The sequence below is a fragment of the Liolophura sinensis genome, chromosome 6 (genome assembly GCF_032854445.1).
Source record: "Liolophura sinensis isolate JHLJ2023 chromosome 6, CUHK_Ljap_v2, whole genome shotgun sequence".
In the NCBI taxonomy this organism is placed as follows: Eukaryota; Metazoa; Mollusca; class Polyplacophora; order Chitonida; family Chitonidae; genus Liolophura; species Liolophura sinensis.
The window spans coordinates 54,107,365-54,657,671 of NC_088300.1; the positions used below are offsets into that span (position 1 = coordinate 54,107,365).

The 550,307-nt window shown below is 38.4% G+C and overlaps 23 protein-coding genes across 40 annotated transcripts; 12 read left to right on the plus strand and 11 right to left on the minus strand.

Annotated features, from left to right (window-relative positions):
- Positions 1 to 454: 454 nt before the first annotated feature.
- LOC135467357 (MOB kinase activator-like 2) lies at positions 455 to 21,705 on the plus strand. Its single transcript, XM_064745127.1, has 5 exons — positions 455 to 546; positions 18,591 to 18,757; positions 19,422 to 19,518; positions 20,662 to 20,786; positions 21,350 to 21,705. The coding sequence occupies exons 1-5, from the start codon at positions 530 to 532 to the stop codon at positions 21,703 to 21,705; spliced, it is 762 nt and encodes a 253-aa protein (XP_064601197.1). The 5' UTR covers positions 455 to 529.
- A 7,468-nt stretch (positions 21,706 to 29,173) lies between these two features.
- LOC135467753 (glutamine and serine-rich protein 1-like) lies at positions 29,174 to 45,816 on the minus strand. The gene is made up of 15 exons (XM_064745588.1): positions 45,780 to 45,816; positions 44,580 to 44,687; positions 40,005 to 43,877; positions 39,372 to 39,511; positions 38,812 to 38,900; positions 38,048 to 38,309; positions 37,354 to 37,494; positions 36,768 to 36,898; positions 35,521 to 35,636; positions 35,141 to 35,238; positions 34,734 to 34,799; positions 34,004 to 34,114; positions 32,287 to 32,382; positions 31,695 to 31,781; positions 29,174 to 31,018 (listed from the first exon to the last, which is right to left on the minus strand). Exons 2-15 carry the CDS (start codon positions 44,677 to 44,679, stop codon positions 30,980 to 30,982), a joined length of 5,349 nt encoding a protein of 1,782 aa, XP_064601658.1. The 5' UTR covers positions 44,680 to 44,687; positions 45,780 to 45,816; the 3' UTR covers positions 29,174 to 30,979.
- A 255-nt stretch (positions 45,817 to 46,071) lies between these two features.
- LOC135468474 (chromatin remodeling regulator CECR2-like) lies at positions 46,072 to 63,781 on the plus strand. Of its 3 annotated transcripts, none has more exons than XM_064746755.1 (19): positions 46,072 to 46,132; positions 46,285 to 46,373; positions 48,102 to 48,208; positions 48,737 to 48,920; positions 49,251 to 49,381; positions 49,831 to 49,947; positions 50,544 to 50,757; positions 51,077 to 51,166; positions 51,653 to 51,767; positions 52,446 to 52,563; positions 53,288 to 53,331; positions 53,788 to 53,879; positions 54,255 to 54,381; positions 54,922 to 55,121; positions 58,877 to 59,144; positions 59,439 to 61,747; positions 62,339 to 62,446; positions 63,061 to 63,196; positions 63,500 to 63,781. In XM_064746755.1, the coding sequence occupies exons 1-19, from the start codon at positions 46,126 to 46,128 to the stop codon at positions 63,517 to 63,519; spliced, it is 4,476 nt and encodes a 1,491-aa protein (XP_064602825.1). In that variant the 5' UTR covers positions 46,072 to 46,125; the 3' UTR covers positions 63,520 to 63,781. The 3 variants fall into 3 exon arrangements, with proteins under 3 accessions (XP_064602825.1, XP_064602826.1, XP_064602824.1); XM_064746756.1 differs by having other exon boundaries at positions 58,877 to 59,054; XM_064746754.1 differs by having other exon boundaries at positions 58,877 to 61,747.
- Positions 63,782 to 70,837: 7,056 nt separating this feature from the next.
- LOC135467975 (serine/threonine-protein kinase BRSK2-like) lies at positions 70,838 to 122,643 on the plus strand. The gene is given in 21 exon segments (XM_064745947.1): positions 70,838 to 71,214; positions 90,967 to 91,061; positions 97,715 to 97,800; positions 98,432 to 98,572; positions 99,476 to 99,592; positions 100,926 to 100,959; positions 102,207 to 102,275; positions 104,761 to 104,907; positions 105,243 to 105,277; positions 109,096 to 109,147; positions 110,218 to 110,330; positions 110,642 to 110,742; positions 111,648 to 111,699; positions 112,522 to 112,590; positions 117,159 to 117,367; positions 118,439 to 118,484; positions 119,362 to 119,482; positions 120,184 to 120,222; positions 120,224 to 120,356; positions 120,770 to 120,963; positions 121,521 to 122,643. Coding segments are annotated over 21 exon segments (2,034 nt in total). The 5' UTR covers positions 70,838 to 71,144; the 3' UTR covers positions 121,632 to 122,643.
- A 4,771-nt stretch (positions 122,644 to 127,414) lies between these two features.
- On the minus strand, positions 127,415 to 143,285 carry LOC135466687 (caprin-1-like). The gene is made up of 12 exons (XM_064744326.1): positions 143,125 to 143,285; positions 139,829 to 139,891; positions 139,195 to 139,281; positions 138,641 to 138,802; positions 136,712 to 136,964; positions 135,890 to 135,966; positions 132,039 to 132,270; positions 131,120 to 131,499; positions 130,590 to 130,746; positions 130,140 to 130,298; positions 129,105 to 129,209; positions 127,415 to 128,621 (listed from the first exon to the last, which is right to left on the minus strand). Exons 1-12 carry the CDS (start codon positions 143,236 to 143,238, stop codon positions 128,518 to 128,520), a joined length of 1,893 nt encoding a protein of 630 aa, XP_064600396.1. The 5' UTR covers positions 143,239 to 143,285; the 3' UTR covers positions 127,415 to 128,517.
- Positions 143,286 to 143,560: 275 nt separating this feature from the next.
- Positions 143,561 to 145,424, plus strand: LOC135468296 (iron-sulfur cluster assembly scaffold protein IscU-like). The gene has a single exon (XM_064746474.1). The coding sequence runs from the start codon at positions 143,636 to 143,638 to the stop codon at positions 144,122 to 144,124; it is 489 nt and encodes a 162-aa protein (XP_064602544.1). The 5' UTR covers positions 143,561 to 143,635; the 3' UTR covers positions 144,125 to 145,424.
- A 3,434-nt stretch (positions 145,425 to 148,858) lies between these two features.
- LOC135466590 (histone-lysine N-methyltransferase KMT5B-A-like) lies at positions 148,859 to 160,852 on the minus strand. Its single transcript, XM_064744152.1, has 8 exons — positions 160,674 to 160,852; positions 156,759 to 156,897; positions 155,589 to 155,754; positions 155,283 to 155,395; positions 154,164 to 154,350; positions 153,801 to 153,937; positions 153,377 to 153,540; positions 148,859 to 152,955 (listed from the first exon to the last, which is right to left on the minus strand). The coding sequence occupies exons 2-8, from the start codon at positions 156,890 to 156,892 to the stop codon at positions 151,508 to 151,510; spliced, it is 2,349 nt and encodes a 782-aa protein (XP_064600222.1). The 5' UTR covers positions 156,893 to 156,897; positions 160,674 to 160,852; the 3' UTR covers positions 148,859 to 151,507.
- An 8,492-nt stretch (positions 160,853 to 169,344) lies between these two features.
- Positions 169,345 to 173,972, minus strand: LOC135468362 (protein fem-1 homolog C-like). Its single transcript, XM_064746571.1, has 3 exons — positions 173,837 to 173,972; positions 172,210 to 172,463; positions 169,345 to 171,671 (listed from the first exon to the last, which is right to left on the minus strand). The coding sequence occupies exons 1-3, from the start codon at positions 173,908 to 173,910 to the stop codon at positions 170,047 to 170,049; spliced, it is 1,953 nt and encodes a 650-aa protein (XP_064602641.1). The 5' UTR covers positions 173,911 to 173,972; the 3' UTR covers positions 169,345 to 170,046.
- A 4,886-nt stretch (positions 173,973 to 178,858) lies between these two features.
- Positions 178,859 to 198,548, minus strand: LOC135466362 (uncharacterized). The gene is made up of 9 exons (XM_064743797.1): positions 198,246 to 198,548; positions 195,404 to 195,962; positions 195,140 to 195,206; positions 194,803 to 194,893; positions 189,883 to 192,889; positions 188,586 to 188,715; positions 186,900 to 187,056; positions 185,382 to 185,469; positions 178,859 to 181,676 (listed from the first exon to the last, which is right to left on the minus strand). The coding sequence occupies exons 2-9, from the start codon at positions 195,713 to 195,715 to the stop codon at positions 181,524 to 181,526; spliced, it is 4,005 nt and encodes a 1,334-aa protein (XP_064599867.1). The 5' UTR covers positions 195,716 to 195,962; positions 198,246 to 198,548; the 3' UTR covers positions 178,859 to 181,523.
- Positions 198,549 to 200,989: 2,441 nt separating this feature from the next.
- On the plus strand, positions 200,990 to 213,611 carry LOC135469118 (26S proteasome regulatory subunit 10B). The gene is made up of 12 exons (XM_064747649.1): positions 200,990 to 201,115; positions 203,013 to 203,092; positions 203,337 to 203,376; positions 203,891 to 204,011; positions 204,565 to 204,679; positions 206,013 to 206,162; positions 207,550 to 207,673; positions 208,809 to 208,870; positions 209,085 to 209,205; positions 210,480 to 210,560; positions 212,235 to 212,306; positions 213,305 to 213,611. The coding sequence occupies exons 1-12, from the start codon at positions 201,004 to 201,006 to the stop codon at positions 213,421 to 213,423; spliced, it is 1,197 nt and encodes a 398-aa protein (XP_064603719.1). The 5' UTR covers positions 200,990 to 201,003; the 3' UTR covers positions 213,424 to 213,611.
- Positions 213,612 to 214,678: 1,067 nt separating this feature from the next.
- On the minus strand, positions 214,679 to 255,606 carry LOC135469117 (apoptosis-resistant E3 ubiquitin protein ligase 1-like). Its single transcript, XM_064747648.1, has 19 exons — positions 255,277 to 255,606; positions 253,597 to 253,783; positions 250,695 to 250,915; positions 242,034 to 242,239; positions 241,212 to 241,449; positions 236,853 to 237,016; positions 235,034 to 235,202; positions 227,171 to 227,304; positions 226,691 to 226,768; positions 225,935 to 226,076; positions 224,863 to 224,984; positions 224,110 to 224,185; positions 222,688 to 222,800; positions 222,165 to 222,344; positions 221,190 to 221,315; positions 218,730 to 218,918; positions 218,273 to 218,359; positions 217,756 to 217,931; positions 214,679 to 217,169 (listed from the first exon to the last, which is right to left on the minus strand). The coding sequence occupies exons 1-19, from the start codon at positions 255,452 to 255,454 to the stop codon at positions 217,067 to 217,069; spliced, it is 2,889 nt and encodes a 962-aa protein (XP_064603718.1). The 5' UTR covers positions 255,455 to 255,606; the 3' UTR covers positions 214,679 to 217,066.
- Positions 255,607 to 256,214: 608 nt separating this feature from the next.
- LOC135466834 (SPRY domain-containing protein 3-like) lies at positions 256,215 to 268,519 on the plus strand. 3 transcript variants are annotated; one of them, XM_064744555.1, is made up of 11 exons: positions 256,215 to 256,307; positions 259,790 to 259,923; positions 260,305 to 260,420; positions 261,259 to 261,346; positions 261,768 to 261,918; positions 262,414 to 262,605; positions 263,305 to 263,454; positions 263,976 to 264,033; positions 264,898 to 264,960; positions 265,256 to 265,467; positions 266,218 to 268,519. In XM_064744555.1, the coding sequence occupies exons 2-11, from the start codon at positions 259,793 to 259,795 to the stop codon at positions 266,350 to 266,352; spliced, it is 1,296 nt and encodes a 431-aa protein (XP_064600625.1). In that variant the 5' UTR covers positions 256,215 to 256,307; positions 259,790 to 259,792; the 3' UTR covers positions 266,353 to 268,519. The 3 variants fall into 3 exon arrangements, with proteins under 3 accessions (XP_064600625.1, XP_064600623.1, XP_064600624.1); XM_064744553.1 differs by having other exon boundaries at positions 256,244 to 256,380; XM_064744554.1 differs by having other exon boundaries at positions 256,244 to 256,380; positions 262,414 to 262,599.
- Positions 268,520 to 270,737: 2,218 nt separating this feature from the next.
- LOC135466339 (vacuolar protein sorting-associated protein 26B-like) lies at positions 270,738 to 283,894 on the minus strand. Its single transcript, XM_064743771.1, has 9 exons — positions 283,833 to 283,894; positions 282,079 to 282,222; positions 281,633 to 281,708; positions 280,896 to 281,052; positions 279,914 to 280,078; positions 279,104 to 279,222; positions 276,466 to 276,540; positions 275,545 to 275,687; positions 270,738 to 275,105 (listed from the first exon to the last, which is right to left on the minus strand). The coding sequence occupies exons 1-9, from the start codon at positions 283,833 to 283,835 to the stop codon at positions 274,965 to 274,967; spliced, it is 1,023 nt and encodes a 340-aa protein (XP_064599841.1). The 5' UTR covers positions 283,836 to 283,894; the 3' UTR covers positions 270,738 to 274,964.
- An 889-nt stretch (positions 283,895 to 284,783) lies between these two features.
- Positions 284,784 to 292,143, plus strand: LOC135468368 (U1 small nuclear ribonucleoprotein A-like). 2 transcript variants are annotated; one of them, XM_064746580.1, is made up of 7 exons: positions 284,784 to 284,872; positions 286,516 to 286,591; positions 286,877 to 287,049; positions 288,547 to 288,674; positions 289,054 to 289,130; positions 289,795 to 289,921; positions 290,250 to 292,143. In XM_064746580.1, the coding sequence occupies exons 2-7, from the start codon at positions 286,528 to 286,530 to the stop codon at positions 290,407 to 290,409; spliced, it is 729 nt and encodes a 242-aa protein (XP_064602650.1). In that variant the 5' UTR covers positions 284,784 to 284,872; positions 286,516 to 286,527; the 3' UTR covers positions 290,410 to 292,143. The 2 variants fall into 2 exon arrangements, with proteins under 2 accessions (XP_064602650.1, XP_064602651.1); XM_064746581.1 differs by having other exon boundaries at positions 284,802 to 284,821.
- A 4,756-nt stretch (positions 292,144 to 296,899) lies between these two features.
- LOC135468205 (transcriptional regulator protein Pur-beta-like) lies at positions 296,900 to 318,835 on the minus strand. Of its 3 annotated transcripts, none has more exons than XM_064746327.1 (8): positions 318,736 to 318,835; positions 314,821 to 314,850; positions 303,442 to 303,548; positions 302,282 to 302,384; positions 300,618 to 300,721; positions 298,924 to 299,044; positions 297,776 to 297,882; positions 296,900 to 297,349 (listed from the first exon to the last, which is right to left on the minus strand). In XM_064746327.1, exons 1-8 carry the CDS (start codon positions 318,782 to 318,784, stop codon positions 297,215 to 297,217), a joined length of 756 nt encoding a protein of 251 aa, XP_064602397.1. In that variant the 5' UTR covers positions 318,785 to 318,835; the 3' UTR covers positions 296,900 to 297,214. The 3 variants fall into 3 exon arrangements, with proteins under 3 accessions (XP_064602397.1, XP_064602396.1, XP_064602398.1); XM_064746326.1 differs by having other exon boundaries at positions 300,618 to 300,736; XM_064746328.1 differs by having other exon boundaries at positions 296,900 to 297,331; positions 300,618 to 300,736; positions 318,736 to 318,833.
- A 249-nt stretch (positions 318,836 to 319,084) lies between these two features.
- On the plus strand, positions 319,085 to 327,991 carry LOC135468203 (uncharacterized). The gene is made up of 6 exons (XM_064746325.1): positions 319,085 to 319,203; positions 323,271 to 323,531; positions 324,161 to 324,492; positions 324,740 to 324,965; positions 325,529 to 325,853; positions 327,500 to 327,991. The coding sequence occupies exons 2-6, from the start codon at positions 323,298 to 323,300 to the stop codon at positions 327,529 to 327,531; spliced, it is 1,149 nt and encodes a 382-aa protein (XP_064602395.1). The 5' UTR covers positions 319,085 to 319,203; positions 323,271 to 323,297; the 3' UTR covers positions 327,532 to 327,991.
- Positions 327,992 to 338,981: 10,990 nt separating this feature from the next.
- LOC135468069 (UDP-N-acetylhexosamine pyrophosphorylase-like) lies at positions 338,982 to 362,022 on the plus strand. 3 transcript variants are annotated; one of them, XM_064746102.1, is made up of 11 exons: positions 338,982 to 339,077; positions 340,882 to 341,348; positions 353,252 to 353,456; positions 353,956 to 354,131; positions 354,340 to 354,512; positions 355,591 to 355,784; positions 355,960 to 356,100; positions 357,653 to 357,838; positions 359,440 to 359,478; positions 359,781 to 359,841; positions 359,977 to 362,022. In XM_064746102.1, exons 2-11 carry the CDS (start codon positions 341,072 to 341,074, stop codon positions 360,076 to 360,078), a joined length of 1,554 nt encoding a protein of 517 aa, XP_064602172.1. In that variant the 5' UTR covers positions 338,982 to 339,077; positions 340,882 to 341,071; the 3' UTR covers positions 360,079 to 362,022. The 3 variants fall into 3 exon arrangements, with proteins under 3 accessions (XP_064602172.1, XP_064602174.1, XP_064602173.1); XM_064746104.1 differs by having other exon boundaries at positions 357,659 to 357,838; XM_064746103.1 differs by lacking the exon at positions 338,982 to 339,077 and adding an exon at positions 339,974 to 340,000.
- Positions 362,023 to 364,196: 2,174 nt separating this feature from the next.
- Positions 364,197 to 375,457, plus strand: LOC135466149 (oxidoreductase HTATIP2-like). 4 transcript variants are annotated; one of them, XM_064743522.1, is made up of 7 exons: positions 364,237 to 364,336; positions 368,268 to 368,393; positions 370,201 to 370,390; positions 371,138 to 371,245; positions 371,758 to 371,895; positions 373,162 to 373,223; positions 373,942 to 375,457. In XM_064743522.1, exons 2-7 carry the CDS (start codon positions 368,296 to 368,298, stop codon positions 374,204 to 374,206), a joined length of 861 nt encoding a protein of 286 aa, XP_064599592.1. In that variant the 5' UTR covers positions 364,237 to 364,336; positions 368,268 to 368,295; the 3' UTR covers positions 374,207 to 375,457. The 4 variants fall into 4 exon arrangements, with proteins under 4 accessions (XP_064599590.1, XP_064599592.1, XP_064599594.1 ...); XM_064743520.1 differs by lacking the exon at positions 368,268 to 368,393 and having other exon boundaries at positions 364,197 to 364,336; XM_064743524.1 differs by lacking the exons at positions 364,237 to 364,336; positions 368,268 to 368,393 and adding an exon at positions 368,997 to 369,258 and having other exon boundaries at positions 370,189 to 370,390.
- A 3,272-nt stretch (positions 375,458 to 378,729) lies between these two features.
- On the minus strand, positions 378,730 to 384,242 carry LOC135466150 (protein lin-7 homolog C-like). The gene is given in 7 exon segments (XM_064743525.1): positions 378,730 to 379,989; positions 380,310 to 380,364; positions 380,685 to 380,749; positions 380,752 to 380,893; positions 381,271 to 381,419; positions 381,673 to 381,714; positions 384,202 to 384,242. Coding segments are annotated over 7 exon segments (591 nt in total). The 5' UTR covers positions 384,239 to 384,242; the 3' UTR covers positions 378,730 to 379,888.
- Positions 384,243 to 399,195: 14,953 nt separating this feature from the next.
- LOC135467358 (uncharacterized) lies at positions 399,196 to 400,080 on the plus strand. Its single transcript, XM_064745129.1, has one exon. The coding sequence runs from the start codon at positions 399,196 to 399,198 to the stop codon at positions 400,078 to 400,080; it is 885 nt and encodes a 294-aa protein (XP_064601199.1).
- Positions 400,081 to 420,008: 19,928 nt separating this feature from the next.
- Positions 420,009 to 425,424, minus strand: LOC135468059 (uncharacterized). The gene is made up of 4 exons (XM_064746087.1): positions 425,317 to 425,424; positions 424,908 to 425,080; positions 423,989 to 424,278; positions 420,009 to 423,167 (listed from the first exon to the last, which is right to left on the minus strand). The coding sequence occupies exons 2-4, from the start codon at positions 424,908 to 424,910 to the stop codon at positions 423,050 to 423,052; spliced, it is 411 nt and encodes a 136-aa protein (XP_064602157.1). The 5' UTR covers positions 424,911 to 425,080; positions 425,317 to 425,424; the 3' UTR covers positions 420,009 to 423,049.
- Positions 425,425 to 425,819: 395 nt separating this feature from the next.
- Positions 425,820 to 435,508, minus strand: LOC135467359 (rho guanine nucleotide exchange factor 39-like). The gene is made up of 9 exons (XM_064745130.1): positions 435,457 to 435,508; positions 433,128 to 433,190; positions 432,648 to 432,814; positions 431,956 to 432,171; positions 431,254 to 431,372; positions 430,899 to 430,969; positions 428,585 to 428,748; positions 427,074 to 427,268; positions 425,820 to 425,927 (listed from the first exon to the last, which is right to left on the minus strand). The coding sequence occupies exons 2-9, from the start codon at positions 433,153 to 433,155 to the stop codon at positions 425,820 to 425,822; spliced, it is 1,068 nt and encodes a 355-aa protein (XP_064601200.1). The 5' UTR covers positions 433,156 to 433,190; positions 435,457 to 435,508.
- Positions 435,509 to 435,692: 184 nt separating this feature from the next.
- LOC135467952 (LIM domain only protein 3-like) lies at positions 435,693 to 522,776 on the plus strand. Of its 6 annotated transcripts, none has more exons than XM_064745898.1 (7): positions 435,693 to 435,818; positions 438,685 to 438,811; positions 443,858 to 444,039; positions 465,947 to 466,054; positions 517,058 to 517,280; positions 517,685 to 517,810; positions 519,282 to 522,776. In XM_064745898.1, exons 3-7 carry the CDS (start codon positions 444,000 to 444,002, stop codon positions 519,469 to 519,471), a joined length of 687 nt encoding a protein of 228 aa, XP_064601968.1. In that variant the 5' UTR covers positions 435,693 to 435,818; positions 438,685 to 438,811; positions 443,858 to 443,999; the 3' UTR covers positions 519,472 to 522,776. The 6 variants fall into 6 exon arrangements, with proteins under 6 accessions (XP_064601968.1, XP_064601967.1, XP_064601970.1 ...); XM_064745897.1 differs by lacking the exon at positions 435,693 to 435,818 and adding an exon at positions 435,995 to 436,116; XM_064745900.1 differs by lacking the exons at positions 435,693 to 435,818; positions 443,858 to 444,039 and adding exons at positions 435,995 to 436,116; positions 484,325 to 484,395.
- The last annotated feature ends 27,531 nt before the right edge of the window (positions 522,777 to 550,307 follow it).

Consider the following 550,307-nt stretch of genomic DNA (forward strand, 5'->3'; position numbering starts at 1 on the left):
CCTACAACTAATCGAATATGTGATGTATCGATTTATTGATTCGTTAAAACCAATCATTATCATTTTTGCGATTTTTAAAATATGGCGTTTACAACGAGAAACTGTTGGTGCGACTTTTGTGTGCGTATGGTTAAACTATGAGTCTATAGCTTGACTTTCACTTTCAAAATGCCAAAACGCTGATAGCCATATGGCTGCTCAGCTTTTACCTTTGTCTTTATTCTGAACAAAACATGTGGAAAATAGCCTACTCCACCTATAAAGTGTAAATAAATCGCAAGCAAAAGCTTCTTATTAGACTGTCTGAAGAGTAAGTAACTGTCCCTCGTGATTTATGGAACATGTGGAAATACGGTGTGTGCATTCACCGCGCATCTGAGACGCGCATCTCCGTGGCCGCCGCCATATTGAAGGTTTTGTTTAGGTTCCGTGTCACAGACGGGCTTGTCATTCTGTAGGAAGCCCGGATAAAAGCCACCGAAGAGGGATCGTCAAACTGGAGAGGTTACCGGAGTACCTCCGAGATACGATGGAGTGGTTTATGGGGTAGGTACATTTCGTACAGCATCTGTTATCCAATCTAGTTTGCTAAGATGCTCTGTTGATAAGCCAAAGCGAGCAGTGTGATGAACAACGCTGACATCTGTCGTCTGCACACAGACTTCAGAAGCTGTAACATTCTCAACCGGCTGCTTAACACGTGCTGAATAAAACGTCGTACTCAAGACTAAATAGAAGGGTCAGATATCGTCCAAAGGTAAATCCTGTAAAGTTCGAAGAAAATATTTTTGCATACATAAGGAGATATGGTTGGAAGGGATAGGGGGAGGCATGAAAGGGCAGGGGGTAGGGGGGACATTCAGAGTCGGGCAGTCCGTTATAAATAAAGGGCTTCTTCATGGGTGACAATACATTGTTGAGTGTATGACCTATCTAGTGTTGTAATTCCGAAGGCATAAAATTCTAACCAGACCGATATGGAAAAAATACATAAAAAATTTTGATATGAGTGATGTCCAAAATTAGCTAGGCACTAGTCCATCTAGATGGACTCAGTGTGCAATTTTAAAGTTCTGACACTCATCGTAACCCTGAGTCCATCAACACCTCTCAAAAACATGCCGCTGATTTCAAACTCCTATCTCCTTCCCACTGATGGCAATCTAACTCACCTCATCAACTCATTTATATGTAATTTTATCATAGAATCTCTGATACTAACCTCTTAATTTACTCATCAATGAAACTAATTAACTGGCTGTCTGGTGGTCACATTGACTGCTAGAATTTAAAAGGTACCAAGTGCCTCGTCGTCAACAGGCATTTTGAAGTGTCACGATGAGAGCTGACGATGAACTCAATGTTACAATGAATGTCAGAATTTTAAAATAGCACCCCAAGTCCATCTAGATCGACTGGCTAGGCACAAGCCAACCATTAACTTAGAAGACATATATTGCCATGCTCATTGTGAATAATCAGAACATCACACATTTTTCCTATGAGAAGCTGACAGATTAAGATCATATTCACATAAATTATTCTAAAACTGTACCCAGAGCAATAAAACATGGGTTTATATTCAAGGGTACAGGCCCATTCACGCCCAGGCTTTTCATATAAATTGTAGCTAAGCATGACATATGTCTGTTGCTGCTTCACTGATATAAGCTGACGATTCTTTTGGTTTTTACCCAACCCAATGGTTATCTTGGAAATGACGGCTATGATTCCAATACCAAGTTATCATTTGTGGCCATCAGGCCGTGGTCGGGTTGTAAAGGCATTTGCTTTCCAAGTAGCTGTTTGTGCATATAACTCAAGATTTATAAAATTTTCCAGTTTTGATATACTAATATGGATGGCATATCTGCATGTCACAAATGTTTAAGGTTATCACAATATAAGTGCAAAATCCTTGATATTAATTTATAAATATTATTTTAATTTTCTTAATATTATTTGTCGCTATGATGTTCATGTAGTATCCTCACCCCATCATATCAGCCTCTGTCCAAGAAAAAGGCTGATTCCATCCACTTACTCACCCTTCATTTCTAAATGCAATTAATATTCCCTTATTTCTCGCCTTTTAAGAAAAGTATTTCTTGGAAAAAGGCTTAATGCGAGGGGATATAAACTGTACATTTACTTTCAGAATGTGGTTTATTAATATATTTTAGGATGTCGGTACATTGCCCTACTGAATGAGCCTCTCTGGCCATATGCAGGAGGGTTTGCCAGCAATCTGTAGATGGTCATGGGTTTCCCCCCAGGCTGTACTCAGTTTCCTACCACCATAATGCTGGCCGCAATCATATAAGTGAAATAGTCTTGAGTAAGGCGTAAAACATCAATCAAGTACATGTAAATAAATAAGTAATGAATGAGCTCACCCTACCTTGATGTAAGACAAGTGGTGAACTATGTACAATAGGCCCAATTGACTTTGTGCATTTCATACAGGATATTATTCACTGCTAGAAGACTTTACATGTGTTTGAATTAATAAATCCAGATTATGAGCATATTGTAGGTAGATGTACATATGAATTACATAAATTAATATATATTTCGGAAAGTAGTGAGCATGGGCTGTGCCTAAATCACAAAAATACACACATTATTAACAGTTTCTGTTCAAATGCCAGGAGCCAGTGTATTCTGTTTGAAAGAAAAATTTGACCAGTTTGATCCAGTTATTACATATACCATTTAAATTGAAATTTGTCACAGCAAATATGTAATGCACCATTTCTTGAGCTTGTGTAAAGCTGACATTTTATATGTTGTGTGCACATACATGTATATGGTAGATAGGGTATGTATGTTTGTGGTATGTCAAGGGGAGGAGGAGGTGTTCATTTACTGTACATAGATCTGTGAAGCTCTTTGGTGTGATGTACTTATTCACTGGTGCAGTGCTTGACTTACGGACAGTACATGTACATGCGTGTGAATGATAGTAGTGTAATATTGAAATGGGATAGCTGGTCATCATAAACTTCACATAAGGCCTTTATATGCATGTATATATAACATAGACCTGTATACATGTACATGTACCGTATGGTATATATACATGTATCTGACACAGTGAAAAAAATGAGGCTCTTTTCATTGACTGACTGTAATGTATCAATGTACATTAGAACATTATGTGCATATTACATGTATGTATGTTGTATTCTGGGTATGTACATGAATGAATAGCCCTGCATGGCTGCTGTTATTCACTGAGAACAGGGCTGTGCCTTAAGGTTTAATTGATTATCTCCCTTTGCTCTCTGGGCCATTCCCATTAGGCTAATTTACTGTATCGGTAATTCTTTCACCTCTTCACATATATTGATTATTATTATTACCACACATGCATTATATTGACATACTGTGGGAGTGTCATGCATGTAGGTAATTAAAACAGGAAATTTATCATTTCAGTTTTGTTTCCTCATGGCAATGGTATACAGTAGATTGCTTGTTAATACAGAAGCAGCAGCCTTTATGCTTAAAGGAAAATAGAACTTGATGTGTGCATGCCACATGTTTTTATTTTGGACATCATATATAAATATCATACATCAACCTTTTCAACCATTTAAGCACTTTTTCAGTGGAATTTATGCATACAATTGTTATGAAAATGAGGCCAAGAATGATTTGTTTGTGTCATTAAAGATGCAAGCTTCATAAATCTGTGTACATTATTTCTCTACACCCCATAGGTCTCACAGAATGTTTCGAAATATTGGCGGCAGAGGCAGTTGAAAAGGTTGAAGAATTATAGTACATTGGTTGATAATGATGGTGTTACCTTAGCATCCATAGCCTAGGTAAATTGACCTTAACAGGACATGTTCTGTACATGTAATGCTGTGATAAACTAACATTTTGTTTGCAGTGGAAAATACAATAATTTGTCAAGTACTATAAGCATGGTTTTATTAAACATAATTAATGTTTCTTCTACCTCAAGTTGGCACATACATTTGGGCTAGATACATGTATTCCCTTTTCTGCCACAGGAAATGGATAATCCAGCTGACAAAACAAGATAAAACTACATACATGTATATCTGTATTTGTGTGTGTGTAAAATTGAAATGAGAATATTTACCTGAGAGTTAAGCATGCAGTATGTCATTACTGTGTGGCAGTGAGAGAGATTGTCAGCTACATGTAACTATCACTTGAAACTTTGGGTTGAGTCATAAATGCTACAGTTAGCGTCCTTTATGTTTGACCTTGAACTTCATAAGGATACGCGTGCTGGGAATTAGTTGACATGCTTTGATAAACACAATAATTTATATTCATATGAATTGGTGATGAACTGCATACACATACATGTAAGTTTAAGTCAATGAGGACATGTAGGCTAACCTGCTTTCATTTCTTTTAATAAAGCAGAAAAATGGACTTGTTCATTTGAGGAACTTAGAAGAAGGAAGTGATAGTATGGTAGTCAGTATGCATCACATCATGTAATGTGAAATGACAGAGTGCAGAAAACCACTGTTCATTCGATAATCATACAGATCAGGTTTGTGGGCTAGCCAGGTACTACTGATTATTGGTTGTGAGGTCAAGTCCAGTTCATGCTGGCTTCCTCTCCGGCTGTATGTGGGAAGGTCTCCCAGCAACCTGCTTATGATATAGGGTTTCACCCAGGCTCTACTCGGTTTCCTCACACAATAATGCTGGCCACATTGTTATTATAAGTGAAATATTCTTGAGTACTGCATAAAACACGAATCGAATAAATAAATAAATAAAATACTGAACATTGAGTCCTGAGTGAACGTTATACTTATTAGTGAGGTACACAATAATCAAATTACAGACACCTGTCACTCTAACTTAGCGTATTAAAAGTTAGTTCTCATGGGAAAAACACTGTTCACTTCATTTTAAACCAGCTGTGAGTATTGTTTCTGATTTCTCCGAACATTCTAATTAATCACAATTCTAATTAATGGACTTAGAGTTTAAATAAATAAATAACAGGTATTATCATCTCTAGTGCAAGTGTATCAGGTGTGATCCAGTCACGTTCTCAGATTGTAACAGATCATTGCTATGCATTACCGATCTCTTCACAAGTTAATATAGTTGTGAAGCTATTGTATATATACAGAAGTATAAAATTGATCTGTCAGATCGAGGGAGGAACCCTTCAGACATTACTGGATGCTGCAGCAGTAGTGTGAACAATGTTGAACAGACTTGTTACTTGTTGGAAGGAATCTTCATGCTTCATAATTTTGTTTTCTTTTTTTGCTCTAATTTGTCATGCAGTGGTTTCACATACATGTACATTTACATTTTATTTATAGTTAGATATATCATCCTGAAAATATACCTAAAAATGAAAAAATGGTATTTCATCAATTATAACCAAAGTTTTTTTTTTTTTTTTTTCCAAGCTATTTTGAAGAACAGTCTAAGAATTAATAATTACTGATTTTGAGGGATGCATTGTGACATATGTCTGTCAAGGCTAGCTGCTATTGTTTGTCGAGAATAAAATTGCCCAGATATAATTTTTAACAGTTTTTTTCTCTAGAAAAAGGGCAGGTTTGCACAAAATTTAAACCAAGGGTGTGGTTGTTAAATGCAGTGTGAAGTGCTTTAATTATATTTTGTGCAAAGTGATTGCACTACATGTTTTCTACAGTCATCTAATAAACAGTCATCTAAAAAAATGGCCTCTATAAGATGCTATGCATTTAAATAAAAGTAAGTGTTTATTGTAAAGCAGTTATGGTATTTTTTTCCCTTTATTAAACATCAAGCCAACATCAAGAAGGACCAGAAGAGGTAGATTTTAAAGGACACTGGTAACATTTGGTAGTTAATTTTAACCTCTAAAAACTCGTATAACATAAGTATAAAAGTCTGCTTTATTGCACAGATTTTCATTTTCAAGCAGTAAAAATATGTAAATTTGTAAAATAGCATCATGTAAATGTGATTGTGTTCTTATGATTTCATTGATGAAGTAACCAGCAAAGAAACAGCTGAGCAAAATCCATAATTTGTCCCTGATGTCCTTTTTTAAATTTCCCTTACTCTTGCCAGTAAAAGTAGGGCAGTTAAATGTTATTTTGTAGGCTGCTCATGTATGGCTTCCATAATTTTGTATCATCATCGCCCTCCTTTTGGTGTTTGCATATTTACATGCAAGCCTTTAATATATAATTTGTCTTACTTGTGGTTAGCATGCTCTAAACGATGTAAGCTAAAGATAACTTGTAAGGTGTGTGAGCTTTGTTTGTTATCACTAACTGCCCAGGGCACAGCCATACTGATGAGACCATCCTGATGAATTCAGGCTGTTCAAAGTAATTATGGATGATAGGTAACATATATCATTGATAAAGCTTAGAAAATGTGACATTTACACTTGTAAAAAGTGTAAGATGCTTGTTTATTTAGCATCCAAGCATAATTATTAAATGTTTGTAAAAATTGTTGTTAATTCTGCTGCAGGCAGATCAGGGATGTTGCCGGTTTGAATACAGCTTGCAGTTGTTGAGCTAATAATTAGAGACCTTTAGTCAGAAGTTACAAGTTGAACTGGTAACTTCTAACTAGAGATCTTGTAAAATGTCATGAATGACATATCTGGAAACAGCCTGACATTAGGCGGGGATAAGCAGAAAACTTTATTAAAGAAGACAAAAGCATATATACATGTATATGTGTAACTAAAACATGTTATAAAAACTGTCCATCTTCCCAAATGAAATGTGACCTATGGATTTATGAGAAAAACATAAGCATCTGTTTAGGGCAACGATACCAAAAGTTTGAAGAAACCTTACGATCTGGGAGTATATGACCAGACGTAGTTTGTTATGGCAGAGGTCAACTATGACTGGTGGCAACTGTTAGGTCTTCATAGCAATGTGAAAGTCATGTGACCCATTTCGTGTAAAGTATCACATTAGCCAACACTGTGCAGAGTGTGGTCAACAGGGCTCAACCTGGAGTAGATTGACAGAATTGATGCCTGATCGGATGCTGATAGCTCCTTCCAGATGCTTCAAGATACTTCAGAAAGTGTCTTAAAAATCCAGTTTCTCTGATTCCAATGGTCAACCGACGCACAGCTAAAGTGTTGTCTAAAATACAGAAGTGATTACAAGAATCAGTATGCATTCTCTAAAACTTTCCATGTACAATATATAAGAAGTTCTTCATGTGTGGATAACATATGAAAGGCTACTGTAAACAATACCAGAAAGAGCACTGGCCTAAAGGTGAGGGTGGGGTTTGGTGGAGTCCAGGCTCTCCACCCACTAAACAAACAGCCTGGCTGTGTACAGGTGTTCTGACACCAGGAAGTCAGCACTTCATACACTGGCCCTTTTCACCTACTCTACTTTATCTGTGAAACTTACACCTATAAAAACATCTGCCTTCAGTGCAATGTATACAACATACAAATATATTATTTGAAACATGAAAATAGTGTCTACTGTGGTGGACTCATCATGCTGTGAATTGGGTACATACTCTCAGTCTGATGTATTGTACTGGTGGTCTAATGAAGCAAAGCTGATTAAAATGTTGGAGGGAGTGAGAAATAGCTCCATGGTACAGAGTGCAACTCTAACCATGAGGCAAACCAGCTGTGGGATCAATCCCAGCTCTAGACAGAGAATTTCTGTGTTTCCTGTGTACATGTAACTTGGCACTGTATCATGTAGTATGAACATTTAACACTTAAAGCCGGGGCCTCCCTGGCTAAGTTGGTTGTCGCGCTAGCGCAGCGTGATGACCCAACAGTCTCTCACCAATGCAGTCGCTCTGAGTGCAAGTCCAGCTCATGCTGGCTTCCTCTCCGGCGATACGTGGGAAGGTCTGTCAGCAACTTGCAGATGGTCAAGGGTTTCCCCCCGGACTCTGCCCGGTTTCCACCCACCATAATGCTGGTCATCGTCGAATAAGTGAAATACTCTTGAGTACGGCGTAAAAACACCAATCAATCAACACTTAAAGCACAATAACATAAAAGTGAAGTGCAAGTCTCTCACATGCTGAATATGAACAACTTTACCACCTTTAGTGTACAAGCATACGCAGGGTTAGCTAAAATGAAGGTGAAAAGTTACTTGTCAATGAATCTACCAATGTGGTGAACATAAAATAGAATAATTGTCACTTCGGCGATTATGAGGTCATATTTTATTCTCACCATGAGCTGGTCATATGAAGAAGACGCTTTGTGGGCCTGATATAGCATCCATGGCAACAAACACTTGCAGAGAAACTGATCATGGTAAATGCGCTTGATGTAACGTTGCTACGGCTTTGTAGGACAGGCCCCGTGGCATTTTGGTCTTTTGCCAAAGGTGAGTCACGACCATATTTTTCAATACTCATTACCCCTTTAACCATTTTTGGATGAGTGGTATTGTTATCACCATGCACGTCTGTTTCTTTTAAACATTTCAGTTAAATACAGTGTAGTGATGCAGAAGTTTTTTCCTCGCTCATTTGACATGATTACATATTGTGTACATGTGCTTGTGTGGTATTCATTAATCATCATGAGACATACTGTGGGTTACTTAATATCCTGAATGCTGGACAGCATGTCAGGCTTTATTGATTTCAAGGCTTTACGTCAGCGCAACCAAATACGACTGATGTCTTAGCTGTCAAAATCCTTGGCTGCACTTCTGTGTACATGTGCTGGCTCTAAAACATCATTCTGTTTGTCCACAACCTTGCGCGGCACGGCACTTTTTAATTAGCTATGTACTTCAGATGTATAAGTACATGTATGTGAGCTGTGTTATGTAACGTGGTGTAAGTTGTTCAAAGCTGTAGTCAGTAATATAACCTCATGTTACCTGTTAGCTACATGTTCCTGTAGATCATCTATGGAGCAGTTACTATGGCTCCTTCCATCTATAATAATGATAGAGACAGTCCATTCTCTTGAAGCCAGTGATGTGTACTTTACATTCACAAGTGTATATGAGCTAGTGCACTGCTCTGACTACCTCTATATGTACTCCTGTATTTATATTTTGGGTCTATTTTTGTAGCCCCTGGAATCAGCTAATAGGTCACATATTGGGTGAGGGTTCCAGGTGGTGTGAACTGTGAAGTAAATCTGGGTGGGTCTAACCTAGTCATCCTCTGGTTATTTGTGTCACCTCAAATCTCTGCCCTCCACCCCAGGCAGACTTGCTCCTCTGTTATCCTAGAGCTGGTTATTGTCATGTTTTGGCAGAAAACCTTTCAAGTTTCTTGCCAGTGTGACTGTGAATGACCCAAGTGTGGATTCCAGGCATTGTTTCCTGAAGAAAAAAGAAGTTTTGAATATTAAACCATTACTAGCGTATTCTAGGTCCATGTAGGGATAAAAAAAAGTATGTTGATTTTTATTTATTCGTTTGATGTTTAAAGCATGATAGTCAATGATAGTGTGATCTAACAGTCAAGAATTAAACTGAAATAAACCTGCAACTGTCAGCAAGCTGCAGACCCGTATGCAACATTTTGTGGAAGACAGGTGGTGTTCAACAGACTTTAAGACTGCAAAATAGGCCCCACTGGTGTCGTTGCTGTTGTTATTGTTGTCAAGGATCCATGGACAATGAGAGCGTGGCAAAATTATCTCGAAATTTTCTTCCCAAGGCCATTATTGTATTTGTGGAAGTGTTTGCCTCGTAGTTAGAGTCATTTTACAATGTGATTGCAAATAATAACCTGTTGGGAAGAATGTGATGTCGAGTTTTTTTTTTCAAGTTTTAAAATCTTATTATCAAAACTTATCAGATTTAAGCATGGCTGTTATATAGTAAAACAATGAGTAATGATTGCCCGGGGCATGTAAAATCTACCTTTAAAGATCAGTTTCATCACTTAATATGGCAGGGTAAAGGCAATTTGTTTCTGTTTCCAAGATAACTTCATGTAGTCACCTTATAGTTACCTGAATAATAACTATCAGTACTACATGTATTTCTTTAGTAGTTGTCTTTAGGTATGTAGTCAGAGTTTGGTTACCATAAAAAAAAAAGACAAAAAAAAAACTTGAATTCAGAATTTGTGCAGGTTTAGCAGCCAGCAGGTAATCATGAACATTTAGCCGCAGGCTGGGATTTAAAATTAAAGTCAAAATGCTCCTTGAAGTTAGTATAATCAGATATACATGTAGAATCAGTGAAATAAGTAAACTATAAACTTTTCAATAAAACAAAATTCTTTCAAAAGAAATAAATTTAGTTTTGTATACTTGTATATACTTTCTTTCTTGGTGTACAATATACTGAGATGTTTTCTTGTGATGAAGTTAAATTCTGGTTAATACTCACATAGATCTATATTCTGGATACTGTGAAAAGCTCAAGTGTTATGGAAAGTATAGGTAAATGTTCTTGATGCTTGTCGTGACAAGGGCTCCTGAAGAGGAAGTTTTTATCTTTTATTCCTTGAGTAGATATTCAAATACTTTTCACGAACGGTAAGGTTTCTTGTATAAATACTTCAAATGGTTAGTCATGTAAAGTGGCTCGCCCTTCATCGAAGATGAATGAGAGTTTTGTATGTCAAGGGGTGATTATGTAGCTTGCCCTATTTACCTGACTAAAGGAAACGGGTTGTCAAAAGGTAGATGTATTTCCTGTTCTTTTATAATTATTTTGTTGTGCACATTGTCAGCCTTTTCAACTGGTCACAGAGATTTGCACATCTGTGCTGCTGCCTTATGTCTGTGCTGCTGCCTTATGTCTGTGCTGTTGCCTTACATCTGTGCTGCTACCTTACGTCTGTGCTGCTGCCTTACATCTGTGCTGCTGCCTTATGTCTGTGCTGCTGCCTTACATCTGTGCTGCTGCCTTACATCTGTGCTGCTGCCTTATGTCTGCTGCTGCCTTACGTCTGTACTGCTGCCTTATGTCTGTGCTGCTGCCTTACGTCTGTGCTGCTGCCTTATGTCTGTGCTGCAGCCTTATGTCTGTGCTGCTGCCTTATGTCTGTGCTGCTGCCTTACATCTGTGCTGCTACCTTACATCTGTGCTGCTGCCTTATGTCTGTGCTGCTGCCTTACATCTGTGCTGCTGCCTTATGTCTGTTGCTGCCTTACGTCTGTACTGCTGCCTTATGTCTGTGCTGCTGCCTTATGTCTGTGCTGCTGCCTTACGTCTGTGCTGCTGCCTTATGTCTGTGCTGCAGCCTTATGTCTGTGCTGCTGCCTTATGTCTGTGCTGCTGCCTTACATCTGTGCTGCTACCTTACATCTGTGCTGCTGCCTTAAATGCATGTACATGAAACATATTTCCACATTATCATTCAAAAAAATGAAGTGTTAGCCAGAAACGGAATTCTTGGTTTGAAACTTTTATGTCAAGACCTTTACCTCAAGACCAGAACACAATTCAAATCAAGAAATTTTGTGATCTGCACTTTAGAGTTTATATATAACCATTAAGATTTATAGATCTGTATGGAGTCTTTGTATTCACTGCTCAGTGCACAACATCAAGTGTTTCTTTAGTATGAAAAGGTTTTTTTTTTAGAGAGAGAGAGATATACATGTGTATCAACAATTGTAGTTTTGATTGCATGCATTTGTTTACAGCATGCTTGTACATATATTGTAATATGTTTTAGATAGGATTAGATACATTTTCTTGTCGACATCACATGACAACAAAAACTTGAATGTGTTAATATGAATTATACTACATGAACATTCATCTTTCCCTAGTCTACATGTAGATGTGCATGTATGTAAATGCAAGGCAATCTTTCACTTGTAACTTAAGGATGGATACTACATGTGTATGAAATAGTCTTGATACACAAAAACATATCATGTGCAAATCATGTAAGACATGGATTCGCAAAGCTCTAATGCAAGTGTGATGTATAGAAACATTGTTAGGAAGGAATTCTGGTAAACAGTGTTTACAGAATAGTATTAACTTTATCCCGCATCAGACAAAATACTCCGGTTTCCAGTGGCCAGCAGTGGTTATGTGGAGGGCATGTATATTCCCATATCTTGCAGCCAGTCTCATACGGGTCTGTTGACTAGGATATTTCCCATTGTGTGACTGTGAAAACAATGACGACACTTAAGCAGTTTTCCTGTACATCTGCTTTCTGCACTGAATTAATATGTCTATTCAAGATAAATGTCTTGCACGGTTACTCATGACAGAGTACTGAAATATTTTATTATGTCAGTAACCCTCATGTTTGGCTTGGTGTTCCCATATATTTCTGTATCCTGTCACTGAATAATTGGGTAACCAATAGAATCCGGTGTCTCCATATTGATCTGCATCAGAATCTCTCAATGGAAAATCAAATCCTAATTCAGTATAAACCAATTCAGATCAGTGCAAATTAATAAAACATTTTTTGGTGTTAGCGGCATGTAACAGTGACTTAAAACATTGTGGTTTGTACTATTAGTTACATTGTTACTCAGTAATACAATATGCAGATATATTAGGATTATGGACACCATATATTTGCATATCCTGTCACTGAGTAACCATGTAACAAATTTATCTTGCAAAGGCCCATCAATTCAGTGCAGAAGACCAATTTATAGGTCAATCGCTTCAGTGATGTGACCGTTGTATTCACAACCCAGCAAAGGCAAACACATTTGACGTTGTTGGCAGGATTCGAGAATATATCCGTACCCCACATGACCGTTGTTGTCCAATGAAAAGCAGAGTATTTTGTCTTATGTGGGATAAAATATGTCTGTAACAGCTTGTTGTTTTGCATCATACATATGCAGATGTTCGTGTTTGTTGCTGTACAAATATCCTGTTTTATGTAGGTACATGTACACATAGTTTAGTAATGTTTGATTACATTTACCTGTTGCTTTCATGCACTGGTATATTATTTGATGTGGCTCACAGTGCACTTGTAAGCTTGTAAATTGTTTTGATATTAATATGTCAAAAATATCCAATATATTAGTTTTAGTGTATATATTTTAATGACAATGAGCCACTCGTAAAACTTCTTCCTGCCTGTATCAAGACGGTCCAAAGCTGTGAACTCATTTGTTCTTTCCTTTATTACGTCACAATTATCATTGTACGTTTGCTCATGAAACATACATGAAGTACACACACATTGTCACACAAGAAAAACCAAGAGTTCTGCTGTCATTTGGACCATCTGTGTAGCTCGTCCTTGAGTCTACCATTACACACTGGCAAGCTTTGTCTACCTTGATACAGTCATTGTATCATATTGACTAGTTGGAGTATACATTCATATGTACATGTACATGTGGTTCATACTGGGTGTTGCTGAGAACAGTGTCCATAACATATATATGTGTGTGTATATATATATATATATCTCAAATTATTGTGGGTTAACAGGTTTTGTTTGCTGTATTCCCAATGTATATATCTGTATACACACACACGAAAATATGTACGAGTACCTGCAAAATGTTAACATAAAGTGAAGGTTTTGTTGTGTGTACTGATGTACAACAGGCCAGCCTGGCAGGCACATGTGCTCGCAATTAGTCAAGCTAGGTGTCCCCCCACCCTCTAAGGCCTCACTACTAGAAATCAGACCACCTTTTCCAAGGTATACATGTGATCAGATTAAGGATATGACTGGGTATAAATGAGCTTTAGTACCTACTAAGCCAGCACAAAACAAGGCTAGGCTGACTTTCTTGTGGTTTTCCTGGTGATCGTGTGTGTAACACTTTGTATAGACCCCCAGGATAAAATGAACAACAGCCCGTGGCATGATCGACACACCTAGTGTTTAGAGCTGAGATCATCTGGTGACCATTAGGCAAAAATATTGATAGATACTATAAATAGCTGTGACTGCATGCAGCTATTGACATATGAGGTGTAATATTTGAAACTGTTGCCAGAGTTGCAGGAAGTGGCTGACTTGGATACGACAGGGACTTTTTGGCCACTTTTGTCATCACTGTTCTGAATGTGATCACTGCTGAAATAGAAAAGCGTGTTACCCTCTCATTGTGGTGCAGGAGCAATGTTCAGAAAACATAAGTCAGTTTGTACATGAGGGAAGCAGCGTTATCATTGAGTTTATCAGCTGTCTCCTCTTCCTGGTGGATAAATACTGACCCATGATCAGCGGGAGAGAGAGAAAGAGAGAAAAACAGAGACCGGTCTCGTCTAGGAGTGTGAGGCCCCCAGGCAGCTGACTAGCTGTTACCTTGCCGGTCACGATACCCTGCTGAACACCTCATCTCTGACACCATCACCTGATATTTACTCACGACAATTTAGTGACAGATTTGTGACCAAAGGGTACAGCTACATGCACGGTGCTAAAAGTCACAGCAATTGAGCGCTTTCTTCCAGCCAGGATGCTGTTCGTCATCAACTTTTGGTAGGCATCAATTTATGGGTGTTTCAGTTTGCACTTTTAAGTACATGTGTTTTGTTGATGTATTACTTACAATCTACCCATGTTAATGTGCGTAGACTGTACATAGCATATGGTGTATCACTGGCAGAACCCTCTGCTCTATCTCATTTGTCTACTCTTTCCCTGTTGTACTGCATGGACTACATTTAGAGTGTAAGTACATATAGGGTGTTATTTACATGTACACGTGTAAAGTTTGTGGTTTTCAGGTAAATTTCAGGTAAATTTCAGTGACAATTTTACACATATACATGTATGTCCATGTACTTGTAGTTGTAGTTACTGGACTTGTGCATTTACATGTATATTGTTATATCCTCAGATTTTGGTTTCATCAGTTTTCAGCATTATTGTGCTAAATGGGTAATTACACTGGCTTTAGTTTTCAAAAGCCATGTGAAGAGGTTAAGATACATTGTACATGTACTTCTCTTCATGGATATGTATGTTGTTTAATTCACACAAGTGTTAGGGTTACTGTCCTGTAGGTGAGATATCTCTGTATACTAACCTGGGGCTGGTTTCATGAAGCATACTTAGTTTTAAGTTGCCCTTAGTTAAGTGCACTTAATATCTCTACAACAAACATTGCTGTGGTGGTTAAGGGCTAAAGCCAAGCACACATGAACAACATTTGTTGTCGAAATTCTGATTTCCGGATTCCGGTGTCAAATGATCCGGAATATGGATTACCAACACACAAGCAACATTTGACTGTTGTCCAGTTTTGAAGATTCTAGCAGCGAAAGATGGTCACATGACACATTCAAGGTCATGTGACCCCAAAAAGTTGTGTCACATTTTCCATGTCGTATGTACTCACATGACATTTCCATAGACCCTGATTATCTGACGTAAGTGACAATGATCTCACAAGATCCAGATTGGCTGTAGATAAGCGAAATCTTGTGTTCGGTTCACTTGTTTCTGGATTTTTTGTTACCCAGAATTAAACAAGCTGAATCAAATGTTTCAGGCTCCAGAATTCTTGTTGTGGTTACCCGCACACAAGTAAAATTCGAGGATTTTTGGTTTTCTAGTTTTCGACAAGAAATGTTGTCCATGTGCACTAGGCTTTACTTAGCAAAGTGAGCTTCATGAAACCGGCTCCAAATCATTAAAAGTAAGACATGTTTACATCTTTTACAAGATGTCATATGTTAATTAGTAATACTTTGATGTGGGTCTTATATGGCCCTTACATGCTCAGTAGCCACGGTGTCTGTACTGCAGCTGTTATGCATGACCATACTGTAATAAGCATTTATGATATATACATGTATGTACCATTTATTGTACTTTCACCCTGTTTTGATTCAGCTTTTGATACTTACTCATACAGTTCTATTTTCTCTTATCTTTGTGCATGCGCTATACTGTGTACATGCAAACAGCTACCTGTACAATATGTGTTGTATAATGTATAAGTTGTATGCTGAGCTGTTGTCGAGTGAATTTGGTTGCATGAACAGCAATGGGATAGTTAATATTAACCCTGGCAGTATATATATGTGTGTGTGTGTGTGTGTGTGTGTGTGTGTGTGTGTGTGTTTTGACATCTACAGTCAGGATCACTCATCATAAGGATCTACAACCTTGAGCCTCGTATTAAAACCAAATTTGATTCAGAGATGTTAAGGACAGAAAAAATGAGAAAGGCTTAATGCTTGAATTACATGCTTTTGTACACCATGTATCACCAACCTCTTTGAGCTACAATGTGTTCAATATATACTTACACTTAATAAGATTATTTCACTCCATTTCTCTGAGCTGTAGCTTGAAAAGAACAAATACTTGTAAGTAACTAATAGATACATCCTGTCAAGGGATTTGAAGATAACCTTTGAGAGGCTGAATTATTCTTCTTTTGACATGCATGTATACTAAGCAGCAAACTTATATAAGTGAAAAAAAAAAATAAATAAATTATAGGAAAAATGTTTACATGTACAAAACATCTTGTCTTTGTCCTGTTAGTTGTAAAAGGTTATTTTTGCATACATGTACAAAACATGTATAACTGTTGAGAGTGTGAAGACTACGATACTTATAAGGGAAAGTTGCTGTATGTACATGTACCTTTAGTTGCGTTATACATGTAATAACAGTATAGAAGCTCACACCAGTATGGATCTCCATCTGTAACTGTCCCAGTACTGGAATATCAATCAATACGGCACATGGGTGTGATCAAGCATGTGGTATAAACCTTCATTGACAGGGTGCTATACATGAATTCAACAGCTGAGCTAGACACAGTCTGCCAGATCTCACTTTCTATTCATACATTGGGATATGGACATGTATAATGGGGATCAAAATATTCTGTTGTGCTGTGAATGGGCGAATAGTTACTTTCTCTATGGGATATTAGAGTTTGAAGCATCCGATGTTTTGATAAGGAGCATTCATAACATTATTATGCATGAAATTATATAATACATATACCAGATCTTGGCAGACTTCAATAGACACAGTGACTCAGTCTAAATTTTCACTTCCTTGAAAATCTATACATGTAATTTAAATATATCATTTTACATGAGCGTGCATAGCTTATTGTACATACAAAGGCTGTTGATGTCAAATATAAATCTTCATCGCTTTGAGCGTGTAATATGTTGCATAAAGAGCCCATGGAATTTAATTAAGCTTCATGTACATGTATGTTATACTTGTGGAGTTGTTCATGTAATATAAGTTCAGTTCAGGTTTGTTGACAAATATAATTAAAACTGGGAGAAAATAAATATGCGCCTACATTCTCATATACATGTATGTGTATCATTACATGTAGATGTAGGAGCGATGGAAAACAACACATACATGCCCTTGTACTTTATGTAATCCCTCTCATTCAGCATACATGTACACATACTTTGCTTTGAACATAGAAATGGAAATGCCTTTGTTTTGTTCAGTGTAAGAAATGAAAAAAAGAGAATGTTGGTGTTAATAACATATGGACAGAAGATGTGAGAAAAGTTCACTGTGTATTCTTTATATCACAAAGACCTCTTTATAGGCATGCATGTAATTTAGTGAGAAGTTAAAACCAGATGTTCTCAAAGAATTGAGAGGTGTACATTATACCTTTTACACCGACTGTATGCACATGTAGGCCTACATGTAACTGATCAATTTGAAAATAATTCTTCACTATATTTACTATTGTGCAGAAACCAAGCATAAGCTATTTTTGGAGCAGAGTGTGCAGTATACATTACCAGTATTATTATAAATGTGTGTTTGTTGTGTCAGGTTATAAAGTTATATATAAACAATGGTACACATAATGCAGTATTATGGAGCTTTATCCTAGTTTCCTGTATAATATTACACATGTGTGTGGTGACAAAATCCGTGTGATCCCTGGAACAATATGTGGTAGAATTTGTGTGTTTGTTCATCTCTTACCACTGATCGTTGTTCATATAGTGCTTAAATCCATGGGGCACGTTTAAGCCATGTGCCGTTGGAAGTGCCTCCTCCCCCCCCCCCACCTCATTCTGTTCAACTTTCTCTCAGATTTTAAAGTCAGAAAAAAGAACTGATCAGTTATTACCTCCCCATCCCCCCTTCCCTCTCACTCCTTCCTTTCCAACTCCAAACTTGGATTGCACCTTATGTTGACATAAGCATTATGCTCACATTGTTTATTCAATTTTGCAAAGTCTGGTTACAGGGCAGTAGAAATGCAAAGTTGTCTACAGAGGCTGAGAGCTTGGGAAGCTTCAGCATCCTTCCTCGTGTCCCTTTATCCTAACCACACTCCTGTCATTGTCCTGTTCTGCCACTATACACTTGGTCAACTCCAAATAGGCCTGATCTCTTAACTCCCCCATTAATACAACTTCTATCAACAAAAGCTGTTTGAGATTTCTCACAAGTGCTATCTAGGAAATAGAGCCATTAAGTCATGTGTATAAAGGCAGAATGCCTCTGCTGCCCTACCATCACATTGGGATTGTGCCCCACTCTAGCTCTTCTATCATGGACACTACCAGGACTTCCTACTCTCTCCTCTCTCAGCTGCTCACAGTAACAGGCCTGGTCAAATCCTCTTGGATACCAAAGCCCACCATCAGAAACCTCACGCAGTCTAAGCTTATCAGCCTTTGTGATGCTGTCTTCAGTTGTTGCCCTCTCTTATTTTCCAGGAAGGGACGAAGAAAGGACAAAGACTCGCCGACCCCCCCAACCCCAGAGGAATCACGACAGTACTTGCAGGAAGACTTTGTGCGGGAGCGAGTTATAGAAACGGACTTCAACAAGCTGGTCAGCTTACCAGCCCACCTGGATTATAATGAATGGTTGGCCACTCACAGTGAGTACATCCTAAGATCTGTAAAATTCCCTTCTGTCATTCTTCATATTTCTTTTTCAGGCACATGTATGCATTTGTTTGGCAGTATATGTGTGGAAACCTTGAAAAAATATCTTTTTGTTACTTAATTCTCTATGATCGGAATCTCAGTCACAAAATTTCCTAAATTCTTTCTCATGGTTTTGTTCTGAGCTTCACAAAACAATAACTTGACAGTAAATTGATTACACTGGTAGAAGAATTTGTCTTTGAAGCACATACAGTGCACATGGCACCACATTTAGATTGTTATACTTGTAGAAGTAATGCTAAATTTAAATTGGCTGTTTAAAGTTTTCTAGTTGTGGAGTGTTTTACTCCTGGCACTCATGTTTTCTCCATTCATAAACCAGACTGCTGTTATATAAATGAAAAATTCTTGAGTATAATGTTAAACATCACTAATATATACATGGTAAATGCTCTTTTACATGTAAGTGAACTCTACTTGGGTTCATTATCTTATCTAAAACCTGATATGGTTACGTATGAATCAGGAACGATGTTACATGTGCATGGGCCTGCATATTTGACATACTGAAGGCTGACCCAGTACTGTAAATTTAGGCTCTCTCATTCATTTTTAGAGACCATGTGGACCAACCTTTCTTCTCTCTCTTTTCAGCTATATCATTTTTCAATCACATTAACCTGATGTATGGGGTTATATCGGAGTACTGTACAGCCTGTGGCTGCTCTTCCATGACAGGACCGGGCAATTTGTGAGTATCCCAACCCCAGGATTCCAAACACAGGACCATTATGTATACATACACATATACATGTACATCCTAGTTTAGACAATGGACAGTTAATGCCATGAAGTATTGGAGTATTGCATTGAGATTGCATTTCCTCTTTTGACTAATGGCTTGAAATGTGTCACTGGACCACAAAGTAGCAGAAAAATCACTTTTCTGCAAAAGTATGGGGGGGTTTTTTTTGTGGCTTTTCTTGTTTTTGTTTTTTTTTTTGTCGTGCTGAGTTCAGTTTTTACCTGCAATGACTGAGTCTAATTCTTCAGTGAAAGGTAGATTTGTAACTGCACATTGCAGAAAAGTGAAACAAACCTCTCCCAGAGTGACCCTCTGTATAACTTTTTGAAATGTCCACCAACTCACAATGTTATCATGTCTAGAGTTAATTTTGCCACTTACATATTATCTTAAAGGAGTGGTCCAGAAATGTCTGGCTATACTGTATTCTTTATGCAAGTTTCTGTTCCTTAATTTTTCATCCAGTCAGATATTAAACCTAGCTCTAAATGTAAGACACTGTATACTGCACACCCCTCAGTGACAGCTTGGCTTTGAACAAGAATCATTTCAGTGTGTTTTAATGTTCCTGACTGATCAAACTGATCAAATCAACATAGTGGCATACATGTAGCTGTGAGAACTTTGATAGGTTACCTGGTTTGACCTTGGGCCAACCAGGATTATTCCGGACCCAACATATTGACATGAAAGTCCAGCAGATCTTCGTCATGTGATGTTAATAATATACTTGTTTACCAAAACAAGAGGAGCAGCTTGGCTTACTTTTCATCTACTGTACAGATGATGCAGACATAGATTAACCGACCAAAAGAATTAATTTGCTGCCAGATGATTCTACAGGAAACTGTCACTAGTTGTGAGAATTCATACTATTATTGAGAAATTTAGGCCCTCGTCAAAGAAGTTTTATGTTCTTCCTGGCCTCCTCCATTCTCACATATCAACAAAGTCAAATCACTCACATAATTTTTATGGTGGTGTTTGAGATAAGAAAAAAAAAAATCAATCGGTGTCTTGGCCTCTATGTACATGTATGTCTGAACAATTCATATTGTAGATTTATATGTGGATTTATCTGTTCCGCAGGCAATATTTGTGGTTTGATGAGAAAGGGAAAAAGAACAAATGTGCAGCTCCTCAGTATGTGGACTATGTCATGTCATTCATTCAGAAAACAATCAATGAGGAATCCACCTTCCCAACAAAGTATGGTGAGTAGTAACATCAGCTGAACAAACCCGTGTGTATTGTCAGTAATAAGCTGCATTAGGCAGCCTCATTAAAAAGTAATGGTTCAAGTTTAAGTTTCCATGGCTCCATTCTGCTATATCTGAAGTCTCAAAACACGAAATGGACAGATTCTATGGTTTAAGCAAGGTGGGACCATGTAGTAATACTGCAGCTACAATTAGAATGTGATTCAGAAGCATGGAGCAGTCTCTTACCAGGGTTTAATCTTCATAAGGTAATAAAGGCTGTTGTAAATTGCTGATGTAGCTTGTGGGGGGAATTCCCTGAATATGTAAAACCTCACTCATAGTCTATGCACTCTTGGTTGTTTACGTGGTAATTTGTTTGAATACATTTGCTAAATGATCAGGATTGTACAGCATCACAGCGAGGCAAATCATTCTGGTTATTCTTTCCTAACAAAAAGGAAGATATAATAAATTTGTAAAACAGTCCATTGAATGTAAATGGTTAATGTATATCGTCCAGTGTAGTTAATATCATCCCCATTAATCAAGATTTTTTTTTTTTTTAATTTCCCCAGGAAATGTCTTCCCCAACAGTTTTGAGCTGACAGTGAAGAAGATTCATCGCTACTTATTCCATGTGTTTGCACACCTCTACCATGTCCACTACAGAGAGCTCATCTTACTGGGCATACACGGCCATCTGAACAGCCTCTTCCAGCATTTCATGACATTTAACGTGAAGTTTAACTTGCTAGAAGAGAAAGAGACTGAAGTTTTACAGGACTTAATGAAAGCTTTAACCAAACCCATGCCTGATCGTAACCAGAATGAGGAAAATCCATCAGATGCCGACAAGACGCCAGCTACGACTGAGGAGACAGCTCCCCCTATTGGGCAGACAGAGAACCTAGCTCAGGAGGCCTGCACGTAGCGGGCTGGTGTCTGGTCTGGCAGGATGACATAGATCCCCATGGAAATCCTGAGGAAAATCTCCATGACAGGCATGTGCACTGTGCCTGCACTCATTGTGATAGTTAATATTTGATTTCACACTCCAGAAACACTAGCTTACCCTCCTTCAACATGTTATACACTATACTTACTGTACATGTATGTATCTGGGAAATCATGTACATGTAGATCAATTCCAACTCTACTAGGCTTACATGTATTCCATTCATCAGTTCTGTTAGAGGCATACTGGATGTAACTTTCTAATCTTTCAAAAATTCTGGAAGCAGAGATGTTTGTTCCAAACAAATGTGTCTGTATGCTTATAAATGTTGTGCCAGCACAAGGCCTCCCCATGGTTATCTGGTTGAAATTAACATTCATGCCATGTTATCTTGAAAGATTTTCAAGCCGTCGCTTTTTTTATCAAATTCAAAAATTTACACGCGTAGTAGCATCCATATCACAGTAGACCAAGTGTTTTCAAAGTTTCCACAAAACTCCTTTGGTACTTCAGAATGGCTGCACTAACTTTGACCCTAGGTCTATGATCCCTTTTTGACTGACAGTTTGATGTCAGTGCTAGACAGTTTACATGTAGATGCACATATGCAGTTCTTCATATAGGTCAGTGGAATTTTACATTTCCCACCCATGTCAGACGTGTCAGAAACCAGAACAGACTCTCATACAAATAGTAACCATTATCCGTACACTTCACAGCTAAATGTATAGTTTGTGATGTTTTGTTGAGGGGCTAAGCCAGTGTATCAATCCAGCAGGTACGGATTCCACCCTTTTTTTTCATGGAAATGGATAATATCACATGTATTTATACGCTTTTAATCAGATGTTTCTATATTGTCAAGGTATTCCCCATGAGGTCACCATAGCAAGGCAAGTATTCAACTATGTTTTGTGGCCAATATGACTACCCAGGGGAACCAGGGCAATATGAAAATCCTTGATTCATGTCTTTGTTAATTAATTGTCTACTATTATCTGATAACACAGAATGAGGTTATGTATAATCGTTGACTGGCCACTTTTCAGTGTTTTCCTGTAGTAAGGGATGTTCATATACAAATGGAATATGCTGTGTATGTAAATAGTACTGTAGAGAGCCATGTTCTTGTTGCCTGAAGTCAACAACTTATTCCATTTATTTATTACATTCATATGTTTCATCATTAGGCTAATTTATTAAACTGGTGCTTTTTTCCTTTGAATGTACATGGCTTTATGTGTAGTACTGTAGTCAGATACATTACCAAGTATTTGCTGATGGAAATGTTGATCAAACAGTGGACTTTTTTTAATTTTTAAATGAAAGAAATCTGAAAAGTAAGTGGACATCAGCTGAAGCTGACTGAAGCTGTATTCCAAGACTACCTTATACCTACCTTTATTTATTTATTTTTGTTTTCAAGTTAATGTTGGGCTTGGGATAAAAAAGGGTTGGTGATAAAGTTGTCCATAAAGCCTTGCATAGTATTAAAACATTTCGCTGTATTTTATTCAATCCAAAAAAATACCTAAAGGTAGTTTGGAGTATACAAGTGACTTTCATTGGCCTTTCCTCTGACACATATATATTTTTTTGATTTCTTTCACTGTATAGATTTTTGCTGTTGTGGAGTTGATCTTCAGTCATCACGATGTCTACAAGAATCTAGTGTTTCCATTATATTATACAGTACATGTAATGTTGGTATTCATGTACATGTATATGTATTTCTTACATATGTAATATTCCCAGTGCTGATACGTACTCTTCACAACATATGCAGGGCCCAGTTGTTCGAAAATGTATTAACTTATACTGGTCTTAGGTCATATCAAACTTGGCAGCCAATGCAGTTGTCCATTGTCAAAGCATAACAGCAGCAATTTTATAGTTCACATTTAATACGCATGTACTGTCATGCAATTTGTTGTTGGCTTAAGTATGGAATTGAAGACTTGGCCTAATGTGAAATCTGGTATTAAGTCTTAAAACAGTTTTGAACAACTGGGCCCTGGATATCATTGCTGCAGCACATGAACCAAATGCATTTATAAATGTATAGGTTTAGGAATTTCAGGATAACTTGTAATACATGGTTCCTCAGAAACACTGTATCCACAAAGCTCATGCACTTAGCTTACGTAAAAATGTAATATACAGCTGTACTGTGGCAGCCAGCGTTAAGGTATTGTTTCATCATGCCAGGTGTGTTGAGCCACAGCTATTAAAGAAGGCCCCAGTGTGTATGCTGCTGTAGTGGATGTGTGGGCAAAGAACAATATGTACAGGATTCCATAGTATAAGCCAATGCTTGTATATTCAGTATTCCAGTGCTTTGCATAGGCCAATATGTGTAGAGTTCCGTTATCTGTATCTGCCCAGATTGGAATGTTTGTAAATGTTTCCCAGTACTAATAATATAAGTGGTCATCAGGGGGTCCATGCATAGACCATCATCGTTAGAAGGAAGCCATATGCCTATAAGGAATTTATGTGTATCTGTGTATATATAGTACATTTATTTATCTGTCATATTGACTTGATAAAAGTAGTTTGGTGCGCATTATTCTTTAGAGCGCATATAACTACTGAAAATTGTGATAATAGCCTATTGGTTCTTTGTTCTAGCGTATAACATCTCCTATGACATGTAAAGGACAGATCTCTTAAATGTAACACTTCAGCTCTAAATTACTCTTTTGAAAGGGTTAAAAGTTTGTTAAATGTGTAGAAACATGATTTGGACCTTAAGTTCCCGTAAATTATGGATTTTTAATATGTGAAAATGGCGTTCAGGAAGATTACATGGAAAATGACTCCCGGATGTTCAGAAGTCCTTTTTCTTACAAGTGTGTTACGTACTGCACAGGTTAGTAACATTGATCATGGTTTCTGATATGCTCATGCAAGTGAGTAGGAAATCATGTAATGCAGTCATAACAGACCAGTCTGTGGCCTTCACTGCAGGCTCTGATGCCAGATCCGTGTTCTTGTCTGTGTGGGCTGATAAACTTTTCATATCCTGAAACTACAGATGAATGTGATGTGATATGCATGCAAGTTATTATTATACCACAAGACTGGAGAAATGAAGTAGTTTTCCACTTAGATAGCAAGATGTCTTTGAAACTATCAAAAAGGATCCAGTGATGCTGGATAAATTGAAGAATTGTTTTAACTTTACCCTTTGCAGGAACTACATCCACTTACAAATCAGATGGCCATATCAAACTTAAATAATTGCTGTTCATACAGAGTAATGAGTTTAATCCTTAATTTTAGAGAAGACTTCATCAGTTAGCTGTGCCTTACCTGAAAGCTTCACATAAAAGGCACAATATAAAGTGTGTTGAAAGACTGTTCTGAGAGAATTTGGGATGCAAATTTCAAAATGCCATGGGAAAGTGTATAAATGCTATGCTCAGAGAGAAAACAATATGAATGGCTGCAGTAAGCTAAATGGCAAAGATTAAAACTATCTTAAATATTACCAAAAATTTACTGAATGTTAGTCAGCATATATCTTGATATAACATACACGTGTACAGCACCATATGTGCATTCCCTGTGCTGTACATAATTCGCACTCCTCACAGCCACCTCAATCCTACCGAGTGTACAACAACCCACACATGGTTTGTTTTCTGGGTTAGACATCATTAAGTTTTGTACCGGAAAATGAAATGAATGCCGTTACAGCATGGGAGATGCCTGTTTTAAATTGGGTTATGTAGAGAAATCAGTGCTAATAATTCATGTCAGTCTAAGCATCCTTTCTCATTGTAGTATATGTAACCATACTTAACCACTGTGAGGGCTTCCTGGCGATACATAGGAAGGTCTGTCAGCAACCTGCAGATGGTCGTAGGTTTCCCCCGGGCAGTGCCTGGTTTTCTCTCGCCGTAATGCTGGCCGTCATTGAAGAGTGAAATATTCTTGAGTACGGCATAAAACACCAAGCAAATACTGCAGTAAATAAAGACTGTGAGGTGAAGTGATTTAAATTAAATAGCCATGATTTCCTTGTTACCATGACATAGCTTGGACATTGACCATAGATTCAGACGGCTTCAAGTTCAGTCAGAATCCATCTACAGTATTCAACAACAATAACAATAGGGTTTTAACTTAGTACTTTTGGACACATGTTAGCCTTCTTTGTCATAAATGAGGCTTCAAACCCTATTGTTTTGTTTTTTTGGGGGGGGTTTTTTTTTTCTTTTTTTGTGTTATTTATTATTTTTGTTTATTATTATTACCGGTACTACATTTATAATGCTATCCACACTTTTGCAGGCTATTTACAGGCATTTTTACCTAATCATGAGAAGTAAAGCCTGCCTAAAGTTAAATCCTTTGGTCATATGTCGGTTTGTGTTTAAAACCATTTAAACATCTAAAAACGTGACTCAGAGGTGACTAGATTGTAGTGAAATGTGATATGCTGTGAGACCTTCTCTTGGGGCATGTATTACGATTGCACTCAGCTTTTGATGATCTGTACATTCACTGTTGATAGAATTTCTCAGGAAAAATCACAAGGACAACTATGCCAGACATACATGTGTAGAGGGTTAAAAATTTACGCGCTGGTGAAACCAAACTCAAGTTCTTTGATTTTGACATTTGTTTAAATTTCGCTCTTATCAATAGTTTGCCATAATAAGTCATTTGCATTTAACATTTCCTACTACTTATGTATTTTACATATGGAATTACCATTTGATAATTCTGCAGCAAAACAGACTAAGCCCTTGATACACTGGGTCTACATAGCATGCCACCAAAGCTTATGTGCAGGTTATGTTTAATATAACTACACATACTTTTGGTCTCATTGGAATTAGAAGTCATAGATGGATGTTTATTCCAATGATAGCCATTTGCAGTTGTCTAACAGCCCAGCTAAAGTTGCAGTGCGAATGTATTATAATGATTGTATTAAGGCATCAACTGCTTTGTATTGTATTTTTTCAGAATTTGTGCCTCACATAAAGTCTCAGAATTACATGAAGAGAGCCTTTTGATAGTTAAGCTACTGGTAAGACTGAACTCTTCCTATACAGAAGGGTATTTTGCCACCTTTGTACATGTATGAGATCACACCGAGCGTGTAATCAGTAATGACGCAAGTTGAAGTCAATATTGTAATCTTATCTTATTGATCCGAGTTCACCTCATACCAAGATAAGACAGACGCGTGTATTAAAGCATGTGTTGTATGAAGCCTATTTATAAGACAAAAAGGACAAGCCTTGTTAAGGATTTATTGTACCTAGTGCAGCTGATTATAATAGGAGAATATTCAACTAGGTCTGATATGTATGCTTTAATTTTAAACCTGAGGTCTTTGGTTTAGCCATTCAAAAGTGCCATGATAACCCACTTTGCGTTTATGTTATAGATCTTGTGTTAATTGTACAGTAGTAAATATAGTTAGATGTACTTGTCCAGACATAGGAGACCATTTGTATAGCCAAATACCCTATTCATCATGTTGTCATTTAAAATGACTTTTTGTGGTTGTGCCAACTAAGTTTAAGTTTTGTAGTATGTTAAGTAATTAATATTTAAACATAATGTATGTGCTGTTCCCTATAATGGTTGTTGCCTGGGTATTTCTGGTCATAGTGACCATGTATAGGAACCCTGTGATGTCTGTTTACGGGTTTACCGTCAGCGTTCACTACCCTAATGGGCTTTGTCAGCTACAGGAAACACATCTGGTCATTCACACAGCACCAGAACCGTCCCTGTCTAATTGAATGACTATACCTGTAAACATGAAAAAGTTATCTTATCTGTTCTTTGGTTCAGCAGAAGTGCTGTTTTGTGCAAGTTTTGCTTTCTCTTGCACAGGTTTAAAAATTCTTTCTTTAATTGTACTTACAGAAGTCAAATTTAGAGGAAGTTCATAGATCAAATTAGTTGCATCCTTGTGGTCATTTTAGCGTTATCTTAAAAGTTCCAGGAATTACATGTATGTTGTTTGTTTTTGGGGTGTTTTTTTTATTTTCAGTACTGGTATGCAACATGCTCAAAGTTAAAAACAAAACTGACAATGTATGATAGCCATATTTGATGTCAGACCTCTACTTGGAAAACAAGCTTACATGTAGTTTAATCAGATCTTGTCATCCAGCCAGAATTTTTGAAAATTTAGGCTTGTTTTATTGACAGCTGTCATGTACTGTATATACCTTGTACATGTAGTGTAAAGTATGTGCAAGTCTAACAGAATAAAAGCTGTGAGAATTCCATACCAAGTGTTTATTTCCACATTTCTTGCGCATATTAAAATAAGTGAATGTGGCAGGATTTGGTGTCTACATGATTATTTCTGTGGTGTTTTACGTTTAGTGCCTTAAATTTAATGAGTATTTCCCTCATCAATCACTACAGCAATCAGACTGTTATATATGGGTGCAGAAAAATCCAGGTGGAGATCAACCTTTTGTTGTTTAGACTTTCAGAAGAATATTAGAGCAGCTGGGAGCTGCAGATCCATTCTAACTCAGCAGTTGCTCCGAGTTGGAACACCGTTTACTTTTCTTGACTCAAAAACATTCAGTTGTATTCAGTTCTTGCGACCCATTGCTCAAGCTTTGTTCATACACGTAGGTCGACCTAGTCTAGTAGGACCAAGTTACCTACAAGCATAAATCAATCTATGCCTATACAACCTGAGTACATGGGTAGTAGTACTTCACCTAAGTACATGTAAATAAGGGTGAAGCAGAACCATTTCCTAAGTAGGGGGCAAGGGTTCAAGTGCCTGAATATTAAAAATTATCACTCCAGAAAAAAGAAAAAGACTTTCTTGTAAAACAAGTAAAATCTAACTCCAAATATTAATGTAATGATGTTGCACTTGGACTTGCCTAAGAACATGATGAGCATGTAACTACCATTGTGACATACGCCTTCAGTGCTGGCTGCCATGGTAGTTATGTGCACATATTAAAACACTAAGAGGGTTTCGTAAGCAGGATAAATGGACCATAGTCTATATTTTGGTATTTTTTACATTTATTTTATATTTAATATTGTATTTCACTCACAGGGATATTCCTGATTGTGACTCTAATACAATGATAGAAATACAGACCGCTTCATGACTTTGATATTCAGAGTTATATTAACATAAACTGACTTTCTGAACTGCTGGATATTTCACTTGTACACAGGCAGTCTGGTTTTCAAGAGGAAATGGAAACCAGGTTCATGTACCTGATCAATCTGACCGGCATGAGCGGATTCAAACAGGCAGCCCTGCTTGCTCACTAACTTGTGACCTTGTGGCAGAGTCAACATTAAAGCTTTTGGTTAGTTTTCATACCGATATTTTATAAATATTTCCTTTAGCTTGACTTGAACATGCAACCCTTCTCAGTAACTGACTAGTGATCTTATGGCGAAACAAACAAACATAATAGCTTAGTTAGTTTTCATTATTTTATATACAACTTCTCACATTCATTTCCATGGATGGTAAATCCAAGACGTACAAAAAAAGTCAACATCACCTCAAACGGACAATACTCTACGTGCCTGATTATTCCAATTACACTCATGTGAAAGACCTCAAATGTGCAGCGTCATTCTGAAACAACTCTGATCATCAACAAAATTAGAAAAGTACACATGTACTTTCATTGTCTAATCAAGCATAGTCTTGCAGCCTCCATAAAATTTTAAATCTTGTTTTAAGTCATCATGGCAGATTTCTTAACTGAACATAGCCTTATAAACACAAAGCCAAAATATTATGCTTTAATTATAGCAGCTTTTAACTCACAGGCCTTCACTAATATATGTAATACTAAAAATGTTCCGTCAAAATTAGATACATTTAAACTTAGCCAATACAGATTATAATCAATTTTCTATTTTTGATTGAGGTTGAAATCTGTAATCAGTGGTAAGAAGTCAATAACATTCATACATGCACAACATTCAGACTTTTGATTATAACAGTAACATTATTTATTTACCATCAAATCAACACTCTCAGATATGCCTTGAGATCAGATCATGCATATTTCTTAATACATGAAAATATATAGGATCACTAACGTCTTAAAGATCACACTTAATGAGTTGGACAAAAATGCCCAACAGAAAATGACTGCAGTTGAATGACCTGTCCCTGTCATCATGACTTGTTTACAATCACGTGTTCCCATACACCTGCTTTATGTGCATCTCTATCAGACTACAAATAATAGGCTTGATAAACTTGATAAAACAGTACAAGTGACATCCTGTTTAACCACATTTCATAATGTATCTAAGCTGCTGACAACAATGAAGGACAGCAGACTTCATAACATCTACATATATTCTGATCATAATGGTTTAAGAAAATTTCATCCAGCGGACATTATTATCAGCACTGAATTTTGCCATAAGTATACATCTTTCAACTTATTAAATGAACAAAATTTTCCATATTTTCCATATACTCCCAAATAATATGCAACTATGGGTACGCAATGCACTAAAGTACACTAAAGTACAAGAATTCAACAAGAGTGAGAATTTCATGTAAATCAATTATTTAATGAACAATTATCACATGTTTTAGGTTATAATTTCCTATAAATTTTCCTTTAGAAGAGTACTGATTTGAACAGTAAGAGACATTTTCATTAGAACATGAAACAGATTGTGTTTGTAACTTCATAAAAATGGTAGAGCTCAAAAGGAGACTACAAAACAATGGGAGAGCACAAAACAGACTAATGCAGCCTTGGACCTCAAAATATTGCAATAAAAAAAATTAAAAAAATATGTTGAAAAAACATCCTCCCCCAAAAACCCAAATTAGGAACTGATTAGGAACAGTTGACACAGTGACTTCTAAATAGGCATAAATTTTCTTTCTTCTTATTATAAAAGAATAAAACAACAGTGTGATCTAACCAACAAACACCAGCAGTACATGCTGTTAACAGAGAAGTACAAAACAAAATCAAAAATCTCTTTCTTAAGTTCATGAAGAACAGAACATGAAAATGACGAAAACACATGCTTTGGATAAAGTACAACAGTTCTCAAGAGATTGGATTCAAGTCCAAAAATGTCAAGTTTTCTAAAACGTGATTGCTTCTTCCCTTTTAGGCCAGCATTAAAATATTACACCACACCCGCCAAATTCCCACTCCTCTTTGCCAAACAACCATTTTCTCTTTGGCCAAAACTTTTACACTGGATTGCGTTCATCACTTAATTTTTGGTGTTGCTGCTATGGCTTCTCCAACAGTTTTTTCAGGTCTTCAAACAGCTGCAAATATACAAAAACAGATATGCGTGAAAATCTGGTCATACCCTGAAATGATCACTGCTCCTCATTGTCAAAGCCTACTTAAGAAGAAATTTGTACTTCTCATGATAAGGTAATTCTCATGAACTGCTGTAATTTTCAGGGATGGACACTAATGATATTGAGGAATGTTTGCAAGGTTTGTTTCTAAAAGTGAAAATGCATCATGTAAAAGGATTTTGGAACTACTAAGAACTTAAAATTACGTCTTTCTTTTACTGTGTAAAGATTCTAAAGGCACACGTGTGTCAAACAATTCATAACACTTGTCATAAAGAATATAGCACACGTGAAGCATTGACTGACTGACTGACTGACTGATTCCTTATTAACAATGTACTCAGGAATTTCTCTTTTATATGACAGTGGTCAGGTTTAAGGTTCTCAAAGATGATTTATTCATTGGAATGGAATTTTATGCTGTACACAAGAATGTTTCACTTAAACAACAACAGCAATCATCATGGTGGAAGGAAATCAAGCAGGGCATAAGGAAACCCTTGAAACTGCGTTATGGTCTTAAAACTAAATCAGCTGATTTAAGGCTGAAGTAACACAGCCTCATACTCAAGTTACATGCTATTCTCAAAACTGTACTCCAATATGGGCTGCCTTCAAATGAGCAGGTAAGCCTTACCTTTAGCACCCAGGCACGGTTGTGTAAACAGGCATCCAGTACACTAGCATTGTCTTCTGTCTCTTCACTCTCTTTCACCAGGTTCACCTGTAGAGAATCAGGATTACAGTTCACTGAAATATGTACATCAGAAAAATACGAGATCTTACTCGACACCATAATCTTAGAACATTTTATAACGGTCCTGATTAAAAAGTAAAGGAAACCAGATAGAAAGCGCAAGAAAACCAGTGCAACTTCTGACAACTTCTGATGTGCACCTGATCACATTTATGGACTGATTCTCTGTACCAGATTTCAACACTGATTCCAGGTGTGATAAGACAACTCAATGGGTGCATACTTTCCCCTTGTCCCTGACTGCAAATGATCATAAATCATTCCTCAATTTAATACAACCCCACATATAACTGGATCACAACCTCCTACTATAACACATTCAAAGAAATTCACAGAAATTGTTAAAACAATGAAGAAAAAAGGCTGGACTGATGGTTAGCTGTTTTCAGGGGAGGTAACAACACACAGGTCCTCTGATACCAAGTCTAGCTTTACGGCTGAGAAATTCACTGAGAAATACAATTTAGCCTACCTTAGCCACACATCTTTTGTATAAGTTATATTTGTAATGCACAAGACTATGATATGTCATCAAGTATGTCGTGGCCGTCTTCCCAATCAAGAATTCCTGAAATCAAATATACACACGTCTAGGTTAGCAAACTGAACATGTTCACAAAGAGGAGGGACCTGACTTTCATTGACTAATTTAAGTCAGCTTTGCATGTTACCTGTAATTCTTCAACCACTAAACCACTTTTTCAAGTGGAATTCATGCATACAATTATTATGAAAATGACGCTAAAAATGATTTGTTTGTTTCATTAAAGATGCAAATTTCATAAAATCGTGCAAAGTTATTTCTCTACACCCCTTAGTTCTATCAGGATATTTCAAAATATTGGTTGCAGAGGCTGTTGAAAACGTTGAAGAATTAGAGTAATTGGCTTTGAATGCAACTACATGGAAACATTTCAACCCATCAATAGAAAGCCATTTGTCCATAAATTTGTGTTGACAAGAATTTACGTCACAGACACCACTGCCTGTTGCCAGTTGCCAGCTCAGCTTAAAACAGTACCAAAAGTTTATGGCCTTGAGTTACATGTAGCAGATATAGTCTGTGCTTCAGACATGGACGTACAACCAGACATGTACACTACAATAAATAATAAACATAGTTTTTCTTTGCCTATAAATGGTTATGACAAATCCAAAAGCTTTCCTTGCTAGGCTGTACAGAATTTCTTGATGCTCTGTAATTCAGGCTATATTTGATGTACTGTAATTCAGCCTATATGTGATGTACTGTACCTAAGGCCATATGTGATGTGCTGTAATTCAGGCTATATGTGATGTACTGTACTTCAGGCCATATGTGATGTACTGTAATTCAGGCTATATGTGATGTACTGTTATTCAGGCTATATGTGATGTACTGTAATTCAGGCTATATATGATGTACTGTAATTCAGGCTATATGTGATGTTATTCACACAAATTTTCATGTATTCACCAACTAAGTACAGCAGCTTGATTAGTTGTCAGAATGTAAAGAAATTACAGGTAATTTAATGTACATCAACAAAAACCTGTAAACACTGACAAAATTCTTAATGTCACTACTCCAATAATTAGTTCTAACCGCCCATCCCAACCTGTAACTGGTTATTTTACACAGAAAGTAGCATACAATGAAAGCTAAGAAATTACATTTGGTAGCAACGTTACCACGGAGCTCACCTATACGAGACATAAATGTAAATCTTCAGCTCAGTGAAGACTTGGTATAAAGTATTGATGTCCTGAATTTGGTAATTTACAATAATTTATATGCACACAGAGCGTCAGTGACGGAACATCCCCCTCATGTCAATGTGATTTATATGCAGGTAAACTTTCTGGTCAATACACGAGATACTTTTTGAGATACCACCCCTAACATTTCCTTTAACATGGATTCCTATACACAATACATAAAGTCGTGAATTTTGTAATTAGTAATTAACTTGAAAACAGCAGACCAACAATGAAATCCCCTTGTGATATCATGGTCTACATGTGTGTAAAACTTGAGCTCAATACAAGCAGCATTTTGTAATATACTATCCCAAACATTTTGTATTAAATTGCATTCCCCGTTATTGGACGCCCAGACGAAGGCGCTGACGCAGACATTCAGAGTATGAAACCCATCTCAAAACCATGAAGAGAGCTTGTTTAGTTATCATGGAGTGCCCATCTCTTACCTCCGAAGAGGATGTGGTAGTATTTGGTTGTTCAGACAAATCCTCACTATCATACGGGTCTCCAAACAGATGCACAGACTTGATGGCTGACTGATGAATGTCTCTACATGCCTGTCAAGGTAAGCGTTTACGTTACAAAATATTCGCTATAAACACAATTAACTCATGGGTAGTACTTGGCATCACATTAGACATTACACAAAAAATCGATGTCATCCTGCACTCAGGTTCCACATCAAATGAATTAATCAAAAGAATGTCAAAAAATTGACAGAGTAGCATGTTTTACAAGATTAAAGAGAGTATGTCAGAAATTGACAAACATAGTGACTTACAGAGCTGTCTGTCACAGCTAAAAATGCATATGACTACCAGTGAATTTAAACGTTTAAAATAACCATAATACTGTTTGAAATGTATCATTCATGTCTTAGATACCAAGGAAAACATTAGTTATATCTTAAAACAATATTTTGTCTTTAGTCACCTTGAGAGAATAGTGAGAAAAAGATAACTGTAATTCTTTAACCTTTCCAAATGTTTGCAAGGTGTTTATTCAGGCATCATTCCGCGTAGACTGATAAAATTACACATTTTGTGAGGTCCTGAAATTGGCCAACTGATATTGAAAAGTTGCCCTTTCACATGCAAAAAAAAGTTGAGGAATTAAGATAGATATGAATTCCCAACAACCTACATATATCAGCAATACCTGAGAGCATAAACTTACCTGACAATTCTGCTTGAGGTTAGGGCGGTCTAATTCACGGACATGAGGTCTGTTCTTTACAGCCTCCTACAGTAAATAAAATGAGTTTTACAAGCGAGAACAGAAATATTTTTTACAGATACAGATTTAACAGGGAAGAAAATGAGAAAGCTGTACGTTCCTAGACACCCTTGCCAGGTCACTCCAATGCAGTGTTTGAGTTAAACAAATGATTTCAATTGTCCATGGCCTAGTGCAAAGTCAACAAGAGAATTAACATTTTTTTTACTTTAAAAGCGAAAATTTTATCGGATATTATTATAAAGACATTATCCTATTATTATTATTAAAGATAATATATAGACTAGTTGAATGTGGAACATTTATAAAACATCAGGTTTTTCTGCAAATGCAGAAAAAAATCAAACCTTAAAACTCTTGTTCCATTTGACTTTCTTCTGAATTTTGGATATTCTGGCTTGAATCATTTGATCGACTTTATTCATATGTCCTAAATAAAAATCATCTGAAAAGAAATGGTAACATGCAAAGGTAGTGCAAAGATCTATTTTAAATACAATAAACAATTCTTTTCCTGAAGTTATAAGGTAGCTAAACTTTCACTTACTTAGTTTCTACCTAAACAGATCAGTTAAACAGGGTTTTTTTTTTTACACTTGAAAAGAGATTACTGATGGGAATTAAAGCATAAGTCATCTGTCGGCTAGTCCATTAAGTTTCAAGTTATTATAAACAACTTTAGAGAAGGGCTTCTTACGGTACAAGGCAAAGATCACGGGTATCTTACCTTCTGAGACATGTATGGCCTTGAGAAAGCCAGGTTCTAGTGCCTGACTCAGTAAGATTTGTAAAAACACATTAAAACTTTCAACCATAGGATCATCCTCATAGCGTCTCTCCAAACTGCAATGAGAGAATACAAAATGTATTTAAGGACTGATCAATCTTATCTCAACTGGACCATGTCTGTGATTTACACTAACACTATTCCCAAAGCCATGACCACCACACAGTTCATGAATACTACTCATTACCCTGCAAAAATATTGTCATTAAACATACTATCATTCAAATCTTAATCATTCTTAGATAAAGCAGAAAGGTCTTAAGATTACTCTCTATGGACGGGTTTTCACCCACAAGTTATTAAAGTCTTTTTCTTTCCTTTGATATGTGTTTGTCACCTGGCATTTTCATGTTATAAGACTTGTGAAAAAGGAGTAAAGGAACTTAAACCTAACCCTGGTGAAACCCTCACATCCTGCAAATACCTCATAGACATGACAATAGCCTGACAGCCTGTACAAACTACAAGCATATATTTCACAGCAGGGCCTCAGTGGTAGTACAATTCTATAGAGAGTGTTGCTATACTCATCTGACAAGCACGCCACACAATAACATTTTATTAAAATTACAACATTTTGCTTACAAAAATAGCCCTATGGGACTGAAGAGCCCTGGAAGACATGGAAACATCTGGAATCCTGGAAGACATATCTCACAATGTAAAGTCTAACTAAAGTCAGTAATACATGAAAGTGTGACTCATGTAAATGCCAGGTAAGCAAAGAGCGTTTGCTTAACATTTTCTGTGTCGTTGGACCTATAGCATATGGCTACTGCACAAACACTGGGAGTAATACATGCTTGCAGTTAAGACTGGCTTATTTAAGGCAGTCTGATGTTACAATACAGGCCATTTTGATATCGATACCGATACACTCCTGTGTATGATAAAGACAAACCACAAGTTGTTTATTTCTCTCTTTTAAACACTTTGGTCCAAAAATGTTCCCAATAACATAAATGAACAAACTGGCATATAAAAAGTATTTTCTTGAGGCCAAAACTCATCAGTCTGCTAGACTCATGAGTATAAAGGCAACATTTGTACAGAAAACACATCTTGACTTGCTTGTTTTGTTTTCATAGTGGCATATCAGGTTCATACCAACACCGAATTGTGCAGAATGTGAAAAAGTGAAAATGCTGAGGCATGGTAACAGAAACCGTGGATAGTGATGGTCTAACCTTCCATCTGTGGGAGGTTTGGGCCGGTCGTTTTCATCCACCTTCACAATCTCATGCCGCTTGTCTCGTAAAATCATGTTCACTTTCACGGGCTGAAACTGGTCATGCATCCACGGAGTCCAGCTCGAATACTGCAATAAAAAATATCCTCATATTTAAGTCGCTATATAGCAAATAGCTCTTTAGGACACTGAAGACTTTAATGATTTTAATGTAAGCCAAACACTTTACGTGTCACACAGGTAATACAAAAATGGCCTTTGTTCTCCTGGCCTACATTATATTACATATGTTGAAGTATGTAAGAAACATTAGCTCTTGTAACGTAAAATAAAAACGTTAAAAATACTGTAGCACCCTGATAAATCAGCAAAAGCTCTATGGAGGTATCTGCATATTTCTAACACACTAAGTAAACACAGTGAAAGTTTTCACTAGGTAATCAGAATTTGGATAAAGTTTCCATAACAAACTGGAAGTCCAAAACATAATCCATCACACACCTGTCACCCTGAAGAGCAGACTGATTTGAACATTGCAGTAATGTCTTATTATTATGTCTTAATGTTTTCTAGGAATCACTGACCGTAAATGTTGACTTATGTTTCACCTCCCCCTTCTCTACTATTAGCTCATACTTCTGTAGCATTTTTCCATCACTGACTCGCCAAACTGGGAAGTTCTCATAGTTTGTCAAATCCCTTTTTTCTATGAGAAATGTGCCACGCTGAAAAAAAAAATGAAACATACTTTAGCAGGAACTACTAACTATTTGCCATCTGCTGGAAAGAGCTAAACAGGAACATCTGACTCATCATGCAACATAAATTAACTCCTGTTTGTAACAATATATGCATGCTCACTCGTCGTAGAGTGGTCTGGTTATTTCAGGGAAAATATGTTCAGAACGCTGATTATATCATTTAAACAAGAAAGACTTGATTGCGGTGGAGAAACTTTGTAAAGTCCAGAGGGTACCACCTCACAATGCAATGTTACCCGAATACTACATAAACTAATACACATGCAGTTAGCTAAGCAAGGGAAAGCTCATCAGAAGTTTGTACTCACTCAACATATAGCAACATTACATATGTGGGCCATTATTTACCGAACAGCATGTAGTTTTAAAAGGTGAGGTAATTCACAGAGAAAAATCTGCATACAAAGTGTTGCTAAAGTAACCTAAGTTCCTCTGAAAAGCTGGGGTCAAGGCATCTAATTTAATTCCAGCTTTTCGTGACATCATAAAACCTGTACTACTGTACAAAATGACCTACCTGATATTCTTTTGGGGGTGTCTTAGGTTTGACAGGTGTGACAGCATTAACTGTTGTCGGTGTGACTGTGTCTGTAGCTGTGACTGTGGCCGTGTCTGTGGCTGTACAGGGTGGGGAGGGGGACCGCTGGGGTTCAGGGCTGGGGCTCTGCTCAATCTCCTCTTCCCCATCATCCTCCTGACTATCACTATCCTGGTCAGAGTCTGAGGGTGGACGGACTGGCTTAACAGCTTTCTTTACCTTCTTCACCTTTGGGGCTTGCCTGAGAACATATGCCACACACAAACCTATACCACATTTACCACCAAACTTATTTACTCACATTACTGGTATTGTTGGTCTGTTTCTTTATGAAATATGAAATATTATAAAGAAAGTAAGTTAACATTTGGCAACACTGCAATTCTAAGTGGGAATATTTTTTTAACACTATGTAATACATCTATCAAAGATAATTTTTATATGTTCTACACATCTGTTACAAAGTAAAATTTAAGTCATTTATTTAAGAGAAGTTATCAGAATATCAAAATTACAAAATCTAATCATTTATTCATTTAACTTCATTTATTTGTGGCGTATGGCATAAAAAATAATACCTGAGCTACAATACCACTGTTTATGGATGTCCAAAGCATTTCAAATCTAACCTAAAGATCTACATGTACTTCCTGTCTGATTTATTCTCGGTGACATAAAGGTAATGGAATCTGCAACTGTTTGAATGAGAATGTGAGCTCATCCAGATTATCAGAACTTCTCACCCAAAGCTTTTTGCTTTGTTCTTGGCCATGGTAGGCCCTGTGATCCGCCGTTTCCTGAAGGGCAATACCACCGAGGTCTGTTTCTTTTCCTATCATAAGAAAATAAATGTGACTGGTTAAAAGTAAAGACAGAATAATGATAGAAAAATCACCCTTCAGTTTATACAATTTTAAAATACTGTTAAAATTCAACTTTTTGGAATATCCTAATAAGCATTTTTTGATGTACCTGGACTATGAATATTTACAAGTAATATTTTAATATTTTACCAATACATACATGCATAGCCATCCCCTAAAAAATCTCCTAACTTTTGCTGTCCAGGACATTATTTAACTTACATGAATATTTCCCCTCAAATTAGCATTTTTCAAGCCATGCATTTTGCATTATTCTGAATGATTCACTTTCAAGTTCAATGTAAAGTCTGATTAACTACTTAACAGACCTTTTCAGGCCTTCATATGCCTCTGAATGTGCATTTTACATACCAAACTTTTGGTGAAATCCAGTATAGTAGTACCACATATAACAACTTCTGCCTGTCACACTGACTTACAGCAGCAAATGGTGTCCAGACAGGGTCTTTGTCAGAGTCATAGTCAACCTCCTCCTCTGTAGTGTAGGTGGCCTCCTCCAAATCCTCCTGCTCCTCCTCATTCTTTGTCTCCTCTTCACTCTCATCCTCAGCATAGAACCCTGAAGCCGACAGGAAGTTACAGCAACAGTACCATGAAATGTTCAGACACACACCTGCTTCTACAGACATCATGAGCAGGTGTTGCAAAGCGAATGAAATGTTATGTCGTCACGAGAAGGAGTGCTGGAATGCGGAATCCATCCAACAAAGGCTGGCTACACAGGATTCTGATTCAGGGTACTGGTCCAATGAAATGCTTGGTCAGTCAACTGGGTGTAGCAAGGAGCCCCATTTCATGGACACCACCATCCGTAATTGATGGAATGCAGTAATTTACAAAATGTTAACACTTTTTCTACCCATTTCATTGGTCAATATGCTTTAGTCCTGTGATAGGATTTATATACCTATTTGTTGCTGAACATCAGACATTTTTCACTGTTATGATACTGTCATATAATCCAGTCATATAGCCATTGCTGATGGAATTTTTAATGACCACAGCTTGCAGCACAAAGGAGAACATGGCCACCTAAATGTATATGTACTTACGTTTGCTGCTGCTGAGTCTCTCCAATGCCTGTCTTGACGACTGTCTTCTCAGAGGTACTGTCTGTTCTGGGACATCGGAGTCCAGCATGCGTGCACTGGATTCGTCTCCTTCTGAGCCACCTGCAGGGGGAACACCAGTAGAAAGTTTCGATTTCTTGCCTTTTCGTGAAGAAGCTTGCTCTACTTCTTTTGCTTTTTGCTTACCTTTACGACCTTCACTTAGATGTTTCCACACACTTGTGGAATTTTCTTTTTGTGAAGTTGAAGCTTTAGAAGGGTTTTTCTGGATTTCCTCCTCAGATAAATTTACTGTAGGTTCTGTTTTCACTCTTCTCGGCTCTGGGATGTACTTAGGCATGGGAGGACGCTTCACAGGGGACTGGGTTACACTAGACAGGGTCTCGCCTTTCTTTCCGCTCAGAAAGTTAACAAAAGAGCCCAAGAATGCTTGAGAACCCGAGCTTGAAAATTTTGGTCGATTATGACTTAGATTTTGAATTTTGGCAGTGTTCACTGGACTAGGAGCAAGATGCTGAAAGTCCTCATCAAATTCTAGGTCGCTAGTGACAACTGCTGGGATTTTCTCTGGCTCTTTTTTCACCTCAGCCTTCTGTGCCTGATGCCTACTCAAATTACAGTCTGCTTCCTGATTTATTGCACCATCTCTCATATCACAACCACTGGTCACCATTTCTGTGTCTTTGTAACTCAAATCACCACTATCTGAAAAAGTCATCCCCAAGTCATTGCCATTCTGCCTATCCTGATTCAGTGTATCTTCACACTTTAAGCCCAAGCTTGGTGGCTCTAGCACTGGTTTGCTTTCAAATAACTCTCTGCTGAACTGTTTGTTCTCACACAGTTTTTCGACATTTGTTTCTTTCTTAATGGAAATTACTGATGTTGTGATTGGTTCATTCAGTCCACTAGTCGTGTGTAAATCTTGAGCCATGAGCTCCTGCTTTATATCTGCCATGTGGGATTTGGCGGGCTCTAGCCAGGGATGTGTTTGTCCCTCGTGTGATTTGGACGGGTGGCAAGCAGCCTCAAGAGCTAGTCTGTTATCCTGTAGCGTGTTTGAGATTTGTTTATTCTCACTGGCCTCCACTGGTGCTTGCTGCTTCTTTTTTCTACCTTTGCTCTTTCTCGGTTTGGTCACAGTGGTGGAGTCTGCCACAGCCTGTATGGTGGGAGGTGCCGAATGGATCACCGTGGAGTGACAAGAGTCGGGAGCAGAGCCCTCTGGGGGGGAGGAACCTAGTGCTGGCGGGAACGGGCTGTTATTAACCTGGCAGTACGGAGGAAATGTCAGCGGAGAACTGTCAGATTCATGAGAGTACATAGACCCATGATGCTGAGTAACTTCCTGTTTCACAGTATCACCATGTTGCTGCATTAGATGAGACTGATGGCCGGCTTGACCATGAGACTGGTGTTGTATGTAGGACTCCTGATGCTCATATTGAGTCTCCTGTTGCTCAAATCTGGACTCTCGTTGTTTATACGGGGAGTGTTGTTTGTACTTTGTATGTTGCCACTGTTCATGCAGAGACTCATGCTGCGCATTTCCATTGTTAACTTGAGCATCAGGTATCTGGGTATTCTGGGTATATCGAATATCTGAAGACAGGAAGGGCTGATTTTGGTGTGGTGTATCAGGTGAAGTCTGTTGTGATGAGGGCTGTCCCAAGAATTGGTTTTGGTGTTGGCTGTAGTGAAAATGTTCCTGCTTAATTTGGTTCTGATGTCGCACAGGTGATAAGATCTCCTGTTTAATCTGATTTGAAAGGTGCATGTGTGGTAATGTCTCTTGCAAATGTGATGGTGTCTGTTGAAAATATTGGTTTTTATGTTGCACTTGTGGCGATGCCTGTTGAAAGTGTTGATTTTGGTGTGGTGCTTGTGGGGATATCTGCTGTGAGTGTTGATTCTGATGCTGTGTTTTTGGTGAGGTCTGTTGTAAGTATTGGTTTTGGTGTTGCACTTGCGGTGGTGTTTGTTGCGCATGTTGGCCTTGATGTTGTGTTTGTGGTGAAGATTTTTGTAAATACTGGTTTTGATGTTGCGTTTGTGGGGACATCTGTTGTACTTGTTGACCCTGGTGTTGCATTTGTGGTGAGGTCTGTTGGAAATGTTGACTATGGTGTTGCATTTGTGGTGAGGTCTGTTGAAAATGTTGACTCTGATGATGCTTTTGTGGTGAAGTCTGTTGAAAATGTTGATTCTGGTGTTGCGCTTGGGGTGAGGTCTGTTGGAAATTTTGGTTTTGGAGCTGTGATTGTGGTGATGTCGTGGTATGTTGGAAGTGTTGATTTTCACGTTTCATTTGAAACAATGTATCCTGACCACGTAGTTGTCCTTGAACTTGTGGAGATTGAGGTTGTACATGTGGGGAGTGGTGTTGCGAATGAAAATTTGTATGTACTGGTGAACATTGTTGTGTGACATAATTCTGAGGTATTGATGATGGTTGATGGAGACTCTCTTGATTTTGTGGCACTTCTCTTGAGGACAGTTGCACATGATCACTGTTATTTGAAGGAATCGATCCTTTGCTCTTTGATCGCCTTTTCTTAGACTGTTCCTTGGGTTTTTTCTTCTTTCCCTTCTCTTGTGAAAGGCTATCCAGCATCTGAGTCTGTTGTTTGCATAAATTATCAGAATGTGAGCCTATGGAGTCCAGATCTTGAAGAGATATGGTACTGAAGTTATCATTGTACTGGTTCTTGGTAACTGGAGGGACAGGACTGACGGGGTCATAGTTCACGTCTGCCATGCTGGAGGGTGTCGTCCTGATGCTACTTGTGCCATGGCACTTACCAGAGAGATCCTCACCATAGTGGCCATACAAATTTAAGTTCCCAGAAGGTTTGTGCTTTTCGGGCGAAGGGGAACGCTTATACAAGTCTGCAAAAGCATGAGGAGGAGATTTCAGGTTGGGATTTGAGGGCTCTCTGCTAGCTGGGCTGTGACAAGATTTAGGGTGTTCGGAGGCAATAACCTTAGCCAGATAGGCTTCCTCATACACCTTCCCCGTATATGGATCTTGAGACCTGGTGGTTTTCATCTGAGACTGGTGTGCAGGTGACACATCACTAGGTCCATGCTGAGCACGTGTCAGACAAGACAAGTCCTCTGCTTCCTGTAATCTTCTCATATCTACTCTCTGATTCTCAAGTGACATGTGTGCCACATGGGCGGAATGATTCTGAGCTAAAGGACTTGTGCTTGTGCCATGGTAAGGTTGGACAGGTGACACTGAACTCATTCTTGGCAGATCATTACTGTAAGCTAAGTCAGAAAAATAGGAATCTCGGAGACTGTTGCTTCTTCTGGCACTGTGGTTTGGTGGGTCAGAGACGTGACGCAACATCGAACTGGCACAATGACCAAGACTGTAAGAGCCAATATCGCCGAGCCCAGCCGAATTAGTGGGCAAAAAGTTTGACAGCCCCCAATCTTTACCCTCACTCTCACTGTTCAGTGAGGAAGCGTGACTAGATAAGCTACTGGGGTAGGAGTTTGAAAGATCTCTGGTTGGTAGCTCTGATGAGAAAATGGGCTTAATTTCTGGCGAGGTGAGTGAAGATGGAGGTAAATAGCATGAAGATGGCACAGACATTGATACCGCTGGTTCATGATGCATTCGTGATGCAAGAAAAGAGTCCATCGGAAGACTTGTCTGACCAACTTGCATGCCTTTGTAAGGTGGCTGGCTGGCATAGCCGGCTTGCAGTGGGTTTACGGTGTCCAAGAACTGTGACATATTATGCAGTGGGTGGCTGTATGGCATTGGTGTAAGGCTCGCCAGAGGCCTGGCTGTGGGCAGGGCTGTGTGGGCTGGCGACAGAGGGGATGACAGGCTACCCAGACCTGTAGAATAAAACCAAAACCGGTACCAATTCAAAACATACCTAGAATCTCATCAACAGAAAATTCTAAATATATTTGGAAAACTTTGAAATTTATTTTGAAGAGGGTTTATACAAGTACATCTTTAATTTAATTGATGGTTCGCCTACCACCAGCAACTGCCCACAGTCTGCAAGCCAAAAATATGAAAACAGATGAGTAACATAATACACTTGACGCATTACCTTTCTGGTGTTTGTTTCATAATCATTTATTACCTTATTTTAATTACATGTATTCAAATATTTCCACCCAACTAAAAAACAATTCTTCTGACATGAACACCAAACCTAAACATAGAAATCATTTATTTTCAAGCTTGCTGAAAGGAAACCCATTTTTCTGCTAAATACATATTTTAACACAGTATATTGGCTGAGAAAATCAGTCAGCTAGTATGGTCCCCACTTGATAAAACATTTAACAATCTGAAACCATCCAATTTATGCATTCTCTAGTTTCAGAAAGAGGATATTTTGAACCATTTGAATTTTAACCATTATGATAATATTATGACAGTTACAAAATTCAGATGGATAATTTTTACACAGGGTTCCAAATCAATTAATAATCTCACATTACAACAACAAATTATCTTTTCTTACTATCCATGAATACTTTTCTCTGCTGAATATGAAGCAAATAAAAGTCACAGTGACCTACCTGAGTTAAGAGCCTGCTGCTCAAGGAGAGGCATGTCATATCTGTTGTGGGCTAGTTTTCCATAGTTCTGGTTATAGTTTGACCAGGAGTTAGGATCCATCGCGCCACCTGAAGGATGAAAATAAGATGTAATACTGTGATATGGTACGGTGGTACAGTATCTAAAAGATACACTGATCACATCAGATCAAACTTTTGGCATCCAGATGTTGTTAACTTATATCCGTGCAATGGCTTCCCATCTGTTTAGATAAATGTACTTAAGATTCAATCTGATATGATCCTCATCACTAAACTGCCACAAAAACAAAAAACCTTAACCAGTGTACCAAAAACTTACCTACACCATATCAGTGCCTAGTCTACTTTCAAGTTTGCATTTATCATCTACAAAAATTCGCAAATGCAGCTGCAACTTCTGTTTATTTGACCTGTTCTTTTCTTCTCATCACATGACTATAACAGCAACTTGAACTTCCAACATACCCCCAACATACATATTGGTGTGGGCAAGTTATGCACTCAGGCAGTGGTTATCTACATGAGATCCTTCAGGAAAAGACTCTGAGTCAGTTACATTGTATTGGATTAAGCAAGACAGTATCTCCTTCTAACAGAGAAGTTCCACTGTCTACATATTTATAAGGAAGTATTTGGATTCGAAATAATCATAACCTCATGTTGAGCAGTCACAATTATGGTTTATCTTCATACACATCAGTTTACTCATGGGTTACTGCACTCAAGACTGTGGAGCTTTATACGTTACCAGTTCCAGTAGGCTTACACATAAAATAATTTCATTTTGAAAATCAATTCATACTACCTCTTTCTTACAGCGTTAGCCCTGGTCAGACCTATCTCCATAATTTACCTGTCATATTTTGTGTTCCATAAGAAATCCATTATTTTATTTTGTTGTTTTTTTATTCTACACCTATTCTAGCCACAATTATCGGCTTTTCCATCTGTGATCTTTGAATTTTTGAATGACGTTCAAGGCATTCAACTCCGGTACAGTGGCCTACGTCAAGCCTAGAATAACCCTTTCTGGCGTATGTAATCTCTAGCCTTAAACAACCCTTCTTGGCGTATGTAATCTATATCTTCCAAGAGCCATTTGAAGTTACGACAATATAGCGAATGCTTTTGATTCCAGCTGTCAAACCGCTCAGACGTAAATAAAGGACAAATATTAACCTCTTCTTGTCGAGCCGTCACCAGTATCTATCCATATTCTCCACCATGTTGAAGCGTGACCTTCCCAGAATTCAACAGCCTCATCCCACAGGAATTGTTTAATAAAATCTCAGTAAGCTTTCTGCCGAGAACAATTTCGTTGCATATTTTTCTGCTGAGAATGACAATGCACCACACGAAAGTATGCTTTGAAACTTAAAGTACATCTTTACGGAAGAAAACGACTTACAACAACAACGAGATGCACTGAGTGACCCGGAAGTTGCAGTCCGCTGTACGAGCGCGATGCGAAATTCGAAGAACAACAAAAAAGAAAAGCTTAAAAAGCTCAACATGCTTAGTTGACATGGATGGTACATAGTGTTTCTTTGTGATTCCATACTTCCTTTGTTTCCGAATCAAATGTTCGGCTTTTCATTAAGAATGGTAGTAAAATGTGATGAAATGCACTCACAAACTGAAAAAATTCTCTCGACGCCGGCTCATCCTTCGTTTATCATTTCAGATATCCGGTCGTGGTGGGAAGTCCCAAGCATCGCCCATTTCTGCTCTTTATTTCGTTCGGCTTTCGACCTGACAGATTTTGACATAGAGGTATATTAAAATTGCATATTCTTTGTGGTAGTCTGCTGTTTACAGGTCTTTTGAAATAGCAATGAACATTACTACATTGGACCGACGAAGAGAAAAGACATGCTCCAGTCATGTCAGGAATGGAATTGATATGTTTGAAGGAATAAATATTTTACTATGTAGTCCCCCAACCACACACAGTGTGAAACAACCACTACTAAATAATTTTTCAAACAGACATAATAGATATACCCAGTATTCTCAGACACAGATTACTGTTGTGTTGGGAAGCACCAGCCCTTCCCTCTTTCCCTGTGTACAATCACATAAGATGGTGTTATTCACATCCAACAAATAATGTACATGTGGGCCCCCCCCCCCTGGCGGAGGGATTTAGTACGCCAGCATGGCGCAATTACCCAGGAGCCTCTCACCAATGCGGTCGCTTTGAGTTCAAGTCCAGCTCAAGGTGGCTTCCTCTGCGGCCGTAAGTGGGAAGGTCTTCCAGCAGCCTGCGGATGATCATGGCTTTTCCCTCGGGCTCTGTTAGGTTTCCTCTCACTATAATGCTGGTCGCCATTATATAAGTGAAATATTCTTGAGTACAGTATGGTGTAAAACACCAATGAAATAAATAAAGAAATTAATGTGCACAGGTGCAGGAATATTATTAGAAACGCCATGTATAGATTTCGCTGTCACCTCATTTTAAATTTATTTAATTCTTCACTGCCATATTTTACCTCGTCTTTCCTGCTGAATAACTTTATTGCTGTTGCTGACATGTCACATAAGTTGCTTATTAGAAAGATCTTATTTTCAACACTATATAATGTATATTCTATACAGTACCAGAAGGTGACAGGTCATTTATGATATATTATTAGAGCAAATTGTTACTGAAACTTGTCACTGAATGCTGTAATAAATTCTGGAGCTAAAGGCCTTAGCTCCATCATCATGTTCGTGAAAAATTCTTCACTATGACACAAAACAATAGTTAAATAAATAGGTCTAAATAAATAAAGATGTAGGTTATTATTACCAGTGTCCAACATTTTAATCCTGCCATCTGAATAGCACACGATTGATACTTGATGAATGTTACAAGAATAAATAGTGGTAAATAGCTTCATATCCTAAATTTACAAACTGTAAAATTCAGAATAGTGTGGAAGATTTGAATATGTGTTTTAATACTGCAGACCGGTGGTGGTCAGATTTTACCAAGCAGTTGTACTTGCACCAGGTGTAACATCAATCAGAACCTCATGGTGAACTCGTAAAATTTCTTCTAGTTTGTAACAAGATGGTCCAAAGCCATGAACTCTTTTGTTTCTCCTGTATTACTTCACAGTTATCGGTATATGTGTGCGCATTAAACACATATGAAATACACATGCACTGTAACGTCAAGGGAGAAAATGCCTTCGTCTGTAATTTGCACCTATTTGTGTAGCCTTTCTTCGAGTTTCACATTACAGTGAAGATAGTGAGAACATTATTTGTTGGTAAATGTACTTGACACAATATGACACCTTTGTTAGAACACATCCCAGACTTACAAGGTGAAGGTCATACAAAATGAAATTTTTGCGTGCTATTTCTTTGATTATGGAATTTGGAATATTCATTATTCATTAGTTGAGGTGAAGTAAAGACACTTCCATTCGTTTGTTCTAGATTGAATTTTCATGAGGTCTGTAAAATAAAAAAGGTACATTTTTGGGCTTTCTTATCTTAATATAGGATCTCGAAAATGGCATCATATCGTCCTCAGCTGTGGAAGAAAATTTTTTTGTCACTGACCTGCTTTGTCAGTTACTTCAAGGATGCTACGGCAGAAAAGACATAAGGTAAAGTGAGTTAAAAGTTTGCAGTGTGACATTTCCTTTGTATTCTAATTATCGTGGCATTTTCCAAATCGTATATGTAAGTATCTGTTGTTAATTAATCAATTTGTATCAATATGTATAACTTTGCAGTTTTGTTTTTAAGACTGACAGCATGTCTATGCTTTGGTTTTTATCTCATATTATGCAGTAATTAATATATCTTAATATTTTGTTCAAGAAAAGATTTCCTAGTAGAATTTTTACAGTTACTCTAATTCCTCAGCTTTTTCCGCATATGAGCAACTTTCATTGCAATTTATGCACATTTTAATGTGATTTGGTTGGGTTGGCCAATTTGAAGGTTCACAAAGGGAATAATTTTATCAGTCTGCACAGAATAATGCCTGCAGAATGTGCTAGAATAAACACCTTGAAACATGCGATAAGGTTGGAGAATTACAGTACATGTTCCTAAAGTTGTTTAGGTATGTAGTAGTTATTATTGGACAATGTATTTAGTATTCAAATTCTGCCTGTTCAATTTTCCAGCCGTGTCAACTTTGAGCTGTACTTGAAAGACATCCTGAAGCACAGGTGGGAAGTTGAACAGCAGAAGCCCAATCCTCTGGTTGATGGGGATTTCAAATCCCTTTCCGCAAGACACAAAGTAGAGATTTTACACTCAATATGCGATTACAGACTGGATGCGCTAGATGTACCAGATTTGCTAAAGGTACTGTTGTAACAGATGCATGTACAGCAAACAGATTTTTTTTCTTAATTATTTGTCATTAAGCAGTATATAACAAGCCAGTTTAATGGCCTGAAGTGGGAATTCTTTTGAGGACATCAGTGTAGACAGTTATAGATCTTCTGTCTCACATGTAATTGTGTGATGTTTGGTTTTAAGCTTCATTATAGATTACTGACAAGAAACTTTACCAGTGATAATCAAAATGTCACATACCAGTGATATTTTGACTTATGCTTATATGTGGCACTGTTTCAAAATGCCAAAACACAACTTAAAGATAAGAGAGGAAAGTCTTGTTGTATATGACAGGGACTAGATGCTGGTAACATGCGAGTGGACCCACTAGGCCAAGATGGAACAGGAGCTGTTTACTGGTATTTCTACGGAACTCGTCTTTACAAAGAAGATGCTATTCCAGACCCATCCCCTCAACAAGCAAAGTAACATTTAATATTGCTTACTACACTGACAATGTACTGACAGACTGCAAATAATAACAGTAACAATAACAGTACTTCTGTCTGGTATCACTCCTTCAACCAATGCAAAAAATGTACTTCTTTATTTTCATACGATATTATAGTATGGGCATATCCAACATTATTCCTGTCCATTGTTAAATAGAGAATAAAATGTATGCCTAAGTTAGGCTTACTGATGTTTTAAAATTCAGATTTCACCAGATCAGTTTGATGTAAACCTTGGTTGTGTTAATAAAGACTTAACAACTTTGTATTTAAGCTGTCACACATACTTTAGCCAATCACCTTTGGCAGCCTGTTAACTCATTTTGTGTTACCTGAAACTCTTGTGCATGAAAAGTGCTTCAAAAAATCATGATTTTTTCATAGCAGAACTACAGATACATGTGGTGAAAATTGATTTGCAGAAAACCCAAAAACAAAGCAAAAACACAAAAACCAAAAGGAAAAAGAAAAGCTGTCCAAAAGAGAAGAGGAAAAAGCTGGACAAGAAGAAAACAAAGTGCAGCATCTTACAATGAGAGGTAGGAATGTGTTGTGCATATGTTTATGTTGTATTTAGATATTCATAACGAGTTAAGAGAAAAGACAACAAAAAATATGACCAAAATTCAGAATTGTCTCATAATTGGAAGGAAAACAGCTGATTTAACACTAATTCTGGCAGGCAAAATGGTGAACTAAGAATGGGTGACGTCACAGCAGAACAGATGGCTTCTCGGGTGGTAGGTTTATCTCGCCCTTGGTTATCCTTCATTGCAAAAGTAAAAAGTGACGTTTTTGGAACTTTAAATGTGACTCTTTTTCAATACATTACATATACACTATGCTCATCAACATTTTTTGTGCATGTGAATTACAAAGTAGGAATATAACCCAGTTATTTAAGTTTTCTTCCATTCATAATTCTGATTGCCATCATTAGTGAAGATTTTGTGACCTTATTTCTTGATGCCTATCAGATCAAATAAATTGTAAACAAAATATATTTGCAAGAGTGACTTGTGTCAAGGGGCTAACAGAGGTTTGTAACTTTTTATTGGTTAATGATAAGATATTAAGCATTGTGCATCCTGATCATGCTGTACAAGTTGATGGATAACTATTTGAACATTGTCAGTGAATCTGAGAGTGGTGATGAGGAGGAGCTAAGCTTGCCAGGGGACAAGGATGAAGAGAGTGTGAGGAGCTGGCATCTCATATGCACCACCCTGGAAGACTGGCAGGGCCTTGCTGAGAGATTTGAGAAGAGCAAGGTTAAGTGTGAACGAGAGCTGCATCAGTCTATCGTGGTGGACTTCCTACCAGAAATACCTATACTCATAGAGGAAAAGGTAAGTCTTCTCTTACTATATAGCACTCAGGTAACAAGAAATTAAATACATGCTGACTTGGTGTGTTAAAAAAAAAAAGTGAAAATGAATTTTGCTGGTGTGACTACATCATTTGTGACACGCTTTTACATTTTAGGCAATCTGCTACAGAATAATCAACCAAATATTTTAAGTTTGAATGTTTTTAAAATATTCGAGTTCCATATTAAGTGATTTGTATAGCTTAATACCCAACCATTTATGTACCATTCACAGTCCTAATATTTACTTAGATTTATGGTTAATAATTTTTGATTTATTGTGGAAATATTTTTTGCAGGAAAAGGAGTTGAGAAGAAAATTACTTGAAACTGCACCACGACGGACTTCAAGTCGCCTAGTGACAAAACGTCATAATGGGGAGCCGGAGGTATGACTGTTACTTTTTCTCAGTAACACTGAAGTTATGGCTTAAAAGGGAAAAATATGCTGGTGTCCTTTTCTTTTGAAATTTCACTGAAGCAATTCTTTATTTCTAAGGTGTTGCATATACTTATATTATATGTCATGAGAACTTTTTACTGATTATTAAGCACATGTTTTCTGAAAATGTGTTTTTGAAGACCATTAGTTTGTAATCCACAAGATTCTTTGTTCAAATCCAGCTCTGGCTAGAATTTTGAGTTGGAAATTATGCTCTGTGCATTATAAGTTTCCCTGAGGCTCTCATGATGTCTATAACATGTAAGCTTGACCAGTAATTTAACACATTAATTGAATTTATTTATTTATTTGATTGGTGGGTTATGCGGAACTCAAGAATACTTCACTTCTAAGACAGTAGCCAGCATCGTGGTGGGAGGAAATTGGTACCAATCAAATAGGTAGATGCTTCACATGTTCACACTTGTTTCAGAATGAAGAAGGACCATTTGTGTCTGGTGAGAGGGCAGTTAACTTACAGATTCAGGAAATAGAGAGACAAGAAAAAGAACAACAAGAACAAGAAGAAAAAGAACATGCCAGACAAGGTATTAAACTTTAGAAAGATACAGCAAATCAACAAGTTGTTGATGGGTGTGTCTAGATACTCGTCTAGATCCTCACTGATAATTGTCATGCATTAGACATTTGTCAGGCACCAGGGTCAGGATGCTGCCTCAAACTTAGTCTGGACTTTCTTGTTTTGTGACAGTTTGTGATCCTCGAACAAATGTGTAGTTAGACAACCTACACAGATCACTGTAAAACACATCATTCCCAGTTGTTGCACTGCTGTGCATTTGAAACTACATGTACCGCTTTGCCTTATGAGCACAACTATGTTAGAAATCAGAAAATAGTACCCTAATTCCTCAACCTTTGAACGAGCAACTTTCAGTGCAATTTATTCACATTTTTCATTTGATTTTGGTGACAAAACTTCAGTGGTTGGATTGGTCAGCTTCACAAAAAGTATAATTTTATCAGTCATCATAGAATAATGCTTTCAGAATATGTTGCAAACATGCGAAAAGTTTGAAGAAATACAATTCAGCCCTTGCACCAGCTTGTCCTAGACAGGCAACATTCTGCATTAGGGAAGATTGTTTTGATGGACTGGCATTTAATAATGTTGTATTTACTAAAGTTTTTGACCACGAATTATATGTATCAAGACATTCAATACATATGTACTACATGTATTTAATTTATTTTACTTTGTAAAGAAAGAGCAAGAAGATTGCAGCTGAGAGAGGAGAGGGCCAAGTTTATAGCGGATGGCAAAGATATCCCACCAGAGCTTCTGTATGTGAATTCAAATGACAAGAAGAAAGAAGAGTCCAGGTTTGTGTGTTCATGTTCATGCCAGGCTTTCAGATAACTTTCTGAAGGGTGGCTCACAAATTTCAAAACCATTCAATACAACTAGCATTTTGAAGATTTCCTTATTTACATGTGCAATTTTTCAGGCAACGCTTAATTTGTACCTGACAGGATGGAATTTTATGCCGGACAATGTCATTGTTAGGCTGCTTATGTCCAGGTTTGCATGCTTCAGTTCCAAGTCAGGTCATAGTTATAACACTGATTATTAAAACAGAAGGACATAAACATGGGGACAGCAGACATGTCTCTACATGGATCTGGACTTTTCAGTGGTTTATCTCATTGGTCATACATGCAGGGATCAGTCAAGTCAGTTTTATTTATTTATTTATTTATTTATTTATTTATTTATTTATTTAATTGGTGTTTTACACTGTAGTCAAGAATATTATCCTAATACAACAGCGGCCGGCATTATAGTGGAAGGAAACTGGGTAGAGCCCGGGGAAAATCCACAACTATCCGCAGGTTGCTAGAAGACCTTTTCACATACTGCCAGAGAGGAAACCAGCATGAGCGGGCCTTGAACTCACAATAACCACATTGATGGGAGTTTCCTGCATAATTGCACTGCCATGGAGGCCCAGTCAGTTTTAAGGGGAATTACCTCATTTCCTGTCTGTGAATAGATAGTGTGTACAGTATGTCATTGTCTGTATTCTGTGATGCATTTTGTTTCCAGGGCAGAACCTGTAGATGCTAAAACTTTATCAGGGATGTTAAAAGGTGAGCAGTTGCTCCACATTAAGGCCTCTTTAGATATTCATGATGTTGTGGTGAAAGTACAAACTGTTTCTTATGTAAACAGGCCCCATTTCACATCAGTCTTTTCTTTGTTGAAAACTCCGGTGTTTAATTGCTCCCTTATGACTGAATTACTAATGTTGTTTGATGCAAAAAATATGCAGTAGCAAATCTCTTAACAAGGCAACTTCAGTTGATGTACAATTTTCTAATGTTCAGACAAGATGGTCAACAAGAACAAGATTGTAGGGAACTGGAGGTGACTGTATTTACAGACAGAGCACTCTGTGACTCTGTGTATGACAGGTTGGTTATGATAAAGTTTGACAGTTGTTTAACTTGAAAGTATGAATATGCCAGTTTTCTTTAAATTTTTGTTGATATCCAGCTGATAATAAATTTCACAATCTTTTTATCCTTTTTTTTTTTTTTTTTTAGTCATTAAATCTGTCCGGTCTCATAAAACCGCCTGGCCATTCTGTGAACCTGTACAGGAATCTTTTGCCCCATCATATTTCGACATCATAAAGGTATGGATACTTTTCAGGAGTTAAACTGATGATTAAACTGATGAAGAATATAATACCATCCTTGTTTGCCATTCCTAATTTATTTTAACAAACATCTCAATGGCATAACTTCCTGAGATGAATTTGCTGAAATTATTGGCTCCAAAGTTGCAATATGCCATAATTATTCATTCATGAAACTCTGATATTGGTAATTATATGGCCATGTTACTATTACAGGGAGCAGCACAATAAGCATAATATCTTCACCATAGTTATAAATAAATCTGTGTGACAGTAAGTAAGTATTGTCAATTCAGTATGCATAGTAATTTCTAGTTGAGCAAGATTTTCAAAAGTTCATACCTGAAAATGTATGACTTGATGATTAAACAGCACCCGATGGATATCTCTACTATGGAGAAAAAGGTCCGTGGCAAAGAATACAAAACTAGAGCAGACTTCATCGCTGACTTCAGACTGATAGCCAGAAACTGTCACAAGTATAATGGACCAGATAATGGTATGTGATTTTTTCCTTGGATCCTAGCTCTGTTCAAGCTCTGGGGTGAGATAACTGGTGATGAGTGGTGGTTAAGTTCAGACACTCTAACTTCCTCCTACAATAAACCACACTGCCTTCGTTTAAGTGATAAGGGCCTCCGTGGCTCAATTGGTGAGCGAACGAGTGCAGCGTAATGACCCAGGAGCCTCTCCACCAATGAGGTCGTTGTGAGTTCAAGTCCAGCTCATGCTGGCTTCCTCTCCAGCTGTAAGTGGGAAGGCCTGGCAACAACCTGCGGACGGTCGTGTGTTTCCCCCGGGCTCTGCCCGGTTTCCTTTTACCATAATGCTGGCTGCCATCATATAAGTGAAATATTCTTGAGTACGGCGTAAACCACCAATCAAATAAATAAATATAAGCGATACATTCTTGAGTACTAGTGTGGTAGACATAAACAGGAAAAACTATTTAGATTTTAACAGTTTTGGTTTTGTGTGAACAGAATTATTTTTTCTCTGTAATTCTCAGTGTTTGGTGATTTTTCTGTATGTGTTGTAGAATACTCTGAAATGGTGAATGTTCTGGAAAAGTGGTTTAACAAGGCAGTTAGAAAGTTCATTCCAAAGAAGACTGTAGACAATGATGAGGAATACCAGGGCGGTTCTACATGTCGCTCAGCAACTTCATCCAGACCTTCTCGTGCTGCGAGCTCACGTGCCTTGGAAGCTCTTCACCAGGCAGCAGCAGAAGCTCTCCAGGTGAGCCAAATCTTACTCTGATCCAGGCCCAGACAGGAGTTATTGATAAAAGGTATCATGTCACAAGTTGTGATGATCAATGTTTCAAACTGGTATAAAAGTTTAAGAGCCAGGGTAATAAAACTAAGTGAAGCCAACTTAGACCTGATTGCAGTTTTTTGAATTCTGTACTTGATATTTTTGGCACTTTTGTGTCATCATCTTATTGGAAGCTGTGAGAACTGTAAGTATAATTTGTATTAACTGGAAAAGTTGCCTTTTCTCAAAAATTATTTACCCTTGTAGACTTTGTGACTTATCGGAATTAGATTTTTGATGAACAGTGTTTTAATATTCATGTCCCACCCCTTACTTCAGAAGTCACCATCCATGCATAACAAATCTGTACTCAAAAGGAAAGAGTAGCTTTCATTGCACTATGGATGTAATAGGAAGCTCTGCAAACTACCTATGTGCATCATAATGAGGTTTTTATCTGTACGAAAACTGATGATTAGTATTTTCACCACTCTCGTTAAATATTGTATAAAGGTTTTCATACAAAGGTTGTGGCATGATTATTTAACGAGAGACATAATAAGGACAAAGTTAGATAGATGGATTTTTGTTGGGTGATATAACTTTCTTATCAACTTTTGTCACCTGTGAATGATTTAAAATGTTCTGAGGTAAGAAACACTTCGAAAGAGAGGCAAATTTGTACTGTTCACTTGTAATCAAAGTGAAAATTTACGGTCAAAAAAGCCAGTTTTGAATAATTTTGATTGTAAAACCTTTAAGGTACACTACAAAGTATCATCTTGGATGTCTTGTATCAGGGAACAAGCATAATTTCTTCTTCAGTTTTCCTGTTCTAAAAACGCAATTGATTGAAGCCTTGGACTTCCTCCATCTTCAAGACAATGTCATTGCATGTCCTCCATATCAATTCATAAATTTGAAAAAGAAAATGTTTTCACAAGGAAAGTGGATAGAGCTATTGATAATGAGTACTCTATGCTGTTGTTAATGTGAATGCAAATGCAAATGATAGCTGACTGGTCATACAGCTGAAGACTCCGATAGCCATGATCTTCAAGGCAGTGTCCTCCATATCAGTTGGATGGCATGCCAGGAGCAAAATGCTCAGAAGTTATCAAAGAAAAATATATGTAAAAGAAAACAGAAAGAGTTAATTCATATTGGGTTCTCTCCTCTTCTTTACCCAGTCGCCAGCCACTCACTCAGAATTTTTAACATACATTTTACTCTAGACAGACTCAAACTAACAATGGCAAGTTCATCTGATCAAAACTAAAAACAGCAGTTGATTCCCCAAAGCAATTTTTGACCTCTGTAAAACTTAAAAGATTAATAATATTTGCAGTTTGTGGTCAGTGCGATTCAAATTTTGGTATATTTGCCTTAACACATGTACTGTGTTTCCAGTTTGAACTCCCATGGGTTGGAAATTACATAAGACTTAAGTCAAAACAAGTTTTGTGGAACTGGCCCAAGTTCTGCTTACTTTCCTGTAAACTTTAAAGTGGCCATTGTCTTATAAGTGAAATATTCTGCAGTATTGTGTTAAATCTAATCCATTGAATAAATAAATAAAATATGCTGTTTTCCTTGTGAGCATATCCATGTAAGACATGGGTGCGTTCATGCCGTTTAGATTTATATCAAAACGTGGTGTACAAACCTTGACACTGTAAATATGCCCTTTCAATCCTCATCTACCTGTATTGTGCTCAACTTTTGCTGACACCTCTTTCTGATGATCTAAACTACATGTGTCTGTAGAGGCAAGTGGAATATAATGCGCTATCATCTTAGACCATTCACAAAATGCATCTGTGTCTTTTAGAAAAAAACATATGTGTAATGTTCTTGGGAATGTCATGTTTTTCATCATCATGGAATTAAGGTCCAGTGTAGAAGAGAGAATTGCTAATCTGAAAACAACATGGGAATCCCCTTCCAGTACAATAAACTGGACATATTTATTGTATGAGAGGAGGTGAAGTGGTTGTGGTGATCTATGTACAACTAGGGTGACATAAACAAAGACAGTGTCTAAGTTGGTAAGTGCAAAGCATGCAGCTCAACATTTTCATGCAGCCTTATACAAAGACCTCACTGATTGGGACCTTGGGCCTGCCTTCACTGGATACAAAAGCTTGATTGGTTCAGCTTTGAATGAGGTTTGTGCATGAGGGAACTAAGCAGGGCATTTTATTGTTCTCTAAAACAATACCAACATTTCACTTCTGGAACATTCCATTTTTTCTGAGTCAAGTTTCTCACAATCCCTGACACCCCTTGACTGCAGAATGAATGTTGCCCACAAAAGTTGACATAGACATAGTGAAGCTTTTGTACTCCAAGCACTGTTCCAAGCCCTCTGCTTTGGGCAAGGAAAGATTGACTAAATCTATGCATGTAATTTTTACATCATGTACAGCTGTCCTAGAAATTTGGAATTACCTTCTGGGCACAGCAATAGCATACATGTGTATGGATTACCTGTGTCAAGATGAGTTGCTATCATTAGTGATTTGTGGTAAGGCTCACACTATTTTTTCTGTTCCTTCACATTTTTACAGCTGACTTACCCGTGTAAAAATCCTTGATGTTAGTTTTTCAGTTATTTGAGGACATAAATTTATCTATAGACATACGTATTTCTGAAAAGTTCCTTCATTGTGGCCTTACCTCTCGACTTCTCAGTCATTTTCTGTGTAGTGAGATGAAGGTCAACATAAGTAACTGGTAAGGCAAACTGTGGTTGCAAACTTCAAAGCTATCACCTTTGTTTTTCCTTTTTTGCAGTTACTATTTTACCTGACTCTAATTGAGTACATGTAGTAGTGTTTTGATTTAAAATTTTGGGTAGGTTCAGGTCTGTAGCCCACTGAACGCTAGGCTCGTTTTCTGAAGTAAAATTTCTAGAAACTTTGTATCTGTGGGTGACTGATTACCTGCTTCATGATTTTAATATTTAAATTCTGGAAGATTCAGAACTGTTTAAGGACTGATCACTAGTTTGTTGGTTTGTGACATATATTTCAGAAAGACTGCTACAGATCTGTTTGGAGTTGATCAAAAGCTTCATGGTTCGGATAGTGTAATTTCTGAAGGACTAGATTTGCATCACTAGTTTTATGCTTTGATTTAAAGTTGTTCTGATTGGGTTAGATCTGTAGCCCACTGCTCACTAGTCTGATGCTGTCACATAAAATTTCTATGTATGTGTGGAAGACTGTTTACTTGCTTCATGATTCTGATATTTAATTTCTGGAGTGAGTGGGTGAGTGAGTGTGGTTAAACGTCATACTTAACAATTTTTCAGTCATATGACAATGAAGGAGTCCTTATAGTGCATGTAATGTGCCTCCTTGCTCAGGACGAATTTCCCCTGCTCTAGGGCTGCTTTACTGAGACGACTTATCAAAGGCAAGTAAGCCGTCCCACCTGAGGCATTACACTGATATGGGTGAACTAGTCATTGCACTTCCCCCTAATGCTAAACACCAAGCAAGTAAGCTGTAACTTCCTCTTGTAAGGTCTTAGGACCCAGGATTGACCCTGGTTCTACTGCCCTCAAAGCGGACTCTCTGAATTTCTGGAAGATTCATACATGTATCTGAGTGGGACTGATCATTTTCTGTATGGTTTTCTGTATAAGGTTCTGTAAGGCTCAGATTTATATATCTTAGGTTCAAAAGAAATACAGTATGTTCTATGTCAATTAGATCTATTCTCATTTTCAGGCTTCAAGTAGTGCCAATTCTTCCAGTGACGATCTGTCTGGTGACGAGACATCAGGGTGTTCTTCCAAGCCTGGCTTTGTCATTAGGATGGAACCATTCCCAGGGTCTAGCGCAGATTCTAGTGCCGGTCACCAACAGTCCAGACTTGGCCAACACAACAGTCAAATGGCCAGCTATGGTAGTCAAATGAACACTTCAAATATGCAAGCCCATAATACACACAACTCGATGGCACCAGATTTGAATTCTTTGCAACAAAATCACAGGGGTACATCCAATGAACAGCCTTTTTCGTTTACAGCAATGTTACAAAGTTCTGATCCTCAGTTGATGTTTGACACGCATGCGTTTAATGGCTCTCACCAAGTACCTAATAATCATTCAGGGGGGTACCCTGGGCATCAGAATGTCCCTGTTATGAACCAACAGCAGTACCCATTATACAATCCCGGCTGTCCACCAGATAACCAAGTTATGAACACACAGCAATTTCATGGCCAGTCTCCGTATAATGGGGAAACCATAGATAGAGGTGCACTAAATCAGCTTTCCTTCTCTTCAGTGAATTCAGGCTATCCGATGGCCCCTGGAATGCAGCAGTATCATGGCATGGGGAACCAAGGGACGCCGTGGAGTAGCAGACAGCAGGGAGGTGGGAACTCCCAGGCAGCAATGAACAGCGCAGTACAAGATGGACAGCAGGCTGCACCCAGACCTGAGCAGCCCAAGTCCACTACAAAGCTAGGGGGTGGAATGGGTCATGCTCTGCCTCAGTTGCCGGCACCTAGGACATCACGGGTACAGGTGCGACCCAAAGCTCCCTCTGCCATGTACTCTGGTCCAGGAAGCCGACCATTCCTGCCACGGACAGGACCAGAGCCAGGGCATAGACCACCAGGGGACCCTTTTTCTCTGCTTAAGAAAAACATTCGAGAATTGGAACAGAAAGACCATTCTAGGCCAGAAGCAAATCCTAGTCAGACTCCTCATAGTATGGAGCCATCCTTGTCAAATAGATGCTATGACAATGTATCCCCTGCAGACAGCCTTCCAGGCAGTGCTGTTTCAACTGAGAGCGAAGTTCCTAGATCCAACAGCTCCACAGAAGATGGGCTCAGCATCAGAATTAAAACAGAACACCAAGGCTATCAGGCTTCAACAGATGTCCATTCACAGCAAAAACTGAGTGGCCAAGGCTCAGTGCCGATGACCAACATGGCAAATACAGGCAGTGATGATGGCCATGGAAAGACTGGAAATGGGAAGTGTCAGGCAAATACACTTACAGATTCTTTAGAGTCCACTGGCAGTGATAATGAGGAAGACTCTGAGGATGAAGGTGAGGACTCAAGTGATTTCAGCCCCAAGAAAGAGGATAAAGCTCAACCCCATCACCCTCCAAGTACTTCTGATGGCCAGCCATGGAACTCCAAGCGGGTGACTTCTCCAGCCCTCCAAGGCCAACCTCCTGGCAATGTCACTGTGATGGCTGGGGGAGGGTTTCAGACTAAACATCCTGGAGAACCCTTAACTGCTCGTGATAGTCAGCTGTATGGCCCTCCGAGTAATGTAACTGTGATGGCTGGAGGAGGCTTCCATGTTAAACACTCTCGGGAACCTAACTCTCTTCATCCATCAGCTCAGGGACATGGTTTAGACCATCCAAATGTTACCAGAGGTAATTTCGATAATGTTTCCCAACCAGGCAGTCAAACATCTGTGCCCAATGTGGAAACGGGTCATCCTGGAAAACAAATTGAAACAAATGCCACCATGATCAATTCCCAACAAGCTGTGCCAAGTGACCTGAGCCTTTCTCAAAGGCCAGGAAGTGCCCCTGAAGCTTCATTGGGCATGCTTTATTCCAAACCCCCGGAAAGCAGGTCTCCATCAGATATGTACGACTTTCGCTCCAGTATTATGGAACAGGCAAAACTAAAGCAGCAAGACTCTAGTGGTGTCAAACCTTCTCAGCTACCCATTATGCATGCTGCTCACCAAGCCTCTAATCCATATGATCCCACTCAGGCCATGTATGGAGCTCCATTTTATCCAGGCATAGATTACTCCAAGAGGGACCAGCAAGCAGTGGGTCATCAGCAGGCAGTGGGTCATCAGCAGGCACAGGATCATCAGCAGGCACAGGATCATCAGCAGGCACAGGGTCATCAGCAGGCACTGGGTCATCAGCAGGCACTGGGTCATGAACAATTGCCTTTGCATCCAAAGGTATCAAACATTCCCCTTCAATCCCAGCCGCTGAAGAAACGAAAGCTGTATGAGAATGTAGAACAAGAGGTGCCTGCAACGCCTCCTTCCAAGATTTGGCGGCCCGGCGTGGACCCCAGTAGTGCTCCTACGAGTACTGCCACTGCCGACAATTTGTCAGTCAACTCTGCAATGGAGGACTCCAAGAAAAAGCTATCTGAACAGTATGAGCAAAAGACGCCGGACAGCAGCTCAGAAATCAAGAAAGTCAGCCCATCTACCTCGATGAAATTATCCCCCACTTCCAGCAGCCATCCAGTGAGCAGGGATTCTTTATTTCCTGGTAGATCCTCTCCACATGTGCTACAAGGTCAAGCCATGAGTAAACAGTCCCTCAGCCTGGCTCATCTTAAGCAGGAGAATGGGAAGGCACCTCTCGCTCCAAAACCAGAGACAGTTAACAGTCCAAAGCATATGGTGTCTATGACCCAGCCATCACTCTCCACCAGCACCCACCCAACATTTGTAACAGTCCCTGGCCTGGCTCAGCCTGGCCTCTACCCTCAGGGTCACCCAGGAGCTATGGCGGCAGCCCAGCCCCAAATGGCAATGATGGGCCTCCCACCCTCTGCTTTCCCCTACTACCACCCCTACATGCTGCAGGTGAGTACAACAGCTGTTTTTGTGCTGCAAAATTGGTAAATTGGTCTTGGGAGTTTTGGCCCAGGACGTCCATTATGGCTGACAGATTTTATATGAATGTGTGTTTCGACGCCTTACCACAGGGTATTTTTCGGAACAGCTATATACCCAAGTCACTCGAGTCAGCACCCCTGTCCTTTGACGAGGTATTCCTTATGCGTTCCACAGCTGCGAAGTGAATTGTGACGTTTGATTAATTTCTTATCTTAAAAGCTTAGGAGTTTACATCAAAAGTATCATTTTGAGACCTGTATATGCTTCTAAAAGTGCATTTTACATGAAAACTAACTTTAAGTGAAATACAGTGTGCCAATTTTATATTTTTCAACATATTACAGACTATGAAATATATGTGTGAACGATGAATGGGATATTTTGGACTGGGGAGACTAAAAAAAAAAAGTTTGAGGGTGACCTTGAGGTCCTTGGTTTAAAAGTGGCATTGTACATTGCTTTATTCTGTTTCATTGCCATGTACCTTTGCCCTTCCCTGTATGTACTTAATTTACAACCAAAAAAAAGCTTATTTATTCTTTTTTTCTCACTTCACAGCAACGGCATGCAGAACTAGAGATGCAGAAGCACATGCATGAAAATGGCTTGTTTTATCACCAACAGTTAATGCAGAGTCCTCAACATGGATTCCCTGGTTATCAACAGGTAAAACATCATTGCCTAACAGTTAAGGTGCTTGGGCAATTGGAGGTGTTGGTTCAATTCCTGCCTTGGGCATGGGATGTTCAGGATACCCATGCCTGTACTGCTTTTTGAGCCCTGTCTGACAGTAGTAACATTTGCTCGCCGAGGTTAGGACTGTGGTCTTGGAGATCATTTCTAACAATTGCATACATGTTGACCATGTTCTGCAGGTGAAAATCTGTCACATGCGAGAAAGATTGTGAGGCATTTGGCAGAGGCCAGTGGGTTAACTTAGCCACCCCGGAAACCAACAAACTGATCAGTCCTTTCACTTAACTCTTGATTTATGTGAAGCAATTTTGTATGAAAATTCTTGGTTCGATGTGTGTCTCATGCTTTCATTTCCAGTGTCTCTCAAATTTCAGTTTGGTCATATTCTTTCAGATTTTTTTCCGAACCATAGGTATTTGTCCTGTACGGAGCTGTGCTTAGTTTGTAAGCTCATTTAACTGTTTTTGCATTTCCATTAATAATTACTGAATTGCCCCAAGCTCTCTTTTCACTTACTCAACTGCTCTTGCATTACCATCAGTAAATTACAAATTTACCTAAAATTCTCCTTTCACTTTTTGTAGTTCCCACCTCATATGGCTGCAGCTGCACAGCAGAAACTCCTGATGCCTGAGAATTCTGCTCAGCAGAGATTATTGGCTCATCTAGCTCAGACCCACCGGGCTAATGGACTGCTTCACCATCAGTTCTCAGGGGCAGGCAAGCATGATTTGCTCTGTTTTACTGTAATATAAATAATTTCACATTTTATGTGTATTTCTAATTCTGTAACAAATTTTTTAATAAAGCTAAGCTATGGTTACATGTATATTGTACCTGTATTTATTTACATGTCTTAGCTATGTGTAAGAGGTGTTGTGCTTTTTAATCTCTGTTACGTTCTGTAAGATACAGTTACAAACAAAAAAAGGCTATTTTAAGTTTTATATTTATCCTCAGTCTAAGTCAATTAAAAATTAGTTTACCAATCATTCTAAGTACAATTGCATTTATGTGTTGTAGGTCGCCCACCGCATCCTTGACTGGTACCTTGCTCATCTTACAGTGTGGCCAAGTGAGAAGCCATATTATAACAACGACTTGTATATGCAAACACATTTGAACAACAATATTCCTGACTGTGCTGTAAATATGGATTTCTATTTTTGATGCACATGTTATATTAACAGGTAATTTTGAGAGAATTTTTTCAACGTTTCCAGTTAATCTTAGCTGTCAAAGTTGTTTCTCAAGACAGTTATAGCATTATGGTGACTTACTTCCATACAAACATAATGAATCTATTGCTTATACTATATATATATATATATATATATATATATATATATATTTGTATGTATATATATGTATATATATATAGTATATAACATTGTTTGGACAAATAAAGGACAGTTGAACTGTTTCCGAGCTGATATTGAACTACTGCGAGCTGATATTGAACTACTGTGAAGTGATATTTACCTTATCTCAGGTTTTTGTGTGCAGGTTTAGAGAGAGATAAAGTACAATGCACTAAATCAGTGTTGCCTTTGATACATATGAAAAAGTGTGGTGGAACAAAAAGCTTGACAGAAGCAGGTTGTGCTTCTTGTATCAGCTTTGAGATGTGTCATTTGAGGTACGTCAAGTAATGCTAGTATTAGCTTACAGATATTTACTGCAGTTTCAAATCTTGTTATTTTGTACCTCTCTGCATACTAAGCTAAATAGTTATTCATTAAACTTCGTGCTAAAATCTAGCATGTCAGAAGCATGTCAAAGTCAGAGTTGCCAAAGTTTAGAAGAAAGAAATGTTTGTCTTCGTTGGTGCCTTTCAGTTTAATAATTGTCCTCGTAAACAGATCCACTTCTATTTTTGTAATTATATTACCTATGAATTTTTCAATATTTGTGGTACATTTTGTACATGAAAACAAATATAATTTTGTCCTTAATGACAACTGATATTTATACTTAATTTAATTCCTTTTTGTCGGATTTATAAATGAAGTAAACAAGCCTACATACATTTCTAAGACTGTTCAACTGTTTATAAAAGACAGTCAGTTTTTGTTTTTATGTCTGTATCTACCCATGCCATGATCCCTTTGAAGTGAGGTCGTTGGAAATATTGCTTCCTTAACGATAGACCACATACGTACATGTGACTGATGCACAACCCGACAACTGTATGTTGTAAATCCATATATTAAAGTAGTCCAGGTTTGGTTGATGATATTGCCCAACTGCTCAGTGGCTATGTTACTCAGGGCAAATTGTGTTTTATTGCTTCTGTGTGAGGCATATTTGTAGTATTTAAAGAGGATTACTTATTTCCAGTTTTTCTATCATATAATAAACTTTCACTGGAGAGTTAGTGTTCAAACCTGTATTTACACTGGCTAAGAAGTAACTATGCACCAATGTTCCCTTCCCAGTGAAATGAACCATTTGGCTGTGCCAGTATTGTGTTACATTGTATGAGCTGTAAATAGCTGTACCTATCAGCACCAGTTATAAGAACATGTTCATTCATAAAAGGTATATATGTACATGTATGTAATGCTTATATATAACCATTACCTCATGCTGTAATGTTGCAGCAGATTGAATTTTCCGGGAGATATATTAATGTATATTTATAAGACGATCTCATTAAAACTTGCAAACTCAGGCAGTGCATTCAACCACTGATCTTCCTGCTAGGATGGAAATGGACATGATAGTTTTGTATGAAACAAGAAGTGTTCCAGTTTGTAGTCCAATGTAATGGTATTTATATGATTTTTAGGGTCATTGTATTTGTTAAATTCACACAAGTGCCTGTTTGACCCATTTGTGAAATACCTTCACCTGGTATCTACTGTTTCTTCGGTGTCAGTTGTAGTATTACCTCACACTTCAAGACATTTAACAGGACACTAGATCAACTTATTGGCAGACAGATGTTCTGGGTTAAAAAGTATAGCATGAGTCATGCTTAAATAAATGTGCCATACCAAAAATTCATTTTAGGCTAGCATAGCGATGATTTTGTAACCCTTTTAGGGCAGCAGATTTGTCTGGTTACTTCTCCTGAAAAACCTGATCACTGTAATGTGAGTGCTGCAGTAAATCACAGTAAAATATTATAATCAGTGCATTTTGGTGTGCAACACAGTCCAACTTTTGGAAACTATGAGGAAGCAAAGAATCATGCCAAAAATTGTGCTTTTTGCTGTTCACAGAAGATAATATTTTTACTGTATAAACCATATTTATCAGCAGCAGTCCCAGTGTTCCACGACATACTGCAGAAGTGTACAGGTTAAATTAATATTGTCGTTTTCTTTCACCACACCTTAGACCAATGCCTACATCCACAAAAAGCAGCCGTTGTTTGTAACATTCCTAGACCCTATACAGTGTAAAAAAAAAAAAAAAATTGAAATATTGTTCTGGTTGAGCTTTGTGAGGTGGCGCAGAAAGTCTGTGTTATATATTATGCAAGGTCAAAGCATTAAGATAAGTAGTCTTCATGATATCACTGTAATGGATATTCATTCTGGGATGTGCATACTGGGGTGAAATGTGATATGTTTTGAAATTACACTTGTTTTGTCACCTACAAGTGTCCTTGAGGTGGGGGGGGAGGGAGTTAGTATAAGTGAATTTACCTGACATAGGTGACTGTTTTTATTTCTTGGACAGAAGTACTGGGAAATCTTGAATGAGAAGTGAAATGATTTTGAACTTAGAAACGATGCATATATTTTTGAACATTTACACATTTACGTTCATGTAAATGTGAGTTCTCTTTGTCCTCCTTGTTGAATAATTTACACACTCTTCAATAGATCATTTTCTCATTGAAAGGGCATGTGTTCGTTAATTTGTTCCTGTTTTTTTCCACTAAGACAGAAACTACTCAAGGGTAACAGAATTGTATTCTTGATTTTCAAATTTATTTTACTCTTATTATAAATTAATCTATAGATTCTTCATTGCCCTGATTTATTGCAGATATCAAGATTGGTTCCAACAAGTGAACACTTTCCTTTCTGTTTTGTTCACTCACATGTGAGAATAAAACTGATGGAAAGTCAGATGTTACAAGAGTGTGTGAGTTCATTCTTTTGTGACTGCTTCAGTGGTTAGAGCATCTGCCTCGAAATTGGGAGACTTGGGATCAAACCTGAATAGGGTCTTACCGAAGACTTTAAAAATGGTATCTATTGCTGCCTCACTTGCACTCTGCACTGAATGGGTAGAGCAAGGAAACCAGACTGGTTGACAATCTCAGTATAATGTGACTGGGTGGGGTGTCATGTCTGGTGTCTTCGGCATGATATTTCAGTGGCAGCCACACTTTGGTGGCATGGGCTCACCCTGTCACAAGAAGACACATTATATGTACACCTAATAACTCTTCATCATCAAATGACTGAAAAATTGCTAAGTACGATGGAAAATCCCAAGCATTCACTCATTCATTCATTTTTTGTATGAATCCATACTCGCTATAATCAGATCACATAAATTATATTACATGTGTACAGTATGTCCTATTTACAGCGTTGAAATAAGTTTGAACAGGTTATAATGCAACCTGCTTTATAAATGTTGGGAACTTAAATAACCGTGTTAAAAGGTAATTAAGACCTGCACAAACGAAGCTGATATTTTGTGAATGACCATTAGTTGGTCTATTTGAAAATAATAGCAAAAAATCAATTTGATTTTTTACCAAATCTCAGTTGACGCCTCCTTAACTTGCTAAAATTGAGCCATGCAAGGTATAGACTTACTGAAAATTGCCTGCAGGATACCATAGATTGAGGCTAATCATATCTGACTGGATGATGCTGGAGCACTAATCCCTGTTGGTATATGCCGATACTAGCCGTCGTGATTAGACGTATCGAAACACAAATATTGATCTTATACAGAGGAGTGATGAATATGCATGTATGATTTGGTAAGCGGACAATCAGGCATATGGCCATGAATATGCTTGTAGACTGCACGATCATTCCACAAGATTGGAAAAAGTGTTGACCATGCAATATATAGTCATGTATGGGAGGCAAACCCATATATAGAGGTGATTATTGATGGGGCAATCAATCGGAGTTTCTAGTATGTGAGGTGACAAGGATTTTCTGCAGCGCTATAACTCTACTTATGAACACACAGAAAGGACAGAAATACAAATAAAATGAAGAAATTAAGAGAGGATAGTGTATTTCAAGCTATGCCATTAAAGAATTAGTTATCAAATCAGTTACTAATATGATTTTTATCCCCACTGCAAGCTCAGGCCATTACAACTGTATATATCTAAACCAACAAAAAGCAGATAAGTGCGTTATAATGTGAAAATCTTGCTGATATAGATATAGTAAAACAAAAAGAATAAACAAAGAGAAGTTGATGGAAAACTTGCCACTATAATAAACAGTTACAGACTTACTGCCGCGCAATTTTTAGGGAATGCGTTTACGGTGATGGATGAATTACTATTGACGCATACGATTACCTGAATTCGTATTGATTATATTGACCATCTGTCAAAGAGATGAGTCACCAATACTGTAGTTCAGTGTACATTGATTTGTGTAATAATACTGCACGTGTGTGAACGCACTAAGTAGTATGAAGTCAATAATGTTGTGCATGCATATGTCACCACCAGTTTCCTGAAATCATCTAAATGTAGTCCTACACAGATCTGCAAAACGTTATATGACGAAACATTCGCGTCAGCTATATACATATACTTCAGTCCTGCATATCCACTGGGCCATATACAGCGGCGTGTTCAATACCTTTTTACATTATTTTTGTTTTCCCGCCACGATATGGCTGAGATATTGCCGATGTGGCGTTAAGCCATAATCATTCATTCATCATTTTTGTTTGGCCAATCCTAGTTTTGAAAAATGCCAGGTCTATATCAACTTATAGATATACATGACATATTAGTATTGCTTTATTCTTTAGTATGTGTTTATTATATTAATGTTGTGCTTACACAATTATGGAATTAGGAAATGTGGAAAAATCACAATCGTAAATGAAAGAACAAACAATTTAATCCTTTGTCAGAATAAAATGCTATGTCTCACTCACGAATTTGGTGAACAGTTCTCCAAACAGTGATAAAAGAACTATTTTTCTTGTTTCAGAAGATACTTCTGAAGGAGCCTAAGTATTTTCCATTGGTGTCGCATGCAAAGGCATATATGCATGCCTATACATGCGTCAATTGCTGATCTGCAGAGTCCCCTGTTTGCAGCTTTGCTAACAAACTTGCAAGTTGCTTGCATGGAAAATTCAATTGTTTGATTTGTTATTTCCCGCTACAAAGCTATAATGAACAGCACAAAAGTTTATTGTGACTACTAATTCACAGAGGATGCCGATTATAGTCTTTACCTTTAACACTCCTTGTATCATAACATTTGTATTGAGTAGGCCTACTCAGCTGCATTATGCACCTGTGTAATTCATCACATAGAGGTATACATGTACGACATCCCATACGTCGATATTTGCGAAGACCACTTAAAAAAATAAATAAAAGACACCTACTTCATTCACCTCTTACTAAGCCACATGCACGGGATACGTAGGGTTCATTCCTGATTCTGGACAGGAAATTTGTTGATTTCACCGCTCTCTCTGCATGGACCTCGCGTTGGGACTGTCCGCTGCCAATGCTCGACGCTCGTGCTGACATTAATTGAACACCACCATATGTATGGTGTGCATGTGTGTATACGTCACAAATGTGAACGTTCGTCAGTAATTTACCAAATTAAGGTCAGTGGTTTGCAGCGGCCACTCCTCCGCCACACACGCATGAAACTGAGCGCCATTGTATAAGTGCATGACAAATTCTTTAGTATGGCGTTATAAACAACAATAAAATAAACAAATCTTTCATCATTTATGTGCATGAGTATACCGCCTCGTATGAAAAAGATGTATATACGCCTAGCTATATATTATTCAGGAGTTGTCGAAAAGAGTACAATCTAGAGAATAATTATTTATAAATGAATACCTTAGTATTTTAACTATACATTGCTTTATAGAAGATCTAGGATCAGATAATTGATCAAGAGTTTAGCTGCTTTGCGCTGGTGCCAGGCAAGGCGTGTGTATGTCTTCGTTTCTATTTGTTATTTATGTGAATGACTCGGAAGAAGAATTTTCTTTGAAATGCTGTTAAGGTCTGCTACTTGAACATAATCTGTAAAAACGTTTGTGTACTAATCTGTACATCCACAATGACATGTGTATCAGCGGTACACACGTACATACACAAGCCGATGTGGATGTTTTAATTGCATCACATTATTTGTGTACTGCTGGTATACAAAATTATGTGGATGTGCATTTTTTCCACAACTCTGTGTACCACTAGAGCGCAGTTGTTCTAGGGAGTATATATCTAAGTTCAATTGTTTGTGTTGTCGTAGGCCTATATATGCTGATAACATTGTGATTTTTGTAAACGTTGCTCAGAGTCTACCTCTACAATAGGTTAAATGTACCCATTGAGCTCACGTGTTACATTACCGAAACTTCCAAACTGCTGTATTTTTCGTGTTTGTCATGTTAGTGAACATGTAACTGATATGTTCAAATACCTCGGAAGAAGTGCCAATTGGCAATATAGCTGCGACATCGCACAGAAAGGCAATGTTGTCTTGTTAGGACCCATGCAGACTCCTCGTTAACTGAATGATGAATGCTAAAAAAAAACAGTTGTCAAAAATGATATACACATCAACCGATCTACCAAAAGGCATCTTCAACACATGTGTTTGTCGGAACCATAGGCCTAATACTTCTAATGTTCATCATGTTATAAGTTTTCAGGCGAAGAAGGGCAACATACGAAGCTCTTATATAAACTTTTCATTAACTATGACGAAAACACAATTTGGATTTGTTTGATAAGCTTACATTACCAATACTCGTTCACGGATAAAAAGGTTTGGGCGTTTGCGAACGTCAATTAATGGCGACACCTAGGCCTATATAACTTATACATTTGAAGCTCCTCAAGAGAAACGTTATAAGAGCTTGTTAACTGTCAAACTGTCAAGTCAGAATGAAGACATACCCATCGTGAGGAAAGAAATCTGTAATTTATTTGTAGAATCTCCACGTATAGATTGGCTATTTTTAAACATCCATCATCCAGAATTTGAGCTAAGGATGTCAGCAAATAAGGATGCCCAGGAGACAATGACAGCATGAGAAAAGTTACCTCCCCTTGAAGCACTGACAGACGACAGATGTCTCTCTCCGTCTGTTATCTATCGGTGAATCATTTACCGGGAATATATGGCTTTACCGTAATGGAAAACATTGGATTTTAACAGTGATGGGTTGGTGTACAGTGTTTATTTCAGGGAAATGGATCAGAGTGAAAATCCAGACGTCCTGATTTTATAACCTGCTGGTCGCAGAACGATGCAGAAGGCACGATCAAGGCAGCTTTCCAGGGCGACTTTTAGCGTGTTTTCTTGGAAGCTATTCCATGGCGGCTTGTACCATTGATCGATTCCTCTGACTACATGCATCTAACAGCCAGCGCTAGTCCGCATCCAAGAGGAAATTTTGGATTTGGCGGAAGGTGGGGTACGGCGAATAGCCCGCTCATTTTGTGATCATGTCACAGAGGGACGAACAATACGTAGGGCCGTTTCGGTTAGAGAAAACATTGGGAAAAGGACAAACTGGTGAGTATATTTAGTCTTATTTTTTCTTGATTGTGGATGTGTGAATACATGATGGGGTTAGCGACGCTTGACAGATGGGGTGAGGGTACAGCGGGGTGGGCACGCCTAATTTACTGGTAAGAGGCATTTTATTCAATTAAATTTTTACTTGTTCCCATTTGCTGTAAATTTATGTACAGCACGATATGAGGAAAACACATCATCTCCAACATTTGTGGAAAATTCAACTTACAGTCAACCCTGTACCTGACTGGCAGGCCTATATGGTATAACCTGGTATTGTTTTGTATGTAACATATACCTATTACATATATAAAACCATATCAGTTGCCATACTTTCACTCAAGGCCCAGTACCTGTATTACCAATTTACAGTGTGTATTGTAGCCATTAATTTTTTCCCAGATCAGATAGATTAAGATTTGAGCTGGTACACAAATATTACTGTAGTTACATCTATTTTTAGCAATGGCACTATTTATGTACCAAAGTTAGGCTATAGATGTCCATGTATGTATATGATGTAGTATATGATTTACAAGGGTCTTTCATAGTCCATCTAGATGGACTCGGTGTGCTATTTTAAAATTCTCACATTTCATCATAACCATTGCAGCCTCTCACAAAACATGGCATGGATTTCAAACCCCAATCTCCTTCCCACATATGGCAGTCTAACTCACCTTCTGTGCTCATTTATATTTAATTTTATGGTGGAATCTCTAATGCTATCTCTTAATTTACTATTCTCACCTATGATACTAATTAACTTGGTGGTCACATTGACTGCTAGAACTTTGGTGGTGCCAAGCACCTCATCGTCGACAGCCATTTTGAAGTGTCATGTGACCTACTTTTGGGTTAGAAATGCAAATGAGTTTTGGTATTGAAATCCTCAAGAAAACTATTATATTTTGATTACCCGTCAGCAAGAATAACATCAACCTTCTTAATTCAATCCAAAAAGGCAAAAGAAAGAAAATGTATTTTGTGCAGGTAAGTTTGGGTGCTGTGAGAGCGGACCTCGTTGAGGTTGGCTCCATCAAGTTAGAGTGCGCAGATGTGCGGCGATTTGTGTGAGCGGTGGTGATGGACTCAGTGTTACGATGAATGTCACACAATGATATACAGGTTAAAGCAGGTAGAAAACTGTAAATGCAATTGTGTCCAGATATACATTTTAATTAAAAAGGTAAGTTTTCCAGGGTGACATTCACAGGTACATTTACCTGTAACCCTGCATAGACAGGTGCACAGTTCATGTATATGCCATCATTGTGGATATGTGTGTGTTATGTACACACATTTTGTTAGTTTTCAGTGGATAGTAGCCATGGTACATATAACTTTCACGAGATAAGGTTGACGATAAACTGATGCTATACTGCTATTTTTTGTGAGCGATTGACAAGTAGAATAATCACAGCGAAAACATACATTGATATCAGAGTTTACCGTAATTAAAATCTGGTAGCAGTAAAGAAGTAGCAAACAAGAGGAATGATTTTCTATACTTCTACTTATGCTTTTCCTTCCAATTACAGCTAGGTGCTTGAAGTGAGAAAGAAACCTCTGTCTATCATAACATGTATGTTTTTAACCTGAGATGATTTAGGTCACTGATGGAGAGCGGGTTATGGTTCAGTGGTTCATGCTTGACTCTCAGTCACTAGGATACACACAGTGTCCAACATGGCACCACTGACTGAAATTGGTGCTTGCATGTACTTTTAATAGAATATAAATACATATCAATGGCATAATTCAGATAGAAGTTGGACAATTGAATATCATTTCCAGTGTGTGCTAAATGTATTTGTCCACTAAAACTGTTTTACAGATGAGTGTGTCTTGTGGCCATTTTGGCGTTTACATGGTTTTCCATGTAAGTTTGCTGGAGATCACATGTGCCTGCCATCCTCCAATATGACATACATCTGTACATCACATGTGGGAAAGTTGGTCAGTTTCTTGCCAAAGGCTGATGGTTTACTCCAGGCTCTCTGGTTTCCTCCACCTACAGCTGACTTCTGTCATTTAAGTGAAAACTATTTTAGTACAGCATTAAGAAAGCTCAATCAAAGAAATCAGTATCTATGAAGACTATACTGGCAGCCGAGACTTGTGAGAAAATATGTAGTTCTGAATGTGAAATTGATCTTTATAGACACCCCATCATGATGTTAATTGATATACCTGATGTTACTCATAGCTAAACTTCTCACCTAAAAGAAGGATCCGTATGAGAGTATCTAAATGGTTGCAAGGGTATAATACTGTACCATCTGTAGTGCAAGAGCAAGATTTCTGACAGGTAGACGCTCTTACTGGACCAGACATGAGTGATTTACATGTACCTGGGGAGCCAGATCTTACAGACTAGAACTAGTGGTCAGTGTACCATGTCAAATGCCAATGAATTGGTTCAGATTGTTGACTGCGCTGTCCCGAGTGCCTCTCCTAAATTGACAGTTTAACTTGACCAATGAGACAGGACCTATCAATCTGGTGTACACATGTACATTACAAGGCCCTTTGGCTTCCCCTTGAAACATTGACAGTGCCTGGTTGTTATGTAACACCAGGGTTAGGGTGGGAGTGGAGGTGAGATCTTCATGTGTATATATATTTTCTGTTCCCTGAAGCTTGACCACAAACACAGAATGTGACAAAAGTAATGCAATGAATAGATCATGTTGATAAGAGAAGAATACTGCATTTCACCTCATTTTTAGCGTTTTCTTTGTTTTTATTGGTAAACACAGTTTTCTGCATGCTAACTTATGTACATCATAAATACATTAGTCTCCCAGATGTAAATGTAAATCAGTAGATGGAATCTCGTCCCTTCGATTACCCCCCCCCCCCCCAAAAAAAAAAAAAACACACACAAACACAATGAAAACTCACTAAAGTGACATTGTGGCTGCAAACTTCATGATAAACATCAGGAAGATTATACAAAATTGATTACCCTTGTTCATCTGGGATCTCATTTTGTCATGTATATGTCACAAAGCCATGGCTTCTGTTTGTTCAGCACCAAAATACACAAACAGTGTGGTTTGTAAAATAGCAACACTGTGACAGTCAGTTATTAAGCCATGAAAGTGTATGGTACATACATATGGTCCTAGTTTATAGTCTGAGGGACAGTGAGGTGAATGAAGAGCTTAGTCTCACCAGGTACACAGGTGAGTCAACTATCAGTACATTAATCCAGCACAACAATTATTACGAGAATGACACCACTGTACAGAATACTATGACAGTGTTTAGCTCCATGTTCCTTTACACCTTCGCTGACAGTTCGGGGTAGAGCTACACAACATTCTATGTGATTTTCTTGGAGTAGTGCCAGAGTTCTGCCACTTTTCTCATGTCTCCTGTGAAGGTACTGACCAACACAAATATGCACGCTACAGCTTCAGCAGCATCATCTTCATTCCTTAGGAGATTGCTAGCCTCAAAGAGCATCGCTCCATGTTAAAAACGAAACCAAACTGTAAATGGGACTGAGTCCCGTATGTAAGCAATGACTAGTGACTTGCGTAGCATTTGGCCCCGGTGAAAACTTTGCAGAATTTAATTACTGACTTCTGACCACAAAGATGGACCAGTTTTTGGTTGGTGGTTCATGTATGTCAGTGAAATATTGCCGCAGTTGTATTCATCAAAGTGAACTGTGTTAAGGCGGCTTTGATGGGAGCTCTCCACACACGGGAGGTGACATTTACACTCACCACGGCTGTCAAGAGGGATAGGTGATGATCACATGGGACAATGATCTTTGAGGCTGGCAAATGAAACAAGTACAAATGGAAAAGTGTAACACACAGTTGTAACAGAAATGAAGGACATTTTTTAACATACCCCCATGTATATACTATGTATGTGTGTATATACACATGTGCGCACATGCACTGGCATGTACATTGATGTGGTTGCATTTACTTCAGGTATGATAAAAGAAGTTATTTTATTGTCATATATCAACAACAGACATATAGCAAGCCTATGGTTGCTTTTGGATAGAATTATCTCGACAAGACAGGTTGCGCTTTATCAGAAAATTTGCTTGGAAAATTGACAAGAATATGCATACATTCTATGCTTGCAGATAAGACTGTTGAAGTATGACACAAGACTATGTGCCACAATGGTATCTGACATAACATGCATTATGTTCAGCATGTCTTGTGTGCAGCTAACATTGTAACTGTGCCAAGCAGAAGATCTAGTTTCTTAAGTGTAATCTTCCGCAGCTTATTAACCATAAATAAATGACCCTAACATTGTTATCTGAACCAAACAGACACATGTATACATTCTCACTTCCCTTTTCCTCTTCCTACCACCTATATGTACTTGTAAGCCAAGAATGTCTCCTTCACATCAAATGTTTTGAACATGGGCCAGAACTGTCTTTTTGCCAAACTATGTATATGTGTTACCCATGTTCTTACGGTTTAACCATAAGAGTCTCGGGCTTAAATTTGGCTTGCCAGGATCTGAACTAAAGCTAGATGGATCTGGAGCCATCAAATTATAGGCTTTGGCCAGACATCGTGTCTGCCAGAAGAGCATGTCACATCTGCTTCAAACTCTTTCTTTTGGCTTCTTTACTTATAATAGTCTAAATCATTAAGGGAACAACAGGTTTGAATATACACTGAGCACATTCATTCCCTTCCCTCAATTGGTTAGCGGCTAGGACAGCATAATGACCCAGGAGCCTCTCACCAATGCAGTAACTGTGAGTTCAAGTCCAGCTCATGCTGGCTTCCTTTCCGGCTGTACGTGGGATGGTCTGCCAACAACCTGTCGATGGTCATGGGTTCCCCCGGGCTCTGCCTGGTTTCCTCCCACCATAATGATGGTTGCCGTAGAATAAGTGAAATGTTCTTCAGTATGGCGTAAAACACCAATCAAATAAATAAATAAATAATTCCCTTTCTGTCCAACAGTTCATTGTTCAGTAAACAATGCTACATTATGAAATTTATTAATATCATCAAATTATTCTGCTTGGCACATACAGTGTATTGTAAAACTGATTATAGGCTGTGACCTACTTAAAAGAACTTACATGAGAATGATTTGAAGTTTGCTGCTGAGAAAACAGCATGGAAAACAGGATATAGGAAACTGTTACCTCTTAAATATTTCATGTAAGTTTCATTGAACAAAAGTTTTTTAAATATCCGAAGTGGTCATGTATGCATTAGATCTGTAGATCGAGAAGTGATTTGACTGACTGACTGAAGTTAGTTTGACCAAATGGCTGTTTTGTGACAAATATGACAATATTTACATATATACATGTGATTGCCTGGATTCAGTCTGGTAAATGAACAGCGGGAATTTGGATACAATGCCTCACATCTCACAAACTCTGAGAATTAACCATGGCATCGTACTTTAAAATGAAATATTGTGAAAAGTCAGGGTTGTTTGAGCCAGATACATGACCTGTACATGTTTTCTGTGTTAGTGCATTGGTAGGATCTGGGATAGGGTGTGGCCCTTAAAAGATATATGAAAAGGAACAATGAAGAACCAGAATTTTTGCTTCAAAAATTTGGGGATATTTTTATAGCTATTAAGTAGCCCTCTGTATTATGCATATTTTCCGTCAGCAGTTAGATTTTTTCAGAATTTGTGTCATTGCTGATCTTGCTCAGGAATCGGTGAACACTCCCGAAGTGTCTTGAACCATGTGGCTAAAGTGTGGGCAAGGTGAGATGTACACAGATACTGCATAGCCTCTTCATGCCAGCTTAGTGCCCTCTCCGCACCCCTACACCCGCCCCCATTCGGTCTGTTCCCCACACGCGGCCAGACCCGTTCGGATTGGGCCCCCACAGAGTTGCAAGCTACTTAATTTACGGCTTGACCTTAGGGACCTTAAGAAAAGTATGCTTTGATTCCATTTTTAACCCCCAAATTGAAAGATGAAAAATTTGTTAGTACTGTTATTACACATGAAAATCTGCACATTAAGAAATAAAACCGAACCTTTTCATGTATCCTTTAAGACCCTCCTCTCCCAATCTGTTCAATATTAAAGTTGCTGAATCAGTCCCATCTTCCAGTGCATGGAATTTTTTAGATCACTTTCAGCTTGTCTTCCTGATCTTGGGGCGCTAATGGTTGTAAGTGGTCAACAGTACTTACAGAACCATTTTAATAGGTTGTCCATTGGATATCACTTGCTCTCCCCAGTGATGCACACATTGAGCTTGCTGTGCACGTTTTAACTGTGTGTGACACATAGGAATGTTTGTCTGTAACTTGACAAGATATGGTGGTTTATTTTGGCTGTCTGGTTTCTTCTACCCTTTAAAACTATCTGCCATCTTGCTGAAAGAACAGGTGAGGTGCAGGGTCAACTGCAATCATAGACAGGGAATTTGTGGATTCCCTGGCTCACACTGTTTTTGGGGCCTTGGTGACAATATACTTGTAAACGGTCACTGGTGGTGTGCATGTCAGGGCCCAGTTTCACAAAGTGGTGGACAAAATTTTTTAATCTTACAATTGTCGTAAGATATTTTGTGCGTCACTATTAGCGTACCATTACCCTACATGTGTGATTATCATATATGGAAGACATGTTTGAGAAAATGGTCCCTGCACTTCAGATGTGGGAAAAGGTTGGACACTCCACTTTCCTCCACCCAAAACTCTTTTGAAATAACTGATTCTACAGCATTGAGCACCAGTACCAGTTGAATTAGTGAGTCAGCATGTGATATATCTTTTGACTATCAGTTAGAAAGACATACTGCCATGGTATAACTGAAATGATATTGAAACCGACATTCAAATCCTTGCATGTTTGACAATGGAAGGAATGTTGTTCAAAACAAAAAGATTTTAGGCAGCACCCTTATCTTTTACATTTTAAATGTAAAAATCTTTGGTTCTTTAAACTAAAAGGTACTGAAGATAAATGTGACTCCCCAAAAGTGTGTAGCCCTTGGATTCATGCATATGGCATTTCATTTCTAAGCCAAATCATGTTAACTAAAAAGCCATCATCATTCATTCATTCAAGTCAACTGTCTGGAAAGTGTGTTAAACTTGGATTTCATTGGATTCTCATATTATGAATTTGATTTTGTTCAGCCAGATATTAAAAATTATAGCTTAAAATTAAGTGGCTTCTTTGAAAGTACATAGAGCCATACTTTGACAGGCTTATTGTCATTGAATCCGTAGCTTGAACTGGCTAATGATATGATCACAGTTTGCATTTTTAAGTAAACCACACTTAATTGTAAGTCTTGATCCAACATTGACGGAAGACGCTTGGAGTTCAGTCTTGTATGGCTCACATGTTACTGTGCATAAAAGTTTGCAGAATTTTAGAAACGTTTGAACCCATAAGATTATGCAAGTATATTCTACATTAACACTCGTTATAGGCGACCTCAGAATACGCATTGACAGAATAAATTACGCGTTACATGAAGAACAGGGACCAGTATTTAACGACTTCGCATGCTCTGATTTTCCAGTTTTTTATGTCATTGGATAGTCACACTAATCCACTGCAAACGTTCTCCCATTTAGATGTATAGGGGCTACGACTTCACACCAAGATGTTAAGCAAATGTCATCAGGTGAATGGTATGCTTGCCGGATTCATGTGACAGGAGGTTGCCAGGTGGAAGCATTGTTACAGAAACACTACAGCATCACTCGCTCAACACCAGAGAATTTTGTAGAACGTAAAAGATTTTCTGCGCTCTGGATGTCCAAGTAACAATGGCAGCGCATAATTTCACACTATCATTGACTAAAGACGCAAACCATAAAAAAATGGTCTGCCGGAGATTGGGTTGCACACATGTTGTCCTACAATACGTCCGTTGTTGACGCCATAGTATCTTCCAACAAGGTTACAGTGGTGTACACAGCACGTCAGATACCACGCACACTGGTGATGAAATGTACTGTTTACAGATGAATCACGTTCTCACCTTTACCATTCAGATGGTCATCAGCACGTGTATCAGCATTGGGGTGAGCATTACTTTGACACCTGTGTTGTTGACAGAAACTGTTTGGGTGATGGGTAAGCATAGTGTTAGCCAGCTACCTGTCCATCCATCCAGAAGAACAGGTGAAGTAAAAACTGGTCCAATTTGGACACCTTGTTTTCAGCACTTTTAATGGGATAAAGTGAAATGTGGACACTGCTATAACAAAATATCTCCAAAGGGGATATTTAGACACCTTCTGCTGCATTTCTGGCTAAGTCCTGTTGGTCGGTGATGATGTGGGGAGGTTTGACATTTTGCCACCGTACTCCTCGTTTTGTCATTGACAGTAACTTGAATGCTGCGGGCTACCAAGATTAGATCCTTCAGCTCATTGTCATCCTTTTCCTGCAGCGTCACGGCTCAAAGATCACCTTTCATTTCAGCAGGACTATGGTTGTCCCCATACAGCTCAGGTGACAAGAGCATTTATGGATGCCAACAACTTTCATGTAGACCCTTGGCCTGCACCTGATTTAGCACCTATTCAGCAGGTTTGGGACAAAATGGAACGACGCTTGAGGCGGCATTGACGCCAGTTTCAAGATATTGATACAATGGTTAGAAACCTAACCAGGATGTGGGGGAGATTCTGTAAGCACTTATAGTGACTCGTATTGTGACTTCAATGGGACGACGATGTACAGAAACCATCAAAGCTGGTGGTGGACACACCCGTTACTGAGCTTGCCATTTTGATTATTCCTCCGTCAGTGACCTTGAAAACATGTTAGTGACATAACTTAAATAACCATTTTTTGTCTACTGATTGACAATAGGTTGTTCTTCCACCATGAATATAAAAAAAAAAGACAGTAGGTATTCGAAAATGGAAGAACAATATATTTATATCCAAGCACGGTTACTTTGTTGAGTATAAATATCCATATGATCATGATCTGGTACAATCATGTTACATGGACATGCCTATGAAAGACATCCCCCCACCCCACACCCCCCCGCCAAAATGTCTTAGTTCATAGTTCTTAGTTCAGCAATATATGACAACCATCTAGACAATTCCAGCCAATTTTCATCACTAAATGTCTGTGCTATGCTTCAGCCTATACCCAGAGTGTACATTTATAAGAAACGAAAATAAACATACTGTTTATCGGAAACTTCTTTTTAAATGACATCCAAAAGAGCTGAACCATGCAAAATGAAGCAGAAGAGAAAGTTACATATGTATAGATGCTGACATGTACATGTAGAACATCTGTTACTCTACATAATGAACCCCTCTCGGCTCTGAGGACCATCTGTGATTTTCCATTTTTGAACGTTGTTACCATGTCTTTTACGGTAAAAATTATATACACAATAATGTATAATTTCAAGGCAATATTGAATCTTTTACAGTATTTGTCACCACTCTTTGTACATGTATATATACATGTACAAAGAGTATATATATATGTATGTCTGCAATCTGAACGGTGGAACCCTGCGGAAAATCTGCCCACTGGGGTAATTAAAGGAAAGAGAATACCTTGTGGGCATTAACCTGACCAGTGGGTAGTGGTTAGCACAGGACAAAAATAGCCATTCATGGCCAAGTCAGATGCAAAATGTTCCCACAAGTGATACGGGATGACAAGGTCACATTTGACATATATTATCTGACATTATTTTTCTTATGCAACACCTGGAATAGACACTGTATTTATTTATCTTTTATGCCGTCCTCAAGAACGTTTTACTTATACATGGAGGACAGTGGCCAACTTTAAAGGTGGAGGGAAGCTTCATCTCGGGGCTGGACAGGGGTGGGGGGTGTACTGACTTGGGTTTTTCGCATTGTACGTGCTCCACTGGCATGTCCGTGTGCATGGGAATTACTTCGTTACACAGTATATGTAGGACAGGAGAAGAATATGGCTTTTTCCTGTGGCTTCTATTAGAAAATAGTCCAAATCCCTATACAAATCTTCTGTTAACTTAATGCTGAAGAACAAGTGTAAGAGGCTAGAGGCCAATTGATAAACATAGATGTAACTACACACGTGCTTTCAGACTTTGATTTGGCTGGTGATAAAACTATAACAGGTCACAGGTGTTGCATCATTCAGTGTATTAAACACTTGTTATTTAATACTTCTTGTCTAAGATTGGCATACAGCAGCTCTGTAATTGTTCTTTTTACCCCCCATTAAGAGGATACATGCAGCTGAGGTCTGTGTAGTGACAGGGTGGCTGCACATGTACTGCTCTACTGACTGAGGCTGGATACATTGACGTGTGTAATATTTTCATTTTTAAAGCAGCTATGGGAGATTTGCAACAAGACATGCGAATGTGAGAAATGCATGTTGCTTCAGGTCATGAGGTAACCTTCATGTGTAGGTCATGTGTTGGCTCTTTATACATGTTCAAGTAGACCTTATACATATGCACATGAATGTGTTCACCAAAACATGACTACAGCAACATTGATCCAAAAAACCCAGCCTTCACACATTGAGTATTGGATGGAGCCAGTACACTAAGTACTGAGTGTGGCTACATGTTAGCAGATGTGGCTATTTCTGCCTATCTGGTACAGAGGCTGTGTCACTAAACCCAATTTAGAGCCCTAAAGGCTCCATTTTCCTTCTTGTTCGATGACTTGGTGGCTTTACCCAATCATCCTTCACACTTTCATTCCCACATCACTTCTACATGTAAGAATCTGGGCAAAATTTCCATGTGGTAATGAAGATACTGGACAGTGGGCTGCAGTAGGAGGTTGTAGTTTGCTCTATTTGAGCCCCTAAAAGCAGCACAGCTGGAAAGGATTACAAGCACCTTTAGCACTTCCCTTAGTTATCAGCCTGCTGTCATAGATTGCCCTCAAGCCTGTTGGCTTCCAAACAATCCACCAGTAATCCCGTGTCATCAGGCCGCTTGTTAGCCTCCCTCTGATATCTCTGTTACCTGCTTTTACATATATAAATCACTCACAGCCCGCTATTTCCAGGACAGGTAATTAACAATGACAAAGACATGCATCAGCATGGTGTCTGCTTATAAAGTAGCTGCCAGTTAGCTGCCTGTCACTATGGATTGTGCATTTATTCTGCACATTTCCACAGACTTCATGATATGGCTAAATGTACATGTATTACATATTTCTCTGTTAAACTTTGTGCCTCAAATTGTACTTAAATGATATTTATAATAAATTTTATATATACCAGCAGATACATATATACATGCCTGCATATTGTGTGTGTAACTCATAATGGCATATCCATGGCTCAGTTGGTTAGCACGCTAGCCCAGCGTAACAACCCAGGAGCCTCATACCAATGCGGTCGCTGTGAGTTCAAGCTCAGCTCATGCTGGCTTCCCCTCCGACCGTAAGTGGGAAGGTCTGCAGCAACGTGCTGATGGTAGTGGGTTTCCTCCCACTATAGTGCTGGCCGCAGTCATATGAGTGAAATATTCTGGAGTACAGCATAAAGCACCAATCAAATAAATAAATAAATCACAATGGCATATCTCAGAAAGCAAATTTGTGCTTACAGTATTGTATCAAATTACAGTGTGGCCTGGCTTGAGCGTGCCACTTTGGGGACAGGTTCCTGAGCACATTATAGGCTACCTCATGCTATAATGAAATGACCTTGGGATCCAGTACATAGGGCTACAGTCTCTCTTACAGGTCTTGATTTTGACAGTGAACCAAGTTTTATTGATGCAAAATGTGTTTTGTCAAATGCATTCTTATTGTTAGTTTACTTCAAACTCAGATTTTTGTTACCTGAGGATTCAAACATTTTAACCCCGTCCTATAAGTCATACCCTGCGAAGCTGGCCTCGCGTTGTGGTGCTACATGGCGTATGTTAAACATTTCCACAAGCTGAATTCAGGTAATGTAGTTTTGTGCAATTTACTTTTAAATTAAAAAAAGGTACAGTGCATTTGGTATCCAATTAGTCCATCTCTGATCCTATCAGTTGTCTGTTAGTAAAGAAATCACGTGGTCTCTTGCTTGCGACTCATCGTACAGAATTGCTGATTAAGCCACACATGCGAAACTAATGGTGCCACAACGACACATGTGCATTTGGAATCAAACCGCTGGCAAAGAAATTGTAACTGGTTACAACCTCTTCCATTATTCATAGAAATATCTGTTCTATTTTTCTTATACTCGGGTAATATTCAAAAGCTATGGCCTATAATATCAAATAACACATGGGTCACACACCAACAGTAGGAAACAAAGCAGATGATGGTAAAAAATTCTTTATTCGTTTGCAGTTTTAGCTGTGGTCACATGAAAGTATACCACAGATTTTTGGGGGACAAGATTTGGGTCGTGTTATATTCGATTGCGTGCCATGTAGAGGCATCTTATAGGGAGGCTATACTGTATGTCTATTTAATAGTACCCTAGCATTCCACCCACTATACTCCTACCCTACCCACACACACATGTACATGGAACACCTACACCTGTCTCTATATTCTGTGAATATGTATGCTTTATGACCATTGTATACAGTGATCATCACCTTTTGGCAAGAAACATGCTTTATTCTAGCTACTTATAAACAGCTTTACACACATCTCTGACACTATCACAATTTACAGTCATCTTCAAATACAAGTACAGTGAAAGGAGTGAAGGACGTACATTTACATGTAGGCGACTTTTATGGATGTTGGCTGGAATAATGGTGAAGTATGATCATTGTGAAGTCAAATGAACCCCACACATGCTACATATGTTGTCGCTCTTAACTTCCCAGTTTGCCTATCAGATGTACAAAACTCTCTTCAGTGGCTTCAGTGTGCCTGGAACAATGCCCAAGAAGAAACATGGAGTTGAGAATTTTTTTAGTGTTAACAGTATATAATCTGAGTCCAGTGTGTTAACCAGCAGTCACTTTCACATGGGCAAATAGTTTGTGATATGGGCGTGCCTGCTTAAACTATCTGACAATTTAATACCAGATTTAACTTTAAGCCTAGTCTTTAATTTTGTACTTGGCCCGTTAAAAATTGTGTAACAATATATTAAATACAAACTAAATCTGCTGTTGTTCGGTACAGCTGAATTGGTTACTAGGTTTTGTTAAAATCTTAAATATATAATATGACTTCATACCTGTATTAACTACACCATTGAACGACTGGACCCAGAATACATTTTTACGTTTCTGTTTAATGTGATTTACTGTAAGCCTACCTTTAATTTTCTATAGTACATGTATGACGGAGGGCAATTTAAGTTCTGTGGACATTTTTTTAGAAATACTGCATATACTGTAGACTATACAAGTGCATGGTATGAGGCCAAGAGTATACTCGTATACTATGTACTTATCTTTAGACACATGATGATACATGCACACTTCTGGTATGGTAGCGTGAGCACTGTGGCTGGATACATGTAACTACAAACAGAAGGACTGGCCTGCATGCACATGTAGATGTATTAATGTACATGTAATTGCAGCTCATAAGCACACAGTACTGAAGACATAAGACTACCAGTAGTGAATGATGGTAGAATGGCTGTATCAGGGGACAGAAGGTAGATGTATGTGTATACACATCAACTTATTGAATTTGTACAGAAATATGTGGTCCTTACTGTCTTATGTAATGTAACATTTGCAGAATCCCCATCTGTGCTCATAGACTTAGTGTGTACATGTTTATGTGTGTAAATTATATCCCCACCCAAGTTGTGCTCACCTACATGTAATGCCATCTGCCCTCGAACTCATCATCTAATGGGAAAGATGAAACCTACCCTATGGGGGAGTAGTTCGGAATTGTTAATTAAGATGTGAGGTTCCATGGATCATCCAGATAGCTGAAATCCAAACTAGTGTGTTCATCCACATACATGTATGCCTTTCTCTCTAATTGTTTATGACATGAATAGTAACATGTATGCTGGATTCACTGTTTAGTCCAGTGCCACATCTGTTATGGTACTAATGGTATATGTATTACATTTATATGTATGTACAGTTTATTAACCATAATGTGTCTGTGTTAGGATTAATTCTACCTGCTCACAGGTGTGTGTATAGCAGAACATGGGTAACAATGCCCTGCCTGTCAGAAGGGCTAGGGGATCTAGGGGACTATCACATTTAATACTGTGTTTTTTTTTTATCTCAAAAGGAAAATTTACATGTAAATGCAATTCACTCACTGATTATAGGATGTTGTATGTTGTTAGAAATGGTTAAGCCAAATCATTGATGAAGCTGGCATACATGAACATGAACATCTTTCAGATCTCCTGTATGTGTAGGTCGAGAAGGGAAAGTTGAGGAATTACAGTGAGTGCATGGGATGTAGCGGTAATTACATGTCTCATCTGCGGATGTCACTTGTCAAATATCAGAGCAAACCTACATGGATGCTGTTCTGTAGGATTTATTCATGCAATCATTCATACATGTACATCGTGGACATTGTTTTGACTTCCAGGAACATGTGGCTTGCTTTTTAATTCCCTTCAAAAAAACAAATATGAATTACTTAATACTAATTTTTAATTTATTACTGGTACTGGAATCTTGTTGTCACAATGATATGTATGTCAGAAAGAATTAAACAGCTTGTGTAGAGAGTTTTTTATGGGTGGGGGGGGGGGGGCATAGATGTACATCCACATGAATGTCAGGGTTATGTACATTCTAACTTGGTAACACTTGAAAGGCATTTAACACATACATGTCTGTAATCTTACTCTTAGATTATAAAAACAAGTACATTTATAAGACAATTTTAAAATAAAAACCCTGATGTTGGCTATCAGAAAATCAAACTGCAGTAAGACAAATCTGGATAGTTTTCAGGTTGTTTTTCTTTAATATACATGTACAGTATGCCTGCCAGTGATGATGTGACATTGTCCGTCTATTTGTCCATCTGCCTGTACATGTACCTGTATGTAAACTTCTATGCATTACCATTATACTACAAAACTGCTTCAGTTACATGTAGTGTCATAGAAATTTGTTGATTGATCTTCAACCACCATAGCAGAAGCCAACTGAAAACGAATCACTTTAAAATTTAGAGGCCTTCCTCTCTTTTGTGCTGTAAAAAGTGCCTCATATAAGAGGTTGGAATAGATGCCTGTGTACATGTATTTTGATCATTAACGCATAGGCCAATGGCATGGTACAGATAGTGCATGCCCTGGAATGGAAATGCTGGATATCAGGAATTGTCAGCTCAAGACAAGGAACGTGTGCAGAGCATGACTTGAACACCATACTGTTGGCAGCTGACAATTCTGGATATTGCCACAGTCTGAATGTTTACCAGTACTTTCAGAACAAGCAGATGAAAGAGGGACAGACAAAGGAAGAAAACTGCATTAGAATACAGTAACACAAGATTGTTGACTGTTGCCACAAGGTCATTGGTTATTGCCATGAGCTTGTTAAACAGGGGATATTACTTTGTGAGTATGACTTGGTTTAGCATGAACTGGTTATCATATCACATCACGTTTTAATTTTTTCTGCAGAATTTAAGGTAGGGTACACCTACACAGGATTTACAGTATGGCAGCTGTCACTGCCATGGATGTTTGCTTTTGATGGCTCTACAATAAGACTGTTGTTGACAGATTGCCTTCATATTTTCGGAGAACGATTGACTTGGGTTCAAGAGCATAATGTGTTTATAACATGTAGCCTGTGGTATTATCATACTTCTTGCTATGCCCTGTAAATGTATAGAGACTTCGTTCTCCAAGCTGTCTTGGTGCATTGATTGTGTGACATCTGGAATCATGCGTTTATCAAAATTTTGTGGTACCATCCTCTGGTAGTCAAAGTAGGCTTTGGATCCAGGGCATCTAGATTCTGCAAAAAAAAATAAACTTACATGTATAGAGCTCCTTTTTCAAATTTCCTTTCACAAGATGTCAGTCATAGTGCTTCAAGAGCTCCTAGCAAGCATTAGCTTCATGATTTGTTTGATATTCTTAATGTTCTTGCATGTATTTCAGTTGATTTATTTCTTTGTTCCTCTATTTTGTTCCGTTCTGTTGCAGGACTACATGTGTATTTTCAGTTCACATTACCAGTACATGTTTATACTTTATACTTTTAGCATGATAAGGTGTTTACCCAGTGACTGTTGAATTATGTAAAGGAAGTGAACCTGCCCTCAAAGAGTTATCGTTTCATGTTATTGAAATCGAAGGTGGAACATGTGCTACAGGTGTGAATTATGACTAGGTGTATCTCCATGAAGATCATTCTAGTATGTCTGATTAATCAGTTACATAATATGTACATGTATAGCTCATAGGTCAGAGATTAGAATATGTTGCATTCCTGCTAATTATAAAGGGCAAATTTTCTAGATGGAGTACTAATTGAATGTGGCTTGATTGGCATTTTCCTATAAATAACATAGTCCTGGTTTAATAGAATTCTGGTTAAGTTATTGCTTCCACTTTTTAAATGATAGGCATGACTAATGGAGAAGAGAATGGTCACGTACCTGTAATTGATACATGTTCTCTGGAGTCATGGAGACAAAGTTTTGTGAAAACATTAAACTTTCTTTACAAGTTTACTGTACATGTGCATGTGTCTTTGAGTATAGATTTATATACCAGTGTACTATTGAATTTGTGACCGGCCCCGATAGCACAGTTAGTAGAACATTCGCTTCAAGGGCGGTAGATCCAGGGTTTGTCCTGGGTTGTGTCACACCTAAGACCTTCAAAAAGAGGAAGTTTTTACAACGTTAAGCCCCAAACACTCATTCACTACTGAATTTGTTTTATATAGCCTTTAAGAGGTACAACGGGGTGAAAAAAAATATAGATGGTGAAACATCAGAGTTTTTTTGCTTAGCTTGGATAATGAATTTTGTTCTTTCCTTAATTACATCGCAGTTATCGATGTATGTGTCCTCATGAAACATATGGAGTCCACATGCACGGCAGCTTCACAGAAGAGTCTTCCATTCTGTCTTGCAGCAAAGGCACTGAGAGGAATGGAAGCAAGAGAATCTGGATACTTCCCTCTCCACAAATGGAATTGAACCCATTCCCCTGCTTGTTTTAAGTCAGCTATGCTATGCAATATCTGATTTGTTGCAAAAGCTTTTTTGATTATTTCTCAGATACACAAGTTAAGAGTTTGTATTCAGCCTGATAAAATTATGTACATCTACATGCTCATTTGAGGTTTAAATTTGTAATTGTACCTCTGTGTGTATATATATCCTAATTTTAACCTAACCTTCTCAGGTATAAATTTGGCTTGTGTGGGTGATGTTTATGCATACTAACATTTAAATTTGATATCAGACTTTACTTACTTTAGCTTGTGTAATGTAGAATCACCTTTGTTTTGAAGGGAACAGTTATTCCTGTATGCTCTAAGGTTTACAGATGCCGTACATGGATGTGTACCTACCTAGTATACGTGTACATTGGTACATGGATAATGATGTATATGTCAAAGTGTACAGATTGCAGATCACATAAGCAGCTCTGAAAGCTTGAGGAATTACACCTGTTCTGTTGGTATTTTCACCTGTAGTGACAGGTGTGCTGTGAATGGTAGTGACACTCGGTCTAGCTGCCAGGCTGGAAAACACCCCTTAGTGATGTGAAATATTGTGGGCAGGCTGTAACCGTAAATGGCAACCGATCATACTGCTGGTATTGATTATGTGAAGCTGCAGGAGAAAATCCATAGACATCACATTGGCACAGTTCTGCTGGTATGTCTGCTAACATAGCTCAGCTGGGGGCATGTGTCATGCCAATAGTACACAGGTCACATTTTTCACGGGGAATGTACATGTTCTCCCTAAAATAATGCTAACAGAGCTCAGCACTCAATGAGAATAATTCTCTTTTAAACAAAGAGATACATCTACAGGCATGTCCCCTTTTTTGTCACCCAAAATAAAAGCACTTTGATGTCCAATATAATATACAAGTGCAACATGTTATATAACGTTTATTATACACCAACCAATGATGAATATGCTAGTGTAATATTTCCCGTCACATGCTCACAAATATATAAGCAATGTCCAGTGAAGGCAAGGATCGTGTACTTATCGTGCATTTGTTTGATGAAAGTAAAAGCTGTCATGGTAACTTCTGCATTGTAAATCCTCTAGTAATAACTCTGTTCGCTGTATGGTTTGAATGTACTCGCCAGTCTTGCAGAATACATATGCCTGTGTCGTGTAACAGTAGTACTAGCATGAAAATTAATTTCTGACTTTAATGCTGCGACAAGCAGCTCTAGTAGTCTAGTAGTCTAGTAATTTTTGATATGACATATTTCAACATGGATCATTCATTAATGAGGGATCCAAGAGCAAGAAGATATCAATTTCTTTGCCAGCCGGTCGCAGATCTTGCAAATTAGATGGTTTTTTTTGTCACAGACTCACGTACATATACCTGTAGTGCCATAATGGTGACAATTTATCTGTGAATTTTTGAGCCATGAATCGGTTACCAACTCTATGTATATTCAATTCAGTTAAGTGTTGGACCACTTTGGTGGCTAAATGGTTTGAGCATCCGCCACGAGGTTGGTAGACCATGGATTGAAACCAAGAAGATTATGTCAAAGACTTTAAAATGGTACTTTTTGCTGCTCATTTGTCGATCAGCACTGACAGATTAGAGCAAGAAAACAGGTTTGGTTGGCCCAGTGTCAGTGTAATGTGGCTGGGTGGAGTGTCATGTCTGGGGTCTTTGGCATGATACATCAGTGGCACCTAATATAATGGCGTTACGGCATGGAGTACAGTACGGAAGCAGTACTGCATGGACTCACCCTACCACAAGAAGACACAGTATATGTACTCACATCTACATGTATACATCGTCAAATGACTGAAACATTGTTAAGTGCGACATACAGATATAGCATACATACTTACATTCTTACAGTTAAGTGCACTCACTAGGTTTTGCTGGAAATAACATTCTCATCAAGCCTTTTCTTATATGTACTGTAACTCTTCAAACTTTTTGCACATTGCCAAGGTGTTCATTTGAGCATATTCTGGAGGCATTATTCTGTGTTGACTGCTAAAATGTTTTTGTGAAGCCTGAATCTGGCCAATACAACTAATGTAATTTTGTCTCCATAGTCAACTTGAAAGTATGCATAAAATGCACTAAAAGTTGCACCTTCATATGTGAAAAGGTTGAGGAATTAGGGTAGCTTGCTGATGTAATACAAGGTGGAACTGAGCTGAAGGCATCTGGTGATGATTTGAAACTATCCCAACATGTGGCAGAGTGAAAACATCAGTATACTTTTATCTCCTAATGCAACAATTGAAATTAAAATAGGTCTGCATTATGTCTCTTATGATGTGGAAACAGTGCAAGAACTTCTACAATTACATGAGAAAAAGAAAAATAAAGTTTTCTTCCACAAATGTTCAACACGAAGTTTGAATTTGAGGTATGGTTTATAAAGTTGACTAACAGTTTTATTGTACATTTGTTTTTATTTTTAAAAGTGGTTTAAATGTGGAAATATGTCTGCTGGCAGGTTGAAAGTATTTAGAGATACAATGCACATTGTCTTTAGTGACTCTGTATGTATAGTATACATGTAGGTATACATGAGAAAGTGACATTTTCAATTGTCTGTTTTTCCTGTGGTTGAATTTTTAACACCCCTGTTGTGTTGGAACATCATTATCACAGCTATGTTTATTATGTTATGACAGGTCTTGTGAAACTAGGGATACACTGTGCCAAAGGGAACAAAGTGGCCATAAAGATTGTCAACAGGGAGAAGCTGAGTGAGTCTGTTCTCATGAAGGTGAGTATATCATCACTTTGTATAACATCCAAAAGCTTCAGTCTCCTTGGTGGAGTTATGTGGTGGTGGTGGTGGTGGGGGTGCTTTATTTTAAGCCAGTATCCTTTTTGTTTATTTATTTGACTGGTGTTTAAGGCTGTACTCAAGAATTTTTCACTGGTATGACAGGGTCAAGTTTATAAATGGAGGAAGCCAGAATGCCTGGGGGTAAATCACTGACCTTCACCAGGTACAAGAGGATATGGTAATTACATTCACCAGTCAGACCTGTATGAATAACTACCTCTCCCACAGGTTCATCAATTGCTGTTAAAGTTTGGAACTTGGTCAACTACCCAGTGGAGGAGAGTGATTTTCTGTTGGATATACATGTACCTGGTTTCCCACATCTGTAAACCTGACTACTCTCCCATATGTCAAAGGCTGCTAGTTTGAGCTTGGTTCAGTTGTTCCATGGGCCAACATATACATCTCCACATTTATCAGACTGTTTCCAGTGTACACACAGGTAACAGTACATGTCCCTCGAGCACATATCAATACCTGTACTGAAATTCTTCTACCTTTTTGCCTGTTTGTAAAGCATATTCTGAAGGCATTTTTCTGTGTTGACTGATAAAATAACACTTTTTGTGAAGCCCTGTAACTGACCAATGCAACCAATGTTGGTTTGTCTCAAAAATCATATTAAAAATGGACATAAATTGCATTAAAAATTGCTCTTTCACATGTGAAAAGGTTGAGGAATTAGGACATTTATATGTGATTATTTGAAGAATACAGCTTTTCATTGCTTGCATGCTTAAAGACATCCATTAATTACATGTACGGCTCATGCAATTACCAGCAATACCAGCAAATTATTCAGTTGTCAAAACATTTGACTGGAAGTGCTCACCAGTAATGGTGTAGTGCTGGATGAATGTTTTATTTGTAAATAACATTCATTTGTAGCAAATACATGTGGCAGATGAGGTTTGTTTTGCTCTGTTTACAGTGTGTCAGCTTACATGTACCAGGTAGAATGCTCTCTCTTGGCACTGTTAGTGTCTGTTACATCAGATAAACATATTGATTGATGAGATTGTACTGACACTCTGTTTGAACAGAGGGTAAGTGCAAAAGGCCGTGTGAAATATGCACAGAATCATACAGGAAAACATAAATAAATGAGATTTTACAATTTTGACTTCATACATGAATATTGACCTAAAATTTGCAACATGTAACCATGTATTCAGTGTAAATTTGCAACCTTTTTGACCTCTAAAGCACCTTTTTCAGTGGAATTTTATTTCTGCATACAGTTATTATCAAAATGACACAAAAATGGTTTGTCTGTGTCAGTAAAGATGTAAGCTTCAAGCAACTATGCAGAGTATTTCTCTACAACCTATAGTTCTCTCAAAATGTTTCAAAATGTCAGAGAATTAATGTACATGTAGTAATTAGGAACTTGAAAACTACGGTTTCTGAAAGGATTTGAGTTGATTTGGACATAAAAACTGCAATCATAGTGACTGGGAAAGCTTCATAAAGATCACAATAACTGAGGGAGAAAGAGGAAATTATTATCCGTAAACTGATTTCTGAGACTTGGTAACAGGTCATAATCTAGAGTTTTATTATGATGGTTTTGAATGAGAAACAGTTGTATAATTATCATTATATGGTGACTAAGCTAAGTGTGATTAAAGTGACAAGAACAAATGTAACCAGTACCAGGCCTCAATGCATGAAACAGACCAGTCCCAGTGTAGCTCCTTCACAAGTCTACCATGTGTATGCAGTGGTGGCTCCTCTTCATAGGTATACAGCTGAGGATGACATATGTCTTCACAGGATATGCAAAGTAATGCATGAAGCATTACTGCAAGAGGTATGCAGTACTGGAAAAAATATTTCTGCAAAGGTATACAACACTGGACAAAATATTTCTGTATGGGGTAGAGGATTAGGATTTCACCACAGGGTATGCACTAGAGGATAATGTTTTTTGTGAAGGGGTATGCTGGGTTTTCTTCAAGCGGTGTGCCGTATAGGATAATGCTTTTCATTAAGCGGGGTGCTGTAGAGGATAATGCTTTTCATTAAGGGAGGTGCTGTATAGGATAATGTTTTTCATTAAGCGGGGTGCTATAGAGGATAATGCTTGTCTATAAGGGGGGTGCTGTATAGGATAATGTTTTTCATTAAGCGGGATGCTGTAGAGGATAATGGTTGTCATTAAGGGGTGTGTTGTAGAGGATAATGTTTTTCATTAAGCGGCGTGCTATAGAGGATAATGCTTGTCTATAAGGGGGGTGCTGTAGAGGATAATGTTTTTCAGTAAGGGAGGTGTTGTATGGGATAATGTTTTTCATTAAGCGGGATGCTGTAGAGGATAATGCTTTTCATTAAGGGGTGTGCTGTAGAGGATAATGCTTTTCACTAAGGTATGTAGAGGCTGTAGAGGATAATGCTTTTCTTTAAGGGCAGTGCTGTAGAGATAAGGTTTTTCTTCAAGGGATGTGCTCTAGAGGATAATGCTTTTCATTACAGGGGTGTGCTTTGGAGGATAGGGCATTTTTTGAAGGCTGTGATGTATAGGATAATGCTTTTCATTAAGTACTGTGCTGAAGAGGATAAGATTTTTCTTCAAGGGATGTGCTCTAGAGGGTACTTTTCTTCAAGGGGTGTGCTCTAGAGGGTACTTTTCTTCAAGGGGTGTACTGTAGAGAATAATTAAGGCATTTAATATTCATGAAGGTTGTTTGTGTAAGTACCATTCTCATCACAACCATGCATCTGTTGACCAACAACTCCATCCATTGACAAACAACTCCGTCCATTGAATGACAAACAACTCTGTCCATTGACTGACAAACAACTCCGTCCATTGACAAGCAACTCCGTCCATTGACAAGCAACTCCGTCCATTGACAATCAGTTCGGATTCGGATTGGTGTTGAATAAACTCGACAGTAAAAGTACATATAGCTCAGGAATCTTGGGAAGAGTTCTGATTTTGTATAAACATACTGGCGTGTTAGCGGTGCTGAATGTTCTCCATGTGAAAGTCAGTGAAATGATGCATGCAAATGTATATTGTAAACAAGCATAAATATGGTTGTCATCTTCAAACAACATTACCTCAGCAAAAAGTCTGTGATTCCAATTGTACCCATAGCACACAGGTGAACGAATTGATCAACCATGTGTTCACACAGAAGCAGACTCCTCAGTAATGATTCTGGTAGCCTATACTTAGCACTTGTCCTATCTACATCTGAGCCTGAGGTGAACTCAACTAGACAGATTCTATCTGTACACATGTGTGTATGTATATTTAGTACATTATTGCATGTTAACCTGCGTGTTCTTCAGCCATGACCTTGACCTACAATTGCACTCATCAACATGCGACAGCAAGATACTTCTATCTCATCAACCATTGTAGCACTAGTTGACCTAATACTCAGCATGATCATGGTCATGCCATTATGGTGATTACATGTATGTTCAGGAGATTCTTGCAGATACACTAATATCAGAGTTCACTAAGTCAATTTCATACTTTGGTAAACAATGTACCATGCACTTAGAAAAGGACACTTGCAAACAGAAACATGTTTAAATCCAAGGCCAAAGGGATATATACTCTGATATTTTTAGCAGACAGTATTTCATTTTATATTGACTGCTGCAGTCACGTGTATGTGACTTCAGTGGCATGTCCAGTAAGCTGTTTACATAGTGCTATAGAAACATAGCCTTGATTCTGTGTCAGCTCACTAGATTTGTGGCTAAAAACTGTGGGCAGCATTCTTGGTTTGTGTGCTATGTAGGGGACTGGAATGGGCTGAATAATTAGGACAGTGCTGTGCCAAGATCAAAATTGGGTTCTAGTCTCCAGAGAGCTTAAACCCTGGCTATGGTCAACGCAAGTCTGCATAAGCTTCTCATCATTACAGATGCCTCAGTAGTCAGTCTGCTCAGGAGAAAACAAGATGTGGGTTGATTTTGTAAACGTTTGATGTTTTTCACAAATAAATTCAACAAAAGCAAGTTGTTGTGTTACAGAAAATACTTGGTCCATGAAGGCCACATTATGTGTAGCCCTTTGAAACAGTATTATACATATTGTATATATTGACAAATTTAAAAACAACCTCTATATTTGTACACACAGAGTTCCCACTGGTTCTTGAATGATCTCGAATTTTCATTGAAAGGTTTTCAAGACCTTTAAAATCTTATATGCTACAAAAATAGATGTCTGTTGATATAAAGCCATATTGCAGTTTTGAAGTGCACGTGACACATCCAGGTAGATAATGAGCCGGGCCGGCGCATATGTAAAGCATTGCAACCCTTGGCAGCCACACGCAATTGAGGAAATTTCATGCAATGGAAGTGAATCTTTGTGACATGCGAAACATTGTATGAACTCCAACATATACTTTCACTTCAAATATGTAGAATTTTTGTAGAAGACAAACAAATTTTTTAGAATGAAGCTATGTACTCTGGCCATAGTCTGTAATGTGTACAAATACTTGAAAACTGCTACTGGGTTATCTCCACATGATAGACAAATTACCTCGCTTATAAGTGAATGGACCTGGAAAGTGCTGGAAAATGATATTACATGCAGGTCATTGAAAGCCCTTGGAAAGCATCCCTTCCATGGATACAAACCCTGTACAATATGTATACGTGTTGGGGTATATCTACATGTACATGTAGTGTAGCCTACAAATGTTTGTTCTTATGTCTATATAGATGTCTGATGAGGTTAATATTGAAGCTACAGGTAGCCAATGTCGGGTTGGTTTAGCAATATTTTCATGACATTGGGTGAACATTCTGCCCGGCTGGACCAAATCTTTTTGTCACAACCAAATTGCCTCTGTTAACCATTCAGAATGGGAAATCATTTCCCTCTGCTTGTTGCTGATAGTGGAATGTATTAGTTTACTGAGGCTTTTCCCCACATACAGCACAATGGCCAGACAATGGAGGGGGTGTGGGCAACTGTCTAGAGAAATATGCACAAAGTGATAATATTTAAAAAAACATGAAAATGGAATGTTGACTGTTGTTGTTGGCTACCTGCATTTTAGCCATGCCGAGCTATGCACAACCAGTGAGACCATAAATAGAATATTCACATGTGTGGCAAATTTGCTTATTGATATTTTAACACAATTCATTGGTTATCCTCTTTTTGATAATAAAAAAAGCACATGTACTGTTCATGCACATGTACATGTATACACTCACAATGTCTTTAGCCTGTGTAATTAGTGTAAATCTTTAACCTTTTCAACCTCTAAAGTACTTTATTGGTGGAATTTAGGCAAACAGTTTCTATGAAAATGACACTAAAATGATTTGTTTGATCTATCTAAAGAGGCAAGCTTTATAAAACAGTGCAATGTATTTCTCTACTCCTTATAGTTCTCTCAGATTGTTTCAGAATATTGGTTGCAGTGGTGGTGGAAAAGGTTGAAGAGTTAGGGTTGCAGTCATGTAATATGAATGGCCAGTAAAAAAAAAACAAACTTAAATGGAAAATGTATTAGTCTTGCCAAATACATGGCTGATATTTATGCATGATTAAAGTGTTAAGAAAAGAGAAGTCAGGTTCAGTCCTTTACCCTGTGGATATGAAGGGATGCAATACATGTATCTCCTATTGAATCCCGAGGATAAGACAGCCAGGGATTCAGTTTAGCCTGTGGTTCAGCTTAGCCTGTGGTTCAGCTTTTTGTGCTTGCATGTTTCTAAGACCCTGACTTTTTTAGACCAGTTTATGAGGTGCAGAATGACATTGAACTGAAAGTAGCATCACTTTAGCTGCATTCCATTATCTGACACAGTGTGTTTACCATTAAAGTGTGAAAAAGATGGTTTTATTGCAGTTTAATACTGAATAATGCTCAATTTTGGATGGAGTCTTTCTGTAAAAAGCAGGTGAAAAGTTGAATGGACAGTATTATGTGTACCTATAACCTTGTATTTTAGAAGCCAATAATGACAAAATACATTACTGAAAAACAACACTTTAGGCTTGGGCCTTAAAAGAGATTATAGAATTGTGACCTTTAGATAAAGTGTTTTTCTGTCAATGCACAGACTCTGTAATCTTGTCTATGCAAGATGTATAGTTTGTTGACATGTATGTGTAAAACAATGTTTAATGGTTATTTGACCAAAGGACCAAGCCCTTTTGAGACAAGGACTTAAAGCAGACATGAAATAAAGGAAAACAGCATACATAAGTAGATTACAGATTTAATCTTAAGGCCTAGATGCACAGGTTCTCCTGTATCACATGAATAAGTGAAACTATGTGAAACATCTATATAGCCTCGCTGGAAAAGCTTTGATGCGCTACTTTGTGGAAGGAATCTCCATGTAACATTTGTTTTTCAGTACAGACTATTTGTGTGATTATGACCTTTATATTGTTATAAATCTCTGTCTTGAGGAAACCACCGGAATTTGCTGGCCAGGTGCCATGTATGGGAACATTAAGTCAGATGTGTCTTGTTATCAACACGGGGATGATGATGTACACTTGCATCCATAAATGACTTGGTACAGGTGTTCTGATCATAAAAAATATTCACATGGTCTCTGTTTTATTGAAAATAATTACTTTTCAGGTCGAGAGAGAAATAGCCATAATGAAGCTGATTGAACATCCTCATGTACTTGGGCTCTATGATGTCTATGAAAATAAAAAATATTTGTAAGTATAAATGTGCTATCATTGCAGTGAGTTAACCACCATTGCCGCTAGCACAGCATAATGACCCAGCAGCCTCTCACCAATGCGGTCACGCCCAGCTCATGCTGGCTTCCTCTAAGGCCGTACATGGGAAGGTCTGACAACAACTTGCGGATGGTTGTGGGTTTCCCCCGGGCTCTGCCCGGTATCCTCCTGCCATAATGCCGGCTGCCGTCGTATAAGTGAAATGTTCTTGAGTACGGCGTAAAACACCAATCAGATAAATAAAATAGAATAAAGAAACCACCATTGCATTGTGTCCTTATTTGTGTGATGTTCTGCAACACAAAGATTTTGTGATCTCTGTAAATGTCTTCAATTTAATGCTCTTTTAATTAAGAACAAGCTAAAACTTTTTTTATATTAAAGATCTACAAGCAAAGTTTTTTATTTATTTTATTATTAAGCTTTGCTGCATCTTTATGATTTTGGGATGTTGGAAATGGAAGAGATGTTTTATTCTTGAAATTGTATCCATGTTGATGTACACGTTTGTCTGCCAGGTATACGGATGGTTCTCAGATCTCTACTGAATGTGAAGTAAAGAGCTATCATTCATTACATAAACCTCTGGTTGTATTCTCTTTGACAGGTATTTAGTATTAGAACATGTGTCAGGAGGAGAGCTCTTTGACTACCTGGTAAAGAAAGGCCGACTGACGCCTAAAGAAGCCAGGCGTTTTTTCAGACAGATCATCTCAGCTCTGGACTTCTGTCACAGCCACAATATATGGTGAGTAGCGGGAAGACTGTGTTCGTGCTGAGGGAAAAACCTTTACTGTAACTCTTCAACCTTTTCGCATGTTTGCAAGGTGTTTTGTCATGTATTTTCTGAAGGCATTATTGTGTGTTGACAGATAAATTTATACTTTTTGTGAAGCCCTGAAACTGGCCAGTCCAACCAATGTTGTTTTGTCTCCAGACATAAAAAGTGTGCATAGATTGCACTGAAAGTTGCTCTGTCATATGTAAAAAAGTTGAGGAATTCGGGTAGTTATGTTTCTTAAGCAGAAAACTGTTAAATTGTGTTTATGCTAATTGGTAAACTAGATAAATGTACCGTAAGTTTGCATGTAAAAAGGAAAATAACGCATAAAATGTCCAAGGGTGAATGGGAGTATATATATATGTATATGAATATGCCTTGATACATCTGTGTGCATTGGCTGAGTGAGAAACAGTGTAGATGAAGAGTTATAATAGTGTAGGGGGCCATACTTTCCTCATTTGACTAAAGCATTTCTATTGAATCCTTGAATCAAGTTTCTTTCAGTCCGGATGTACATGTACCTGGCGATCACTTTCATTTCCTCTACCCATGAGTCTGACTGTCACTGTATATAAGAAAAATTCTTGAGGATGACTTGAAGCACCAGTCAAATAAATACATAATATCTATAGAAATATGCGTGTATGTAAAGTAAGCTAGCTTGACCAGGTCATAAATATCAATAATGCCTTTGGTAGGTGCAGTAATTTATATCCACTGTATGCAGCTGTGGGGAGTTTGATTCTGACATATACAAGGGAGAAAATTATTTCAGTCACTATTGGTTAGAATACAATGGTGCTGTTTTTAAAATAAAAGACAAGAAGAGTGTGTTTTCTTTTTTTTAAAATTTAATTTTGCTTACAGTCACAGGGACCTTAAACCAGAGAACCTATTGTTAGATGAGAAGAATAATATCCGAGTGGCCGACTTTGGAATGGCCTCTTTACAGGTGGAGGGCTCTATGCTGGAAACCAGCTGCGGGTAAGTTAAAGTGATGTTCACTGGCACTCACACAAGGCCAAGTCTAATGTATGATTGTCACAGATGTGCACTGTTTTATGACAGTTGGCATATTCCACACAAAATGAACATTTGGCGTATATAAACCCTGTTCATAGATAACTAAAATATTAGTTGAGATTAATTCAGTTTTAAGGAACAAGTTACCAGAACATTTTTAAAGTATGTTTCAGCGGGTTAGTCTTACTTTCCTGCCGGACTGTGATGGGGCTGTTATGATGACAGCAAAGTAACATATTCATTGTCTGCAAGATTGTTACTTTATGGTAAATGTAGGGTCATTTGCAACGTTAGCTTGGTGAAAATTAACATGTATAAAAATCTTCTCATGTAGGCAAGTACATTAAGTTTGTTGCTGTAAAACTGGTACATTTTGACAAAGAGAGAAGTCTCCCTTTTGTTGTAACATTGTAATGCAATGCAAGTCCTGCAAATTGAAACATCACTCAGCTGTTATATTTGCAGTATTGGAGACCAGACTGTTGTATGGATCAAGTTCAGGACTGATTTGCTGTTGGATATGTGTAGCCTACTTAACTTGATAAAGACATCAGAAACAGACAAGCATGTAAATGCTTGTGCATATTTGATATCTTGCTCTAAAATAATATCAAATTTTTAATATTGAAACCTTATTATGTATGCTGTGTATAAGCACATGAGGTTTTGTAGCATCAGCTTCACCAGGTCTTGACGGCGTAAAACACCAATCAAAAAAAAAAAAAAAAAAAAAATCACCAGGCCTTGACAGAAGGAAATGTATTTTAATCAACATGTTCATGTATTTTGATCTCTATTCAAACAGTGATATTTACATAGTGTAAACTAACTCAGAAAGTAAAACAGTAGGGCAGTTTCACATTCAAACTCTTCTGTCGATGAAGGTAGAAAAAGTCTAACAGTATCGTGTAAGCTGTCAGAAATGATAGGCAACTACTTTTTTCACATTTACTGTAACATCGCTGTATGACAAAAGTTTCATAACAAGTAATTTGGAGTAGACGAATGCTGGAGAAAATTGAGAATCTGAAGGTTTGTGAACTTGGTAAGTTCCTAAAGGAAAGAGGTGCGAGACAGGTGATCAGTAATTAATGTCAACAAAGGTTCCCAAACATTCTTCACAAGTCACATGACACAGTAGGACTGTTTTTACCTTTGACGACAAAAGAGTTCCAACTCAAATCTTCCATATTACACATGTGTGTCCACTGACATGTAATTGCGGGATATTGCTACAGTGCACTGTGAGTGTCCTTGGTAAGATGTTAAGCTGTCATTTCTGCTGCCCCCTCAGGTCTCCCCATTATGCCTGCCCAGAGGTCATTCGGGTAAGACTTTCTCTGGGTCTGTCTGTTCCAGCACTGTCAGTTTTGATGTTTTGATGGTTTCATTTTGATTTGTGTACTGATTTTGTGTGCAGGAACTCATTTCACAGAAGCAATATAATAAGATGCCATGAGCAAACTAAAACCTTTGGCTTTGATTACAAAAATTCATGATTTTGTGGATGGTCATGGTCGTCAAAAACTTGGGCAGCTATCACGTTGTGAAATGAGACTCAGTTTTTGTCCTCTGACAGGTTTTATTTAACATTATCATTCCTCAGTTTTTGTTTTATTCTTTGGGTGTGATGGTTGTTCTGCACAGTTGTTCATCTTCATTTAATCTCATGTTTCATTTATTAATTTTTGTTTGTGTGTATACAATAGGGAAATGCTTCTGAAATAATAATGATAGTGGTAATGAAGATCTGACCAGTTATTGTCAGGTCATATTTATTAATTTGAAATATCTGTTTGAATGATCGGTAAATGTAATTTATCCCTAAAATTCACTACATATTCTAGCAGCAGACAGGTAATACAGACAATCACCTGTCCACTGACAAAAACTACCAAGACGTATTTCATTTAAAATGGTGTATATGTATTTAAAAAAGACTTAATTTTCTGATATTGTATTCAAGCAACTTATATATATGCATGTGTTGCTATGAGCAACTCTTGTTGATTATTTCCCGTGTTTTTGATTGCTGTTTGTACAACCATATTTGAGTTACTCCCCTTCATTTTGCTGGGAAATTTGAACTTTCCTTTAGTTCACTTTTCCATTAGTTTACTTTACTGCTACTGAACATGCATGCTTTTCTTGTACAGGTATCCTGCATTCATTTGTGTATAGATCTGTGACTGAAGTGATATTTGTTCTGCTCATACACCAAGGATGTACCATGTGGTTTATGTGGTTTCTTGAGCATAAAAATCTGAAAAGTGGTTAATATTATTATGTGGTTTCTTGAGGATAAATATCTGAAAAGTGGATAATATCATTATGTGGTTTCTTGAGGGTAAAAATCTGAAAAGTGGTTAATATTATTATATCGTTTCTTGAGGATAAATATCTGAAAATTTTGTACGTGTATATATAAAAGAAAATTGCTCTAAAGTGGACACAAGCCACTGTTTTTTATTGGACTTTTGAAAGAAGATAAAAAAAAATATTAAGATGGATAGATTTAATTACAAATTGCTTGTGTTTACTTAAAGTTTTGTGGGTTTTGTTTGATCTTCATTAGGGCGAAAAATATGATGGTAGAAAGGCTGATGTATGGAGCTGTGGTGTTATTCTGTATGCATTATTAGTGGTAAGTATGGTCATGTACCCCGGAGAACAAAATCCTATGAATTAACATACTTATGTGATATATCGACTGGGCATAAAAAAATGGGCCGTACTTTGACACTCAATTTGTCCGAAACCCCCTCTTTTGTCAGCTTCTAAAAATTACACACTCAAAAGCCATTATGTCCTTAGTATACAGACCAGATTTCACTTTCACCCTTTCAGATTTCTGTTCATGCGACCAAAATCAAAATAGAGTCAAAAATGCATTTTCCGGACATTTGAAAATGATGTTCTACCTTGTTTTACTTAAAAAGGTGATCAATTGGTCCTCCATTTTCTCGGTAGACAGCGAACAAACGTTTCTTCCATGAACTGATGTCCCGAATCTTTCTTACGAGTAATTTTTTTCCAGCAGTCCTGTATGCGTGCTTTTAGTTCATCCTCAGGCAATTTTTCCGTGCGACCCTCATAAACCTTCTCGCTCAAAGAATTCCACACAGAGTAGTCCATGGGATTGCAGTCAGGGCTCTGCGGTGGCCACTCTTCTGTAGTTATGAATGAAGGGGTCACTTCCTCAAGATGCTACTGTGTTGCACAGCTGGCATGGGATGGCGCACTGTCTTGCTGGAAGAAAAAAGTCATTTTCTGGGTACAACCGGCGAAAATCAGGGAGAAGGCCACAATCAAGATGTATCATGTAATTTTCGGAATTCGACTTAGTCTTTTCGGTATCATTAAAATGTATGCGAGTGTTCCCACGCCGGCAAACTCCACCAGAAACCATCAACTTCTTTGTAAACTGACTTGATTCATGGTACAGCCTCTTCAGATGAATGTCCCACTTTCATTTGCCATAAATGCGGTGGTTCTGTCTATTGCGTCCTATCTCAAATGGAAAGTCTCTTTCATCCGCGAAGCCAATTTTCTTCACCTTCTCCATCGAAAACTTATTAAGGGTTCTGCAACGCGTTTTTCTTTTCTGTCAAACCGTTTCAACCCTTCTTGATTTATACTTGTACGATTTTAATCCCGGTTATTTTGTCATATTTCTCACAGAAATCTGAGATACTCCAAGGTTCCTTGCAATCTGTCTCTTTGATTTGTGAGTGCCGGGATTGTCTTCGTAGGAACAAAGTCCCTCTTCCACATACTGAAGATTTCTTCCAAGCAAACAGTTTTTGTTCGTCCACTGCCTGACTTCCTTTCTAGAGAGCCTGTTTTTTCTCACTCTCTGATTACATTGTTAACGGAATTTTTATTCCTGTTTTTCACCAGAAATTCTTTCACAATTTTTGCCTCTCTTCAACCCTTCTCAGAAAAACGTGTTGTGATCAATTCCTTGTCCGCCGCAGAGAATACCATCTTGATTCAGCAAAACTTGTGGCTATCTCACAGAAAGGTTTCTCTGACGCTAGAGCCAGACAATTTTTTCAGACTTGATTGACGCGTGTCACACAGGTGCAGCACATGCTCTACCCATGACGCCTGACAGATGATGCAATGTGGGTCACTGGAGTGTGCATTTTTGAGGCTGTGTTTTCATTTTAATCCTGTGTATAGATTACTCAAGCTATAACCTTGAAAATTGGTCAGTATATTAAAAAATTATGCCATTTGAATGTCTGAAGGTTGAAAGGCTTTGAACAAAGGATAGTGGAGCAATGCAGCATCAAAGTATGGCCCATTTTTTTATGCCCATCTGATACATTCTGAAAAAGGCATTCAAAATTTACATGCTGATTGTAGACATGCAGTTCTGCTAAAAATAAATAATGTAAGTGGAGCTACTGCCATGAGCAGAGGGATTTAATCTTTATTATTTAACACTCCCATGTACTTTTTTCCCATGTTCTTGTTTTTGTTTAAAGAAGCAATCATGCACCACAGTTAGATCCTGAAGAACTTTGGATTTAAGATTACCATTTGATGTTATTCCTCAAAGGCAATGTAGTTGTTGACCAAATGTATTTTATGGATATATTTAGTGGATGCTAGAAAAGCTTCTTTGCTGCTGAGACATACTGTGAAGTACAAGTTAGTTAGGATGTAGCATTACAGCATGAAGAGCATTCTGTTCAAGTGACATTGTGGTTTGAGGGTGGGAAGTGGTCATTGATCATGTTACATAAGAGCCAATCAAGATATATTTTTGCAATTCTGTACAAGTTATCAACACAAATGATTCTAGTACTTCCATGCCTTTTTTTTAAACATTTACATTCTATATTCATGAAGGTAGGGTGTTACCAAAGAGGCTCTAAATGAACAATTCACTGTGTGTTATTCTCAGCTGTTTGAAGCGTTTTCGATTCAGACAACTGGGACACAACCAATTTGATGACTTGTTCTTAGACATTGAATATTGATACATGTTGGATCCTGATGAATCTGCTTGATTTCCCCAACCCCAAAATTGCCTTTTGTGTTCCAGTCTTTTAAGCAAGATTTTTGTAAGTCCAATCAATGAAACAAATAAATATTCTTGTCTAATATCACTTTGGTAGGGGGCGCTTCCATTTGATGATGATAACCTGAGGCAGCTTTTGGAGAAGGTGAAGAAAGGCGTATTTCACATTCCTCATTTTGTGCCGCCGGATTGTCAGGATTTACTGAGGGGAATGATTGAGGTAGATCCCGAGAAAAGATTAACAGTAAGTGAAAATCTATCACACTGTCTGTCAGTTTCATAAATTTGTTTATAATCACAAGTAATGGTACATATATATCTATGAATATTATTAAACCAGTCATTTGAAATTACCCATGCAGGGTATTCAGAGCTTCATAGTTTAATTTGTTTCTCATAAAGGAAGGTTTTAAGTTTCATTTACAAATGTATAATATTGTGCATAGAAAGCAGTGGTCATGGAAATTCATTTAATTTCTATGATCATTTGTAATCTTTCTTCTTTTTAGGTCGTTTACATGTTTGCGAATGAATTCGTTTTAGACTTGTGTCATGAAATTTTTTTTGTTTATTTAACAGTTAGAGGAAATTCACCGGCACCCCTGGGTTATTGCGTGAGTATATGTTCTGATCATGTACATTTGTTGTCATAAATTAACCCCTCATTCCCAGACTTGTCAACCGTGTAATGTTGATTAGTGTGAAAGGTTAATAACCTTTAAGGCTTTAGTAAATACTTGCCTTAAGAGTGATTTGTAACTGCTATGTTGAAAAAGCATACCTAAAGTCATTTGGCCATGGTATATGTACTACTCTTGTTTTAATTTGCCTGAGGTATAGGCTTTATTTTCTTATATCCCAGCAGTTATTCATGTAGTTAAGGATAGCATTGACTATGACTCTACAAGATGTTATCTGCTGTTTTTTTTTCTACTTTAATTTGTAATAGGGCCGTTTGAAGGTCATGGTTCAAAAGCAGACCTTTCAACTTTTTCTGCACAGATGTTGCTTTGTTTTAATTTGTACATGCCACAGGGCTGTTATTGTTCCCAAAAGTTGCTCAAAATCAATATTAGAGTTGCTTCAGATGTTTCAAATTTTCCTTACTTTTTATTCTCTGACAGTATTTTCTTTTTTGATCAAAAGAGCTGTGATTAAAAAGGGTTAAATTAAATTGTATTGGCTGTGTATTCCAAGGAATGGGTGGAGATGTGTGTAATAAGAGACTGAGTGTATTTTTGGCATTCCCGTTTGTTGCTTGCCATTACTCTAGCAAAGTATTGTTAGAGTGAGGGTCAGTGTCTGGGTAAGCTTTTTTTGTTAAGATCAAGCTTTCAGTTTACAGGAAGTCCCGAGAGTAACGTTTTTATTTTTTGTTTATGCTGGTAAATATGATTACATGCTGTGGAAACATGAAAACATTTGGACCTCAAACAGTATTATTTGACTTAATGAACCTGTATGCAAATTAGGCCATTGAAGTCCATTGAGGTCACTTTCCCGCTTAAAAGGTGTGTTTATAGGAGTCCGGAAGTAGTGGATAAACATTAAGTATTTTTAAAATACATTTGGCAGGATTTTAAAATTCTGGTCAAAGTACAGCTTTTGCGATTCAGTAATTTATTTATACTGAAGTTGAAAGCTGCATTTAAGATCTGTCAACATTTCTACAGCATCAAAGATCGACATCATGTGTTTTTACATTCTGTTGCCTAGAAAATATTTGTAACTGTTATGATTTCACCTTCTTGCTGCATGCCTTGGCAGGCGGGGTCCCACCTCTCATTGTTTCACGCTTCAAAAACTAATCTGGTGTTACGTGATAGTTTTTTGTCGTGTAACAAGGGAGGTAATTCAGAGCAGGCCTATTCAATATATAAATAAATGACGTCCCAAAGTCAAAGATTCTGTATTTGGTCAGCTAGTCTGTCTTACAGTTTCATTATATCTGCAGGAAACTTATGGGGCAAGATGAGCATTCTTTGAAGAAGTAGGCATCTTAATATTGTGTTTTTTTTTTTTAAATATTTTTTCATGTTAAAAATTATGCATTTTATGCCAATTTCTTTGCAAGTTTTTCACAGTAAGTAAGGTTTTATGGTTGGGTCAAGTATATGTTCATGTTTTCACTACATTTTTTATAATTGAATTATAAACATGTTTTGAAGATCTGAATAATATATCAATTTGGTGCACTTTGGTACATATTGCTATATGAATTAAGTGTTTGGTCAACTTTAACTGCCATTAAAATTGATGCACTCATGGGCGAGCTACTGGGTTTTTCCTTTTGGACAAATACGGTGCATTCAGTGTAAATAACAGTCAAGATAAAATATATATACATTACATATCGGTTTGCATTTCTTGGAAATCATCACATATCTGGACATTATTTTGGTCTAAATGTGTTTCAGTATGATTTGCGTGACGGTCAGCTAACTCGTCTGCTAACTTGTCTAACTTGTCAAAGGGTGGGGAAATTGCCATGGATCAGTCCAGTTTTCCACCATTATTTACTGGACTCTGAAATTCTTCATTTATTTGATTGGTGTTTTATGCCACAATCAAGAATGTTTCACTTGTATGACGGCGGCCAGCAGTAAGGTAGGAGGAAATAAAGAAGAACCCAGGGGGAAAGGCATGACCATCTGCATGTTGATGGCAGACCTTCCCACGTACGGACCATGGCATGGAACATGACTATTACTTGTTGCTGAGCTAATTAGGCGAAAGGGAACACGCAGAGCCAAAATTGTTGAATACTGTTTATTGACATGAAGTCAAACCTGTTGGTTGTACACTGATGTATATGTTTGAGTATACGTTTTCTGAAATATCTCAATATGACACCATTGTCAGAGTACGGTATAAAAGGAAATGTTGCTTTTAGGGGTTCAAAACACGATCTTGAGCTTGAATTACCCATGATGCAAGTTGTTCAGGTAAAAGAATGTTAACATACAGAATTTTTTTTTCGGTGTTGTTTTTACAGTACACGTCACATTGAGTTTTATGTCACTGAGAGTTTGATTCGTATATGACTGTATAGATGAAAGATTCCCCTGGCAGTGTGTACATTTGTGTATGCCTATTTATTGTTTTGTCTGCGTTCATTTGTGTATGTCTGTCTATTGTCTTGTCTGCATTCATTTGTGAATGTCTATCTATTGTCTTGTCTGCATTCATTTGTGAATGTCTGTCTGTTGTCTTGTTTGTGCTCATTTGTATGTGTCTATCTGTTGTCGTCTGTGTTCATTTGTGTATGTCTATCTATTGTCTTGTCTGCATTCATTTGTGTATGTCTATCTATTGTCTTGTCTGCGTTCATTTTCATATCGTGGTTAATATACCAGATCAATGAGTCGGTGAACCAGGTGTCAGTCAGCAGTCACACAACCTTGAATGGTGACATCCTGTAGTGCACTTTGCAATCAGGAAATGAGGAAAAAATGTTAACACTACATTGATTTCATATGCATAATAAGTTTTCTAGGTTATTGGAGAATGATTCTTTCTTGTGAATGGATCAAAAATGGAGACATCATTTAGTGAGGTCTGTTTGTACCATCAGAAAAAAGAATCACACTAACATATGAGAAGTTCGCTTACCTTTTTTCTAAATGTAGCTTAAAGAGAGTTCCGAACAGCAAGATTGAAAAGCATAGTTGAAATTGTAGGTGTTATTCTAGGCATTAATGGCGCGTTATTCTAGGCGTTAATGTAGGCATCACATGCACAAAGAATTTTCTTTAATCTATTTTAAAACAAGATCAAAACTATTGAGTGGAGGATGCCATGATGTCATGCTTCGACATTACTGCTTGACAAAATGCCTGAGTGCTGAGTGTACAGCAAGATGAAGGTTTTATAGTATTTTAGACTGAAGGAAAAAACACTTCTTTGTAAACAGTGGCTGTACAATTACTAATTGTTTTCTGATATACATGGGCTTCATACGAAAAGTTATGGTAGTGGCATTCAGCCAGTTATGGCAAAATTCTGTTCTGGATTTCTTCTTAAATAATAAAACATTGAGTATTAGAAGGATTTTCTCTGTTGTTGTTGGTGAATGTGTGCTGTGTGTAATCCCCCATAGTGAGTGGTTTTATAATAGCCCTGCTGGACTGTTTTGAGCAGATCTAAGGTAGATCTTTCGGGGAATCTTTCACATTACAGCTCACAGTGTAATACACATCAGTGTTGTTTTGTTGTACAACTTGTGGTTATGTATGTATTACACTCCATGTAACCCACCTGACAGTTTTGACCCTGTCTTCTTTTTTTTTTTTTCATTTTCAGCTACCTAATTGTTTCACGAAATGACATAGTCGTGTTTATTTTATCTTCATTTTCTTTTTTTTTTTTTTTTTTTGAAGCATTGATTTGTTCCCCCAGGATTGTGAGTCGTTTGTTCTGTGCTTTCTTGTAGGGATGTACTGGTGGATGTTGAGTTAGAATTGCCCGTGGCAGAAGTAGTTCAGGTAGATTTCACATTGTCTGCCGTATGCTCAGTTATCCTGTCTCACCTCCACCTGTCCTTCTTACCATCTCCATGCTCTCTCCATCTCCTTAACCACTTCATCTACCTGTACCTGTATATTTTCCGTACATCTCTGCCGTATAGGCTTGGCATGACGTCTGACTTTATGCATCTGTCAAGTAAACTGCAATGGTCACTCAAATTGTGACTTGTAAATGTCTGATGACCATTTTAAGGACATGTAGTGGGCGACTTTTGATATATCACATGTTTTATGTACTGGGTGACATTATGTTACTCAGTGATACCGAAATCCTGTAACTACATAATGCTATTGAGTCTTGTTTCAAACACCTTCATGACATCCTCTGTGCAGTATTTGCTTTCATTACCTGGAATTACCTATTGAGGCAGTTTAGTGATATCTTGGAATAAGTCATTTTCTCATCTTCTTTTGACAGAAGATTCAGTTCGGAACATTCAAGAATAATTTTACGAAGTGATTTACAGAATCGAGCTTGGAGTCCCCATGTATCCTCAACATCTCTCCATTCCTCACCTTGTTTCATCAGTTTCTTTTGTTTCTTGCATCTTTAGCCCTGCTTCAGTCAATCTCATGTGTTCTGTGTTCTTCTGATATATCACTGCCTTTTGCTCTCTTTCAAACTTCAGATAAATGTACTGTCACTTACCTCCAAGCTGTCTTAATTGTTATCAGTAAATCTTACCAAGTCTAATATACTATATGTACAGAATACAAAATTCTTCTGTGCGTTATTAATAATGAAATAGAAAATGCAAAATTCTTTTCCATGTACTGTGAGGATGTAATTAATTCATGCAAAATAAAGTTGTGAATTTAAAATGGATAATGATTATGATAATGTTCCTTTTCCATATGATGTTAAATGTTTTTGATTTCATTGGCCTAGATATTTAGTATAAAGTGCATACATGTAATTGTAGTCATGATACATGCTCCATCCTCCAGGGATAGTTGTCATGGATACCAGTACCTGCCCTGGTACACATTGTATGATGTGATTACCCAGATCTCTGTTGTGGTTTCAGACGTCAATCATACCAACAGTAGAGGACTTGGATCCGGATGTTTTGTCCACAATGAATTCTTTACAATGCTTCAAAGACAAAGATAAGCTGGTACAAGAACTTTTAAATACAAAGTAAGTTGTTCTCTCTTGATATGGGTAAGTTTGATTACAAGATGAGGAGATATGAAAATAATTTTCTCTTATAATGCCGCTGATTATTTATTCAGAAATCTTTCAGCGTAGTATTACCTCAGCATGAAGCCTTTGTAGAATTAGCCAGTGGTATTTTTTTTTAGTATGAAACCTAATGTTCTGTTATGTGTGTTATAAGCTAATAATATTATGAGCTGTTTTGTCAGAGATGTATATGTGTACAGAATGCTGGCAGTTTCTGCGTTTTGTGAAGAAGTGACTGAACATGATTTTGTTCCTTTCTCTTCCAGGCATAATACAGAAAAAGTGGTATATTTCCTATTACTGGACAGAAAGTTACGAAATCCAAGTATAGAAGATGATGTAGAAATCAAATCAAAAACAGAATCTGGTGAGTGTTACATGCACCCTTGAAAGCCATAGTGGGAATTGTTTCTGTATTCTTGGGTCCACAGGTTTAAATGATGAGGCAGCATTACAAAAAAAAAAACTATTAGCATGTCTATTTGAAGCAGCAGAAGGCAGAGTCATATTCAGAATCATATTACGAACATGTTTTGTGATCTACTGTAACTTCTCCTGTCATGATGAAAGTAGAATTTAAACACTGTATTAACACTGGTGTACCTTGTGCTCTTCCCTGCTATGTTTCCCAGTTACTTAATGGCCGTGGCATGGTCAGAGTGTGGTGCCACGTGTAGGAATTCTTTTGATGCTGTCCAAGTTGAAATGCTTGATTTCTGTATGCAGATTTCCACCCAATGTACATGTAATATTAAGTACTGATTATAACAGACTGTGTGTTCAGTTCATTTGCTCGCCATCGAGTACCATGTTGACCACAGTGTACATAGTGTGTGTCGTCTTCTTTTGGCCAAATGTTCTGATCCTTGACATTTTACACATCAAAATCTCATTTCCCCTATCCATGGAGAAACTCCAGAACATACTAGATATGTACATGTTTAAACTGATAATGCTGGTACGTTTATTTTTAATACAGTTCAGATGTGGACTGTACCCTAATTGCTCAACCTTTAAGCTTGTGAAAGAGCAAATTTCAGTGCAATTTATGTATATTTTTTAATATGATTTTGGAGGTAAAACTACATTGGTTGGAATGACTAGTGTCAGGGCTTCACAAAAGGTATGAATTTGTAAGTCAGCACAGAATAATTCCTTCAGAATATGCTTGAATAAACACATTGCAAACAAGGGTTACAGTAACACATACACGTATGTACCACATCATTTTCATGATTTTTCAAACATTTAATTGTGATTTTTGTGTTGTAGCTGATCCTCCTAGGAAGAGAGTGGATGCTGTACAGCTGAATGGCCAACCCAGGTATGTGCACCAGTCTATAGACAGCTTTGCTTCATATTTCACATATGCTCCAGTTTGTTGTCTCCCTTTATCACATGATAGCGCCTACTGATTGAAGACGTATTGATGTATTGATTCATAAATGCAGCATAGAAACAAAGTGTAAAATAAAACAGGACACTAACATTAAGTGACAGTTTTGTTGTTCTTTGAGAAGGTGTTTGGCTAAAGTGCTGGTGTTTTATAGATATTTGTGGTTTTTAGTCAAGCAGATTTTTTTCCTTCTTCTTCTTTTTGATTGATTCATTGATTTATGTCTTGTTTGGTTTTAATGCTGTTATTTGTGAAATAGTCTGATAGAAAGCTGAAAGAAACCACAACAAGTACATGAGTGTGAGAAAATTTGCCCGCAAAACTTCCACAAAACTCCAAACATGTACATGTATCTCGCATTGCCCAGCGACAAGCCAACAACCCTCTAACAGAACATTAAAAAAGTTTTGCAATATACAGGTGACATATAATATAAACTGAGGTTAGCTCTGTACTCAGACATTTTCTGCTGTCCAACATGTTGAACAGATAAGCCAATCAGAAATAAGTTATGTCATTATTTTGATTCCCTGAGAAAGCTGCTGTAGGTGAAAATCTTAAATGGTTGTGCTAGCAGACTGTCAGCTATATGTAGACGCCAAATAACGCCAGACAAACAAGGATGTACAAGACATAAAAGAGCTTAAAACTCTCATCAGCAAGATGAATATCTTACTAAGAGAGATGAAGCTGCCGATAAAGGTGAAGCTGCAGATAAAGGTGTGATGTGTTATTTTTGGTCATGTCTAGATTATCATTGGGCAGTATCAGTGAGGGTTCACCTGTTGCATCAAGACGAGCGCTCGCTATACAGCAAGTGTGAGTACCACACAAGGGAGACAAATCTGTCAACCTCATTAAGTGTTGTATTACCATACAGTAGAGTGTCCACAGTAGATGTCATTTGTGTGATGAAAGTGCATGTTGCAAAGACATGGTGTTTGAATCTGTAAAAGTTTTAGGCTCATTTTCACAAAACTTCATCATCATGTCATTGTTATTGTAGCAGCGTGATGATGTTTACCTCATAATGAAATCATATACATGTACCAGTAAACTTAGCATTATTATTGCCAGGCAATTCCATTGTTTGGAAGAAATTGACGTTTTGTGAAAGTGGGTCAAAATGTGATTTTTATGTTCTAAAATTCTGCCTCTGGTCAACATTACCATTGGGTCCAAGGGTGTTTTTGTGTTTACTGTATTGTTAATTTTTTATGAAGTAAGCTCTTGAATAGTACACTTGATGTCTTTCTCTTACATATACTTCCTCAGGTTTTTTGACATTTGATTAAAAATTTGCATGAATCTGTAGTTGTTGTTGTAGTACGCAGCATATTTATTTACTTAATTGCAATTTCAGATTTTTTGTCTTCTTTTTGTCCTGCCGTGATTGTAAGGTGTTTTTCTTTGATGGTTTCCGATGTTTATTTTGCTCTCCATGTTACTACTGTGTATAATTGGGTACTTTAAAGTTGAAGGCCATTCAAAATGAATTAGCCATGGTTAAAAAAGTCCTGTGAAAGGAATGGCAGAAAATACCTTTACTTACTTTTTAAGATTTGTTGTTAAAAGAAATTTTTTACATCTGTATATTATGTTAATAGAAAAAAATGAATGTGAGATCATGGAACTCCATGCCCACACTACCAGTATGGCCCATAAATCTCCACCACATGACTCATACTTTCAATTTCATTTAATTCATTTGAAAACAAGTACGTTCTTAAAATAAATTGGGTGAATGGTTATTTTCATTGCAGTTTTCATTGATTTTTCTAGATTTGGAGTGATGGGTTTTCTTAGAACCTGATATGGGATATCTGTTGTTAGTTGACTCTGATCTATGAAGGAATATATAAATGAATTATGGATGTGAGAAATGATTGTGTTTTTCATCATTGGCTGTTATGTAAATATTCATGTTAATTATGTAACGGTTGACCAGTGATCTTGTACTTGTTCAGTGACTGCTAAAGAAGAGTGGGGTGATGTATATTCTGTCTGCACTTGATGGATTCTACTGTACATGAGATAAAACTTACACTACATAGTGTGGTGTGAGCTCTCACTGTTTGTGGGGCCTTCATGGCAATAAGCGGGTGGTGAGGATCACTGGTCTTCCACCAGTATGGTTTACTTATCTGTATTAAAGTGACATGTGAGAAGCTTTGTCAGTAAATTACCCATGATTGGTGATTTGTGACGTAATTCTGGTTTCCTCCACCCATTAAAGTGACAGCCATTGTATCAATGGAGAATTCCTAAATGTGACATCAAGTGCAATGTGGGATGAAAATGTACATGTCAGCCCAAAGTTCACATTACATACATGTACATGTCAGCCCATAGTTCACAATACATACATGTACTGTATGCCCAAAGTTCACAGTACATACATGTACATATCAGCCCAAAGTTCACAATACATACATGTACATGACAGCCCAAAGTTCACAATACATACATGTACATGTCAGCTCTAAGTTCACAATACATACACGTACTGTATGCCCAAAGTTCACAATACATACACGTACTGTATGCCCAAAGTTCACAATACATTCTTGTACATATCAGCCCAAAGTTCACAATACATACATGTACATGACAGCCCAAAGTTCACAATACATACATGTACATGTCAGCTCAAAGTTCACAATACATACACGTACTGTATGCCCAAAGTTCACAATACATACATGTACATGCCAGCCCAAAGTTCACAATACATACATGTACTGTATGCCCATAGTTCACAATACATACATGTACATATCAGCCCTTAGTTCACAATACATACAACCGGCCCGGATAGCACAGTTGGTAGAGCGTCCGCTTCGGGACCGGTAGATCCAGGATCGATCCTTGATCGAGTCACACCTAAGACTTTAAAAGAGGAAGTTGTAACTTCCTCGCTTGGCGTTCAGCATGAAGGGGATAGTGCAACGACTGGTTGACCCGTATCAGTATAATGGCTCGGGCGGTGCGGCTTACTTGCCTTCGGTAAGTCGTCTCAGTGAAGCAGCACTAAATAAAAGAGCAGTGGAAATCCGTCCTGCTACAAGGAGGCACGTTACACGTACATGCATGATTCCTTCATCGTCATATGACTGAAAAATTGTTGAGTACGACGTTAAACCCCAAGCACTCACTCACTCACTCACAATACATACATGTACATGTCAGCCCTTAGTTCACAATACATACTTGTACATGACAGCCCAAAGTTCACAATACATACATGTACATGCTGGCCCAAAGTTCACAATACATACATGTACATGTCAGCCCCTAGTTCACAATACTTATATGTACATGTCAGCTCTAAGATCACAATACATACATGTACTGTATGCCCAAAGTTCACAATACATGTATGTACATGTCAGCTCTAAGTTCACAATACGTACACGTACTGTATGCCCAAAGTTCACAATACATACATGTACATGCCAGCTCTAAATTCACAATACTTATGTGTACATGTCAGCTCTAAGTTCACAATACATACATGTACTGTATGCCCAAAGTTCACAATACATATATGTACATGTCAGCTCTAAGTTCACAATACGTACACGTACTGTATGCCCAAAGTTCACAATACATACATGTACATGTCAGCCCCTAGTTCACAATACTTATATGTACATGTCAGCTCTAAGTTCACAATACATACATGTACTGTATGCCCAAAGTTCACAATACATACATGTACATGTCAGCCCCTAGTTCACAATACTTATATGTACATGTCAGCTCTAAGTTCACAATACATACATGTACTGTATGCCCAAAGTTCACAATACATACATGTACATGTCAGCTCTAAGTTCACAATACGTACACATACTGTATGCCCAAAGTTCACAATACATACATGTACTGTATGCCCAAAGTTCACAATACATACATGTACATGCCAGCCCAAAGTTCACAATACGTACACGTACTGTATGCCCAAAGTTCAAAATACAGACATGTACATGCCAGCTCTAAGTTCACAATACATACATGTACTGTATGCCCAAAGTTCACAATACATACATGTACATGCCAGCCCAAAGTTCACAATACGTACACGTACTGTATGCCCAAAGTTCACAATACATACATGTACATGCCAGCTCTAAGTTCACAATACTTATATGTACATGTCAGCTCTAAGTTCACAATACATACATGTACTGTATGCCCAAAGTTCACAATACATATATGTACATGTCAGCTCTAAGTTCACAATACGTACACGTACTGTATGCCCAAAGTTCACAATACATACATGTACATGTCAGCCCCAAGTTCACAATACTTATATGTACATGTCAGCTCTAAGTTCACAATACATACATGTACTGTATGCCCAAAGTTCACAATACATATATGTACATGTCAGCTCTAAGTTCACAATACGTACACGTACTGTATGCCCAAAGTTCACAATACATACATGTACATGTCAGCTCTAAGTTCACAATACTTATATGTACATGTCAGCTCTAAGTTCACAATACGTACACGTACTGTATGCCCAAAGTTCACAATACATACATGTACATGTCAGCCCCTAGTTCACAATACTTATATGTACATGTCAGCTCTAAGTTCACAATACATACATGTACTGTATGCCCAAAGTTCACAATACATACATGTACATGCCAGCCCAAAGTTCACAATACGTACACGTACTGTATGCCCAAAGTTCACAATACATACATGTACATGTCAGCTCTAAGTTCACAATACTTATATGTACATGTCAGCTCTTAAGTTCACAATACATACATGTACTGTATGCCCAAAGTTCACAATACATATATGTACATGTCAGCTCTAAGTTCACAATACGTACACGTACTGTATGCCCAAAGTTCACAATACATACATGTACATGTCAGCTCTAAGTTCACAATACTTATATGTACATGTCAGCTCTTAAGTTCACAATACATACATGTACTGTATGCCCAAAGTTCACAATACATATATGTACATGTCAGCTCTAAGTTCACAATACGTACACGTACTGTATGCCCAAAGTTCACAATACAGACATGTACTGTATGCATCTGGTTACAGACAAAGTATAGCAAGGTGAAGATGGAGAATATTTTACATTGTCATTAGAAACCTAGGCGGAAGTTAGAATTGAACATGGTGCAATGCCAACTTTGATGATGGCACAGCAACTTTACTTAAGTATTGATTTTGTTTAATATTGTTCAGTATTTATTTGAAATTATGATGTGCATAAATAATGGAATAAATAAGTATATAATTTGTAATAAATAAGTTAAATTCTCATTGAACTGCATTAAATGTGGATAACCGTTTTGACAAGTGTCTCATGAGAATTCTGTTTATTGTGCTTTTATTTACAGAAGGAAAGCAAGTCTGACCACAGGAAGCCCTATCTCCTCACCATTAACAAGTCCAAAGTTATCCCCAAGGGGCAGCACCCCATCTAAGAGCCCCTCACCAACGCCCCCCAGCTCCCCAGGCATACAGGCACCTCCATGGAAGACGAGGCTCCACACGATCAAAAACAGCATTATGGGCTCGCCGCGTTTCCACAGGCGCAAGATGCAAGGTATCCCGTATGAAAATGGATATGTTTGTGAGGGCGGGTATTTATCAGGTGATCACATTTGTCTCTGCTCTGGGTGTGGCATGGACCCTGACAACGGTTAGAGTATGCTGCTGCTAACATCACTTATTCTCTGAATTATGCAATGAATGGGCCATGTTAGGCTGTTTGTTACCCTTATCTTCTGCTTCATTAGAGTGTACAGAGAGAATGTCTGCAGTGCAAAAAGCCGAGTGATGCAATGTTTATTTTACTTTGGTTTGCAGTAACCCAGGTGTATTCAAATTTTAAGGAAAGATAGATAACTTTTCTAGTAATCTCTGTGTAGGAAGGACTTTTTATAAATTAAAATCAAGAACACAGAAGTATAAAGTATGCAGTCAGTAGGAAAGAAATAGTCTATCAGATTTCAACTTGGAAAAGCTGGGTAAGGTCAAGAAACCACCTGTATCAGAAATAATTTACTGGAACAAGACGTACATTCATTCCTGTTCAATGTTAGAAAGTTACATAGAAAAAAGAAATGAAGATAATTCATGCTGTTTTTCTGTATTCAAGTTCTGCTTATGATTGGTATTACTAAGATAAGATGTTGTATTAACCAATGTTCTGCAGTCGCATTGCCACTTTAAAATTTTAATTATTGATATCATTAACACCATGTAAGCATATTGGTATGTATGCTATGAATAATGCGTAGATGTGCCTGCTCTGAAAACTGAAATAATGCCAGTGTGACTTGTTCAATTTCTCTGGCACATGTTTACATGAAATACCTTAACAATTGAAAGGTGTTGCATACTAATTTACTAAGTATAAGTAATTTTCTTGGATCCATGTTTGGAGGTTTTGAAACATTTTCAAGAATACAAATTTAAAATTGATACTTTTTCTTGTACATTATACATAACCAGAATAGAAGTTAATAAGTTTAACATTATTGTTGAAGTTGGCCTACTGGGCAGAAGCAAAGTTGACCTCTCTGGTTTCTAATAGTATGTGTACCTGATTAGTATGACCTAGGTACTGTGTTATGTATATGTGGTGATTTAACTTTGGTTGACCTTGTTCCAGTGCCCAGTGGGGAGGAGGTGACCTTCACACCCGAGTCTTCGCCAGAGTAAGTCAAAGATAATTTATGTCAAGTTGTGGCAAATTTCACGAAGGTCACATCATTAACTCCACACTTATCTCTAGTGGCAGCTAGTACTTACAGCTAGAAGACTGCTATATATATATATATATATATATATATATATCATGGCTGCATCAGGTGTGTTGTCTGTTTTTTTTTTTTGGATCACAGTCCCCCCACTCTGCTTGGGGAACTTCTTAGTGTAAAGATATTGACTGTAGTTGTGTGCTGAAGATTTTCCGGAAAGTCAATTCTATTTGGTAATCCCTACTTGAAAAAAAACCCTCATCAAAAATCACAGAATTCCCCATACAAAAGGCATATGATCCATTAAAAATGTAAAGTAAATGCTGATGTTTGTTAGGGGCTGGTTGTTTAAAATTCTGTCTTCAATCTGTTACCACTGGTAAAGTGCAGTGCTCATAGGGGGATTCCTGGTTGAAGTTATAATGGCATGTGCAAAGTTTTGCTTACCCCGAGAGGGTTTCCATTGATAGGATACATGTATTTGATGAAGTTGATGAAATACCTTTGGAATGTCTGTATCACTTTATGATAGTGAACTTGAGTTTTTTTTTATCCGGAATACAGGAGCTTTCATTTCACAAACGCAAGAAAGCCTGATTGAATTTGAGTCTTGTGAACTACTGAGGCCTCGGTTAATGTTTATCAAGCAACTTTAAATTTAAGTCATAAATTGCAAGTGCTTAAAATGTCAAACTCAGAATAGCAGGAATTCAAATTGTTTTTGGTACCTTGCTGTACAGTAAAGAATCAGAATAAGGATGAGTGTAGCCAGCAGACATTGGTGTCAGGTGTAAATCCACCTGATTACATGTACCAATGATTTGTATGTTTTCAGGTTGACAAAGAAGTCCTGGTTTGGAGCTTTAATGGGAGATCGGGATGAGCATCATTTTGTGATGGTCCGAGACAAGCCTTTGAGTCAGGTCAAGGCTGACCTTGTTCATGCATTCCTATGTGTAAGTCAGCTCTCCTGGTCTGCCTGTACAACCAATGACCAGCTACTAAGTCTATACCTGTATGTCCACCAACATGGGCATATCATTACATGTATGACAATTACCAGGGACTGTCCATGTGTTGTATTGAATGTGTAAGCTGTTGTTCTAGGCTGCGTAACGATTAATCAAATTATAGACTTTGTCAGGGTCTTACATAAGGACATTTTGAAACCCTAAAGGAGTGTGCAAATTACTGGATACCCTATTTTTAAGAAAGTCTGAATTATGGGAAATATTGCCTGATAAAATCAACTTTAATGTTTTGAGAAAGGAAGTCCTTATATTCATTTGCACTGACCGGAAAGTCTGGTTTCCTAATATGGGAAAATATTTTGGCATGAAATTAGCCTACTGAAAGAGTGTTCAATTTAGGAAGCTGTATTTGGAAGTACATTTCACAGAGTATGTCAACAAAGAAACAACAAACAAATTCTCAAATCAATAGATGGTTCAAACTTTTGGATTTGTTCATTTCATGCTTCTTGTTTAATAGTCTCTAAGAAAAAGAGTTTTTATGAACTCTGGTATATTGTGGTTTAGTAGATGTACAGGATTACATTTACAATGTAGTCACTATGCTGTAAAACAAAAATCGAAATATTTGTCCACCTTTGCGCTCAGGAATTTATGTCTTGGCATTTTTCTCCCCTCTACTGCAGACATCAGATTTAAGCCACAGTGTTGTATCAACAACGTCGTTTCCGGGCGGAGTACCGGCGGTCAGGGGGATCCTCCTTGTTTTCTCGTAATGTCCGTTTTCAGGTGGACATTGCGTTGGCCCCCGGGGACCAAGGCAGGGAGATGTACTGTCTCAATTTCACTCTCATATCAGGTCTGTTCTATCAATATCACACAAACCATTTTGTTACTGGATAAAGTTTGAACTTTGTTCAACAAAACTGAACTGAAATGTCAGTGTGGACCACTACAAATGGTCATGCAATGCATGTGTAATAGATGTGGATGTCCGTTGTCGATTTTTTAGCCATACTTGTTTTCACCTCAATGACAAAGTAATGATATCAGGAGAAAAGGTGTTGGGACATTGATTGTAGTATAATAATTAGAGTTTTTAACATCTGACATCTTGTAAAAGTTTAAAGTTACTTCCACGTGACAGTTACAGAATTGTCATTGTATAGAAATGAGAAAGGAAAGTATCGCTGTGCAAATAAATTATACTTACCATAGAGCTCTGTATGACACTGACAGATTTAACATGCGTGCACATGTTTGGTTTGCCAGGCCCAGCTCGCCGCTTTAAGAGAGTTTGTGAACATATCCAATCTCTGACGCTGTCATCAAGGGGAGAGAACCAGCGAAAGATCAGCTCAGAGAGTTCAGCGTCATCCTATTCCACATCGTCATACTCCTCTGCCTGTGAATACCCCTCGCCCACACACTGCCTCACAGCCAAGGAGAACTCCGAGGGGGATGATGTAAGTCATGGTGTAAGGCTGGCTGTATTTCTCTACATGGTGAAACCACAGGGCTCTGTTTCTAAAAACTGCTTAAGTTCAGTAAAGTGCTTTAGTTAGTGGGGTTTTTTTGTCTTGGTCCAACATGAAATATATCTAGAAGAAACTTAAGTCAAATATTGCATAGAAGTTGTGCTGCTCAGGGCCCAGTTTCACAAAGATGTTGTACTTATGATAATAACACATATAGGACAACGGTACGGTAGTAATAAAATATCGTACGACAAATGTACATGAAACTGGACCGTGTTTGGCAAAACAAATATTTTGTGAAACCAGGCCAATGTCGTCAGTTGGTTGTTTGGCGACCCTCTACACATAATACCTATTAGCAGGGCAACAAGCAGAATAAAAAATATGAAAGGTGTTGTTGTTGCACAGCTCTGAACATTGACCTAGGCTTCAGAAACGTGTATTATCCGGTTAATGATGTAGGTTGTAAAATTTTTTGTTCTCCAAAATTTACGGCAATGAAAAGCTTGATGCAGTCATTAACCAGTGCTGCTTTCTTCTTTCAGGTTTTTGATCGTAAAACACTAACACCAACCCGCAGTCGGGACACATCTCGCTCTTCCATGAACGGACGAAGGATAGCATCTGAACAAAATGCCAGGCGGGACAAAGTTTGATACAAGATAGCCTGTTCTGCTGTCTGTCTAATCGTCTCTACACCTCTTTAGGGTCCATGAGTGTGGAGGCTTTCCAGTATGTGAGGAAGGAAACTCTGCTTTCCAGTGATAGAGTCATGTTATGATTGTGGACATAAAGGACATGTACAAAATGAATGCAGTATATATATGATGGAAGCAGGACTCTACATGCAGTCCACAGACAATACACATTCTGTAACTTGCCAGAAGCTCTAGTTTTTCACAGTGTAGTGTTGTGCACTTGGTGTTGCCAGTCATCATCTGGGACGCCAGTCGTCATCTAGGGTGCCAGTCCCTGTTGTTTATGAAACTCTGGGTGTGGCAGCAAAATGTGTGAAAATGTACAGCCTGGGAATCACAAGTATCTGGATCACGGAGCTTTGTTGGGAGGGACAATACAACTGGCATTCACTGTGGCGAGATTTGAGGTGTAGTGTGCTGTCCTGTATGATACTGTTCAACTTAAAGGCTGAGGAAACAAGATTGTAGGGTAGACGAGATGAGGAACAAATCTAGCCTTCAACTGATCTAATTAACTTATTACGATGAAGTGTTAATATCAAGGGCATGTTCATGTCATTATTTCATACAGAAGTCTGCATAGTTCTGGGTTCTTTAAGTCTGACATATTACACTCATGAGAAGAATCTCCAGTACAATTTGCTTATAGAATAGCTTACATGTACTATCGACATAATAATGACAATCTAGGCCTGTTAGCTGATTCTGTGTTAACAAAACAGGCTGGTATCAGGTATCAGTGTCGCAGTCTTAGTGCTGTATTTTAAAAATTTGTTAAAGCCTTAATGAATTCATTTTATGATTGTAAACTTAAGTTTCATTAAAGTGAGGTACATTGTAGACAATGAGAATCCTGTATCTATCAGTTTTTGATATCATTTTTATGGATTTAATCTGAACCTTTTCTCTCACACCTTTTTGTCTGAGGAGAGTCTTTTACACAGATCTGCACTCAGTGCTCACTGCAGATGACAAACCAAGACTTGATCACCCAAGTAAAATCTGAATGCCCCATTTTTCGTCCCCTTTATTTTAATAAACTAAAGATGTGGTTGCACTTTTGAAGAATTCTGACAAATTTGTTTTTTAAATACAGTGAACAGTGTATGGAGTTGAGAAACAGATTGGTACATAACCACATAATCATACTGTACCAGTGTGTTGTATTCAGAGGCTTTACAAGCACTATATCAGACACTAAGTGGAATATCTGGTGACATTCAATGCGGCCAATGAGCTTTAAGAGTGTCATATTAATATTCATACTAAAACCTGTCACTATTATCAGCTAATTAAACATGTACCTGTGCATGTGTAATTCACAAAACCACTATTATCAGCTAATTAAACATGTACCTGTGCATGTGTAATTCACAAAACCACTATTATCAGCTAATTACACATGTACCTGTGCATGTGTATATATACGTCTCAGCATAGTAATTTGGACATAAGCTGTATTATGATTGTACTGTATACTTTTTTGGTCACTTCTTTTAGGTATTCCGTTCAACCAATTTAATGAGTATAATCTGCTTACCATGTATTTTTCAATTTCACCTCTTTCAACTTCTCTCTAAGGTTTGGTAACAATGTTGGGTTTCATTCCATCTGTACTTAACCATAAGGCTCAACATGAAATATTGCCAAAATAGCTATTTTCAATGAAACACTACATTTTCATAAAACCCTGTATTTTCAAAAGCTCGTGAAAGCGGTCCAAATAAATGTGAATGAGATGTAATTTCAGGAAATTTTTCACCCGCGGATCACAGTGCTATGAGAACTGTGGTACAGAAAGGTGATAAGTTGGTGAAAGGTCAGGTGAACTTATGTTAATCACATGTAATTTCATGAAATTTTTCACCAGCAGATCACAGTGCTATGAGAACTGTCGCACAGAAAGTGATAAATTGGTGAAAGGTCAGGTGAACTTATGTGAATCACATGTAATTTCATGAAATTTTCACCAGCGGATCACAGTGCTATGAGAACTGTGGTACAGAAAGGTGATAAGTTGGTGAAAGGTCAGGTGAACTTATGTTAATCACATGTAATTTCATGGAATTTTTCATCAACTTAGTAGAGCATGGTGATTAGTTGATAACAAATTACATGAAGTTATAGGTGGTGTCCTGTACTCTATCTGTACATAGGGGGATAAAACAAGAAAGTATCCAGTTTGTAAATACAGTTTTTACCACTGCAAGCAGAATCACCAGTCATTAAATGTATTTGGAAAGGATCACCACTGTTTATAACATGCTTGTGAAACCTTGGTTATTTATTCTTCATTCATTCCAGCTCCCTACATGTATATCTGACTTAGAGTATGATGTGTAAGCCAGACCAAAGGTAGATGTGTGCTCTCTGGAATGTAGAAATGTTTTGGGTAATTTTTGTGTAATATCTTCAAGAAAGAATACCACATTCTGATTATGCTATCCATATGTTCTTGTATGGTGATAGCAGCAGTGTTTTTGTTTTTATGTTTTTTATTTTTTTATGTATTTATTTATTTTCATGGTTTATTGTGACTTAACCTTTGACGTAATTCAGACTAAGTGAAACTGTTCATCCATTCTGATGGTTAGATATGTGGGTCTGACTTGTGTGCATTTGACATTTGTACCCTGTCACAAAACATGCTTGCTCGCCCATTTGTGTCATGCATTGGGAAGATGACATCAGGTCCATTCACGGGTTTTCGTCATTATACTTGTGATGTCAGGATATTGACGCTTGTTGGATTAATCTTGTTTATTTCCCCTGATGCTTGGAATCTCTGCTGCCTTTGATAACTTATTCCTTTTGTACTCATGTTTTATGCTCAGATTTTTGTTCAGCAGTCTCAGTATACGTACAGTGCTGGTAGATGTATTTATAACAGTGCTTTGTACAGATGTGGTTTCTACAAACTGTTTACATTTTTGGCTCTGTTAATATGTTATAGGTAGCTTTTATGTGTTTTGTGTAGGTTAAGTTGTTTGATGCATCTCTTGTTTTTATTACTTATCAGCTGACACCTAGACATGGGTAATGGTGGAGTTGACAAAGTTACTCAGATCACCAAACAATGGGTATTCTTCCCCAGATTGTAAATGAGCAGAATCATAAATGTGTCATGGCAAATTAACATTACAGTTTCAGGTCTTTAAATACTGATCTTAGCTAATGTTTATGTTGCTTTACAGCCATAGGTCTCTCTGCCTGATCGTACTCTGTTTGTATTAAACATACTTAGTCCTACATTTGTAATTCAGAGCAGCTTTTTAAATATCCATATTATACATGTTTATCCTGGTGTATTTTTCTTACATTGAAGAACTGGACAGTATCATTTTTTTTTTTTTTTAGTTCAAAAGTTTGTGGCTGATCTAAGTGGCTTACCTCTTAGGCCCATATTACTCTGAAATCATTTTAAGGATCATCTAAAAAAAAAGTTGGAAGTTGTGTTCATATTATAGCCATAAGTATCGCGTTTGATGTGGTGAACCCTCGCTGGTCGAGTGAAGAAGAGTGCTCTGCTCAAAACCATTTGCTCTGGTCATACGATGTCACGAGTACAAATCGTGCACATTCCTACTGGTTAGGATGTGGCTCTGTCAAACGTCTTGTGAGGTGTGATAGTTATACTCCAGTATCTGCACCCGTTTCCTCCACATAGAAATCTGTTGGTTGTTAGGTTTGGTTTTTATGCTGAACTGATAATAACCAATCTAATAAATATGTTAAATCTATAGCTGGTTCATCATGACAACAGAGTCCTGAAAGGGAAATATAAAATGTGGCAAATTGTAGGAATATTTTACTTGACACTTTGTGTGATATTCAAAGTTGTTTTTGCAACTCCTTTGCCATTTTTTTTTTTTTTTTTTTTTGAGAATTGTTTTGTTTTTTGGGTATTTTACCCATGATTTTAACAGTATTTTAAGTGCAATATAATTTGCTAGTTCTCTCCGCTTTATATCTTATATTTCAAAAAATTGGTGGACTGCTTTTTATTTCCATATGGTTAGGGGCCACTTTCACAAATCCTTGTTACTTTCTCTCGCAAATAACACGTCCAAGGCTATAACTGCATACTTGTATTAATGACTTACAAGAGAAGTTGAGGTACCAAAATTTAGTTTCTGAAGGTTTGTGAAATTGGGCCCAGATTTGCTTATATAATGAGATGCTGTGCAGATTGGTGAGATGCGTGTGCGAGTGAGTGGGACACCCAGGACTGGTCCTTAGAAGTAGTTTCCTTGTGAGTGACATTTTGTACTGCACCCAATATGCAAACTGCCATAGACATACCCAGTTAACAAGATGTTGTGTTTATAAATTTATAAGGAAAGTGTCATATCAAATTATATGTAAAGGTGTACATGTTGTAACAAACTATTGTTTGTGTATCTTATTATTTAAACAGGTTAACAACTAGAAGTTGCAGGATAAGTGTTGTTTGCTCTGTATATAACCATTTGTGTAATTTATTAGCATATGTGGAGTGAATGATAAAAATTTACCACTGTATATTGAGTGCATGATGCGCAACTGACAGAATACAAGGCCAAGTGCAGAGTGTACTAATAAATGTGTAAAGAAATAAACATCAGAACTGTGCTGTCATCACAGGTTTTATGTGCATTCATTTAGCACCTATGAGCTCCAAGGAACTACGAGGAGAGCTTCCAGGAACTACCAGGGGAGGCCGAAAAAGTCTCAGCCTGACATACTTAAGGAAGATTCGTCAGATATGGGGATGTGTCTTTGTCAGTGGCTCTGTGGTGATTTTAAGGACTTGTAGCACCCTTTATATATTGATAATGAGGAGCTCAATTCGTTACCCACATTAACAAGCAGATAGGACTCCCACACTCTTTACAGTGTTGCTCTCTATGCTTGTTTTTCACCACTGCCAGGACTAGACAAGCATGACATTTGGAGCCTGTGAATCACAGAGACTTGCTTAGGTTTAGCCTCACCACTTGTGTAGAACTGTTAAATCTATTTTTATGGGGGCGGTAAGGAATATGGAGGACTTCTAATACCCAAAGTGAAGAACTTGTCAGCCTCCCCTTGTAATTTCAGATCTGTCCGTTACCACTGTAAACCATTATTGGATGATATTACTGTCTACAGTCCAATCACATGTACTGTCTCCGTGCCTGTGTTGGAGAGAGTAGGTCTCGAGTATGTAATAAAGGGTCTTCAAGGTCATCAAAGGTAATGTTTGAGAAGGGAACCCTTCTAGTAGAAATGATGCTTGTAACAAATCCATATCAACATAGCTGTTTAACACTTAAATACTGATGCTTAGTTACATGGGTGGAGGGAACCAGTGCCAATGGTAAACCATGGCCGGGTACAAACTTTCCCACATATTAATTTCAAATCAGTGGAAGGCAACTGGTCTTCAAAATGTAAGAATACATGAAAAGCCATTTTTTGCCATCAGTAAGTCTTATTGGATTGTTTGACAAAACTTGCTTTGCTGCCATTTGAAGGAGACTCCAGATAGGCCCCTACGAATGTAAAATGCTGTAAAGAATTACCAATCTCTTTACTAAATTTTTCCATGGACGTTACACCAGGCACATACAGAAATCCTTTGCAATATGGGCCCCTGAGAACTCTGCAACAGCACTGCTTAAGGCAAATAAAATGTCTACAACCCCCTATCCATTCAACTTTTTAAATCAAGATGATTTGTGACACTGACAGCTTAAAATAATATAACTAGAAGTCAACGCTTTCAGGAATCATCTTTGACTTTATATACGATAGGTTTTACTTAGAACTTAGAGTTCCACAAAGGGGGTAAAGGATTTTGAGAGAGCAGTACAAAATGGATGGTTAACTGTAATACCAATTTCAGAGGAATTCCATAATCAGGGTGTCCCCATAATACCTCATTGATTACAGCCACAATATTCTTCTTTTTTTTTTCTTCAAAATAACAAGAACATAAATATTCAGCCAATGACTTCAATCTTTCGTAATTGGCCATCCTCTTCAAGAAACCTCTGAGCAGTAAGCACAAGAATGCATTAGTCACAGTTTCAAATGGCTGTGGATACTGTCCCCCTTCCCCACTGATCAGGTCGGGGAAACAGTTACCTGCTCCACAAATAATCCATAATGTCACAAAATTTGAGCAGGAACATGTGGGGTTTTTCCCTTTCCCTGCAGCCCACAACGGCCTGCTATTGCAAGCTTAGGGAGGTAACACCAAGCCAGTGTTGAGATCAGACAGACAAGAGAGCGATACTTCCTCTCCTATCTGCTTCCAAGAATGTAGCAATGCTTGCTTTCAGCATGGGGTCTGACGTAGAGCTGCGTCATATTCTTTTTTTGGTTTTTCTATTTTTTTATACATTTTGTTTTTTTTTTTTTCATATTATTCCACCAACTGATAGGTTTATTCAGTTGTTTGCTGCTGTTGAAGTCCACCAAGCCACCTCTACATCAGTGATGTCCATCTCCACACCCATCAGTCAGTTTGACAGTCAATCTTCCTTAGAAACATTTATATATCCTTTTATAAAGCATGCAATCAAGTAAACGGAATCAGGGCAAAAAAGGTAACAATAAAATGCCTCACATATGGTTCAAGCCAATGCAGATCTTAAATAGTATTTTGAAAATCATAATGCTATGGACATTATAAAAATATTTTTGTACTTTACCAAGTTTAAATGGAAAAATGCTAATCCCTCAATTCACTTGACTGACTGACTGACTGACTGACTGATGAATTTCTGACAGGAGTTTCAGTGACACATTGCCTGTAACAATCCAAATGCAGTTTTCTACAAAAATTGTTCATGTCTCGCTTCGGAATTGGTGAGTAAAGTTATTGGCTGATGGTTTGCTGTTGATTCATGGGCCGCCCATAGCCTGACCTGGGTCCGCCCCTTCCACCTCCACTGCCACCTCTTGAACCTCCACGCATTCCACCTGCAAACAGAAAATATACTCGTGTGAAACTACAATTAAAACAAATTCATTTATTTATTTATTTGATTGGTGTTTTACGCCGTACTCAAGAATATTTCTCTTATACGACGGCGGCCAGCATTATGGTGGGAGGAAACCGGGCAGAGCCAGGGGGAAACCCATGACCATCCGCAGGTTGCTGGCAGACCTTCCCAAGTACAAAAACAAATTTAAGACTCGCTAACTGGTGGACATCAATATGGTAACCATGTTTAATACTATCATATAAACCAGGCGCGGAAATCAGGGACAAATGGGCAACCCTCAGTATCGATCATATTACACCAATCGAGGCAGATCAACATTAGTTTTCAACAGGAGTAAGCTATTTCAATTTTCTGACTAGTTACTACTGCCCAGGTACCTGGCACATAGAGTGCTGAAAACTGAATGTTCTCACAGCTATGTTATTGCTTTACAGCTGGATCTATCAGTGAAGCCTACCTCTATTTGGCCCTCCTCTCTTGTTATAATAGCCTGAGTTGTTGTTGTAGCCTTGATACCCATCTGGTCGATAATCACTTCTCGGGGGATAGCCTTGATATGGCACTGCAATTTCAATAAGATTATTGCATTATTTACAATGTCACCTCACTGGCATGATTAATTGATCAATTATTGTTAAAAGGAAGAGAGTGCTCAAAATTTAAGTAGGTATCACTAGATAGATTACTTAAAACTATGCAAAGCAACCAGAACCTTTCCTTTGGATTTTTTGAAACACTGAAACATTTGAATTCTAAGGTGGATCATACTAGTGCTTAAGAAGTCTGAGTTCACAGGCAGTTTTTCTAACAACACATTGCAAGCTTGCAAATAACTATTTGAGTGGCACTTTTACAATTTTGTGCCGGAAAATTATTTTTCTGAAATGACCGATGTCAAAATAAACTTGAGGCAGACATCAGATGTTTTTGTACTAGAAAATGTCCATGTCCAGCCGCTTATTGGCAAGCTTGCATTGAGTGTTTTAATAAAGCCCATCATAGAATGAAAGCATATTTACACATAGTTTTCAGTTCTCTGTCTGCTGAACCTTGCTTCATATTTTAGCTTTCTTTTACTTTAATGTTATAATCATGCAAAACTGAGACGCCACATTCTCAGATATTTATCCATGATGTGGCAACTCTGTACAATGCCTTTACCCATTGAACTACTTGTTAAATATCACATCCAGAGCTTTTCCAGATGTCCAATGAAAACCATTAAACATCTTCCAGGAACAAAGTTCCGATTTATTTTTTTAATTATTTTAAGTAAAATGCCACGGAAACAATGCCTCCGTATCCAGTGTGAATGAGACAACATGGACCAATGAAACATTTTTCAGTGTCTGGCCAGTAAAGGCCTTAATCGGGCTTGTTGCATTTGTAGTTTACAAGTATTTGTAGTATACAAGTATTTGTAGTATACAAATGGTACAAGGCTGGATTAAGGCATTATATTACACTAGGCATGATTGTTTAGATATGTTACCTCTATCTCCATCCCGGTTATCTCGATTAAATCCACCTCGTCCGTTGACGCTGCCACCTCTGGATCCACTGCGCGAGTAACCGTTCGACACACCTCCTCTTCCACCTCGGCCTCCTCTAAACCCACGATTGCCCCCTGATCCACCTCGGTAGTTATTGCCTAAAATAATCAATATTTATTTTAAAAACCTGTACACAGTTAACTTACAAAATAGAAGATAAGACAGTGAAATTCATGTGAAACTTTAAAATACGTAAGAGAAACCCTCAGAGCATTAGCCTGTGAATACCAATTATTCAGTGTGTCCCAACCGTCCATCAGTTTTTTCTTTTTAAATAGGGAAGATATCTGATAGTGGTTAGCGGGTGGTACAAGTACTGAACCACCGAAGTAATCATGATCACTCTTTGACTCAGGCTTTTTACATGCCTAACTGACCAGAAGACTGACCTTGATAATTACTCTGGTACTCAGCTGACTGGGGAGAGACAGGCTTGTCTAGCGCTCCAGCTCCACCTGACTGACTGTACATTGACTGGAATACTGCTGCATTAGCGTTCATAGTAAACGGTTTCTTCTCTGGCTGATTGGCTGCTTGTAAATCATCCTGTAAAATAAACAAAGATCTTTATTCGACTTGCATGACCTGGCAAGCGCCTTCTTTTATATCCACAGTATTACTGGATTCTGGTGGGTGGAAAAAAAACTTGGCATATCTATATTATTGTGTAATGTACGAAGTTTCCAATACAAGATCAATATAACGATGGAAAGTCAGACCCTTCTTTCGGAGTAAAATATTCTGCTGGATCTACTTTTTTCTATTTTTATGTTTCTATTTTTTCCATTTTTCAAATGTATGTATTTTTACCTTCCCAGGTACAACTGGAGAAAAAGCCAGTATGTGTACTAATTTCTGAATTCATGTTTAGAATTAACATGGCTTTCAACAAACTCATGATATTACTGATGAAAGTTACCTGAGAGAGTGGATTTGACTGGTTAGGAATGGGCATATGAGCCGGGATGATGCCTGCCACAGCTGGGTCGGGCAGTCCCGCTGATGCAGCCTCGCTCAGGATGGTCTGGTTCTGTGTTGAGTGGGTGGTCACTGCGTCATCCATTGCGAAGTTTGCTGGCGCATGGTTGTAGTTTTGATTTGAGTAGTCTGCCATGGCTTTCTGTGGGTCAGTGGGGTCTAGGTGGTGAGGGGTCTGGGATGGCTGCTGTGTGGGCTGGGGGAGGTGAGCATCAGCCAGCAGGGTCTGAGCGGGGAGGGTGGGACTGTCAGACGGGGTGGCTGAGGGATGAGGGATGGGCGCCGGTCCCATCGCAACCACCGCTGGATCCATGTGTGGAGCTGAAGGAAAGTAACTCAGTTAATCTAGACAGCTCTATTTGAGGGTTACCCTAAGTCCTCAACCTGTTCACATATGCAAGCTACTTTCAGTGCAATTTGTGCACGTTTTTAAGTCGATTTGGAGACAAAACTATATTGGTTGGATTGATCAATTTCAGGGCTTCACAAAACTCGAATTTTATCAGTCTACACAGATTAAGGCTTTCAGAATATGTGTGATTAAACACCTAGCAAACCAGGGAAAAGGTTGAAAAATTACAGTACCAACATTGCCGTCATCAAGTAACCAATGTTTGCTGGAGGAACACGTATTGTAACCAAGCACAGGTCCTCTCCAGTTAAACATTTTAGATTGCATTTCCATGACATATAAAAAACAAATGACAGCCATTTCACAATTAACCCCAGGTGTATATGGCCACACAGGGCTCACCTAAACAATTCAACAGATCTTTCCCACACTTACAGCCATTTCAAATTTAACCCCCAGTCGACACTAACATTAATCCAACTTCACGACCCTGGGGCTAGATACTTACACTCAATGTCGATTTCTGATTCCTGAAGGAAGTTAAAACTGCCCTGTACAGAGGAGACAATCTCCTGGAAGGGCCGCTGTCTGTTGTAAGCTGCGTTGGCTGCACTGTAGGCATGGTATTCTTGGTCCATGGGGGCTGTGTGTTCAGGAGCTTCCGCTTCTAACACCTCTGCTTCAATCGGCTGTGTGTATGCCCCAGTGACTTGATCATTGGGAACAACGGGTGCCAGGATCTGAAACAAAACAGGCTAATTTACTCACAAATCCACTAGATGGGCTATATATGGGATTTTAGCTAGTTGTCAAACTTCTCTGTAAATGTCCAATAATAACCAACAGAGGCACATGGAGTCAGATATAAGCCTTACTTAATAAAAGAGAAGATATCACTCAACCAAATGTGTATATGCATCGACAAGGTATTCCACAGGAAGTTTAGAAAGCTTTCTTTTTGTTTTTTTTGCTGGACAACAAAGATATTCTCAGTTCAAAGTAAACGAAAGACACATGAAATCGCCACCATGTTATATTTAATCAGACAAGAGTTTTATTCAATCACATAAGAGATTTCTAAAACCTGAGGCTGCATCTGTTTCCACATAATGTACTGAAATCAGGAATTTGGTAATTCATGGTAATTAATATGCACACACAGCATCAGCAATGGAACTTTCCCCATAGTGCCATTGTGCACTTTATTTAATATGCATATACCAGATCAGCAATGGAAAGTTCCCTTATATTATTGTGCTCTACAAGTGTGCAAACCCTGATCTCAATACTTATAGTTCTTTTTAAGATACCACCTTTAACATTTCATTTGACACTTTTTGCACAAAAACCTTTGCACACAGAGTATCAGCCATGGAGAATCCCCAATGTGTCATAGTGCTTTACATGCATGTAAAACTTCAGCTCAATACATGCTGTACTTTTTGAGATACCACCACTAACATTTGTTTAACTGCGATTCTAATACACAATACAGTAAGTCAGGAATTCAGTAATTTACGGCATTTAATATGTACATGCCAAATCAAAGATGGAATATCGCCCTCATGCGACTGTGCTGTACATGTGTGTAAAGCCTGATCTCAATACTGGTAATACTTTTTAAGACATCCGTGTTAACATTTTGTTTAACATTGCTTCCCAGGTTATTGAAGGAAGACGTTCAGGGTACGACATAAGCTACGCATATATTTTATAGCGGCCAACTAAAAATGTCTGATCGTTTAGATCTGTTTTCACCCCTCTTCCTAAATAGCTCGGGTAAAATTATTTGTTGACTTTCCTTTTAATAATTGTGACAGAGATCAGACATCTTTCCGACAGATGAACAAGCTTCCCTATCCTGATTATATTTATACCATTCTCCTTTCAGCCGCTAATTTTAAAACCCAGAATGTAAGACCTATATAAAAGGACAGGGTTGTAATTATCATCTCCAACCAGGGCCCTCCAAATTCTCTTTTTTGCTATGTAAAACCACTCCAGACATACTCAGTGACAGAAGAGGAAATGCTTCAGAGTGCTAGCTAGCGCAGTGCTGGTGCAGAGTGAAATACTACTGGCAGTACATTACATTACCCTATAGCGTACCTTCTCAATAATTACTCGCTACTTGAGACACACCAAGAGTAAGCTAGTAGATCATACAAATATCCTGTGAAACGCTCATAGCAGGTGATATTGACATACCAGCTAGCTTAGCTGGAGTATACGCCTACCCTGGCATAAGAAGCCAGGCTTTCCTGAAAGCTTGTACAAGGCAACTCACGATGTCATTTTTCAGTAGACATGTTTGTTTTAAAAATAAAAGATAAATATTGATACCGGAACATCAACATAGTGAAAATATCTCTTTTGCCATTTCCCTACCCAAAACTCTCACCATGTTGTTTTTCCCGCCTGTGTTTTACAAACTATGCTATCCTATATTTAAAGTCGATGGTTGTGTGACATTATTTACAGCGGAACATTCAACATCGTACTGCATGAGGTATTATATCTGCAGGATTGTCTTCAATCTACTGATTGCCTGTTTCATTCCCACTCATGTTTGGGGCCCATATAAGAATAGACCATGGATGATTAGCTTTTGATCATAGAATTAACAATGCTGCCTTACAAATGTGGATAAAACACCCGCAGCACACGTGTCCAACTTGTAGGTAGACTTCCCTTTTATTACTGACCTTGTGTCTGCTTTGGTGGGAAAATGAGATAAATCTGACAGCTCTGTCTCAATGAGGGGAAGAGGAATGGGATACACCCTTTTTAGATTAATTTAAAAAGATAGTTTGTAGCATATTACCAAGGGTATTCCAAGAAAAGTTAGTAGTGCATGTACATTCATGTATATATCTCATTAAATTAACTGGGCTTTATACTTTCATTACATACCAGACGACCTTGAGAGGATATCGTTCACTGAGTATATTATACATTTTGCTGTGAAAGGCATCGTTAATTTGACAGAAAATATATAAACAATTGTTAGCCTGGAGAACAAAGTTCAAGTGCTTACATCCAACTGAAAACACGGTCTGGGAAGTGGGAGGCTCAGGAAAATCATTTCCATACCCAAGATCATACATATATGTTCTTTGTCCAAACAAATGTCTAAAGTAAAGAGAAGAATTGCCAAATTCTCATGTGTTTCTATCTACCAATCTCTCTATAGGCATGCTCAAAAGTTACGAATGATGCAGACTCTCAGTAAATACATTACCATGTACTTCAACATCCTTCCCTTGGAAACCTCATGCGGTAATATTTCTTTTTCTTACTGCATTTGACGTTTGCAAAGTATGTTAGTATTTTCCTTGCAATAAATCGAAAATACATACAATACATATACAATTCTAGTGCTGTTTAGGAGACTACATGTATGTACTTTTTGGCTGTCAGCCCCAACATTCAGCTGGGTTATAGGTTTTTCGGGCAACTGGCCTTGCGATGATTGACCTGGAACACCCTTATTGGTTGATGGCTGGTGTACGAATGTCTGTTTCCATGTATAGATGTAAGAATCATGCAGCTAACGCACACCACATGTTGTTGTGATAGAAATGGCCTTAACAGTGAAAAAAATGTACCAGGAGAAGGTGGTTATTCATAAGCCATTTCGCATACTCATCAAAGATTCCAAACGTTGATCATGTCTAATGCAGGATCTGTAGGCCTACGACTATATAGTACTGTTTGCTCACACAGTACCAGTAATTACAAACATGTATTTAGTCCATCTACATGGACTCGGCCTTGTTTTTTTTTTTTTTTTCAACATCTTAACATTCATCACAACACTGAGTCCATCCCTGCTTCTTACAACCGTTCATTGGAAAACATGAATCTTTAAAAAACCGGCAGTGTTTCTCGGCCACTACCTGTCTTGCCAACATGGCGAGGCCGCTGAGGCGTGACAGAGGTGTATGCAGCTGTCACTGACTGACTACCAGTAATCCTCTACTCCCCACAGAGAGTATACTACTTAAGTAAACAGCCCTCACATGGCATTATGGTATACAGTTTCTTTTATTTATTTATTTGATTGGTGTTTTACGCCGTACTCAAGAATATTTCACTTATGCGACGGCAGCAAGCATTATGGTGGGAGGAAACCTGGCAGAACCCAGGGAAAACCCACAACCATCCGAAGGTTGCTGGCAGACAGGAAACCAGCATGAGCTGGACTTGAACTCACACCGACCGCATTGGTGAGAGGCTTGCGGGTCATTACAAGTATACAGTTTCTGAAATGTGTCTGTAATTATTGAGAAGGTACGCTAAACTAGAAAGCAGGCCTGCTTGTATTTGCTCTAGTCAGCTAAAGGTGTGACAACTTACAGGCTGAGGGTCTTCAATCACAACAGGTTCTGTCACAACTGGACTCTCCACCTCTGTAGACGTCACCTCTGCTGCAGCTGTTATAACAATAGCTGATATAGAGGCTAGCTTTATAAACAGCTTATGGTAAAGCGTAAATATACAAAAATTATACCGATAGAAACTTTATGAGAAAATGAAGAGGAACATTACAACAAAGGAAACAGAAATTTAATATTCAGTTAAAGCTGGCAAGGGTTAGAGGAATTCATGGAAGAGAACAAGACACTGATCTATGCTGTACACTTGTAAGGTTTAAATGGGCACATGTACACAACAGTATTCTCACAAAATCAATGTCTGTGTACATGTATTATAAATTTGAACATAAACTTGCTCTGATGATTTAAAGTAAGCAGCACACGGTATATATTTGATTATAGAGTAAAAATATAGGATTTACTCATATCAGTTGATTTTGGGTTTTAGTATCTGCTTAAGGTTATGGATAGGCCAAAGAAATCAAGAAAGGAGAAATTAGAGATATTGTACAATTTTTCACCACTTCACACAATGCCCACATTTTTTTGCCTGCCTGCTGATTCATCTTGATTGACCAGACTGTTCTCTCTTAGTTTCCAGGTTTTATGGCAGAGGAAACCAGGGTTTTTCACCAGGTATCTAAATATCCCCCTCACTGAATGCCATAGCTCTTCCCACCTAGCCCCAATCAAGCAAGCTAAAACTGACTATGAAGTCCTGATCTCATAGTTGAGGGTTTCTTTAAACTTTAACAACCCAATACCAGAAGATCTGTATGACTACATTGTCATTAATACATACTGTCTTCCTGAGGCTCCGTTTCCCCATAACACGGTATGTTCTCAAAGTAGCCACAGTTGTTAATCAGGTCCATGAGTTCCCGCAACTCTTTGTACGTGGTGCCCACCACTTCTTTGTCCTTGCCGTCCAGCAGGTTGGAAACGTGTTCTGCCGCCTGAGTTAACTGCTCTTGATAATCTTTCTCCCCTTCTCGAGATGGACTGATTAGTTTGTACAGCTCGTCCATTTGATTTAAGTTCTCATCTGTCAACACCTGCCAATAGTACAATCCAATTCTTTTAGCTTTTGCTCACTCCATGACATGGGTGAAATATTGCCAAATTGGCATTAAGCCATGTAACTTTTCATTGATTCAATTTGTTTATTAAGGGTGGACTCTATCCTAGCGGGAAACCTCTTCGGATTATTATTGTTGGTCAGCTTGCAACTGCAATATCCTTGAAACGGGCAAAAGTACAGGAACGAAATTTTGGAGGATCTAACATATGAAGCAACTTTTAACGTTTTGTACTGCTTAAGCCGTCAAGTGACCATTTCGAATCAAAAATAGGTCAGCTCTAAAAACAGGAAAACATATTTCTGTACAAACACCAACAAAAATTTTACAAAACCCTCCCATTTAGCTTTGTGTTAGACTGTATGAAACCCATTCATTGTAGTTTTGCTGGCTGCAGGGCATGAGGTTCAAATAACTGTATATGTACTCTTTGTGTGCCTGAATTTGTGGTGCTGTGACAATAAATACTAGACTTATAGGATTTTAGAACTATTGAAATGGCCAAATTACACAATTAGCACATTCACAAGTGCAAGTTACATACATGCAGTAAATCTACATGAACACTGATGGCTACAATGGACGCTTTTAGATGAGCTGTACAGAGCATCGAGGTCCCTCAAGTGTGTTCATTCCACTACAAACACTTCAGTGTAAATTTTGCCTATATTCTTCTTCACCCCTCTGTGAGAACTCTGTTTGCTAATTAACATTTTAACAGTATTCAGCTCCAATCTGGTCAATTACTACCACCTTCCATTACATGATTTTTCTTTTCCATTATCATGAAATTATGTACATTGGGCTACCAGAAAAAAAAGACTTGTAGCGTGGAACCATGGCAACAGTTTTAATTTATATTTGTTACACTGTCTGTGCTGCCTTCAGTATCATTTTATACACAAGACAGTTGAATTTAACTTAGAACTCGGAGGCTTGTAGCGTGGAACCATGGCAACAGTTTTAATTTATATTTGTTACACTGTCTGTGCTGCCTTCAGTATCATTTTATACACAAGACAGTTGAATTTAACTTAGAACTCGGAGGCTTGTAGCGTGGAACCATGGCAACAGTTTTAATTTATATTTGTTACACTGTCTGTGCTGCCTTCAGTATCATTTTATACACAAGACAGTTGAATTTAACTTAGAACTCGGAGGCTTGTAGCGTGGAACCATGGCAACAGTTTTAATTTATATTTGTTACACTGTCTGTGCTGCCTTCAGTATCATTTTATACACAAGACAGTTGAATTTAACTTAGAACTCAGAAACTTAATTCTGCTATTACATAGAAGACAAACACTCAGTAAACATAGGATTTAGCTATATACTTCTGTGTGTATTAAGAATATAACTGAATTGAAATTACCCTAAATGATCAAAAATTCTGTCATTGCTATCTTACCCATATTTCCTGATTCTGAGAGTTCAAGTGATTTTAGAAAGGTGTTTTGAGGTTTGCTTGGAATATAGGAGGATATTCTAGTGGAAAAGTTTCAGTACCAAAAACAGTATTTTATGACATTTATTTGCCTCTTAAAATTCACTTTTGTGGTTGAAATTTTAGGTCATTAAGGTCTTTAACACCAGCATCTCAATAATTCACTCAGCCAACCAAGTCATATGTGATTAAGATGCTGTAAGCTTACCACAGCCCCATGTTTGCCTGTTTTGAAGTCACTGCGGACCGTCTCAGATCCTAAACTGTCCAGCATCCCTTGTAGCTGTAGCAGCTCTCGAAACCTCTTCACCTCCACTAGTTGTCTCTCTGCCTTCTCTCGCTTGGCTTGCTTCTTCAAGATTTTCTCAGACTGAAACAGAGAACAGAACATGAAATCAATTTAAGTTTTCAGAAGAAATAACCAAAATTACCTTTGAAACTGAAAACTGAACTTAATATATGCACATTAAATGTAATGCTTTGCCTTTTATCACACTTTACTTAATACATTTTTATATTCATACTGATATATCAACGGTTCAATTTACATTACAAATCAAGTAAAATGAACAAAGATGCTCATCACTTCACGTCACATTATTTTCATTTACACAGATCGTGATATTCTTTCGTTTCAAAATTTGATTGAAGTTAAAACTCCCAGTCTTTTGATAACTACCTATCCAAAAGTATGAACCCACATGCCTGGCATGTGTCTCAGTCAGTTCTCCTTACACATATCACCTAATGGTATCTACTTACATCCACACATATGGTGACATACTGCTTCTGTAGATCCTTGGCAAACTCCAAATTCTGTATCACCTCGGTATAGTGGGCAATTGCTTCCTAAATACCAAAACACAGCACACATTATCCCACTACAACTCCTAAACTAGTTGCTCAGCACAAAGATAAATGTAGCTTATGACAAAAACAGCAATTAACAGAACGCATATTACCACAGGCTCAACGAGTATAAAATTACACTGCAGCCAAAAGAATATAAGAATTGCTTTAATTTGAAATTTAACAAATATCCAATCAACTGCAGAATGCTGGATGATCTTCCCACCTACGGTCAGGGAGGAAGCCAGCATGAGCTGGACTTGAACTCACAGCAACTGCATTGGTGAGAGGCTCCTGGGTCACTGAGGCCCCTGAGTGGAGCAAAGATATTTTACAAACTATTCACTAACCAAAAACATTGAATCACAACGCTTACACACTCCTCTTGCAGCATACTTGCTGGTATTCAAAACTAAAGGTAGTTTTGGTAACCCTCTACCATCTGATTAGTTACAAATGGCAGAAACCTACACACAAGATAAAATTACATTTAGATGACTGTTTAAGACACAGTGACAACATGCTAGTGTTATTTTATCGATCTCACCTCTTGATCTTTCTCCAACTGATTCCCCTTGTTGGCTTTTTCCTTGTAGCTGTCAAGCTTGGACTAAAACAAAGATACCAGATAAGATCAAATGGGGAAAATGAATACTTAAGATTTTAATTTGAAAATAAAAATTATATGAAAAAAGATTTTCTCCAATTGTTTTTCAGACTGCCTATGAATAGCAAGATCTCAGTTATATTCATTTACATATTCCAAGTTGCAACAAGGGCAAATGAAAAAACTCTTTTAGTTTAGGAACCACCTTTGACAATGTAAACAACTCATCGGTTAACAAGAAGTGAGTGGGATACACTCAACCCCATTACTAGATTTCATCACTCTCTAGGCACAAAACCCAGGACTTGCGAAATGAAACTTTGAGTTGGTTGCTTTAAAGATCAGGAATCTGTGTAACTCAGTCCAAGTGTAAATTAGAAGTACTTTATCCAATATATATATCTGTATATATTTAACTGCAATTTGGAAATGCAAGTGTGAAACCTTAAGATTCAATTTTATGTTTGGGTACTGTTATGAAGTTCTGGAGACATTACACAAACAAGGTTAATAACTTCATGGCTGTTGGCTATAATGTCAAAATATGCACACAGATGGGAAATCCCCACCAAAAAAGGCAGAAATGTAGCAATCTTCAGTTTTGGTTATTCCATGCAGCTTTAGATAATACATGTAGTATATTTATGAATAAGATGTATAAAATACTTGGAGGTTCAGATTTATATCTTAATTTGATTGGTGCTTTATGCCGTACTTAACGTTTTGCATGTACAACGATAATAAGCATTATGGTGGGAGGAACTTGTGCAGAGGCTGGGGAAAACCCAAGACCATATGCCAGTTCATGACACAGGCAAGTGAACCCTCCTTGGCCATGTGATGTATTTATTATTTGACAATTTCAAACTATCAGCTTGAAACATTGGCGCTTCACTATGACAGAAGAAAAGGTTGAGTGGTACTGATGACTTTGTGATGGTTTGGGTGATATCTCGGGTGCATGCTGTCCCAGCTTTTCTTACAGAAATGCGGAAACAAGCTGGGAACATGGCCAACTGATCTCAGAGCTAAGGACTAGCCTACTACCTACGAATACAGCTCATATCGTCTAACTAAGTCATCGTTTTATCAACATAACATAAATGGTCTCCTCTTGATATATGATTGTCATGAAGAGAGCCATCTAGTTTTGATTCTGCAACTTCCTGTAAGTTGAGAAGATTATTTTTGGTGATTATGACAGTATTTCATGACACAGTAGTCTTAAGTTTGATGGTCATTACATCCCAGTTAGTTTGAATTTGTCTAAAATTAATGTCATTCACTATCAAGTTAACTTCTGTAAGGTTGTCGCTGTTTTACTTCATGAGATGTGATGAATATTTTTCAAATTCGCCAATTTTAGGAGATATTGCTGACTGTTACTTTAACAAGCTAAAGTGGATGGTTTAATGTTATCCAATAATCCACTCGTTCAACATTAGGATCCCAAGACATGCTTAAATTAATAACATTCTGACGGAAATTATTGAGAAACAGCGAAACAATATCTGGACTCTTTATGACATTTGAACCACCAACTTACATTGTGGATGTTAACAAATCCTGTTTGCGTGTGGATCTTCATTCTAGCATCAAGAAAAGTCAAGGGACGTCATCTTTTCACTACTGAACTTCGATTTTCTTTTTCGTTAATATAAGTTCTATTCTATTAGAGTGTAAGCCGGAGGTCAAAACTTTTTTTTTTGCATTCAATATTTCCTTGAGTATCCAAGTCAACCCTCAGAGAGTTCAGACTTTCTTCAAATGATACATTGGTAAATGGTGAATTAAGTGTTATCATAGGCTTCCAGTAGAATGTTGGTAGGAAAGTAAATTTTCAACATCCATGATGAACTGAGTAGTGTCCGGTATATAGGCCTACATGGATTATAGTTTCACAGTAGGTAGTAGGAAGTTATGATAAAAGCGTGAACACAAGTTTATATAATTTTTTGTAAGAAACTTGCAGATCATGCAATAAGATAAGTTGGCATATACGTGAAGTGTCAAGTCATTTGCAGAGCCCTATTTCAAAGATTTCCTGCAAACCGCATGTACCCCGTCTACGTCAAAAAAAAAAAAAAACCAAAGGGAAAAAAAAAAACAAACAAAAGAAAAAAAATCGAATTTGACTAACTTCAAGCAATCATTGATAATATGGAAGCAGTAATCCATACACATGTAGCTCTGTAGGAACATTAGAAAACCTGCAACAAACTTTAGCCCAAAGCTAAGCTAGACATTCCTACTGTAACGCCCAGCTTCGTTCATATAGTCTTCCACATGGACTATTTCATTAAAAAATACGGCTCAAACCCTACCTTATTTTTGCTATCCACTGATTCCCTAAAACACCCGAAAATGTTATCCTACCCAACAATCTCTTTAATAATTGCATGCCCTGTAAACAGAATGTTGGGTAGGATAAAATTTTCATGGCCCATTATCCTGCCTGAAGAAGAAAAAAAAATCCAAACATGGCAGACAATGACTTGAGTGGAAAGATGGCTTACCAATGCTGGCTTTGACATATTACATTTCGGGCAATTTAGAGAATCGGTGGATAGCAAAATAAGGTAGGTTTTGAGGCGTTTTTTTTTTTTTTGAGTGAAATTGTCTGCATGGAAGTTTCAATAGGGACGTCCAGCTTACCTTTCGGCTAACAAACTTTAGACGATTCAACCTAGGTATTGGGGATTTGATTTTAAACGATTTAGCAGTTAGACGATTTGCCTCGTTACCACTACCTACAAATAAGAGAATATTTGTCGGCATGAAGAATTTCGTTCTACGTTTATTCTTATTTAACGCGCGAGTAGTTTATCAAAAAAACTGACAAACTTGCCAAAAACCCGTTATTTTGATTTTAACTGTTAAACTGCATCCTGTTGTCGAAAGCAAAAATACAATTACATACAACAACAACGAGACGTGAGTCGCCATATTGGCTGAGCTGTGTCATCGTTTTTGTAGGTCTTCTTGTAGTGTCATTTAACGTAAACCATTCAAAAAAAAATAAGCACAAGAATGTTATTTTCTAAATAAACACACTAAACTGTTGTTCGTATAACTAACTATGACACCAGTGGTGTCAGAGAGCAGTTTTCAAAACGTCAGAAACCCACTCATCCACACCAGAGAAAAAGAACTGACTGATTTTTCACTCTGAAGTGCCGACTTCTTATCCGGGTTTAACTTGTTTCTTTCGCTTGGCTGAAAGTCGCAAAGCTTACCTTTCTTTTCTCTAGATTGCGAACTTTCTTATCCAGCAGACTGATAGCCTGTTTTATGGGCTCCATGGCCTCCGAAGAGGACTTAGTTTCGGGCTTCGTAGAGGCAGCAGGCATTTTCAACAGCAACAACCAGCATAAAGAATTTTCACGTGGTTTGATTTCTAATGTCGGCCTAGAACCTTGTTCCTATGCGAATAGGCTTTCGATGTGTCGTGTTGAAATCTGCAGCTGCAACAGTATGCTACTTTATCGGATTAATGATTGGGTGTGGAAGTGACTAAAGTGTTCGTTTCAAAAATACGTTAGTGGGTAGAACCAGATTCTTTCGGACAGAATAGTCTCGGATGAAAGTTTCCAAAATCATGCACTTGGCTGTTCTCTCCTGAGTACTTGTGATTATGGTAAATACGTCATTGGTAAGGGGAACTACTCTTGCTGCCAGGTTGACCTGACAGTACCGCAGCCATTGCGTCGTTTGAACGTGAAACTTAGCGCTGTTACTGATAACAAAATGGCTCTTTTTCGTGCACTTGGGCAGTCACTGAAGCCACTGGAGGCGAGACTAATCACACCTACATCCGCATACCACAAAAACGTTATTGATCATTATGAAAATCCCAGAAATGTGGGGTCGATGGACAAGAAAGACAAGGCCGTTGGGACAGGGCTGGTGGGCGCTCCAGCATGTGGCGATGTTATGAAACTGCAGATCAAGGTCGATGATGATGGTAAAATCGTAGATGCGAAGTTTAAAACATTTGGATGCGGTTCTGCTATTGCTTCCAGTTCCTTGGCCACAGAGTGGATCAAAGGAAAGTCTGTGAATGAAGCTCTAGAGATCAAGAACACCGATATTGCAAAGGAGTTGAGCCTCCCCCCTGTAAAATTGCATTGTTCGATGCTTGCTGAGGATGCAATTAAAGCCGCACTAAGTGATTACAGAATCAAGAATCAGAAAGAGGAAGAGAGCAACGCAGATAAAGATGCCGTGGCTAACTAAGCATGACCTAACCTGCTGACTACCAAGTTCACGTCACGAGATTTGCTATATCAACCTATCACCTAGACTCAAAATTAGAGGGACATTCAAACGGAACAGAGCAAAACCATGAATATTCAGAAGTAAACTGTGAAGCTTGACCTGGCTATTGCTGTGCTCAGTACCAGAGTTGAGTATGAACCATAAAAGTAACAATGATTGAGTATGTTTACATTTTTAAACGACTTGATATGGATTGATGTCATGAAAATGTTGAACTGCTTACACTCGCTGTAAAATTGTGACAATTACATGTATATACAGCTAGTGCTATCCACTAATTAATGTATATAGAAGTAAACCTAGCCGAATTTTCAGTGGTGATATACAGCAGTAAAGGTAATGTAGAACTGAAGAAAACAGGTCAACTAAATAGATATAGCCGCACTGTGTCAATGTCTCTTCAGACGCCAATACTGAGTTATCAGTATGTTTTCATATATTTTCCTGTTTCCACAGAGATACATTGGACTTCAGAGGTTCTGTTGCTGGTGAAATCTCTGCAGATTTCAAATCTTTTGCTGTGTGGTTTGAATCTGTAACTATTGTTCTTAAATAGATTTTGACCTACTTACTTTTCAGGATGTGATGTAAAGTAAGCTTTTTTAACAAGCTAAAAATTAGATGCTCTAGCATAGCCAATAAACATATGAAGTCATATAGATAGACCACAGGGGTTAAATTTTCGATATTTCGGAGTGTTCTGTTTTAAAGGTTGACAGGGAAAAGACTCATGTAGTGCGCACCTTTAAATACAAAGTTCAAGGTTCATAATTTCCTTGAACGCTCTCTAGTGTCCGTGTAAGAGGAGCGATAAAGTTGATGGTGGTACCTTTCTTTAGCTGGTTAGTGTGAAAACCAGTCTCTTCAATGAAATAGCGTCAACTCGTATCCTCAACCTCATGACCAAATTAGCAGCCACCCACTTTAGAACTAATTCATTTTTCGCTCGGTAAAGGTGGTGTAATCTGAAAAACTGTATAGGCTGTTGCAAGACCTGATAAATTATTAGAGCTTGGTAGTAAACTTATTGTTACATTTTATGTATATCCTTGGTTTCCGTCAATGCTTTCTTGTGGTTCTTGATTTGATTGCCTAAAGCCATATGTATATATGCTGACTACGATACTGTGCAAACTGTAGCTGTAGTAGTGGCTCTATGTACAGATAATTCAATAACAGAAACGGGTATAGTCACAGTGTTACAACAGATTGTCTTGAATTCTTGATACATGTATATTAAAGTCTCTTGAATGCACCAGTCAGTGTACTGTATTATTCTGTAAGATCTTATTGCCTGAGGCTGAATACTGTTGTTCCTGTGCCAAGTCATGCAAGAAATCGTTTTATTGAACAGTCTATTGTAAAAGAAGAGTGATCATATCTTTTAATGTTTGTGGCCTGGGATTTAAAGAAGCTATACTGGAGAAGAAAAATTAAATAAATATAAATTTGCAGTTCAAAAGTAAAGAAAAGACTAACGTGAAGTGTATGTGAGATGAAAGATCATTATAACACTGTCCATAAAAATAGTTTTATTTTTGAGAATTCTTTTCCACGTAGTTAAATGCATATGAAACAAAGTATTTAACAGGACAGAGGTTAATGGTCTTTCATCTGATATACCCAGTACTTCATTTTAGTGTTTTCTTTACATATAGGGATAAAAATTTAATTTTCTATATTTTTCCTCCAAGAGAAGTCTTTCGCACTTTCAGAAAATGCCACCCTTGGGACCATATGATATTCTATTTTATAATTTGTTTTTTTTTTCTTGTATTTCCTATTCAACCTTCCATGCCTGAATTAAGAAAGGAATTGCATGCATAAAAATTGATGAGTATTGCCATATTTGGATGTGGAAGGCTGCTTTGCAAAGTTTGTGCAAGACGGATGCTAACTTCACATTCCTGGCATTCTCTGTGAAAGGTATTGTAACATGACATCTCAGAAAGAGTGAACATACAGTATGTAATCAACCTGTGAGACACTCATAGCTGACTCACTCATGTACAACAATACAGGCTACAGCTGGTTTGTGTGTTCTGGAGTGACAGTTCAAAAATTGGTCTGCCATAAGGTTGGATATGTATGAGTCCTGTTGGCATTGTATTGTCTTTGTGCATGTCTCAGAAAAGTGCTGAGATATGTGGTTTTCTAACTTTTTCTTAATATACTTAGATCTAAGGCCACAGTATTTGAAGTTCCATTAATAATACAAGCTACATTGTATAGGGAAGCCATGAAACAGAAATTCTCAGGTAAAGTCTACTTAATTTGACTTGGTATCATTTTGGTTATATCGTGATGACATCTTGCAGTCATCACGTATTCTAGTCCTGTATTATGCACATTCTCTCAACGTTATGAGGAAATGCATGGGGTAGTATTGGCCATGTTCAAATCTTAAACGTCCACTTCGGGACCGGTAGATCCAGGATCAATCCTTGGTCGAGTCACACCTAAGACTTTAAAAGAGGAAGTTGTAACTTCCTCGCTTGGCGTTTAGCATGAAGGGGATAGTGCAACGACTGGTTGACCCGTATCAGTATAATGGCTCGGGCGAGACGGCTTACTTGCCTTCGATAAGTCGTCTCAGTGATGCAGCACTAAATAAAAGAGCAGTGGAAATCCGTCCTGCAACAAGGAGGCACATTACACGTGCATGCACCCTAATGATTCCTTCGTCGTCATATGACTGAAAAATTGTTGAGTACGACGTTAAACCCCAAGCACTCACTCACTCAAATCTTAAACGTGATACTCTAGAATGGGCCCAATACTCATCTCCTCAGTGTCACTACACTCTGACTGTTTTGGGTGTCCTCACTCAGGCTGGTGTCTCGGGTATGATGCAGCACCCCTACGATGTTAGCAGTAGGACCAGCCTGGTGCCATGAGATAGTTAGAATTTGACTTGTACATGGGTGAACGGTTTATGAGGTGCCAGTGATTATATCTGATTGTGACTGGCACAGCTAAATGTGGCATGTGCCAGTGATTATACCTGGTTGTGACTGGCACAGCTAAATGTGGCATGTGCCACTGATTACACCTGGTTGTGACAGGCACAGCTAAATGTGCCAGTGATTATACCTGGCTGTGACTGGCACAGCAAAATGTGCCAGTGATTATACCTGATTATACCTGGTTGTGACTGGCACAGCGAAATGTGCCAGCGATTATACCTGGTTGTGACGGGCTCAGCCACATGTGGCATGTGCCATTGATTGTATCCGTGACTGGCACAACTAAATGTGGCAGTGATTATACCTGGTTGTGACAGGCACAGCTAAATGTGGCATGTGCCCGTGATTATATCTGGTTGTGACTGCCACAGCTAAATGTGGCGTGTGCCAGTGATTATATCTGGTTGTGACTGCCACAGCTAAATGTAGCATGTGCCCTTGATTATATCTGATTCTGACTCGCACAGCTAAATGTGCCAGTGATTATACCTGGTTGTGACTGGCACAGCTAAATGTGCCAGTGATTATACCTGGTTGTGACAGGCACAGCTAAATGTGGCATGTGCGTATGACCATACCTGGTTGACTGGCACAGCTAAAGGTGGGTGTTCCAATGATTATACCTGGTTGTGACTGTCACAGGTAATGGGAGTGCCAGTAATCAATATAAGACCAAGTTCAATGCAGGATAAGCTAAATAGTGGTTTTGAATGCACAGGACACATCCATGTAGATAAAGGGGATAAATATCGTGTGAGTATGTTAAAGTATTGTAACTCTCAGCAGAAACACGCAATTCAGTAAATTTCATGTATTCTGTGTTACAATCTTTGACACATAAGGTTGAAACTCTACAATTTGTTTATTTGATTGGTGTTTTATGCCGAACTCTAAAATATTTCACTTATATCAGAGCGGCCAGCATTATGGTGGGAGAAAACCTCGCTCCGGGAAACCCAAGGCTATGCAGAGGTTCCTGCCAGATCTTACCACGTACATGAGACATTACCAGGATAAATCCTGGACAGTGGCGAAGTGTGCAATATTGTAACATAATCAAATACCACCATTTACTTTTCCTTGTTCCCTTTAAGGTCGGTTCTGCACGTGCACAGTGATACACATTAGATGAATTACTGACAGTCGATTACACCTGACTCAGGTTAACATCTCATAACAAGATGATACATGTATGTCCCAGGAATTACACCTGGGGCATATTTTACATAGTGCTGCAGCATTTTTGGCAACCTGTATTGAAGAGATACATCACCACAGTAAATTTTATTTAGTTCATTATTTCATTTGAATAATGGCAGGGAGCATTATGGTGGGACAAAATCAAGCAGAGCCCGCGAGAAACCCAATGACCATGCATCTGCAGGTTGCTGACAGACCATGGTAGTAAATATGCTCGACGTGGTACTATTACAGTTTTGTACAATAACCATTACAGTAGTGGCTTCAGCTAGGCCATCTATAAGGTGATACTTGTTCGTACTACAGCTTACTCCTGGATGGCTAGCAAAGTTAAATGTAGAAGTGGCTCTATGTACAGCCACTTTTAAGTGCCACAGATCAATTTCACTAAGGATGTGACCAAAACAGAGCACCAGCCAGATTTACTGATCCCAACAATGTGAAGTACAATGCGAATAATGGCTCAAAACCGAAGCACTGTTCTTACAACTGACACTTGCAAACACAAACATCCTTTCTTGTACCTTGTATTTTATTGTATCTTTTAAAACAAATTCAACAAATACAAATATATTGGTCTGCGACAGACGCCAACCAATACCTCAATTTAAGACCCCAAAGGATGTGACACAACCACAAATGAAACATGACCCTTCCTCAGATAAAATTATCATTTTATGTGCGATTAATTGAGAAGAGAGACCAGTGAAGCAGGCTAAGTATGTGCGTATACACAACAAGAGCTAGTCTTTAATTAAACCAGGAAGCAAGTATGGACAAGTAACGCTGCGAAAGCTTTTTTTTTTCACCTAGTCCGCTCTTTGTTCATTTAGAGATTACATACATTATTATGGCTTAGAGAAATAAAGCCATAAATATGTAGTATTTTGAAAGCTGGTGTTTGTTACTATTGCTTCATATCATTTCAGATTATTTTGTGGCACATTTTAACCTGATGCTTTTTTAAAAAAAGGCTATGTAGTGATGAAATCATCCCTTTCAGCTTGTCCTGGAAACAAAATGCTTCTTTAAAACAACAAACAATTAAAAGATACTGATTTGACCTAAAATTTCGTCCATGACTGAGTCACACATTTTGCCCTATTCTGAGGGCTCTAATGATCTTAAAATCTGTTTTAAGGTTTGTATGAAAGGTAGGATGATACCCTATGGCAAAATCTAACTTTCAGCACTAAAAGTAGTATGTCATTACCTTTATTTGCTTCTACAGTTGATTTTTAGATCAAATACAGTATGCCTCTACAGTTGATTTTTAGATCAAATACAGTACTTTCTTGACCACACAAGCAGACTAAGGGTTAAGACGGCCTTTCCATGTATATGTATCACTTTTCCCTACAGAAAAAAGTAGCTTTTTAACAAAATCCTATAAATCATGTGTGCTTTCGCACTTTTACAAACTAAGATGGTTTCAAGAGACACAGATATTTGTGTCCTTCATAGATGTTGCTTGAACAACAAGTAAAACCTGGATGATACATGTACGAATTGGCTCAATAGTTGGCTAAAACAAAACTTAGCTTGAAAAAATCAGGGCATGGAGACATACAGTGTCTAACCTGAACTGTAGATGAATGCACAATATGATGTAGCAACTGAAATTGGTGTTTCTAAAACCATATTTGATAAAACTAATCATCTGAACATCTGTCATAAAATGGTCCATAATTCCATGCATTATTATAACACTTTTACACCAGTAAAATTACTGAAATTTTTGAACCATGATGAAAGTACTGTAACAAGTACATGTATTTCTAAAAATAAAAAAAACATCTGAATTACTCTTTCAGGACTTGATCTGTCATAAAATGGTCCACAATTCCATACATCATTATAACTCTTTTACACCAGTTTAGAAAATTACTGAAATTGTTGAACCATGATGAAAGTACTGCAACAAGTACATGTATTTTTAAAAATAATAAAAGACATACCTTAAAACCTGTTTTTGTCATGTTAAAACAGTAAGAACTTTTACATTGGTAAGAAAAAAATCGCTTTGAATTTGAAATTTCATTTTTGAAATGTTGCAATCGATCACATGTAGATAAAATCAGCATTCAAAAATGACATGGTTAATTTGGAAAGCAAACATGATTTCATCTGCTGATTAAAGCAGTCATGGAAACTCAACCACACCCTCTTCTGCACATGAACACACACAATGAACACTATTATCAAACACCTGTTTTCATAAAAACAACACATGATAGCCATAAACATTGGTGACATCTTTTTTCTCATGATTCGAAGTCAGAATGAAGACACCTGACGTCACACTGCGAGACTGACCCATCTCAAGTTGTCCTCTCAGTATGCTGAAATGTGTCAATTGCTGGTTTGGTAAATTCACAAAGGGTTTTCACTGCGAAGACATCACTTGTCATAAATATGTTGTGTGCAGAAAGAATTCGCCCTAGGTGGAAATTCCATACTTAGAGCTGTATTCTTACTTGGAAAGAGGTCAGATTAGTGTAGAAAGTTTTTACTTGCAAAACAGTTAATTTTAATGCACCAGTATGTGTTTTTTTTTTACGGCTTTAGAAATTGTGATATTGTGATGTTCCTTTCTAACAGCAAAAGTAAATTCAGAAGCATTATTTCTACAGTTCCAGAAGTTCCATTATAGTCATGCCTTCGTGGCATCAGTAATCTTGATGCTAACCTGATAGCATTAATGGAATGTGTAGAATAACCTACATGCACACTGTCTGGGCCTGTTGCAAACATGATAACATAACACCTAGAAACTTTAACAGAAGTTTAAAACAAAACAACATCCTGAAAACTTCAGAACTAATAATGTTAACAAGAAAGTACTATTGTGAGCTAAAGATAAGAAGAGAATGAGTTAAGGATGATCCTAGGGACAAAAATACTTCACTTTATGAGGTTAACATCTCAGAGGTCATAAATAGCACTTCATTTAAATAAGTATTTCTGAATATAAGAAACCAGGATTTACTATAAACTCAACAGTTCACGTATACATGGCCCACAACTCATCTACCTGGTTTTAACAGCATATATGTGCATGTGATAATACATATAAACACAAGCAACTCAGTTCGCATCACCCATCTGCTAAAATTGTTAAAATTGCACTGTGCCAGGTCCTGAAACAGTTATTCTTGGAAGAGATACAAGGAGTTCATATCTGGTCTTGAACTGAAGGCAAAGTGATAGCTATAGAGTTTCCTCCAAACTTTAACCGAAGTCTCTTCACACATGGTGTTGTGTCACTGTCAATACTATTGTTATTGTTGTTGTTGCACTGGACAGATGAATACAAATTCTGAGGTTCAATGTGTATCATGTTGTCATCATTATCTTCCAGTTTGATGATCCCACTTTTACTATGTCGAATGTCTTTCTTTGATTTTTTCTTTTTCTTATGAGGTGACCTTGAATGACTGCTTTCCCAACCCTGGCTGTCTGTGTCATCCATACTGAGGAAAAGGTCGTTCTTCTTTGGCTCATCTTTCATCATGTCGTTCACTACACTGTTCATTTCTTCATTCTCCACTTCTCTTGTCATTCGAATAGTTATCTTTGGGACTTTGAGATTGGAATCATGGTGTAATGTGCTGGCATAAATGACATCTTTGAACTTGCGTTTGTTGTTGGGTTTAATCTTTGGTGGAGTCAGACAATCACAGTTTGTTTCAGCAGGAGTGTCCTGTTTATGGACTGATTGAGGATGGCTCGGGGATTGTGAAGACTGGGGACAGCTTAAATCTAAAACATAAGACTGATGAGATGTCTCCATAGCCCCGGTTTCTACCAGTCTGTCCTCCGGCTTTGCTATGCTATCACAGTGTTCTGATAAAACTTCCGTTTCGCCCTGCAACTTTGCCAAAGAGGGAGCAATTGAGGTCGCTGTCTCACTTTTACACACTAAATTTTGAGTCATGCACATAGCAGGATTAGCTGGAGTGCTGCCACTTTGAGCCTTTGTTTCCTGATTGGCATGAACACTAGAGGTCAATATTCCCAGTAGAGAGCTGTCCATGCCATTCTGTTTACTACGCGTCCTGGGACTAACCCTGGCTGGAGGGTCAGCCAGTTTTCCCGCAGAACCCACACAAGGCTTACTGCCAGCAGCGCCTTTTTCACTCGTAGTTGGGCTCTCTATATGCAGGGAATCTGACAGTGTCTCTTTTACATTCTGAGACACAACAGGTGCCTGATCACTGTCTACTGATCCTTCCTGTTCACATCTAACCTTAGAATGTGTTGGAGGGTCCTGGGACATAGTTTTCTTAGAGACCCGTGATGTTGTAGATTTCATACTTCTTCTACGACTGAAGCTTAAGGCCTGTTTGGCACATTTCCCATAACTAATAGCAGATCGTGTACTCTTAGCCGGCGAGCGATCTGTCAGAGATATTTCGTCATTTTCTTTTACTTTCACAGTGTGATGTCGATGTATTGAGGGTGGCAACTTTCTACCAAGGACAACTTTTGGCTCTGGCAGTTTAAGGCCTTGTGACAGTAAAATTTCAGCATCGTAACGGGTTATGCCACGCCTCTTCAACTCTGCTGCTTTTAACAAATGTGCCTGTTTTTGTAAGTTGTTGTCTCTAGAATCCCAATTTTCTGCAAAAAAAAATAAAATAAAATAGGTTCAGTACATTTTCAAACAATATTCAGCCAACACTGCACAATGACGAAAGCATCAGTTAATCTAAAAATTTGTCAGACTCAAACGTAAATCACTTCACTTTAACAGTGAACTTTTTCATAAACTGTCGAATAGAAATGTGCCGCTTTCACGAAATATCCGAGGTCAGATTTCTCATAAAGTGCCATAAGTTGAGAAAAAAATTTTTCACAAAGTTTTGTAAAAGTGGGCCCTTTCCTAGAAACGTTAAAAGAAAAATATATTTCTTGTCATATTGCCAAAAAGATGAAGCATATGAGGTATACAAGTAAATTTTACTGATTCCCACACCCTCACAACTACCTTGCCTTTCTTCCTAATAGCCAACCCATACTATATGTATATATTTATACATACCATATGCAGGATGTAAAGAGGTTGAGAACGATAAAGCTCCATTTTTATTGTTTGCTGCCTTTGCCTTTAATCGACTTAGTCTGTCATCTGTGTCTCTCAGTTTGTACCCGTCTAGCTCTGGACTCCCAGGGGGATTCTTCGGCCGGAAAGCTCCCAACTTCCGTCTACAAAAAAAACCACAAACACTAAAAGACTTGAGACACTTCCTATGCACTGAGAATGCTAGTTGTAAATCTACCACAACATTATAGACTTCATCTACAAGCGAAAGCATGCTGTAAAATCTTCCACAATCTTATTCCACAAAACCCCACAACAATTTCAAAGATGAAAATCTTCCACAATTATCACCCTAATCAATGCCTGACAGGCAATGAGGAGCTACCCAAAGTTCTGTCTTCGTGAAAATGAAAAAGATATATACCTTTCACATGTTTCACATTCACAAAGGGAGTTGTTATCACCAAAAAAGTCTTCTCCATAGTAACAGGTGATCTCTTCTGATGGGGCAATATCCCTTAAAACTTTCACACAAGCAGTATCTCTTCCAGTTGACACAAACTAAATAATAAAAAAAAAACAATGATCAGTCAATAAATACACACAAAACAAGCAGTCAAACATAAATACATGAACAGCTTTAAGTCACATAGGTACAGCATTACAAAGTACAATGTTGAACTTTCCTGAAATCCTATCTCTGATACCCCCTGTGCCCTCTTAAATGTTATCCAAAACACAACTTAAAAGCTTCAACAACACTACAGTAAATGAAATTTGTGCCTACCTTGCAATTTGGCCGGCAATCATGGTTGATAAAGGCAGCTGGACCAAGCCACAGCTGGGCGCAGTTTTTTCTACATGAGTACATAACACTGAAGTCATTGACGCCTGGTCTAAGCAAGTCATCTTCCTCGTCCTCTGTCAGCTCAGCAATACAGCCCACCAGCATTGAGATCTTTTCTCCACTTTTCCTGTAATAGATAAATGACATAAATAAATTATTGTCCTATTGTTTATTATCAGAGAAACATTTCTGTAGTATGAGGAGTGAAAGTTAGTCAACAAGATGTATATGGGATCAGTGAAATCAGATATACCAGACCGATATACCCAAAATGATTAGCACTGTTCCCATATAACTCAATATTAACTAACCATCAGCTGGTTGGGATAAAAGGTCCCACAAAAAGGCTGTGAGTCATCAAGTGCACCAAACCAAAAGTTACATCAACATGTGTGGGTTAGATTCACACATATTCAGCTCCAACAAATCCAGAACAAGGTGCTCCCAAAGTTTCAACAGATGATTTTCTTTTTTAGGTGTGGTAATCTTTCAATGCCCCACTTGCCTTGAGGTTACATGTAGTCTTAGATGTGGTATCTTGGTGTCTTTATCGCGAGTCCTCTGCCATCAGCCACTTCAAGATAGAGGAAGCCATGGTGTTAACTTGTGGCCAAGGTTCATTCAGAGGAGTTATCTCCCCTGATGAACGCCTGCCTTGTCTATACTGCCTGCCATGTACGGAAAAATATTTGGCCGTCACGTGTTTAACCAAAAAATCTCAGAAATGCTTGTAACAATCCAAACTTTACAAACAAACAATTTTTAGGCATGTTGTGTGAGCTATCACTAGCATTAGCTAGTGAACAGTTCTAACAACAAGCACATGCAATGACATCAGTTTACAATCCCCAAGTTTTCCCTATGGTCCTCTACTGAGCAATGAAAACAACTTACTACGGTAAGTGAAGTGTAGTAGAAGTAACTTGTGGTCAATGGTAATATAGCTTTATCCCAAAACCAAGTTCCAAACATGGCAAGTGCTTTAATTCTATTTTATTAATCAGCATGAACAGAACTGTTCTGTTAAGTGAGCAGTAAATGTCATGGTGCAACACTTACCACATTCTTGTAGCACAGATCTTCCCACCCACTTGCCCCTCCATGGAATAGCGATAACAAGGCAACACTTCAAAGCCTGCATTTTGATCAAACATCCTCAAATATCGAAACACCTGTAAAGTAAAAGTGGAGAAACATCTCTCAATCCCATATACAAGACCTTAATACCTTAAAGAGTAATTCAACTGTATTACCAAGCTCAAATCAATGATTCAAATTACTTTGCTGATTGCACAAATACAAAGAGATTTCAGATCATCATTTATTAGTTGCGAGAGGTTAAGAGGAAGAGAAATTACAGCTTACATGCTCTTTGAAGGTTTCCTGCTGTGATTTGGACTTTGATAAAAAGCAATTCCTTGTCTTTTCTATCATTTCTGTAAATGTTTTAAAAGTTTTCTCATAATTCTGTTCCACCATGAAATTTTGCACAACAGACTTCAACTCTTCCTGCTTCTTTATTGGACGGAATCTGAAGTGAAAAAAAAAGCACAAAAATGGCATTTTTATAACTCACATACGTGTACACGAGATACTCACAAATGCACATATTGTATCCAGTTATTTGAAACATACTAGTATTTACCGTACGTTCTCAAAAATTTTAGATGCATTTTTAGAAAATGTATACCATGAAACACACAGTTGTGAAGGTTTTGTACCGGCCGGCATTGGAGTGCACTTCGAGGAAATCTTGTCTTGGAATCTAATTAAGAATACCAATGTTAATAGTTCAGTGTGGCCAGAGGCATCTGGTGTTTGCTCCTGTTGATCAAGCCCCTGTTTAAAAGCTTTTATTTCTACATTAAAAATAATGTGCTTAGTAGACAAATAGAAATGGCAATTGAACAATTCTTCTCTTTAATTTGACATTTTAGGACACTGAACAAATGGTATGTATGGTTTTACGTCTGCAATTTGACCTTCCAGAGCCCCGCATGTCCCAAGCCTGCAGGTGACAGATGAAATCTACATGGTTTGTATTCTCGTGGGGCAACTTGGAAATCAGGCCTTTCATATTTTCGGTCGGATGTAACCACTTGAACTTTTCTTCTGAACGAACACTGTTTATATATTTCCTGTGAAATTACCGATGCAATTCACAGCATTATGTACTCCTCCGAGCTCAATATTCTCTCAAGTTTATCGGGTATGTATATATGTCAGGCAGTGCAACAAGTACCATTTTTAAAGTCTTTGGTATGACCTAATCCGGGTTTGATCCCAGATCTTCCGACTCTGAGGCAGATGATCTAACCACTAGGCCACCACAGTGACAGTGATTCTAATTTATTATAAAAAGCATAATTAAATTTGCACTAATGGTCAATGACTTGGCTTTTATCCTAATTTTACCTCATTAAATCACTAGTCTCCTGAACAAACATGTTTACTTTGTACAATTACAATGTTTATAACAGAGAAATAGGGTACGAATACAACATGTTGACTTGGAAAAAAAAATATCAAACATGCCTGGTGTTCATCTTGTGTGTTGGGAAACCTAGGTAGGAGTCCAAGACCAAACTTGTGGCCAGGTCATCATTTTCTGCCAGCTCCTTTGAGGTCATTCCTGTGGAAGGCATGCCACGGTTTCCCTCTACAACCATGTTGCCTAAAGAAAGAAAAAGCATGTCACATGTTACTGTATTTCTTATGTTGCATGTCGGCTCCACAGGAGCTAAAACCCATTAAACCAAACCATAAACCCATTTGATACTTTTCCCCTTCACCTTACATTTTCCTATCCTGTACATTTTCCTATCCTGTACATAAGAATTTTTTGCTCATGTCAGGGTGGTGAGCTTATAGATAGAAAATACACGTCAGTGAGTCTGCTTGGACCTTTATGTCGTACTGAAAAAATTTTCAGTTCTATGACGATTAGGTGTCATTAGGTATGTGAAGATATACTCGGTCTTCTTGAGGCAGGAAAATTCCATGCTGCCAACTAAAGCATCAAGCCAAAGACACAAAGATGCTGGTTAAAGACCAGTGATCTATGTAAGAACCAAAATCGACATTAACTGCTTATAGTCAGCAATGAACTCTGAACAGTGGATCCAGGAAATTTCCACAGTAGTCTAGACAGATCTGAAGCCATTTAGGTATAAACTAAATCAGTTAAGTTCAAATTGCTTTTGTTACTCTCAATAAGCTTTATGCTATGTTTGTGGATCACTTAATATTGTTGTCATTCTAAAAACTTAACATTAAAAAGAACCTTTTGTGACTTATGAAATGGCAAAGTTTTCAAAATATTTGGGGCAAATGTGTGTGACAAGGCTTTGTATTAATTTTGTATAGACTACTCATATCACAAGGCTTTGGGGAAATTTGAAGCCTGGGAAATAAGTAGCTTTACATTGTCAGATATTGTCAGAAACAAAATCCCACTTTGTCAGCCAAGTACAACCCAAGTGGTGTCTGACAAACTTCATTTGCAAATAACACAGCCTCTTCAAACTCTAGTTGGGTTGAATGGGTTTTGAAATTTGTTGCTTCAAAAATAGTTACCTGTATTTGCAAGTGAACAATGAGAATGAACAGTTATATACCTTTATGAAGTACACTGTAACAACAGTACTTACATAAATCCATCCCTCATCATAAGTGATCATGGCAGGGAGATACATAGAATCTAAGATTCATTTAACTACAGATTTTACGTCATACAAAGCCACCTTGATGCATTCACAAAACATAAAGTGTACTGTGAACATCAACACTTTAAAAGTGCTACAACATATTATACTATCTGCTTAAGTTTTAACACTGCATATGGTTAACACATGTATTCTTGTCCTATAGGAAACTATACCAGTATCTGTGATGCAGTACAATACCAATGGTGCTTTAACTTTTGACACTAAAGTAAAAATTAGAAGTAAGATTTATTTATTTCATTGGTGTTTTACGCTGTACTCAAGAATATTTCACTTATACGTAGGCCAGCATTGTGGTGGGAGGAAACCGGGCAGAGCCTGGGGAAAGCCCACGACCTTCCGCAGCTTGCTGGAAGACCTTCCAACGTACAGCCGAAGAGGAAGCCAGTATGAGCTGGACTTAAACTCACAACGACCGCATTAGTGAGAGGCTCCTGGGTCGTGGTGCTAGCGTGCTAACCAACTGAACCATGGAGGCCCCCAATTTGAAGTAAGAGATCTTTGATTTCTCACAAGAACTTCCAATGATAATCTGTCTGTGTTACAACTTCACACAAAACTAATTCCACCATAATTCTGTTTCAAAGAGAAAATTGATTGGTGGGACAAAAGCATGCAAAAATGTAGGAAAACTATGGAAAGCCATAATAAGGCCAATTAAAACTTGTGTTTTACAGGCAAAATATCATTTTACTGTTTCTGACATTTGAAATTCATTGAACGTCTCACATTGCCTACACTATAGGTGGTGCTATAAGGGGAGGTAATTCAGTCAAAAGAGTCAATCATCGGTTATGTTTCTGAAGATGGCGAACGGATGTATGGAAAGGAACTAAACATTCGATTGTCCACCCAAAGATAGATACTGGTCAATAAGCATCTGGAAGTCTTGAAAACATGCAAATGATGATTAAAATTGCAGCACAATTTTTTACTTAAAAATTTACTATGGGCGATTACTCTTATGGGCATTTATGATCTGTTTATCAAATTTACCAATTCCCTCAGCACTGATCATAAATTAAAGGAGAATTTGTTTACTTAACTCTTGTTTTATGCCAGAGAGGGGTTGCATGACACTTCTGGTCACCATACTGGAGTACTGTGGCTATAGCATCTCATGCTAACAGGACTCCCATATAGCTACCTGGTTATTGTTCTGCCAAGGTGATGATGTCATGTGCAACCTCTCTAAAAAATACTGAATATGTGAAAAGGAACTGTAAAATGGAAATTATAATTTCAAGGAAAACGAAAAAAGCCATGCCCAAATTTTTCTCTCAATATTCCATTTTTTAGGCATATCTCATAGCAGCCCCTTCATTTCATGCATATTTTCTGTTGAAACTATTCATTAATGACGAGCTTACTAAGAACACGGGTTGCAGCTGTGAAGAACAAAACTGGGACCTTTTTGTACTTTTATATAATTGGCTTATATCTTATAGTGGTTATTCTACCATTTAAATGTTTTTGTTAGAGGCGTAGAGGGCAACTACCTCGAGCAAGATGTAACTTTCCGAAATGTTGTCAGAATAATCCATTGTGGGTAGACTTCAAAATGTCTACAGTAAGCCTGATGGCCAATTGTGCTACGTGGCAGGACTTCTGGATTACCAAAGACACAAGCCGCAAGTTATGTCCTGTACCCATGGCTGGGTCAAGCAGGTATGTTGAGGAATATCTACACGCTGGATTTATCACAGGTAAGCGTTCAGGAAGAAAATTTAGAACGGACTTGGCCAAAAGGCCTGGACCTGCGTTGAGTACACAATTAACACTGTTAGCATCATTTACTCATCTTACCCATGAAACCTTTTAAATCTCTGCTTTATGGTCACAATGACTGCCACAACTTCGGCGGAACCGAGTGCCTTGCCATCAACACCCATTCTTAAGTGTCACATGACCTACTTCTGAGTTTGAAATGTTACTGAGTTCTGGATTGAAATCCTTCAGAAAACTACAAGAAGTTCAGTATTCATAATTCAGCTCAGAAAGGCATAAAAAAAGAAAAGTATTATTAGTGCTGGTAAAGCACAGACCTCGTTGAGATCAGCTCCATCGAGTTGGAGTTTGGAAATGCACAGCGATTTTTTTGAGAGGTGGCGATGGATTCAGTGTTACAATGAACGTCAGAATTTTAAAATAGCACACTAAAGTCCATCTACATAAACCAGTCATTTTCAGGTATGTCCTTCATGTAGTACTGAGGTTGACAAATTATTGGATTATAGATGGTTTGCAATGGTAGCCATCTTTGAGGTAAGTTTGTTTATATTGCCCATTGTATGCTATTACCAGCCATGAGCCTCTGCTTAGCTTATGACACCTCCAACAACAGACACCTAGTGGGCAATACACAAACTTACCTCAAAGATGGCTGCCACTGCAAACCATCTGAGGGGTCAAACTTCAGCCCCTCCCTCTCTTGCTTCTATCTTGGTTTGTCTTGACCATATGGAGGTAACTCTGTCAACACCATGATAGCGCAGATCGGAAAAATCCTGGACGTTTCCTTCCGCATTCCATTTGATCGTTCAAAACATATATATATACCATTCAATGACAAATTAAACTTCGTCTTTGTTCACCATTATTCAGATAAGCGTAGAAGTCGGAACGCATTCTTTGTGTAACTCTCCACCTGCAATGGATTTCCGTTCAAATCTTAGACAGGCACAAAACATGAATTGATGACTTAGACAAGCAACGACCAGTTTACCTTTATAAGTCCACCTGAATACCTCCTGGAAGTGTTGAATGCTTGGTTACAACTTATTTCATATTCCACGAGTCAAAATCTAGAATGCTGAAAAGATCGCCCTTTCCCGTAAATATAAATAAGCCTAATTCTGCTCTGCGTCTCTCGGCCCTATTCTCCCAAAATGGCGGCCTCGACCATTACAATGTAAAGGGAATGCGCGAAGAAAAATAGTGCAAACTGGTATCTGCTTACTTGTTTTGAACAATGGAACAGTTATATGAATAGGCCAATGCTATTTTCATTAATTTTAGTTCTTTAACTTACTGAATCACCCATTGATTTCAACAATATCGACTCTTTAACATACAGCGGAGGAACATACTGTGCGTGTTGTATCACTGGGCGGTAATACGGTCACACCAAATTTTCCCCCACTGAATCAGTGTCAATATTGTCATCGAACCACGTCTGTCTTTTCTTTGACAAGGGAAGGCTTGATAGTTTATGGAATGTTTAATGAAACAGTATTTCGTATACTTAAATTCATGCACAAAATGCTTATTAAAGTAATTAAATCTTTTTTGCTCACCTCGCCATAGTTTTTGATTGATTGTTTTCACTTTGTACTAGGCCTATCTAGCCAGTTCCATGTCTGGTATACCTGCATGTTGTGTTCCTTTTTGTACTGATATAGGCTTATGTCTATAGATTTACCTCACAAAACGTTTTTCTTTCTTTTTTTCTCTTTTTTCATCACAGAGTCGTATGAATAAACTATATGTCCCTTAAAAGTATACAACAGGGCGCATGCATGCTAGCTATTGATTGCGGCAACTTTCAACATGGAAAAAAAGAAAAAAAAGGGAGTTATGTCAGAATCCAACCCCACCCCCCACCCCCCCTCATCCCCCTACTCCAGCCTCCGCCCCAACCTGCCCATTAAAAGAAAAGACAAAAATAAATCAAACTGAGTTATTTAGAAATAGGGGAGACTATAGACCTATAAAATAACGGCCACACTGAGGCATTTTTTCTGACGAGCTTGTCAGAATTATAGCCTTTACTGTTTTAATAAGGCACCTGTTAAACTCGATCGTGCGCTATCGAGCAATTGGGTACACAATGTCGCGTCACTAGTAACCCACGCCTGCTAGAGGCCTGTGATTAAATGGCAAAACTGGGTTCGGTTGACGCATGGAGGTATATATATATATACCTCCATAACGTAACGGTTGACTTAACGGTTGACGTAAGCGGAAACCGCTGTGTCTTAGGGTTATAGTATTAACTCGCACCTGATTGGTTAAAATTTTGATTTTCTTAACGTGCGCGATGTTGCTTACTTAATTATAAATGGGGAATATATCTCGGTTGTACAACACCTCAAAAATGATGGTACTGGTGTACCATTACCATGGTTTTCGAGTGACTGCGACATCGGCCATCAAACTCATGCACAACCATCAACATGTTTCTGGAAGATCTTTCTATGTACAGTTGGAGAGGAAGCCAACACGACGTGGACTTGAGCCCAAAGCGGCCGCATTGGTGACAGGCTCCTAACCCTTTCGGTCATTTGGCCCGTTTTATACTATATATGCTATAATTGTCTGCGAATTGTTGCTTCTTGCACATGTCACCTTAAAGTTTATTTATTGTATATTATTTGCTAAATATTCTTGGAAAATATATTTGTGACAGCTGTTGTAAACAATATTCGGACCGATGGAATAAAAAACAAGCAAGGTCGCCCTGATTCCAACTCATTGTATTTTCCAACCTTCCCAAACATGTCTTACAAGATCGCTAGACAAGCCTTCCGCGTATATATCTGTGAAGACAGCGGTTCGTGGTTTGCAGTTAGCTATTCCCCAGGGAGCAGTCCTTATTTTCATGCATATACACTTGAAATCTCACTTTCCAAAAAAGCTTTATATTTATACACAATTGTGTTTAAAACTTACCACTAGGTGAAGGCGTTACCAACCCCTCGCGAGTAGCTAACCCGAATAGCTCACTAAGCGGACAGAGCCACATTTTACACTGAGGTGAAATGGATTAAGTATTCAGTTCGCTATTCGCGGGATTTGGCTATCTGCACCCCTTAGTGGTTGAGGTCAGAAATAACATCTCTGTCTGGTAGCCCTTTGGTTATGTTTTATAGACTAAGTAGGAATATTCTGGCGTGAAAACTGTGGCTCTGTCGGCTCAGTTAGCCATTAAATTGGCGACTCACTGGGTGTTGCTAGCAGACCCCCCCCCCCCATTCTCCCAGTGGCTGAGGTAAGAAATAAAGCTCCTTTCAGGTAGCCCACTGGAAACTCACTTATAATGTACTGAATAGGAATGTTCAAAAATAAATTCTGGCCACTGACTTAATGGATGAAGTAGGACTAGTTTGGCGTGAAAAATGTTTCTTTGTCGGCTCAGTTAGCTATTCAGTTAGCTACTAGATGTAAAGATTTTGGGAACTGAGATTTTGTACTGTCTAGAACCACTTAAATATTTACAGAATAGTTACAATAAAGCAATTATATATAAGTGAAAGTAATTTATTTGTTTATTTGATTGGTGTTTTACGCCATACTCAAGAATATTTCACTTATACAACGGCGGCCAGCATTATAGTGGGAGGAAACCTGACAGAGCCCGGGCAAAGTCCACTTACGACCGGAGAGGAAGACAGTATCAGCTGGACTTGAACTCACAGCGACCGCATTGGTGAGAGGCTCCTGGTTCATTACGCTGCGCTAGTGCCCTAAGCAACTGAAGTGAAAATAAGGACTGATTCCCAGCGAATAGCTAACTGTCTTCACAGACATCCGTTTACCTTCCGCATGCATACATTACGTAACACACGCACAAATTGATACGTATACTGTTTACCAAATGGTAACATGGTACATGTAGAAAACATGTTACTGAAACTGTTAGTGACTTTCCTCCTTTGAACATAAAGTTTAGCATAAAACAATATTTCGGCATTCATAACATAAAACATAACATATATCTATAGCGTCGAAAAGAATGGAAGTACCGGTACACAAAGTGTTTATGACAACTGTTCTGAAATTTGTACGGGTATAATTAAGATATATGGGTGCCCTGGAGATCCTGCCACAAACCAGGAAAGCTGGAGGATACTTCCTCGAAACATGTTGCGAAGTGTTGTAGGCCATTGTAACCAAACCTGTCCCAAGACTTCACTTTCCCAGCGAAGCACTGTTTGGTAGTCACTGCCGCAATGTGCAGAAAGTTGCAGAGCGTTGTGATCAGTTTGAATGTGAAGTTAGCTCCTTGGTCACTGGAGAATTTTTGCACCGCCAGAGTGAGGGATAAATCCTTCTGCAGTAGCCTCTTGATCTGGTAAGGCGTACGCTTCCAGATAATATGTGAATTTGTACTGCAGGATAAGAATATACTTCTTCCCACGCTGAGATGTTAGAAGTGGACCTTGGAATCTGTGCTTGGAGACACTAAGCGTTAACCAATAAGGACGTTCCAGGTCAATGACCACAGGGCCAATTCCCAAAACGACGTATAACACAAACCACCAAAGAGTGAACAAAGCATATAAAGTATAAGATTAGACCGGAAGTCCATCGCAACAAACTGGAACGGTCTACTTGCAACGACAGGGTTAAGGAACATGACGAATGTTACTGATGGCTTTCTCCTGCCCTTAGCGTTCAGAAGTCACATTGTCATGGATAGCGGCCTAAAATCTGGAATCACGCTGTTTGGTATGACAACGAGCCATTCTGTGTTCAGTTGAGAATATTCTGTACCTCGCTTGTACAGAACACCATCCCGAACACGAAACAGTGACAAGCATTTGCAGTAGGTTATGAGACCTCCTAAAGAATACCTATCTTTCTTGCTGGTATCTTTTTGACCACCCTTCACTCAGTAAATCACAGTTCGTATAGCACCGTCTCCCTGTTGGGCTGCCTCGGTCATACTGTGACTTATGAAGAAGCAGTTACATGTACTTTAGGAAAGACTTGAGGCTGATACGTTCAGCATCACAATCAGGTGTCCAAATGAACGGAGCATTTTCCTCTGTCAGTTATGACATCTAGCTAGTATGTCTTGATTACAGAGTTTAGTTTGCGAGAGTCAATGCAGAGCCATCGCTTTTCTTCACAAGAACGACTGGAAACCTCCACGGCCTATCACTTACTTCCACTATGTACACTATGTTTCTTATGTAGTTGAGGGCTGTTTCTTTAAGGGCCCACGGCATCTGGCGTATTGCTTCCTTGATGAGACGAGCATGGCCGGTGTCAGTGGCATGATGGACAAGATTATTCCGTCCTCGGGAACTTGATCCAAAGACCTCTAGCAAACCTTTCAGCTGATATTTCTGGGAAGGTTAAAGGTCGTTAAATCAGGAAGCTCTGAATATGTGCTGTCCGCTGATCTTCTGTTCACTTGAATGCAGTTCACTGACGAATGATCTGTCTCATTAGTTGGGCTTGTAAGATCAATAGTTAAAGTGGAGTGATTCCACGGCGAAACGTCAACTTTTTCGGCCCAAACAACTTGTGTACTTTGAAACTGATGCTAGTTTGTCATATATGGCGTGTAAATATTTCGCCTTGTAGATCCCGTGTGTTGTGTGACAATTTCAACCAACGAAACAATATAATACTACAAAAACTAGTGTTTCAAGGTTATTCCTTCAAACGCCTTAATTCACTCTAAGTTTCTTAAGTTTTACGATGAGTATAATTCTCTTCTAAATAAATATGGACAGAGTGTCCAGAATCTCTTGCTCTCTGCTCCTTTACTGAGTTTAATTCCTCATAACCGGAGGCCAGGGGGCCCCCGGTTGTGAGGAATTAGCGCTTCAGCAGACAGGTTCTAGACTCATAGTCACTTTTACTTGAACTAAACGTAACATGTGGAATAATAAAGTGTGTAATTGTGAGGACCCATATACATGTGCAATCTCACCACAGTGAAGTAACCATCTTTTGTAACATTTTTTTGTTAACTATCATTGTGGCACAACTTTCTGTTGGTAATTTTCACAACCTGTAATCAATAACTTAAGGAACGGGTGTTCGTGTGTTTGGGACAGCGTAACTTCAGACGCAAAGGATTGTGGGATCGTGCACTCCTTTACCATCCTTGAGACGATCGCCACGTTTTGATCATATCCTAAAGAAATTCCCTTTTTATTCTTCTTCAGGTATGTAATCATGCAGATTCCTTTAGCCATATGATAGTTGTTGAATGCATAGTTACTTGTATAGTTATGCCGAATGAGCACATCGTTGTATTAATTAGTAGATTAGCTTACAAAGTAGTTATCAATCGGTCACCTTCAGACGTCGTTGTTGTTTCCATTTAATTAACATTACGTAGGCCTAATGTTACGCTTCGTATTCGCTAGATTTCTGATTGAAATAACAGTAGTTTTACTTGAGTATATTTAACGATAGTTGTGTCTTTTAATAGTTTGTAACTCCAGTAAAGCTAGATAGAAAGCCTGAGTGGCTTAGAGGAATATTTCCTCTAAGCAACTACTAGGGGCAACTACTTTTGTTGGAATAATGGAAATAAGGGGCTTAACTCTAAATGTCAAAAGACAGTATGTGTCTGGAAAGTGTAATATATTGTAATTTTCTTTATTTTTGTTCCAAAACTGTATAGGGGTTTTGCAGAGTTAACAATTGTATAAGTATATATAGATTTATTTCATTTAGTTCATATTTGTGTAAAGCAAACTCATGTCACATTCATTTAAACATGAGGCATCCGTGGCTCAGTCGGTTAGCGTGCTAGCGCAGCGTAATGACCCAGGAGCCTCTTACCATTGCGGTCGCTGTGAGTTCAAGTCCAGCTCATACAGGCTTCCTCTCCAGTCGTACGTGGGAAGGTCTTGTAGTGACATGCGGATGGTCGTGGGTTTCCGCCGGGCTCTGCCCGGTCTCCTCCCACCATAATGCTGGCCGCCGTTATATAAGTGAAATATTCTTGAGTACGGCATAAACACCAATCCAATAAATAAATACATCATTTAAACACATTGTATGACTTATTTTCACTTAATTTACAGTATCCCATGAAAATTAATTATGATTTGTTATTAAAATCGTGCACTCATTGACCATCCTTGAGACGATCGTCACGTTTTGATTATGTCCTAACGAAATTCCCTTTTTATTCTTCTTCAGAATAAAGCCATGTGAACATTATACAGTGTGTCATCTGGGTCTTTTACATAATGTGAAATGCAAAGATTTTTTTCAGCATCTATTCGATCAAATAACTTACAAGTCACAAAAAGTCTCAGGAAATTCTATTAGTGGACTCAACAGAATTATATGAAGGTTTCTGTTCTGTTAGCCAGTATTGTACAGTTAGTAAGTTACGCTCTTTTCATTCCAGATTAATGTACCGTGTTTTGTTTGCAAAAATATTACACATGCTTAAAATTGTTGCAAAATATATTTTAATTGGACTGTAAAATATTCTTTGGAATGTTTGCATTTTGTAGGAAAATGGGTTTTATATAACTGCAAGCTGGATAACACACACTGCCACTTCATGTTGTATGTATATGAGTTACAGCGCATCATCAAGTTAGAAAAATATATTCTCACTGAAAAATGATAACAAGTCACAATTCCATACGACTGTCTTAAAAGAGACACTAGTAGTTAATATTCTTGCACTTCTATATACAAGTGCCTTTATTCTACTTAAAGGGGCCCTCCTTGGCTCAGTTGTTCAGCGCGCTAGCGCAGCGTAATGTCCCAGGAGCCGCTCACCAATGCAGTCGCTGTGAGTTCAAGTCTAGCTCTTACTGGCTTCCTCTCAGGCTGTACGTGGGAAGGTCTGCCAGCAACCTGCAAATTGTCATGGGTTTTCACCGGGCTATGCCCTATTTCCTCCCAACATAATGTGGCTGCCGTCGTATAAGTGAAATATTCTCGAGTAGGGCGTAAAACACCAATCAAATAATTAAATAAATAAATATTCTGCTTAAGCCATGATACTAAAGGGGATGTGTAATTTGCCTCCATGTAAGCGTTTACATGAACAGTTACAATTATACCCTACCTTGCTAATTAGCAGCAGAATTATAGTTTCAAAGCTCAACTTACTGTTCATGCGCAAGAGGTGTGTTGAGCACAGAAATCTCTACAGTTGTTACCCTAATTGCACTTTTCACATTTACTGAAATTACAACAATAGGTCCTAATTTCCACATCTATGGAAAGACTTATACAATAACCGTTACTGGTGGCCACAAATACTGCCTTTTCAAACTGAGAGAAGCACACGATAGAAGCCCATGCACATATTATTAGTTGGAGTACGCAGCTTCTCGAGCGTTACTACAGATCCACTTGGCTTATCAACAAAAGTGTCGTGCCATGGCTGGCAGAAGGTGCAAAAAAAAGCCATTTCGTGGCCCACACAGGTTGAATTGAGTTGACATGTATGTCACTTTTGGGCGTGAAAGAAACAAATCTGCAGATCATTGTTGGTGAATACCACAGTGAGCCATGCAGTTTTGGAAGTTGCATGCATGAAAGGGCACGGTTGCCTTGGTGTTAAAACAATGCATGTCATTGTCTTTTGTTTTACGAGAAACTTTGTTTTCACACAGTGATGTTGAAGAAACAAATGGCAATTTGACTTGTGTTGCGACAGTAGTGCTTACCGAGTATATCCACACAGAGAAGGTTTGGACATGGAGGTCGTGGGTTCGATTCTGGATAGGTTCCCTCCATGTTTGCAGTCAGCTGATTCGTTCTGGGGATGATTCAAATCACCGCCTTACCGCCTGATGCACCATCTTTGTACCCTGATTCTTGAACAATGTACCAACCATAATTTGAGCTCTTGGCTGTTCTAACTTTTTGTAGCACTTGCAAATTTATTTAAGTTACTTAATAAATACACGGCTTCCTGGTGTCTTCGATCTGGCATTTCTACATGGGAGGCAGCACTATATCGTGTCCGACCTGAAGTAAAAAACGTCGAGATAAGACCGAAATATGAAAAAAATATAACATTTTAGCCTTTCCTCTGCACAACTATGATAGTCCGCATGTGCACGACTGGTTTTTTCCAATCATAGTGCAGCCGCCTTTGTAAAAGAGAAATATTCTTGAGAATGGCCTAAAACACCAATCAAATCAAGAAATCAATCAAATATACCATGAACGCATGTAACGAATTGGTTTCAAGCTAGGATGTCGCCAGTATACTAACCTAGTGCTCAGCACCGGCCAAACCTACCTCCGTGTGGTCAATTTCACCACTAACCGTAACTAGAAACAGGACTTAGAGTAAGTTCGAATTCAAAACATGACGAAGGTTGGTTTGACTTGTCGATTCAAATGTTTAAACTGCAGGATGACTGTTAAAAGGTAGTTTAGCGATGCTGACCTTGACATTGCTAGGATGACGTAGGGAACCATTGCATATTCCAAATATAAGGATAGATTCGAGTTGTTTGTCAGTAAAATTTAAAGCTAGTAAAATTGTCTGCGCAGAGGTAGGTTGGACCGATGCGGAGTGCTAGGTTAGTCATGTCTCATCCTGATTAGAGCAATCATGTGGGTCAACTGAAACTATAGAAATGTACGCATTCTTCCAAGCAGGGGCGTTGCAATGGGTAATCATAAAAATAAGTAAAGACAAACAGCATGGGGACTTGTGACCCTCTAGTTCTTTAATCTTCATCTTTATGGCAGATCCTGATAATACATTACACTGGATTTGTAACAAATTATAATTCATGTACAGCATGCAATTTGAAGAGATATTGCTGGTTGTGATTGAGCTTTCGAGAGTGCCTTGGTTCAGATAGCTATTTCCTGAGAAATAAAGTTGCATGTCAGAATCCAGCACACCCTTACTTGGTTGTGGTCTTATGCCAATAGGTTTGCAGGTATCTAGCCTTGCCTAGTTTCCTCCACCATAATCCTGATATTTTCTCAACTGAAATATTCATGTCTCACACACTTTTGTATCATCTGAAGTATTTGTTGAATCCCTTGTCCTATGAGGGTGCATTCGTATTTTTAACACAGCTATACAAACCATTCTAATATGCCACTGTAAAATAAAAATGAACGGACTGAACAGCCAGACAAAGATAACATCATTCCTTTCAAGAAATATATCCTTCTTGCTGGATTAATGGACCAAATTTTTCAAAGGTATCATAGGTAACACAAATTAACTTAAATCTTTAGTTCATGAATCTATTCAGCAGGTATTTGGCATTCATAATACAAGCAATGACCAGTGAACAGACAATGTACTCTTTAACCTTTAACTTTAACCTGAAAATGAACAGGTACTTTTTTAACATAAACCAGTGTCAAATTTTACTTAGGGTCATTTAACTCAGTTTGTAGTTTTAAACTTCACAAAGACCGAGCCAAGGTTTGTGAACATGCCTGGCTTCAACATATTCTACAAGAGTTTTTGGTAAGCTTTCAGAAAATGGAACCTGTTGTTTAACAATAGCTCGTGCTGCTAAAGATTTCAAAGAATAAAACCTGAGGACACATAAGGAGTAACAGGGCTTTCCAGCAATGATATCACAAGGTCTCACACCATCCTTGTTTGGAAGATCTACCTCTGCACCACTTTCCACCAACAAACGAACTATTTCTACCGAGGGTTCTTGACATAACAAACTATTATGAAGTGGTGTGTTTCTCTTATTATCTATGCAGTTGAAGTTAAGTCCACATTTGATAAATAGTTTGGTTGTTTGTAAACACGGGAACAGATTGTGGTGTTGCCATACAAGGCTGTATTTGCAGCAAGGCCCTCCATGCACAGCAATTTTCCACAGCGTAGAATTCAGCTTCATAGCTACAGAGCTGGGCAGCTGGCATAGTTGGCAAAAGTTACGCACCTTTTCCTGATAAATGTCAATGGTAGCTGAATTTTTGACCTTGCACTGAAGTCTATATTTTAGCACACCTAGGAAGGCTTCAATAAGCTGCTCTGCTCGGTCTTTCTTGCACTTCCCTTGGCTCAGCTGGAGATGTGACCTCTTCAAGGCGTTTACAGTGGCTACGCCAGGATCTAGAAGGACTTTTTCAAGGAGCTTGAGGATATGGCTGAGAATTCCATGAAGAATGAGGTTGAGTTGGGTGTCAGGAGGATATAAGGACTTCGTCAGCAACAGATCCAGTAAATCCTCAACCGTCTGGCTGATGTTCTCACAGACAGAGTCCATGTCGACGCTGCTCACTTTGTCTGCCATGTCACTGCTGAACATGAGAAGCTGACATGCCAACCATGCTTTCTGCTGACATAATGCTAAGCTCATTTGGGTTGTGAGGCAGGCCACTGTCTCCTTACCCCATCCAAACACAAGGTACAGGAAGAGTAGAACTTGGAACTGAACTTTTTGAGGATCCAAGGCCAGAGTATCCAGATCCGCCTCATTCTGCAGGTGACAGTGTATACCAGCATTTCTTTGAGCTTCTGTCAGTTTAGTCGCTAGCATGTTGTGATACACACCAAATGTGCTATCCATCACAGCTGCCCACTTCCAGTACTTTATGGCAAGAGATTGATTGTCCAATTTAATAGCACACTCTGATCCTAACAACCAGAACATTTGTATCTGCTCTTCTACAGAGCTATCCAGGTCTTCATGTTGAAGTAGTAACTCAGCCACCGAGCAATTTGCTCCCATGCAGGCCTTGAATGCTGGACAATGACCATCTCGATCCCTATGATTGACATTTGCTCCATGCGCTATCAATGTACGGATATTGTCTACATTGTCATGAGCCAGGCAAGAAATATGTAAGGCAGTTTGCCCATTTCCATTTCTCGATGTCAAATTGACATTTGCTCCAGATTCCAGCAACTGATCGATGATTTGGGTGTTTCCATCCTTGCAGGCTGACATTAAGGGTGTTCCAAAGTTTCCAGCATGGTTAACACTGGCTCCTGCCTTCAGCAGCACAGATACACACTCGACATTCCCAATGGCACATGCAACGCACAGCGCTGGACCTACCGCAGAAAAAACAAAGAAGACTAGTTGCACACACAGCACACAAGGCTCATTTAATTATAATAATTGGTGTTCTACCACCTAGAATATTTCACTTCTATGACATTATTGGCAGTGGAAACCGCATAACTGGCTAACCTCAACACTTAAAAGCACAGTGTTTAGTGAGGGTCTGTTGGACTTTTTTGTAAAAGCCATCAGTCTACTCAGCCAGAAAACCCTCTTGCGAAATTAAATTACATGTATTTACAAAGAATTATAAGCAAACAAATGTTTTGCCTTGAAGAAGCATGGATATTCTATGCTTCATAAAACATTTTCATCAATATGACAAGAACCCTGAGATTTGTAATATAACGTTTTTAAACACACCCTCTCTATTTTTTGCTCATTCCATTACAATAGGATATATTTTTGGTCTTTCAAGCCCACGGCCGAACAAACGGGTGTCAGCTGTCGATGGTTCAACTTGATCTATACATACTTAATACTATGGCGATGACACACAGATTGAAATTCACCAGTAATTATTCTTACCTGTGTCAACATAAGGAACAGGGAAGAAGATATCCAAAGCACACTCTTGTTCCAGATCACAACCCAGCTGTATTAAATCATGCAAGATGGCTGGCTGCTCACACAGGATAGCTTCACACAGCAGAGTTCCTGTTGGGTAATCTCTCCCATTGGATAACACCTCATCCAGTTTCTCAACTGGCAAGCTTCTTGCTATCTCTTGAAGACTTTCACGGTTTCCTGAGCTACAGGCATCTCGCAAGCCCTGTTCAGCCCTAGTTCAAGAGGAAAAATTAGATCTTTCATACACTGCAGATACTGGCATGCTGAAACCCACCAAAAACTGATCTCTAAACAGTAACCTACTTCAGTTGCCATATGCTTTCCTCCTATCTACCTAAAAGCTTGCGCTGTCATACGGTTTACTGATCAAGTTTGTATGAAGTGTACTTTGAAATGTTGAATTTCCATCCAAAACTAACAGCTCACCAATGGCCAATGATGTCACATGACAAATAATTGTTTACCCTGGAAATGAATACCATATGTTATAATAATAGCTTGATAAATTTTGCCTTTTCATACAATTTTCATACGAACTTTGCAAACCTGTTAGCATTCAGATATGACACAATATACTGCAATGTGTAATTCATTAATGAGAGAATAATTCACTTATGTGACAACACCCAACATTATGGTAGAAGGAAACTGGGCAGAGCCCTGGAAAACCCTTCTGCAGTCTGTTGGCAGACCTTTCTGCACATAACCTGAGAGGAAGCCAGCATGAGCTGAACTCACTGTGACCACATTGGTGAGAGGCTCCCGAGACATTGTGCTGTCCTAGCACACTAACCATTCGGCCACAGAGTCTCTCAATATACTGCATTGATGTACTTATTGACATAACAACTATAAGCCATAATAAAAGCCAGAATGGAACTGAAGGACCCATATTGGGGGAAAAACAAGCATTTGACCATTTCAATTCCCAAAGCGGGTACTGAATGCTATGACATTGCAAGGACATCAGGTTTGACAATATTTAGTTTGGCCAAGAATGGCCCTAAACTAGTACAATGAATCATAGAAACATTTTTTTTTTTTTGAAGACACTTTAGTTTTACCAACTAAATGATCTTGTAAATCTTTTTAACACCAATGTACCAGTAACAGATCGAGTTCTTAGTTGCAGAGTGGCATAACTCTTTAAATTGAGCAAACATAGCCTTGTTTGGGAAAACAGTCAATTAAAGTCAATCTGTACCTCACGAAGATGCATTGCACGATGAGAATCATCCTATTCCCCAACTGAGTTCTGATCCTTCAAGCTCCTTAATCATACGGTAAACTCTGTGGTCTATTCTAAAAATTCAATTTAGTTCTCTTTAAATACGCCTACTCACTGAATGATTGTCAGAAATATAAAATATGGAGGCAGTACATTTAACATTATTGAATTAAGTCAACCATAGCTATTTGATTGTAAATCTACTTAAGTATTGGAACAGAGCTGACTAAAATCTTGGTGGAGTTTGTTAATTCTGGATATCACTCTCTACGGGAAGTGATGTAACCTCGACACCAGATATGTCACCTACAACTGAGTATCAATGTCTTGAGTGCAATACCTCCCGAGGCTTCTAACCTGAGCATTTCAAATGACCCAACGAGGCCATCCGTGATCCGCCAGCCACGGTGTGCCAATATTCGATTATCCATTCAGGAAATCCAAACGCATATAACGACTGAAAATACCAGCATATGCAACAATATACAACAACTATGGATCGACGGTTTTAAACAATTTTCCATTCGTGCCAGGAGAGCGGTATTTCGAAGGGAGACAAATCTTAACGTACCATTTCTGGCCTGGACAAATTTTATCTGCATCAGCAATGTTATGAGATTCTGGACCATGATTAGTACTTTAAAAATCTCATCGGTGCCCTCATTATCAATGAACGGTAAAAAAAAATTAACAGCTTGAATTACTTCAGCCTACTTCAAAAAAAATTTTGCAATTCTGATTCCAAATGCTGCCAGGATCCATTTCAGTCATACTGTACGGTTACATTGTCTGCAAGCATAGGGACAGAAGATTGATTTCATGCATTCAACGACATACTCAAGAATTTGTCACTTATGCAACTGCGATCAGTTTCGTGGCTTCCCATGCGTGTCTAATTGCCAGACGATTGATTCCATACACTGAACACCATACTCAAGAATATGTCATTTATGCAATGGCAATTAGTTTCATGGGTTCCCATGAGTGACTCATGGACTGCTTCAGTGGCTTAGTGGTTAGAGCGTCTGCTTCCAAGTCAGGACACCTTGGATTGAACCCCTGATGGGTCATACCAAAGGCTGTGAAAAAGGTACATGTTTCTGCCTTGCTTGACGCTCAGCAGTGGGAGGTTAGAGCAAGGGAACAGGACTGGTTGGCTCCGTGTCAGTCTAATGTGACTTCGTGGGGTCTCATGTCTGGTGTTGCCGACTGCTTATTGCCACAAGGCCTCACACTGACCAGCAGTAGAATCTAGAAATTCTCTGTCCAATGCTGGCACTGAACTATGAGGAAAGGTCAAGGTTTGACAACATTTAACAGATTGACCACTTGGGCATTGATTTTTGAACATAGCATTATTGGTAAAAACACCCGATATGTTTGCCAGCAAAGGTCATTACCAACAACTCTGAAAAGGCAATATTCCTATACGTTCCCAATGTCAAGAAATGAACAGCAAAATAGTAGGAAAGAATTTTTCACTGATGACACGATAGGTATCGTTTTAATGAATGGTGGAAATCAGTGAGCTTGGAGTAAACCATTAACTTCTTGCAAATTACTGGCTTTCCAACATCCAGTAGATGTAAATTTTCCGTAGATGTCCGGAGCAGCCTGCATCGGTATTCAAACGCTGAATTTTACACAAAACTATTAGCAACATGCAGAGATTTTCATAACAAAGTGAAGTCATTTCAAGAGTGGATGAATTTTCCTTTATTTCCATAAACTGTTATTTCACATCATCCCAGTTTAAATTCTCTCCAAAGATTCTCAAGTCATTTTAGAAGCAACGCTTTTAATCTTGATCTGACTAGATACTCCTCTAGGATACATTCACATATACAGATATACACCGACACCCAGAATCTGTGTCTGTATTGTGTGGTACTGCGCTTTCAACTTATAAGTAAACTGATATTCCACCTCACTCTTTACTGAAATCTTTTAGGCTCTCGTTTTTTTTTCTTTTGTTCAAAACTTTCAGAAAGTTACAGATTTCTAGTATCCTTTTCCTTCAGTTCCAGCTTAGGGTTTGCCCATGGGAAAAAGTGTACATTTATAGGCCTACATACAGCTAGGTATCTCCATATTGAAACAAAACATTTCTTGCAACAAAAATGAAAAAGTTGGGGAACCTAACATTGGGGAATTTTAACCACTTTGTAATCGAACATCTGCCAGTTAGTTAACTACTACCCTAATTCTTCAACCTTTTCACCAACCTGTACAACAGATGTTTTTAAGACATTGTAGGAAAACTACTGGGTGTAGAGAACTCACCTGCCTGTACAACAAATGTTTTTAAGACATTCTAGGAAAACTACTGTGTGTAGAGAACCAATTGGCACAATTTTAGGAAGATTGCCCATTCAGTGACACAAATAAATCATTTTAGCCTCATTTTCACAATAATTGTATGCATACTCACCGGAAAAAACTGCTTTATAGGTTGAAAAGATTTCAGATTTACAGTAGTTCTTTCCCCGCCCACTAGTTGATGCACATTTGTTCATGGACCCAAACTCAAAATTGGACAGTATTTGTTTTTGATAACTTTAAATTTTCTCTAATACACATATTTTTAATATTTTCTCATCTGTCAATGACAAATGCATGTAGACCCTCCATGTAACAGCTAAAACAATTACACTGTTACTGCTAGCATATATATATAATTTTTAACATAAAGCAGTTAAACATGAGATTTATGTCTTTTCAACGAAAATACGAATGGGCACATAAACCTAAATAACTTATACAAAAATTGGTTTCTTTTTTTTCCCCCACTCAACAGATCAGGGAAGACTACTTTTCATGACCCTTCATCTGGTAATTAACCTTAGTGTGAAGTCAAACAGAAGCATTCTTCAAGATATCTTGCTTTGTAAAGTGAACAAAATAACACTAAAATCAAACACATGTAGCACACAAACACATGAAAGGAACAGGCTTCCATTAAAAAAAATTCACCTCAGAGAAAAACACACCAAACTATAAAAACAGTGGTTAAACTGTGACAATACAGTTTGTAATGCACGATGTACTAACCTGGAAAAGCTGCTACTCTCAATAAGAGAACATCATGTCTACTTTACATTAGACACTATTAAACGGTTGACTACTGAGAACCTGTGGTTTGTAGTGACTACCACACTAAGGAAGACAAGGTTGCTAAGCCAGGCAATTCAGGTTTTTCAAATCTGACAATACATATACTATACTACAAACAATGCATAGTGATCTTTCTTTTTTAAATCAGTCACCACTTATATGCTATTGACAAAATACGCAACATAGCAAATATTCAGTGAAACAATCATATACAGGATTTCAGAGCCTGCCTATGCTTATTAATGTTTACTTTTTTTTCTCTTTAATCTTTTTTCTTTGTTTATTTTTATTTTAACACGGTACAAACCATTTTTTCACGATGGCAAACAGGAATAAGATGCTGGAGGAAACCATGCCATGTCTGGAAGGACAATCATAAACAACAAACATGTCTTCACAGGCAATCCACCATTCATTAACACAAAGACTCTGCTTGTGAACATTTTCTAACACCATATTATGCAATAATGTGACATACAACAATTTATTGTTGTAAAAAACTGGTTTACAAAGACATTTACATCAGTTGTGTTTAATAGAACTCTATAGAATAAAAACAACTCAGCCCACTCTAGTGCATTGCACTAAGTGGCATTTGACAAACCCTCACAAACATCTACAAGAGCCAAACCATTACAGAATGACCTGGTAAATGTTTTAAAGTTCAATCCCTTGAATATGAAGGACCATAAACTGTACAACTGCAAATAAATTATGATGGGGGTGGGCTGATGATAATGTGGATGAAGATGATACACTTAACAATATAACGACAGCAGCAGTCGCCCAAACCAGGTTTACTGCTGGATAACAACGCCACCAAATCCATGAGCTAGGTAGAGCACTACCCAAGTACAATTCAAGCCTCACGCTTCAATCTTGCACACAACTTTTTCATAACCTGTTCATCATTTATCAACTTGCATTCTTTACCTCACATCCTTGTACACAGTTGGAACTAACCCCCACGTTATATATTAACATCCCTTGTGCATAGTTCATAATCTGACTGCAATTTCCAGGATTATGAGCAACATGCGTGACACTGTGGGAGCTATAGTCTACTGGACATATTCAGACACACACACACACACACAAAACTGGACTCTCACAACATTATCATAGGATTACCTATATCTAAATAAATCCACAATTCTACTAATATCACATACCTACAAAGCACTCAGTGAACAGCATACATATTACAGTACCAGAGGACAATTGTTCAGTGTGATGTTGCAAATTCTACACACAGACCAAAATGTATCTACAGTGGATATGTACTGTAAAACCTCTGCTCTTTTGATTTATTGTACATAAATTCTGTAAAACTTTTCTAAGTTATTAATTCCCTGTTATTTATTATTATAATATCATTGAAGTGAAGTCTTCACAGGACTAAATTCCCTGAAGCTTTGACAAGCAACTACTTTTCTTCGACGTGACGACTTTCTTCAAAAATTTAAGGGTATTAAGCATATAAACTTGTAAGCAAGAGACGAATAAATTTAACACAACAGATTTAGTGCTTTACTCTTGAATATTTTACTTTGGCGACTGGGGTCAGGTTTATAGGTTAAGGAAACCCCTCAGAGGCTCGAGAAAACCCCCAAACTTCACCAGCTATACATGTAACTATTAAACCTCCTTACATAAACCCTAGACCGCAAGCAGCAAAACTAGCTCTGGTCAGGCATGTGACCTCTTTGGTCAATAGAAAATCATTTCTAGTAGAATTAACAAGATGGCACAACCGTTTAGTACATTTCTACAGAAGAGAAAACAGTTTTAGCCTTTACGCTTCTCAAAGGCTCCTATTAACCATTAACCTTAACCTATCCAAATCACATTCCTCCAGAGAAGCTTGGTGATACGTTATTAACCACAAAGACATTAGTGAAATAAACATCCAGCAAGTAGTTGGTGTCAAGGTTGTCTTCCACTCAGGTCCCTATGTTAAAAAATAGAACGTCCACTGACAGACCAGTATGCTTGCGACAGCTAAAATGTGACGTATCTTTACAACACCTTGTCAATTTCAAGCATATCAGGAGATGAACAATGATCTGTCAGACTACACTTTCCAAAAACTACTTACATCTACAGTGCAACACTTACATACTAATTTACATACATACATACAAATCCCAGCACATGTCTACAACACACAAGTTGCATACTGGTCAGATTTGCTATGCTTTTTAATGCACATGTAATACTAATCACTTCAAACACAGACATACAAGAGCACGACGCAAGAAAAAGAAAAAAAAAAAAAAAAATACAGGTAACCCGACACACAGGACCAGGCAAATATATTAGTGAATAGCAGCTCAATTGCTCATTTTATGCATTTGATATTTCAACATTGTTTGCTCTCGGCCAAAACTGTGGGCTTTGGATTCTGATGAATTGCATAGTATTGTTGGATTCCTAGATCTGAACACTATCTACGCAAACCACGCAAACAACACTAAAAACTTTTGGGAACGGTTTAGTTGTGCTGCTGAATTCTAGTGGGGAAAAAAAAAAAAAACCTTAAAGTTGGATGTCTTGTTACATTTATAACTATTTTTAGACTCAAGTTATCAGAATCTTCAGCAAGCTGAAATCTGCCACTTCGCTGCGGTCATAAAACATACAATTAAACAGTAGCAAAGTCACAGTTTCAACTGCACCTGTTACAGTGTATCATACTGGAAGAAAACTTTAATTATTGTTTCTTGTCTTTGGTATCTACACATAAACTAGGAGTACAACATGTAGTGTTGTGGGAAAAAAAAAGGGTGATATGCTTTACTGTAAGTTTAGCAAACCAGCTTTGGAAAACTGATCATGACAGTGTTATCACTGTATACAAATGCAACTTCCTCAATACAGATAACAAGTAACTCTCTACTACTACAACAAAACATTATTACTTGTAATATTAGTCTTGTGGGACTCCACAATCTCTGCCCAGACCCAATACAGTTTCAATATCTAGGCTAGATATTGGTAGTCTCAACATCAGAGATCTTGTTTAGAGCCCAATAGCTCTACACTGAAGTTTACTACACTTTCCAAAAACTAGTTACATCTACACTGGTAAATTTTACCAGGTGTTATGAAATATCCATTTTTTCTCACACATCACACCTAAATATATGCTAAATGACCTGTAACATGTGCTGACATCAAACAACAGCAAACTAATTAAAACGACATTGTATGTAAGTCACTATACCAAAGATGATTTTCCCTACACTAAACATACTTATACTACTTCGATCAGAGACACACTGCTCTGGTTGAGACTGCAGTGAGTCTAATGGTGGATTCATCATCTATCAAACAAAATTATGTTGAAAGACATGAATGAATTGGTCAATAGTAATAGTCCTCTCTTCTCACAGATAAAATATGTCAGACCACTACAAGCCACCAGGTACGTCAGAATGTCAATTGACAGAGCAGGGTGTAAAAGAATGTTCAACTAATGTTTACAGAATAGTGGCTTACAAACAATATTATTTTAATTACATTGCAACCAACAGTTAGTATGTTTAACAATTGCTCACCAAGTGTAGGCCTTTCCCCATATAAATATTGGGGATTTACATACCAACGACCTTAACAATATTGGACAGTAGAACACAAATGACTAACATCTTTAGTTAAACAATTCAAACATTTACATCTACATTACAAGTACATGAACTCTTGTCCTTTGAATCTTCCAGAACATATGCAATTCTAGGACTTATTGCTTTTCAGTACATGCTCAAACAAATGGTACATGTACTTCCTCCTCAGCCAATTATATCTGTGAAAACAATGCCATGCAAAGGTCTTACAACATTCACTTCTGTCTTCAAATTGAAAGGTTTCCGCATATGAAATAAGCTTTATTAACTGTCGTCCAAGCCATCCTCTTAAGCCTCTCGACACTGTAAGGCTAATCACCAATACAAGCTGGGTTTGAACCTGAACCTTCTGAATAGTCTGCTAGTTCGACCCAATAGACAGATCTAAAGTAAAACCTTACAAAGTTTAAGAAATCCTGCGATGAATACAAGCACAAGTATGAAAGGTTATTTAAGTTGGCAAAGCTTGTAAATATTATGTTGACATGGTTGACAACAGATAATTAAACCAGCACATCAGTAATATTCCTGGATGTTGCTCAACACTGGCATTAACCAGAGACAAGCTTGTACTAAATAAGATGGCAACATCGAGAGATACTGACAGACATACTCTGTGCAAAGAGAATATGCTACACTGGTCATATCGTTGCCATGGAATCCCCAAAATGGACAACTGCACTTTCACATGAATATATATCTACAAGACCAGATTATAACTGCTCACTCTGTCTTTCTAGTTTCACACCAATGTCGGGTGTAACAGAACGCAAATGTCCATCTGGTTTTTGTCATGACGACATATTACATTGGGAGGCAGCAGGTTTCAATACATCACCTCATCTATATGCATACAACAAATATTAAAACTATCCCTTCAAAACACCTAAGTTATATTCTGTACAAAAACATAAGCCTATATTTGCTGTCAGGCAAAGATAAACAGCCATCAGGTGGCCAAAACACCCTGGACAGCAAAATACAAAATGATGACGGCACACATACATGCACTAATGTAAGTTACACTGTGCTTGTAATACAGAACAATCTTTATCAAAGTATTCATGTACATGTACTATACCAACTTAAATTCATACCTCAAAGCAGTCAATGTGAGCCCAGCTATAATTGGTTGAGGAGCCTGGACAAAATGACCGCATGTCCGCACTAATCTACCTTATAATACAACATGTTTAAATCATAATAAATCACAGAACACTTTTACCATGGACATACTGCACTCCTATGGTATAATATTAATACAACTCCTGCAACGTATAACCAGTAACAATGTCTTGCTCCAATCAATTTTTCCTTGGAATGAATTCTCTTTCATCTTTCTCAATCTCTTTTGAAGTTCCTCTCAAGTTTCCAGATCCACTCCAACCCTTCTTGATTATAGCCGCTCTCTTCACAGCTTTTAATAAACTAGTGTTTGCTGTCTCATCTGATGGCATCTACGTAAACACAAACAAATTTAATAAACAAAAGCAGAGGTTGTCATTCACAAGACATTCACAAGCAGTAGCAACTGGTTACCTCTTGTGTGAGTTTTAGATTAGCAGGTTATGCCGTGAATAATACTGCACAAGCCAGCAGTAACAAAAACCATGCACATCAGGTCTTTATAATAAATAAACCATGTATTTTCTGTCTTGAATGCGAAACACGCATCCTGAAAATCTGGGTACCATAACTGTCTTTGAAAACTCAAATGGGAATTTTTATATGTTGACAAGAAGCAAACTGATTACTGACCACCCCAATGGGTATTGAGTTGAGTATACATGTACCATAAATCACATAGAGTTTAGCCGAAAATTTCAGACCGTAAAGTTTAGCCAATTTGAGTAGCCCGAAGAGAAGACACGGAAGAGCCTCCAGCTGTGCAGTAATCTCCAGTGACAGTCTGGCTTCTGGCCCTCGCCACATGGAGCAAACTCCCAGGCATGGACTGAGAGAGGAGTGTTTATAGACCAACTAGTCCATCTAGACTCTTACTGAAACGTTGTTGATTGCGCTTAAAAGCCTGTGACTTATTCTCAAGAGTCCGTCGGTTGTCAAAAAAATTTTTTTTTTTTTTACCCAACAACTTGCGGAAATTGATCCAAAAATTCCCCCGTCGGTTACTTCCACACAGTCTGAGTTGGAGGTGACATAACATATGATATATTAGCAACTCTCACATTAAACTGTTTGAAGGCTTGGCTGCTAATCCACACCATATGGGTTCAACAACAGTACTTGACAGTGATGCTTAAAGATTTCCAGACCAGTCACACCTTCGTTTTTACACATGAATTAGAGTGAACAAACCTGTATAATCCAAAAATGTCCACGCTAAACATGCTCCTTGACGTATTATTCCTCAGGCTGACAGGCTAAATTTGCGGGTTACACTTGCTGGCCTCAATTAAATGGGTGAATGCTTAATTCTTCAGATTATAGATTATTTTGCAAATTATGGACTATATTTTAAGTCTGAATTACAGATGCTTTAATATGCATGCATGTATATTGAATAGTATGCTTGCTTTTGCAAGAAATATCTGCCCTTCACTTCTGTAGTGCGACACATTCTTTGACCCGGCTTTGGCTCAGTCAAAAAAAAAAATGAACGCCATACATCATTATGCAGGGCTTTCTCTGGGACAGTATTTTTAGCATTTTTTTTCGCAAGTCACTTTAGCCACTCATCAGAATTTGTAGTAAATACTATTTTTCTTTAGCCATACTTCTTTAGCGGCCATGACTCTTGTAGGTCTCCTTCTGTAATTCATTTTTAACTGCCTTGTTGCAGCTGCTAGAATCAGTTTGATCTCTTCCAGCTATAGCTGGAGTTTATCAAAAGTTACATTTAGAACAACTCCCCTCAAAATAATGAACCAATGCTTGGCAGCACGTTTTTGTTTTTTGTGGGAAAAAAATCAATCCTTTCTCAACCTATCTGTAGGATTCTAGTAAAATGTAATTTCCTCTATCAGAAAAATTTGTTACGAAATTAATTTGCAAATTCAGTTTTAATAAAATGCAACATTATGATCAGTACAATGGAGTAACACAGTCTGACACGAGAAAACCAGACGGCGTACACATTTATGTAACGGCACATATTAAGAAACATATAATTTACTTCGGATCCCCAAAAAATAGTTTATTAAGTGGAAAAGTTTAAATTTTTAATGGGAGGTAATTTCATTTACAGGTGTAACTCTATCTTGATTTATTTCCCTTGATAATTTTTTTTTTTCCCAATTGGCCATGAAAGGCATCCCACAAAATGCCATGATTCTCAAAAAAAATTGTGAAAATGTGCTAAAAACCCCAGAAAACTCTCATGGTAGATTCTGTATGACATTTGTATTTTTTCTTACGTAAATAAATTTGTCGCCAAAAACATTTGCATTTCTCCAAATTGTATTGCCATTTCAAAAAATTGCTCTAAATTTGCGACAATGGCTAGTGCGAGCGGAAGCCCTGATTATGGGAGAATTATCAGATATACTCCATATATACAGACTCGGCGGTCAACAGACAATATTTAAGTTCGGGACAAACTAAGATTTTCAAGGAGTTTCCAGGAGTACTTGTCTTTTTAAGAACTTTCAAGTATTTGAAAATGAAATTGTATTTTTCAAGCACTTTCAAGGAGTTTCAACGACTGTGCTCACCCTGATCAAGCTCTTGCAAAATAGAATATGAGTTTGCCAAGTCTCACACACATTATTTCGTTACAATCAGAACTCTCCCCCCATTTCACAAGAATTCTATTTTTCCCGCCTCATCAAATCGGGTACCTCCAGTTCAACACAGAAAATACATTTTGGCAAAATTTTCGAAACTAGATATACCACTTGTTCTAGCCTTGTCCTCCCATTGTTGTGACAGCCGATTGCCATGCACAGGACTAAGAACACAAAGTCATGTGCGCATAAACATCTACAGGTAATTCCAACACTGACCAATTAGAGGCATTTACTTTCACTGACCCACCCCTTGGGATAGTCACAAATGTGAAGTCTCCCACCGAATCTAGACTAGAAGACGGACGTCAATTAATTTACATGTACATACAGCCACGTGCCCAGTGAAATGTATGTACAGTAATTTTCATGAGACCGCTTTGGATTTTGCTGCTAAACCATTTCAGTAAAGCCATGTAATCATGTATTTCAGTGGTCTACGCAGCACATGTAACCCATTTAAAGCGATTAGAATTAAAAACAATTGCCAAAATATCAGGTGGTCGGATCGGACTCTGCTGTGATTGAGGGGTCTCCAAAACTATGTTGAAATTTCAAAGAATACACCCAGAGCTGTGCAAATGGCTGAGATTAGCCATCATACCAATACAACTCAGCCATTTATATCTGAATACTCAATAGGTTATAGTCTGGCACCTACTCCCCTATAATTTCCATATAATGAGTGCTATTGTTAGGTCATCAAGGCCTACACTGGTAAGGTGTAATCATGAGTTCTGATTCAGGCAAACTGCATGAAAATGGATTTTCTTCCTCCAACAAGGGCAAACCTGTAAAGCTGGAACTAACTGCGGTGGAATCGGAGCAGTGAAGTGTAGTATCTGTAAATTAGTTTCTAAACCGCATATGGGTATTTATTTACTTTAGACACATATTCGTTGTTCGGTGATGTTTTGAAAGACCTCACTGAAGCATTTTGGCACAACCCATTCGGCAAACCATACAGTAGCTGTGCAGTGATTCTACTAGAGCTAACAGATGCATGCTCAGTGAAGTGTACTGCTCAGTGTTACTGGTCTCCTCACAGGCATGTACAATCTTGTGGACACACTCCTCAGATCCCCAGCTGTGGCCAATTACCAAGAAACAACCAAATACCAGGAATCACAGGATACACTTTTTAAAATCTTTGGCTCAACTCTACGTGATTTACTGCACATATACTATATTACCCCTGTAGTTTACCACTTTTCAAAAGAAACATTTTGCTTGATTCTAACTGATTCATCCAGCTTATATGGCCACTAGAAGTTGGTAAAGTTGGATTTATGTCTTGTCAGAGAAACTTAAAGTTTTTTTTTTTTTTGCATCAAAAATATCATTCTGAAGTCTTCATGTGCTTCTGAGGCTGCATTTTTACATAGCAAACTTTACGTTAAATACAGGTTAAGAACTTACTATTGATTTTGAGGGACTTGGGAAATCCCCACTTTTCGTCTCAGAGGAGATGTTTCTGGTCGCTGACGGTTTAGTGTCCACCTCATCACTAAAATAATATAAAGACAAATTAACACTTTTCATGACACTGGCAAGATTTTGTGGGTTACTTAAAAAGTGAGTGACATACAATCTCATTCGCAGATTAAAGAGCTTCTCATGAGCAAAAGTCTAAAATAGTAATCTGCAAGTACCACTTGGTTACTTTTGAAGGCAGAAAGTAGTTTCAACATTAGTTCAGATCTGGCAGCAAAAATACCGAAGAGCTTGCCTGTAGCAGGTACTTCAGCTCAATACCAGTACATATACCGAAGTCATACATTTGGTAAATTATGGTCATCAAATCCAGGGAGACCTGCTCTAACCATAAGGCCACCAAAGGGGTCACACTCAATGAGAAATCTTCATCTGTAAGAGTTTGATTTGTGTTATCATCAAAGTTTTTCACACAGATGGATGAACAAAGAGATGAACGGATGGATAGACAAAGTGAAACTGCTACAAGTATCTCACTATCACCATGACGTGCTATTCCATGTAAAAAATTAGTTTCTAGGCAACATTTCAGAAATATGGTGTTTGTTCTAAAAATTTGCCCAAAATGTATATTATTTGAGGCAGATAAAGATCATAAAACAAATTATACAATGTATTATTTTTTGGTGCTGAAACTTCAAATTTTCCCGCAGGAGGATATCAGTCTCTTCTGAAGAATTCTCAACACCTTTTTTGAACAAAATTTTAGGTCAAATACAGTACATCTTTACTGATGTCAATAGGCATACAAATACTACCTTAACAAAAATCAACAAAACAAAATTGCTCAGTTTACCTTATTTGTAAGTCACTTATAAACATTCAGGTTATGAGAGGAAGACAGCATTGTTGAAAGGCTAATACTTTCCACTGTACCCCAAAGAGTCAACTGCAGTATTTTATTACTACCATGCTGCATCCATGAGCCATACTGATGTTACCTGGGGCCGGTTTCATGAAGCTCACTTAGCTAACTTTGCCCGTGAATACCATGACGACGCATGTTGTAGAGATGTAAAGTGCACTTAGCTAAGGGCTAGTTAGCACTAAGTATGCTTCATACAACCGGCTGCAGGCCATGGCATCCTTTCTTCTAAGAATAAAAGCTATCATAAAAAATGCTTAAAGGAAATTAATACCCAACAAAAAAAAAATGTAAACTACAATTTCTAGACAAATTCTACCCTATACATGATCCAAAACAAAAATGAAGTGTCCTTTACTGTGGAAGAAAGCACCTTCTTGTCTCAAATCAATTAATTCTACATCATTGTTTACTTAGGGAAGCCTGTCATAACATGTATCCTTACACACATCTTTGGATAGTTCTTGACACTCTTATTCTAGTTTAAACTGGAATATATTTAAGTAAATGATGCTCTTGTTTATAAGTAAATAAAAGAAATGATAAGGCTAGTACTGTTAAATTATGTATATTCTCACCTTGGATAACCATGTAAAAATGGACACGTACTGCCTTTAAAGCAGTCACCATCTTCCCAAAAACGACAGGTGATACTGGACATGTCATGTGCAAATTTACAGTCAGATCGTCTACAGTGACCCTCAAGAAAGAAACTGCACGGCTTCCAGCTCCGTTCTAAATGGAAAATGGCAGGAATTCAGACAGGTACATGTCACTGCTCATGTGAGTAGAATAAACATTTATTTATCATTCTATTAGAGTATTTGAGAAAGGTACATGTACTTGTTCAAGGGACCTGACTTGGTATGGAACAAGGTTCAACGGTATCCCCTTACACGACAAGGTACCAGGAAACAAGACAAAGGTGATAAAGTCTATTCTACACCAAAAAATAAAACAAACATTTCTTTTTCCAAGCTCTGACATCTGGGTTTAAAAAAATCAAAAAAACGTAAAACAAAACGCGATATGTATATAAACTGAGTGAAGAAACACTTTTTTCACTAAGGAAATACTAATAGTTCGCCTTTATATAAATCATAAAGCAAACCCAACACGTAAACAAACTTTAATTCTTTTATTTCTAGAAATAAACAGGATGAACTAATGTTATTCGTGGAAGTAAACACATGTTGCAGGACACACCTGATGTTGTTTGAAAGGTCATTTCTATTCCATATGTATATTTGCACACGGCCTTGAACATACAGCAGGGAAGCATACTGCTCATGTGAGTAGAATAAACATCATTCTATTTTTAAGAGTATTTTAGGGCACAGGATCAGATACAGAACGATCTTCATGTCGGATACCAGCGCCCAAGTTAAGAAATACCCCCTAACGCCCAAAACGCCCATGAGACCTAGATAAACAGGTACAGAATACTTGTTTACTTCCACTGTGTCATTCAGAATTTTACGCTCCTTTTCTTCGGGGGGGCTTTGCCCCCTCCCAAGCCCCCCAATAGGGCACTGCCCTGGACCCACTGGAGCCAGCGGCCCCAGCTGAAAGGGTGCCCAAATTAGAAGGCTCTATCTGACCCTGGGGCAAGGTTTTCCCCACACAGGCAGCACACCTTGCCAGTAATTTAGCATTTACTGCTTTGTTTACTTTTTGTTTAATTCCATACTCTAGAATTTTTCATTTTTCACTTGGCAGTCAGCTTTTTGTGTGGAGAAATCTGGAGTGCTTATGGCAATCTACTGATGAATTTTTGCCCACCATATAAATGACTGTTAGACTTCACTATCAGCTAGATGAGCATCGTCGACCAATTACTGTCTTTCAAGGCTTCACAAACAGAGAACCAATCATCTCGAACATCACCCCTCAACTAGACTAAGTGGGAGCTGGATTAAATCACAAGACCTAAAGGACTCAAACAACGAAGTCTTGTCAAATCATTCTTTGAGGTAAAAAGACATATACTACCCAAGTATATGTATCCAGTGGTTTCACAGATCAATTTTGCATAAAATAGGAAGAAAGTAACACTGAATATTGAAGTCATATTATCAGCCTATATTTCGGTCACTATTTCTGAAAATACAGGGACTGAAATACAGGGACTAATTGTGTGAATTCAATATTTGGAGTTGTCTTTCTATTTTAAGTACATGTATGTGTATATGCCTTTGAAATCAACTGTAAACATAACTTTCTGTTCCTAATGTCTGAAGCATCTGCAGAACAAAATAACTTACTTTTTTTGGTTCTGTTGTCTGCAGAAGAAACATCACTTGTGTTATCTTCTGAGTTCAGCCATTTATGCTCCAGCTCCGAAGAATACACGGCTTGATCTGGTAGAGGGGCAAACTCTGTCCAGTTCAGCAGCTAAGAAGAGAAATGACACACCAGTGAACACAGTTAATGGTTATTCTAAATAAAATGGAAAGCTTTCATAAAAAATCAAACTTTCCTTACAGTGGCATCAAAATTTTCCAGTTCATTCTTGTCACCTGTACCTACCAGGTATGTACAAATCAAACTTTGGTGAAAAATTACACGCAAATATCGACCTTCTAGTTAATAAACCATTCCTTTCTCAGGGCTGTGATGTCCAGTTATTGTCTGCAAAATTTTGTTGGATCTTCTGACCTAGGACTAAGAAAGCTAGTCTAATGTTCTGCATTAGCATACCAATTTTTTTTAATTCTTATTACTTGTTAGGAAAAAAGTGCTTATAGTAAATGACCTAAAGTTTCGCCCTGGGGCTCAGAAAGTGTATTCCAGGGCTCACTGCGTTGATTGTGGTTGTTACTGACTGAGTGCTGCAGGAGAGCATCAGGGGTGGTCAGGCGGATAATATTGCCAGTACAACAATATAATAAACAAGTTTACACTTTAATGAGCAGTTAGTCTATGCTCCTACCACCAACAGTTCAGGTTTACCTCAGTTTTAATCATAATGATTTTAGTACATGCACTTCTCAACAGGTTTATTGAATTTGGGAGAAAACCCTGGACATTAAGCGTGATAACCCAGTACCTTTACGCATGTGGAGTGTCAACTCAAATATCTGTTTTTAAACTGCAGGGCTCTCCGTACACAAAGCTGTACAGAATTTAGCTTACCTGCAAGCTAGTCCTACCAGCAGACGTGATAAAGATGTCAAATTGTGGTCAAAGCCACACCTACACGCCTGCATTGGCACCACTGCAGCTAAACATTTCTTGTTAATTCTTGTATAATTTGAAAGACTGTCAACTTTCGCCCTTCTGTCAACTTCTGGCTTGTGATGGTGTTGAGTGAATTCCTAATGTGATAACTCAAACAAATCCTGTCTCCCAATATCCCGCACTGTCACAGTGCTAATGAAAAGGTGTAAAAGTAAGTTGCTGTAGTTGTGCGGAAACCTTGCATGGAGTATGTTTTCTGTATTTAATGAGAGGTTCCCGATATAAAAACGCAGGAAAATGAACTGCAACAGGAGATCTGACTGTAATGAAATAAAATTTGCATGTAGACTGACATACTAAATTGGAATTACATGGACTTACATCAGGGTCCAACTTGAATCGTGTGACATTCTGATCATCGTCGTGGTCTTCACTCGCTGGACTGTTTAAGCATCCAGCACTATCAGAGACCAGGGCTTTCATTAGGACTGACCCCACTTTTGTACTCTTCTTCTTTGGGCTTTCTGTTGGGGGCCAATACGACCCTTGATTGACCATATCAATCTTAGGTAGCGGTGGGATTTCAGCGTCCTCACCAGTACTCCATATACTGATGGGGTAAGGTTTATTTGGCATGGTGGGCTGAAATATAAGTTCATTTTCTGTGATTTCTAATTCTGAGTTATCTTTCCACAAGCTTCTTAGATTCCACTCTTCTTCAGAAAACTGGGCAGACACTGTATCGCTGGTGTCAGATGCTCCACCATCTGCCAACTCTGAGGCTACAGCCCCTTCACAACTTTCCCCAATATCTCCAAGAACCTCGAGTACTATGTTCAGCTTGTCATCAATCACATCCTCACTTTCTTCCTCCTCTTTATTCTCTACATTTTCCATGTTTTCAACAAACTGTCCAGTTTGTACATATTTCCCACTATTTCTCTTGACTCGGAACTTGGGAATGAATGAAGCCTCTAGATTCTCCATCCCCATGTAAGCCTGATACGGTGTTTTGGATGTGGCCATGTGACCTCCAAACAAGTCCTTCAGATGCATCTCCACACCTTCATTAGGAGAAGCTCCATGGGTCTGACCTTCTGGAGTTTGGATGGGTCTAAAGTGAGTTTTTGAGGAAAAAAACAAATGCTCTTGAGAGTCTGCTCCCACGTCTGACTCCACTGGACTTTGTTCATCCCAGTCCCCAGCTGCCAGTCTAGGACTGGTTTGGCAGTACTTCATGATTGGCTCACTTAGAACATGAGACAGCTTTCTTGGTACAACATCCTCAAAGGCTGAATGCTCAGATGGCACAAGCTCAAAGCTCTTGGACAGCTGAGTGGTGTTCTCCAGACTGCCACCTTCCCACACTGTCTTGGACAGGTTTTCCAAGGACACACTTCTCGGATGCTTCCATAAAGTACTGCATGGTTGTAACATACTGTCTCTTTGGTCAGTGTCTTGTGGGTCACTGTGATCTTCTACAGTGATTTCTGCAGGAACAGGTTTATTATCATGAAGCCAGAACGGAATGTAAGGCTGGGGTAGGTCTTCAGGAATTGTGCCAAGCAAGGAAACATGTAGCGGAGAAGTTATACAGCTGTACTGTTGTGAGTTCCAGACTTTTTGTAAATAATTATCTTCCAAACCAGGTTCATCAGAGGTTTTTGCTGCAAACCACATAGAGGCAGATCCCAATGGAGACGCTTTACAAGTTAGGTGATGCTGGCTGTCCCACACCTTTTGTAAACTGGCATCATCCAGGAAATGGGTCCAGTACCATGGGCTTGAAACCAAATAGTGATCTTGTGAGAGCACTGGTGAAGTCAGATCTGTGAAAAGCATTGCTGAAAACACACCATGTTTCTTAGGAGCTGTAAATGTCCAGAAATCAGAATTTTCCAGGTAAGTTGGTGGTACTGGGAGTTGCTTAGGCTTAGAACTGAAGTCCCCAAATAAATTCATGGAGGATTCTGACAGGAAACAATTGAAGTCATCACCAAAACAGAACAGGGCCTCTTCAGCTAAAGGCTTCAGAAGACCTGGTGAACTAAGTTGCGATAAGCTATAGAAATTTGGGCTTGTATCACTTGCCAGGTCATAGGGCTGTCCATCAACAGGTGAGGTTACATTGCTGGACGACCTTTGGACATCTTTTCGAGAGGTCCAGCTTCCAGAAGGTGAAGGAACAAAGGAATCAGACAGATTCGGAACAAAGTCATCCATTTCCAGAGGGAGAGATCCCCAGGCCTTGTACTGTGATGGAGAGCTCTGACTACAAGGTTCTTCCAGAGAATCCAGGAAGTGTATTGGGTTAACATGGATTTCTGCTGTTACATCTGATTTGGCCGCAAGGCTAATATCTTGGAGCTGTGCAGGATTAGGATCATCCGAAGGACAGCCATATGAGGTAGTAGTTGCTCCTGTTATAATCTTAGGCTCGGACATTCCAGGTACACATGGAGTATCAGGAAAGGGGAAACTCCAAGGCTCTTGTTCAAGGCAGCTGAACTGCTGAGGCATCACATGGTCTATATCACTGCCAGTCATGAAGAATGCTGGCAGGCTGAGCTCTGTAAAGCGTGCTGAAAACTGCTCATTATCCCCCATATCCCATACATCATCCACTGACGCTTTCAGGAGGGCATTGGGCGAGTCAGGTGGTGAAGACTCGACAGAACTGGGGAGACCAGAGCTGAACTGATCTGATAAGGACAAACTATGGCGATTAAACAGCCGACCTTTGGTGTCTGGTATGGAACTGAGAATACCATCCAGAGGTTGAGTGTACCAGGACTCATGCTCCTTCAACTCTGGGCTGACAGAAGAACTAAAGCCACGTACATGTCTGGAACTTGGCCGTAAACTCTGTTTTTTACCTCTTGGAGTGGATGCTATTGGATTATGGGGACAGACATCTTCATTCTTCACATTTCCAACCCTTGTTTGTGACATGCTTCTTGCCTTTGAGTGGTTAGGATACAAATGCACAGAATCATTTCTCTGGTTGTCTGGTTTCTTGGGGACATCTGGTGGCCAACTCAGTAACCTGGCTGCTCTGTTTAGACCCTTTTCCTTTTTAGATTTTCCTTGCCGATGATGACCCTGTTTGTTAGCTTTCAGATTAATTGTGGGTTTACCTGCTGCAGATTTCTTGTGCATGTTGTTTCCTTCTTTCCCTGACAAAGTTTTCTGAGATGTTCTCTGAGATTTCCCCTCACACGATCCTTTCTGTCCGCAAGTTTCACTTGCATCATCTTGAGTATCGTGTGAAGGCTCACTCAGCTGGCTTGTAATGGGATTTTTACTCCAGACACTTGTATCGCACTGTGATGGGGAAATCTGAGCCTGACTGCCATGACCTTGCAGAGCTGGAAAGGCCGCATAATACCTGCAACAGACATATAACATTCCATGGTTCATACAGGTATATGCAAATGAAATTCAAGGGGTTTTCAAGGAATTTTTTGTCGTTTTCAAGGCTAGTTTAAACATACCATGGTGCAAATCATAGACTATATTTTAAGTCTGAATTATAGATTCTTAAATTTGCATGCATGTATATTGAACAGTACGCTTGCTTTCGCAAGAAATATAATGTGTCATATATCGTTATGCAGGGCTTCCTCTGGGTCAGTATTTGTTTTTTTGGGTAGTCTCTTTAGTCACTCATTAGATTTTGTAGTAAATACTATTTTTCTTTAGCCATACTTCCATAGCGGCCATGACTCCTGTAGGTCTCCTTTTGTACTTCGTTTTTATACGACTTGGTGCAGCTGCTAGAATCAGTTTAGTCTCTTCCAGCTATATCTGGAGTTTATCAAACGTTACATTTAGAACAACTGCCCTCAAAATAATGGACCAATGCTTGGCAGCATGTTTTATGTTTTTGGGAAAAAAAATCAATCCTTTCTCAACCTATCTGTAAGACCCTATTGTAAAATGTAATTTCCTCTGTCACAAAAAAATTGTTACGAAATTAATTTATAAATTCAGTTTATTTAAATGCAACATTATGATCAATACATTGGAGTAACACAGTCTGACAGGTGAAAACCAGATGGCGTACACCTTTATGTAACGGCACATATTCTGAAATAATTTACTTCGGATCACAAAAAAACATAGTTTATTAAGTGGAAAAGTTTAAATTTTTCATGGGAGGTAACTTCATTTACATGTGTATCTCTCTTCATAAATTTTTTTTATACAATTGATGATGAAAGGTATCCCCGAAAATGCCATGATTCTCATTTGTTATTGAACAAAAATGATTTCAAGCATTATATAATGTAAGTGAACTTGCAACGATGCTTAACTTGCTTTGTAGATTTCTGTCAAGTAATCACCATACAACTATGTTGTTGTTGTTTCACCGAGATGAGGCCTGATAATGGGGAAATTATCTGCGAGCTCTCGATATAGACTCGGCGGTCAGCAGACAATATTTAAGTTCGGGACAAACTAAAATTTTAAAGGAGTTTCCAGGGGTATTTGTCTTATTTAAGGACTTTCAAGTACTTGAAAATGAAATTGTATTTTTCAAGCACTTTCAAGGAATGTGTGCACCTTGCATTCATACTGCTGGGGAAATGGGAGTTTTCGTCCAAAAATTTTGGGATTTACCTGCACCGGGGAATATAGTTGATGTAATTTGTTTATTGACCAGGGGCCATAATAACATAATCACAATATTTATGGCACTACGGCACAATATTATGGACAGATATTTGTAGTGTTGAAAGTAGAATATTAGATTTCTTTACCAGCATTTTGGAAAAGGAAATGAGTAAGTTGTTCATTAGATGGTCTAACCAAGTGAGAAAAAAAAAGAAACTCAATATTCCTGCTACTATTACATATACATTGGCTAAAATGAGCAGACCAGGTGTCCCAAAAATTATTAGAAGAAATAGGGTATGTGCAGATGACTGCCATGATGACAAAATACTGCCAGTGCTGATGAATACAGTTGGATGCATAAAATGCTACAAGTGATTTCAAAATTTTGACAAAATTCAAAATTTAATGGAGTGAAAATGTCTTCTGGAATTTAATTTTTCCAGAAAATCAAATTCTATGCATAAATGAAAACTGTTTAGCCTTTAAAATACATAAACTTGTTGACAGCAGCCATAGACTTATGATTAACATAAAAGTAGTTCCAGTACACAATACAGCATTTTATTCATTCTCAGCACTGGTAGAACTGATGAACTTAACACATCCCTCAACTGTAGCTATACGATGAAACACTATTCACATTCCATAAGATTTCCTTTGTACTCCCTAAAGTGCTGATACCTTTCGGCAGGATCTTCACATGCCGAAGCAGTCACAGAACCATCTGGGCAAGATTCTTGATTTGATGGATCGATGGGAGGCTCACAATTTTCTGTCAACAAACAAAACTATCAGTTTAACAGAGTAAAGTTTATAACTTAGAATACTTAGGTGGAACAAATACAAAACTGTGTTGGTTGACATCACGAGCTCTTTTCAAATGTTAAACCCCTATGATTAAAAATAAATTTTGTAGACTTAAGAAGATGTATTGTTGGTGTAGAAATTGTAGGATTTAGGTCTTTATATCTTTAATATAGGAAACTTGAAACTATTTATTACTTTGCCATTAAAATACCTTTTTGAGCATTTATTTCTTTCAGGCGAGTGAAAAGTTCTTCCACAAGATCTTCAATATCAGTTGCCTGCAAAAAGAAAAACAAAATGATTGTATATTATAAAGAATGACTACTATTTAAATGAATCCACAAAAATCAGCATGTTAGTTACTGATTGCACTATCCTCAAACAAATATTCGTGATAGATTTGACAAGATACAGTTGAGTAATTGTGTTAATTAATGACGTACCAGGGAACCTGAAAAAGCTAGGAAAATCTCACCTCATCTGAGATTGCCATCAGGCATTCTACAGCAGCATTCTTTTTCAGGTCTTCTTCTGATGCACCCTGCCCTTTCTTCCTTTCGCTTTTCTTTCCACGAATCCTTCGCAGATCATATTTTCTGCCCCATAAATGATCTGCATCTGCCTCTCCTGGGTCCAATTCCACCTGGTCCTGTTTGAGCAGGCTGATTATGTAGCGGGTGTAGACGACAGCGTCAATCCCTCGAATCTCAAGCTCATGGCCAAACCAACTCTGCACAGAAATCGGCATGGAGGCCTCGACAGACATTCTCCCCTCTGGATACTTCATTGAGACAGACAGATTCTTCAGATGAAAGCACTAAAGGCAGACATCTGCTTCATCCATCTTCCCCACATATAAGTGCTGAGCACAAAGCAATTTAACCCCATTCTCAGTTGCCAACTGGCTGTTTCATGTCCACCAGGAACCATACTGTAAAGGCAGAGCCACTGGCCACAAGTTGGTATATCTAGAAGTTCCCCATCACTGCTGACAGCACAGAGTTGAAGAACACGCCACTCCCCAAGCCAATATCCTATAAAACACAGAATGTAACATAGGATATCTATATTATACTCTTTTGTTCTAAAAACTGCAGCTTTTGTAACGATTACCAAACAACTACATATATAGAGTAAAATTTACCTACAAGTTCTCTTTCTTATTTGAAACTTTAAGAAATAGTTGAAAATACATATATAAATAGGTCAGGCCATATTCATTACAGAAAAGTCTCCTCCAGTTTTTATTCCTAAACCTGACAGCCATCATACACCAGGGGTAGAAATAAGTGCCGAAAATCGAAAGGCCCTTTAAACGGGTGGAAAATCAGATGACTTGTAAATCAACTTGCCCTTCCTGAATTTTAAAGGCCCTCCGAAATAGAAGTTTCCTCATCATGGAAATAAACTATAAGTTGTGCAAGAAATACAAGGCGCAAATCTCGTACAAAAAAACTTTCAAAATGCATGGATCACAGGCACACCGAACGTGAAGAGGGGCTCTTGACAACTCATTCTAAAAATCAACCTGTTTCGCTAATATTCAGAGAGGGTGACAAATATATTGACTGCCAGACTGGAACTTTAATACTTTGAAAATACAAATGTCAGAAAAGAAACATTCCCCCGTGTCAGAGAATTGTTTCATTACAGTAACGAATTAAAATCTCTCCTAACTAGGCAATCAATCTTAAAAAAAATTGCAAGTCATCAGATATTTGGCCTGCTAAAAGTTTATGACTGGTAAAAAGTAGAAGGCCAAAGGAGATTTTCTTGCCACTTGTATAGGTGGATGGGCAGCTGGCTAACACTAACATCTGTCACAGCTATGCCTGTATCAAAGTTTCACATGTGTATTGATAAAATTATTGTCTAGTGCTTAATGTCATGATGCTCAAGTCTTTTTCACTGCTATGCCCTTGGTCTGGAAAAGGAGTGGATAACACCAGTGTGCCTAAAATACATCTCTGCAATTTTGCCAGGCACTTGACAAACCTCTTGATCCTAAAGCCACAGGTGCAACAGCAAGAACTGGATTTTAACATGCGACCTCCTTGATCATTCAAGTTTGAATGTAAGTGACCTGTATCAAATCCCATCCTGTTTGGTACAAACTAAGTGGTGTATTTGATTGGTTGTTCTTATGCTGTACTAAAAAATATTTCTCTTATACAATGGCGACTAGCACTATGGTGGAAGGTAATCAGGCAGAGCCCCATGGAAACCCACAACTATCTGTTTGCTAGAAGATTTTCCCAAGTTTCAAACATATAGCAAGAGACGGACGCAATGTTTGTTATTAATATAATAACACGAGGAATCTACAAAACTTTTGTCAGCAATGCCTCAAAAAGTTATTTGCGGCATCATTCCGATAGTCGTACCGCTTTAACCATCTAAGCCAGCCAGGCCCCAAATTAAACTTGATAAACTGATGTAGAAAGTCAAATCATGAACAGGCTGTCTGTGATTGTCGTGTGCTCACTCAGCCCTCTCAAAGAGCATTATTTGCAAAACTTTCTCAAATGAAAGGGATGCCTTAATCTAGGACTATCACAAATAGTTATACATTATATTTGCGTGCTTACTGCTGGGAAAGGTTCCACCAGGTTCAAATTTTTGCCTTTATGGACCAGAGGAGCGTATGTGCAAAAGGACTCTTCTGCACAGTATCAGAAAAGTTCTCTTTACTCTGGTACCCTTCTGCCTGTGTGTCGCAGTTCAGCTGTCAGGAGAGTGAAAATGTCAGAAAACAGTCTAGTAAAATAAAATGTGACCTTCTCAGTGCTTTTTTTTCTTCGCAGTGAGTACTTAAATAGTTCAACTATCAGTGACAGTTGTAGATGACGATGTCGCTTTTATTTGAGGAAATCACACACGCACAAAAATATTCTTCTGGATTACAAAAAATTATGTCTTGTTTGGCATGCCACTCAAATCAAGAGTTACATGTCAGCAATTAGTTTTTGAACTTGATCGTTTGATGTTCATGACGCAATTTTAGTGTAATGATGGGTGCTACGACTCCGTTGTGATGTTTAGTTGCTCTGTAGCGGTAAATACCAAATTAACTGATGACAACCCTGCCTTTAAGTAACACCTTAGATTTGCAATTAAATCTGAATCATCTTATATCAACCTTTTAACACTGACAGAGCTCTATATATGCTATAATGTAATCCAACCGGAAGTGTTCATGCAGGAAACGGGTTCACAAAACGAACCGGTTACGCTAAGCCTAATGCTGCTTGAAAAGGCTACCGTGGAGAGCAGAGACAACATGCACTCATCGTGAACTGTAATAGTGCCACTCTTACCTGCGACAAACAAATGTCTTTTCGCTCCCCAAACAAGCAGCAAATGCGTTTTAGCTTGTTGAAGTCAACCTCGTTAGCATCCCAGGAAAACGGCATGATCGGATCGGAGTGTCTTCGCAACCCCGTCAGTCTGATCTAATTATCAGCATTGCGGGGAGCCTTTCAGATGCTTTCCCGTTAACAACGTCAACTTAAACTTTCATCCTTGATTACTCAACGGATACAACGAAACTAAATTGACGGAAATCAACGTAGTCGAAATAGTTTCGCAGCCGAGTGGTCGTAACCTCAGCTGGACTTTGACAAGTCTTGTCAATGATATCAGTCATCTGCGCCGGATTCGGTTCCGCTTAACAAATAAGTTCGACAGCCAACGAGTAATGCCACGATAATACGGCCACCCTGAAAGGATAATATGAAAACAATAATCTATATTGTTTATAAATCCATATTTTTTACATAAGTATTTCTCTTTTTAATATCACTGTCAGCGTGACACCCTGGCGAATGAATACAGCATTCCATGCACGACGGTCCAAATGTCCTTCTGCAGACGTGCAAATATGGCAACCGATATTTGGCGGGAAATGCGAACTCGTCATACATAGCAACTCGATGCAGAGCTTATAGTAAACAATGCAGATTAACAGACGTAAATGAAATTGTTATAAATCTTATGTTTGTGAAAAACTTTTAATGCTTTTAGGTCTTCCAAAGGTTCGATAGTAGACCCGGAGTACATGAAGACAACTTCTTTAAATGTTGTCGAAGCCAACTTGTTGATCTATGCCTTGCCCAGGCTCCGGGATCACAAAGCGAGCTTATACTTAAGTCAAAATTTCAATCATTAAATTTGGTATGTTCAACTTCTTTACCGTTACTTTAACTGAAATTTGTTTTGGAATAACTTACCCCGTATTCACATTGTCATGCAGTGTTTCGACCTTGTTAGGTAAGACATATATATTTTAAAGTGACTTGAAATTTTGACTTATAAGTCTTAAGATCGTATCATGATCCCGGGGCCAGCGATAGCTATAGGTCGGATTTAAGAAAATGTATGGTACAGATGGTTTGGAATGGTAGCCATCTTTGAGGTAAGTTTGTGTATTGCCCTCTGGGTGTCTATTGTTAGAGGTGTCATAACCTGGGCAGAGGCCCTTGGCTGGTAATTAAGGGCATGTAATGGGCAATAATATACACAAACTTACCTCAAAGATGGCTACAATTGCAAACCATCTATAACGTTGACTTGTAGAGACACAGCGTATTACATTTGTTTAACTCACGTTTATCGTCAAACTAAATAATACTTAACTTACACAAAGTCAGCCATTTATTGGTTTATGGAACCGGACAGGGGGCCTGGCCTCGCCCATAATGTGCAGGCATACATGCATCATGTGGTGCTGTTAAAATTGACCAGATTACAGATCAACCGAAAAGTTAAATTAAAAAAACAAAAAAGAGAAATATGAAAAAATGAATAATAAATGAAGATATTATCACACTGTAGGCCAAAACATAATAGAAGCAATCCGATTGATGTGATCTCGATTCCGCGCCGATATAGGTGCAAGCCTACAGGTGCATGTGAAGTGGTATATGAAGGCATACACATGTATAGGCCTATACGGGCCTGTGTAGGCCTATATATACCGATATGGATGTTTGCAAAATAAAAGATGATGTGTAAGGTGGATGCCCACTGTTCATTTTTTAAGATTTGGGGGAGCTCTAGTGCACGTAGAAAACTGTTCTAGAATATCCTAGCTGATATCGATATAACGTCTGAGCAAGCATTTAAACACATACATACACGCATATCGGCCTTCACACGTTGTATATATAGTAAAACCTACCGTTTACATGTATATGTATCTTGCCTGATTTCGGGAATGAAAGTATAACAACACTCCCATCAATTTCACTTAGTATTAATTCGACAAAACATTCAAAAGAGGAAATTAAGTTAATTCTATTTGCAATAATAATCAGGAAGAACTGCAGACGGGGGAGAGGGGATGGAAACAGCAGCACCGGGAACTATAGGCCTAGGCTTTTCAGATAGCTGGGGCAGTTTCTGCCTGGATTTATTTATTTTGCTGTCTTTAAATAAATGTATAGCATTTTAAATTCCTGCCAGCTTGGGCCAATTTAATGAGACAAATATATGATTTGCATATAGGGATATATGTATATAGTTCCAACTGCATAACTGATGGCAACACTGTGAAATACACAGCTTTAGCAAGAATAAAAGCCACTCAACACTGGTCATACGAAAGAAAACACGCAATAGCAGCCAACTGTGTTGTGTCCTATTTTCAGGATTTCTTACAACAGAGGTTTCAGTGATTAAATCATTGCATGCACAATATAAGATAACAAATCAGAGACTTGAAGATTGCATATAAATTCTTAGTGTTCGCACATATGTACATGTATATGTATACATATATTCAGAGTTTTTTGGGGGTTTTTTTGGCTAGCAATGCCTCAAACAGCCGCCACTGTGTGGATATAATTCTACCTCTAAGCTTACACAAACAGGGTGAAAACTATTATTAGAGATTTTATTAGCTTTATTTTTTTATTCCAAATGTACCATTTAATTTTAATAAACGAGTTGGCGACTGGGTCCAACTTGCTCGGCGCGGACATTCTTTCCGCTGTTGAATATACTTCCGGTTCCTTAATAGACAGCTGCTGGTGGCTGAAGGAAGCTGTGCAGTGAAGATTGAGCTACAGTGAAAACATGGCGGCCACCACAGCAGCGCCTGCGACTGACAGTGTTCGCGAACGAGCATTGGCAGATTATAGAAAGAAATTGCTGGAACATAAAGAACTCGAAGCGAGACTTAAAGAGAGTGAGTTGTTTATGGCGTAGTTCTTTGTGTAAACCTGTGTGGGGGCTTTGAATTGCACGTATTCGTAAAGCCGTTCGTAACTGCTGATTCATGTAACAACAACAACGCTTGATGAGTGTACTCTTTTTTTTGGTTCAGTTGTCGTAAGGTGAAGTTGCTATCCATTGATAGACGACTCCTTTTCAGATGCTCATTGTGAAAAGTAGATTCTTCATTGAACTGAGGGGAATTTTATAGTTGAGGTTACTGTTACGTGGTAGAGAAACAGCTTGTCACAATAACCACCTGAGGAGGGTCTCATTGACTAAAGAAAAGAACAAACCTAGTCTTTACAACTGCCAACTGATAGGTGTTTTACTCCGTACTGAAGAATATTTCACTTATACAACAACAAAACTGCCAGCTGAGATTATACCTTCTGCGATGTGCCATAAGCCAAGTCGGCATTTCAGAAGTCTCGCAAGTTTACGTACATGTAGGTGTGGATGACATAAGGTGGGGGCTCTTGCAAAATAATACGGCTACAGGGCAAGGTTTCACAATAGCTGCTAGATTGAATATACATCTTGCATAGTGGTGTCTATCAGCTCAATAGCGCTGCTAACAGTTCTTATAAGATAATGCCTTTCATTACCCTGAGCATTGCAGAGCCCAACAATGTCTTGACCAACCTGTGTGAACTCACGAGAGTTCTGAAAAGTAGACCTGGCTTACAAGACTGTAAGTACAGACCTCATGCGGTTTGGCCCATCATACATTGCATACCATACAGAGGGCTGGCCTAAAGACCGAAATGAAGGACCAGACAGGTCTAAAGTCCAGATTTGAGAGAGTCGGCTACACATAAGTGACCATGGCGCAGAAACTATTGCCTGGATGTTTATCAAAACAACACAGTAAAAACATCATACACATATCCAGCTATTCAGAAATATAACTTTTGAATTTCAGTTTGTTAAATTTGGGCTTTTATGTATCCTTGTCAATATCAATGCCGTTTAGTTTATTTTGATCTTATTTCTCTGAATGGACTGAAGATGGCAGTCTCGATTGATCTACTCAGCCATGTTGCTTCTACACTTGACCACATTTGGCAGGGCAAACAGGGCAGATAACCCATGAAAAATTCATGTCACATTTTTGTTCAGTGCAGCCAAAGAAAGAGACTCGAAGTTAAACTAAATTGCCATGTATTGTATAGTTGAAATGTGCTCTTTTTGAATCTGTTGACTTGTTTTTTTTTACCACCATTGTATTTGTATCTAATTTACAAATGCCAGTTTTGAGTCTGTCTTGTTGATTGCCATTCAGATTGATTTAAGCGTGCTTGCATTCTCTTGAGAACGACAAGCATGGGGTGCAATAGCGAATAAAACACAGAAACTGCTATTTGAAATATGATTAGCAAGTTGGATGAGCTGTACTTAGCTTTGAAAGGAGTCCTATTGTGAAGAACTGCTTGACGGGATATGCTTTTATGAGTGAAATGATTAGAATTTCAGAACATACATTTAATTGAAATTTAGTGGCAGTACACTGTTATATGTTGGCCATGTGGTAGGGGAGAGACACACGTAGCAAAAGTTTAATACTCTTTAGCAATTTTAAGCTGTATAAATTTTTGCGCTCCTGTAAAATCAGCAGAAAAAAGTGGCAGTTGTGGAAATGTGAACATCTGCAAGTAGCCTATGGATGGCCATGGGTTTCCTAGAGCCTGGTTTCCTCCCAATGCAGGCCTGCCATTCTATAAGTGAAATATTCTGGAGTCCACGTTAAACACCAATGAAACAAATCTAGATTTGAATTGATGAAAAAAAAAAAAAAACCCTGTACGTAATACATGTAACTGCATATGGTATTTGTCTTTTTGTTAAGCAGTTTCAACTTTTGATTGCAGTGCGTGAACAGTTGAAAGAATTGACGAAACAGTATGAGAAATCTGAAAATGATCTGAAAGCGCTGCAGAGTGTTGGGCAGGTAACTATCCAGGCATCATAAATAAAGTTACTGTGAAGTTTATTTTGTTGTAAGTTTCATCAGGTTGGAATCATTTTAGCACTACTGTATACCACATCACTGTGGTAACATTTACACATTGAAGTTTCCTATGGTTTGAGAATGTGTCTGAATTTGATACATTGCATTGCATTTTGTTGTAGACTATTGTTATCATGTGAATCTGATGAAAGAAATCTTTTTATTTTTTCTTTTACATTTGTAGATTGTAGGGGAGGTTTTAAAGCAGCTGACAGAAGAAAAGTGTGAGTACAACTCTTCTCTGATGTGTGGACCATGTTCAGACAATACAGCAGAAATAAGACCTTGTGTTAATTATGGAAAATACATGGGCTGGTCATCATTAATATAGAAGCTCAGCTATTGTGAAATGTGGCTTACCATGTGTTTACATCAGGTCAGGGGCCTCTGTTGCCGAGGGGGTTAGCACTCCAGCACAGCGCAATAACCCTGGAGTCTCTCACCAGTGCGGTCACGGTGAGTTCAGGTCCAGCTCATGTTGGCTAACTCTCCGTCCCTACGTGTGAATGTCTGCCAGCAACCTGTGTATGGTCATGGGTTTCCCCAGGGCTCTGCCCGGTTTTCTACCACCACTATGATGGTGGCCATTGTATAAGTAAAATATTCTTGAGTATGGCATAAAACACCAATCAAATAAATACTTCAGGCCAATCAGGAGACCTCATTTCTCCCAAATGAAAAGCCTCGTTATAAATGTTCACCTGAAATTTTCGCTGATCATACGCGTTTTATTCACAGTCATTGTAAAAGCCACAAATGGCCCACGGTATGTGGTCGGGTGTCGTCGACAGCTGGACAAGGCTAAACTCAAGTCTGGGACAAGAGTGGCCTTGGACATGACAACACTTACAATTATGAGGTTAGTTGTTTTGTCTAATAGTTATTTGGACATCTTTAAGCCATGAGAAAATACCAATAATTGTGCATTGAAGTTGAAAACCTGAAGTTAGTATATTTCAAGCGACACATTTTAATTGATTTTGATCAATTATTCCAAGTTATAAGGGCCATTAATGAGGTTTTTTTATGAAGTTTGACCAGTTTCTTATCAGAAAACCTTAAGTACTAAAATACCATAAAAATAAATACCATGATGTTTGTATTGAGTTTACACTCTGCAGAACAGCCAGGTTAAGGGATGGTAGACCAAGTGACAGTAGAGTGACACGGTCATAATGATCTTTATGTGTGGTGTCTTTAACTTGGCATTCAATAACATTTCCTGTTTTAATCCAGTGGAAAAGAATTTGTTAAAGTCTTGACTAACACCCATTGGTGCGAGCATCAGGAAACAATAGATAGTCTCTCTTGCCATTTCAAGTTACAGGTTATTTAAGGTTAAGTAAGGCCTGCAAACAGGTGTCATTTTGTGTTGATTCATGGCATGTACATGTATGTGTCTGCACCGTCAGGTATCTGCCTCGTGAAGTTGACCCACTGGTATACAATATGTCCAATGAAGATCCAGGGGATATCAGTTACAACCAGATTGGTGGCTTAGGGGAGCAGATCAGAGAACTGAGAGAGGTAAGGAAAGCAACTTTTACAATTTGTTAAAGTGAACAGAAAGTCTGCCTCTATATATTCATAGAAAATATGATATAGGACACGGTTATCACAGAAAAATATGTAAAAAATTCTATAAAGTTTTGATGGCCGAGAAGATGAATTTCAGCACTGTGGACATGGCACTGACAGACAATTCACTCAGAGTAGCCTTGTTGTAGAAGCCCTTATGAACTTGGCCAATCACTAGTGCTGAAAGTGTCATGTGGTAATTTGCTATCACATCGAGAAATCTATTAGCTCTTGATTGTGAGTGTGGTTTCTTATAGTGGATAAACAGATATCGATGCAATAAATTGGATTTTGCGGTTAGTTTAAGTGTTAAAACTGATGCATTTTGAACCATACATTTATGAGCAGGGAACTGAGAATGGCTGCCCGTGTCACAATGCAAACAAGATGGGCAGGACACTGCAGTAACTTGTCTGGGTGAGCTGGCAAGAAAACCGGCCTTGGGAGAGTCATAGCTTGAAGAAAAATATTGTGACTTTGCATTATTTTTCCTTAGCAAAGTCAGATTTATTGCAAAAATATCTTCCCAAATCTGATTGAAAGAATCTGTTATCAATCAGAACGTCCTGCTATGTTCAGTAAATTCTCTGAAGTCAGTTTTGTCAGCTAGTCCAAATGCCTACACCCATGCCGGATTTGGACGAACAGAGCGCTAAAGAGTGCATGTGGCCTTGACTGAATGCCAATTTAAAAGAAACATCGGTTCTTTGAACATGGAACAGAGCTGATACTTTGTTGGGTATTAGATGTTTTTGTTTGTTTTGTTTTTTTCTCATTCAGACATTGCTTTATACTGATGGTATGGGAGAGCTGCTAGGTTTTGTGACATCAGTCTAGATAGCTATAACATGCCAAAATAGCGTCACCAGATGGGTGGCTAGGTACTGATGATTGTTTGCTATTTATTTTGTTGATAAACGGTGTAGAATTTTTAAAATAGTTTTCAAACATTTCTGGAATACTTCTTCATTAATTAACTCAGCTTTAGTGACTGACTTTATGTTTACTTTAATTGCCTATACATGTATTGTTGTACTATACATGAATTTATAAGCTTTTAGCTCTTCCATTGCCTGTGACTGAGTTCTCAAGAAAATGTGTTTTTAAGTAGTTTTGTTGCCAAAGGAAACTTTATCCCGGTCTAGATGTATATGTATGCTGTTTATGTAAACTTATATTGACATTACTTCATAGCTGTCTGAAGATGAAGGTGTGTTACACTAATTGCACAGATGTGTTAAGCTCAATATTTACATCAGTCTTGACATGCATTTTCTGACAGGTGATAGAGCTGCCATTATTGAACCCAGAGCTGTTTCAGCGAGTGGGCATCACCCCTCCCAAAGGGTGTTTGTTGTATGGACCACCGGGTACAGGGAAAACTCTCTTGGCAAGAGCTGTGGCTAGTCAGCTGGAAGCTAATTTTCTCAAGGTGTGTGTGTATGTTTTCTTTGATCCTTTGATGGTGTAAAACACCAATCAAATAAATAAATAAATACATCTTTAATCCTTTTAGGCATCTGTTGTTACCTCGGAGGTATCCATAGACAAATTCTGAGTAGAAGGTCTTTGTCACCATGAATTAGCAGATCGTGTAATTAGAAATGCCATTCTCAGTCCCGTATAAAGATGTTTATTCTCTTTATCTTTAGAATGGAATTTTTTATTTTGTTTTCTGACAAATTTTGCATAAGTGATTGTGATGATCAGGGCTCGTAGGTTTATGTCTCATGGCCTTCTCTGTTTTATGTTATAATCAATAAAGCAGAAGGTATATTGTACCATCTCGATTTGACGGACCGAAGGTTCATAACCATCCCAGTTGTTGTTGTGTTGTACAAGGACTTTTGATTACATGTAGTACCTTGTTGCATGTCAGTTAGTGTATAGTGTAATTCAGTAAAGGCAACAAGCTACTAGTCAACAACACTGGAGATTGTTTTATGTTATTTTGATGTTGTTTTGAAATTTTTCCTGATTAGTTTTATTCTCAAAACTATTCCGTTGAAAATAGTGTTTAGTGTCACTTGAGTTCTATCTTTGGCAAATGGAGCAAATATAAAATCTGTATTGCCCAGTGATGTGAAAATACTGTTGAGGCACCAATGAGTGGACATCTCTGAGATTTCCTTTGTCTCTCCCCTCTCTCCTGCCCTGTCATTTTTCTGTCTGCTCTTGTCCCAGCCTTCTCCCTCCCCACTAAATTCTGCTCCTCTCCATCATGTTGTCTCTCTGCTGTCCACTCAAGCCAGTGATCAGTGATTATGAGAGCTGAGGGCTATTACTAATTTAAACCACAACATGTCTTTACATAAACCACTGACACTTGTAATAGTTCAGTTATCACAATTTCATTTGAATATCTTGGGTTAGCCTGTAATATAGGTACGACAAATAGCCAAGTCAGTGTTCATTGATAGAGTATCTTACAGCTGCCCATGAAGAATCATGAAGGAGCCTTAGACTTAAGCAGTCTCAGACTCAAGTGTTAAGTTCAGAACAGTTCACTGTGCTAATATTGTGACTCACCCTGAGAATGTCTACTTTTAATTATTAAGTGTTAAACTTTCATGATTAAAATGAAAATTAGTGTTTAAATTCCAATCTAAGTTCAGGAAAAGACTATATAAAGTTAAAGACTAAGTCCAACTTCAGTCCATGATAGCTTTGTGATGCTGTGGCCAGAAGTACAATAACTAGAAGTGTGCAGTTTCAAGGTAAACAAACTTTTAGGGAGGAAAAAGAGGCTGCAACATGCAGATGGCACCACTTGTGTCGGATGATCCATTAATGATTCTCTGTTTATATCTGTCATGCAGGTGGTGTCCAGTGCTATTGTAGATAAATACATAGGAGAAAGTGCTCGGTTGATTAGAGAGATGTTTGGCTATGCTAGAGATCACCAACCCTGTATCATTTTCATGGATGAAATTGATGCTATTGGTAAGGAGATAAGTCACAGTGAAAAGTGCAAAAGATCAGAAAATATCAAGATGTGTGCTGATCGTAGATACAGATTGAAATGGTAAAAAGTTGGTCTTTCTACATTCCAAAACGCTTTGTAAGTATTAATACCATAATCAGTCTTTCAAGACCTCTTTGTACAAAACACTTTGGCTAGCAGTTTGATGAGTTTATTACAATGAATCTACTTTTGCACTCAGACCTTTCTTGCTAAGTAGCCTTTAAGCACTAAGCCCTGACCAGTGAGTTCTGTGGATATTTACTCAGTAATGAGTGAGGTGTATACGTTTTTGTCCTGACCTTATTTTAAAATATGCGAAATATATAAGGGCATAACTCTCTTTCCTCTAGTAATGTGTCCAACATTTGCTTTAAGGAGACTATTGACATAGTAAATACATAAGTTATCTGCTGAATATTTGCTGAACACATAAACGCTGCATATGTCATATTGGATATTTCAGTTGAATTAGTCTGTAAGAATGAGGTAGTGTAATGTTTAAAACCCTCGTTATCTTAACCTCGTTATCGAAACCATATTGTCTGCTGCCAGCTTGGTAGCACTGAGTTTGTAGGTTTGGGTCTAGCTCTTTTTTTGGCTGGAGCACAGCTATCTCTAATGGTTTTGCTTGAACACTGTCTGATCTCCACCCATAAACTTGACCATTGTCATATCAATTTTGAATGGTATAAAAATTTTCTTACTAAATTTCATTTACTTATTAGCTTGCCTTACAAAGTAATGAGAGGTATTGTGACGGTGATCAGATGCTGTCAGTGTCAAGTGTTGCATATGGAAGACCAATGAAGTCTTTTACTTCATAGCTCAACACTTTACTCGGCTATTCACAGGGTTCCAGTTGCCTCCCATAATATGTGAATTACCAAAGGCAGTTCGCGATTTGCATATCAAAGACCCCTGTGGTAAAGTTGTACTCAAACATTATGCAGCTTTACAAACTGCTCAAACAGGCGAGCTATCGGTGTTCTATGAATGCCTTGTTTTTCTTCTTTTTACGTTATATTTTTTTTTTGCTCTGAACATAAGCTTGATAGGCTGCGACTCCAGCTTTCATTGCACATGTCTTTGAAGTGACTTGAATGCTTTATACAGGTGGCCGAAGATTCTCCGAGGGAACATCAGCAGACAGAGAAATACAGAGGACTTTAATGGAGGTAATACAGCCAAGGGGTAACTTTTTTGCTTATAACTAAGCAAGTGAATTCATTTTACTTATTTCAAAGATTTGTTAGATGAAGAAATCTTGATGTAATCAGCCTAATGCTTCTTGTATCAAAATTTGAAACAATTGATCAGTGGAAAATCTGACTAACAGAATAATAACTTGTCTTTAACTTTACTAAGGGACTAAATGTATTCTTGTTGCAGCTGTTAAATCAGATGGATGGATTTGACGCCCTAGGCCAGGTGAAGATCATCATGGCTACCAACAGACCAGATACTTTAGATCCAGCTCTCCTTCGGCCGGGCAGATTGGACAGAAAAATAGGTACTCCATTTGACCATTCCCATGCTGCTCTTAAATACCAGTAATGGTTATTAAAGCTAAAACCAAACAAAATAACCTTATGTTTCATTATATTACAAGGATGGGTCATACACATTTGTCACCATGAGGATCCTTCAAGGGACTGGCCAGCCTTTTGGTCATTGAATCCTAAAACCATACAGAAACTCTCCCTTGTTTTTTCATGGACAATTTAAGGAGATTGAGACTTGTTCACTCTTCTACTCTGCATCTTAACTTGTCCACACTTCCAATGTAAGTCCACTCTGCTTACAAAAGGTCTGAGCAAGTGATACTCCATTACATTGTGGTAAACATTATGTGTTTTTCAAAAATGTACATACCCTAAGAATGAATGAATGATTATGGCTTAACGCCACATCGGCAATATTTCAGCCATATCGTGGCGATACATACCCTAAGTGACCACAAAATTCGTCTATGACTAATTTGCCCATTTTTCATGATTCTGAGAGTTCTATCGAGTTTAGAAAGTTGTTTTGAGGTTTGCTTGGAACATGGGATGATATTCTACAGGGAAATTGTAAAGTTTCAGCACCAAAAATAATATTGTGTGACATTTATTTGCATCAGAAATTGCACTTTTGTGGGATGTAATTAACTTGTCCCTTGCATGTTGATCCATCCAAAACATATCATCACATGAACTGCAATTTAATGTAGAGTTACAGATTGTTCACTCATCGACTCCTTCAGTGGCCTAATTATAGCATCCAACACAGGACCAAATCCAGGTTGGGTCATACCAAGATTTTAAAAATGGTACATTATTTCTGCCACGCTTAGCGTTCAGCACCAAGAGGTTAGAGCAAGGAAACAGAACTGGTGCTCAGTTTCCTTCACTGTAATGCTGGCTGCCATCATATAAGCGAAATATTCTTGAGTATGATGTAAAACACCTATCAGTTAAACAAATTAGCAGGACTGGTTAGCGTGATGTCCGTGGAATGTGGAGTGTCATGCCTGATGCGTTCAGAATGATGCTTCAGTTGCGGCAGCACTTTGGCAGCATGGACTCGTCCTGCTACAAAAAGACACAATATGTGTGCATGGCGGCATATAAATGTATCTACACCAACCTAATGACTCCTCGTTATCATAGATCAAAATAGTACGAAGTGAAACCCAAAGCCTGCATACATTCATATATTATCTCGCCAATGTGTGGAAATGTTTGTATTTGTCTTCCACAGGTGACTAACATTGCGAGCATGTGCTGTCTTTTTCTTTTTCAGAAATTCCATTACCAAATGAACAAGCCAGACTGGACATCTTGAAAATCCATGCATCCCCCATAGCCAAACATGGAGAAATAGGTAAACATTTATACATGCTGTGTATTTGATAAACAGTGAATTGTTATCAAGTGTCAGTCTTAAATCTATCCCTCAAGCATCACTAGGGCAGCAGGTGAAATAAGATTGCTGTTAAAACTAATCACTTTCTCCATCCTCGTCTAGTGTTTTCCAACAAATTTGTTCACATTAAATCATCTCCCCATAGTTGTGCTTTCAGAAGTCTACTTATGAAAGTGACATATAATGACATTGCTGGTTGACTGTTTCACAACTAAAGCAATTTTAAATCAGACTTTACAAGACTAATGGACCTAGGAAGACACAGTTACAGACAATAATGGTGCCATTCCTTGGTGAGACTGTCAGTCCAGCACTTGATTTCTCTGTTATGACTTAAAGTCTATGGGATTGTCTGGTACCGTAAATCTACAACCTTTTCAACCAATACAGCGCTTTTTCCAGAGGAATTTATGTTTACAATTATTATGAAAATCACAAGAAATGGATTAGTTTGTGTCATCAAAGATGCAAGCTTCATAGAACTGTGCAAATGTTTTCTCTACACCCCAGCTCTCTCACAATGTTTCAAAATATTGGTTGCAAAGGTGGTTGAAAAAGTTGGAGAATTAGGGCACCCGGACAAGTGTGATAGAAGACAACATTATAGAAGGGAAATATCCTTGTTCAGCATGAAAACTCAAATGATTAAGCAAACGAAGTGAAAGGCAATATTGTACCTTAGTATCTGTATTTTTATTTGACCAGGTAGCTGTATACGCCATGTTTGTTTATTGTGTACTTGTCATTCACTACTGCTAACGTTAAATTGAACAAGGAGGACCGAGTAAGGTTAATCTGAATACACTAATTGTAGTGGAATGTTTCAAAGGATTTACGAAATGTGTCAGCTAAATATAAAAATCACCACTAATACAGAAAAAGTTAGGATTTTTTCTACCTTTTTAGTTAGTGTCTGTTTATGCATTATTTCCCTCTACACTTGATAAGTTGATCAGGGTCATTTTCACAACAAGCAAGGCTTATCAGTAGGTTAATTTCCTTTCCTTATTCCACTGTTATGTTATTTTGACAGTGTTCATAATCTGTGTGACATCATTACATACGAGAGCCTTACCTTTAAAGCCATGATGAAGTGTACACAATAAGATGAGGACTGGAAAGTTTATTTGCACCTTAGCATGTTCATAAAATAACTATAGAGCACTGATTAAAACCTTTAAAAACTATAGAGCACTGGTTTGTATGAATGCCAGACTGTCATTACATGAAATGTGGAATAAAGTGGTTATCATGCTGTGTGGCCCTGTTAAGATAAGCAACTGTCCAAACACGTTAGGACAAGTCAGTTCATGTCACTATAATGGAGTTATTGTTCTAGCTTCAGCAACCTGTCAGTTAAAAGGATATGACCATGTTTAGCCCTTGTGAATGGTTAACAGCAAGCCAGTATATAAGAAGAGTGTGTGTTTTTTCTTTAGATGGTGGCTAGGTGCTAAACTAAGTGGACATTATATGTGAGCTATGCTGATATGGAAACTAGTGTGTAGGTACTGGTATATGTAGTCCTGCTGTAGAACCTGGACAATAGCATTCAGATTTTCGTCATTATTATGATGGACATTGCAACTGTATATTTCGGGTATAATAGTTATGCCTCTTGCCTGTTTGTAGACTGGGAAGCTGTGGTGAAATTGTCAGAAGACTTCAACGGAGCTGATCTACGAAATGTATGCACAGAGGCAGGTGAGTCTTGAGTTGATTAGACCATTTCCTAAAGACATTATCTAGAGGCATCTGTGGCTTCTCAAGGATGTACTTTGCTGGCCCTGCGTTCAGCTTCTGTCATTACTAACTGTATAGCAGGAGACAATTTTTGTGTCTCTCAGATATATATTCCAGTGAACAGCCCAGTGATGTTAACTAGCTGTTGAGGCACCTATGAGTGAACATTGGAGATGATCAACCTCTAAGCTACCTCTGCTGTCTCTCGACTCATCTCCTCTTTATTCTGTCTCTATTTGTCCCAGTCTCATCCCTCCCCACTAAATTCTGCTCCTCTCCACATCTGATGTGACTCTCTGATGTCAACTCAGCCTGTGATCAGTGATTATGAGAGCTGAGGGCTGTATCCAACTTAGTCTGAGCAGGAAAAGAACCCCTACATATACTAGATTTGTCCAGAAGACTGAAGTAAAATGAAATATCCATTCACCCTTTTTGTAAAATATTTAAAAGATCTTGTGTAATCATTAAAGTATGGCCCAAACTGGACATCATCTTATTATGTGAAATGGAATATAATGTAATATAAAAAAAAAAAGAAAGCAATTGTGATCTGGGCTGACTGAAATGGACATGAGTGTTGTGGAACAACACACTCAGGGTGCTGTTTAAAAAATAATCAGTTACTGTACTAGTTTTTTTTTGTTTTTTTTACAGTGTATAGTGTGTGCAAGCCTCGAGCCATTATCTTAATAAATGTTGTGAGATATCTCAAAGGTGGTCTTTCGTGAAGTTTGAGATCACTTGCCTTCCTTAAGTATGGCATGGAATTAGAAATCATTGTGAGAAACTTTGTGGCAAATGTGAATAGGTTTGCTCTGGCAGTTCTAGTTTCCTGCACATGCAAAGAATCGTGTCACACAAGTGAATGAGCCAGTGCTAAACGTTACAAATGCTTTGTTTTCACCTGGTAATGCAAAGAGAAATGAAGTTTCTTAACTTCCCGTTGTTTTTTCCAGGTATGTTTGCCATTCGGGCTGAGAGAGATTACGTTATTGAGGAAGATTTCATGAAGGCTGTGAGAAAGGTGGCAGACAACAAGAAGCTGGAGTCTAAGCTAGACTATAAACCACTGTAAAGGCACACCATCAAAGTAGAAAACAGCGATTTTGAGGATGGTTTTTAGCTGTGAAGGAAATACTGCAGGAAACTTTACTGACACATTGATTGGGAATTTTGTGTAGCAATGTACATGTTTAAGAAATAATATTGTACCTGGAAGACAATTAAACATCCCTTATCCCCTACTCTCGCTTTTTGTTCCATTTTGTATTTTGAACATCATTCCATTGTCAGGACACGTGGGAATAAGGCTGTATGGATATATGCAACTCAGAAATTGCAATCTTAACCCTCCTGCATGATAGTGGAGCGCTTTTCTGTGATAAGGATTTCTAAAAACCAATTATCAAAGAAATTTCCTCGTTACAATATCTACATGTAGAGTTATATCCTTGATCTCCCTGCAATTATGATGTATATAAAATTATATTTATCAGTTTTCAAAATACAGGATTTTCGTACTTACACTGATCGATGACCTGATGATAAAAATCAGTTTGCCTATAATTATGATTGAATGAGACATTTTTTAAAAATTCTTGCTAAGGATACCATTATGTCATCACTTTGTGCAGTCGCTGGCATATATCCATTGAACACATGCGTTTCCTGTGTGTGGGTTAACAATGTAAGCAGCCATATAGGTTAGTACGGATGAGCTTATCTTGTGACATATTTTCATTGTAAGGAAATTACGCTTATACCACCCCTTTTGCTTTTGTTAGTACAGCGAAATAAACTTTTTGATTCAAAAAATGGAGAAAAAAACAACACAATTTACTGAAATTTACTGCACCTGCAGCATGCAGGTCCTTGAATTACGCTGAAAGCAGCAGTTTATTTGTGTCAACGCAACTAGTTATTGTATTTGTATCCACAGCCTTGAGAAAACTTCCTTTTTAAAGCGGTCTTGCTACAGTAAGACTGATAAATATAAAAAAGATTCAGGTATAGGCTGATCATATAGATTTTATGACAAAATTCATAGGTACAGTATATACATGCAAGTGTACAGACATATACAGGTACAACTAATGGCCATATGTACACATTCTTATACAATTATTAATATACAAGTCATAAGATGCATGTTGCCATTTGCTTTGTAGTAAGAGAACGTAAATATCACAATAAAAAAGCACTTAATTCAATAGACAGATAAATATCACATAGAAATGCCTGAGAAATTAAAACATTTCCTGCATTTTATGTACAATATAATATGCATCCATATAATTTAATAGAAACTGTACATCTCGAGGAAATTCACATACATGTATATGTAAATGTTGCACATATCAACTGCAACATTTACATTTTCCACATTGTGCTACACACGATTATTGCAATTGGTACTTGCACATTTCCAGGTTGTGACCTTGAAAATATTACATTCCCAGTATTTATGGAGCTTAATATACATGTATGAATGTGTGTATGTATATGGGCTTGTTAAAAAATTTGATTGTCATTTTACTTCACACATATAGATCACTTGTATGGTCCATTTTTACAAAGCAGAGAAATACTGCAAATGTTAATTCCCACAAACACAAATAAGCTGATTTAGATAAAGTAATAAGAAACAGAAATGGCACAAAGCAAAATAAGGTGTTCCATAAATAAGTAAACTTAACCGTCCTAATATAAGCTCTCTCATTGAAGCAATGAATTTCCAACAATGAATCGCATGCCCTGTCACACACACACACATGTTGTAAAGAGATTCTTTTTCTCTTCACTAAAATTGGCTAAAAAATTCAGAATATTCAAAAAATAAATTGGGTCAGTCAAGCTCTTCTCTAGCAACATCTTCATATACTGAATTTGTTTAAAAAAAAAGTGCAAATAAATAGGAAAATAAATGTTACTTTTAGTGCTGGAACATACATTACCAGTGGGATCTTGTATGTATCTTCCAAACGAACCTCAAAACACCTTTCTAAGACCAATAAAGGTGCCAGAATCTGGCAAAAGGAGTAACTTAGTCATGGACTGAGTAACAATAGCTGAGCTAATACCTGCAACAGCAAGAGAAACATTCTGTCTAATCAATTTGTACATACATATACTTGTGATTTTCAGGGATTCCTGATAAAACAAAGCACTGCCCGTTCCATCCAATCACTAATTAATACATGTGCCTACAGAGTGGATTGATACACATGCATATGTATAATACATCTGTGTAAAAATCACCAGCAAATAACTCTACATTTCTGTACACATTATTTGATTATTTGAGTTTGTATGCGCCGCGTTATCCTGCCCTGCAAATACATGTATGTACATATGCGTACTTCAAAAGTTTTCCATTTATTAGCTAAAGCATTACCTGTCTCATTTTATTATTAACAATGCCCATTCCAGCTGACCATTCATCATTTAGTAAAATCCCTCAATCTAACACATGATTTTGCTGGTACATGTATACACAATACTTTGGAATATTATTACAGAACATTACACAGCTTTTTCCCTATGTACTGAAAATGTGCCAACAGTATACTTTGTGTCTTAGTAACAACAGTGATATTTTCTTTTTACCATGTCATTATACAGCAAAAAGCAGTTTTTACTAGTCATTAGAAGATTTTGAAGTCTGGAAAAAAAAGGTTAAAGGTCTTTTAAAAATGCATGCTAAAAACCTGGATGAACTAGATTCCATTCGTCATCGCAATTTTCAGTAATATGATTATAGGTAAAATTACAGCACACCTTCAGCATTTATGATGTTCACATATCAGCTTATTAGATCTAAAATCAGTGAGTGGAAAGCTAAATGCTGTACTTAAAATAAAAATTGTATTGTTGCGTAGAATACAATCATATTCTATAGATTGCAAATTTGAAAAATTAGTACTGTTACAGATCCTCCTACAATTCCATGTGCACAACCAATACGTATCCAAGTTCCCTAACTTGGCTGAACGTAGTGCGTCTGATTCCCATTTTTTCACTTTAGTATTTGATTTGGGATTTAAAACTATTCCGGCTTACTTACAGATTTGCCAAATATACACCAAATGAACATCAAATGTTTAGTTCATTAAACTATGCTTAAGTTCACTGTATAGACAAATTAAAAATACAAAGGCATGAATAAGTACAGCAGTTAGGTGTAAGTAACATGATGTTTTGACATTCAAGGTTACAGTCAGACTAATTAAGCCACATTTGTTACTACAGTTAGGCCTAACCAACATTTATGGGTTCTGGAGTCAGACCTAACCAACATTTGAAGGTAGAGTCAACCCTAACCAACATTTGAGGGTTCTAGAGTCTGACCTAACCCACAACTGAAGGTACATGTCCAGCGAGACTTAAACCAACATATGAGGTGCAAGCAGACCATATTAACCAGCATGTGTCAATAGTCTAACCACCATCTGAAGAAACCAACACTTAAGCAGGATTGCCAAATTTTCTGATGGGGGAAAAATTCATGACATTTCATGACCAAATCTGACAATAATTCATGATTTCTACCTTAAGAAATACTAGTACATAACCTTAAGATCAGTATTGTCAGACTTCACACTGCATAAAAAGAAAGCCAGGTTAAAGCACCTTGAGAGAAAGGTCAGAGCAAAACATCGACCATAAGACAGGAAGATATGAGGGCAAGGTCTGGCTAAATCAATGTGTGGAGCGTAAGGTCAGACTAAACCAAATCCTTGGTTTCCCTCAGTGATGGCCAGCAGAAGAGCTTTGTGGAACTGTTCTATACTGTCATAATCAGGCAGGCACAGCTGGTTGAAGCTGAAAAATACACAAGAGCACATGTATGCAGTGATTTCTTTAGTTTGAAGCAATACATGTTAAAGAGACAAATATCAAGATGTATCTTCTGCATCAGTGGCATGAGAAAAAGGATCTTCAATGCAAAGATTGTTTACAAAACCGTAATGCTAAAAGAATTGAATGAAAAAGGATCTTCGATATAACAATGTTTACAAAACCATAATGTTAGCAAACTGCTCAACCTGTTATGTTCATCAATTTCTACTATATTAAAATTGTTCTTTCATGACAACACAGATCAGATTTAGAGAAAACTCTCAACAAAAATTACTTAATATGCTTCTTTTGGCAATATAAGACCGGATGAATTTTTTTAAAGGATTAATCATTCAAAATAAGTTTTGGTCTGTGATCTCATGGAAAACAGACAATGAATAGCTAATATAATGTTTTATTGTAATTCAGACCTAGGCAAAATAATTTCTAACTGAATGATATTGTCAAGTTCAAGAACATCTACATATTAACATCTGACATAAGATACTTTTTCTCATATCTGACTCGTGCGTGATGTAAATTCCACAGATTTCCCCGAGATAATTACCAGGTGTGGGCTGTGGGCAGATTGCCATATGTCACAGCAGTTGTTAGTTGAATCTTGGGATTAAGCTCAGCAAATCCACCAGGGGGTAGCAGAGAACTGCCTGTGATGAACTGAAGGAGACGAGCCATCTGCTCCTCTGTGAAGCTTGCAACAATTGTCCAGAACCAGTCCAGTACCTGTCAAATCAAGAAACACACAAATGGAAAAAGTGTTAAAGACACCTGAGCTTTTATAGGTGCAAGGTTCAATCATAAAGCTTCTTATACATATGGAAATGTTTGATAATATAGATATAACCATCACATTTCTGTTATTAGTTTACAGACTCATTGTTTCTGCTGTAATATCACTGTGGTCATATAACAAGGCCATATTTCCTTGTAACCTACGGGTGGCCAAATTAACATTTAAAGTTAATTGATAATTCATTTAGAAATATCACTGTTTATCAACTTAAATCATCTTAGCACAAATGCTTTGTAATACGGGGCCCAGATGACAAGTCACATGTACTTACCTTAAGGAAGGCCAAAGAGGATCCGCAGACAACGTGGTGCACTTTGAAATCAGATATACTGTAGTTCCCTGTGCCGCACATCAATAGCTGTGAACACACAAAAAGCCAGTAAATACCAGTAGGCTAGCTTAAGAATTTATAGATACACTGTTACTAGTGCACACAGGGTTTTTCTGTTATTTTAAACACATTAACACTATAAAAAAAAAAACTTTTGACGTGATATTCATTAAAGGGGCTGAAAACAGGTTGACCACATAATGTGAGTGTATATGTACATGTACTTGCATTAACAATAGGTTTTTTGTGAGAATGGGCCCCTATAATTGCTAAAAACAGCTTTCAGCCACAACTACTGCCATCATCGGATAAAACATTACATTAATGTGCAAAATTGTCCAAATAATCCCACATGTTTTGGTTAAACCTCTCTGTTGTAGAACATAGTAGAACTTACCTCCAGCTCATTTTCATCAAATATACTGAGGAGATTGTCCGGGATGAGCTCATTAAGTCCCCGTAGGAAGTACTCCACCTCCTCCCTCACGCTGTTTGTTAACCTCTGCTGTGCCAGGAGATCCAAGTACTGCAGCTTGTTCTTGTTTGTCACACGAACCTTAGAGCCATTGGGCACCAGGTCAATCATCTGACAAAATACAACATGATTTGGAACATTCTGAACAGATACTCCCAACACCAACTGTCAAAGTGCAAGCCATGTTCTACTTCTCACTCATAATTTTCGTACACAATGATTGATACCTCATATATATTTTTAATTATCTGACTGCAGTTTAATAATGTACTCAAAATTTTCTTCACTGGTACGACAATGGTTCTGTTGGTGGTTGGAGACCACCACATTACATTGATAACTGAACCAACACCTTCAGGGTCACCACAGTTGAGACACCACTGATTCCACATGGTGAGTATACTGGCTCATCAGATCAACACTTGCACCTAACAAGGATGTCTTCGAAGCCAATACATTTATACTAACTGAATCTTAAATCTGCTGAAGATCCAGCTGTCCAGTATCATTGTTTTTGCTTTAATCTTTTTTTATTTTTTTTATTTTTTATTTATCTTTGTATGTTGATTCAAGGGACACCAAATGCAAACACACTAAATCTGTTTTATAACAACATTACATTTTTGTCCTTCTGATCATTAAATCCTTCACTCATATGCTGTCTTTATATCGACAGACACCATAGAATATACAGCACGTGTACCTTGATGAGATGCCCTGTGTCATTAAATCCTTCACTCATATGCTCTCTTTACATCGACAGACACCATAGAATATACAGCACGTGTACCTTGATGAGATGCCCTGTGTCATTAAATCCTTCACTCATATGCTCTCTTTACATCGACAGACACCATAGAATATACAGCATGTGTACCTTGATGAGATGCCCTGTGTCATTAAATCCTTCACTCATATGCTCTCTTTACATCGACAGACACCATAGAATATACAGCATGTGTACCTTGATGAGATGCCCTGTGTCATTAAATCCTTCACTCATATGCTCTCTTTACATCGACAGACACCATAGAATATACAGCACGTGTACCTTGATGAGATGCCCTGTGTCATTAAATCCTTCACTCATATGCTCTCTTTACATCGACAGACACCATAGAATATACAGCACGTGTACCTTGATAAGATGCCCTGTGTCATTAAATCCTTCACTCATATGCTCTCGGGGCCTCCGTGGCTCAGTCGGTTAAAGCGCTAGTGCAGCGTAATGACCCAGGAGTCTCTCACCAATGCGGTCGCTGTGAGTTCAAGTCCAGCTCATGCTGGCTTCCTCTCCGGCCGTACGTGGGAAGGTCTGCCAGCAACCTGCGGATGGTCGTGGGTTTCCCCCGGGCTCTGCCCGGTTTCCACCCACCATAATGCTGGCCGCCGTCGTATAAGTGAAATATTCTTGAGTACGGCGTAAAACACCAATCAAAAAAAAAAAAAAAAAAAAAAAAAATCATATGCTCTCTTTACATCGACAGACACCATAGAATATACAGCATGTGTACCTTGATGAGATGCCCTGTGTCATTAAATCCTTCACTCATATGCTCTCTTTACATCGACAGACACCATAGAATATACAGCACGTGTACCTTGATGAGATGCCCTGTGTCATTAAATCCTTCACTCATATGCTCTCTTTACATCGACAGACACCATAGAATATACAGCACATGTACCTTGATGAGATGCCGTGTCATTAAATCCTTCACTCATATGCTCTCTTTACATCGACAGACACCATAGAATATACAGCACGTGTACCTTGATGAGATGCCCTGTGTCATTAAATCCTTCACTCATATGCTCTCTTTACATCGACAGACACCATAGAATATACAGCATGTGTACCTTGATGAGATGCCCTGTGTCATTAAATCCTTCACTCATATGCTCTCTTTACATTGACAGACACCATAGAATATACAGCACGTGTACCTTGATGAGATGCCCTGTGTCATTAAATCCTTCACTCATATGCTCTCTTTACATCGACAGACACCATAGAATATACAGCATGTGTACCTTGATGAGATGCCCTGTGTCATTAAATCCTTCACTCATATGCTCTCTTTACATCGACAGACACCATAGAATATACAGCACGTGTACCTTGATAAGATGCCCTCTGTCATTAAATCCTTCACTCATATGCTCTCTTTACATCGACAGACACCATAGAATATACAGCATGTGTGCCTTGATGAGATGCCCTGTGTCATTAAATCCTTCACTCATATGCTCTCTTTACATCGACAGACACCATAGAATATACAGCACGTGTACCTTGATAAGATGCCCTGTGTCATTAAATCCTTCACTCATATGCTCTCTTTACATCGACAGACACCATAGAATATACAGCATGTGTACCTTGATGAGATGCCCTGTGTCATCATACTCCTCCTCAACCATGTACAGCTCCAAATCCTCCACACTGTTCTCTTCTATAAACTTGATTTTTGTTTCATACAGCTCTGGGTCATCACTTTCAAAATGCTGAAAGAACAACAAAGAACATTCAAATCATTCTAGAGAAGACCAACATATTCTTATTTGTTTCTTCAGTAGTTAAAGACTTGGTATAGACATTAAAGGTATTCATACATAAAAACACAAGAATGACGTACCAAATACTGGTATACCTGTCTAATATTCTCAAAGGTTGAGCCATTGCGATGGAGGCATCAATGCCAATATTCATTGAAAAAAAAAACCCTGTTACATGTACTTGTGTCAGTTATTAATACAAGAACAGAACGTCAAATGACAAATCCATGAAACATATGGTAAATTTGAACTTCTGACACAAACTATCAGTTGACTTGCCCAGCAAGGCCTCTTGTTATAATTGGGGACCAATCCAGAACTTGATCAAAAACAGCATGACCTTTAAAGTTAACAGGCATATGCGCATGATTATGGTCACAAAAAATTATTTGAATCATTCTAAAACTCTGTTAGTTGTGTTGCCAAGAAATGTTGTCATGATTTCAGATAGAAAGGGCCATAACTCTTCCAGCACGTCTACTGAAAACTCAAAAAAAAAAAAAAAAAAAAAATTGGAAACTCGCAAAAAAAGAACAGTTTATGTGAAATAAAGACAGACAGACAACATTGATTGTCATATTCATAACCCTACAAACATATATATCGTGGGGATAAAAAGGGATTTGCTGTAACTTCCTAACTTCTTTAATCATCAAAAAATGAAATTTTTATAAACATCACAGAAAGATGTCATATTCCCGAATATTTTTAAATATACGACGAGTGGGGAATATGTACAATACAGAATGTTTAACTGCATAAGGCCTGGAGGGGATAATAAAGGTTGAAGCTTCTTGCCTTATAGTTTATCCGCAATCCAATCAGCTGAGCCAGAAAGGAGCGACTGAAGCGAGCCTTGACAAATTGTTTATACGTCCCACCCAGAGCTGTCTCATACAAACATTTGCCCACTATTTTCCCAGCAAACTCGTAATACTTCAGCTTCAGCTCAGGGGGACGCTGAGGGTTTGGGTGAACCTGAAAACAACAAAGTATAAATAGCAAATATCATCTGTGGGGCTAGATATGATTTCTTTCCCGCTTCACTGTACAAAACTGAGAAGCGAGAAGAATTCTGAAAGACATTTTTTGATTTCTATTTCGATGTCACCCCATGGAAAGTATTTGAAATATCACAGAGAAAATATATTAAAAAATTTAAATGAAAAAACCAAACAGCTCACCCATCCATATAAAAGAAGACGGAAAGTGCAAGAAAAAATTAATTTTGCAGTGAAAAATGTTCCTCCTGTTCTATTTGTTTTTTGGTGGAACATACTGTTACATATCTTAAGGCCTTGGGATTTAATATCTGACTTACTAAGGCCTGAGGAGAGTCAGTAAATCGTGTGAAGAGCCCTGACTCTGTGGGATCAAACAGGTCAGTACATAACAGTTCAAACCATTCCCTCCTGAGCCCTCCCCAGTCCAGACCTGCCAATACAAAAACACATTAGTTACACGTTTATTTATTTGATTGGTGTATTAAACCGTTCTCAAGAATATATCACTTATACGACGACAGTCACCATTATTCATTGAAGGAAGCCAGCCAGAGCCCGTGGGAACCTACGACCATCTGCAGGTTGCTGCAGACATTCCTACATACGGCTGGAGAAAAAGCCAGCCTGAGCTAACAGTATGGGTCATAGTGTCATGCTGTCACACTAACCAAAGCCACGGAGGCCCCCACTCATTTATCACGTGACTAGTATAGGCCTCGGAGTAAACCATGAAAATGAACAAAATAGCAATAATAAACCATGAAGAAAAAAATTGCATACCGATAACTATTTAATGCAATACAAATTCTTTATCAATTTTTTCCAAAGAAAAACACAAAGTTCTGTAAATTACGGAAATAGTGTTTTCTTTTGCACGGTTAAGATTTACTTGAAGTAAAAATATTGTGGATCTCTCACATCCAGATGTTTCTGGCTTTGTTGCAGCTTTATTCCAAAGCATACATGACAGATGGCTGCGGTTTAACTTTCTGGATTTCCTACACCCATAAATCCACTAACAATGTTAATGTTATCTATATGACTGGTGGGTGATCATACTGTCTTATGCTTTATCCAATGCTACTTCACTGATGTCGTTCAAAACAGTTTAGAATTTTTGAGTTTTGAAATACATGTAGAAATGTGTACCATCAAGAGCTTTGTGGGAACTTCTAGAAAATACCTCTTGCAAAACACAACTGCTTGATTGCAAACTCCACTGAGATCTGCTGATCAATTCAACAACCTCACCAATGTCATACGACATCACATCATCGTATATAGCTAAAATAATATACTAAAATTTAGGATATATCTTAAAACAGACATCCTGAATTCCGACTTCAGCAGTTACCTTTCCTATAAATTTATTTATTTGTTTTAATGGTGTATTAGGCCGCATGCGTGAATATTGTGATAAGAAAGATTTGGGCTATAATAGATTATATCCTCAAAATGAAATAAATCATATCTTTTAGTCAATACACGGTTCTTTTATAATATTATATCACAAATTTTTGAGAATTAGGGTTTATGCATTATGACACCTTCAAAAAGCGTGCTGGACCATAATGACTGAATAAAAACTATTTCATATGAATCGTACAATTTAATAAATTAACTGACTGTTCACTTAGTTTGATTTTGCTGAATTCTCCGAAAATCTCTACTATAAATCATGCTGTGTTTATAACAAACATCAATCAGACACATATTAATACATAATGAAAAGCCCTTACCTTCTTCTCCCTGAAACGTGATCTCAAAGTTTTTACACCAGTCTTGCAAATCAAAGGACTTTGTTGCCTTATATGACTGTTAAACGAAATACACTTTCTCGTCAATGGAAGTTTGTAAACAGAAGATCAATAAAACAAATATGTGATGTCAAAATGAGAGTATAAAGTCTAATATACAATAATTAATAAAGAATTACTACATGAGACAAACTAGGAAACTATCTGTGTAAATGTCTGTGTTAACCTTAGAGATTTAGAAACTGATGGCACACTACATGTAAGTAGTAATTCCATGTCATTACCTTATACGGTGTTAAATCCCAGACATTCATTCATGATATTTTACATTTGCTAGCTTGGTAAATAAGAAGCATATTACTCACTTTTTATTATGACAGACACTAGGGTACAACAATTATACAATACAAAAGTATTCTATTTTTTTCACTAGCGATGGGCCTACTAGCTGGGGTTTTGAACCAGTGATCTCTGAGTTTCGAGTCCATGCTTCTACCACTAAACTAAACGGAAATTCCCTCCAGCCCGGAGGTAGACAGCACTGAAATCGCTGAAATCCAATAGGAATTTCCCTTTAGTCTAGTGGTAGAAGAGTGGACTCCAAATCTGGATATCACTGGTTCAAATCCCTAGCTGGTAAGCCCCTTCACAACTAAATCAGGAATAGGCACAAAAACTAATCTGTTTCAGGATAAATTAGACCAATAGTGCCACGCATATACTGAAACTGCTTACACTGTATCTCAGTTTGGATCGGTCAATTTTTACAGGTATCCCACTGTGTTTTCTCTTGATGTGAAGCTGTCTGATCTCGTGCTGGAAAAACCCTTGTTTGTCCTGAAACGTCTCTGAGCCACCTGGAGAACAACACCAATCAGAATTTTTAATTATGTTAAACCTAAGTTTCTTAATGTGATGTCATTTGGAATTTAGTTTTAGTTCCATACAAGGTTTACTTAGTGCACATTTCTGATAACACATTATACTACTTTACTAAAATACCCATAATACTCCTGTCACAAGCACACCTTAATTCTGCGCTGAGCTCATACCAAATTTGGGGGATCCACTAAAGCCAAGATAATGATGCTTGAACCTAATATTCCTTGTTAACAATGAAAGTTGACGGACATCCACATAAATAAATCTCTCAAATTTACCTACATAAACTGACAAGGCTTTCAGAGAATACCGATAGCTCGCCTGACTGAGCAGTTTGTAAACCTGCATAATGTTCAAGTCATGTGATATGTTCAAATATTGATCTCTAAACCTCAAAAAAGAGTAGAATGATTACACTGTCATACACTGATATTATACTATAATTACAGTGCTTAGATATTGCCAATAAATCAACCATACCAAAATTATTATACTTTTACAACTATGACCGTTTATCCTATGAGTAAGGATTGCAGAGCAGTGACTTCATATGTTATGGGATTGTAAACCACCGTGGCAAAAAGACGTTGTCGGGAGTCAGTGCACAACTTTACCACAGAGGTCCTTGATATGAAAATCGCAAATTGCATTTGGCTATCCATGCACAATGGGAGACAAAATGTTGTGCTATGATGTAAAAGACTTCATTGGTCTTTGATATGCAAATCACTAGCGATAATTGGCTATCTGTGTACTATGGGTGGCTACTGCACCCTATGACTGGCTAATAACATTAACCAAACTTGACATCGAAACCGATACCACCGCTGGCACATTCGTAAGATGAGCTAAAAATCCAACCACTACATAAATATATACTTTTCTATACACAAGATGGCCAAACACATTAGGATAATAGTCTTACCAATATTTTTGAGCAAGAAGTTGGTAAAGGTAGCTGCTATGATGTTTCTTTCCTTAGCAGCTAAAGTTATAGGAGGTTGAGAGCCATCGTCTATGGTAAACACTGGGGCCTCATACTGATTGTTAAAGCCATTGAAATGAAACTGGAACAACAATATACAAAATATAATAGCTGAAAATGAAAATATTCACAATAAGTGTAAGAAACAGATAAACAGGAAAATGAACTTATTCCATACTTATCACTCTAATCTGTCTATCTCTAGACAAAAACTATTCACTATCACAATTACATTACCACATATATGAATAATAAGTTGAAATCTATTGAGATATATAATATGCAAACAGAGGCATCAATTGCTTAACTCTTACAGTGGATTTCTCTTGTATAATCAAGCTTAAATGAAATTACTTTAGTTTGAAGGCTGGCAGTTTCTATTGCCTTGATCAAGAATAAAACTTCACTATGATAAAATGATACACAGCATAATCGCAACAACAATGTGCTCAATGGCAATGTATTTCATAAAACATTTGGCATGAACAAGGACTTCTGATATTTACTTGTTTTTAATTTCCCCACACAAGCACACACTTTGAACCCAAGAATTCCATGCATTGACCCTTGGTCTCATGTAATACGAAGGGCAAATAATAACTATTTGATTGCAAGAAAAGCTGGTCACAATTGATTGAAGGAAACGACATGGACATGTTCACTACCTGAATGTAGGAGTCAACTGTAAACACTCACCTTTGTAGATGGACAGACTCGGAATGTGAACAGCTTTTTGCCAATAAATTTTAAGTAAAATTCCTTGAGTGTTAATTGCTGAAATTTGTAAGAAAACAACAAGCCGTAAATACATACAATACATTATTAAAAATCAAGAAAGAATTGAATATGAAGGAAAAAAATTTACTTCCAATAAAAATTTAAGCCAGGATGATGCACTGAAGCCAAGTTTTGTATATATCACTTCAAAACTCCTACAGTGAAGCTGTAGAAGAAATTTTAATTCCCGAATAGCCTTCAGGGTCCTGTCTGGCACAATGTTACATCAGGTAAAATGTGATCATGCTGACGTAGAAGTATGTCTTCACCATAGACATCATACTTTGTATGATGGGCCCCTGTTGTCTTATTAATGACTTGGAGCTCTGACTCCTCCAATCATTCATACACCTCAGCCATGAACACACATTTTTATCAGGCAAATATTGCATTCCTTACCTTAGGGGAAATATATACATAAACTTTCTTGGCTTTCTCGTAGACCTCATGGTTACAGGAAGTCAGACGAGCTTCGTACCACAGGTTGTGACTCTTTTTGGCAAGTGCTTTGCATACTTGAGCTGTATCATCAGCTGAAAAAAAAAATAAAACAAGAATGGCCGGGCTATATATGTACCTTTAAAATTGTGACTGTAATAGATTAAAATACCCAATGTACACACTGGAAAATGTGAGCTAATTATAAACTGGATGGAAGCAACTAGTTAATGTTTACTGGATACAAATATGAGAGTGGACTGTATTTGTGCCGATGAACTCACCTTCTTCCATAAGTAGTCAGCTACAGACTCATTCATACCTTAATTACTCTGACTGAGGGTGCAACCTGATACACCATCCACAAAAACACTGATCACCCAAATTAGTTAACAATTGTTTACAGAAACCTGACCCAAGATCGATCTAAGGCATGATGCCATACTTTTATAAACCTGTAAGTTACATCAATGAAGGTGTAAATGAAATGGATTTACTTTCACGTACAATCATGCTACATGTTCACTACAGGTATCGCACCATAGTACACACACGACATTCATCGTATTAGCAGATACTGCACTTTGGAAATTTAAATGCAACTAACAGTGATGCAGATGAAAGACACTACTACCAGTGATCTGGGAATGTTCTTCCACTCCTATGCTGATGATCACAATACAATCTAGTCAATCTTGAGGCTTTCTTCACATGTACCTGTAGCGTGGTAATTACTTGACTGTGTAATACATGTACTCAATACACTTATTGTAGAGGTAGCCGTATTCAAGTTAAAAGTTGCACTCTAGTAACAAGCCCATCCTAGACAAACTACTGTATACGTATACAACTTTAATGTTTATCAAGCTACTGTCATAATCACATGAAGCGGTGAGATTTGGTAGCGTACAAACAGTTCAGAGATATCAAAAGTATAAATGGAATAGTGCTAATTGCATGATTTTGACAAACTGTACTGTATGTGATCGCAAAGAGTAAAGCAGCACTGAAGCAAACAGCAACACTGATGCCATGGTAACAACATAAGAAACACCAAATTCTTATCATAGGTAAGAGATTTACAATGCAATTCACAAAATATCCCTCAGCCACAAACATGGTTGAAAGAGATGGAGGCAGAGGTCTAAATGGAGGCAGAGGTCTAACAACTCTCAAACATGTCAGGTTCAATTAAAAAACAACATGGCTCATTTACATGTCTACTGTACAAGTTTGCTGAAAATTGCTTTGAGAGTTCACAGAAGAGAACAAGTGGTTACAAAATATAATGTCAATGACCTACTCTATGGAAAATGAATGTGGGGTTAAATTTTCCCTATGCATTTTAAGTGTAATGTATATATGGTGTAAGTTTAGTAAACCTGCCTATGGGCATGGGCGGAGATGTAATAAAACTATGCTGGAGAAACTTCAGTTCTTAGCATATTAGCTAATACAGACTTCAGGCTCCGTGTCTGTGATTTAAAAGGCCATTCTTGACACAACCTGAACGTACAAAAATATGATAAACTGTCAGGTTTCATATGTCAACCCTAAGCCCCAACTTGTGTATTGATCAGGCTTGTAGATTGGGTCGTCTGATAGAAGCAGGCAATAATGGATGTCACATGAAAAAAAATTGTTGTTAAAAAAAAAACATCGATCAACTATTTTATTTTTTTCATGGAAATTCACTGCCAATTTCAAGACCATTTCTTGCAGAAAATGTACATTCTTAGATGCAAAGCTGAAAAATTGTTATGGTACTACAGCCAAAAATCAACACCTCTTTTCAGATTAAAAGCCATGTGATTTTAGAAGTATAAACTACTGCTTCTGAAATAACATAATTTAGCTAGATAATATGAAATGTAGTCCGGCCAAATCTATAAGTAGTCTTGAAAAACACTCCCACACAAAACTACCTAACTGCCACCACAAAGGGATATAAGATAAAACGATATGTATATCTGTATATCATCTATATACTGATAATACCCTGTCCTGACATCAATGAGCCAACCCTTCACCTTACTAACAGTGATGAACAGCCCCAATTCTACGGTGTAACTCTAGCTGTCCTTGGCCTGTAATCTGACATGTGTACATGTAATCTGGGTGGGAGACCCCAAACAGAAGTATTTCTGGTTGTCATATTGGGCAGGGTGGCTGTGTGTGCTGTAGGCTCCTGAAGGCTGAGTGCTAGCAAATGACATATCACAAAACAGTCAGAATGTAAAGACGATACACAGGCCCAACTCCAAATCCCTGTAGCTGTATTGATTGCATTTGGATGATTAAGTCTGAAGAAAGCATTCACGAACATTAAAAAGAATACAAATATCCAAAACCATCCATCTGTATATTTTTTTGTTTGTAAAAGAAAACTCACTTCATCAAGTGCATTATTCCAGCAGCTTTTGTGTGCTTTATTCAACTCCATATAGTTTTATTCATACTGATAACATACATCCTAATTCTTCAACCTTTTCAACTGCCTCTTCTACCAACACTTGGAAGCATTCCGCGAGAATTATGGAGTGAAGATAAATAATTTGCACACTTTTATGAAGCTTGTATCATCAATGATACACATAAATCATTTCATTGTTGTTCCATGCCTAAATTTCCACCGAAAAAAGTACATCAGATGTTATGATATGTACATTCACCCCCCCCCCCCACACACACACCCCATCGCCCCCCACCCCCCACTGTGTTCATACCAGTGTGAACACATAATTGAACATCAAAACAAACTGTACCCCCTTATATTAGTTTCCAATCCCAGATTAATGAGGTCTCGTGGGTTTGACTGGGGCTTTAAGATAGGAGGTAAGTCGGGTACATGTACCCTGAGAAAACTGGTGGTTTACCATTCAGGATCTTCAGTTCTCCCATAACCTCACCACTTTCATATAAGTGAAAATTTATTGAGTATGACATTAAATATCAATCAAATAAATAAATAATTTACTTGCATTTACTTTTACTTGCACAAAAATTAGAATCAACTGTTCATGCCATGGATATGGAAAGAAACATTATTTAAGATACTCCTACAAAATACAAAAAAAATGCATTTCACCTAAAGTATGGCATATAAAACTGTACTCTCTGAAGCCTTAAAAAAATATTTTTCATACCAACACCTAATTATTTCTGATAATAAAACTTCACCAAAGAAGCCTACGAGGCCATATAAGGTGGATAAATCATCAGTCATGCAAAATTTGTCACTTGAAGTAAGCTGAAGTTCAGGTGAAATACAGTATACAGGAAAGAGGTGTAAGCAGCAATACTACATGTATTCACAGCAGGTTGTAAAATTATTTAGGTGTTGGTTTAATTGCTGCACTGGGTAGCTAGAGGAAATGTTTGAGAATCCCCTGACAGTCATATGGTAGGTGTTTTGGATGAAAGACACAGACTGTTGGTTAGCAAACTTCCCTAACACCTGACAAGATCACAAGACAAGGCAGGGAAAGGCAGAGAGAGAAGCAGACAGAGTTCTTACTTAAGCACAGCTAATAGAAATGTGGAATTAGTGCCCTGGCACCAGAGAGCCCACCTCTCACTCAACAAAACCAGCTACTGGCTGTCCCACACCTAACTGACCCATGTTCAATCTAAAACCCAATCAGATGCAGGAGCCCAAGCCAATTAATAAAATCACAATGGAGTGGCAAAACTATTTCTCAAAGGGCTGTGTATTTTCTATGCTCCTTGTCTTCCACTTACAAATATCAGCCAGAAAGAGTCAGCAGACGGGTAATAAACTGGGAGGTATTCCACTGCAAATCCCCAAAGCTTGCTGAACTGATCAGAAAACTTAGGCAAATTCCAAGAACTTATATCCCATGACAAATTTATATACCAAACTTACACAAACATCAAGCTGGACTTCGAACTTGATTTCAAGGGTCACAAAATGAACCCACTCACACGACTTTAAAAAAATCTGACAGTAAATGAAACAAGGATTGCATCAGCCAATGAGAACAACATAAATCATTAAGTTATTTATGAATGGATTTGCCTGATTGATCTGAAGTTTCTCAAAGTGAAAGTGAAAGTTTTCAAATGTTTATGAAAATCAGATCCTATTTGGAGCAGTGAGAAAAACGAAAGCATAGCCAGATCCAATTTAATATCTCTTGCACAGCTTTTACATAAACATGGAATATAAAAATATAGTAGTTGTCTAAAGAAGTTTCAAGACCTTTCCAAACCATCACATGCATCTTTATTCCTGTTTTCAAAAAAAATCCCTCTTCTGTCCTTCTTTAATATTTAACTTCACAAGATAAAACATTCAGTCAGCCACTTCTCAAACACAAGCTTACACGGAAGAAGAGAGCACATAATTTATTTTCCAAATATTTTATTTCACTTTAATACATGTAGTTGTCACCTTAACTAAGGGTACATTTACCATTCAAGGACACAGGGTATATAAAAATAAATGGAAGTTTGTTTCTGACAAGCTCATCTATATCCACCTATTAAAATCAACAGAGAGGGCAATATCAAAGAGAGAAGATGAATGGGAACTGTAAATTATCTATGCACAGATAATAACATGAGGAATGAGTGTACTGGCACTGATGAGCCTACCTATCACCTTCCTGCCATTTCCTGACTGTCCCACATCTGACTGACCCACGGGTGCATACTGATACGCAGCTAGATCGAGGAGACCAAACCAATTAATAACACTACAATGGCCAGACAAATCCCTCTCTCAACAGGCTGTATATTGGCTAGGCTCTTTGTCTGTGCTCTAACAAATGCCATATGACAGAAAAGAGCTGGGATGAAGGTGATAAACTGGCAGATCTCTGACTCCGAATCCCCACAGCAGTATTATTGATCACACTTGTAGATTGAGCTCAAGGAAAAAAAAAAAAAAGACACGCTCAGACTACCCCACGGAAAGACGAACGCATATCGTAAAGCATCAATTTTACTCATGAAATATTCACTTCCTAAGAGATCAGTCCATCAATTTACTCCAGAAAGTGACACTTATTTATCAGCTGAATTTTCCACCATCCATGTATAAACATAGACATGATGTGATAAAGATTTCACTACCTTTCCTCATAACAAACAACATAAACAACATTTTCTTTAGGACAGATACTGATATATGTGCATTTCTGAGGTTGCACATGTGACACCATCCCAAAACATTTCCTACATCTATATACCGATTAAAAGACAGAAGTTTGTTTTTAGCCACAAGTGCAAAATGCCATCATTTTTCGGGTTACTTTCGAGTTAATCAGTGTTTTGAACTTGTAGCAGGATATACTAACTGCTGCCTCAATGAAGCCTAGTGATAAAAACACCAGATATCACACTGCAAACTCTATGTGTTGGCAGTATCGTAATATCAATGTAGGATTCATTGTGCTTTCTCTTGCAAATGCCAATGGAAGATTTCATAGTTACATCTATATACTGTAAGCAGTTTCTGAACTAAGCCCATGTTTCACACACACATGTGCTAGGCAAAATCTCCCACCAACCTCTATGCCACAGAACCGTGGTGCAAGTTTTATTCACGACAGAGCAAAAATGGCAATGATTTCAATGGAAATAGAGGAAATAACCCTAAGTTTTACCTTGGTTTGAAAAGAAGTCTGAAAACTGTCACATCACAAAAGGGGTCAAACATAGCAACAATTTTGTTGAAAATGACAAGAATAAGTCTTAATTGAATTTTAATTGTTTTAATTGAATACCATGAGAACTGTTTTTTAAAAAAATCTGGAAAACTGTTCTGAAAATTAATGGATGAAACAGCTGAAAACAGACGAAGTGTACACCTATAAATGTTGTCCTCTCTGCTACTGGTTAGGGATGAATAAGACTATAAGACTTCAGGAATTAATATCAGCAAGTAGGCATGATATCGGTATACAGTGTCCATGTACATGTAGCTTCATGCACATCTCCTAATAGGTCATCATTAGTATGGTCACTAACCCATGAATGGGGCACTAGTACAAAACTCATACCTCACGGGTTGTTTCTGGCAGCTACGGGAACCCTGACTTGGGAACATCCAGGACAACAGGAAGAGGGCGCTGACTGACTTGATTTTGTGCCAAATCATATGAAAAAATCTATTTTCGCCTCTCTAAATTGGACAAGATCATTGCTATATATTTGCCTGGGAACTACATTCAATCTCTGCAGTAGGCTTTGCCATACAAAGGGTAGCCAAGGCCCCAATCAGTGAACATGTCAGAATCTATAGCTTGTAACACAAGAGAAACAGCACCACAGCACAGACCCCATAGAGTAGCATCCACAGAGTCAACTGTATCCCTTTGCTTCACGCCTGCACACATTACATACTGTAGATATACTGTCCTCATGTATACATGAGCTCTGCTGTACATACACAGTACACGTACATCATGATAACATAAATAATATGCACTGCTCTTTATGCACTTAATGAAATTACAACATTCTGCTTTTGACATATAAAATATTTTCATATAATTTTGTTTTCAAGAACTGAGTCATTGTACTGTAACTACTGTTACAGAGAATATTATTCTCCCAATGATTTGTGTATTATCTGAATTGTACATTTTGAGAAATCCGTTTTTACTTAATTTGTTTTTATGGACAGCTTCTTCACCAACATAGGTTTAGGTTTTTACGTTACCACGGACTGATGCACAAATGAAGGAGGCAAACTCTGTCCACCTGCAAGTTTGTGCTTTATTCTGATGATTTCGAACGTGTGGCAACCCACAGTGTGAGTAACATTATTTCTTAGAGCCCATTCTGCCTTTTGGATTTAACACTGACAGACTGTAATTTGTTATGAATTGCTTTGATTCACAGTGTCATTTTACCGATTCACCATGCAGTAGCCAAACTTGGATATTATTCGAACTAGAATAATTTCCACTAATGATGGAAGAAGCTATTTTATTGTCCATGTGTATAGTTTAGTTGAGTACATGTAGCACATAAAAATGTATAATAGCATGGTAAAGGGAATATTGAAAAACTACGTTGTAAGACCTAAATTACACAATGTGAGCATAAACTCTGCTCCACATACGCGTAGTGATACATACATGAGTAATGTGGCTGTACGTATTTTCAATGTGACCCTTTACATGTAGTCTGTTTATTAAAGCAGAGACGTAACTCGAAGTCTCATATGATATAAGGTATACAATGTGGATGTTACCGAATGTAAACAACTGTACTGGCTGACAATCATATTATTCTGTTACTGATAAACTGTTGCTTTTCTTTCTTTCTGTAGACTTTAACCCTTCCATTCTCCATGCAACTGTGGATGGTACAGTCATTAAACTGTCAATGGAACTTGATGACCTGTCGTTGGTTTAGTTATTGGAGAGTGCGGGTTAACTTAGTGCAATTCCCAGTCTATCTGGGAACAGGCATAATAGTTACATTATTATGGGTTGCAAGAAGTTTACCAGGTAGATGACTAGATGGGGGTATGCTTCTGGGAGTATCACTAAACATGTTAAATATGAAACAAAACGACTGCATTCAGTGATACTCTACGATATCATTTATGTAATGCTTAAAGAAAGGCAACTTTAACTTTAAGTATAATTTCACATACTTGTACCATACCAACCACGACCTGTCCCATTTTTGAATGAATGAAAGATAATGATTTAATGTCAAGTGGGCAATATATCAGCCATAACATGGCGTTAATGTGTTTAAAACAAGGAAGTATATGTAGTTCACACTTCTGAAGGCAAAACCTGTCTCATTTTAATACACATAATGAGGGAGTAGAGTACTTACAACTAAGGACAAGAATGTTGAAGTCTCCATTGCATAGCTTGACATCTCCATAGGTGACAACAGCCTGAAAGCAGCCTTCTCTGTGCATGCGTATGTGCATTGTTAACCTCTTACTCTGGGGATCACAGATGATCTGGGTGGTGGGTACATACTTCTGGTTACTGCCGGCCTGCACAACAATACACACAACAATTAGTAAAACAACTGTGCAGATGTATGAATCATATTAATGTCATACATTGTACTTAATAATTTTGCAGTCATATGATGACGAAGAGTCATTAGGTGTGTGTTTACGTATTGTGTCTTCTTGTGGCAGGGCAAGTGCATGCTGCCTAAGTGCTACTGCCACTAAAGTATCACGTCGAAGACACCAGGCACGACATCCCACCCAGTCACACTAAACTGACACTGGGCCAACAGTCCTGCATGTTGGCCCTGTTTCCATGCTCTAACCTCTACATGCTGAGTGCCAAGTGATGCAGCGACAAGTATAATTTTTAAAGTCTTGGCGCCCCAGTATGACCTGACCAGCTTGCAGCCAGTAAACAGGATGCTGACTGATTTATTAATATCTCTGGTTGTGGCTAAAGCTCATTATGGCATCAGTGAGAGCCGGGAAGTCTACAAATTCCCTGTCCAAAAAGGGTTCTGAGCTAAAGACACCTTAATCTTCAGACAGGTGTATAGGGGGTTGTGATATATGGCTATTCCAACTTGTAACCAGGCGAATATGAACAAGGGCTTTAGAAGGTGCCACAACAGATGGCAGACAGTTACTATCGATTGAGAGTTTAAGCCTCACTAGCTTGTAGAAAAAGAATTGCTATGATTTATTTATTTATTTATTTATTTGATTGGTGTTTTATGCCGTACTCAAGAATATTTCACTTATACGACGGCGGCCAGCATTATGGTGGGTGGAAACCGAGCACAGCCCGGGGGAAACCCACGACCATCCGCAGGTTGCTGGAAGACCTTCCCACTTACGGCCGGAGAGGAAGCCAGCATGGAATGAGGCTATGAGGCCACATCAGCTTGCACTTACAGATAGGTGTAGAGGATATAAACAGCAAGCCAACTGAGATACATGTTCATACATACAGACACATGTAAATGTTCATCCTGATCCTAACCTTAAACCCTGCACCCATTGAGGCCCAATGTTGATTTTGACCATCCACTGATCATCTTCCTCTTCCCCATTCAATTGGTGATGCAACCCTCTGACCATAATACATACATGTAGATGACCCATGCATGTATTGTGGATGTATTTTGATTTATTTATTTACCATCATTTTGAGATAATGTTTTCTGGCACATTGCCAATGCTGTTGTGGACATGAATCCTGTCATGTAAACGGCCAAAATGCCTTTCATACATTTATGTGTTACTGCTGTCATACATAACCAGACAAAGTAACTTGCTATTTACCGCATCCAGCACACAGCATCTAAATCTAATTAAATCTGTGTGTTCTCAACATTACTATATACTCTAATTAAGGCAATTGAAAGACATTGCAATATCATATGCCAATCATGTCATCATGATCAAACCACCAGGCCAATTATGGGGAGGGGGATGACAGCTGAACTGCTCAACCTTGCCGGCCGTCTGACCATGATGGCTGCAAGATTTCAAGTTAGGATTTGGCTGAACTATACATATAGGGAGTATTACCATGGACATGAACGAACAAAACATTATGTTGAAATGAGTGAAACATGAAACATGTTCACAGTATCTGAAAACCAAACATCATCTGGTGATCACAGTACGGATCTACAACAGAACAATTCATTTCTGGCTTACCTCTCGAACTTTAATTTTGAAGAAATCATGCTGGCCAGCTTTATATGCTGAAAGGTTGCCATAAGTATCTCTTGTCTCTATTGTGAGGGGGTGGGAAGTGCCTTTAGTACACACGACTGTGGAGCTGTAATTCATGAAGCCACTCTTTGTTGCATCAATAGGCCCTATGGAAAGACAAATAGGTTTCATATGCACAAGTGCAATATATCAGTGGATTAGCATATTTAAATAACCATATATCCAAAATGCTACTACATATTTAAAGTGCTGGATAGCTTAATCCCTGTGAGAATGAAATCAGATAACAATCCATTGATTCAAACCAGCCAAACTGGTTTATTAGCCACTGTGGAGCTCTTAAAATACTGAGCACCAACTAGATGTTACTGTACACCAATTCTGGTATTTTGGTCTTTATGGTCAAACTCTTGAATGAAGTCAGTGGAGATGTCTGAACCACTTCCACTAAAACCAACTGGATATTTAGCACATGTATATATAATGACAGTTGTATGAAACATATATCCCTTGAGTCTGTTCCAATCAAACGGCACATTTCAGGATACAAATGGTTGAATATATGATGATGTAGATGCAGGGGTCAGCTAGCCTAATAGTCCTGAGAGACATATGTCTGTAACAGAGTTAAATGAGTTAACATCTAGGCAAATGCATGGATCTGAATCTAAGGCTGGCTATACATGTACACATAAATTCTCTAGGCTGAAAGATGCAAAAGAGAGGAACTATGTGTACATGTAATACATGTATCTCATTGCGTGTGGATTGACAGATAAAGAGTGTTTTCTCTACTTTGCACACTACTGAAGAATTAAATTCTTAAGAATACATCACACTTTACATGTAACATATTATATTTGCTATACATTTTGGTACTTAGCTGTGTGCAATTTATTTAGAATATGTTACTTTGTGTTTGAAGGTTTTGAGGAAAAAATGTTTCATTGAAAACTAACTGAGTTGACGTCAGTAAAGATATTATTACATAGGTGTACTCTGTCCTTCATGTTAGGCAGACATGAAACAGTGTCAGGGACATCTGCTACCGTTCTTCATAAAATGTCTTAATAAATATAAACAATAATGGCATTGCGAATACATACATACACATACCCCACTGATCCAAGAATTTCACATACATTTACAGCTAAGATATTGAAAGCAATCTTCTGTGTAGACTGCTACTGAAGTGGTAAAGTGTCACCCCTGCCAGAAATACTAATGACACTCTTCCCTTTCACAATTGATAGACTTACCTCTTCTTTGAGAGCAACACTGCACTTGGTCAAAAACCCCATAGTAAATCTCCTTACTTCCACAGGTAAATGGAAACATGACCAGTCAGAGTCAGTCTCCACTTAAAATGGAGCAGCAAACTCCTGATAAAGGGGGCGCATACAAGTAGAGGGCGTTAAATATTTTACAAAGTTCACACAAGAGTTGTGGACCAAAAAAAGCATTATGCTGTTTTAACATGTCCACAGGCAGTCACGCTAGTTTGTAGTTTGTACTGGATGCTATGAAAGATCACCACATTGTTTACACACACATAAAATGCTACTAGAAAAAGAACTAAAAGTGGAAGATATCTCAAATTTAGGGTTTATCTTGGTACCCAATGGCACCAGAAACTGTCTCTGGAACTATAAACTGCCACAAGACATGTTGGCAACTGTGTGGCATCATGGGTTTGTGGTCATGGTGTTTGTATCCTCAAATCTGATGCCAGCAGAACTGTCTCACCAACTATACCACTGACAAAAGAACAGATTACAACCATGGGACATCAGGGATTTCAGACATTCAACCCAACATGTGACAGTAAATCAGTCTTCATCCATCACTGAAGACAGGAGCGCAGGGAACTGCTTCTGCGAAATCTATACGCATTAAGTGCTTGGGAAAAGGAGCATCCCACACCGGTAGAGGACATGCCTGTACATCAGACGTTCAATAATGCCACATGTAACATTCCGGGGGATGAGATTCGCCCAATCACATTTGGCAGAAGTTCTGTCAGTGTACAGAGAGACTTGGGCAAATCAGTGGACCTCCACTCTCACAGAGAGAATAATCTATCCAGAGCTAAGCAGAAAGCCCCAATGGGCTCTGTTCTAAAGCCTAGCTGATTGCCCACACAAAATGTTTGGACAAAAAATATTGGCGTCCACTCTGTCAAATTCACTCATCATGGAAACTCCTGAATTTGGAAGGTCTGTCAAGATGCACTGGTCTGATTTATGCCTGCATGCTGTTTTTATATTAATGATCACTGACTTCATATAAATGTTTGGAGCCCACATGTAAAACCCGATCTGAATTTCAATGCATATGCGATCATATCTTCAAGCATTATCAAATGATAAAGTTCATATAATAATACATTTGCATATACCATAAATTCTGGTAATAGAAATCTGGCACTGCCTGGGCAAATTGCCCAATAATTATGCTTTGCAATATCCTTCAGTTAGGGAAATATACATTACATGCCACAATCAAATTATCACATAAGTCGTGGGTACATTCATCAATATCATGCAATATTTTCCTTGTGAACGGTTTTCAGGTACACCATTTTGATTCACTGTACTGGCAATATTTTATTTACTTATTTGATTGGTGATTCAAATAACACTCAAGAAATTTTACTTACATGACTGTAATGTTTATGTTAGAAACAAACCTGGCTCTTAAAAAAAACACTGCTTTCATCCCAGCAGCTGAATAATTTGACATTTAAAAGCCTGCAACTGAGCTAATAAGAGCACTAAGCTGGCTTTATATTAGTCTGGTTGGTCTAAACTGCGGGTCTACATACAGCTCGGCCCAATAAGTGATATCTAAACAAAATTTGAGACAACATGCAAATACAATACAGACGTCAGGGAAATGAGAATGCCGAATCCATTCAAGCACATTGTATAATCTAGACACAGCATTCACTATATTACATTAGGAGTACAAAAATGTATGTTGCCTTCCTAGAACAGCTAGACAGGGGGCCTCCATAGCCTAGCGGTTAGCTTATCAGTGCAGCAAATAAAACTCTAACCAAATAAATGAATAAATATAACAGACAAATAGGGACAATGCCCACCCCTCTTAGATGAGAATAACAAACCTCAACTGCAGACCTTCATAAGTTTTCTTTGATATTATAGTTGTTATAAAATTGCATGAACATGTGCATGGAGGAGCTATTATAGGCAATTTGGGTAGCACTGAAGCTGTGTGGCTCAGAAATAATAATTTCTCATTCATTCCTGTCACAACATTATGTTTAATTTATTTGTGCATTTATAACATCTTGGATATGCATATATGATTTGGAATGAACCAAGTCAGGGATGCTGTACAATGATGTCCCATGCTGTACCATGAGGTCTCATGCTATACAATGATGTCTCATGTTGTACAATTATGTCTCATGCTGTACAGCGATGTCTCATTTTTTTTCAGATCAATGAGCTGCTGTTGACACAATGAAAAATTGGCACTGTACTACAGTACTGTAGTCACAGGTGTCAGTATTTGAAATAAGAAACTTCTTCAGATGTACAAATATCATGATGTACAGCTAGTATTGTAGCATCTTCTTGAGACAAAATCTATCAGTTTATCTGCTCAGTGACCCAACCTTGAGAACAATCTTTTGTAAACAATCTTTCCAGAATGCAGCCACAAGATCACATGATCTCAACTTGGAACGCCCTTAAAGCATTGTTGCAGGTTCTTTAATCATATTTCATAGTGCACACTATGTAAGCAGCAACTCAAATTCCACAATAGTGTAAATGGGAATGAATAAGATATTCTGTTAGGAAGCTCACACTGTGTTAAGATAAGTCTCAACATACACTGCTGTTTTGCTTGACATGCAAGTGAATCTGGCTGGGGGGGCATTTCAAAATTTTTAATTTTAAAATGTCAGTCAGTTACCATACTAAAACTAAAACTTGACCGTGCATTATTTTAAAATGAGACTACTCTATTAGACATGCCATGTCTGTCACCTTATGAATGGTAACCTGGCATGTTGGAATAATAAGCATACTGTGGGCATGAACCAGTCTGACACATAACACTGATAACAGATTTCTCTCAGGTTGATCATGCTGCCACCTTTTAAATAGAATGTCTCCAACCTTTTTCAAATAGTAAATATATATGGACTATCAAGAGATGGAAATTAAGCAGTACCACATTGACATTATTACTACTTAAGTATACTACTGACACTAAACTGAAATAATTAATACTACTAAAGTGACTTCACAATGTAATGGAATGGAAAGTCAAGCCTTTCAAATATGATATCAGCAAAAATATATATACCAGCTTCAAAGTTCTTCTTGAATGGACTTCCTTTGATGTGCCGTCCACCAATCAGAATAGAGATGAGGTACTCTCCACTCTTATATATGGTGAAGGAGACTTTAGCAATGTTAGCACTGTTGGGATCAGGGCCCCCATACTCCATCGTTGTGGCCACCTTAATCCCTTGGTGCACAATCTCCACCAGGATGTTGTCACCATTGGAAACAGGATATGGTTTACCATTTCTCTGGAACACCTGTCATAACAGAATGGAAAAATGTGATGAGACAAATACATCATTGTACATTGTTACCATTTATAATTTTTTTTCATTTACATCTTTGGCAAGACAATCCTGGCAAGAAAAGAATGTGGCATGAACTATCATGGAGACAGTTGTTTTAGTACTTTCTGTTTGAATCATCTTCAGATGTTAGCCAATAAATCTGTTCAACAATGCCAAATTTTTTCCTTATAAACACAACAGGAAGAAACCAGTCCTCATGCTACAAGGGAATTCTTTGCCTGATTTCAGCATTAAAACGTATCAGAATCTTTTTCAAGAGTTTCAACTGCCTGAAGAGCTCACATTTTTGAACAAGCACTAGGTATATGGAAGGTTCTAAAGTTCGTTGTTGCCTCACAATCACAATGTTCAGCATGCACCACAGGCCAAGTCCACAAAGCAATATTTGACATAAATCAAAATGTAAACCTTCAAAATTAGAAATTGCATAAGGTACAAACTTGGACACGTTTAGCATAACAGAACACTTTTCATGCATTTTCAATTTTGACACAACAGGTCTTAAATTGAGTTGTCATAATTGAGGTACATACCTGAACTTGGAATGTCAGTGTACCACCGACAGTATGTGGCTCAGTCCAGTCCCACTTTACTGTACAGTATTGAGGGGCAGGATATCGCCGATTGAAATAGTCAAGGATGGCTGCCTTCGATACATGAGGGCTGCGGTGAGCAAAGAGGCCTCCACAAAAGATCATCATTGTGACGAGTAATGCTCCCGGAAAAATAAAAAACCAGACTGAAATAAAGAAAAGCATAGTGCAAACATACAGTATTTCTTTAATTTTTGTGTAAAGCCATATAGGAGTACAGAAACATGTATTGGCAATTAAAATAGAATTATACTAAAATATCAAAAAGACACAATAATAAAGGCATAACTTTTCGTGTGGAAATCTATTGTCACTTCCATGTACATGAGGTATATGTGAGATTTCAGGTTTCCTGCTATGTGTGCGGGGGTCAAATCTGTATTCACCTCAGTGTTGGAGAGTTTCAAATCCTCAACCTAAAGCACTGACAAATCCAATGCTTCTATGACATTTACACAGCTGATCTAGCTTATGAAATGAAATTGCTACTGATTGCGATCATTATTTTTATTTGGATGTACTTCATAACATGCTGTTGGCTGGGAACCTAATAATAGACATGCTTCCCCAGGCTCTGCCAGTTTTCCTGCCACCATAATGCTGACCGCTATCATATAAATGAAATATTCTCGAGTACATCATAGAACATCAATCAATAACCAAAAAAAAAAAATATATAGAGATATATAACAGACAAGTAATTGTCACAGTATTAAAAAATAAAAATGATCAAAATATAAGTTCTGCCAATCAATCTAAGAACAACTGTAATAAGAACAGAAAAATCTGTTCAAGGACCATATTTCCAAGTTCGTGAAACAGGGCAAATTAGATATCTTACATTTCAGACACCAGCATTTTTAAAGGACTATCAGTCACTCAGATTAATCAGCTGATCTGTAACCACATTGCACAAATCGGGAAATAGTATGGTCTGCAAAATCTTATGTTCTAACTGCAAAAATTGTCACTATGCCCTCAGTGAAGTTTGTGTAGTGCATTAAACCTAACCAGGACAAATTGTACAAAATGTGTGAACAGAGAGAAGCCGCTTAAGGGACACTTTAATAGCCTCATCACGTAAAATCAATAGGCTTACACAGCCATTACCAGTGGATTATCTTCCAGTCTTCACGCCAGCGACGACTACATTCTAGCCAGATGTATTCAGAGCATGACACACAACTTATTTCCAGAAGCCCTACATGACAAATCTGGGTACAGACACCATGTTGACACAGTGCACCTGATGAAGAATTATCTCAATTATGTAGCACACATGTCTCAAGGGTTAACACCCCATGTTGTTTTTGGATTAAATTCTCCATGCATTAGTCAAGCAAACAGAAAGCCCGGCAAACTACTTGTAAGCTAAACAGCCATGAAATCCCCTAAATGCCCTTATTTCCGTGCTATTAAGCAGGCACTGGTAAATCCAGCAGGCATCATGTTGGACCATGGAGTGGAGGAACTTCCAGACAAAGCTGCACACTCCATTCAACCTCTCCAAAAACCTTCTCACCAACATTACTATTGATTTTCCAATAACACTGCAACTGTGCCGGAGAGAAATCAAATTCTCATGTGTTAAATTGGTCACATGACCCTGAAGAGCAGCCTCTGACAAAAACATGTGCATGTAGATATGGACTGGCTATAGGCATACCCAGTGCTTAATATTGTTCACTGTACACTAAGGCAGTCATCTTCGAACCACATTCAAGGGGAAGAGAACAAAAATGATACATTCAAACATAAAAGGGGTTACAGCATGCTCATATAAAACACTGTCCATAGAGGTTGTACACATGAAAGTACACACATGCTCAGTATCTAGGCATAGTGCTCTAAACTACTGCTAAATCATGGAGTTTACACTATGTACATGTACAAATATATGTTTCTTATTTATTTTGGATTTGTGAAAAACTGCACAAAGACTGTATGCAAATTAATTAATGATGGAGGTTTAATGCTACAGATGTATTAGCATCATTGAAGCCATACACAATAAGCTTGACATTTATATCACCCAAAACATTTGAACACTTCATTATCAATATCATGAGAGGTCATCCACACTTCTCTGGACACCTGAGTCACCTTCATCATCATCATCCATACTATGAGGAGCTAAAAGTTTCAGAAAACTTTGCTGTTGTGAGCATCTGTCTGTGTCTGACCAGATTTGGTTTCAGTGAGCGTAGGTCGATTGCTGCGGGCAACAACTCTCACTTCTCAAATAAGTGTATGATTGTCACGTGACCTGTTGCACATGATGCATCACAAATGACTATCTAATGGAAAATTGGAACCATCTGGATGCAAGGATGCTTAGGTTGGCGCAACTGGATACAACTGGATGCTTCGAGATACAGAAAAGTAGAATATGTTAAGCTCTGAATCTATGCCAAGTCAGCAGTTGTTGGTGACAACATAGATTGTATGAAACCAGCGCCTGATTGAATGCTCCCAGTTGCCTCCAGTTGCTCTGAGTCACCAAAAACCCAGTTGCTCCGAGTCACCAAAAACCCAGTTGCTCCCAGTTGCTCTGAGTCACCAAAAACCCAGTTGTTCCTAGTTGCTCTGAGCCACCAAAAACCCAGTTGCTCCCAGTTGCTCTGAGTCACCAAAAACCCAGTTGCTTCTAGTTGTTCTGAGTCACCAAAAACCCAGTTGCTCCTAGTTGCTCTGTGCCACCAAAAACCCAGTTGCTCCTAGTTGCTCTGAGCCACCAAAAACCCAGTTGCTCCTAGTTGCTCTGAGTCACCAAAAACCCAGTTGCTCCTAGTTGCAAGGGCGATCTATGCCAGGCTTAAGTCATCCAGAATAGTCTTCATTAGACAACAATAATATACACATACAATGTATATGCAGCAGCTTGCTGGTGGTATCCTACAGAAAAACCCTCTCAGGACAAGTTTCATTTGTGAAATAGCTAGGGTCTAGGAAAATACATGAATATTTAAGTGAATTACAGTAAATATATGGAAGCATACAGACAGTGAACTTTGACACTTGGCTAAGAGGCCTATTTTATGTTTTATCATAAACCACGGCTAATTACAGCTAACAGGAATTCATTAATCAGAGCTAACATTACACTAATACATCACAAAATTGCTCAACACTTGTTAAAACCTGTAAATTAAGATTTATACACAGAATGCTTGTTACTGAAGATCTAGAGGGTTTTCTTAAGCAAATGTCAAAATGTATATATGCCTGGGCTAAGACACTGAACCATTTTTAACTGTCAGCTCATTAAACTGGTCGATACTGTAGCCCACATCTTCTCTCATAATTAGATTTCTGTAATGAAGTCAGCTAGCCCAATGGAGAAGGTGTGGGCGTTATGTCCATCGGCTCACCAACTGGCCTGTGCTTGCATTAAAAAAAAAATTTTTAACTCTAATTGGGAAATTTGAAGTAAACCTTTTGGGAATAGGCATAACCCCACTATCATCTCCAAGCAGACATGCTTCCACCTTATACTGATCCTTCCCCAGAACAGGCTTACAGGCATGAGCGCACAGAGTGCCATTCTACCTTTAAATAGGTTATACATGTAATTACATGATCACAGTGCATGTGTACATATATCTGCATATCTGCTGTATATACCTCAAAGTTCTGATTAACCTACACTTACACCTAAACCCATACTTACACGCTTCCGACAGCCGTGTTTTCATTGAGTGATTGGACAGGGGAATGCAAGCAGTATAATCACCCTTCAGTCTATTGTGACCTGATACTCTAATATTTAGATCAGCTATGTTGTTTTTCTCATTATTGCCTGACAAACCTTGAAGTGATCATATTCAATCATAATTCATCTCAGTTTGTTGGCTAGCTATGGCGGACTGGCAATAGTTAGGCTGCTGTCAAACTCTGATTGCAGACAAATGCTTCAAAGCACACAACTTAATGGAATACGTTTTATTTTAGACCTTGAGCATTGTTGGTGTTGAATACAGTTTTTGAGATATGTCATTATTACAGCAGAGTCACATAAGAGTGTAAAATGATGTCTTCTTTACAACATGGTAGGTCTACTTGCGTGCATGCATCTTTTAATATGTTTGGGAAAATTACCACATATCGATCTAATATCATGATTTTTTCAACATGATTCAGCAGATTAATCTAATTCTGTTTAATTAGTTTTCTATATTCTATATAATACCTCACACTAAAGTTGGCAGGATCACCAAACAGTGATTTGTAGCAACAGTATCACATCGAAAAGGGATGTCTTTCTGTTGTAGTAACCTCCTACGTGTATACCGAAACATGTGTATTGAAATATTTAAGTGTAAAAAAACAGAAAAGATGGCTCCAACTTTGTTGGCTTGAGTTTAATGCTGAAGTTAACATTCCACTGTAAAGACTGACAGTTCACAGTGGTTCTAATTGTCTTAAAAAACCAAATGACACATCCAATAAAGATGTAATATAGCTGCATATACCTGAAGGTAATTTTGAGAAAAGGTGTTTAATAAGATCTTAATTTAAATCATACATATGTAACATCAAACAGACCTTTCTAGTGTAACATAACTTTGTTAAAGTGAATATTTTAATAAGTGTAACTTTATTATTAAACCCTGTGGCTGTGAACAGGGCCAGGAAAGCGATAAAGTTATAAAGATGATAAAGTTATTTTTATGATAATGATCTGAACAACATGAAAATATATAATTTTATAACGAACACTTATTTTGTTTGCTCTTGATACATCTCTAAGCAGATTCAGCTTGTTGAATCTTAACTAAGCATTGACGGACACCGCTGAGATCAATCAGAATAGTGTACCTTTCCCGTCTAAAGTAATTTGGGTCTAAGTCGGGCAATCTGTTGTTTATTCCTGTCTTTTAGTGGGTTCAGCCGGTAACATAGTGCTCAGTCACTGAGAACGAACGATAATGAAACACTTACGCTCCGCATAAAATGTCCGAGATGAAAATCATTTTTTTTATAAAAGTTCAATATAAGAATTTTACGTCCAAAAGACAGAATAAAGTTGATAAATATTCATCTGTGAATTTGAAAATGAATTTGCTAAGATTTTACATTTGTTTGAGTTTCCTTAACTCACTGTGAACATCTTTCACGTCCCAAAAGGTTTTGCCTTTAACAATATTTTCTGTTATTTTAATTAACATCATTCAAGCTTACACCTGTCAACAACATGAAAATGATGGCACAATTTACACTGATTTAAGTGAACCTTAATGTAATTCTGTATATACAAGTATGGTGCATATGAAATTACAGCGGCTGATATGACCAAGTTTTTACCTATAGAGCTCACACAAAAGCACATGAGTAGTATACATACAGCTTTATAATGCACGATGATTAGCACTCTCAATATACAGGGATTATATGTACATGTCACCCTGTTAGGACTACACTATATCTCAAAATAGTTTGTCTTTCACCTGTCTGTCCACACAATGTACGTGCAACAAAAGAAAGTAATTCTAGTACGATTTAGAGCTATAGAGTTCATCATAACCTGCAGTAGATCAAATTGCAACAATGTATATTGGATTCCACCCCCAATCTCCAAGATACAAATACTGTGTTTTGTAACTTGAGGTACACTTTTGATAATATGATTGGAGGTCAGGACTGTGCTCATTAAAATTATCACTGGAACATATTTTCACAAGTACACATTTTTATACCTCACAGATCCAAACAACAACATATTATGCATGGTAGAGTAAAAATAAAGGACCAAAAATTACAGAATATACCATACCTTTAATATCACATGCAGGTATTAAATAAACTGAAAAATTCCACTGGAAGCTGGAAGAAGCTGCTTGTAATCCATGCTGATTAACCCATGATAAAACATTGACCACGATGGCATCTTCAGTCTATATGGCTCACCATGAAGAAATGAACATGTGTATGGTCAATACCACAGAGAGACCACAATGAGGGTGGTGTCAAGGATTCATCAATCAAACACAAGGCTACAGAGAGAATGGGTGACCCTGTATCAGTTCTCACTGACCTGGATAAACCGGGAGGCGCAGGAAGCAAAACAGAGAGAAACAGGAGCCCCCATCCTTGTGCAATACTAGTCAGACAGCAAGCAGCAGGCCAGAGCCAATCAGTCACGGAAGGTACAATGTACAACAACAACCAATCAATACAGCCTAACAGAAGAGCGGAGACAGCCCTTTACAGAGGCTATTTACATGTCCATGCCCCCACAACAAAGCGTGGGAGTCCATACTGCAGACTTATGAGCACCCAAATGCAGATGCAAGCTTTAGACTTGTGCCAATACATGTGTTTCAATTCTACCTTGGGCTACGCACTTGATTATAGACTTGTAGTTAATGCAAAACTGGTGATGCCAGATCATAATACAATACAAAGTTCAATACATTCTATCACAACAATCCACTCCATATCCAAATAACACTATGCAACTACTCTGTTCATCAACAATCTTTTATCATTCAATGTTGCATTTCACAACTTTCTCCTTTTACTTCATGTACAATGCATACATACTGTACATTAATATGCTCATTTGGGGACTTTCTTTAACTACGTGTATGGTTATGCTCATTGAACTACACCTGGTTTTCTGTAAAAAATGGTACTTGCTGCTACCTCACTCAGCGCTCGGTACTATGGGGTTAGAGCAAGGAAACATGACTGGTTGGCCCGGTGTCATTATGATATGACTGGATGGGGTGGCATATCTGGCATCTTCGGCCGTATGGCCTAACCCTGCCACAGGAAAATGCAGTGCATGTACAAACATCCATAACTGAAAAATGGTTAAGCTCAACGTTAAACCCCAAGAACACACACACACACACACACATACATACATACACTTGGTGTTCACAATTTACCCTAGATATACCGGTACCTCTAGATACTGTACACTTGTGCAATTAGGCTCAGAACTTCCTGAATAGATGTTTCTAAGAGCAAGGCACCAAAGCTGAAGCCATTATTAAGCCAGGGGAAGTTGTAATGAGCTTACTGATCCTGGACAATGAAGCAATCCCCAGGTAGCTTTAGGCTTCACGGCCAGAAATAGCACAAAAATTACACTGCACATTCAGGATTATTTCATTTAAATATATCTGACAGGAATCATACGGATGAAGAGAGGAGAAAACCTTTTTACCTTACCAAGTACTTGTTTGCAGCGAACTTCGCAACATGAAAGTCAGGAGTCTGTTCAACCATGTGACTTCACTGATTTGAGGTCTAGTCACTGCGCAATGAGACTGGCCTTTAATTATAACATTATACAAATTAAATCTGACAGTGTTTCACCTTTGTAATTTGTTTTCTTTTTTTTTTTACAAGTGTTCAGTGTTGGATAGGGAATCAAATTTATATCTTTATGTGCATATATTTCTTAGAGTGCTATTTTATAGCCCACCACTTGCAGCCAAAAAAAGAGGCAAATGGATCGCTTTATAAACCTCTTCAGGTCTTGGCATAAACTAACTTGATTATTTATTCTTTTGATTGGGGTTTAATGCCTTAATCAAGAATTTAATACTTAAATGACCACGGACAGGTTATTGGGTGGAATTAAGAAGCCAGTGTAAACAATCTTCCTACATGCAGCATAAAGATTCAAGATATTTTGGTGAAAGGCAAGTGATATCCAACAAAATTTATGCAAGGCCATATAAGAACAGCAATGGCTTACTTATTTCCACCAATTATTGTTACAGTTTCTATCATGTATCAGCTTGTGTTGTTTTTTGCTGTGGTGAACACAGAAACAGGCCTCATTCATCTCACAACAATGTCATAGTTGTATAAACAGTTTCAATCATGTATCACTTTGTGTTGTGTTTTGCTGTGGTGAACACAAAAACAACCCTCACATGTCATACAAGAATGTCACAGTTCTATAAACAGTTTCTATCATGTGTCACATTGTGATTTTTTGTGATGAACCCAGAAACAGGCCTCATTCATCTCACACCAATGTCACAGTTCTATAAACAGTTTCTATCATGTATCAGCTTGTGTTGTGTTTTGCTGTGGTGAACACAGAAACAACCCTCACAAGTCATACAACAGTGTCACAGTTCTATAAACAGTTTCTATCATGTATCAGCTTGTGTTGTGTTTTGCAGTGGTGAACACAGAAACAGGCTTCATTCATCTCACAACGTCACAGTTCTATAAACAGTTTCTATCATTTGGCACCTTGTGATTTGCTGTGGTGAACAAAGAAACAGGCCTTACTCATCTCACAACAATGTCACAGTTCTAGAAACAGTTTTGCTGTGATACAACAATATCGGAGACATGTACAACATGTACAGCATTTAGAGCTGAGAATTGAAGTTCCTTACTTGTCATACCAAAGAATTTTCACTTGTTGGCAGTCAGTTTTACCAGTGAAGGATGCCCTATGTCAACCTCTGACCTTTGGTAAGATACTGGTGCTGTGTCTGACGTAACATGAACGGACTGGCACATCATATTAGTGTTAGGCAAAACAGTTCTGCATTTGAAATCAACAAGTTATTGTCACCAAGGCCTTACAAACAATTAGAGTAGTTAGAGAATATGGTAGTTACTTACCAAAGCTTGACACTGTCCACTTGGCCTGGTCAGCTAAAGCCTTGAAGCCTGCTGGTGAAGAATAGTAGGTGACTAGACTATGTCTGAACCTCAACTTCTTCAACTGATGCTGTAACACTGAGTAATCTTGAGACCTGGAAACCTTTTTGGCCAATTGTTGTAAGGTTTTGTCGGGCACATCACGTAAAGCTTCCAAGCTATTTATCCCAGAATCCACCAGTCTGCAAAGAGACAAAAATCAAGTAAAAATGTATTTATATTATTTTGGAATTAAGTACAGCATATAGTTTAACAAAACTGATGAAAAAACAGAGATGACATTCGAAACGTTTCAATTTTTCTTACAACTTATGTTTTGGCTGTAAATTATTCCGCAACAATCTTTTTTTTTAACAACTGCATCTGCAGGGTGGAAGGTGAGTGTGTCTTGGGAGAGGAGGAGTGTATAATGGGAAAGCTTTCTAAAGCTTTCACGAGGAGATTGAGAGAATTTTCCCAAAAGTTCAGTTATTAGGCTGCTGAGCTTATGAAAAAGACAGCAGGATTCAAGCCACGTTGTGCAGAGTCGTAAAAGGGACATGGTAGTTTTCTTTTTTTGATAACTGTGCGTTTTTTACTTTTTCCACTTTTGCAATCTGAGTTTTTCTCTTTTTTAAACAGGCACAAAAAAAAAAAATAAAGAAAATAAAGAAATACTCCCAGAAATTGAGAACAGGTGGAGTTTCTTATTTTTTTTAAGCAGACGAAAAAAAAGAAACTCTCAGAAAAAGATCTAGGACCCCGAGATAATAAATCAATTGGATTACAACTCGGTTCATGGTTTCGTCTAAATCGCAATATCTATGGCCAAATGATTGGCTGGTTCTGTTGAGGTCCGACTTAGTTATCTCAAGCCCCAAGATAATCATCCAATGATAGTGTCAACTACATGAGTGTCTTAACAATGCGTGAAGCAATACATATACTGATTGGCTTATTATTTCGGGGCCGAAGATCTTTTTCTGTGAGTTTTTTTTTGTCTGCTTGAAAAAAATAAACTCCCACTCGATCTCTGTTACTGGGAGTTTTTGCTTTTTTCTTCGTCTGCTTAAAAAAAGAATGTCCCGTCCAATCTCTTTTCCTGGGATTTTTTTTTTGGCCTACTAATACATAAAGAAAAACTCTGACTGAAAAAGTGGGGAAAATAAAAAACACACAGTTAAAAAAAAATAGAACCGCCATGTCCCGTTTGCGGTTTTGTATCATTCTGACCCATGGCTGTAAAGGTTTTAAAGGTAATCTTGGAGGTAAGTAAAGTACCCTAATTCTTCAACCTTTTCAACCGCCTCTTTTCAACCTGTATTTTGAAACATTCTGAAAGAGCTATGGGATGTAGACAACTAATTTGTTCAGTTTTAAGAAGCTTGTATCTATAGCGACACAAATGAATGATTTTAGCATCATTGTGATAATAATTATATGTTTAAATTCCACTGAAAAAAGTACTTTAATGGTTGAAAAAGAAATAAAGTAACTTGAACACCCAGCACACATCACCAGGTACAGAGTCAGTGCGTATGGTTCTGTTACCTCCAACATGTCTAACCTCAAAATTATACTATGCACATATATGTATGAGACTCATGTTCCTGTATTTCTCATTTGGGATAAATTAGTGTATATGTTCTCATCTCACAAATTTCACTACTATGTTCAACAAATCTTTATCTGACCACATCTTTGTAAAACAGAGAATGTAATTTGAAGATGAGGTAACACAGAAAACTGGAATTTCAGCATTCTCATTGTACCCTGATGGGGGCTTCACTGGCTTAGTTGGTTAGCGCGCTAGCGGAGCGTAATGACCTAGGAGCCTCTCAGCAATGCGGATGCCGTGAGTTCCAGTCCAGCTCATGCTGGCCTCCTCTCGGGCAGTATGTGGGAAGGTCTACCAGCAACCTGCAGATGGTCGTGGGTTTCCCCCAGCCTCTGCCCGCTTTCCTTCCACCATAATGCTGGCTGCCGTTGTATAAGTGAAATATTCTTGAGTACGGTGTAAAAAACCAGTCAAATAAATAAATAAATTGACACTGATGTCACAAAGAAAATATACACAAAGAACTTAATTAAGCACCCCACATGGTTTTCACTGTGGCGGTTTGTAACCATGTGATTAATGTTCTTCTGTATCAAAAGAGTGCAAAACGTGACCATTATGGTTGTGATCCATAAGACACTTTGGCTAATGAAAAACGACAAAATGATTGAAATCCATGTGTTTTAATGATAACACACATGCATTTCTATCATCACTGGTTCTGATGTGGAACAATGGCTTTATAAGTATGGTTCTGCAGTGAGCAGTGTTGAAGCTGTGGTTGAAATTACTCAATAAAAATGTGATTTGCAAAGGTAGTTTTCAATTTGGCTAGATCATGTACAGGTGGATCCTTTTCTGGTCCAAATGGAAGCTGCCTCGCACAAGGAATGGTAGCAACTTTTCCCTTCAGCTGAACAGGTGGTAAGAGGAGATTTTAATTTTGGGAACAGCAGTCTAGTCCAAAAGAGCAACAGGTAACATGGTTCTAAGATGGTAGCTGATGAAGTTCTGATGATGTCAGAGTTGGTGCATCGGATACATGTGCTATTAGTGACATTATGATTTTTATTATCCTCATGCATAATGAGGTAATATGAATTGAGAATTGTTTTAAGGTTATGAGACACCTCTTATTGTGACGTACAATACTGGGGCTTTGAAGAAAGCCCAGGAGACAGGACCAAGATCCAAGTTTGTGAATGTAATGATTCAGGGCAGTTAATGTGGAAGCTGCTGGGAACATGGCCAACCGCTCTCAGAGCAAAGGTTAGCTTATTTTCAGTACACACATGTACATAACAACAACTATAGTCCTGAACTTACACATCAGTGAATATCCCCAAGCCTTGAGAGATCAGCCAATATTCCAGAGTTTTTATACTCTTCAGTTCCTTGACAGCATTTGTAAAATAATCAGAGAAAATAGCCTCAAACTTTCTCCTTTCCAAACTTTTTGATAAAGAGCTGTGATCAGCCGACAATAGAATGACATCATCAAGATTCTGGACACCTGCATAATAAAGAATATAACAGAAACGTTTTAGCATTCAACATAACATTTCTTAAATTATATATGTGGTTAACCTATAATTACTGTAGTTATAATTCAACTTCTACACTGAGCATGTAAAAATATATATGCATATGCACATAAACGATCTAAACATATCATCAAAATATTTGGCAGTTCCTGTCTAGTTGTCACAGGGATGCTTCTATGACTGAAGGCTTTTGAAATAAATTTATCTTTACACCAGCAAAACTACAACAATATAAGTATTCTTGGTTACACTCTTCATTGTCAATGTCATGGTCGGAATGGTCACAGTGCCACATGTTATTCTCTATACTAGTCAAGAACTATGTTGTATGTATTGGATGATGGATCATACATGTGTACATGTATTTGTGTCAACTTTAAAAACACTATAGTTCTAAATAATAATTAACTCATCTGCATTTCTATATTACAAATCTGGTTCACCATTAGAAATAGTGTTGATTTGTTATGAAAGTTATATAAGTGAGTGTATACACATTTTTAGGGGGACGGGAATGTTTTCAACATTGGGAGGCAGCCATGCAAGCATCCCGGCACATTTCCATGAGGTTGCACCAGAGGTCATGCAAGCTTTTGACCCCAGGATGGCCTATATTCAAAGTGATTTCCAGGAAATAAAATTAGACATTATAATAATGAATAATAAGTCTTCAAGTCATGATACATGATATAGATTCATATATTCCAAAGCCAAAAATTACATATAGCTCCATACATGTATCTATGACTTTTTTTAAGCTCAGCTGCACGATGCTGTTTGATGCAAAAAATTAACGGAGACGGTGGAATGGCCAGAGGCAAGATACCATTCGAAGCCTAACTATATTAAAATAAATGCTATAATGACATGTAAATTAACATTTCTGGAAACTTCTGGGACTATCTCCCGACTTGCTTGCCAAATGATGGGAAGGGAGGTAATCACATACATGAATGAGAGAGTTAAAAAACAGCCAAGGTCTGATGCAATAACAATACCCAGATATGATTATACATAGAAATGACAGTTGTTCCACACAGCTGATAGAGGGAGTGTCAAAACGTTGAATATCTAATCCACGCAGAGTGCGTCACCAGTCAATTCTAAGCAATTTACATATTACCTCCCTTTCCAAATGCAAGTGTAAAAATCCTAAACCTTAATTATGGCATTTATACCATGCCACACCTTTATACAGGTGCGTAAATTTCCTACTTAGATCGCAGTGATGTCTTACACAAGCAGGACACCTGGCCTGGTCAAAAAGTTAAAAGCAAAAATATTCCACTAGCAAGAAGCATTTAAATAAAAGTCTGCTCATATAAAACCACAGTATTCATTTACTTTGCAGCGAAATATTGCATACCGTGCCAATTTTGACTTTTACTCTAACAGTTTAATAATAGTTTCAACTGTTAAGCACATTTTATTGTCATTGTAAATTTATTTACAGATAGCATACCTAAATCTCCCAAAGCTTTTACGTGTTGTGAAAATCCATGTTTGTCAAGCCAAGATACCAACTCTTTGTGGTCCTTTGATTTCTGTTTCACGATAAAATACCCGATTATCAACCCAATCACACCCAATAACAACAATTTCCGGGTGCATTTCTTTTTAAAACAATCCACGCCCAGCATGTTGCCAAATGTTTGATTATTTAGTTTCAGTGGGGACTACCATACTTTCTTTCCATCCTCCCCTTACAACTGCAGAAATAAGAAAGATGGCTTTATCTCCGAACAACACTATTTGATATTCTTCTGAAATGTTTTCGGTTTCTGCTAGCTGTATCAACTTCCGCTGTCAATGTTTTGACATTTATTTCAACATATCATCGCATGCGGTGCAAAGCAGAATCGGAGCGGTCCAATCAAATGACATGTTACAAAAGGATGAGTTGGGTAAGGTCTTTGAAATTTGACAGCGCGTGTCCATGCTGAGACCGGAAATGCTTCTGGGGTAATGTGTAGCAACCTCTGCTGCTGTAAAGCGGGTGTATGGATAGACATTTTGGTGATTTGGCTAAGTGGGCTTAGTATTGTTCATCATATACTAGAGTACCTTAAAAGAAAATCGATGAAAACAAACTGGTTTAAACTGAATCGATGTTATTTTTTAAAATTAATACCTGATAGGTCTGTATTATGTGGATGAGACTATTTACAAATAAAGTGGTGCATGCGCCAGCATACATTCCTGTGATAGGGTTAAGATAGTTCAACATCATATTTAGAGACAGTGCTGCCAGAAACGTATTTTTATTAATTCAGGAAAAATATTTAATAATTTCTTTTGTTTATTGCACTGTTCTACAATTAATGTATATCAATTAATTCAAAAGTGAACCATGAATGAATTAGAATAAATCAATATATTCACTTCTGGATACCGGAAGTAGTTCGAGCACAGGCAGAGGTTAATTTTAGCACAGTGGAAAATTCGACGGGTTTCGGTTACGAAATGTGAATTAAGCACGGAAGTTGTCATCAGGTAAAGTAGATATGACGAAATTACGAGATTAGAGATGGACAACTCTCGAGTTCTGAGGTTAATGCGCTTGGAGGTAATCAATGTCACAGTTTAAAAAGACATCTTTTCACCCCTGTCTGTTATACCCGTTGACTTCGCCGGCATCAATCTGGAAAGTCAATCGCGATTGTAACACATACAAAATGATTCTAGTCATTCGCCTTAACACCAGCTTGAGGTTCTGTTCTTATATTTGTACACTACCTCTGCTTATTAAACTTGTCAATAGGCCTTCAAAAGTGTTCAAATGTACGCCGTAATAAACTTTAGGGTAAGCTGAAATTCAGATGCTAAGAAATAGTAAGATAACTCTGTGGGTGATAGCTAAGAAATGGGCTGTTAGCTTTTAATATTGGGTAAAATCCAGTTCACAGCCGAAAAGCAGCCCATTGTGAAATATGGGTATGGGAACAACAATGCAAGACAGACTTAAGTGACGTGGGCAAGCATCAGGTGAATTACATGTATAAACAGATTATTGGTGTTTTGGACAAGCTTCACCTCATTCCAAGACGTATACCAGAGGCAATTTCATGATATCTGGCTTTTGTGCCCTTCTTGCAAATATCACGATTTTGTGATTATGTACGTGCAGCTATTTTATTCATGCAAGGTGCATGCACATCAGTGGTTAACTGTACATGCCATGTACATGTACTGAGCATCAACTCGCTCTCAAAACATCAATTTCTTATCATTTTAGAAGCATTAGACACTTCAGATTCTCAACAGATGTCAACATGATTGACCTACCATTTGAGGTTATTCGAGGAAAGAGACCTTATTTTTGAGTTAGACTGAGAGTTTTTGAGGAAATGTCAGATAAAGGTCAGTGTCAATGGATGCGAAAGGTGCATAAATGTCTTAGCTTGCAGACAGACCATGACAGCACAGGGCTGATATCAGTCCTATACGCCCAGTCATAGAACTTTACATGTACTGTATATAAAGAGGGACGAGGTTGGAAACCAAGTCTTATCAGAGAAATTAAGTATTTCTCACTTAGTTTTACACTTATCTGCACTTCGAGGTGTACTGCTAGTCTCATGCAGCCAGATAGTCACCATTTAATGTGGAGTCTGCTAATGACCTAGTCCTAGGTAGCTAATTTCAGGCATGAAGATTTCAGAATTGCTGGGAAACACTTTTTTGGTTACATGTACTTTTGACGTAGGAAAGTACATTTCTAATCTAATTTCAGATCTAATTTTCATTTACATTGTAAATTAAAAATTATCATAATCCCTCAACCTTGTTGTTTAAAATCTATCAACTGTCACTGAATGATTAAGGTATCTGACTGCAAACTATGGAGGGGAGGGGGGGGGGGAGAGGAGGAGAGAACAGGGTACTCTAAACTTTGTCAGTTTGAGCTGTCTCCCTTACCCGAAGACTACAATGAAGCATGTGTTAAATACAACTTCCACAACAACCTTGAATTCAAAGGAATCTTAGAATCCAAATTTCATATGAATCACAACTTCCTTGGTCAAGGAGCTTGACTGGCTTTCTGTTCTTCATGTAATTAATCGGCTGTGCTACTTCCTGTCCATGGTGGCAGATAGCATTGCAGGCTGACTGTACACAGAGATTGAAAAAGGTCCATTCTTCATGAGACACTTGTGGTAACAAAGTACACGCGCCTAGTGACACCTTAGCTACAATTTGAAGGTTCACAACTCAAGTCCTCAGACAATTAACTCTGTTCAATGTTTACTTAGCAGTACTGAGTGAGTAGCCAAGCCTTTTTGTGTTGGAAACGGACTTTCGGTTCCATGAATTTTAATCATGGGAACTGAGGTGGGAACAGAACAATCGTTTCGGTGAAATTCTCATGGCTGTCATTTGTTGAAATTTGCATAAAAAAGTCTGATGCAAAACTTATTTTAAGAGATAATATACAATCCACAGTGCATTGTCATGATATGTAGGCTATATGTTTATATCCTTTTCCATACTCATGCTATATTTCATGCTATATCTCCAGAATGCTTTTGCATATTAATACAGATCAGATAACTTACCCATTGTCATGGTGCATCGTCTTAGTTTATTTCTGCTTTTCATAGTCTACAGTCTCTCATTTTCCAGGAGGTCAGTATGCATGTTCAAAGAGATGTACTTTTTTGCCTTTCATTCTTGTTCTGGTAAATGTATTTTAAGATTATGAATTGATATGATGATATGAAAATTTACTACTGGTAGATTTACATCCAATCTAGCATAATTTAAATAATTGACAGGAACAGTAATGCCACAGTATAAAGCTTGCCACCGTCATATACATACTCGAGAGTACGGAGTAAAACAACAATGGAATAGATAAATAAATGAATCATTTTGCATGTGTGATGGCAGGGATTAAAGGCTGCCACTGCCACTATATATTCATAGAAAAAATGATATGGGACACAGTTATCACAGAAAAAAATGTAAAAAAACTGTGTGAAGTTTTGAAGCCGAGATGATGAAGTTCAGCACTGGGGATAAGGCACTGACGGACAATTCACTCTGAGTAGCCATGTTGTTGACGCCCTTATGAACTTGGCCTGTCACTAGCACTGAAAGCGTCACCTGATAATTGGCTGTCACGTCAATAAAAAAAATTAGCTCTTGATTGTCAGTGTGGTTTCTTATAGTGGATAGACAGATATTGATGCATTAAATTGGATTTTCAGTCAGTTTAAGTGTTAAACGGGTGTATGTTGGACATTTATGAGCAGGGAGCTGAGAACGGCTGCCCGTGTCGCAATGCGTACATGTTGGGCAGGAGACTGCAGTAACTTGTTAAGGTGAGCTGGCTAGAGAACTGCCTTGGGAGAGTCATGGCTTGAAGAAAAATATTGTGACTTTGCATTATTTTTCCCTAGCTTTTGTCCACAAACATCGCCTGACCAAAGGCCAAATTAAAGGAAATATCGGCCATTTGAACATGGAATGGAGCTAATCCTCTTTGGTTGGGCATCAGGCGTTTGTTTGTATTTTCTCATTGCCACATTGTTTAATACCGATGGTACTGGAGAGCTCCTAGGTTTTGTGACATAACTCTATATGGCTATAACAGGGCAAAATGGCATCACCAAATGAGTGGCTAGGTACTGATTATTGTTTCCTATTTATTTTGTTGATAAGCGGTGTGGAATTTTTGAAGTATTTTTAGAACATTTCTGGAATACTACTTTATTAATTAATTCCGCTTTAGTGACTGATTTTATGTTTACTTTAAGATCTTCATCAATGCCACAAATTTATCTGCACCCTAAACAGTAGTGCAGAAATTGATGAAAAGGGTTATAGGGTCTCTTTACAAACATCGTTGTATAAAAAAAAGGAAATTCATTTCTGCCTCAGGTGACAATTTTAAGTAATCTCCACAAATCCGTATTAAAATTAACTTTTTTCTTTTTAAGAGAAAATTTGTCATTGAAATGTTATTCTGGCAGGATATGGAGGAGATACTACAGCGGCATCGGTTCATGCACGCTTTTCCCCGTCGCCGGCTTCGCATTCGGGACAAGGGTGAAGCGGCAAAACAGCCACGGTTTGAGAGGATACTGGTAGAGGGGGATGTGCTGGGGTAAGGCTCACACAGAGAGTGTTGTACCTAAGCTCACGATACTGCTTTGAAAGAAAGAAAATTATTCCGAGCATTGTTATTCTTTACGTCATCACAGATTGACATAGAGACATAAGACATACATGAGAAACGTATCAGCCTGTTTGATTATCTGTACATACACAGTAAATATTACATATAAGGAAAGCCCTTGTGGCTGATCAAAAAGTTATCCTGTCTTACAAAAACATAAGAATTTGTTGCCTGTTTCCTGATTTGCTATTAGTAATGCTCAAGTGAAATAATTCTAATTTGTATGGATTATCAAATGCCCTGGTAGTAGGAATGACCTCAACTGTTCTGGTTTTGTATAGATGATTTTAATGTGTTATATCTGGACAGGTATGTTCCTAATGAAGATAATCGAGTCGGTGTTTACATCTCACCTCACCCACTAACCCCAGACAACAATTACTTTGAGGTAGAAATCCTGGACACTGGCCTAATAGGGGCCATTGGTAAGTGTCTTCGTGTCTAGCAGGACCTAATACACATTTCCAGTTAAAGTTTTTTTTTATCATATATCTGGTGAAAGTTTATAAGTGCGAAATTGTATTCAGAGCTACCTTTATACTGTAGACTGAAACATGAGAATTTGTGGTCCTGTCTGATATTAGATTCAAGGCATTTCTATTTTATGTACATGTATGTAGGTATGTAGTGAAAAACAGGGGTTTCACATATTCCTGAGGTTTTTCCACTGGGACCAAACTTCCACAATGATAGGAACATGTCCAGTGGGTTCTCCAAATACTGCTAACTGTATATTAGTAGTTTTTCTGATGCTTGGTATCCCAAACTTGCAATGTTTATCACCCACTGTAAACCTTGTTTGAAAATATTTTATGCTCTAATACACCAGTAAAGTAATAAATTGGTTTAAACATAGCTGATATAGTTTTCTTTCAAGATATCATTCTGATTGTTATATCCTAAAACTTTTTTTTTTTTCACTTATAGGAAGTTTTGTGAAGCTGTAATTAGTTCTAAAAGTAAACGAGTCTGTGGTGCAGTACATTATTCTATGGGTGTTACCTGATACGTGCACATCATATATTAAGATAGATGTACAAACGTTATAAGGAGTGTAAGGACTGAGTGTCATAACACCAATATGTTTTGTAAGTCTGGTTAACTTATGTGTCCAATAAGTGGTTGACAGATAGTCTATCACTGAGTACACTGGTTTCCTCCACCCATAAATGCTGACCACCAGTGTACAGGTAAAGCATTCATTGCGTGAAGTATTGTGTGAAACAACAATCAAATGATATCATAAACTCCATCTGTTCACAGCTATTGGTCTAGTCCCTTGCCATTACCCATTAGACAGGCAGCCTGGCTGGAACTCGGAGTCTGTAGGATATCATGCAGATGATGGGAAGTAAGTCAACTTCAGACTGAGCTATTAGACATTCTACCAAGCTTGTTGGTTGGATTATTGTGATGGCACTTAGCCTTTCTGTTATATTACAGGACAAGCATCTCTTTTTACTTTGGGTAAACTCAGATTTGTGCTATGTTAAATATGACTTTTGTGGACTGTAATGAGTCATTTTTATTCATTGAATTTTTGTACCTGCATCTGTTGTAAAAGCTTGCAAAACTTACTACAATACTACAGTACTTACTACATACTACAAATCAGTGTGTTTTCAAAGATGTTTAGGTAATGTGTGGTGCTTATGTCGAATTATTTGCTTCTTTATAAGTTCATGTTTTCATTCTTGTGTTTAATGTTACAATGTAGGTATACCCATTTCCCCATACTTTATGAATAAATCTGTTTGTTTTGTTTTTTTCAGGCTGTTCAAGGCAAATGGGTTTGGTAGAGTTTTCGGACCAAAGAACTATATAGGGGACAAAGTTGGTTGTGGGATAATATTTGATAGAGATGAGGATGAAGAAGGTCACAAACCAACAGCCAAGGTTTTCTTCACACGGAACGGCAAAGAGGTGGGTCTGACTTAGAGGCAAGATTAGCCTGTATAGGTATGAAATGCACGTGACAAATTAAGTATACATCTTCAGTAAAAATGATTAGGAGGTCTGAATTGACTAATTTACCTACCTTCTTAACCTTTGAAGATTAACAATAGCTGTCAAAAGCGCTAGAACATACTTGTTGTAGTTTTGTTACAACTGAAGAACGCTAGAACCAAAAGTAAAAATTACAGTTTAAAATGGCCTTAGTAATTCTGCAATTAGTGTTGGTAAATTTGCAATGCTGAATTCTCTACCCTATTACTAAGCAATAATCTTTCCTTGCATTGTATTAGTGGAATTTACTGGTATGATGATGGTAATGTCATGTTAGCGATTTGATTTTCCATGCTTGTATGTTATCACATTTGGTTGTACCCAGCTTTTTATTTTTACATCAGAGCATACTTGAACCTGGTCACACATGAACATAAATTCCAGTACAATATATCTACTTTTGTATTACAGATTGGGAAAGTAGCAGTGCCTGTGCCTGCTGAGGGCCTGTACCCTGCCATTGGTATGCACTCCGAGGGGGAGGAGGTGCGACTCAACCTGGAGGCAGAGTGGCAGGCTGAGGACGTGATCCTCATGGCCGTGGACAACTGTGAGGAGGAGTGGTCACGTCTCCATGACGTCAAGCTGAACGGCAGTGTAAGTGTGAGTACAACCTCCTTTCTTCATATATTTGATATTTCGATATTTGGGGTGTAAATAGATAGATGTATAACACTTTGGCTTCATGTAAAAGGTGCCATGTAAGGACAGATGGAGAGTAGAGTGCCTTGGCTTCATGTGAAAATTGCCATGTAAGTAGATAGAGAGGCAAAGTGCCTTGGCTTCATGTGAAAGTTGCCTTGTATATACATCTAGCTACAGTGTTGTGCTTTGAGCATGTGTAAAAGTTGCCATGTAACAGAAATACAAAAGCGTAGAGAATTGTGTCCATGTGAATGTTTCCATTTCTGTAAGTGCAGTAGGGAAGCGTTTTAGCTCATGTGAAATTCTGACCATTTAAATAAACAGTTAATAACCGCTGAAAAGAATCCAGTTATAATGTGCTTGTTCTTTTTTGAACAATTAAGTTGTGAGGTCTGATCTTTGTTCAGGGATACTATGTTTGTTTATGATTGTTTTTGTTTGCAGATTCCTCTATATGTAGGATTACACTGGTCTAAGTGACCTGTTTCAAGTAGACTTCTCAGTTACTTTGGAGTAGTTGGCACTTATATATGGAAGAAGCAAATGTCCTCTAGAAAAAGTTCTATATTTGATTGCTGACTGGTGGAAACGTTCAGATATTTTCTGAAAGTATATGCATGAAACACCAGACCATTTTGATGTTTATATGTTGTTCAGATCCTGGAGTACACTGGTCGAGGGAAAAGCATAATAGATGTGGGTTTGGCCCAAGCCAGATTTCCCCTTGACACAACATACCACTACTTCGAAATAGAAATTGTGGACCCAGGAGAAAACTGTTACATAGCCATAGGTCTAGCCAGAAGGGTGAGTACAGGCATGAGATTTATCCTCTTTTTGGAGGAATTCCTCTTATTTATACAAAAAATAAATCAGAAAAATGTTCAGAATGTAATTCAGAAATGCTAATAATGACAAAATTATGAGGACGACATATAGTTTCCTCTTTTTGATCCCAGTGTCTGTCTCATCCCTGTGAGTGTGGTCATTACCATTATCTAAGGTATGAGATGACAAGTTCAGACCCAGGCCTTGTTGTTCAGTGCAAATGGCACTGCTTGTATTCTGTTATTAATTATTAATCTTACCAAGCTTTTTTTACACAGAACCTAAATGAAGCTGAGTGGAGAGCAGCAAGTTTTATCTGGCTCCTTCTTTACTTCAGGCATTTTTCTCTGGGCTTTAAAGTGAATTAATCGCAAGGAAACTCTTTCAAATATAAAGGAATAAAAAAAAAAAAAAATGGTCAAGACTAGTCTGCTTCTACTGCTAACATGTACCATTTGTAGTATTCAAGTTTCTAACATAGCAATGGTTTTATATTTCAGGATTATCCAAAGCACAGACACCCTGGGTGGAACCGAGGCTCCATAGCCTATCATGCAGGTAACAATATATATAGAATAGTCTTTATTGCGAATCTTCCAAGTGATATATGCGACATGTTTTGTGTGTGCGGGCAGAACTACTTTGATTGTCTTAATGTCACGTATGTGCGAGATGTGCAATTTATAACCCACTGAAAAATATTTGTCTCGATGACTCTTTTACAGATCAGATGTTGGCTTAGCTGGGATTGATTTGTAATCGTCATCTTTGTACACTAATGAATGAGTAGTAGTAGTATTGTGAGAATTATTTCGTTTAGAACTCCTTTGTTGGGAATGTATATAAGCCAAAACTCTTGTGGCTCCTTATGTGACTACTTCGGTGCGGTAATGGTTAGAGGGTCTGCCTCGAAGTTGGAAGACCCTGCATCAAACCCGGGCTGGGTCATACCAAAGACATTGAAAAATGCTACTGTGTGTTCAGCTCTGAGAGGTTAGAGCAAGGAAACAGGACTGGTTGGCACGGTGTCAATATGTGACTGTGTGGTGTGTCATGTCTGGTGTCCGCATGATACTTCTGTCATGGCAGCACTTTTGCGGCATGGATTCGCCCTGCCACAAAAAGACACTGTATATGTACATGTATACACACCCAATGACTCCTCGTCGTCATATGACTGACATATTGTTAAGTACGATGTAAAACCCCAAGCATACATACATACATTCTTTATTTCTAACCAGGTGAGGGAAAATGTGAGGATGGGTCGTATCAAGGTTACCATTGACATCAAGAACAATTCTGTACAGATTTTTGTGTCTTGGGGGTGGATTTCAGGACTAACTATTATTTTAATTGAGTAATTTGGCTTTGTGGGTGTTGTATGACTGATGCTCATACAAATGATTGTATTTTTTTCAGATGATGGGAAGATATTTGTGGGCAGTGGAGTAGGTGATCCATTCGGTCCAAGGTGTCATAAAGGTAAACTCGAGTTTTCTTCCAAAATCAAATGATATCCTGAGATCTGCAATTCATCAACCCAAAAACTTGAGCCTAATCTATGCCATGCCATGGCACAGTTCAGTCTCTCACACGATGGATAGTTTTGTGGTCTAATACTATTGAGCTGTAGGATATTTAAATCTGTAAGCCATATCTCACTGGGCATGTCCCGTGATATTGATAACATCTGAATTTTATTTATTTAGTTGTTTGAATATTTAATATTTCCATGTTTTCTTGGGGGTAAATTCTCTTCCTTGTCTTTTACCTTCAGGTGATATAATGGGTTGTGGGATTCTGTTCCCGCGGGATTATAACAGTGATGCTGACAGTGATGGGTCATCAGCAGCCAGCCCTGACTACCCTAATGTGGAGGAGCTGTTATTGGAGGACTATCACACTTCTGACTCAGATGAGGAGGAGTTCTGGGGACCAGGGGCAGGGCCATGGGAAAAACCCATCGCAGAATATGGTGCTAAGGTCAAGGTAAGCCATCCACCTTCTCAAGTGGTGATGCTATTACAGGAAATGATCTAAAATTTCACCCCAAAACATGTGTTTTTAAAAGCAAAGTAAATGTCAAGAGATATGGAGCTAATTGTTACATATTTCTAGAAGGATATCATCCTTCTCTCCTAACAAACCAACTTTTCTGAGATGGACAGAACTCTCAGAATCAGGTAAATTGTGCATCTTAGCCATGGGCGAAAGTTTAGGTCACACCTTATCTTACCTCAAGAACAGTTATACATGTATGTAGTATTGAAAAAGGTAGTGTCTTTTCACATGCTTTGGCAAGCTTTTTCCAGCAATCCACAATCAGAATGCTATTATTTTAGTATAGTTAAAAATGGATAAGCTGACAATTACAAAAGATAAAATGAATTAAACATAATTTTTGTTTGTTTGCAGTGTTATTTTGCTCACGTGACGGTGGTTTCTCAGAGTTGGATAGTCTCTTGGTTGATTTATTTGTACTGGAGTCACCATATGGAAATACCCCACATACGACATCCAACTGCATACACACTCAGAGACAAATACTTTGCATGACCACATGTTTTACACTGTAAATATACCAAAATTTCAGGCATCAGCTGATTAACCCAGCAATTAGGCATTATATTCCACTTATTAAGACTAGATACTTATTGCTGACATTGGATTGTGTCGTTTTTGCAGGCTGCAACAATGGTAAATTATACTATTTAATGTTTTTGTTTTTCCTTTTATCAGATATTTTTCACACGAAATGGAAAAACAATAGGCCAGAAAGAAATCCGTATGCCAAAGGGAGGTTTCTATCCAACAGTTGGAATGTTGAGTAGTGATGAAAAAGTGAGAGTTGACCTTCGTCCTTTGACTGGTTGAAAGCTTCTGCTTGTTTTGGATGATAAGCTGAAAGCTCAAGTGTTGACTGCCATGTAAGCGTGTGGACATCTATGAGAGGACCTGCTGTGGGAGATATGTCCACTTGGTCAGTTTTGTGATCAATGTTGTGTTATGTGTGCGTGAGGTGGAGTGGCTGTGTCAGACTGTTAACTGGTATTTCTGATATTTTATTGTATAAACTGTACAGATGTAGTCTCCAAGCAGCTCTTACCAAGATAAAAATCAGCAGCTGCATGCATTGCTTTAGTGAAACTGTTACATATTGTAGACTTGTGCAGCAGTTCGGTAATGTTTTAGTATCACAGGTAACTCAAAGCTTATACCTGGACAAAATATGAAAGTTATGCGGTAATTTGAGACATTGACTTTGTTGATAGCAGGGCCATACCCTGTTATTTTAAGGTATCTCAGTTGTACTGTTGATGCCATCTAGCTGTTGTGGCTGTGTCATCTAGCTGTTGTTACTTTGTCATCCAGCTGTTGTCATCGGGCTGTTCAGGTGGTGTCATCCAGCCGTTGTCACAATGTCATCCAGCTGTTGTGGCAGTGTTATCCACCTGTTATGGCAGTGTCATCCAGGTGTTATGGCAGTGTATTTAAGCTGGTATGGCAGTGTCATCCAGCTGTTATGGCGATGACATTTAGCTGTGATGTGGGTGTCATCCAGCTGTTGTAGCGGTGTCATCCAGATGTTATGGCAGTGCATTTTAAGCTGCTATGGTGGTGTCATTTAGCTGTTACAGCGCTGTCATCCAACTTGTATGGTGGTGTCATCCAGCTTTTATGGCAGTGTCATCCAGCTTTTATGGCAGTGGCATCTAGTTTTCATTTTAGTTTCCTCCAGTTTTTATTTTTATGTCAGCCAGCTGTTCTGTTGGTTCCAATAACATTGAGCTACACATGTGTTTCTTAACACTGTTGCCAAGTCCCCTGGTTTCAGTTCATGGTAACAGAGCCAGTATTGACAGTGCTAGTGTTTTGATCATGTTTGGAGATCATATATTAATTGTATGTAGATCCTAAAACTCAAAACACATACCTGTTACTTTTATCCATCTGTGCAATTGTTGTCTCTTGTGTTCTTTTTTACATATTTCGTTTTAATACTGTGGCTTTTAGCAGAGTAGATTGTTTGATATTTAGACTGGTATATATTTTGCTATTTGTATAATTTTAGAGAAGCTGTATTAATGCTGCAGTTATCATGTGCCATTTCCATGCCAAAGACTTGCACAAGTATAAATGAGATAGGAATACTGTAGTTACCCAGACCAGCCATAGTTCTCTGAGCACACGGTAACACTGCTGTGTAGAGGTTCTAGGGGTGGGACTGGCTTTAGTCTCTGTGTAGTCACCCTTGTCTACATGTACTTACAGGAGCAGGGTGATGTCATCTCCTTTTGTAGGCTTTTGTTGTTGTTTTGGACATTCCGTTTGTGCATGTCTCAAGTTAGAAAGGATATTTCTTAAATTGAATGTCATCATTTTGTTCCACATATCTTTTAGTTTAACAGAATTGTAAAAAAAACTTAAGGAGGTATTGTCACTTCCTTTTTCCTTTTGTGTCAAAATGTTGTAAACATGAATTTGTTGTTGAAGATATGAGAGTTGGTTTGCAATTTATACAGTTGCAGATTTGAAGGAGCTTCAAGTCAGTATGTACAGAACTTATCACAAATAGGTTGTTATAGTTCATGGCTTCTGTTAAGATGTCTGGTTAAGTATTTTGTCACTTGTTATTTTCCATTCAGGGATAGTATTGAAACCTCATAATCGGCTTATGTACATGTCTTATCCCCCAGTCCAGTTGTCTGTCCAGTGTAATTTGTGTTCATGCCATACATCCGCAGCAGTTTATATTTTGTGTATATATGTATATGTATTTATTATCAGGCAAGTGATGTGATATTTATACCTATCCGTGCAAACCTTTTAGCCTGTTATTTTAGCCAGCACGATGTTGGCAACTGTTGTACATTTGGAAGTTTCAGACTGGACACGCTGGTCTGTCTTGTGTGTGGTGGAGGAAGTTAAAACTGAACCTAGTTCGGTCTTTTCACTTCCATTCTCAAGGTCGCTGTGGTGCATCTTGGGATGTCCTGTTACTATGCATTAATATGTATGGATGGTTTGTTTTGTTTTTTTGGCGGGGAGTGGGGGGGGGGGATTTTTTTTTTTTTTTTTAACACATTTCTCAGTTTTAAATGTGACTAGAAATTTACAGAATTTTTCCCCATTAGCTGCAAACAGTGTATGTGGTTCAGGTAGTTGCTTACTAGTGTGGAAGTATGTATTTGCATTGATTAACAGGAAGTGATAATTGGTTATTACTTAAGATATTTCTGTTGTCAAAATCTAGACCTTAACTGATTAGTAAGTTTTGCAAGAATTCAATCCATCTGCATCACTAAAGAAATTACCCTTGTTTGTTACATGCTTCACTGTGTTGATATTCTAGTAGTGACAATGTAACAAACGATTGATTTAAGGCTTAAGATGCATTTTCACCATGTTCAGTCACCTCTATGGTTTGTATACAGTCCAATAACATGTACAGGGCAAGCAAATTCACTTCCCTTGGTCAAAGAACTGAACCGCAACCCTTCAATATCAAAGAAATAAATAATTCTCTTAACTGGACATTTTTCCTTTGTTTGTTTTTGTTATGTTTTTTGAGATGTATTTGAAAGATTTATTTATTTTTCGGTGATCGGTGGTTTATGCCATACTCAAGAACATTTCACTTACATGATGACAGGCAGTAATATTGTGAGAGGAACCCAGGGGAAACCTTCTACCAACAACAGGTTGCTGGCAGACCTTCCGACATACAACTGGAGAAGTCAACTTGAGCTGGACTTCACAGTGACCGCATCGATGAGAGACTCCTGAGTGACTGTTTTGTACGAGCTAATCACCCTTTCATGGAGTCCCCAGTATTTGACAGATGTTCATTGCTAGACTCTAAAACATGTCAGATGTAATGGTAGTAAGTTCTATAGCAGGAAGAAACAGTCCAGAGCAGAGAGGAACTAGCCAATTCTCCAACTACAGTAGAAACACTACACTTTGACACATACCTAATCCACCAGAATGTTCCTGATACCTCAGAAACACAACACTTTGACACATACCTAAACCACCAGAATGTACCCCGTACCTCAGAAACACAACACTTTGACACATACCTGATCCACCAGAATATGCCAGGTACCTCAGAAACACAACACTTTGACACATACCTGATCCACCACAATATGCCAGGTACCTCAGAATCACAACACTTTGGCGCATACCTAATCCACCAGAATGTACCTGGTACCTCAGAAACACAACACTTTGACACATACCTAATCCACCAGAATGTACCCGGTACCTCAGAAACACAACACTTTGACAGACACCTAAAGCACCAGAATGTGCCGGATACCTCAGAAAAACAACACTTTGACATACCTTAACCATTATCTGTCTTTGTTCGCCACTTTTCATTATAAAGATTTTAAGATGCAACACAAATGCATTGTATTATCTGTGTCTGTCGTGGGAGATTTGTACACTTAGCCCTAACCATCAGTCCTGGACATATTCCCTCGACATTTTAGTGGAAGGCAAGAGGTCTACAGCAAACTTCACACAAAAAGACCACAATCGTTCGCTATCAAACCACTTATTGCTAATAAGGCCCACCTTCGAGAAATCAGTTCCTTGGTCAAGCATGTTAACGAATTTGAATAAGGTATGCAGGACTTGTGCACTACAAAGGTATGCAGGACTTGTGCACTTCATTATTTTCTTGGGTTGAGGCTTTACACCATGAAAAGCCATTTCATTTGCATATAATTAACCCTTGTCCGGTTTATTAGTCAATGGTAGCAAGAAGAGCCTAGTGGGGACAGCAGACAAACTTCCTGATGTAAAGCCTTAGTAGAGCCAGCGTGGGTGGATTCAATCATGTATAACCTCCCTGGTGAATGACCTGTCATCTGAAACAAGACCCCCACCCCCCGAGTCCGACTTCACAAAGCCAGTTTTGCCTTTAGCCTAAATTTGAAATATAATTTTAAAGCCTATTTTCGAGATCTCTACATTAAAATATTGACCACTTCATCAATATTATCTTAAGACTAAGCATTGTGACGTTTTAAATTTTGAGACAAGTCACAAATGTATCTTTGGGGAAACTACCCCAGCACTTGATAGAGGATCAGCTAGGGATTGCCCTACGTCAGGCACAAGAGATTAGCTTCTCATTTGTTCTGTACTTTCTTGTGTGGGATCCTTGTCCTTTATCACTTACCATAGCTTACAGTGCTCCTTGGCAGACAAAAAAACAAACAAAATACAATATTCAGTTATATATATTATACATGAATTTATTAACTGAAATGTACATAATATACAATCTTTCCTACTGTTTAGAAATTTTGAACACAAGCCATACATATGAATTAAATACACTAAAGCTTGATAGTTCTGAAGTGGAGTCTGTACAGACATGACCCAGCAATTCATAGCCTACACAAGGGGAGATCGTCACACAGGCGAACAAGTCAAGGCTTAAACAAAGCAAACTTCTACAGACATGACAGTATTATTCCCGGCCTACTAGGAGACCTCTGTATAGATGTGGTCAATGCCCCTCTTACACTAAAGTGACCACTTGACCAATTGATGTGCTGGCATGAACATCGTCCACACTGCGAGGACTAGCTCAGCTCTTACGACAAGTATTTACAAGTGCGAAGTCTTCTCTAATAACATGGTAAAATCTGAACAAGATGTACATCAGGAGGCAGACGAGGTGGTATTCAGGTTGCCTAAAACATTATACCCAAAGATTCTCCTCGGCCAAATTTGGACAAAAATCATCACAGGACTTTTGAACACTTTCAGGACAACCTTACACTTTTGCTATTATCATTGATGGTACATGCATCTGCCTGTAATACAGGCTGGTTCAAAACATACCAAAAACATGAAAAGGTCTCTTCCCTGCTCACATGGTAGAATATGGATCACAGAAGAGCCTACTCACTACAAACATGTATTCTTCCCTTGAATATGCTGTTGATCAAAAGCATATATTTGCTGATGTTCCTAGAATGGGATTTTCACCAGGCTGTTCATCCGCACAAGTATTTGCTACCAAAATAGGCTGCTCACCACATGCATGTATTTTTTCCCTGCTGAAATAGGCTTTTTCACTACAACTAAATGAGATATCTGGTACGTTATTTATGGCATAACTGAGCCTTCATTGAACAGCTCAAGTCGTGTGTGCTCAGCAGAGACTTAAACAATTCGAGGTTAACAAAAGGACACCTCTGACCAAATGTTGAGTGCAGATACTGTGGAGTGAGACAGCAGTGACTGGTTAATACAGGGAATGTAGTCACATACAGTACAGCAGGGAGAGCTTCAATACGCTAAAAAAGCTTGGTCCCAGAATCACAAAGTCATCTTAGATTTATTCAAAATTTCAATCATTGAATTTGGTATGTCGTTTTCCGTTCTTTTAGCTGAAATTTTGTTGCGCAATAACTTACCCAGAAATTACGTTGTCAAGCAACATTTTGACCTTGTTACATAAGAAATAACAATTTTAAAAAGTTTTGAAATTTTGACTTACCCCATTTCCTCAACCTATTCACAAATGATTGATCGACTTTCTGTCCAATTTATGTACATTTCTACAAAATTACATTGGTTGGATTTGCCAGTTTTTGGGCTTTCAACAAAGTTTACTTTTATCACTCAACACAGAAAAATTCCTGTAAAATATAATGCTTAAATAAACACCTTGCAAACATGTGAAAAGGTTGAAGAATTACAGTAATTCTAGGACTGCTTTGTGATCTTGGGGAACATTAGCTTATAGGCAGGTGGCGGAAAGCCAGCACTATGTAAATGATCAGCAAAGCAGAGGAATAATGGATATATGCAAAAACCCAAACAGTGATACACAATGCAGCTTATACTCTGATGCAGATGATATATGTATTATCCATATAAAATATGACCTTATACAGGTTGACTGTCGGCTGTGTTCTTCATGTTATTCCACACCAGTGGCAAGTATACATAGTATTAACATGCCAACAAGTGTCTAATTTCAATCAAATAATTACAAGGTGATTTGGTATGAATTCATTTAATAACCACAAACACAGATAAGGTGAACAGGTTACCTAAAATCAACATACATGTACCTACATGAATCATATATATTAATTTTGGCAACCTATCTTCCATAAAGTAAAATTTGGATCAAAACACAGATGAAAACTACATATTTCACACACACACAAAATCAGTGGGAAGGGAATCCCCTAGAGAGATACACATTTCTTGTTTCCTCGACATGCTGTCACAACCTGAATTATGGTCCTGTCTAGCTGTCTACGAGAGGATTATGCCGCTGTGAACTGTACATGGGGAGCGGATGACAATGTCACACGTGTAGACAATAAGCTATTAACTGACCATGTCATCTGCAGCATCAGTCCATCATCAACAGTACCAAATTAGTATCAATAACAATGCCATGTCAATGGGTTTATATATGTATATTTTTATATATATATATTTATATATATGGGTGTGGTTCATTCAGGCATTTTGTTTTGTTTTTTCCATATACATACAGATGTATCACTAATACCAATGTACTCTGTACATCCTAATTAATTAGGACTGGCTAATTTATATAATTTATATTGTTTATCGTACGTGTACTTTTAGTGCATGTACATCACACACTGTTTTGTACATGTACATCACACATTGTTTTGTACATGTACATCACACATTGTTTTGTACATGTACATCACACATTGTTTTGTACATGTACATCACACATTGTTTTGTACATGTACATCACGTCATTGTTTTGTCATGTACATCATACACTGTTGTGTACATGTACATCACGTCATTGTTTTGTACATGTACATCAAACACAGAGGTCCATGGATCTCAATCATACATTATCTTGTACATACAATGATTTATTATACCTGATAATACAGATGCATATCACACAACAAAGTGGCCTGATTATCCTTGCAGACACTTGATACCAGTTATTCACGTCAATGTTTAACATCAAACACACCTTGAATTTAATTAAAATATCACATGCATAAAATTGTGCTAAATTCTGTACACACATGAATGCATGTTAAATGTCCACTATACCTGTCCTAATTTCAGCTACATGACTGTGTGGACTATTGTGGTGATCAAGGGGTGAGGGGTGGATGGTGTTGGGGCACTGCAGATTCCATGATAATCAAAAACATATGCACAGGCCAATGGCTCACAATACTAATAAGGAGATACGAGCAAGCACGTTCCATACCTCGTGCTAAGGAATTTTAAAGAATCATTTTGCTGTTGTCAACTTGGTAAAAGCAGTTGATGTCCAGGTACACAGAAAATCTTCCAAGTTGAAATAACTCATGACATCCACACAGATGCTAGACTAGCATGGTGAGCATATTGCCTTCCTTTTTCAAGTGTGCCAGAAGACAAGATAAGGTACTGAGAGCAACACTAGATTTATCGATCAAATGTTCTCAAGCTACTGCCAATACTGTTTGAATCAATGGTCAATGTCACATTATTTTGAACAATTTCTAACCAAATAAGCTAATGTGTTGATTGCTCCAACCATGGCCCTAAATTTTTAGTGATGTTTAAAATGTAAAAGCGTTCCTTTCTAATTTACAAATTCAGAATGTGTTATACCAGAATGTACAAATACTATGCAAATAATTTGAAAAGATTAAATTGTCATACTTCTGTGGAAAAAATATGCATTCATGCAGAATATGTAAGCACATTAATAGTGAGCGCAGAATGCAATCAAGGAACCTGGTCTTCTGAACCAGCTGTATGTAAGAAAACAGCCAGGCACCTTCATCCACAAATCGGCCTGGACATCTGAGAGAGAAGCCTACACTAGTAGCATCATCACATTCAAACAATTAAACCCCAAACTTGCAAAGACAAAGCAGAATCATGCAGAACTGACGAACGTCACAAATATTGGAATGACAGAGTGTTAACTCAATTAAATTCTGTACAATTAAGGATAAATTGAGGACAATGGGTAGCAACTGTTTTCTCCCTACTGAATATGGGGACATCTTTTCTGCTTTTGTTTGCCTTGAAAACTCTCGTGTACATCTTCTGCTTTGAGCATTTAAATAATAAATCATACATTTCTCAATCTATGTACCATCAATATTATACAGATATCAGGTGCTGTGACCTGGCTGAGGTTATAGAGACTGTACACTGTACAGGTACAGATGACCAGCAATTCCAGCCAGCCAGCCAGCCTTCCAGTCACCGAAGCTACAGTCTGTGGGATAGCATGCTGCTGGCACAAGCATTCAGCTCCAGACTTAACCAGAGTTAACAGTTCCTCACAGGTCAGCATACACCCACGGGCCCACTGGGGTATATAGACTAAACCTTTACAGGGCTTGTCGCCCCATGGGCTGATGGCTGTGAGTGTGCATAAAGGGGTGAGGACTGTCACACATGTACACCAGCTGGGGGAGGGGCTGAGTTCCCAGGGGTCACTGCTCCCCAGTGTCCCCCTCCTCAGGACCTGGTTTTGATTCTGTCGGTGACTGTGGTTGGAACGATGGCAGCTTCTCCTGTAACTGTGCCTGGATGCTCTTCCTCACCTTCTCAGCTTTACGGAAAATTGTGATTTCCTGTCAACAGATTCATTGACTGTTTGATTGGAGTTAACATAAAATTATTTTGATTCCCTCACGACAGCACTTCCTTGCAGTAACCTGGTTGCCATACCTGGACAACCATCCTGATGATAACATGTTTCATACTCCACTCATGCACTTTCACTTCTTTTTCTCTTCTACTGATTGCAAAATCAGCAACTTGTCTACTGCTTGCAAAGAGCTGTACCAAATTACATCTCAGAAAACTACATAGTAGCACAAAATTTACTGACAAGAAACTATAACGACCAATGTTCTGTGGCTTAAGTGGAAGTCTTAATTCACCGTTCTTTAATGCCATACTCAAGAATTATTCACTTAATCAATATGTGGATCAACTTTATAATGAGTTGAGAAAACTCAAGGTAGAGGAGAAAGGCTCTCCAGCACTTCTGTAAGGGTGATGACATACCTGCTGTTTGAAGTAGCGCCTCTCCTCTTCATCCACTAGCACAAGGTTCAGGTAATAACGCACTGAGAATTTCTTATTGATGTCCCTCATGGTGGGAGTGAGCTCATATCCACTGAGAAACAGCCGGATAGGTATAGACTCCCCTAAAAAACAAAACCAATCAGAATACTACCACAATGGAATGTCACAGTAACAAATACATGCAAGAATAGTGATATGAAAATCACTGTATATGTCACTTTACAACTGAAAAATTCATTTTGCTGGATTGGGATAAATAGTCCAAAACATGAACCTGTGAGCAAAATAACTGAAACTCTTGAGGGAAATAGCAACAATGTCAGACATTGGCTCAAACAAACATGAGCTGCAAAAGTGATATAATTCTGTAAAAAATACCATGATGGCCAAGAAAATTTCTATTTATTTATTTACTTATCTGATTTATTTATTTCATTGGTGTTTTCCGCCGTACTCAAGAATATTTCACTTATACGACGTCAACCAGCATTGTGGTAGGAGGAAACTGGGCAGAGCCTGGGGGGAACCCACGACCATCTGCAGGTTGCTGGCAAACCTTCCCACTTATGGCCAGAGAGGAAGCCAGCAGGAGCTGGAATTCAACTTACAGCGACCGCATTGGTGAGAGGCTCCTGGGTCATTACGCTGCGCTGGCGCGCTAACCAACTGAGCCACGGAGGCCCCATTTATTATTTGATTCCAGTTTTACACTGTACTCAAAAATATTTTATTTATGCACTGACGGCCAGCAAATATAGTGAAATGATACCCAATGGAAACACACAATCATCCGCAGGTTGCTGAGAAATCTTTGTAAAACTGGGCCCAGGATTTCTATCACAGTGTTTTAAAATAAAGGGTTGGCAACTGTTTGTGAAAGGGATGGGCAATCCAACTTACCCCTTACAGGAGCACCATCCATGATTTCATACTTAGCAATTGTTTCATTTTCATTGAATGTGTTTGGGCCTGTAATATAAGGTATTATGAGATTATAGCATTCAACAAATACTTGTCAAAAGTTCTGGCAATTTTTACAGAATACAAACAAGCAACCTGCTCATATTAAAAAGATCATGAACAATTTAATACTGTTTAGAGAAAAAAGATCCGATTTCACAAAAAACAAAATTCACAGAATAAATTTTTACACAAAAACATTCAGAACTGGTTATGTTTCCTACATTGTAAATATTCATACAGGCTCTTTAGGCATTTATTTTATTCCAACACAAAAGTTATCAAACCATGGCAAAAAAACAACAGTTCAGTTAAAGACTTAATCAAACAAATGATAATAAAATGCAAGAATATGGTAGTATATATACTTGGGGTGCAGAAAAAATGAAAAAATAACAATGTTCTATACGCATAAATGGTGAGGCCCAACAATGTGCTAAGTTTCACAATCCATCACACAAAAACTATTGCATCCTTCAAAGCTCAGAGCACTGCCAATCTAAATCATGTAAATGAACGTAAAAACGTAGTGCTGACAACCTAAATTAATGTCCAAAAGTATGGTTTGTGCTTAACAGAAATGTTCAATACATTATTCCCTGTTTAGTCATATTCTAGCTATTACAAAGGCAAATGGTACCCTAACTGACCATAAATTCTGTCCATGACTTGCCAATTTTTCCTGATTCTGAAAGTTCTATTGACTTTAGAAAGTGTTTTCAGGTTTGCTTGGAACATGGGGTGATACTCTACTGGAAAATTGTAAGTTTCTGTACCAAAAAAAAAATAGTCTGTGACGTTTATTTGCTCCAAAATACACTTTTGTGGGTGAAATTTTAGGTAATTTAAGGTATATTTTACAAATAGGCATTTGAAATGGTAAATGACCTTCTTTTATATTCTAAGAATATTTAAAGGTTATAATGTTATGTTTCTAAAGGCAATGGACACATTTTTAGAGACAATGGACATTTCTGTTATATTCTTGGCATTTTTAAAGTTACAGGCAAATGACACTTCTGTTATATACTAGGCTTATTTAAATGCAAAGGATACTTTATAGGCAATTAAAAAGGCAAAGGTACACTTTTTTTTTAAATGCAAATGTATTTTATCCTTTGATTTAGGCATTTGTAAAGGCAATGGACACTTCTCAGTATTATAATTCTTACATAACATAACTTATAAATTTTCACAAGGTATCACTGCATCACACAAGTTACAGTAGCAAGAATGAGAAATGTTGGAGGCCTTGACTTATGAGGGTTAAAGGTGTGTTTCCATGGAGATGAACTCTGACCTGTTCCAGTACTCTCTCTCTTGATAATTTGAAGTTTCCATGTGCTTGATTTTTATCCTGACAAGCAGGAAATAAATCTTGCCAACTATAACATCTTTCAAATGATACCTGAGAGAAAGAAACACAAAAAAAAACTGAAAAACACAAAAAATAAAACACAGAAAAGGGCAAATATAGAGTATATAGATCATTACTAGGTTACTAACGAGACAAAACATTTGTGGAGACAACAGCACATGATCACATTACATGCCCATGCTTCAACATTAAGCATTTCAACAAAACATATATACAAACATTGACATCCTGACACTCAAGCAAACCAATAATCTGGTCTTCTCAGTACTTGGTTGTTTATCAATTAAAAGAAAGGTGTAACATATCAGGGCCAAATCTAGAAAAATACAAAGATCTTGTAAAATGCAACTCAAAACAATGTTTTCTGAGAGCTTTGATGTCCGTAAATGAAAGAAATTTGTATAACTGAGCTAACAACTTGTATTGGTAAACCATCATATTTATGTACAATTTAAGTGTTGTTTTTAACACAGCTGGATTGGTTTAGGCACACAAATGTTTTCCAGAATTAAAATGGCTCCAGATATGTCCCTGCATACTATAGAATATATCGCCAGAAATGCTTGATATTTCCGTATGCAAATACATATAAAAAAAATTTTCATGATTTTTTTTATTATAGTGCCTAACAATAAACTGTTAAATGTAAGCTCTAGCAAATGGCTCAGATTATATGCACATGAGGGAAGCAGCCTGGCCCACAAATGGAAGTGAAATCCAGTTCCGCTGATGTGAATAGGGCTGCACACACATTACTCAGGTGTAATGTGCATTACTCTGCCCAACTGACACAGACAACACAGGAATTCTCCCAAATGTGGCTGCCTCCAATCAAATGTACATCGTTATATTTTATCACCATTCAAGAATTAGTCATTTCAAACAATTTCATTGAAGACAAAGACAAGACTGAAAAGAGAAAAGACAAATCTTTCAGGTGATATTATAATGTTTAATGCTCACTTTTCTTAACAAAAATAAAAAAAAATGCTTGTTTAACAGTTCAACAAATAATTATTTATATCAGCCAACAACCAGAAAGTATTGAGAAGACCAATGTAAGACAGACAATACATAGAGAGATCTTGGAGAGTGCAAAGTCTTCTTGAGCTGTAGCCACAACAGCTGTGAGCTGCTCAACAAAGACTCAAGACTAGTCCAGTATGATCCCAAGTCCAGACTGACGTGGATCTGTATTATAGTAACATCTACCTGAGCCAGTTGTCTCCCTTCGCACTATAGCCAGCTCCATATATCGTATCTTTATACGTACCAGGAGAAAATAAATTTTCCCCACTATAACATCCTGCAAGTGATATCTCCAAAGAGCAATAACAAAGAAAGTATTTTGTTAGAAACCAGTAGAAGTCACTTCCTGCACATTTTTAGAATACTGCAATTGTTCATCATGTTCAATTGTGAAATCACCTCACAGATTTTTTTTTTGGTTTGTTAATTTTCATCAGCTAATGGAGCTGATAATGTAATAAGGATGAACCTTCTCTAGATTTAAACCCAAATTCTCATTCATGAAGAGACTACAACAAATGCACCTATGATAGTACCCTTTTCTGTGCATGTAATAACATCAATGTTCAACAGACTTTTTATTTGGTGGTGTTTAATGCTGCACTCCAGAATTTGCCATTTATGACCATGACATTTATGGGTGGAGAAAACTAGAACACTGGCAAGAAATAACAACTCTGGAAGGAAACCACAAGGTATCAAACCCTTCACTAGACATCTAACAAAAATCCTCCTGTTAAAAACAAGCCTCTACTCACTTAGCTTTCTTCTTGGGCTAATTACAACCAGAAATTCCGATTTCAGATTCAATCTCCTGTTTTTTTTCAATAATAAAACCACAACTCTTCACACGCTCCATCAAGTTGAACAAATTTTGAAAATGGTTTCTTTCCAGGAGACATGTCAGACATTTTTCCACCTTTAATCTCAACTCAGTATTTTGGGAATGACTTGGTCTAAGGATAAAGTGGTTGTACTCACTTGGACTTGTTGTATTCAAACTCTATGTGTAGGCAGTCCTCGATGCCCACCTCCATCTTGATGCTGTTATTCATCTCCGGGTATGAGGATAATGTATGCACAACTATATCCTGTTCTTTTACGATATCACTCAAACGTTTTACAACTGTCACCCGTAGAAAGTAACTGCAAACGGAATTCACAAAACATCCATGTTATATTTACAAACATGTATTTATTTATCTGACTGATATTTCATGGCCTACTTAAGAATGATTCTCTTACAAGACAGTGACCAGCATCATGGTGGGAGGAAACTGAGCAGAGCCAGGTTAAACCCAAGACAACCTGCAGGTTGCTGGCAGACTTTCTCACATTAAACCGGGTAAAAAAGCATGAGTTGGACTTGAGTTTTGCAAATGCAAATTTTTCTAACAATTCATCACAAGGCGGAAATAATCACACCTGTACCTGTAGACAAAATACTACCTTGATAGTAAAAGAAAAGACAACAAATGATATACCCTTAATTATTTTGGAAAGAGGGTGGAAACAATTCAACAATTGCAGCCATTTTTTCTTGCTGTGCTTGGTCAGTCTATAAACTTTTAATGTGGAACTATTGCAAGGCAGAGAGGGATATGCTACACTAATTGAGAAACCAAAAAACAAAACATCAGGTTCCTAGTATCATAAATTCAACAGTGTACATGGCAAAAAGACAAGGCAGGGATCGCATGACATCAAAGAAGAAAGAGGCATGTTCACAAGTTACTGAAATAACTTGTACCTAATTTGTTAAAATTGATTGTTAAAACATTGCGGTTTACTCCATGTAGGCATTTTGTCCTCAACTTGATCCACGTTATTTTGACTATAGAAGACCACTAAAATAATTGGTGGGATACTTTCAGCACTACATATATGCACTTCGTCTATTGCAGTCTTTCAAGAAAAGTTCATGCATTCATTAAACTCAGTTAGCAACAAAGTTAAAACTCACCGTAACCGCACATTTGCCCCTGTGTACGATTCATATGGCTTTTCCACCTGAAGAAACTCAAAGCCATAACTAGAACTCTGAGTTAACTCCCCTGGTCTGGCTAATTCTTTGACTAGTGATGTAAATTCATGGTGGTTTCCTCTGTCATAGTACAATTCTGCACAAAATAATGTTGTGTCAACTTGTAAACAACTAAATCAGACATCAGAATGAAATTTCACAGAGACATATAAGACTCCTTAATTTAGTTACATTTAGTTACAAAACAAGGAAAAAAATCCTACTTGATCAAGTCACACAGCTGAAAGCAGGAATATGTCAGCTTGCTGCTTTTTGTTTTTGATTGACGCTTGACTGAGTTCATTGATTGACGTTTATCTTTGTTTAAGATGCCATTATTTAGCAATGTATAGGCAACTGATTTCTGAGTGAAAAGAACATGATATCGCTGCAAACAATCACATCATTTAAATATGCTCTTCTTTACATTATTTAAGAACATGTCACAACTGTCAGTTGTGTTAAATGATAAAAAAATAGGTAATGGAAAGTGAAACTTTGTCTATAAGACGAGGGCATCTCCTGATGCAATATGAGAAATTCTGAAACTTTTAAAAACTGGGAAAACCAAACAAATTAGCATAAAGTATAAGAATCTACACAGTACAAAATTAACACACATATTTCAAACCTCCCAGAAGTAAAACTATCTGATGTTCACAGAAGAACAAACCTACCTATTTGACCTATGAATTCTATCTTTATTCCTTGATGTTCTAATTTACTTCCCGACTTTCGGAGAGTGATGTTCACCTGAAAGTAGCAGATTGCATTGTCCACTATTATCACATAAGAAGTACAAGAGTTTTTTTTTTTAAAATAGTACACATCCTTGCCAAAGGTCAAATGGAAAAATTTATGCTTGACATTTTCTTTTACTCTGGCTAATTAAAAAGGTAATGATAAAACATAAATTAACATTGAGAGATAAATTAAAAGACATCAAAAGACCTTTTTGATGTTGAGCCCTTCTTTTGAAGGGTTCTTCAATAAGTGATGCCTATTGAACATATTTTTAATGATGACCTTGTCTATTTGTTTATATGTATATCAGAAAGCAAACGGAACGTGGAACATTATATATACAGGGTAGTGTTCAGAGACTGTGTGTCTGGACACCTACCTTGCCGGCCACCGTCTCCCCATCAAAGTACAGGTAGTATCTTTCTTTCTTTCCATCTTCAGTTTTAATTTCTGCTGTTTTTCTCTTGTCTTGACCTTCTAACACAATGTCTATGTCAGCACTCTGGCCAAAACCAAAGAAACTCTAAAACATGCAAAAAAAAAAAAAGGGAAGAAAAAAAGTTAGTAAATGTCATTCAGGATATTGGGCTGATGTCTAGCCTCTTTTGCAAACTATGACTTACTTTAGCTCAGTAGAAAATTACAAGTGTTACCCTATTTAACATGAAAAACTTGTCATTCATAATAATCTCTCAACTTACAGAACTGCTTATTTATCAAAGGTTTATGTTTACTTGTTCCATTCAATATGCTGTTTGAAGGAGTCCAACAGCAGGCTCTTGAAAGGCATGCTGATCATCCAACAGGAAATCAATGCCAGAATCTGCAAACCTGTAACTGTGGTTCACGTGCGAAAGAAGGTACAATGTATTTATTTACTTATCTGATTAGAGTTTTACGCCGTACTCAAGAATATTTCACTTCTACGACGACAGCGAGCATTATGGTGGGAGGAAACCCACAACCATCCACAGGTTGCCGACAAACCTTCCCGCGTACGGCCGGAGAGGAAGGCAACATGAGCTGGGCTTGAACTCACAGCCGCCGTATTGGTGAGAGACAGCTGGGTCATTACGCTGTGCTATTGCGCTAACCTACTGAGCCATGGGGGCCCCCAACAGTCCCCTAAGATGGATATTTTTCACCAAAATGAGTGCTTGTTAAGGCAATTCTTAGCTGTAAGTACTGAAACAGATTTGTGGATTATGGTGTCACTTATATTTGAAGAAATTCTGTCACAACTACATGTACTATCAGAATTAAAATGAGTAGGGATAGAACAATACTGCTGAATACACAATTATATAGCATAGACAATTTAGACCAGCAAATTACTCGGAAAATATCTTAGTGGTAGTGGAAATAATTAGTCTGAATTTTCTGAATCAAACATACAGCAGATATTGTAAGAAGCCTTATGCAGTTCTGATCAGATGTCGGCCCAGTTAGCATCATCAACAGTATGACGTGTGTGACATAAGCAGTTCTGCATGGACAATAGCAGATGTAGTGAAAGGGTGAATGAAGACTTTGTTCGTCAAAATACTGTTTAACATAGTACAAAAAGTAAATGTAGACGAGTAGAGAAGAAATATAAAGCGCTTGAACGCAGATCAAAGAAGAGGTTAAAGTATGTAATTGCAAGATTGTTTCGAAACCTAATCATTCCAAGTGAACAGACGTCTGCCCAGAACAGCAGCATGTCAATACGTTTTGTAAGTTCTAGTCAGAAGAATCGGACTATTCTAAGAAAGAATAGGCCTGTATTCGCAACGAATCAGCAGCACAGGGCGTAAACTAAAGGGATAAGTACTTGCATATTCTAAAACCGGCAGCACAGTAGGAATTTGTCTCAGTGTTTGTGTACTTTAGTTGAGTGTCAAAAATGTAATTTCCGGACCCCGGGCGATCAGCGGGTGTTATTTCGTGCAGCGATCGCTGGATGGCATTTGTTGATAACTGTCACATGATGCACACCCCCCTTTTGACTGACCTGCTCAATCCAAACCTTATGTCAGGCCAAAATGAACATTTATAAGAGTTCAGTCGACTGTAGATATGTTCATTGATAAATCAACTTTAGGAGTGAAAGAGCAAAAATATTGAAATGTTCTGATTACACGACATCCATACCATTTTGGGGCCAGGATCGCTCTCGCAGTTTCAGTAACTTCCTCTGACCCTCTCTAATATGGCGACCACAGTAACGCTGTGACGGTATTTCGCTATGTCCTTGGAATGGAAGTAAAAATGATATTAGCTATCAAGTATGGAAATTAAATCAGATAACTGTTATTTCGTACTATGGGAAATATATTATTAAAACGAAAAACTGTTTTCTCATTTTAACTCGTACTTTTTAAGGTTTAGCCTCGCGAAAAGCGACATCCTTCACTGGTCAGAAAGTGAGATAAGGCGTACAGCGCAATTCTCATACTATGATTAACATACTGTTTGTGATTGACTCCCACATAAGATCAATGTATTTTATCACAAAAACTTGAAGGGTTTTTTATGTTTTCTGTTAGAAATGCCGTCACTTTATAATAATGGGAGATTATGTGTGTGTCTGTAGTCAGACAAACATCCATAGTGCGAGACATATGAAAAATCAAACATACATATTACAAAGTGCTCAAAAGTATTTTTGAAAATTCATTTCATATGTATACAGACAGTACTGTTTATATGTCTTTAACCAGTCACGATACCATCGATAGGCCTATATACAAACACTTGCAGTAAAAAAATTCAAGTCATATTCCTGTTAGTTGAATTCAGCAAGGCCTCAAGTGCAGATCCCTTTGGGAACTTGCATACAGGATATTGGGGCAAAAATGCACTCAAAATTGATCAAAATGTGTTGATTTAAGGAATGTAAGAAATAATGTACATATCTATATGTCATGAAATATTTACTTCTATCAGACTTTTTTGTTATAACTCAAATTTACTTCTTTTAAATTGTCTGCACTCAATGTAAGGCTGCACCTGACGAATTTTAAACATATCATTGGTATTTAAAGTCTGGTATGTGTGAGACTACTAAAGCAATGTACGAGCGAACTCTTATGACTTCCGGTAGCATTGGCGTGCGTGCGGCACACGTTTAAGGTACAAAGGTAAATGGTCGATTTATGTTGAGTTCGATAAACAGGAGAAAAAGGGCGACGGTAAGATTGTTTTACACATTACGCAGTGTTTCTGTGGTTAAATGTAGAAAATAACGTAAGGCGAAAGTGTAGTTTGTTTACTTTCACGGTGTTTACATGGGGCGCGATGTAAGTTAACGAAAATTGGACATAGGGTTAGCCCCATGCGGCTGTTTCAATCGTCTTTTTTGTGGGCTTGGTTGGCAGACTTCACAGCCACAGGGACAACCTATGGTAAACCGTACACTGTTTCATGCCAAGTCCGATAAGTCCTTTCTAAACAGTGACTGCAAGCCAAAACAGCTCGCCCGCACACACAATGTTCCAGGTATAGTCCACTCGGTAATGGCACACCTGCTCCGAAATAACGAGCTATTTTGCTTACACCACAGTTATGGATGTTGACAAAATTTTCAAAATAGCGTCTAGTTTTTTTTAGTAACTAAAAAATAGTTTCCCTTATTGTGAATCTGGGTCTCTCATACCCGTATCAACAGGACTTTACAATATGGGATGTTGCATGTGCTGCCAAGCTGTGAGGTAAGAACCACAGTTGACACCTGTTTTGGTTTGTAGCCACCTCTTAGAAAGGACTATCAGACTTGGTGTGGAACAGTGTATGGTTCACCATAGGTTGTCCACATGGCAGTGAACTCTATCAACTAAGTATAAAAAGAGATGAAACAGCCACATGGGGCTACCATAAGGTAGTAATTATTGTTCAGTAACCAGTTTACAGTAGTTTATCAACCTACCTGATTGAACCTCACCTGCATCTGATGCCATGTGCGAAAAACTGCCTGTACAGGTGAATTCCCTATAAGTGATCTTTTCGTTTGTTGTCGCTGGTTGTGTTGATACCTTTGAGCCAGGTAAACTATGATTCCAAATCATAGTATATTCCTCCTGAAAACATTGGTTACATCATTCAGAATAGAATTATCGTATTTAACATGCTGCAACAATGTTAAGATTTAACACTGATCTTTTTTAATATTAAATGTGAAACAACTAGCCAAGAGAAAAATATTCTATAACCTTGTGTATTTCTGTCCAACCAAGAGGTCCTCTTGTGTTGTTACAAACAAAACCCTTTCGTACATTTTCGTAAATCCCCACATGAAATGCTGAATTTTATCATGTTGAGTACAGGGGCTAACCTCAACTTCCCAACTATGACTGGAGGTCAGTGTTCTGAAAAAGGGGATTGTCAACAAAATTTAACCTGTATTTATGTTTACAGAACGTGCATCGAATAGTCATGAGAGTTACAATGCGAAAAGAGATCAAATATGTATATATTTAAGTGAACTGAATATAGTCTGATTTGATGTCTTACTTTTGGCAAATCATATTTCCTGAATTTTCATCCCTCTGGGCAATAGCTTCAGCCTGCTGTTTCCTATTTCAAACTTTTGGAACCAGACCACTTTATTTACTTGGAGCAAGCTTAGGCCCATCATTGATCTGCTGACAGTTGCTGCTCACACAGCTTTCCGAGACATAAAATTTAATAGAGGTGTCTTGCTTGAAATATTTCTTCGGGATTTTAAACCTTGTTCTTATTTTATGCCAGAATATTTTCGATTCAGATGTTGTTGTTACCATGTTGTTTCTCCTACAAGTGTTAATAATTTTTTTTCTATCGTTCACTTTCACTTCAGAAATAAAGCACCATGGATATACGACCAAACCACACCATCTATATCAACAACCTAAATGAAAAGATCAAAAAAGATGGTAAGACTAGGTTTTCAAATTCATTTTACATTTTCTTATGGATTAAAATAGCTTTATTAATTTGAAAATAAAACCCAGTTCTCATATGTTGTTAAAATTTAGAAACAGATTCCCATAGCTTTGTCATTTGTTGCTGTGAAATGATAATGTTTATTTCATGATGTTGTTTGATGAAATATAATAAAATGCAGACAAAACAAAGCTGACTTGAAGAACCTGCTGCTGTCAAATGATTTACACTGATACCCATTCAAGTGTAAACCTTTCAAATTTCCATCTTTTCAGAGCTGAAGAAGTCTCTCTATGCAATCTTCTCCCAGTTTGGGCAGATCTTGGATATCGTGGCTCTAAAGACACTTAAAATGAGGGGACAAGCATTTGTTGTATTTAAGGATATAAACAGTGCTATCAATGCTCTCAAGTCCATGCAGGGATTTCCCTTTTATGACAAGCCAATGGTAAGAACAATACAGAAACTGTAAGACTCTAACTTTGACTTTCTTAGAAATTGGCAAGGTTGTTTATGGAATCTGGTTGTAGAGATAGAATAGGTGTTTTAGTATTTTGAAAGGTTTATACTTCATTTGTTAATTTGGAAGGTCTGGGATCAAACTCAGGTCTGGTCATCACAAAGAATTTCAAAACTGTACTTGATGCTGTCTTGCTTGGATCTCAGAGAGTTTAGAGCAAGGAAACAGAATGTTGTGGCCTGGTGTGAGTAGAATGTGACTGGGTGGAGTATCATATCTGATGTCTTCGGCATAATACTTCAGTGGAGGCAATACTTTAATGGTATGGACTTTCCCTGCCTGAAGAAGATACAGCAACCTGTGAATGGTGGTGTTGTTTCCTTCCAACATGAAGCTGGCCGCCATCCTATTAAATGAAATATTATTGAGTATGGCTTCATACACCAATCAAATAGATAAATCAAGAAGACACATTATATGTAAACACACCTAATGACTCCTCGTCTTCATATGGCTCCACGTCGTCATATGACTGAAAAGCTACAAAGTACAATGTAAAAACCCAAGCATACAATCATATAATTTGTTAAACATGTTTTTGCTCTGACAACAAAACACAATTGTATTATATTTAGTGTGAATGTTTCATGTGAAGTTTCCTGTTTTTCCTTCCAACCTTCATGTACATTACATTTCTAACAGATGACACTTTTCTCCTAGCCTCCCATGTTCATGGGGGCCTCCGTGGCTCAGTCGGTTAGCGCACTAGCGCAGCGTAGTGACCCAGAAGCCTCTCACCAATGCGGTCGCTGTGAGTTCAAGACCAGCTCATGCTGGTTTCCTCTCTGGCTGGACGTGGGAAGGTCTCCAGCAACCTGCGGATGGTCGTGGGTTTCCCCCGGGCTGTGCCCGGTTTCCACCCACCATAATCCTGGCCGCCAATCAAAAAAAAAAAAAAAAATCCCATGTTCATGTCCAACTTATTTAGGTCAGGCTATTTTTACGAGGACTGGACTTGCATCAGATCACGAGGATTTTACCAGGGAACATGCCAGTGTAATGACAAAAAAGCCGTGTTCATTTTGTTTTGTCCCACATACCACTTTTAGGGATTTGCTAAACACTTATAAACTTGCTTGTGGTACCCTGCTGGATCAGATGGTTAAAGCTGGCTGCATCTGTCAGGGCCTTGACCTGTGAGGTTGGGTGCTTGAATCCTGCTCCCTCTGTTGTGGCTATAGCTTTATTATGGGGTTTGTCTGGAACCTGGGGAAGGGCAGTGTTTTACTCTGGACACTGGTTTGCTCCACCCTTAAACCTTGTTGTTGCCATGGGAGTGAAAAGTTCTTGAGCACTGTGTGAAACACTCATCAGTCAGTTAATCTTTACTACCACAGATGTCAGATGAAGGCGATGTGACGAGTTTCATAATCTGACATATATGTAATCCAAAGCTTTCTTGACATTTGTCTTAATTCTGTGTAGAGAATCCAGTATTCCAAGAAAGACTCTGATTTGATCTCTAAGATGAAGGGTACATTTGTGGAGAGGCCCAAAAGGAAGAAGGAGGACGAGCCTGCTGAAGGAAAGAAAAAGAAGAAAGCCCAGCAGAAGTAAGTTGTACAGCACTGGGTTTTGTTTGAGTGGGACTGGTTTTTTACACTGATGTCTTTGGTGGTGAAACCCTTGTGTTCATAGCAAATTTACTCATTTTAACATTTCGTTTGTGGCAGGCCAACATAGAAAGTAAACATATTACATAAAATAAGGTAATACAAATGAATATCACCAGAACTTGTTTCAGTGTGACTAGATATGTTAACCTTTCTAGTGATATTACTGTTATTTTGGGCAAATTACACGTTTCTCTATTTCTTATGTAGAAAATGTGAGATATTAGATAAAAAATGACCATAAGTAAACAGTCTTGTTCCAAACCAGCTTCAGGTAAGCAAATTTTTTATGCAATGACACGTTTATTTCTGTGTGCAGGGCCGCTGCAGCAGCTGCAGCCGCAGTTACCGCTCCAGTGCAGCAGGTGGTTCAGCCCCCTCAACAGATGCCAACAGGTGAGTAATGAAGTAACCAGCCTCTTACTACGGGTGATGTTGTGTGAAAGGTGACCTGTATTTTAAACGTGTATAAAATCGTTTCAGATTGGCTGGTCTGATAGATAGGCAAGTGCCCGTATACCTACTCTAAGTTGAATATTAGGTGTGGCATGACCACAATTGCTGGATTTAACTCCTATCTGTGCTGTGAGCCAGTGAGCATCGATCCTGTAGCCCTTTAAGGGCAGACTTTGTATATTGCCGATCTCCGTGATTATGGGGACCTTGGTGACAGTAAGCTTGAAGTTTTTATCTGGGGCAGGCTTTAGTGTTAAAGCCGTCAAACATGCATTTGAATGTAGAGGCTTGTGGAACATCAAGTTCAACACAGATTACAGATTTTTTTTCTCAGAATTCAGGAAATTGGGTACAGTTCATCTTCATGTTAGAACATCAAAAAGTATGTTAACTGAAGTAGGATTAAGTATTTTGTAAATTGCATGTTGGCCTGAAAATCTTACCCTTGTACCTGGACTTACCATTCAAACATGTATTCAATCTTGAATGTGGAGTTCTGCATTGTCCCTGACAAAATGTGATAATAAAGCTGGTACATGTATGTTACTTTGTGTTCTGAAAGCTGTTGTCACTGTGAATGACAATGTACTGTTGTTTACCTCAGCTCCTGCCCAGACTGTTTTGACTACTGCACCTGCCACTATGCCAGAACAACCACCCAATAACATCCTATTCCTGACCAACTTGCCAGAGGAAACCAACGAAATGATGTTATCTATGTTGTTTAACCAGTAAGTAGTAGACTTGTATGAAAGTGATGTCAGCAGTCTTTAAATGCATTTAATTTTAAACATTTTAAGGGGCCCTGTCTGATGTACTTGGCATGGTGTTCAAGACAGGCAGCATTATGATTATATTACGGCCGGCCTGCTACAAATGGACAACTCAGTGGGTTAACGGTAGAATTAATGTTACAATTGCACCCCCAAGGAAATGAACAAAAAGGAACCCTGTATGATTAATGCGGTTTAATTGTCACAGTTGCAGGTATTTTTGTATTTCTTTATTAAACATCTTTCATATTTATATCCTTCTTAATTTTTGCTTGCCTACTTACAGGTTCCCGGGATTCAAGGAGGTCAGATTGGTTCCTGGTCGACACGATATCGCTTTTGTTGAGTTCGAAAATGAAATACAGTCTGGAGCAGCCAAGGACACATTACAGGGATTTAAAATTACACCTAGCAATGCCATGAAAATATCGTTTGCTAAGAAATAAAGTTTTAAGATTATCTCATCACTGTGGTTCCTCAGATGTGCCACATCCTGTTCAAAATTAATTTTCACATGACTGATCTGAAGGCATAGTTGACATTTTCACTGGTAACTGTCATGTAAAAAACACATCTGTTTTGATAACGTGAATAATTTTATGTCAGGCTTCTAAATTGGTTTTGCCGGTTCCATTTTCAGAAACCAAACTTGTCTCTCTGGTCTCTTGGAATTTGTTCATCTGGACTTAAATTAAAAACCGGCATTGCATTTAGCTGGTTAACGACAGACAGGTTTGATACTGGTTACCCAGCATTGCACATTGCTGTGTTGATCAGAAAAGTTTTTATACTGGTCACCCAGCATTGCACATTGCTGTGTTGATCAGAAAAGTTTTTATACTGGTCACCCAGCATTGCACATTGCTGTGTTGATCAGAAAAGTTTTGATACTGGTTACCCAGCATTGCACATTGCTGTGTTGATCAGAAAAGTTTTGATACTGGTCACCCAGCATTGCACATTGCTGTGTTGATCGGTGAAGTTTTGATACTGGTCACCCAGCATTGCACATTGTTGTGTTGATCAGAAAAGTTTTTGTACTGGTCATCCAGTATTGCACATTGCTGTGTTGATTAGAAAAGTTTTGATACTGGTTACCCAGCATTGCACATTGCTGTGTTGATCAGAAAAGTTTTGATGCTGGTTACCTAGCATTGCACATTGTGTTGATCAGAAAAGTTTTGATACTGGTCACCCAGCATTGCACATTGCTGTGTTGATCAGTGAAGTTTTGATACTGGTCACCCAGCATTGCACATTGTGTTGATCAGAAAAGTTTTTGTACTGGTTACTCAGCATTGCACATTGCTGTGATAACCAGAACATACTAATCAGTATTAGTGGTTGTCCAGCATTGCACTTTGCTGTGATAATCAGTATTATTGGTTGTCCAGCATTGCACATTGCTGTGATAATCAGTATTAGTGGTTGTCCAGCATTGCACATTGCTGTGATAATCCGTACAGGTTTTAATGACTGGTCAGGCAGCATGGCAAAAAGCTGTGGTAATTACAACAGCTTTCCGAAATTGACCATCTTGCATTGCACATTGTTGATAACCATGTCAGTGGTTTAAATTCAGTCTGGGCACCCTTGTGCCAAGTGAGATTTGTAATGTTTGATACTTGTCTTTTGATACCTGATGTTAATTCAGGTTTCAAGAACTTGTTACTACAAATGTCATCTTTGTTGTTAGTTAAAAACTGAGAAGTGATATGCATGTAGTAGTTATTTGACTGTTTATTAACTGCTATGAACAGATCTGGCATGTCTCTAATTTTCACCTGCTCTGCCAGTTGTATCTGAGTGTTGCCTATCAACGATTTCTGGGCCTTTGCTTGTCAACAGTCAGCCTGGTCATGTGGTATGCTTGAGTAGACTTTGCGGACAAAGTTGGCAACACTCGACTGATCACCAAACTCATCATTGCCAGTGTATAAATTGAATTTGGGCACCCTGAAGACTGCTAACATAACAAAGTGCTTGTTTGTGCACTTCAAAACACTACGTGAAATGAAAGGCCATTGCAGATGAATCTTCTGACATACTTTGTTTTATTTTGTATTTTTGTGCAAGGTAGGTGTGCATGTCCTGATAAAGTAGTTTGTTTTGTCATTCACATTTTTTTTTTTACCACATTCCTGTACATTGTCATTTTCACACGTAATTAAATGCCATAATTAAAAGATGAGTGTTTGTGTTTAAATGTTTAATAATCATTCTTATTCTCTTCTGATTCTTATTCGTTTCACTCCTTAAATCTGCCTTGTTTGTAAAAACAGTGTAAGGTAAAGTGTTAGGGGTTTTCACACTAACTTCACGCACTGAGAGCAGTGTTGATTGGTCATCTATGCAACCAAATATATTTATTTGATTCATGTTTTACACTGTACTCAAGATGATTTCACTTATATGACGGCGGCCAACATTACAGTGGGAGGAAACCGGACAGAGCCCGGGGAAACCCACGACCATCTGCATGTTGCTGGAGACCAGATATAATGTACAGTAATTCTTCCACCTTTCACATGTTCACATGTTCATGACATGCTTATTCAAGTATATTCTAAAGGCATTCTGTGTAGACTGATAAAATTATACTTCTGTGTAGCCCTGAAATTGAGCAATCCAACCAATGTGGTTTTGTCTCCATTCACATTAAAATGTGCATAAATTGCACTGAAAGTTCTTCTTTGCGAAGGGGTTGAGGAATAGAGGTATTGGCAAAAGCCACCCAGTGGATTTCCAGCACAAAGCACAGTATGAATAATCAGCACTCCAGTCATTCCCTTGTATAACGAAATGTAGAAACCTCACCAATCGTATTTGATTTAAATTAAAACACAAGCAGCTGGTTGGGATACAAGAAGAGGTTGAGACTGGTCAGGCACTTGACAAAGGGCAAATCCCAAATTTCTTGGCAAGCTTGTTCATGTCCTGGAGCCAGTTCCTTAAAGCGTAAAAGTAGATTGAACACGAGGTAATATGTCTGGAATTTGTTCCGTGCACGTTCTGTATGTTTGTGTAATTGAATATTTCACATTCAACATGGTCAAGATAATGGGTGGTGAAAACTTGGGAAGGTACTAAACAAAACCTGACAATGCCACGTCTAAATTAGAGCTGGGTTTAAACAGCCAGTATGGGCCTGGCCCAGCATAATAAAGCGACTTGAGACTGTCAAAATTTCAAATCATTTTAAAATTATTTCTGATGTGACGAAAATGTCAAAATATTTCTTGACATTGTAAATTTTAGTTATGTTATTGTACAACAAATTTCAGCTGAAATAATGGAAAGGAACATAACAAATTTAATAATTAAAATTTTGACTTAAGTCTTAGAATGCTTCATGATTCTCTGGTCAGGGCACTGGCCAGAAATGTGAAAGAGGGTGTCCAAACCCTCTAACCCTTTTTAAGGTCACTTTGTTATTGCCTGGTGTCCACATTTCTTTTTCTTCTATCTCTTCCTTGTTAAAAGTGCTGAAAACAATGTGTGCAAATAGCACTAGTTTTCTGTTTCACCTGTCCACTTGGCGGGTAGTTGGCAAACCCTTTGGTAAGGGCCCAAGTTGCTGTTCAGCCTTTGCGTACGAGTCCCATACTTAAGTATGAACGACTTAGACTGGTTTCCTCAATGCATTCCCAAACCAATTCTGTAAGCCGAAAGCACTACATGTACATTTACCAGTACCAAGAATACTGGGCGAATTTTCACACAAGTAAATAATTTCTTTTAAAGCTCCATCATAACTTAAAGGTCATAAGAAATCCGATTTACCTATGTGTTGTGAAAGCGGTTATAGAAGCTGTGATGATGCTGTGTGGAACCAGTTGATTAGCACGGTAAGCATATTTACCAACCTTCAGAAAAGAAGAGATAATTATTTGCTTAATTTTCTTTTTATTTTATTATTTGATTGGTGTTTCCTGCCATACTCAAGAATTTCATTTATACAACCGTGGTGAGCATAATTTATTGTGGGAGGAAACCGGGGCTTTTTTCAGCACCATGCTTGAGAATGATACATTTACGTGATGAGTCATGCAGTTCAGTGGATGGAGGAAACAGCTGGTTTAAACCATCAACCTTTAGTCCGTTACTGACAAACTTCCCAACCGGTCAAGGCTTGCCAGGCACGCCCTTAGAACTTCAGATTGCAACTGATCTGACATGTAATCCAACATGACCCATTTTTGTTATTCACAATTCTTGTGGTCTCCCACATGACCATCTATTAAGAACTGTTTTAATTTGTAATTCTGTCGTTCCACTTGAAAGAGACGATTTTAACCTGATGCAAACCAAGAGTGGAATATTTAAGATTGAGTACCGAAGAAACAACATAACACTGAACTGTCCAACATCATAGATTTAATGATAATTTCCACAACGAAAAAAAAATTGAACAAGTTTTCTGTTGGTGTGTGATGTGCGGTATCAACGTATACAGTAGTATTTCATTCATGCTATGGTCGCACATTGCTTTATTGTTTGCTGGTAAGTCCGGGCCTTGGTACAAAAATAAAGCTATTACGGCCTCTATCGCATGATTGAAAACTAGTGATGTCTAAAACAGGAGTCACACTCCCCTCAGTAACACAGCCAGGGCCGAGCAGTTCATAACTTCTTATACGGAAAACAAGGCCCAGAAAACAACAAGCAATAGGTCAGAACAGGCTTCAATCCATAACAATGGCTTGACAGGTCTTCAACAATGCTGAAGATAAGACTTTAAAAGAAACTCGGCACTATTACCGGGACTCCAAAAGAAGAGCGCAGAGGCATTTTTAAGATCAAGGTTGTGTGCAGCCATGCAGAATTTAGCACTTACATATGTCCATAAAATACATCATCAACATAAAATAAATCATTTGAAAGACAAAAGACAATTAAATTATATAAGAACTAACATCTGCTTTCCTTATGATGCTTCCCTTACATCATAAACAATGGTGCCTTCATTAGAGTTAAGATAAATACTTCCCCTCATACTGGAGAAAGGCATGTGACAAAAAAACAACAAAAACAAGCCTTCAAAATGAAGCCGCATCATCCTGTAGAATACATTAAATATATAATAACGTGAAAGTGGATCAAGACTGTGTCCACTTAACAATAATTTACCGAACTAAACAAATACCTTTGTAGAATGGTACTGATTAGATGTTCCAATGAACAATGCTGATGGAGGGTTAAAGAGAGAACAGCTAACAGGGATCCACAGCTGTTCATATTGCGTGATAGCCCAATTTATTTCCTTCTCCATTTTTCAGAACAACACTCTGCTTATAGCAACAATCTCTAAACATTTCAACGGCTGTCATAACAAACAAAGCATATTTACGAACATGTACGTAACGGTACACCTGCAATGCAGTAACAAATCTATATAAATCAACAATATTGTTTTTGTAACAGTTTTTCACTTTTCTCGAATTTGGTCTGATATGCTACATCGCTGAAGCTCATATCTATCTTCACAGCTTGGCGTCGAACCTCCCTATCAATGGGTCATACGCGTAAACTTTAGAGCGTAGGGGAGCCAGAAGTTTAAAAACACCTGGGGATTAACCATGATAAAAAATATGTGCACCTAAATAGTCACCATACACTTCAAATTACACACACACTGCTTTAGCACAATAATAACCAACAAACCCAACTCCTAGCATCTTGCGTCAGCAAAAATTCAAGAAAAACTCTGTACATTACATGCTAATACCGGTGATCGAACAATAGAATAACCAACAACAAAAATGTCCCCCGTGCCAGAAGTTGTCTCCCCTACAATCCTACACAAACATGGTACCTCTGCCATTGACTACGTGCTCTGTACTATCGAAGCCATAAATACATACTGTGTCTGGATATCAACACCTAATTAACAAACGTGGGACAGCCAACTGGTACCAGAACAATCACACGAGGGACGTTAACATCAGGTTTCATATCCAACGATCAAGGGACATATTCCAAGCACAAAGAGAGAGAAAGCTGATGTGAATTCAGCACAAGGTTTTAAGCTGTCCGTCTGAATGAGCACGGTATGGAGGCTGCTTGGAGCAGAGTTTTACTGGAAGGCATGTTTCCATGCTGGGAGATTGGAGAGTGTCACTTTTCTGTTTGCAATTCTTGGTAAAAATCTACTGCATGCAAATGACATGTTTTCCCCATCTTTGAAACAGTTCTGGCAATAAAATAGTTTAATATTTATACATATATATAAATTTATAATCTACATATTATCAACATTCATCACAGTTAAGTTCTATGTAATGTACCCAATGGTTGCTCATGCCACATGGCTTTTGTATGTGCCATGGGGTGTACCAGTTGGATAGGCTTAAAACCTTGTCCCTCTTTATACGAGAACCATACTAATAATAGCCAAACAAGACACTACCACCCAAATGTGGATTCACCAATCACGGGGTAACTTTCAACAAATAGTCATCAATGAATCCTGCAGTACCTGAATCGATTTTCTAGCCTGCATTTTAGACATAGGAAATGTGCTTTTGTGATGTAACAAGTTCATGTTGCAGCTGAGTAGTTTTCATATAACACACAGCTAATGTAGAACACACCCTGACTGGATTTGGAAATGGGGACAGCGTATGGAGCAAAGGTCAAACAGTAACTTTTAAAACCAAATCAAACAGCCCATAATAACGTAAATGAATCCCTTAACTTAAATAAAAGCAGACTGAGACTTGAACATGATATCTGATTCTGTTGTGTCCTTAATACAGCTGTGAATGGTTGCTAGGACAATCAGAGCATGACGGCAAGACCAGCTAGTGTAAGTTACTGAGAGTGGGGGAAATGTCGGCTAATGTGTGCGTTCTGGCTGGACTGGTCAGGCCGTTAACAGGCCCATCCCCTGTCTCTAGCGGCCAGCCCGCCCGCCCGCCCGCCCGCCTGCCTGCCTGCCTACCTGTGGCCTGCAAACTGCCTCCACCCATTCGGTGCACAGGCTTCTGGGCTAGACCATCCTCATATACATACAGAGCTGTACAAGCTGTCTAGTGGTTATCTTTCATGTGTAAGCAATTGACCAATATGTCACATTGTCAATTAATTTTACAGGATTTAGTCACATTTTGACAATGAAACCTCCACATACGCCAATCACCACCATGCATCCAGTTGGCAATGTTCATCTCTCCTCACCGGTTTGTGTTTGTTTTATGACAAGGCTCATGAACACGGACATCACCAAGCACATTCCCACGGTCAGGGTCTCTATTGGCCTCCTTCCCTCGAGCTCTGGGATTTGTCCACAAACTCAGAGACCATATCACGAAATCTGGCCCAACATCTTTCTGGAATGGTGATGGCAGTACGGTACGAGGGTCTTACCTGTAACAAATTCACGCACTAACCCATTATGTGGCATTCCAAACTTGTACCATCGTGCCCATTATGATAATCCTCGCTGAAGGAATCCAACTCAGAGCAATTGGACAATGAATTAACAAGACCAAACATTACTTGGCTACAAAAAAACAAACAAAACAAATATGCTTTACTCGACCTAAAGTTTCGTCCATAAATAAGTTATTCATCTCGCTCAATTTGAATTTCATTGATTTTATAAAAGTGTTTTTGACTTTTTTAATGAAGGAAAGATGACATTCTCTTAAAAATCTACACTCAGCACTAAAGTAATATTTTACGATGTTTATTTGCCTCTAAAAATGCACTTCTTCAGCTGAAATTTTAGGGCAAATACAGTAATTATCTTTGTATTATCACTCTACCTTAGATAAACAGCACATTTGTTGCAGCTTTCAAATCATTTACCTCTGATATACGTAGAAACACTCCTCGTTGATTTGATCCGACATCAAAAAAGAACTTCTTATTTTCTACTCTAAAATGTTGACTTCCTGGTAGTTCCCCTTGGCCCTCTGTCAAACAAAAGTCAGCCCTTGAGACATACTGTACACAGCAATCAGGATGGACTGAGTTGTAAAATGTAAATTCAATCAATCTTTCTTTCTGCCAAACACTGTCAAGTTCTTTATTGATGAAATCATATTACTGACCTAAGGCAGTGCTAACAAAACCCGTTGGCTCTAAAGCTAGTGACCCCAATCCAAAGAACTAGATACACCTACTGCGCAGCATTTGCAGATACTCAGTTACATTTCCTGTAAATCCATATATGAAGTTTCATTTTCATTTGATTTAGAAGTTGGAAGATTTAAAGATAACTAGCCAAACATTAATTATGACCACAGAATGTAGCCTAGTCAAGGACATTTGCAATGGCTAAAGGTAATCCATTATTATCTACTTTTGGCAGTCATACTGGAGTACTGAGATACTACCAACCCATGCTAACGGGACTCCAATATGGTCGCCTGGTCATTCTTCTGCTAGGGTGATTATGACCACAGAGTAATACAGTACAGACAACTCACAAATGAAAAGTATGAAAAGTTTTATTGAAATTGGATCAGTAGATTTGGAGGCCTGGCTTTACAACTTCGACATGAGCTCTGACCTGAGAGAGTAGGTCAAAAGGTTAAAAGTACCAACCACACCAGTGAATCCAGGTATATGAATTTTGCTCCATAGTTTTAGACATATAATGCAAGCCAGCCAAATATAAATTGTGAACCCATGAAAGTAGGTCACCAGTCAGTAAAATGACTGCCTGAAAATGATTTCATTAGGCTTCCTTCTGCAAAAGAGACAAACTTATTCAAAAAACAATAAAAACACATGAATCAAATCTCAGGGTATTTCAGTGACTGACTTGGCTCAAAGTTGGCCTAGGAATGAAAAACTGGATGAATGGACAAAGCCCCAATTGTATGCTCCTCTAAAATTTATTCAACGAACATAAAATGTCTGTCCCAGGCTAAAGCATAAAGGTGTACAAGAGCCAATTCTCTCCCTTTAGTTCCCTTATAACCAGCTGAGAACCTGATTTTCCCACTCACCTTGATCATCTGTGCCAAATTCATCCAGCAAGTCTGTGAGAGCATCTCTAAATTCTATCATGCCTTGTGCTGGAATAGCAATTTGACTTCGAGGACCACCTGAGCGAAGTGTTTGTGATACCTGGCAACAGGATATAAACAGCAGTGTTACTGTGTCACTAACCCCTATGAACACAATGTGCACAGTAACATTTGTGGTACCTGCAGAGGCAAGAAGAGCACGGCCATTTCTGATATTTATTGATCAGATTGTTGTTTAACTCCATACTGTACATTTTTATTCACTTACATGATGGTGGAGGACACCAGCGAACAAAACACCAGCCATTGAGAATTTACTGACAAACTTTCCCATATATCACATTCAGATATGCATCCTATATTGGTAGAAAACAAGCTTCAATAAATGACAGTGCTAAAGACCAAATAAGCAACATCAAAGTGTCCAAATGGTGAGTCTCAAAGGTGTCTGCTGCCAGTCACATTGTTCCATTTACCTAGCCTTAAAACCTGCATTTATAAATCCACCTTTAACATTCTTTTGAGGGTAGCGTGTCATCCAGTTCTGTTTATTAGTCACGAAAATAAATGAACTTAAAAAAAGCTAAGCAAAAGAAAAGTGAAACCACATTAAAAAGGGTGTTGTCCAATGGAATTGCATTTTACATTGTTGTATGATTTATTGTACAAGTAATGTCAACTGATTAGTTACTATGAGGTGTGAGGTCCAGGAATGTAGGACCTTAAAATGTAAATACAAACAAATGAATTAGTATTTTCAAGTCTTTTTGGATAGCAAAAATAGCATGAGCAGTTATCATGTGATAGATGGATGCAGATGGACGCAAATGCACACAACACATCCTGGTTCCTGGGCATTGAATCAACCAGTGTGTCGCAGTTGTTTGTTGTAGCCAGACCTGGGTTCCAGTGTACACGCCACTGGTTGCAGTACTGTAGAGCTCCACAAAACTTGATGTTGCCTAATATTTTGGACCCATTGTTACTGTTGATTTCCAGATGATCTACACCTGAGAAAACTTGTTTCTTTACAATTCTGACTCTAAATACACAAAAGTTTTGGATATTAAAATAGAACAAAACAGAATTAGAAGAAATTAACACAGAAGCAAATGGGGCTACCCCAATTTGTGAATTCGTCAGTGTTGCCTGTGATATGCAAATACGCACCGATTCCTAAGAATCTCAATGAAACACTGCTCAAAATGTTGAGCATAGTTTGGAAGCAGTTTTGTCAGATTTGTTTATCTGATTGGTGTTTTATGCCATACTCAAAAATATTTCACTTATACAATGACAGCCAGCTTTATGGTGGGAAGGCACCAGGCAGTGGCCTGGGGTACTGATAACCATCCACAGGTTACTGGCAGACCATCCCACGTACAGCGAAAGAGGAAGCCAGCATCAGCTGGACTAACAGTGATCGCATTGGTGAGACACCCCTGTGTCACCATAATGCCGTACATGTCCGATAATAGCACGTATTGGACAATGGTACAGTAATAGGGACGTACAAAAAATCGTATGACAAATCTATGATTAAAGAATAACTGCTTTGTGATACTGTGCCCTGGGTCATTGCACCGTGCTGGCACACTAACCAACACGGCCACAGAGGTCCAATTTTTGTTATAAAACAAAAAACTTTAAAACAAGAATCAAATGGTACCCACCTTTAAAAATCGCCCTCTTTGATTTTCCTTGAGGTCAAGATAGTATCGCCGATTCTGTTTGACCATAATTCCAGTTTTAAGTTTTCCATCCTCTGGGAGGTTATCTGGATTTGGGGGCCCTGTATAAGTGATAAAATATCAGACTTCATAAAGAAAACAACTAGTGGTAACACTAAATGTCCTTCTAGACGGAAAAATGATAAAGAGGAAAAAATGGTATAAAGGAAAGAACCTCACACACTTCATACTTTTGTTGTTATTTCTGCCACTAAATAGCTCTATAATGTTTGTTGCTTTGTCTTTCTGCAAGACGATCAAGTTTTTTTTTTTAATTTATTTTTCGGATTGTTGCTAAACGCCAAATTGATGACAGTTTTAAGGATGGAGGGAACCAAAGTGCCTGGGGTAAACCTCTAACTTTTGGCAACTTAATGACAAACTTTTCCACTTGTGACATGCAGATATGCACGCCATATTGGTGGAAGACAAATGGTCTTCAGTGAATGGCAGACTGTGTGATGCCTTGCTGCACGAACATGGTTGAACACTTAAGACCCCACAAGCAGTGAAAGCTTGGGGTCAAATTTTTGAAACCCTATCCTTTAACATGGGGTCTGAGTGCAAGACTATGTGAAACCCTACACTCTTGTGAATGGGATGGCTAATGGACATGCTCACAGACAATGGTGGTAAATCAATGAACACCTCAATTAACACCTTCCCATTGGTGGATTATATTCAAACCACGGGTATTTATATTTATTTATTTATTTGATTGGTGTTTTACGCTGTACTCAAGAATATTTCACTTATACGACGGCGGCCAGCATTATGGTGGGAGGAAACCGGGCAGTGCCTGGGGGGAACCCACGACCATCCGCAGGTTGCTGCAAGACCTTCCCATGTATGCAGGTATTTAAACAAAATAAATTTATGACTTCTGACAGCAGGTAGACTGAAAGAGTTAAGATTTTGTGAAGGGGATGGAAAATGAAGTATAATACATAAAGGTTTATCAGCACTCAGGAGTTCCACAGGAGATGACAATCATGTGATCACTGTCGACCGCTGCTGCTGTTGTCAAGCGTCATAGGACATACACTTTATAATGTATTTTGGAATAAAATCATGTAGAGAGTATTTAGCAACTCGTATCAAACAAAGTTGTAATATAGATGCGCTTGACATTTAATTAAGACTCTTTTAAGTTTGTAAAAACATCTGGAACTAATCATCAGCTCTTGGCCTCTATAATACACCAACTTTTTACTTTGGGTTCCTGTCATGCACATACATAACGGTCAACATCATTTTTGTGCCACATTATGATATGCTCTATCGAAGATCCTCTGCATCTTGCCGGCTAGTAATAGACAGCAGATAAGGTTCCTGTGGGTCTACCCAGTGTTTAAAATATAATGTACAAAAAACACTGAATGAACAGATTGCAACCTTCAGATATGGACATGGCTACTCATAAAAACATGGCTACCATCAAAAACATGAGAAACATATACAGTACACCAAACTTAATATTAGGTACAAATCTTTAACATTTCTATTTTTTTTTAACAATATTTTCCCGAATTTCATCCTGTATGTCTTATATTTTTTACAAGGAAAAAAAAATAGGTCAAAAAACATTGGCTTGTTATGTTACCTACCCAGAGATGCATAGTGTTCACTAAATTCAGTCAGGTAGTCTCGAAATTCTGCCGCAGTGGACATAGCGAGAAGGAGGCGGTTCTTTCTTCCACCAGATGCAACCTACAACAACAATAAATTAAATACTCTTAACCTGACATCTACGAAACATGTTTATTAGACGACATATTCAGCCCTTCTGTTACCATCAGCATGGTATCACATCTTACTATCTCCAAAAATGTTAACATTTCACAATTTTCTGATTGTTGGTTTTTTAGTGCACTGGAGCTTGGAATAAATGTGACTGAGGATGGAAGGTGTGAATAGTTTTTGGCAGGGATTTTGTACTAAAGACAGTTACAACATTTAACCCATGAGAATGTTTAGTGGTCTTGACACAAGACTATAACAGCTTTGCATATTGTCTCCAAGTGGACAAATCCTAAAATGTATTTATGGTTTATTTGATTGGTGTCTTACGTCGTACTCAAGAATATTTCACAAATACAACGGTGACCAGCATTATGGCAGGAGGAAACCAAGCAGAGGCTGGGGAAAACCCATGACCATTCGCAAACTGCAGGCAGACCTTCCCATGAACGACCAGAGAGGATGGGCCAAATCCTAAGAATAACTTAAACCAATTAATACATGAAACTAAGGAACTGTTCACTTGAAAATCGGGTAATAGCCAAATTATATGTCAAAATGAAGTAAACTTGCATAATACCTCAGGCATGCACAGCTCATTTAGTTTCCATCTCCGTACATTCATGATAACCAGATCTGAGAGAAGTTCATAATTTTTTTTTTACTGCAATCAAAAAAACTTCTGCATTACTATTTATTTATTTATTTATCTGATTGGTGTTTTACGCTGTACTCAAGAATATTTCACTTATACGACGGCAGCCAGCATTATGGTGGGTGGAAACCGGGCAGACCCCGGAGGAAACCCACGACCATCCGCAGGCTGGTGGAAGTCCTTCCCACGTATGACCGGAGATTAAGCTAGCATGAGCTGGACTTGAACTCACCGCAACCGCATTGGTGAGAGGCTCCTGGGTTATAACGTTGCGCTAGCTCGCTAACAGAGCCACAGAGGCCTATGAAGTGCATTACTACACAAATATTACTACAAATGACATGTCACAATGAACAGAGTGGTTTGCCTCACCTCTGCAATCTTGATAAACCTTCCTCTACTGTTCTGCTTGACATCTAAGTAGAATCTCTTGGACTGTATCTGCAGGACTTTGGTGGCAAGTTCCTGCTCACCGGTACCTGTAACAAACGGCATGAACAGTCAGTAACAGGAGCTGCCATCATTAACATAGGGGATGTAACAGTGTCAATACACATGTATTTAACAGCGACATGAAAACGCTGATCTGTGTACAGTGTACATGTGAACCCTAGCATGTCCATGTACTGAGTCTGTATGTCATCACAAAACACACACATGTACCAAACTTGAAAAGCTTTATGTTCCATGTTAATAAATTATACCAATTTGCCATGCCTAGGCTTTAACAAGGCCTTGACATTATCCTCAGGTATTTTTACCAGCTTCCTTTCACAAAACAACAGTATTAACATAGCTGAATGTATTACTAGAATGAACCACAAACGGAGATCATGCAGTGTGGTAAACCATAATGCTATAGTGGCGAATTTCTGGACAGATTGGGGGAGGGATTTTTTTAGCCATTTGAGACAGTCAGATATTGAAGTCGCCGTCTAGACCACGACATGTCAGTAGATCTCAGCAGAACCTTAATGTAACACCAGACCCTCATGTCATACAACAAATCCAGGCGAAAACATGGCTAAACAATGAGACAAGCCAGATTCAAATTCTACCCTCAAATTCTTTCATTCACAAAGAGCACCTGGATGTACAAAACTGCACGTCTAAATTTACAATGGGATAAGTCAGAGGAATTTATATCAAGCAAAGAAGTAACAACTGAGCAACTCCTTCAGATGGCTTGAAGTTGAAGGAAACATGATACGAGCAAAGACTAAAAACATATTATGCAATATATAAAGCATGTATGTACCATTAAGATATTATGCGTTCTGAACTGTGGGTTACATGTAAATTAGTAACAATCACTTGATTCATTCCAACTTTAACCAAAACAAACAGGACTATCTTGACAATTTTGTACATGGTGGTATATCATGAGATTTCAGTTGCAACTGCTGCCATCATCAGATAAAAACACACAGTTCCATTCACTTACCAGCTACAAAAAAGAAAAACAAAAAAACAATAAGGCGGGGTGATGTGCTCTTATAAAGACATGGAACTAGGAGACAATTAAATATCAAAATGTCAAGAGAATTTGGGTTCTGATTTTGATTGTAACTATTTTTTTGTGTGTAATATATGATGTTCACCGAACCTCTGACCAATGTGACGTTTCGTCAGTCCTATGCAACCGGAGTTACAATCACCACACTTAACTTTGTAGATGACATTACTGCATAACACATCATCCTCTCGGTCTGAAATTTAAAATATCTGCTTATAAGAAGGGTCTAATGCAATATAGCAAATTGTACTGCAGGCAGTAATTTTTGTAGTGAGGAGAGTTGTCGAACAAGTTTGGTAGACGCTAGTCCTAATTAAGGGAGTGTTATGAAGATTTTGTGTTTTTCAGGGCCATATACTTTGCTAGTTGGGCATGAAAACTTTTTGATGAAGAATTGCTTGATGCCAGAATCTTTCACACTGGGTGGATGCATATTTCTAGACAGCATAATTTTAATATTTTCAACCTCATTGGAGATGCTGGTATAAGAACTGCAAATGTTGCAGGCACAGCTTAGTAGTGTGTTAATTAAATTGATTTTTGTATCTGTTGGACACAAAGCTAGTCTATTTGGTGTAGAGTACAGTACACTGTAGTGCTGATTCTGGTGTCTTAGAGATGAATACATCAAGGAATGGGCAAGAACCATTAACTTCATGTTTGCAGGTGAAGTTCAGCTGAGCACGACAGTTGTTAATATAATCAAGGAAAGCTTGAACATCGCCTATTTCTCTAAAAACTAAGAATATGCTGTCCATGTAATGTTTGTACGCATTTGGTCTGACTCCAGGGTAATTTCGGACAAACTTGTTTTGAACATGTTTCATAAAGACATCAGCAAGCAGAAGCGCCACAGGGAATCCATGGAAACACCGTCCACTTGCTCAAAATATTTGTTGAATTTGAATATGATATTTGTTGCTACAAAGTGTCAGGGCACTTCTGCACAAGAACATCTTTACAAAAGGAAATAACTCTTGAAAACAATATATGGAATGTTTTTTGATCAACTTCTGGGGTATTCAATGACGTAAGCAGGCTTATTAATTTTGAGCAACTTCTATGGGCCGATAATTTCTGGCGTCTGTTTCACAAAGCAAATTTGTTTTTAAAGCTATACTTCATATAGTACAACATGTACCTTACTAGAACAAACCAAAGACACTCTACTAGATTTCCCAGTGATATTGTCCCAACACCAAGAATTCAAATAATGGGCCTATTCTTTTTGTATTTTTGAAAGTAGGCTGAACACATTACAGAGTCATTGAAACTACACGTTCATAACACATTGAAAATCTTGAAAATAGGGTAACCATTGCATTTATAAAAGTTTTCACATCTTGGTAATTATGAACACATGTAACAGTGGTGTAACTGAACGGTTGCCCTATTGCCTGGAGCAGGCAGAAAATGGGTCGGGCAGCCCACCTTGCCAACTTGCCTGTCCAGCTGGGCAAAGTACATTTATATCACTGATCAGCAGTGTATCCAGCATACTATTTACTGAAACAAAACTTCTTGGCGTTAAGAACGTGTTATCGTACACACTTGTGATAACACAGCACGGTGGAATTTCATTGCTCTTGGAGAATTAACCGGTACTTCTGCTTTGTGGTTGAATATAACCGCTTTCATGGTTGTTAGGTGGCGAAGCGCTTTTTGACGAATTACATGGGCCCGAAAGTTTTTGACAGCTTTCTAACACAGACATTATACTAATTTTAATTCATAGTTTACAAGGACAGATCTCTGTTCCTTGCCTAAAAAATTCTGGGCACTAGAAGTGAAAATATTTCAAGGAAACCAAATTTCGGATATGGGTTGCCCTGATGGCAAATTCTCTTGCCGGATGGCAACCAACTGAAAAAGTTAAGTTACACCAATGATGTGTATTAAAATCAAGTAAGCATGATAAATCTTGCTACAGCATTAATTTATTCGTATAATTTACATGTAGCTACTGGGCAGTGCATATCCAGGTAAAACATCCAAAGAGTGATCAATGTTAGGACTCCCTCCACATCTTTTACATGCACATACACATATGAACCTTTAGGCTGATTCTCTGGCCCATTCAGCCCAGGTTCAGTGTGGTCTGACATGGCCTCAAACATCCAGGTCAGGACACACGCACTGTTTACCTAGTCAAGATCTGAGGCTACAGAAATGGATGGAATTTGGGGTTAACACACACAGAAACAAAATGTGTCGCAAGTTAGCAAACAGGGCAGTTTAATACTTGCATGCATGAAATCTATCAAGCTGACCTGCAAACCACGCCCAAGAAGGGCTTGTCAAAATACTAAACAAAGTCAACTGAGTTGATAGCACTCTCAATGGTAACAGACCTTTCCAGTGCTTTTCATTTTAACTAAAGACATTATCTGGCAATATAAGTACTGCATTCCCACTGGAGAAAATGTGTGTTGAGCCACATTCACACCATGTTATTTCTACTATCAAATTACAGCACTGGATATGTCGAATGAAAATACATATAGGACAAGCTCTATAATTATGTATCATTCAGCTTTAGAAGTAACACCGTTGGATAACACCATCAAAATTCAAGTAAGTATTGTATATTAATATACATAACAGTTGTACAAGTAGATTTCTTTGTCCATCAATTCAGTCACCTCTCCAATATTATAACTACCACACATGTAACTGTATATGTATATATGCAAAAATGACAGCCTAGTCACATTATGCACACATCATACAACAAATGACTGTGCACATGAATGAAGTTCTTATGTGAAATCCCCTTGAGACATCTCAGCTGATGAAAAATATTTATAAGCAAGCCAGCATTATAAACAAAAATCAATAGGGAGGAAATGTACAAGAATTTGTACTTCACCTGTCCAAACAAAGATTGAGAGAATTTGACAGAGAAATTTGAGAACTTTCAACTGCAAATTTGACCAGGTATGAAAAAATAAACATCAATTAAAACATATCAGAGAAATGAAACTGTTGAAATTTAAAACTGAGCCATGGGCCCTGACAGAGTTGTCCCAAATCAGTCTCTTTAGTTTTATCAGTTTAATATTTGTCAATTTCCAGTTTCAAAATCACTGATTAATATTCTGAACTGTTAATTTTATTACAGTACAATCTTGCTTCTCAAGTACTATGTCCCTCCTTCGATGACATGGTCAACACTTTCTTATTGTCCCAATGATCACCTAATGGTGCATTGCGATGTAACCATGTTTGTTTGTTTGCGTGAATTGTTTAGTATTATTAGAAACATCATTTTGGTCATACACATATCCCAAGGACAAATCAACAGTCTAGTCTCCATGTCACCTGAACCCTCTCTGTAACCATGGTAACTGTATACGAACACCTACATGTGCCATACGTACACTTGTCCTACCCTCTAATGCTGAACTGCAAGCCACAAAAAAGCAATGACAGACAATGAAGTCTTGCGTACGACTGGACTGACCGCTGGCGATTCCCACATAATTAACCCAGAAAGAAGAATTCCATCATTTACACCCCTACTTCATCTGTCTCCCTTGGTATACTCAATCACAGCTAATCCATGTAGAACTCTGAGACCAGAGACAGTGAGAATTGAAAAACTCAAGTGCAAATGGGAGGTCAAGGTAACCTTACCCTTACCTTAACAGAACAAATCGACATTGTCCCACTATTCACATACTAACACATTTATTCTACATTCTATCAGCTCTGTGAACAGGATCACACAGCTCTACATGCCAAAAATTTACTTGAAGGGACATACTACCGAAACAAAAATTAAGAATTTTTGAGCTGGTTCAGCTAAATACAAAAATGAGTTACATTTGACACTTGACTAAACGACCTGTATTTTCCAAAAAGTCTTAATTACAAGAATTAGAAGGGAAATTCATTTCTGGTTTAACTTGTCCTGAGGCAGCACAAAGATTCCCACAATTCAAGAATCAATCATGGATAGCACATGTAAACAACACGACAGAATGAAAGCAAACTTGAAAACTAGTAAAACAAATACGACCTTCCTTTCCATTGATAATGCATTATAATTCGTATTCATAATTCTCTGCGATCTGTATGGAAGAACTGAAGTCACATGGTAGGCTGCATAATTACCACACAATACCGTGTGTGACATCTGAAATTCACTGAACATCTCCCATCGCCTAAACTACAAGTGGAGGTAGCCCAGTCCAAAAAGTCATCTTCGGCCATATTTCAAAATATATTGTCTTGAGTGAGTTGATGGTCAAAGAGAAACCATGGACAAAAAAGATCATTTGATTTGTCCATTCAGCGTCACATACATGTCAGTGAACATACGTTTTATCAACAAACAAACATAAAGAGGCCACAGCGGCAATTTTTGGCATAATATCGATTATTTTACAAAACCCAATATAATTAAGGTATCTTATACAACAAAATTGCCTTATTTGTGCACATGTTCCTGTTTGAAACCGGTAAAAAAGTTCCTAAAATTTATAAAGTGGCTCGCTTTTTGAGCTTTTTTCAAATTTTAGAATCATTTTAACACAATGCTAAATAAAGGCAGAAGTTTGATATTTACTGGAAGACAGATAATAGGAGCAATACAGAAAAATTTGATTTGACTGTCAAATGTAGATTTTTATTTTTGCTAAAACTCTCTTGTAATGCCTCTTAAAAAACTGTTCAAAAATATATTTATCTGTAGGCAATCATAGCGACCACAAAAAACCACCGACCTTCGGCAAATTGTAATGGATAAACTCTCCCATGTGATATAGAGATATGCACACCATACTGGTGGAAACAAAGTGGTGTGCAACAAATCAAGACTGAGCAAAACAGCCTAATATTATATGTAATTATTTATAATAAAGTATATACATGTCAATACAAAAAAAGATTGGGTCATGCAGCCACAAGTACGTGATCCATATTTAATGACTGGTGTTAGCAAGAAAGGAACCAAGATTATATTAACTTATTTAGTTGTAAATACCAAGCATGACGTCAAAGGTTTACTAGCTTGATCTACTGAGAGTGGCTTCAAAAAGGTGACACCCAAGGATACTTGGATTAGTGAGGCACAATAAACATATCCTCTATAAATGTAGTTGATACATGTATATAAAAACTTTATTTTTATACATACTTTTAAATCCAGAGGTTAAGTATGCCTATTGTTTTGTCATGCTCTGATATCTATTTACCTTGGTCAACACAGACAGCTTTTGTGTTTCCGTGGAAACCAGAAAATTGACTGTTCTAAGGCATACAAGTGAACCACAGTTCCTGTATGCATATAATTTTTATGCCTCTAGAATCTGATTCTTTTCAACAAAGATGCATTGACAGACTGAAACTGTAATTTTGACCTACCATTAGTTGGCGGCATTCCCCCAGGGTTGTGATTCCTTAACCTCATCATCAGGGAGCCTTGATCAGCCCCACTGTCAGGCCCACTCCACAGTCCCTCACAGCGAACCCAACTACTCCCAAACCTGCCCTCACCTTACCCAACATGCACTGAACTGAATGGCCACTTTTCCTGTAGCCTGCATTCATTCCTAAGCCAGGACTTGGATAATATTGACACTGCTCCTGCATACATCCTAAGTCAACACATCTCCTTCCAATATCTGTCTGTAAGCTGTAGGTTTGAGTCTGACCTCCCTCTCTGCACTGTGCACTTTACTGCATCCAGTCAACACCTGTAGCCCTGACCGGTCCCCTTACATACATGTATCTTATACAGTGTTACTTATTCACAGAAATCATTGACAAGTTTAACTTCAAAGTAACTTGGAGGATCAGAAAGTTTCCTGACTTTTAGCCTTCACTACCAAAAGCGACATACAAATTCTCTACATACGTGGGAAGGTATCCCAGCAACCTGCAGATGGTTGTGGTTCCCCTCCCCCCCACCAGCCTCTGCCTGGTTTCTTCCCACCATAATGCTGGCCACAGTTGTACAAGTGAAATATTCTTGAGTGTGGCATACAGGGTTCATACTGCCAAGACAGAATTTTTCATGACCTTTTTCTAGGTTAGACTGAAATTTTTCAAGACCTTTGTATCGGACTATTTCCACTTCAACTTGAGACTCAAGTTGTTTGCTGACCAAAAACTTCACTCAAATAGAATATAACTAAACTAAAACGAGTTTTTTTTTTTTAGTCTGAACTAAAAGTTTAATGACGCAAATATGTTACAGAACTGAATTTCTGTTTATCAATTTTATATCAGGAGAAAACTTAGACAACATCTTTACAGCTTTCTTCACATATGTACATGTAACCACAAGAAATAATTGATAAAAAGGTTAACATATATACATTTACTGTCAGATCTATCAATTACTTTATATCCCCGTGTAACAGTAGCAAAAGGACGATCAAATACACACTGCATGTTGCTTTACTTTTTTTCTACATGTTTGCCAGTCTTTCTACTTTGGATTTTTGAGCCAATTGTCAGTGAAGAAACACACCATTATTCAAGTTTATGTCAAAGCGGGCCATGCATAGTCCAGTTAGCTTATATAGATGACACATGACTTCAACAACCACCAAAAAAGTATAATCGGAACACCTTTCAAAAATCTTTCAAGACTATTCAATGCCTTAATTTTCTTTCTTATTCGCTTTCACAGGTTTTCAAGGTAGGATGCGAACCCTGGGCATAAAACACCAATCAAATAAATAAATAAATAAAATTCTCCAGCTTGAGAGGTTTTACATTTGCCTGTTAAAATGATTTTTAAAAAAATGCTTTCACACAACATAAATATGTGTAGAAATATGAATTTTTTTTTTTTTTTTTTTTTTGCAACTTTTGCGGGGAAGGGACAAGTGCGTTATAATTATAAATATAACACAGTGTAATTATTTAAAGAGCTACTACAGTGTGAAGACCTGTATATCTTAACGGGAAGGTTAAATGATAAGTATCAAGATAATTGAAGTTCTTCCTAAATAGTACAAAAACTGCAATGTATTAAAACCACTGTCGTTAGTTTGGGAGGATGACACTGAAACAAAAGTTTTCTCTCGTTTCCAAGTTTGCCTGGTGTGACAACATGCAAGAACACCTGGCATCACCCATTGCTGACATAAGGCAACAAATGACGTCGTACTTTCAAACGTGCATGACATCATTCCAGCATAACTGTCTCATTTGATGTCACATCTATCCGAATCATCATCACATAAGGAATATTATCACGTCACATCAGGAAAATTTTACGGAAACTGAAGAAGATTTTGTTTTTGAGGACTCTTCGGATATTGAGGTACAAAAGTCTTAGTCATAGTCATAAATCTTTTTAAACCATGGTGTTAGCTCTCCATTTTATTTCACTATTTCTGCTTAACTTACGTCTGAAATAGCACTTTAATAACAAGAAAAAACACAAATACATGTAGTTATCTTATATTTGTGGTAGCCTCTCCAGATTTCATCACCCAGACTTTGTTTCTCAGGATCAGCTTTCCCAAAGAAGGCATGTTTCTCCCAGAGGGAAAATGGTGCAAGCACATGTAAAGCTTAATCATATCTGAAGCAAAGTTTTAAATTTAACACATCATATACGTGTACATATTAAAACTTACGGGTAGAAAACAATATCCAAATACATTCTGGTCATCCAATAATATACTTCCGTGTATTTTGGAACACCATCACGGTCAATTGATCAATGGTAAAAACTAACAAGTGGAGACACACAAGTAACATTTCACCTAAGTTACCACCGTGCTAATATTTTACTCTTCCTCCAGACAAGTAACATAAGCATTTACCAATCTCACCAGAAGTTTGGCAGGTTCCCCGCTATTTATAATACACAGCCCCCAATCACCCACTAACCTCACGATGCATGCACTTACTGAATAAACCATTGTTAATTTTGTTAAATGTATTTTCTATGCATCTTCAAGGTTCAATTTTCATGGTGGTCTGACGGACCTAGTCTAGTCATTTCAGTTCAAATAAGATCTTAATTCCATGCACATAATTGATTCAAATTTAGTGTAGATGCCACTTTGTGGATTCAATACATGCAAAGCGTTTACCATATCTGCTCAGAGTCTCGGGGTCAGTTGCATAAAGCGCTTGATGCAATATATGTGCATAACAACCATGGCAATGTAGTATGTGTACCTGCAGTAGTGGCTGTCATGGTACAGCAGTTATGTCCGCTTCATAAATATGGCACTGTATCACACATGCACATATTTAACAATGCCAGATCTAAATGCTGTGCCGTATGTTTACATAACACGTACACACCTAGAGTTTTTGTGACCCCTTTCTTTTTGACAACTTTTGAATGGACTTTTTCTGAAAGAAATTGTTTTTTTTTATTTACTTTTTTTGGGAAAGTCACAGCCACCGTATTGATATCAAATGTTGCTGTCGTCAAATAGAGTGCCAAGAATGGTTTTCCAGAGATGGTCAACATTTGATCCTTTATTTGAAGTAAACCAGAAAGAGCCCTTATCTTTGTTGCATGGTTTAAAAAATGGGCATAATCTTTTTATCTCCTTAAGAAGGCCCAGAAAATAACACTTTCTGAAGGACAGAAACAACCACGTTGTGTCGGACAAGCAATTTTTTAAAAATAGGTTGCCTAGCTGTGCAATATCAAAAAACACACCAGACTTCATTTTTTGCCAGTACTGGTATTTTAATCATGAAATTAATGAAAACTATAAAAGCTAGAATGATGGGACATGTACTAAAATGTAGCCCATGGTCTGATCTTTCATAGGTATATCAGCCGATTTAACATCAAGGTTAAGGTCCTGATGATAGGTGTTTGACGGGTCTCTATTATTATTGAACTGATGTCAAAACTGATTTGTTCTGAGTCATTGATTTATTCATTTATTTATTTGAATGGTGTTTTATGCCGTACTCAAGAATATTTCACTTATACGACGGCGACCAGCATTATGGTGGGTGGAAAGCGGGCAGAGCCCCGGGGAAACCCACGACCATCCGCAGGTGGCTGGCAGACTTTTGAGTCATTAAAGATGCAAGCTTAATAAAACCATGCAAATTATTTCTCTACACTCCATAATTCTCTTAGAATGTCTCAAAATATTGGTTGCAGAGGCTGTTGTAAAGGTTGAAGAATTAGGGTAAATTCTCAGCACAAACAATTTGTAAGAACATAATACATGCAAATGTATGTGTAAAAGTATTATAAATACCAGGTTGAAGCGACTGCGAAATCGTTCAATGGAAATCATTGGAACAGAGCTGAAGACATACGTTAAATGCACTGCAAAGATTAGCATTCATATTTTAAAAGTAAAGAAAATATGCTATAAAGTACTGATCTCATGATCTGCTGACCTCTGAACAACCTATACATCAGAAGATAATGTAACATTTTAATGTTTAATTGCAATGTACCATTGGATACCTACAAGAGATTCTACATGTACATGTAAGTTTAAGTCACCAGTCTTGGTTGTACTACAGAGTGCAGAAACAGTATAACAACTTCTTTTACCTACAGGTGCTGTACACATATTAGCACAGAAGTGTGTGAGAGTTTCAGTTAAACCAAAGACAAAAGAATGACGAGGTACTGATCCCTGGCCATCTGAAACCAAAGCCACACAGGGAACATCTTCCATGTACACATTACATGTACTTTCTGACAGATACACCGACAATGCCCAATACATACTACTTGGCAGCCACTTATGGATATGATAGTATAATAGTGATTATACTAACACATGAAAACCTGCACATCCGGCATTTAAATATCAACCTGTGATAATACATCATATATCTGTGGGAAATCTGACAAATTACCAGAGAAAAAGGTGACAACACAAGATGGTGAGCATTTGAACTTATCCACTCAGAAAGAGTTCTACACAGCCTTATGATGGCAAGTTAGTTCATAGAAGTCACATTGCATGCAGGCAGCATTTTTAAGATCGCAAGTCAGAATTCTGTACAGGAATCATTCACAGGAATGTATCCAAGAAGAGGAAAGACAGTTAAGCTAACATCTAGTTTATTCAATTTGTTGGCCAGCCTTAGAAAGCGGACAACTGTCACATAACGAAAAGTTAATGATAAGTGGCAGGGTAGGAAATTTGGGTTTGTCAGTATCAAGAATTTAGATTTATTTAATGACCAGAAAAAAAAACACCAATTTTTTCATAAAATTAAAAATAGCAAAAACAAACTCAAGAAAATATAAAAAAGAACACTGATCTTACTTGTTTTGCCATTCACCGGGGACTCCACTTCTGCAACAGTAGCAAAAAGAACACATACATGTACTGTCACGGGAGGAAAATTTAGCAAACAACTGCAACAATGAAATAAACAAGCAGCAGCATGTATTTCTTTATATTATGTTATCACTAAAGCAAAACATTTGAAGAATGGAATTTTACAATAGCTGTAGCACCAAACAAATGCCTTGAGCGAACATAACATGCAGACATACCAGTGTGCTTCCTGCCAAATCTACTTTAGGCAAGTAAGTACATTTACCTAATAATGTAAATTGTAATTTTTTTTGGTACATGTACAATTGTCAATTTTTAATACCACAGTTGTTAGCTAATGACCTAGACACACAACCCCAGTAACGTAAAAGTAATGAGCGGATCTTTAAAACTCTTCTTCAATTATGTTTCATTTTACATGCACAACCACAGTAGGCGGTGGGGATTGGTAGGCCACGGTCACAGCTGATCTGTGGATTTAATCTTTGAATATGAATAGCTTCCATTAGCTTCCTTGTGCTGGTATTAGTGATGACTAGCATGAGGTGAATATATTTCAACGCCTTAATCCTTGTCATAAAATTGATGGAAGTAAGATGGCCCTAAAACATGTTCTTGCTATGAATTCTTTTCTCCAAGTTTTCTCTCTAATTGCTGTTAAAATATTCAAGTAAGTGAAGTTGGAATACATCTTAATATGGTCTAACTAATTTCCAAAGAAACAAACACTAATGAACTCCACCTTAAATTTTTACATCATCTGAATAAATGGCTCTGTGATCAATGTTCACATGACCATGATACCATTCCTAAATTATGTCATTTCATTAACCTCCAGTGACCAAGGAGGACAGAGTTAGAAAAAGCCAACACCTTATATCACAAGCATCTTCAGCTGAACATTTGTTTAAATGCCATGCTCAAGAAAAAAAAAACAGAAACATACTAATCAAGTTACGTTCTACGACGGCACAGAAAAGCAATCTTGATTGATCTTTACAAAGACACACACCGACTGAAGGTAAGACTATTACTTTGGTTTTTTTCCTTTCGTTTTTGCACTGTAGCTCTTAGATGTGATATTAATGTAAACACTGTGAATATGATTATCATACAGACAAATTAAAATCAAAACCAAGCCAGTGATAAATAAGTCTGACCCTGGAACCTTGAAGGATACATGAAAAGCAATTGTAAAACAAAGATTATATGTCTGTGCCAAATGAAGAAAATTATGCCCTGGAATTTTTATTAAAAAAATTACATTTTGGGGGTATATTTATACCTGTTAATTACCCCTCTATATAATGCATATTTTCTGTCTACAGTCTATTTTTTTCAGAAAATATGCCATCAGTGATCTTGCTTAGAATTCCGTGAACACCTCCGAAGTGTTTCAAGCCCAGTGAACCGTGTGACTACAGTGCAGGCTAGGTGACATGTGCAGAGATACTACTTGGCTTCTTCGGCCAGCTTAGCGCCCTTTTTGCGCCCCTACATCCACCCCCATTTGGTCTGTCACCCATAGAGTTCTTTTCTAACTGGAATCATCGTCGACGTCACTGCTACCCCCATATCCCCGTCCCCATTCGGCTAGACCTATTTGGTCTGTCCTCTAGGGTTCTTTTCCAACAGGGATCATCACTGACATCACCGCTAATTAATATCTGGACTGAGTGCTGGGGCTTTAAGAAAAGTATAATTTGAAGCCATTTATACCCTCCAAAGTAAAAGATCAAAAATTTGTTTGTACTTGTCCATGTTATTACACATGATAATCAGCACATTAAGAAATAAAACCAAAGCATTTCATGTACATGTATCCTTCAATGGTCAAGGGCCAAATAAAGGTTCTAATGTAGCAGGATGAATGTTCTACCCACACAAAGCAGTGAGGGCCCTCCGACACATTTTTAATGCTTGGAAAATAAGTCTAAAGCAATGGATCATTTTAAAGAATTCACAATACTGAAATGAAATACTCAATTAGTTCAACGGTGAAATCATAATTTTCTGGCAATCTGTGAAGAGCTGTTGAAGATATACCCAATGTACATTTTACACGACACCTATCACACCTGTCCAAAGTTCACAGAGTAGTCTCCCCTCATAATAGGTCACAAAAGATTTGTCTCAATCATCAACTATAATGTAATTTAGAGTTAAATTTTACTCTTCATTACTTTATTCTGTTTTTCATGACTTCTTCTATGATCAATAGGAATTGTGAAAACATGAAATCTATCTCATGTTCTGAATTTAACTCAATTAACTCTACTCACTATTTAATTTACCAGAAAGGAAAAAAGAAATTCAGTATGATCAAAAATAGATGGTAATACTTTCTAATTCTGCAGCCCTAAATCTTAATACACTTACTAGATTCAACCATAGTACTGATACAACATTATTGTTTAAAAACCCAAAGTATCCCAAAGCACATTAATGTGGAGAATAAAAATAGTTTATTAATGCGTATTTATCTATTGATGTGCATCTCTTTCTATTCTAACAAAAGGGTAAAAAATTAAAAAAGTAAATAAATAAAATATGAATCTGAGCCTAGTATGCATAACCATTCATCCTCAGTTATTACCTATGACCAACAAGCAATGAATTCCTGCTAGTCAGCAAATTATATAATACAGTATACCACTTAATTAGAATTTCTTTTTTCACATGTAGTGACCAAATTTACTTGTTTTTATTACCTATTTCATGAATAACATTTAATGTGTACCTAAAAGGAAATTATACCTTAATTATACAGAAGACATGGTACGCCATTATTTGTTGTTATCTCTAGTAGGAAAAGTACAAGTAAATAATGATAATATATATCCCAGGATTACACATCAAACTGATCAAAAATATTGAAAAATATGAAAGACATCAAATCATTAGGATTTTTTCTTTAATAAGCCACTGCTAAGAGTTGCAATAAGCCTGCATCATTCAGAATGCAAAGGAAGCTGATGCTTCATCAATGAATGTGGAAAACAATAATATGGAATCTGGTTTTATTATAATGAAGGCCACTAAAATGTACTTTCTTGGTTCTACTAGTACTATAACTATCAGCATGAAGAATGTGCACAAGCACACACACAAACAAAACAGTAGGTGTTTGAACTATGGCAATGAGTTATGAATACTACACTGTGATTTGTAAACAAAAACAAAATTCAAGTAATATCACTTGTTGATAACATCTGTAATTTATACCTAAATGTCAAGTAAGTAGAAGTTATATGCAGTAAACTATCTCGTGACATACAGTTCGTTCAAACCAAAACAAAACAGTCCAAAGCCCCACTCCTACTCAGTACTAGACTACACAGAATGATTGGCCTGTATCTGACAGTTAAGATTGAGAACGGAGAATATATCCACTGGTCGCCACATATAATCAAGCCTCAAGAAGAAGAATTGTTCTTGAATTCTTTCACATACCTGTACACTTGACAACATTCAACAGGTTGTGAACTGCAAATTATATGATCTTGGTGCAATGCACACATCCGCACCCAATGCTCGCCATGTTGAATTTAGGTCGACAACTTGCCGTTAGGATTTCTGGGTTATAATAATTGACAGGTCACGTCGTAGCCTGTCAGTTTATACCTCGGCGTTTTGGGAACAGTAAAGAGCTTACGTTTCACTGAAGCATGTTAATAAACTATGGTTTTACAGCAACATCATGCCGTTCACAAAATAAAATTTGCACAGAGCTGGTGAGCCCAGATATTTGCTGGTGGACAAATTTAGAACATGGACACCGACGACCATGAATTTGACATCCCCATTGCGCCGCCTCGGTGGCTTTCGAAATACCCAAAGCCATCGCAAATAAGCGAAGGATTAATGAACTAAACATTTTTAAACAAACCCTAAACATACCTCTGCCCTGGGCCTGCTGCTGCTCATCACCACTCTCCCGATCCGACATGGTGCAACCCTTCCTCTGCAGCTCTCTAGCCTCCTTCTAAAGTTGATGAATTATTCATGAGGTCATGCATATCATTATGGGCAACATGGCCGCAGTTTTCCTCACAGTTGCGTATTATTTTCCTGTATTACAGCAAGCATAGTATGCATGTAAAAACATATCATGCCACATTTTGAGTAAAAATATAACATTATCTACCCAAATATAGTTTACTTGTTTCAAATAAATCAGGTATAAAGATTTTAGTAATTACGATTTCACCGAAGAAGGTCGACTTGAGGTCATGTTCTTGGGAAACGTCTCATTGGACGTTCATCACGAGGTCTTTTCTGACAGCAGGTTGTTTTCAAAACACAATTCTGAAACGCCACATGGAAAAGAAACCACGAATGGCTCAGTAGCACAAAAATCAGTTTGAGGTATCATTATCATCAGATTGTGCTATTCTTCTTTGTTGTTTTTCTTGAAAGCAATTTTAATGTTTTATTTCCAGCATATTTTGTGTTCACTGTCATTGATCAAGTGTAACGGCCCCGTTTCCCCGAGATCCTCGATATCAGTCGCCCGAAGACGATTTATTAATGTCGTTTATTTATTTAGCCTATTCATTCTTTTTTTATGTCTGTGTACACGTGTAAATTAGGTCTACTTGTCTTGCATTGTTTTTGCGGAGGGGAACTTGGTGTAGCATGCAGATTTTTTAAGGGTACTACTGGCAGGCATATATAGGCCCAGCCTATATATGTGTACACGGGTAAAGTAAGCCTACATGTCTCTACATTTTTTAAAATTTTTTTTATAGGCCTAAAAATCTTGGAAGAGGTGATCATTACTTTAGGCCTAATACTCAAAAAGATATACCTGTAGACAAACAACGTATGTATCTAGGCCGTACCACACATCCATCAAATATAGGCCCGTAGATCTATAGATACACATGAGCTACAAGTGCAGAAAATTGGCCGTGTAACACAATAACAATACGTTTCTTACCGGTGCTAAGTTTTGGTTCTTTACATTCTTTACAGATTGAAAACCTTCACAGTTCACCCTAAAACTATTTCTAAATCTTATGACATGTACACATATAGGCCTTTAAATTCACAGGCCTGCGCGGGTCTATGTATTTGCCCATTGATAGCCTTATTAACGGACCGTTTCGGTTGCCTAATGGTTAGAGCGTCCGCCTCGAAGACAGGAGACTGAGGATGGAACCCGGGCCGGGTCAAGGCTTTGAAATTGGCACTTGTTGCTGTACGTCGTATCTAACACTGAAAGGTTAGAGCAAGGGAACAAGGCTGGTTGGCCCGGTGTCAGTATAATGTGACTGGGTGTGTCATGTGTGGTGGCTTCGGCATGATACTTTGGCGGCATGGACTCACCCTGCCACAAGAAGACACAGTATATATAGGCTTATACGCACCAAATGTCTTGTCGTCGTCGAAAAATTGTTAAGTACGACGTAAAACTCCAAGCTTACATACATACCTATTACAAAGGACTTCAAATAGGGTTGAAGATTAACACGATTAACAAGAGGTCTATATAGGACTCGATTAGCATTGGCTATCGGTATAGGCGTATGTTAAGGAGTTGATGGAACAGGACAGCGCAAGGAAAAACTACCGCGCGTAGTCGAACAGGTGGCAAACCTTCAGAACTTTATAAAGTGCACATGCGACAGTGTGGAGAGCGTTCAAATTTATCCTCTTTTATTTATAGGCCATTCCAACTTTTAGCTTTAGGCCTCAAGATGTAGTGAAAACTAAAATGCTGAAAAGTTAATGACATTTATAAATTCACCATTAGATCAGGCTATATATATTGTCATTTCTGCCGATGGATATATGCATCCCAGTTGTAACAGGGATATTTGATAATTTGAATTAAACAAAGATAGGCTAGGGTATAGTTTCGTTAAGAATATGGGCCTGCCTCCATAATAATGTTTTTGGTACCCATTTAATTTAAATTAGTGTAATATTAAAAATATTTTCTTGCACCCACAGATAATGTCAGAGGCGTACTAATATGCCCGTGATAAACCATACTTTAGTTATTTTTCTTTCATCGAACCGTAAACTATCCAAGTACACTAAAGCATTAGTGACGCGCTTCGAAAAAATCATTTCAAACAAATTCTGTCACAAAAGCTCTGCAATTATATATACTTATATATATGTCGTTCTCTTTTGTTTACTTGTACTTTGGCCGAAGGGTCCTGTTGTCAACACGTGCATCCGTTTTGGCTTTCATTAACCCGTTCACCCGTCTGTCCTTTTGTGAAAAAACTGTCTTTTGCAGTATACGTTTATAAAAATTTGGTAGTGTAGGAAGCCTAAATCGAAATTGGACGTTATTTATTTATTTGATTGGTTTTTTACGTCGTATCCTGAAGAATATTTCACTTATACGACGGCGGCCAGCATTATGGCGGGAGAAATCTATGACCATCTGCAGACTCCCTCGGCCACGGAGGGACCCGAAACTGCAGAGGACGTTATCTGGTATGCACAGGCCCCTATATGTAAATATAATATAATATATTCAATATAAATAGAATGCATGGAAATATAAACTGTAAAATATTGAATATTTGTTAACGTTCAGTACAGATAAAATACTTCCGCAGTGGAATAAAATGGTAGATTTCATTTCAATTGCCAAGACCATCATTCTTTTCCCTTCAAATTATGCAGAAAAGAGGCATTTATAGAACGTATTTTTATGCACAAAATTCATCTTAAATTAACTGATCTTCGGTTAATGTTTTTCGAATGGATCTGACATTTTTAACTTTGCCCTTCCATGTGTGCGGAATAGTACATTCATTGAGAAATGCCTGTATCATGATGCCTCGAGTCAAATTAAATGAAATCTACACACAGATTTATAGATTCTCCGGCTGGCCTCGGTATCTTACTTAATATAGGTTGTGGTCAGCGCGAATATTTTGTCTCTGTCCTGCATTTTCCATGTACAAATTGGTAAAATTCTATTTTTTAATTTTTCTTGTTTCTGTACATATTTCTAAGTGAGTATAACAGTTGTTTTTGTGTGGATATTTTGTGCTCAAGGAAATGCAACATGCACACGTATGGATGTCATCACATCATCTGCGATGCCGCAGGCTGTGTACGTATATATATATATATATATATATATATATATATATATATATATATATATATATATATATATATATATATATATATATATATATATATATATATATAATTTTGAGAGATTTGAGGTGAGTTTAACTCGTTGTATACCACCCAAGCATGTCCTTTCCATATTTTCCCAGTAGTTTAATAAAATGTTCAGTTTGCTCGTATGTTTGAAAATCACATTTGCTATATACGCCTTGGCTAGTTTTTCATGTAATTTCCCCTGCATGCATGCAGTCGAGCACAAGGTGGCTTATCTTACCAAATTAAATGAGGCATCATACATTGATTTTACCAAATGGAAATTATATATCTTTGTGACTGGAGGTCTTTTGGACTTTTATATATCATCTGATGGCCCTCCAAGAATTTGTTAGCTCTACTTCATACTGAATCCCCCTCACTGGACTTTAAGAAAGGCTGGTATGTAAAAAAGCGAGGCATGTAGTGAAGCAACTGTTGGTACGCCTTCCGACAGATTGTTCTTTTTCAAGATCAGTTTGTCACAACGGCTATCGCTTTGATGTATATATACTAATAACTATTATTTCTTTATCATTTATCATTTCTCATTTTTTACGTACGATGCACTGAATAACTATATAATTGTTGTGAAAGTAATTATTATGAAACAATGTTTTCATGCATGGATGGACTTCTATTAGCTACAATAGTGACGGGTAAAAGTACAGGGAAAGTTGAGTCCTACAAACTGCTTGCTAATAAGATCTAATCCGTTTGCTATGGAGGTGCCTTACTCATGCAGAAGTAGTATAAAGAGGCTTTTTGCAGCTCCAAACTACGTCACACATCAGGGACCAACGCAGAGACATCCAACTGGCTTACAGTACAATGTGACAGTTTTTCTAATTGGATCCATAGAGTATATATATATATATATGTTGCTCGCTAATAAAAATGCCACAGAACCACTTTGACCCGCGAACTTTCCTCACGCTAAATTCTGAGAAGGCAAAATCATCCATGCATGCACTGAAAGGATTTCACATCAGAAGGAGGGTTATCTTGTGTGTAAATATCAGTGTAAATCAGTTTAGCAAATCAAGTATTTGACTTGAGATGATTGATTTCAGCTTGAAGAGTGAGGTGGAAGTGGTGTGCTGTAAGACGTCCTGTTATTCCGCATCCAGAAGAACGCTACAAGCATGCTTTCGCTAAAACGACTGCAAGCATGAATCACGGTGATGTAGCTGCAGTTATTGTGCCTGGTCGTTGTTTCCAATGACTTATAAATGCAATGACATGCTTTTTTTTTTGGCCACCATTAATTTCTATGAACATCTAATTACATGCAGGTATATGGAAATGACCCTACAACGACTATGACACTCAATACTCTGGAAACCCGTGCGGCCAAAGTGAACCTGACGACAGACCTCAGGAATGTGATTCACCAAATCAATCCTAACGATCTCCTGTGCGCGTACAAACCAACCTTTGAGAAATGGGCCACCCGAACATTGCAAGATCTGGAGCCACCGACAGAGGAGGACAAGAAGAAAGTTTTGCCCGGTGGTCATCTGTGTTCACAGGACCTGGGACAGGGTGACTACAAGGTAAACTGTACTCAGTGAAAAATCTTGCCTGTTGTATATTTGTAGAATCAGTTGGCTTTCTTACTTCAAGTCAACTAAAAAATCCGACTCTGTGCTAATGTTCTATTTTGGATGTAAACGACCTTCAGAGATGAGACATATGAAGAAAAAAATATAGAGCCTGTGTACCCCTTCCATTAAAATAGTTTGACAACAGCATTGACTTATAATATGGAACCCCATGCATATCTTCTCCATAATGACACACAGAGCTATCGCATCTTTACCCACTCCCTGTATACTGGTGTCTCGTCTGTTAGTTTTACCCAGTTAAGTTGAGGTTTAACGCTGTGCTTAAAAATTTTTCACTTATGCTAAGGCCTTCAGGCGTAAAGGTCAAGGGAACCGAACAAACCCTTGAGAGGACCACCACCCTTCGCAAGGCACAAGAAAAAGAACCTAATGATTAACTGAGCCCCATTCAATCTAACCCATAAGGGCTGCATTCGAGTAGGCTATACCTTGTTGGTCACGGAACAATCACTGTTGCTTTATTTGAAAGAGCTGTTGAAGGCCTATCCTCCCATGTTATGAACTGTTTGCTTTGGAAACTGTTTCCTCTCTGATCATTACCATGTTTCCTCTCACAGGTCTCCATGGGCTGGGGGTTATGTCCTCTACCCCATTCCTGTGCAGGGACAGCCTACCAACGAGAACTAACCACCGTCCTCAAGCTCTCTAACTATAAGCGAACACATTCGTCTTCAACAGTCGACAAAGTGCCAGAAAATCGTACAGCAGAAAGTAAAACACATAAGATTAGCTCGGGTCTGTATCCAGGCAGAAGCACATTTCACGACTTCAGGATCCGCGATGGCGGCGAAGAGCGCGGGTTCAGCAGCTCGTACAACAGATCTCACTCTCCTCGCCATGTGCCCTTTAAACACAGCGATTGCAACGGTCAGCATATGACGAATTACAGGTATACATTCATATGTTTCTTCAGGGGCGTCAATGAATGTATGCATGCGCTGTGCTCATATACATATAGGGCCTATGTGTGTGTGTCATGCGCATATTGGTTTATATATTCAATATAGATTTTGCTAATTTTCTTGGAATGTTACTCCAGTTACAACCGTATATAGAAACCTGTTATACTGGGCGTATATGGAATGGGGATTTCCTGATAGATTGGAGGCGCTGATTTTTGTACTTAAATTTGCCAGGGAGACCTACACCTACAAGAAGATTGGAACGCACAAGAACCAGTACATGAAGAGAGCTCTGGCGAGCGGTCTAACCCTTCAACATTACCCGTTTCGATGCTGTGATAACCACTGTTGTCCCAGTGTGTCTCGCTCTGGATCGTCTTTCCAGAAAGACCATGGAGTTATAACAAACTCTCTATGCCCCACCTCTGCCAAGCTGTCCTCTCGATCACCTCAAGTACAGGTAAAACATCAAACCCAAGCTCATCTATAGTTGAAAATATATGAGCAAATGCGAAATCAATTGCATTTTGGATCATAATAGTTTCATTTCAGGTCAAGTACATTTTGTTCACATCTTATTCAAAAAGGTGTCCTCTTCAAAACCATTTTTTTTTCTCCAAATGACGACACTTTATGTACATGAGAGCAGTATTTTGGCTTTAAGCAGTTTTTTAATCTTCCGGATAGGTTAGTCCCAGGCGGCTGTTTACGGTTTCCAGCTTATATGAGCCCCAGTCCATTTGCTTTACTCTAGGAATATAGATATCACTGTTTTTGTGCATCACTGATTACCGCTTAGACAATATACCTTCTCGTGACATATCTGTCAAGAACTTGCACTGGATCATCATCGGATTTATTTCGTTGTTTTGGAATGTAAACCTCATGCACTAGTTTTGCTTACACGGAAATTTACAAGCGTATTTGGTTGTCACTATTGTTTTCTTTGATTGAAAATCGTACCCTGTCAGCGCCACCTTATCATGCATCTTTTTTACAATGGCACCCACTTTATGTCACCAGGCCGAAGTCCATGTATCTGAGAGAAAGCATATGTTGCAAGTTTCTAATGGAAATAGAACTGGCCTAACCTCTGCTCAAAGAAAGGAAATGCAGAAGAGTTCAGTTCCCCAGACCCTTAGCGGGTTAAACAATGAGGCTACCAACATGGAGAGATTCAACAAGACCCTGCCGTCGAGTTCGTCCAGCAAGAGAGAGCTTGGAAACGTTCTCTTGGATATTTCTCTTATGGGCTGCCGAACGCATCCTACGCTACCCGGGAAGAAACCTCAGCAAAAAATGTACCATTTAACTCCGTCGGATTCCTCGACCATTTCCAGTTTTGTGGGTAAGTGCTGTATATATATGAACATTGTTCATTTTTTAAAACTGAAATTCATAAAACTAAAGACTATATATATTAGTCTGATATTGATATATTTCAAAATGTTCAAGTCATTTCGCACAGACGTAAGCTGAAGTATAGATCTCGTATAATATGTGCATTGACAAAAGAATCCAAACTGATACGACCATCAAACCCTCTTCTTATAAAGCTTGAATTACCTTGAGAGAATTAATGCCTGTGTGATAGAAGCCGTTTTGTCACACTACAACCTGCTTTCTTATTTAATCCAGACTTTCCACCTGTACGAGGTCGCGCAATATATTATATCAAATTAGATAGGATGTACTTGGTTTTCTTGAAATTCCACTTAATCCGAGGATAGGTGCGGTGTAGGCATCTATGTTTTTCACGATATACATGATTGCAATGCGCGACTGAGGCACCTATCCACGGAGTATGACTGAAATTTCATAACTGGAATTATATGGACTGCATATCTTCCCTGGATCGGTCAAGACTGATGACTATATTACCAGCTTTGCTATTTATATATTATTTTTTACGTGTTCCTTTGGTAACTGGTGCCTTAAGTAGTATTGAAGATGGGTCTTGTGACTATCGATTTGATTTATTTATTTTTTTATTTATTTTTGGTTGGTGTTTTACACCCTAGTCAAGAATAGTTCACTTATACGACGGCGGCCAGCATTATGGTGGGAACAGAGTAACCATCAGATACATTGGTGCGTCTCACCAGTTCGGTCGCTGTGAGTTCAAGTAAAGCTCCCTCTCAGGTCGGACGTGGGAAGATCTGACAGCAACTTGTGGATGGTGATGAGTTTCCTTCCACCATAATGCTGACCGCCGTGAAATATTCTTGAATATGGCGTAAAACAGCAATAAATGCAAACAAATAAATAACTAATTAAATAAATAAAGAACTATAGCTTCCACACTGAGGATATTCCATATATGGCGATGGAACCTCAAACTTATTACGAGAGCTGATGAAGCATCGAAGCCAGCGGGATGTACTTGACTAAATGTAAATGATCATATGTTTTCTAGGGAGACGGCATCTTTGGGGTTTCTGATGCAATAAAACAAACCGTGGCAACATGGAGGCGGATAAATCACTCACAGATATTATGTAACTCCATGTCTTGTCCGTCTATATATATGTGCATACAAGAACTGGTGGTTAGGTCAGAAATCAATTAGTTCATGTCAAGAGGTGAACCCCTTCAGCTGATCAGCTCGCAATCAGTCATGCAATGTGTTGAAGGTAGACACTGACTCAGGATGTATACCGACACTTTGACATGTATGCCGTACGTATACATGCACACGTAATAATATATAGCCACGCAAATTTTCGTACTATCCGTTCTAAGGAGAGCATTGAGGCATATTATTTAGCTTATTGTAAGCTATGGTATATATCTATAGCGTTTCTGTGTATTAATGTATTTATTTATGCCATGGACATAAAACATTTATGTTGCCACAGGAGAGCTAATTAATTAATGATCGGGCCATGCAGGTGAGTATTGAAGTGTATATATATGTGGCAGACGTGAACCATGACTGAAATCACTGTATTAACTCACCTGACATGTATGTATGACTGGCGGGTTCTGTTACAGGCTCAGACTCTCAACCTTCACAGAAGAAGTAGGTGACTCCCAATACAACATGGACAACAACCACACGGGGAATCAGCGAGGTAGCAGGAGGCCAGCGGACGTTTGCACGTCAGACTGACCCGCTTCTCCAATCAGCCATATTTGTCATTCTAACACCAGATGTCAACAAAAGACTAAAGCGAGATAACAGTGTCAACTGGAACAATTTCTTGAATAAAATGGTCATGTGACGTCTGCAGAACAGTCTTAGGGCACACAGGCCTGGCTCTTCTTTAGGGAGTATTTCCGGGATAGAGGTTACGCTGACCGAAGAGCGGCTTATATATACAGAGGATAGACCTGCCATGGGATGTATATGCACTACAACACCGAGCATGGCGTAATTTTGTTTCTGCGTGGTCATCTTCATGGTTGTTTGTAGACTTGAAAAACAACATATGCATTGCTCTTATTTGTCAGTACTTAATGCCCATTTCCTGAAGGGATTAATCTTTTGATAATCATTATGTTTTTAGTTTTTATCAAAGTCGCTGTATATACTGGTCGCATACGTATATAACATTGACGTTATGATTTGTTGACCGATTGATTGATCGGTGTTTGACGAATTTTTCACTTATTTATGAAATCGGTCCGGCTATTATGGATGGATTACTAACGTTACATGAGTTTATAGTTGCCTGTGTTATACAATCATATGCCGTTTCAAGCCTTGCATACCAATTTCAGAGGGTTATATATGTATAGGGCCTAGGCACAATGTCTTGAAAAAGAGTTTTGCATTAGGCTTACATTAGAAGATCCTTGTTTCTGGATACTAGCGCAGCACAATGACTTATAGAATCTTGTCACCAGTGCAGTTGCTGTGAGTTCAAGCCCAGCCAATGCTGGCATCCTCTCAGGGCGTACGTGGGATGGTCTGCCAGTAGCCTGTACAGTATGGTCTTTGGTTTTCCCCGGGCTTTGTCGGGTTTCCTCTCACCATAATGTTGGCTGCCGCCGTATAGGTCAAGTATACTTTAATACTGCGTAAAACACCAATCAAACAAATAAATGCATTGTTTGTTGATAGTTATATAAATTCCTACGGAATGTTAAATCAGATGGACTAGTTCACCAAAGTGATAGCTAACGGAGGCTTTATTTTCATTCTTTGCGGAATGATTAAAGCATCTATGGAATGGTCGGCGCAGTGAAAGGTAACAGATTTGTCATGTTTCACTTTCAAGTGTGCTTATATTTTTGCATAGAAACGTACAATCTCATATGTTGTCTCGCGACAGTTGGCTTCCAACAATACTCAACGTGTCATGCAGTGATCATAGCATAGGAATTCTTATTGAAATTTATGTGTAATTATACATATATGTTGCGTCTACTGGATACACCGAAAATTTCATACTGTCATTCCTATAGCTGTTCACAGAAATGTGAGGAACCATACAAATATCAAAATATATATATGACGTCGCCAGGAAACTCTGCAAAAACAGAAGTCATTTTACCGAAATCACTCTCTTTGGTCTATCAAGTCTATTTCATCCTTTTAAAAATTGAAACATTTTCTTTTTTTTATTTACCGTGATCGCTGGTGACAGAATCATGATGTTTTGGCCACCTATCAGGCGCTCTCTCGCGTGTTGGCCCAGTGAATAGATCTGTGTCGCTGGCTGTAAACGTTTAAAACATATTTTTATTACTGTATTCAAACTGTATATATGCATTTATTGTTAATGTGTGTGAGAGGGAGTAATTACAAGCGTTTTTGTTAATTTAGATAGACAATTTTAAGCGTTTCGTTGTCTTTTTGTACGTGATTCAGGATCTTTTCATTCTGGTGTGGAATGGCCATAACAGTTTCCGGGCACTTTGGTTATGCTCTGGCCACGATATTCATCCATGAGAGTTTTCACGCGCTCTTTCTGATAGGAATATTCAAATACTTTAACATATACGTACATTTCTTTTAGTTGAATACAGTTCCATCAGATTTAGTCTCAATCTCCTTTCCTGGTCTTGTAGCAAAGTAGCTATTGAAACATGGTGTCAGAAGTGGGATGTAAGTCCAACGTACAACGTACAAATGACAACGTACAAAGGGAAATCTACAATATATAAGGTCGTGTGAATGAGGATGCAGTAAGCCGTGCCGCCTGATAAAATAGATCACATTATACACACAGTCTGACGGCTTATTTATTCCACCAGCTGAATCCGTCTGCAGAGGTTCCTAGCAATCTCAACCCGCCTTATACAGGTATATGTGCTGAAAGAGCTTAAACATCCTTGACTGTTGTGTTTTCAACCACATAGAAGTGTGGTAAACAACATGTCTGTTGGCGAGTTACGATTTCAACCAACGTCACAGGCTATTAGTGCAAAAACTGGTTTGTTAAGATAATTCAATAAAACGCCACCACTCTAGAAGTTTTACAGTGAGTATAATTTTCTTGTGAGTAAATATGCAAAGAGCATCCAGAATCTTTGGCACTCTTTAATTTCTCGTAACCCGGGGCTACATGGGCCGTTCCTTTGGATTGACCGGATTGGATTCATAAACAGTTGCAACCAAGTGCAACTGAGATGCAAAGTTTATTATCGACGACCTATATACTATAGCATTGTACACGATTTGAATACTTACCTCATTCATTTGCTCAGAACATTTCTCATTCGTCTTTTCAACATCACTGAAAACTGTTGATTACTTCTAATTGCATGATTCCATCCTAATTCCTTACTTTATATACTTTCTACAGTTCTTTCGTGGTTTGTGTTAAACCTCGTTTTCGGGAATTGGCCTTGGGATTAAAACCTGAAAAGTTCATTTGGATGACGGCAGGTTTACGAATGTCTATTTCGACGCATAGATTTAGGTGATTGTTGAGTGTGATGGCAACAAAGCATTTTGAGTATTTCTAGTCCAGTGACATGATAAGCTGCAGTAAGTAGCAACGCGTTCTTTTTAACCTAAAACAAAAATACAAGATGCCGGATTTCATTGGTTATGTGTGAACATTTGCCAACTATCACTCATTTCTCTGCACACTGTAGACTTAAATTTTTGACTGTGCACACTATATCATTACGCTGCCCTAGCGCGCTAACCATCATAGCCACGGAGGCCCCCAGTTTCATTTATGGTCACCGTGTATTTATGTGTTTGATGAAAATTATGGGTGCCTTATACGTATCCCGAATTGAGTGTATTATGCCTAGTACAGTCTTCCATATCCGGCATGGATGGTAATTAAAAATGTATATAATTTTCATTCTTTACAACATGGTAACGTGACTCTAAGGGGATAGTCCATATTACTACATGCGCTTAAAATGGGAGAGCATATGGTAGATGGCCTCATTACATATCCTTATGGTATGATTCGGGATATATGTAATGTGCTTAATAAACTATTTATATATATGTATACATAAACTTTCATAAGGTAATAACTGTTACTGATACACTGTCTCTCTTAGTGTTTGGCGTTTCAGTGTTACTAGTTCGTTTCTGTGGACGCTCTAAACTCCCGGCCAAGCACTGTTGTACTGTTGGCAATCTGAATAAAGTCAGCTGAAAACCCGGACAACGAAGAGTCAAGCCTTATATTCAAAACAGTTAACACACTATAATTTTATTTTATGCTGTCTGGGGTTATCGTTTTAGTCCCGATCTTATGTTTAGGTATAAGATAAGACTAAGTCTGAATTCAGTCTGCTTAAGGCAGCTTTATGATCCAGGATCCTGACAAATAAGGAAGCGACCTAAAATGCTCCTCAGAATATTTTGACCAGTTTCATGTGCGCCCCACTTTGACTCAGGGGACTAAACTCTGGAGAAACAAATACATTCATACCTGTTTTAAGTTGTTTCCCTTATGTTCATTCCTTTGTACATGTATTACCATTCATTTTGAACCAACATTAAACAAATACTCTTTAAAGAAATCCTTTATATTACTTTGTCTGTTGAATTACTAGCCCAAAGCTAGCTGGTCAATAATTCTCGCAAGTATTGACTAGCTAGCTTTTGGGCTAATGAATTACCCGTCACTTACAACCAAAAGCGGTTGACAATACGCATGAGATGGACCGATGAACACATGGATTGACATGAAAATTCCATAGGATTCTACATCTAATTCCTAACAAAATGCACTGCTGACGCTGTGTTGTCTTTTCAATGCGCTGCGTCACTCAGTGTGTCAATTAAAGCTGTATCCTCAACGAATTGCAGAGGTCGAGTCAATCCTACGAAGATGAGCCCCTAAAGCAACGGTAAAAGATGCCACAAAACGCTGCAAGCACATGTGCGCCATTTTATATGAACACATAACAAGGGATCTTGAAAATTCTGCTTCCGCCAATGCGAGTCTCTAAATGACGCCAATTCAGTCCAACACAACTGGCTTTAAAGTTCTCTGTGTATGCGTCGAAACAGACATTCGTATACCAGCTGTCAACCAACATGGATGGTCTGTGTCAATAATGGCAAGGCGTTTTCCAAAAACCACGTTTAACACCAACTACCAAAGAACGAAGAAAGTACATAAAGTACAAAAATAGGACGAAATCATACAAAGAAAAGCAGTCAACAATTTCCAACGATGTAGGAAAGACGGCACAAGGTATAGTGTTCAAGGCGACTGAGTGAAATCACGATACAAACCGTGTACTATGCAAGAGTTGGTACAATAGAGTATAAGTTGTCGATAATAAAATATGTATGTCAGATGCGCTTTGATTGCCACTGTTCATATATCCAAAGTGGCGATCTAATTCAACACGATGAATATACAACCACTTGCCCCGGGTTAAGCGGAATTAGACAAACTCATGAAGCAGAGTGCCAGAGATTCTGGACGTACTGTATTTAAGAGAATTATACTCATTTTTAAATTTGTGGAAAGTTTTAAAGAGTGGAGGCATTTGATAGAATATCCTTGACACACAAGTTTTTGCAGTAATAACTCAGCGATGCTTGAAATCGTCAAATAACTCCTTGCATTGATATATTAGTCCAAGTAAGGATAATTTACACTCTGAACATTGAAACTGAAAACCCACTCCGCGTTGTGTCCCACAAGGTGGAAAGTCGGGTTAAAAAGCATAATGAGAAAATATAACTTTGTTAAACTGTTTAATGCACACATGTGAACAAGAATTATTGGTATGCGAGCACAACTGAAAACACGCGACTTGTTTTTCGCTCTGATCAACGTAATCTTTGGCCATAATTATATATACATAATTTGTGCAAAACACTACAAAAGTCAAAGATTTCCTCGGTCGAAGGGCCAAAACATCGCAAACCTGTACGTAAATGTATCTTCCCCAGGTTATGCCGAATGTTGGGTGATTATAAACATGATATCCACGTAATATATCTTCAAACGCGGTGTCCTATTCCATTTAAAGCACTCCCATGCAGATCATCGTTTGTACAAATGTTTATCTCAGCATTCAACAAAATGTTAAGCCCTGCAAAGACATTTCTTCCCATGTTGCTGTTCTCCTAAAGTTCATGTCAGTAAACCATGAAGTAGTTGGTAAAGATTCTTCTATACTCACAAGATCAAAACGTTACCTCATTTTCAATGAATAAACTTCAATTTTCACTCGAATTTATCAATACCCTTCATCTTGTCAATTTGACAAAGGCGTTTGTATCTCTAAATTGATAACAGAATGCTTTGGAAACACTTAAAATTCGCTAAAAAAATTTACATGGGATACCTTCAATCGTATGGTTATATAATGTATTATGATAGTCTGCCGCAGAGCCACCACCACTGCGTAACCTGTTACAACTACTGACATCTCCGCAAAACTAACACAACTCTTTCCGGAAAAGCAAACAAATAATCGACACAATGCACTTTATTCTAAACGTTTCCTAGATGTTTCTGTTGAATTTGTTTGTCAGCTGACAATTCCCGTTTGCTTTAATTTTAGCATCGCCCCTTACACCATCATTCTTGAGAGGGACCCCCAATTTTCCCGGCTTCAAGACTGCTACACCTATCCCGTGAAGAGCAATGTCAAGAACTTATTTTTTAATAGCACTACATCCCGCGCATTTGACTGTTCGGCAAAGGCCAGGGATCACATAATACGGTTGACATTGACCAAACACAACTAAAAACATACCGTGACCATTTATGCAGCAGATGATGTGTTAGTTCATTTTTTGGAAATGAATGAAAGAATAAGGCTAAACACCACATCGACAATATATTTCAGCAATGTGTGTCCTGCGAGAACATACAAGTTACAACCATGAAACAGATGGCATTTTGACCTGAGAATAATAACACCCGAAAGTACAACAAAAAAAAAGAAAAATGACGATTTTAAAATCAGCCAAAAACACAAATATCTGAAACCACACGGGTTAAATTAAACATTGAAACTTAACCGATTTCTTTCGTTATTTTGGTTATTTTAATAATTAAGCCTTTGGTCACGTGGAATCACTTGTTCTATATGACGGTCGCCACGGTAGCCCATCCGTGCAGCTTCTATACCTCCATCGTCCAGCCGAAAGTTCCACCGGAGTTCCACTGGCGAGGCACAAACCATTTCGAAGCTGTGAAATAATTCAAACATAAAGTGGACTGTTATCTGTCAACCTTCGCCGAAATTATCGACAATGTGCCCACAGAGGGATTATTTGAGCACGTTTGATGCGATGTAGGGCATCTTATGGTACATGTTCAGAGGCTATGCCCCACCATAGACCAAAGTACAGAGGTGAATTGCGGGCCGACTCTGTTCACCATTTACGCAAATCTCTATATGCATGTATATAGACTGTATACATGTTTGTCGCCTTGTACCCCAAGCTTGCAGAGATCTAATCTGGTTTCAAACCCGAATATACCACAGCAGCTATTGGAAATGTTTTATGTACTTGCACAGAGTTGCTTGAAATAACGTATCTACAGTGTACCTCTACAAAGTTGTAATACTTGATTACTGAAACATGTATATACATTAAAATAAGACTTACCTTGAGAATACAGAGCAGAACCAGATCGATCAGCGACGACAGTGGAAAACGATCACTGCACACATACTTACATGAAATATACAATACGGCGCCCTGTGAATTTGCATGTATTAAACATGCCCATATGTATAAATAAAAGATATGTGACAGATGTTAACAAGCTTGTTGTGGTAAAATGTGACAAAAATTTGAAAGTAATCTCTCAAGGTATGAACTAACACAACATAGATACGAAGTCGGATTTTGCCCTGGTATATGGCTATAGGCTAATTGTTTTTTCCAAGTTCACCCTATATGTCTCATTCTATAAAATACAGTTTTCGTGAATTTGTTGCTTCTATATATGAAATCTGGAATGTACCGATTTAATGCCTTTAAATTTCTTGTTACAGACAATCACTCGACACAAGAACTCTTCACGCTCGCCTTATGCCGACGGCTTAACATCACTGCGACACACTAGCAAATTTGGAGAAAAAAATCAACAATTAGCGCAACAAACTTAGGCAGGAAGGAGACAAGAGATGATGCGTAAACACTCTGCCTGAACCCACAGATTTCTGTAAATTCTTCCTGGGTATAAAATCTCAGGAAAAGCAGAAATACAGAATTGCTTCGATCTGTAGCATCTGGAGCTAACTATGGCGTATATATATATATATATATATATATATATATATATATATATATATAGTATATGTAATCACAGATGTTTCCCTATACGGTTTTATCATTTATGCTTCCAGATCACACTTGCCCTAAATAGAGCCAGGTTTACTTCAAGAGCACAGCATCTTTGGTGAGTCTGTCAGTTTTTCTTCTAGACTTCCTTTCCCTAGGTAGTTAATTCTTTTAGTTTTATTTGTTGGCGGAACACCATTTCGATCACTAGAGAACTGACACTTGTAATTATCCCTTTACATCACAATTCAGCAAAGGGCTCGTCAGATTTAGTTGATTCGATTCTCGATTTTCCTCTATATGAATCTGTAATTTTCACTTCTATAGGTCACAGTCTCGTGAAGGATATTTGACAGATTGCTTGTGCATAACCATTTCTCGATGGGTCTGTCACATTTGTCTCAAGCCGGATCACAATTTTTTAAAGAATTTTATGTCAACATTGCTTACATACCACAGTTTTCTTAAACTGAACATAAAGCCAGCCACTAAATATGAGTTAATTAATAAAGAAATGTTGTAAAAATATTTTAAAAATTCTACACCGCTTATCAACAAAATAAATAGCAAATAATCGTCAGTGCCTTGCCACTCACTTAGTGACGCCATTTTACCATAATATAGCTATTTAGAGTGACGTCACAAAACCTAGGAGCTCTCCCGTACCATCGGTATTAAACAATGTGACAATGTCAGAAAATACAAACAAAAACGCCTGATTTCCAACCAAAAAGTATCAGCTCTGTTCCGTGTTCAACTTAAAGGGCCGATGTTTCTTTTAAATTGGCGCTCGGTCAGGGCGATGTTCGTGGATCATTCAACGAACACAGCAGGACCTTCTGACTGATAACGGAACCTTCTTTCAGATTTTCATTCTGGAAAGCCACAATAGTTTTCTTCAAGCAATGACTCTCCCGAGGGGGGTTCCTTCCATCTCACCATGACAAAGTTAGCTGCAGTCTCCATCCCAACATGTACGCATTGTTACACGGGCAGCCGCTCTCAGTTGTCTGCTCGTAAATGGCTGGTCCAAAATGCACCCGCTTAACACTTAAACCAACCACAAAATCCAATTTATTGCATCGATATCTGTCTATCCACTATAAGAAGCCACAATGACAATCGAGATGTAGGCCTGATAGATTTTTTGACGCGACAGCCAATTATCACGTGACGTTTTCAGCGCTAGTGATTGGCTAGTTCACATGGGCTTCTACAACATGGCTACTGAGAGTGAATTGTCAGTCAGTGCCATATCACAAATAGCTTTCAAAACTTTGTAGAATTTTTTTTACATATTTTTCTGTGATAACTGTGTCCTATATTATGTATTCTATTTGTATATAATAGCAGACTTTATGTTTACTTTAAAGATCTGTCATTTTTACTTCCAGAGCACAATGGAAACACAGCATTTAGATTATTTCTAGACTGGTGACGTCTAATAAGTTGCATTTAACATAGCTGCATTTCCCCCTATACTTCTGTTTCAAAAATGCTTGGTGCTTAATGTGCTTGTAAGTAGCTGCCATTTAAGCATTCACACCAGTTACAATCAGTCCTATACCCCATGATGTAAACTGACATTTTACCGGCTACGTGCAGGTAACCAGTCTCAAAGAACGATTGTGTACTAATTTGCAAATCCTAACCGACACGTGATGTATCACCGGTGCACACATATACACAAGTCACTGTGGATGTGTTACATGAATTACATAATTTGTGTACTGCTGCTTAAAAAAAGAAAAACTCTGACTGCAAAAGTAGGGAGAAAACAAACAAACAAAAAAAAAAACAAACAAACAAAAAAAAAAAACAAAAAAAAAAACATGCACAGATAAAGAAAAGAAAACCACCATGTCCCTTTTACTTCTCGGTGTATTATCGCCTTGCTGAAAATATGCCACAAAGTAGGACAAACACAGCACTGAGTTTTGGTGGCGGCTCGCGGATAAGAGGCCTTTTTCGGAGGAACAAACGTACATGCATGTTTTGAGTTACATGCTGAGTTACATTGCCTGATTTTGGAAATTAAAAAAGTTCAGATATTAATTTTCAATAACGACTTCATCGCTTTTCCCCAGATCAAAATACCTCACCGATAAAAATAAAAGTGCATTAATTTGTTTGAACAAATTAAGTACAATCTCTAAACATCTGATTCTATGCAGTGAGGGAAACCATTGAACGATCTGTCAGTTCTGCTTCCACTTCGCCGTGCTCTTAGGAATAAATCATTTTTTTCCACCGCACAATTCCCTTTGCCGCCAGAAAGGGCTCTGTCAGTTTTGCTTCCGTATAATAAATTTTAGGTCTCTCACTTTAGCTTCCAGACCCAGCACAGTTCTATATAGGCCTTAAATACTGGAAATATGTATCCATATGTGTAAGAAATAAAAACCATTCGATCAGCGAACCATAAATAAACTTCATAATCCCAAAAATCATACATCGATCAAAACGAGCATCCTATACCGCCTTTCCGATTCAGGTCTACAGATGTGGCAAACTGAGAGAGCTTGGGTGGGCCTTATTAGAGGTTATATACACGGGTTATAAATATAGATTGGATTATGAGTACACAGTGCACCTGCATATCTATAGGATTATATGCACTCTTGTAGGTATGTAATTTTGGAGAGTTGTAAATATACAGGAATGACGCGTTACATTGATGAGCATATACCACTATATACATGTGTGGTTGATTTTTTGAGATAGCCCTATCTTTAAAAAAAATCAATTTTGACTAGCTTTATAGTTACCGTCTAGTTGGCATCACTTTAAATGGTTGATATATATATAAGATTGTAAGGGAAAGTTGGAAATGTCCAGAGTTACTCAGATTTATGAAGTTAAAACCTGCTGTGACGGTCTGAACGTATGATAGGTTAAAAAATAAGCCTACAGGCATGTTAAGTAACGCTTAAGCACAAGCGCTGTTGAATGGCTAATTGAGCTATTTTAAGCCTTCACAAAGTAAATTTCAGTGGGACATAAATCAAACTTGCGCACACCCACACAACCCACGATCGACCATCCTTAATCCTGTGGGAATACGTACATGGTCCAGATACAATACACCATATAAAGCTGTACGTTAATTATTTGCTTTAAAATACTACTGTGCATGACTGCATTTACATATAATTATATAGGTGTAGCCCATGTAATCTACGTACTGTTGTACTGGCATGTATCCCTACAGAAAAGATATATCTTGCAAGTCTTGCATCTGTTTAACACGAATCCATTCAGTTACATTGCGTCAATACACATGTTTACTGATGGTGTAAATAAACCATTTCTGACCGATTAATTAAGCCGAGATCGAGTTAGGCTAGTGGATTTGCGCTACAAAAAAAAATAAAATAGATTCATGTAGTTGAACAGCGACTTACAGTTATCATGCGGTGCTAGTTAAAGTCCGAGTTCATTTATTTGCTTTGGAATGAAAAAATGTTTGTGTCTCCGCTGCTTTCACCACGTGTGTAACTTTTACTCAATCGTTTGTCATTCAGACGCTTCGCGACCACGCCTCTTTTTGCGCATAAATACAAAGGTGCTTTCATTTCAGTGTTCAACAAAGGGCAAAAACTGACTAGTGAGCCAGCTTGAAGTAAAATATCCGTTCGATACTCAAGAGTGAATACATTATAATGAATATGGAATAATATTTGGTCTTACAAATTCAATTTTTTATTCATTGAATGGTGGAACTATGTTGTATCGCGCGATGTTGTACTGGGTTGTCGGTGGTAATACGTGTCATTTCCGGAATATGTTGTATACTATCGGCAAACGTGGCTTTGACAGCGGCAGTTTTAATCGTAAATACCTGGGACTCGGGCAGCTGTGGCTGGTGGCAGACTTGACAGACGGGTAAGTAAACTGAGTATACCAGCAGGCAAACTCCTCGATGCCATCTCGTTACTGTTAAGACCCCGACGACATATTTTAGTAGGCCACAGTTTCGGTGGAATCTGGGCCGTTTACGATCGGACACGGTGTGTGAACTCAAATGACACTTGATGGACACCCTACCATAGGCTAGCGACAATCGATGTTTTTATTAAATGTGACACGTGTATCTTTCATGTTAGATGTGGTACATATTACTGCAATTGCAACTCTTAAAGTCACCACATTGATGAGTGAAACTTGTACATTACATTCGTGATATATAGGGTAATTCTGTTTATGCCATGGTTGCACTCAATGTACTGCATGGATAGGACCACTACTTATAGCCAACTTGTTAAACTTGTGCAAGCCTGTCTCTCCTGTAAGCAGCGGTCTTACTTTCTACAATTCTGCCCCATGGACAGTGTCCCTTTATCTGCTTTATCTTATCGTTTTTATCTTTTGCCAGTTAACACTTCTATGATTTGCTGATTGCTACGGTTTCATTTTCATGGTTTTCTACCTGCACACAAGGTTTTGCTTACATCTTAACTTGTTCTTCAAACTTCTGAATATGACAGATCAGATGTTTGTTTCTAAGACCTTGCAATGGGGATGGTACATGTGCTTTCTGAATTGCTTTAACCAGATTCAAGATGTTGCATTTTAGAAAAAAATAGTAAGATTTGGACTGGTCTTCATGTACTAGATGTTTCAAGTTGAAGGAGCCACCCTGCATTGAATTGTAATATGGCCTGTTATGTTCTAGATCAGTGAAGTGGAACAAATTTAATTTAACATCATTGGTGTGTTGTGACCTAATTCTTCATCTTTAATGTTGTGGGTCTGCAGGTTGGTGTGTAAAGAGTTACATGGACAGTTGGGATAAGACTCTAACTAAGGTAATTTGACAAGAGGCTGTATTTTGCAGGTTACATGTGACCATTTTCCACAGTCATCCCTGCTCTAGTTTTATATTTTATAAAAAATGCATATTTATTATCCTCCCATTCATTGTTGTATCTAATTTTTTTTTAACTTACAAGGTATTTGTCGTTTGGAAGTATCAAAGGATACGGTATGTCTGTTAGTGCTGTTCTTGTTGACTGTGGTTTGTGGGTGATATTTGTGGACGTGGTCCAGCTGGTCTACTCAGCACGTTCAGTAGTAGTATTTCAAACATGTCCAGTGTGTCTGGTCATGCTGAATATAGTGTCTGGTAAATACATCCTAGGTTAGTCCCAGGCAATATCAGTGTATCAGGGGCGAGAGACAACATGTACTTGATATAGGAATGTCAGAAACATTCCACACACATATGTGATTTCACACATGTGCACTTCAATTTTCAGTTTCACATACTAGCATATACATTATTTTATGCATACAGTGTACGTGTAAATAAAGAAATTGATTAGTGATGATAGCTTTACACATTAAAACTTTTATGAACTATATATGAGAATGATAAATGTTAATAGAAATGTGTTGCATTAAGTTTCATTTGGGTACATTCTGTACACATGAACTCAGTGTTTCATGTGTGTATGTAGCAAATATCCTGCATTACGCCTTTTGAGAATTCAGAATTGCACTGCTTTTATTCCAGTGCCTCATTAAATTTATGTATCATTAACATTTAACTTGCAGATTTGTCATTTACCTCTTTGATTCGGCGTCGACATAGTGGGTGTGCTTGTATCAAACAGATGTCATGCTTGACGATGTGATTCGTGTAGATGAAGTTTGTAGAGACCTTGGTGTTTATTTGTTCTTTTTCCAGAAGACAAACAAGTGTGTTTTGTGTGGGTTTAGTTGTGGAAGCGGAGGTAGAGGAGACACAGAGCATACTGGGGACTGATCCATAGCTTTTCAGCAGGTACCCTCACACCACCCAGGCGGCTTCCGGTCGCTCCCTCCGCACCTTACATAACTTCATCCAGGACATCCTCCCAGCCAGACCTCTTATCACCATGGACATTAGCAGTCTCAAATCACAGCTCAGTGAGCATGGCCAAGAACATGTACTGAAGTTCTGGGACTCGCTCACTGAAGCACAGAAGCAGACTCTCTACAAAGAACTTTCTAGCATCAACGTGGCACAGGTGGGCGAATACTTCAAAAATGCCCAGGCTACTTTGCAAGCTGCTTCAGAAAAGATTGACGACCTCTTAGAACCTGTCCCTAAAGAGTTGTGTGGAAGTGTGACGCGAACAAGCGTTGATACGCTGCAGAAGTATGAGACTGAAGGTAAGACATCCTTATGGATGAAACAATAGCCATTGTGATATGTAAACAGGCAACTGCTGTTTGTCACGTTCAACTTTCAGGTGGCGCCATCTTTCACACATTTAGTCTGTGCTTAAAAGTATTTCCAGTCAGTGAAGTTTTTGAATTGAACCAATGAATCATGTTTTCAACAGCAATTATGAAAGGTTCCCCATCATTCACGATAATGGAGTCTTGTTAATTTATTCTTCTTTATGCACACCAATTTAATATGAGCTTTAACTGCGGAGAGTCAGAAACAAGGAAAATGGTTTTGAAACATTGGAAAGTATCAGTCAGGAAGAGGATGTTGTTTTTTTTCTTTGAGTGTACACTGAATCTTTTATACAGTGATTTGTCGTAACAAGATGGTAATAAATTAGGCTACATGTATGTATCGCAAGATGCTTATAGTTACACAGGGGGGCCTTCATGGCTCTGTTGGTTAGCGTACTAGTGCAATGTAATGACCTTGGAGCCTCGCACCAATGCAGTCGTTCAAGTCCAACTCATGCTGGCTTCCTCTCCGGGTGTACGTGGGAAGGTCTGTCAGCAACCTGCGGTTTGTCATGGGTTTCCCTCTGGCTGTGGGACGTAAAATACCAGTCAAATAAATAAATATATTTACACTTACATGTACATTGACATGTAACCTACAAGTGCTGAGTGGTGTATAACTACAATATTTAGTTATAGTTATAAGTTATACAAGTATTGTACAGAAATAGTTATGGGTATGTAATATTTACCTTTCGGCACATTAAGTTGTGAACTTTCTGCCTCAATCATTGTTATTGCTCTAAATTAAAGAGTGACAGTGAGCATTGCATGCATGTATAACACCCAAAGGAAGACGAAAAACTTCACTTTTTAAAAAATCAGTACATATAGCTGTGAAAATTTTCTAAGAAGGTTTAGATCAATGTTTTCAAATTTTTGATCAACATAACCATATGTCAAATATAGATAGCAATGTATTTGATGGCTCTAAATGTAGATATTCACCAATCAGGAGAACTCCGTATTCTAGGTGCAGAAAGTGACACACCAGATGGCCTGCTCTTTCTGAGATCTTTTAATGCTAAGATGTAAAAACCCATCCAATACAACTACATCCAGTTTACAATTTATCACAAGGAAAAATGTGTAACTTGTTTTTTAGCTTTTGGATGCCACTTCTTTGTGTTTATGTGTTGATATCTTTTCTTATTATATGAAATATATAAGGGGGCCTCCGTGGCCCTGTTAGTGTGCTAGCGCAGGGTAATGACCCAGGAACCTCTCACCTATGCCGTCGCTGTGAGTTTAAGTCCAGCTCATTTTGGCTTCCTTCCTGGCCATATGTGGGAAGGTCTGTCAGCAACCTGTGAATGGTTGCGGGTTTCCTTCTGGCTCTGCCCGTTTTCCACCCACCATCATTCTGATTGCCATCGTACAAGTGAAATATTCTTGAGTACGGCGTAAAACAAATAAGTAAATAAATGTGTGAAATATGCTTAGATGTGAGTCTTCATGAACACTGAATATGGTCTTCGCTTCGCGTGCATGTGTGTACAGGGTACATGTATCTTTTTGTAGTGCGTGATGCTAATCTGCTTCAACATGGAAGTAACAAGAGAGAGATACACAGTGAGCAGTGGATTGTATAGATCTACTAAGAAACGCTGTTTGACTTTCTAATAGATATTCCATGACATACGCATTCACAATTTTTTTTTCATGTACAGTGTATAGACGATGCAGTCTATATCAGTCATTAACATGTCATTTTGTTTAAAAAGAAATTGATGTTTAGTGTACAGGTTGGCCTCTTGATGGATTTGCCCCTACAAATTGTAGAGTCATGTAAATATGTACTCTTAGTTTATGGTTTGCAGACCTGTATTTGCTTAGTGGCTTATATCTGCTAATCCAGATGGGTGCTTTGGTTAGAAAATATATACATCTAGACCTGTGGCCTACCATACTTATCCAGTGTTGACAGACTGAACTATTTTAAGATAAATTACAACTCGCTATTAACAAGATTTTCAGATCTGTTTGAGCTTGTTTTGTCTAACATGTCAAATCTAATCTACATCATTTTTTTTAATCCAGCTGTCCAGCTTAATAGATATATAGCTTTTTGAACATGCAGTCGGCTTTGATCTGTGTTTGAGATAACATTGTTGTCATGTGTCGGTATAAGTGTTTTGGGTAAGACTGTGGCTTATCATATGTAAGGTTGAGTTCAAGTCCAAGGGGTTACAAATGTAGATTACCATTCATTGTACATGTACAAGTCTGTTCAAATGTAAATGTGAATGCAACTGACAATACATGTTGCAATAAAACTTGAATTTTTCCTTCTGCTTTCTTCACATGTATGTACACAGTTAAAATAGGTAATAAACACTAATTATGTGGACTGTGTCCCCCCTGATTGGTTTTACGATACAAGCAAGCCACATTGTCTGAGAATTGCAGTCACTGTCATTTACACACATACATGTGTATAGTGGTTTTGAAATGAATCTGAAAGTTTTTCAATGAAAGCTGCACTGAACAGATCCATTTTACTCTGCAAATAGGTCCAAATGTTATAAACAGTGGGGATTCTCTCTCTGGCTTTAGCTGTGTTTTCCAATGTACGTTCTTGCCATTTCGATGACAGTTTGTGGGCAAACTGCTAACAGTACTTAAGTATTTCAAGAGAACAATGGTTGGTCCGACTTGGGCACAAAATTCCTACTGAGCGGGAAAATGACCTCATTGCAGATCTTTGCAGTCAGTAACATTTATGTAGAGTTGCGTTGAACCGAAGCTGAAAGTTTCCGAATAAAAGCTGGTTAGTGGGCTGAAAAAAAAAACTGCATAAAATACATGTATCATTATGAATGATCTAATTGTTGCATCTGAGTCTAGAAGTGCAACGTGTACCACAGCGTTGCTGTACAGATTACGGAAGTCATCAAGGTGTTTAGCAGAAGTACAGTCAGCTCAGAGTATTGCCATGGTGTTTATGAGAAGGCTTACTAAAAGATAAGCCACTAGATGATGAATACCCTTGTCAGTTAATTTTCTGCAATTGAGCTGAATATTTAAAGGTTGTGAAATAGGGATCTTGGAATGAGGACATTGTCGTTTGCATTGCTACGGTCCACCCAGCTTACCTGTGCAGGTAGATAATGCTCAAATGACTTCTGAGTCTAGGTTGTAGAAAGTTCATGAATCAGACAATATAAGTTCATGAACTTCCAGTTAAAGTTCATGTGGGTTGCTGTTTTGCATAAAGAATGCACTGAGACTGCTCTGTGACATCTTTACCAGGACAATGCAGTTGCATGCAACAAAATGTTGATTTTGAAATGATAAATAGTCCTGACACAGATACTCCCAGAAAACAGGTTAACTTCAGACTGCAGAAATGAAGAGGCATCTCTAGTACAGCATTGCTCCCACAAATGTATATATTTGAGAATTACAGAACACCAAACATGATATGAAGAAATCAACTTGACATGGCTTTATTGACTGTTCTGTATGTATGCTGTGGTAAGGCTTCCGTTGGTCTTCTCTGTTCATTTGGATCTGATTACCTTGACATATTTGAGCCATATATTTTGGAACTTGGATTACAGACATGGGTCGGGGTGGGTGGTCTCAATGGCTAAGTGGCTCAGTTGGTTAACACACTCGCGCAGTGTAATTACCCTCGAGCCTCTCACCAAGTCGCTGTGGGTTCAAGTCGAAAATAAATAAATAAATACAGACATGGGAGCAGAATCTTAACATTAAATCCTGCATGCATGGTGGCCAGAGGATGCTCAGCCAGTTGGCGTTTGATACATGTGTACACTGACTTTGTGCCAATCAAGTTCCTTGGCCTCTCTACACGGATGGTGACATGATCGTCCAGCCCTCATACATGGTTGATCCACAGACTTACATGTACATGTATATTTATATAATATCCATAATCAGAAGCTAGATTCATGGTATTGGGCTACTCTGTACATGTATGTACATTATGTGATTGACAGACAAATCTGTTTTAGGTATGTTATAAAGAAATCAATAACATATGTTTCAGAATTGCTGACCTGCTTGATCGTATGACATACTAGATGTTAGAATAGAATCTACAATTATTTATGACCGTTTGAATTAATTGCTTGTAAATCTTTTGTAGATATTTAGTGGGTAAGCTACATGTACATTAAAGGTTTTGCAACATATAAAGATGTTAAAGTTATGTGACTTTGTTTAGTGGTGCTGTGCATTCTTATCAGCAGATACAAAGTCCAGTAAGATATAACATCATTGACTTCCTAGTTGGTGAACAGACCTGTGTGGACATACATGGTGCATCTTGGGATATGATAGACTTAAGAAATACTGCATATACACTGTGATAACTGCTGTCAAAAAGGAAGTGTCCAGTGTTTTTGGGACAACATCGCAGGCAGAGTTACACACAGGGAATGAAGCCATTATTACTATTCTACCACATTAAACACATATATTTTGCACTAATTTTCAGTTTTTGCACCTCTGATTTTTAAGCTGATACCTATTCACCTCTTTATTTTTAATACACTTCTCCTACATCCATCACTCCATGGAAAGTGGAATAGTCACAGGGCCCTCATGTTGAGAACCAATTAGAATACTACATTTTGCGCATGATATCTTTTGCATATATAGTGGCTGTCACAGTTGTAAGAGTTATGCATTCATTTGTAGAATTGAAAGTTTTTTAACGGTTCAGGTGGAGTTGCCTGTCCAGAACCAAATTACATTTAGAGCTGCCTCTTCAAACGGGAGCCACAATCAGTTGACTGTTGTCATGGTCTTTGTTTACCGTTTCATTTGCAGCTGTGGTATTTTTCCTTGTGACAGGAAGTAGAGCATACCATATGGATGTGCAAGTTTGGTGAGAGATTCATGAATTTGAATATATGTGACTGTGTGGTGCATCTGTCTGGCCACTTCCAAGGACAACAGCTGTTCATTGTTTTTATTGGTGTTCTGTGATATTTGTTACACTGCAGGTATTTGTCCTGCATTGTGATCCATTGTATACCTGTACATTTATGTGGAGATTGGTTATCAAGTATACTGCAATACTGTACTGTTTTGTGAAGTACGTATTGTTATGTATGACTATTTAACGTCTTCATGTACTGTTAGTCTGCGGACCTTTGTGAAAGCATAACAGGCCCTGTTATATATGTACAGCGTGGACCTGGCCGAAAGCACCTTGTTCAATGCTCTGTTTATTTAACTGGCTGTTCATTGGCTGTTAATTATGTGTCTAAGAATAGTTGAATCCACCTGGCACGTATATAAGCCGTGTTTTCTGTGCAGAGAGGAGGTATTTTTGCTGCATCCACTGGGAGCCAGGAGAGTGTGCGACGCTCTCGTATCGAGTCCATTATATTTATATGAGCTGGTGATGCCAGTTTCATTTGGGAGGACAGATTTTTATGCCGGCACCGTTTGTGTACAACAGTAGTACTGATGTCTGGTTTATGTGAATTTCTGCGGAAGTCACGTTTATTGGTGTTCGGATCTTTATTATGATTATACAGTGTGGACCGTGTAATTTGTTTAACACGTTGACCTCACCTGACCGACAAGGTCGTCAAGGACTCTAAACTGAAGTTTTCAGTTTTGCAAAGGACGTTCGTTCTGCCACAAGGTGACATTACTCTACGTCTCTGAACGGCTCGTTTGTGAGCTTCTGCGGGAGCTGTGACTGATCTGAAGTGGATTATACCTCCATGCCTGTATTTACCCTGTGTTGTGCTCTGCGGGTGTGACGTCATTCAAAGGCTTGACTGTTCCAGTTCTGTGTAACCAGTGTACTGTGTTCGTGTTCGCTAACCTGGCGAAGTACCTGTCTAGGACAATTTGTGACTTGTGTGAATTGTGTGTTTATCCCATGGTCTTTACGTTGGATCTCCTGGAACACGTTCCTTGGGTTGCAAAGGTGAACTGGAAACTTTTAAAGACCGGTAATACTGATGTGTATGTTGTTGTTGAACTGTCTGTAAAACTGTACGTCTCATTTTATATATATATAAAGCATTGTTTACATTGTAATATTGAGTCACTGAGTCTGTTTTCTGTTGCTGTTTTCAATACCGTAACAGTATAAACATGCAAAGTACAGTAGATGTATACTGGTACTCTTCTGGATTTTCTTTAATACTGTCTGTATTACTGAGAAATTGTCTCAGAGATCTTGTTGTACAGTAAAACCAAAACATACAGTGTAGTTTATATATAACTTTAGAAAGCTGTTAAAACATGTCATGTCTATTTTGACTCACCCTAGACTCCCTTTTTTATGGATGACCTGAATTTGGAACTGGATATTCTAGGGTTGCAGTTTTTGCCCCTCACTTATGTCATCATATTTATCTTGTGAACCTCATGTATAAATCTGTTCTAGTTGAAGTGCTGTTTGGTTGCCCCTATGGCTATCCTTCAGATATTGTGTTTAAGTCTGGTGGTAATTAGGGATTAAGGGCTTTGTAATTTTCATTGCTTAAGCATATTAGTGCATCAGTATATATTCACTAAAGCTATAGCACATATTACCCATATCTAAAACGACCCATTTAGGAATGTATCTTAGTGTGCATTTTTGTCTATCTGTCCTTCAGTGTTCCCAACAACCATTCATCTGATTGACTTTAAAGTTGCCAGGTGTTGAGGACACAAGGAAGCACGATATCTAGTAATCAGAAAATTGCGTATTACATATGCAAATTAGGGAATGGGGACATGACAATCTTACGCTTTTACATGTGATCCTCTGTCATTGATGTAAATGCAGTTTCATTATTTAGTATGTATGCTCTCTGGGGTTTCTTTTGGTGTGAAATGAACATTATAAAAAGTAGATAAATACCGTTTACAACACTTGCTATCTAGAAGTATTTTCCAAGGGCACTGCACTAGTAATTTTCATTTACCATTGAATATATTATATATATTTTGATGAATTATTGGTTAGTATTTAACACCATATCTCGGATCCAAATGTTTAGATGTGTATATATTTACCTTTATGTGTAGATGCAAGTTGTAATAGATTATTCCTTAATGACTTGACAGGATGTCATATACTTGTACATCACAGGCACTGATTGGCTAAAGAGAGAATGTTATGTTTACCACACAACTATTTGTTTCATCAGTATAGATAAGCACCTGTACTTTATTGACAGGTATGTACAAAATACATGCACCTTCATACATGTACAAATACATGTACCTTTGTTCATGATCTCAATATTGAAGGAGATGTATATAAACACTAACAAAGATTCAAGTAACTGTTTGTTGGCCAAAACATAGGTCATCAGTAAAAATATTTTGTTTGGGGGTAAACCAACCGACCTCCCAAAGAAGTGCCCTACCGTACCCTAAATACTCAACAAATTCAATCAGACATTGTGCATAATTTGGCATGTTAGAGGAGTATCATCTGATCTGAACAGGTTATTATACGATTTCTGTGTTTATCAGACCTGTCATATGCTGAGACCTGTCTTCTCCTTCAGAGTACTCACGGAGTGATATCAAAGTCCTCTCTGTTGGCTGTTGAGTCTCATCATTATAACAAAAGCATGTTGGCTGTTGAGTCTTAGCATTACAACAGAAGCATGTTGGCTGTTGAGTCTCATCATTATAACAAAAGCATGTTGGCTGTTGAGTCTTAGCATTACAACAGAAGCATGTTGGCTGTTGAGTCTCATCATTACAACAGAAGCATGTTGGCTGTTGAGTCTCAGCATTACAACAGAAGCATGTTGGCTGTTGAGTCTCATCATTACAACAGAAGCATGTTGGCTGTTGAGTCTCATCATTATAACAGAAGCATGTTGGCTGTTGAGTCTTAGCATTACTTAATCACCATTTTGGATTTTAAGTCTTGTCATTACTACAGCAGCATGTTGGCTGTTGAGTCTCATCATTACACAAAAGCATGTTGGCTGTTGAGTCTCATCATTACAACAGAAGCATGTTGGCTGTTGAGTCTCATCATTACAACAGAAGCATGATGGCTGTTGAGTCTCATCATAACAACAGAAGCATGTTGGCTGTTGAATCTCATCATTACAACAGAAGCATGTTGGCTGTTGAGTCTCATCATTACAACAGAAGCATGTTGGCTGTTGAGTCTCATCATTACAACAGAAGCATGTTGGCTGTTGAGTCTCATCATTACTACAGTAGAATGTTGGCTGTTGAGTCTCATTACAACAGAAGCATGTTGGCTGTTGAGTCTCATTATTACTGCAGCAGAATGTTGGCTGTGAGTTTTAGCATTGCTACTTAAGAGACATCAGCATTTTAGCTTTGAGCCTGATCATTACTGTATCACCATTTTGGATTTTAAGTCTTGTCATTACTACAGCAGGATGTTAGCTTTGAGTCTCATTATTACTATATCAGCATTTTGTCTTTGCCCGTCATTTTTACTTATCAGTATTTTGGCTTTGAGTCTCATCATTACTACAGCAGGATGTTGACTTTGCATCTCATCATTACTATATCAGCATTTTGACTTTGCGTGTCATCATTACTTCGTCAGCATTTTGGCTTTGAGTCTCATCATTACTACAGCAGGATGTTGGCTTTGAGTCTCATCATTACTTCATCAGCATTTTGGCTTTGAGTTTCATCATTACTACAGCAACATTTTGTCTTTGAGTCTCATCATTACTTCATCAGCATTTTGTCTTTGAGTTTCATCATTACTACAGCAGCATTTTGTCTTTGAGTCTCATCATTACTACAGCAGCATTTTGTCTTTGAGTCTCATCATTACTACAGCAGGATGTTGGCTTTGAGTCTCATCATTACTATATCAGCATTTTGGCTTTGAGTCTCATCATTACTACAGCACGACATACTTATCAACTGAAGAAAATCATAGCATCATACCCATATGTATGTGCATAATGCAGTGTGCTCTTTTTTCTTTATTGTACATGTACCACACGTATTCCATATTAAACTAGTACTCCATAATCAAATAACATTATGCCATTAATAATGTTGCAGCTCAATATCTCATTTGTCCTGGTCCTTTGAAATTGATTCACCATCTGTGTGAAGACACTTTTTTGATGAATTTGATCATTGAATAGATGAACATGCCTGATAAAGAAGTACTATTAAAACAATTTTCCATACACTTAAGGAATTACCTTGCAGAAGTCCTTAAAAACAGACATAAAGATTTCTTTATTCTTCATGTTTTCATCATTCTAGGCAATTTTTGAAAGGTTCACCTTTGGCTAGTCTTGCTAGGGATCTACTGCAATCATTCGCACCTTGGGAATAATGTGCTGTGTCGTGAGGATTTGCCACCTAAATATTAACTTAACCTTTGACTGGTAGAAATCCACTGACAAACAGTAGGTGCCCTCACTCCTCGTTAACCTGGGCTAATTATTTACCATCATCTCACTGGATTAAATGTCAAATGTCGCTCAGTAGACCTGGGTTCAACCGAGGGTACTGTATCTCTGAAAAATGCATTTTTGGATGCAGGTTACATGTACGTATATGTTATTGAGGAAATGTATAAAGATGTAATCCCATGTTTTTCTAAATCTCCCACCTCCACAGGTGTACATGTACGTATATATATATGTCTGTTACTGGTAATGCTTTATATGGCATTTGCTTTTGAAATGGTTCTCTGTTTCATGAAATTGTCATATGATTGAATAATGGCAGAAAAGGGATTCAGGTTGTTGATTCCAACAACACTGGGCAGAGGAGTCGTCAGGCCAGTCTTAAAAAGTAGGGTAGGTTGCTGGGAACTTTAGCCAATTTAAAGAAAATAACTTTGGAAGAAAAAAAATGTACGTTTCTCAAAATACCAACACAAAGTTTTAGAGCAGGGCACTTTATTGGATAGAGTTACCCTCAAAGTTAAATACTACAGCAGATCAACTTAAGACTGGGTAAATAGCGATCACTACCTTGACAAGCTACCACACACATCTGTCACTGGTTTTAATTGGATTTCTACAGGTAAATTTGATAAGGCTTGTAGTGATTTTCTGCAGTGGTCATGAATTGACAAGCCTTGTTCTAGTTCCTGGTGACCTTCCATGCCTATTCACTCAGTGTCTACATGTATTAGTGTCCATATGGTATAAATTAATGTGGAAAATCTAGGGTCAGATTTTCACTTTAATGTCTTGACTGAATCGTTTTAGAGTTTTACATTTGTAAAATTTCAGTCAGACATAACCATACATACACTACCCATTCACATACAAAGTGTTTTTAGACTTTTTTAATGTATAATTGTACACATTTTTCAGTGATATCAAAGAATATAAGATGTAGATGCTTTTTCATTCTGTTTTATTCGTTTGAATTTATTTATCTTTCTGTGTACTGTTATATGTACAGGATGTATTATTGTTATCTAGTAAGGCTTGATGATATGTCTTTATAGGATAATATGTCTACATATGTGTTAAGTTTAGATCACATACACAGTACTGTTTGGCAAGAGAGATTGCTTGTGCTGTAGGCCTGTGCATGCCAGGTAGATTCAGGTTATGTTTGATGTGGCAATGGAAGGCAGTATTGTTGTGATATTGATTCGGTCTGTCTCAGTGTTATTCATCTCACAGGCTTACTCTCTGTAGACCAGACCTGTAGACAGGAAGTTTACCTGTCTGTCACTGTTAGCAAATAACCCCTGCATACATGTATGGGTTGCAACTTCAGAAGTGTTGCATAATTTTGTGTAAAAAGAATGTCAGACAGGGAGGTATTGTTTGAGAGTATGAAGAATGCACTGTGATCTAAAACTCCACCTGTCCTGTCTACATCAGGATGTTGACATGGGCTGGCGGGGAATTTCATCCGAATAACCATGTAGCGTTATTCATGTATTACCATATGCTGTAGACTTTTTTCCCCTATGGAATGGAAGGCTGTTATAATGTTTTTATTCATTGTGCCAATGTTACAGCCTAAGTAATTCGCCCATGACTAAGTTGCACATTTTACCTAATTCTGTGAGTTCTCATTATCTTGGAAAGATATTTTGAGGTTTGTTTGAAAGGTGAGGTCACATCCTACAGGAAATATGGGGGCCTCCGTGGCTCATTTGGTCAGTACGCTTGCCCAGGATAATTACCCAAGAGCCTCTTACCAGTGCGGTTGTTGTGAGTTCAAGTCCAACTTATGCCGCCTCCCTTTCCTGCCGTATGTGGGAAGGCCTGTCAGCAACCTTCGGATGGCTGTGGATTTCCACCGGGCTCTGCCCGGGTTTCCTCCCACCATAATGCTGGAAGCCATCATATAAGTGAAATATTCTTGAGTGCGGTGTAAAATAATCAAATAAAGAAATAAATACTGGAAATATATGTTTCCACACCAAATATAATATATTTTGTCACATTAATTTGCCTAAAAATGCACTTTTATTAGGCGAAATTTTAGGTCATTTACCATATTATACTGTAATTTTGTATCAACATTTTCAGTGCTTAGCTGTTTTAAAAGTGCATCTGAAAGTGCCATCATCTTTATACATCATCAGTCAGATAATAATCTGCGTGATGTATATGCTGTGCATTGTATCTCTAAGTCGATAACATTTTATAGACTTTACCATACACATGTAAGTTTTCGCATGGTTGCATACATGGTGCTAAACCATTAAACCATCATGATATATTTTTGATGTCTTGTTTGTGGTCTGTGATGTGCCGTAATGTAACTTCAAAAAGGCGTTCACTGAATTGTTTCATGTGTCATTTACCAAATGAGCTTTCTGTGAAGATTTTCTTTTACATGTAATTAAAAACAGTAATATACAGGGATAATTTACATTTGTGTTTTCTCCATAGGGTTGAAGCAGATCAGCAATGGGAAGGTGGCCATGTTGTTACTGGCAGGGGGTCAGGGAACCAGACTGGGTGTGTCTTACCCCAAGGGCATGTATAATGTTGGGCTACCCTCAGGGAAAACCCTGTACCAACTGCAGGCAGAGAGAATCCTGGCTGTGGAGAAGCTGGCAGAGAAAGCCACTGGCTCTAAAGGAGTTATACCCTGGTAGGTTTGACGTATGACAGTATGAGTTCCAGTCCTCTTCTTGATGCTGTTGGGCCTGGATGACAGTAAGCAGTTGACAATGCATGTGTGGCTGTTCAAGCAGTTACAGGTGTACATATCTGTACGCCACTTGCAGAAAAGTTTGTTAGTATTTTTCCAAAGGCTGGTTGTTTGTTGCTGGCCACTTAGATTTTCCCACCCATAAAACTACCCCCATTGTAAAAGTGAAAAATTCTTGAGTATGGTATTAAATAACAATCGAATAAGTTAATAAATAATTTGTGTCGTACATGACCAAAATACAGTGATGTGCATCCGAATTGACAGTGTTTGATAGGGGTGAAGTTCATGTAGTAAAAAGCTGCCCAAACCACCCAGTGTCCGCTGTATAATGGCACTGGCTGTGGTATAGTTCCCCTCTGAGATATCTTCCCATGTTGTCATAATATGTATATTGTACATGTATACCGTGTTCATCTTCATCTTTTCTGACGGACAGGTATATCATGACCAGTGAACACACCAAGGAACCCACAGAGGACTTTTTCTCCAAACACAACCATTTTGGGTTGAAACCGGAAAATGTGATGTTATTTGAACAGAATCAGTTACCGGCTTTAACGCTGGAAGGGAAGCTGATATTGACAAATAAAGCAAAGGTTGCATTGTCCCCAGGTAATTCTTAAAGCCGTCAATAACATAAGTGTAGGTTGTTCAATGTCTAGGATAAATAAGGGATTTTACTTCATTTTAGATAGTTTTTTCTGACAAGTTATTTTTTATGTAGTTCCATATTGTTGATTTCATAGATCAAAATAGATCTAGAAGCCGAATAGAAATTCCCTGTTCTGTTCTTATTATGCCTCAATTCTCTGTTTACCAGATGGAAACGGTGGCTTATACAAGGCTCTGAAGAGCAGCAATGTACTAAAGGATCTAGAGCATCGAGGAATAGAATTCATTCATGTCTACTGTGTAGACAACATTCTGGTCAAAATGGCCGACCCAGTATTCATTGGCTTCTGTATCCAGAAAGGAGCTAATTGTGGAGCAAAGGTATTATATATGTGCATGTTTACAATTATAAACAAAAAGTTGGACAACTCTACTTCTTCATTGTGGACTTATATGCAGTTAATTTTACAGCTTTGTATATGCAATTAGCTTATCTTGGTATCTTAGTGAAATCCAATTGTCATTTTATGAGCTTAATTCACTTGATGTCAGCAAGCTAAATACATGTAGTATCACCAGTAAAAACCATGATTTAAGATATATTTTCTGCATAGGATGGACTCCCTCTACCTTCAGTATTCTACCATTTGAGAAAAGAAAATAAATCCTATACTGGTACTAAGAAAAAATTAAACCCAAGAAACCTAACGTCAGGCATAAGAACATTGTCTTGATTGTTTGACCTCAGGGGTCACTTTCAAACACTATTAACTGTGTGGGCCTGTTTTACAGAGTTGTCACATGTTATGCCGTGTGGATTTACCGTGGTGAAATTGATTGATCAACTGTGTGGGCCTCTTTTACAGAGTTGTCACATGTTATGCCGTGTGGATTTACCATGGTGAAATCGATTGATCAACTGTGTGGGCCTCTTTTACAGAGTTGTCACATGTTATGCCATGTGGATTTACCATGGTGAAATTGATTGATCAACTGTGTGGGCCTCTTTTACAGAGTTGTCACATGTTATGCCATGAGAATTTACCATGGTGAAATTGATTGATCAACTGTGTGGGCCTGTTTTACAGAGTTGTCACATGTTATGCCATGTGGATTTACCATGGTGAAATTCACATGCATGTTTGTCCTCACTGTATGTTGTCATGGATTTTATGTGAAGCACAAGTTACCACTGCTTCATCATTTACAAAAAACATGATTACAAAGACATGATAGCAGAGTTTTGTCAAAGAGAGCCTTTAGGAAGAAGAATGTCAAATTATGAAATTACAATCATGTCACTGTGTCCATTTGCAATGCATTATGGAACAAAATTATGATCATATTATTTCATTAGCCACAATATTAAGGCATGGAAATATGTAATCATTAAATATTAGACATGATGGAAAGAATCTGGAGTGTATGATGAAGTTGGCATGGGTGTGATGTTGTACAGGTTGTGGAGAAGAGCTTCCCAACGGAGGCAGTGGGTGTGGTATGCAAGGTGGATGGTCAGTACCAAGTCGTGGAGTACAGCGAGATCACGCAGAAAACAGCAGAGAAAAGAAACCCTGATGGCAGACTCACCTTCAATGCTGGCAATATTTGCAACCATTTCTTCACGCTCGACTTCTTAAGAGATGTCTCTTTGTAAGTGGTTTCTCGTGTGAGTTAAAGATTTTATACCAGAGATTTTTGACAAAAAATACATATTGCCTAACCAAATGCTGTCCTAATTATCAGTAGTGGATGAGTTTAGAGACCATATGTGATCAGATTCCTGGTTTGTGTCACTATAATATTGTATAAATATTGTGTTTCTTAGGAACCATGAACATGAGCTCAAACATCATGTTGCCAAAAAGAAGATCCCGTATGTGGATGATGACGGGACAGAACACAAGCCTAGCAAACCTAATGGAATTAAGATGGAAAAATTTGTGTTTGATGTTTTTCAGTTTGCCACGTAAGTATGCAGTATTTGAATATGAACTTGATTTGTGTCTTGGCATGATTGTCCAGAAAGTTATATATTGGATTCTTAAGACTTTGATTAACTACTAATGCATTAGGTACATTTTCTGCCTGACACAGAATCTTCATAGATGTTGTATTGCACGTAACAATTTGAGCATGGTAATTTCCATATTAATACTCTAATGGATTTGATTTGTTAATGACAGCCACATCGTAATAGGATTGTATTTTAATAAGTATGTTGATAACATAAGTTTGAATATTCTTATCACTTGTGTGCATGTGTGAGGAAGTATCGAGTTCTGGAATATCTTTTTTTTTGGGGGGGGATGAAGCATGCAATTTTGGATCTTCATTTTCTAATTATTTTTTTTTTCTATGGCGTCATCTATCATGTTCTTGCATGCATGCAGGGCTTACCCCAGTAGTAACAAATTTCACAACGGCATGTGTAATTAGCACATCAGGTAGGCATGATCTGCAGCAGAACTTGTGTACACATGTTAATATTACATGGTATGCATGAAGACTTTGCTTGTGGGTGTCAGTGGAATGTGCGTGTAAATTGTACACTATGTAATTTCCAATGTTTACTTACAAGGAAGTTGAATTTAATACAGTATGTAGCTCTGAGAGGGAAAGATTTTCTCTTGGCTCTGCCATGATTAAATATCTCCACCCATAAGTCTTCATATTCTTCAGTATGACATTATAAAATAGATTGCTGACATTGACAGGTCATTTTGTTTCAAAATGTTTCAAATGTGTCATTGATTTTGCTAATATACATGTACATGCAATGGGCAACTGACATTTAAGACATTTGGAAGACATACATGTAAAGAAAGGAGGTCATCACATCCCACATCAGAATCATAAAATACAGTCTTTAATTTACTAGTTTTGAGATTTCCTGCTACTTAATTACCAGTCTACTGCAAGAATCTCACAATGTGAGGTAAGCTCGAGAGATGCTCAGGGATGAAGGCCCACTGCTCCCGGCATTGTATCTGTATTCAAATCTGAAGCACGTCCATGCTTGTACTCCATCCAGTCTGAAATCAGCAGCTACTTTAGTCAGTCTTGACCAGGAAATTTAATGCTAATCATCATTTGTTAACTTCACCTACATGTAAACATTATTATTAATACAGGTATATATTTTTTTTTATCAAAAACAGAATTCTAAATATCTACCTATCTACATGTACTGTGTAAGTAAATGTACTTGGTGTGGAGCTTAGTACTGAATTGTGTATGTACCTGGTTTAGGATAACTTACACTGGGTGAGAGACTTATATCTTGCTTAATCATTTCTAGAATCTAGCTTGATTCACTAGGTTTACATGCATTGTATACATGGACTAATTTGGCTTTTTCTCTCTCTTTTTGCCTTCTCTCCTCTCTCTTTGCTTCCCTGCGTGACCTTTAACTGCTTCCTGCCACCTCTTTAACTGGTCTGGTGTGGTCTGGTCTGGTTTTCCCTTACATTAACATTCCTTTGGCCGCCCGTTGTGTTCGTTCCTTCTCCCTTTAAATGTGACAGCAACTTTGCCGTTTGGGAAGTTATAAGAGAAGATGAGTTCTCTCCTCTGAAGAATGCAGATGAGGCAGGCAAGGACACACCGACCACTTGCCGTACAGCTCTGTGTAGCTTGCACAGCCGTTACTTGTCAGCAGCAGGGGCAAAGCTGCTGAGAGCTGATGGATCTCCTTACCCTGACAGGTATGGTACAATTAGTATTTCTGCATTAATACCAAGTCTGTCATCTGCAGTTTATAGCCCACATATATTATTATTGCCACCAAACTGGTTTTCATCTGCCTTGGTGAAGTTTTGTCTGTAAAATGCCTCAAGAAAGCTTATTGACTTGAAATTTTACCACACAAGGATGCACAAGAAATGAGTTCAAGCCCATTCTCAGGCATGAAATTTTCAAGATTCACATGCTTTTATTGTTCTTGGGGCATTAAGGAGTTTAAAGTGCACTTTAATGTGGTCTTAGATGAAGTTTCCTTGGGTGTGTCTTACGCAGCAGTCTCAGTGTGTGCCTGACATAACGCCCATGCATCAATATGATAAATGCGGTTGATTTAGCATTGCCCTGGAGATCACTTACCATCCACCAGTATGACACGTGACACGTATGAAAGTTTCCCAGTAAGTCAGCAAAGGTCATTGGTTTACTCCTGGTACTTTTCCTCCTCACATATAACTGCATATTATTATTTTTTCGATTGGTGTTATATATAACATTATTTATAATATGACGCCATAATCAAGAATATTTCATTTATACGATGGAAACGAGCGTTGCGATCACACAACTTTCTGGCAGACTCTCAAATACGGGCGGAAAGAAAGCAAACATGAGCTGGACTTGAACTTGCACTGACCATAATAAAAAAAAATTCTTCATGATGTCATGAAACAATAAGGAAACAAACCAATAAACCTTTTGATCATGGGCAATCTTGGAGGACCTAACGGTAGTCACATGATTTCACGAAATCAAATACTTTCTGGGAGAAAAATTTGTATACGACTTAAGCCCCAGTCACACCTACACTTAGGACTAGTTAAAACAATAAGCGAAAAATCTAGGGTAATCATCAAGAATCTTTGATTGATGGGACAATATGTCAAGGAGGCTTATCTCGATTGAAAGGCAGTTGGATTTTTTAAATTTCTTTTTCTGTTAAAGCCAGACACACATGTACTCTGTACTTGTATGTTGGAAAAGATCTGAAAAATTGCTATTAACTGATGTTGATTATCTCTCTTCTCATGATGCCTCATAGGCCTTAGTCTTGAATTGTTACTTAAAGGCAAACAAAACACTAAAATGAAGTATGTATTTTAACAATTTGTAAAATGAATTTTACATTTGACTCTGTTATTCAATGGTGGCCTTTTCTGACCACAGTGGAACCAGTGATGCCTCGGAAGGTTTTAACTACTTCATACACATTGGACTGCTACATTTTATTATTCAAAATGCATATACATATAGATCTAAAAATGTATTTGTTGATTTGACCATTAAACAAATTATTTCAGGCAAAACGTATAAATGTGACGTAATTGATACCTTCTGTGTCACTGTAGAATCTGATCTTTTAACATAATTTTACTCGATTAGAAAAATTCTTAAAAAAAATCTAACTGGTTTCCTGGACAGTTTTAAGTGATCTTTCATCTGTAATATACTTCAAGTTAATATGGTCTTTGCCTTCAACCCTGCCATATGACCCTTCCTGAAATGGCATGATGAATATCTTGTCCCATCAACATATGACGTTTTCTTTGTTTTCTCTCTTTCACAGCCTATCCCAGCCTAATGGCACTGATGGCACAGGAGACGGGTAGGCACATTTACATGTATTAAGTATCTCTCTTATGTAACTAACTAATTTAAAAGTGCATTTAACATTATTTTTATTTAATCTTTGGGGAGCGTTTTCTGAATACATATATCACACATTCTTCACACTTAAGACACAATAAATGGTTTCAAAGAAGGCAGGTACGTGTATTATATTAAAGGAAAAGATGTGCATACATGTAGTTTAGAAGTAATAACACTGACCCCAGCTCTTGATAAAGATGTCATAAATTTGCAGTAAATGCTTTCTTGTGAATGTTTGTGTTCTCTTTTGTGTTTCAGTAATTCCCCCAATGACATCCCTATTTGTGAGATCTCACCATTAGTGTCCTATGCAGGGGAGGTAAGTCTGCATGAAAGAATACAAAGATTTTCAAATATCACTGAGACTTAAAGAAATCATTTGTAATTGAGTAAACTATCTAAGGATTAATGTTATAGGATTACTTGTAATAAATTATTTTATTCATTTCCTCAGGGTTTGGAAAGTGTCGCTAAAGACCAGACCTTCACCACCCCAGTAATGCTGGAGCTCAGTTCAGATGGATCAGTAAATACATCTCAGCCTAAATCCACATAAACAAGACACCAAATCCTTGCCCTTTTTAAATCACAGGCTTTAAAACCTAACAACCTTAAAATTACACACAAGTAAATAATACCCTTTTTCAAACACCAACATTTTGACGCTGTGAAGTTTCAATCGTTTTTGCTGATCAACTAACCTTGTGATGTGGCTTGTCTGCCAGTTATCATTTTTGGTACAGTATTTTGACATTGTCATATCACATGTTGTTTTATGTTACATAGCATCAATGGGATCTATGCAAATCATTCTATGTGTTGGATCATCTGTATATTCTAAATAGAAGTCAATACCAAAGTATGCAAGTGCTTGTGTAGTTTCTTTTGAAAAGATTATATTTATAGTGAACAGTTCCTGTGATGTTTATTACTTGCCTAATTACTTCTTTAAGTTTTGATATTTTATTCTGCTCGTTACTGTTGCTGATGAAAACTGAATTATTTTTACTGTGTTTTTTTATTGAATGTCTCCACTGACTCATGATGGCTTGCTTTTCTGGAAATGTGCTTATACATTTTTTGGACACAAATAGATTATGAATTTTGTAAAATTGTAACCTGCATTCTAACCATGGCATTGGCAATATGTTAGATCTATGAATTCTCTGTAGGTCTTCATAAATACAACAATTACCTTCAAAGACCATTGTAATGAGATAAAACTCCCTTGTGCACATCTTCTCCATGTGTAGGTCCACAAAACTTCGCAAAGTTGAATTTGTAGTTTTATGTTAATAGCAGGAATATAACATATATTATTATAATACACTCCTGTGTGCTGTGGCATAGTTATACATCATATTAGAGTTTCTGTTGAGTCAGGGTTACAGGTATGTACCTGTGGACATGTAAATGGTTTACTGTTCTGGCATATTATTGCATATATGCAGTTGTTTTCACGATGAGAATTCTCATTATGAGCATGTTATGGTTAATAACTTATATAATTCTATAAAATTGGATGAAGGTCATTGCAATGAGTTTGTATATTATATTTTTGTAGTGTTTTCTTTTTTCAGTTTTGATAGGGGTAGTGGAAGATAACAGTGGCATTAAGAATGTGTTCTGTTGAACAGGGCTTTGAAAATGGAGACAAAATTATGAATCATATTATGTGATTCAGTTTTCTAAGTTTCAGATTATACAAACAAATTTCTGCGTGTTTCATCTTGCTAAATAAGTGTGATACATGAAAGGTAGAGTATCATTATTCTTGCAATGTGAATATTGGACACTGAACCACAAACCAGAATATAATCCAGAAAACTAATTTGATTAATCCTGTTAAAGTAGTTTCCTATATTCTGTATACCATCCAAATATTAAAGTTGGCATATTGAGTCCACTGTGCTTTAAATTAAAGCAATGTCATTTCCCCAAAACCTTTCACAAAATGTCACTCTGTTGCCATGTATATTGTTGCAAAACTCACCCTAATGATACCCTAACTCTGCAACCTTTTCTCATATGAACGAGCAACTTTCAATGTAATTTATGCACATTTTAAAATTTATTTCGGAGACAAAACTACATTCATTGGATTGACCAATTTCAGGACATCACAAATAGTATAATATTATCAGTCTACACAGAAGAATGCCTTCAGAATAAACACCTTGCAAACATGGAAAAAGGTTGAAGAATTACAGTAGTTGTTACTATACAGTTCCATTAGTGGTAAATTTAAACCTGTGAATTGATCATTTTCTTGCTTTCTTTCATGTAGACCTCGTAATATTTCACTTCATGTCATGTTATTCCAGCATTCAAGCCCACACAGAATATCAAACTTTTGCTCCAAGGTCTCATTGCTTACTTCATTTAATCAGCATGTAACATTTAAGTATCTGGGGTATGGGTTCCATTATCAATCTCCTGTATTTTAAGAAAATAAAGTATTTGTTTCTTTACGGGTGTTTGTTACCATGATTCATACTTTAACAACCTACTGTATATCTCAGAGAAGTGTACTACAGATGGAGAATCTAATGTGACTGCCACTTTCACCGTTTTCATAGAAAACAACAAATCTGTTTCTCATCTTGGCTGGTTATTCAAAGTACTCAGGGATGCTCTACCTGGTATCTTTCCGCTAAAATGATGGCCTCTGTGTAAGTGAAATATTCTTGAGTACGGCATAAAGCACATATTAAATAAATAAATACATGTACTAGTATACCTATCATACAGCCAGATCCCAAATGTTCTATGCTCATCAGCCCATGTCGGCCAATGGTGGACACATGATGGTCCTGCCATCCAGATCAGAATTTCCTGTCTTTGTTATGAAATCATTTACAGCAAATCCATCGAGTCTCCATGTAGTGACAAGAAGTACGATTCCCTTATAAACAATTTCTCCCAAAATTTAAATGTACATGTATAGAATAGGTGTTTGTAGCCGCCTACTTTTTGAGAAATCATGCATACATATATGCTCACTGTATATACAATGCAGTTTTTAAATCTAGATGTCTACAGATGGACTCTATTAGATGTCTACAGATGGACTCTATTAGATGTCTACAGAAGTGCGCTATTTTAAAATTCTGTTACTCATCGCAACACATCCAGTGACTTAACTCCCCTTTGGGAGAGAGCGAGCTGAAATATAATGTTAGAAATAAGCAACAATGAAAGATATTCTGAGAACCCTGCCTGATGATAATTGTACTGTGCACCCTTACGTTGAACAGCAGGCCGCGGGTTCACGAAGCGATCTTAGACTTCAGTCAAAACTTCAGTCATTAGATATGGTATGTTTCCATTAAGTTAGCTGAAATTTGTTGTTCAATAACGTACCCTGAATTTACGTTTTCAAGCAAAATTTTGACCTTGTAACAAACAACAATTTTAAAGTGATTTGTAATTTTGACTGATGTCTAAGATTGCTTTGTGATCCCGATGCCATAACAATCTGCACAGCAACAAAATCGGCTGTGAACTGTTAATTACGTAAGGTCTAGTTCATAGCCGAGAAGCCATCCATAGTAAAATATCTATATCGGAACAGAGCCTTAATCGGCGGAACGAAAATACAAGAAAACACTTCCGTGCCATCGGCAAAAATCAAACGTCGACGGCTTCGTGGTCTTCTGGACATTTTTTATCAAATTCTGTGATGTATACAAGTGGTAATTCCATGATATCACGCTTTTGTGCACTACTTACAAATGTCAGACCGTTTTCATCAAACACTTGTAGCTATTGTTCGCATGCCCATGTGTGGTTGATGTTTAGGTGATAAAAAAAAACCTGGCTGTCACACCGTCAATTTCTTGCCATTTTAAAAGCATCTGGCCCTTCATACTTTTACTTCACTAAACGATTAGCTTTCAAAACAACATCGTTGCCCACCTTTGAGTGTTGAGCTGTTCTATGGATTGGAATATTTAAATAACGTGATATTTTTACCTGGTGTCACAATCTCAATAGATGTCAATGTGACTGAAGTACCAATTTAGGTCAATCGGGTAGAGAGCATCGCGCGATGAGTAGCTTAAAGCAGATTTATATCGAATAAAAAGGCCAATGTCATCAGTTGCAAAAAGTGCATAAATGTCTTCGCTTGCGGATAGGCCATGTATTAAGTGGATTTGGATATTAAGTATAGGGTATGCAGCGAGCTTTGTCGATCGGGTAGCTGAATACGAATACAATGTCATAATCGGGTGCACACGTCATCAGCAAATATAAGCCATCCATAGACCAGATTTTCGGGCTACAGTTTGCACAGTATACATAAATTGTGAACATCGATAATATGCAGTGTTGGACTGTGAAGCAGAGTGTTTTGACAATACTAGTATAGGCCCATTCACCGCCGGTTCTGCGTGAGTAAAGCATGTAGACGCGAGTAAATGTCCGGATGTCTGCAGTCTTGACAGATCTAGTAGGGTAATTGGTCTGGTAGAAAAATGAGATATTTAAAGAACAATATTACAAGAGTATGGCTTTCACCTGCTAGTAAACTTACTCACTTACAAGACAAACATGGAATCGGTTGTGCTTCCATGCAGACGAGAAGCACCAGCAACATGTAGCAACCTCCACGTGTAGTGCGAGGAGCCAGCTGTCAAATGACGTCATTGGTTTTTGTGCATTTGGTTTCTCTCGACCAACATGCTCTGGTTCAAATGTTCCGAAATAATCCCCGGTGTTTCGATTGGAATTGCTTTTCTTGCTGTGTGTGTCAGCGCTATTCTCTTTTATCTGGATCTTGAAGTACCCAAAGACAAGGACAGAATATGTGTGTAAGTGAAATGGTTTCTGAAACGATTGTTGTTGTTGTCGGTGGCTTGGGAAGATCGCGTGCGTATCACCCGTAGCTTAGCCCTGGATGACTTTTTGCATATTTGAATGCGAGCATCATTGTACTCAAGGCAATGATACTAGTCCATCAAAACTCCTCAGTCCTCCAATCTCTCTCTCCTTTTTGTTTTAGCTTTTTTTGTCCAGATCAGCAAGATGCTCATTGCCTTCTTACACAACATACTGAACAGAATAGTTAGAATGAAGCATCAATATTTATTTAGCCAATATACCATGCAAAACTGAATTACAGTCAACTTATTGCACCCTATCACAGATATGCCATTGACGGCTAATTTAGTCGAAAGCAAAAGTACTATAGAATAAAAAAATATGTATTAGCACATACCACAAAAGAAATACAGCATTGCATATTTTTTCCTGGGATAAAGTTAACATGAAAACATTCCACTGTTTATACTCTGATGATAAAGTAAAAGAAATGTAAACAAACAAGGAATCACAAAAGTTATGTAGGTTGCAGAGGTAGCTAAAATACTAACAAACTGTCTATTTAAGAAAGTAAAAGTCTATTTAAATCTGTTTAAACACTGTTAAACAAGCTCAGCAAGGACTCTTTACTACTTCAGTATCACAGCTTGTCATCAACCAGACAAAGATAATGACATTAGACAAAATTAATATATTTTAAAGTTTTTAAATATTTTATAAGTTTAAACATGACACTTGTAAACGTTATAATATCTGACAGCAACCTGCGGATGGTCGTTTTTTTCCCAAGGCCTCTTCCCGGTTTCCTCCCACCATAATGCTGGCCGTCGCCATATAAGTGAAATATTCTTGAGTACGGTGTAAAACACCAATCAAATAAATAAATGAAATGTAAACGTTAGCATTACACAACAGCATATGGTTATATGTGCCAGTGACGGTGAATAACGTTTCAAGAATTACCACCCACTGGCCCATAACCTGTTCAGGTCTTCGAATTCAAGGAGTGCTATCATAAATGTCCACACTTTTGTACTCCTGACACGAAATCTAAATGAGTTATAGCAACAAACCAGCTCAAAAACAAAAAGCTCTCAGTTCTCCCAAAGCTCTCTTAGAGTCTCCTATGTTTGCTTCTTTCACTCAAAAAAGCCTCCTTGGTAGCTGTCCAGACCTCTGGCAACTTTGCAGAGGGTGTATGGGCCTGGAGTAAATCCCAACCTCTGAGATCTCTGTCACTGAACCTGCCTGCCATTACTGTCACTGAGCCTGCCTGCCTGCCATTACTGTCACTGAGCCTGCCTGCCATTACTGTCACTAAGCCTGCCCGTCATTACTCTCACTGACTCTTCCTGCCATTACTGTTACATAGTTTTAATCTTCTGTATCAGAAATTTTTTCCTGCGGAACGTAAACATCTCATAATCATATAAATTCAGACTGTGGATGATAACGACATGCACACAGGCCATGACATAAATGACACAACTTGTGACAGAGTAATCAATAAGGTCTTTACAAAGTTACCAAAGGCATGTGAGGACATGCTGGTTCAGTTTGGCAAAGATAATTAAGATGTCATGTGGTAAAAGATTCATCAGGAATGAGCGTTCAGTAGAATATTTAGTATATTCCAGTCCTGGTGATGCGTCAATTTTGCTGCTGTTACACATTACACACGTATGTTCATTATGAATTTAGACCTTTGTATCTCAGCGAGATTGTGAGCACTACTTTTATCCTTTTCACATCTTTGCAAGGTCTTTATTCAAGCATATTCTAAAGGCATTATTCTATGTAGACTCATAAAATTATACTTTTCATGAAGGTTTGAAATTAGTCAATCCAGCCTATGTAGTTTTGTCTCCAAAATCAAATTCAAAATGTACATCATTTGCACTGAAAGTTGTTCTTCAGTAGAAAACTTAGACATGTGAGATACTCAATATGCCCAACCACTGGAGAAAAAAGAAATCAGCTATATTTTTATAGTTCTGAATGATTCGATTCAGTGACAGAGCTCTAAAAAGTTAAGGCACAGAGTAATACTGAGCATTGCGAGGGTTGGCACCGTAATCACAGGGTGATTAACAGTAAGGAAACTGTACTGAGAATTTCTATAGTGCAGCTTCTACATACCCATATGTGATTTACATTTACACACATTATTTGCCGCGGGTCATTCATCTTGCCTATCTATTGTTTTGCTAACAGATCAGAGTTGTGCAAGTGACGTACTGGGTGTTCAAGTGACGCACTAATTTTGCAGATTTCATTTAAAATTTGGCTGCTTCTTTCATCGGCATTTGAAATCGAATCTCTCTGTTCGTAGTCCAGCTCTCTACTATCTGAGCTATTGGACATTCCTTGTTTGCTGCTGCTAGTATTAGCTCTAGAAAGCTGGTCCTGTTAAACCCCTCTATAGAAGCAGAGTAAGGCCATCATCAATGTCATCATACTGTTTTTTCTCAATTCAACAACAGCACTGCATCAAGCATAATGCCCTTTGTCCCAACTAGTTAAAACAACTGTTTCCATAAGATAAACATGTTTCAATTTTCAGTACAGCAGATTAAAGTTTACAAGCTACTGAATTTATTTTTTTCAAGCAAATTTGTTATTTGCAATAATCAGAAAATATCTCTTAGAGCATCTGAATGAGATCTTTCATGTATCTGCACAAATTTATTTTTTAAAGCAGTGCTTACTACATTGTCATGTTGAGAAATATCATTTACCTTAAGTCGCTCAATAGATCAAGCTCTGCTGGTAAAAAGTGTTTGAAGGCTATATAAAGATAAAAATTTGCAGCATTCTTTCAGGCTAATGTAAGTTAACTTATTGGGTACCTTTAAACTCAGTTTGAAAAACTTACTAAGTTGGTTAATGCAAACATAAACAATAATGTGAAGTAAGTGTATGTGGTAAACGGCACCATAAGGTAAATGCATGGTTTTATATGACTATACATCTGCGTGGCATATATATTAATTAAGGTTAATTTTAATAACCTGTAGAAAAATTCGTCCGACTTTAGTCGCTAAAACGGCAATTTCACGAAAGAATGACTTGCGAAAAATTGAAGCCACTGTGTAAGTCATTTACCACCTGTATTTTCAGCGTCCTGGGTGATCATCCAGCTTGAACACTTCATCCTCAGGCGGTAACTGTAACATACATACTGTGGGCAATAAATTTATTAGAAAATGGTCTTTCTTGGCACCTTTGTAATATGCACAACACTGATGCTATGCCATCAGAAATCTAATAAATATAATGCATTAGTTTAATTTCCAACTGTAAAATTCTACTTTATTTCAGTATTTTAATATACAGTCATTTTCAGCCAAATTACACACTATGAAAAAGTAATTGATGACACCTTATCACCAGGTCACAAGTTGTTACAGCCCATCTCTTCATCATCATGGAATGTAACAAACATGCTCTATCTATAATGTGGGTTTCTTTTTTGGCAAAGTATATTCAACCTTAGGACAGACAAATTTTCAAACTGTCTCTCCAGAAATTGCATGGGACTGTGCAGATCAATCATAATCTGTATTGTTGCAAATACATGTGAATCAAATATGTCAAACATATTTGTTACATTTGTTCAATCTTTAAATCTTTAGCTTAGAATAGAATGAAGAGTAATTATCCATTATACATGACTTATCCAAGGGGCCTTTTATATCAATGTCTTACAATGTGTATTAATTTTTGTGCATACATTAACGTTCATAATTCTGGTTGAATTGCAGCTACATGTACTTACTAAAGTAAACAAAGTAAAAAATTGGATGTCACTTTTTGAAAGTGCAGAAGTAGGTTTTTAAAGGAAAAACAACAGCAAATTCTGTTTGAATTACAGAAACCAAGTTTTTGATCAGTCTCCCTTATAGTCTCTTTAAATTTCAGTTGAATGTGATTATCAGAATTATTGGAAATGGACTTGGAAATGAATCATCACATAAGAGTGTACAAGGATGTCGAGAATGTGCCAATCTCTCAAGATTTTCAGATGACTTACAATGGATTAAGCCTGTAAGTTCAGTCTCTAGTTCAAATCGTGTCAAATTTTTCCTGTCACTTTCTGCTATATGAAATGTTAGGCGTGTGTTGACAAGGTGACATAACTCGTCCCAGTCATCTAATTCATTTGCAATGGTTCCATTTAGTCCAGTACTCTTAAGTAATTATTAGCTGCAGTAATGTGCAGTACAGATTAGTTTCACATACATGTCCTATTTATGTATTTCACCTAAAATTTTGCCCATGACTAAGCTAATCATTTTACTTGATTCTGACAGTTCTGTTGCTTCAAAAGATGTTTAGAGGTTGTTTTGAGAAGATTTATAATGTAAGTTTTAGCAGCAAACATCTTATTTTCTGACTTTCATCTCCATCCAAAATACAATTCTTGGAGCAAATTTTTAGGTTAAGTGAGTCATAATTTCATCATGACATGGTTGACAGCTTTAGCTTTTAAGCACCAATCTCTGCTATGCAAGCTTTTAAAGTGAGTGCGATGGGAATGTAAATACCATGCGCTGTCAGGAGAATGGGCTGTAAGATGCATCATCCAGTTACTAGGTGGCACCTTCAAATGTAGGTCAGGCACATTATGATCAATGCCCATATATTTTCTGCTGTAAACAGACGGTGCATGAATAACGTTCATTCATTGTCAAAGTTGGCTGGGCTCCAGCATCACAGATGCAGTTTTCTCACTGAATATCCCTATGGTGCAGTAGGTAAATTTCATCTGAATCCTGTCACAATCAGAGCGTATAGGGTAGTAGAGTGCAGTCAGGATTGCTTGTGTACGCCATACTGACTGAGGAGATTCGCATCAACTAGGGCACTAACTGTGGCAGCTATAAACAGGTACTCACTGAACTGTCATCAGGTGAGTGTTAGCTTAATCTGGTGCTTACTCACAGCTTGTGAGCCCTTATGTTAAAGGCATGTGTTACAAGATTTACATGTACATAGTGTTTGTACGGAACTAATGTATGGAATCTGTCTTTATACATACATGGCATAAGCTTCATAAGCTGAGATACAATTCAGTTAACCTGGGCTTGTTTACATAAATACAGTCCAGTTGGCAGAATGACTAGGCAATTCTTCTCAGAATGGACTTTTTCATTGGCTTGTTTACGGCATTTGTAACACAGATAATTCAGATGTTTATAGTGCACAGCAACTGCCATGGAATGCATGCAGTTCTCATCATGGAATTTGCAATTTTCTGTGCATGTAGGCCCAGAGTAACTTGTAACTTTGGATTGACCAGTCATGAAAATTTATGTGTGATGAATGTTTTTTGAAGATGTATACCTCTTTATTTTGAGATGGGTTTATCAGAAGTATGGTTTATGATTTAGTCAGTTGATATTAAAGTTCAGTATACGTGTACATGTAGTCCCAAAGTACAGTTTTTCTTTGGGTGAACTAATCTGAGAGTTATCACTACATCTCACTACATGAAACTTAAATGGCGTTACGAGTGTACATGTACTTTATAGAAGTAGGCATCTTTATGTGAGGTTTTATTTGATTTATTTTTTCAAAATTATCTAAGTACGACGTTAAACCCCAAGCACGCACTCATTCACTCACTCACTCATTCAAAATTATCTAGGTGTGGACAAATTTTTGTACATGTAGTCCCACAGTAAAGGTTTTATGTTGAGGTCAACCACATGTATTCTTGCAGTTTTCATTACATCTTTATGAATATTCTTCATGACGATATGCACCTTTTAAATTTTCTGGTGAAGCTCATGCCAGTTGTGTAGACATGTACGTTTTCGCTTGCCACACTTATGTACAGATTTTGTTACAGAATGGCAGAAGCAGCTGAATCTAACTTGGAAGAGTACAAAAAGAAGAACATGAATGCATTTGTGGTTGGATATACGGGAGAAGTGGGCAAAGCTCTGGTGAAACATCTGGCCCAGGTGAAACCATTCCAGAAAGTCTACCTGCTTGGACGAAGAGAGGTCACTCTTGATGTAGAGGATCCATCCTATTTTGTAAGTCATGTTTCTTTCAGAAAGATGCTCCAAATAAAATTGCTACGAGTAAAATTTTTCAGATAACATTTAACACAATTTCTTGTAAGACAGTTTACTTAACAGTCACATTTCTCTGAACTTTTTTCATGACAGATGTTTTCTAGGTTAGAGCGCCATAAGACAATGTCATTTATGACAAAAGTTGCGAAAAATTTATTGACAAAGTTTTGTGAAAGTAGCCCCTGCACTGTAACGTGTTCTTAATTCCTGGCACACTCAGCTATTAAAAGTGTTCCATGGTCTTTGTTGCAGTCAGTCAGCCACAGATCAATGATGCTTATACTGGTTCATCTACTTTTAGTCAAGAGTTACCTTCTCTCTTTTAGTCAGCAATAGGATCCCTATTTTATCTGTGGGCTTTGTAATATTTTAAGCTTTTGTAACAGATCAATAACTGAGTTATCTCCCTTTCTGTAAGTCGTTAGTGGGAGTGGCCTCATTAAAAGTACCATCAGTAACCATTCCAGTCTGATCTCCCGATGTCAGGTTAGTTAAGACCACATAATCCCTTAACCACCCCTGCTACTCTCCTGTAGTGCTCAGTTAGTGAGACGAACAGTCAGAGTAAGACATCGTGGGATACAAGTGGTAAACATCATGGCGGAACTATAGGGCATTTACCATAATCTTGACTTTCTAATCAGTTTGAAAAGGAAATTATATTTTTGGGCTGGGTGGTATTCCATGCAAATTTTTATTTTACAGGAACAAAAATCTGTAGATTTTGAAAAGCTAGAAGAGTCGTCGGATCTTTTCAAAGGAATTGGTGTAGGTTTTTGTGCGTTGGGAACAACTAAGGCTAAGGCAGGGGCGGTATGTACTGTATTCTTCTTCTTATTTCAGCTTTATCTGTCACAGTTTTTTGTGTTATGTGCTTGTTGTCTTATTTACATGTATTTATTCTATTTTCTGCTTGTATGAGGAAGGATATGTTTATCTCCGATCTTATCACATTTAAATTACAGAAAAATATTTTGAAATAACGTTGACATTGAATTCACCCATGGACTCCCTGTGAGTATTGCTCTGTATACAGAGAACAGTCTTCAGCAAACATTTTAGTGTTCCCAAACTGTGAATACTTTTATCTGACTCAATCTCTACTGGGCTCACGCCCCTTCTGATACATAAGAATGTGGGTACAAGTATAGCAGATTGTCATGCCCAGTCATGGCTGAAATGTTATTCGGCTTTGTAGATGTTTTGGGAGGAATATATTGGCTTATATGGAGAGGAGCAGTCTGACAAAAATGGACACAAAAAAAAAACAACAGTTGTTGCTTGTGATGGTACTGTAACTCTGAACCTGTCTCTTTTTTTTCCAGAAAGGGTTTGTACAGGTTGACCATGACTTTGTTGTGAAGACAGCCGAAGTGGCAAAAGCTGCAGGGTGTGAGCACTTCAACTTAGTGTCCTCACAGGGCGCTGACAAAAATAGCTCCTTCCTTTATACTAAAACGAAGGTAAGTACATGTGTATATTGGTTTTATGAAAGTAGGAACACACAGTGTGTTGCTAAAACTCTGTGTGGGTGTGTCTGTGGAGGGGTCAAGGTGCAATGTAAAATTGGATGTTATTTTATTGTGTACATGAACATTGTTATACATTTGTGGTTTATCCATGAAGTTGATACAGAATCTTAATGACTTGAGGGAGAAGTGTTCAATGCTGATCAGTGCAGTGCATGTTTTGTTCTTGGGGGACCTCTGTAAAACTCCATATCCAATGAATCATAGGGCGCTTGGACTATTTTATTATATGAGCGATCGATAAATTGAGCCCATCACATCCAGACGGCAGAGATGGTGCTACACTTTTGCTGCAGTGCAATCATTGTTTCCAGACTAGTCATGATTTAATCGGAAACAACTATGGCCCATAACCAGTGTAGGTATAGCACCATCCGGGGCCCGTTCTACACAGCAGTCCCACGCTTTGCCTGGCGTAGATTTAATGACAACATATCACAAAGAGATATGTTGCAATGGTATAGTGTTGGACAGCTTTGTAGAACTGTCTCCTGAATGTTGTATAAGGAAAGATAACTGGGTGATATAACCCACTGAATTATACGACTGATTTATCTTACCTTGGGTGGCGCCAACATCAACATCCAGGAGGTGCGCCTATTATGGCCTTGACTGAGTATAGATTGTCATCAGTCCAATCAGCTAATCATAGGACAGAATGTTCAGGCAATGTAGCCTTCTCATCATATCCATGTACTTGGAAAAATTAAATTATCAAACAAAAATATATAAAGCAGTCCATGTCATTGTCATTGTCATTTATTATTTATACATCAGTGAAATCTCAGTATTCCCTTAACTGATAAAAATGATATCTTCACCAGTTAGATATCACTTTGGTTACTACATTTTGCTATTACACTGGTGGAGACCTTGACATCTTTGTGGACTGCATCACAAGGCCATGCACTTCCACGCCTTGTATAGTTCGCCAAAAAAAAAGAGGTAGAAATTCTTCATGTGCTTAATTTACTTAAATACCTATATTGCATTAGTATTAAGCACCTTTGTAAAATGTATAATTACTTGCAGACAGCGTTTAAAACTGTAGAGAGGTTCCCGTCTAGTGTGTTTTCATTTCCACCTCTCACTCGAACAATATTTATGGTATTCAACCTTCACTGTGCAATGCCCTCTATGTATAAAAACCTGCTTGATAACTAAGTAACCGTTTACTACGTTTATGCTTTCATCTCACAGGGACAAGCTGAAGAGGCTATAAAAGCTATGGCCTATCAGAGGTATTCAATCTTCAGGCCAGGGTAAGAGCACACATTCTTGTTGCTTGATTCAGACACTATGCTAACTTGAAGGCCTACGTGTAGCTCATGATGGATAGAAGCGTGATTATATTCAAAAGAGTCATGAGTTTCAGTATTTGCTGAGCATCACTAGCTGCATGTTTAAATCCAGCTCTTGTTATCACTCTAGCTTGGCTGTGGCTTTAAGTCGGGAGATTTGTCAGGTACCTGGTAAAGGGCAGTAGTTTTCGTTGGTCACCCAAACTTCCTCTTCCCATTAACTTGGCCACCCTCATATGCTTTAGTATGACAGTAAAAACTAAGCAATTAATATTTCTTAACATTTAGATATTCATGAAGTAAAGGTAAAATTTATTTTGTATCAGATTGTTAAAAAACGAATGTTGAATGTTTTCTAGATTGAAGTTAATGCAGATGTGAGGTTCAGAGCATGTCTGACATGTGACCTGGTGATGAAAACATTTGAAAACTTTTATTAACTTTTTCTTCCCATCTGGCATATGTACATTTAATACAGACCCAGTTGAGCATGGTCAAGAGAACAGGCAGTGGAACCTGAAAGTGTTTCAGTCAGCTTTAGCCACTAGCTTTAGTCATGGCAGGAATGTGAAGATAAATCAGTCTCGTTTTCATTTCTTAATGTGCTTCTGATTTTGCATTTTATGTGAAATAGAGTAAATCTTGTGCTGAAATTGTTTGTTGTGTGTGCTGTTTACAGAGTGCTGCTGTGTGACAGACAGGAATCTCGAGCAGGAGAAAGTTTTGTTCGTTTCCTTCTCAAACCTGTGGCTGCGTTGTTCCCCACAGCTATTAGTACTCCAGTGGATGTCTTGGTTAAAGCCATGATCAACAATGTGATTGCCACACCGGACAAAGCCAAGGACTTTGAGCTTTATGAGAACAAAGCTATTCATATGTTAGGAGGTAACCTGAAAAGCTCCTGCAGTGAGAAGACAAAAGTTGACTCCGCCCCAGAAAAGTAGAGAGAAATGTATGCTTCTTAGTGGCCATCAATACAGCCATATACATGTTGTCTTACATCTGAAATATGCAGGCCTCCCACCTGTCATACTTTTCTTGTTTTCTCAGACAGGCCTCCCATCTGTCACACTTTTCTTACTTTATCATTCAGGCCTCCCTCATGTCCTACTTATCAGTCAGGCCTCCCACATGTCCTGCTTATCAGTCAGGCCTCCTTCATGTCCTACTTATCAGTCAGGCCTCCCTCATGTCCTACTTTTTCAGACAGGTCTCCCTCATGTCCTACTTTTTCAGACAGGTCTCTCTCATGTCCTTCTTTTTCAGACAGAACTCCTTCATGTCCTACTTTTTCAGGCAGGCCTCCCTCATGTCCTACCTTCTCTTCAAGGCTTCCCACCTGCCCTAATTATTCCATCTTTTCAGACAGGCCTCCAACCCATTTTACTTTTCCTATTTTTTTCAGACAGGCCTCCCATCTGTCCAATTTGTTCAGACAGGCCTCACCCTGTCCAAATTTTTGCAGCATTTCACACATCCTTGTTAACTAGAGAATAGGCATCTCCTTATAGTGAGGAATTTGGACAATCATTTCACTGTAGAAAACTTTCAATACATTACCATAACATCTTTTACATGGTAATGATTCTGGATTGTTTTAGTCACCTCGTATTGGGTGTATGTTTGATACATTGCTATTGTGAATTGGACACTCTATAAAACTCTCACTGCACAACATGTTCATTCCTTACGTACTACATCTGATGTGGTTTCTGTTTGTTAATATAGTCCTGTATGTGTACATTAAGAGTGGAAAACATTCCAGCTGTGTAGGGTAATTTTTTCACAGTATTTTTTGTAGTATTAAAATACTTTTGTACGGTTCTTTGAAAACGTGTTCAGAGTAATATATCATGTTAAATTCGGTGGTAAATTCGGCATTCATTTGATTTATGAAATGAATTGATATAGACTGCTGCATGAAGAGCAACCACGCTAAAACACATCCATAACAATCTGCTATAAATTATTCTTTTATCTGTCTTTGTTAATCTTTTTTTTTTTTTGTATGTGGCATAAAATTGAATGCATTTAATGTACGACTGTAAATATTCTCATGGCGTTTGTTATTCTGGATACCACTCAACTACGGAAGATGTATGCCTGTATTGTGGTAATTAAAAGTTGTGATGTTGCACTGTACTGTTTGGGGTGACAAAGCACAAATATATAAAATGAAGGCAGTTGATTTTGAAGATGATACATTTTGTCTTCTTATTAAGTTGACTTGAGTTGGTGATTGGTGGCTACATCAATTTTTAATTTCTGAAAGGTTTCTATGCATGGAACAACAGTAGGGAACTCATAAAACTCTTTCATGCCTGTATCAAGATGGTCAAAGATTTGAACTCATTTTTTTCCCTTTATTATGTACTTATAAAACATGAAACATCATCACAAGAAGAAAACAATGCATTCTACTATTATTTGGGCTTTCTGTGTAGCTTGTCCTCCAGTTTCCCATAAGGCACTTGGTTCGTATTTGGTCCGTTCGTGAATTCAACCACGTTGGCTGAGCTGTGAGAATGTACAGGTATTCCTTATTTAAAAGTCACCTTGACCCTGAAGCTAACATTTGTTGACAGTAAACATGGTAAAGGTGGATAGTCATCACGGGCAGCCTTGTGCTTAATTTGCAAAGAAAATGGCATATCATTTTGGAGCATACCACCACCTCTTACAGCGTTACATCTGCACTGTGTAGTGTCCATATATACAAAGTCCACACCACTGTTTGAACTGTTAGAGGACATGGATGGGTTGAAGACGATGAAGGTTTTGATGTATGAATAGGTACACCATTCTGGCACCCGTGGATGTTTGAGCTTTATGTATGCTGCACTCATACTGGATCACAATTCAATGGATTACCATTCAACACATAGCCTAGCACAAGCCCTGGTCAGCCTGACCATTTGGTTGTTAGTCTGGTAAGATTTAATCTATCCACTACTGTTACTAACTGGAACAAGTGGGGTTTGGACACATCATTGTTAGATGACCGAAATTATGCTGAAAATCTAAAAGTGAAACTCACAGAAGCAGACTGACATCTACATCTTACTATAATTAAAGAAAGGACCACTTCGGTGGCCAAATAGTTAGAGCATCCACCTCAAAGTCGGGAGACTTCAGGATCAAACCCGGACATTATCATACCAAAGACTTTAACAATAGTACTTTTTGCTACCTCACTTGTCGTTCAGAAATGAAAGGCTAGAGCAAGGAAACTTAACTGATTGACCAGGTGTCAGTATAATGTGACCAGGAGGGTGTCATGTCTGGTGTCTGCGACAGGATACTTCAGTGGTGGCAGCACTTTGGCGGCATGGACTTTTACTGCCAGAAGAAGACACAGTGTATACATGTATATAGCAAGAAATCGCGTCTGTACATGTGATGGATGTATATACATGTATGTATTTTATGTCTCACTTTCCAATTTTCTCCACTTACAGTAATGCATCTTCCAGTGGACGTAACATTCACTTGCAAAGTGTATTGCGATAGTGTTGAGTATTCAAATAGTTGCTTATGGAAATTAGGCAATTATGACATCAGAAATAGCCACTGCAAAAGTTGAATCAACGCCTTGGAGTGGACCAGGTTATAGATACAAAAGATTAAACGATAAATGGCTTATCCTATGGACTATTAAGAACACAGGGAAAATAGCTAGATGTACCAAACTGTCAGTGAGGTGACATTTTTTTGATTGTTTGTGTTTTAAACCTTGATTTCAGATATATCACAATGGTGACGTATCTGGGTTGCCAGTGAAGAACCTTACCTACCTAAAGTATATTGGGCATAAGCTCTGTTGTCTATTATTCATTTCTGTCTTTGAGATGACATTTATGATTAATTTATTTATTTATTTGATTGTACTCAAGAATATTTCACTTATACGACGGCGGCCAGCATTATGGTGGGAGGAAAGCAGACAGAGCCCGTGTGTAACCCACGACCATCCGCAGGTTGCTGGTAGACCTTCCCACTTACGGCTGCAGAGGAAGCCAACATGAGCTGGACTTCAACTCACAGCGACCACATTGGTGAGAGACTCCTGGGTCATTGCGCTGTGCTAGCGCGCTAACAAATTGAGCCATGGAGGCCCCTTTATGATTAATTAGCAACATCTTACTCATTCATTGGACAAAGGTCACTTCACCTTTGATCCCTGAGTCACCATTCCCCAGGTTTCCCATTTCAGAGTTGGGCTTGTATTGACCTTTCCTGACCTACTTGTACTTTTTACTAGACGGACACTCTTAACATGCTTAATGACAAGACGGACACGCTTAATGATAAGCGGTGTATAAGAGAGTTATACAAGAGTGGACACGGAATTAGACTCTACTTAACTTTAGATCTTTCCACTGAGACGCAGATTTTGTGCTTTATGGCATGTACTGGTTTTTATTACAGGAAATAAAAGAATAATTATTCCTTCTTCTTTTATACAGAACAGATATGCACCTTTCCCACCTCATAGGCTCTTGAAATTTGCATGTTACCCTGTTCCTTGGGAAGTTATACACCTGGTACTGCTAAGGCTTAGCATATTCAGCCAAAGTCTATCATATATTAACCGTTTACCTGTAGCATAACTGTGATCAAACACCTCAAGCTCAGGCAATAACCTTTACTTAATACTGTTTTTTATGACATTTGTTAGGTTTTATGAAAGAACACCAGTTTGTTTATTTGGTTGGGCTTTAAAATTGCTTTCAGCATCATTCCGTTTATATCACAACAGCGTCTTGTAGCTGGCAGAACTCAATGTTGACAGTGCAGCCTCACTGGATCACTGGACGCGAACACTAGACATGATGCCCAACCCAGTCCCATTATACTGACAGTGCAGAACAATACTTTATTCCTCTTATGCTAAGTACCAATCCAGGTAATGCCAAGAATATCGAGTTGAAAGTCTCAGGTTGGATTGGATCCCAGATGCACCATTCACGAGGCAGACACTATCCATTACACTGATGCAACCAACAGTACACAGTTGAAAGCATTAGCCATGGATTAAACCTGTTTATCTTGCAAAAGATCTGGTCAAAACAATCCTAGAGTTCAAGGGAACTTAAATTAGCCTTTTGTCCAGACAATTATTTTAAGGTTACATCCAAATTCCCCACTTTCATTTGTTCTCGGTGTCAAAAAAAGCTGTCAGCGGCATGGCCATTTACGTTGTCTCTGCTCTGGGGCTCCTGTATCAACAAGCTTACATTAAGATGTTGATACATTATTGCTCAGGAGATTAGGTGAACCTTACTGTGTTCATGAGAGCTTACAAGGTAAACACAAACATACTTGTGAAAGCATCTGTACGTCTAGTGTCAGAAATGAACTCCCACGTATTTGATAGAGTTAAGGGCATTAAGGTTTTTGGAAAGCTTTTAAAGGTGAACACGATGGGAATACAAATTACTCAAATCAAACAAACAGGACAACACTATTCATATATGATTTTATTTCTTGTATAATAAAGTAATGATATAAACACCCATAAAATTTGTATTAAAACACCAAGTGGTCAGGTTATACTACAAATATAAGAACCTTTCTATTAAAGCAGCAACGTGTGACTTGTACAAATTTCAATCGTTGATGAAACTTAACAATGCTCTAAACCTGTCCCACAAAACACCAACAACATATCCAAATGAGAAAAAACCTTGCCAACACAATTTCTATTGGTTCAATTAAAACAAGCATTAAATCATATTACTGTCATTGCTCCAGAAGTACATGCCAAGGATAATATCAGCTTTTCAATTTAATGACTGAGTTCTTTAACTGAGCTCACTGTCTAACTAACTTGAATGCACTGGTTAAAAAACTTCCCAACATTTGGTATGAAACTCTACAGTCTTCACGCTAAAGAAATATGCACATAAGCATTACAAACTAATGTAGTTTAGATCCTTTACCTAGATTCTTCTTCTTCAAAAAAAGCACCAAGCTTGCATTGCCTCTTAAAGTCACTACTTTGCATCTAAGAGTGGAAATCCATCAACAGAATTTCAACCAGCCCATCGAGTTAATATGCCAGAAAGTCTATTACTTGTTTTGACACTCAGGTAAATATGTAGGTACACATTCTTGTACAAAAATCATGGAAACAAACCAAAAAGGGGCCTCTTGCACAAAGCGATCATAGGTTAAGTTGAATGTAATTACCATGGCAACATATGTTTTTAACATGTGTCATCATAGTACATGTGGTTACAGTCAACTAAACCTAGCGATTGCTTTTTGCACGCGGCCCTAGATGTACCTGTCATGCACACTGGGAATCACACAGAGAATGGAGCTGATCACATCGAAGGTTAATAAAAAATAATCCATAGAATAAAAAGAATTTTATGCAGATAATAAACAATGTTAACAACAGCATGGATGGACTGACAGAAATAAACATGATAACCCAATCACTAACTACAGGACTTGATCTACTCAATTGTTCTTGAAAACTAGCCAGTGAAATCCAGGTAACTCTGGGAGCTCACTTTATGGAAAACATGATGTCTATATGATATAAGCCAGGTGATAGAGGGCATAAATTCTACACTAAAAGGTGCTGATGACGACACTGGGAGGTGATTTGGGTGTGTTCAGGGTGTGGCCCGCTTCCTTGATGACCTCTGCTTATCAAACCTGGCCTCCATATCATCCAGTACTTTAGGTGTGTATCGCACAACCAACTTCACTGAACCTGCGAGTAAAATTGGTAAAACAAAGTTAGTTATTTGATTTGTGTTTAATCCTACTGTCAAGCAAGTGTATCAATGCAGTACATATACTTCAGAGAACAACATTCATTTTCATTGCTGTATGTCAGCATCCAGAGTAATCCAATGTCCTACAGCAAGCTTGAAAAGTAGAATACGATTTTTCAGAAGCTCAGGTAAAAATTCAAAGTATATCTACTGCACTATTCCTCAAAGAAGAACCATAATTTGCACAGCTTGGACCTGGATTGTTTCTGATATCCTCTGGGATAAATCAGGTAAGTCCAGGTAAAGATGGACTTACCCTGAGCATGTTTGAGCAGCTCCACGGCCTTCTCATGGTGCTCTCCCTCCACAGTCTGTCAATCACAAAATACAAAACATACAGTTCATAAACACAAATCACAACACTTCCTATTATGTTCAAGTGTATAAGTTACACTGAAGATTACAAGAACTGTTTGCTTGTTGTCATCTTTGCTATAAACATGTTTTTGCAAATGATATGGAGTCAATTGGAGACAGAGTAAAATTGACTCACAAATTAATAATTTCAAAACTGTCCTACATTTGTGGTATTCAAGCCTTGGAAATACAAAAGATGAAAGACTGATGATCAGGGTTGACAACTGAATTAAACATTAAAGTATACTGTGATGTCACAAAAAGGCCAACATACCTCTCCATTGACTGACAATAGCTGGTCCCCTCTCTTCAGCCCTCCGTGCCGATCTGCAACTCCCCTGGGATAATGCGGGATATGTAGATGGGACAGTTTTGTTCTCGTCCCCCCATCACATTAAATCCCAGCCCTTCCTCTGTCTTAGGCAATTCCACTACACGAGGGTGAGCGTGGCCCTCACTGGCCGCAAAAGCCGCTACAGTTGCCTTCAAACATAAAGCAACACATCCACTGACTGAACTCTTGGCTGGTCACATGTATAATCAGTTAAGTTTCTCCGATGCCTCAAGCTGGTTAGGTCTACAGCATGTCATTAGAAACTGATATTTGGCTTCTGCAATATTATAGGATTACATTTGTGCCCCAAGACATGACAGTTCACTTGACCATGCAAGTAACAGGCATCGGGAAACCAGCTATATTATATACAAACCAACTATATTAAATACAAACAAGGCATAATGAAAACAAATCAGGCGTATTAAATACAAATTATTTTCTTTGCAAGAAAGTCTTCATTTTGAAGATTGGTTTCTGTTCCTTTTAATTCTAGCCAGACATGTGACAATGTGACAGGTCTCACCTTGGCTGTGGCATTGGCTCTGACCTCAGGACTGCCAGTGATATCCACTGTATCATACACATGTTCGTAGACCTCTCTTACTGCTGCTAAAAAGTCACTTTGCAACACCTTCTGCAGAGCAGCTAGCTTCTGGGGAGGTACACTGCCACCTTCAACAACACAATGCCAGAATTACAAGAAAAATATAAAAATAGTGAATGTTTACGTATTACAAGGTGTCAAAATTACAAAAACAGATGAAAGCAGTGTACTAAACTTCATCAATATAATGAACATAACAATTTTGAACAACTGAAATATACACAAACGTGCACATCTATGCACTCCCTGACAAGAAATGTCAAATTATGATAAGACAAGAAAACAACCGACACGATTAAAAACTTTAAGCAATTTACTCACTTCTTTGTAAACTTTCTAGGAGCTCAATGGCACGATTTATATCTGAAATGATAATCAACATTCAACTGCATGTCAATAGGGCTGAATAACAAGAAAGTTCATTTTGAGGAAAACCTGCATGGAATGTGAATTTAATTATGATTGTAATTTTCACATAAAGTTCACAGAAAAAATGTACAATCTGTCAATATCAAGAGGCAAATGGGTGGGTTAAGTTTTTATCAACACACAATTTTCAACTGAGAAATTTCAATCATAAAAAGAGTAGATTTTTCTGGAAGACACAGAAATGGTATTCTAAGCAGGCATAAAGTGCCTTTTTCACACTAATAAACCAACCCATATTTATATCTTTTTACAATTACAATTTTAAGCTCGACAAATGAGTTTACAATTAATTGTCAAACTAAGCATTAAAGAATTGGAAGATGAGTGTAACTTTTCAGACATGGGTGGCATTATGGGATAGGGTAGATAGAGAAAAGAATGGTGCTGTGTCCAGTTAAATTACTAATCTCTGTGTTCACGTTTTGAGGTATTCTTTCCACAATGTGCACACTTTCAACAAACTAGAGGAAAGTACAGGTAGCGTGAGACTCACAGTGAGTGAGTGCTTGGGGTTTAACGTCGTACTGAACAATTTTTCAGTCATATGACGACAAGGGAATCCTTAGAGTGCATGTAATGTGCCCCCCTTGTTGCAGGATGGATTTCTACTGCTCTTTTATCTAGTGCTGCTTCACTCAGACATCTTACCGAAGGCAAGTAAGCCGCCCCGCCCGAGTCATTATACTGATACTGGAGACATTATACTGATACAGGGGTCAACCAGTCATTGCACCATCCCCCTTTATGCTAAACACCAAGCGAGGAAGTTTTTAAGGTCTTAGGTGTGACTCGACCCAGGACTGACCCTGGATCTACCACTCCTGAAACGGACGCCCTACCAACTGTGCCATCGAGACACCATGGAAAATATTTATTTATTTATCAGCTATCAGAAATAGTTATCAGAAAAACTATGGAGGTATATATTTTTTAAATGGATGCATAGGCACAATTTTAAATTTACATATACATATCATATTTTAACTGCTTTTTCACGTCTACTTACATGAACTGATGTGTATATAGATTGTTGCAAAAATCTGAAGACAATAGCAAAAAAAAAGAAGAAATAATGGACTGAATTAAATTTCCACAGTAGCCCCTAGCTGGCCAGATGTATGTGGTCACACTAAATACATCCACAGTTCAATTAATTATCAGCTAGAATTGTGTACCTATTTTTACAGCGTCCTATTTCTATTGTTGCAGAGTGTAACTCCCTGCATTAATCAACATAGAGTGTTAAGAGAGTTACGGAAAATAACTGCTAATGTGTCGCATGGTAAGTCACATTTACCGCATCTTCACATGCACAATAAATCTGTTCTGAGTCCGGCCGAACCAAAAACAATCCATGGCAACTGCGCAAATGCACAAAATAAATACATTTTCAGATGCTACACCTTTGTGATCACAAGCCGTCTGTCACCATCTGATCACTTAGGAGAATGAATGAGCCTGAAGCGATAAGTGCCCTCTGACGACAGTAGGAGTGAACCAGCCAAATGGATGACTGGACTTGCCCAGTGTTACTAAGACAGATATTATCTCCCTTTAACAACCTTATTTTTTTTCTGCGCTCACATCGATCACATGACTTGTATACACGACTATCAGAATGAGACGGCGGCCAAAGTGGGTATAGTATCTGAAAATGTATTTATTTTGTGAAATTGTGCGGGTTGTACGGATCATTTTTGGTTCTGCGAGACTCAAATAGGTCCAGGCAAATTCGGACAGTCTCACGCTGCATCCTACTGATGTCAACTGCTGGCTGTCATTAACAGCTGGATGGTATGTGTCAAGTATGACGCATACGCACGCTAGTTTGTGAATCTCCGTCAGCTCCTGGAGTCAATAGACTCCATCAAAGGTGATATTCATGCAGAAGTCGAGATGTTTAATGGACTGGCGATAGGAAAGATGTGTCTAGTGCAAGCAGGTGCGATTACAATCCAGAAACAAAGGTTTTTTCATTTCCGTTTCTTGATTTCTTGCCAACAGTGCTTCGCGCCTGTTCTAATAAAGAGAAATAACTTCCAGCGCCTGTGCTTATAGTTACAGTCTACTGACGGAAGGCGAGATCGCACTAAATCTATGATGTAGCTCCAAGCAAAGGCAAAGGGAATCTTTTCAAGTGAAGATAAAACATATAGTATCCATGTAAAAAAATTCTCACAATTTTATGTACTGAATAACATAAGAAAATACCTAAGCGATACTGATGGTGACCGTAACGGAAATTGGCATCTTCATAGCATCCAAAAGATGTCCTTTGCAGCTTGTTTTCAGGTGTTTTTATATACGTTTCTGAGACGGGGTTTAATGGGATACATTTCCACTTTCATGGCTACAGCCTTTGTGGCCACGAACGAAGTGTGTATGGCGATCTATCTGATGCGTTAATGTCAAAATACCGACCTCTTTCCAGAGTAAGTGGTTCCGCCATGGTCGCCATTCGTTGATGCTGAGGGCGTTGGTACTTGTCCGACCGAGTTATCGTTCTTTATGAAACAGTCTTAACAAACATTTGCAAAGGTAAGCAGACTATTTATCTATAAATAATAGAAATAAATAATAAAACAACGGTGATTTCCACCACATCCAATTGCGCTGGACCTATTGTTTACTTTCGCATTAGGTATATCGATAGTTTGCAAATAAAACTAGAACTACATGCAGATCTACGGCTTCCTAACAATCTGCAAACATGGCTTCAAAACTATCGTAGTCTGTTTCAAAACATTACATTTCTTTGCACCAGTCGTTATTAAGCTGAGACAAACAGCTTTATAACTGAAGCCTGCATGGTGAACTACAGACTAACTACCGAGTAGCTATCACTACCAGTAATTTCTACACAACGATGTAGCCTATCCGTATGCAAGGGCTATATACTTCTGCGCAATATAGGCCTAAAACAGCCGAGACGGTATTTGGGTATAAACCTAGTGATAACTCTTTCGTACATCATATGTAAGTTTTCTGAAATTCTCGACAATCCCATTGCAGAATTTTTTTTTTTACTCTATAAGGGGTTTTGTAGTTATAGCGGTTTTTCTGTTTTCTTTCATCACTCTGAGAGATCTGCTTGTCAGTCTGGCAATTAAGATGTCTGCACTAAATGTTATATTTCTTTTTGCAATCTGGTTGGCTAGAGATAATCCGAGAGTTGATGAGTCATTTATTTCAAATAAGACGTAAACAAAGAAAATGACCTAGATCACTTGAATATACGGAAGCCGACAGAGGAAATCTGGCTACTTATCTAATACAAGGCGAAGGTCTAAGTCTTATCTAACCATCAATGTAGGCCTACATGTGGCAAAATGGAACGGCGGGGCAAAATTGAACTTTTCGATTTACGCGCCAAGACTAACGTGCTGGCTATCGAACACAGAGTGTCTAGTGGCGTGTCAGTGAAACCACAGTCACGTTGTGTTTGCTAAAGACGGTTAAATCCTGGAAATTTCTCACGTGGATGGAAATTTGCAACCTTTCTGATATATGGTAAACTCTGTGTTGAAACCTAGGTATACATAGACATGAGACATTAACTGGCAAACATAATGTTTATCTAGTTTCCTAACATGATAAATCTTGATCTAAAGATGAGCATCACTTCCAAACACAAACTCCTACCAGTGTTATAGGAACGGAAACTAATACTCAGGCAAACGGATCATTTGGTCTGGGACAAAATGGAACCGGGTTTCATTTCGCTCCTATTAGGCCTACATGTTTCTAAAATATGCAAATGAGAATGAACATTTTCGAGAGTGAGACGTGAGCTAATCGCCATTCAAAATGTGTTACAAATATAATGTTTCTGGTTATACAGGTGTACAATATGGATCTGCATTATGTTAGAAAAAACAAACCGTCAGTCTTGGGATGACCATTCCATAATTGAAGCGCTGAATGCTGTAGACGGAGGGTTAGGATTATGTTACGCATGTAAAACCTTCAATCTGCCTCTTGCAACTCTACAGAGGCGTCACAAAGGTTACAACGAGCGCGCGAAAGGGTCGAAGGAGGCTTTAGGGAATTGCCAGGTATGCTAACATAGAATACATCTGCTCAAATGTCTATAGAACTTTAGAGCTTACATGACTTCCTGTAGCGAGGGGTATGATCGTACTTTGGGCAAGGTCTGCTTGCCAATGATTTGAAATGTGTCTGTTACTTCCTCACTTTATTACTCGTCTTTTATGACTCAAAAGTAAGTTATACAGTTGGACCATGTTCTAGCATTTATAAATACTGAATAATTTGTTATGAATTTATTTATCCGCTGCTTGAATCTAAGGCAGAGCTCATAAGTCGTGTCGTTCCTGCCTTTTTCAGACAATCTTCCATGTGGACATAGAAGCTGATCTCGTTGAATACACACTGAAAAATGGAAACCATAAGGTATGGACTTACAACGTTTGACGTGAGATCTTTGCCGTATCAAATTGTCGAGAGGAATAAAATACCTAACCCGTTCAGTAAATACACGAAGGTGGCCGGACTGGATTGGGTATATCACTTCCGCGAACGGCATCCCGAATTGTCTCTTCAACTACCCAAAGTCACGTCCGCGGCTCGTGCCAGAGCTTTTAACCGAGAGAATGTGGCAAACTTCTTTGCTCTTCTGGAAGCTTTGATAGACAAACACCTTTTTCTTCCTAGTAATATCCAGAATCCTTGCTTCAAGAGGTTCAGCGTGGGAGCTTGGTGGCTGTGGAAGCAGCTGAATTGAGAACTGTAGAGATATGTATGAGTAACACGGGGTCGTTCATTCCGCCACTCTTCGTGTTTCCTCGTGTTGATAATTGACAATGAAGAACTCAGTTTGTGCGTGACCTCTGTCGGTGAATGCTTTATTTGCATAAATATAAACATTGTTTCAGTCAAACTGTCATATGTCGTTCAGTCCTGCAGGTGTTCAGACAATGTCTCAATAAAATTGACCATTGCTTTCCTATTAGAGTAAAGAAATTGTGTCGCTTTTGAAGAAACTTCGTTCTGATTTTTATTTATAGACAAACTAACATGGCGGTTGATAGCATTGGTATTAAATTTGATCACATTAGTATCCATGGCGTGGTGAGGTTGAAACAGTTGTGGGCTGTTATTTCACTTCTGTGGGAAAGTACATCATAATCTTGAGGTGAACTTATAGTTTTCTCTACAGCCCTTGTCCGATATCTCAATTATATTACTCTAAACCCGATGCATGGGGTAAATGGGTCATGAGCTTAAAAATCTGCGGATAGTCGTGGGTTTCCCCCGGGCTCTGCCCGGTTTCCTCCCACCATAATGCTGCCCGCCGTCGTATAAGTGAAATATTCTTGCGAACGGCGTAAAACACCAATCAAATAAATAAATAAATGATCTTAAAAATTTAAAATTGATTTACATCGAGGGCATTTAAGAGAAACTGTCCGTGGTGCTAACAGTTTTACAGTATGGGCAAGTGAAAGCTCACGTGCTCTGTTCCAGGGAATAGCATGTTCATTTATACAAGATAGAGGTCCTCAAAGTTAAGCGTTTCGTTTTGCCCACTTTCAGCACCTCAAATATTCTGTTTTTGGCACACGCATATAGAGCATATGCAGCTCACATGTGGTACGTTTCAGGTAGGCAGCATGCCGCCAAAACCACCAGCTAGCTAATTTTTATAATTTCTGTCAAGTGTCACTGAATACTACAAGTTATCAATAATACATTTATTTTAGGTCCAAACTACCCCTTGTGGCAAAATGGTTACATGGGACTTAAATGAAGAGTAGTGCCTAGTTAATTAAACTACCTGCTGACCAATTTTCAGATTCAGTGCAGCAACAATTTCCGGTCACGTGATCTACAAAAATGAGAAAAATCGCACATTATCGGGTTTTAATCGCAATTTTTAGGAAATCTATGCATTGTTGAAAGAAAAATTAACTAGATTCGATTTGACTGCTTACCAGTTCAGTCATGACGAAATAATGGGTGCAAAGAACATATTTTAATTCTCCGAGCAAGAACAATATCCTTTCAGCTTTCAGCCTGGAAGCTTAATTAATGTCAAAGTCATTGCCGAGAGCAAGGTTTTAGTCGTCAGAGCAAGAGCAATAGGCTTCCGCAATAGGCCTTTATAAATTATTTATCTATGTTATTGATACAACGCGAAGGAAACGGGTCATATTAAAGATAAAGTGGGCCAAGTATCTAGCTTGGTCAATATATATGGTCTAACTGTGCCGGTATCGCCTAACAGAACCACTATATTGCATGGACCTGTAACAAACGCACGTGAGCCATCACGTGAGAATCACGTGAGATAATCATACTGCTGGCGACTATAACTGTGATTGTGAATCCTCAGTTTTTACCTACGACAAATGTAAACATGTCCTGACTGGTGACCTTAATATTATTAAGAATCATGATCTAAAGAATCTCCTTTTGAGAGGTTCTAAGTATAGAGAAAAGAGAAATGTCAACATTAGATCTAACAGAAAAAATGTCATCTCGGCGCTTGAGGAATATGTAAAAAAAAATGATCAAAACAGGAGAAAGTGGATTCTTCAGTACTTAACGATTGGCTTGAGATTGTCAGAAAGAAGGTTAGTTTAGCTATACACAGTATAAACATTGATGCTCTACCAAAGGTTGAACAGGCCCTGTAGGATCCCATGTGTAAGAAGCACTCGCTGACCTTCATAGTAAATTTGTCATCACTGTAGCAGACAGGGGTCCTAATAATGTCATCTTTATTTGCAAGAATTGTTATTATCAAATTCTTGTTCAAGAGCAACATACATCTACAACAACATCCACGTATTCTGCTACTACATGTACTCTGGAGGAACTATTTAACAAACATAAAACCTTTCTTGAAGAAAGGCGCATAAACATTCATACAGAAATACCACAACATTACCGGATTCCTAAAATGCATAAATCCCCATACAAGGCTCGATTTATTGCGGGTTCAAGAAGTTGTACCACCAAACTTTTGTCAACCCTTCTTAGGAGAGCATTACAAGAAGTAAAGTCATTTCGGAATAAGTGTTGTTGTGCCATATCAAAAAATTCAGGAGTCATCCGCATGTGGATTCTTAACCACTCCAAACGTCTTATAGAAGAACTTGATGCTCATGTGCATATATCGTACAAAGACGTACCCACATGGGATTTCTCTATACTACAATTCCTCACAAAGATCTTATTGGAAGAATATCGTCGTTAATTGTCTCGGTATTTACTCTAAAAGGTCACCGTTACAATAACATCAAAAGGCTTTCTTTAGTTCTATTATTTATAAAGGTGACCACTCGTGGGATGTTACATTATTTATTGAATTACTTGAATTTCTCATTAATAACATCTATGTGAAATTCGGGGATACCATTTTCCAACAGTGCATAGGTATTCCAGTGGGTACCAGTTGTGCACCTCTTTTGGCAGACTTATACCTGTTTTCACATGAATACGACTATATGCAGAAATTAATTAAAAGTAATATCTGTAAAGCTCGATCCTTCTCATTTACCAAGCGGTATATTGGTGATCTACTGGTGTTAAATAACACCCATATTGCTGAAGCGGTGAAGGAAATCTATCCGCCTTCATTGGATTTAAAAGGAGACATCACATAGTCCTGAGGGTACATCTTATTTGGATCAATATTTGTACAAAGACGAACAAGGTCTCCTTTAATGCCGCCTGTACGACAAAAGGTATAATTTCAATTTTGATATTGTAAATTATCCTTATTTGGATAGCAATATATCGAAGGGTCCTGCATATGGCGTATACATATCTCGCCTTGTAGCATTTGTCAGATTATGCATAAATTGTGATGATTTTAATCTGTGTCGACACAGATGGCGCTGCTTGCCGAGCGTAACCGTCTCTCTTGTAGACAGCTTTTATACAGACCAGCATGTCATGTGTAACATCATAGATGGCGCCTCTTGTTATATGAGACCCTTATATATTAACGCTAAAGAAGTAATCGTCCGTTACTTTTGAATCAAAACCTGTTAGGTTAAGGTCTGTAACGCTCGTCATTTCGAATTGTATCTAATACCGCTTAACCCGGGGCTAGGGGCCGTAAAGGCAGCCATGCTTACTACATCTGCATGATGCCTTTATGAACAGTTGCAATCAAAACACGACGGAGATACCTTGTTTAATTGTTATTTGACCTTGAACTCATTCATGGACCACGAATTTGAACTTTGATATGGAATTCATGCCTGGAATATCAACTGTCTGTCCGGCATCATTGAAAACTGATGACCGCTTCTCTCTTGTGTGTTACCGGCTTTATTTCCTATTTGTATAATTTCTTAGAAACCTTTGTCTTTTGGATCTATTGTTAAAGGTTGTTTTGGATGAGTGGTATACGTATGTCGGATATGACGCTTATATAAATATCACCCAACAAGACGGCTTCTGTCACATACATCTTCTCAACATTCTTGTGAAAACAATTATCGGGATAAGTGACAAATTATGATCATTCACGCTTACTTTTTTCATTCATATAAGCATCTGTTAATTTATACAATTTTCATTAGTCGATGATTTTCCCATTGTCTCAGTCACAGGTCTTCGGCTCATCGAATTATTTTGCCATATTGATCAAAGGCCGCACACCAAGGGCCATTATGGGGAACATTTAAATGAGGCAATGTGAAAATCATTAATTTTATTAATTTCATTGGGTTCACCATATTGGTCCTAGGTCTGCTGCGTTGGGTCAGTATACGGCTAACCTTGACACTTGACACTGAACCAGTATGAAAATCATTGATTAATAACATTATAATATTGCTTCTGTGTTTACCGATCAGCAAGACTGCATGCGTGTAGGCATACGCGAATTCATGTTGAAAGTCAGCGGAAAAAGAGATACTTTCTTTGATGCATCCTTTAAGCATTAGTGGAGAATTCGTTTATTTTCATAGCAAACAGCTTTTTTTTTATTTTCACACTATGCCTGTTTAGAATCAATAAAACACCATATAGCACAATACAATATCGAGCATGCACAGAGTCCTGGTAAGCAGTGTAAGGTTACTGCCGACTTACGATATTTGTGTTTGATTTGAGCGCTTTCATCACAAGCTTATGGATGCATAAATGATGACATGCTGCTTATAGATTTCCAAATGTGTAAACTTTCCAAATGTCATTTGATTCCCTATAAGTGTAAATTGACAAGGTATGGTCTTTTTAACCATGCAGCGTGTACATTCAAGTGGCACGATAGTCATAGACTGCATGAAGCGCTCGATTGTATATTTTTCACAGTGATGATATAAATCATGTATTTGTATGATAATATAGTCACCGACAAAACCATTCAGGCCTACATGTATCAAGTGCGATTTAGACAAATAGGCTCATATGCCGCAGGCAGCATCAACCTGAGTCCTTTGGGATATATATAACCACACGTGACATAAAGAATAATACAATAACGTTATATTCTATCAATTTTATTATACATTATGCATGAAAACACTGTTGTATTTATATATGTATGCAAAGGTAAATGGAATAGAAAACTAAGCAAACACGGAAGCACGACCGACCGGTCTGTATATAAATTGATGCATGCCTATTCTGCTGAAATAGTTGTATATGACATGTAGTTTATTGCAACTCTTATTGAAATGAACTATCCTGTTGAAATAATTGTTTCAATAAGCGTTGTAATGACAACCCTTATTGAAATAATAATAATTTCATTCGGTTCACCATATTCATCCTAGATCTGCTGCGTTGGGTTGATATACGGCTAACCTTGACACTTGACAATGAACCAGTACGTGTTGTAATGACAACCCTTATTGAAATAATATTTCAACAACGCTTACATTTGAAACGCTTACTGAAGTATTTATTTCAATAAGGCCAATCCATAAATTCTGGCATGGCACACAAAGTGTCGTGTTGAAATAATCATTATAAATTAAGGGATGTGGACGTAATTTTGCATCTTCGCAACTTTTCCATACTAATTAACCGAGTGAAGGGAAAGGCGTTAATGTTAGTGTGTGGGTCTTATAGGTGGGTGGGTGTTTAGTTTAGGTGAGATTGGTTTATGTCCAGTCCAGAATGCCCAGTTCTGCATTCTTACGACTCTCGAAGTTCGTTTCAGCTTCCTGTTTTAGCCTGACCTTTTTTCTTTAAATCTTGCCGTAGGGTAATAATGAATTCTCCCTGTTACTCAAACCTGCCAATCTTTAGGGCCCCCGTGGCTCAGTTGGTCAGCATAATGACCCAGGAACCTCCCGCCAATGCGGTCGATGTGAGTTGAAGCCCAGTTCATGCCGGCTCCCTCTCCGGCCTTACGTGGGAGGGTCTTCCAGCAGACTGCGGATGGTCGTGGGTTTCCGTGGGTTTCATAATCCTGGCCGCCGTCGCATAAGTGAAATATTCTTGAGTATGGCGTAAAACACCAATCAAATAAATAAATAAATCAAACCTACCAATCGTCCATAAATGATATAATATCAAGGAGAGCTACATATGCTGAACCCTCTTGAAACAAAAGTCCCGAAAACTGTTTGGACAAAAGCGCCCATACTTGTATTTAAGTTGGACGCAAAGGTCCGAAACTAGATAACGATATGATGAAGCTTTATAAAGCCCATAAAAAACAATTACAGTCTTGTCCAGATTGGAAGAAAGGGTCAGAAACTCGAACTTTATCTGTAATTTGTTCCAATCCCGTATGATGGACCATTTTGACAAAAGGTCTGGACAACTGTTTTGACAGAATGGCCAAAACGTGAGATCTACTCCAAGCTGTCCTGAAACTAGATAAGGTGAAGAAATGTATCATGTTTGATTCATTACGATGAACCATTTTCAAATACAGTCCGGAAAGATATCTGGAGAAAATCAATTATGATCTAGTTTAGATTGGACGTAAACTGGAGAAAAACCGCCATAATATTTCCCAAATTGAACACAGGTGTCCGAAATTCGAACGTAATCTGTAACGTGCTAAGGTAAAGGCATGTTTCAAGTTCCAGTTCAATATAGGCCTCATATGATGCGTTTTGAAAAAATCCCGGAAAAGTGGAAAACAATAGAAGATGAAAAGGAAAGTGAAACAATGTGAAAATTATAGACAAAAATGTGCAATAACATTTCATGGTTCAGTTATATCCGTGGTTAACCTGCTTGCTATGTGCTCTCGTGGAATGAATTAATTATGTTAATTTTTTCTCACAATCATTCTAAAACTTATTATCGACGATATGGCCAATACTAGTGCATCTGTCTTAGTGAAGTAAAATCCGTAATATTTCAATTACGGTTCATGCACCAAGGTTCGAGAAGATAAGAGTTTAAACTGCATGTGTCCTGCATATATCTGTAGGCCGATAACAACTACAACACAAATAATTGGCGCTTTGTTGAAAAATTTTAGGCTAATTGTTTGCATATATTATATATATTGATATACATGTATAATATATCTGCAATAATCTCTGAATGTAAATAAAGCCCGCGTTATTGCTTTGATAGTTCAGCCCTATATATGAAAGAATTGGTTATACCAAAGAAAGCGTGATTTTACATTTGACACATACACGATTGATTACTTGTACAGGCTTATATATGGGCTCTTGGTAATTGTGATAAAATAATTCGCTGATAACTATTTGACATGGACGATACAGAATTACTGACCTATTCATTCACTGCATATACGGTGATTAGTATTGCCATCATTTATGGAAAACATTTTGCGTGTCTATATATCTGGGTGGCCTATAAATAATATGCGACTTGACGTGTATATACATGTAAACCTGTCCTAGAAACCACATGCGTCATATATAGGCATTTCTGCCAATAATACTTGTATGGAATCACATTGAAGTTTTATACTCACGGGACGGAAAATTTTATGATCCTCACTTCACCACACGCACTGGCATTTATACAGAACACTAGAATTAAAGAATGAGGATTGATAAAATAAAGGGACAAATGAGAATGAGGTGTTTATAACAGCCAGCTCAACAATTTTTCACTTATAAGTAAAGACTGCGGAAAGGGGAATGCCCGGAGTAAACCACCGCCCATCGTCAGTATACCAAACAAACTTTCTGACAAACCTTATTTTGACCATATTGGCCAAAGACATGGTTGTCACAGCCAACCAGCACTTTATCCTTCTGGACCAGCGAGGTCTCAGAAGTCTCTCTCTACATAAAGAAGGTTATTCCGTTTTATTATATCTTGCCATCTCTAACTGACGTACCAACAGTTTATTCCATGCACAGCCTGAGAGTCGGTTATTGTCGATTAATTGGCTGTTAAGTTCAGCGTTCAGTTTCAGTGTGTGCTGTGGAAGTGTTCATATGAGACAATAGGGACCAATATTACAAACAAGTGCATACGTGACATTCACCAGATAATGGTGATAGCTCTACAGGGAGCAACATTAATCGGTAAAGCAGTACCATTATTCCACATACAGAACAATTGATCCATGCAGAAGTGGAGTTGGTTTGCCCTGCATGTTGGTAATAGGAATCGAGTTACAGAGCTTTATAGTTGGTCATGAACAATGGTAACCTTCGACTTCGCCGTATGTTTCATATACCGCAGTTCTGAATACTAAGAATGTATGGAATAAAAATACAGACAGGAGACAAATGTGTATATTTATTTATTTATTTATTTGGTTGGTGTTTTACGCCGTATTAAAGAATATTTCATTTATACGATTGAGGCCAGCATTATGGTAAGAGGAAAAGGGAGCAGTCCAGGGGAAATCCGCGGCCATCCGCATTTTGCTGACTGACCATCTAACGCACAGCCGGTGAGAAAATCAGGATGAGCTAGACTTGAACTTATAGCGACCACATTTGGTGAGAGTCTCCTGGGTCATTACGCCGCGCTGGCACGTTAACCACCTCGGTCATGGAGGCCCCCCAAATGCGTATAGGATGGATGTTACCTACACCTGTAGTTTATAGAGTTAGTGTTATATATGGTGTGGGGACGGTATTTCTCTTAAATCGATCCGCACACCTACATGGATGTCACATTTTCATGTGGTTAATGAATCAATTTGTTTCCATGACACTGGGACACAGTATGATACATGACACATATTATATCCCAGTATGAAACTATCTTAAATGTCCGGAATCCTATTTACTTATGGGTGGGTTAACACCAATAATAACTGAACCATCCAACGGCGAGAAACCCATTGAAATTAATAGTTCAGATGTATTCGTAACAGCTAAGCAGGAAAATAATCCTCTCTAGGGAGTCTGTTGTACTTTTTTTTATAGCCTTATATGAGATTCTTACCCCAAACGTACAAAACATATATAGACTTTTAAGTGCGTGATTTCATATAGATTTTCTTTTTGCAAGTCTGTTTTGTAATTGATTGGAAGTGGCCATTGATTTCTCACCTCTCAAGAAAACCAGATAATGAACTCGCGTGAACAGTGCATTACACTTCATGGTAGCAAATGTATAATGTACGAGTCAAAGTGCTGATACAAACGGCTTTCATGTATATACCATTGGCACATATTTCATTTTATACTCTTGCATCTCCTAAGTATCACAAACTGAAAGCATTTGTGGATAATCTTGTAGTATTTTGACCCGAAGTACTCGTTTTATTTGATATCGCATGGGCGAGAAAAATACAGCTAATTTTTTTTTTAATTTTTTTTTTATACCCATTGACTAAAATTGTTCAAAGGGTGTTGTATGTCGTATAGCGGTTGGCGTCAGTCTGTCCGCTCGTTTTCCTCTTTTCCCTATGGATTCACACAGGCTGAGGGTCCTTTGTAGATTCTGGCTATGCATCGGATCAGGTTTTATCTGGACAGCCGGCAGTAAACTTAAGTTGCATACACGGGGGAAGAAGCACAATTTGCGTATTTGTCTCTGAGATATAGCACTGTTGCTGGTTTGTCCACTAAAACTATATATATATATATATATATATATATATATATATATATATATATATATATATATATATATATATATATATATATATATATATATATATATATATATATATATATATATATATATAGATAGATAGATAGATAGATAGATAGATAGATATAGATGGATGTGCACCATTGTCCATCTTGATGAGGAACCCTGACAGCTTATAGAGTTTGTGAAATAACATTAGACTTAAACCGTCGTCCAGAGATAACCTTGATTCATTGTTAGGAAATCACACTTTTGGATCGATTTCCAGAGCCTGGGTCAAGTAGCTGGCATGGTACTCACATACTGACATTTCTCTTGTACTTATAATTTCGTCTGGCTTTGTTGGTTTGAGCCTAACCTCTACATCACTGTTTGTTATCTGGGTTAATTAATGGAAAACAAGCACAAAAAAGTACCTGTTCGCAACATGGAGCATTTTCTACAGTGTATATGTATATACAAACAGATGAACTGTAATGTAAGGTATTTCCAGTAATTTCAATTCAGTAATTTACCAATTGTATTGGTATATATGTATACTGTAAAGCCTAACAGAAACTAAACTAACACTACTTAATACGGTGTCCCACTCATGCATATATATATGCATGGATTTAATAATTACTTGTAGGCCTTATTCAATAATTATCCGCCGTTCAGTTCATACATCGTCCACGTCATGAAAAAGAATTCACTATATAATATCTTGAGTGACTCATTGCGACTACCGAAAAAAAGATTGGTGCTGTGATATCCCATTTGTTCATGTAATTTCAGTGTTCATAATTAGACATCCACAATACATTCTGTCACGGTGACAAAGAGCTGTGCATGTCAATCCTGTGCATTTTCCATGCATAAAATGGAATAATTAATCAAAACGATAAGATTGCATGTCACATAAATTCTAAACCTCCTCTTCACGCATGCGAGATGTACAGGGGCAATAGAGAAACCTACTGCTGTGTGCACATTATTGTTCCTATCGACACATAGTAAACTCAGTGCCTAACAAAAAAACACACTGGGCTCTGTTTCACATGCCACTGTTATCACCGAGCCGTTGAGGATGTGTTTGTTTAACATCATATACATTGTTTCCGATCACAGCGCTACCGAAGCTTAAATGTCTGTCCACTTCACACATGGCTGCAACACAGCGACCAGAAAAGGAAGAAAGACGTCACAAAACACATGGCTGTATAGTTTTTGTCAAATGTCGACGGAGTTAAACGTTGCTAGTGTTAAACGTTGTCTTGGAAATGGATCTTGCGATTATCGACTTGGAACGCCCTTTACGGACTACGAATGGAATACGAATGTCGGACATGGCGTATATACAAATTTAAACAACATGTTTCATTTGAAGTTCCATTATTATTATTTACCTTTTCCCCTTTACGTGTATATATATTTATATATTGATCAAAATAGGATATGCAAAGGGTTGGTGTTTGATTGGTGTTTCACGCCGTATTCAAGAATATTTCACTTATACGACGGCGGCCAGAATTATGGTGGGAAGAAACCGGGCAGAACCCGGGGAATACCCACGACCATCCGCAAGTTGCTGGCAGACCTTCCCACTTACGGCCGGAGAAATGCGGATTTACGACAACCATTAGTTTTCTTACAAGGCGAAGAACCCTATGGTTACTTGTAGAAAACTCAAGCAACCTGATGAATACACAAACCACAAACCAAAAGGGCGTTCATTGCAGAGAAGTATGGGCCAAAAAAATGCAGTGATGGCAAAGTCGGCTATAGAATAGAATCGCCAATTTTACATTCCTGTGTTATTGGACAATGATGCATGCATAACGCTAACATAACTCTGACTATACAGTCAATCTGAATAAACTCAGATGGATATATATTTCCACATATCCAGCTGAGTTTAATTATATTGACTATACCTTACATTTATATTCATTTGTACATGCTTTGAAATGTAAGCTTTATGTTTCCTTTCGTATTAACGTTTAACTCAACAGAAACGGGGTTGAGAAGTTATAATTCATGTCTTCGAAGATACAATTATTTATATGTGTGGAAAATCATCGCCACCTGTATAAAGAAGTGGTCATCACGGAACAGACAGCAAGCGCACAATATATAGTTCGTTGATGCTAATGGTGTATGGTGGTTGAATGCAAACATCAGGTATGCGTATCTGTATTCTGCTTGAGACTATACAATCACGACCAGTTTACCTTGGAGATTATAAACTAAAAATAAATCGCATAACGCCAGAGCTCTGTGACACAATACCGGTTGACAAGATTGAAACGGTTTCTCACTAACATAGTCCATCAACTAAAAGATTAATGCAGTCTAAAGCCATCATCACCCATGCCAATGCCCAAATAAATGCCTATATTTCTTTCTGGATTCAGGCCGTGTTAAAGCTTTATGCGGTACTTGTAACCTATTGGATCGATGGCAGCCCATATACATTAACACCACTCCGTCAGCTCAGGAAAGGTCGTCAGGAATCTTTCCGTCTTCAGTTATTCAGGCGTCTTCAGGGTAGAAAAGACGGGTGATGGTGAAGTTCAACAAGTGGTATAATTCGCCGATAGGAGTGTGCTAGAGGCCAAGTGATCATCAACATTAAGCTATTACTGGAAACCAATGTAATATTCCTTGACTGAGTTTTGTGCCTGTACCTTTGAATATTGGCAGAACATCAGTGGACGCACTCCTTCTGGATGAATTATAACGCCGATCTTATCCAACGGTCCGGAGCTCGCAGGATTGCTTAACGACCACTCGTGTAAGTGCTAACATCATTTGTCTCTTGGATATAGGCCTAATCGGAAGGTTGGAGTAGCTTTCAGCCAGAAATCCACACCTTCAACAGTATGTGACAGTCATCAGCGAGTGTTTACGGTGATTTCCCGGTGCGCAAAAACTATATTTTAACCAAGCTTTAGTTAGCTCTAATGTTTCTCAACAGGATTCTGCGCATAAGGTGCTACTGTTTGTTATATATCGTGGGCCTACGGTTTGCTTTCGTCGTGGTGTCGACGTTTCATTTCACAAAATAACAACTGATCCGCATGGTGACATTGATTGTGAAAAAAGCCCTAGACGTATTACATCTGCAGCGTTATTGTTTGATTTCTTTTTCAAAGCTGTGCGTATAGGATCACAATGTTTTCTTTTGGGGACGCAGAGATACACGTTTTATGTGCCTTTGTTGCGATTCTTGCCGTCATTGGTGCGATTGGCAATGCAATGATTTTGATAGTATACTCAAAGAGGAAAGACCGACGACCCACCAACGTGTTCATACGTGCCTTAGCCGGGCTGGACTTGTGTGTATGTGTCGTGGTTATGCCTTACACCATCGTGTACGAATATCATCTGGTAACTTCTGAGTTTGCCTGCAAGCTGTGCGAGTTGACGAGGCACTTCAACGTAAGCATGTCTAACTTGACTTTGGTGGCAGTGGCTGCCGAACGATACGTCGCCATCTGCAAACCGACTTTTACAGTAACCGCTCGCCATGTCCAGAAAGTTTTACTGGTCATGGTCATTTTCAGCATCTTCTTCAGTATTCCGTCATCATTTATTTTCGCCGTGGTACACGAGCAGGGAATTGTTTCTTGGAGGAACACCACACAGTTTAATTTTACCAACTCACTACCCTATGCCTATTGCATGTTTACATCGACCATTTTGGGACCAGTGCCCACGCTTGCTTACCAAGTATTCCAGGTGGTCATATGGTTCGGATGTATGATAACCATCATTGTGCTGTACATCTTTGTGTACAGGGTAGTCTGGAAGCGGGACAAGGCCCGGAACTCAGCCAGGATCCGTCCTGCAGTCTGGGCAACACCCTGTGCAAATGCCCCGGTGGGGTCTGACGACGAGAAAGCCACTCGCAGACCAGACGTGAGGAAGATTGTGAGAGTTCCGAGCCAGGGTCGAGCCCATGGTACAACTGATGCCAGGACAAATATGCCTGCAGTTGAGGCGAGCCAGATATCTGAAGTGAGCCAATCCTTGGATCCGAGTGTGACCACATCACGAATGCCCACGTCTCTCGTCCTGACCAAGAAAACTGACAACAGAATAAATGCTCATCGGAAGACCGGCACTATGCTCTTTCTGTGTACGGTCGTCTACATCGTCACATGGATGCCGTTTTGGTTGGACATCTTTGGTGCGAGCAACAGTCTGACTTTTCGACATATGTTCTTTATCAGCAATGCAACAAATCCCATTATTTATGGCATTGTTAACAAACAGGTGCGCAAAGCCATGGTCAGTATAATCTGTCGACAGAAACCTAACGTGATGTGATCCACTGTCACATTAAACAACTCCATGACATTTGACACAATATGAATCATGTAAGCTATCAGTATTGGTAATAACTTTGCTATTTTCCCACCACGTTGCCTTCGTTATATATTTGTTATGGATGTATATGTAGGCTTATCTAAATGATATCACTAATAATAAAACTATATTGTACGTGTAATTAAGCATATTAGACTAATTTTGTCACTTTTGTATTCCTGTTTATGCTTAGTGACCTGTTCAAACGATGTCCCCATTTCAAACAAAGCTGTATACGTCATTAGTATAAGACATCGTCACGTTTTCCCTTCCTCGATGCTGGACAGTTCATGATGGGTGCGTTACATAACGTTTACATTCAGGTAAATTAAAATCATGACGCAATTAAAGTTATGCAATGATTCGTGGGAATACAGGGATATACTGCCTAAATTTGTAGCGTGCGTGCTGTTCCTTATTACATCGGGCATGTTGAGAGCCTAATAATCAAAGGAGCTGACTCGCGGTGACTCTCGTTAAACTATAGACAAACTGGCTTTATTAATGAAGCACATACTATATAAATGCACCTATGGGTATGCTGAAGTCTTGTATAATGATCTCGCGCATGTAGAAATATAAAGTAATGAGTAATGGAGCCGCTGTAATTAAATTGGTTACGTTGCAGTTTGTATTTATTCTAACCATCTACCTATCGCAGGCATGGTTTTCAACGTACCAACGCGGCATAGTAATTAACTCAGGAGTTCAAGTCAAGCTCATGCTGGTCTCTCAGCAATCTGCAGATGGTCATGGGTTTCACTGGGCTCTGCCCGGTTTCCTCTTGACTACAGCGTATTCTTGAGTACGGCGTAAAACACCAGTCAAATAAATAAATAAATGAAGTGCCACATATTTTAACTTCTGTCAGGATCAGTTAAAATAAAACTATATCTGGCGTATAGTTTCATAAGTTTAGCAGGCGCCTTATAAGCATTTACGACAGTCTTAAAGCGACACGGTCGCCCAAATGTTAGATAGTTTTGGGTTATTACAGAATGAAATGAGTATCGGGTATTTTTCTCAAGAAGGAAAAGTTACAAGCTTTAAGTTAATCCTACCCCCCAGCTGTGTATATTAATTGAATGTTTAAAAATAACAAAAAACTGTAAACTGAAAAGTCTGCAATATTTCAATGAGGCGCAGTCAATTCAGTGGATATAGAGAATACGCATAGCGCTCGGTAAAATTCATATGCAAACAAACACGGATGATTACTTATTTATTTATTTATTTATTTATTTGATTGTTGTTTTACGCCATACTCAAGAATATTTCACTTATACGACGATGGCCAGCATTATGGAGGGGGGAAACCGTGCAGAACCCTGGGGAAACCCACGAACATCCGCAGATTACTGGCAGACCTTCTGGCTGATTACAGAAGGACCTACGGCTCGCTCGTGGCAGCATCGACCAAAAAGGGGCCTAAAAGAGGTTGACAAGCAAGTCTAGAGTTGTAATTGGTGGTCAGTTTGAACTTTGGAGTACACTGAAGAAAGAAAAGGGTCTCACGATGCACGAAGGTGTCACTTAGTTAATGCTTGTTAAACTTGCCACTTGCCTGCAGCTTACTTCGTGGACAACCGCGTTCGGCCTTAAAACTGTATTATAAGTAGCATTTTTAGCAAAACTTCTTCTCTTTAGTGCTTGCCAGTGATGGTCCAATACATATATATCTTCGGTACAATACTTACACAGAGCAGTATCAATTCAGTAGGAAAAATAGCAAGATCACACTGTCACTGTTTCTGTCACCCACACGTAAGCCACCTCGCTCGACATTGTTTGTTTTGACCCGAACTTTCCGAACGTATATGCTTCGGGTTGAATATTAATGAGGCGAAATGGCCCGCCCTCTTTGTGTAGAATTCGATTAAGAGTAGGACTTCTCCGGGGTCGTACAAGCTACATACTCAATGAATATCTTTTATTTGAACGTTAGTGATTTGGTGTGTGAACAAACCTTAAAACTTCGTCAAGACGTCGCAATCAGAATTTGTCTAAAAATCCAGATTTTGGGCGACCACGTCACTTTAAGTATATACATTTTGAATATCTTGTTGGATGATGGTTTTAGAAATTCTGCAACTATATGGGCTTCCTAACATGGAAAGTAAATTACGCCTGTAAGTCGTCAAACATTTCATTATATCTCCGCTGGTTTATTTATCGACAAATAAATACAATGTTAACGTTGTACCGGAGACGTTTGTAGTAATCAGAAAGCTTAATGGCGTACGCGAAGCGTTGAAGTTTACTATAAGCCTGAGAACATCGTGGCAATATCACAGTTAGTGTTTCACGAGAGTGTGACACCATTTAATTTTGTGTAGGCCATGAATATGTCTGATACGTTTTTCACTTGAAAGTCTGCAGCCTTATGTCTATATATTACACAGCATGTGCAATTACGTCCTGTACAAAGTTACACGCCCATGAGAGGATTATAACATAATGCAATGTTCATATAATGATGATCAGCCTTCACTATCTTCGAAATTACACTCGCCGTACTGTAGTGCTAATGGCTTGCCATACGTCAGTGTCAGATATCGGTAAACGTCTTACAAATGCTTCCATCACGCACATTCTTCAATAAAGGTATTTGTTTACGCACGAGAACGTCTCCAATTCATAAAAAAAAAATAACACAAGCTTTAATAAACAGTTAACAAGATGTCGGATTTGCGTCGAAATACATGTGTTATTTGTTTAGAACTTTTGACAAGGGACCGATTGTCATCTTTATCCGTCACACAGACAGAAGAATAGGTCAAATCAAATCAATTTTTTGTACAAAAAGAACACGTTTTTTTCTAACATTGCATTCACAAAGTTAACATCTGCTGCCGAAACGAATTCTTTAGTTCCAATTTAAACTCATCTACAGTCGTTGCGAGTTTGACTTTACTTAGGAGATGGTTCCATAATTTGGCACCCTGGCAACTAAGAGAATTATAGCCATACGTCTTCTTTCGACACATAGTGGTGTTGACTATTTTTATATCTCTCAGGCTATACACGCTGTCTTTGCCATCCATTAGGACTGGTGTCTTATACATAGTATTCTGATGACCTGTCAAGCTACGTCCTAGTTCTCTGAGGTTTATGGCAACTAGGGGCCATTATGTGCATCGGATACGGTTGTAACTTTAGCAAAGAACACAGTCAGCAATGTGCGTGAATATAACTCTGAAGGTTGATTGGATTGGTTTTCTGTTTTTACGCGCATAAAGAATTGATAATCTATAGTACCACCACAGTTTGGTTCCCCATTACTTTTGTGTACATGTATGTATAAATGTGTTTGTGTGCCCCTCAAGTTAATGTTTTCAGTGTGTTCTGTCAACGTGTAACCGTTACCATCAGCCGAGATTGCAGAATCAACACTGGCCTTGACATGACTGATGTGGGCGCTGCAAACACTAATACACTGTATTCCCCATTACTTAGAAAAGATAATTGGCTTTCACAGAGGTAAATAATATTACACAAAATAAACCAAAATTGGTAGAAGTCTTAGCGTTTTACTAACCTTTGTAGACACAAAAGAAATAAACATGTTCTTTGCCCAAGTGGTTTTAGATGAGGGGAAGTACTTTTTATGCCGCATCGGCAGTAACTTAAATATATCCTCCTACACTACACAGTTAGTATATGATTGCACATAGAACTGTCGCAACTAAATGTCCATGGGGTTTTTGGGGGATTTTTTGCGCATACATCAAGATGGGCTTATAATTCGTTACACACAAAAATGCTCCGATACATAACTTTGCAATGTAACCGGTCGTGAAAGGCTATAGACATGTAACTTTACTATACATAAATAATGTATACAATAGACCGATATTTCTACCCGATAGAAAGCATCACTATGTCTGGACGTGGGACAGGCCCGGATAGCACAGTTGATAGATTCCGCTTCGGGAGCGGTAGATTCAGGATCAATCTTGGGTCGAGTCCCACCTAAGACTTCAAAAGAGGAAGTTGTATGAAGGGGATAGTGCAACGACTGGTTGACCCGTATCAGTATAATGGCTCTGGCGGGGCGACTTACTTGCCGTCTCTGAGTCGTCTCAGTGAAGCAGCAATAGATAAAAGAGCGGTGGAAATCCGTCCTGCGACAAGGAGGCTTTGGACGTGGCAAAGGAGGCAAAGGTCAACTTAACCCCATTTCTTTTACATGTGTGTACTGAGAGTGCTTTCTATAGTGTTATATATTTGATATCTTTTGGGTTTATATATAATAGCTTTCGGTCTTCTAAATTCCAAATTAATACTATACTCTTTTAGCTTAGTATTGGGCTTGTTGACAACCTTTTTTTCTGCCTGTTTTCTGTCAGGTGTTTTTCCCAGGCTTCGGCCTGCCTTTGTGATTGGTTGATAACTAGTCTTACTTTATATTATAAATATAGTTAAGCCATAGATAAAAAATTGGATAATTAATAGTGTATATACTAATAGTTAGTAATATAATTAGTGTTATATTGTAGCATAGGGCTGTAAGTTGCTTTACTTCAGGTATAGTGTACAATTGTGGGATAGGAAATCCTGTACTTACACCGTCTCTTCCACACCTAACAGAGCACCTTCCGTCTGTTCTCCCTGACCCGGAGCAGCTCCCGAGTAACTTCTGCTATTCTAACTGTCGTTTTGTAATAACTCCCTTGTGTATACACCAGTATAGTTATTAGTTACAGCCATGGATGACGCCGAAGGGGATGACATGGAAGTCGTGGAAACGCGATCCACTACAAAGCGCACGCGCGATTTTTCAGCTTAAAGGAGCTACCAGGAATGGTAAAAGCAAAGCAGGTGGGTCAGAAACAGGGCAATGCCAATAAAAACGTTGTAATTTCATCTATGGAGGTTTGCCCGTCACTAAGTGGAACCCAATCAAATTTGGTCAGATTTACAGCAAGCTATCGGAAACATTAAGCAAGTAAAGAAACTTAATGGTAAAGATTTAATGATTGTTTCCACTAGTGCCACTCAAGTCAAAAAGGTTAGGGGAAGACATCACTGAAGAAGAAGTACAACAAGCACTGAAAAAATACAAAGTAACGAAAGCGCAGCGTCTGACGAAGAGGAAAAAAAAAACTAAAACCAGATGTATGTTGTTATATTTTAACTTGGATTCCCTACGGGAAGAACTTTCTCTGGGTTATGAAATTTTCCCTATCAAGCAATATGTACCTCCCGCAGTCCAATCCTTTAAATGTCAGTCCCAGGGGAATGTAGGGGGCGCCAGCAATGCCCAAGATGTGGTGGCCAACCTAAAAAAGATGAATGTCGTGACCTGGATCGCCCTAAATGTGTCAACCGCGGGTCACTGAGTCACAGCTCGGCTTATATGGGTTGTCCATATAGAAAGCAGGTATGTAAAGCCCAATTTATAAAGGTTACCAAAAAATTTCTTTTGCTGATGCGTTAAAATCAGTACGTGAAGAAGATAACCCCCATAGAATTTACCCAGAGAAACCAAATGAGCGAGCTCTAACAGAAGGGCTGGTAGTTGATACCCCCCAGAACAGCCCAATTCTATTACGTTTACACCCGTCAAACCAGTCCTCAGGTCCATTCAAACCCCACGTTGTGAATCCACTCAAAAAGAAGATATGTCTTTCACAATGGCCACAAGGCTTATCGCCATCTTTTCTGAAATATTAACAAAAGTCTTCGAAATCGATGACTCTAAGAGTTTTGAACAGATAGTGTTCAGCATCGCTCAGAGTCGTCTTGGCTCTGAGGCTGTTGGTTTTAAAAGACTGAGCAATATTCTATCTACTGGGTCCTCGGATGATGAGCATTCATAATGTATCCTTTATATAATATTAATATATATTCCTATCTTGTTTTACTCTTTTTATTAATGACTTTTAACATATTACATCAGAATATTTGCGATCTTGGCGCTCATGGAGAGGAATTAAAATGTTATATTCAAAACCTTAAGCCTACTCCGCATGTTATATGTCTTCAAGAAACTTTTTTAAAGCCACATATGGATTTTACTTACCCTGGGTATTTTATGGGTAGAATGGATAGGAATACATATGGGAGAGGGGGTCTGGTCATATTTCTAAAAGATGGCCTATCCTGTTCAGAATTAAAGTTACCTCCCTTTAAGAGTATTGAAGCACGATGTTTTAATGTTGCTACGAGTTCTGGCACACCCACAAGTGTCCTTAATATATACGATCCTTCTAGTCATATTGATAGAAACGATTTTGATACTCTTATGTCTTATATTAATAGCACATACATTATGTGGGGATTTTAACGCTTACGGTCAGTTATAGGAAAGCACTACAACGAATTTCAAGGGGAGGGTAATGACTGCTTTTATTAATGATTATGAAATGTGTGTTTTAAATGATGGAACAGGCACTCGTATAGATCCTCATTCTGGTTATCTCTCTCATTCAGACCTTAACCTTTCCTCTGCAGAAGTAGGTCTGTCTTTTAATTGGTTTGTTGATACTATAAGCCCTTGTCCTAGCGACCTCTTACTAGTTCTAGTCACCTGTTATATAGACCACCATAAGAATCCTGTAGGCCAGCCTCCCAGATGGTGTGTGGAAAGGGCAAACTGGGATGTATATAAAAAGGAATGTATGAGGTCTTTTTCTTATGATATGTATAATAATGATGTTGATATATTTGCAGATAATGTACCAAATGCTGTCGATGTGGCGGCACAAAAATGTATCCCAAAATCTTCAGATAAGGTTTATAGTAAAATGCCCGTTTCTTGGTGGAACGACGACTGTTCTAATGCTATAAAAAATCGGAAACGTTTAAAAAGTCGTGCAAAACGTACTCGCCTATACCAAGACATTGTATTCTTAAACGAGCTAAAGCTGTAGCACAGCGGGTAATTAAAACAGCTCAGAGAGATCACTGGCGACAATTCTGTTCTAATTGATCTGAAAATACAAATACCAAAGAAGTATGGAAGAAAATTATTCCATTAGAGGTAAAAGAAAATCAAATAACACCCCAACTATTGTTCATAATAATACTAATTATGTTACTGATATTGACAAGTTTAATATTTTGGCATACAGTTTGTCTTTCGTTTCCAGTTCAAATGATTATTCTCCTTAGTTTACATCCCATAAAGAAAATATTGAAGAAATGCATTCTTTTGATAACATTCGTTTCGATGATATGCCAATTAACAATGATTTTTCTTTACTAGGATTAAAGCAGGCCTTATCTTCATGTTCGGATTCGTCACCGGGTGAGGATACCATTACGTACTCCATGTTGTATAATTTGCCATATCACTGTCTGACGGTGATATTATTGCTCTACAATACCATTTGGTCTAATATGAAACTTCCTGTTAAATGGAAAACGGCAATTGTGGTGCCCGTTGCTAAACCAGGTAAACATCCCTCGTTCACATCTTCGTTCAGGCCTATAGCCGTCACGTCCTGTCCTTGCAAGGTCATGGAGCGTATGATAAATTCTAGAATGATGTGGTTTTTGGAGAAAAATATACTTAGTTCAGTACCGAGCGGTTTTAGAAACAAACGTTGTACTACTGACCATGTAATTAATTTAGAAATCTCCAATAGACATTGTCTGCCAGCAGCCTACGAATGGTTGTGGGTTTCTCCCGGGTTCTGCCCGGTTTCCTCCCACCATAATGCTGGCCGCCGTCGTATAAGAAAATATTCTTGAGCACGGCGTAAAACACCAGTCAAATAAATAAGTAAATAAATCCAACAGACACTCATTTAAATATAAAGATTATTTACTTGCCGTGTTTCTTGATTTTAGAAAAAGCATACGATATGGTTTGGAGGACTGGGGTGTTAATTAAGCTACATAATATTGGTATTGGTGGGGAAAATGTTGTTTTTTTTTTTAAAAGATATCCTTTCCGGACGTTTTATTAAAGTTCGAGTGGGACGAAATTATTCCCGCATGGTTCTGGTGGAGTATGGGGTTCCCCAGGGAAGTGTCTTGTCTCTTATTTTATTTAATATAGCAATAAATGATTTACTCAATGTCATATCCCCTAAATTAAATTGCGCGCTTTTCGCTGATGATAAATCCATGTGGTTTTGCTCTAGGTCCCTTGCCTCTTGTGTCAAGCATATTCAGCAAGGCCTAGATGATATAATGAAATGGAGCCGGGACTGGGGGTTTAAGTTTTCTTCTGTTAAAACAGAAGCTGTTGTGTTTACACGGCGCCATACTGATAATGTTTGTCTGACTCTTAATAACTCAGTCATCAAAGTCTCCTCTTCTTTTAAGTAGCTCGGGGTTATATTTGATAGCAGGCTTACTTGGGGTAGACATATTGATTATTTGATAACAAGATGTGATAAAGCTCTAAATTTAATGAGGTGTGTTTCGGGCAAATCTTGGGGGGGCGGACAAAAAATCATTACTACTGCTATATCGTTCTCTTATTCGTACCAAACTTGATTATTGTTGTGAAGTCTATCATTCTGCTTGCATTACTCTTAAAGAAAAAATAGATTCTGTTCAGTGCGCAGCAATGCGGATATGTACAGGGGGCATACACCACACCACTAACGTCTTCCAGGTATTCTGTAACGAGTGGCCATTGTCTATCCGTCAGCGTCTGCGCACCCTCAAGTTCTTTTGCAGGCTCAAATGTTCGGTTAATAATGCTTCGTCTCGTTTGCTTGAACCTTCCTTTTATGACAATTTGCATGACTTAAATAGTAATGCTGGGTTACCAAATTTAGTTTGAGATCAAAGAATATATCTTCGTCCTAAGATTGTGGTAATTCTGCTTTGAAGTCCTCTCGTGTTCCTGATTTCCCCACATCTACAACCTGCTTATATTTCGACTACTCTGAACGATAATAGCAATAACTCTGATAATCCGAATGTCTCCTTACTACGTGCTACTGAATATATACATACAAATTTATCCCAGTATCTACAGATATACACTGATGCCTCCAAGTGTCCAGACAGCAACAGAGTTGTTGCAGCTTTTTGTGTCCCAGAGTATTCTAAATCTTTTAGATTATCAAATTTTGTTTCAGTATTTACAGCCGAACTTGCACCTATCATCAGTGCTCTTCAGTTTCTCCTCAAAATAAAGCCTTCCAGGGCTGTTATACTTACTGATTCTTTATCTTCCTTGCAAGCCGTGTTGAATTATATCTTGTATAAATCTTCCTCCCTTGTATTCTACATTTACTACATTTATGCACCACTCTTCGTTACCAGGGTGTTTCTGTCAGTTTTGACTGGGTGCAAACTCATGTCGGTATTGTTGGAAACAAGATGGCAGACTTCCTGGCGAAGAAAGCCTTATCCTTTCATGTGCCCTTAAACATTAATAAAATTATGAGTTATGTTACACCTACGTTTGTGGATATTTGGCACCAGCAGTGGGGCGAATTTGATAAGGGGAAGTTTTTCCATGAGAATAATCGTTCTGTTTTGTTAAAGTCGCCATTATCATTACGTTCTCGACGAGATGAAACACGTTTTAGTCTTTATTTCTGAACATGTTTATTTATTACCTATTTATTTAGCATGAATCTGCATCCATCTGGGTTATGTGATGTGTGCCTAGTTAACGATGATATTGCCCATGTTTTAATTACGTGTACCCGGCACTCTAAAGCTCGTCGTTCTTTACCGGGACTTACGCTCCATTGGCCTTCGGCATTTTATCTCAGCATCTGTTGTAAATCCTAAAAGGAACCGAAAAAAAGATCTTTTCATGCTCTGGCCAATTTTCTTAACAGATGTCGTCGCTTTTAATAATCAGTAGTATATAGAATATAACTCGTATATGATTGTGTAAATATATTTGCCTGAGTATTAATAATAATATGAAGGTATATTTAATAGCGATAGCATGTTTGGACTAGCCTATCCGTCGCTTTTATGGTAGTTGTTGCTTTCACCAATATGGAACTGATATGAGCTGACGCCTTTACTGTTTTGGCCTTCAGCCATGAATGGGTTTTGGACGCATGCGTAAACGTATGAAAAAGGCATGCATCCTTTTTATAGTCATCTCAATCTTCCGATAAACTAATCTTTGGTTTGGTCCTTTTCTTTAGGGTTTAATGTTACCGTAAACATAGAATTTGGATCTAGATTGGCATTCAGTATTCGAATAATAGACCTTTCCGAATTGTCAATCAAGAATACGCAATTGAGCAATCAAAAGCAGTAGTGTTGCACATTGGTTACAGATATTCCATCTTTCCCCTCTCAACGGGAATGGAATGAAAAGTAACGTTGTCACGAGAAGGGGCGGTGGGACATCAGGTCCCGGGATCATTTTCAGATTTCAGATCACTTTAAAATTGTTATTTCTTAAAAGTGACCCGCTTGGCGTGTCCGATTTGGCACCATGTTCGTTATTTAAATTTATATCTCTATAGAAGCCTGCTGGCTGGAAAATAATAACAACACGATATTCGGATATCAAAGACCTTTTCTCGAATATCTAGCACAGTTTCCATTATTCGGATGTTCAGCAATGTTCTGGCTCTCATGCATATGGCTTTGGACAGTTTTTCTTAATTCGCATTTCAAATAATATGTTTCGAATATAAAAATATAAGTCTTGTCTAATATAAATTTTTAGACGCATATATAGTGCCGGCACGTTTCTGAAAAGCGAATGACGAATGAAGTGCTAGCACCATATTTGAGTCATCGCATTCTGAAGCCCGAAATAACGAATAACGTGGTGGCACCATATTCGAACCGTTCCGTTACTCAAGACCGGAATAACGTATAACGTGCTCTCTGTTGCGCTGGGTTACGAATTCGTAACTTACTTGACACAACACAGTTGATCTGGAAGTAGACAAATGGCATCTTTATATACGATTGAATGACTCGCATTCAGCAAAGTACAACGCAGAGTGGAGAAAACAATAACGTCATAAATGACTATACGTAGCTGAATGTATCATACTGTACATAACTGCGTTTGTAAACGTCTGTTTAAAGTAAAAGTGAATGTGAAAGGTTAACGCATAACTTGTGCGGTTATAAACATTTCGCTTTACGTTACGCTAATTCTCTATTAATACCACATGGTTGGCTTTATCGTAGAACAACTCACGTGGCATTGGTGTAACAGTTGGTGCAAGATTATTCTCATGGAAAAACTTCCCCTTATCAGATTCGTCCCACTGCTGCTGCCAAATATCCACATACTTAGGTGTAACATAACTCATAATTTTATTAATGTTTAAGGGCACATGGAAGAAGAAAAAATGTCATTTTTATATTCGAATCGGTGACTCGCATTCAGAAAAGTACAACGCAGAACGAAGAAATCGATGAAGTGATGCCGTCAACACAAAACAGACACTTACCCACATTATGAACACGAACTATCGGGGTACCAGTAATAACTTGAACTACAATAGTGTTCTACCAAATGCCTACGACGCATGGAAATTATAATTTCTTCTTGAAATACAAAAAAAAATAAAAACATTTTCATCTCTGATCTACATGCAAAATGACACTTACCACTCTTATTATCACAATATTGCAAGACTGTCCTGTGGTCACGATAACCCAAATAACGAATAATGTGCTGGCACCATATTCAAGCGGTCAGGATACCGAAGACCTGAATAACGACTAATATGCTGTCACCATATTCGAGCCAGCGAGTGGTGGTGGGGGGGCACGATGATCTACATCTTTATAACAGATCTGCTGTCAATGACAGATCTCAAATGGTAAATATCTTCCATTAACGAACGGTGATGACATCGACATTGGCAAATCTCTTGCACAGCGCCATGCTTATCGGGAGGTCCACCATGCGTCTGTGAAGCCACAGTGCAGCACACCCTGCCTCTACAAAAACACTTTATTCGATTTGCTGTCCTTTTCTGCAAACAGTACTGTAAATACTTTCATAGACTTGTCATATCGTATTCACTGAACAAAGCTTTCGATTGTGAGACGATTTTTCCCCTCCAAATATCGAAGAGTAACTATAAAATCGGAAACCTCTGTTACTGAATTCCTACCGCGAAATGAGGTTTCCGAGATTCTCACATTTAGCCAACGGCGCATATAGGCCCCTATAATGCGCAGCCGTGCATCGACAATTTTGCACAACAATTAAACTTGAACGTTAGATCACTGCCAGCAATAACAACGACAACTTCTGAGTCAGCCCTCCCTGTTTTGAAGATACATACAGTCTTATAAGATAAAATCTTTACACAAAGTACCCCTCAAGAAAATGAATTTCATTCTTGGGGAATTTTTGACAAAAACATGATTCTAATGGTATAACTGAATTAAGTGACTGAAGTGACTGAATTAAGTGACGTCAGTCACAGGGCCGTTGTGTTTCAAATTCCTTACATAAAAGTATTAGTAATAATTCCTGAACAAAAGGAATTCATGCCCATGGTGCTGTTTGTATTTGATGTAGTAGAATTCACAAAAATAAAATAAAGAAAGAAAAATATATGAATTAAACATAAATAAAACAATTTCGTATTGTTTAGGTCTTAACTTGATAGACTGTTACTCTCCTTATGCAGAGACCGTAGCCGTAAGTCTGCTCAACCTCTGCTGAAAAGCCTGCACATCTCGCATAAGGTGACGTAAACATAGCTATTTAACATAATCCTGGCCGAACATTGGACACGACTCTACTATCTCCTGGCGGGAAGTCGTAAACAGTAAATGACAGTTGACATGTTCAGAAACATATAGCTCTATGTACGACAATCATGCGATTTGATGGCCATGCCAAAGAAATGGAAAGATCATGTGGATTTCAAGGTTTACTGTAGAATGTATTTAGCACAGCTAACATCCCAGTGAATAATCGTGTTGTGACAGCCCAAAGGTGTGATTTGACGACGGAAAGTAAGACTTCCAAGGAGCTCTTGGACGCTTTCCACGTCGTCTTCCCTGAGGTTGTTGTGGTAAAAGGATTTATTTATTTTATTGGTGTTTGACACCGTACTCAAGAATATTTCACTTATGCGACGGCGACCAGCATTATGGTGGGAGGAGACCCGGCAGAGCCCGGGGAAAACCCACAACCATCCGCACGTTGACAGACCTCCTCACGTACGGCCGGAGAGGAAGCCAGCATGAGTGGTAAAAGGAGAGGGCTATCTCTGCATGCCATGTTCGTGAGACTAAATAAAATAGAAAACGCTCTACGGAAAGAGGAAACCTGCCAAGGAGAGAAGGGGGATATTTGCAAGGATATTAAAGAGCAATGGGAAACGAACAGAGAGTAGCTCGAATGGCTGTCGGAAGCTCATCTCCCCGCAGTAGGAAGAGATTTAGAGCTATCACCCCCACGGCGGAGAAAGAAAATGTTTCAACCAGTTGTGTTCCAGAACTACAACCTGTGATTGTTAGTTAGAGGAGGTTTTATTTCCTTAAATATAATTACTTACAACCCTTTCTGATAAACAAGGGCTTCGGGCTCAATGCTAATTTCCTCGCCATCGTGTTCTACGGTCGACATCTTACTTTTGCCAGTTCTTGCTTGATGATGACTATTAATGAAGACACACACCCACTTCAACCAATGAAAATTTGTATTCTTCCGCGAAGGCTTTTTTCTCGCACGGAGAATTCATTGGCTAACACTGATTACATCATTGTCCACTTATATACAAATGTGGTAAGTATTTCGACAGACCGAAAACCGGTAGGTACCGGTACGTTAGGACGGTCTGGTTTAGAGAGACTAATATACTGTCTGCAAAGGAGTACTTCATTTAAAAAATGCTTCTCCTTTCAGAAATGCATTTAATGTGATACTTATGAGGTATCTGCAGGCAAATATCCATTTTTTATTAACACTGGAGGAGTTTCAATTGATACATTCCATGGGTGACATGGTATTAAGATTGACATATATTTAAACTGTGACTTTAGATCTATACTGGTCTTGAATTGCAACATAGTCATCTAAGGCTATGGCAAGTTCTTGGCGGCCGAGGGCGGCAGGTCCCCAAACACCTGGCCATTATGGCTTTCATAAATCCTGGCTAGGGGTCTGGTACTAACTGCGTTGCCCGTTAGTGACATCATCATCGCGCTATCTTTTCATATGCTCGACACTGCACTCCAATTGTCTCCTCAGTAATACGCAATAGGCATTTCAGCATCTTGGAAATTTTTTTCAGTGTCTATATCTTTAAAGCCTACAGAAGTAAAAAAAAAAGCGGTCTTTAGCCATGGACATATTTATAGATCTGCCCGAGATTTCTCTGACGTTAGGTTTGGCTAAATATTTGAACAAAATCCTGCCAAACCTAAGAGCTAACTCCGACAACATTTACTTTGGTTGTGACGCTGCCATTGCTGCTCTTGATATTACAAGCAACAAGTACATGTATTTGACACATCTTCCACTGCATATACAACTGACCGTATAAGTAAAACGTTCATCAGAAGAGTATAATGTGATGCCGGTATACAGTATCCATCTAAATATGATTGATGATATAAACATCCACTATCACACCATAACTGTGTCTTATCTCTGAAAGGAAACCCGTATAGTTTCTTATTCAATCAGGGGTCAGCAGTGAGAGTCTCTAGTGAATCACCTAGCGGTTATCACTACATCAAACGTTAACTATATAGGCCTACATGAGCCAATGCCGATTGCTAATTGCTTCTTGTGCTGATGAATAGCCAATAGATACACTGGCTCACATACGACGGTTAGCATTTTTGTAAGTTTTGTAAGTTTTTCTCTGGTTTCCACCTGAATGAAAACGGTTTTTACCTGTTGAAAACCGTTTGCATCTTGGCGTAGAGGTTTTCACCAGGGTCAAAACGCCTTTACCTTCTGCAAACCGCTCTCACCATGGCGTAAAGGTTTTCAGCTGGGTGAAAACAACTGGCATCTATGCAAGCATAGACACTCACCCGATACTCATCTTGTTCTGGTTCGAACGTTGGAAACGATATGAAAAGAGCCTTGATATGGAAAGTCTTCAGACAATAGTATATTTTCATAATCATGTGTTCTGGTCGTTTGTGTGGCGCTCCTAATAGGAGAGTTTCGAGTTCAAACTCTTTGATCGTTGAACGAAGGAAAAAGCCCAACTGTATCATGTGACCTATCAGCTATGTTAGGCAACTATTTTTGATCACATTCACTATAACATGGGCGTCTGAAAAAAGTGTCATAAAACGTAATATAGAGTGGAAGAATGGCCGAGAAGATTGAGAATCAGAATGTTTGTCAACTTGAGAAACTCTTAAATATCATCTGTGCTTCTTAAAAAGGGCGAGACAGGTGATCAATAAATTAATGTCAACAAAGGTGGCCTAACATTTTTCACCATTCACTTGACACAGTGGGGCTGTTTTCAACATTGATGACAAAACAGTTCCAACTCGAAACTCCCCTATTATGATGTATTTACATACAGGTTAAAATGCCTTTCTCCACCATCTCCAGTCCTTGGGTTAAGGGGAATCCTTTATAACTAAGTGAGAACTGTTTTCATGCCTAGGTACTAGATGATACCTGTTTTCAACCAAATGAAAACCAAGTTTCTAAACTTAAAAAACAACTTTGTGGGATATTGGATATAGAAGTTAGTATGATCATGGACCAGTAAGGGAATCCATCGGTGAACGACTTCAGTGGTAGTGGTAACCAACAGTTTATTACAAAATCACACTTCATGTAGGAGGCACATCGAGGAAAACCAGGGAAACGAATTCAGTGCCATAAACGAACAATGCAATCTGCTAAATTTAACTTCACCAAGATGATATGCAGAACGGATCGCCTTGACCAAACCCTAGATAATGTATTGATAATCTCTTCGTCAATCTTCACATTCTGTGTTAGACGACAACTGTGTAACAAGCTTCAAACAATCCACCAAATGTTAAGGACACTCCATTGCTTCTTATATAATTGGAGACCACATTCCAGGCATTGTAGGATACACTGCACCGGTGCTAATGGACGTCATCCGTCAGTGTCTTGTAAACATCTTTCGAAGCCTCCATCACCCACGTTCATAAATAAAGGTATTTGATAATTGCCTCTCCACGTGAGCTTCTTTCGATGAAAAAGTAAGGGATGCATTTTCATTTCATGAATAGTTAGCAAAATATCTGACCTGCGTAAAATACACATCATCTGTTGTTTTCGGAAACTTCGTTATCTATACTTGACTTTTGTTAGGATTAACCCATTTTTAGAATTAAGCCTACTATACTTGATACAGTTATTAAATTTGTATACCGCCCAGTTATACTGGCTAGATTATCATTGTCTTACAACAAGCACCGGCGTTGTATAAGTGAAATCTTCGTCAGTGCGGCTAAAAACACCAATTAAATAAATTAATCTATAACAAGCAGTTATGATACACCATTACAGACTAGCGTAATCGCATATAAACAGACTGTTCCTCTCGTGCATGTAATGAAGCCTTGACTATGAATATTTCCGTTATGGTGGTTTGCATTTTTAATTAATGATTCGCCTGAAGTTTAACATCGGTTTCAACATTATTTTGATCCACCCGCTGTGGCCAAGTTGATAAGATTATTCTCTTTCAGTCAATGAGAGAAACGAGATTATAGGGTTCGGGTTCAATCCCGGGACGGGGAATTTGGAAATCCTCACGTTCTCATTACTCATGGGGTCAAAGCAACCAGTTTTGTTAGGAAAACCCGCGTGCGACTTGTTACATAGGGCCGAATGACATCACCTGTCACATGCACAAATACTGAAGAATGGACGTATTCTGACGACCTGTCGCGTCACTTCCTTTAATTCTCTGAGGTTTATGGTTATTAAGGACATTAGATACTGTTGTAAACAAAGTAAGAAATGTATGTGTGAATAGCTTTGAGGGTTAATGGGCATGTATTTTTCTTTTTACCTAAAAATATAATGGACTGGTTACAGGACACGTCAGTTCTCCATTATTTATATTCGTCTGTATATATATATATATAAGCTTTTTCATGACTGGAGTCTTTGAACAATGTTTCAGTACGTCTGCTAACGTGGTGCAACTGTTGGCATTACAGCCGAGATTGGAGAATCAACAATGGCCTTAAAATGACACATATATGCGCGTGACCACTAACATTATTTAGAAAGGAAGATGTAGGCAGTGCGGTATTACGTATTCCTATTTTCGATACACGTCACAGCTATCATATTTTATTACAAATACTATAAAACCACTTTTACAACAAAACAATTGTCCGTTTTTTGAAGTATATATATCAAGAATAACCTTTGCTACACACCTCAGAGGAAAGCCAGGATGAGTTAAACTCACAGCGGCCGCATTGGTAAGAAGCTAATGCCTCGTTGTTCCGCGCTAGCACACTCGGTTACGGAGGCTTTTTTTTTAGATTTAGAACAGATCAAGTTTTAATGAAGAGGCAAAGAGAAAAAAAATTAAGTAAGGCTAATCAGAAGGACCACAGAAAGTTGTATTTAAAAGTAATTTATTAAGATTTTTAATTTTTACCCAGAAAACTGCAATTAAATTTTCGGAGAACATAATTAACGTGGGCTTTATGGGCCATTTTTGGTTGTTATGTTTTGACCCCTCTATATTGCATGTGAAATCTCGTCCAGTATATATGAGGTATAGCCCAGGTATAGCTTAGATGCATGGGGTACTTTCGACGTTTTTTCATCACCGACGTCAGTTTTAAGCATACCAGTGCATGCGGTTGGAGTTCAAGTGGATTACCCGAAATATTTTTAAAAATCCCAAGAATATCAACAGTAATACCTAAACAAAAATCTCTTATTATATCAATAATTTATCTATTTAATTATTTTTTAATTTTACATGCCCTGTACATCTTATGTAGCTTTTCCAACTTTGTACCTGTGATGGTATAGTACTAATCGGCAAAACAAACTCAAAAGTTAGGCGGCTCGATTTGTATACGGTTTTATTACCATCAAACCTATATCATTCTAATGTGACTACTTATATGGTCAATCACTTCAAGTTAATATACGCAGTGGTGATGTTATCTCCTAGATGGGTGACCTACGTTCCTAACAATTATTTACTTTTTAGATACTGCGTCACTCAAACGCTTCCATATGTAAAGCCTTAGAGAAAAGCTTTAAGCAATTTCTCTCGCTAGCTTGCTGTGCAGGTTTCGCCTTTGTCGCTTGAGTAAATTTCGAGCAGGTTAGGAGGTGTAGTAATGAGACACCTTGGTTAATGGCAACTGATTGGATTCATTCAGTATGTTTGGAAAATGAATGAATGTATGATCATGGCTTAACGCCAGAGAGCTAATGACCATGCGACCATGTCACGAGAGCCCGTGCACCATACAGGTCTAGTTGATTTAAGTGAGCTAATTGCACGTCAGGTATAAAGACACCACTGGAAGAAGTGTAGGTCTAATTAAGTGCACACAACACTGCAATTCCGCTTGTTGACAAGTTTCCGATCGGAGTCAAATATGTCTGTGTTGCAATTATATCCTATTAAGTTCACCAACAAGAAGCCCAAATAATTTTCAACGCCACACAGGCAGATTCTTGATGCCTGTACACCTCTGCAAACCTCGATATATTTATATCTGCATGCCTTTGATCTCTGTTTTACGAAATACATCAAGTGCTAATTATAGGTGGGTAGGACATAGATCTAGTGAATGACATTTAAAATGATTGCTAGGCTGCTCTCGCTCTCGTATATAGTGACTGGCTTTTAAAGGAAAATACCGGGCAAGACCAAGGTTTCAGGAATTCAAAATGACCAGCATATCATTTTTTTGAATTGTTTTTGGCAGGTAGTTATTTAGCTCGAAGCTCTTTCAATCGGGGGTTCTAGACAACTAGTCACAAGACAGAATAAATCATCTGAATAATAAACTTTGTCCTTGATTATAATTTACCCAGGTAGATGACGCGTTGTGAAATAATCTGAGAGTTCCGGTGTATATTGAGTTTACATGTAGTAAAATACATAAATATTCTATTATACCTGTGTAAGAATAAAAATGTAATAATAAATGAAAAAAGCACTTCGCAACGTCTTAATGCAAAGCCGGACCTAAACTTTGCCATCTACATCGACGACGAACACCTTTTAGATGACTGATCCAGCAAGGCCTACGTCTAACGTTATATCAATATGCAACGTTTGCCTCGAGCATACATATATACTCACCTGTGAACAGAATTCCATTTAACCAAATATGTTATAGTGTAGAAATGAATAGATTTTGTTACATATATGAGCATGAAATGGTTAACTACCCACAGTGTAGTACAACATAATGATTACACTAAATGTACCATTTGCTACCTATGTAATGATGGCTTCCTTTCCGGCCGTACGTGGAAAGGTCTGCAGCAACGGATGGTCGTGGGTTTAACCCGAGCTCTGCACTCTGCTTTTCTAGCAGAATTCCAAACTGTACCAGTGAAAAGGCCCATGCAGCACAAGAGAAGTCTTTGTCCGAAAAGAGCAAGACTCAGTAATTCGGCACTTTATTCTGCTTATATCACTGGCCTGATGATGAGATATGTTTTTGACTAAATCCCGACAAAAAATATCATAGTGAAATACTGACATCATAGAGTTGCCTATGGTGTACACATAAGTAGGGATCAAGAGAACGGAATCCCCAGAAGCTCTGTTAACATTTTAGAGACATGAATGGAACTAGAGATATTTTGATACCCCTCATAAGCAGTGCAGAGGTAAACAACCAAGTGCCATGCATACACAAGGTCCTTGAAACCACAACCCTTGCATAAAATATACCACTTTGACATTTAGTCCTATGTCTGAATAGAACAGAGAGAGGCTCTAAGAATAGCTGTAAAGAAACGTTTTTATTGCCCCAAATGGGGAATCAATAAAGTAAGTGCAGAATACTATGCCAGATCACACGCTCTGGGGCACAGGCCCTCAGCGCCAAAACAAAGCCCGCACAGGGGATCGACAGGGATTAAAGTGGCAAACCTTTATCCTGTACAAACATACCATATGACTAGCAATTCAGTAGTGTCGGCTTACCACCCGTCACTTGAACCCCAGCCGAAGCTGAGAACGCTAGACTAAACAGTAATCAATAACAGAAGATGACGATTTTACTGTGTACGGGTTGTCTACCACAACTGTGTACAACAAATCTTTACGCTTTTCAGGGATATAGCAAGTGGTTTTTATTGATGTGTAAAATACCTACACGTATACAAATTCTTTAAAATCTGCTTACAGTAAGAGGAGGTTTCACCGTTTTCTTTTTAAGGATAAACATGTTCAGTACCAGTTTTGCAGCCAAAGGAATGTATGTTTTCATAGCAGTCAAGTGGATTTTGACTGGTAATGAGAAAATCTGGGAGTGGCCATAACAAAGGGGTTCTATACATCAATCCATGCTTTTGTATACTTCACACTGAATTAATCTTCGTGATCTATTCAAAAAAGCTGTCTTTCAGCAATAAAATGTAATTGGTCTTAAAACATACTGAACAGTGTGTAACATATCACTTTTTGTCACAAACACGCAGTGTTTTACATATACTATACAGAATTAATTGTGAATTCAATTTTAAACATTTTCCTCACAAAGACTTCATTTACACACTGACAGTCACTATCATGGGTAAGTATATGAGATTTCTAGTAATGGGACTTCACTGTTATGTGTAGTTATAAAGGTTTAATAAAAATACTGATTCAATCTTCTAGACCAACTAGAAGCTGGTAATTTAAGGGAATTCACTGAAACAGATTGAGTACACCCACAGAGAAAAATCTCACAAAGTTTTGAGGTGGCAATACCACCACACTCAAAAACAGCAGCAAAATATAAATACTTCCAGCCAGTACACTTACTTTATTTCACCTACAGTTTGGAAAACTTCACAAAAAATTCTTATATTTCCCTGTAAAGTGGATGAATCAATAAGAATCAAACAAAATGATGTGCATGAAAAAAGCTGAACTTCAGGTGAAATACGGTAATTCTCTGGCATGTCTTATATTCAGTCAACAGGGATGGTTTTTGAACACTTTCTCATCTTACACAAACATTACAAAACCTGACATCCAATCTAGTGCAGTGAACATATTGTGTTTTTACATGCAAGTAGGCAACGGATTAGTCACCGCCACTGTGGAATACTTTTCAAATTGGAACAGAGTCATTTATATTTGGATGCTTGTACTGGTAGAAATTAGTCCGCATAAGTGACGGACACATTGCATTGTAAACAAGGAGATGCATTTCACATCGTCACATGATTAATATTTTAGTACACCTCTACAGGTTTAATAAAAATATTACATTCTTCTGGACCCACAAGAATATGAGAATTTACGTGAATTCACTGGAACAGAGTGTGTATACCCAAGGAGAAAAAGTGGCAACACCACCATATTCAAAGAAGCAAACTATAAATTCTGTCAGCCAATACACTTAATTCTCTGAAGGAATACTGGTCTGTCTTGTGGTCAGTCAAAAAGCATTGTTTTGAAACATTTTCTATCTTACAAAACACAAAATTCACAAAAGCTGAAATTGGATCCAGTGCATTAAACATTGGTTAAAAAAAATAATCACAGCCACAAAGTATTTTTCATTTTATTTCACTGATTGATAACACCGTTTCCCGTACAATATTAGAATCTATCAGTATATATGGTGGGGTTTAGGGAATGACAAAGTTTCTGAAAACATCTGTTTGATTCATGGAATAATGTAAGTAAACTAAAGTACATCATGATTCAAAAATGTACAAAACATCTTAAAGAATTTGAATAGTCCATAATTAAGAAAAACACTACACAACTATATACTAGTATGCATCAACTCTGAATACATCTTCTGGGATGAGATACATATCAAGTACACATAAAACTGTGACATTAACTTTCAAACAATGCTGATCAGGTATGACAGTACATGCAGTAACTGAAATGACTATATGACTAATGGCAAAACTAACAGTGTCGTAATATGAACACACTGAATGATATTGCAATAAAGATTTACACATACATTTTCTTAAGAATTCTCTAAACTATCTTACAGTCTATCCCATTTTACTGGCTGTTACATATGTTTGAAATAGCAAAAATACATGAACACTGTATTCCAAATTACCAATTAATGGTATATCAGTTTTATAAGCTTGAATTTATCTTGAATAAATAACATATCCACAATTCCTGATCACAGGCTTTTCAGGCATTTACAGCATGTGCTGTAGAATGTGCATGTGGAATGACAATGAAATAAAGTGAAGCTATATGGGACCGTTAATATGCAAACATAGTCCTAATCCTTCAACTTCTCACATGTTTAAAAGTATCTTTGAATGTAATTTATCTGCTTCAATGTTTCTATTATGGTGATAAGTTATGGTTTGGCCAACATCTGGGCTTCAGAGAAAATACAACTTTTTTGGTGTGTGCCCTCAAAATACATTTTAAAACAACACCAGGTAAAACATACGAAAAGTAGAAGAAAAAGAGTTGTCTTATGTTCAAGTACAAGCAAACGTTCTCTCTGGAATCCTCACACTGCAACTCAATAGTACATATCATGAGCTGATGGTTACACACACACAATTAATGTTTTTTGGTTTGGTTTTGGCACTTGCAAGATTTGCATTCTCATAGAAAAATGCAAAAAACATGCTATCATATGTTTATCCACCTTAAAGGTTCACAACTGTTTCATAACAATTTTCAACAACAGTGAAGTTGAAAGTTATTGAATATTGTACAGAATGTCTTCTGAGAATGCTTCAGTTACTGACACATCAAATTCCCAGGTGAGGTAAAACCTGGAATGTTTCCATTTGAAGTTTTTTATCTTTTTCATGGCTCTCACAATCCTTCCAATATCCATGAGTTGTTTACGTTTATAATTGCACACTGCCCTCAAGAGACTAAAACCATCACAAAATGACACAGCGAGAAGTGGCTGGTGATTTAAGTTGGTCATAGGCTGTCTGGAGTCCACTACCACAGTTCACCACAGCTGCCTCAATCACTTCTTTGTTCTGCTGCTGTACCCTAGTGGAGTAAACATGACATTTATTTGATTATAGTTAAATACCATACCCCTCTCCTCTAAGGAGATACTGTATATGACATCAAATTTTGCCTGTGTCTACACTGCATGTTTGGCTTGACTTGGGGAGTTCTATTGATCTTAGATTGAGTGAGTGAGTGCTTGGGGTTTAACGTCATGCTCATCAATTTTTCAGTCATATGATGACGAGGGAATCCTTAGGGTGTATGTAATGTACCTCCTTGTTGCAGGATGCATTTCCCACCGCTCTTTTATCTAGTGCTGCTACACTGAGACGACATACCAAAGGCAAGAAAGCCGCCCCGCCGAAGCCATCATACAGATACGGATCAATCAGTCATTGCACTATCCCCTTCATGATTGATCTTAGAAAGGTGCATTGAGGCTTATTTAGAAGATGGATGGTATCCTTTATGAAAAATGTCAGTTTCACCCTAAAAGCAATGTTTTATTACATGTATATCTATCTGCCCGTAAAATGCACTTTTTTGGGCATCATTTTCAATGTGATTTCAGATAAACTTCATATTACTTAAGAGTTCACACATATATTTATTCATTTATCTGATTGGTATTTTACGCTGTATCAAGAACATTTCACTTATATGATGGCGGGCAGCATTATGGTGGAGGGGACCAGGCTGTACCGGGGAAACCATCCGCAGGTTGCTGCAAGATCTTCCCATGTACGTTCACACAGCTAAAAAATTTCCTGTCTGCATTACCCAGCTGTGGTACAGCCTGATAGGGGTTGAAGAGGCAGAAGAATTAGGGTACGTGTGTGTTGACAATATCTACTCACTTGTTCCTAATGTTACTATACACAGTCTCAGGATGACACGGGCTGTCAGTGTGGGTCTCAGGCCTGTAATATGATCTATCAGACAGACAGGCTCTCAGAGGTGGACGCGTGTACCTGTCAGATGGGCCCAGGAAGTCTACAGACAGATCAAAATTCTCATTGGTTAGGCTTTCCTCGGTGAGTTCCATGGAACCAAGGGTGACAGACAACTTCTGACCACTGCCCTCTTCCATCTCCTTCTCTTGGTCAGTCGGTGAGATGAGCTCATCTGGAGTCAAATTCTCAGTGTTCTGAAATCAAAATATCATTCAACATTATCCATAAATGCTTGCAATGACACATCATGGCCGCTAAGCGCCTATCTGCCTTCATCAATGCAACAGGTGAGATATCACTAGAGGTTGACATTGACTGGGACACCCGTGAAAAGGCTGTGACATACCTTAAATAATCATAAATTTCGTCCATGACTAACTTCCCACTTTTCCTCATTCTGACAGTTCTGTTGAGATTAGAAACTTGTCTTCAGGTTGCTTGGAACATGTGATGATATTCTACTAGAAAATTGTATGTTTCAGCACCAAAAATAATAGGTTGTAACATTCATTTGCCTCTAAAAATTTAACCCATTTCTGGTAGATCTATACCCAAATATGTAACTTTTGTTGAATGCATAATGGACTTGTTTTCTGTTGGTTATTTCAGTGTTTTGTTCTCATAAATGACTTAATAGTGTAAATTTGTGACACATTTTTAAAAACTTTCTTTAATCATGGCGGTTTCAAAGCAAGGGTAATATGAAACCATTTCATCCTCTACAAGAAACATAAATGGCAGGGTGTTACAACAGTGTTCAGTCACTGTTAAAACTTTACAAACAAAGCAAGTCTTAAAATCACTACATCTAAATATCAGCTACCATTTCACACACTGGACTTCTTTTCTTGCTCGTTTTCTTGGTGAAAGACAGTTGGTTATTTCAAGTTCACGCAGGGCAGATATCTGTAACCTCATCGGATGAAGGCTGTCCTTAAGGCATGGTGACTCTACCGGAGGGTCTTCACCAACAGGCTCAAGAGGGCGCTTCAGTGTCTGAAACACACCAGTCACGTGTACAAACAATGTATAACCACGATATCCTACAATTTCCATAAAAGTAGCACAGGCGTAAAATTTAGGACATGTTCAGCATCATCGTAAACTTTCAAGGATATATGATAACTGGTTGAAGAGAAACTGAAAATACATTCCATCCATGAAATGAGGCCACAACACAATAAAATATGAAAATCTAGCAGGTCAGTTATAAACAAACAGTGTGACTTTACCGGAGTAGCATTTTTCTTGTCTGGCTTGTTGTTTCTGATCATCTCTGGACCTCTCACAGGTGTCTTGTTACTGCTGGCTTTCGCAATGTTCTCCTGTTCTTATTAAACCGCCCTGTTACACATAAACAGATCAGCCATTTTTATTCTTGCATCTGATCTTTTTTTTTACCTGATGTAAAATCAAACAAGACTGCATGATCATATTACCTCTGAATGAATTTAGTATTAGAATATGGAGAGTATTTATCATCAAGGCATTGTCCTGAATAGCATTCTATTATTTCTGACAGGTGATTTTTTTTTTTTACAGTATATCTAGTATTTATTTAATAGGCCTAATTTGTGTCTAAGGCCATCAGGTTTAAAGGCTTCATTAGCTATTTAAATTAAAATTCAATACCATTCTTCAAAATTAACACTATAGTCTCAATTAGTAGGTGTCCGGAATTATCTCAAAAGAATGGAATACATGTATGTTAACAGATGGTTGCTAGGGCACTGTGCTAGTGGGTGCAAATGTACCTGACCGCTGTTACAAGTTCCTCAGACCACTCATTCACCACACCTGGCTCCGTGGAGTACAGCAACAGGCTCTCACTCTGACAGCTTATCTGAAACACCATCAACATAGATCAAGTCAAAACAAAATAGCAAAGGCTCACAAATTGCTTTTTTTTCACTTCCTTTCGAGTTTAGGCAACACCATTTTGTGTTTTATGGGTGAGCCAACTTGAAAAAATTCATAAATGGAACAAAAATAAAAAATCAAAAATCCACATTTTATGTTTTTCCTGATATCAGATTTTTATGATTTTCCTGTTTTTCTTTTTCTTTTTTCTTTTTTATTTCTTTACCCTTCTCTGACATTTAAGATTGTCATTTATTCTGCCAATAAAACAACGCTAACAAGGCATTCAGACAATACCAGTAGCTCACTCGACTGAGCAGTTTGTAAAACTGCGTAATGTTCAAGTCATGTGATACATCGTGTTATACAAAGATATTATCCTCTAATTATACAGAGCTAAGATTTTGCCATTAAATCACAAGAAAGACCAAAAATTATTACACTGTCACAACTGTGACTAATTGGCTATCTGTGGGGAGCCACTGCAACCCTATGACTAACAAAAAAACTTTATCTTTTTTCCAACTTCAAAGGGAGGTATAAAAATAAAACTGACAAATCATCTTGTTTTGGGGAAATGTGCACTGTTCCAACATTTTTTTTCTCTTAAAGACATGCTTATTTGATCAGAAATTTAGAAAAATATTTATTTTATTTATCTGATTGGGTGTTTTACGCCATACTCAGAATATTTCACTAATACAACGGCGGCCAGCATTATGGTGGCAGGAAAACCGGGCAGAGCGCGGGGGAAAACCCACAACCATCCGCACGTTGCGGACAGACTCTTAGAAAAATAGGAAAGCGCACAAAATAAAAAAATTGATACTGTCTTGACACCAAAGTATACTGGTGCCAGGACAAGTATCAAAGCAACAAGACCAACTACTTCAAACAGAAGTTATATATTTTTCACTAAGGACTATAAAAGAAATTATACATGTACATGCAAAACAATTATCTGCATTTATGTGCTTTAATTCTACAAGTGTTTCATGATGATGTATGAAACACTAAACTGCTGTTCATACGTATACATGAATATATTTACTATGTAAAGAAAGTAATTCAGAGAGTTTAACAAGTACCAGACTGCATGACTTCAGCATGGGCTATGGAAACTACTTACCCTAAACATGCCTCCTTCCTGATCTTTACGAGGCTTACCAAATACAGGCTCTATCTTGCAGTGTTTTAGAGGTAACACGCAACAACATGTATATGTATTTTTACCACTGTCCAAAAGTTTAGGTTTGGCATACAGCAACATGTCAGAGAAGAGAAAAAACATGCGTTCTAGTGGGCGACCCCCTTTACGAGACACCTGAAAACAGAGGATATAAACACTTGTTGAGAAAATATTAAAATAATCCTTTAAATACCTGGGCGAGGTTGTTCAAAACTGTTTTAAGCCTTAATACAAGATTTGACTTATGGCCAAGTCTTCAATTTTGTACTTAGCCCACCAGATATTAAATAGGAGCTATAAGTCTGCTGGTGCTATACTCTGACTTCGGACAACTGCACTGGCTGCTAAATTTGGCTCAAATTTAAATATAAAAAAATTGATTTAATAACAGTATTAGCTGATACACTCTCAAACAACTGGGCCCTAACTTTTTCTAGAGCAGAAAAAAAAAAATCTCATAATGAAGGATGGCAAAGGATATTCAGATACATCATCTTGGGATTCTAATCCACTAAGTAAGCTTTAACGGGCTTAGTGAAATCTCTTAGGAATGATGTCAGTAAATCAGGAGATTCCTAATACATAACTTTTGATGCTGAAATTTACTATGTCCAATAAGATATCGTTCTGCACGTATCTTCAAAACAAATCTTAAAACCTTTCTTTAATAGAATTCACACAAGCAGGCAAAATGAGGAAATGTGGATGACATGTTAGGTCACTGACAGTCATCACTCGTGATACACATTGAAGGAAACTGTTGTTAATGTAGTAAAGTTGTGCAGTGCCCAGTTTTTATCAAAAGTAGTATATCTGTAATTCTTAACAGCTGTTTGAGTAACGTACAGTTTCCAGAGGCAGTAAACTGTGAATATTGTCAATATATCCAGTGTCTTTGAACTTGGAAAGTAACAAACCATTGGTGAAGGGGCGCCATTGTTAACTTTTACTTCCTAATACAAAGTAAATTAGATCTACATAAAGATAAACTACTGCTCAAAGAAATGGCAAGGGTAACACACATGCCACACATACTTTTAGTGAGTACAGTTTTGTTATACTGGAAACGACTTCCTGCATATTGTAATGCCAAGTGATGATGCATGCTTTGTGTTTTATGGCCTGAGTGCTTAAAATGTACTTGACTGACCCTTTCTTAGAAAACTGACCCATCTTGTTAGGCTGTGCCAACAAAACCAGGACCTGAGCACACAAATCTTGTTGAGTAATCTCATGTTACGATCTTTCAACATGGACTTATTACAGAACACTATTAAAAGATTAACTATTTTAGGATACCTTTCAAATTAATCACTTTTTTGCAAATGGTAAGAGAATCTCAGAAATGTAATACAGACAGAAGTGAGGCCTAAAGGGAGTTCTTCAGACAACAGATAAGGTTTTCAGGGCTGACCACGGACAAACCAGTGTACAGGTAGCATAATACTAACCTTTTTAAGACATCCTTCCTTGACAAAAAGCCTGCCTGGGGCTAAGATTTTGGGGGCTGACCCGGACAGACGGTTCTGTATGTCTAACATCTTCTGGAAGTTCTCATGCTGTCTAATGTGCTCGTTGATATGCCAGGCCACTTCTTTAATCTTCTTTGTCGCTTCTGTAAATGATAAGACACCAGGTTATTATCACAGGTTTCTGCAAGCCCTTGAAAACCCACAAAATATATGCTTGTGAAAGTCAAGACATGTTGCTGACCACCAAAAAACTGGACACTACCTATATACCTACCTATAAGTTGATATTTCCAGACGTCTACTGACATCAACCTGACTTTGAGTGAACAATCGAATGTTCAGCTTTCCCTTTGACCATTACCTTAATCAAGTCGCTATATTTAGATGACTGACTTTTTTGACTGGGTTACCTCCTCTTGTTGGAGATGTTCAGGGAACTTTGAAATGTCACATTGGGTTCCCAGTTGTAATTATGCAACCTATGATGTAACTTCCGTTTTGCAGTACAGATCAATGGGAATTACGAATACTTTATAATACTTTAGAACTGAATATTGTAATTTGTTTTCTAGACAAGACAAATTCACTTTCACTCAATCATATTGTTTAAATGTGCGATCCATGAACGAATGTTGCGCTGTGTTGCATTTTATCTTGTAGGGCGGACAGTTTAGACCAGTGATGGATTTCCCCTAAAATCTTAAAGGGAATCCTAATTTTAATTCTCTTAAAGGAGAAAAAAATTTCAAAAAAGGACACTATAGGCTGAAAAGAACACATTTTTCTATATCTGGTGGTGCCTGCTGCATGTGATTAGCACTCTACACATGCATACATTAAGATGTAAGTTATTCCGTACTACAAGTAGCAACACATTAGCCTCTAGATGACAGATGACTTGTCTTTTGATGTTACAGGGGTAATAAATACTATACACACATTATACGTAGAATTCAAGCATAAATGTCCTGTATCTACATGTATATGAACTATATTTGCTTCCATATCATAAGCAAGTGCTTTCAGTAATGTCAGTCATACTTCATTATGCTACATATAATACAGGATACATTGTCAGAGATTTTAGAGCTTTTTCAGACAAAATCTAATCAAAAATATTGACTTCTACCTTATGAATTGACTATGTCTAAAGATCAGCATTACACCATTAATTAGTGTGGCTCATGTTTAATCTTAAGACTGGGGAAGCTAAGAAATACAAGTCCCCCCAATCTGGGTGATGAAAAAGTCATAATATTTATATTAGTACAAATACATGTATGTGCACATGTTAATGTTTAGAGAAAAGAAAATTCATAACATTTTCATGGCTTTTTTAAACTTCATGATTTTTAAAAAATGTTTTGTGATGACATTTAATAACTGGGTGATTCATTCATGAATATTCATGTTTTTTTTTTATGACTGTGGAAACCCTAATTTGTAGCGCTTCTGACGGGTGGCTAAAAGCCAATTTAGAACTTAATCACATGTTGTGGGGCAGTTGCAATGTCATTTAGCCTTTTGTTCTGAAGTCTGCAGGCAGGACTTTGCCTAGATAAACAGAATTTCTCATGGCCAAGGAGCACTACATATACAACATGAAAACTCAAACACCCAGCAGTAAACAAAAATCAACAGATCCCACTCTTCTTACTGAAAACTACCACACTGGTATCTAAACAAACACGCCTTTGTCACTGGAAAGAAAACCCAACTTAGTTATACTTTATGTATTATTTTTACTTTTTTTTTCTGATTGGTGTTTTACGCCGTACTCAAGCATATTTCACTTATACGACGATGGTCAGCATTATGGTGGGAGGAAACTGGGCAGAGCCTGGGGGAAAACCCATGACCATCCGCAGGTTGCTGACAGACCTTTCCACATATGGCTGGAGAGGAAGCCAGCATGAGCTGGACTTGAACTCACAGCGACCGCATCGGTGAGAGATTCCTGGGTCATTACACTGCGCTAGCATGCTAACCACCTGAGCCACGGAGGCCCTCATTTTTAATTTGAGGTTTACAATAGTTCCAGAATATTTCAGCCACAGTGAAACTGTTGTTGATGTTTTCATTTTCAGTAGAGCAATTGCAATAACACAAATCTTTGTCATCTCAAATATGATATAAAATGTATCAAGATAATCATTCATATGAAGTCCAGGGTAGACAGATTTCAGCTCCACACACACACATACAACCCTAGCATACACAGCTGGTTATATCCACCAAAAAGTGTACTGGGTGCAAAGTATGGGGAGTGGGTATGAGTGTGAGTTTGACTTACCACAGAGGTTGTTATAGTCATGGTGATCACGGCTGGTATGCTCTAGCAGGTCTTCCAGTAACATCTGGTATCTGATAGCAGCAAAAGAGGATTAAGTTACGAGTACAAACAGGAGCACAGCATGCACATGGACAGCTGCCACAGAAAATCATATCAACAGTATTACATGTAAGTCCAGCATCCTAGCCTTATGTGATCTCCACTTTTAGAAGGGGTGTGGCAAATATGGCCTAAGGGAGACAACTCCTGATTTTTGGGCTATTGTGGTAGTGCTTTACATGCCAATACTGCCAGAAACTGCATCCATAATAGCTTCACAGCATATTGAGTGCTTACGAGCAAAGTGTGTGCTTACCTGGGCACCCTCTGTACAGGAGTTATTAGCAGGGCGTTCAGTTTGAGACCCTTCACCTCCGGTCGCTGCTCCTGCATGCTGATGAAATCAGAGAAAACTGAACTCCGCTGATGCCAGTCCTACACAAAAACAACAGAAACAAATAAACTGACATAGTGATAGACATTTTGTGTAATTTAGAATCCTGACATAGCCAAACAGAAATCAACAATACACTGAAAGAGAAAATTAAATACAGATTACATAAAAACAAAAAGTGTACATTTTGCATAACAAACAAATTCAACACTATCTCATTTTACTTGAATATTTTTTACAGGGCATGCACAGATGACAAGGTAACAAGCTTACCTTGTAATATTTAGGCTGGGGTACCAGGTTTCAAAGGAGAAACAGAAATCATACAACAGCAAGTCTTTAAACCAGGAAAAACTGATAACAACATGTAAATGATCTGAAAATTTGCTCAAGGCCGTGTTGCACATTTTGACTGTGTCTGAGAGTTTTATTGATCTTGGAAAAAGTATAGTTAGGTTTGTTTGGAAAATGGGATGATATCCTACTGAGAAAATGTCCTTCTCAGCGCCAAAAGTAATATTTTATGACATCTATTTGTGTCAAAAAATGTAATTTCTGGAGCATAATTTCAGGACATTTACTGTACAAACAGGACTGTTTCAGTTTACACTGCGATACCCATACCTGTAGTGTGGAGAGAGCCTGCTCATGGTCATTGGCGTACGTGGCATACAGCTTAAGGAAGGGGCCAAGATGTAGAAAAGACAAGCCAACTGTGCTGTGTTCTAACTCCTCCAACAGCTGTCTGTTCACTTCCAGGATCTGCTCTAAGTTACTGAACAGCTTCTGATGGACATCATCAGGGACGATACAGGCAAACCTCAGGGGGAAGTCAAAGTGCTGCACAAATATCCATGAACACGTGATTGATTAATGTTAAAATGTTGCACTGTAGAATTTTTTGCTAAAGTGAAACCGAGTAGTGGAAACCTGATGTGAAGCTGCAGTTGAACCCTCGAGAGCTGGAACACTTTAGCTAAATGCTTGAAGCTATTTAAATACGGACAAAAGTCATACCTTCTAATTTTATTACAGTCCATAATTATTCAGGTTGCATAACAAACACAGATTGTGTTCTTTAGTTGTGTCACCATTTTATTATCTCTACATGTCTACATACCAATTTTTAAGAATTCTAAATTACCTTTACTTCTTTGTCACATGTTTTTCACTTATATGATGGGAATCAAGTTTATGGGTGGAGCAAAGTCCAGGGTAATCCACTTTACCTCAATACATCTATCATAAATCTTATTACTATACACAAGCTAAAACAAATAAGACACTAACTGCTCTCAAGAGCATTCTGCACCAACCTTATGAACAAGCTCTAAATGGTGAATATATGCCTTCTCACTCTCAAAGAGTTCTCGGATAATCTTCTTTCGCTTCCTATCCCGTTTTCGAGTTCTTTTAGCCACCTCTTCCTCTGGACTCATGTTCCTTTCATGGTCACTTTCATAATCTGACACTTCTGTCAGCGCTAAGAAAAGGAGACAACAGAAATAAACAACACAGATTTTTGTAGATCATGAACTTATTTATTTGGATATGCTTTTATCCAATTCCTTGCTTATCTTTAGCTTTACATTCTGATGGGAAATATTTATGATGGGAAATATGAGTACAACATAAATCACCTTTTTCATAAACAAAACACAGGCCTACAGAAATAGCTCTTTAAGTGCATGCAGCAAGTTATGGTTGAAAACTTTTATACAATATTTTGTGGTGTTGATCAGTACAAAAGGAATAAATATACATGTATATTTTGTGCTGAATAAGAAAAACTGTACCTGTAAGCCTGCTCCGCAAAGAAAGCATCCTTTCACACGTCTTAAATTTATGAATCTCCCAACCTTGATGAAATATAAAACAAAATAACTATAGAAAAGCCATGAAATATGAACTGAGCCACTGTGGGCCATAATCGTTGCAACTTTTAAGTCACTTAGATTTAAATATTTCAGAGAGAACTTTCTGGTAATTAATTGCGGTCCGATGAATCATCTCAAGGAACCTCCATGATCACATGGAAGTCTGTGGAAGAAAAACACATGTTGGATCAATAATAAACTGTATTGCCCAGGCCATGATTATTCATTACCTTAAGGACTAATGAAATGTAACATTTTGGTGTGCTATATTAAGAGCTTGTTCCACTATGTATGACAGTAACAATGGCTTTAAATGTAAGGCTATATCAACTCTTGACAGTCAGCTAGTGACACTGGTTGTGAGTGCTGTAAAAATAACCATCAGACAACGAACAGTGGTGAGATTGAGTCAGAGTGAGAGGCTAATTAGGATGTGCGATCAATGTATAAACCCTACACTTATCTTGTTTCTACAGTCAACCCAATTTTGCATCTTACATCACTTTAGAAAAAAACACGAGCACTCATGAAAAATATATATAGTAATTACAATGTCCCAAGGATGAAAAGTAACAGTGTTCAACTTTGTTTTCATGTACATATGTTAAACCTTCAAACTTTTCCAGCTCTAAAGCACTCTTTCCAGTGGAATTTAGGCATATAATTACTGTGAAAATGATGCCAAAAATGATTTGTTTGTGTCACTAAAGAGGGTAACTTCATAAAACTGTGCAAATTATTCCTCTACACCGCATAGTTCTCTCAGAATGTTTCAAAATATTTGTCACAGGTTGAAAGATACTGCAAGATTAAACACTGAACTTAATCATGGAATACTGAATCACAATTTGAAACTTATGTTTCATGGATCCTTTAACATACATATAAATATTGCAGCAGGTTGAAAAGAGATCAAAATTATACTAAATCTGCTGAAAGGGTTAGTTCATCCCTGCTTGCCAGTGTAGGCAACTTACTCTAGTTACCTATGTTTGCGTTGTTTTTAATTTATTTTTTCAATATGCATTCCATGTAAATTATATTTGCTGACAGATTTGCGGTCATCTGACAATTTTTATCTTATTTCGTGGCGTACATGAGTGGTAAGTACATGGTTTCTCAGTTTTGTACCTAAATCACAACTTTTGAAACACTTGACATTTTACAGTAACACATGAAGTGTGCATACTCAAGAATATTTCACTTATACGACGTCAGCCAGCATTATGGTGGGAGAAACCGGGCAGAGCCTGGGGGAAACCCATGACCTTCGCAGGTTGCTGTCAGACCGTTCCACGTACGGACAGAGAGGAAGCCAGCATGAGCTGGACTCATAGCGACCGCATTGGTGAGAGGTTCCTGGACCAATGTATGACCATTCATGCAACAGCACATCAACTCATTGTCAAATATCTTGTCATTTTAGAAGCATCTGGCATATCACACTTCTACTTCAGTGTAGAATAAGCTTTCAAAACAACACTAGTGTGCGTGTTGAGCTGTCCTATAGCTTAGAATACTTCAAATATTAAGGTTGTGACATTTTTAGATGATAAGAGTTTCTCAACATGATTGATGTACAATCAGGGAGACATGGTGAGTAGCTAAAAACAGACCTTACTTTCCAGTCCAATTGAGATTTTCTGTGAAAATATACTCTAAAGGTCAGTGTCAATGGTTGAAAAAGATGCATGAATGTTTACACTTATGGGCAAACAATGTATTACATCATGGTATTGGATATTAAGTATCTCCTTTGCAGCAAGCTTTGCCAGTGGAGTGGCTAAATACAAATACAATGTGATTCCAGGCTAAGGATGGCAGCGATCTCTGCATATCAGTAAGTATATGCCATCGTTAGACCGGCTTTTCGGGCTAGTCAAGTTTAACTGGGTTAAGCAACTTTATGCCAAAATAGAAAAAAATAGACATGCAGCACCCTTATTAAAGAGGATTACTTTCTAATTATTCTATTCTAAGTCAGTTTCAGTTGCGCTTTGTTCAGTTGTTAAAGACAAAACTTCCTCCTTTCGTGGGAAGGCTGTCTGACGTCGGCCTTGGCTACATGATCCAGTGTAACGAAAATCGGACCTTCTGTGATTTCTCGGTGTATTAGACCTTAAGCTTTAGCCACATCAGTTCAAGTAATATTCGCCTCAATTTATGCACATTTAACACTTAATCAGTAGTTCATTATAAATGTTTTCAAAACCTTCTATCAAAACGTGTTTTTATATCAAATATTTACCCACAAAAAGTCTTCCACGGTTTGTTTACGCCATCACAATCCGCCAATGAATTTAAAATTGACGCCAAAAGTAGGCCAAGTACATCATCTGCAACAAGATTGGTTAAAATTAATCTGTTCAAAATCAGTAAAATTTTTGGGAATAAAATATGTAAAAATATTCTAATTAATATTGATTGTTTTCGCGCTGAAAATAAATATTGAATTTATTTTCACTGTGCGTTAGTCTCGTGTTGTGAAAGGGGTGTTTAAGTCCTACAACAAAAACAACAACCAGTGCGTGAAAGCGTTAGCAAATTCTGATCAGCATATTACAACATGATGTTGTCTCACAAGCCTCTGGAAACCAGAAATTCCTCAACGTAAATAAATTAAAGTGTATAAGTTTTCGATTTTTCTTGACGCCATCCCTTTGAAAGATTGCTTGTTGTTGTTGTATTTTAAATTGCTCCGCTACCTGACCGCGATCAAGATGACAAATATAATGTGAAAACATATGTGCGGGCCTAATTGACATTTGTGAAGTTGTTCGTTGATTATATCATGTACTGTCTGCTGACAGTGGTGATGCAGCTGAGCACGTTGACAGAACCTTTGTAAGATGAGTGCAGTAAGGGACAACTAAACAGTAGTGACAGCAGACCATTATTAAGTTAACAGGTGTTTGAATAAGTGATTTCATCTCATAGGCCCAGTTAAATCTTGATATAATCATATAGGCCTACACTACAACCTCACGGAGACATGGGGCTGTAGTATCTGAACGTACAGCACACGCTACATTTATCTTCGTCTCAAGGCGCATTCCTTTGTAGTTGTTGCTTACACTCGAAGACAAGATTAGTTAAATTTACGAAGTTATTTGTGCACATGGTAGAGTACTTGGCATCAGGTCATTGTGAAATCTACAAACAATGGGCAGCAATAAGTTTCACTTTTTCCTGCAAACTACACCTGTCACTGAGTGGGACCGACCTAAAAACTAGAATGACAGACGACACAAATTTAATAGTGGTCGGCTTTCATTATCACATAACATCTGCAGAAACTGATTTTTGCGTTCAGTAGTGTTGCACAGTTTCACTTTCAAGTTGTTTTAATTTATTCAAGGAAAATTTTTGTTCACTGACTTCTATTTGTTGTTTTGTCTTGTACACGTAGACTATTTTGTAAACTGTGACAGTGTATATGAAAACTGATAATCCCTGATGGTTGTTTCAGGTCCCTTTTGTACTTGGGTACCGTAGTAGTATAGCCACAGCGGCAACCTAATAGGGTGGAGCGTAAAGAGGAGGAGTTGAAATAGCCACCTGGGGCAAGAAGCCTACATTTTCCTAAATTGAACACCAGTCACAAGAATTCATATCGTATGAAACATGGCTGTAATTGTAAATCTATTGCATGGTCATTCGAATCAACAGATTGAAAACAGGACAATTCTGTTCACAAAGGGGGACCTTCTTGGCTCAGTTGGTTAACGCGCTAGCGTAGCGTAATGACCCGGGAGCCTCTCACCAATGCGTTCGCTGTGAGCTCAAGTCCAGCTCATGTTGTCTTCCTCTCCGGCCGTACGTGGGAAGGTGTTCCAGCAACCTGCGGATGGTTGTGGGTTTTCGACGGGTTCTGCTTGGTTTCCTCCCACCATAATGCAGGACGCTGTTGTATAAGTGAAATATTCTTGAGTACAGCGTAAAACACCAGTCAAAGAAATAAATAAATAAATCTATTCACAAATACATATAATACTAGTATGTAATTTTTCACGGTGTCAATTACCTGTTAAAATCCAAAATTTGCCTCTGCCAGTGGTAGACAAGGAATGATTTGTTTACAGATTGCATTATTTGTAGTGTCACTTGTAGATCAAGTGCTAGCAAGTGAACATTCATGATTCAGTTTTAGTTGAATGCCAGTGATCTGAAAAGTAGCACACACAATGTGGTACTTCATATCATGTAGATGCTTCATCATAATTTGAATGAATTCTGGAATAAGGTGTGTATTATGATGGTGTATATATCCTAGTAATCAGAAGAAATACGTTCAACACTGTATAGCTGTGTTTAAGATCGATGAAAAGGGCCTCTTTTATAAATAAGCCCAATGTTATGTAAGTATAATAATCTTGAGTATGGCAGAAAACAGCAGTCAAATGAATAAATAAACTGTAGAAATAATTCAATATTAGGAAATTTGCACTAATGAGCACTAATAAGCTCTAACAGCAATAATGGCTCCTGGTTTTGGAGTATTAGACTGGTTCAAAAGATGGATGAACAGGCTGCCGATTTGATGAATTTTGAGCTTTTTCTGTCTGTAAAGCTTTTGTAGATCAAATAGGATTTTGGTCAATGTAATATATGTTTGAAGAAATATTTTTTTGTGGAACCTGTAATCGTTTATATTTCAGTTTTGAAAGAACAGAAATGTTGATTTTGAGTTACCTGAAGTTTGTCAGAGTTATTTCCCTTGAACTGGAACTTTACACTATCAGTTTTTTCCATTTTCTCAAATTCAGTATATACATGTTATGCTAAATGCATGAATATCTGGCTTATCAGTGTAGTTGATAGGGTTTCTTATTTGTCTACGTTATATAAGAATTGCTGTCTTTCAGTTATTAGTCTGCTTTTTAGATGCCGGGCCGAGGCAATCCATCAGAAGGTGATGGAGTGAGAGGGAAAGTGTCATTGTAGATGCAGAATTGTTGCAGTTGGTGTCTGATAACAAGCTTCTTTTTATTTTTTCAGGCAAAGACATGATTGGAGTACCTAGATAGGTTTCATAGCCTAATACTGATTTATTTTCAAATCATGTACAAAACAGAAGAGTTTAAGCCTGTTTGTTCAAGGTTCCACACTGAACCAATACTTAACAAACCTCAAAACACCTTTCTGAGATAACTAAAACTTTCCTGATCTGGTTAAATGTGCTATTTAGACACAGATGAAATTTTAGAGTATTTAACGTTCACTTTCTCATTGATACATTGAACTCAAGGGTTTGGTAATTAGGTAATTTTCTGAATCAAAACACCAACCATAGAATATACCTAACTTTGAATATTTATGATGGTTGCTTGGTTTTATTTAAGTTGTCACAAAACAAAGTTGTCAAACGGAATGTGATCTGTTGGGTTTATCATAATCCTTTCAAATTAAAACATATTCAATCTTTCACATGGTTTTGTGTCTAACTTTTTTGAAATCATTTCTTTTTTTTTTCCAGAGCCTTGAAATGGGTGGTACAAAGGTGTGAATAATTATGGGCAAATGGAGGTGGTTAGAGGTTTTGGCGATGATGTCTATTGGTCAGTACAGTGTATTTGACAGAGACAAGGGTGGGTGAAATGCAGGTAAGGAGTTTGGTGCTGTGTTGGATGTACATATGACTTTGTTGGATTATTTATCTGTGTATCTTGTCCAACTACCCAACTTTCTTTATGCCCTCAAATGACAGCGTCCCGGCACTCACTGCTTACAGGATGTAGGTGACAACATGTTGTCGCTGATTCCTGTGTGACTGTGTGTGCAGTCTAACCTTCATTGAAGACCACTTGTCTTTCACCAGTATGGCATGAATATTTGTGTGTCACATGTGGGAAAGTTTTGAGTAACTTGACAATCCCAAAAATAAATATACCAGATGACAAAAGCCAATGTTGAGGCCGAGACAATCATGCAGGTAGGTTAGAACAGTGTATTGGATTCTGAAACATGTTATGAATGTTAAATGTTAAGTGCTCAGATTACATTATTGCTTGTTTTCAATTATTGGATAGTCATCACAGCAGTGACAAAATCTAACAAACTCCCCAATGGCTGATTCTTCTAAAAAGTTGGTCCTCCCACAGATCTAACCAATGAGATCGCAGGCTTGCATCCATCTTTTAGTTGATCAGCATTCGGAACTTATCAGGGGTTTCTGGTTGGTCCTCAGCTGCGGTTAAGGATTAAGTAAAAAACACCATGTTTTGTGATATTTTAGGCTGAAGAGTAGATTGTGATTGGTAATAATATTTGTGTTTTTTTGGAACACAAACTTTGTTAATGAAAAAGTAAGAGTGTTTTCTGAGTGGCTATAATTGAGGATGTTGGCTTATACTGGATAAACCTGACCCCTGACATATCAGTCAGACATTCTTGAATGTGTCGTTACTACACCTGTCAACTGTCATATCAGTCAGACATTCCTGAATGTGCCGTTACTATACCTGACAGCTGTCATATCAGTCAGACATGTTTGAATGTGCCCGTTACTATACCTGACCCCTGTCATATCAGTCAGACATTCTTGAATGTGCCGTCACTATACCTGTCAACTGTCATATCGATCAGACATTCTTGAATGTGTCGTTACTATACCTTTCAACCATCATATCAGTCAGACATTCTTGAATGTGTCCTTAATACACCTGTCAACTGTCATATCCCTGTCAACTATCATATCAGTCAGACATTCTTGAATGTGCTGTTACTACACCTGTCAACTGTCATATCGATCAGACAGTCTTGAATGTGTCTTTACTACACCTGTCAACTGTCATATCAGTCAGACATTCTTGAATGTGCTGTTACTATACCTGTCAACTGTCATATCGATCAGACATTCTTGAATGTGTCGTTACTATACCTTTCAACCATCATATCAGTCAGACATTCTTGAATGTGTCCTTACTACACCTGTCAACTGTCATATCCCTGTCAACTGTCATATCAGTCAGACATTCTTGAATGTGCAATTACTATACCTGTCAACTGTCATATCAGTCAGACATTCTTGAATGTGCCTTTATTATACCTTTCAACTGTCATTTCAGTCAGACATTCTTGAATGTGCCATTACTATACCTGTCAACTGTAATATCAGTCAGACATTTTTGAATGTGCCGTTACTATACCTATCAACTGTCATATCAGTCAGACATTCTTGAATGTGCCGTTACTATACCTTTCAACTATCATATCAGTCAGACATTCTTGAATGTGCTGTTACTACACCTGTCAGCTATCATATCAGTCAGACATTCTTGAATGTGTCGTTACTACACCTGTCAACTGTCATATCAGTCAGACATTCTTGAATGTGTCGTTACTACACCTGTCAACTGTCATACCAATCAGACGTTCTTGAATGTGCCGTTACCATACCTGTCAGCTGTCATGTCAGTCAGACATTCTTGAATGTGCCGTTACTACACCTGTCAGCTGTCATATCGGTCAGGCATTCTTGAATGTGCCAGTACTACACCTGTCAGCTGCCATATCCCTGTCAGCTGTCATATCAGTCAGACATTCTTGAATATGCCGTTGCTATACCTGTCAATTGTCATATCAGTCAGACATTCTTGAATGTGCCGTTACCATACCTGTCAGCTGTCATATCAGTCAGACATTCTTGAATGTGCCGTTACTACACCTGTCAGCTGTGATATCAGTTAGACATTCTTGAATGTGCATCACTATACCTGTCAACTGTCATATCAGTCAGACATTCTTGAATGTGCCCGTTACTATACCTGACCCCTGTCCTATCAGTCAGACGTTCTTGAATGTGCCGTTACTACACCTGCCAACTGTCATATCAATCAGACATTCTTGAATGTGCCGTTACCATACCCGTCAGCTGTCATATCAGTCAGACATTCTTGAATGTGCCGTTACTACACCTGTCAGCTGTCATATCAGTCAGACATTCTTGAATGTGCCTTTTCTATACCTTTGAACTGTCATATCAGTCAGACATTCTTGAATGTGCCATTACTACACCTGTCAGTTGTCATATCAGTCAGACATTCTTGAATGTGTCGTTACGATACCTGTCAACTGTCATATCAGTCAGACATTCTTGAATGTGCCGTTACCATACCTGTCAGCTGTCATATCCCTGTCACCTGTCATATCAGTCAGACATTCTGGAATGTGTTGTTGCTATACCAGTCAACTGTCATATCAGTCAGACATTCTTGAATGTGCCCATTACTATACCTTTCAACTATCATATCTGTCAGCTGTCATTTTTTTTTAAAATGAAAAATCACATTCAATGTATTAAGTCTTATGTTTTTCTTTTTTGTATAAAAAAATGTTTGATGATTCAGCTTCCAAAGTACAATTAAAAATACACAAAAACATTTTTTCTTGAAAGTTTTTACCAGGAACTTACCATGGGCCCTGGCTGTTGGTGTTTCTCACTTCTTTGGACCTGTCTAGGATGACTGCTTTGTGTTACACATCAATCATATCAACTGAAACAAACACCTCTTTCAAAATGTTTTCTCCAAATGAAACTTGGTGTAAAAATATCATTGATATACAATTACATATATGTTTTCATGTGCCTAGTTTTTAATTTCTATTGACAGCAAGCTTATGCAAAAAGAAAATACTTAAAACTTGCGGTAGTTGTTTGTTTTTCTTTATAGAATGTCATGTCAGTGTGTACGATATGGTATTTATATTTATACTCTGCATCAGTAGTGTTTGATGGATGTCGTCATTAGGCATATAAATAAGACTGTTTTCAAGGATAATGAGAGGCCATTACAAGATTTATGATAAGGACGTACATGGCCATTGAAAGATTTGACTGTCTGTGTTTATGCATATGGCTGAGACATTCATTACATGACTTCATGATCCCCAAATTGACAGTTCACCTTTAACCCACATGGTGTGTCCTAGTGACAAATATGCTATTTACTTCGCTTTGTCCAATGAGCAGTGTGTTAAAACTTCTATCCACGGCTGGATACAGAGATCTGCATGTACAATCAAAACACATTAGGACACTTCTTTCACATAAGGAAGTAGTAAACTTACAACAAGGTGAAAGCAGCATGGGAAGCTATAGAGAAATGAATAATGTTGGAGTGGATATATAGTCTAAGAGCTTATAGCTCAGTAAAGCCTAGGTTTAGACTTATAAGGCAGGGAAGCAGTTTTGTTTTAAATGCCATAAAATTTAGACAATGTTTTCATCACCTTGTCTGCTGTGTTGAAATATGAAACTGGGTGATGTATGTTGGTCGACAGTGGTTTTGCTGGGATGGGAAGGTGTTGGTGTTGGGCTTAATTACACGAAAGATTTTTGCTAATTTTTTTTTTTTTTTTGAATTTCCAAATCACCAGAGCAGCTAACTAGTCCTCCCCAAATCAGACAAGGGGTCTATAAATGCATGTTTCCTGAAAACATGTGATGACAACCCATGCAACAGGGCTTGTAAATATAGACAGTTCGTCTAGAGACCTGATCCTGTATGTGAACTCAAATCAACGAAAACAAAAACTCAAGCAGTTCCCATAAAACTATTTATCTCACCCTGACAGTTCTCAAAATTTTTTTATTTTGTTTTTCAGTTGATATAAAGATAATATAAGAGAAATGTTTTGTTTTGATGTCCAGTTGATACAGGGGTAGTACACAGGTCTTTTGTAGTGTTGAGATAGTGTATTATAGCTACCCATGATAAATAAGGGTAAGCTGGTGATTCAAGGGTATGAAAACAACAAGTGTTATTACTGATAACCTGTGGCATGGCTTGTAACAGTGGGACATGGTTTGTGCTGCCCTTTTACCTACCCTCACCCTTCCACATACAAGTGCAGCAGGACAGAAATATTGTTTGAAATATTGGTTAGTAAACATGTGGGCCATTGTTTAGAATGGCTGGAGACTGAAGTATTTTATGGCCATGCACTGCAGGGTAAATTAGGATGTTGTACAAGTGACCTGTGGCACGATAGTTCTGTAGTTATTGGTCTGACTGCTGGTGCAGGATAAGTGTGTGAATACCGGTGCCCCCAGGAAGCCAGAGTTATGTGACCATGCTGCTGCCTATGGGGACACTGTGGACAGCTTTGCTAACTGGTTCCTGACCTTATTATAACCATAGTTAGTGGCAGGTCACATCATGAGGGTTGATGTCAGCTGCATTATCTCACAGTTGCAACAGGAAACAATGGCTTGTTCTTGTGCAGCAGTCTCGTGTAATTAATGGCTAAACTGTGAGCTGGAGAACTTAGTTAACAAACTGTTACTTCCTGTTGGTGACAGACCTATATGTGGTCCGGGGTGTATGCTTGAGAGTAAGTATAGTGCCTATTCCTGACCATGCCTCTCAGCTGTGCTCCTGTTTAACTTTGAGCTTCTCACTGATAGGGTGTGAAACGCACAGGGAGCCTGGATGGGCGTTAACAGAAGATCAAGGTGTCTGTCTTAATTAATGAACAACACGTCTCTCTGCCCCTGGTCATTTATGTATAAGGACTGTGCGAGGCCATTTAACACTTGCAGTTTTATGTCATATTGCTGACAAGACTTGGAAACAGCTTGCTTCTGCTGGTCACAGTTAATTGACAATTAGTCAGTCCTTGGGCTAATGGCAAACTCTGGTTTTCAGAGAGCCTGGTTTAATGAGAAGAAGACATAAGCAGACACTGGCAGCTGTTAAATTGAGGGAAAGGCGGAGATTTATGAGCAGGCATTGATTAAGGTGCGGTGATCGTGTGAGGTGTGCTGGTTGAGACGCCTCCCCCGAGACCATGGCCGATAGCTCGTCAGCAGAGGTACCAGTCAGCACAGGTAAGTCCTGCCGGGGCTCACTCCTCAAGGTGTAAGTTACATGACGTGACACTTACAGATGCCCCAGGCCTCCCCACCAACTTAAGGCGGTCTTCTGGCTTGACTTAGATCTTGCTAAGTTTTACCAATGATAGAGGCTGGTGAAACCCTTTACAAGTCTTGGATGCAGTGTTCAGTTACCTTTGTAAAAGAAATAGAATTTTTTATGACCAGAATATATGATTATAATCGTCTTACTGTACCATTGCTGACTGAGGAAGATAACGGTTTCTGTGGAATGTTCCCTGGCTGTTGACCAATCCAGTTGCTTGTTTGAACTTCCTTGTACATCTAGGAGGAGCTTTGCCAGATATGTGGAGAATGGTACTGATTTCCTCAAGCTAGCGCTGTGAAGTTTCTTTCACTGCTCGCCCCACCCACCCAAACTGGCTGTCGTATAAGTGAAAAAAATTCTTCAGTATAGAATGATATGCCAGTCAGATAAATAAGTTAATAAATATGCTTCTTACGTGAAATATAAATTACGTATAGATATCAAAGTGCGTGTCTGGAGGATTGGGATCGGGGGTGTGATTGTGGTCACTGTAGTTGCATTTGGTAGTAAATATGCCTTTATGAGAACAGTGTTTTAGGAGGTCACTGTCCAAATACCATGAGCACTGGCATCATTATGACTGAAAATATCGTGAAAATATCTTTCTTAAATTTTAAATTCTCTTCCTATTTAAAAAAAGTTTGGAAGACCTGAAATTTATGACTCCTTGGTGATGCATATAGAGAAAGGTAACAGTAATAAAATGTTGAATGTTGAATTTAGAACATCTGTTCAGTCAAAATAGTAGGTGAATGGTTTTTGTAAATCTGATGCTGCAAGCTGACATTACAAATAGTAAAGCTGCCTGAACTCTGTTTGGTGGTTGTCTTAGCAGATACAGATATGTAATGAGATGCTGACAGATATTCCTCTAGCATCAGGTAGTGCAACAGTCAGTTAGGATTTACACACCACAAATGTTTTGCTGTGACGTTAAGCGTTTTGTATGCAGTGGTTTTATCTATGATGTACCCTGAATGACTTAAAATTTAGCCCACATAAGTGCATTTGTAGAGGCAAATAAATGTCACAGAATATTATTTTTTGACGCTGCAACAATTTTCGAGTTAATATCATCCCATCTTCCAAACAAACCTCAAGACGCCTTCAGGAAAAATGGATAAGTTAGTCATGGACGACATTTATTGTTATTTAGGGTATACAGCCCTCTCACAGTGGAATGTTCAGCTTCAGTGAAATGACAAAATATGTCTCACTTTGTACGTCTGCCGGTATCCCATTCCGTCACACCACCACGATGACAAATGACCAAATCTATGAAAGAAACACTAATTTCATCACAGTTGTCTTTATAAATGTATAACAGAGGACTGGACCAATTTTCTGTTTTCCCTGCATTATAAAAACTGGTAATTTTACATGTTACATAACTCATTTAAAAGACAGTGTTGTACAACCATCTTTTGAGTAACAAGTAGTAGAGTTGACGGGTTTGTATATTTGTAGATTTTTTTATTTAATTATGGCTAACTCTTTCATATGCGTTTTTTTTAACTGCAGCTGTTTTCATCTCTGGAATATTTCTCTAAATTTTGGAAATAGTGTCCTCTATGATGCAATGATATATGTGATGATGGGAAAATCTGCTCATTGTATGATTGTTTACTCATTACATGTTTGGGTAGGAATGAAAAGTCAAAGCATTTCGTGCCTGATTAAATGTATGGTTATGAGGGAAATTCAAAGCATTTCATTCCAGGCAGTTTTGCATGACCGTGTTTCCATGTACTGATTTGCTGCTGATAAGCAGAGGCAGCTGAGATAATCATAATTATTAATGTGAGAAATCCTGACAACTTGAACAGTTTGTAAACAGTTACATGTAATTACGGTCCAGCAGCCGATAGTTTATATGGGATGGTAAATGCGGCTGCCTGTGGAACTGTAGTGCTGGTTGTACAATAGAGGATTCACCAGTCCTGCAGGAGAATATGGATGGAATTCTGTTTGTGAAGATTTTAATTCAGAAGAATGAGTTTTTATTTTTAACAAAAGAAAACAATCTATGCGTTTTGAAATTTAATTAAATGGAAGTTTGGTTTAGTGTCTATAAATTGAGAGGATAAGTACTTTGGGCAAGTTATTTTTTCTATATTTGACCTTACATGTACCTGAGATGTAGCTAAATGCTGGTGTTTATGGGGGATTGATGTTCACTAAGATTAGCTTTTCTCTAAGTTGAATCCTGATAACTAGTTGTTTATTTTCACATATTATAAGGAACTGGGCTGGTCAGATTGTAACCAGATTGTAATATTTGTGGATCCTTGAAATTGAATAGATCCGGTGTTGTCAATTTACTATAATCAAATTATAAAGGTGCACATATTGTAAAATTGCCGCTTCTATGTTGGGTTGAGATGTAAACCCTGATGTGTAGGGAATGTAAGTAGAGGAAGATGAATAAGAAAAGCTGAATGCAATATCAACTGTTAAATGTCACACGTCCTGTGATTTCAACTGTGATACAGACGTTTTTTATTCTCACTTGAGCTTTTAGACTGAAAGGTGAGACCCCTGGTGGTGCTGTAAGACAACATTCTCCCTTGTCCTGACATGTTGATTCTGGGGAGTATCTGGCTACTTTCTTCCAGTACGTTTGCTCAAATAACACAGCCTCGTTTGTGTTTGGTTTTCATCAGGTTTGGGTTACGTTTATTTGGTCATCCTTCTCAACGCTGGTTTATATCTTGTTTCCACATCCCTTCGGTCTTGGAGAAGTTTTTCCCTGGCATACTGTATAGCCCCATGTAGAGAGGAAATGAAGCATGCAGAGTGCTGTTGTCTCAAGTGTCCTCACAAGAGATGCCTTACCTTGTTTTCGACTGATTACAATGGATTTGATTACTCTCTTACCAGAAATCCCTTCTTTTGGATCTTAAAGGTCAGCAAATTGCAGCCCCTGGAGTTGCTGTGGTGCTTTGCATTCTATGCTTTGAAAACTGATTACTTATCTTAAATTTGTCTTCAGTTGAATTAAAAGATGTTTTTATTGTTAAGTGAAAGGGCAGATGTTTTTTTTTTCTTTCCTTTACAAATGATATTGGTGGTTGTGTGTGCAAGAAATGATGCTTTCATTCTCAGTTGTATACCAGGACCAGTTTCCAAAAGCCTCAGTTCAGGTACCCTTGGATTATTGCTATGTATTACAGATTTTTTTTCTTCTGGTTTAAACCTTTATGTTTCTGGTGGAAGAGATATTACATGGTATATTTAACCAATACAGTACATTTATGCATTCCAACACCATTCTGAATTGTTCGTTTTTATCATCCTGTACAATATTTTGATCCTTAGGCTTAAAGGATACATAGAGAAGGTATATATTGGATACTGACATAATTGATGAACATACAAGGACTGGCTTAGCACCCCCAATTCAAGCTCTTCTCTCCTTCCCAACAAATTTGATTTGATAGCTATCACAATGGACTACTTATTTTCTGGACTGGCTGCTAAGGCCCTAGCAATAACACTGAGGTCCTAATAAGACTGTAGCTTAAAGTCATTTTTATGCCTCAAGAAGAAAGATGAGAAACGTTTTTGTACTTGTAAATGTTAAATCATGTCATATACCCCATATTAAGAAATAAAAACAAGCGTTATATGTATCCTTAAAGAGTAAAATGCAAAATTTAAAGATTCTGGTAGACGACTATATTTAACAATTTCAAAAGCTGATTGGAATGATACTTATTACAATGTGTTTACTGGACAGAGTTAGAGAGGTACATGTAGCTGAGTGATATCCGGTGGTCTTGTTTCTAGGTAAATCTGTGGAGTGAAGAACTTGAAGAACATGTCAGGCTCTTGACCATGTTCAAATGCAGCTCTTGTTACTTTAGGTACAGAAGCTTTAGGTCAGAAGCTTCTCGGGTGCCTGGAAAACCAAGGGCTTTGATCCACTCCAGGCACTCCTGTCTCCTCCACCCATAAACTATCCCATAAAAGGGAAATGGTGAAGGGCTTGGATTATTGCTAATCTCCGAGTACCAGGTATAGTAATCTGCATGTTCTTCACACAACATGCATTACATCATTCATTACTAATACATTCAAGTGTTCACGGCGTAATAGATATTTTCTCCTGTAATGTTAGTGTTGTTTAAGCATATGTGAAAAAGGTATGTTGCACATACATACATATGTCTGCCTTTTAATTGAGATCTATTGTTTAGTTTATAATCAAATATGTCTGAACAGTTGTATTCTTATGTGTGAAAGTTAAGAACAATGACAGAGAGATGAGATACATGACTGGAAAAGCATGTGTGTTCACACGGCAAGGCTGTGTTGTCTGTGGCATTTGGCCAGGACCTGACACTTTGATGCGAGGCTTACGACTTCATGTGAGGAAAACTTGTAACATCTTCATAACTGTGCGATAAAAGAGGGGTTCTGGATACTTCATTTGTCTTACATCCCCAGGCCTCTTATATTCGTAGGCCTACATATATATGTGTATGCTTACACCTCTGTGTGGACAGTGGCTGTGGTGTAAGGAGGAAATCCTGCTGTTCAGGAAGCTCTTCCAACAAGGTCTTCTCTTATCTTTCTGTAGGAGTGCATCAACATTTAGATCCAAATAATGTCCCAGTCACAAACTCTCAGATATGTACAACATTCCCTGTCATGTCATCAGAACAATGTTGACCCTCTGATCTGCACAATATCCTTGTCACTACATCAGGACAGTGTTCACCCTCTGGACTGTACAATATCTCCATCACTACATCAGGAAAGTGTTCACCCTATGATCTGTACAATATCCCCGTCACTACATCAGGACAGTGTTCACCCTCTTGTGTGTACAATATCTCCATCACTACATCAGGATAGTGTATCTCTGATCTGCACAATATCTCCATCACTACATCAGGACAGTGTTCACCCTCTTGTGTGTACATCAGGACAGTGTTCACCCTCTGGACTGTACAATATCTCCATCACTGCATCAGGAAAGTGTTCACCCTATGATCTGTACAATATCTCGATCACTACATCAGGAAAGTGTTCACCCTATGATCTGTACAATATCCCTGTCACTACATCAGGATAGTGTTCACCCTATGACCTGTATAATATCCCCATCATTACATCAGGACAGTGTTCACCCTCAGATCTGTACAATATCTCCATCACTACATCAGGATAGTGTTCACCCTCTGGTGTGTACAATATCCCCGTCACTACATCAGGACAGTGTTCACCCTCTTGTGTGTACAATATCTCCATCACTACATCAGGATAGTGTATCTCTGATCTGTACAATATCCCCATCACTACATCAGGATAGTGTTCACCCTCTGGGATGTATAATATCCCCATCACTACATCAGGACAGCGTTCACTCTCTTATGTGTACAATATCTCTATCACTACAGCAGCACAGTGTTCACCCTCTGGTGTGTACAATATCTCCATCACTACATCAGAACAATGTCACCCTCTGGTATGTATAATATCACCATCACTACATCAGGATAGTGTTCACCCTCTGGTATGTATAATATCACCATCACTACATCAGGACAGCGTTCACTCTCTTATGTGTACAATATCTCTATCACTACAGCAGCACAGTGTTCACCCTCTGGTGTGTACAATATCTCCATCACTACATCAGAACAATGTCACCCTCTGGTATGTATAATATCACCATCACTACATCAGGACAGTGTTCACTCTCTTATGTGTACAATATCTCTATCACTACAGCAGCACAGTGTTCACCCTCTGGTGTGTACAATATCTCCATCACTACATCAGGATTGTGTTCACCCTATGATCTGTACAATATCCCCATCACTACACCGGGACATTGTTCGCCCTCTGGTCTGTAGCATGTCCCCATTACTACATCAGGCCATTGGACACCCTATGATTTGTACAATATCCCCATCACTACAGCAGCACAGTCTTCACCCTCAGGACTGTACAATATCTCCATCACTATATCAGGACATTGTTCACCCTCTGGTGTGTACAATATCTCCATCACTACATCAGAACAATGTCACCCTCTGGTCTGTACAGTATCTTCATCACTACATCAAGATAGTGTTCTCCCTCTGGTGTGTACAATATCTCCACCACTACATCAGAACAATGTCACCTTCTGGTGTGTACAATATCTCCATCACTACATCAGGATAGTGTTCACCCTCTGGTGTGTACAATATCTCCATCACTACATCAGAACAATGTCACCCTCTGGTGTGTACAATATCTCCATCACTACATCAGGATAGTGTTCACCCTCTGGTGTGTACAATATCTCCATCACTACATCAGAACAATGTCACCCTCTGGTGTGTACAATATCTCCATCACTACATCAGAACAATGTCACCCTCTGGTCTGTACAGTATCTCCATCACTACATCAGGATAGTGTTCACCCTATGATCTGTACAATATTTCCATCACTACACCGGGACATTGTTCGCCCTCTGGTCTGTAGCATGTCCCCATTACTACATCAGGCCATTGGACACCCTATGATTTGTACAATATCCCCATCACTACAGCAGCACAGTCTTCACCCTCAGGACTGTACAATATCTCCATCACTATATCAGGACATTGTTCACCCTCTGGTGTGTACAATATCTCCATCACTACGTCAGAACAATGTCACCCTCTGGTCTGTACAGTATCTTCATCACTACATCAAGATAGTGTTCTCCCTCTGGTGTGTACAATATCTCCACCACTACATCAGAACAATGTCACCTTCTGGTGTGTACAATATCTCCATCACTACATCAGGATAGTGTTCACCCTCTGGTGTGTACAATATCTCCATCACTACATCAGAACAATGTCACCCTCTGGTGTGTACAATATCTCCATCACTACATCAGGATAGTGTTCACCCTCTGGTGTGTACAATATCTCCATCACTACATCAGAACAATGTCACCCTCTGGTGTGTACAATATCTCCATCACTACATCAGAACAATGTCACCCTCTGGTCTGTACAGTATCTCCATCACTACATCAGGATAGTGTTCACCCTATGATCTGTACAATATTTCCATCACTACATCAGGACAGTGTTCACCCTCTGGTCTGTACAATATCCCCATCACAACATCAGGACAGTGTTCACCCTCTGATCTGTACAATATCCTCATCACTACATCAGGACAGTGTCCACCCTCTGATCTGCACAATATCTCCATCACTACATCAGGACAGTGTTCACCCTCTTGTGTGTACATCAGGACAGTGTTCACCCTCTGGACTGTACAATATCCCCATCACTGCATCAGGAAAGTGTTCACCCTATGATCTGTACAGTATCTCCATTACTACATCAGGACAGTGTTCACGCTCTGGACTGTACAATATTTCCATCACTACATCGGGAAAGTGTTGACCCTCTGATCTGTACATTATCTCCATCACTACATCAGGACAGTGTTATTGCTAGTTCTCATGTGGTAAAAACCACTTGTAAAATCATTTTTTCACTGCCGAAGAATTATTCACTCCTAAAGTAATGAATATTGTATAATCTGCCAAATTATTGGTCATAGTTGTCAGCTGCATGGAGGAATCAATCTTTGAAAATGGTTGCTTCTAGAAAATTATTTCATGGGAAAAGACATTGAGGTAAAAATTAACAAAATTCAATTTCAGTATAAAAATAAAAATGTTTTTTTCCATCTTTGTCTGGTAATGCCCATCCTTCCTAGTTACCATTTATGTGCTGTCCTGACCTAGGCCTGAGATGTCAGAATAGTCCACTTAAGAGACCAGGAACATTTTTTCGTGCAGCCAGTGGTAATTGCACGTATCTTGGCATACTTCAAAGTGAACTCTAAACCTTGGCTTTATGCTCAGATTGAAAAAGTGTTTCAAAAGAAAACCAATAGCTTCCTGTTGATGCAGTGATGAGAGGGAAGATCAGTAACCTCTCGTGGTTTTGAAATATGTTGGAAAATTCTCTGAATGGTCTGAACTGTCTCCGTTCTTTGTAAATTGTAATGGTAAGTGAGTTTTATAATGGTAAGTCTGTCCAGAACAATGTTCTGTGAGAGTCTATTTCATTAAATCAGTCTGTTTTTGCAGGAACCTGGGACATCAGTGATCATGATCATTTTTCTCTGTCTTATTAATATTTATTTAACATTTATTAATATATTTAACACTTTCGGAAATTGAGCCTTTTAGAAAATAAACTTTTTTGAAATCAGAGTAGTTAAGGTGGCCAGAGACAGGATTAGCTTAAGCCCAATTGATGGAGAGTTGCCTAGCCCAGTATTGCCTTTCCCTGGGTAAGTTGTCTTAGCCTTTGTCTGTGGCTGGCCATATACATGTATACATGCATAATGTAAACATCCCCTTCATCCGCTCTCATTTGACTGCCACTAATGCTGCCAATCTCTACAATTCTGATACTTTGTTTGTCAGTAAATACATCTGCTCTGTCATCTTTATCCATCAAGTGGTTTTATGCTGGGATGAAATGAATTGACTCCTGTGACGATTTGAATGCAGTGGACAGTTATTAGTTTCTAGTGTTGATTCTTATGAGCAGTTCCCATCATCCTTTGCCAGCGACGCTTTCACGGGTATTGAACACTGGCACTCTCCCTTGGATAAAAAATCAAACAAGGCCTTGCACTCGGGAAAACATTATTTTTCATTTCCTATGATGAAATATTGTTGGAAGGATTCAGCCGCATCGCGTGACTAAATATTTGCCCAGATAAGATGCTGGGCTAATCATATTGAGCAAATTCAATAATGGTTGAGGTGGTAAAAAGCAAAGCCAATTTCTGTTGACTCTACACGACATGAACTGTGTAAAATTTGCTTGCCAATTTCATCCGATTTTGTTCTACTTCATTGACAGAATAAATTCAGATTAGTTTTTTCTCCCCTGTGGAAAGCCCAGCCTCTAGCCTAACACTATTCATGACAGACATTGGACGTTGGCTGAACTGGCCTGTTGATGGCCCGGAAAGTGTGACGGGCTCAAATGTCATAAACCCCATTAGAGTTTTCTCGACAGGTTAGCTCCTGTAGTCGTCGCTGCGTCGTGGATAGGTCTCACAAGACCCCCTCAATTACCCCCAAAGGCAACCCTGCGTATCAATCATTCTTTACCATCCTTATTACTTTATGATTGCATCAGAGCTCTGCAGTCCCTAAAGCCCTGTCCTGAATTAGCTTTTATTACTGGAAAGGTAAACTAGCGTGACCCTCAGGCTGGGTTAAATACCCCCACAGCTTCTAAAGTGAAAAACCATCGAAGACAAAAAATTCTATCAACTTACAGAAATGGATTTACTTTTATGCATATGGGAGTGGAATCTATTCCTGCACCCCCACATCTTTGCGGATAACAAAAATGAAAATGTGTTTTCATATTATCCTTGATTATTGGAAATGATGCAATAATAGCAAAAAGTAATGCAATCTTAGTACCCAGTTAAACTGCTAGTTCAGTTACTTGATTTTCTTTCACTCCTATCATAAACAGTAAAAGGAATAGATACATGTCTTGGCTTAATACCACAGTGACCATTTCATTTCAGCTTCACTTACAAGGACTAATAAAGGTTGCACGCTTTGCTCACCAAAAAAATACTACTTTCTGTTATCAAGTCCTTTGTTGGCTTATTTGTGGATATTTTAAAAGCATTTTTAGTGTAGAGAAAGGTAAACATTGGACTATTTCTGAAGCCTTCTTATAGGTATTTTGTGCAAGATGAAGACAAGGGTTTAGTAATGTAGACAACAGACTACTTGCATACACAAACATTTATTTTGGAAATTTTTAAAATAGCTTCTTATGTTTCTCAGTAGTGGACCTGATTGATTGCATGGGAAGAACAACAGTTTTGGGGCGGTTTGCAAAGAACAAACAGACTGATGTTATTTTTGTGGTAGCATAACCTGACAATGGAAATCTGCTCATACATGTGAATATTGCCGTACTCCACAGATTCTACATAGAACATGGTTTTTATAAAATAAGAGATAAATATGTTTTGACTGATTCTAATTATGTACTTCCAGTTGTTGTGCTTTCCAGCATATATATCATGATGAAGATTGGAAATAGTATTATTAACCAGTTTTCAACATAATTGATGTAAATTGTTATTAATATCATGCAGAACGTCTTCAATCTTTGATCAGGACCTGATCATGGCTGTACATTTATGTTTAGATGTGACAGTAATTGCAGAGGGAAACTAGGACTGTGTTAGTTCAAAGATGAGCTGATAGTTTTCAACTTTAAGCAGAAAATCTTCATATTTCAGCTGGTATGTGGATAAAACGATAGAGTAATTGACAGCTTATATACACCTCTAACTAACAACAAATTGTTTCATTTAAGAGATTTAACATTTGAAAGTGACATTAAACCTATTCTATTTGTTTTCTGAATATCAGTTAGTGTGTATCTTGTTCTTATAGTGATTGATATACCTGTACATGAAAAGACTGATTAATAACTGGCTGGTCGGTATTAAACTACAGGTATCCACTAATGGCCATCTGCCCACACTTTGTCTTAACTTGATGCACCGTAGTGACATTTGTAAGTAATTAGTATTGGAAAATCAGATCTAACTGTTGCGCATAGATCAGGATATGAAGACACCAGCTGTTTTGTTACCTTTGCGTATCACAGACAAAATAAATTATTAAGTCATATCCGAGTACAGGTGGCATAGCTTAAACGAAATCCATTTTCTTTGAATACTTGTCAGATATGAAACTGCTTAATACAAAATTTATTAAAATCTACCTTGTTTCTGACAGTTTAACTATATCTTATATTGTGTGTAATAAAATAATGAAGATGTAGTGTTTTCTATGTTAACCCATGCTCTTTTGTAGGGAATATGTACTTAAAAAATTCACCTAGAGAATTTCATGTGCAAATTCCAAAGACATGTTTTTAACAGTTGTTGTTGTAAAGTGACATGACTTGGCAAATTCCAGGGACATCTGTGATCAGCCAGCCAGGTGTTAATTTGTAATTTTCAAAGCTGAGAAACCTCTGATGGATTTCAACACGTTGCCAGGGAACTCCCGGAAAATACTAAGAGCCTAAGCTGTGTGGGTAATTAGAATGCTGCTCCAAGGTGTTGGAATTTCAAATTGTTTTTTCTGGTTGTAAGCATAATTATAGAAAGTTCAGCTCTGATTGAAAGCTTTTCCCCTGATGATGGCTGGTAATATCTCAGACATGCATCATAAATTGGGTAGTGAGCAAGTTCAGTACAGTAGGTGAGACAATCTTAGGGATACTTATTGTGCTTTTGTAGATTTATTGTCTTTAACCTTCATGCATTGATGATTAAGTGATAATTGTTTCTTTTTTGCCAGGATTTGAGGCTGTAGACAATAGTATGAAGGACTTGATTACCAACAGTTCATACCCTAGCTAATTCTTAATCCACCACTGCAGCCAATATTTTGAAGCATTCTTAGAGAACTGTGGGCTGTAGAGAAATAGTTTGCACAGGAACATTCATCTTTAACATAAACAAATGATTTTCATAATCATTGTGTGCACAAGTTCTACTGAAAAAGTACTTTAGAGGTCGAAACAGTTGAGGATTTACAGCACATGTATATATCATTAACTAAGCCAGGATAGAACTATCAGACTTTATGTGTCCATTCTCATTGTCACTTTCCCCACCAAGCCTCCCATAAGTCTGACTCTGACATAGCTAAATCTGGCAGGAGTGGCCATAAGTCCTCAGTCTGGTCAACCTGACTTATAATCACACTCTTGATGAGATTATGTGTGGTTGTCTTGCTCAACTTCTTTGGGGAAGCAAACCTTGGCTGGGAAGCTTTAGAAAGTTGATCCTGACTAAGGTGCTGAGATTCCTCTGGGGTAGAGAAAAGAGTTTGAGATCCACACATTTTCCCCCTTGCCACTCAGGATAGTTTAGAATCAAACAGACAAACCCACTTCACAATGCTGACATGTGGACATTGCTTGGCAAGATTAGACTTTGCTTGCCACGTAAACTGGAGTCTACCCATCTGCTCTTGTGGGCTCACTGTACTCTTGTTTATGTATACCCTTCTATAAATTAATGCTGTATGTTTTCTGTATTACCCACCCAATAAAGTACTGTTTATAAGAACTGATAAGTAATGCAGTACATATCACCCCCTTTGACATTAGAGTATGGGTGAATGCAAGCCTTGTTAGCTGTTAAGGAGGAGACTGGCAGGAGGCTGTGAGGGTCAGGCTTCTGTTTGATAGTCTGTAGAGTAGGGAGGTGCGGGAAGATGCGCACAGATTCTCAAACTCAGAGGTGTTAATGGGAAAGGGAGTGAACCCTGGCCAGAGTTTACAGCCAGCTCTATAATGATGTAAACACTGGGCCAAGTTGTTTTTGTGTTAATGAGCTGATTTTTGTCCCTATTAGTGGTGCTGTGTGTATTTGGTGGAGGAAGGAATAGTTGAGGAGTTAATGCCTAACCTAGAGAACAACTGCATGAGCTCAAGAAGTCATTCAGCACTTGACAGTCTTGTAAACTCCGTGTCATGAATGCTGTTTAAAACTTTCTGTATTAAATCTAATATTCTAGTGTAATCAATCCTCGTTAAGGTAGACCGGGACATGGCTTGCAGGGACCACTCTGCGGGCAGACTGGATGTTATCCTGGCTTGGTACAGCTTCTTGTGGTAACTAGCCCCAGTCTCAGCAGCGGTTCCTGGGACATCCCCTGGCTAGTTAATTGGGAGGAGAATGTTGGGGCTAGAACAGCAGGGCTCAGGCCTGCCAATGATCTCCATCTCTCACACAAACCAGGCTTTATGCTCCCATGCCTCCTGCCTTTATCAGGTATCACCAAATCATAACTCTTAAGAGCCGCGCATTACAAACAAATTTTGTTGTAATTGCGGCGAGGTTGACTTTACGTGTACTGGTTAGTGGAAGTCTGGGAGCTCAAGTCACTGTCTAATGAGCAATCGGAGGGCCCCAAGGCGAGGCCGGGCTAATTAGCCTCTTCCCCCTGAGTGTTAAAACTTATGACTGCCCACTAATGAGTCTCATTATAAACCCTACTTTCTTTCTAACATATTATTCACTGTTTGAAATGGCAGACTTATTTCACACTTAGTCAGACTTGGCTGATCTTTGCTGAAGCTCTGCATGCCCATTCTTGTGACCAAAAGTCCTGCTGGCGCAACCTGTGCTACAGATTGAATGTATGTCCACGTAAGCTAAATGCACTGTTCAGACAAATGAGAAGAGACAGACCCTTGCAGTGAGGCAGTATCTGAAGGTATGTGCGACATGACTTGTCATAGTTCACGTGTTCAGGTAAAACCGTCTACTAGTGCAACTTTGAAAGGACTGGATGAAGCATGTATATTTAAAGGATGTATTCTCTATCTGTTAATGTTAAATGAGGGAAAATATTGTATTTTTGACTTTTCTGTTGATATCTTACTCAGAATTGTTTTCAAAACATTGAAGCCAAACAGCCTTCAAAATGGATAAAAGAAGGAAATCAGCGTTTAAGATCAAATTGTAAACATGTTCACCTTAAACCGTGCCAAAAATATGTAAATTTTATCTGATAGTCAGCATTCCAGTTAGTATTGACCGGATTACAGGCCCACTTGGATCCTTTTATCTTTCATATGTTCTATTTATATAGTTTAAATTAGCAATTTCACTCTGTAATAATCTTATGCAATATGTTTTGTAGTAAGTGCAAATATGAGGTTAGTTTTGAGATAAATATCAAATGAGTATGTCAGTTTATTTTGCCAGTCTTATTTTGTGGGGTACAGCATCAGGGCTATTGGGTGCACTAGCAGAACTAATTTATTGCTGAATTTAAAATCTGTGATCTTAATCGGATGGTATAAAAAAAAAATATATATATATATAATACAAGCTGTCGTCCTCTTTCCCTCTCTTTCCTCTTTGGATAGTAGTTTATTCTCTTTACTGTTTTTTAATAAGTATCCTTATTACCACAGAGAAGTGGAATATGTCTCTGAACAAAACAATTTACATATTAAATCAATCAGAATGTGTTGTAGAGCGTATTTAAAATTAGCCCCTTGACCTTAAACGACCTTCAAAGGGTTATATTATGTGTCAGATGACAAAATCAATGGAAGCAATCATTTGGCCTGTTTAAAGCAGCAGTAACTCTTTTCCGCCAATCTCATTGTTTGTGCATTATAGCTTTAAGATGGATTATCTGTGTTTGATCCAGCAATTCAGTATGTGTGTTCTAATTTAAAATTTATTTATACTGGTACATTCTTCATCAATCTGAGAACAGTTTCGTACCATATACATTACACGTACTTATGTGTGCCTGCATGTATACACCTTAAATTTACTGTATTAAATAGTATTAAATTGAAAGTATTCCTATTTGTATAGAACAAAGCCATCCCACGATAGATACTGTAATTCATAATCACTTACTTTTTTACATGTCTGTTCTGCTTTTATTGATGTCCTATATTTGTTGTTAACTGCTTTCTATACTGGATAGTTTTATACCCAAACATAAATGTGGTGTATTCTTATTGAACTTAATAGGAGTGATTTGTCCAAATTCACTATAGGTGTAGGTGTAGGTGTTATCTTACAGTCTTTGCAGGACAAATTATACCAAAAGTCTGAATTCTGTTCCTGTTATCCAACTAATTTTGCTTTGGTTATTATACCCAAAACCTGTAATTTGGTGTATTAGTGCCAATGTTGCCGGGGTACTATGCCCAAATCTTGAATTCCATGCTTCATTTTACTGACTTAGATTGTAGTCAGCTCAACTGTAGACCATGTTCTTTGTAGGTAGATTCCCTTCATTAGTCTGTCTTACTGCTGGCATTATCACAAGACTGGTTTTTATGCATGTATTCATTTCATGTCACGTCGTCCGAGTAAATACCTGTGATAATTCCTAATTTGTCATTGATTACCTGTGCAATTAATGGACATTTGGATATGTGATATTGTGATTGATTGTATGTTGTTGCTTCACTATAAAGGCAATATTGTTGTAACCTCTGTTAATTTTGTTGCCTTTATTTTTGTCTATGGGTGTGCCTCACCAACTTTGCTGAAAAAGTTTGGGAAGAATTTGGATGAAATTTTGCGAACAGGTTCTACTTGGGCTTAGGAGCAATCTGTGATAGGATTCATCATGTTTGATATTTTTTTTTTCTCTTGTATTTGATTGAGGCAAGTATGGATACAAATAAGTTTTTCAAAATGCATCTACAATGTATATATAGTCTTTGTAAAAACGAATTTTGAGGGGAATGAAGTTTCCATTGGAAGAAATATTATTTGTGAGATTAAAAAGTTGTGGGACTAGCAGTTTCATAAAGTGTATTGAAAAACCTTACAGTTGTAAGAAATCATGTTTTGTACGGATAACCATGCATACCTTCAAGACACATAAAGAAGGATTGTGATTAAATGATGAAGTATGAAGAAATTGGTGATGTTTCATTTTGAGTGTTGACCACAGCAGCACAAAGCTATGATTATGCTAGAGGGCGTCAGCTTGTGGACAGCCTGGTGAGTGCATGTAGCCACTAAGGCTTCTCCAGACATTAGACAATTTAGTATTCATAGAAATTCATGAAATGTGGTGAGATATGTGATGGATATGGGGAATTGTGGTGGCCGGTGTAATTAGGCCTGGATTTTCTCCCCAATTAACCACTGCTCTATCCAAGCTCCAACTATTAACACCAACTGTTTAGGTTATCTGTTAAGATGGGTCCGTGAAATAGTGCCTGGATCATTCCTCCTCAAATATGACTGGAACTAGATCTGCATTTATGATTACATGCCTGTTACATTTGCATGTGTAAATTACAAGGATTTCATCAGCAATCCTTCACAATCGCTGCCTCATATTTTGGTATGTCAACATGCATCAATTCATAATTTTTCTCTCGATGCGTGTGTCATAATAGCAGTAGCCGAATAAATCGAGTGGAACTCCACGTCATGATTTCAACACAATTGAAGAGTGAGTGTGACTGAAGGTTTCAGTGTAGTGTGGATGCTTGGACATGGATAGCTGTAACATAAGACAGACCTGACGACAAACATGGGATAACTGAAAGATTTTGATGTGACATAGTCTTGGGAAGAGGCTGTGATCCTGGTTAGAGAGTGAGTACATGGCCATGTATACATAAACACCTGTAAACACTTCATCTCAACGTAAAAAAGCAAACTAGTAAGTCCAGTCTTTAAGTGAAAGGAATAGAGAAAAAAATGGTTTGTAAGCTACACTTTTATTTATTAGCGTAAAAAGTACTTAGATATATGTGTTTAACAATTTGTCCGTGTAATGAAGCCAAAATCATAACTCATCACACATAATTAATGTCAAACGATTATAGGGGGGAAAACATGGTGTCATATTGTCAGTCATGGTTGTACTTTTGTTATTGTGTCTAATATAATTCTTGTAGTTTGACATAGATGGCACTGACACAAACAGTATAAATACATGTTTATTGCATGTGAGTGGTAGTGTACAAAAGTTAAATATATCCATGTAAGTATAGATATCATGTCTTATGTCATTGGGCTTCTTTGCACATTAAATTATTCATGGTTTCTCAGAACGTATACCCTAATTCCTCAACCTTTTAACATGTAAAAGAGCAACTTTCCGTGCAATTTAGTTCATGCAGCTTTTATTATGTTCAGAATGGTCTATCAGTGCTAATGTGCAGGAGGGTTGAAATCAGGTACGTGCTTTGAACAAGATAACTTGATAATCTCTGCACCCTCATCAGATTGACGTTTGTAGGTAAATTACTTAACAAGCTTTTCTTGATCTTGGACTTCCACTATGCACATGTCATCATAGCTTCACCTTTGCACTACAGCGTTAACTTTACCTATGCTGATTCACAGGTTGTGTATTTGTTGTCAAATGATGAATGTTGATGTTTTTTTTTTTAAATTTTTTCCCCCTTTTAAACTTGTTTTCGTTGTAAGAGTGAATAGCTGTGTGCTTAATGTAGTGGTTGAAAGTTCATGAACTATATCAATAGGTACAGCTTTTTCATGAATGCCCAATTAGTGTTGTGAACGCTCTGACATAAGGGAAAAAAACTAAAGTGGAAATAATTTTATTTGTGACTGCTTAGCGGTGTCTGTTTTCTTATTTGTAAATTATCATGTTGAAATATACAGGCTTGACAAGTTATCAGAGAAAAGTGACTCAACTGGAAAATGAATTTCAATTAAAAGCAGGATTTCAAAAAAAAAGATTGTAATTGTTCATCTAGTGATAACAATCAGTGTAATTAATGGCTAAAAGTGTTGTTCGAGTTTTTGTCTTAATTAACTAACTCTAAAATCTGGCCAGGCTGTTTAGTGCAAAGCGTGTGGCAGGCTTATAGTGTAACATGGCTCAGAGTTATTATGACTGTACAAAGATTATCACTGACTTCACAGACTTATAATCATGGCAAGTGATCCCTTCTTCATCCACTGGTAAGTAGAAGAAGCAGAGGTTACTCATCTGCCCCCTGAGAGTGTATAGTGAATACTTTTTAGATGTCATTTCCATGTGCTGTACAAGCGTAAGGAGGCTATATTTTGTATGTTAATGGATCCAGTGTTATTCATGATCTTAGACTCCATGTTAAGCACTTCACTCTACTGTGTGTCCCTGCCTGCCATTGAGGCAGTGGCTTTCCATATACATTTTAAACAGATTACGCAGCTTTGGTACATGTATGTTTTTAGGAAAAGCTTGTTTGTATTTTAAATGTGTTGCCAGCAGATCTTAGGAAAAAAATGTGTCAGATAGATCAGACTGCAAGCTGGCAGCCTAATGGCAACCTTGTTTTTGTGATTCATGCATTGAACATTTCAGTTCTTGATCTGAATGTGTATTATACACTTCACTGGATACATTTAGTGTATTTTTCCAGAATAAAGGCAATACTGAAAACTAAGGAAGTTTAATTTTCACATTTGGCATATTCATATTTTTGTATGTTCATTATTTTAACAGGAAGTATATGTATTTATAGATATAGATGCACAGTCCTAAATGTATTCTGGTATACAATAGCACCAATGTAATTCTATTAACTATTTTATGCATTTATTTGTTTGATTGGTGTTTTACGCTGTACTCAAGAATATTTCACTTAAACGACAGCAGCCCTTATACTATATGTATATTATGTAACTGGCTGGTATATTCCAAAATGGACAGCCCTTAAATGGAATGCTTCATTTTTTGTTTTGAGGTTAAATGTCATTATCTAACAACTTCAGTGTAAATTATTACAGACCTGTATGTTAATACATGTGTGTATTATTGATAATGTACAGCCAGGTCTTTGCTAAAGTGGTTAAAGAAAATTAAGTTTAAGTATGGGTCTGTACTTTAGATTTTGATGAATGGTCTGTATTAAACATAAATATCAAGGCTCTAGTCCAAAAAAAAAAAAGATTTTGTATGCTTTGGTTTCTTGAAACTTAAAGATGTTCACCTGTTTCCCTAGTTACCTTGACTGCATAATATACTGTGTACTAGAATCATGTATTAATATTTGTACATCCTCTGAACAGGCCTTTGAAGGCCTGGAATGGCCGTATGTGACGTAATGGCTCTACACTTAGCTACAAAATGTGATGGATTGTTCTTTAAAAAAAAAAATAAAACAGGCAAATTTTCTCTCATTCCTTTAAACTTTTCATAGAAATTGTCTTTTAAGAAACTAATCCACTTTTATTCCCTCGCCTTATGAAGTAAGAAGAGGTATTGTGAGAGGGGGATCAGATGCTGTCGGTGGCGGTGTTGGTGTCCAGTTTTTGACCAATCATAGGATTGCAGTGGACACCAATAATACACAGAGAGCCAATCTTCAGTAGTACTTTGCATATCACAGACCAAGAATGTTTTTACCTCATAGCTCAACATTTTGCTCAGCTGTGCACAGGGTTGCAATTGCCTGCCATAGTGCATGGATTGCCAAGTACACTTCACGATTTGTATATCAAAGACTTCTGTGGTGAAGTTATTCACTAACTCTAACAGTGTCTTTTACCACTACAGTGATTTTCAATTGTTTCACATATGATACTGCTCTGCAATCCTTATGCATATGGTAAGCAGTTGTAGTTGTGACAGTATGATAATTTTGGCGAGATCTAATTTAATAATTGAAAGTCAATCATACTACTTCTTTTGGTTTAAAGGTCAATATTTGAATGTATCACATGACTTGAACATTATGCAGTTTTACAAACTGCTCAATCAGGCAAGCTACCTGTATTCTCTGAATGCCTTGTTATATTTATGATTTTGCTGATAATGTAATTTTTTTTATAGATGCAGTCTAGAAATTAAGTATGTCTTGTTGTGAAAGTGCATCTATAAAGCAAACATCTCATTTCTCTTAAGAAGAAATTAATTAAGCACTGATTTTTCTGCTTTATTCTCTACCTATTAACACATCATGTTCTTGGTGCAGTTAAAAAGAATTAAATGGATAGATCCATATTCATGCATTCTAGCACATCACCAGTTTAATTGTTTTCTAATTATTATAAGCAACTGATAAAGGATAACAAAAGAAATTGAAAAGATGTTGTTCGGAATGTTTAAGAACATAATATTGGTACTGTTATCGGCCATGTATGTATATATATAACCCTCCATGCATAAATGAAAGAGACTGACTATGCAAAATAGTGGTAACATATCTGTTTCGCATAATTGTTGGATGCATATCTGAGTTAAATTAGATGGGACTGTAGATTTCACAGAATATTTTTTTGTTTGAAATATTTACAAATTTTATGCATCAGAGTATATAGCACAAGACTGTAAAAAGCCCACTGCATTTTATACATTCAGATGTTCTTTTTTAAAATTAGAAAGACGATCATTTAATTGAATAATTGTTTGTAAGGTTTATTAGGTTGGGCTTTTACCTGTTAATACTAATTATGGCACAGCTTTTTGTGATTATAAGAGTACTTGCTAAAGCTGGGTTATTTTCTGCAAAACTTCTGTGGGTAATGAACACTATATGTGAGCATGTGAAATGTTATGTACATTTCGAAAAAAAATGTACCATGTATAATTTAACAGTGGGTTATATTTGAGGTTTTAGGAGAAGTTTATCACATATTTTCTTAAAGCCTGCATGGGAAACTGTGTCAGTATTTTGTCCAGGTGTAATTTTTTGATGATGTCAGTGCTGCAAATGAAATCTGACCAATCATAATGAGGTGCTCATCATAGTCATGAAATGATTGGTTAGTAAATTTTGTTGACACTGGTAATTCCAGCGGCATTAGTGTCAAAAAATATAATACTCAGTCTGTCAGTTAACTACTAGGGGAAATTATTGATTTTTGTGAAGTTTCAGTATTTCCGGTTTCACACTAGTTCAGAATTTTTTAATTAAAACAATCTAATTTTCTGTGGTAAAGCTAGGTCATGTAGCTATTAGTCTTTTTTGTGGCATTTAAATTATTTATGAACAGTTTTATGTGTGAATTTACACAATGCATATTTAGGCCAAATTTATTCAGTTTTATTAATATTGTATATTTTTTAAAACGTTAGGGGGGAAATAAGTGGAGAGCTCCTCTATTGCAGTTTCATATGAGAAATGAAATTATTAGGTTGCTTAAACAGGGTACAAACCTGCTTTTTGATACAGGAAAAGGCATACAAATCAGAGTAATGTTCATAGTAAGTGACATGTCAAGAAAGAACATAATGAATTGGGAGGCATCAAGAGGTCTCATTATATCACAAGACCATTATGAATGATTTTTTTTTTGCTACAAATTAAAATTCTTTATTGCAGTTTAGGTTACCTAGGTACAAATTGACGGGGGAAGTCCTATGTTTTTGTCACGAAAGCGACATTAGTCTTTGACAAGAACCAGTAATAAAGCAAGCCATATTTAATGGATCTAAATTTCGTAAAAGAGTTTTTTGTTGGCCTGTTGCTGCTCCAGCCTTTTAAAGCATTCGCTAATTGAGTTTGGGTTAGTTGGAGAAAAGCTGAAGCGGTTGCCATTTACAGCAATAAAAGCTGAATTAGTCCAGCCCTGGTGTGTTATGCTAATAGCCCTCAGTTTGCCCATATCCCTGCACAAAAGGGCCGTTTGCCTTTCACTGGCACTTTACATGGTTCGTGAGCTCTGTTGTGCTGCCACTCTGAAGCTGATCCACTCTGGCCAATTACAAGCTGTTATTTAGCCTGTATCCGATTAAACGGCCCTCTTCACACAGGTGTTGGGCGGGGAGGGGCTGTTGTCTGATAAATAATCCCATCGTTTGACAGTCCCTTATAACCGGGTGACAATAAGGCCATCCAAGACAGCCCATAACTTTACAATTTTTACTCTCAACTCCGTGATTTGTGTGCTCAATTGATAGATATGTCTTCTTGGAGAATGTTTTAACCTGAAGAATGTTGCCTACTGTATGGCTAATCTCCCTTGTGTATGAGGTAGCCCCTTTCTATCACAGGATCACTTAGAAAGGAACACACGACATGCGTGCGTTCAGCTGGCACAGTTTACAATCCTCTTTCCTTGGGTCATTTGTGTGAAAACGTCATGTTTTAAACCTTAAACATTGAAGTCGAGCGTTGTTTTACATATTGTGTTTTGTGCAATTTTGGATGTTACTGACGTTTCTGTGGTGTAAAACCTTCAGGTAGACACAGGAAAATATTACTAGCAGTTTTCACAAGATTTCATGTCTATTTATTGTTAATTGTTTTTTTGTGTTGATAGAACAAACTGAAGTCGAAAACCTGGAGATAAACCAAATAAAACAAGAAATTGCTGACACTGAAGAGATTGAGGACAGAGTTGAGCACCAGCCGGGACAGGACACAGAAGGTAGGTACCATCCTCGCACACTTCTTTATCATCACACCCAGTGAATCTCTCACCTCGCTGGCTGTAATGTGGTTTTCTGTCATTTGGATATGTCCCATGTCTGTGAATGTACTGTATATGACCCAAAATTTATCTATGACTAACTTCTGATTCTAAGTGGTTTATTAGTGTTAATAAAGATGGCATAAGCATTTTGGTTTTGGACGGTGGGGTGATACCGTGCTGTGAATATGAATTTAAGCACCAAAAGTAATATATAAAGACTTAATTTTAATATTTGCCTCTAAAAATGCGCTGTTAAGTCCACTGTTTGGGTCATATACAGCATGTAAGGTGCTGGCTAGTTTCTCTGGTTTTTGTGGGTTTTTTATCTGCTAAAGTACCTTTACTGTTTGAAATGAGTTAAATATGCCTGGATTTGTAAGCATTTGTGATTTTGTAAAGCGAGGATTGAAGGATTTTTGTTTCTTGGCAAAACAAAATCTGATGATCAAAAATCCAGCAGGTTTATGACATATATACACCAATCTGTTCCATGTTTATAGCTTGACAGAGTTCGTGCTGAAAGTGATAGTAGTGATAGGAGGTTTCCTCAGAATATTGCCAAGTTTCCTTCACCCATCGTCATGCTAGTCAGAGATATTCCCCTGAACAAATAACTGATATATGGGAATGAATGCTGATTGATTATTCTTATTCTTGATTATAACTCAAGACTTTTTTATGTATACGATGATAAGTTGTATAAGTGAGAGGAATCAAAGCACACTGGTAAACCACCTACCTTTGGCAAGTTACCGATGAAGTGCGATGTACATGCTTGAATGTCATATTGATGGAATAAATGTTAATAGCTTTGACAGTTTTGTATTCACATTCTGAAGCAACAAAAGAGCAGTATGCATGAGATGTATTACTCTGTGGCCAGTGAAGTACTTTTAATGTTGTTCTGCCTTTCTTAACGATGTCTTTGATTTCAGAAATGTCTCCTTGAAGGGAGTGTGAAGTAAATCACTTTAAGGTGAAATTGGTTTATCAGATTTGATTTTCAGATTGGCAGGGAGACAGCCTGATGCTGTGACCCCTGATTTATGTGCTGAGGCATAAATCTTCATTACTTGGGAAAGTTCTGACACGGCACAAATTACAGGAGTGAGGGGGCCTAGTGGTAAAGGCTTGACTCAACTTTGTGCAGCCAAACAAGAGGCCTTCACATCAGATTAATTTCATTTTGTCTGGCCAGTTTTCACCAAGTGGTTTCAGTGAAATTTGAAATTAGTTAATAGGAGTGAAAAAAAAATCTGCTGTGAATGAGTCACCTTAAGGCAAAATTTCTGAGATGGATTTATACAAGTTTGTTTTACACATGTAAATTGTTTGCATTATGCTGCCTTCATTTACTGCTGCACTAAGCAGGTAATACAACACCTTAGTGAACAGCCACTAATCTCTCTGCCAATCTCATTAATTATTCATCATAAATAATTAAATAGTTAAACACCGTTAACCTGCAGGGCATAAAACTCTACATTCTCTGGACTTGATTACTTCCTTAGATTTTAGACATAAAAGGGTGTAATTGATAAAAAAAAAATCATAATTATGTGATTATCAGTACATACACTGTACTACTTGAGGATGACTTTAACACTTTCCACAGGGTTTTAGGATACCGGTAAGGTAATGTCTATATTTACCAATATGTTTGTGAAGAGAAATGTGTTTTTAAGGTGTTGCATTGCTAAGTGAAATCCGTGTTAGCCATGAGCTGGCAACAATCTTGTCTGCAGGCTAGGACCTATATTCATCTTTACTGTGAGAAGCAGACGTGTAAGTGAATGTAAGCCAATGACCCAGGTGCTCCCATGTGTCTTCTTATTGTTCAGGTTTAATTCTGTCTGGCATGGTGTATTATCATCTGCCCAGTACTGAGACTGGGTCAGTGTGAGATGTCCAGCAGTAGCCTGAGTGACCGTTGGACCACCTGTATGAGTTTGGCTCACCTGAGGATTGGCTATGAGTGAGAAGTCACTCCGTGACTGCTTGACCTTCAGTCTCACATGTACACAGCCTCTAAAGCCTCAGGTGCTACCACTAAGATAAAAACCACAGCTTATTATCACAATCAGTTTGTCCTTCTTCACTATCAAGATGTATGAATTATTTTACGGACACTGGTCATTTGATCTGGCATGAAGCTGTGGTATTGTCTTTATCCATTGTGTGATCATCTATTGTTTGTACATAATAAAGCCCGTGTTTATGAGGCTACACACATACATGCACATGTAACCATCATATGGATTTTAGATTTCATTACAAATCCACGCAGACTGAATCGGATATGGTTTGTCCAAGATGCGGAGGATCTTGTGTAACTTAGGTCAGATTAGACAACACATTTCTAAGTTCTCTTCTGGCCTGACCAAGCATTATGCCAAAGCATTACCCCATCATGATAGGATTGGAATGTTAGAAAACGTGCTGGATAGTTTAGTGGAGCAGATGGGTATGAGGGTCATGGTGAAGCCGTTGAACTAATTGTGCAGCTAAGTTAAATGTGCTTACAGATGATAGGTGGGGCTTGTAGGGAGATTAGGGTCAGCTTCTCCACAACATCTGCTGCTAAGACCCTGGTGTCTCTGTGACTGTCATTAGGATTTAGAGATCACTATTGAGGGAAAGATTGGGGGAGAGGGACTTGTCAGAGGATGTGATGGAAAGTTTCCGTTGCTCTGTTCCAAAGAAATTTATTTCTTCATAAGTATAAAATATGTTAAACTTCAGGTACATTCTTGGATAGGACTCAATCAAGCCTTGGATGCCATTGTATAAGTGATATATCCTTGAGTACGGCGTAAAAAAAACAATCAAATAAATAAATCAATCAATCAGGCTTTGGTGAAAGAGGTTACTTGTAAGACAACGCACTCTAGACTTATAACCATTGCACCTGTATATGGTTTGGAAGTTGTTCACTCTTTACTCTCTCATTGGCATTCTTATTGTTAAAAGCAATGCTTAAGGAGTATACTATAAAATCTGATGCACCTTTGTATTTCCTTGGTGTGCATCTCTGAAATAGATCACTTGTGTAGCACAGGAATGACCAAAGTAGATATTCTAAGGTTGTCTCAGTCCAGAAACCGATGGATGAGTTGGACGACGGGATCATGAACTTATAGTAGTTCATCAGATTTATTTTAACTCCATCATTAATTGGTGTCTAGCTAGATTGTAGATTTGAATGAAAGCAGAAAATCTCTGTGTTCTACTGCAGCATAGGATTTTTTTGATAGTCCCATTAAACTACAGGAATTACATAGATAAAACATTGTACATCTACAGTTTCTTTAGTTCCTGGCTGGAAAAGAATGATGTCATTGAAGAAAAAAAAAAGCATTAGAAGATTGTAATTAGTGTCTGTTGAATGTATGCTCATGTTTTTATACCTGATTGCTTCCCTCCACCAGGACATTCAACCAGCCAGCAGACCGTTCATTAAAACTTTCTAGTAAACTTTGTCGAAACCATCTGTCCATGGTGTACCAGTTTTCTGTCAACAATTAAAATCCTTTCACCACAGCAGATTCCCTGCAATTTCCTGCCCTATGTTATTTTCCCTAATTTGTGGGATTGTGTCTGCAGACGGGGCCCAGGTATGCAGGGAGTACCCTGGGAGGAGGGTAGCAGATTGATGGGGTAGTGCAGGCTCAAGTGGAGGTATATGATGAGAGAGGAATGGGCCTGTCAACACACATGTGCTCAGTTAATTGCCCGCCTAATTGATGTAAACATGATCAGTCTGTAAAGCCCCTCTCTGTTGCTAATGGGAAACAGATTTCCCAGCAAGAGGTGGGATCAAGGGAGACAACTTAGGCGTGGTAAATGAGTTGTTTTTGTAGTTCTTCACTTTTTGTTGAACTTAAAAGTCCTTTGTGGCATTTGGCACATTTTGTAACTTTCACTTGTTAGGAGAAGAATTCATATTAAGGATTAAGATGAAGAACTTAATATGGTTAATCTTAGTAACCATTCGGTGGAAAGTTCGAGTTTAGTACATTGTGTTGCATTTCTTTAAATTCTTACACGTAAGTTACTCTGTTATCTTAATTGCACATGTTTGACACTGACTTTAACAGGATATACGTACTTATAAATGTAGTTAGATGTACACACAGAGCTGGTTTGATTGTTTTTGCTGGCAGCTTAGCGCTTGAGACCTTAATGTAGTACATGTATTGAGACTTGTCAGATGTTGGGCTGAGGCTATGCTCAGTTTCTTCCACTCATAATTCTCACTGCCACCATTCAAATAGAGATTTAACGTATACTTTGACGAGGCTGTTGATCATACTGACTTTATTTAATTATTCCTGGTTTCCTCCCACCATAATAAATTCAAATAAATACCTGTAACTATATCATTGAATTACTGACTACTTTTTCAGTTGTAGTTTTACACCAAACAAGTAGTACAAGTTCAGTCTAACCAGTTGTACATTGTAGAATGACATTGCCCGAATTTGAACCTCTTGCACTGTGACTTAGCAGCCTTAGTACTTTTCTATCTGAGTTGGAAAAGAAAGAACTAAATAACATTGTTCATCTTATTTTTGCAAGCATACAACAGGAGGAAGTAAAAGTTTATATTTATTGTGATTTTACAGCTAGAGTTGTGTCACAGTATGCATGTCAAGCTAAGTTGAAAAGTTAACCCACAGTGTTAGTGATGGACTTGTACTTGGTTTAACCCAGGCTCTTCAGATGGTGGTGGATTGCACTGTCACCTCATCCCAGACACAGAGCAGTGAGGGGGAGAGCGGGGTCATGGCCTTAGAGTAGTTCATCAGCTTCATTGTTACTCCATCATTAGCTGGTATTTAACAGAGGAAAAGATCGCCATTTTGAACAAAAGCAAAAAGTCCACTAATTCCACTTCATCTCCATATTTTGCCGCCGTGGCCTATTATGTTGTATGATTTATTGCAGACGTCCAGTATTGGGCAAACAATACCAGAGATAAGATCTCTCCTGCTCCCTCTCCCAATACCCTGCTGATGAGTTGAAGCTCCATAATTTTACCCACTCCCATTCATGGCAGGTGGAAGAATCAAGCGTAATTTCCTCCCTCCCTCCCTAAGATGCTGTCTCAGAGGCTGCTATCAGTATCTATCTCTGGGAGCCACGGGGATGGAAAAATTCCCAATTTCCTGGCTACTGCAGTAATAGGAATTCAGTTGAGTGTCCATTGTCCACTTTGCTTTATTAAGCATTCATTTTCCTCTCACACAGTGGCCAAGTAATGAAACTTCCTCTGAGTTGTTCCCTTAGTTACGGAAAGACCCTAGAGAAATTGGTATTTGTTTTGTCCCCTTGTTAATTGTTTTTCTAGTGTACGCCATATTGAATGGGAATAAATCGCAGTTAATGGGCAGCAGCAAAGTTTGATACAGGAGCATTTCAAGTGTGAAATAAAGGCCCCCAATGTAATTTTGGCCCCTTGTCATGTGTGAATTTGTTATTGTGATGGTAATGGGAGTTGTGGGTTTGCCTGGCAGGCATGGGGGGAAGTCCAGGCAGGCTTGGCTGGGCTGATGGGGGTCTCGGGGTTCCATGAATAAATCACCACTAATGAGTGATCTCTTCAGATTAACACCTCTCTCTAGCCACAGTCTGACTCAGTGTCAACAGTCCCCGATGTACTTACATCATCCACCACCACCATAAGCCCTTAAGCTCTAACCTCCTGTTTGGTACAGTACATGGATCTTCAGTCAGTACCTTAACCCTGACCTAGGTACCTTCTAGGTTTCCAGAGTGGCCTGGACTAGGGTCATTGAGGGATGGTCAAACATAATTGGTGAAGTATATGACCACTTGACATTGCCATTGCCATTGCCAGTTCAGTGCCTGAGTGTGGACTTATTCGTGTAGATGAATGTACAAAGTTACTTTTTGGTGCATGGGATTCCATGCCCGAAATTTGTGCCATGATAGGGAAATATCAAGTTCAAAGTCATTTGTTGCTAAAGGTAAAAATAGTCCCTCTCTATTATGTGGCTTGTCAAAAATGTTAGGCAACTTTGTTGATATTAATTTACCGATAACCTGTCTCGCCATTTTCTGGATACACAAATCTGTCCTTTCAACGACAACTTTCCTTCAACAACTTCTCAAGTTCACAGGTGTTCTCCGTCATTAGTTTACTGTAAATAAATTTTGTGAAATTTCTTATCAGGCTCCCGTCCTATAGTAAGTATAATAAAAAATAGTTGCCTAACACTTCTGACAGTTACTTGGAACAGGAGGACATTTTCTACCTTCAGTGATAAAAGAGCGCAAACTCGAAACTCCCCAGTGGTACATCTTAATATCTTTCAGGATGACTTTCTGAACAAGTTGTAATTTATTATTAGGAGCACATACTCAGTACTAGAAAAATTGAAAAGTGTTTCATACAACGTCTCTGTACAAGTTCTAGGACCTGGCTAGAAGTGCATATTCACATGTAGTATTTCACCCATTTTTGCAAAGAAAGGAATGCAGTACTGGCAGAAGTGGTGGTTGTGTACATGCGTGTACTTCCATGTAAGGCTGCATGAAGTTTAATTGTTGAACAGGCCCTAGTACATCCAACCATTTTACAACAGTTAGAGATGCACACGTAGCTAAACATTTGATGATGCTGTAATATGCGTTCTGTATGCATGTATATTTGTACTCTTTTTACCTTCCAACACAGAACACATTAAACTTGAGTGAGTCAGTTCTTAGGGTTTAAAGTCGTACCCAACAATTTTTCATTCATGATGACAAAGGATTCCTTAGAGCGTATGTAATATGCCTCCTTGTTGCAGGATGAATTTCCACTGCTCCTTTATTCAATGCTGCTTCACTGAGACAACTTTCCTGAAGGCAAGTAAGCCAGCCCGCCCGATACTGATATGGGTCAGCCAGTCATTGCACTATCCCCTTCATGCTGAACACGAAGCAAGGAAGTTACAAATTCCTCTTTTTTCAAAATCATAGGTGTGACCCAACCAAGGATTGACCCTGGATCTACCACCCCCAAAGTGGACAAATACAGCTATGAGAAACTGTTATTCATTACAACCCACAACACACTATAATGCAACACACAATACACTATGACACAGCCCAAAACACACTACATTACAACCCACAACACACTATAATGCAACACACAATACACTATGACACAGCCCAAAACACACTACATTACAACCCACAACACGCTATAATGCAACACACAATACACTATGACACAGCCCAAAACACACTACATTACAACCCACAACACACTATAATGCAACACACAATACACTATGACACAGCCCAAAACACACTACATTACAACCCACAACACGCTATAATATAGACAAGACAAGATGTAATACATATAACAAGAAAATAAAGTAAAATAACCCTAGTACATACACTTTTTAGAAATACAACCTTCAACAGCCTTAAATTTTAAACACCCTCTAACTTAGCATTCAGCACCTACTTGTATCGGTTCAACAGACGTCATCCTCCAACATGGCCCTCAACTTGTATTTCCAGGACATATTAGTAATGCTTAGTAAGGGAAAACCTAATTGTGGTAACAACTAATGCAAAACTTAATGCGCTAGCGCAGCGTAATGACCCAGGATTCTCTCACCAATGCGGTCGCTGTGAGTTCAAGTCCAGCTCATGCTGGCTTCCTCACCGGCTGTACGTGGGAAGGTCCTCCAGCAACCTGCAGTTTGTCGTGGGTTTCCCCCTGGGTCTGCCCGGTTTCCATCCATCATAGTGCTGACCGGCGTCGTGTAAGTGAAATATTCTTGAGTACGGCGTAAAACACCAATCAAATAAATAAATAAAACTTAATGTACCCCTGTGAAAACTATCATTCATTTTTCTTTTTGGCAGTAATTGAAGTTATTTACAGAACGAGATGTACAGCGTGGCTTAAGTCATTAATGTATTTGATGTGTGTAACAACTTACAGTGGGTAGGATTCACATCTCATCGATAACAAAACCCTTAAGGATGTCTACATAGAAACTTTATTACATGAGGTAATATCAAAGTATTACAGGTGTGATACTAAATTTGGCTGATTTTTAGATCTTCTATATGGTTCAGTTTTGTGCTGTGGTAAGGTACATATAGCATGTAATATTATGCTTAAAATACAATAACGGTTTGAAAAGAAATTAATGTACATGTGCAAGCATGTAAATCATTCTGATCAAATACCATTGCATTTACTTGATGTCTCCTCATGGACAGAACATATACTCTACTCAGAAATGTTTTTTGCACTCAATTTTATAAATTCTTCTACACAGATTTATTTTGTGTCTCATGGATTTGTGTCTGTTTGACAAGAAAAGTTAACGTCGGTTACTATTGTACAAATTTTATATGATCTTTCATGATACAAGCTTGAACTTGAATCTCTGGCAACTACTGAAAAATTCAGATACTTTAGGACAAACAAAAAAAAAAGAGTTCCTAGAAGAAAAAACTGAAACAGATTTCTTCTTTTTTTTTTCACAAGAAATGGAATCTCGAATTTGCCCCACATACAATCATGAGTTTTTTGTTTTCTTTTTTTCTAGATGTATAAGTTTACCTCGATTCCAACATTCCAGCTTTCTGAAGCTATGTTCTTCAACCATAAAACTGACTGGCATTGATTAGGTCAAATATTTTTATGGCATAAAACTGCAATCAAATAGATAAAATAAAGATTTAATTTTTAAATGTCATTGCTGTACATTTTGTAATATTTCTTTTCTGAAATTTCTTGACTGATACATGTATGTTGTCAACATTGTTTTTTGGTTAGGTGTGTAAGTATGAAAACAGTTGCTCATTACAAATCTGTATACCTACACAAAGATTGATCATTGGCCCTAACTATATGTACGTGTGATGACAGGCTTTAGAATAGGAGATGCACATGTACATGTTAGAGCATAGAAAAGAGCAGTCCCATGTTCACATTGTCATCTTTTGCTATGGAGAACCTGATAGGTTTATGTTACTTTCTCTCGTTAACGATTACACAAGGCTTCAGGCAACAACTGGCTCGTTATTGATATGTTATTTTTACCTGTAAGGATTCTGCAGTTACAGTCGGTTTGACAGTCACTGAAATAAATGCATCCTCCAAAGGAACCTGTAATAAATAAGGCAGTATTAAGCCAGGTAGTTGAAGGTCTTCATACAAGACCATTAGTATAGTCCTCTGCCTCTTCAGCTGCTTAGTCATTCATCTCCACAGATGCTGCCAGCGTCTGCCTTCTTTTCCTAGTCTTGCATACTCGTCTCTACATACTGCTTCGAAATGTTTTGTTCTTGGAAATATGTCGTAAAGAAAAAGAGCTTTGGAAACACTGTGGTACTCTATAGAAAACCCTTTAAAAAGGAGTACATTTAGTTTATGGAATGTAAAAAGAAAATACTGACCTTTGATTTTGTGCTCTCTGTTGAGTACATTTAATATCCATTTTCTGTCGTACAAGGCTGAGGAAGTCCATCTGGTTATTATGTGATAAATTAATTCACAGGAATTCCTGCAATATTGAGAATTTTATAATACACAGATGCGCATTTAAATCTTACATCTAGTTGGTTTTATAACTTTGTACCCAAACTTTCCACATTTGATCGTCTTTACGTTTACATGTAACTCAACCTACAGTTTTGAACATCATATTACCAATATAAAAATATTCAGTTCCTTGGGAAAAAAACATTTTATTGGTATTTTTCCTATTTACTACTTTCCTGAACCAAAGCATTGGGTGTGACTTTACTGTCTGGCAAAGAAAAGGTTTTGTTGCAATTGTAACTATTCATATCTTTCAATGACTTCAGGCAAAATAAAAAAAATTCTGCTAGGTTACTTTGAAGGTATGGTTACCATAGCCTATGTAGACTTTTGCGTGTTTATCAGCAGGAAGATAAATATCTCTTCTTTTGTTTCTGTATTCTCTGATAAACTTTGCGTGCTGAATATGGTTGACAAACTCAGACAAAAATCAAACAAATTGTTGAATTAAACATTGAAAGTGCCCTTAGTCCCCTGTCAGTGGAAGAGGGTTGTGTATTCAACAATGCCTGTGGTAAAACACAAGTTTATACCTTGTCCCATGCTGGTGAATACCCCCAGCTTGTGGTCCTCAGCACTGTTGACTTTTCCTGAACTTCTTTATTCTTTCCATTTGTGTCACATCATGATTGAGAATGTCATCAGAAATTCCATGGAAAGCGATGAGAATAGGAAGTGAGTATTAATTATGCAGGCGGGAAGGCCGGCCAGGTAGATCTATGTGTACACTTCTGATATGCATGGATGAACCACCAGTGGAAGACAAATCATGGCTTTTGCAACACCACTGAATAGAGATATCCTTAATAGCCCTTATCATTGGAGCAGGGGAGTTAAAAATTCATGTCTTTTCTTGGAGTATTGTAAAATATGAGTTAGTGGATCGTGTCAATGGCTGGGTTGATGCTTGGGAACTCAGTTGCCCTGTCAGCCTGAGGCCCTGTCTGTGGAGGTTTTGTAGCTTCCCCCGGAACTCTTTTATCTAACGAGTGGATTTGTTAATTCAGCCATTGGTCACCGGTGATCTGGTTCATCAAACAATGATCACACTCACGTTGGAGCGGACGTCACCACAGGCTACAGTACTTGCAAACACGCAAGGACACCCCATCAATCCAGCACAACTTGTCATTGGAAGAACAAAGACATGCACATTTAAACCACCGATAACTAGTATCATGTGGAAACAAGGAAAGGCCAAGAAGTTGTATAACAGCTTACATTTAGTGTTTTTGTCACAGCAGGTTTCCTTTCATTTCTGCATTCCATTCTAAGCTGAAGAATTGTTGTTTCTTGTTTTTTCTTCTGTGGATGGTCTGAAATGATGCCTTTCTAATGACTAATTAAACTTTTTTGTATGTACAGATCTATATATGATGGGGAAATGAAGGATTCAGTGACATTATTAAAGAGTAATGTGATCTTTGATAAGTTGCATTCCATGATTTAGAGCTTCCGAAATGGAACAACTGAGAAATGTACACCTGAATACATTGATTAATGATATTAGAGGGAAAACAGGATCTGATGTTTGTCTGTTATTTGTGCAGGGCTCATCCAGGCCCTTTGGTCTGGTGAGAACCATTCTTGGCTGTGTGGATTTAGCTGTCTTGTCCAGAGCAAAAATGGAGGCCAAAGTGGCCTCTCCATAAGTCCATTTGTATGCTACTCAGTTGTTAAATATTGAGACAGGGGGAGAAAAGAAGTAGAAAGATAAAACAAAACAGCATGCAGATTTTCCGCTTACTCTACAAATCTGTCATTGAATCACAATTTCAGATTATTTCCACATTATCTGTCTCTTCACAGTGGCCTGGAGTGAGGCTTTTAGATGGTTATATTGTGTAATGTTAGCTGTGGTTGTGTGGCCAAGTGGCTGAGGCATTGTCTCAAGAGCTAATATCATCTCATGTGGTACAGAGCTTATGCATTATGATATTGTATGGTTGTCCTGTTGGCTTGGTCTCATCTTGCCCTGCAGTCCACTGAGATTTGTCCTCAGCACTGTTTTTTTCTCTTCTCCCCTCCCCCCTCATCGGGATCAATTACCGTGGCAGGGAGGTGTTTATTCAGCACAGACACAAGTGGCTAGTGTATAGAGCCCACTGACAGAAACTGTTTAATTTGCCATTGTGTTGGACTGAGGAAAAATCTATAACCATTTCCTGATGGAGCAATGTGTCAACAAAAGAACTAACAATAATGTGGCTAAGAATCCTGCCTGTAACAATAGCTCTTTATAATTATGTTTGATCCACTTCACCAGTATGTTTCAATAAAAACCTCAGTGTGTACTGATGGTCAGAGAAATACAAGAGATTTTAGTCATCTAAAATGCCCTTTGCTTCAGGCTGAGTGTAACTTTTCTTACACATATGTGTATAATTTGTGTGTAATCTAAATCTTCAGTAATTTTCAGCCAGCAAAGTATAATTTTATTTACAGTTAAAAGATATTGTAGAGTGAAATGTATTGTTTAGGTCAGGGCACATGTAAACTTCACAGAAATTATGACACACCATGTCCAATTCAGACAACATTCCTCTTATATGCCAAAACATGTGAAACGTCTGTGGTCGAATTTGTAGCAGATTAACAATGCACATTGTACAGATATGAAGTTTTTTCTTCATCTTAAAAGTGTTTTGTATGCCATTTGATTACTTCTTTAAAGAATTATTACATGGAAAAGTTGTTTTTTTTAACCAGTTTACCAAAGTTAGTGGTTTACTGGCATTTAGTGTATATATACTCTTATGTGGTTTTATGTAACAAAAAGTAAATATTACAAGCATATGGAGGTAGTGTTGTGAGCTTTAAAATCTGGTATTCTGATAGTTTAATCCCATTTTCACACTCCCTTTTTCAAAGCTAGAGTCTTAGTAATTGTGGTGGATTGGCAAAGACACTGAAAGTTGAACACAATCATTTATTCATAGATCAAGGGAAAATATTGCCCCGATCTATTAGTTGATGTCAGAGACTCCAGTGGTGAAGCCCTCTACAGGAACCTGCCTCTCTGAGAAAACCTTGTTTAACTCCATTAGTCCTGTGACAAACTCAACATTTCCTGATGTGGCCCCTCGGAAATTTACAGCAATCCCGGCCAAGATTCCTGTAGAGCTAAACATTTAACTGATTAGGCTTTGTGATTCTTTGACACAGTCCAGTGTGACTCGTTAATCACCAAGCCAGACCTCATAGCATTAAGCTTCCAAATCTCGGCTTAACAATTCATGAAGATACCTCTGCAACTCCCCATGTCAGATCACGAGGGGTCGATTCCGCACTGCATGATACAAATATAAGCCCTTGTTTTCCATCAAGCAAGGTTAACAGTCGATTTGGAGAGTTCTGAATGTGCTCATGAAAGTTTGATCAGCTCTCCGTCTTCCATCAAATCTGCTTTCATATTGAGACTGGCATAGGATTGCTCTAAAGTAACTCTGCACTAAGGACAAGTCAGAAAGTTGGGATTAAATGACACATAACCTGAAAAAACACAGATGTAAGAAAAGTTTGGTGTCGGATAACTTGAGTGAGTTAAGCTGAAGAGAAAACCTCAGAGAAAATCGCAGATTAAATTTAGGCAGAGACTCGTATTACATACTGTGATTGTCCTGAATGTTGTTTTGCTTTAATCCCCTTTGATTTCCAGATGGTGGACATGGTATCAGAATTAGTGTAACATCTATAAATTACAAATCTGGAGGATGTCATGGGCGTATTGATGGTGTGTAACCTTTGTAGTATTGCTGCTTCTGTGATTTGCGGAGTTTTAGACTTTAGAGCAACCGTATCAGTGTGCTGTCAGGGTTCTGGTAAATACCACTTATTATATTTCACAAGTGGAACAAAGCTTGCACATTGACCTTTCTGTTGGAACTAACGGCAGAACTAAGAGACGGTTTTTTATTGCAGTGTGGTCCAATTAAGGTCATTGATCTTGATTGCTCTGTAATCAAATGAAAGTTGATCAGAAAATTTGATCCAGTCCCAGGGTGGCTGCAGCCTGGCGTTGAGGGATAGCAGAGCCAAAGAGAGGGCTGGCAGTGGTAAACAACACTGTTTATTAGTCCCTTGCTAAACCAGTGAAAAAAGGCAGCTGGTTGATAATTCAATGAAGGAACTGATGAAGACTGGTTTAATGGGAGGCCTCCTCCTGATCAGACCTCATGTCCCCAGCTGGCTTCCAGCCCTTGCCTGCAAATTAAGCCAAAAAATTTTAGATTTCTTGAATATGGCTTTTTTTTTTCTCCTGTTCTTTGTTCCTGTATCAGCTTGGCTCTGGATGACAATTACCACTATTGAAGTTAATAAGTATAGATACCGAAAAAACATAAAACCTTAACTCTAGAAACTATGATTGATTACCATACTTTGGCATCTTCTGCCGAGTACTGGCCATGTGTAAATGACCAGGTTCTCCACTAAATAGCATCTGGTGAGCTCCAGTGCCATTAGCAGGCCCAGCCAAATGAACCAATTACACGCAATAGAACTTAGCTTTTTACTAACTTTGGCCAGCTTAACAACTTTACAGGTATTAAACGTGTTTAATGATCTAATTAAAACTATCAGAAACTAGAAGTAAAATTGGAAAAACTGATCATATTAAAATCAGTTTTGTGTACATGTACCTGTGTGTGTTCAGCTTTATTTAGTGGCACTTTTTAATTGTTGCTTAACTTTTCAAATATACAGCCTGTATAAATTCATGTTGATTTGTAATAAACTTTTTTTTTTTTAGTGCTGGTGATCAACATTGTATAGAAGCACCTATGTTTAGGGCTGTTGTAGCTTCTTAACATTGAACACATTCCTATCTTATAGTTCTTCTCTGAGTGGTGATGGGGAAGTATTTAGGGTCCTTTGTGGGTTGTTAGCTAAAGCATTTTTGTCTGCCTTAACTCTTTGAGGTTGCATTCTCAAATCCAGCTCTCACTGGCCTGGTTGCGGATCTAAGTCAGGAGATTTGTCAAGTACATGTACCATGAGAAGCTTTGAAAGATTCTTGAGTGTCATTTTACATACTAATCATATAATTAAACATTCTTGAGTACTGCGTAAAGCACCAATCAAATAAATAAATATAATCAAACAAATAAATGGAAAAGAGTAAAGAAGCTGTTAATACCAATGTACAGTTTGAGAAAAATTGATTGAATGTTCTTGGGAAGTTGTTAAATTTCCCAAGATTCAAAATTTGAACACAGAGATAGTTCTTTAATACATAATGAATTGCAGTGTACAAGTTGATGATGTGGAAGGGTAGGTAATGATAATGACGTCTTGTTGGATAACTTTAATGTCACTATTTGCTTTTGAGTGGTGATTAATATGTTCAAGTGTAGATTCATGTAGATGATAGATAGGCATGCATTTATACAAACGTGTACAGACAAGGATCTGTCTATCATAGTGAACGCAGCCTGGTGTCACCTTTGAGGAAAGCCCGTAACCGGATACTTTCTGGAAGCCTGAGAGATTTCTGTAACAATCTTCTGTCCAAAGTCTGAGTAAAGTGGAATACCAGTCGTACTGTTAACCATTGAGCATTGTCATAATTATAGGTAATGAGCCATAATGCAGTGTTAATCCTAACCGAAGCCACTCGGCTGCAATTTCTAGCCAATTAGCCTTTGTAGTTGTAGAGGGAGAAAGCCTTTCAAGGCCTGTAATTCTAGCTGCTGCTTTACTTCAGTGGTACCTTGTCCTGGTTGTCACAGGTCTCCACTTCCATAATCCTCCCTGTTCTTATACATGTAGCTAGGTAATGTAAATCCCCTAATAGACAGGCTGTACTGATGACTGAGCTCTCCAGGGGAGCATTCCCCATGCAGCAAGGGTGATTATATGCTGCAAAGAAAATTTAATATACACTGTACATGTGTTTTACTTTATATTGGTTTTGACTGAAATTTTCTTTTTTTTTTTAGTTTCATTTTTCTCATTGAAATTGTAATTTTTGTTCATTGGTTAACTATTATGAGTGAATTATTTAGGTACATGTATTTGTGTTCAAATGATAGCTTTAGAAATATTGTATGTAATGAAAATTGAGTGTACATGCAGGTATTCTCTGTTCTAGGGTGCGTCTTTACTGATTTTCTGTTGTTTGCTATGATGCCATGCATTTCCTTTATGCTTTTACATGGTGGAGTTGTCCTGTTAACTTGTCAGTATGAAAACATATATATATTTAGTAACGTGCTAATCTAAGATAGGATGAGTTGTAAAAAAGGAACTGCAAAAAGGTTTAAAGCAGCCCTATACCCAGAATAAGTCAAATATCTTCTGTTTTTTTTTATTGCAATTGCATGTTATTGCTATAAATTGATGGTTAAGTTTCACTCACAGCATGTGGTAGTTCTATTTGTAGTTTGTAGTTCTATTTGTAGTTTTGAGTAGTAGACTGCACTTCTTGGAACATGGAGGCATGATATAGAATGGAGTGATGTTCTAATTCTTCTCATTCTTGAAACAAGGAGAGTTGGTGATGGGTGTTAATAACCATTCATTTCCAGCTCTCCTAGACAAAGGGGTATACTGTACAAAAGAAGGAACAGGACACTCACAGTTTGGTTTCCTTTACAAATGGGTCTATGGCTAGGAGGTAGAGTCACATGATCACACAGGAAGCTCCAGCCATTTCTGTGGGAAGCGACTTCCTCTGAGAATCTTAACAGGCTGCTGAGACTGCAGGTTTTCTCCCCCCTGATCATGTAGTCTAAAGCCAACCATTGTCCTTTCTTTTGTACACAGTCAAATAATGCCAATATAGATTGAGATAGTGCCTGATGCATTCCACGTGCTCAGACTGAAATTATAGCATACTCTGTTATTCAGAGTGTAGACAGTGCCACACCCTCAATTAAGCAACTGCATGGCTGTGCATGCACTTCACTGGGCAATAGCTCATCTCGCATACATGCGCAAGAGTGTTGTTCTGTGTTTAAAATATTCAGCCGTCTTTGTCTCAAAAGGAAATATATTTGTCTTCAACATTTATGAGGTATTTGGAGGCAGAAATGTTCATCTGATAGGGTGTTTTATTTAATTTTTTTTCTCTGCTGATGAAATGTCTAAATAAGTGTTAATAAAGAGTCCATCGTTTTGTCAGGATTATACACTGAAGCGAGGTTGTTGTTAAATTAAAAATTATGTTGTTCAATGCTTTTCATGAATTTCTTGTTAAAAGTAACAGATTCAAATTTTTGAAGAAATAAGATGCCTTGGTTAACTCATCGTGTAGATAAGATTTTGTTTACCTCAAAAAAGCGTGTGTGTTGGCGATAGTAATTAGCATGGTATGTCTTAGCCCTGTTGTTGTAACGAGGTCCTCAAAGATGATAATTGGAAGCTTGGAACTGTGTAAGATTTAGACAGGCTGATTGGGGAAGACTTGTAATGTGTTCCAATTAGACTTGGCACAGGTGTCTTTGTGGAAACTTAGGCTGCTAGCTTAACTCAACCCTCACAAAGAGATGTAGAAAAGACTGTGTGGGCAATGGGACCAAATTAGCTGGAAAACATAAAACGGAGCGTCAGCCGTCTTGGTAGGTGTCCCCAATGGCCGACTGGAATTCCATGCTAATCTCCCTTATCTCCCCCTCAGTCCGTACGTCTTTTACCAAGCACCTTTATTAATAAGGGAGAGGAATCTCGGGGAATTGGATTACCAAATGTACAAGTTAATGTGGAGCCGAAGATTGGAGTCTAAATTAGAACATTCCAAATCAAGCCAATTCTGGCTGAGAAATGAAGGATCTTGTTAATGTATAGTTGTTGCTGTCTGAGGTATGTCCTGGCTATAGGCTTACTTGAGAGATGTCAAATTACTGAGTCTATTGACCAGACTGCAAGCCCCTTTACAGCCATATTTTGCAATCATCATCTGGCAAGATTAAAATGGAGTTGTGGCGAAAGCTGATTCGACTGTCAAAAGAGGGAATGATGCATCCATGGACAATGTTTCATATAGGCCATGATGGCAAAGATTGGAGTGGAGAAAACCTTAGGAGCACAGCTACCAAGATGAAAGTTTTCAGATTTTTTTAGGGGTGAAGTGAGATAGATTAAAAAGAAGACCTAAAACAGGAGATCAGTAGATAGGGTTGAAGAGTAAGCAGCTCAGTCGGCCTGAAAGTGGAATTCTGATCCGTCCTCCGGGAACAAAACTGATATAACAAGACCTGACAAAACACATCCCTGACTTTCTGCTCAGAGATTTGTCTTACGCTAATTCCCTTTACTGCCTGATTGGTTGGTTAGGATGTCTGAAGCTGTCACACTTTGCTTGCCCTATTAAGTTTCCTTCAATATCTAGCTACCCTGAACCCCTACCTATAGAAAAACATGGACTATGCCTGGGAGTTCCCAACATTTTTTCCCCCTCAACAATATCCTCATTAATTGCATGTTAAAGGAGAATTGTATGGGCACCCATATGTTAGAATTACAACAATTAAAGCTTGATCAATCATTTATGGTACTTTCATTTCTCTTATTTCATAAAATATGAGGCATGGAGCTGTTGCTATAAGACCAGTAGTGGCTGGTCTTCATCAGTCTGCCTAATTTGACATGAAGGATTAGCTTGGCTTTCCTCAGCCGTTTGTCAACCTTTGCTATTCCAGTTTGCCAGCAAGATTCAAGGAGGAAACAACAGCCATGACAGAGCCTGCCATCACTGATACGGAGACTAGTGGTACGTAATACTTTAATGACAGATTGTCGCCTTTTTTATGTCGGGCTAGGAGGCAAGGAATGTCTTCAGGAAATGGGGTCTGTACGGTATAGTCTGACTACACCTGAGTTTTTGTAGTTTATAGTGATTTGAGAACACGCTACATTACCAAAGGACACTGTGTGTTAAGCAGGCCAGGTGAACAGGTCGGAGAGTTTACCTCTATCTGGCTCTGTCTATCTCTGATTCCTGACACTTTATCCTGTTGGATTTCATCTTATCAGATTCCCTATGGTTATAGGACTGAGCACTTTTGTGGAGCTTCTTAATGCTAAGTTTGTTCTGAATTCTCCTTATAAAATGCATGTCTTCTGTTTTCTTACAGTATGACTCTCTTGAGAAAGGGTATCTCGTAGAAATCCACTCATGCTGAGTAATGTTTGAAGAAGTTGTAGATTTCTCTTCAGGCGTGAAATTACAAAGGACTTTTCAGTGAGAAATACATAAGTGTGAATACATGGTTGTAGTCATAAAAGTCCTCATGGAATGAGAGTAGCCACATCACATATATAGCATAAAAGTTGTATTTGCAGTTTTAGGAAAAGTTTTTCCTTGTGAGGTTAAATTGTTTTATTGATTGATTTTGTGTGCAGTTTAATCTAAACTTAAAGTGTAGTTCCTTCTTGTCAAATCCACATGCTTTTAATTAAAAAAAGGAGACAAATGAATTGGCATGGTTTTCTATTATGAACTTCTGTACTGTCATTTTTCCTTCATGAATTGTCATCTGTGTAAACATTGGACATATTGTTTAGTGAAACATGAAGTTAAGTTTTTCATTTGTGTAGCTTCATGGAATGATATGTATGTAAGGTCGTGGAAGTAGCGCAAAAAGAAGTTAAACATGTGTCAGCAATAAAAAGCCATTAAAATACTTTTGAACTCGGTAACTTTCAGGCCTCTCTAAATTTCGAATTGTCACTGAAGACTTACTGGGTGATCAGAAATGAAATTGTCTTTCATGAATTGAAAGATACCATGATTGAATATTGAGTTTCGACTTGTAGAAGTCTAGAAATGAAGGACTAGGTTGAAAGGCTTGGACCTTGCAAATTCAGCTTGGTTTAGAGCGTCTATAAGGGCGAGCATATTGAAGGCAGATTGGGTTTGATTGAAGGCGATAATTAAAGCAGCGTACCCTGTAATTAATTAAGTTTGTGTAATGTGGTCGTCAGTGGAAAGGCTCTGATGTAGCATGTACCTTAAGTCTGTAAGAGTAGCAGTAGGATCAGGCTCAGAGGGGGCTGCCAATTGTCCAGTACAGCCAGTATTAATTATCACTAATCACCTCCACTACTTTATCCTCTAACTAAATAACTCTCGTGACATAGGGGCAAAATTATATTATACCATATTGTAAACCCTGGCTGGAGGCTGTATGTTGATTACTTTCTCTCCCTGTGATAGTTATTGTTGATTATACCCTGGCATGTATATGTTCATGAAACATTTGAGTTATTTTTAAGTTTGATTGCTGGCTTTGCTACACATACATTGAAAACACCAGTATTATCCGATATATTCGGATAGATGAGTGATGTCTCAGTGATTTATTAAGTCCACTTTAGTCTATTTCTTCATTTTCAAGTCTACTTTCACATTTTGCTGAGATTTTAGTTTAATATCAATCTGTAACATTAGATTAATTTGTAATAATTAAGATTAAAAAAAAAATGTTATTGCCTGAGGGTTTTGTATAATGAATTTGCCGGGTTTCTTTGTTGTGTGTGTGTGATAATTATCAGCAATCTTAATTTTCTCAAGTAATATTCAATCAGATGTGTAATTGGGTTTTTCTTGAGGCCTTATCCAACTTGAAACTCTCACATGAAATATCGGACAAGGATTTCTTCATATAGATATCATATAACAGGGAGTTCATGATATACACACACATATAGACGAAATAAAATAGCCTGAATATAAATATAATGTTTTAAAACAATGATTCATACAGTAAATATACAACAGGAATTAAGCCAGTCTGAATAGAACAAAAGAATTAGAAATGCACATTATATTGCAACTTCAGTACTTTAAATAATTTTTTTAAATGAGTTTGTGAGTATTTAAAATAATGATAACTAGCCTAAAGGTACATGTATCTGTGTGTAATAAAGAGTTATGATTAAAGGTGCACCTTTTGTTAAGGAGTATGTCTGCTTCTAAGAGTAAAAAAGATGAAACATTAAGAAAAGTTTCCATGTCAGTTATGTGATTTCTGTTTTGCAAATACTTTTATATGTATGTAAATATTAGCTTGGATATAACATATTTGCACATTTTATAATAACTAACGAATTGAGTGATTATAGTGCACCAGTGCAGCACAATGACACCGATTCTGTCATTATGAGCTCAAGTGCGGCTCATACTGCCTTCATCTCTGGTCTTCAAGCAACCAATGAATGGCGGTTTCCCTAGGTCCTGCACAGTTTCCTCCATCAGTTGTATAAGTGAAATATTACTGAGTACTTTCTGGTGGAAAACACCAGTGAAATAAATTTATTTATTTATTTGATTGGTGTTTTACACGGTGCTCAAGAATATTTCACTTGAATGACGGCAGCCAGCATTGTGGTGGGAGGAAACCGGGCACAGCTCGAGGGAAGCCCATGATCATCAGCAGGTTGCTGCAGACCTTCCCATGTACGGCCGGTGAGGAAGCCAGCATGAGCTGGTCTTGAACTCACAGGGACCACATTGGTGAGAGGCTTCTGGGTCATTACGTTGCATTAGAGAGCTAACCAACTGAGACACAGCGGGTTCCCCCCCCCAACCCCTGATATTTCTGATTTATATCTTTGATTTGAAACATAGAGAAATTTTCTCCAGTGTGTCAAACATATTTCTTATTCATTTGTGTTAAGGCAGTAGTTTGAGATATGCACATGTAGGCTTCTTCACATATGTATCTGCACAAGGCCTGACAAGGAGTTTTCCTTTTTTTGTGTGTGTTTTCCTGCTCAGTTTTGTGGTGTGGTTGTTTTGGTTGACAAGAACACCTTGTGCAGATCTTGTTGCCGCTGTGAACCTCCGTGGGAATTCTCCATCAAGAGTGATTGTAGAAAGGGTTTAGCATATTCCCTATAGAGTCACTGGTAATTGTCCGAAAATGAACTGCCCTCGGCCACGAAGGAGACATAAAATAAGGAGCAAATTAGCCAGAGAAAAGAGAAACCACTGAGACTCTGTGCCACTGCTACATCCTCTCTGATTGGTCCAATTGGCATCTTTTTTTAGAGGAAGTTGTGTGTTGTAATGGAGACAGATGGTGGTGATTTGACTCTACCTGGCGGTAATAAGCCCCTCGGATCTGCCTGCAAGCAATATGGGAGTCCCTTCCAAACATCCAACCCTACTGAGCCACCTTTCAAAAGACATGATAGAGTGAAACTGTTTTCTCTTTTACCTCCTCATTTTCTCAGAGATGAAAGGTTACTCCCTCCAAAATGGGTTCAATTACAGGTAATTTGGCTTGCTGAAGTGTTTGTACTTTGTCGTGGCCAACCCCCACCTGTATGCGTCAGCATTTATCCAGCAATTCACTAGTTATTTTGTTACTCACTTAAGTCCTACCCCCGTCTCAACTCTGACCAGGCTACTGACATTTCAGCAGATAAAAACAGCAACTCACAACAACTTTTCCACCGTTTTATCCGCAATTTCAAAGCTGTCACGCAACAAAGCTTGGCACTGGGCTTTTATATGGACATTTAACTTGCTGGCTGACAGCAGTAGATGTCCCAAGCCAATTTTAATACTGCTTCTTCCACCATTTATCCAAGATCAAGGGGGTTGTCTTCTAGAATGTGTAAATAGTGAAACAATTAAAAGTGAAAAGTTGTTAGTTTGCCGCTGTTCTTCTCAACTTTGGACTTGATGAGCAAACACTTTACGGACACCATCGGATAGCAGTGTTTAAAACGCTTTGCAGATTTCACCCTAAGGTCAAGTTCTAAGGATGTAGTCAGTCTTTGTTTAGGCCTGTAATGAGGTATGGTACATTACCTAGATTTAAGATTCAGTTTGCCACAAGCACACTTTGTTTTCCAGTTTTCTTCAAAGGAGATGGTCATAATTTTATCATCTGTAGAAATTATATGAAGAATCCAGTAGGTCTTTGTAGAGTGCAGTTAACAAGAATTTATTCCATGGAGCTTACATGTTAAATTCTTGGTTTGTCTGAAGGGCCAAATCATGTTAGCAACCAGCAATAATTAGCGTGACCTCGTCAGCTCTGCATTGCTTGATCTGATCACTGCTTATAATTGACGGACGACAGGTGCTCGTTTCATGGCTTAACCAGTCAGGTGGTGGTGGCACATCATCCAGAACTAAAGTGTTATATCGACAATCTTTTGTTACATCATCTCAAATTTTAATCATCAACCATCCCGCCATCAATCACTATTCCTCCCAGACAGAATTTAATAAAGCCAGTTAGTTAATTTTGTGCCGGCGCTCTCTTTCTGTCCAAGTCTCTTTTCATCTCGTGTGAATCTTGATCACATTTTTGACTTGCTCTCTGTGATATAATCAGCCAGATTTAATTAAATGTTTGCTGTAGTTGCCTTTTCTATCATTATTGTTTACTGGAAGTCCTCGTATAATCATGCGGGAGTAAACACCAAAATCCACGATGTCTCTATGTGTTTTTTTTTCTGTGGACGGGTAATTCTGCAGAAGTACGGATAATAACAAGGCAAGAGATGAGGAATGTTGTAGAAAAGGGGAAGATTTCACGAGGTGGGTGATTCATAGCAACTCAATTATGAGCAATTGTTGTCTTATTGAACCAGCCACTTAATCCAGCCCCTTGTCATAATAGAGAGATTGTAGTCATCAGGATATTGGCAAACTGTCATTATGGCTACCCTGTGCCTTCCACTAAGTGAAACATGATAATCTAATAACTCGCAGATTACTCTTGATGTTTCAGGGGACAGCAGACTACTTTATTCAGCTGTTAGCCCATTCCATTAATGTTATGAAGTGATAACAGTGGGTGGAGGTGGGAATGGATGGGTGGATGGGTGCGTCTTTAGTAGGTGGATGGGTGGACTGAGAAAGGTGCATTACTCCGAAGAAGTAGATAAGTGGTGGAGACATTAGATTGGACTATGTGTGTAACTACAGAAAAGGAAGAGGGGTTAGAGAAATGGAGAGATTTAAGGGAGATTCAAACAGTTCTGAAATTGAAAAGCAGGATGTTATCTTTTGGATTCCATGTTGAAGTGGAGAAATACATTTAACAGCAGAGCAAGGATATTCAGAGAAAATAAATGAACAATTACAAAAGAGTTTAACAGAAAAATATCCAAGAAAGTGGGTATAGCAGTAGACAAATAAACTTGGAATTATACAGGCATAGTTAGACACAAGTTTGTGTGAGTTAGGTATATGTAGATTAATAAAGTACATTTATGAGGAGAAAGTTGATTCAGAGAGTTTAAGGAAAATTCAAGGCTTTGTGTTATCTTCTCAAAGTAAAAAGAAAAGGAAAAGTAGATTCACTCATGGGTCACAAGAAAATTTAGTGACTAACAAGTGGATTCAGTAAAAGCAATAGTTGTGAAACAGACAAGGGCTGAAGCAAGGCTTGACCAGCAGACGACTGGAGATGTATCTGGAGAGAGTAAATTAAGGTAAAGGAGTAAATCTTCAGAGTTGTTTTAAGAGGTTGCTGTCCAGTTTTCATGGGGAAATGAGTACAGAAGGCATCACAAATGGGGGAATTTCTTGAGCAGATTAATCTGTGTGGATTTAGTGTTCTTTTCAGTGGCAATCTTCCTCATGTCTGAGCAGATAGAGGGAAGGTGCCGTTCTAAGATCTAGACTCTCTGGCATCCTCCCATCCCATCAACAGGCCACATGTCTACACAAGCTGAAAGGCAAACTTAATTTCCCAATTCCATTTTGGGTAATTTTCTTCAAAAATAGGACCATGTAAGGAGTAATCCTGTAGAAATTAGCTGCCGCCTGACACAAAGCCTTAGTGCTGGCAGCAATTTAAATTTTTCCAAGTTAGCTTCTGGTGCTTTTCCATTAGTGTCAGGCCAAAGCAGGAATGATATATATCAGGGCCCTCTTATACGAACAAAAGCCAGGACAGACAGATTTGGCTGCAAGAGGAAATAGGCAAACAGAATTAATTTCCTTTAATTTCTCCCATTTTCCATGTCTTATTGCATTTATACACAATCCATAAGAGTGATTAAATGTAATTTCATTAGTTTTTCATTGCATTGATTATTATAATTAAATCCGCTTGATCAAAGATGGGTTGAGTGGCATTACTCTGAAAATAAGAGCAGATTAAGATTAAGTCAGGTTATCAATTTCGCTGAGTAAATTGCGGCGCAGACGGGGCGATTTACCCAAGTTCTGTCAACACGCCACTGCATTGCCTTTCTCTGCTCTGAGTGGGAACCAAAGCACATACATGTACCTTCTAGACATTGGACAGCTTTTTCTGTTGCGTTACGGGACGAGTTTTTCTGACAGAATGGTATAGAGAGGGTTTCATTGAATGTGGCTGATGAAGCTTTGAGTTAATTTCCTCTCCAGTACTATCATTGTTAACTCTTGTGCTAACTGACGTGAGAGGTCCCCATTAAGCTGTGTGGGCTCAGGCCTGAATCGCACAGATTTACAACACACCAACACAATTTGACATCAGACCATCATTAGCTGTTCAGGAACAGTTAAATCTTTTACTCGGCAGCTTTTGGTCAAAGAAAAAGGATTTGTTTCATTTGAAGATTTTTTCATGTTGCCTATGTGTGGATGTATGAGAGTGAGAACTTCTACATTTTACTGAGCAACCAGAATATTTGGATGTGTATCTGATCTTTGACGAGGAAAGTGTACATATTTCCGACAAGGTAGGAATCATTGGACTCAACTTTATGTTATCTTTATTCACTGTATCTTACACAGTTGCCATTTGAGCATTCATGCCAGAGCTGCACGTGAAAATATAGCCTGGTCTACTCCATCAGTGATTGGGCAGAAAAAGTTTTCAAAGTTTTTGGAGGTATTGCACACTTGATTTAGTGTCCGTATTGTTTATACCCAGTGGACGGACTGGAAGTAATACAATATCTGGCAATCATGAGTGGTTCCCCCAATTCTATGTGTTATTGGTATTGAAATTTCAATCATTCACCGATCAGCCCCATCACAGATTCATGGAGAATCTGATAAAACATTAAGTAATTAGATAACTGTATATGAAAGTTTTATGTTCTATAAAGCCTGGGACGTCAAAATCAGTCTGCATGACTCTTTGCACTGGGGCGAATAATGGAAGTGGACAAGTTGGTGGGATGCTAATGGGAAAATAACGTCCTCAAATCAAATTGTCTCCTAGAGCCCCAGCTGAATTATTTACAACTGTGGTCTAACGACTCGCCAAATTGGTCCAGATTTGCTGCAAAAATGGAATTTTTGGTCTTTGATGAATATGAATAAGAAATGATATTTCGGTAATAGGCCTTGATGAGATTCCACTGGGCCAAAAGTGACGGGCGACCTTTTGGCTGTAATACTGGAACCTGTCAATGTTGTATCAATCGTACATTCATTACACACGTTTACCCAGACTGCTGGGACAGTTAAGGGGCAATCGCGGGAGGTCTGGGGGAGAAAGGAATGAGCTCGTGCATCGTGGCCTCACCAAATTAGCCAGGCTCTGTCTGAGACTATTACTTATTCCTTGTATCCTGTATAGTTGCACTCTCGTTTGATCTCTATCATGGTTGCCTGTTTAGTATTGCACAACCCTATTTCATATTTTATAATGACCAATCTTGATGCTGGCTTAATCAAATTTGGAACAATAAATTGTTTTGATGTTTGGGACTGAAAGTACTCTTCTTATAAGTGATCACATTTGGGTCATTGTAGTTCATATGGGGAGATCACACATTTTCAGTTCGATGGAAGTGTCCAGGTTTTGTAGACTTTTTTCATGTCTGTTGGTTCTATTAGACAGTTCTGTGCTTGCGCCCATCAAGTGCATTTAAAAGCTGTTAAATGTTATTGTCAGTTTTCTCAGATACAGACATACTTTTCTTACATAAAAATAAAAATAAGTGATGAAATGAACTAAACATGTGCATTTTGAAAGACTGTGCCAAACTGTTTCCAAAGTCAGAATTTGCTTGAGTGGTCCAAAAAGCATTGAAAGAAGGAAGACTTGTTTTGGCTTTTTAAAATGAAATGCAAGTGACTTGAAGCCCCATGGGATTTTTTGGTAGGATTTCCTGGATTTTTCAAAGCATTTTTGAAGAAAAGTAGATTCTGTGGATAATCCTTCAGAGTTTTCTACAGAGGATTGATCAGATAGAATTTAATTAATCTTTAGGGATTAGAAGTAACAATGCAAGACATTTGGAAAATAGGATCCTAAAAGAGCAAGTCTTTAAATAACTTCTAAGACCTCAAATAATAAACCTCGTTACTTTCTGAGAAGAAAAATGTAGGAACATATGTGGTGTTGTATTGGTTTGTCGTAGGTGCAGGTAGATAAGGGCACAGTGACTTGTTACGAGCTTGTCATTTCATTCTGCCCTTGAAGTTGTAAACTTACTCCTGAGCGTCACATATGGTCTTTGCAGAAATGTTTCTCGGTTCGTATTTTGGTTTTATTTCACTAAGCTTGTAATGGACTGTAAAAGCTTGATATGCATCTTTTTCTTTTTCTTTTTCTGTTTTCAACTGTTGGTTAATAGTAAATGCAGTAATGATGAACTTTTGATGTAACGGACAAACCAGGGACTTGGCCACTGCGTCATTAGATGCCATTTTTAGTTGGAGAAATCCTCTCTGATTTGATATATTTCTTCGATGGGCAGCTGTCTTTGTGTCCATCTTCAGCTATTTCTTTAAAAGTATCTCTTACAGTAATTTTCGTGATCTTAAGCAATTTGTGTGTGTAGCTGGCCTTAGTGTGCGTAGCCCCACAGCCAGGCCTTGAGGCTGTACAGATGGTATTGTTCCTAATTTCAATTTCAACCAGGCTTCTGTCTAATTGGATGGAGGCTGCTCTAATCGGGTACCTGCCTGGTTTCCTCACTCTTTAATGGAGTTGATATAAACACTTTTGTGATTAGCTAATTTCCCCCAGGGAGAACGGCTCCCCAGCTTTCAGTGGTGAGGAAAGGAGATCTGAGACAGAGTATAGCCGTGGAGTGGCCATATCCACACGGCCAGACAAGAGGGGCAAAACACAGCAAATTGATTAGGGAAGATATTAGCTCCCTGCCTCTCCTCTTTGCTGCCTCTCACCCCCCATCCATCACCACTGTATTGAGGCCGCTTCATGTTTTCTACATGTAAACAATGTAGACAGTGAGTATGCTCTTTTAACTCTCGCAAAAGGCCTCTCTACTTCTAGTTTGGCCTGTTTTTTCCACTGTCACTTCGTGTTCCCCTAATGCCATGCACTATCCGCTGTTCCCTTTGTAATTTTAGAAGCAGACAGTTCATTGCATAGTGGAAGAGAGGCACTTTATCCTGGAGATGTGAAATCAGTCAATTCCAGTAATTTGCCTAGACATTGTAATCTAATTCCTAAATGGTTTTCTCCCTCATAGATCCATTTGCTTAATTAGGCTAGTCCCATCCTTAGAGTGGCAGATGGATTGGGAGTGGATTAGGTTTTGTTGGAAAATGCAATGGTGTAAGTGCTTATTTCTCTGCTCCTGTGTAGTGTTTGATGTGCCGCTGATGTGAGGCGAGTCAACTTGGCCAGAGACCGAATCAGCAGTGCGCCAGCCTGTCCATCCACCATAGACCCACAGACCACAGCGGCCAGTCTCTTGCCCTCTACATCACTTGTAGGTGAGCATTTGTGGCCCTGTTTTACCTGTTGTGTGAGTGCAGTGATTGGTTGGCTGGTAAAGGGAGGGAGAGGTAGAGAAGGGGGGAGGCTGTAGTTGTAGAGAGGCCGGGAAGTCAGGATTATAATGGGGGCACGAGTGGAGGTGATTAGACCACTTCCTTTCGTCTTCATGTTAGGAAATGAGATATATTAGACCTTAATTTTCTCATTTAAACTCCATGGAGCAGCACAGCCTGACTGCATGTGGTATGTTCTCACTGTTTACCCAGGCCCTTTATTTCCTGTCTGCCTTGTTACCTTAATTACCTGCTGCTCTAATGAATTAAGTAGCATTCTCGTTAGAGGATCGCTACCTGTAATCATTAGCAGAGGAGGCCATGTACTGCATCAGGAGCAGGTGTTAATACCAGCATGTCAAGATGTCTGCCACAAACCACCCCTGTCGCAGAACTCCCCCATATTGCTGCACTGAAGTAATTTATATGTGCCATATGTGATGGAAATGTAGAGGAATTTGTTTAGGGCTTTTAGATTTTAATTTATGGGTTTAGACAAAGTAATACTGAAGACCTTGACTCATGTACATTGTGTATGTATAATTCCCGTCAGCTTTGGAGGTAGACATGTATGTGATAATTATAAATATCGGTATCAATATTTGCTAGTTTTGCAGGTTTTTTCAGTGTTGCGCACGTCAAAAGAGGTCGGAAAATTTATACTGATGCAACAGTGAGCTAAACATGATAGTCATTGTACGTATGTATGTAGAGCACATAAAAGTTTACCGCTGCTGATGTTGGCACAGTTTGATTACACTCATAAAGTTATACCTCTGGTCTGTCATGTGTAATGCTTCAATTTGTTATAAAATGTGTACATATATGAATCAATATGTGTGATAATATGTAGAGTGGGATATAGTGTACACTGTGTGAATAAATGGGACCCTGTTATGATTAGAGAAGAGAACATCATCACATTAGTTTTTCATCACTTCCCCCACGCCCAACCACCAATATAGCCTTAGCTTTTCAATTACGACACAAAAAACAGCATAATTGGTTTTTGGCTGTGAACTCCTCAGTTTTGCAGAGGCTGTGTTTGTTTAGCTTTTGCAGGCCACCAGTGCTCCTGTTTAGGGAGTGTGTTTTACTATTTGTTTGAATTACCCAGTAGATGGGGCAGCGATAGCTATCAGACTAGGTAAACAGCCACCTCTAATCAGCCTCAGCAGCCACAGCCAGCCAGGGGAGCTAACCCAGGCCATGCACATGCCTGCGCCACAGATTGGAGGGTTAGAACAGTTGTCGACAGGAGATGGCGTTTATGAGAGGTTACGCTCCGGCCATGCTATTGATTTTCCAGGTCACCATCTCATCTATCATAGGTGCGAGTCTGATCAGTGCCAAGAACAGTAACTCCTGCCTGTCGTACTAGTCTCATGCCATCATCCTTAAGTCTTTGTCTGCTCTACAATCTCGGGCTAATTCTCTGAACAAACAGTGACATAATAGAACTTAAGTTGTAACACTTCCTGGCCATGGTCAGAGCTGATGACATTTGATGTTGGCATGTATGTGTTAATCAACAGTATTAGGACAAATCATTTGAACGTAAGCGAAATATTACACTGGATTGAAAGACCTTTTGACAAAACAAGTTTGTTTTACTGTTGTGTCCAGTTGCACTTCAGGGGTAGGGGGGGGGTCTGCATTTCTTTTTGAGGGATTGATTTTATTACTTCAAGTGAAACTGCTACATGTACATGAATACATGCTTCCAGTACACATTATGTAATGTAATTTACCTATTGATGATTTCTGGGATATTATGGGATAGTTTTAAGGATTAAGATCTGGATGTTGCCTGTATGCACATGTAATGTAAGTCAAATAATATTCAAGAGAAACAGTATTTGTTTAGATGTAATTTTGCAATGACAACAGAAAAAACAAAACAAAAAAATTATCCACTTTTAAACAGTTAAATGTAAATTTAAAGTCAGGGGTTTTAGTATACATTAAAACTGAAGTATTCAGTTCACAGCCTTTATAGACAGTATCAGCCAGTATCCGTGTTCTGTGTAATTTGTCAGCTGCCAAGTTTAGGAATGTATTGGTACTGTGTAAATTGGATACATGGTTTCATTTTTCCTGTACAAAGTATTGGAGCTTACTGAAGCCTGGCAGTTCATAAAGAATGGTTTGTGTATTCAAGGTATCCAAGCTTCACAAGTGGGGTCTGTGGTGTCAAGCACACTGTGAGCTGAAAGCCTCACCAAGAGTATTCATTTCTCTTACAAACTGATGACTGACTAGACACTACTGGGTAATGAAGCGTTACCCGATGCACCTACAAGCAGGATTATTTTTATATAACTGTTGCTTAAAAGTAAAATTTGACTTTTTTTTGGGCATTTTGCTTTTAGCATTATAACATCATATCCTGCTCATGATAAATAATCCCTTTATTTTACCTAAATGAGATTTCTTCAGGGAGATCATGTTAGTATACATACGCCATGTCTTCTCTCAGACCATGTCACCAAGTTTTTCTTATGTAGCGGGTTATACACATGCTGCAGGTGGCCTTGTGTGACACAGGTGCAAACCTGTGGCCAGTGGGGCTTCCCCTTACCCCTGGTGTTTATGACTTTGTCAACATACAAGTGGCCATAAATGCCAGTGCTGATGGTAATTTAATACACTGGTTAATTATTGAGGGTTAGGGTAAAGTATCACTTCTGTCATTCCCTAGTACAGGGACCAATGGCAAAGTCAAGGATATTTTTATTTCTCTTAAGCTGATATACATTTAGCCACATGTTTATTTCATCCAAAAGGGCAAGTTAAAACCGAGAAACATTTGTCAGGTATCCTGAACTGAAAGCTGTCCGGTGTAAAATTTTATACCAGATTTAAATCAAGTGAAGTGATTTATTGTGTGACAGAACATCTTTAGTTATACTGCTAATGTACACCGGCATCATGAAAACGGAATCATTTGAAAACCATTTCTGAAACCATATATCCCAGTTCACTACCTACTGCCGATGCTATCAGATAGAAATTGACAATTTATGATACATCTGTTACCAAGTTGATTGGATAAAGAAGGCTTAGAGGGATACCATTTACTTTTATTTTGATGGCGACTCTCATCTATATACATACGTGTGCACATGTACATGTATAGCCAGCACCAACACTTATCATATTGTTTTCCAGTGTTCCAGAAATGAAAAGTGACAGTATATACATGTATATGTAAACATTAGCTGCAAAGATTTCCATATCTTTTAATGGTTGAACAATTAGTGTATTGGTCTGTATGTTGGGATTTGAAAATTTTCACTCACTATATAGATGAATGTGTACCCTGTACGTGTACATATATATATTCCTTATGTACATTTACTTATGGCATTTGTGTATGCACATTACTACTGCTAGCGTAGTAACAGTACACCCTTTGGTGCAGAAAATAATGCAGATATTTTACCATTATTATATTAATAAAGCTGGTCAGATGCAGACAGAGTATGGCCTGGAGGGTAGTGTCCAGTTTTTAGACACATTAGATGTGTTTATTTCCACACTGGTGTCTTATGGTATACCTTTACTTGAAGCTACACTTATCCTGGTCGAACGAAATGTGTCAAAAGGCCCACTCAGAAGGAGAGCTAAATACAAGCCTGTTATGGATGGTAGATGAAAAATTGATGTATTGGCTCGGTGGTAAACATAAGGATACACCTTAGGCTGTTGAAACACAATAAACCTCTTAGCTCTAATTGATACAAGGTCGGAGCCTTGACGAACAAAAAGTTTGAGTGCCATTAAGTTGAGCGTATGCGGCTCTAAGAAGTCCTTCCTTAAGGCTGTGTCGTGGAGACTGAAGCAGCGCAGGAATTATTAATGGAGAAATTGATGGAGGGATGATTAGTGTGTTTGCTAATGTACAACATCAAAAATAAATAGGATTTGGCAGTAGTAATCCCTAGGTTCTGGATTCAAATAAACATTACATGGCTGTAGTGGTCTCTGAAGATGAGAGCCAGGCCTTGAGACTGGCACAAAATGTGACAGGAGTAATGAATGGCCATTAAATCATGGCGGAATATTGCCTATGGACAGTCCTGATGAGTGTGCTAAAAAGACTGCTAAAATGATGTCTCTGGGACCAGGCACGTCTGCTGGGGATAGACCAGTCAGGCCTGGCAAGAAGAGCAGCAATATAGATCATAACCGTAATGAAACCTGCAAAATCCATCAGTTTAATTCATCTTAGGCCTTGTAGTGGTGAGTCTGATGTGCTTTCTAATCAGCGTCCTCTGTTCATTGACGGGGCAAATTTCATAAGCAGACAGGGTGGCTGGGGAACTGGGCACAGACATGCTATATTTCCCTGCCATGCCCTTTGGCTCTCTAATTACTCAGCAGGGGGAAAAAACCAAGGCAACTCAAGTTTTGTCATCAGAAATTTCGATAAATGAAACAAGCAAAATTGACCCCAGGCCCCGGGCAATTGAGGAGCCAGAGCTGCCTATTAACTTGTGACCTCCGGGCCAATGAAAAATTGCCCCTGGGGCTCAAGCCCACTGCCAGCAGTATTTTTCTTCAGTATTTGGGCAGTTAATCAAGAACATATTTCAAATATTTTATTGGAAGCTGTTGGAACCAATCTGAGAATGGCTTTGGCAAAATGCCCTTTTCTAGTTTTTCTTCTCAAGGAGACAACTTGAGGCTGTGTAGAGCTTAACTCGGTCAGAGTATAGGCAGGAGTCTCTCAGCTAAGTAGCTTTACCTTAAGTGCTTTTCATGTATGCCTTCAGTTACTGTATAGTGCTACAAAGACTTCCTTCATGCCATCACTTGTAAAGTAAGCGCTGTTAGACACTGGGCTCACAATGACCGTTCTACCTTATTGCCTTCTCTCCGGCCAGAAAGGAATTCCTTGAGACTTTCACACTGCTTTCCTGTTGAGACATTTGCTTTGAGGTTCATTCTCAGAGGGCACTTGACATTTTCTGCTATTTGAAGGGAAAACGTACATATAGTTCAAATAATCGACCAACTGTGTTTTGAATTGGCCTGAATGAAAATCCAAGCAATATTTTTTGGTCTGTCTATCTTTTGGTAAAATTTTCTAGCATTTCAGTTGGATATTCTTTGTGTTTAGTTTTTAACTTGTTTAGTCTGGGACAGAATGTCATGGAGATTTTCTTCCTTCCACTGTTCTCAGAGTCCTGTTGGCCATAAACATTTGACAGCACTCGTTTGGCCATTTATGTGATGTTTGGTGGAGATCACTTGCCTTGTAACAATATGGCATACATCTGTGTGAAACTTGCAGAAAAGTTTGTCAGCTAGTTGCCTAAGTTCTGTGCTTTTCTTCAGGCTGTTTAATTTCCAACAAAGCTAATGAGCACCATATAAATGAAAGATTCTTGAATTTGGTGTTTAATCCCAATCAAGTAATTAAATAATGACATTTAGTTTATATTAAAGGTATTTAAAATGTTAATACGCTCTTATCTATTGTGCTATTCCTGTCTTCTATTTTTCCCTCTTTTGGGGTTGATTGTAACACAAAGTATGAAATGCTGCATTCTAAGTACATGATTTAAACATGAGCATTTATTGAAGATCTTAAAAGGGCTGTTGGCTTATTAAGCTAAGAACACCTAAATTTGGCACTTTCTAATGCATTTTCTCTAGGTGAAAAAAGTTAATGTACATTAAAGGAAATTTTGATGGATCATGCCATATTAAAGCTGAAAGATGAGATTCGAGGATTGGAAAGGAATGGGTAAATAAAGGTGCAGATGATAATTACAGTGTAGTGATGTGTCAGGGCTCTAATGGCTGGTGTTTGAGGCTTAAGGCATGTGACAGCTTGGAGTGCTCCCATCTTCATGGCCGGGAAGGTCATCGGGATGGAAGTGACGATCAGGCCGCTTAACTTCCTTGGATACGCTAAGTAAGATGTTAAGGATTTGATATCCCCTGGTCATGTTGAAGGCAGTGTGAGCTGCAGGAAACCTGAAAGCAGTCTTCTATTGCTGCATGTTTCAGTGATTATGGACATCCTGGAGGGAGCCAGCCTGTCAAAGATCTTACATGATATATTATAACTGTTTCTGTCGTCTCCCTTGTGGAAAAAGTATTTTGGTGATATAAAAAAGAGAGTTGAAGTTGTGTCAATGGAAGTTTATTGAAAGTCTATCGTCAGAAATGGCCATGCATAGCGATTTCGCCTGCATTGAAAGCAGAGGGACATTAATCATGGGATATTTTGAGACTTTTCTGGCAAACCTCTCTCGACATCAACAGCTTTCTGTGTAATCCTGGGCTGATGAGAGAAGTGCATTAGAGGTTCCATTGAATAAAGCACATGGGAGTGAGTGCCCCTTGCCGCAGGCTTCCTGTGTGGGAAGGGTGTAGGTCAGGCCAGTGACCACCCCTCTACCTGACACGGACGGCCTGACAGCTGGCACAAATCAACACACCTCCCACCTTTATTGCTAGGCACTGTTTTAGCAGGAAATAATTTCTATTCAGGCCTTGATGGCTTTAATGTGTGAGATGCCATTTCAAAGATTGCTTGCTTCGTGTTATGTCAGATTTTGACATGGCTATTGCATTTGGGTTTAATTGATCAGAGGGCCTTTGCCAGTATTTCCCTGGGACTCCGAAAGTGGCTGTTTGTTGTGCTTTTCCCTTACTGTTTGTAATGGATTGTTGCCTAATGCATCATTTTCACAGACTGGGTCATTTAGCTGGAATGACAAACCCTTGTACCTGGCAGACCACCTAATGGAAGTGGGGCTTAATGTGTTTAGCTGGTAATTCAAACCTTTTGACTTGAGTAATGGAAGAGCCCCAGTCTTTTTTCCTCTGTATGACTCCGCAACCCCAACTTTTTACCTGTTTCCTCTTGTTGGCCGACAGTTATTTCTTTGTGCTGAAGTGCATTTTGCCCACTATTGTTGTCTCTCCCTTCACTTACTGGCTTTTAAAGCTTCGATTTATTTGTTTTACTAGTTAATTGAAAGTGAAGCTGTGTTGTTGTGGCCTGGGGACTGACTACACAGGAATGTCTGGATTGGACTGATCGACTTGTATCACGGTCAGCATTAGCACTACACTGAATACATGCATTAGTTGTCTGTGTTGCACGTTCTGGCACTATGGTTGAGTGAAGTAAGAAGTTAAATGGCCTGACATGAAATGTGCCGCCTATCACATGCTTTAATGCACCTAATGGAAAAGAAAGGTTCTCCACACATTGTACATTTCCAGCAGTGCTGCTGGCTGGGACTGCCCTCAGCTGTGGGCTAATGGATGTATAATTACCCCATCGTCCTCCGTTCCCTCAGTTGCTACCCTGCCAGCTTGTAGGCAGATTAAAAAGCACCGTGCCACTTGAATTCTCTATTACACAGCCCATAAGTGTGGACTGGTCAGAGCCACATCTCTCCTCCCGTGTCCACATCAAGTGGCTGTCACTCAGTCTCATGAAGATGAAAACAACGGTTGGTACTGTATTTCCTGGGCAAGTCCCATCCGCCGGGTAGTGGTTTATGTGTCGGTGAGCAGGTATGTCACAGAATGTTGCCTGTCTGATGGCCTTCACCTGATCCTAGAGTTAGGACACAGCACCTTCCTGGAGCTTCCCCACCTAAACTTTCTTTCTGTCATCTGTGGGATAATAGGAAACATATAGACAGCCAAGTGGTATCTTTCTGAGTACATAGCTGGATTGGCCAATTTAGCAGGTAAAGTCAGCTTTATTGATGTGATTCATCTAAATGTTTATCTTGATACACACTGCTTGTTTAATTTATGGCTGTCACTTAAACACATATTCGCATATAAGGTGTTATAAAGTGCATAGAGGTAAGCATTGTCTATATGCTACATGTCTAAGGCCTATGTTTTGTTTAATTATTAATAGTTTGGTCAGGATTTCATATAAATTTGTGCCTTAGTTAGCGATATGGTAAGTGGTTGAGTTTTCGTTTGGTGATAAAAATATCCCTTAACTCTATTAATCCCTAATACCCTGATGACCATTCCTGTTAAATGTTCTTTGACTCCAGCATTGGTTGCTGACTCATCAAGAAAGTGGAATTAAGACTTAATTCATGCTGTATAAAATGCACTAGCCTCAAACAGAAGATGTGAAGAACGTAAATTATGGTTTATGGTTTTAAGTGTTTCCATCGAAGAGACACAGTCAGGCTGTGGAAGACTTTGTCAATTAAAAAAGAAAATAGGGCCGTCACATGAAGCAAGGCTTTTATCCCATGATTTGCCAAACTTTGCCATAATGGCCTGGCTTGTCAGATTAATTCTGCCCCTTGTAGTTGGCTGTGATGGCGTCTGCTAATGGAAAGTAAACAGAGTTGGTTCTGGGAATATGTCATTTGCCACTCATTTCTCGGAGGTGTATTAGGGGAAATAAAGAAAAAGTTCCAATCAAGGCGAATGTCAACAGCCAACCAATCAGTCCTGGCCGCTGCCAGATGGAGGCTCTCTTTACCCACGCGTTCCATGCTGCTCTCATATTAACTGTAGATAGTGGCGGGAAGTGATATAACCTGTAAACCTGACGTGTTCTGACCTCTCTGACTTCTCTGAGAATCTCTCTGAGGTGTACATTCCACTCCGTTTGCCGTGTCAATTTGCTTCAGGTCTTAATATGCTTGTTCAAATGCAGCAGTCTTTCATGTGGGCTGTTACAGCCCGGAACAGTTAGCTTACTACTCTTTCTCTGCCGCAATCTTTTAACTCCAAGAATTGTATGATTAATAATCAAATAAACTCACCCACCAACTGTCTTTAAGAAGATTTGTCAAGCTGCTGTAGGCTTTATAATTGTGTGACATTGACTGTTGCCAGGCTTGTGGAGTGCACAGAAATCTCATTACTCTATGATTGATAGTGCATATATATTGTGTGTCTTTAAGATCAGGATGAAAATGCATGGACTATGTGTTTGAGTTTAACAAGGTTTATGTGTGTTGGGTTTGCTGAGGACATGTACTTTGTATCCTTAGCCCTGTGTGTAGTAGGTTTGCTGAGGACATGTACTGTGTATCCTTAGCCCTGTGTGTGTGGTAGGTTTGCTGAGGACATGTACTGTGTATCTTTAGTCCAGTGTGTGGTGTTGTTTGCTGAGGACATGCACTGTGTATCCTTAGTCCTGTGTGTAGTAGGTTTGCTGAGGACATGTACTTTGTATCCTTAGCCCTGTGTGTGTGGTAGTTTTGCTAAGGACATGTACTGTGTATCCTTAATCCTGTGTGTGGTGTTGTTTGCTGAGGACATGTACTGTGTGCCCTTAGCCCTGTGTGTAGTAGGTTTGCTGAGGACATGTACTGTGTATCCTTAGTCCTATGTGTGGTGTTGTTTGCTGAGGACATGTACTGTGTATCCTTAGTCCAGTGTGTGGTGTTGTTTGCTGAGGACATGCACTGTGTATCCTTAGTTCTGTGTGTTGTAGGTTTGCTGAGGACATGTACTTTGTATCCTTAGCCCTGTGTGTGGTGTTGTTTGCTGAGGACATGTACTGTGTGCCCTTAGCCCTGTGTGTAGTAGGTTTACTGAGGACATGTACTGTGTATCCTTAGTCCTGTGTGTGGTGTTGTTTGCTGAGGACATGTACTGTGTATCCTTAGTTTTGTGTGTAGTAGGTTTGCTGAGGACATCCTTAGCCCTGTGTGTGTGGTAGGTTTTCTGAGGACATGTACTGTGTATCCTTAATCCTGTGTGTGGTGTTGTTTGCTGAGGACATGTACTGTGTATCCTTAGCGCTGTGTGATGGTGTTGTTTGCTGAGGACATGCACTGTGTATCCTTAGTCCTGTGTGTAGTAGGTGTGCTGAGGACATGTACTGTGTGTCCTTAGCCCTGTGTGTAGTAGGTTTGCTGAGGACATGCACTGTGTATCCTTAGCCCTGTGTGTTGTGTTGTTTGCTGAGGACATGTACTGTGTATCCTTAGCCCTGTGTGTAGTGTTGTTTGCTGAGGACATGTACTTTGTATCCTTAGCCCTGTGTGTAGTAGATTTGCTGAGGACATGTACTGTGTATCCTTAGCCCTGTTTGTAGTAGGTTTGCTGAGGACATGTACTGTGTATCCATAGCCCTGTGTGTAGTAGGTTTGCTGAGGACATGTACTGTGTATCCTCAGCCCTGTGTGTAGTAGGTTTGCTGAAGACATGTACTGTGTATCCGTAGCGCTGTGTGATGGTGCTGTTTGCTGAGGACATGTACTGTGTATCCTTAGTCCTGTGTGTGGTGTTGTTTGCTGAGGACATGCACTGTGTATCCTTAGTCCTGTGTGTTGTAGGTTTGCTGAGGAAATGTACTGTGTATCCTTAGCCCTGTGTGTAGTAGGTTTGATGAGGACATGTACTTTGTATCCTTAGCCCTGTGTGTGTGGTAGGTTTGCTGAGGACATGTACTGTGTATCCTTAATCCTGTGTATGGTGTTGTTTGCTGAGGACATGTACTGTGTGCCCTTAGCCCTGTGTGTAGTAGGTTTGCTGAGGACATGTACTTTGTATCCTTAGCCCTGTGTGTGTGGTAGGTTTGCTGAGGACATGCACTGTGTATCCTTAGTCCTGTGTGTGGTGTTGTTTGCTGAGGACATGTACTGTGTATCCTCAGCCCTGTGTGTAGTAGGTTTGCTGAGGACATGTACTTTGTATCCTTAGCCCTGTGTGTAGTAGGTTTGCTGAGGACATGTACCATGTATCCTTAGTCCTGTGTGGTGTTGTTTGCTGAGGACAGGTACTTTGTATCCTTAGCCCTGTGTGTAGTAGGTTTGCTCAGGACATGTACCGTGTATCCTTAGTCCTGTGTGTTGTGTTGTTTGCTGAGGACATGCACTGTGTATCCTTAGCCCTGTGTGTAGTAGGTTTGCTCAGGACATGTACCGTGTATCCTTAGTCCTGTGTGTGGTGTTGTTTGCTGAGGACATGTACTGTGTATCCTCAGCCCTGTGTGTAGTAGGTTTGCTGAGGACATGTACTTTGTATCCTTAGCCCTGTGTGTAGTAGGTTTGCTGAGGACATGTACCATGTATCCTTAGTCCTGTGTGGTGTTGTTTGCTGAGGACATGTACTTTGTATCCTTAGCCCTGTGTGTAGTAGGTTTGCTCAGGACATGTACCGTGTATCCTTAGTCCTGTGTGTTGTGTTGTTTGTTGAGGACATGTACCGTGTATCCTTAGTCCTGTGTGGTGTTGTTTGCTGAGGACATGTACTGTGTATCCTTAGCCCTGTGTGTAGTAGGTTTGCTGAGGACATGCACTGTGTATCCTCAGTCCTGTGTGTGGTGTTGTTTGCTGAGGACATGCACTGTGTATCCTTAGCCCTGTGTGTGGTGTTGTTTGCTGAGGACATATACTGTGTGTCCTTAGCCATATTTGTGGTAGGTTTGCAGAGGTCATGGACATGTATTATGTGTCCTCAACCCTATGTGTGGTGGGTTTTGTGAGGACATATACTGTGTGTCCTTAGCCATATTTGTGGTAGGTTTGCAGAGGTCATGGACATGTATTATGTGTCCTCAACCCTATGTGTGGTGGGTTTTGTGAGGACATGTACTGTATGTCCTTAGCCATATTTGTGGTGGGTTTGCAGAGGTCATGTACATGTATTGTGTGTCCTCAACCCTATGTGTGATGGGTTTTGTGAGGACATGTACTGTATGTCCTTAGCCATATGTGTGGTGGGTTTCCTGAGAACATTTACTGTGTGTCCTCAACCCTATGTGTGGCGGGTTTCCTGACAACATGTACTGTGTGTCCTCAACCCTATGTGTGGCGGGTTTCCTGACAACATGTACTGTGTGTCCTCAACCCTATGTGTGGCAGGTTTCCTGACAACCTGTACTGTGTGTTCTTAACCCTGTGTGGTGGGTTTCCTGACAACATGGTCATGTATGCAAATTATCTGTCCTCAGCTGTATGTTAAATTTTTGCTCAATCCAAAACACTCTTTTGATGCATAAATTCTATTCATTAATTAATAATTGTGAAATGAATGTTAAAATCAGTGATTAAATAAATGTGTTTTAGCTTTTAACAAATTGAAGTCTGAGTCACCTCTAAATGATAGAATGTAAATTGTTAGTGTCAGAAGTTTTACGTTTATTACACATGTTTATGCTAACATTGTTTTAGCGGCTTTTGATGTTTTCATCTGGATAATTTTATTGTGATAGATTGTTGTTTGTTGACAGTTGAATCCTGTTGTCAGTGGTCCACAACATGAGACTGAGTCGTTTATTTCCTTTGGTTTGTTTGTCTCCATCATTTGTAATATAGTGATCTGTGACAGGATAATGATACATGCTATGTGCCTCTGAAATATGACACTAACAAGGTGTTAACTGTTTACACTGTCAGATTATGTTTAGTCTGCTGTTCCAGAGTGTTCACCTTGATTATCTTAGTGGCTGCAATAGCTAGAACTAGTGTCCATATATTGGATTGCTTTTTGCAGGGTGAAATATTTCATCCCATCTATATTTTACAAGCAGTGTGTTCTGTGTCACTCAGGTTTATTAAAGTTGTCAACTGAGAAGTATAGTGTTACTGAATATTAACACAATGAAACATTTGTTAGTGTCAAAAGATGTAGCTGCAGCCAGGCATGGTACATATTGTGAAGATAATATCATTCAATTTACCAATGTTCAGTTCTAAATTTTAATATAGCTGAGGATATTATTGATGCGTCCTCTCTCCTGTACACATGTTTTGACAACTGTCCTGAAAACTAATGCCAGGCATCAGAAACCACTTAGCTTAATAAACCTGTCCAGAACACATTGTATTACAAGTTGGAAAACATGAGGTTAGGGTGAGAAATGTCAGCTGTATGATGTGTGTCCAATTTGCTGGATTAGTTCACTGTGTGAAGAGCTACAGTGATAGGATTTCTACCCAAGCTACGCTGTGTCGTCAGCCTCTGTGTAATTGACTTTGCAACTCTTCTTTTTTTTCTCTGGTAAAAAGCCACCATTATGAAGTTATGAAAAAGTTGTGAAAAATTAATCACAAGCTCTTTGCTCCTGTTACTTCCCTGAATTCACACATAACATTATGGGCATACAGTATGTGTGTAATACATTTGATAGAAAGCCTAGCCGTATGCGTTAAGGATAGAGACATACATGCACAGTGATTAGAAACAGTCGAAGCAATTAGTTCTGGCATAAAGTGTAGGTAATTTACCAGGAAATTGGATTTCTAGGAGCTTTTGACAAGTTTTGAGGTGAATTGGTTTTGTGGTTTGGCTGGTTGGATAATAGTTTTGGGTACTGATTGCAGCATATGAGTGTGTCATTTGGCAGGGTGTCCTGACCATGCCCACTGAGCTGTGCTTCCCCTTACCCAGGCCAGTGATGCAGACTGGCCGAGGACAGGGGTGTATAATTGGCCCGGTCTGACCCTTGCCCCACAGTGGCCGCTGTAATAGATTTCTGGAAGTGCAGTTTGTAATGGGCTCTGGAGAAGTAGCTAGTGGTGAATAGGGGATGGTGGGGATAGAAGTTGACATGTAGAACTCGTCCTTCTGCTGGCCAATCCAATTAGCCCCATCCAAGGATAAATGGGCTTTAATTAACTGCTGCCTCCTCAAATACCTTCTTTCACGTCTTCCAATGGCAGGATTAACTGGCTGAAACAGTGTTTATGAAAGCCATTGAGCGTTGGCGGGGCTTGGTTGATTGAGGCGCTGAGCGGTGCAGTGTATGCAGGAGACTAAGCAGGAGAGGGTGAGTGAGCAGCCTGCTATCTGAGTAGCAGGCTGATACAGAGGGGTTCAGCTCACACACTGGCTGCCTGAGCCGTCAGTCCTCGCCTGCCTGCCGGCCCTCACACAGCCTCGCTGCCGCGCTCTTTCTCCTCTCACCCCTTGAGGAGGAGGACACACTTTCAGTTTGGTGACAGTGGAGCTGGGACATCTTTGTACCGTGGGGTTACTGTACATGTACCTGTCCATATCTTCTCCTCACATCTATCAATGAAGGTTACCTGATTGTGGTGATTTGACCAGCCCTAGCCTGTCAACATGGTCACAACGCCTAAAGAAGGTAGGTGCCAGAGCTGTCACTGTGATATGCAAGCTTTACTGTACATACACTTATCTGTGGTTCATCTAGGTTTAAGCTTTACTGTATATACACTCCAATCTAGTTCCCAAAATACCATGACTAGTTTTCCCAGTATTCTGTGGCAACAGTTAGTTTCCATTAATAGTGTCCCAGTAGTGTCTACCAGTCGATGTTAGTAAGGTTGTTTATGGTCAGCCTAGTCTGTGGATGTAAAGGACACCTGAGATGCTGCCAGCAGGGTTGATTAATTCATTTCACTGGTGGGCTGGAGATGCCCATGTGTCAGCAGGCTTCCACAAGGATACATGTTAGCGGGGAATTTAAGTGGCTTTTGACCACACATTTCAGTCAGCCTTTTATTTGTCAACACCTACATGCACATGTTAAGGCAAATATTTGGGATGTAGCTGTGGCTGTGTCACTCTGAATAAATGGTCTCTATTGTTTGACTGGTATTGTAGATCAGCCTGATGAACCCAAACCCCCTTCCTTCTCCCCTCCAGTGAAACATTATCATCTTTGTCAGTCTGCTAGAATGATTTCTTCACAACTCATTTGGCAAACCCTATTCAGCCTTTCAAGCTAGATGGAAGTTTTCAGATTTTTGTGCTGCCACAATATGGCTGAAATATTGCTGATGTGGCATTAAGCCATAATTGTTCATCCAGCTTTGTGTGTGAGGTTAAGTTTCACTGGACAATATTGAAGTTAACCACAAATGTCAGTGTTTACATGCCTTGATCATAAGCTGAGTGATAGCTTACATGCAGTGAAGTTCACTCAGACCTTACTTTTACCAGTATTAGCTGGCTAACAGGCTGACTTTGACTTGTAAGTTCTTCATGCCAGGCCAGCGTGTGAATTACTACTGGCCATGAACAGCTAAAACCCGCTGTTTGTTGCTCTTTCAAAATTCTAGTTATGCCCGGTAAATGTGCCGTCCCATTGTACTGAGAATCATGCAGAGTTTAATCATGGGTGAAGACTTTCTATTGCGATGAGCATTTCCCCAATGGTGTCGGGTTTGCCCTGTAATAAAGGAGTGACATTGAATTAATAGCCTAGTGCTGGTGTATCATTAATGTGTGTTGGGTGGCTTGGGTGAGAGGGAAGGAGAGAGAGAGAGAGAGAGAGAGAAATGATGAGAATACACAGGCACGGTTTGTAAGAGTGTGGATTAACCAGCACTGCTAGTTCGTCCTCACCCAACACAAGGCCCTGTGCCAATCTCTCTCTCAAAGCTTATTTCACAGTCTGATATAACAGAGTGACTAGGACTGGCAGGCCCAGCAGATGGTTTTTCTTCTGTTTACTCTAGTGAGTCCCCACTCTTATTACTCTGAACTTGTAAGGAATTTCATTTCCTTCCCCCTTTAATTGGATGGAGTATAATTATTAATTTAGTGCACTGGGAAGGGTTTGATTGAAGTATAAGCTGGGATTGTGTGGGGATTATTGCTTGGCAAATCCATCTGCTGGAGAAAGGGTCAATTTTTCATTATTAAGCCTGCGAACAGCCTTAGAAGAAGACTTTGAAATTAGTTTCCCTATTTCTATAATCTTCTGTGGGGCTGACCTTAATTGAAATTGCATCATGTAATGTATATCCATTATTTTGTATTGATCGGCTGGCCAGTAATTATTCCTCTTGAACAGGGGATGGAAAACATCCAATTAATGAAAGAGTATTAGCTTTCGTACTTAATAGTTTATTAAAAAACACAGCAAATTAATAATTAATTTCTGTTTGTTGCTGGCAACTCCGTAATTGAAGCGTTATTGTGAGATTAGTTTTTTTATTGTGCTCCCCTGGAATTGGTTGTTCAGGGTTGTAGTCTGGGTATTGGTGTGGAATGAGGGTGTAGTGGATCAGCCTGCGGCCATCTAGACCCCAGGCAAATCAGTACTGTACTGGAGAGAACCTATGATCTCATCATACGAGTCTAGTGAATGCTGTTTTGTGCTTCATAGTCGTGTTGACAGCCCTGAAATCACCTGGATCCCAGCCTATGCACAGCACTAGTGTCTTGAAGTTGCTTTTAACCACATGCATAATTGATGCTGTGATTGTGTGTCTGGCTGTGTTTTAGTGGGATCTCTGTGCAATCAGTGTTGTCTGTTCTCCTAATTGTGATCATCAGACATTAGCAGCCATACTACTAGGAAGATCACTGGCACCAAGAACAAATCATGAAGCAGATTCACACATTATTTGTAGAAGTGGCTGGAAGCATGGATTTTTCCCAAGTAAATGAAAACCTGGTGATTTAGAAACTCATTAGTTCCACAAGTGGATAAACTTGTAATCCAAACCTCTCCACTAATGGCCCATTATTGACTGCTGTGAAGAGATGATGATTACTAAGTGGTTGGAGAGGACTCTGAGGCAAGGGAGACAACACTTGTTTGGAGAAGGCCTTTTGCCTCTTGAAGTGATAAAAATCATAGTTGGGGTACAACATCTACAGGTAGTCTGATGGATGATTCAACAAACAAGAGGCCTGGCTGCTGATGTTTCCCCTGACTCCAGCCTAACCGTAATGCATTCATGTGCCCGGCTTTTCTTGAGTGTGCAGTGTAAGAGGGAAGGCTGTAAAACATGGCCTAAGCTAACCAGCTCTGATTACTGCGGGTGTCTTACTGTTTTGTCTAACACTCTAATCACTCAATCAGAAGTGGGCTTCAGAGCAGGATCTGCCATGCTGGAGGTTGTAGGGCTTATCCACTGGCAGGAACTGCGGCTGTAGGACTTCTTGGTAATGGGCAGGAAAAAAGAGTGAATGTGTGTGTGTGGGGGGGGGGGGGGGAGGGGATTGGGAGGGGATTGGACAGGATCTCCTGGAATTAGCCAGCCATACATTTCCATGTTTTTGTAATTGTTAACAGGATTTCAGTCTTGCCCTATCAATTACAGACTTCAAAAGTCACTAACCAAGACTGAAGAAAGACAACTTACACCACGATAGAATCTAAGCAAACAAGAGTACAGATGTGAGGAATAACTGACATTTGTCTTAGTGTGTTTGATGGCAGTAGTGTTGATCAGATAGCAGGATAGTGTGTAGCTGGGATCCTGCAGAAGGCTGCTGGCTGTAGCACCTCAAAACAGACAGGCAGTATGTACAACCAGCCCTGAAACAATAGCCTTCGGGGACAGGCATGTCATTAAAAACCTGTTAAAACACTTACTGTGAACAGATTGGCCATTTGTCCTTGTCATGTGGTGGACTTAACAAAGCCGGTCACTTACTGGTTATCCCCCAGTGTGAATCAGAGGTGGCTAAGGAGCAAGCAGCCAGCTAACTCATTCTGTCATGTTTGTTTGTAGTGTGTATGACTGAAGCCTTTTGTAATGTCATGTATGGAATGTTTAAATTAGCATCCCATCTTAGTATTCACCTTAAGCTATTGCAAGTGAATTTGTTAGTAACAGTTTGTAAGGACGAGTACATTATATTCTTTATAACTGTGGAATGTGGCCAGCCAGCGATGTCTTCCAAATATGGCTAGCTTATTATATCTATCAAATATTGCTAGCCCATTATACCTACCAAATATGATGTACCTGTGATATCTGTCAAATATGATGAGCCTGTTCCAAATATGATCATCTTACAGTTTACCAAATATAGTGAGCATATGATATCTGCCAAATATGATCATTCTAAGCTTTTACCATGTATGGGGAGCCTATGATTTTATCACCTTTGGTCAGCACATAACATAATACAGTGTAGAACCATTGAAGTTGGTTATATAGCGTACACAGGTAATCTTGTGACTAAAGTGACTCGATTACTTTTGGTGAATAAAATGTTTCCTGTGTTAAATAGAGTGGCCCAGTTGTCCAGACTATGGGATGGATGTAATGTGGTTACTTTCATCACCACTGAAAATGGAGCAGGTGTATTACCTAATGTAAATGTGGTGATCAAATGATTTGCTGTGGTCACCGTGTGATGTAGTGGTGTATATGATACCTTGTGATTATAGTTACCCCGATGAACTTGGTCATACATGCAATTTACGGTATGAGTGATTTACAGTATAATCACATGAATTTTGCTCCTCACAGCACAGACTGACTTTTGGTTTGTTTCCTCTCCTAGTTTGATGGCCAGGCTGACAGGAAGTGAAGGCTGATAGAGTTCAAGCACTTGTCTTCCCCTGTAGGTCAGATAGACAGTGTGTTCATGGGATGATAATTGACCATCTGGAGTAGTACTCCAATTATGCCTACACTGACCTGTGTCCTCAGGCCCTCCCCCCTCCCCTTTACCCCTGGGTGGCTGCTGTGTGTTTACTGGGGGGCAGGACTAGAGCACATGTCAGTGTTGTTTATGGCTGCACCCTCTGGGCTCCTCTAACTGTCTGGAGAAGTTATCAAAATAAGGAGGTGCTGATTTGTGTCCTATAGCAGTTCATCCTCTAGGGGTTATTGACCCCCCACAAAATCATTTACACCTCATTTAACTGCCTGTCTGTGTCTGAGCCTTCCCACCCAACCCTTGGTCCTCAGAGACTCTGAAGCTGGTACATCATAGGAAGACTAAAATTAAACTTGACACAGCATACCAATAAAAGAATTCACACTCCTCCAATAACCTTGTGGAATTTGAGTGCTGTGAATGAAGTGGACATATCCTTCATTGAACAAAATCTAAGTAACTGTAATCTAAGTAAAATAACTGAAAACAAAGTTTTTGCTTAACACACATGATTCTCAACTTGCATGTCAGTATTTATAAAAAGAAATTGTGTCCATGCAGAGAAATAATTTTACATATACCCCTCCAAATAGCTCTTAGATATGCTTCAAAAATTCAAATCACATAAGGACATTTTTGGCGTTAGGCAGATTTAACATAGTGCAAATTTTGCTTATCTCTGAGAAATTTTTGGCTAACTGTCTATTATTGCAGGTAAAATTATGTAAGACCACATTACAGTGATGAACCTGGATATGGTGGTGAGTATAGCCGGGCCATGAAGTGTGTGTGTGTTGGAGAAGGGGTGAAAGTTGAGGCTAGTGTAACAGCCCTGACAGCTCTGATAGATCACACTCATTTCCCCCTCAGTAATTGTACCGGAGCCTGTACTCCAGAGAGGACGCCCTGCCAACATCCACATACATGCACATCCACTCACGTAATTACAGATTTACCTTCCTTAGGAACCCGCTAGTTAGATGCTGGAGGATCTTCAACTCTTCTCCTTTGTCTCTCTTTTTTTTTTCTTTTCTTTTCTTCTTCTTCTTCTCCTTCTTCTTTTTTTTTTGGCCACCTATCTTTTGGGAACAAGTTGACATTCCCCCTGAGAAGTTGACAAGGTTTGTACACAGTGGTAGTTTTTGTTGAGGAACCTGTCTTGTTGAGGAAAAGTTGTGCCACATCAATTTACATGTAGCATTGCTTATGTCAGTGATACTAATTGAATATGATGACTATCAGGTGCAGTTCATTGTGAGTTCAAGTCCAGCTCATGCTAGCTCATGTGTTAAAGTTTATGTGTTAAAGCCTTTCCGCAACCTGTGGATGGTCATGGCTTTGCCCTCAGGTTTTTCCTACCAACACAATTACAAATTTGTAATGAGCAGTTTTGTAAAATTTTTCTATGCATTTTATAGGACTAACAAACAAGCATACCCTAAAAGTCACATGTTGGCAAAATTACCAAAATGTGACCTTTTTACTTTTGCCAAATAGTCATATGGAAGACAATCATGTGTTAAAATTTCTCAGGCCAAAATGTTGTACGCTGATATGTCATTTGCGAAATGTTTGGATTTCTGCAAAGATGGGATTGTGCCTATAAAGTGGTTGTATTCCAAAGAACAGACATATTTATGATTAATGCTCTAATCTTGAACATCTACATGTATTGAAAGCTTTACACAGATCCATCAAGCAAAGTGGCTTTGTCAATGTTGGATTTCTTTTTTCACCAATCATCTCCTCTTGACAGTGATTGCCTCTTCAGTTAAGCACCTTAGGTGGTCATTACCTTGATTGTTGATTGGCTTGTTAATTCCATTTGAATGATTGGTGCTAACAACAGCTCATTAGGACATGTGTAATTCACTTAAACATGTATAGGTCTAATTAAGTCACATAATTAAGCTCAGTGTGGATAGGGTTAACCGAACAAATTATGAGAAATGTGATTTATGATCAACTCTTTGGTATTCCAGTATGAGAAGTGCAACAAACACGAGTAGGCATTTTTATATGCATGCTATATTTTTGTGTAGGCTCTGCGCACTGCCTTATTAATACTTCAGCCACTTGCTTTTGTAAAACTGTCCCTGTTGAATCATGTTACGTAAAAGTTTATTAAAGATCTGACCCATTGGGGGTTTTCTTTCATTTTTAATGTTAAATAACAGTCCCTGTATCTGAAAAACAGAAAACTCAAGAAATATAAGGGATCTCTCTGTAAATATATCAAGAAAATTGTTTATGTAGTTTAGTATTTTGTTTATGTGTTTCATAGATTAGCAGAGAAATATTTTTGAAGATTTCTGGCTTAAAGTAAGTGTTGGGGAACATGTTTCAGCTGGTTTATATGTGTAAGATACTTGTGTTAGGTGTTAATGACACGGACAGTCTTGGCTGTTCTGTACAGTTCATGATCTCTGCCATTGTGATAAGACTGCCTTGGCTGGCTGAATTTGCTCTGATTATTACAGTCTCAGAATTAATGGAGGGATATGGAATTGATGGAGGGAGCAGGTCTGATTATGCCTCCAATCAGATAGCCATTGTAATATACTTACCTTCCCCAGGCGTTGACCGTTAACCCTGATCGGGTGGCTTGTCCTGTGCAAGTAAGCCACTAATGACTGTGTGTTACATGTGGCCTGTTGTTATGCTCAGATTAGGGTGTTACTGGTGCAAATTGGCAGATTAAGGGGCTACAGTAATCACATGTCAATGTACACTATAAAATTGCCAGCATTATGTTGTTAAGACCTCTTAGACTACATAAATAGCTGGATATCTGCCATGCCTCAGTAAATGAGTCTGAAGAGCTTTGCAGAAAGGTTGGAAAAATTGACTGCTCTCGCTAAATGCCCAATTACCAGGTTTTGGTGAGCTTTTAACCAGCAGTCCAAACTTCTCTACCCTTTTTGAATGTTGGATTTGTAACTAAATGTCAATACAGTGATGATGGAGTCCACGGAACCAAGTGAGTTGAAATACTACAGGTTTTCAGGATTTGGATTTACATTGACTTTATGTTGGGGAATAATTTGAACATGTGTAATCTTGAGGGCTTCCTATGTCGAACATGCTCCAAGGATGTTGCAAGCTCATATCCAGCTCCAGCTAATCAAGCTGCAGCTTTAAATCAGAAGGTTTGTCAGATATCTGGCCAAGGATCATGGTTACGTGTATCTCTGGACTCTCTTCTTTCCTCAGTCTATAAACTTGCCCTTAGTCCTTAAAAAACCCTTAGGAAGGCATTAACGCCACAGAATAGCAATTAATAAATAACTAGAATGGTTTTTAGTTTTAATCTTAACTGTATTGAAAAGGAGGTGTCCCTTTTTTATCCATTGTTTGAATGAGTTGCTTACAGTTATGGTATGCCACAGCAATTGAAGTTGTTTTTTGGGCTGAATAAATCTCTGTTTTTTTCAGTGTCAGAAGACTGTATAAAAATGAAAATAGAACTTAAAAATCATCTTATTTGTGGGAAACATGAGCTTTCTCAGCAATTTTTCCTGTTGAAGACATATTACAGGATTGGAAACCCTTGAAAAACTAGTAAATCATAATAAACATCAAAATTGGACCAAATAAAAAGGGAAATTGTATATTTTTATCCCATTTTGATATATTTTTGTGTCGACTTTGCCAGTAAAACACATAATAAAGTAGGCATTGACTTATATGGGTAAGGACTCGAAATGCTGTGTTCTTTGCTACTTTGTTATACTCCCACTGAGCTATTAATCCTTCACAGCGGTTGAAGCTGAGTGACATTTGTCATAGTAGTGTAACTGTTGTGATATAGATTGTAAAGGTCAGCCATGGAAATTTGACCAATTACTGACACACGTGTGCAGCGTGTGTATGTAAGCTAAACAGCCAGATTAGTAAAGTAAATATCTCTGTATCATGTGCTGAGATCTATGTGACATTAGCTTAAAGACTGCTAAATATCCCAGTATTGTTCGAATGTCAATGGCCAACTGGCTATGTACAATATACATGCTGATGAGTGTTATCAGTATTCTGTAGAAGTACATGTTACAGCCTTGTGGTACTCTTGGACAGTTACACTCAGGTTGGAGACTTCATAAGGTTTTATTTGTTGTTCTAAATTGGCAGGTATGTGCTTCTTGGTGTCCTAATGGATAGTTAACTGTGGGCATTTTGTACTAAAACGTCACTATGAATATGTATCATGTATTTGTTTTGTGTGAGTCACAGAGCATGTACCTGATAGCATATGTTACTGACAGGATGATGTACTGGTGAGCAACCTTCAAAAAGGTGAGGTAGCCTTAATTGTATTTTCAGATCGGACCTGTTTGTTCTTGGTTTATTGTTTATGAAAGCTCTACAGTTGTGGTTTTGTGGTGTACAACTCAGACATAAGAAGTAATGTTTGGTTGTTTTATTTCCTCGCCAGGCCCCATGCAGATCCAGACAGAGGAGGTGAACAGTATGGCCAAGCAGCAGGAGTGTGCCGGCTGTAAGAAGAAGATTTCTGAACGCTACCTTCTCAAGGCTCTTGACCAGTATTGGCATGAGGATTGCCTGAAATGTTCCTGCTGTGATTGTCGCCTCGGGGAGGTCGGCTCGACGCTTTTTACCAAGGCTAATCTCTTACTCTGCAGAAGAGACTATCTCAGGTAGCTCAGCCACATTAACACTTTGACATACTTAACTCTCTCAAGTACCCAGTAAAGGCCTTTGTCAAAGTATGAAAATGTCCGTCTAGGAGAAGAGAAGCCAATACCAACTGCTTTTTAAGTCTTCCTCAACATGGTATTATTTTCCAAGATATTGTAATGTACAGTTAGATGATTGGCAAATCTCTTTCTATACATGTGTATATACCATATCCTTAATGTACCATGAAAGTAACAACATAAAATAATGTTTTTTATAATCTGCACATAAAAACATTAGACATTGTCAGTAATATGACAGTAATCCCATTTACACCTTTGTTAGATTGTTTGTACATTCTGACTTACTTCCTCCTAAAGTTGGATATTTAGATAGATCTGACAGTTGGTGGTGTAAATTGCAGGTTGTTTGGTACAACTGGATACTGTTCAGCCTGCTCCAAGATGATCCCAGCCTTTGAGATGGTGATGAGAGCTAAAAGTAATGTGTATCACCTGGAATGCTTCGCCTGTCAGCAGTGTAATCACAGGTGAGTCTGACTAGGACACAGATGAATCTGTCTGACACATAAATGGGTCAGATTAACACACAGATGAGTGAGACTAACTCACAGTTACATGCGAATCTCATTAACACACAATCGCAGATGCTTCAGACTGACACACAGTGTGTTTCAAGTGAAACTGATTATCACATGGTCACAGGTGAGTCTGACTGACACATGATCACAAGTGAGTCTGATTGACCCATAATCACAAGTGAGTCTGACTGACACATGGTCACGGGTGAGTCTGACTGACACATGATCACAAGTGAGTCTGATTGACACATGGTCATAGGTGAGTCTGACTGACACATGATCACAAGTGAGTCTGATTGACACATGGTCATAGGTGAGTCTGACTGACACATGATCACAAGTGAGTCTGATTGACACATAATCACAAGTGAGTCTGACTGACACATGGTCACGGGTGAGTCTGACTGACACATGATCACAAGTGAGTCTGACTGGCACATGGTCACGGGTGAGTCTGACTGACACATGATCACAGGTGAGTCTGACTGGCACATGGTCACAGATGAGTCTGACTGACACATGATCACAAGTGAGTCTGATTGACACATATCCACGAGTGAGTCTGACTGACACATGATCACAAGTGAGTCTGACTGGCACATGGTCACGGGTGAGTCTGACTGGCACATGGTCACGGGTGAGTCTGACTGACACATGATCACAGGTGAGTCTGACTGACACATGATCACAGGTGAGTCTGACTGACACATGGTCACAGATGAGTCTGATGGACACATGGTCACAGGTGAGTCTGACTGACACATGATCACTGGTTAGTCTAACATGTGGTCACTGGTGAATGTGATGTACACATGGTCACTGGTGAGTATGACAAACACATGATGAGTCTGACTAACACAGAATCACAAGTGAATCTGACTAACATATGATCACTGGTGAGTCTGATTTTGAAAATATTTCATTGGGAAAAGTGAATGTTCTGTGTAGTTTGGCACAATGCTTTAACTTCTCATTCTAAGTAAGGCATCCTCAAGAGAAATATAAGTTAACAATTCATAAGAATTTTTTTGAAATAGGCTAATAGTGGTGCAAGAATTGAGTCTGGTATCCACAATCAGCTGCTAAGGTTTAAACATTCATCAAGTCATATACCAATCTATTGTCATTCCAAGGTGATATAATACTTGGTACCCAGGTGTAGTGTTCAGCACCATCAACAAAACCTGTCTGCCATCAGCAGTTAACTGTTCCTTCAGTATAATACTTGCTGCAAACAAATGAATCCGTTCTTGCAGGTAAACCACTCATTTGTCAGGTGACCTATTCTCTCTTGTCTTGTTACTTTCGTCATTCCCTTGTGATGACATTTTGTTGACCCAAGTTTTTCTGACCAATGAAGACATTTTTTTTTTGACAGAACCTCATCACTAACATGACTTTTTTTCTATTTTTGTTACAGATTCTGTGTGGGAGACCGCTTCTATTTGTGTGACAACAAGATACTGTGTGAATATGACTATGAAGAGAGGGTTGTATTTGCGAGCATGCCTTACAATTACAATGCACTCTCTCAGATCAAACGCCAGGCAAACAGCCTAAGTGACGACATATCTAGTGGCTATGGTAGTCCCAGCCCCACCTCACTTTAGACTTACCCCCCAGTACAGTTACTGTGCTCATCCATGACTCCGCTGTATGTATGACTGACTTTTGTCATCATGGTATCATTAAAACTCCCAGGCAAACAAATGTGTCATTATCAACTCAGCATTGCTCTGTTGTATATCACGGAACCTAAATCAGCTCAGGAGAAAAGGACTGAAAATCAGCTTGTACAAAAGGACTGACAGTTATTTCAACTATGTGGTCTGGTAATGGAACCTTGTTGGCTTGACCAAGAAACCACATGCCACTACTTTCAAGGGATCATCATGAACCTTGCTGCCTGCAATGTATCAGCAATGGTTCAAACTGGCTTCAAACTATCACAAGAAAACTGCAACAGGATCTTCAAATTATTGTCATGACTGCGAGATGTAAGTGTGTTCCAACGGGCTTTATCACAAAGAAACTGTATGTTGTTTGTCTTCAAGGTATCCGCATGAGCCTTACTGATATTCTGGCATCATCAAGAGGTAATTTGGCTTCAACAGATTACTGTAAATTACCGAACATCTTCCCATCACCTTTATTAATCCAATTGTGGTCATACAAGAACCCAAATCAGTTACATGTTATCCATGATAATGTGATCAAAGACTTGGCCACAGAACACAGAATTGTCTACATCCTGTTGACTCACTGGTTTTTAAATAACTGTTGGTCTCTATGAAGACATCTGCTGTATCATCAGACAGACACGTCAAGTGTGACTCCATTGTACTGGCAGCAATTCTGGACAAAACTGGTAGACTTTCACTTCCTACATCTGGTGGATAAACAATATCATTCCAATTGTCTTAGGGTAAACAGTTTTTCATCAGGCACTTCAAGCAGTTCCAGTGATTGAAACTTTCGTCAGAAATTAACTGGCAGTGACACATTCAATTCAGCTAAGGCATAAATAGATGATAATGTCATCATTGTGCAAAAAGTGAGTGTTTTCTGGTGTGGACAGAAGTAGACTTCCTCTGATGGACAGAGAGCATATTCTAGCCAGACTGGTTGCACTTTACCAATAGAGGCATTGTCAGGACACTTGAACAGGGAGACTTTTCATATAGCATTTGATCTTCACCCAACGTTTTGACTTGATACCATTTGATGGCTTTCTCAAGTTTTTGACACAAGTCAAGTGTACAGAGTGTTACGAGACGGAGCTGGAAACAATAGTATAAGCCTAGAAATTATATAAGAAAACAGTACGCTGAACTGGCTGGGTTTAAATGTCTGATTGAGAATGAAGGTATATACTTGTCTACTGTTATTTATAAAGGACCAAATTTTAAGCTGTTATGATGTTCTGTACATAGAAGAGCTGTGGAACTGTTGAAGGTACCAGGCCTGGTATTTTGGGTGTAGTGCTGATTGTGAATTCTGTGCAGTGTGGAATGACAACACTGTTTCTGTTATAAATGATTTATGTGTACATTCACATATCTGTCGATTTTAGAGGTTCTCAAGATGTTTTCATAATTTCTTTTGTAAAATGCATAATATCTGCATCGCAGCTGTAAATTGATTAAATTTTTAAAATGCGTCTGTTTTCCACAGCAAGTCTCAACACTCCACCTCTCCACCACCCCTTCTCCTTCTCTTCCCAACCCCCTCTCATTATTGCGCACAATTCAGCGTCCCGTCTCACCGTACAGTGGTTATCTAGTCATTTCTTGTCTTAATCCAGATTTGTTGCGTCCCAGCCAAATTAAATATTTACTTCAAATTATCTCCAGTATCTTATCTCATCCCATTGTGTGTATCTATACAGATGCTAGAAAATTCCATATATGGCTAGCACTGATCACTGTGTTTTGATTACATATCATCAGGAAATTGATACCAGGTCATCTCGACCCTCTCCCAGGCTAGGCTCAAGAGAATCCTTCCACATATGTGGGTTTATCAACTTGTTTTACCAGGAACGGTAGCATGACCACACACCACCCCTACCCAACCAATCCTCCCCTTATTTAAGTCCCTTTCTTCTGTACAAATGCTCTGTATTGTATTAATGTAACAGTATTATCACAGTGTCTATTTCACTTCCTGACTACTATACCAATCACCTGAAACTTACTCTTTGATCTTGACAGTGTCAATTTATTGAATGGCTTCAAAGTGACCAGACAGCCTGTTGGACATTGGGTTCCGTAATGTGTTTGCTTTGTGAATACTGCAGAGCTTGTATAGCAAGAGGACATTCCGTAATATAGGTGCATGTAGTCTAATTTATTGGTATGGTTTATTCCATCTCAGTTCCTGGCTGTCAAAGGTATCAGCTGAAGCAGTTTGAGCTTGTAAATTCCACTCAGCCACTTTTTATGATATAACAAAATTTATAGCGCCCAGTGAAAGTTTAACCATGATTGTGATGTCTTAACATGGACTTTCACAATTTTGACTCCTAGGATTCAAATATTAGTTTTTATGTCAAATTGCCAAATTTGAATTCAAGTCAAAATTGACAATGGGGAATCTGCCCTGGTCACATTGATCTCAGGTTGTTCTCGGCTTTGCTGTACTTTATGGACTTTGGAGTGTGCACCCACTTTTAGGTGTGTGTGTGTGGTATCCCAAATAGTTGCCCTCTCCACTTCCCTCCCTCCCTTCATATTGTCACCTTTACTGCAACATAGTCAGTCCATGCACACTAACATGTGGGACTCGCAGTGGCAAGATGTTCTGCTTGCTGCTGATCAAGAACTCTGCCTCAGCTTGAAAAAATCCCTCTTCCAGCTTGTGCCAAACATCTCTCACATTTGTGTTGGTTTTATGTACATATGTTTATGAACCTTTGCTTCGTTTACACTTTTGTCTTCACACTAAATTTTTGTCTTTCCCACGTTTAAATTATTCCTGAAATGCATTGGTTACATGTTTTGTGTGTAGTGCCATGTAAATTCACAGTCATCACAAAGATATCGGGGAATTTTAACTGCATTTCATATGTATGCTAAATTTTATGAATATACTGGAATTTGGTCTGTAATTTAAGATTTGTGGTTGATAATGGGGTATGGCTGTGTTTGTTCCAGCTAGCCTAAGTCTGTACCATACGTTACTGCAGTAGTATGTGTACTGCTGATGTGAGCCTAGTGGTACTCCTACATTGTCCTTGCGTATTTGAGCCCACCAAAGGGTTACCCCTTAATCCTGAGCTGTGCTGGACTACTGTATATTTCTGTACATATCTCTCATGTAAAATTATTCCCACATTGTACTTTACTGTGAATTATGATTATTATTATTATTATATTGCCAAATAAAAGAGGAAAATTTTATTTATTCAAAGTTATTATCTTTGGGTTGCGTCAATCACTTTAGATCACTGTAGAGTTCCCAGAACCCACTGAAGTATGTGTCTTTTCTGAATGTATGGAAGCTGAAGAGTCCCAGATTGGTACACTGTTTTGATTGGTCTATCAAGTGACAGAATGATTACTTACATCATTGATTCATTGACTTAAAACTTTGTTATTCTGGATGGTTCGAGAATCAGGAATGTTAAGTTTGCAGGTAAATTCTGGACCACCTGCTGCCTTAAATGAAGGTGAAAACTATATAACTCAGGTTGACAGATTAGGCAAACAGTGTATGACAATCTTGGTATCCCCATTGGTAGGTTTTGTGTTGCTTTCCTGCTATTTAAGAGAATATGTTATATATGTGTCCCAATATGCAATGAAATAGAGTTTCATAGTTGTCGTGAATCCAGAATATTTATCATCAGGACAAGATCACATATAGAACCAGAAGAATTCCCTGAATTCTGGTTGGTTGGTTCTGAAATGCCATGTTTTTGGTACAGGAATTAAGGCTGATTCGTTTCAACATTTTACCAACTGTGTAAACCATCCTCACATTGTAATGGCATCCTAACAAAAGTGAAGGAACACTTATTAAAACTGTTCCAACTTCAGATGAAATAATTTTCTTTTTGGAATCTTCGAAAAGCCACTGCCTTTTTTCTACGTTAATGATTTGATATGTTTACTCATACGTTAGAGTATTCAAGACGTTTGTAATGTACCTGGTGATTGCCTATTTCCACTAGTTATAGGCCTGACAGCCGCCATGCGTCAGAGTACTCAAGGCGTTTGTAAAGTACCTGGCGAGTGCCTATTTCCACTAGCTATAAGTCCGACAGCCACCATACGCCAGAGTATTCAAGACGTTTGTAAAGTACCTGGCGAGTGCCTATTTACACTAGCTATAAGTCTGACAGCCGCCATACGTCAGAGTACTAAGGCGTTTGTAAAGTACCTGGCAAGTGCCTATTTCCACTAGCTATAAGTCTGACAGCCGCCATACGCCAGAGTATTCAAGACGTTTGTAAAGTACCTGGCGAGTGCCTATTTCCACTAGCTATAAGTAAGACCGCCGCCATACGTCAGAGTACTAAGGCGATTGGAAAGCACCTGACAAGTGCCTATTTCCACTACCCATAAGTAAGACCGCCGCCATATAAGCGAGAAATTCTTGAGCATGGCGTTAAACACCATTCAAATATATAAAGATGGTCGCATGGTCACATCGTGGTCACATAGTTTTTACTACTATAAACGTCACAAATGTGAAACGGTTTCCCCATCTGTTAAAACCTCGTACGGGTACTCAAGATCTCAAGGTCTGGAATAACACAGCAAATTGATAAAACGAGAAACCCAAGCTTAAACAATCGTATCTACAGCTGACTTAAATAATTGGGAAATAGTCAGTGTTCTCGGTCGATAACACATTAGGCAACAAACCATGCGTTATCCACCATGTATGTAGGTGTCTCTCTTTGCTAAGTCAATCCAGTAAAACAAGTTTTTTCCTTTTACTTCAATATTCGGTTACCAACATCTTTGTGAATGGTCACAACAAAGTCACCTCAGTCAATATCGAGGAAATACTGTGTGAAAAACTCCTTCCCGACTTCTTGCGTTTATAACACTGGCTCAAAGCCATATGTGCTCTGAGTTTGGGTTTTGCTTCTATTACGCCACGCTTTTCTGTATGTGTGTTCCCATAAAACAATAGAAGAATACAGACGCGCCACGACGTGACAGCGGAAAACGATGCGTTTTTCTGCGACTTGGACCCCGTTATGTAGTCCGTCAGTATTCCATTCTATATTCCCCACAACTTGGGTTGAATTCACCTCAAACGCGTCATGAGTGTCAGCGTCAAACGCTGAGTGAATCACTGTGCATGAAATCGTATGCCTTTCTCAGGTTATATATGTATTTATTTTATTTTTGTCTATTACGTAGCCTGTGTTCTCTAGGTCCACGTGTAGTTTTGCATAGACTTTTGTAATACTCGTATACGTTACTTGTTAAGATGCCTGAAAGGCATGCATGAAGTTGTTACCCTTGTTCGTATGTCTGTGTTTCTATATACACGCTGTAGCTGTACAAGATGTGCTGCTGATAATTACCACGCTACCTACCACCAGCTGGCTCACCAACTAGACAGGGATCTGTGAACGGCAACCAGGTGCTTGTGGTCATTTTATGGCATTCTTGTTTGTAAGTTATTGTCATATCTGGCCATAACCTTGTAGAAATGCATGTACTTGAAAAGTTTCAGTAATAAACAACTGGACTTTCATTGATAGTGACCATTAATACACACACTTGTCTCATCAGAATTTCATTTCTGGACCAATGTCAAAATATAAACATAGCTAACTGTATACACATTAGACAAAGAGAAGAAGAGATTGGAGGAGAGAGTGAGTTTAAAGTCAAAGGAAACACTAAAATGAAGTATGTATCCGATGAAAGGCCGTTAAACAATGTTTTGGACTATACAACGCAGTGGGTATTAAATTCACCTGTAGCTTTTCTACATCATTTCAAAACTATCAACCTTATATTCTTATAAGACCTTAATAATAACCTTATTAGATTGTTAATTTTTGTCCATAGTAGAGTTCAAAGATTGTACTATTGTTACTCCTTCCCGCCTTCCCGTTTAGATTTTCCCTCCAGTATGTCAGAAATTTTCTGTATGTGTGTTGTCATAAACCTGTGAGGGAGAACAGAAGAACTGCGACATGACAGCGGAGAACGACGTGTTTACTGTGATTTGGACCCATTTAAGTATGCCGTTATGACCAGTGTTCCATTCTATGTTTGTATGAGAGTGAGGTTAAATTCAAAGGAAACACTAAAATGAAGTATGTATCAGATAAAAAGCCGTTAAACAATGTTTTGGGAAAACCTATCGATTTTTTACTACGAATTAGCTTTAAAAACTTCGGATTCCACGGTGGTCTGTTGAGAGTGAGCATTAATGACATGGTGTCCTTGTATACAGCACTCTGTGTGTTTTAAATTGCAAAAAACCTGATGTGACGTCACTGCTCCCAATCATGGTCTCCACTCCTTTGAAGGAAATCAGAAAAAAAATCCAACATTTTTCTGGGCAGTGATCAATAGCCTTTTACCTGGCATAACTCCATATTAGTGGTTTCTCTGTCATTACTGTTAATCTAACCTGTGCAACTTCTCTATGATCACCATACATATTCAGTCACATATCACTTGGATACCACCCAATGCCGTTTGTTGTGAATTACACTTCATTACGGGCTCCAAGAATCCTAAGCTGGCTATAATCTTAGAGGTCATCTGGCTCACTCATATAGACACCCATGGTGCGCAGTATGACAAGCACCCAAAGCGATTTATAAATTACATGTACTTCTATAACAGAGTTCCCAAAGATTAACTTGGATTCATCTTGCAAAGGTTACTTTAAGTATCCTGTGCTTCCTAATAGATTGTCTAGAAGATTTATCACGGACACGATCGTGAAATGCGAGGTTCCAGGTATCGCCTGACATATTCGCACATCAAACTCGTAATGATCCATCTTCAACGTGATCAAGCCTGTAGACAGCGTATGTCAGGTCAGGCATGCATGTAGGTACAAGAACATTGTCCACATTAGCCCGTATGAAGAGTTTTATGAGTTGTGCGGAATATGATTGTCTCTTCTACCACTTAATTTGACTAACACATAGAGTAAATTATTCGGAATAACTCCATTGATGTAATTTAGCGGTTAACTCCATTTTGCCGGAAATACCAATATAAGAGGTTGTCCAGACCTTCGCTCTAGGTACTTGACAAACAAAAAGCATCAATAGACAAAAGCACCCTACTCTTATCCTGCTTTCCCAATTCACACCCATGCATCACACTCGCGCATGACCATATTCGTTAGACGTATCATGTATTCTTAATCATGTCTAATAAATGTATAATACAAATATTAGACCAATGCCACATTCCCAGAATAAAGCTTATACATGCGAATTCGTTGGGGGCGTTGGCTGATAAAACGGAATAACCTTAAAAGTGTTAACCAATAATTCACACACTGAGAGTCGTACTCTCAGTGTGTGAATTATTGCCATGAGAACTTCCATGAAGAGGCCTTTGAGAGCATGCTGGCTTTCTCTAAGGTCGTACCTGGGAAAGTTTGACACCAACCTGCGGATGCCCATGGATTTCCCCAACGCTCTACCAGGTTTCCTTCCTCCATAAAGCTGGTCGCCGTCGTCTAAGTGAAATGTTCTTGAGTGTAGCGTAGAACACAGTCAAATAAATAAATAAATAAATAAATAAAGAAAGAAAGAAAGAAAGAAAGAAAGAAAGAAATAAATAAAGAAATAAATCTTTGAAAGACTTGTTGTCATGCACGCGTGGTAGCATGTGCACGTTATGTAGTCTATAGGTGATCTCTTGCTTGTTAACGTGTTTACCCCGAGTCAGCAGGTGCTTGTCATCAGTATACTGACATGTCAGTCTGTTAATTATAGCCTGATGAGAAACTACCAGCCTTGTGTTTTTGTATGTACGTCTTAACTTTGCACATGTTCCGGTGATACCATGTGCTCCAAAATTTACTTGTCACGTCTTATAGGCTAAACTTGTCTATACATCGTGACGGTGTGGTTCTAAACGTTAACCGATGTGATGACAACACATGTCTTTAACACGTGCATGTCGCTCAATCAACTTAGTCTACAATTTCTTTTCTGAACAAGGTCTTAGTTTGTATAGCTTATGGCCACGTCAGATTATCTATTTTTGACATACATTGCGTCTTATAAGCCAAAGGCCTACAGTTTTTGAGGTTATATCGTAGATTTTGGACAAAAATTCAACCAGTGTAAATCCCATTACTTTAAAATAACACAAAAGATCAGCGTCGCCTGTGCGCGTTACAAAGGTCGGGTTATAAAAGATCTTAAACTTTATAAAGCGGGTTGTATTATAACTGTTTTAAACTTTAGAATCGTTTTAATAGTAAAGTTACGAGTCTGATATTTACTGAAAGGTAATAATTTTGAGTTACTTTTGGTAAATATAAAAAGAAAATTTGATTGTGTTAGCTAATATGGCCTATTTACCATAAATATCCGGTATACATGTAGCATCAGTAAAGAGACCATTAAAAAGTGTATCTAAAAATAAAAAAAAATTTGTTTTAGAATTAAATGTAGTCAAATGTGTGGATTGTACGGTGGTTTGTATGTGAACCATACTGATATATGTCGCCAGTGACGTCGAACAACTTTTTGTACATCTATACATTCAGATTTGAATAAAAATTCTTGTGAGCTTTACTCATGTATACATAATGCTTGCCTATGCACGAAAAGGCGAATCTGACGTCAGACTCCAATTTTAGGACCAAAGAAAACTGTGAGGTTGCTGATAGGCTTTATCAACATGGTCGTTACAACCCACCTTACTTTGGCGAAATAAAATCAGATGTGTAAAAGTAAGTAAATGTGTTTTCAGATGCAGTTTTATTGGTCTTTATATTGATGCTTACTTAATGTTTATTTTGATTTAGGTATAAACAGTGGAAAATTTATTGCGATATCTGGTAGTTATATTAGCATCGGTGCTTGGTTAATGTCATTCAGTTTTTCTTTCTGAATTCAAAGTTGCTTTGTGGAATCAGCCCCTCTTGCTCTGAAATTCAATGGCATTTCAGGACCTGAAGGCTTAGCCACGCCCTTCGTCTTAAACCTTAATTTCGTCTTCTTGAAACGTTCTGTTGAATGAACTTATAACCGCATCGTGATGTCTGTATATCCTACACGTGAAGGTTTGTATCTACGTCATGGTGTCCAAACTTTGTATGTCATACAACCACACCGTCGTGGTTAAAACTTATAACCGCATCGTGATGTCTGTATATCCTACACGTGAAGGTTTGTATCTACGTCATGGTGTCCAAACTTTGTATGTCATACAACTACACCGTCGTGGTTAAAACTTATAACCGCATCGTGATGTCTGTATATCCTACACGTGAAGGTTTGTATCTACGTCATGGTGTCCAAACTTTGTATGCAATACAACCCCACCGTCGTGGTTAAAACTTATAACCGCGTGGGGGTGTCTGTATATTGTACACGTGACGGTTTGTATTTACGTCATGGTGTCTTCATGGTTAAAATATGCACGTTTATCTTATAGCCATTTCATGGTTTTCATAACTCTGTACATTGTATATCTTATAGCCACATCCCGACGTCTAAACTTTTGTACGGTACCTTCTAACAACAGTTTGGTGCCTGAACTCTTTGTATCAGATATAGCTCTTATGTCAAAACATTGTACATATCATTATGACCACATTCTTGTGTCTCGACTGAATATGAATATCTCATACTACTGCACTAAATAATTGATTTATTTATTTATTTATATTTATTTATTTGATTAGTGTTTTACACTTGGCTTATGCGACGGTCTCCAGCTATAGAGTGGGACGCAACCGAGCGGAATCTGGGAGAAACCCACGACCATCCGCAGGTTGCTGGAAAACCTTCCCACGCACGACTAGGGAGGAAGCCATCACATCAACCGTATTGATGAGAGGTTCTTGAGTCACAAATGATCTTTGACCTTCAACCTAATGTCTGAAAATACAAAATATTTTATACCTAAAATTGTGATGATACATCTCCAAAAGTACCGGAGAATAATCACATGAACTTCAGCTGACGTTATCAGCTCATTCGGTAAATCGTTAGTCTTGAAAAGCCGATGGATCCTAACTATGAGCGCGGTTCGATACTTACTCACGGCTAAGTCGGCTGCGGCGAAGATGTTTGTCTGGTTACTGGTGAACGGCAGTGGTTTATTCTGGGGGCTCCAGTTTCACCCACCTACATGTAAACATGACAAGTGTCTTGTATAAGGCCAAAGTTGATATTTGAGTCCAAAACTGTACCATGCTGGGCAATAATGTATGCAATATTTGTGAATGGTGCATGGTACCCCCTGTCAACTGCTCCATTCACGTGCCCCATGTATGTATGATGTGTAACACACATGTCATATGATTTGTAACAGCCACATTATACCTGTGTTTATCTTTCATTACAAAAGGGTAAAATCCGTTCAGCGGAACTATTTTTAAAAAAGTAAGTTAACGTTATGTTTGTGCTTTCTTCCTGAAGAATTAATACCCTCATTATTAAATTATTTAGCACTCAGAGATCAAATAATTGAATTGCTGATGTTTTTTGTACAAGAAACATCATAAATTTCTTATACAAGATAAATTTCTTTTACAAGTATCATGCTTGTAAGAATTGTATTGCAATATAATATCATTCCATTTCTATACAGATACCGCTTAATTGTCACCTTATCACTAATCACCAAGCACAAGTCTTCGTTAATTTCCCTTCCCAGTTCAGCTAGGTCAATGGGGTTATGCGTTCTGTGCAAGGCGACCCATGCGCACGCGTTTCCGCCCAGCTATCTTTACAAGCGGTAATGAGTAGAAAACGATGTTAGTTTGTAGGATGGGTGCTCTGGCTTCCATCACAACCAATAGTTATTAATTCTATCTGGCTTTAAATATCTTCGGGGACAAATATGAATCATATCGAATCCGATTTGGTTGTGTAGGGAGACAGGTCGTTAGGGAAGATAATGAGTGTGTACGACCGGGTCTATGGCGGTTTGGGTTTCGTTGGGGGTCAGAGAATGGGGGGTGGGTGGTTAAGGAGGGTATGGTACAGGGCTGTATCAAGCTACCCTTACTTCTTTTCCCATTGTGTTTCCTGAGGGACAGGTCACCTGTTTTTTGTCTGCCACTCTAATAACACACACTGGCCTCAGCCGTCCTCTGATTAGACAATCAGCCATGGCATGTAATAGATAAAACGTCACCTGACCGATTTGAAGCAGATCTGATAGGGGTCATCAATAATATTTAGTAAACCATATCTTTGTATCATCTGATAATGAGCACCGTCATGGACAATATCCGTCGCCATGCTGTACACAAAACAAATTAACTGATACCAAGATACTGTTTGAGACAGTAAGTTAATAACACAATGCATTTGCGACTACTGTGTTGAAAGTGTGATGCATTTGCGACTAGTGTGTTAAGAGTGTGATGCATTTGCGACTAGTGTGTTAAGAGCGTAATGCATTTGTGACTAGTGTGTTGAGAGCATGATGCATTGGCGACTATGTGTTAAGAACATGGTGGAATTTGCGACTAGTGGCTCAGTTGGTTAGCGCGCTAGCGCAGCGTAATGATCCAGGTGTCTCTCACCAGTGTGGTCGCTGTGAGTTCAAGTCCAGCTCATGCTGGCTTCCTCTCCGGCCGCAACCTGCTGATGGTCGTGGGTTTCCCCCGGGCTCTGCCCGGTTTCCTCCCACCATAATACTGGCCGCCGTTTTATAAGTGAAATATTATTGAGTGCGGCGTGAAACCCCAATCAAATAGATTAATCAGTTTGCGACTAGTGTGTTAAGAGCATGATGCCTTGACGACGAGCATGTTAAAAACGCGATTCATTCACGACAGGCATGTTCAGAGCGTGATGCACAGACAACGAGTATGCTAAGAGCAAAATGTATACATTTCGAGTATTTTAGGAGAATAGTGTGTATACAAAGAGTGTGTTTAGAGCATGATGCATATACAACGGGTGTGTTAAGAGCATGATGCATTCACGACGAGTATTAAAGTTAAGAGTGTGATGCATATATACACGACGAGTATATATTTCATGAGACAGTGGTGTACAAGTATGCTTATACCATGAAACTGAGATCACGATACATACATCACGCAGTGTATACAGTTGAGAGCTTCATGCACATTGAACAATAAGCTCAGATGATGGCACGCAGGATTTTTTTATGAGAGCGGCGTTGATGACAGCTATATAATAGGTTTCCTTGGCTTTCACTGAGGGCCCTGAACCACCGTCACCACACCACGTTCACTATAAACTTGTTTTATTTACAAATTCTCTCCACCAATAAACCTCACCGTCGTCATGTCAAATAAAAATAAATTTGAAAATGAAATAAAATATATATTATTATATAAGTATATATTTTTACAGTGGCCCATTCATACAGCTAAGAGTGGGTTTAAACAATGGAACATGTGACTCCGTTCCGGCCTACAGTGTTATCCAATATCTTGTGTTAGTGTTACATAAGAAACATGAAAGAACGCTTCATCTTGACTTCATCTCGACATTTCTGCATCTATATTTTGCCATCTCCATATATATGATAGTGAAATAAATCCGAAATATTGAATCAACTTAGATGAAGCGTTCTCAGTCGTTTATCGGGTTAACACTATATCCGTGCTTGTGCTATGTTAATCTGATTAGTGCAACTACAGGATTCCGAAAAGTGTTACTTTAACCAAAAATTCATATACCCTCTATTTTATTTCTTTAATGGATGATCTAGAATTTTTATTCAAGATTCAGTATCTTATTCACTATAGTTCGTATAGTTGAATGTATTTGTGCATTTAGATGGTTACTAATACAAAGAACTGCATGGTATCAGCTGCTGATCCATTTTCCAATAAAACGTTTACCCTGCACTCACACTGATGAGCAGTAAAATTGGAATCCTAGAAAACGTGGATCAAGCGTGTGTATGCAAAAGCGGCTATAAGTTCCCTTAATGCGGTTTATCATATAATTGTTACTCCGAAAACTGTGTTCTACAAAAGATCTTCACTGACAATAATTTTGTATTGTTATGTATTTTTAAATAATGTATCATTAGAAAATCGTCCTGTGTTTTTCAAAGTATTTATACCTACAAATAATTTTATATACATTTTTACTTTTTGTTTTTGATTCCCATATCAGTTCACATTATACACTGTATATGATTTATATAACATTATCTCTTAATTCGAGTCAAGTTCTGCATTTAAATTCCAGTTCAGTTCAATAACAAATTTTTTTGATTACGTTCAGTATGTTTTTGATTCGCACATCAGTTCCCTAAATACTCTGTAGTCTAAAGTTCCACATCTTTGAACCTTGTTCAGCACTTAAATTCAAGCTTCCATGAGGAACAAATGTCTCTCCCTTCACATTTCAGTCCCGTTCAGCATTTAAAAGGCAGCTTCGTTTATAAACAGATTTCCTGTCCAACAAGAAAATTCCAGAACCTGGTAAACTCAAACCATAGCTGTCCAAGTGAGTTAAATAGCATGAATACATTTCACCAAACCCGAATGACAGCTCCATTCAGCAATCAAATTTCACATAAGTTTAGAACTTGTAAACCTGCAGGAACCAGTTTGTGAGCTTCCTGATGATGACTGTTGGCTTCCACCGGTCTCTGTGCAGTTCTAATTCCATGAAATATTCTTGAGTAAACTGCCTACAACCCTAAATAAACAAATAAATAAAATGGACGATGCCTCTGTAATTCCAGACCTACTAAGTCTAGGAGATACGCCCCAAACTCCTTGCATTCATCATGCGCTTTTCTCAATGAACAAGATTCATGTTCAAGAATAAAACAATGAAGGATATAATTTCCTTGAACAACTAATTCATAACAAAGGTCAAACAAGAGCCTCCCAGTCATGACCTGTATAATAGACACACGAGTCTCGCGATTGTCCATGCACCAATCCATCTTTGTAACATGACGAAGACGTTTCACAATTAAGACCACTATTTTCTCGAGGTGTCATGTCCGTCTTGTATCTTGGTGGGAAATACCAGGTTACAAATTCATATTTTTTTTGGCTCTCTCTCTGAAGAAAACATGAGAAAGCAGATAGTGATATACCTCAGGTCATTTTCATTTATTTTGCCCTTCTTCTCGCTGGCCTATACTCGCCCTCAATCTAGTCGGCTCACAGAAGCCGGCCGCTTTCTCAGCCCACCATTCACCACAGCTTATTATATTCCCGGGTAATCACGCGAGAACGTGAAGAGATTGAACAGCTGCAGACGACCACAGTCTTATTTCAGGACACGCGCCGCTTCGTCACACAATCACAAACGTTGAAGAACCCAGTTTAAAGCAAATCCAAGATTCAACATTAATTTGTCAAATATGCAGAGTTAGGTATCACTGGGGCCGAGATAAGCTGTAGTAATGTTGGAAAAGAATCTAATTAAATTGAATTCACTTCTGTCAAGATTACTGCTACTTCAGTCGGACTCGTAATTACACATCCACTGATCAAAAACATAGAGGCTCGTCAAATGCCAAGAACGCGCCATCTTCCCACTTCAGGGAGTAATTGCGCCCTGAATAACCCTTTCTCACATCATCACCAAGAAACGAGCCAGTGAGAAAATGCGAGCAAAGCGCGTCCAAAAGTTTTGCCATTGTGTTTGAAGATTATTTATTTTGTTAATTCTGGATCGAATAAAACGATATCATTGAAAGGTACAAGAAGGCGTTACAAGTCGTTACTATCGTGAATCAACAAGACATCGATATGACCAATCCGTATCATCAAGGGAAGTAGTGTGCACACCGTGTATACTAGAAGTAGGCCTACTTACAAACAACCCTAAAAAGTTTCCTGTTAAATTTGTTTGGAGCAAACTGTGGCTCTTTGATAAGAGAAGCTTCTCAGAATCAAGAATAGCAAAGATCTGAACGAGTTGATAGAACGCGGACATCCGCAAAGAGAGTGGTTGGGGTAGGATTCTTGGAATGAACCGAATTACGGTAGGCTTGAAAGGCATTTTTCAACAATGGCCGAGATCATCAATCAGTAATAGTCCGCAAATCACGCCTCGGGTACAAGCTGCCTTAAGATGATCGGCAGATGAAATGATATCGCCGAGATGAAATAAGGCTGCTGGCGGTGTTCGGCGGGTTTAATATTTCAATGAGGACTGATAGCGGGCTATCGGTCAGCTGACATCAGAGAAAACCGCGACAAAAAAACAGCAAATCTGCCCAAATGACTGTAACCAGCCACAGATTGAACAGTCGTCAACAAGGGCAAATCTTCTAACGTGAGCAACACGGCTGGTGTGTATGGGGCTTCATTTAATCAAACTCTGCCCAATCAGACTGTCTTCACCCAGGGCGGCACCACTAGCCCTCTAATTGGTAGGTAAACCCGGTACCCATTTCTGGTCACAGCCCTGACTCATGACTGGGTTAAAACTAGCTCTGTGCTGCTTAAGTCTGTGTATACAACTAATGAATTTGTTTTACTGGGACTGAGTGCAGACAAAACTAGATAAAACTCTGATGATTAGCCACCATTGAAGAGCCTGGCTGTAGCTTGACCAAGTACACAATTACTCGTCATCGTCAGAATATACACCCAGCGGAATTAAAACACCGTTCTGGTCTCTCAGTAAGATAACCACCAACTAACGGCGCACACAATTTCCCTGATGTAATATTTTGTAGGCATGTCTACGAAATGCTGGCTCATCTTCGTACGTATCCAAAATTATCGATATAACGTCAACACATATAACCCTTTCTATAAAGTCTATGTAATTAAAGTAAAATTTCCCCTCGCTGTGGGGTTTTATGAATTTCACAGATGTGATATAAATCAGTTTAATTGATATTGGCTCTGTTACGCTTATTAACCGTGCCCCGTCTCGCGATAGCATTAATAGGAGAACAGGGGAAAAGGGAAGTAAAGCAATTTCCTTTGACTTTTTTTTCTTAGCCGGTTCCCTGGAACAGGCAATTAAAGCCGTGAATAAGTCAGTAGCAGTAGTTTTACAGGCCCGAGCTATCTGCTCCAGTGACGGGAGGGACAAACCAGCCAAACATCGCGCCATCTTATTACACGGCCATGTGAGCTGTGATAAATGACATTTAACTAATTCCAAAACACAATACGTCGGGCCTTTCTAATTCCACGCTGGCCGCCCTCCTGCTCAACTGGCCACTTTGCCCGTAATTGACAGAGTGTTGATAAGACGTTCCCAGTGAAGACGTAACGCCATATGAAAATACCCGACGTTGACAGTCGCTGCCAGCCCTCTGTCAACGCTCATTGATTGGTCACTGCTATCTGACCGTAGCACGTTCGGAACAACTCGGCCGTTTTCGAGATCAATTAAGCATGCCAAATGAGACTGCCGGGAGTCGATTCCTTGTGATTCCGGCCATGACGGGGACTGGCGAATTGAAAAACGATGCTTGGCTGACCAGGACTCTAAGAAAGATACGAAGGGAAGATAAGTGGGAAAGTCATTCGAAAGGGATGGTGAGCAATTTGCTCTTTGTCCTTTTGTTAAGTAGGCGCGTAAAAAGACCGCAGAAAAAGTATCAAAGAGCTGATGTGATCCACAACGACCAATGGTTAACATGCGCACTGGAAGACAGGAGGGCAAATTGATGATCCTGGCAACTGCAAGGAGCTTTTGGATCTGTCCTTTACAGCACGGTGTGGTGTAGCAATACCACCACAAAGGCTAAGATTATGCAATTTTTTGCTGATCTTTCGTAATTTCTAATACTTTGCTCCATTAAAACGTATGTAACCTGCAAAGTAACAAAATGCATGTATGTGACGAATGCTGTCTGATCTCTGCTGGGTGTGGGTGAGAAGCCCTGCGGGATAGTGTGAGATGAATGCTGTCTGAACTCTACTGGAGGTGTGTGAAAATCCCTGGGCGATGGTGTGTGACAATGCTGTCTGAATTCTGCTGGATGCGCGTGGGGATAAATACTGTCTGATCTGTATTGAATGCTGTGTGAGAAGCCCCGGGTAATGGCATTTGATGAATGCTGCTTGATCCCTACTGGATGCGTGTGAGAATCCTTGGGGGATGGTGTGCTATTTGACCTCTGCTGGATGAGAAGCCCTGAGTGACAGTGTTTGATGAATCCTGTCCGATCTCTGCTGAATGCCGTGTGAGAAACCTTGGGTGATGACATGGGATGAATTCTGTTTGATCTCTGCTGGATGCGTGTGAGAAGCCCAGGTTAGTGGTGTGTGGCGATAGCTGTCTGATCTCTGCTGGATGCGTATGAGAAGCCCTGGGCGACGGTGTTTGACGAATGGTGTCTGATTTCTGCTGGATGCCGTGTGAGAAGCCCTGGGTAATGACATGGGATGAATGCTGTCTGATCTCTGTTGGATGGTATGTGAGAAGACCCAGCCAATGACGTGTGGTGAATGCTTCCTGATTTCTGCTGGTTGCGTGTGAGAAGACCCCGGGGATGGTGTGGGAAGAATGATATCTAATCTCTGCTGGATGCAGTGTGAGGCGATCCGGGCGATGGTGTGAGACCGAATAGTGTCTGGTTTCTGCTGGATGCCAGGTGAGATGACATGTGATGAATGCTGCCTGATCTCTAATGGATGCTGTGTAAAAAACCATGGGATGACTTGTGATGACTGCTGTCTGATTTCTGCTGGATGAGTGTGAGAAGACGTGTGCGATGGTGTCTGAATTCTGCTGGGTGCCAAGTGAGAAGACCTGGGTGATGGTTTGAGACAAATGCTGTCTCATCTCTGCTGGTTATGTGTGAAATGTCCGGGGCGATGATGTATGACGAATGCTGTCTGATCTCTACTGGATGCTGTGTGAGAAGCTCTGGGCGATGGTGTATGACGAATGCTGCCTGATCTCTGCTGGATGCCGTGTGAGAAGCTCTGGGCGATGGTGTATGACGAATGCTGCCTGATCTCTGCTGGTTACCTGTGAAATATCCTGTGCGATAGTGTGTGACGAATGCTGCCTGATCTCTGCCCGATGCCGTGTGAGAAGCTCTGGGCGATGGTGTGTGACGAATGCTGCCTGATCTGTGCTGGTTACCTGTGAGATATCCTGTGCGATGGTGTGTGACGATTGCTGCCTGATCTCTGCCGGATGCCGTGTGAGAAGCTCTGGGCGATGGTGTGTGACGAATGCTGCCTGATCTCTGCTGGATGCTGTGTGAGAAGCTCTGGGCGATGGTGTATGACGAATGCTGCCTGATCTCTGCTGGTTACCTGTGAGATATCCTGTGCGATGGTGTGTGACGAATGCTGTCAGATCTCTGCCGGATGCCTCGTGAGAAGCTCTGGGCGATGGTGTGTGACGAATGCTGTCAGATCTCTGCCGGATGCCTTGTGAGAAGCTCTGGGCGATGGTGTGTGACGACTGCTGCCTGATCTCTGAGATGTCCTGGGTGGTGGTGTGTGGCGATAGCTGTTTGATCTCTGCCGGATGCTGTGAGAGAAGCCTTAGGATGTGTGACGAATGCTATCTGATCTCTGCTGGTTACGTGTGAGATGTCCTGCGCGGTGGTGTGTGACAAATGGTGCCTGATCTCTGCTAGTTACCTGTGAGATGTCCTGGGCGATGGTGTGTGACGATTGCTGCCTCATCTTTGCCGGATGCCATGTGAGAAGCTCTGGGCGATTGTGTGTGGCGATAGCTGTCTGATCTCTGCCGGATGCCGTGAGAGAGGCCTTAGCATGTGTGACGAATGCTGTCTGATCTCTGCTGGTTACGTGTGAGATGTCCTGGGCGATGGTGTATTATGAATGCTGCCTGATCTCTGCTAGTTACCTGCGAGATGTCCTGTGCGATGGTGTGTGACGATTGCTGCCTCATCTTTGCCGGATGCCGTGTGAGAAGCTCTGGGCGATAATGTATGACGAATGCTGCCTGATCTCTGCTGGATGCCGTGTGAGAAGCTCTGGGCGATGGTGTGTGACGAATGCTGTCTGATCTCTGGGATGTCCTGGGTGGTGGTGTGTGGCGATAGCTGTCTGATCTCTGCCGGATGCCGTGAGAGAGGCCTTAGCATGTGTGACGAATGCTATCTGTTCTCTGCTGGTTACGTGCGAGATGTCCTGAGCGATGGTGTGTGACGAAAGGTGCCTGATCTCTGCTGGTGTGATTCATTTATTTATTTGACTGGCGCCATACTCAATAATATTTCACTTATAGAACGGCGGCCAGCATTATGGTGGGAGGAAACCGGGCAGAGCTCTGGGAAACCCACGACCATCCCCAGGTTGCTTGCTGACCTTCCCACGTACGGCCGGAGAGGAAGCCAGCATGAGTTGGACTTCAACTCACAGCGCCAGCATTGATGTGACGCCCCTGGGTCATTACGTGGCACTAGCGCTAACCAACTGAGCCACAGATGCCCCGGGATGCCGTGTGAGAAGCTCTGGGCGATGGTGTGTGACGAATGCTGTCTCTTCTCTGCTGGTTGCGTGCAAGAAGAGCTCGATGATTTGTACTGTTAACTGTTATGTGTGTGATGAACGATGCTTGATCTTTAATAGATGTGTATAAGAAACAGTTGTTGATTTGTACTGCATGTGGACGAAGGTGATGAATGCTGCCTGATCTCTATTTGATGCGCGTTGGAAGCTCTAGGTGATGATGTGTACTGTAAAGAATATGTATGAAAAATGCTGTCTGTGAAAGCTGGTTAAAGCCACCATCATTACCCTAAGTGCTTGAAGGGAAAAACTTTCTAAATATTGAACTGACTGTAGTAAAAACAAAAAAGTTTATCTCATCTGAAAGATGTATACACATTTTCATGGAAGTCTGTGCGATATGAACACAATCGCATCTGTAGACCTCTACGCACCAATACAGGATCTTAGATAGCCAGACAGGGTTACTCATCACACACCCGCCATAATGAGGACAATACTGGATCTTATATAGCCAGACAGGGTTACTCATCCCACACCCACCATAATGAGGACAATACTGGATCTTATATAGCCAGACAGGGTTACTCCTCCCCACCTGCCATTATGAGGACAATACTGGATCTAATGTAGCCAAACAGGGTTATTTTTTCCACACCCGCCATAATGAGGACAATACTGGATCTAATGTAGCCAAACAGGGTTATTTTTTCCACACCCGCCATAATGAGGACAATATTGGATCCAATATAGCCGGACAGGGTTACTCATCACACATCCGCCATAATGAGGACAATGCAGGATCTTATATAGCCAGACAGGGTTATTCTTTCCACACCCGCTATAATGAGGACAATTCTGGATCTTATATAGCCAGACAGGGTTACTCATCCCACACCCGCCATAATGAGGACAATACTCCATCTTATATAGCAGACAGGGCTACTCATCCCACACCTGCCATAATGAGGAGGATACTGGATCTTATATAGCCACACAGGGTAATTCATTCCACACCGGACATAATGAGTACAGTGCAGGATTTAATATAGCCAGACAGGGTTACTCATCCCACGCCCGCCTTAATGGGAACAATACAGAGTCTTATATAGCCAGGAAGGGTTACTCATTCCACATTAGCCATATTGAGGACAATACTGAATCTTATATAGCCAGAAAGAGTTACTCATTCCACTTTCGCTAAAATGAAGACAATGCAGGATCTAGTATAGCCAGATGAGGTTATTCTTTCCACACCCGCCATAAAGAGGACAATACAGAATATTATATAGCCAGACAGGGTTACTCCTCCCACACCTGCCATAATGAGGACAATACTGGATCTTATATAGCCAGACAGGGTTACTCATCCCATACCCGCCATAATGAGGACAATACTGCATCTTATATAGCCAGACAGGGTTACGCATCACACACCCGCCATAATGAGGACAATACTGCATCTTATATAGCCAGACAGGGTTACTCATCCCATACCCGCCATAATGAGGACAATACTGCATCTTATATAGCCAGACAGGGTTACTCATCACACACCCGCCATAATGAGGACAATACTGCATCTTATATAGCCAGACGGGGTTATTCTTTCCACACCCGCTATAATGAGGACAATTCTGGATCTTATATAGCCAGACGGGGTTATTCTTTCCACACCCGCTATAATGAGGACAATACTGCATCTTATATAGCAGACAGGGTTACTCATCCCACACATAATGAGGATAATACTGGATCTTATATAGCCAGACAGGGTAAAAACATTCTACACCCACCATGTCTAGGACAATACTGGATCTTATATAGCCAGACAGTTTTACTCCTCTCACACCCACCATAATGAGGATAATACAGGATGTTATATAGCCAGACAGGGTTACTCATCCCACACCCACCATAATGAGGATAATACTGGATCTTATATAGCCAGACAGGGTTACTCCTCCCACACCCGCCATGATGAGGACAATACTGGATCTTATATAGCCAGACAGGGTTATTCTTTCCACACCCGCCATAATGAGGACAATATTGGATCTTATATAGCCAGACAGGGTTACTCCTCCCACACCCGCCATAATGAGGACAATACTGGATCTTATATAGCCAAACAGGATTACTCATCCCACACCCACCATAATGAGGACAATACTGGATCTTATATAGCCAAACAGGGTTATTCTTTCCACATCCGCCATAATGAGGACAATACAGGATCTTATATAGCCAGACAGGGTTACTCATCCCATACCCGCCATAATGAGGACAATACTGCATCTTATATAGCCAGACAGGGTTACGCATCACACACCCGCCATAATGAGGACAATACTGCATCTTATATAGCCAGACAGGGTTATTCTTTCCACACCCGCTATAATGAGGACAATTCTGGATCTTATATAGCCAGACGGAGTTATTCTTTCCACACCCGCTATAATGAGGACAATACTGCATCTTATATAACAGACAGGGTTACTCATCCCACACATAATGAGGATAATACTGGATCTTATATAGCCAGACAGGGTAAAAACATTCTACACCCACCATGTCTAGGACAATACTGGATCTTATATAGCCAGACAGTTTTACTCCTCTCACACCCACCACAATGAGGATAATACAGGATGTTATATAGCCAGACAGGGTTACTCATCCCACACCCACCATAATGAGGATAATACTGGATCTTATATAGCCAGACAGGGTTACTCATCCCACACCCGCCATAATGAGGACAATACTGGATCTTATATAGCCAGACAGGGTTATTCTTTCCACACCCGCCATAATGAGGACAATATTGGATCTTATATAGCCAGACAGGGTTACTCCTCCCACACCCGCCATAATGAGGACAATACTGGATCTTATATAGCCAAACAGGATTACTCATCCCACACCCACCATAATGAGGACAATACTGGATCTTATATAGCCAAACAGGGTTATTCTTTCCACATCCGCCATAATGAGGACAATACAGGATCTTATATAGCCAGACAGGGTTACTCATCCCACACCCACCATAATGAGGACAATACTGGATCTTATATAGCCAGACGGGGTTATTCTTTCCACACCCGCTATAATGAGGACAATACAGGATCTTATATAGCCAGACAGGGTTACTCCTCCCACACCCGCCATAATGAGGACAATACTGGATCTTATATAGCCAAACAGGATTATTCTTTCCACACACGTCATTATGAGGACAATACAGAGTTTTATATAGCCAGACAGGGTTACTCATCCCACACCCACCATAATGAGGACAATACAGAGCTTTACATAGCCAGACAGGGTTACTCATCTCACACCCGCCATAATGAGGACAATACAGGATCTTATATAGCCAAACAGGGTTACTCATCCCACACCCGACATAATGAGGACAATACTGGATGTCATATTGGCAAACTGGCCGTTCACTCCTTTTAAAATTTTTTGATAGCAATCCTAATATAGACCCGTGAGGAGGGAATTTCGATATACTCTCCACTTCATATCGCGCGGTCATAAACCACATTTAGAGAGTTTGGGAACGTTGCTCGGCGAGACATTATTGGATATTTTGGCAGGTTATATTTTACGGAAGAAACTTCTGGATGGAGAGGGTAAGTTTGGGGAAAATCGGACCGAGTCTCATATAAAACAGTCATACATCACCAAGGACGATATTGGGGGAGAGCTTTAATTCCGCTCAATGAAATTCCTTCGTTGAAAAGACGTAAAGGACGACACTGATCAACTGAAATTAATCTGTCCGCAGTTTATTGCTTGCTGCCTGTTCCCGTTTGATTTATCTGTCACTAGAATTACATACTTCCCAATGATGAATTATACATCGTGTTAAACTAGCTTTATTTTGGTCGAATGAGCTGGGGGCTGTGCCGAGAGGAGAGCGTCTCATTTTCAAAGCGATAATGAAACAGATCAGGTGCGTGTGGGAAATAAGGCCTAATTAATTATCTCAAAATTGAGAAAAAATAAACAATATGAAGAGCGATGTTATTTGACGTGTGGGAACCCAAGTCTCATTGCAAACAAAGCTTGTATTTTCCCTGTACAAGATTGTACACTTAATGCTAGAATTACTCGGTTTCTTTTAGAAGTTATTATTTGCTGACAACCTTTGGCTACACACCAGCCTGAAATGATCACTTCAGTAAGTATGTGGCGGAGTTTCAGAGAAAATATTTTGGGGTGGGAGGCGAGAATGGGGTGAGGGTGAAATATCAAGAGATGATTTACACCGCTTGTTTTAGATCAGCACCATGCGTATTCATTACGCTCAGTCAGTCCTCGTCTGTTTACTTAAGCAGTTAATTCATATATTTGTCGCCTTATACGAAGCCACAAATTACGGTTTCCTATGAACAGTAATGAGTCATCCACCACAAAATTAGCCAATAGTAGGCTAATGTGTAATATGAGGAGATTGCTGAATATATGTAAATCGATTAAGGTCCGTGTTTACATCGTATTGTAAGTCTCATCACAAACAACAAACACTCGATGCACTTACATTTCTTTCTTTAGGGGAGGGGGTATTTATTTGTTATTTCTTTATTTCTTTCTTTCTTTATTTATTTATTTGGTGTTTTGCCTCATACTAAGGAATATTTTTTGACCAAGTACCGGTGTACAAGAGTCTATAGAACTGGAAGCTGAGATTTTCAAGCTATATATAAACAAAAGGCCCAGGTTTCATCGAGTGCTATAAGCATTTCCCGTCTTCCATTGAAGCCGCAGGAGAAGGCGAGACGTAGTGTGCGATGAATTAAATAATTACGTAAATAATCTTACAACCTCCAGGGAAAGATTATGTCTGTTGCGGTTCTGATGAAGCCTCATTAGCAGTACCAGTACATGTATATGATCTGGTCTACGGTAACTGTGGATTTCGACATTTGGCCTATGATACGGTCCAGTGATGATACGGTCCTCTATGATACGTCTAGTTAATCCGCACTTAGGTGAGTTGCAACGTTTATTATTAAAATAAATTTTTTACCCTAAATGTAAATTTTAGACTTGAGTCAGATTTAGTCTTAAATTCAAAATAGTTTACTCCGCTTAAGTTGTCGGTGACTTATCCTGAGAAATTCTTATTTTAATACCAAGAGTTGTGTTTAGCAAAATTTATAATTAGCGTCCTAATCTAAGTCACGATTAATGCCGGTGCCAAATATTAATTCTTAATTCCAAGACAGCTTCGTGATCACGGGGCCCCTTTCATACAAAGTACTCCATTGGGCTGGCAAAATATGGCATATGTTGTTATTTATGTCTAACATCCCTCTTCTGAGGTTAAGTATATGCTGTCTGTTGTAGCCATCAGAGGTAAAAATTATAGGTCTGTATGTCACACGTGGGAAAGTTCGTCAGCAACTTGCCAAAGGTCGGTAGTTTATACCACGAGCAATCTCCATTAATGGTTGCCTCCCTCCATAAACTGACAACATTCAAATAATTAAATCACATATGAAATTATCTATGGTTTATCCGGAGATTTCCTGTACGCGTTCTGATGATCATGACGACAAAAAATGTGAATATGAACCCAAGTTCCTCTGCATTGATACGCATAGTTGATATGTATATACCATTCACGGTGTCAGGTGTCACGATATGACCGTATGGAGACCGGTGTAATATCGTTTTCGATCAGAAACTGATTTCAAATAAAGCGTCATACTGGAACGGTCCGTGCTCATCGGAATGTGCGAAGCCGGATGGAAGTTCTGTAGACCCTGACAAATGACATCATTAACACATCCCGCCCTGGCAGGTCTATATCGCTATCGATGCCATTCTTTTGGCGCGCCAAGTTGGAAAAGAGAATTAAATATCGGCACAGGAGAGAAAAACCGGGCCATAGAGGATTCTCCAATAAGCACGACAAAAATGTAATTTCCTCAACATGTTTGAGTGAATTAAAAGATAATAGAGTAGGCTAACAGTGGAGGGATATTGGCTATGAGTAGACAGAGAACGTGGGGCAGTGCAAACGGCAGATGGGAACAGCAAAGGGCGCCTGGAGGATCACGGGTAATACCCTCAACCAATCAAACCCACTGACATTTTGATTGAGTTTATCACCCCACCATGCCCAAAGTCCTCTAAAAATGTTTTGAATTTCAGTCACTCAATATTGATTACTATCGATAGACTACGAAAATAATTCAATTAGCTCCTTTCTCAGTGAAATATTGCTTTGGGAGTTTATTGGCACAATCATTAGAGCACGACCTGTCAGATCAAATTTTGGGCATTAGCTCGTCGAGGCGAAGAATCAGCCCCCGAGCCTGCAGTCCACCGGCCCTTCCGTGATGGGGTCCGTTCTCCAATATTCAACTATATCTCAGGCAAAATAGGTTTTCTTTAATCATTTCTGATTTATTTCCTGTTGGAGTGAAATGATTACGGGAGTTCTGGTTCGGGCTAAAATGGAACACAAAGCGCTGGAATTGGAAGAGACCTACTATCGAATAAAACTGCGCCGCCCTATAACATCGCCGTCTATAACATCGTCTTTCAGTTTTAATTGGCAGCTCCGGTGATATTAGGTTACTGGAATGTTCAGCACAAGTCACCAATAAGTCAACCATAGAGCCCACAACATTGCTTGAGACAAACGAACTGAAGGACACGAATATTAAGGCAAATCTAAATAAATCAGGTTGGAATCCAGTTGACAACACTTGCAGCTTGATGTAACCGAGTACGTCTTAATCTTCACATGATCTTCAAAGAATACAGAACTTTCCTTCCTCGGCCTATATTCAAGGTTGTAGAATCGCCCATGTAGGGGGTGGGATACATTTTGCAAGTCTTTCGACCATGTCTACGTATATAGTCGCGAGACGCTACATTCAAAGCTATATAATATTATTATTTTCTAAAGAAACACCTGGTCTGTCGCGTTTGGCGTACAGATACGTTTGCTGATAGTATGTTACATTCTAACATTAACGAAAATTGGTTGAATAATTCATAGTTCTAAGAGCGTATAAGTCTTGCCTGGTCTACTGGATGCAAGTTCAGGCGTGACAAACAGCACGAGTTCGTGCAGAACGTATTAACCACGTAGTTCTGCCTGATCCAAGCAGTTACTTGATGCAGCTAATTATATATACATGTGTCGAATTTACCATACCTCCGCCATGAAATGCATGCTTAACGTTTTTAGATGAAAACTTTAAATTTAAGTACTGATCAAATAATTTTGTGCACGATTTCTACTTTATGGTTTATCTTTAATCACGCTGTGGAAAGTATATATGTTCATTTGCCGTCCATTCCAATTTTTTTTGGCAATTTGCCAGAGAATGTAGCTGTCAAATACACACCGGTCCAGGTCTGGCCATTCCCGGCATCTGCCGTAGATTGGTGAAGTTTGTCATCATGAGCGCGATGCTCATCGGATCGGGCCTCACGGGTCGTCTATCCTATAAAGTGATAGCATATAACCTAATAGTAGCTTACCGTAGTCATAGATTATATAAACCAAAATGGAACTCAGGCCTCATGTCTTACAGCAATGCTTAAATGCTTGACCCTAGCGATCAGGTTGCAGGGTCGAATCCAGCTCGCGCCGGCTGATCTGTGGCTTTAAGCCAGGAGAGTTGTCAGCTGATGTTTACGGCTCTGGACAATTTTCTCCACCTATATATACCTCTTAAAGCCTACGACAAAAATTAATGAGTACACAAATCAATTTGAGAAATCAATCAGACGATTGCCTTAAGAAGATCAAACAATTGCCTTGACACAATTAATTTGATGATGGATTATTTTGATAATAGTCTGACGCCATATATACTCAGTAATTTTGCACTCATATTGCCATGGCGGTTAACTTTAAGGCTGAAGGAAACCAGAGTGCACAGAATAAACCACCGACGTTTAGAAAGTTACTGACGAACTTTCCCCGCCTGACAGCATGTACATATTGGTGGAAGCGCATTTCCACTGCTGTAATGGTACTTAAACGGCCCTACAAGCTCCGTTAGTAGCTTATTTTCACCTCCACCGTGGCAGCAAAGATAACCCACAAAGTCCCTGTCCAATCAAATCCGGGGCTGAACCCATACCTCGTGTGTCTTTTGGTTAAGAATCATGCACCTTAACCACTGAGCTATACAACGAATTAGTTGTCTGTAACCACTATAGGCCACGTTCATTCACGTGACACACAGGGCACCTGTCCGACAAAAGGAGGTCAGGGGAAACAGCCTATAAGACGTGCACCGTGGCCACCCCTATCAGAGCCTCAGACCTGCATATGTACAGCCGTGACTTGATCATATAGCCAAGAAAACAATCATCAAGGCGCGAGGCACAGAGTGAATTATATTAACCTCATCTCAGTCCATCCGTTTAACCTGTTTCTTTCTTCCCGTTTCCTGCCAAATCCTGTCACCTTCACTTAAGCTGACCCTGCTATAATAAAGAGCTAAAATCATAGAAGGACCAATTTCCCCGGTTCGCTGGGTGGGTATGTTCACCTCTTGACAGGGCCGCTATCATTATGCCCATACTCGCTCATTTTTTCAGGCTATCGATAAAGATGTTTAGAAGGCAAAGTTAGCAGTCATCTCGGAGGTCTTTCAACGCTTTTCGCCGTGACGAGTTGGTGTTATAAATTTTCTCGAAGGCTTCGATTTGTTATGGTGCAATTTTTCACTTTTGCTCCTCTGTATGCATTATGTGATATAGCGTATAGCGTTTAGAGACTGGTTCCTGGCACTGATGGATGACTGCCGCCCGATTGATGTGTCCAGGCAAATTGCCCATTTCATTCAATATGTGGTTAGGGCCATAACACGGGTGATGACCGGAATATTTTGGGGGTGATAATTTACACGATTGTCACTGACTGATCAAATCACCGCCCCTTTATAAGCAAGTTTTGTCGGCTATCTCGAGAGAACTCCTGTAACCTTAAAACTAATTATGGCCTTGGTCTTCCAGACATGAATTAGAAAACAAAAAAAAAAAACAAAAAAAAAAAAAACAACAACCAAAAAAAAATCCTTTACAGACATCGTTCAAAGCACAATACGAATTCTTATTAAAATTAAAAGAAAAATAAATAAAGAAAGGCAAAGGAAATAAATTGTAATGTAATATGAGGTGTCTTCAGCATAGCTGAAGAGGATATATGCCAACGGTACGGGGCCCTCTTGCACAAAACGCTCTTAACGCTAAGAGCACGTAACTATCTTGGAAACCAACACTGTAGGCATTATGTCGCCATGGTAGTTACGTGTTCTTAACGTTAAGAGGGCTTCGTTCAAATGGGCCCAGTTTGTCAATGTCTGGTGTCCCCAAAATGACTGAAGACTGAATATATACCAATTTAAGTGCAGGTCTTGGTCATTTTGAATGTTCACCGACATGTACAGGAGACTTGGTCATTATGTAATGTGGACAGCTGTACATAATATATACGCAAAGACGAAAGCCAAAGAAATGTTATGCGGCTGTAAGGGTTATATAGGTCCTATGAGTTGGCCTCGGAAATCGACTCACAAGCTGATTAACAAAATTTAAAGTCATTCGGGCTTTCCAACAACGTATGAACGTGCATGTTTAAGAACGTGAGAAAAACTCAGATATTGTGTATATACTTAATCAGCAAACAGTCACCGAGCAAAACTGGGTTGGTGTATAGGCTACAATTGCCCAGGGAGTTTCCACTATACACTGACCGCACAGTGACTCAAGAGACGTTTTGACGGCTTTGATATATTTTTCTGAATGCATCAAACGCAGCGATGAGAACTGATCACCATATCTACGCTAACAACAATATTTACACGAAAGCATAACAAAATTACGAAGACGTTCCATGTTTGACTAGTAAGACGACGTAAGAGATTACCAAGTTATTAAAACTAGGCGTGCCCTGATTACAGCTTGATAAGAGATATTTCCGCCTGTGTCTTGTAATACACACCATGTGGTAACAACTCAAGTCTGCTTTGCATCACGACTCCAGTGAACAGGCAGCGTCAGTGGGCCTACACACACTTCACCGCTCTGGACAAGTTAGCCAGTAACAAAGATACTAGTGTTTGGTAGACGCGTGGCACCGTGGAAACCAATCCCCCACCGATAGATAATTGGCGCTGATGAAAAGAGAGTTGTTACGCCACAGACCCAAGGCTGGCGTCGAGTTCTAGAAGCTCCATAAAAAAGCATCGCTTTATATCATTTCAAATTACTTATTTTTCTCACAGAATTAACATCACAGCAGTAGGGGGATGCTAGGGTCAAGCGACGCACGACGAGTTAAAAGCATTGATTACCAGAGTGTCGAATAACCGTCTGTTTACGAATTAAAAGCCCATGCAACTCACTGATGACAAGATGCCAACAAAGCAGTAGTATGTGTTTACCCGCTTAATGCTTCTTGGTAGATCCCGGAACCAATTTATGCCATAAAGTGTTACACAGACACGGACGAGATACACGATAAACGTGAGGCCGTTTGGAATTGCTTCTTCCAACAGATATACAGTGCTAACACAGATTACAAGTAAACATTATAGCCTGCAAAAAGTCCAGTTACAAAGAGCTCAGTGTTTTCTAAGCTGGTCAACGAGAGGAATTTTACATTCCAAGCGTTTTTAACTAACACAATCTCTGAGAAACAGCCAAATGTCTTGTTTGTATGTACCGTGAACTTAACTTTTTAAGTTCGGCATTCTTCAACGCAAACATCAAGATTGCTTTAACACTCGTCAAATATTCTCCACTTAAGCAAGGATACCTTAAAAGTTTACTGGTACGTTTCTGGTTTATTCTAATTTCTCTACAGACGGGTTAGATACCCAGTTTCTCATCGGGGAAAGAACTATCCACTACAGGAGATCTTCACCCAGCTGAAAGCCAACCTCATAAAATTTGAACATATTTTTTGAATTTTAAAATCTAATTCATTTCTGAATATTGGAATATTTGCCCGCTGTATTATGTTCGTGTGTGGTGTCCTGGGGCTGTATTTATCACACCTCCTAAGACTTAAGTCAAAAATTCAAACATAGTTACAATCAAAAAGTTTCGCTCTATGGATCTGAAAATATTCACACAGAGTGTTTACAGCAGACCGAAGTACCGACCACAATTTCAGTCCTTTCCCCCTCTGGGTTTGGCGTCTTGGGCACTTGAAAACTTAAGTCTTAAGCTGTTTGATAAATACGGGCACAGGTTTCCAATGTTTTCGCACTGGACTCATTTGTCATACGAAAATAGCATGTAAAGACAACTGCACGAATTAGGGTTAATAAAACCATCATTAACTTTGTAGTAATATTTGACGTGTGAAACTAGGTTCTGACCCTAACATTGTTAACTG

Excerpts from the sequence above, each read along its gene's own strand:
- LOC135467359 (XM_064745130.1), bottom strand. The coding sequence starts at position 433,155 with ATGCTTTCTTTGCGGAGCAGGCTTACAG. Across the intron at positions 432,172-432,647 it reads ATTTAGAGCTTGTTCATAAG|CACTTTGACTTCCCCCTGAG; the intron begins GTTGGTGCAGAA and ends ATATTTGTGCAG. Across the intron at positions 427,269-428,584 it reads AGGAAGGATGTCTTAAAAAG|GTGTCTCGTAAAGGGGGTCG; the intron begins GTTAGTATTATG and ends CTCTGTTTTCAG.
- LOC135466834 (XM_064744553.1), top strand. The coding sequence starts at position 256,342 with ATGGACAACTCTCGAGTTCTGAGGTTAATGCGCTTGGAG. Across the intron at positions 263,455-263,975 it reads CCATAGGTCTAGCCAGAAGG|GATTATCCAAAGCACAGACA; the intron begins GTGAGTACAGGC and ends TTTATATTTCAG. Across the intron at positions 265,468-266,217 it reads AATATGGTGCTAAGGTCAAG|ATATTTTTCACACGAAATGG; the intron begins GTAAGCCATCCA and ends TCCTTTTATCAG.
- LOC135466362 (XM_064743797.1), bottom strand. The coding sequence starts at position 195,715 with ATGAAGTATCCAGAGGGGAGAATGTCTGTCGAGGCCTCCATGCCGATT. Across the intron at positions 195,207-195,403 it reads TGATGGCAATCTCAGATGAG|GCAACTGATATTGAAGATCT; the intron begins GTGAGATTTTCC and ends TTCTTTTTGCAG. Across the intron at positions 187,057-188,585 it reads AGACAACAGAACCAAAAAAA|AACGGAGCTGGAAGCCGTGC; the intron begins GTAAGTTATTTT and ends TTTTCCATTTAG.
- LOC135468203 (XM_064746325.1), top strand. The coding sequence starts at position 323,298 with ATGACACTCAATACTCTGGAAACCCGTGCGGCCAAAGTGAACCTGACG. Across the intron at positions 324,966-325,528 it reads CTCGATCACCTCAAGTACAG|GCCGAAGTCCATGTATCTGA; the intron begins GTAAAACATCAA and ends TTATGTCACCAG. Across the intron at positions 325,854-327,499 it reads GACCATTTCCAGTTTTGTGG|GCTCAGACTCTCAACCTTCA; the intron begins GTAAGTGCTGTA and ends GTTCTGTTACAG.
- LOC135468368 (XM_064746580.1), top strand. The coding sequence starts at position 286,528 with ATGGATATACGACCAAACCACACCATCTATATCAACAACCTAAATGAA. Across the intron at positions 288,675-289,053 it reads AAGAAGAAAGCCCAGCAGAA|GGCCGCTGCAGCAGCTGCAG; the intron begins GTAAGTTGTACA and ends TTCTGTGTGCAG. Across the intron at positions 289,922-290,249 it reads TTATCTATGTTGTTTAACCA|GTTCCCGGGATTCAAGGAGG; the intron begins GTAAGTAGTAGA and ends GCCTACTTACAG.
- LOC135468296 (XM_064746474.1), top strand. The coding sequence starts at position 143,636 with ATGGCTCTTTTTCGTGCACTTGGGCAGTCACTGAAGCCACTGGAGGCG.
- LOC135466590 (XM_064744152.1), bottom strand. The coding sequence starts at position 156,892 with ATGGTTGTAGAGGGAAACCGTGGCATGCCTTCCACAGGAATGACCTCA. Across the intron at positions 153,938-154,163 it reads ATTGCCGGCCAAATTGCAAG|TTTGTGTCAACTGGAAGAGA; the intron begins GTAGGCACAAAT and ends TTTATTATTTAG. Across the intron at positions 152,956-153,376 it reads CTCTTTACATCCTGCATATG|AAAATTGGGATTCTAGAGAC; the intron begins GTATGTATAAAT and ends TTTTTTTTGCAG.
- LOC135468059 (XM_064746087.1), bottom strand. Across the intron at positions 423,168-423,988 it reads TATAGTAACATTAGGAACAA|GGTACAGCAGCAGAACAAAG; the intron begins GTGAGTAGATAT and ends TTACTCCACTAG.
- LOC135466687 (XM_064744326.1), bottom strand. The coding sequence starts at position 143,238 with ATGCCTGCTGCCTCTACGAAGCCCGAAACTAAGTCCTCTTCGGAGGCC. Across the intron at positions 131,500-132,038 it reads ATCAGAAATCGACATTGAGT|CTCCACACATGGATCCAGCG; the intron begins GTAAGTATCTAG and ends ACTTTCCTTCAG. Across the intron at positions 130,747-131,119 it reads AGTCAAATCCACTCTCTCAG|GATGATTTACAAGCAGCCAA; the intron begins GTAACTTTCATC and ends TTTATTTTACAG.
- LOC135467358 (XM_064745129.1), top strand. The coding sequence starts at position 399,196 with ATGTCTAACTTGACTTTGGTGGCAGTGGCTGCCGAACGATACGTCGCC.
- LOC135469117 (XM_064747648.1), bottom strand. The coding sequence starts at position 255,454 with ATGCTGGGCGTGGATTGTTTTAAAAAGAAATGCACCCGGAAATTGTTG. Across the intron at positions 237,017-241,211 it reads CAAGAAGAACTTTGAAGCTG|GGCCTATTGATGCAACAAAG; the intron begins GTATATATATTT and ends GTCTTTCCATAG. Across the intron at positions 226,077-226,690 it reads GAGTCTGTCCATCTACAAAG|TTTCATTTCAATGGCTTTAA; the intron begins GTGAGTGTTTAC and ends TTGTTGTTCCAG.
- LOC135468474 (XM_064746754.1), top strand. Across the intron at positions 48,209-48,736 it reads TACGGCAGAAAAGACATAAG|CCGTGTCAACTTTGAGCTGT; the intron begins GTAAAGTGAGTT and ends TCAATTTTCCAG. Across the intron at positions 51,167-51,652 it reads GTCATAATGGGGAGCCGGAG|AATGAAGAAGGACCATTTGT; the intron begins GTATGACTGTTA and ends CACTTGTTTCAG.
- LOC135466339 (XM_064743771.1), bottom strand. Across the intron at positions 280,079-280,895 it reads GGGGCAAATGTGCGGTTACG|TTACTTTCTACGGGTGACAG; the intron begins GTGAGTTTTAAC and ends TTCCGTTTGCAG. Across the intron at positions 279,223-279,913 it reads TTTGAATACAACAAGTCCAA|ATATCACTTGCAGGATGTTA; the intron begins GTGAGTACAACC and ends TGCTCTTTGGAG.
- LOC135467952 (XM_064745898.1), top strand. The coding sequence starts at position 444,000 with ATGGCCGATAGCTCGTCAGCAGAGGTACCAGTCAGCACAG. Across the intron at positions 517,281-517,684 it reads TGCAGAAGAGACTATCTCAG|GTTGTTTGGTACAACTGGAT; the intron begins GTAGCTCAGCCA and ends TGTAAATTGCAG. Across the intron at positions 517,811-519,281 it reads TGTCAGCAGTGTAATCACAG|ATTCTGTGTGGGAGACCGCT; the intron begins GTGAGTCTGACT and ends TTTTTGTTACAG.
- LOC135468362 (XM_064746571.1), bottom strand. The coding sequence starts at position 173,910 with ATGGATAATCGAATATTGGCACACCGTGGCTGGCGGATCACGGATGGC. Across the intron at positions 172,464-173,836 it reads GGGTCATTTGAAATGCTCAG|GGCTGAACAGGGCTTGCGAG; the intron begins GTTAGAAGCCTC and ends CTCTTGAACTAG. Across the intron at positions 171,672-172,209 it reads TGTTCCTTATGTTGACACAG|GTCCAGCGCTGTGCGTTGCA; the intron begins GTAAGAATAATT and ends TTTCTGCGGTAG.
- LOC135467753 (XM_064745588.1), bottom strand. The coding sequence starts at position 44,679 with ATGGATCCTAACTCCTGGTCAAACTATAACCAGAACTATGGAAAACTA. Across the intron at positions 35,637-36,767 it reads AAACCTCCCACAGATGGAAG|TTTGGAGAGACGCTATGAGG; the intron begins GTTAGACCATCA and ends CTCTCATTGCAG. Across the intron at positions 31,019-31,694 it reads ACCGTGCCTGGGTGCTAAAG|CTGTTTGAAGACCTGAAAAA; the intron begins GTAAGGCTTACC and ends GTATATTTGCAG.
- LOC135467357 (XM_064745127.1), top strand. Across the intron at positions 18,758-19,421 it reads TGAATGGTTGGCCACTCACA|CTATATCATTTTTCAATCAC; the intron begins GTGAGTACATCC and ends CTCTCTTTTCAG. Across the intron at positions 20,787-21,349 it reads CACCTTCCCAACAAAGTATG|GAAATGTCTTCCCCAACAGT; the intron begins GTGAGTAGTAAC and ends TAATTTCCCCAG.
- LOC135469118 (XM_064747649.1), top strand. The coding sequence starts at position 201,004 with ATGGCGGCCACCACAGCAGCGCCTGCGACTGACAGTGTTCGCGAACGA. Across the intron at positions 203,377-203,890 it reads GCAGCTGACAGAAGAAAAGT|TCATTGTAAAAGCCACAAAT; the intron begins GTGAGTACAACT and ends TTTTATTCACAG. Across the intron at positions 206,163-207,549 it reads TGGAAGCTAATTTTCTCAAG|GTGGTGTCCAGTGCTATTGT; the intron begins GTGTGTGTGTAT and ends TCTGTCATGCAG.
- LOC135468205 (XM_064746326.1), bottom strand. The coding sequence starts at position 318,784 with ATGTCGGATCGGGAGAGTGGTGATGAGCAGCAGCAGGCCCAGGGCAGA. Across the intron at positions 314,851-318,735 it reads GCAGCAGGCCCAGGGCAGAG|AAGTGGAGTCCCCGGTGAAT; the intron begins GTATGTTTAGGG and ends CTACTGTTGCAG. Across the intron at positions 300,737-302,281 it reads TGAACACTATGCATCTCTGG|GGCCCCCAAATCCAGATAAC; the intron begins GTAGGTAACATA and ends TCACTTATACAG.
- LOC135466149 (XM_064743520.1), top strand. The coding sequence starts at position 364,206 with ATGCTCTGGTTCAAATGTTCCGAAATAATCCCCGGTGTTTCGATTGGA. Across the intron at positions 371,896-373,161 it reads TCCTTTATACTAAAACGAAG|GGACAAGCTGAAGAGGCTAT; the intron begins GTAAGTACATGT and ends TTCATCTCACAG. Across the intron at positions 373,224-373,941 it reads TATTCAATCTTCAGGCCAGG|AGTGCTGCTGTGTGACAGAC; the intron begins GTAAGAGCACAC and ends TGCTGTTTACAG.
- LOC135468069 (XM_064746102.1), top strand. The coding sequence starts at position 341,072 with ATGGACATTAGCAGTCTCAAATCACAGCTCAGTGAGCATGGCCAAGAA. Across the intron at positions 354,513-355,590 it reads GAGCTAATTGTGGAGCAAAG|GTTGTGGAGAAGAGCTTCCC; the intron begins GTATTATATATG and ends GATGTTGTACAG. Across the intron at positions 357,839-359,439 it reads GGATCTCCTTACCCTGACAG|CCTATCCCAGCCTAATGGCA; the intron begins GTATGGTACAAT and ends TCTCTTTCACAG.